At 40.2% G+C, this 576,716-nt stretch overlaps 2 protein-coding genes, 2 long non-coding RNA genes and 1 pseudogene across 9 annotated transcripts; 2 read left to right on the top strand and 3 right to left on the bottom strand.

The window, feature by feature from the left end:
* Positions 1 to 123,074: 123,074 nt before the first annotated feature.
* On the bottom strand, positions 123,075 to 125,979 carry LOC110284949 (uncharacterized). The gene is made up of 2 exons (XR_002376995.3): positions 125,520 to 125,979; positions 123,075 to 123,259 (listed from the first exon to the last, which is right to left on the bottom strand). It is a non-coding gene; the product is annotated as an uncharacterized LOC110284949 (long non-coding RNA).
* A 119-nt stretch (positions 125,980 to 126,098) lies between these two features.
* Positions 126,099 to 422,767, top strand: Chst9 (carbohydrate sulfotransferase 9). 2 transcript variants are annotated; one of them, XM_085833405.1, is made up of 5 exons: positions 126,099 to 126,265; positions 166,422 to 166,638; positions 267,691 to 267,729; positions 380,569 to 380,606; positions 420,449 to 422,767. In XM_085833405.1, the coding sequence occupies exons 2-5, from the start codon at positions 166,539 to 166,541 to the stop codon at positions 421,511 to 421,513; spliced, it is 1,242 nt and encodes a 413-aa protein (XP_085689531.1). In that variant the 5' UTR covers positions 126,099 to 126,265; positions 166,422 to 166,538; the 3' UTR covers positions 421,514 to 422,767. The 2 variants fall into 2 exon arrangements, with proteins under 2 accessions (XP_085689531.1, XP_085689532.1); XM_085833406.1 differs by lacking the exon at positions 267,691 to 267,729.
* Positions 422,768 to 442,353: 19,586 nt separating this feature from the next.
* On the bottom strand, positions 442,354 to 472,503 carry LOC110284665 (uncharacterized). Of its 4 annotated transcripts, none has more exons than XR_015046100.1 (5): positions 471,857 to 472,072; positions 469,536 to 469,651; positions 466,442 to 466,672; positions 452,233 to 452,394; positions 442,354 to 444,373 (listed from the first exon to the last, which is right to left on the bottom strand). It is a non-coding gene; the product is annotated as an uncharacterized LOC110284665 (long non-coding RNA). The 4 variants fall into 4 exon arrangements; XR_015046102.1 differs by lacking the exon at positions 442,354 to 444,373 and adding an exon at positions 448,165 to 448,354; XR_015046101.1 differs by lacking the exons at positions 442,354 to 444,373; positions 452,233 to 452,394 and adding exons at positions 465,473 to 465,767; positions 472,100 to 472,503 and having other exon boundaries at positions 471,857 to 471,963.
* Positions 458,355 to 459,268, bottom strand: LOC110284664 (rRNA 2'-O-methyltransferase fibrillarin pseudogene; annotated as a pseudogene).
* On the top strand, positions 471,358 to 485,771 carry Aqp4 (aquaporin 4). Of its 2 annotated transcripts, none has more exons than XM_021150485.2 (5): positions 471,358 to 471,611; positions 475,232 to 475,646; positions 477,006 to 477,170; positions 477,600 to 477,680; positions 481,432 to 485,771. In XM_021150485.2, the coding sequence occupies exons 1-5, from the start codon at positions 471,580 to 471,582 to the stop codon at positions 481,708 to 481,710; spliced, it is 972 nt and encodes a 323-aa protein (XP_021006144.1). In that variant the 5' UTR covers positions 471,358 to 471,579; the 3' UTR covers positions 481,711 to 485,771. The 2 variants fall into 2 exon arrangements, with proteins under 2 accessions (XP_021006144.1, XP_085689804.1); XM_085833678.1 differs by lacking the exon at positions 471,358 to 471,611 and having other exon boundaries at positions 475,236 to 475,646; positions 481,432 to 481,697; positions 484,683 to 485,771.
* Positions 485,772 to 576,716: the final 90,945 nt, after the last annotated feature.

The raw sequence follows: 576,716 nt of genomic DNA, 5'->3' as shown, positions 1-576,716 counted from the left end.
AGCCATTCTGACTGGTGTGAGGTGGAATCTCAGGGTTGTTTTGATTTGCATTTCCCTGATGATTAAGGATGTTGAACATTTTTTCAGGTGCTTCTCTGCCATTCGGTATTCCTCAGGTGAGAATTCTTTGTTCAGTTCTGAGCCCCATTTTTTAATGGGGTTATTTGACTTTCTGGAGTCCACCTTCTTGAGTTCTTTATATATATTGGATATTAGTCCCTTATCTGATTTAGGATAGGTGAAGATCCTTTCCCAATCTGTTGGTGGTTTTTTTTTTTTTTTTTGTCTTATTGATGGTGTCTTTAGACTTGCAGAAGCTTTGCAGTTTCATGAGGTCCCACTTGTCAATTCTCGATCTTACAGCACAAGCCATTACTGATCTATTCAAGAATTTTTCCCCTGTGCCCATATCTTCAAGGCTTTTCCCCACTTTCTCCTCTATAAGTTTCAGTGTCTCTGGTTTTATGTGAAGTTCCTTGATCCACTTAGACTTGACCTTAGTACAAGGAGATAGGAATGGATCGATTCGCATTCTTCTACATGTTAACAACCAGTTGTGCCAGCACCATTTGTTGAAAATGCTGTCTTTCTTCCACTGGATGTTTTTAGCTCCCTTGTCGAAGATCAAGTGACCATAGGTGTGTGGGTTCATATCTGGGTCTTCAATTCTATTCCATTGGTCTATTTGTCTGTCACTATACCAGTACCACGCCGTTTTTATCACAATTGCTCTGTAGTAAAGCTTTAGGTCCGGCATGGTGATTACACCAGAGGTTCTTTTATCCTTGAGAAGAGTTTTTGCTATCCTAGGTTTTTTGTTATTCCAGATGAATTTGCAGATTGCACTTTCTAATTCGTTGAAGAATTGAATTGGAATTTTGATGGGGATTGCATTGAATCTGTAGATTGCTTCTGCCAATCCATGAGCATGGGAGATCTTTCCATCTTCTGAGATCTTCTATAATTTCTTTCTTCAGAGACTTGAAGTTTTTATTATACAGATCTTTCACTTCCTTAGTTAGAGTCACGCCAAGATATTTTATATTATTTGTGACTATTGAGAAGGGTGTTGTTTCCCTAATTTCTTTCTCAGCCTGTTTATTCTTTGTGTAGAGAGAGGCCATTGATTTGTTTGAGTTAATTTTATATCCAGCTACTTCACCGAAGCTGTTTATCAGGCTTAAGAGTTCTCTGGTGGAATTTTTAGGGTCACTTATATATACTATCATATCATCTGCAAAAAGTGATATTTTGACTTCATCTTTTACAATTTGTATCCCTTTGATCTCCTTTTGTTGTCGAATTGCTCTGGCTAGGACTTCAAGTACAATGTTGAATAGGTATGGAGAAAGTGGACAGCCTTGTCTTGTCCCTGATTTTAGAGGGATTGCTTCAAGCTTCTCACCATTTACTTTGATGTTGGCTACTGGTTTGCTGTAGATTGCTTTTATCATGTTTAGGTATGGGCCTTGAATTCCTGATCTTTCCAAGACTTTTATCATGAATGGGTGTTGGATCTTGTCAAATGCTTTTTCCGCATCTAACGAGATGACCATGTGGTTTTTGTCTTTGAGTTTGTTTATATACTGGATTACGTTGATGGATTTCCGTATATTGAACCATCCCTGCATCCCTGGGATGAAACCTACTTGGTCAGGATGGATGATTGTTTTGATGTGTTCTTGGATTCGGTTAGCAAGAACTTTATTGAGGATTTTTGCATCAATATTCATAAGGGATATTGGTCTGAAGTTTTCTATCTTTGTTGGGTCTTTTTGTGGTTTAGGTATCAGAGTAATTGTGGCTTCATAGAATGAGTTGGGTAGAGTATCTTCTGTTTCTATTTTGTGGAATAGTTTGTGAAGAACTGGGATTAGATCTTCTTTGAAGGTCTGATAGAACTCTGCACTAAACCCATCTGGTCCTGGGCTTTTTTTAGTTGGGAGACTATTAATGACTGCTTCTATTTCTTTGGGGGATATAGGGCTGTTTAGATCATTAACCTGATCTTGATTCAACTTTGGTACCTGGTATCTGTCTAGGAACTTCTCCATTTCATCCAGGTTCTCCAGTTTTGTTGAGTATAGCCTTTGGTAGAAGGATCTGATGGTGTTTTGGATGTCTTCAGGATCTGTTGTTATGTCTCCTTTTTCATTTCTGATTTTGTTAATTAGGATGCTTTCCCTGTGCCCTCTAGTGAGTCTGGCTAAGGGTTTATCTATCTTGTTGATTTTCTAAAAGAACCAGTTCCTTGATTGGTTGATTCTTTGAATAGTTCTTCTTGTTTCCACTTGGTTGATTTCGCCCCTAAGTTTGATTATTTCCTGCCATCTACTCCTCTTGGGTGAATTTGCTTCCTTTTGTTCTAGTGCTTTTAGGTATGTTGTCAAGCTGCTAATGTGTGCTCTCTCTAGTTTCCTTTTGGAGGCACTCAGAGCTATGAGTTTTCCTCTTAGAAATGCTTTCATTGTGTCCCATAAGTTTGGGTATGTTGTGGCTTCATTTTCATTGAACTCTAAAAAGTCCTTAATTTCTTTCTTTATTCCTTTCTTGACCAAGGTATCATTGAGAAGAGTGTTGTTCAGTTTCCACGTGAAGGTTGGCTTTCTATTATTTATTTTGTTATTGAAGATCAGCCTTAATTCATGGTGATCTGATAGGATGCATGGGACAATTTCAATATTTTTGTATCTGTTGAGGCCTGTTTTGTGACCAATTATGTGGTCAATTTTGGAGAAGGTACCATGAGGTGCTGAGAAGAAGGTATATCCTTTTGTTTTAGGATAGAATGTTCTGTAGATATCTGCCAGATCCATTTCATTCATAATTTCTGTTAGTTTCACTGTGTCCCTGTTTAGTTTCTGTTTCCATGATTTGTCCATTGGTGAAAGTGGTGTGTTGAAGTCTCCCACTATTATTGTATGAGGTGCAATGTGTGCTTTGAGATTTACTAAAGTTTCTTTAATGAATGTGGCTGCCTTTGTATTTGGAACATAGATATTCAGGATTGATAGTTCCTCTTGGAGGATTTTACCGTTGATGAGTATGAAGTGTCCCTCCCTGTCTTTTTTAATGACTTTGGGTTGGAAGTCAATCTTATCAGATATTAGAATGGCTACTCCAGCTTGTTTCTTCATACCATTTGCTTGGAAAATTGTTTTCCAGCCTTTCATTCTGAGGTAGTGTCTATCTTTTTCTCTGAGATGAGTTTCCTGTAAGCAGCAAAATGTTGGGTCTTGTTTGTGTAGCCAGTTTGTTAGTCTATGTCTTTTTATCGGGGAGTTGAGTCCATTGATATTAAGAGATATTAAGGAAAAGTAATTGTTGTTTCCTGTTATTTTTGTTGTTAAAGTTGGCATTCTGTTCTTGTGGCTGTCTTCTTTTAGGTTTGTTGAGGGATTACCTTCTTGTTGTTTCTAGGGCGTGGTTCCTGTCCTTGTATTGGTTTCTTTCCGTTATTATCCTTTGAAGGGCTGGATTCGTGGAGAGATAATGTGTGAATTTGGTTTTGTCGTGGAATACTTTGGTTTCTCCATCTATGTTGATTGAGAGTTTGGCTGGGTATAGTAGCCTGGGCTGGAGTTTGTGTTCTTTTAGTGTCTGTATAACATCTGTCCAGGATCTTCTGGCTTTCATAGTCTCTGGTGAGAAATCTGGTGTAATTCTGATAGGCTTGCCTTTATATGTTACTTGGCCTTTTTCTCTTACTGCTTTTAGTATTCTGTCTTTATTTAGAGCATTTGTTGTTCTGATTATTATGTGTCGGGAGGTATTTCTTTTCTGGTCCAGTCTATTTGGAGTTCTGTAGGCTTCTTGTATGTTCATGGGCATCTCTTTCTTTAGATTTGGGAAGTTTTCTTCTATAATTTTGTTGAAGATGTTTGCTGGTCCTTTGAGTTGAAAATCTTCATTCTCATCCACTCCTATTATCCGTAGGTTTGGTCTTCTCATTGTGTCCTGCATTTCTTGGATGTTTTGAGTTAGGATCTTTTTGCATTTTACATTTTCCTTGATCGTTGTGCTGATGTTCTCTATGGAATCTTCTGCACCTGAGATTCTCTCTTCCATATCTTGTATTCTGTTGCTGATGCTCGTATCTATGGTTCCAGATTTCTTTCCTAGTGTTTCTATCTCCAGTGTTGCCTCAATTTGGGTTTTCTTCATTGTTTCTACTTCCCTTTTTAGGTCTTGGATGGTTTTATTCAATTCCATCACCTGTTTGGTCTGGTTTTCCTGCAATTCTTTAATGGATTTTTGTGCTTCCTCTTTAATGTCTTCTACGTGTTTAGCAGTGTTCTCCTGCAATTCTTTAAGGGATTTTTGTGCTTCCTCTTTACTGTCTTCTACCTGTTTACCAGTATTCCTTTGTATTTCTTTAAGTGTGTTATTAAAGTCCTTCTTGAAGTCCTCTACCATCATCATGAGATATGCTTTTAGATCCGTGTCTAGCTTTTCCGGTGTGTTGGGGTGCCCTGGACTGGGCGAAGTGGGAGTGCTGGGTTCTGATGATGGTGAGTGGTCTTGGTTTCTGTTAGTAAAATTATTATATTTACCTTTCGCCATCTGGTAATCTCTGGGGTTAGTTGTTGTTGTCACTGTTTAAAGATTGGAGCAGAAGCTGTGTTCCACTCACCAACAGTCTCAAAATCCTGTGGCGGGGGTCCTGGGTAGCTGGCGGGTGTCAGCTGACCCTGCGCTCTAGCTACCCTGGTGCTGGTCCAGCCGGAAGAGGCCTGTGGTCCTACTCAGGCCGGTTTTCTGCTTCCCTAACTAATGCAGTCTCAGGTCCCGCGCGCAATTAGATTGGAGCAGAATCTGTGTTCCACTCACCAGAAGTCTTAAGATCCTGTGGCGGGTGTTGTGGGTAGCTGGCGAGTGTCAGCCGACCCTGCGGCCTAGCTACCCCGGTGCTTTTCTGACTGGAGAGGCTTGTGGCCCTACTGAGGCCGGATTTCTGCCTCCCCAACCAAAGCAGTCTCAGGTCCCGCATGATTGGACTGGAGCAGAAGCTGTGTTCCACTCACCAGCAGTCTCAAAATCCTGTGGTGGGGGTCCTGGGTAGCTGGCGGGTGTCAGCCGACCCTGTGCTCTAGCTACCCCGGTGCTGGTCTGGCCGGAAGAGCGCATACATTTTTCAAATGCCTTCCCATTATTATTTTTTCTTTGATCTAATGAATGTCATGAAATTGATTCAGTAAACTACCAACTTCAATTTCATTAAATTAAATTTTGACTCAGAGGTTGTTACTCTATTTTCAGATATGTTCTTACTAAATGTTTTTTCCCTCTTTAACAGTAGCAAAACTCTCTGTGGAAGCACATACCAAACTATTTCCAACTACACTACATAAGCAGTGCAGAAGACTTAGAAAGCACAAAATTAAAAGGAGGACAGCTCGGCAATAAAGAGAGTGTTAGCAGAAAAGGAGGACAACTCAGTGATAAAGAGTGTGCTATTACCATCTGCATAGAATCAAGAGCATAGAAGGGCAGAGGAGGAAAGAGGAGAGAAGAGAAAGAGAAATGGAAAGGAGAGAGAGGGAGAAAGGGAGGGAGAGAACAATAGAGGGAGGGAAGGATGGAGGGAGGTCATAGCTATAACTTTTATGCAAACAAACGGAGGCAAATGAGGATTTAGCTCACATTGTTCTGAACCAAGTCATCAGCAGCAAAACATAAGCATGGACATTTAAAATCCAGACATACAATTCATCAAAGTTCTAAGTTGAGAACTCCTTAAAAATGTGAAGGATAAAGAGAAGGGAACCACCTCACTGTAGCATAAGAATTTGAAGTGGAATTGTTGGAAGTGGTTTCTTCTGCATCTGATCTGAAATTTAGAAAGGTTATTATCAAAGAGACTAATTCAATCTGGTATATACTGCTTCAAAAATGATTATTAAAAATAAAGTGGAACACCCTTTTGGGGCCGCAGACTTCCAGCACCCTCCCAGCCGGAGGACAGAGACCTGCCCTGCAGAGAGTGCCATCTTGGCTCCGGGACTCCGCCGAACTTAGTCTACAGGTTAGAGTGAGGACCACAGAGGCAGACAGCTTCTGGGACAGGCGGGAGCCACAGAGCCGCTGAGGCAGCACCCTTTTGGGGCCGCAGACATCTGGCACCCTCCCAGTCGGAGGACAGTGACCTGCCCTGCAGGGAGCGCCATCTTGGCTCCGGGACTCCGCCGAGCTTAGTCTCTACAGGTCAGAGTGGGGACCAAGGGGGCAGACGGCTTCTGGGACAGGCAGGAGCCACAGAGCCGCTGAGGCAGCACCCTTTTGGGGCCGCAGACTTCCGGCACCCTCCCAGCCGGAGGACAGAGACCTGCCCTGCAGAGAGCGCCATCTTGGCTCCGGGACTCCGCCGAACTTAGTCTACAGGTTAGAGTGAGGACCACAGAGGCAGACAGCTTCTGGGACAGGCGGGAGCCACAGAGCCGCTGAGGCAGCACCCTTTTGGGGCCGCAGACATCCGGCACCCTCCCTGTCGGAGGACAGTGACCTGCCCTGCAGGGAGCGCCATCTTGGCTCCGGGACTCCGCCAAGCTTAGTCTCTACAGGTCAGAGTGGGGACCACGGGGGCAGACGGCTTCTGGGACAGGCAGGAGCCACAGAGCCGCTGAGGCAGCACCCTTTTGGGGCCGCAGACTTCCGGCACCCTCCCAGCCGGAGGACAGAGACCTGCCCTGCAGAGAGTGCCATCTTGGTTCCGGGACTCCGCCGAACTTAGTCTACAGGTTAGAGTGAGGACCACAGAGGCAGACAGCTTCTGGGACAGGCGGGAGCCACAGAGCCGCTGAGGCAGCACCCTTTTGGGGCCGCAGACATCCGGCACCCTCCCAGTCGGAGGACGGTGACCTGCCCTGCAGGGAACGCCATCTTGACTCCGGGACTCCGCCGAGCTTAGTCTCTACAGGTCAGAGTGGGGACCACGGGGGCAGACGGCTTCTGGGACAGGCGGGAGCCACAGAGCTGCTGAGGCAGCACCCTTTAAGGGCCGCAGACATCCGGCACCATCCCAGTCGGAGGACAGTGACCTGCCCTGCAGGGAGCGCCATCTTGGCTCCGGGACTCCGCCGAACTTAGTCTGTACAGGTCAGAGTGAGGACCACAGAGGCAGACAGCTTCTGGGACAGGCGGGAGCCACAGAACCGCTGAGGCAGCACCCTTTTGGGGCCGCAGACATCCGACACCCTCCCAGCCGGAGAACAGTGACCTGCCCTGCAGGGAGCGCCATCTTGGCTCCGGGACTCCGCCAAACTTAGTCTGTACAGGTCTGCTGACAGAGGATACTCAGAATCCCCAGAAGAACAACCTCTGAACAGAGACAACTATAACAACTACAGAGATTACCAGATGGCGAGAGGTAAAGGTAAGAATCTTACTAACAGAAACCAAGACCACTCACCATCATCAGGACCCAGCACTCCCACTTCGCCCAGTCCAGGGCACCCCAACACACCTGAAAAACTAGACCTGGATTTAAAAGCATATCTCATGATGATGGTAGAGGACATCAAGAAGGACTTTAAAGAACTACAGGAGAACATGGCTAAAGAGTTACAAGTCCTTAAAGAAAAACAGGAAAACACAACCAAACTGGTAGAAGTCCTTAAAGAGAAACAGGAAAACACATCCAATCAGATGATGGAAATGAACAAAACCATACTAGACCTAAAAAGGGAAGTAGACACAATAAAGAAAACCCAAAATGAGGCAACACTGGAGATAGAAACCCTAGGAAAGAAATCTGGAACCATAGATGCAAGCATCAGGAACAGAATACAAGAGATGGAAGAGAGAATCTCAGGTGCAGAAGATTCCATAGAGAACATGGGCACAACAATCAAGGAAAATGGAAAATGCAAAAAGATCCTAACTCAAAACATCCAGGAAATACAGGACACAATGAGAAGACCAAACCTACGGATAATAGGAGTGGATGAGAATGAAGATTTTCAACTCAAAGGACCAGCAAACATCTTCAACAAAATTATAGAAGAAAACTTCCCAAATCTAAAGAAAGAGATGCCCATGAACATACAAGAAGCCTACAGAACTCCAAATAGGCTGGACCAGAAAAGAAATACCTCCCGACACATAATAATCAGAACAACAAATGCACTAAATAAAGATAGAATACTAAAAGCAGTAAGAGAAAAAGGCCAAGTAACATATAAAGGCAAGCCTATCAGAATTACACCAGATTTTTCACCAGAGACTATGAAAGCTAGAAGATCCTGGACAGATGTTATACAGACACTAAAAGAACACAAATTCCAGCCCAAGCTACTATACCCAGCCAAACTCTCAATTAACATAGATGGAGAAACCAAAGTATTCCACGACAAAGCCAAATTCACACATTATCTCTCCACGAATCCAGCCCTTCAAAGGATAATAACAGAAAAAAACCAATACAAGGACAGGAACCACGCCCTAGAAACAACAAGAAGGTAATCCCTCAACAAACCTAAAAGAAGACAGCCACAAGAACAGAATGCCAACTTTAACAACAAAAATAGCAGGAAACAACAATTACTTTTCCTTAATATCTCTTAATATCAATGGACTCAACTCCCCGATAAAAAGACATAGACTAACAAACTGGCTACACAAACAAGACCCAACATTTTGCTGCTTACAAGAAACTCATCTCAGAGAAAAAGATAGACACTACCTCAGAATGAAAGGCTGGAAAACAATTTTCCAAGCAAATGGTCTGAAGAAACAAGCTGGAGTAGCCATTCTAATATCAGATAAGATTGACTTCCAACCCAAAGTCATCAAAAAAGACAGGGAGGGGCACTTCATACTCATCAAAGGTAAAATCCTCCAAGAGGAACTATCAATCCTGAATATCTATGCTCCAAATACAAAGGCAGCCTCATTCATCAAAGAAACTTTAGTAAATATCAAAGCACACATTGCACCTCATACAATAATAGTGGGAGACTTCAACACACCACTTTCACCAATGGACAGATCATGGAAACAGAAACTAAACAGGGACACAGTGAAACTAACAGAAGTTATGGATCAAATGGATCTGGCAGATATCTACAGAACATTTTACCCTAAAACAAAAGGATACACCTTCTTCTCAGCACCTCATGGTACCTTCTCCAAAATTGACCACGTAATTGGGCACAAAACAGGACTCAACAGATACAAAAACATTGAAATTGTCCCATGCATCCTATCAGATCACCATGGACTAAGGCTGATCTTCAATAACAAAATAAATAATAGAAAGCCAACCTTCACGTGGAAACTGAACAACACTCTTCTCAATGATACCTTGGTCAAGGAAGGAATAAAGAAAGAAATTAAGGACTTTTTAGAGTTCAATGAAAATGAAGCCACAACATACCCAAACTTATGGGACGCAATGAAAGCATTTCTAAGAGGAAAACTCATAGCTCTGAGTGCCTCCAAAAGGAAACTAGAAAGAGCACACATTAGCAGCTTGACAACACACCTAAAAGCACTAGAACAAAAGGAAGCAAATTCACCCAAGAGGAGTAGACGGCAGGAAATAATCAAACTCAGGGGTGAAATCAACCAAGTGGAAACAAGAAAAACTATTCAAAGAATCAACCAATCAAGGAGCTGGTTCTTTGAGAAAATCAACAAGATAGATAAACCCTTAGCCAGACTCACTAGAGGGCACAGGGAAAGCATCCTAATTAACAAAATCAGAAATGAAAAAGGAGACATAACAACAGATCCTGAAGACATCCAAAACACCATCAGATCCTTCTACCAAAGGCTATACTCAACAAAACTGGAGAACCTGGATGAAATGGAGAAGTTCCTAGACAGATACCAGGTACCAAAGTTGAATCAAGATCAGGTTAATGATCTAAACAGCCCTATATCCCCCAAAGAAATAGAAGCAGTCATTAATAGTCTCCCAACTAAAAAAAGCCCAGGACCAGATGGGTTTAGTGCAGAGTTCTATCAGACCTTCAAAGAAGATCTAATCCCAGTTCTTCACAAACTATTCCACAAAATAGAAACAGAAGATACTCTACCCAACTCATTCTATGAAGCCACAATTACTCTGATACCTAAACCACAAAAAGACCCAACAAAGATAGAAAACTTCAGACCAATATCCCTTATGAATATTGATGCAAAAATCCTCAATAAAGTTCTTGCTAACCGAATTCAAGAACACATCAAAACAATCATCCATCCTGACCAAGTAGGTTTCATCCCAGGGATGCAGGGATGGTTCAATATACGGAAATCCATCAACGTAATCCAGTATATAAACAAACTCAAAGACAAAAACCACATGGTCATCTCGTTAGATGCGGAAAAAGCATTTGACAAGATCCAACACCCATTCATGATAAAAGTCTTGGAAAGATCAGGAATTCAAGGCCCATACCTAAACATGATAAAAGCAATCTACAGCAAACCAGTAGCCAACATCAAAGTAAATGGTGAGAAGCTTGAAGCAATCCCTCTAAAATCAGGGACTAGACAAGGCTGTCCACTTTCTCCATACCTATTCAACATTGTACTTGAAGTCCTAGCCAGAGCAATTCGACAACAAAAGGAGATCAAAGGGATACAAATTGGAAAAGATGAAGTCAAAATATCACTTTTTGCAGATGATATGATAGTATATATAAGTGACCCTAAAAATTCCACCAGAGAACTCCTAAGCCTGATAAACAGCTTCGGTGAAGTAGCTGGATATAAAATTAACTCAAACAAATCAATGGCCTTTCTCTACACAAAGAATAAACAGGCTGAGAAAGAAATTAGGGAAACAACACCCTTCTCAATAGTCACAAATAATATAAAATATCTTGGCGTGACTCTAACTAAGGAAGTGAAAGATCTGTATAATAAAAACTTCAAGTCTCTGAAGAAAGAAATTATAGAAGATCTCAGAAGATGGAAAGATCTCCCATGCTCATGGATTGGCAGGATCAACATTGTAAAAATGGCTATCTTGCCAAAAGCAATCTACAGATTCAATGCAATCCCCATCAAAATTCCAAATGAATTCTTCAACGAATTAGAAAGTGCAATCTGCAAATTCATCTGGAATAACAAAAAACCTAGGATAGCAAAAACTCTTCTCAAGGATAAAAGAACCTCTGGTGGAATCACCATGCCGGACCTAAAGCTCTACTACAGAGCAATTGTGATAAAAACTGCATGGTACTGGTATAGTGACAGACAAATAGACCAATGGAATAGAATTGAAGACCCAGAAATGAACCCACACACCTATGGTCACTTGATCTTCGACAAGGGAGCTAAAAACATCCAGTGGAAGAAAGACAGCATTTTCAACAAATGGTGCTGGCACAACTGGTTGTTAACATGTAGAAGAATGCGAATCGATCCATTCCTATCTCCTTGTACTAAGGTCAAGTCTAAGTGGATCAAGGAACTTCACATAAAACCAGAGACACTGAAACTTATAGAGGAGAAAGTGGGGAAAAGCCTTGAAGATATGGGCACAGGGGAAAAATTCCTGAATAGAACAGTAATGGCTTGTGCTGTAAGATCGAGAATTGACAAGTGGGACCTCATGAAACTACAAAGCTTCTGCAAGGCTAAAGACACCATCAATAAGACAAAAAAAACACCAACAGATTGGGAAAGGATCTTCACCTATCCTAAATCAGATAAGGGACTAATATCCAATATATATAAAGAACTCAAGAAGGTGGACTCCAGAAAGTCAAATAACCCCATTAAAAAATGGGGCTCAGAACTGAACAAAGAATTCTCGCCTGAGGAATACCGAATGGCAGAGAAACACCTGAAAAAATGTTCAACATCCTTAATCATCAGGGAAATGCAAATCAAAACAACCCTGAGATTCCACCTCACACCAGTCAGAATGGCTAAGATCAAAAATTGAGGTGACAGCAGTTGCTGGCGAGGATGTGGAGAAAGAGGAACACTCCTCCATTGTTGGTGGGATTGCAAGCTTGTACAACCACTCTGGAAATCAGTCTGGCGGTTCCTCAGAAAATTGGACATAGTACTACCGGAGGATCCAGCAATACCTCTCCTGGGCATATATCCAGAAGATGTCCCAACCGGTAAAAAGGACACATGTTCCACTATGTTCATAGCAGCCCTATTTATAATAGCCAGAAGCTGGAAAGAACCCAGATGTCCCTCAACAGAGGAATGGATACAGAAATTATGGTACATTTACACAATGGAGTACTACTCAGCTATTAAAAAGAATGAATTTATGAAATTCCTAGCCAAATGGATGGACCTGGAGGGCATCATCTTGAGTGAAGTAACACAATCACAAAAGAACTCACACAATATGTATTCACTGATAAGTGGATATTAGCCCAAAACTTAGGATACCCAAGATTTAAGATACAATTTGCTAAACGCATGAAACTCAAGAAGAATGAAGACCAAAGTGTGGACACTGTGCACCTTCTCAGAATTGGGAACAAAACACCCAGGGAAGGAGTTACAGAGGCAAAGTTTGTAGCGGTGATGAAAGGATGGACCATTTAGAGACTGCCGTATCCAGGGATCCTTCCCATAAGCAGCTTCTAAACGCTGACACAATTGCATACACTAGCAAGATTTTGCTGAAAGGACCCAAATATAGCTGTCTCTTGTGAGACGATGCTGGGGCCTAGCAAACACAGGAGTGGATGTTCACAGTCAGCTATTGGATGTATCACAGGGCTCCCAATGGAGAAGCTAGAGTAAGTACCCAAGGAGCTAAAGGAATCTGCAACCCTATTGTTGGAACAACATGATGTACTAACTAGAACCCCGGAGCTCTTGTCTCTAGCTGCATATGTATCGAAAGATGGCCTAGTCAGCCATCAATGGAAAGAGAGGCCCATTGGACTTGCAAACTTTATATGCCCCAATATAGGGGAATGCCAGGGCCAAAAGAATGGGAATGGGTGGATAGGGAAGTGGGGGGGCGCTATGGGGGACTTTTGGGATAGCATTGGAAACGTAATTGAGGAAAATATGTAATAAAAATATTAAAAAAAAAATAAAGTGGAGCAGGGTTGAAAGAAAACCTTGGGGACAGTCATTTCAAAATGTTATCTTCTCTGTTGAGACTCAATGGTCATATTTTATAGGGTCTCTAAGTCAGCCACATAGAATGAATCTTCCTGGTTAATCAGCCATCTGATTGCTTGATTGTTTTATTGTTTCTGTTTTAGTCTTTCACTCCAATGAATAAGACACCATTCCCCATCTCTCTGGACACTGGTATAGCCCTTCTGTATGTAGGAGACTTCTGTCCCAGCAGTCAGTGCTGACCATCACTGTGATATTTGTAAGGGAACTCTCAACGCAGGGCAGCACTTCCAAATTGCACACCATCTGGGTGGAACATGAACAAAACTGCAATAAATCACTCATCACATTGTGAAATTTTATGGAAATTCATATAATTTTAAAAAATGTATCACATGGTTATTCCCCAATAGATTTATAGCAAGCAGGTTTATTTGCTAATAATCTCATGATTGTAGCTTTGTTTGTTAGTTGCTTTATGCCTTGTATAAAAATGTCATCTTTTTATCACTAGCAAGGGAGCTTTGATTCAAAACCTTTTAATACATTGCCTTTTGTGCAGATGGGTTTTGGCTACTCACTGTGCTTCATCAAGACTGAGTCTATGTTAATTGTAAGACCATTTCTATGATAAAGAAAAATCTTTAGGATTATATTTTTATTGAGTTTTACTTTTATAGAACTGTAACATATACATTTACATACAATAAAACTGCATTTTGTAGTAAAAGATAAAACACATTTGACTAAAAAGAATCTAGTGTAATTTTCCCAGTACTTTCCAAGGCAAACACAGCATTTTGACATGAACAGAACTAGTGAGCAAGCTCATGCAGATGAAAGGATTGATGGGGTGGCAGCAAAGTCTCTTCCAACTTAGTTGAACTGGAAGAGATTGGAGCAGGTTTTCCTGCAGTGGGAGAGATTGCTCAGTGGTTATAAGCACTTTCTGCTCTTCTAGAGGACCCTGGCTCAGTTTTCACCACTTACATGATGGCCTAGGACTGCTTGTAGTTCTTTCTGCCTCTGGAGGTACCAGGCACATATACAGTGCATGTGCATAAAACTCTCATGTACATACAATACAAGAAAATAAATCTTTGACATTGGCTTTCATATTTCCTTCACTTCTCTGGTAATCTTACCTTCACAGAAAGCAGTACACACTGCAGGATCCTTGTAGAATTCAAATTAGAATGGATTGAAAAGTAGATTGTGCAATCCCAGTGCTGGAGACAGGAGGAGCCTTGATGTACTGGCTGGGACCATCAAGCCAATAGAAGACCTCCTGTTTCAGTGAAGAGACCTTGTCTCAAAAACTAAAATGAAAATCATTGAGAAATATACCAACATCAACTTCTGGTCTCTACACATGTTTCAGAGGAGACATGAAGCCCTTCTTCACATAGGATCAACCTATGTCATACTCCTGTGCAAACCTCATTCTCTCAGTAAAATTATGAAATTATAAAGAAAATGAACTTTGATTTAACATATAAAATATTTTAGAATTTTATACTTACATGTGTATAAAGTATTATCTACATTCTTTCCACAGAAGCTGACTTTATGAGAGGGTTGGTCCTCGAGTGCCTTTTCCACTGCAGTCTCTGAGACTTCTAGAATGCCTTGGACCTTTTTTTCATCTACTTAGTTTCATCTACTTCCTGTTTCAAATTTGGATAAAGAAAAAGATGTCTGTAACTCCAGTTCCAGAGGCTGCAACACCCATACACAGATATACCAAGGCAGTTGAAATTTAAAGAAAGGAAGAAAGAAAGAGAGAGAGAAAGAGAGAGGGGGGGAAGGAGGGAAGGAGGGAAGGAGGGAAGGAGGGAAGGAGGGAAGGAGGGAAGGAGGGAAGGAGGGAAGGAGGGAAGGAGGGAAGGAGGGAAGGAGGGAAGGAGGGAAGGAGGGAGGAGGAAGGGAGGAAGGAAGGAAGGAAGGAAGGAAGGAAAGAAGGAAGGAAAGAAGGAAGGAAGGAAGGAAAAATCTCACATATAATGTCTATACAACATAATGCTGTTAGTCAACTGTGGTCTTTCATCTTAATAGTCTTAATGTTTAATCTTAATAAAACAGGCAATAAATAGGCTGGGGGACATGGCTTGAATAGTAAGAACAGTTGCTGTGTAAATATGAGTACCTGAGTTGGAAGTCCCTGAAAAGAGAGATACAGTAAAATACCTAGTATCCTCCTCTGGTCCACATATGGACAAACAATATACACAGATACACACACACACACACAGAGAGAGAGAGAGAGAGAGAGAGAGAGAGAGAGAGAGAGAGAGAGAGAGAGAGAGAGAGAGAAAGAAAGAAAGAAATACAAAGAGAGAAACAGTAAGTGTCAGGGAGGGAGAATAGCTGATAAGAGATGGCAGGTGTCCCACTGAATTCTGTCCCACACCAATATAGAAGTTACAGAAAATATAACTTCTGTTTTAACAGGTCTGTAGCCTTTGTCACGAGTTGCAGAATTATAGAGATTCAGACCTTTGAGGCCAGCAGATGTAAAAATAATGGCTTGCTGATTACTAGCAGAATTTCAAAACACCTAACTAAAACCACACATGCACATGTGAAGAAACATGAGCTGGGTATGGTTGTTGAATATGCATGGTCCATTGGAAATGGCATCATTAGGAGGTGTGGACTTATTGGAATAGGTGTGGCCTTGTGGGAGGAAGTGCATTACTTTGTAAGTGGGATTGACTTAGTCTCCTAGTCCTCAAGTTCTGCCCAGTGCAGAAAAGTCTCCTTCTGACTGCCTTCAGATCAAGGAGTTGAACTCTCAGATATTCTAGCACCATGCCTGCCTGAACGCTGCCATGTTTCCCACCATCATGATCATGGACTTATGAAACTTTAAACCAGCCCCAGTTAAATGCTTTCCTTTAGAAATGTTACCTTGCTCATGGTGTCTCTTTACAGCAATGAAACCCTAACTAACATACTAACTAAGTAGGGTATCTGCTTTCCCTGTTTGTAAGAATTTGTATGGAAAGGCATTTAATTGCCTGCACAACTTAACTAGTACTTATCAGCTATGATCTATTTAATACTCACTTTTGAAAAATATGAGACAGGTGAGGGAAAGAAAACCAATGTATCTCAGTTCATTAAGGAGAGAAAACTTCTGGTGGGAACTATGTCACTGCAGAACTTTACACTGAGGCAAATGTAGATTGAAGCCTTAACCACAGTGTGATTTGTTAGTAAATGTCTATTGCATTGTTGAAGTAATGGGAATATGAATGTGAATTCACTCTATAAGAAAATAGTCTATGCCCTGTTTGAGCAAACACACACACAGACACACACACACAGACACACACACACACCACCACCACTACCACCACTAACACCACTACCACCACTACCACCACATAAATCCATGTCTACTCAGTGCTCTGGATTCTAGAACTAGTGTCTTTGTTATAACCAGGTCATCAGGTTGTAGTGGAATAGATTGAGCCTTCTATCTAGTGACCATAAGAGGCTGATATGGGAAGATGCAGAGGATGCCTCGTGAAAACACAGGAAAGCAACCAGATGACAATGGAGATAGAGAACAGAGTGATGCACTGACAAACTACTGCCTGACAACAGTAGTTAGCAGCCACTAAGGGTTAAGAGAAGACCATATAGTGTCCTCCACAGGGTGAGCAGAGTGCAGGTCTCTGATGGTATTTGATTTTATATATTCATGGCCTCTAGAACTCTAAAAGGAGAAATTGCTGTAGTGTCTAATTACACTGTTTGTGCCCTTCACTAGATAATCCCAAGAAATAAAATTGAGGATTGGAAGATTTTTTTAAATTTCTGTGCATATATATGTGCTTATGTGGATATGTGTATGTGTGCATGAGAACAGGTGCCAACAAAGGGCATCATATCTCAGGGAGCTGGAGTTACGGGCATTGAGAGGAAACTGAATTCCTGTTCTGAGAAAGAACAGCACACACTATTTACTCCTGAGCCATATCTCCAGCTCCAAGACATGAAAAGCAATACTATTTAAGATATAATACACCGTATCTCCTTCACATAGGCTAGTAGCTCTCATCCTTCGTAATGCTATGACCCTTTAGTTCAGTTCCTCATGTTATGGTGATTCCCCAACCATAAAATTATTTCATTACTACTTCATAACTTTAATTTTGCTACAGTTTATGAATTGTTATGTAAATATCTGATGTGCAGGACATCTGATATATAACCTCCAAAGAGATTACAAACCACAAGTTGAAAACACCTGACTTAGACTCATAGGGGCTATCTCATGGGGTAAGTATCTACCCTTGAATTTTTAATTTTTTTTTCCTGATACACTTTCCCAGTCAAGCCATAAACTTCTAATTTAACACATAAATTGAATTTACTAACCCAAACATGGTATTGCCATTTTCCAAGTATTTAATTTTCTTAGCTCCTTGATTTGTTTCCACTGAGAGGGTCTGAGTCACTTACTTGTGTAAGTGAAGTGATATATTTACATAAAACTTCTTATGCATTTGCATATATTAGGGAATATTTTACACAGCAACATGATTTACATGTTTCCAGATTCAACAATATTCTACTGCATTAGAGTGTCCAATAAGACAGGAACCATCAGTTATACAAGCCATTAAGTGGAGAAGGATTACGTTAAGCTAAAATTTACTGGTATATGGAGCACTGAAGGACATTATCTGTTGCATAAATGCCATAATATAATTCATGACTTCTACACTGGACAAAAACAAAGTAAGTTCATGCTAGGAATCTTGTTTAAAAGGGTGAAAATATTCTGTTGCAAAGGCATTAGATAATTTTCCATTGTTGGTACAGGATTTTATTACAATATGTCTTAATTTTCTATAATACTCTCTCAGAAGTCCTCTCCACGTTTGTAAGATAAAGACATATCTCTTTGTATAACTATGGATTTTGTGTTGGTTTCACTAGAGAATCCATTTATTTCTGATGAGATTGGTGATTCATTCAATTTATTTGGATTGATTCCCATTGAAAATATAGGACTTCACGGAGAAATGTGACACAGGAGGAAACTAAATATTGAACATGTAGACTTTCTGGTGTTTCCAGCACACAATTTCTCAACATCAGAACCTTTGACCTGTTTGGACCAAGTTACTTATAGGAACTGTTCTCTATATTATGGAATGTTTAGCAGCATCTTTGGTTTTCCCCAGAAGATGCCAATAGCAGTGTCCTAGATGCAAAAATGAAAATATTTCCCTCATAAGTTATTAGACACCAAGCTGCTAAATGCCAACACCAAGAATGTCCTTAAGCTCATTCCTTTCTCTTCTTTTCCTGGAAACTTAAATTGAACAGATGTTGTGTAAAGCTTCCTGAGTAAGGACATCGTAGAATGTGGTGAGAGAATTGTAGTTTCTAAAGCAAGAGATGTAAGAATGGGAACTTAAAAATGGCCTGGGCTATCCCTATTGACGTCTGGTAAGTCTTTGGCATAGAACAGTGGGCTGCACAGGATTTTAGCACACGGTGGGAGGGATTGGTCAAATGTTTGGGTAATCTGAGCATCAGAACAAATAATAATAGTAAATAATATAATCCATTGATAAAGATAAGAATATATGTGTCAATACTAATAAAACACATAGATGGTATATACATGAATATTTTCTTAATTTAAAGTCAGCCTGCACAAAATATTTTTAGTTATTAAGAAAAAAACCCAGTAACTCCATAGAAAAAATCCTGGTAGACATGACAGTAACAAACTCATAAAACTTGATGTTACCAAAAATAAGCCACATAAAAGTCATCCTCCAGAGAATAAAGTGGAATATGAAGAGCACTGCATCACTGCGAGATACCCTGTTTTAAACATGCAAAAGATGGAATCTGTGGAGTAAAAAACAAAGAAACCTAAAATGCTGAGACCTATAGTTACTTCAAAAAGTTAAGGAGCAAACTTCAGGAAAAGATGGAAGAGCTCATCTTCATATATGTGTTATGCTGTAACTTTCATTGTGGGTAGAATATCACATCTCATCAAGGATTATAAACTCTGATATGATAACATTGATGTATAGGAATGAAAAGTTAATGGGGATTGAGACACAGTTTCCCAGCTAAAGGGCTCACAGCTTCTGCAGAGGGCTAAAGTTCAGCTCCCAGCCCCTATGGCAGGTAGCTCCCAACCTTCTGTAACTCCAGCTCCAGGTAAAATCTAATGCTTCGATACTGCAAGAACGTACACACAAGAGCATGTGCTCACATACTGAACACACACACAGAGACACAGTTAGAAACAGAAAGGATCTTTCAAAGAAAATGAAAATTGAAGAAACATTACTAGAATAATGCATTTGAAATGTTACTCATTTATACATGTCTGGTATTTCAAAAGATTTGAATGATTCCACTTTTAAATGTTTTAAAGTATAATGGACACCTGTAGCCAATACGTTTTAAACTACAGTACTTTTTATTCCTATTAAAAATATCTCCATTTTTGCCTTTTGAATAGTTGGTGTTAGATCCTCTGTGCTCCTTCTGTGCATGAATTCTATTCTACTTACCAAGCTAAATGAAAGGAGGGGAGGAAAGGTAATGTCAGAGAGCTGAAAGATGAGGACAAGCCTCCTCCTGATTGGACACAGCTCATTTGTACAGCATTGTTCTTGGGCCACACACAGAACAATGCAGGCTCTATCAGGCTTGCCAGGAGATCACCTCTCAACAAAATGAGCAATTTAACTAGCACTCAAATTCAGTACCTGGTGGATTTGGTTCAATCACTTTCATTTCATTCAAAATACTAATGAGGCTCCAGGTCCTGAGAGCACTCTGCCCTTTGCTTTCTGCAGGGCCACAGGTTCCAGGGTCTCCTATCAAATGGGTTTTAAGGGAAAAGGGACCTCTCCCTCCTTTCCCATCATACAAATAAGAGCATCTGGGAAAAGCAGCTGAGACTCTGACAAGAGAAACGATATTGCAGGAGTATTATTCTCCCAACCAAACTTCACCTTCTTTGTATCTGGCAAATAGTAGTTGTTAATCACATCATTGACACTCATAGCATTAACTAATATCACCTCAGACCAGCTCCAAGCTTGGTGCCTTGCAATTGGTATTGGCTGGGGGCAGAAAGCAACATCTGCCAAGAAATATTTATTTATTCACTAGACTTTCTAGAACCTATCACCATAATCCTTACCCTCAAAAGGAGAAACCCTGCAATAACACAAATCATTGGCAGGATGTGACACTTTGTGAGTGATTGCTTCTGCTTCAGAAATGCGAACTACCTGATTACTGGGACAGGCTTCAAGTAAAAAACAAATCAGAAACCCCTTTCCTTGGCCCTGATACCCACCTTCTGCAAGGATGCACACATATCACAGAACCCCTTTAGAGGTTTAAAGCACACACCAAAGGTGGTCCTTCCAATTGTGCTACCTGCCAGCATAGCTCTGGTTTGTCATTGTCCCCAAAGGAAAAGATGTTCTCTAAATGAATTATATAAATAAATGGAATGCTGTAAGCAGAACATCAGCCAGGTGATTCATTTTTCTTCAGCTTTTAGGTATTTTCTCCCCATTACAATCTATAATAATTTTCCACTATGAATATTGCATCGCCTGCCATTAATTATGTATGCCAATGAAACATGGCACTCAGTCTGCCCTTCCCATATTCCAAGCTGAACAGCCTTCTCTGCTTTTGTACAGAGACCAGTGAGAGATCACATGGGGTGTTAATGATGGAGAATATTCTAGAATCTCTTTTAACAAAATATTTCCATATCCACTTTTTTCTACAAAGTAATTCAGAATGGAAGTTGGACTCCTTTTTGTCTGGCTGATATTTCGTGTATTTAAAAATTTCTTCCCTCACCTTTTGCAAAAGAGATTGACATTCAAATTTTTTTTTTCGTTTTTTTTCGAGACAGTGTTTCTCTGTATAGCCCTGGCAGTCCTGGAACTCACTTTGACCAGGCTGGCCTCGAACTCAGAAATCCACCTGCCTCTGCCTCCCAAGTGCTGGGATTAAAGACGTGCGCCACCACTGCCAGTTTAAACAAGATATATTATACTCACATTTTAAACGATAAAACCATCTAAACAGTATCTATGTACAAACTCATAAGGAAGAACCTAAGAACATGAACTATGAAGTTTAATAGCTGTTTTTTTTTTGGGGGGGGGTGTATTATGCATAGAGAAGCAAAGCTGTCATATTTACATTGGTATTTTGTGTATTTTTTTTTTTTGAGCCAGGGTCTCTCTATGTAGGTCTCTGCTGTCCTGAAACTCACCGTGTAGCCCAGGCTAGCCTCAAACTCAGAGATCCTCCTTCCTTTACCTCCCAAGTGTCAGGATTAAAGACATGTGCCACCACTGCCTGACTGACCTTAGTTTTGTGTGTGTGTGTGTGTGTATAAAATTAAATATGGGGAGAAATTAGAAGAGACCCATGAGATTGGAGAAAAGGAGGCTTTAAGAGGAAAAGGGTGTGAAGTGTAATAGAACACCTGATATGAATACAAGAGAGGATATCAAGGCTGGGAGGATATAGCAGGTGATGGGAGGAAGGAGAGTGGAATGTAGGGCGGGGTCAAAGCAGCAGAAATTCAGAATGAAAACACCAGTTGGAAATATGTTACTTTGTAAACTACCTTAACAGTAATACATAAATAAACCATTTGAAGGCTTAGTACTGAGAAGCAGCCTCCCCTAATCTCTGAACAAGCTTTTAGAAGACCAACACAGAGCCTTCTTCCTGGCTGGAGGAAATCTGAGGTGGATGCATTCCGAAAACTGTTGCTTTTGTGAGTTATTTATTTATCTTTTTAGTATCAAATTTATTAGCAAATAGCTTTGTTTTTGGTGAATTTGCATTCTGTTTTTCTGATAGAATACAGTAGAGAGGTGACTAAAGTGAGTTCTATTAAAAAATGAAAAGATGAGAATGTTAAGAAAACCACAGACGTAGCGTCCTTTTAGCCGGGCGTGGTGGCGCACGCCTTTAATCCCAGCACTCGGGAGGCAGAGGCAGGCGGATTTCTGAGTTCCAGGCCAGCCTGGTCTACAAAGTGAGTTCCAGGACAGCCAAGGCTACACAGAGAAACCCTGTCTCGAAAAACCAAAAAAAAAAAAAAAAAAAGAAAAAGAAAACCACAGATGCTGCCATGATGTCATCCACTATAAACCAAATTCCTAGAATCTCTAAAAATTATCGACAGGGACAGGGAGTGAAAGTGACCACCTCAAGACAAGATATAATTAGATTCAACATTAATTTAAAAAAAAAAGAATGATGAAAATATTTTTAAAAGCCAACAAGCACTACAAGAAGGCACATATTTATTAATTAATATCCTGATAAACCTCTGTATTCCTAATTTTAGTTATTCTGTGACCAAGCGTTCTGTATACGCTTGGTTTTAATGGATTAATTTGGGTTTTCCTCTAACATAAGTCAAGAGCACGTTTTCATTATAGATAATCCAGAAATGTTTTAGCTGCATATTTTGTCTTTCATATTTCCAATGTATTTTTACGATCATTCTCGAATTTGTTAAAACTAATAAATGTCACATATGGACATACACGTGCACACACATACACATGCACAGCCACAGGCACATGGGCATAAAATATACAAAAGATTAGTTAGAATTTGCCCAAATTTCTGCTCTTGTTCATGATACACCTTGCTTTTCTGTTATCCTGAATTCTGCTGTGTAGACAGCAGAGCTGCAGCTACAGCTACTGATTAGATCTCCAGGAGCCCAGTTAGTATTGACTTCATTAAGAACGAAGACCATCATGGGCTGCCAAGTCACAGCCCACAAAAGGCTTCAAATTACCACTTGAACTCCTGCACTTCTTCAATTTTGCTTTTCTTTTTTTTCCTCTCTCTTTTTTAAATTTCTGGGGACAGAACCAGGCCTTCTGCATGCCAACCGTGCACTTTTGGGAGGGAAGGTGGCCTATTTTGTGCTAAGCATTGTGTCTATGGATCGGGAAGCTACTTCTTAGTCACCAATGGCACTTGCATTTCATGAGACTCCAGTTTCTGCCGGTACTGAAACTCCATGTGGCTGAAAGGCCACAAATCTCTGCACTTTATTGCCTCTGTTGTAAACAATTCCTACCTGGGAAAGAAAAATAACACAATTCTAATTAACACCAACAACATGTGAATACTATAAATTTGGCTGTCTGTAGGTCTGGTTTGAGGGATGCTACTCTATACAGCATTTGGAACTTAACCAATGCTGTGTGAATAACAAATAATGAAGACTATTTTAGATGTATTTCATTAAGCCATAACTAAGAAGCATGGCACATTCACCATTTCTGAATTTTCCGGTGAGTATGTGAATCATTTCCTCTACTCAGAAGACTGGCTGAGTAATTTCAGTGCTGAGATGAGGTTGGCAGATATAAAACATCTGAGCTTCTTGTGAAGCTGCCTTGGTTCCCCATCGGTGGAAAGGCTGTGGTCTTACACAGGCCCTGCTTGAAATCAGAATATGGATAGAGCCTTTGCCTAAGAGAATCTGCACAGATTCTTTCAACATGATTCCTTTGTAGTGTGGACAGACTGCTGTACCTTTTGCATCAGCTTTTTCTTTTATCAAGATGGAAGGTACTCCTGGAAGACTTCAGGGTGGTGGTGTTCTTTTAAAGACTTTAAAGATGGACTTCAAGCATAATTAGCAATTTTCAATGCTTGTGAACAAAACAGCTTGCCACATTTATCTGTTCAGTGTTTATTGCAAAATGCTTTGGGCTTTGTGGTTTCACAGTGCATGGATAAGTTGTTTAGATCTTCTTTTAAAAAGGGTCCAAGAACATTTCTCAGGCTTAAAGAAAATATACCCGATAAAATGGATTGTCTTTGGCAAGGCAGGTCATCATTGCCCCACAACGTGGGTGAATGGTTTTTGTTCTGTTCTTGGGGTTTGTGTGTGTGTGTGTGTGTGTGTGTGTGTGTGCCTCAGGGAATGTCCACATCAGTAGTAAATTTAAGGGCAAAGTTGAATAATCTGGAAGAATTTATTTTCAACATGTACAAGGTGATTTTGTTTATTTCCTATTTAAATTGGATTTAAATATCCAATAAATTCTCAGTGGTGAGATAAGTTGACTTCTTGTTTCTAAGGACATTAAACAAAGGAAAAAAATCAGTTCAGGTTCCTGAACATTTACATTTGCAAGCAAATTAACATTATAAACCACACAGCTTTTTACATTCAGAACTATAAAGACTCTATATAATTAATGAGCCATTTTATAAGACAAAAATAAAAGATTTTTTTTTAAAAAGTAAATTATATGGCCATAGTCTGAAATCACGTGGAATTTATAAGATTTTAAAATAAGTGTTACTACTTGGGCTACATTTTACAGCTTTTCATGCTTTAGCTGAGAAAATGATTTATTTCTTAAATCCAGAAATGAGATGGGGACCTTCCAGGGCGCGCTTCCTTGTGTTCCCGGGGACCGGCGGCCAGCATCACATGCAGTAAATTATGGTGGTAACTAGAGGGATGCATACAACCCAGCTGCATAATATATGCAAACGCTGTTTCTCAACAAGGCAGGGGTGTGCAAAATAGCAGCAATCAGTGCTTTCCTCCCTAAAGTCAGACAAGCCAGGAAATTGAAGGGAGGGGGGTGTTCTTCCTAGCTTTGAAAACAGTTAGGTTCGCCCTGATTAGATTAGGAGAAGCTATGAATCTATCAGTTTCATCTAAAGTAATATTTTGATAGATGATGAAAGAACAACACTTTTAAGATAAATTGTTCAATACTCGGAAACTTCAATGCTCTTCTTGTCCCATAAGGCCTGAAAATTCCTCCTCCAGCTCCTCCTCCTCCTCCTTCCCCTCCTCCTCCTCCTCTTCCTCTTTCTCTTTCTCTCCCTGCCCCCTCTCTCTGTTTTTCTGTCTCTCTGTCTTGCCCTGTGTTTCTGTGTCTCTCTGTCTCAGCCTCTGTCTTTTATCTTTGTCACTCACTGTCTCTTTGACGCTGTCTCTGTCTTTCCCTTTTTTGCCTCTCCCTCTCTGCCTCTCTCCCTCTCTTCATGCTTCTTCCCAGAATCCCAAGCATAGTTCCCTCACTGTTAACTGTGGCCCTTCGTTCTGCTTCAGCGCTGGGGTGTGGAAATGCTGCTCAGCAGGTGAAATCGGAGACACTAGACTGTATTTACCCCCATGTCACCTTTGGGTGCTGGGAAGTGCCAATGCACTGCTCAGGGGGTGGGAGAATGGAGTACAGGCTTGGAGCCTCAGTCTGAGTGAGAAATGAATATAGGCTGAGCTGAAGCTGGGCTTCCCTGACTCCCAGGTGTCCAGTCCGTGCAGCATTCAGTCAGAAAGGAGGGGTTCCAAGGGCCTGCAAGGAGGAAACTGGGACCAGGGCTTCCCAAGCTCATGGACATCCAAACGCTGTTGGAAGTCACAGGGAGTTAGGAATGGAGAGGGCCCATGGGCTGAGGATGAGCCTGGCCCCAAGGGAGGGGAACTCTGGCTTAGCTTATAGGTGATTGTCCTTAGCTTAGCAGTGATTGTCTGGGAGCACAGAGACCTAAGTGAAGGCTCTGCAGATGAAAGCTTTTTCCATGTTCCCTATGGAGGTTCTTGATTTGTGAGACAGTCCTTGGTTCTAAACTGTTTGTTGATTATTCATCATAGACAATGTGTGCATACCCCCTCCTCATGTTGAACCAGATATTAAATACCTTTTGCAGGAAGGAATGAACAAAAGGGGAGCTTATTGGCTAAACCCTCAGGGCCTCTATATACCTCATTAACATGGAGACCCCTTCTGGGCTGTGTGACCCTTGGTTGCATCCCTATGTGGGGAATCTGGTCACATGTTCTAGCTCACAAATCTTGAAGAGAGCTAGGAGATGTCTACCATCCTCAGATGGTTGTATGGGTGCTGAGGTCTCTGAATCCACTCAGCCTTACCAAGTTTCCTGGCATGGCCCACTGCCCCTCAGTTACCAATGCTCAGCATCACAGCTGCCTACTTCTCAGTGGGAATCTATATAGTCCTGCCAAAGAGTAGAAGAGACAATCTGCCTTGTTTGTATTTATTTCACCAGCACCTTGCTACAGAGATCACTTATTCACTATTTACTAGAAGACTGCATGGATAAAGACACATGGAAAGGTAAAAGTAAAATCATCCAGAGAGTGAAACCGAAAACTTTCCACAGCAGGTATTTTTCATCTTTTTATAGATGCATTTGAACATATAAAGTGGTAAACAACCTCACAAGTTCTTTTTAAAACTGCTTGAAACAACCAAGGCATTTGGGAAGTGCCTACTGTCTACAAAGTTTACTTTGAGGAAAGACAACAGGAGCAGTAGCTCTAAATTCTATTACAAACAATGAGGGTGACTGAGTGTACCCACCCCAGGCCAGGACTGAGTCTCCTTGATTATTACTCACAGCTCTAGACAATTTATCAATGGAGAGACCAAACAAAAAGAAAGGAATTGAACCTTGTTATTGCCACATAATTTCTTAGTCCATCCCTGGTACTTTAACAGAATACTTAAAAGTGAATATTTTAAAAAGAGGACCAAATCATTTATTATGGAAGCATGGAAGTCAAGGTCAAGAGGCTCACTTGCTGAGGGAATTCATACAAACTCCGACGTCCTGTGGCAGAAGGCAGAGGGGCAAGAAGACATCTCAGCACAAACCAGGAGAGTGAAGCACATTCTTTAATCACTAACTTATGCCTGTGATAAGGTCATTAATTCATCCCTAAGGTCTCTGGCCCGTGGACTAATCATCTCTTCAAGGTGCTACTTCTTATTGCTTTGTTGGGGATTATGCTTCCAACACAGGAAGTTTGAATGACATGTACAAAGCACTGACAGCAGTAAGTGTAAGAGCTCATGGCTAGGCTCAATCTCTCTCTCTCTTTCTCTCTCTTTCTCTGTGTGTGTGTGTGTGTGTCTGTCTGTCTGTCTGTGTCTGTCTGTCTGTCTGTCTGTGTGTGTGCACACATGCATGTGTGAGCAGGTAAGCAGGCCTTACGGCACACAGCTACCAGAGGAAGATGTCAGGCATCCTGCTATCCTCAGCAGCCATGTTGGGCTTGAGACTATCTAAACACACTGTAGGTTTAATGGATTGGTTATATTCCACTCTATCAAAGGTAGCATTAGCATTTGGCTCACAGAGTATTTTCTGAGTTTAAGCCTAAATTACTGACAATGAAACAGTATTTGGGGGAAGAGAAACAGTATCCATTTTACTCATTTCCATACGTTGACAAGTGATGTTACTGAAATAGCAGGTATCACTTGATATTGCTTTAAAGCAATACAAATGATAGGTTTGTCCAACAGAACATATAAATTGTAAACATTGTGCGAAGATGGAGGGTGTCTTTTGCCAAAGATGACAAACAGATTTCAACTCTGTGTGAGGGTAGTAATTCCAGGAGACGGATGTTAAAGGCAAACCTAGAGAAGGGCCTCTTCTCAGTTATTATGAGAACTCCCTTACACAAGTCCACAGAAACATGGTCACTGAGCACAAATTACACAATCACCACACAGCAACAGCAACGCAATATATTCTAGTATCTTGGTTATTTTTAAAGCTTTTACTTTATTTCTAGCTATGTGTATATGTAATGGGAGGTAGGTTGATGTTCACATTATGAGTGCAGATGCCCAAAGGCTACAGAAGAGGCCAGAAGATCCCCAGTGACAGCCATAATACTGGAACTGGGAACTGAACTCAGATATTCTGCAAGAACAGCAATCACTCTTCACCTCTGAGCTACGACCTTTCTTGCTTTCTAGTATAGTTGTCCTTAAGTCAGGTTATGTATTAGATGAATATACATACATACATATATATATATATATATAGACATACATATATATTACAGTGAACTGCATGTGTGGAAATGAGAGGACAACTATGTAACTACAGTGCCCTTTTTCATCTTCTTTATTTGGGTTCTGAAGTCAAATTCAAATTACTCAGCTTGCATGGCAAACAACTTTATGTACACTCTCAGCCATGTTTTTGACTCCCTGTAAAGTACTCGTAAAATATGTAACAGGAAAAAAATCCTTGACTTCTACAAGCTTCTATTATTAAGAAAAAATATTGTGACAAGCACCGGGGTATCTAGGGCGCAGGGTCGGCTGACACTCGCCAGCTACCCACGACACACACCACAGGATCTTGAGACTTCTGGTGAGTGGAACACAGCTTCTGCTCCAGTCCAATCACGTGGGACCTGAGACTGCTTTGGTTGGGGAGGCAGAAAACCGGCCTGAGTAGGGCCACAAGCCTCTTCTGGTCTGACCAGCACTGGGGTAGCTAGGGCGCAGGGTCAGCTGACACCCGCCAGCTACCCACAACACCCGCCACAGGATCTTAAGACTTCTGGTGAGTGGAACACAGCATCTGCTCCAAACTTTAAACAGTGACAACAATAACAACTAACCCCAGAGATTACCAGATGGCGAAAGGTAAACGTCATAATCTTACTAACAGAAACCAAGACCACTCACCATCATCAGAACCCAGCACTCCCACTTCGCCCAGTCCAGGGCACCCCAACACACTGGAGAAGCTAGACCCGGATCTAAAAGCATATCTCATGATGATGGTAGAGGACATCAAGAAGGACTTTAATAACACACTTAACGAAATACAGGAGAACACTGCTAAACAGGTAGCAGACATTAAAGAGGAAGCACAAAAATCCCTTAAAGAATTGCAGGAAAACCAGACGAAACAGGTGATGGAATTGAATAAAACCATCCAAGACCTAAAAAGGGAAGTAGAGACAATGAAGAAAACCCAAATTGAGGCAACTCTGGAGATAGAAACCCTAGGAAAGAAATCTGGAACCATAGATGCGAGCATCAGCAACAGAATACAAGAGATGGAAGAGAGGATCTCAGGTGCAGAAGACTCCATAGAGAACATCGGCATGACAATCAAAGAAAATACAAAATGCAAAAATATCCTAACTCAAAACATCCAGGAAATCCAGGACACAATGAGAAGACCAAACCTACAGATAATAGGAGTAGATGAGAATGAAGATTTTCAACTCAAAGGACCAGCAAATATCTTCAACAAAATTATAGAAGAAAACTTCCTAAACCTAAAGAAAGAGATGCCCATGAACATACAAGAAGCTTACAGAACTCCAAATAGACTGGACCAGAAAAGAAATTCCTTCCGACACATAATAATCAGAACAACAAATGCACTAAATAAAGATAGAATACTAAAAGCAGTAAGGGAAAAGGTCAAGTAACATATAAAGGCAAGCCTATCAGAATTACACCGGATTTTTCACCAGAGACTATGAAAGCCAGAAGGGCCTGGACAGATGTTATACAGAAACTAAGAGAACACAATTTCCAGCCCAGGCTACTATACCCAGCCAAACTCTCAATTACCATAGATGGAGAAACCAAAGTATTCCACGACAAAACCAAATTCACACATTATCTTTCCATGAATCCAGACCTTCAAAGGATAATAACAGAAAAAAAACAATACAAGGACGGAAACCACGTCCTAGAAAAAGCAAGAAGGTAATCCCTCAACAAACCTAAAAAAAGACAGCCACAAGAACAGAACACCAACTCTAACAACAAAAATAAAAGGAAGCAACAATTACTTCTCCCTAATATCTCTTAATATCAATGGACTCAACTCCCCAATAAAAAGACATAGACTAACAGACTGGCTACAGAAACAGGACCCAACATTTTGCTGCTTACAGGAAACTCATCTCAGAGAAAAAGATAGACACTACCTCAGAATGAAAGGCTGGAAAACAATTTTCCAAGCAAATGGTAGGAAGACACAAGCTGGAGTAGCCATTCTAATATCTGATAAGATTGACTTCCAACCCAAAGTCATCAAAAAAGACAAGGAAGGGCACTTCATTCTCATCAAAGGTAAAATCCTCCAAGAGGAACTATCAATCCTGAATATCTATGCTCCAAATACAAGGGCAGCCACATTCATTAAAGATACTTTAGAAAAGCTCAAAGCACACATTGCACCTCACACAATAATAGTGGGAGACTTCAACACACCACTTTCACCAATGGACAGATCATGGAAGCAGAAATTAAACAGGGACACAGTGAAACTAAAAGAGGTTATGAAACAAATGGATCTGACAGATATCTACAGATCATTTTATCCTAAAACAAAAGGATATACCTTCATCTCAGCACCTCACGGTACTTTCTCCAAAATTGACCACATAATTGGTCAAAAAACAAGCCTCAACATATACAAAAATATTGAAATTGTCCCATGCATCCTATCAGATCACCATGGACTAAGACTGATCTTCAATAACAAAATAAATAATAGAAAGCCAACACACATGTGGAAACTAAACAACACACTTCTCAATGATACCTTGGTCATGGAAGGAACAAAGAAAGAAATTAAAGACTTTCTGGAGTTTAATGAAAATGAAGCCACAACATACTCAATCTTATGGGACACATTGAAAGCATTTCTAAGAGGAAAATTCATAGCTCTGAGTGCCTCCAAACAGAAACTAGAGAGAGCACACATTAGCAGCTTGACAACACACCTAAAAGCTCTAGAACGAAAGGAAGCAAATTCACCCAAGAGGAGTAGATGGCAAGAAATAATCAAACTCAGGGGTGAAATCAACCAAGTGGAAACAAGAAGAACAATTCAAAGAATCGACCAATCGAGGAGCTGGTTCTTTGAGAAAATCAACAAGATAGACAAACCCTTAGCCAGACTCACTAGAGGGCATAGGGAAAGTATTCTAATTAACAAAATCAGAAATGAAAAGGGAGACATAACAACAGACCCTGAAGAAATCCAAAACACCATCAGATCCTTCTACAAAAGGCTATGCTCAAAAAAACTGGAGAACCTGGATGAAATGGACAAGTTTCTAGACAGATACCAGGTACCAAAGTTAAATCAAGATCAGGTTAATGATCTAAACCGTCACATATCCCCTAAAGAAATGGAAGCAGTCAAAAATAGTCTCCCAACCAAAAAAAGCCCAGGACCAGATGGGTTTAGTGCAGAGTTCGATCAAACCTTCAAAGAAGATCTAATCCCAGTTCTTCACAAACTATTCCACAAAATAGAAACAGAAGGTACTCTACCCAACTCATTCTATGAAGCCACAATTACTCTGATACCTAAACCACATAAAGACCCAACAAAGATAGAGAACTTCAGACCAATTTCCCTTATGAATATTGATGCAAAAATCCTCAATAAAGTTCTCGCTAACCGAATCCAAGAACACATCAAAACAATCATCCATCCTGACCAAGTAGGTTTCATCCCAGGGATGCAAGGATGGTTCAATATATGAAAATCCATCAATGTAATCCATTATATAAACAAACTCAAAGACAAAAACCACATGGTCATCTCGTTAGATGCTGAAAAAGCATTTGACAAAATCCAACACCCATTCATGATAAAAGTCTTGGAAAGATCAGGAATTCAAGGCCCATACCTAACCATGATAAAAGCAATATACAGCAAACCAGTAGCCAACATCAAAGTAAATGGTGAGAAGCTGGAAGAAATCCCACTAAAATCAGGGACTAGACAAGGCTGCCCACTCTCTCCCTACCTATTCAACATTGTACTTGAAGTCCTAGCCAGAGCAATTAGACAACAAAAGGAGATCAAGGGGATATAAATTGGAAAAGATGAAGTCAAAATATCACTTTTTGCAGATGATATGATAGTATACATAAGTGACCCTAAAAATTCCACCAGAGAACTCCTAAGCCTGATAAATAGCTTCGGTGAAGTAGCTGGATATAAAATTAACTCAAGCAAGTCAATGGCCTTTCTCTACACAAAGAATAAACAGGCAGAGAAGGAATTTAGGGAAACAACACCCTTCTCAATAGTCACAAACAATATAAAATACCTTGGCGTGACTCTAACTACGGAAGTGAAAGATCTGTATGACAAGAACTTCAAGTCCCTGAAGAAAGAAATTAAAGAAGATCTCAGAAGATGGAAAGACCTCCCATGCTCATGGATTGGCAGGATCAACATTGTAAAAATGGCTATCTTGCCAAAAGCAATCTACAGATTGAATGCAATCCCCGTCAAAATTCCAACTCAATTCTTTAACGAATTAGAAAGGGCAATCTGCAAATTCATCTGGAACAACAAAAAACCTAGGATAGCAAAAACTCTTCTCAAGGATAAAAGAACCTCTGGTGGAATCACCATGCCTGACCTAAAGCTGTACTACAGAGCAATTGTGATAAAAACTGCATGGTACTGGTATAACGACAGACAAGTAGACCAATGGAACAGAATTGAAGACCCTGAGATGAACCCAAACACCTATGGTCACTTGATCTTTGACAAGGGAGCAAAAACCATCCAGTGGAAAAAAGACAGCATTTTCAACAAATGGTGCTGGCACAACTGGAGGTTTTCATGTAGAAGAAAGCGAATTGATCCATTCCTATCTCCTTGAACTAAGGTCAAATCTAAGTGGATTAAGGAACTCCACATAAAACCAGAGACACTGAAACTTATAGAGGAGAAAGTAGGGAAAAGCCTCGAAGATATGGGTACAGGGGAAAAATTCCTGAATAGAACAGCAAAGGCTTGTGCTGTAAGATCGAGAATCGATAAATGGGACCTCATAAAGTTGCAAAGCTTCTGCAAGGCAAAAGACAAGGTCAATAAGACAAAAAGACCACCAACAGATTGGGAAAGGATCTTTACCTATCCTAAATCAGATAGGGGACTAATATACAATATATAACGAACTCAAGAATGTGGACTCCAGAAAATCAAATAACCCCGTTAAAAAATGAGGCTCAGAACTGAACAAAGAATTCTCACCTGAGGAATACCGAATGGCAGAGAAGCACCTGAAAAAATGTTCAACATCCTTAATCATCAGGGAAATGCAACTCAAAACGACCCTGAGATTCCACCTCACACCAGTCAGAATGGCTAAGATCAAAAATTCAGGTGACAGCAGATGCTGGCGAGGCTGTGGAGAAAGAGGAACACTCCTCCATTGTTGGTGGGATTGCAAACTGGTACAACCACTCTGGAAATCAGTTTGGCGGTTCCTCAGAAAATTGGACATAATACTACCAGAGGATCCAGCAATACCTCTCCTGGGCATATGTCCAGAAGATGTTCCAACCGGTAAGAAGGACACATGCTCCACTATGTTCATAGCAGCCTTATTTATAATAGCCAGAAGCTGGAAAGAACCCAGATGCCCCTCAACAGAGGAATGGATACAGAAAATGTGGTATATTTACACATGGAATACTACTCAGCTATTAAAAGGAATGAATTTATGAAATTCTTAGGCAAATGGGTGGATCTGGAGGGCATCATCCTGAGTGAGGTAACATATTCACAAAGGAACTCACACAATATGTACTCACTGATAAGTGGATATTAGCCCAAAAACTTAGAATACCCAAGATATAAGATACAATTTGTTAAACGCATGAAACTCAAGAAGAACGAAGACCAAAGTGTGGACACTGTGCCCCTTCTTGGAATTGGGAACAAAACACCCATGGGAAGAGTTACAGAGATAAAGTTTGGAGCTGTGAAGAAAGGATGGACCATCTAAAGACTGCCATATCCAGGGATCCATCCCATAATCAGCTTCCAAACGCTGACACCATTGCATACACTAGCAAGATTTTGCTGAAAGGACCCCGATATAGCTGTCTCTTGTGAGACAATGCTGGGGCCTAGCAAACACAGAAGTGGATGCTCACAGTCACCTATTGGATGGATCACAGGGCCCCCAATGGAGGAGCTAGAGAAAATACTCAAGGAGCTAAAGGGAACTGTAACCCCATAGGTGGAACATTATTATGAACTAACCAGTACCCCAGAGCTCTTGACTCTAGCTGCATTTGTATCAAAAGATGGCCTAGTCGGCCATCAGTGGAAAGAGAGGCCCATTGGACTTGCCAACTTTATATGCCCTAGTACAGGGGAATGTCAGGGCCAAGGGGTGGGGGTGGGTGGGGGACTGGGGGGGAGTGTATTGGGGACTTTTTGGATAGCATTGGAAATGTAATTGAGGAACATACCTAATTAAAAAAAAAAGAAAAAAGAAAAAATATTTTGTATTCCCATGTCTTCATGAATTGAGTAGTCACCTCATCCTAGGCTGTTTGTATAATCCAAGGCATTAACTCATAAAGATGTTACCTCATAAAGGTTTGTCGGATGATGGCCTCTTTGCTGAATAATTCTTTCTCACGATGGTCCCACACATGGAGGAAGTAGAGAAGTGAATGTGGATCTCTCTCGTATGGTACTAATTGTGTAGCAGGAAAATACTCATAAGTCAATTCTTTCCTGAAGGACTCAGTATTGCCCACTACCATTTCATCAATGAAGCTTCAGTATGGTTTTTTTTTTCTTGTAAACAGTGACTATTTAATAATTTAAATGTTAACATTTCTAACAAAATAAATGCATTACTATTCTGATAATAGAATCCAATGATTTCAGAAACCCCTCTGTGTCCATTCTTTTTTTTTTAATTTTTAATATTTTTATTACATATTTTTCTCAATTACATTTCCAATGCTATCCCAAAAGTCCCCCATAGCGCCCCCCACTTCCCTACCCACCCATTCCCATTCTTTTGGCCCTGGCATTCCCCTATATTGGGGCATATAAAGTTTGCAAGTCCAATGGGCCTCTCTTTCCATTGATGGCCGACTAGGTCATCTTTCGATACATATGCAGCTAGAGACAAGAGCTCCGGGGTTCTGGTTAGTACATCATGTTGTTCCAACAATAGGGTTGCAGATCCCTTTAGCTCCTTGGGTACTTTCTCTAGCTTCTCCATTGGTAGCCCTGTGATACATCCAATAGCTGACTGTGAACATCCACTCCTGTGTTTGCCAGGCCCCGGCATCGTCTCACAAGAGACAGCTATATTTGGGTCCTTTCAGCAAAATCTTGCTCGAGTATGCAATGGTGTCAGCGTTTAGAAGCTGATTATGGGATGGATCCCTGGATACGGCAGTCTCTAAATGGTCCATCCTTTCATCACAGCTACGAACTTTGTCTCTGTAACTCCTTCCCTGGGTGTTTTGTTCCCAATTCTAAGAAGGTGCACAGTGTCCACACTTTGGTCTTCATTCTTCTTGAGTTTCATGCGTTTAGCAAATTGTATCTTATATCTTGGGTATCCTAAGTTTTGGGCTAATATCCACTTATCAGTGAATACATACTGTGTGAGTTCTTTTGTGATTGTGTTACTTCACTCAAGATGATGCCCTCCAGGTCCATCCATTTGGCTAGGAATTTCATAAATTCATTCTTTTTAATAGCTGAGTAGTACTCCATTGTGTAAATGTACCATAATTTCTGTATCCATTCCTCTGTTGAGGGAAGTATGGGTCTTTTAGAGCATGCATTCAGAGCATCTCACACGTCAGCTAAAAGTCTTAAAATATCTCTACTTGACATCATACTTGAAAGTGTGATTTCCTATTCCATGTTGCAATGTAGCATGTTGCATTGAAACTTTGATAGTTGGGACTAGAGTATTATCTTGCACATAAGTATGTAATTATTAATACAACAATCTTTATTTTATAAACTGTTAAGAAACAAAATAAAAACAACATAAAAAAGAGACTATGGCTCTGTGTGGCTTTCAGAACACCCAGTGTTGTTATCAGTCTTCTATAGTCCAATTTGTTAGCTTCAATTAAAGGGATTAAACAAAGCATCCATTTACATTGCAAAGTCTCTCATTGTGTTACATTTCCAAATGACAAAAGTTCAGTATTTCCTCCAGTGAAGCCCTGCCAGTGAAGGTGTTCTCCATAACTACAGAGGCACTGAAAGAGGTGTAGTTATGACAGTGACGCTTTTGAGAAAAAGAGAAAAATCCTGAAGAAATTTGAATGTTCTTTTTCCTTTTTACCACTGCACCAGAATAATAGACCTGTGAAATATTAGCATTTGAAGGGCAATTTCTGAGACCTTTGCTCTCCCTACAATGAAGAAAGGTTGCACACATTTCTTCTTGCTGCTATGAATAATAAAAAGCCAGGGGATTCCTTGTAGCAGTCCTGGAATAATTATGAAATAGCTGATTAAGTTCAAAGTTAGTATGGAAATCTCTTCCTTTAAAAGTCTTTCATAATCTATCTCTGGAGGGAGATAATTCTATCAAATTTGAATTAATCCACAGATAATGGCAATCCTATCACACACCATTATGTATCTCTATATAGAAAATTAATAATTCATACATTCTCAGATTTCACATAAAAATAACTCAGGGCCAGATTACAGAAGGGATTAATTGTAAACACTATGAGTTATGACAGACACCCTAAGAAAAGGATTAATCAACTTCAAACACATAACTTGACCTAACAATAATAGCCCAACCACAGATAATTCTTTGGAGAATGGGGGGGGGGGGCTGAGTGCTAGTCATACAATGATCCCTTCATAGATATAATAATACATTTTTAAAAATTGCACTACTGCTATCATTATAAAGTATAATCAGGTTCCCATATTACCATTATTACCAAAGCCTATAGTAGAATTAATTGTTCTACATTTTAAGTCAAAAATAGGCCCTTTATCAGAAAGCCCAAATTAAAGCATTCCAAAGAGTTTGAAATTTGAATATTTAAGCTCATGATTAGCAGCTGGAATGTAAGAGTATATCAATTTTATCTTTGATGGTGTCCTGTGACTTTCTGCATCCTGGGACACTGTACATCACTTAGGAAGGGCATGGAAAGCGATAATATATATGCTTTGGACTTGAGGGATGACCAAATTAAGAGGATCCCACCACATTCTTTAAAAAATGTGTGCTAAAGTGGACAAAATAAAATTCACCAATTGGACATAGTACTACCTAAGGACCCAGCAATACCACTCCTGGGCATATACCCAGAAGATACTCCAACATGTAATAAGGACACATGTGCCACTATGTTCGTAGCAGTCTTATTTATAATAGCCAGAAGCTGGAAAGAACCCAGATGTCCCTCAACAGAGGAATGGATATAGAAAAATGTGGCACATTTACACAATGGAGTACTACTCAGCTATTAAAAACAATGAATTTATGAAATTTTTAGGCAAATGGATGGATCTGGAGGATATCATCCTGAGTGAGGTAACCCAGTCACAAAAGAACACACATGATATGCACTCACTGATAAATGGATATTAGCCCAGAAGTCCAGAAGCTCGGAATACCAAAGATACAATTCACAAACCACATGAAGCTCAAGAAGAAGGAAGACCAAAGTGTGGATACTTTTATCCATATTAGAAGGTGGAACAAAACACCATGGAAGGAGTTACAGAGACAAAGAGTGGAGTAGCGACTGAAGAAATGACCATCTAGAGACTGACTCACCTGGGGATCCATCCCATTTACAATCACCAAACCCAGACACTGTTGTGGATGCCAACAAGTGATTGCTGACAGGGCCTGATATAGCTGTCTCCTGACAGGATCTTCCAGTACCTCACAAATACAAAGATGGATGATCACAGCCATCCATTGGACTGAGCATAGTATCCCCAATGAAGGAGCTAGCGAAAGGACCCAAGAAGCTGAAGGGGTTTTCAGCAACATAGGAGGAACAACAATATGAACTAGCCAGTATCCCCAGAGCACCCAGGGACTAAACCACCAACCAAAGAGCACACATAGTGGGACTCCTGGCTCCAGCTGCATATGTAGCAGAGGATGACTTGGTTGGTCATCAATGGGAGGAGAGGCCCTTTGTCCTATGAAGACTCTATGACCCAGTGTGTGGCAATACCAGGGCCAGGAAGCAGGAGTGGGTGGATAGGTTGGTTAGCAGGGGGAGAGGGGAGGAGGGTGTATTTTGGAGGGGAAACCAGGAAAGGGGATAACATTTAGAATGTAAATAAAGAAAATATCCAATGAAAAGGGGGGATTCACCAGGGTAACCATTCTTTTCTTTTCTTTTCTTTTCTTTTCTTTTCTTTTCTTTTCTTTTTTTTATTAGATATTTTCTTCATTTACATTTCAAATGCTATCCTGAAAGTTCCCTATACCCTCTCCCCTCCCTCCTCCCCTACCCACCCACTCCCACTTCTTGGCCCAGGAGTTCCCCTGTACTGGGTCATATAAAGTTTGCAATACCAAGGGGCCTCTCTTCCCAGTGATGGCCGACTAGGCCATCTTCTGCTACATGTGCAACTAGAAACACAAGCTCTGGGGGTACTGGTTAGTTCATATTGTTGTTCCACCTATAGGGTTGCAAACCCCTTCAGCTCCTTGGGTGCTTTCTCTAGCTTCTCCATTGGGGGACCTGTGTTCCATATTATAGATAACTATGAGCATCCACTTCTGTATTTTCCAGGCACTGGCATAGCCTCATATGAGACTGCTATACCAGTCTCAGCAAAATCTTGCTGGCATATGCAATAGTGTCTGGGTTTGGTGGCTGATTATGGGATGGATCCCCGGGTGGGGTAGTCTCTGGATAGTCCATCCTTTCATTTTAGCTCCAAACTTTGTCTCCATTTTTAAATTAATGTCAAGTAACAGCCAGCTCTTTTCTCTGCACAGCTCATGCACAGCTCTCACCACAGCCTTACCATTTTCCATGGCAGTAGCTATGATGCTGCCTCTGTAAATTTGATTAGCCGTTACCTCGCTTATTCCTTAACCTTAGTGGTCTCCAGCCCCCCCCCTTCCACCCCAATTTATACCATGTGTTAGAAGCTCTGTTTCTTTTAAAGCTGAATAATATAATTGTGTGTTAGTCTGCATTTTGCTTATTCATCCCGGGGGATCATGTGGGTTGTCTCCTCCCCTTGGAAATACTATAATGGATAAGGTAACTATAAGCATTAAAGGGAGACATTTCTTCTGCCAGTCTGCTTTCATTGCATTTCTGTCTATGTCCCAAGAGGTGGGGTTCCTAGTTCATAAAATAATTCCACTGTGATCAATGAAGGAATCCCCACACTGTTTTGCACAGTGCCTGCAATATTTCACATTTGATACCAAGCAAAAATGTGCAAGTCTCTAATTTCTCTGCATCCTCACGAACATAGGTTATATAATGTTGCTTATAAGAATTAAGATTTTAACTAATAATCTTTGTCCAACTATGGCTTCTCAAATGTTCTTTCCAGTATGTATTTTGGGGTTTATTCTGAACTTTTTGCTTTCCAGAGAAGAAAAATGTTAAAGTTGAGGATGTAGAAAATAATATTTTCTGAGAACCTGTGTACCAGCTGGCATCTCTGAATGTTTTCTCCCACACACCTGATGTGAGTCTTTTCACAAAGTTAGACTTCTGGATCCAGTTAACAATGAGGAGAAGCTAACACATGATTATAAATTTACATCAATCTGCACCATAGGGAGAGACACTGCCCTTGTCCCCAAAACTACCAGAAGTCAGCCTTGAAATTATACATACAAGAAACATTATATAAACTGAACATATATATATATATATATATATATATGTATACACACACATATATATACTATAAGGTTATTATATATACATTTATATATATTATATTTTATATATTATATATAAATATATATATATATATATATATATATATATATATATATATAAATTTTTCTTTTAAAGCTAAATAATGCCATTGTATGTTTAGGCTGAATCCTGTTTATTCACCCATGGGGGAACATGTGATTTATCTCCCCCTCTTGAAAATACTATGATGAATAAGCTGATCATAAGCATGATATGTATACATATATGTATATGTATATATATTCCTAAATAACTGTTATTTCATGCATATATGTATCTGTATATACATATGCATATAAATATACATATATGCATGAAATAAAAATTAGTGAAAAAAAGAGGCTATGAATCTGAAGAAGATCGGGGTTTAGAGGAAGAAGAAGTGAAGGGAGATTTGTAATTATATTCAAATCTCAAAAAGTGCAAGTAAATGCTGATACAGGAAAAGTATATTCTTTACTTTTTTACTAGATATTTTCTTCATTTACATTTCAAATGCTATCTGGAAAGTCCACTATACCCTCCCCCCACCCCCTGCTCCCCAACCCACCCACTCCCACTTCCTAGCCCTGGCATTCCCCTATACTGGGGCATATAATCTTCGAAAGACCAAGGGCCTCTCCTCCCATTGATGGTCAACTAGGCCAACCTCTGCTACATATGTAAGTAGAGACACAGGCTCTGGGGGGTACTGGTTAGTTCATATTGTTGTTCCTCCTATAGGGTTGCAGACCCTTTTAGCTCCTTGGGTACTTTCTCTAGCTCCTCCATTGGGGGCCCTGTGTTCCATCCAATAGATGACTGAGAGCATCCACTTCTGTATTTGCCAGGCACTGGCATAGCCTCACAAGAGACAGCTATATCAGGGTACTGTCAGCAAAATCTTGCTGGCACATGAAATAGTGTCTAGGTTTGGTGGCTGATGGGATGGATCCCCGGGTGGGGCAGTCTCTGGATGGTCCATCCGTCTTTCTCAGTGAAAATGTATATTCTTAATTGTTTTAAATAAAACAATAAAATAAAACCTTCATAGAGGTTTAAGCTATATGTGAATCACACACTTCCTCAGGATCTTGGACAGAAATTGCTCAGAGCACTCCTCTACTCATATCTGGGTGATGTAGATTGAATCACCGGGTTGCTGGGTGATTCCATGCAAACTACACAAAGAACTGTCCACTGTAGATGTCTCATATTGGCTAGCTGGTTTTTAATCATGATTTCAACATTGCAAAAGGCAAGCCATAAGCAGGAATTATTAAATGCATGTCAGCAATATTGCTACAGTATCAAGTGTTGTCAAAGTAAAAGTGATGACCTCCCCACCCCACGACATTGGAAGGAGAGCTCAATTCCAACAGCAGATTGCTAAAGGAGATAGAGGGCTGGGACAAAACCCTCTGTCAAGAATGCCCTTCTCTTTGCTTCTGTAGGATTCATGCTCATCTGGTCTCATGTTTCAAATGGCTTTGTTAGCTCTCAAGGCACACTTGGCCCTCTATCTTCTAACAATCTATTTGCACTGATTCTATCCCTTGCTGACATTACCAGCTCTTGTCACATCATCAGAGGCATGATCACACTGGAATGGCTGTCTTTCAATGTTGCTGACTCAGCTGTCTGAGGCACAATAAGCTAGTGTGCTGTTGGAAGGAGAATCTAAGTCTATATAGTACCTATTTAGTAGTTGGTGGTGGTGGTGCTATGCAATGGAACATGGAGATGCTTTCAGTAGAACTAATAATCTAAATATAGTGGAAAACATTCACAGTGTGACTTTAATTATTTTTAACTTAATTTTTATAATGTGTGTGTGTGTGTGTGTTGGTGTGTGTTGGTGTGTGTGTGGGGGTGCACACATATACCTATCAAGATGCAAATTTGGAGATGAAAGGAAACCTTGCAAGAGTCAGTTCTTTCCTTCTGCAATGTAGGTCTTGAAGATCAAACTCTAGTCATTAGATTGACAAACAAGTGCCTTTACCTACTGAGCAATGTAGCCAGCGCCTAACTTTAAATTTTTAGGGATTTGCAAACTTCTAAAGTTTACATTTTTTTTTGCATTATTCAGCTTGAACTTCCCTAGTTACATTACAACTAACAAAATCCAGAAATATATGCAGTCATGTTTAAAGGACATACAGTTCTTTCCTGCATGCCTTGAATTTGGTTACTCTCTAAATTGACTATTTCTTCATTTCTATGTTCTTCATGGAGTTCTCATACACTAAAATCGGATTCAAACCCAGAGAATTCCATGCCATGAGAGAGAATGGCCCTCATGCTGGCCAGGGCTCCCACCTTTCTCAGTAGACACCGTCATTTTCTTTGGTTCTCAAGGCATCTGTTCTTGCTGCCGCTTACCTAGACATGGTCCTTATTACAGCTATGCTTCTTGGCTCAGCATTGTATCATGTGAGAATAGAGGTGCTAGCTGTTTCCCCATGCTACTATACACATAAAATAAGACCATGCTCATATGATAGCTTAAAATGGGCTTTATCTACATGCAACTCGAGTCCTCTGTGGTTACTCCCAATCCTGCATTACACTGTAGCCCCTTGTATGTGATAAGCACTGCCCACAGTCTTACCTGTCTCAGCCCAGTTAGAACTGTTAGATCCTTAACCACAGTGCCTCTGAAAGCTAAGCCCTCTAGGAATCTCTTAAACAAACAAAAACACTGGGGCTGGATTCTTTAACTTACTCAATCTTTTGAAAACACCAAAGTTACATTTAAAGCTAATATAAAAACATAAAAGATATCAAGGCATTTAATGAAGCCAGCAAAATGAGAGAGTGAAAGCTAACCAAGACTTCCAAAGTGAAAACAAACAAAACTTTAAAATTAGATCTACTCATTTGTTTGCTATGACAAAAATACTAATCAGTATGAAGTGGCTCATTTGAACCGTGTTTCTCAAAGTCTGACGTGCACCAGATGTGAGGGATTTGTCTAAAAGTTCGGATCTCACCCACTCCCAGACCTAGGGAGTCACAACCTGTTGTCCTATAGTATCTGTATTTTAGGATCTGAAATAACTTTTATATGGACAAAGTGAAAACTGCTATACTCACACTGTATGTCAAAGACATAGTGCTTTTAGCAAGCCAAATACACAGTTTCTATTAAGACTGTTATATAATAATTTATATCAAGACAGATCCTGGTGCAAATTTTTACTTCAGTAAACCCTCTAAAAATCTCCAAAGAATACATGATAAAAATACAACCAGAATGTTAGATGTACTTTTAATTTTTTAAGGATGATAAAAGCACATCTAAAAGGATGCACATCAAAAGTAATAGAGAATAAGTAGTGTCTTAGTTAAGATTTTACTGCTGTGAGCAGACACCATGACTAAGGCAACTCTTAAAAGGACAACATTTAATTGGGGCTGGCTTACAGGTTCAGAGGTTCACTTGATAATCATCAAGGCAGAAACATGGCAGCATCCAGGCAGGCATGTTTCAGGAGGAGTTGAGAGTTCTACATCTTCATCTGGAGACCTCTAGCAGAATACCAACTTCCAGGCAGCTAGGATGAGAGTCTTAAAGCCCACACACATGGTGATACACCTACTCCAACATGACCACACCTTCTAATAGTGCCACTCCCTGGGACGAGCATATATTAAACCATAACATTCCACTCCTTGGCCCCCATAGGCTTGTCCAAACATATGAGTCTGTGGGGACCATATCTAAACATAGCATAATTCAAAATACACTTAGTCAAACTTCAAAAGTCCCCATAGTTTAGAGCAGTCTCAACAATGTTAAAAGTCCAAAGTTCAAGCTTCTTCTGAGATTTATCCAATCACTTAACTGTAATACCCAAAGCAAGATAGGAAACCTGATGGGCAAACCCTGAACTCTGCATCTCCATGTCTGATGTCATAGCAATCTTCAGATCCCTAGCTCCTCTTTCGTCTTTGTTGACTGCAGCAGATTTCTTTCTCCTGGGCTGGTTCCATTCCCTGTAAGCAGCTTTCATCAGTAGATAGCCCATGGCTCTGTCATCTTGAACATGTTGGGGTCTCCAAGGCAACTTCAATATTACAGTTTCCCGTATCAATGTCTGAGATCCATACATGATCTTCTGGGCTCCTCCAAAGGGCTGCTGTCACTTCTTTAGCTCTGCCCTCTGAAGCACTCTAAACTCAGGTTGATCCACTCCACTGCTGCTACTGTTCTTGGTGACTAACACATAGTGCTAGCATCTCCAATGTGCTGGGGTCTTCTGCTGCAATTAGGCTTCACCTCTCATAGACTCTCTTCATTATGCCAAGCCTCAACTCCTTTGCATGACCCTGGGCCATAAGTTCTGGGCCATCAACTGCAACTAAGGCTAAAACTTCACCATCGGTCTTCCATGGCCTGTCACAGTGCCAAGACTCAGCTGTTTTTCATGACTCCTTCATGTCTTCAAAACCAGTACCACCTGGATGACTCTTACAGGTTACCAAGTCCAGCTGCAGCACAAGGTACAATCATGGCTGTCTCTGGAACACAGCTTCTTTGTGCTCTCAGAAAACACTTCCCAGAAGATTTCACCTCAGTGATGCTGGTCTTTTCTTAATCACCTAATTTCTTAGCTCCAGCATCAATTGTCCCAGTAGTCTCCTTATCCCATTGACTACAAAGATAGAGCAACATGGTCAAAGCTGCTGAGTTCTGCTGCTTGCAGGAGCTGGAACATGGCACCCTTGTTCTACAACATTGTTACAGTATAACTAGGTTCCTCCTTTCCAATTCGTTCACTGTCTAAGGTTGTCTGTCCTGGATCTTGCTCTGTAGATTGACCTTGAAATCAGAGATCTACATGCCTGTCTCCTGGGATTAAAGGTGTATACCACTATGCCTGGATTTAAACTTTTCTTCACCTATAACTTGCTTTCTCAGGCTGGCCTCAAACTCAGAAATCTGCTTGGCTTTATCCCCTGGGATTAAAGGTATGTCCCACCATGCCTGGATCTAAATTTAGCCAGGTAAGCTCTTGCCCCAAATTCCCACTGCCTTTATTTGTTTTCTTCTTGAGCAGAGGATTCAGCTCCATTTTGCTTCCTGGAACCCCTTTAATACTTGAACCATATATTTTATATTTTTCCTTTCCCAGCTTTCTATGCTTGTTTAAAATGCTCTTCATGAGACTCAACTAGGGAACAAAGTCTATGATGGGTGTTTCTGAAACTTTTTTTGTCAATGCAATGAATCTGAGTCTTTTCACCTGAGCCTCAGGATGACTCTTCAGATAAGGGCATAAAGGAGACACATTCTTCACAGAAATATTGCAAAAACAGTGTTTATGCCAAATACTGAAATTCTTCTCTGAGACCGATTGGGCCAGGTTTGCACAATTTAAACATCTCTCAGCAAGAAAGTCTTCCATATTCCTACTAGGGTGGCCCATTAAGCCCTATTTAAAGTATTCCACTGCTTCCCACATACAAAGTCTCAAAATCCTCATTCTTCCCAACAAAAGCATGGTCAGCAATATAAAAACAAAACAAAATGATAAAAAGGAAACCTAGGGCTGGAGAAATGGCTCAACAGATGAGTTTTTACTGTATACTCATAAGTACATAATGTCAAACCCAGAACCCACAACAAAACTGGCATGGTTGTGCCTACCTAGTCCTTGGATAGGGGCCAAGCAGAGGTGGATTCCTGGTGTTTGATGACTGCCAGTCTGCCTCTTGATTCAGTAAAAGACCAAGTCTTAAGGAGTAACATGAAGAGTGATAAAGTAGGATACCTGAGATCTCTTTCTCATCTCTGAACCTCCATAATGTCACATGCACCTACAACCATGTGATGATCCACTGTAAACAGATCACACACACACACACACACATACACACACACAGTAGTTTTAAACTTTCCATGAAACACATAAATATAAGATAAAAATTTAAAGTAACAGTGTTTCCTCTCTGAAAAACTAGGAAAGGAGATAGCATTTGAAATGCAAATGAAGAAAACATCTATAATGAAAAAAAATAAAGTAACAGTGTGTATATGGAGCTTCCCCAATGGCTATTCTAGTTATAGATGGATGACCTTGGAGTGATCTTGAAGTGATGGATGAATGACCTTGAACTAATCTTGTCTCCTCCTGCCAAAGATCAACATGGCTCAACAATTTTCCACCTACACAGCAAATGCAGCTAGACTACTCCAACCTGTCCTTTGTCTTAAAATATTTGCATTGGTTGTTTATGATGCTTTTGACAAAGAAAGCTTTTAAATTTTTAATTAGTTATATCTCTAAATCTTTTTAATGTGTTTGCCCCCTGGCACGAATCTCCATCTCTCCTTGGAACCTTCAATTTCTGGCTCTAATCCTGGAATATTTTTCCCTTGCTAGGGATCAGAAATCTTTATTTGTCCATTCATTCTTCTCAGCAGAAGATTTCAACACTTATTCCACTAACAGAGATATAAATTTGTATTGTGATTCCCTACTGAGAAAAGATTGAAGTTGAATGAAACACTGAAGCAACTATCTCCTGTTGAACACCCTACTTCTCTCTCTCCCTCCCCCCCCCCACACCTCTGCACAGAGGCATACACTGTCATGAGCTTATCTTCCACATTTGTTTCTATCATATTAATATAAACTACAAATCTTAAAGCTGTAATTGTCTTTGAAAGAAGACAAAATAAAAATCAATAATTACATCAAAATATTCTGTCTAGAAAAAAGGAGTATTCTCAACTATTATCTAATAAATAAAAATTCTTACTTCCAAGTCCTGGTTTACCAAGAAATACAGATGGCTATATCATGAGCCTACCGTGTTGTCTATACTGGTGTTGTAGCTGTCTCTACTAGTGCTGTGCACCACCTCCTGCTGTCAACTTTAAATCTTCCAAACTTTGGGAAAGATTAACATTGATACTTGGGTCCCAGTCCTTCATGGTACTTTTGCAACGTTTCCTGTATATTCACACTCTTGAAATTTTTTTTCTAAAAATTTGTATTCATGGTTTTCTAATTCTGCTTCCTTATGTTTGGCTTCTCAGTAGAAGAACAGTAAATGTCTGAGTTTGAGTGCTATGACTTTGGGACCTTGAAACAGGAGTGGAAAGATTTATGGAGTAGAAAGTCTGAGAACACTGTAGAGCCCATTAGGGCAATAGTCCTGAGTGGTGAGAAAAAGAAATTTAACCTGGAGATGTATAGAATAACTATGTATTCTGTTTTCAAAGAAGTTTGAATCCCAGGGAGGCATATGGGACAGAGTTTGACAGTGGAGATGGTTAAAAGCTGTTTTTCTGTCTGCATATCTTATGATTTTGAGACCTACTGTGACAATCAATGTGTCCGCTTGACAACAGGGGCACAGAGAGTTCAACCAGAAAAATCTGTCTCCTCTGGGTAACTTTATACATTGAAGCCAGGAACCCTGAACCAGTGCTGGTGTTTGGCACTTGAGTATGTGTGTGCAGCCCAGTGGGCTGATGGGCATGCTCTGTGGCATTGGCCAATGACATCCATCCTTGCAGCACAGGATGCCTTCCCCCTTCCATGATGTGCTGCTTCTCTGAAGCATATCTGATAACTTCTAGACCGCTGTGGTTTTCAATACTCACTTGGAGAAAGGGTTGCAGATCAATAAGATCAAAAACATTTCCATCCAACAGCTTTGTTATTCATTTTCTAAGGATGAGGCCTCATGCAAGCTTCCCTCAAACTGGTGTGTCTGTCTTTTCACTCAGAGCAACAATACAGTGACAAAGCTCTGTGCAGCATCTAGAACATGAACATGTAATGTCTATTGAGTACCATGTTCACTGCCATCACCTGCCCTATGGTGATCTCATCCCATTTGATGATATCGTTATCTGAGGATCAGGATATATCCTGGTACATATCAGCCCTTCCTGTGTGCTGAAGAACATCTTCCCATCTCTTCTTAGTCAGAACATTGATCCTATGGTTATGTCTTTTCAGTTTTTCTTTCCCAGCACTCCCTTCCTTTCAAACATGCATACTTGTCATGTGCTCTTTGTTAGAGAACAATTACATAAAACACATAGAGAAACCAACTTGATTCATTCTGTAGCCATGCCCAACTCTCATCTGCCTGGTACTTTCAGACTACTCAGACAGATGAACAAGTCAGCTTTCTTTTTTATTTTTTTATTAGATGTTTTCTTTATTTACATTTCAAATGTTATCCCCTTTCCTAGTTTCCTCTTTGAAAATCCCCTATACCCTCCCCCCACACCCTGCTCCCCAACCCATCCACTCCTACTTCCTGGCCCTGGAATTCCCCTATACTGGAACATAGAATCCTCCCAAGACTAAGGGCCTTTCCTCTCACTGATGGCTGACTAGGCCATCCTCTGCTACATATGCAGCTAGAGACATGAGCTCTGGGGGTACTGGTTAGTTCATATTGACGCACTTAGACTTCAGCTTTGCATAAGGATCAATTCTCATTCTTCTACATGATAACCACCAATTGAGTCAGAACCATTTGTTGAAAATGCTGTCTTTTTTCCACTGGATGGTTTTAGCTCCTTTGTCAAAGATCCAGTGACCATAGGTGTGTGGGTTCATTTCTGGGTCTTCAATTCTATTCCATTGATCTACCTGTCTGTCTCGCTGTACCAGTACCATGCAGTTTTTATTACAATTGCTCTGTAGTACAGTTTGAGGTCAGGTATGGTGATTCCACCATAGGTTCTTTTATTTTTGAAAATAGCTTTTGATATCCTAGGTTTTTTGTTATTCCAGATGAATTTGCAAATTGCCCTTTCTAATTCAGTGAAGAATTGAGTTGGAATTTTGATGGAGATTGCATTGAATCTGTAGATTGCTTTTGGCAAGATAGCCATTTTTACTATATTAATTCTGCCAATCCATGAGCATTGGAGATCTTTCCATCTTCTGAGATCTTTGATTTTCTTTCTTCAGAGACTTGAAGTTCTTATCACACAGATCTTTCACGTGCTTAGTTAGAGCCACACCAAGGTATTTTATATTATTTGTGACTATTGTGAAGGGTGTTGTTTCCCTAATTTCTTTCTCAGCCTGTTTATCCTTTGTGTAGAGAAAGGCCACTGATTTGCTTGAGTTAATTTTATATCCAGCTACTTCACTGAAGCTGTTTATCAGGTTTAGGAGTTCTCTGGTGGAATTTTTAGGGTCACTTATATATACTATCATATCATCTGCAATAGTGATATTTTGACTTCTTCCTTTCCAATTTGTATCCCCATGATCTCCTTTTGTTGTTTATTTGCTCTGGCTAAGACTTCAAGTACTATATTGAATAGGTAGGGAGAAAGTGGGCAGGCAAGGCAGCTTCCTAGTTTTAGCTTTTGCTACCCTTCATTTTATTGCATCACTACAGTACTGTAATTTCCATCAGCAATATCATTGTTAACTACCTAGATAGAGCAGCATGTAATTCAGTCCTTACTTGACCTGTCTTTTCAGGTTGGTTGTCCTCCTTTCTCACACATCCTATTATGTTAGTTGTTGTTTGGCAAGTCATTTTTCACACAGACTTTACATATCATGCCTTTGAACATCATGCTGGTCCAGCCCTTTGTGTACAAATCTCTCATTTTGTACACAATGCCTGGAAGCCCCACTTACACATAGACCATAAATGGTCTACACTATGTGAAAAATGTGTTCAAGTTGCATCATGTTATTGTTACTGAGGAAGAAGTGATGCCCGTCTCCACGCAATGCACATCTGCACACAGATGTCTATGAAGCTTCAACAGCTGCTGGTCATCTCTCTTAAATTTGCTTGCTCCTTTTCAGTCAGGTTCAGAGCATAGTATACAGTAACTTGTCAGGCATTCTACTCTTCTTAACACAGACTCAACCATCTCTCAGCTCTTTGTTCCAATATCCCTTCCCTCACGCAGCCTTTCCAACTATATGCACAAGTGCGATTCCATAAACATTTACTAAAATATAAACAAATTAAACATGCCCATTTTCTTCTATGGAAAGTAATCTGAAATAGAATAATGTAATTGTAGTCTAAATTCTTATCCCATTATCTGTATATGGCAGCTGTTTATTATATAATGAATAAACATTTCATCTAAAAATCCAACAGGCAGCCTATACTTGTGTTTCACACTCTCAATATGCTATTAGCTACCAACCCCCTCCTAATATCATTACCAATCTATTACCCAAATTCTCCCATCTCTTTCATATGCCCTTTACAAACATTTTTACTTAATGTCCAAGTTGCTTTTCATCAGTTTGGCAACAGCCTCTTCATAATATAATAGTGTTCTGTTTAATTACAAGATTGCATTCAGCGTGTCTTTATATCCTGGCTCTGTATCATGATCTGACCTTGAAAAGGACTCCCTACTTCTCAGAGCCTCCATTCATGAAATAGACTAAATAATAAACATTACCTGGCATAGTGACTGTGAAGATTAAAGAAGGCCTGGTATGGAGAGTATTCCAAACACTGTTTTGCCTAGTAGTCAATGAATGAAAGCAGTAATTGTTATTCCCAGATCTCCTCCTGTTATTACCATCACATATACATACACATGCATACACACTCACACACACACATACACACACACATCCACAAATGTATACACACACACACATGCGTGTACACACACACACACACACAACTCTGAAATGTACATTCCACCAGGTGCCAATTTCTGTCATCATTTCAGGGCTCCTGGTTGCCTGAGTTCTACTGAGATTCCTGCACAGCTTGACCTCTGCCCACTTTTCTAGATGTCCTTGATCCAGTCTTCTATGTCAAGAACCTGTTGTTAATCGTTAGTCCACACAGTGGCACCAAATACTGAAACCTCAGCAACACAGAACTAACCATAAAAATCTCATGTTGGTAGTACCTAAATCTTCTTGAATGTTTAAAACATTTAGCAGCTATTGTTCTAATTATTATTTATATTTTGGAATATTTTATCATTCTCATACATCCAATAATGAGCTACTTAGGCTTTAGCATGATCGCAGGCCTGTCTGTCTTCCTAGTAAAGTGTGTATATTTCTTCTGCATCCCTATAGTGCCATGGTCTTCTGCACTCCTGCAGTGCCATGGTCCTTTCTTTAGACTGACCTTTCCTTTAATTCTGTCTGCTCAGTTGACATTTTATGGCCTGCAACTGTCTTCTGATCAAAACATATCTAATTATTGGAATTCTCAATATGCCTGTTGCAGAGTGTGATGGCTTGTATATGTTCTTCCCTGGGAGTGGCACTATTAGAAGGTGTGGTTTTGTTGGAGGTGGTATGTCACTGTGAGTATAGGCTTTTAGACCTTCATCCTAGCTGCGTGGAAGCCAGTATTCTGCTAGCTGCCTTCAGATGAAGATGTAGAATTCTCAGCTTCTCCTGTACCATGTCTGTCTGGATGCTGCCATGTTCTTGTGTTAACGATAATGGACTGAACCTCTGAACTTGTAAGCCAGCCCCAATTAAACGTTGTTCTTTTAAGAGTTGCCTTGGTCATGGTGTCTGTTCACAGAGCAGTAAAACTCTAAGACAATGTTATAAAAAAGAAAATGTCTATGTGAATAGCTATTTCCTGCTATACAAAGGAAATCACCTCCATTGTATATGAACCATGTATGCATTTGTCACATAACTAGGAGTGTGCACTCTGGGACCATGAACAGAACAGACTCCTGAAAAGAAAAGGACCCGATCAAATAAGGACATGACTAAATGGTATGAAATTCATAACCTTGGATAGCATTTTTCCTTCTCTTTGCATTCTCTTGTTTTATTTATTAAGAATATTTATCTCACACAATAGATACCTCTATCTTAAATATCCATGCCCATGTTACCCCATCCTAGATTGAAACAGCTCCTCATCCTGTGAGAAGAGCAATCCAGCCTCTGAGTTCCTTTCTTCCACTTGGCCCCTCCCATGGAAACAGCTGCCATGCGCATGCAGACAGCAGATGTGAGTGACAAGGATTCTCTTGAGATTATGACCAAGTTAGCGCTTAAGATGGAGACAGAGGAGGAGTAACAAGCTCACAGGAAAAAAAAAATGCATGTGTCTCTTGTGACACAGCCCATGAAAATCTGTCCCACTCCACAAATACACATTTCTGTCTCATGTCAAATTTAAGTCTCAAAAAGTTTCCATCAATTAAATCCACTTGGTATGGGGTGGTAGTCTATAAACACTCTGGGTAGTAGCAGCTTTCTTAATGATCTTTATAATATTTTATAACATGTCAGTTATCTCAACTCTTTCCACATTCTCTCTGTAGGATCATCAGTAAATGATTCAAAAGCCAGGTTGAATTAACTTTAATTCTGCTCCAAAAATTTGTTAGAGTCTCCATAAGAATGTTTAAAGGTGAAGCTGCACTGACAGATATAGCAAATAACTATGGGACAGCAATGTTTATAAAAAAATAACTAATTTTAAAAAAACACTATTTTATAGCAACATTAATATTTATTTCCTTAGTTGAGAAAACATTAGATGTATCAATAAATAATAAATGTGTGTGTGTGTGTGAGATATAGCTCAGTGGTTGCATGTTTGAATAACATACAAAAAACATTGGGTTTGATCCCCAGCATAGCAAATAGAGTTAATAATGATAATAATAATAAAATCATTGCTCCTGTTGAGTCTTTATTATGATTCAATAGTGTGTCATGAATCATCTCTTTAGAAATGATTTTTCTACTCTTTTTCAATGGGGATGCCACATGCAAAACATTAGAATTCAGAGTTACTAATTATCTTTTATATATTTTAATTTCAAATTTATTTCCTAGATACTTAAATAGAAGTATTCCTTTAAAACTTATTTGACTGGAAGAGGTAATACACAGCTGTAAGCACAGCACTCAGGATTCAGAGGAAGGTAGCACTCTGTGAGTTCAAGGCCAGCTTGGTCTACATTACTAGTGCCACGCAAGTAATAGTAAGACACCATCTCAAAGCAAATCACTGGCCAGAAGTCAGTCTTCTAATTTTGCCAGTGTGTTAAGTGTTGACCTTTTGTTTAGTCATATTGACCAAAGCTGATATAACAAAAACTTGAAGCATTCTTCCTCTGGGGGAGAGCTTGTCTGTGTGGAGAGAAAGTAATAACAAGGAAATACATTCCTTGCGTGTGAGTCAAACCTGTGAAATAAAAATACTCAGAATTATTTATAATCATTACAGTCCTCAGTTCTCCCTTCATTATCTTTCCCACAATGCCTTCAAATTGCAGTGGGACTTTAATGGTGCCATTTGTGCCCTCCATTACTAGCCCTTGAAATTTATTTTCTTTTTTTTCTGGGTTCTCATGTATTAATCTCCTCTCTTTTTAATTTATCTACTATTGATGTACACTTTCAAAGTTCCCCCAATTGTTACATTCTTTTTTATTCAGCTGATTGGGTTTTTATAATTAGAGCATCTATGTAACATTTTATGGAGTTTCCAGTTGCAGACAGCACCCCAACAGGTGCACTACAAGAAAACACAATGAACTCATAAATACCAGATATTTGAAGCCACATCTTCCTTTCATTCCTTTCAGCAGGAGGGCAGCAGATTCTGAACCACTCTGAGATTCAATTTCCTTGTCTTTAAAATATAGATATAACACCTATTTTCTGGTGTTATTTGGAAGAATAAAATTCTAGAATATAAATTACCCATCTCACAACTGAGGGCTCTTGCTATTGTTATGATTATATCTGCTATTTTACTGTGGTTGTGGCAAAAGCTTCCATATAGGTCTTCATGCTAAAGGTTAAGTCTTAAAACTTCTACAGAAAAACAGGCAGAATATTTCATAAAGTAAGGTGGTAACACACACACATACAGTGGAGGCACTAACTTAAAGGATAAGTCTGTTACATTAGAATTTACTGAGATTTAAACCTTTTCTATTTATAAAAATTAAGATAAAATAATACATGTGAAAACTTCAACACTGTTAAAGAAAAGACATCTAAATTAAAAGATAATTTTGATGAATACTTCAACAAGAAAGTAGCCACTGAACAAAGTCACATGGCTAACTGGCAACTCACTGTGTATCAGGGATCTTTGCCTTCAAGACACAACAAGATCCCCTTACTAATGAGCTAGAATGGCTCAAAATGTCACAAAAAGAAGTGTGGAATACCTTGAACTAGCACTCTCACAGTGCTGACAGTCTCTCAGCTCTCCACTATGTCTGTACTAACAGCTTGGTACAGTGTTTTTTAGTGAGGTGGTTAAAATAAGATATGTCCATCATAGGCTCATGTATTCTGTCACTTGGTCATCAGTTGTTGGCATTCTATTGATTATAGAACATTTAGGACATGGGTTATTAGACAAGATGAATTGGTGGGGTGGACTTTGAGAGTTTATGGCCTCACCCCACTTCCTGGTTGCTCTCTCAGCTTTCTGCACACGTGGTTGAAGATGTCATCTCTCAGCTTTCTGCTCTAGCCTTCAGCTGCCATGGCTCCTCACCTCTGTGGACTATTTACTTCTAGAATTTTAAGCCACAATAAACCCTAACTTCTATAAGTCACTTTGGGTCATGATATTATGACACCGCAACAGAGAAATAACTAACATAATTTCTAAAACCCACATGTTTAGCTGTAACTCAGTTGCAGAAATGTTATTCAGAAATGAAAATGAGTGGATTCTGGTAATATATTACAATATGAACTTAAATATAAGAATCATAAATACAGCAATAAAGAGTCTAATTCCAACAAATACAAATAATTATGTTCCTTTGACTAAAAGCTTAAAAATGAGCAAAATAAATATCACCCTTGATGTTATAATGGTGGTTATCCTTAGGCAGGGAGGGACTGTGACTTGGGAAGGCATAGGACATATTGATTAGAATATCTTCTTCTTGGGTAATCAGCAATGCCAGGAAATTTCCCTTTGCGATAGATGTTATAAACACTCATGGTACCTACACCTTTCTCTATTTTTCTATTACACGTGTGTGTGTGTGTGTGTGTGTGTGTGTGTGTGTGTGTGTGTGAACAAGCTCACTACAAAAATTTACTCCTCATGAGGAAAATCTGTACATTTTTATTTTACAATGGGAGCTTTCCTTACCACATCTTCCCGTCTCCCCCAGATAAGCTGTGTGCTTGGAGAGACAGGTAGACAAATGCAAATTTGGAATTGAAAATAGAAATGTACTTCATTACTTTTCTTTTCTAATAAATATTTCATTTGTTGTTTTTCCAAGTCCCCCAAGTCTCCAAAGAGAAAACAGACACCTGGTGACAACGCGCCAGCCTGAATGAGACAAGAATTTTTATCACTAATCACCTTGTGAGCACTTTATAAGCAGCATCAGATCTCTCTGTGGGTTTTTTTTTTCTGTCTGAAGTCCATTTTATTTATTTATTTAGTTAGTTAGTTAGCTAGTTAGTTAGTTAGTTAGTTTTATTGGAAATAGATTTTTCTCTTATACATCTTTACCACAGTCTCTCCTCCCCCACCTCTTCCCCCAGATCCACTCCCACTCTATTTCCCTCCAGAAAAGAGTGGGCCTCTAAGAGACAACAACCAAACAAAATAAGATGCAGTAAGACAAGCCAAAAGCCCCAGAGACATCAGAACAGGCTGATGTATTCTGCACAGAATCAGTGTTAGTGGATTGTTGGTTGATATTGGAATATATTTAACATTGTTCCTTTGGATAAGCTATATCCTTTTGAATACGGTTCACTTGCTGGAATTCTTTTCTGGTGCACTGTGTGAAGTTTGAGTTTGTATTATTTCAAATGTTGATTTCTGTACCAGCAGAGTGTTGAGCACTGTCTGGACTTTGGTATTGTTATTTTTATGAAGCATCACCAATCTCCGTGTTTTGTAAACATTCTTCGCCATTACCTTCTGATTGGTTTAATAAAGATCTAATGGTCTATAGCAGGGCAGGGGAGGAAAAGCAGAACTTCTGGGCAGAGAGAAGAACTCTGGGAAAGAATAAGGCATGGGAGATTTGCCAGCCAGACATAGATAATAGGACAAACAGGTACCATTGCTGGAAGAGAGGTAATGAGCCACGTGGCAGAAAAATAGATAAGAATAAATGGGATAATTAAGCTATTTGAGTTAGTTGGGAATGAGCCTAAGCTTAATAAATAATAATAAGTCTCTGTGTCATTATTGGAAACTGCCATGTTGAGACAGTCTGATCGTATTCACTAACTTGTGCTCCAGTGTTGTAATTAAAAGGGGAATAAAGACATATCAGAAAAGTGACTGATAAGCCTCTCCTAGAAAGTTTTGTCACCTGTCTTTGGGGACAATGTTGATGAGTCAAGGTTCTCATAAAATTTCTCTGCAGCAGAATGTTAAAGATTTGTACATAGAAATTATTTGATCACGTCTTAGTTGTGGTGTATCCCCAAAGGATCACATATGTCCTTGGTCCCAGTACAATGTTATTGAAGAGTGATAGAACTTTTAGGATGTGGAGCCTGATGGACAGTTTTCAGAAGGAGTTGATGGGAACAAGCACAACTGGGCAAGGTTTTATACTATGAAAATACCCTCAGCCTTTCATTATTACTCTGTGGTCTTGTCCACACCCACTACTCTTGGAAATAATTTATGGATGCCATTCATCATCAAGGGATATATCATTCTATATCATGAGATGTAGACAGAAGCATATAATCAAAAGCCAAGCTCAGTGTTATGCTTTCAGACTTCCAGAGGTGTAGACTAAAGAAGTCTCTTTTATTTGCAATGCATCCAAATTCAGGTATAACTTTACTGCAGTGCCTGATGACTAAGAAAGTCACTTTGGCAGCATCTTTAATTTAAACCAGGAAAATTCCTAATTATACCATTCCTTGTGCCATAGGGATAAATAGAGCTAAAGAAACTCTACATACTCTACAGTTTACAATTTTCTACCTGATTTTTATATTTCCAAAATTTTATTGTTATTATGCTGTTTATGGTGTTGCTTATATAAGTGTTGTTTATATAAGTTGCTTCTTTTTATTGATTATTTGGGAATCTCACATCATGCACCCCTATCCTGCTCACCTCCCAGTGTTACTATGCCCACCCTCTCCTCATACCCTGTTCCAAATAAAACAAGTCCATTTTGTGCTGTCCATATTCTCAGTAGAGCATGATCAAATTCCCAATGGCCACCCCATCCAAGGTAGAATGAGTCTTTCTGCACTGACATCCATGCAGAAGCGATTAACTAAGGAGAGGCACCTGATGGCCAGAGAAGGGCAGGACCAGTTCTACTGTGAGGAGTGGTGGTAATTTGCTTCTTAGGTGAACAATTATAAAATTTCCTTTTCATTTTTAATTTTTATGACCCATTTTATGTCATGAACTTTTTTATTGAATACATCATCTTTCCTCCAATACACCCTGACCACAGTTTCTCTTCCCTCCACTTCTTATAGCTCCCCTCAACCAAAATGTAAATGTTTCTATTATTCATATGGTTCAGAAGATACAAAAATGTTTTGACTTTTATAGAAATTTTAGTGTATTGAATACATGCACATAATAGTAGGCAATAAATATTAAACTAATGTAACAGACCATAAAAACTTTCAGCTTAGGAAACAAAGATCTCACATGTACACAGAGGTCAATGAAGAAATTTGATCGGGGACTTCAAGCATTTCTATGTAGCAAAAAACCAAAGATTTACCATACTACTGACCTGGCTTATTGCCTTTGAAAGAAACACACATTACATTTTATCTTTAGTTGTTGAAGGAACTACAGTCACAGAGTTCTTTATGATGAAGATATATCTTAAGAAATGTCAGTTGGCAATTTTATCATTGAATAAATGTCATAGAAAGTACTTAAATATAAGACAGCTATGACATCATATGACTGCAAGCAATGGTTCCCATGGAATCACTATGTTATACATGGCATGCTGTTGACCAAAGGTTATATGGGGTGTTTAGGGGCACAAGAAATATTTAATTCATGTTAACAACATGATAATCTGAAAAATAAAGTTAGGAGATAAATTATTCTACAGTAAACTACTTTGTCCTTGTTGCTACTAATTGTGGTTTTAGTGATTCAGGGAACTTGCTTTTGATTTTGTTCCTGTTGCGCCCATGTTCCCATCCAGGGCTTTCACAGAGGTATGACATTCAGCTTAGCAATAAAATCTAAAGAAAATATCTGGACTACTATGCTTATAAAAATTACAATCATTATTATAATATTAATGCAAAAGTATCTTTAGTCAAGACAACCTTTTGAATAGGATTAAAAATCCCTCATCAGGGACAGCTGCCTTTTCCATTAATGAGTGGAAGTTGACTGCACATGAATTGATCTTGTCTCTTCACATTTGTTTTAGTTCTGAATGTTAGGTCTGAGTAGATAACTGGGATGTTGGAGATGATCAGGGAACCAAAAGGGGTTGGGGGATGAAGAGTAATGAAGTAAAGGGGTGCCACTTAAAGTTCAGTGCCCTTGAACAAGGAAATCAAATGAAACACAAACATGAATGTCTCTCTGTTTATGCTATATATGATTTTATACTTGAGATTTTGTTATATATTGAAGTACCTGTGAAAAAATGAGAATTTCATTGGTTTGTTATATGCAGTTAGAGCCCAAACAATGTGTTATAGATGTCAAGATTGGGGAGATAAAAGCACTGCACAGAGAAGGCTCATAAAACAGTCCCAGAGAAGGTGGAAAGGGCCTTTACTGCTCAACTTAATGATCCAAAACTTAGTGGCAACCACATTCGATTTGAACTCTGATAATTTCTTACCGGACTCTTACAGTGTCTTTGTTGAACTATCTTACACATTCCAGTCTTGCCTCTGCAACAATGAGATTTATCTATTTGCTACTTGTAGAAATCATGTAAAACTGTATACAAACTGCCTTTTGTCAAGATTTTTATTGAAAACATGGTGTGCTTCAGCATTGTTCTAGGCTTTGCCTATGTGCCAAAGATCAAAATAAAGAAAAGATATATATCCTAAAGGATGAGACTAAACTAACAAGGTATACTACCCTGTGACACCAAAGGCTGAATTCAATATAATCCATTTAAAATATTTGAATAAATAGTACAGTGATAACTGAATATGATTACATTTGAAGTCACTTAGTCACTACAGTTAGGTACAAAGCAGGCATTGGGAGCTATTTCAATAGATGTGAAGAACCAAATACTCTCATAATAAATAAGGCAGAATGTATATTTATTTATTCTATTTAATTTTATTTTTTCTTACTTATTCACTTTACATCCTCCTCAATGCCCCCTCCTGGTCATCTCTTCCCACAATCCTTCCCCTCTCCTTCTCCTCTGAGCAGATGGGGGGGTCCCCTGGGTATCCCCCCACACTGGCACTTCAAATCTCTTCAATGCTAGGCACTTCCTCTCCCACTGAGACCAGACAAGACAGCCCTGCTAGTATAACATACCCCACATACAGGCAACAGCTTTTGTGATATCCCCCAATCATTTGTTCAAAACCCACCCACAAAACTTTCAACCCAAAATTTATCCTGTCTACAAGTAATGAAGGCACATGGGAGGGAGAAGAGTCTGAGGGAATGGTCAACCAATAACTGGCCCAACTTGAGATCCACCCCATGGACAAGCACTGATCCTTAACACTATTAATGATTCTCTTAATATTTGTATAAGTAGTACAGTGATAACTGAATATGATTACATTTGAAGTCACTGTGTCACTATAGTTAGGTACAAAACAGGCATTGGGAGCTATTTCAATAGATGTAAAGAATCAAATACTGTCATAATAAATAAGGCAGAATATATATTTATTTATTCTATTTAATTTTATGGGCATGTTATGCTTGCAGACAGGATGCATATAGTCCTCTGAGAGTGTGGAGCAATGGACCATGGGGAAGCCTGGTAAGGTCAAGCCAAAGGCTTGAAGCCCTGGACACTCTAAAGGTATAGTAGGTGCCTGCTCCCAGCACCAAGCCTCTGTCATATAGTCATAATGCCCACCCCACCCTCCAATCACCATCCAAAGATTTGTGGACATCAATCACGTAAGGGCAGTGCTCTAAGTCCTTTCACATGTAGATGAGGTATCCCTAAAATCTCAGACCAAGACAACAAGAAAAGAGATGTGACCACAGTCAAGTAGGCTTCAAACAGAGTTATTGATGCTAATGAGGTATTTGGAGGTCTGGAGGACATTGCCAATAAGCTTCCCTTCCCAGATATTCCTCCCAGAAAAAAGTATTTAATCTCAGGTCTACCCTGAGAAGTAGAGTATTGTTTTGCACATCCACTTTCCATTATGACAGTAAACTGTTTAGAACCATGGATTATCTCTTTTCATCGAGATCTGCCATGGGGAGCCAGGGAGAAGGCCTTTGCCTACAGAGCCACAGCCTAATCTCTCACAGAAGGTGACTCTACCCTCCCAGCCACAACCACCACCAAACCTTCAAGCTGGGACCAGCTGGAGCTCCCCTTTCCCACAAACCTGGGACCCCAACTCTGTTCTCTGCTCTTCTGTGACTCCCAGTGCCTGGATGTCCAAGAGGCTGAGAACTCCATAGCCACAACCTTGTCACAGGCCTGGGGACGCCCCCACCCCCCCCCAAAGTCAGCTCATTCTTTCCCACATCTCAGACTGCACTTTTCCACCACCAGAAGAGCACCTCACTGCTTCCCAACGGCTGTGTGGGATAAGCATAGTCAAACTCCCCTCATCCAGCCACTGTGCTCTGTGAAGGATCTGATGAGGGACTACAACCCTGCATGAGAGGCTCCACCCAGCAGCTCTCTCAGGCAGATGCAGATACCCATAGCCAAACATTGGATGGAGCTTGGGAACTCTTACAGAAGAACAGAATGTATATTTCAAAGATGGCTGCCTCCACAACTGTTTTGTTCCTCACCCACTCTTCACTGACATCAATCCTCAAATCTGGATGGGCATACATAGGCTAAATAGAACATCTGGTGGAAAAGATGCTGAGTGTTTCAGTAATGGCAAGGGGCAAATGATGGACCAAAACCTCAATGTTCATCTCCAGAGAACCACTGAATGGCCCATTCTCCCAATGTACAAGCATGTAGATTTAAGAGCCATTACTTAGTTATTCCAGGCTAGGACTTGCTAAAGGTGATCAAATAACAAGTGTGCTGCTTTGAGTTTGACTGCATGAGGAAGCCCATTGCAGTCTTGGAAGTTACATCTTACATGGCACAAGAGGAATCAGACCTGATGGGGTAATGATGAGTTAGACTGAAATTAAAAATCTTTTTTAAAATACACTTTTGAGATTATAATTCCATGATTCCCACTTCTGTTTTCTCCTTTTGACCCCTTAAACATACATTACCTTATTTGTTTTCAAATTCATATGTACTTTTTCTTTGTATGTTTGTTCATATATATGTTTTATCCATATAATTAAACTTTTTTTTAAGCTTAACAGTGGTCTTCCATTGATGTGCTCTTCCATAGGTAGAGCATATCTCCCTCTCCTGGCATTCCTTAGTTGGCTAGAGTTCTTGTAAGATCTTGTGAGTTTTCTCCCATCCATATTAACGCGTCTATTGGTGTTATGCTTGGTCAGGTCATACTAGAAAAGTGCAGTTCTCATCCCTCATCAAGAAAATGTTGCAACAGATAGAAACTCTTAGGCCGACCACAACTGATCAGAATGATGTGGAATCCAGTTCTAATCCATATATCTATAAAACAACACCCTCACCTAAGGTTTAGGGAACACTGTGGAAGTAGGGTCAGAAAAATAATAAAAGCCAGAGGAAAAGGCAAGTTGCATGTCCCCTAGAAATGTCAGACAAGCTATACTCATAAAGTCTATGACTACAAATCCCTAAAGCTGTGTTGTTATTTATCTGTAGTTAGAAGCTGCCACTGATGTCACTGGGGACAGCAGCGGAGGGTGGGGCCTGGCGTGTTCATCTGAATTTGTTTAGTTGGTACTTACAAAAGCTAAACAGAGATGAGAAACTCAACCTTGGGTTAGATTGTCCCATAGCTGCCTTCTGGCCCAAACAAGTTTGCTGGATCTGAAAGAAAAAGATGTCTCACATGGCCCTTCCCTAGCCTTAAACAGGCTGAACAGACCTTGAGTGCTTGCCACTGTGGGCTTAACGACCTAGGTGAAGTCTTCTGCCTTGCTGTACCTGTAATTTCCTTCAAGAATTTAGAAGAATAGACGGCCTAGTGATCTTGCTTTGCAACATAATCCAGCTGAAACTAAGGATGGGGTTTTGTGGTCTTCCCTTCATAAGCTGGAGCTGCAAAATTAAACTTGGAGCCTTGATCAGAATCTTGTCTTGGCTTCATCTTTCTCTGCCCCCATCCCCTATCCTTTTCCTTTCCAGCCTCCCTTTCAGGTAAACCTAGTTATTCCATGGCTGCTGGATGGCTACACTCGCACCCCTACTTCGCCATATACTTTGTAAAGACTTAAGTTGTTTCTCTCTGGGTGCCAGACCTTTTCTTTCTTCCTGGACATTTTGTATTTACAACTCATTGACTATTGCAATCAAATCAGTGTAAGACAGTCATCAAGAACAGTGGAACAAGCTGGCTGTTCAGAAACTATCATGTTTATGATTCAGTGATTTTGAAAAAAAACTTTAAGAAAAATTAGTGAGGAAAAGAAAAATTTAAAATATCTTTAAGTCAAGACAATCTGTTTAAATGATGGACAATAAACAGGTAATTTCTCCAAATACAAGGAACAAGTGATCAATAAGCATATAAAAAGGGCATTCAACACCAGCAGTCATTAAGGAAGACAAAGGAAATCCACAACAAAAGTAAATGAGACAATATCCGCTGGTATGGTTAAAGTCCATAAGACAGAACGAAGGTGATTGTGATATAGAGCAATGGGATCCCTATTAGTCATGGTAGAGACTTAAATGGTGTTGGCATACTGAACTCCATCTTAGAATTTCCTTAAAATGTTAGTCAGAGATGTAACCATGATTTTATCTGTAACCTGTGATTTTTTTACCCTTCTGTCTTGAAGACAAATTTTTGATACAAAGTCAAAACAATGTTATTCATAACAGTAAGAAAACTAGGATCAGTCTTCCTCGTGAGCTCTATATTATGCAATGAGATATTTTTAAAATAAAAAGCACATACCAAGGAATCTTAATTATGGTATAATATATAATATGAGTCATATCTATCATTATAAAAACAAATCTGCTGTTGCTCAGTTTCATTTTAGGAGGTGTTTGTGGTTTTTGTTGTGGTCTCAAGAGACCACTTTTACTAGCAGATGTACAATCACACTCTTACTGCAATAGGACATAACAATATTCAATAAACACAATATGAAGCTGTGTCATTCTCTGGCCTACTGATATATACGAGTTTCCTATGGTGGAACGTGAGCATGCATGCGTGCGCACACACACACACACACGTACATACACACACACACACACACACACACACACACACACACACTTCACTAAGTGGGACTGACCTGGCTGTTACAGTTTGACCCAGAGAGCTTCTGGTGGAAGTCCCAGCATTTGCACTCTGTTCCTCCAGCCTCCCTCATTATTCTGAGAGATCATCCAATTATCCTTCTGATCTAGCATCCTAACTCAGATTTCTCTTTTTGGAACAAAGCATTTATTTATCATTCCCACTATTCTATGTACACATTTAATATTTGGTTTTATTCATTCCTCCTCGGGGGAAGAACTAGGTTTTATCAATCCTGTTTTATGAATGAGTTAAGAGTCTCCAAATGGAGAATGTGTCCAAAGTTAAACCTTACCATGGCTGAGTCACTATTTGAATGCACTTGTGACTTTGCCAATTGTGATCTTAACCAATACACAGATTTCTCCCTTACGTTCAAAGGCCTGGATGTTACAGCCCTCTTTGAGGGAATGCTCCTCTTTCTGCTAGAGTCATATTGAGGTATGTAAAAGACCCTCATTTCCATTTTATCAATTGGCTCACACAAGATTTGTGCTTCTGTTACTCATTAAATAGGAAAAGTCCCCATTCTTTAGTTTTGGGTAGTGTTTTCTGCAGAAGGGTGTGTTAGGACACAGGTGGACAAGCCCACGTAGCTCTGATTCTCACAGGAGGCAGGAAAGAATTGTACTCAGGATCATCTGCTCCTTTAAAGAACACTGGGAGAAGAATGCAGGAAATAATTTCAACCACCTCTTATAGTGGAAAATAAAGCTAAGCATGCGAAGTAAATTGTGTCAGAATCTGACATTGCAATCTCTATTCTTTAATTACTTTAATAAGAACTTGAAAATATATGTCTTGTGCATAAATCTATTAAAGTGAAAAATAAACTCTTAAAAACTAAGTTCTATGGGAATTATCTGTTGGCTATATACGAGTTTGGGGGCTGATGAATCCTTTCACTTTATCTCAAGAGCATTGGAATATAGTTGGGTGTGCTTTGTGCCATTAAAACAAGGGCTACTGAGGATTCGCCTGTCTTTGGTAGCTCTTGTTTTCATTGAAATGCCACTAAGAGATAAAACTTCTTTGTATGGAAGCTGGTCTTCTTTTTATATACTTTTAACTTGGCTGAAAATTCGCCATTTACATGCAGTTTGTGGCTTCTAGGATTGTGTTCTTAACACAATCCATATTTTTACATTATATAATAGAATTGGTGAGTTATATAAATCACCATGTTAGAACAAAGCCAAGCATAAATGTTCATCAATTCCATGGCCATTTTATTTTGTGGAACAGATCTTTTCATGGCAGCATTTTTAGGGTGTTTTTTTTTTCCTACAAGACTTCATGTTAGACAATGAATAGTTTTTTCTATATACTACAGCATGGACCTGTGAGACTGAACCTTGATATCTTTTCATAGTGGTAGAGGGTAAAGTTTGATTTTAGGAGGAAACCAATTTTGAATCAGCCAACTTAAGCCTGCCTGTAGCTTTTCCAATTTTCTTTCTCATTCTCCTTCCTTCTGCCCCCAATCCTACTACACAATCTGCTCCTAGATATCACAGCTTTCACTACTCTTGTCTTCTTTACCCCACAGGCTACAAGACTTTCTCAAGCTCCAATAATGAGAAATGAAAGTCTCAGCAAGAGATAATGAGACTAGAAAATATTAAGGGCACACCTGTTCTCCATTCAGAATTCCCGAGGCTTCCCACGTAAAGGAAAGATTATGTTAGAACGGTAAACAATTTTGAGCTGTTGGAATAATGTATTTTGAAGTGTGGGTCTGTGCAGAAAATGAGAAAACAAGAAAGGATAGAGAGAAAAGACACAAAGGGAAGTCAACTTGCAGAAATTGCTCAGGCAGAAGAGAAGCCTAATTAGACGCACCCACCATGACTTACTTTCCTAGCAGATCTCCACAGATTAAGTAGCACCACCCCTTTCCAGAGACGGGAAAGGAATTATTATAGTAATTTGACACCAACAAATACCTCCAAAATACTAAGTCAATCTTGGTATCTTAATTTTTGATTAGGCACTTAGAGCAAGTTTTAAAAAATGATTTGCGCTTCTTCATCTTTCCCAATAAAATGCACTTTCATAGAAATGGGGGAAGGAAAGAGCTTTCAGTTCCAAAAGAATGCTCATTTCCAGCGGGGGGTCCTGGCCTGCAGGTGTATTATGTTCAGACAGTTGTGCCATGTCGTGACTTAGCGTAATCTAGACATTTTTCTTCAGCTACCTACCTCATGGAACAATTTTGGTGTGGGCTCTTGAAGGGAGGAAATTTACTATAACTCAAAGAAACAAGAATATATTGAATTCTAACCACCCTTCATGTCCATTAACAGAACTAATGATGAAGGTGTGGCATATATACACAATGGACTTGGAACTTCGTTGCAAAAAAAAAAAAAAAAGTTAAAAATCTGAAAGTCAAGTGACCAGGCTCAGAGAGCCAAAAATCACACATATTCTATCTCATGTACAGAACTTAACTTTTGATGTTTGTGTGCATGTAAACAAGAATTTGTATATAAACTGTGAGACTACATAAGAGATTACAGTAATGAAGAGAGATAAAGGTCACATGTGACAGGAAATGGTAAGGTGAGGTCAGCTACTGGAGGTGAGGTCACAAAGGAAGGAGGAAGTGAAAAGAGACAAGAAGAGAACCAGTTTTTGTTTTGGAGGGAAAAAAAAGCTATGACAAAATCTCATTATTTGTAAGCTAATAAATATAAATAAGTAAATAGAATTGTGCTGGAGAAAGACAGAAGGAGCATATTGAAAACTTGGAAATAGAGGAAAGATATCCTCAGATGTAGGAGAAATGAGTATATGGTGTTCATGAGAAATTTCAATTTTAGTAATGTTTGTATTTATTACACAACATAATCTGTTTCATTACAGCATTTTTATAATCTATGCCTGCCTTTGCTCCCTGTCACTTATTTTATCCCCTTTGCTTTCCTCACCGGCTGTTCCCCACCATGCTGCCTGGCTTGCTTTCCCTCCCGGACTCCTGCCCAGAAGTGAATATTCAGACACTTTATTATTATTTACTTCTCGGTTGTATTATGGCTTATACAAAATTTCTAGTAAATTTAGTAAGGATTTATTTGAAATGTCGGTGAAATAAAAAATTCCTTATAAATATTTATAAATATCTATTTCACTAACAAATTTTCTTTTTTATTAATATTTTTATTACATATTTTTCTCAATTACAAATTTTCTTTTAAGTCATTCTCTCTCTCTCTCTCTCTCTCTCTGTCTGTCTGTCTCTCTCTCTCTCCCACACCCCCATCCCTCCCAAAGTAAAGGGACTTACAAGAACAACAACAACAAAAGCACCAGTCCCTAACACTACTAGTGATACTCTGTTAGGCTTGTAGACAGGAGCAAGCTGTCTTCTGAGAGGCTCCACCAGCAGCTGACTCAGACAGATACAGACACCCGCAAACACCACAGTGGGTAGAACTAGGGGACTCTATGGACATTCTCTAAAGACAGTTTAAAGGGTGCACTGTTCAGCAAATCATATTGTGCCTAGTTGCTGATGCAGTATTTCACCCCTGGAAACCATATAAAAACTCCTCAAATGGGCTGCCTGGGGCCTGGGGCTGCTGCTTCTCTTTCAGGTCTAGGATGACCCCAGTACATTGGAACAATAAATTCCTTTTGCTTTTTTGCATTGATTCGAGGCTCTGTGTGGCTCACTCAGGAGGGCCCCGGTAAACTAAGGCTCTCCAGCGTCTTACAAGGCCAGCAGCCAGATCATGTGGAGAGATAGGGGGAGGGGAGAAGGGGAGAAAAGGGTTAGGAAAAGAAGTGGCAGTGAGTAAGAGAGTAAGAGAACGAGGAGGGGGCAGACAGCCCCTTTTATAGTACACCAGGCATACCTGGCTATTGCCAGGAAACTGCAGGCCAGAACCTAGAAGGAATGCTAACAGAGGGGGGCTGCTTACTGCCTTAGTCCTCAAGTCTTGCTCAGCTTGCTTTCTAATAGAACACAGGATCACCAGCCCAGGGACAGGCCTCCTTCTTCAATAACTTATTAAGAAAATGTCTCACAAGCAAGCCTACAGCACAGGCTTATTGTTGCATTTGTATTTTCTTTCTTCTTTTAAATTTACTTTTTATTGATTCTTTGTGACTTCTGTATCATGCACCTCAATCGCACTCATCTCCCTGCCCCTTTGTATCTGCCCTGTGCCCTGTAGAGTGAACTGGGATACCATTTTGGCTCCCGGCCAGTGCATGCACCTACCAGCACAAGAGCTATCTGGATTTATGAATGGAACACACACACACACCAGGTAATTTTAAAATGCCTAAGTTAGCTCAAAGTCTGGGCACTCCTAAACCTTCCCCTGCTACCCCAGGAACATTCAGAGAAGTACCCAGGGGCCAACCACCCAAACTCTCACATCGCTGGGTTAATTTCTCTCCTGAAGCTCCCAAGTCCCATCTTTCTTGCCCGAATCATGGCTATTTTGTTTCCTTTTCCCAGTTCCTAGATGGCAAAATTTAAAGGTCCCGCATCCCTCTCTCTTTAGCCAACCATTAGGTGCTGGCATCCTTGTTGACCAATTAAAAAAAAAAAAAAAACAGTTGGAAACAAGGACCTTCAGTGTTTGTACGCACATATTCCAGATTAAATCAAAGCATTGGAACCAATACCCAGAATGTGTGTTTAAAACATCCTGAATAGAAAATAAAAACATAACCAACAAGCAAAATAAAAATCATTTTCTTAGTTGAGATGTCCTCCACTTGTGTTAAGTTGACATAAAACCAGCTAGCATACCTTTGAAATCAGTTTGGTTTATAGTCTTCAGAACACATTTCTGAACCACAGATATATATTTATTTAGAACAAATAGATTTTGTACTGGTTACCTTTCTGTTGCTATTATAAGACAGCATGACTCAAAGCGACTTAAGGAAAAAGAGTATATTTTGGCTTACAGTTCTGGGCTGGTGGGAAGGGAGAGCAGAGCAACAGCAGCAGAAAGCTGACCCACCACTTCATTCAATGCATAGAGAAAGAAAGAAGCAACTAGAAATTGGCTGAGACAATAACTTACCAAGGCCTTCCCCCAGCAAGGCTCCACTCCTTAGGGTTTCCAAGTCTTCCCAACAGCACCAAAGCCTGGGGCCCATGAGGTCCACAGCATTCTCCTAGGGGACATTTCTTATGCAAATGACCCCAGGTTTCATTTGTCAATGAGATTATAAATTCTTTCTTCAGGTTCTGAGTGAGTCGAAAGTAAAAGCATCACTCATTATTTACCAAATGCTGATACAACTATGGCATCAAGGGAATTAGCAAAATTACAAGTATTTCAGCACCTCTTCTCTCAAGCCCAGTTCCTTCTAACCACTACAATTCTGAGAACAGCATTTCTTCCTTACCCTACACCTGGCATGCTGAGAATCAGTGGTCAGTACAGCTGCCTCCCTGCCCATCTGTTCCATCATGATCCCACAAGCCGCAGGCAAAGTTTCATGGAATACAGTCCTATGGGAAATATTGGGTTTTTGGGTTTTTTGGGTTTTTTTTTTTTTTTTTTTTTTACAACTCATTCCAAGTCAGAGATGCCTTCTTCAAAATTTTTGCCCTTACATGATTTTCATTTTAGTCCCTCTATGTTGCTGTGGAGAATCCAATTTTATGAAAAACCTCTAACAATACTCACATAACATAAATTCATTAAGTAATTTTACACATTTTCTAGAAGGCATGGCAGCAAACTAAGCAAAGTGTCACCATTTAGAATCATTGCTGCTACAGCATCCATGAAGTGTAATTATTACACCAAGTTCAAAACATGAAACACTTAGCTAACTGCAAGGGCAACCATGGGTTACAGCTGCAGACAACAGAAGCACTCTCTTCTCTTGGGAACAACTGCACAGTACATAAATTGAACATTTTACACTTTTCAGCTACCAATTCCTTAAGACTAAGTGCTACTGAAAATAATAACATCTGAACACATTGTAACAGTTTTATTTTTAAAGTTACCCTGTGGATTATACAGATAATCATCTCCATGGTGTATATTTATTTCTTTGTTGTCAAGAACATATTTCAAAGTATTGTGGCTTGGCATACTGCCAATGATTGACAAAGCAGCTAACCAAAAGCTAATAATATGTGGAAACTTCACGAATGTCACACTGGGAAAAAACACTTTGAAGAAGAATGAAAGAAAAAAGAAAGGATGAAAAGAAGAACTGCCCTATGCTGTGAGTACAACAGGTAACACAATCAGAAAACTAAGAGACCTTCAGTGAAAATATTTACTGAAAAACCTCTAAATGCAGTCAAGTCCAAGGAAAACAGATCAAAAGAAAGTCTGTGCAAACACTCAGAGCATTATCAGCAAAGTCCCATGTGGAAGCAGATGACAGGTACTCCAATTCCATCCTGGGCTTCTTAGTTCTTTTTTTTTTTTTTCAACAATACAGCTCTGCTCATTTCATCTCCATAGATTCTTGTGTGAGGCATCAGGCTAGGTACCAAACATGAGGTTGTTAATGTAAAACAAAAACATAACTTTCAAAGAGACAAAGGAATAGGAAGATGCAAGTCTGGCTGAGAATGGCATGTTACAGATAGACAGGGGCTGCTATGATCAGTAGAAGGAATGAAATACATGAGTTTAGATTGTCAGCCCAGGGAAGAGTAGCCCAGGAATGTATGTGAAGGTGTGTGTGTGTGTGTGTGTGTGTGTGTGTGTGAGAGAGAGAGAGAGAGAGACAGAGACAGAGACAGATACAGAGAGACAGAGAGACAGAGAGACAGAGAGACAGAGAGACAGAGACAGACAGAGACAGGGAAACACAGAGAGAGTTTCTAAAGCATTTTAAATATGAGAGGGAAAGGGGGAATTTATTAGAATGTCACTGGGGTCTCTCAGGAACAACAACAACAAAACCATCTTAAGAGAAGAAAGGAAGACGTGCATCTGAAATTCAAACAATGGGCATCCGTTCTGGGCTCTGCTTATGCTACCTCTTGACTTCATTATACTAGTAATGTTGACTCAGGAACAGAAAGTTTGGACATGAAGTTTTTGAATATTATGTCTAGGTTCAGCTTCTGGAAACTGGAGCTCATCCCCCACCCAGACTTTCTGATTCAAAAATGTGACTAAGGTAAGTGAATTCAGCCCCTGTTCCTGTGGTCCAGCACTGATGTGCCCGCTGTGTGTGATTAAAACAGGTCTCATGCTTGCCTGGAAGCATTGTTCTAGTGAAGAAAAGAGGCAGTAACAAGAAAGTCAGTGCAGAAGGAAAACATTTGACTAGTTCTGTGTCAGAAAGAAACAAATCAGGGCAATGAGTAAATGTGTGACTGAAGAGGGAAGGGCTGTGGGAATCTGTGGGAAGACAGAGTTTGAGACAAGCTGAGGTGGACAACAGTCAGTTCTTAACAGTGACAACAGGCTGAAAGTGAAAACAAAGGCAAAAGAACACAAAAAGAACTAATAGAGAAGTAGTTGACATATTAGAGGAACTTAGTATAGAGAATGAAGACACTGATAAAGTCTGTGGCCAATTTGGGAACCAGACTGTACACAAACTTAAGAGGCACAGTAAATGGCAGCAGCAGCAGCAAAACAATAATATGTTCCAGTAGTTCTAAATGAACTAGAAGACCATTTAGGGTGGCAGGGTAGGAGAAAAGAAGAAAATGAGGGATATAGAGCACAGGGTCTTGTAATAATTTAAATGAAATATATTGGTGAACTTGGGCTATTAGTAATAGCCACTGAAGTATATTTAGAAAATATTGCAGAATGAGGGCCACAGGGGCTTTTGGATAACATAGATGTAAGAAAGCAGGGGAGACCAAATATCCTTAGTTTTGGCTGACTTCCTGCAATAGAATATTCCAGACAATAAGCAGGCAGCATTTAAGAGCTGGGCTGTAGAGGCTGAGGTGCAGAAGCTAGAGCTGCATTTTAGCTGTGTAGGTTAGACTATGACATTACTATGCACTCATGAACGTTATTAATATTTAGTTGTCCCTATCTCTTACTTAATCTAAGGATTCACATTTTTCTATTTCAGTAAATCAATAGTAACTTTTTCAGTTGGGTGTAAGGAAGGACAATAGTTTCTGGAAAAATAGAGGAAGCAGATAAGCTATTGGCAGTATTTCGACATGCATGGTAAATATAATTGTGCTTATATACACATAGGCATGCATATATATACATATATATACACATATATATACATATATATACACATATATATACATATATATACATATATAAGTATGTTGTACACACTCTAATATATAGAGTTACACATGTCTATGTATGTTACCATACATATAATATTACTTGTATTGATGTAAATTCATGTTGAGAATGGATCATGTTCAAAGCAAAAACCAAGAGGAATAAACAAGATGCTCTATGATTGGCTACCCTAACATGCCCAAGATGAAAGCCATTAGCATCAGTCTTTTGCTTTTAACTCAGAAGTTGCCTACCATTATGTACTGGGTTACAAAAAACCAAAAATGTACTAAGCACCTAACATGCATTTGTTTACATTCCACCTAACTGGAAAGAAAGATCCCTGACATAGATAGAGAGGGTTGCTATTTCTAATCCTGAGGATGTGTCAGGAATGTCCATCACATCCTTTCTGCCTCACTCACCAAGGACATTTGTAATCTGACAAGGTGTCTCTGTCTTTCAGAAATATCCTTGCTGGTTGCCAACTTAAACAAATAAACAAACAAACCACATCTAAAGAGAGGAAGAGAAAGGAACTTGTTTACATGGACCAAAGTTCAAAGAGCCCTTCTGAGTTCCTCCCCAGACAATTTTGTCAACTGATGTGATATGGGATTCTTGCTGCTTCCTTTCTCATGGGAAACAGCTCTCTTCCTTCAGAATGGTTTTAATGCATTAGTATCCTGTCCCCTGGAAGCCCATTATCCATTTGTATAATTGATTAAATGGCAAATGTTAGGTATCTATATACATACTTAATGCATAATGGATGCCGTCAATGGTGACAGTAAGTTGGGACCATGCTGTCAGGGTCACTCTCTCAAAAGAAGAGGGGATTCTGTAAAAGCAGCTTCTTCACCTGTGTATTTTATGCTTTTTGTTATAAATGTTGTAAATTTATGGTTTTTCTGTTTTGAGCTCATGGGTGTTCATCACCTGACTCTTTCTGAGTACATCCTGAAACAGCCTGCGGTGATGACCTACATACTTCCGTTTGTCAGGCGTTGGTCTCACTTTCTAGCTCAATGCCATATCAGTGTCAGTGTAGAAATTATGTTTTTAACTGGAAGAAGCAAGGAAAAGATGAGTTCTTTTCCTTACAAATAGCCTAAACATGTCTTTGTGTCTTCCTGAGAAAGGAACGACTCAGTGAGAGTTTAGAATTTTGTATTTGTCATTTACAGAGTTACTGTCAATGTGATAACACTAGGTCACCAAGATAGGCAGCATGGTAAACACAAAACCTTAAAATCTACAAGTACTGTTTGGACCAACTCTACTTTGTGTAACTTAGACAAATTCTTCTGGCTCCCCTACCTATAAGTAAACAAGCATACTGAAGGATTATACACTTCATGTGTGTGTGTGTCCAAGAGGATGATGAGTTCATGTAAATTTATGAGTGTATATGTGTGTCTGTTCATGTGTACCTCAGAGGTTCATATGTGCACGTAAATGTATGGGAGGTGGCATGCAGGAGTCAAGAGGTTGATGTATATATATATATATATATATATATATATATATATATATATAATATATAATTAATATATATAATGCACATTCATATATATATATGAATATGCATTATGTGTATACATGTGAAAGCAAAAAGTTGACATATATGTGCTTGTTTGTGTGTTTGTGCCTGTATCCATGTGTAGGTCAGAGGATCATATATACATGTAAGTGTATGGCGTGGGGAGGAACATGTGGATGACAGAGGCCAATGTGCACCTGTGTGTGCCATGTGTTTATGCATATGGAAATAAGCTGATGATGGGGCATGTTCTCAGTTACTCTCAATCTTAGTTTTTGATAAAGGGTCTTCCACTGAATTTGAAGCTTGAAAAACTGGGCTAGGCTGGGTGGGATCTGAACTCAGGTCCTCATGTTAGGATAAGAGCACTTTACAGATGAGAACATTTTCCCAGATGGCACTCTGGACAAAGAAGTACCTGAGAAATGTGTACTTCTAAGCTGTGCACGCATTACAAAGCAAGAACTGTTTGACCATGAGGTCTGAAAAACTCACATCACAGGAATGATTCATTTTGATCTGATAGTCTGTATCAATACTTAGTCTTGCCAATTTTGACTGGACAAAGTGGAAACTACAGCAAAATTTCATTAACATAAGTGACTGCCATTAAATAGCCTTAAAGTAATTCCAATTTGTAACAAATTCTGCTTTTTTAAAATGTTAAAAGTAAACAATCTTTGAGAGATATTAAAGAGAGATGACTATTTGTTCCTGATATGGTTTTGTAGGTGGCTTTATATGCTTGTTGCTCTCTGCTTTTGACTTTGTTGTGAGATGCTTAGTATCTGGTCCTTTCTTTGGTGCAGGTATCTTCCTTGTGTTGGAGTTTTCCTTCCAGGATCCTCTGTAGGGCTAGGTTGGTAGATAGATACTGTTTAAATTTGGTTTTGTCCTGGAATATTTTTGTTTCTCCATCTATGTTGATTGAGAGTTTCGTTGGGTATAGTAGCCTGAGCTGGCATTTGTGTTCTCTTAGAGTCTGCATGACCTCTGACCCGGCTCTTCTGGATTTCATAGTCTCTGTTGAGAAGTCTAACGTAATCCTGATAGGTCTACCTTTGTATGTTACTTGGCCCCTTTCCCTTGCAGCTTTTATTATCTTTCTTTGTTCCATGCACTTAGTGTTTTGATAATGATGTGACGAGAGGATTTTCTTTTCTGGTCCCATGTATTTGCTGTTCTATAGGCTTCTTGTACCTTTATGGCCATCTTTTTCTTTAAGTTGGGGAAGTTTTATTCTATGATTTTGTTGAAGACATTTTTCAAGTCCTTTGAGCTGGAAATCTTCATTTTCCTCTACTCTGATTATTCTTAGAGCTGGTCTTCTCATTGTGTTTTGAATTTCTTGAATGCTTTGGGTTAGGAGGGTTTTATGTTTTGAATTTTTGTTGACAGTTGTGTCAATCTCTTCTACCATATATTCTACACCTGACATTCTCTCTTCTATCTCTTCTATTCTGTTGGTGATACTTACATCTGTAATTCCTGACCTCTTTCCTAGGTTTTCCATTTTGAGATTTAGCTCCATTTGTGTTTTCTTTATTGTTTCTACTTCCACTTTTAGGTCTTGGATTGCTTTATTCAATTTCTTCATCTGTTTACCTGTATTTTCCAGTATTTCTTTCAGTGAGTTATTGATATCCTCCTTAAAGGACTCTATTATCTTCATGAGATAGGATTTTAGGTCAGCTTCCTGATTTTCTTGGTGTTGTATTCAGGGCATGCTGTGGTGGAAGAACTGGGTTCTGATGATGCCCAAGTATCTTGGCTTCTGTTACTTATGGTTTTGTGCTTGCCTTTTGCCATCTGGATATCCCTAGTGTTTGTTGCTCTGAGTGACTGTCTGGAGTCTTCCTCCTTTGTTCCTGGGTTGCTTCAGGCCTCCTGGGAGGCCTGCAGCCTAAAATTAGCATCACACATACACACATACATAAAACATATACATGATTTTTAAAACATAGCTCTTGGATGAAATTAAATGGATAGCATGCAGAAGTATACTTACACCAAATTTCACTGCTTGGATTTGAACATGTGTAAAATAAATACATGTAGTTTGTATAAATTGCATCTCTGTAGACTTCTGCCACTTCTGCACCAAAACTTTTATTCTAACTGCTTAAAAATGAACAACTCACTGAAGGCTGAACTACCATAGTCCTTGCATTGTTTCAAGAAGTAGTATGTTTAACAATTCACTTTACTTTGTAAAATGTATTATGTAGCTACTCTCCATCAGTTTCCCATCCTGAAAGCTCCCAGAAAAAGTTTCCTTCCAGCATTTGGATTTGTTGCTAATGCTGAGTATGGGTGTTCTTAGACTGAATGGAAGTAAAATACAGGCTGGCGCCATTACTTCATGCCTCATGGAAGACAGTGACATTCCCATGATACCTCATGTTAGATAGTGACATTCCCACAATGCCTCATGGAAGACAGTGAAATCTATGAAAGCCTGCCTGTGACTAAGTGTGAGGGTCAAAGGTATGTGTAAACAAAGCACAGAAGGTCACTGGAAACAGGTCAGGCTTCCTTCCCAACTAAGTATTCAAATGAATACTTAAATCTTTTATTACATTTATTTTCTGTGCATGTGTCTATATACACATGTGCCATGATGCACTGTGGAGGTCAAAGGTCACCTTTCAGTATTTCTCCTTGCTACTATATAGATCCTAGGAATGGACTCAGGTAGTGTGATGGTTTGTATATCCTTGGACCAGGGAGTGGCACCATCTGAAGGTGTGGCCTTGTTGGAATAGGTGTGACCTGGTTGGAATGGGTGTGTCACTGTGGGTGTGGGTATAAGATCCTCACCCTAGTTGCCTGGAAGTCAGTCTTCCACTAGCAGCCTTTGGATGAAGACATAGAACTCTCAGCTCTACCTGCCTGGATTCTGCCATGCTCCCACCTTGATGATAATGGACTGAACCTCTGAATCTGTAAGCCAGCCCCAATTAAATGTTGTTTTATTAAGACTTGCCTTGGTCATGGTGTCTGTTCACAGCAGTAAAACCCTAACTAAGACAGGTAGTAAGGGTTGGTAGCAGGTGTCTGTCAGTGGAGCTGTCTCACCTGCCCTTGAATTATTATTTAAGTCTTTGGAGCAGATGCTATGCTTAAACTGGCTGCCTATGTTTGTTTCCTAAGTAGCAGTCTCTTTAGTAGGAACATGAAAAATAATAGCCCTAATTTTGTTTTCCCAATCTTTGCTGAACTACACCAGGCACCAAAAGTAGAATAACAACTTAGAATATTCATTAAATTAGGTCATTCAAATTTTATTCATTAAAAATGGGTTACCTACAGACCCAAAATTAGGCACAGAATCACAAATATGAGGGAGAAACTACTTAAAACATATATAACTGAAGATAAAATAACTACACACAGAAAGCAGCTAATCCAAACACTGCAAACTGGGCTTTTCCTATAGTTTATAAGCTGACAGACTGATGCTCTGAGTCACTTGTAAGTCACAAATTTATTTAAGAGCTGGAGATGGGGCTGAGAGCTGGCTTTGCAGACAGGATGACTTCCTGCTTTTCCACAGCACTAGATTTCATCCCCAGTTCCACACTGGGCAACTAACAGTTCTCTGGAACTCCAGGGCAAAGAGTTCTAATGTGTCTGTTCTTGCTGACACCTGCACTCATGTGCACAGAAGCACAGGTACACTGAATTAAAAAATAACGATCAATAACAAAGCTCTTTAAACAACAATGCTCTAACTGTGGTTGTGAAGGTATACAGGTTGAATGTAAAGAAGGAAAGGCATTTCGTGTGTTTCAGAATGCAAGGCAATAAAATAATTAAAATAATTTTAAAAGATGAGGAATTGCCTAGAACTAGTTTTGTTGTAGAATTAACTAGCATTGCATTCTATTTTATAGAATATATGTACTTTATTATCCAATGGTTTTTATCACAGGGCTTCTAAATGTACTGAAGACCTGCCCCCACCTGGACCAGAATGTACATTCTCCCAACACTCATGGATGTTGTCTAATAAGATGCAATTCCTGGTGTACTAGCCAGTTTGAGGCCAAACCTTCATATGACACTAATTCTGTATGGGCAACTTTCTAAGAACTATATTTGTTTTTCTCTATCTGTAAAATAAGAATAAGAATGAGTAATTGTTGCTCATGTTGGTGCTGTGATTCTGTTTCTGTTTTGGGGGATTCATCAGGTTTCTATCACTATGATGCTATGCTTTATAAGACAATCAACTTATAAAGGGGAAAGGGTTCTGTGAGCTTACTGTTTCCATAGGTGATTGGGTGGTTTCATTGTTTGAGGGCCTGAGGTGAGGCAGCATACCATGACCAGGATCCCACAGTGGAGCAAATTTCTCAGCTCTGGAGAGCATTAAGCACAGGAAGACATAGAAAGTCCAGTCCCAATTTTTACTCAGATACATGTAACCTATGACCCAGCTCTCTCCCACTAGGCCACATTTTTGTGGTATTTTCCCCCTTAATAGATAGCTACTTTGGCAAGTTTTTAAACATTTTCTTTCTTTTTCATTATTTATTTATTTATAAGATTAGAATATACTTAAAACATTTTCTTCCTTTTTGTGCCTTCAAATCCTCCCATATACCCCTCCACACTCTCCTTCAAATTCATGACCTATTTTTCACTAATTGTTATTGCATGAATATGTATATATACACATATAACCTAAATATAACCATATAATGGTAATTGCATGTATATTTTCAGGGCTGACCATTTGCTATTAGACTATCAATTGATGTTTTCTTCTCTGGGGAGGAACATCTCTTTTACTCTCAGCTTTCCACACTTCCCTCCAGCTCTTTGTATATGGCTGAGGCTTCATGGCCTTTTCCCCATCCACTTTATAAGCCTCAGTTCTTAAATATTGCTCCAGCATGCCATAGTACTACAAGAGAGCAAGCAAACTCTGACTTACTAGGCTTTAGGATACAGTTGGTGAAACCTGAGGAATGTGGAATTTAGAAGACATCAAATGATAAACATATTAAGGAGTCAATAACCAGTCACACATACAATCAAGCACCCAGCGACTATCATTATCCTACAGAAATAATTGCTACTATTTTCATAAAATCAAGGAATGGCTATGAATTGTGACTTATATATAATGCCTAGGAACACAATTTATGCTAGAATACTTTTGGCAATATTTGTTCAGTATTTTATGACATCTTTGTACATATTATTTAATGATTTGACATGGAAAAATGGAAGATGTGATTGGTTATTTCTGTCTGTGGTTTTGAAGAATAAAAGAGCCCTACAGAATCTATCCTTTACTTAAGAGAAAGGGAAAAGTTTCTCTGTCATAACAGAATTAATAACGCCTTAAGGAGTGCAGCACTCATACTGGCCATGAAATACTTTTTCAATGTCAGTTTCAAAAAGTATATCAAACCCCTTGATTTTATAAATGAGGAAACAGAATCAGAGAGATTAAATCACCTGCCCAGAGCTGCCCAGCTGGTTTGTAAGAGGCAGTGTGTCATTATTTATTAGGAACATTTTATCACTACCTGAGTGACCTCCAATCAATGTGTCACCCTTTGAGTGCCACTGTCCTCATTGGTATAATGAGTACAATCTACCAATATGACTATCAGAAAGATTAATAATCTAATGCATGTGTAACATCTCAGCAGCTTTAATCCAGACTCCCGTTCTCTTGAGAACCAGGACAAGAAGAATGAGCTTTGGCAGATAGGGAAATGGCTGAGGGCACAAGGGACCCTGAGAGCTGTCAGCAGAAGATAAGGGTGGATGGAGTTGCTCTTGCGGCTTCAGAATCTTGGATCCCCTCAGAAATTAAGCCATTTCAAATCTAATGGATATTTATTGAGCACTTAGAATCAGGTACCAGGAACTATATTAAGTGTGGGCCTCATCAGAATGAAGAGATAAAGCTCTATGGAGCTTGGTTCCTAGTAGGGAAGAGCTGGATGATATGCAAATTGATAAAACATTAGATGGCATGCTAAATTTTGATTAGTGTTACTGGTTGCAAAAGCAGTACAAGATGGCAAGGAATCCCTAGTGTGTGGAAGTGGTGTGATGAAGGTTAAATAGGATGGTCTACAAACAGAACCACTTTTGAAGCATTTGACAGTGCAGGGGAAATTCCCCACTCAGAATACAATAGTCCCCATTTAGGTATAGCTGGAGATTTACCTCCCAAGGCACTATAATATCAAGCCCCAATTGAAAATTTTATCAAATCTATACATAAAAAATACATGAACTTTTAATAACATGATCTGGGAGGATATTCAATGGCAGGGTGGCCATATTTCACTAGTGATATCCAAAATATATAATCCTATTTTCTTAAGCACATTGCAATGCTATATCTCATAACTTGTTGTGGCATTTATCTTATTGAGAAATAGCAGAGAATTTTAATTTAAAAAGATTCTTTCTTGTCTTCTCATATCTTTTTTATCAGAAACAAGTCTTTCAACAACAGATGGACCTATTCCAGAAGGAATATTTATAAAGGATCTAAATTAGAAACTTTTCTGACAGGCCAGCACAAAGGCCAAAGTTGTCAAGGTAAATGTCATTCAAAAATAAATTTGAATTCTCCCTTTGGTGTGTTTTATAAATAGAGGAAAGACTTACACAGAGGTGATCTCTCATGCAAAGGGCCTATGAGGTTTAATAACCAACAGCTCCATATGAGCTAAGAGTATGATGTTCTTTCTCAGGAGCTAGTGGTCATTTAAGTTCATTAATATGTTGTGGTGCTAATGAACATAAGTCCCATGGCAATCTACATTGGGTGAATAAAATATGGCACCCAAATGAGTTGAAACTCACAGACTGGCTCTTGCATTTCTCTGCCACAATGCTAGACATGCCTTCTTTTCTTAAGGCTGTGCATTGGACTTGCTCAACTCCTGCTAGTTCTATTGTCCTGCATATGCCTTGAGATAAGAGACTGTAGCTTTATTATTTAATAATTTCTCTTCAGGGTCTAGATCTTGTAAAAATAATGTAGTTTATTATTCAACATGTTAGCAACCTTACTTGGTTCTTCTGTTTATTGATAATTATAATGTTTATATACACTAGATATAAAGTCCACGTCTTTAGAGGCAGAACTATATTTATTCACCATCACTAGAACCTTGTGAGTGAGACAGATGAGAGAACTGATGTTCAGGGAAATTCAAAAGGTTATCAGAGTTGGGATGTCACAGGAGCAAAAACTCTTGAGTCAGGAATTTCACTGAGATGCCTGTAAATGGCTTGGAAGAAAATTACACATGAAATGTTTGAAAGAAATGAGTTCGTTACACTAAAAGCATGTAAGCAATTTTCAACAGAGATAACACGATAATTTGCATTAAGGTTTAGAGTAGTTTCTGTGTACAATCAGAAGTATCAAATTTAATTACTATTTTTCAGGGAGTTTCATCTGCATGGTAGGAGCCTACACCCTGATTGCCTGGTGCTGAGCAGTTTCTACCCTGTGCAGGACTTCACTTGTGCTATCCTCTTCAACTAACAAAAGTGTTTCAGTTTGCCCACCAACCAAAGTGTATACATGGCATACATGGGCCAGTCAATGGCTCCCACTACACACACACACACACACACACACACACACACACACATCAGAGGACTGCCTTAACTGCATGAGAAGGAGGGGAGGCACTTGGTCCTATGGAAGCTTGATGCCTCAGAGAAGTGGGAGGCTAGAGGGATGAAGCAGTACTGGGTGTGTGGGTGGGTAGGTGGGTGAGTATCCTCATATAAGCAAAGGGGATAGGAGATGAGGTAGGAGGTTCGTGGAGGGGAGACAAGGAAGGGGGACATTTGAAATGTAAATAAAATAGTTAATAAAAAGTTTTAGTTTGCAAGATGAGTTATATTGTCTTTAAGTGAATCAAAAGATCTTAAATCATTATACTGGATCTTTGCAATTGTCTCCTGCAATTATAAATAATGTTATTCTCCCAGTTTCCTCTCTAGTTGCCAAGATTAAATGTCCTTAAAGAAATATTAAGCAACAGTTTACTGAGCTTCCAGTTTGCGGTTACAGGTTACAGTCCATCAAGTCAAAGCCTAAGGCCAGAACTTGAATCATCTAGTCACATCACACCCTCAGCCAAGAGCATGCATACTTTCTAGGGCTTAGTCTCCTCTCTACATTTATATAGTTAAGGACCCAAACCCAGGGAATGAAGCTGCCCTCAATAGTTGGGTCTTCCCACCTCAATTGTCAAAATCAAGACAATCCTCCACAGATATGTCCATGGGCCAACCTTATAGAGACAATATCTTATGAAAACTCGTTTTCCAGGTGATTCTATTTTGTGTCAGGTTTACAACTAGGAGTAGCAATCGCAGTTCTTTCACCATTACCCACTCTGATGGGAATGGATGTATATTGGCTCCTGAAGACTCTGACCATTAGTGTCACAGCTACAACTTGTCCCCAATAGCCTAGTTCAAACTCTGACCTTCTTAGTATACTCTAGTAGGTCATTTCATTTCCTCAGGTTTGCTACAGAGTTCAGAGTGTAGAAACTAAGGATTCTACCATAAATACCTTACATCATTCACCTTTATATGCAAACTGACTAAATCAATGAGTACTGTGGTTACTCAGATATCTCCTGACCACTAGAAATTACCCAGTCATAGAACTAAACTGACATTTTGTTTTATTTGGGAATGCCAAATTGCATCACATGGCACCTTAATAGCATATACCTTTCTGAACTGTAGTCAGAAATAAAATTGAGGATAGAGGGCAAAGGCATACATTGGATTAGGTAGTGGAAGGAGGCCAGTTTTAGCTATAAAAAAAGAAAGTCACTGGCCTGCCTGATAAAGATTTTAGGTTTTTTTCAATTATAGTTTCAGTCCTTCCACTTCTACATAAATTAATCCTCTCATATGTTAACCTGCTCTTCAATCCAATAAGCAGTTTTAGCCTCCAGATAGCAAAGAGTTCTAATTAATTAGATTTGATATTATTCTTCTTTCATTTAATTTATGCCAATTTGCACTTAACACTTATATTTGTGATTTAGTAATTCTTTAAAAATATACATGAGATATTTAAATATTGGAAGTTGGATTATGAATTACATTAGGCAGAAAAATGTCTCCTACCCCAACCCTCCGCCCCCTCAAATGATATCCGGAGCTCAATCTCTAGAACCTGAGAACGCTGGGTCAGGGAACTTTTGTTTTGTTTATCTAAGTAGGTGCTGTCTAACTACTTGTTTCCTTAAAGGCATAAAGTTTTCTCAACTGGGATCAGAAGAAAACAGGACAGAAGGTAAATGACTCTCAGTGTTTCTGGATATGAGAAGAACTCAAGGGAAGCCACAGTTGTGGTAGCCTTGAGAAGATAAGCAAGGCTCACAGGCATTCCTCTGGAGCCTAAGGGAGGAACCTTGATTTTAGCCTATGAATTATTTTTCATTTATCATCCAAATTTTGAGCCATAGAATTATAAAGTGATAGATATGTACTGATTCTGCGATCCAGTTTATGGCAATGTTTTATTAAAAAAAAAGAAAACTAATAAAATAGAATATGGGGATAGGTTGCTCTTATGTTCCAGTATTTAACTGATTAACCTTATAATGCATTAATTCCAGATAGCCCACAATGCCCCATATAATTCTGAGATTCCCTACTAACGTTTGTCACTAACCAGTATTCTCTTAGAAGTGAACTTAGAGTCCTCCAGGTTGTTGCTGATTAAGAAACCATCACTGGAAAGAGAGGCCCATTGGACTTGCAAACTTTATATGCCCCAATACAGGGGAATGCCAGGGCCAAAAGAATGGGAATGGGTGGGTAGGGAAGTGGGGGGGGGTATGGGGGACTTTTGGGATAGCATTGGAAATGTAACTGAGGAAAATACATAATAAAAAAATATTAAAAATTAAAAAAAAAAAGAAACTTATTTGGCCGGGCGTGGTGGCGCATGCCTTTAATCCCAGCACTCGGGAGGCAGAGGCAGGTGGATTTCTGAGTTCGAGGCCAGCCTGGTCTACAAAGTGAGTTCCAGGACGGCTATCAGAGAAACCCTGTCTCAAAAAACCAAAAAAAAAAAAAAAAAAAAAAAAAAAAGAAGCTTATTTGACACCTTTGAGAGCCCAGCCTCCCAGCATGTTGTAGTATCCTAGGATGTAGGACAATGACTCTAGTTCCAGGAGAGGCTGAAGTACAGTAAGATCTTGTCAAATGTGGAATAGTGAGACTTCACACATGGGGAATTTGATCTTCTTTTCAGAGTTGACTATATTCCATGGATATGTGGAAGTATGCATGTGTCAATTTCATTTATTAATGACATCATTTTATGTAGATTTCAAGATGGGAAAGTGCCCTGAGCTATGAGTTTTATTGCCAACATATTATAATTTCAACTACACAAATCAAATACACTCCTATGTGCTAGAAATCCTCAGTGCCAGAGATTAAGCATCATTTTTGTGCCTCTTGGTATGAAAAAGCAACCAGAGCATGCCAAGAAAGTAGAAGCTGGATTTGGTGGTATATGTACGTAGTCAGTTTTAAAGTATAATAGAAGAACAATTGGATTTACTGAGACCTGTTACATGCTTTTTTATTTCCTATATTAGAGAGGCATATCCTATAATAATCTCCAGTTTGATTGTACGAAGACCTGACATGTTGGTTTCCATAACCATTAAATACCTTTTGTTTTTTTTTAGTTTTTTTGTTTTTTTTTTTATTACGTATTTTCCTCAATTACATTTCCAATGCTATCCCAAAAGTCCCCCATACCCCCTCCCCCACTTCCCTACCCACCCATTCCCATTCTTTTGGCCCTGGCATTCCCCTGTATTGGGGCATATAAAGTTTGCAAGTCCAATGGGCCTCTCTTTCCAGTGATGGCCGACTAGGCCATCTTTCGATACATATGCAGCTAGAGACAAGAGCTCCGGGATACTGGTTAGTTCATCATGTTGTTCCAACTATAGGGTTGCAGATCCCTTTAGCTCCTTGGGTACTTTCTCTAGCTTCTCCATTGGGAGCCCTGTGATACATCCAATAGCTGACTGTGAGCTATTGTGCTGTGACTTCTGTGTTTGCTAGGCCCCGGCATCGTCTCACAAGAGACAGCTATATCTGGGTCCTTTCAGCAAAATCTTGCTAGTGTATGCAATGGTGTCAGCGTTTGGAAGCTGATTATGGGATGGATCCCTGGATATGGCAGTCTCTAGATGGTCCATCCTTTCATCACAGCTCCAAACTTTGTCTCTGTAACTCCTTCCATGGGTGTTTTGTTCCCAATTCTAAGAAGGCACAGTGTCCACACTTTGGTCTTCATTCTTCTTGAGTTTCATGCGTTTAGCAAATTGTATCTTATATCTTGGGTATCCTAAGTTTTGGGCTAATATCCACTTATCAGTGAATACATATTGTGTGAGTTCCTTTGTGATTGTGTTACCTCATTCAAGATGATGCCCTCCAGGTCCATCCATTTGGCTAGGAATTTCATAAATTCATTCTTTTTAATAGCTGAGTAGTACTCCATTGTGTAAATGTACCATATTTTCTGTATCCAATCCTCTGTTGAGGGGCATCTGGGTTCTTTCCAGCTTCTGGCTATTATAAATAAGGCTGCTATGAACATAGTGGAGCATGTGTCCTTCTTACCGGTTGGGACATCTTCTGGATATATGCCCAGGAGAGGTATTGCTGGATCCTCCGGTAGTACTATTTCCTTTTGTTTATCTCTTTCACCTTTGACTTGACTACACTCTTGGGGGTACATGAAAGTCTCTTCTAAAAAGAAACGAAGGTTAATCGATGTCAAAAATGTGTTCATTCCACGTTATGGGATGGCACCTTAATCTGCAGACCAATAATGAGAGATATGAATATTGACAACAAATGCATATCAGATTTACTAAGTGAGATTTGTTATCACATAACATAAATATTAGTCTTTCAATTTTACTCAAGAAACTAATTTAACTAATGAGGCAAGTAAAGTGTCACCTGAGCTTAAATTGAAATAGGGCAGGGGGAGGCAATCCTAGAAATAAACTTTCTTTTTCTACTTTTTAACTTTTTCAACTTTCTAAGGTGGAATTCATTCATCTTGATCATACGTATTTTACTGCTAATGCCACTGGAATAACACCTGAAGGCAGATGGGAAAATGGCAGGCTGTGACTTATAGTTGTTTTGGGGAAGAGAAATAGCCAAGTGTCAATGAGATCTGCCACCAAACACACAGAGAAAGGTCATGAGGATACACCTCTGTCTCACTGGCCTGAAGTGCCAGGTTTTACTCTCAAGCTACAGGGTGTGGGAAGAAAAAAAATCTTTTTTATCAAGAAAAAGACAGCTCATTCATACCCCATTTGAAAAACCAATGTAATCCACTTCCCCACAGCTACATGACAATGAATTAGACCTGATGTGTATTGTTAGGAAAGCTGCCTTTGTGCTGAGTACTGAACTCCTCATGTGAATCAGAGTCCTAGAAAATGCACTGTTACTACAAAGGAGAGTAAGACATTCTGACCCTTCCTTTCCAGTGTGTATTATTGCTTTCCACATAAGAATTTTTGGGAGCTATTTGGTATATTGTCTTACAGATTTTGACAAATTAGTTGGTAGTATGGACTCATGAAATTATTAAAGACAAGATACTTCTGTAATTTTTTTGCAGTCACTGTAACTTTGTAGAATATGTTTTCTTATTCCTTTCTGCTTCTACAAAGCCTCCAGTGTTGAGAGAGACCTGAGAAAGTCACATGCACACGTGTGTATGCCCACATGCACACGCACAATGTGCATGTGCTCTAAAAGTATCACACATAGTGTTCTCTATGCATTCTTTAATAACATGAATATTGTCTCTATTATATCTTTAAAGAAAGCAATTTTCTTTGATTCAACTGTAAACAGTTCTTCTCAAGACCTTTAATAACCAAGTCTCATATCTTCCCTTCCCTTCCCTCCCCTCCCCTCCCCTCCCCTCCCCTCCCCTCCCCTCCCCTCCCCTCCCCTCCCCTCCCCTTCCCTCCCCTCCCCTCCCCTCCCCTCCCCTCCCCTCCCCTCCCCTCCCCTCCCCTTCTCCTCTCCTTCGCCCCACCTTTGCCTCGCCCTGCCTCCTGCCTTTGCCCCGGCCTCTCTAACTTATCCACAGCTTCAGAAGCCATGCTCTTTTTCTTGACCTGGAAGAAGTCTGATCCTGTTACATTTTTCTCTTTAAACCAGAAGTTGGGGAACACAGCTGTGAAAGCTACAGTTCGTGTTCCTGACCTCTCTATGCTAACTCTAATTGCCATATGACTTCTAAACTTGGGCCTGGAGAGATGGTTCGGTGACTAAGAGCATGCATTACTCCTGCAGAAGGCCTGGGTTATTACCAGCATCTACCAGGCAGCTCACAGCTGCTTATAACTCCAGGTCCAGGGAAGATGACATGCTTCTGACCTCATCAGGCATATGAATACACGCATGCACACACATGTACATAAAATGGATAATAATACAAAGTTTTAAAAACAATTTTTTCTAAATAGCAAAGTTTATTTTCTTAAGAAAACAAACATTCATATCTACATTTATAGTCTTTGATTGTTCTGTTTATTCCATTTTGAAGTATTAAAAACCTTATGAACAAAAATAAAAACTTCAAAGATGGTTCTTAGAAAGGCATTTTTATATAAACACTATATAACTCCAATAAACCTTATGTCCTTATTCTTGCTAACTTTAGTATAAATCAATAACACTGATTTTAATGGAAATAAAATAATAGATAAATGCTACCTTTATGAACTATTAGCACTGTCATAAAAGGAAATAAATTCACAGCTATTGCTAAGCCGTTCTGTTATTAGATCTTTACTTAACTTTGTTGGCTCATCAAAATTGATTTGCTGTTGAGATATTATGATGTTCCCAAGTTGTCATTTGCTTTTTTAAAAATACACAGTTAAATTGGTTCTCTATTTCAATTATATTGGTCAGTTTTATTTGTCATTTTGAAATGTCCTAGAGGGAATAATTTTATTTGAACCTTGAGAACAATAGCCATGTTTCTCCTTGTCATAAATATAATTTCTTAAAATCTCAGTCAAGACAGAATCAACCTGGACTGGGGAGATTGCTGTTGGAAAAGTGTACCAGGACCTGAGCTTGACACCCCAAGCCCATGTAAAAATAGCCAAGCACCCTGGTGCTTGGAAGATAGAGTCAGGGGGATCCCAAAGGTACACTGGCCGCACAGCCTAATATACTTTGTGAGCCTCAGTGAGTGAGAGTCCCTATTTAAACAAAAGGAAGGTCGGAGGAATGACACCCAGGTTTAGCCTCTGGCTTCTACATGGATATGCTGGCATGCAACCAAATATGCACACACACCACACACACACACACACACACACACACACACACACAAACCTCTTCTCAGGACTGATGTCTGGTGACATACAGTCATGCTGAAGCCTAACAGTATTTGCATTAGAACAGTTCAATTCTTACATTTCACATTATGTCCTCCCAGTATGACACAGTTTATGCTGGACATATCACCCTGGGAACCAAAGCCGACAACCTTCCACACTAGAGTGCTGTCGCTCCTTTCATACCTATTACAACCAATCTCTACTCAGATGCCAGATGAACACTCCCTCCAGCATTATTTCCTTGCATGTTTCAGATTGTTAAGGCTCCCACCTTAATACCTTACACTGGATAATTTTCAGCCCCAAGTTTCTTGTTCAAGTCAGATAATGTGGGACCCCATTATTGAGTTACCTACAGATCTACGCTCTGCTCCAGTGAGTGTCCTTTTATGGGACATCCAAATATTTTTGAGCAAGACAAGAAACATCACTACAGTAGAACTGACATTTCAGGGGCTATGAGACTGGATGTGCTGCTGTTGCTTACATTTCTTGCATTATTATTATTATTATTATTATTATTATTATTATTATTATTAGCTTCATTTATTGCTTTTATATTCATTCCAAATGCCATCACTAGCAGGCTGTCCTGATTCAGAGACTCCAAAGGTGACACCCAAAGATGTATAATTCCAAGGATCACAAGATGCCCACCTTCCCAGTGTTCCTCTTGGAACCTCAGTCTCTAACTCTGTAGCCTGGAACCTCTTGGAACCTTGAGATCCTCTTGGACCTCAGTCTCTAACTCTGTAGCCTGGAACATATATTCTTTTCAGTATGTCAAAAATCACTGAGTTGGAAATTTACAATTTTTTGCAAAGAATTTTAAGCACCATAAAAACAGACTTCTTGGGTGTAGGGATCTAAATAGGAGCAAGCACACAGGCCAAGCAGGTTTTCCAATGAAACCCCATTTGATCATAACAAAAGCAGAATAAGGGTGGCACTTTATAGTTACTTCTCTATTGTCAATCTTATTTAGTTTTTGAGAAGTTTTCCATACTAAAAGGGACAATATGTGCCATATAACTGTCAATGCTTACTCTCCACAGCCATCTACTCCTCTGATAGTTAAGTTCTAACAGTGTGTAGAAATGATGCAGCAAGCAATGTCTGTGCTCTAATTATGACCCTTCCTGATTTGGGGTTCATGCCACTGTTTGTGCAATATCTAATAGTGGGCTAGGCTCCCATAAGCAATTTTATATAAAAAGTTAAAGATTATTCCGTGTTAACTTCAGTGCAAGTACACTTGAAAGAACTGTAATTTGAAATCTTAATATATCAATTAATATCACATTTGGTAATGAGTTTTCTAATTAACATTATTGAATCTCTGCCTTGTATAACTATGTACTATAACTATGTGCGCGCACGCACACACACACACACACACACACAAATAACAATCTAATTTTCTGAGTATGGACTTTATTCATTTGAGTCTACAGTCACAGAACATATTAACTTGTTAACCAATTTTAATCAAAATTTAATATTTACTTTTCTATTTTTCAAATCAATCTTGAAAACTAATTGCATCTATTTGCAGTCATAATTTAGCTTTTACTTTTCTGCTGTTCCTAATCAGTTATGACAATCAGATGTTGTTAATTTTCAATATGGCTTATAGACCAAATCCAGCTGCTACCAGTTTTTTGAATAAAACATTGAAATACAGAGCCATACCCACTCATTTAAATATTGCTTTAGTCTTTGCTACTCTACATGGGAAAGAAACTGACAAAGGACATATAGCTGATAAAGCCAAAATAATATAATGGCTTTTTAAAATACAAAGGTGTGGTACCCATTGCTGAATATGACCAAAACATAAACAATTTGGATGTTATTTAGTCACTACAAATTATTCTCTTAAGATCTAATGTAAAAACAATATAACTCAAAGGCAAATGCTTTCCTGATCCAACATCTTAGAAAATAGCAGAGCCCACAGTGATCCTCCGGATACGGTCACAATTACTGGAGTTTTCTAAGCCACTTTTAATATCATAGAGAGATATTTGATGACTATTAATTAATTATTTACTCTTTTGAAATGTTACGGTGATACTAAGGGATAAAATGAAAGAGTAATTTCATATTTATAGAGTTCTGCCTGTGCCAAACATATAGCAACAATAAACAAGCTACACAGACAAAGCCAAATGTATCTAGTTGTGCAAAAACAAGTTGAATATTGTTAAAGACTAGAAATGAAACAAATCAAGTGCAAGACTCATTCACTGCAAAAGTGATCAGTAAAGTAATGCAGAGGAAAGTTATACAGTACAGTCATCATCTGTCTGTCACAAATATGCCACTTAATGCTACAATTTTCAGAGCAGCTTAGGTCAAAAGACAACATAATGGAATTTTGCTGGGTATGATAGTCTGGCCTGGCATCTATGATCTCTTAGAGTCTGTAAGACATCTGCCCAGGCGCTTCTTGCTTTTAAAGTCTCTGTTGACAGGTCTGCTGTAATTCCGTTAAGTCTACCTTTATATGTTACTTGGTCTTTATCCTTTGCAGCTTTTAATAATTTTTCTTTGTTTTGTACATTTAATGTTTGATTATTATGTGGCAGGAGGATTTTCTTTTTGGTCCACTCTATTTGGTGTTCTGTAAGCCTCTTGTATGTTTATAGTCATCTCTTTCATTAGGTTTGGTAAATTTCTTTCTATAATCTTGTTGAAGACATTTTCTGGGCCTTTGTGTTTGGAGGCTTCTCCGACTATTCCTATTATTCTTGGGTTTGGTCTCTCTATAGTGTCCCAAATTTCCTGAATGTTTTGTTAGAAACTATTTTAGCTTTAGTATTTTCCTAGACTGAGTTTCTTCAATGATATCTTCTATGCCTGAGATTTTCTCTTCCACCTCTTGTATTCTGTTGGTGACACTTGTGTCTATAGTTATTGTTCTCTTTCCTAGGTTTTCAATCTCCAGGAATCCCTCAGTTTGTATTTTTTATCACTTCTATATTTTCACATATTGAATAGTTTTATTCATTTCTTTCACCTGTTTGATTGTATTTTCCTGTATTTCTTTAAGAAATCTATTCATTTCCTCTTTAAACGCCTCTATCATATTCATAAGACGAGCTTTAAAGTCTTCATCTTATTCTTCATGTGTGTTAGAATATCCAGGGCTACCTGAAGTAGAATAGCTGGGTTCAGGTGATGTCATATTGATCTAGCTTTTGTTGGTTATGTTATACTGGTCTTTTGCCATCTGGTTGTCTCTAGTGTGGGAAGGCCTGGTAGTCCCTGATGGGTTCTAGGCTTGCAGGTAGAGCTGGTTGACCCTGGCCGCAACAAGCTTCCAGAGATGCAAGTAGAGCTGGTAGTCCCTGATGGTTGTAGGCCTCTGTTTATCCTGGGTAGCAAGCAGCAGGCCTCCAGAGATGTAGCCCTGATGGTTGTAGGCCTCTGTTTGTCCTGGGTAGCAAGCAGCAGGCCTCCAGAGATGCAGGCAGAGCTGAGGCTTGGGAAATGGAGTACAGAGGGGGCAGGGCAGAAATTGTCCCTGGTGGCTTTGCCAAGAACTGGCAGCAGGCAGGGAATTGGGTTAGGGGGTCTCACCTGGTGGTCACTAATGGCTGCAGGCATCAGGAATTTTGGTTAGAGGTATGGACTAGAAAATGCAGCATAAAGAGGACAGACCAAACATCAAGGCTTCTGAGATTGACGGGTACCCAGCAGGCAGAGTTTTGGGGCTTGAGGAACTAACATGGTTGTCCCTGGTAGCAACAGACCTCTATGGATTCAGGAAGAGGCATGGCCTGGGAACTGGAGTGCCAAAACAATGGGATTTTATTTAGATATGAAACAAAAGTAAAATCATGACAGTTACAGGAAAGTGGATGAAATTGGAAATTATTATGGTAAGCAAAGTAAGGAGGGGGCTCAAAAAAGACAAATCTACAGTTAAAAGTGTGTGTGTGTGTGTGTGTGTGTGTGTGTGTGTGTGTGTGTGCATGCATGTGATGGAACTAGAAAGGGGATCATGAGAAAGAGAGGGTAACGATGAATAAAAGAAAAGGTGACTGACTATGTGGGAGGAATATAACAAGCCAGAGGTGAATCAAAAGCCATCTATGAGGACAGTAGGAGAAGGAGACAAATTAGAACAAAAATTGATGACTCATGTGTATGAAAATACCATATGAAGCCCATTGCTTTATATGCTAACATAAAAATTAATTAAAAGGAAATGATATCTCATTTGTTTCCATTAAATATTGTAACTTGTTGAAGATAATGAAAGGCAATCTATAAATACTAGAAAGGAAAAAACACCATTTGCTTCACATAAAACATACAGTTGCTCACAGAGAAAAGTCTATGGGGATAAAGAAAAATAAACTAATAATTTTTTAAAAAATGATGTAGATTGTAAGAAATAAGATTAATATAGATATTAGAAACACACCTATATTTATGCAAATATTAGGCTATGCGATGGGTTTCAGTCATAACTGTAACAAGAATCACAGACTATAATAATAACTTTTGTATTCCTGGGTCCAAAATGCCTTATTAACAAAAATATTCCATAGAAATAGTAAAAGACAAGCAATCTACTACAAAATGATAAATACATTAAAATGGGAAATTCATTGAAGTAGATAGGAAAGCCTGTGGGAAAACATTAGCTTCATTAAAAACTAGAAATAAATGAATAAAATCAAAGGGTTATGACATGACAATCCAACTAGAAGTCACTTTCAAATCTGACAAGGTCAGGTCCATCAGATGTAAAACAATGGTTGCTCACACCAGGCAACAGTACAAACATGTTAGAGTAGTGTTTTGAAGAGCAAGCTCAGCAAAATCTAATAGCAAGAAGAACATTCCTCTGATGCAACTATTCAACTTTTAAATATACAGTCCAGAAGTCGATGTAAGTATACAAGGATATTCTGCAATAATGATCACAAATCACTACTTATAATGGAAGAATTGAAAATGATTTATTTTTATTAGATATTTTCTTCATTTACATTTTTAGGTATTTTCTTCATTTACATTTCTAATGCTATCCCAAAAGTCCCCCATACCCCTCCCCCACTCCCCTACCCACCCACTCCCACTTCTTGGCCCTGGCGTTCCCCTGTACTGAGGCATATAAAGTTTCAAATGCTATCTCCTTTCCTAGTTTCCTCTCCTAAAGTCCCCTATACCCTCCATCCGCCCTGCTCCCAACCTACCCACTCCAGCTTCTTGACCCTAGCATTCCTCTGTACTGGGGCATATAATCTTCACAAGACCAAGGGCCTCTTCTCCCATTGATGGCCTACTAGGCCATCCTCTGCTACATGTGCAACTAGAGACACAAGCTCTGGGGGGCTACAGGTTAGTTCATATTGTTGTTCCTCCTATAGGGTTACAGACACTTTAGCTCCTTGGGTACTTTCTCTTGCTCCTTCATTGAGGACCCTGTGTTCCATCCAATAGATGACTGTGAGCATCCACTTCTGTATTTGCCAGGCACTGGCATAGCCTCACAAAATGAAGTAAATAACCACCAAGAGCTTAAACGGTGGTCTACTTATGACTAGTTATCAAATTATCAAAAGCATATTTAAAGGCTGATAATGACAGTAAAAGAAGGTACCTAAAAATGTTTACACTCTATTAGAGGTAGTAGCTGGAGTGAGTTAGTGCAATTTAAGTAAAATAACTGTTAAAACATACTTAATAATGAAGAGGTGAAGCCAGGCATGGTGGCACACGCCTTTAATCCCAGTACTCTGGAGGCAGAGGCAGGCGGATTTTTGAGTTCGAGGCCAGCCTGGTCTACAAAGTGAGTTCCAGGACAGCCATGGCTATACAGAGAAACCCTGTCTCAAAAAACCAAAAAATAAAAAATAAAATAAAATAAAATAAAATAAAATAAAATAAAAATAATAAAGAGATGAATGGGGAAGGGCAGGTATCTGGGGACATGTGGACTGAAGCAAACGGAGATCAATTCAGTATAATCTCAAACGTTCATCATTGTTAGTCCTAAAGAAGTTATGAACTCTAGCATTTAGGCTTTATTGAATACCATGCACTTCCTATACTCTCTTCACAACTTAATGCATTTAAAACTCATAAGCTCTATCATCTTCATGACTGAATCACAGCTAAAGCACAGAGAACTGAAAGAGCATCCCTATGTCAGATGGTGGCTACTAAGCTACTTGGGCCTAGATGATATCACACTGGGATCTGAGATTGGAATTACCATAATATCCAGCCCCACTAGTCTGTGATCATAGGGACAATGCTAATAATTTATAGAATTGGGACTTAAGTATTTTTAAATCCTATTATCAACAATATTATTCATAATCTTTAAAAATGTCCGTTATTTTATGAACAATATTTTAGTCCTTGTCATTCCTAAGCAGAATTTATTAAAAACAGGACTTACTACTACTATGATGTGAAAACCTAGTCTGGTTGTTTAACCAGGAATTGAAGCAAGCCATTATGGCTATTTATGAATTTGCAGTATCTTAATCACTATCACAGCCTGTGAAACTTCTCTACAGGAATGTTCAAGAGTGACTTTGAGAGAATTTTGGACTTAGTGAGTTTTAATATATTTAATAATGGAGAAAGAAAAGGAAGAAATTCCTCCAAACCTGTGCCAACATTTACTCTCCCCATTGTGTTCAAAGCTATTTCATGGTCACATGGTTTTTCTAAAACATCTTCTAAGATGTAATTACTGTGCCATCTACCTGAGTGAGATCTTTGCAGAGATGAACAATATGAGGCAACACAATTTCATTCCAAGAAGTCTGCGTCTGTCTTTTCCATTTTGATCCACATGTAATAGCTGCATATATATAGGGAGTACAGTGTGATGCTTTGAATTTGTATGCATTGTGTAATGATCAAATTAGGCAACTGGCACACCTATCTAGCATCTGAAACTTGTGTTCTGTTTTGAAAACAAGACATTCAAAATCTTTTCTTCCAGTTATTTTCAAGTAGACAGCAGTAATTTGGAGGATAATTGCATTTAGAGAAGATAACCAAAAAGAAAGAAAAGAAAAGAAAAGAAAAGAAAAGAAAAGAGAAAAGAAAAGAAGAAAAGAGAAAAGAAAAGGAAAGAAAAGAAAGGAAAAGAAAAGAGCAGGTCCCTGATGTAGAGAAGAAAAAGGCCAACAATTTCTGGAACTGCCCCCAACAGTTCTGCAAAATAGGTAGGTTTGTTTCTCTGTCTTCCCATTATGCTTTACCCAGAAATAAGGTAGGTTTCTCATAAGGACTCTACTGTAGTTTTTAGGTTAGTTATCCATAGACCCATATTTAAGGAATATCGTTGCATTTTACATCTAAAATTTTAATGCCATACCACTATTCTAAATTCTAACACCACCATCCAACTAGTGAAGCACAGAGAGCTGTAAGAGACTTGATAAGGCTGTAGTGGGGATAAAGGAAGTGTGATGCCAGGAGAATCCACCTTAGAGGTGTGGTCTCTGATTACTGTGGTAGGCAGTAGTTTAATATGATAAGAAGGTGAAAAATACTTAGTAGAAACCATACCTTGACTTCTCCTTTTTAAAATAAGACTCTGCTGTGTTTCAGCCTGTTCTCAAACTCACTCTATAGTAGAGAATGACTGAATTTTTGATTCTTCTGCTTTTACCTCTGAAGTACTTGAGTTTCAGGTGGGAATTATGAGAACTAGTTTATACAGTGCTGAGACTGAATGCAGGGGTTTGTGGATGCTAAGCTAGTACTCTACCAACTGAATCTCAACCCATACTTCAACTTTTGAGTGTAGCATAGCCACATGTGGTAGGATCATCGGTTGAGATACTGGGAAGCCGAAGCAAGTCCGAGAACCTTATTAACCCAATCAACAGGAAGGGAAACTGCTGAGACCCTCCCCAGTGTACCATGTGACTAAGCTGTGATGCTCAGTGTAGACTCTGATCAATGCCATGATAGTGTTTAAATTTTCACAGACCTTTGACCTCGTTGTTCCCAGCAGGTAGGCAAGCTACACCAACTAACCCTAGACCTGCTAAGACCTAACCTATATTATATAAGAATTCTGGAACCAAAGCCATTGTTTAGGAGGACTAAGCTCTAGAGAGCAGACTCTGGGAGGAAAAGTATCCGGAGAGCTAAGTCTGTGTCCTCCTTTCCACACCACCCTTCTTTTACTTCCATTTGGACAACTGGAATTGCATGAAAATGAGACTGCCTGCTGGTTGGTGAGTAGCTTACCCACACACCTTCTTGGGTGAACAAATCAAAACTGTCTACCATGCACCAAATCAGGTAAAAAGAGGAAGCCATTATGAGGTTTGAGGATGGCATGTGAGAAACACTACTCCAGAAACTGAGGACTGGAAGAGCAGCCTGTTTAAGGCATGGGTCTTTCTTCCTCCTAGAGTTCTTTGAGGAAAGCTGATAACTTAAGGAGATTGAAATAGCAGCTCATAAAATGAGGTGAACACTCAGCCTCCTCCCTTCCTGTGGATAAAGACACACCACTTACTTTATTTATTCAATCTTCATCAATGTTACTTCCATCCTATGCTACCAATGCTTTGAAAATAAGAACAGGGCATTTACTGATAGAGCTAGAGTGGACAGTGAGAAGGAAATAAGGGTTTATTAGAATGCAGTAACTGCAAGTCGGGGAGTATCTGCTTTAAATAATTTCCCCAAAGCCCCACAAAATACTGATTAAATTGTCAGAGTAGAGAAAATAACACTTGGTTCACAATTTTTGCTTGTAAAGTTAGTAAGATGCAAATCCAATATTATCTGTATTCATAATAAAACCCACCTAACATGCTATATGTATTCCTTTTTCCCATTAGTTAATTCATTTATGTACTTTACATCTTGATCACAGCTCCTCCTTCCTCTCCTCCCAGTCTCTCTTTCTCACCTGCACCTCAAATCTATTCTCCCTTTCTTCTCAGAAAAATGCAGGCCTCCTGTGGATATCAACCTACTTTGCCATGTCAAGTTGCAGTAGAACTAGGGCATCTTCTACTAAGGCTAGATAAGGTAGCACAGTTAGGAGAAAGGGAACGGAAGACAGACAACAGAGTCAGAGATAGCCTCCTCTCTACTGATAGGGGTCCTACATGAAGACCACATGTGCACCTGTGTTCCATATGTGTAAAAGGCTTAAGACCATCCTATGCACACTTTCTGGTTAGTGGTTCAGTCTATGTGGGCCTCTATTGGCTCAGGTTACATTCTGTAGGTTTTCTTGTATCCTTGACCTCTCTGGCTCCTTCAGTCCTTTCCCCTCTTCCACAGGATTCCTTGAGGTCTGCCTAATGTTTAGCTTTGGATCCCTGCATTTGTTTTCATCAGCTGCTGGGTGAAGCCTCTCAGATGACAGATATGCTAGACACCTCTCTGCAAGTATAACAGAATACCATTAGTAGTAACAGAGGTTGGCTCTCTAAGTTGAGTCAATCATTAGTTGGCCATTCCCTCAATTTCTCTTCCAATGTTATTCCTGCACATCTTCTAGGCAGAACAAATTGTGAGTCTAAGGTTTTGTGACTAAGTTTGTATTCCCATCTCTCCATTGGAAGTCTTGCCTGGTTAAAAGAGGTGACCTGATCAGGTTCCATATCCTCCACTGCTAGGAGTTTTAGCTGCGGTCACCCTTCTAATGTGTTCTTTAAAAAGTAAGCAAGAGCTCAAGGCATTAAGAATTAACCAAGCTACACTCAAAGAAATTGAGGCATAAAGTCCAAGCTTTATTGAGCAAGTGCTGTCTCTTCCTATGAGAACTGCTATCTAAGAAATGTTGCTGCATTCTAACTAAAAACAAATGTGTCTGCTCTCCCAGACCTGCTGGAGATGGAGAGAAGCAAGGCAGGCATTATCAGAAGAGAAGGTATCGATGTTAAGAAACCAACAAGCACCCATGCATACAGTTACTGCACATATGGCTTAATTTGGTGTCCCCAGAAGCAAGGGGGGAGTGCAGAAGTAGTGTGTATGATACATTAGAGATGTGCTCCAGGAGTAACTGAGGAGGAGAAAGGGAAGCAGCCCCTTGGGGGTCCAATTTGTATTTTCTTTCTGCCTTACTCTTGGTGGTTGGAAGAAAGAAGGATGGATGAGCCTTATAGTTGCAATGAAAATTTCAGCAGCTCATACCTCAAGGTCCTACTCCTTTCTTATCAGAGTTCCCTATTTAGTGCTGAATACTGGGGAATGAGTCTTATGTGAAAGACACTACTCAACACCAGATTGATGATTAACTGATTGGTCAATTGATTGATTTTCCATATTTTCAATCATAGTAGAATCGTCAATATAATGCCACAAAGATTTTCCAAACTTGACTTTGCCTTGAGATACTAGATGATAACCTGGATGGCATTCCTTTAGTATGGCATCCATACTTGGGAAACTGCCAACAAATGCTGAAATGTACTTCTCCAGTATTGTTCATGTCCAAAAGAACATGTCCAAGAAGAACCATCTCAGAAGTTTGGGTTCTTTCTTGAACTTCTGTCCCATTCCATAGTGACTTCTATGCAATAATGAGGCTGTCACCTCAGTACCCAACTTGCAGAAGATTCTAGGTTTCGTTCTTTTTTCCCCCCCAGAAGGAAGCTTTGTGATGAGGATGAAAGCAGTCATTTGTTTTGGAGGTGACCACAGGAAATACTTGTAAATGTGTGGACATGTGGGAGAAGAAATGGAAGGCAGAAGATTAAGGACCATTCTCAAAGCAGTTAGCCTCTTGAGCAGTATAAATTGGTTTCATCTTTCCACAATAGAAAGAACTGATGTGAGGATTCACTACTGCCCCAGAAACTAATGGTGGCTGCCCCTGAATCCAGAAAGCATTAAGGCACCATCACTTTAGGCTGCCCCATGATGAAGACAGAGCAGCCAGCTCTGTGTCCAATAAGGTTAGAGGGAATTGGAGCAGACAACAGCAGTGTCTTCTGCAAGTGTATTGAAAATGTCAAGGTCCTGACTTATCAACACATATATTTGTCAATATAATACTTATCTATTACATGTGATACATATTTTTACCTTTTTGTTTTATATAATAGCAGAAGTTTGAATATCAGTGTGTTCACAAAACATAAGCATGAAAATACTAGGTGGGGTCAGAGAAATGTGTCTTCCTATTTTTCATTTCAAATAATTATTTTCTACTTTAACCCCCATAGCCAATATATTAGTTTGATTATTTCAACTAGATTCTTGCATGGATTATATTAAACAGAAATTTTTTCTCTTCCACTACTCTTTTTTGAGAGAGATAGAGCCTTATGTTTATATATTGATGAGACATATATTTCTATGTGCATGTGTGCCTATCAGTGTGCATGTGCACTTCCGTGTAACTGTGGAAAGCAGAGGTCAACCCCAGGTGTTGTACCTTAGTAACTATTTGAGTTGTTTTGTGAGAAAGAATCTCTCACTGAAACCTGCAGTTTGCCAATTCAGCTAGGCTGATTCTCCAATGAGTCCCCTGAGGACAGGAGTTCAGCACTGCACTTAGATGTCATTACACTAGTGCTAGGGATTGAACGTGAGTCCTAATGTTACATAGCAGGCACTTTTTCAATTGATCTATTTCCTTATCATGTCTTCCTCTCTTCTTTATATACATATGGAAACAAGAAAGACACATTATTCTCTATCATGTTTCTTCAACTCAATGATATTTTGATTACCATTCTATATTAGAATATTGGTGTATCAACCAACTGATAACTCAAAGTATGTGGAAAGTAATGTCTTTAAGGAACTTATTAAGAATGGTAACTTTAAACACTCACCATAATTTATTATTATGAAGAATTTGGGATATGGATCACTTAGAAACCTGATGTCTATCTAGTATACCTTTAAAATAAATTATAAAATGTTGAATTTTTGTACCAAAAGCTGTATGCATTTTAATTTTAATAGGCATGGGCATGTGCTTTAACATGTCTTCAGAAATTAAAACTACTTAAATATTTAAATAAATATTCCATTTTCTTTCCCCTTTCCAAGTAAGTCTTAACTTATTTAAGTTGATAGAACACACGAGTCACACTCTGGAAAATGTCATCAGTATGTAAAACACTCAATGGCACTATGCAATTGTCACTGGTGGTTTTTTTTTTTTTTTTTTTTTTTTTGTGATAAAGAACTGTCCAAAGCAACAATTAAAGCAGTTTAATTGCTACTGTGCATAAATATTTGATTAGGTTGTTGGGTGAACATGAATATATTTTAAGTGGATTGATATAGGAAATTTCAGCAGTGTTTCTTTAAAAGCAATGGTAGCCCATGTGGAAATCCAACAACAGTTTTATGAGATAAAATTATTTCTGTGACAGTAAAGAAACATTCCTTCTTGTATGTTTGAATACTTGTTAGTATATATGGAAGTGCTGATCCATGTGCAGGTGTCCATGATGTGTATGCTTGTGCAGTCAGGGGTCAGAGGTCACCCCCATGGCTTCTTCAGTTACTTGCTGTTTAGAAACAGAATCTTTGTGTTGAACCTAGAGCATATGGATTTAGCCAGGCTGGCTCTCCCATCAGCCCACAGAGGCTACACAGTCAGTGTTTGCTAGCATAGGGGTTACAAACCTGAGCATCCATGCTGTTGGTTTTCTGTTTGTTTGCTTTGCATGGATTCTGAACTCAGTCCTCACACATGCACAGCAAGTCTTATATTGATGGAGCCACCTTTCTGAGTGTTTTTTTTTAATTAATCAGCACATTGAGCTCAAATGTAAAAACAGCAACAAAAACATCACCAGTTACTTGGCATATGTCAAAATTCTCTTCCACACATTCAGAGATTTTTCTTTATGATGCTATTGACTCCATTGTTGGAGTCTATCAAAAAGCCTGTGACACAGAAGAAACTTTAATGGCATCTTCTTTGATTTAGGCAAGCTGTCTTTGCTATCATTTTCTGTTGGAAAGGGGAAATTAATTTCTTACACTTTCCTCGGGCTGAAAAGATAGTCTATAACACATGCACCAAATTTTCTCTTTCTACCTGAGAGATTGATTAATCTATAGCATAAAAATGTAAATCTTCAGGAATCTTGTCATTTTTATGGTCTGAAGAAGATGAATTCAAGCAGGATTTCAATATTGCTTGGGCCTCTGGCCTCAAAATAATATAGCCATGTCACTGGAGGAAAGTCTTCGGGAACATGCTGTGCTGTAATAGTTTACAGATTCATAAAAACTATTGATCAAGCTTCGTCTCCTGTAGTTCTAAATAGAGTATTAAAGGATTTTATCTTGGCTACAGCAGCCTGATAGTGCTAAGCATGGCAATGAACAAAGCTTGAAAATCAAATACAACTAACAAACACCAGGCATCTGGCCTTGTGTTTAACTCAATAACCATCAAGTTAACAGTACAGTCACGGAAAGCTGCCCCCTTTGATGCAATAATTAACTATTTTCTGGTGGACAGATTTATGCTTGGCTAATTGGTATTTTTAGAAACCATGATATCAGGTATATCACAGCAAAATAGTTTATGTAACTTCAATATAAATCCAAAACAACCACCCACTCCCTTTCTATTTTTATGTCCTTGGTGGTATATTAGGTTACAAAAATATTAATAATATTATCATGACAATTGTCATGAAAATGCAACCTGCTTATGGTGCCCATGTTCAAAGTTTATTTTCTGAAGCAGAGCTTTTAAAAAGTTATATTGATTTTTTTCTGTAATTCTAAATATTATTTTTCCCTATAAGTAATTTAATGCAGTTTTACCATTGACTCTAAGTTCATGTATGAGTAAGATTTTTTTTCTTTTTTTGTAAATTTCCCTTTTGGTTTTGATGTTCACATAGTTTTGTTCTTCCAGTAAGGAAAGAACTGTAGCAGAATGCTAAAACTCTTAATCACACTGTGATAATAAAACTTCAGTTACGTTGGGTTCATTTAAATCAGCTAAAGTTTATACTGCTGTCAAAGGACACAAATTATGCAAATAAGTCTTATAATATTTGCTACTGTTAAAGTCTCTAAGTCCCTGGTCTGTCAGTGTAGAAGAAAATTAGGAGATATGTCTATATGCACATACAATCTCTGTTATAGTTTGGGTCTAGGATAATGTTGAAGAGCCTGTGTGTTAGTGCAATCAGGAGGTAAGAGAATTGTCAAGGATATCTATAGATTACTGGAGGTGTCCTGGAAGGAAACACTGGGACTACTAACTCCTCTCTTTTCCTATTTTTTAATCTCCCTACTATTGACTGAGCAGTTTTTACTTGGTCCTTACTCTCACCTGGTACATATCAGTGGCCCAAAGTAGTAAGGAACTGTGGACTGGCGCCTCCATGTCTACAGCTCCAGACACGCCTTTCCACTCTCTAAGTTCCCTCAATCGTATACTGCAGTGACAGAAAACTAAGAGTACATGTAGTCTCCATTATGAGAACATGTTTGCTAACATGAGAAATATCTCAAGAAAAGAAACACATATTTCTTCTTTAAATAAATGACTGATTGGAGGAGGGCTGACTTTCTGGAAATTCTCTAGAACAGATATATCCTCTTCACTGTTTTGTGAAAGATCTAAAACCAAATTTTGGGGGGGAAATGCCATTTGCCATTTTTCTGTATTAAGTGTTCAGTAGTGGTTAATGGCTATTTCAATGTTTCTCTAATTAATTGGGGAACAACTAATCTATCTCCTTTATCAGGGAATTACCAAAGAGGCTCTCTGCAGAGCACTGGGGCCCTCGATGTCAGTGTGCTTACACCCACAGGTAAGAAGTCCTTATTTCATAATAATTGTTTTATAGGCAACTCAAGCCTACAATTTTCATTCTATTGTAGACTAAACTAGAACTCTCCCTGGATACACAAGAGACAGTTATATCCAACTATACTGACATAGAGGTTTTTGTTTTTTTTTAATTCTGAAGAAGTATTTTTTTCAGCTAATAATACAGGTGTTTCAATAGAAAATAAATATCATTACAAGAATGAATTTTTCTTACTCAAAGATACACTGAATTTCACATGATCAAGGAACTGAAGCATGTTCAATATAACTGATATAAGAAAAAGTCCCATGAGAGATGTTTGAGTGGGCCAGTGCTCTGCTCTACACTTTCTCTAATCTAATGGAAGAGTACAGCTGTTTTCAGGAATGTTACAAATAATTTCTGAGACATTTGTCACACTAATGAATATTCATTATACATTTTAAATTACATTACATATTATACATGTATGTAGTGAGGAAGAAGGGGACTTATCCTACACTACATATGTAGAAATCAAAGACTTTAATTAGTTGGGTCTTTCTTTCCCCAAAGTAGATCCCAAAGATCAAATTCAGGTTACCCACCTTAACAGCAAGAGCTTTTGCACCATCTCATGAGCCCCAGGAAAGAATGTTTATTTTTCTGTTGTTGGGTTTTAGTGAAAGGCAGAAAGAAAAAGAAGAGATTTCTTCAATGTGGTTGAGAGGAAGGAACAATAAGAAATTTATTGACTCAAGTCTATCTTCTTGGTTCTAAAGTAAGATCAAAGAATGGTTCATTAGAGAATGGAGCATTATGCATATCTAAACTGTGCCTGTCAGGGTTGGGTCCTGTCCACCCTTGACTGAACTTCAGTGTGTTCCTATCAGGTAGTCTGACAAGTTGATAAAATAGTTTAAAACTCCATCTGGGAAACAAACTCTCTTCTGGTGAGTGTCCATCTTTTCCTTCTCCCAGGAGATTTCTGGAGAAATTCCCATTAATTTAGGAGCCGTTGTTTTAATAGCCTGACAGATTAAGAGACACAAGTGTCTCTAGAATACTTTTATTTCTGTTAGGCTGGTCATGAATTCAAGGCAGGAACATGCAGTAGTCAAATGTATGATGGTCCTTTGAGAAAGAGGTCTTAGCTTTCTTTCTGTGCACAGAGAATGTATTGTCCCTTAGACAGCAGTGAGCCATTCTGCCAGAATCCTGCAAACCAGACTAGCAGTTCCTTAGTGACCATAGGTAGGTGTTTGGCTTCTTTTAATATGTAATCACTGTGTTAGAAATAAGACAATAACAGATTTTGGAGACCAGTGAAAACAAAGAAATTTTTAATATATAATTCTGCAACCAGCACAGACAAAAGACAAAAGGAGGTACCACACCAATTTAGCCTAAAATAATGAGTTTTAAAGCTCTCTCTTGCTGTATCTCAAAAGCAAGTGCTGGCCTCCTCCCCAGATTCTCTACCTATTGCCTTAAGATGCAAAGCTATGTCTAGTGCATAATTTGGTGGTTTTCTATCATGAGTTCACTCAACAAGTGAGATACCGGTATCTTTCCAACTCTTACGAGTTCTGAGATAAGCCAGCAATAGCAATGACTCCAGCTAGAAGAAAGGGAGGAGTCTAGTGCCTCTGCTTGTTTGTACCTCTGACAAAAGTAAAAGTACACTTCACACTGAAAAATGCACTGTAAGAAGTTATTTATGTACAGAGTAAACTGCTCATTCAGACAATTCCGGGATTCCTCAAATGGGTCATATGTAAAATAAAAGAGATGAGTTGACTGTCTCCAGGATGTAGAGTGAGAGGATGGCAGAAACTACATAGAAGTATTATAGAATTCATAAACTCTTTTAATCTGATTCTCATTTTAAATTTGAATGTATGCAACCATCTTGAATTAAATTCCTCTGGCTTGAGAATTAGGCAACTCCATCTTTAGTTACTGTGACAATTTGAACTATGGTGTCCATGTCAAGATTTGCATTGAAATTAGACCTTCTCTGCAACTGGGTTAGGATGTAAGGCTTTCAGAAGTAGTAACATCACGAGCAGTCTACCCTGATGAATAGGATTAGCTCCATATAAAAGGACTTGTGGTTAAAAGAACAATTTGTCTATCCTGCTCCATGTGGTCACACAGAAATAAGATCCCATCTTGGATAAGAGAACAGCCCTGCAATACAAGACACTGGTACTCTTTCTTGAATTTGCCAACATTCAGATACACAAGCAACGAAATTATATCCTTTTAAGTTGCACAGTCTAAGGCATTTTGTTATAACAGGACAACTAGGCTAAGATAGTTAGCAGTATGACTCAAGTTAATGAAGAGCAGAGACACATTAGCCTGGGTCAGAAATCATAACTTTTTAAGCATCTGTATGTTCTCTAGAACTTACAAAAGGACAGATAGTTCTGTTTTATCCATCTCCTAAGCTCTGGACCATAATGTGCTGAGCCACTCCTGGGAAATATATGTCTTTGTCATCACGCTCCATATAAACATGAGGTAGAAGGAAGGGATGTTGTGTGATATTCATGGCTCTTTTGGGTGCTTGCCATGATTTAGCAGCCAAGGAATACAATGGATAAGTACTCTGCTTTCTAGTGCATCTTCTTTGCTTGGAAAGACTCAGTCTTCCACACAGATGACCTCCCCCTGACCCATGGCTCCTGATCAACTCACTTTTATTGTTTAGATTGAAAATACAGAAAGCACTCAGTTTTTTCCATTACTTTTTTTTTTGAATCATAAAACCAGTACGTGATGGATCCAGAAAAAAGTTAAAATAAAATAAATAGTCATAAGAAAAAAGCTTTACATTACTTTGAATTATTTTGAAGTAAATATAATTGCAAAAGTCAGAATATAAAACACAAAGGCATGTTTAGGCAGAATTTTCTTTAGATAATAAGATAAATCATTTTATTTAGAATGTAGAATTTAGTATGGTGAGACTATTTGGGAACTAACTACATGTAAAACATCATTTCTAAAGGTGGGGGAATATTCTAATTAAGAAACATTGACTTAAGTGGACAGGAACATACACAGTTAAAAATTATAATTCAGTTTGCTTATTCAAATAATAAAGCCCCACAAAAGGCTGAAGGGTGATCAATACTATTCAATGGATTATCAAAACCCAGAGGCATTCATTCTGACAGTTTATATACATGCCAGGCTTTGTCTGTCACAGACTGAGATCAATAAATTGACCACAATAACAAAGGCAACAAGAATAAAAACCTGGTTGTTCTTTGTTTCAGTTTCTTTCTATTCTCACATTGTGCTTTTATTGCTTTATAAGCGAGTCCTCATCTTTACCACTCCTGTCCCAGCTTTATATGCGTAAGACACTTTAATGGCCCATCTTCATATTCTGTGGCCCTGCCTTAAAGTTGAACACACACATGTATGCACACACACACATGTATGCACACAAACATTTCCATGATTGTGAGTGTTGAAGAAAGAAGGTAGCTCTAACTGTTTCATATAGAGTTTTATCACTTGAATATATCCATCAGGTATGGGCTGGGAGACAGATCGGTCCATAAAGTGCTTGTCATACAAGCATGAGGACCGGTGTGCTCACCCTAATACTCAAGTAAAAAGCCAGTCAAAGTGGAAACATGTGCCTGTAACTCTGACCCTGAGTAAGTGAAGACAGGTAGGTCCCTAAGGCAGTGAGTGAGGCAGCCAGTCTAGGTGAAGCACCAAGTTCTAGGTCAATGAGAGACCTTACAGCAAAACACAAGATGGACAGCATCCTAGGAAATGGTACTTGATGTTGAGCTCTGGTTGCCATGTACATATACATACATACATACAATTAAAAATATATAATATTAAGCTTTCTAACTTGATTTGAAATTACTTGATATATATCAAATATGTACACATCAAATATATGTATATATACATATAAATGTATATGTATACATGTATATATGTATATATATATATATTCACCTTTAAATGTTCTAATTTTTCACTCTGTAAAACAAAAAACAATATGTTTCAACTGCTGTCTTAGTTTGGGCTTTTATTGCTACAATGTAACACCAGGAACAAAAAGCAAGTTGTAGTGGTGAGTTTGGGCTACACTGCTTGACACTCCAGGCAGGTCATATGCAGGCACCTACCCAGGAGCTATCGAATGGAACACACACACACACACACACACACACACACACACACACACATACACACACCAGTTAATTTCAAAATGCCTTGGATAACACAATGGCTAGGCACTCCTAAACCTTCTACTACCCCAGGCCCAGTAGGGAAAGTGGCTAGTGGCCATTTACCTGAATTCTCATATGTCTCATTGGCTTTGTCTTCTGCAGCTCCATGTCCCATCCGTCTGCCCAGAATCATAGCAATTCTCTTTCCTTTTTTCTAGTTCCTAGCCCATGCAAATCTAAAGGTCCTGCCCCATTTCTCTTTGCACAGTCATTGGCCACTGGCATCTTTATTGATTGATCAAAAAACCAATTGAGGATAAGAACCTTCAGCATTTGATTATGCAGATTCCTGATTAAAACAAAGCATTAGAACCAATCTCCAACAACTCTCTCCTTCAATGACATCTGTATCAGCTTACTGTTTTTGATGGTTTCCTTTCCTTCTTATGTCTAGATGTCCTGGAACTTACTCTGTAGAACAAGCTGAACTCAGAAATCCTAATGTCTCTGCCTCCCTAGAGCTGGGATTAAAGGTGTGAGCTGACATGCCTGGCTATTAGCTTTCCTTTAATTCATTTTCACACAATGAAAGCTTTGCTCAGTGAGGTCTCACCCTGAGAGCACCAGGTCCTTTGCTCTTGCTTCTCCTTTCTCCTCAAACTGTACATTTTTTACAGTTACAGAAGCAAATTTCTTCTTTGCTTGGCTTGCTCTTTTTCATTGTAGATCTTCAAAAATGTGGCTACTAATTACCAAGAACCAGAGTCAATCCTAGGCTATATAGACATCTCCTCTTTCAAAGCTCCAAAACCTCAATTTAGCCTCAGGCAGATTTTTTTTTGGACAAGGGAAGAAAGCAGCCAAATTCTTTGCCAAAATATCACAAGAACTTTCTCTGGGCTACATTCTGACACCTCTCGAGCCAGGCCATCACTGTTCAAATGAGCCTCACCACCACTATCCATGTTCCTACTGGTATTGCCCATTAATCCCCACTTAAAAAGTCCAACGGATTTTCTGGTCTAAAGTCCCAAAGTGATTCCTATTCCTCTAAAGAAAAACATAGTCAGGAATACTCCAGTCCCTGGTACCAACTTGTCTTAGCTAGGGTTTCCATTGCTGCAATGACACACTATGACCAAAAAGCAACTTGTAGAGGAAAGGGTTTATTTGCCATGCTCTACCATAGCACTGTTTACCACCACAGGAAGTTGGTACAGGAACTCAAACAAGGCAGAATCCTGGAGGCAGGAACTGATGCAGAGCCTATGGAGGGATGCTACTTACTGTCTTGCTTCCCATGGTTTGCTTGCCTTGCTTTCTTATAGAACCCAGGATTACCAAGCTAGTGATGGCACCAACCATGATGGGCTGAGAGCTGTAATATCAATCAGTACTTAAGAAAATGCCTTATTCTTGGGTCTTACGAAGAAATTTTCTAAGTTGTGTTTCTCTCCTTTCAAGCAACTCTAGCTTGTGTCAAGTTGATATAAGACTAGCCTGCAAAACTGCATTGGAGAGCAACAAGAGAGCCGGGCTTTCCCTGGATGTGACCAAATGATTCACATTCAACATTCACAGCACGAGAAAACTTAACTTCCTAAAAGGACAAAGCAAAGGCTGATGGGGACAAGTGCAGAGTTTCCTGTTCCCCCCTCAGAGAGACATATCTCACTAGGAGAATGTTTTAATAAGTATCTGGTTTCTAATAATATCTGAAGAATTAAACAAAAGGTAGACCTGGAAACAAGCAGAGGCACTCCTCAGGACAGCTCGTAAATACCTACCCCATGGTATATTCAATTCTGCAACAAATCAGTCTCACAGAGTCAGTGAGGCTACAGTTCCAAGGATTCAGAGGTGAAGATGATCCTGATGTTATCCTTTCTACCACTCTGTTTTGTTTTCCCTAAATGAAGAAAATATCAGCATAGACAGAAGGGTGCTCTAAAATCCATCTTGAGGTGGATTCAAGTAGTAAATACAGATTCACTTGATGTCATTAGAACTGTCCTCTCTTATCTTGTCTCTGAGATAAGTAATGTCATGGCTTTCTGAAGAAATAGAACATTTATCTTGTAAGCAATTCTTGTTTTTATGTCATGAATATATTAAAAGAAACAGTTGTTAGAAATTCATTCTGTACCATGGATCACAGCATTCGAACATAGTACCAGAATTAGAATGTGAGTGGCAATGGGAAGCAAAACACAGAATATGCTGTACTTTGCAGTGAGGAAATGCAATGAGCAGCTTAGTTAGCTTCTAAGAGCATGTCTGTCAGACATGGTTAGAAGCAATGTGTAGAAGAAGTCAGAGTTTAATCAATGATACTGATCTATGAAGCAGAGGGGGTGAATCAGTAAACAACAGCAGTAACCTACAATTCATGAGTAAAAACAAAGTAGCAATAGATGAGGAGAAAGGATGAGAGAGAAGATGAACATTCAGGCATGAAATAATGGCCTAGCAAGGGCAACAACATGATAAACTCAATTCAGAGGTTCAGTTACTTATGAGAATGATACCTGTGTGTTATAGATGAATGCACTGACCATCTAAGCATGAATCTCACTGGCCATGGAAAGAATTGGTGTGGAAATCTGTCCCTCCTATTCCTTCCACTGTTGCTGATCAATCCTCTGGAAGTAATACAGAGCTCCTTATTGCTTTCTGCCCTTCCTCCCTGACTGTGCTGGAGTAGCTATATTTCTTCTTGAAATAACTGCAGGAACATTCTGGTTTTTACAAGTGGACTCTCTAACCAACTCTAGATGCTCTGAAGTAAATATAATTTCGGTGAAAACTCAGGAAGAGACCAACAACTGTAATGGCCATTTCAAGTATGCTATGATAAGAGGTACTGTCTGGTTTTACATTTGGTCTATAAAATATGTATGTGTCATTTTTCAGAGCACATTTGCTCTTTCCCACAATTGTCCTTTTGAAACTCAAGCCTGAGTCTATACTCTCCTCCCTTCATGTTCTCAGCCATGTCTCCTCCTGATCATTTAGACCATCGTGTTTGGCTCATAGTGTTTCCTTGGACCTGTGTTCTGACACAGTTCTTCCAGAGTGCCTTTTGGATAAAGGAAAGGAAAAGCTGATGATTCAGGTTTAAAGATTCAAATGAAGATGGATAAATAAGTAAACCAAAGCCAGGTGTGCCTGTAAACCCAACAATTCTAAGGCAGAAGCAAGAGATATGTCATGGGTTTGAGACTTTCTATGACTACATAGTAGGTTTGAGGCTAGCTTGGGCTACACAGTGGAACGTTGTCTGAGAGAGAGGGGTGGGGGAAGGCCGAATCAAGTAATATAAAAATTAGATTTCAAAGATATAGCTAAAATCACCAGGATACCTTTTGACAATTGCTTTCTCAGAGATCTGACAACCTTGAGATTGCTGGATTTTAGGCTGCTTGGCTAAAAGAAAGAGTAGGTCAATATCCACTCTGTCCCAGGGAAAGATGTATGTGTACTGAGGTGTCATGGCGAGCCAAATGGCCCACAGCATCTTCAGCCTGCCATCTTGTCTCATCCACGAAATTATGCAAAATCAACTAAGAGGTATTTGTCTGAGCAAATTTTCTGAGTGTTTTTCCAACAGGAATTACCTGGGGAGTAATCCCCACGAGTGGGAAGATGATTCCAAATGGTACTCTAGATATGGAAAGGCCTGTGCTGATAGCAGAGCTGCCTGTTTCAACTTGAAGTTGCTAAGCACGTCTGTCCTTGCTGCTGCCACTCTCTGCTTCCATGGATGTTAGCTTCCCTGCCTTCCAATGCAGATGGGAGACCAGCACTCTGTGGAAGCTTGAGGCCTCAGCACCAGATGATGACTGATATGGTCAAGATGGAATTCTCATCCTATCGGCAGGCAAATGACTGCTGTTGGGGTACTCAGTCTCTATCATGTAGGCTAAACAGGTGAATCCCAATTCATAGTATGTACATTTATGGATACATATGTATATGCATACATACATACATACATACATACCTTTGCCTAATGCATGATATGATGACTGCTTACTTTTTTGTTGTTGTTTTGTTTGTTTGTTTGTTTTCGAGACAGGGTTTCTCTGTATAGCCCTGGTTGTCCTGGAACTCACTTTGTAGACCAGGCTGGCCTTGAACTCAGAAATCCGCCTGGCTCTGCCTCCCAAGTGCTGGGATTAAAGGCATGTGCCACCACCACCCGTCGGCTGCTTACTTTTAAATTGAACAAAACCCAAAAACCGGCAGTCTGAGAATCTCCCTTGCTATGTTTCATACAGTCCTGTCTTTGTCGGAGATCTTCTGTGGCATAACAGAATGAAGGCTGGAGTTTATCACAGTTCCAGCCGCAATTCCAGTGACTATGTTCAGATAACACTAGGATCTGTTGAGCCAAAGTTCATATTTTTCAAAAAGTAATAAATTCCACAATGTTCATTGCATTCCAACAAAAGCCCCTAAATAAAGCAAACTAAATGCATTGCTACTTATCCAAAGCTGGTATACCTCATATTATCAGTTCAGATTCGCATGGCAAATGTCATTCATGCATACCAACAATGAAGTTATATAAATAGTTTTTATTTTTTGTGTTTAATATACTTTGTTAAAATATTACTCAGTCTATGCCATGTATCCAAAAATCTTAATCTTTGGGATTCTCCACTGTAAGACGATTGACCTTTCCATTGACATTATCTTCATTTACTTAAGAGGAGTTTGCTCACATTAGGTCATTACTACAACTCCCTGAAGATCTGTACTGGGCAAGACTGGGTTTGATTTTAAGACTTATCATCTAATCGACAAAGTTATCATTCATATTCTAAACATCCAATGTGTCCCTAAGTCAGATTGTTAGGTTCTGTGTCTTAGTCATTCATATGACACCAAGCTTTTATTTATTATTATTATTATTATTATTATCATTATTATTATTATTAGTTTATTTTTGTTGGGTTCTTTCTTTTCTTTCTTTCTTTCTTTCTTTCTTTCTTTCTTTCTTTCTTTCTTTCTTTCTTTCTTTCTTTCTTTTTTTTTTGCTACTTCAGAGTCTGAAACTTCAGCCAAGCATCATTTATTTTCAAAACCAGGTCTAAAACTCCACTTAGCATTTATACAGCCTGCCTGAGCCACTGCAGGGTTTTACAGAGCATCCCGTGCTCCTTGCAGTGGGCAGAGAAAACATCCTCAGATTTTGCGTTCTCGTTCCCACCTTGCTTTATTGCCTTAAAGCTCTGTATTCACAGCTGCTATTTTGATCATGCAACTCTTCTCAAAAATATGAGTACTTTTGTGGAATAAATAATCAATCAATAAAAAGACAATCAATTACCTTTATCACTAAAATATTCATTTGGACATATTTAATTCCGTTTTCCCAGACATTTGTGTTTGTTTCTAGGGGAAGACTCCTGAGTGAGCTCACAGACCTGTCAACCCCCGTGTGCCTGGCTTATCTGCTTCCAGGTTATTGAGTAGAGCACTAAGGCCCAGGTACTGTGGAAGGGAATTTACAAATATAATAAGCTCCAAATCCCACTGACCTGCTGATAGGGAACTGCCTGCTCAGGCCTGGGCTAATCATTTATCTGAGCTCTTTAAACATAGCCAGAAGTCAGTGGGGTGGGGAGGGGTTCGTGAGGAGGTCAGATGGTTATGAAGTGTGGGAAGGAGTCGAGAGGAGGGGATCTTGGGTTCTGTTTATAGAGATGGAAAGAAACCAGGGCAGGATTGTATTTGGTCTTTAGGAACTGAGTATCTCCCAACTGAGAGTCAAAAAGGTAGTATGGGTCTCAGCCTCACAAGTACAGGAAGTTGACTTCTGCATCTGGAAATAAATTGTGAGATTCAGATGGAGAAAAAGTCCAATTATCACCTTGATTTTAGCTGTTAGATTCTCTGGGTACAGAACCAACTTTGCCATGCTTGGGCTTTGACCCAACAAAACTTGTCATTAATTAAGCAGGTGTTACACTGAGGGAGCTACTGAGTTTATGGTTGTGGAGCACCTAAACAACTTTTGAGTAGTTTTTGCTTACTCATTCATCATGCACATACTATAGAGCTTGTTTATACTTAATTTAAAAACAAATTGCCCAGCATTTGAACCAGAATCGAATTCCATATGCATTGGAAAGTATTTTGATAAAACTCTCCACAGCAAATTTGATTTCACAGTGTTTACACGTAAGGCCTTATAGCCTTTACAATGATACCCAAAGACATCTCTTTTATTTCTTTTTGCATTCTCATATGTGTACATGCATGCCTGCATGAGTAGAGGCACGTGTGTATGTGTGTGGCAGTGTGTGTATGTGTGTGGCAGTGTGTGTATGTGTGTAGCAGTAAGTGTGTGTATAGTCCCAAGGCTAAGGTCAGAAATCATAGTGCATCAATTTGCCACCTCATCTAATGAGGCAGGATAGGCTAATTAACCCCCAGTTCTCTGACAGATAGGGCTAATCTGGCTCACCAGATTGCTGCAGGAACCCCTGCCTCTACTCTGCAGCTGAGATCATAGAAAGCCCCTACGTTCACCCAATATGTAAATGGACTCTGAGTATCTAAACATAAATCTCCACTCTTCCAGGGCCAATGATTTGACCACTCAGCCTCACCAAAATCTAAGACTTTATTTTTACAGGAAGCAAAATCATGTGTTTAATACGAAAACATAAACTATCAGCCAATTTCCCTAATTCAATGTATAAAAACTTTTTCCTGGAAAGGCAATTCTCAAACTATTATTTTACCATCGTCATATGCATGTGTATAGAAAATATCTGATAATTTTAAGCAACTTATTTTCATTGCTAAAATATATCAAATATTGATTATAGCTTTATTATTTGTTCATCTTAGTATAATCATAAAAGAAAGATGGTAGACAATAATTTAATTCAAAGCGTGATACCACGTATCATTGACTGTATTAAACTGTAAAAACATTTTAGATGTTAGCAGAGATGAGAGAATATGAAAGGGAAAACCATTACTGAAATTTAAGACAATAAAGAGTTAACACTACTAAAATGTATAAGATAGTATACAATTGAAAGTATAAGAATAATGCAAAATATAATAGTGAGAATCAAGAAAAACACAATTTCTTTTGCTAGGACATGGAGAAAATTTCTCATGCCAGTGTCTCATTGGTGCCTTTCACAATAAAAATGTAAGAAGAAAAATGTCACAGAAAACAGAGTGTTATTTTCTGATTAAATATTTTCTCTTAGGAGCATATGAGTACAAGTAGACACTTAGGACTAGCTTTGGAGAGAAAATACAGTACAGAGTAATGTGTGATAACCACTCAAAATGCTGCAAGACCAAATCCAAATGAAGCCATATATCACTGCATATAAGCTACACATAAGTGATAGCGAACATTTACAAACCAGTTCCATCTAATCCATTTGTTGTCCTTAGAAGAACTCTATTCCCTTGAAGTTTGTGGAAGATTAATAACTTAATGATGTAGATTTATTCAATCAAAATAAATTCATGACCCCAATTACATTTAATACTTGTGGATTTTTTTTTTTTTTTTTTTTTTTTTTTTTTTTTTTTTGTATTTCAAGACAGGGTTTCTCTGTGTAGCCCTGGCTGTCCTGGAACTCACTTTGTAGACCAGGCTGTCCTCGAACTCAGAAATCCGCCTGCCTCTGCCTCCCGAGTGCTGGGATTAAAGGCGTGCGCCACCACGCCCGGCTTACTTGTGGATTTTTAAAGAACTTGTTGCTGCCAAAGCTCAAATACCTTTACATTTTCAATTCCTTCATTACAGTTTTATTTATTTTGTGTGTGCCCGAGTGTACGCATGTGTGCAGTACCACAGCATGCCTGTGGCTACTGGGGAAAACCCTGCAGCAGTCAGTTCTGCCCTTTATCTGAGTGGGTCCTGGGAGTGAACTCATCTCCTTAGGTTTGTTATCAGATCCCTTGCTAAGAGATCCTCATCACTTACTGGCCCACAGTTTTTGTGTTTGTTTGTTTCCCTAAACGCCTGCTTTCTATTTAAAAATTTCTGATGACCATCTGTTTATAGTGACTCTGCTTTGAATATATCTGGAAAGCTAGAGTAATTTATTTCAAGTGAAAATATGATAATGACTGCAAAAACTTAATAAATTAGCAAGTGGTATTCATTTTTTTTCTAAAAATGGCAATCTATTTCTTTGTGCTGAGGACAGCATTACACAGAATAGAGAAAACATAATATCTTACCACTAATACATAGCATGCTGGACTGCCTAAAAAAATACATAAAGGAAGATATATCTTTGTGCTTGGGATCATAAAAACAGTATTTGCAATAGTTTTTAATTTTTTAAGAAGAGAAGTTCTGTAGAGGCTTTTGAAATTTATTACTGGAATATCCTTCTCAACCCAAGAGAGTAAATAGTTTTAGTTTTATTTTCTAAGCATTAAGTTACTTGATTTTATTCTTGCTCAAGGCCATTCTTTGCCCAGGAAGATAAAGTGAAAATTTTATAATAGAAATTTATTATTATTATTATTATTAAGGCTATATTATAAACAGTTTTTTAAAGATGGCTGATTAATTCATTCACTTAGCAAATATTTATTCTCAGCATACCCTTCTGATGGACCCAGTTCTAATTACTGTAAGAACAGAAAGGCTAGTCTTCCATGAAAGCTCAGAATGATGGCTGTTTCTGTAGTGGAAATGCCTGGCTGAATATGTTTAAAGACTCTGAGGTTGAGGTTCACCTTCATGTTGCTAAGCAGATCTCCATGTATTCAAGGAACCTCTTCTGCCATCAGCTAGTTATCTTACATTCCACTTCTCCCCCTCTCCATGTTTCCCACTCCTACAGCTCAGACATTAGCTCATGTCAGTATCATTCCTTGCCTAGATGAGTGTAAAGGTTCCCTCATACATTTCCCTGTCTCCAGCCTTGGGTACAGCATGAATTTCCTGGAAGTGCAATTCCATGGTCTACTTCCTGATCCTCCCCCATTGCTTTTGAAATGAAGTTTACATCCTTAACACAGCACAAAAATCTCCTGCTAGCATTTGCAACCTCCTACTTTAGCCATGCTGAGATGTTTTCTTTCTCCAAATACTCCACATCCTTTCTCACCACAGGACCTGAGTAGAATTTCCACCTCCTGCCTCACTTCCCACCACTTCTACCTGACTCTTCAAGTCTAGAGTTAATTTTCATTTTATTTTTCCATTGACTGAACTGCTACTCCAAAGTTAAGTAGCCTTCCTATCTCTTGAGACATTTCTTCAAAGAACATGACTGACTGCCTAACTTTACCCCTGTCTAACAGATCTGGCAAGCCACTGCAGCACCATACGTGATTCCTAGAGAAAGATACATCCTGAAGAGGGACATTTAACAAGGCATGGAAGGAATGACTCAATGAATGCATGCCATGCCTTTACCACACTGAAATGTCAGGTATCTGTATGCCTTCTTCCGGAAAGTTTGTCTTTATGATTTCTTTCTACCAGATAGAGAGTTGTTGAAGTTTTGTCTTTTATTGTTAATTGTAATGGTAAGTGTAATCCTGATTGGTGAAAGATGTAAATAAAGAGATCAATAGCCAATAATAGCTGGGCAGAAGAGAGATATGTGGGTGAGGTTGAGGTTTCTGGGGCTTGGGACCATGAGGAAGAAGAAGGAAGAGAAGCAAAAAGAAGTTTCCATGGGAGAGAGAACTTGCAGGAGAGGAGAAAGGAGAGCTGCCATGGGCCAGAGGCCAAGAGAACATGGCCCAGAGGGCTGACTAGCTGGAATGAAGAGCAGCCCAGATTAAACAAAGTAAGGAATAACTTGGGTTATGGATAGCAGGTAGATTCTAACAGCAAGGAGAGTCGGCAATTGTCCAGCTATTGTGTTGCTTAAGGCACATTACAATATAAAGGCTGTGTGTGTGTCTCATGTGGGAATGGTCTAAGGCAGGAAGAAACCCCATGCCTGGATTTATTTAAATACTTTTACTACAGAAGGCACCGTACCAGATGACGAAATAAGACTGAGGACACTGAAGAAAGCACAGTAGGCATATTGTTCTACAGAGACAAAGTGGGCTTTGAGTAAATCATTCAGAGATAGTGTAGATAACCAGAGTAAAGGGTGGAGTTGGTACCACTGGACCAGGGAAGGAAGAAAGTAATCCTGGGTCCCTGAGCTATGAGCAGGTGCTGACATGAACTTTTGAAGCATACCTCATGCCCACTAAACAACTCTGAAAGGCAGAAATGAAAAAAAGATAAAGATTTTCTCTCTTCCCTCACTCTCTAACCTCTGCTCCAAGGTCTCATTAGGAAGCCAACCAGAGGCCAGAAAGCCATGGCATTTGTGACAGCAGCCACAATAGGTCTGTTTCACTATGGCTGCCTAGGAGAATGACACTTGGACAGGGAGGGGCAGAAAAGTCTGCCCTGTGACAGCAGACTCCGAAAATGAGAGGGAGATCACAGCTTTCTCCAACATTGGAGACGAGCACAGGGCCTCTGTCTGTCACGCAGGCATGATTCACCTCTGCAAAGAGTGAATACATTTTGAGTGAAACTCCAAGTAAGTGGGGACAAGACTTGCTCCAGCAACAGTGGCAGACACTGGCTCACAGGAGTAAGGGTCAGAGTGACAGAGCAGGCACCTGGCATCCTCCTATGTGCTCTCCATATGGTGCAGGAGACTGCATGCTACTGTATACACACGAGAGACACCACACCACACACACACGCCAATCATGCACATATCTGAAAAGAAAAAAAAAGCCACACTAGTCTGACTCACATAAGCCCTTCTGAAGACCCAATAAGTGTGACAGTCTCAGGGTGCTCCCCAGCTCCCCAACCTTTAACCCTGCTTGATCTCTCATAGCCATATGACTTCAATCTTTCTCAAGCTTCCTTTCCACACAATGTATTAAAATCAAGGCCTGCAATAAGTTGATTGTGCTGTATAAAACTGATACCCGAGGCTTCTGACTCAGTTCTTTTCATCCTGGACGTCTGAGCAACCTTCCCTCTTAAACAAGTGTCAGGTCCCATGTTCCTGCAATGATTATAGTCCCATCCTGTTCACTTACTTCATAGGAAATTTTAGTCTCTGGTTATGCTGACTAGTAATTCCCTTGTTTAATATTCTTGTACAATTTTTAAAAAGGATTTATTTATTATTATATGTAAGTACACGGTAGCTGTCTTCAGACATACCAGAAGAGGGTATCAGATCTCATTACAGATGATTGTGAGCCACATGTGGTTGCTGGGATTTGAACTCAGGACCTTCGGAAGAGCAGTCAGTGCTCTTAACTGCTGAAGCATCTCTCCAGCCCTCTTGTACAAATTTAATGACCTTCTTTAAAGATTTATTTTATTATTTTATTTTTGCAAGTGGTTATGTATCTATATGTAAGTTCACATGAGCACAGGGCCAGCAAGGACTACAGGCTCCAAATCCCCTGGAGTTAGATTTATAGGTGATTGTGAGATGCTTAATATGGGTGTTGGTAACTGAACCCAAGTCTTTCAGAAAAGCAGTAAGTGCTCTTATCCACTGATGCATCCCTTTAACATCCTTCATGAGCACAGGCAGGACCTTGTTTTTCTTGTCTCTATAGTAGCTCTCAAAGGCCACCACAAATTTGCAAGCTATTGATACACATCTCTTAAACAAGCAAATAGAAGCTGCCACATCTGCAGGGGATGGGCACATGCACATACATGTATGTATGTGTTAGTTGGTGCTTGCTGCTTCCCTCTTATAGTACCCAAATTTCTCTTAATTTTTTTCTCACATTTTCCATCTTGAAGACAATGAAAACAATGTGAGACTACTTGTTTTTTTCTTGTGTATCTTACATTAAATTCAGTACTGTTGGTAAATCAACTGCTGTTTACCTACAGTATCCCAGGCACTGTTTGGTGTTGGATGTAAATTCAGGGCTTTGCTATTTCCATGTCTGTAGTTCTCTGAGACTATGGAAGTCAGGACAAGGAAGAACACATGGTAAGAATTTCTTTAGAATTTTTGTACTTTATAATTTAATCTGTGAATTACTATGGTAATAACAAGCCAACATGCTCCTAACTTGGCTGGCATAGGCCTATTCACGCTGATGAGCATTACTGCTTTACATTTCAATAGTTGACACAAGTCTCCTTTAGTTTTCTATTTTACTTTCCTACAGACAAGAAATATATGCAAGATAATTGTTTTAGGGAAAATAACTTTGTTCATGCACGTACAATTTAACTGAAGAACAATGTTTAGGAGGGTTTATTCCGCCAAGATGAGCGACTACCCGCAGTAGGCAATGCGAACTGTAGACATTACTCTTTCTCATCCATAGACATGCTGTGGAAATACTTAAGAGAAGTGGGAATAAGACACTCTGTGCCTTTTCTCTGCCTCCCTAACTTGAACCTTTTTCATTTCTGGTGAGACCTTGCAGAATTTTGCATTATTCTATGAGAGTCAATGATGCAATATATCCATGGTAATTTTTATGGTAAAAATAATATCATTTTATCACTTTTAATGAGTTACTTAAAATTTGTACATGTGGCTATAGAAGAGCTCTTGGCATTTTGCATTTTCCCATTTTAATTTCTAATATTCACCCTACAGACATAGAATTAGAAATGGGTACATTGTACTTTGGGGGGAGTTTTATGTCTTTCTAGAAACTTTCTCTTCTATGAAGCCTTCAATCAGCTTGCAACAGTCTCAGATTAACCCCTAGACTTGAGATGATATTTGTACCTTCAAACTAGAGCTACCAGCAGTGTGCAAACTGTAACATGTGTCATTTGGGTATTTTATTAGCAGTGGCTATAAAAATGTTCACAGAGTAGCTCTGTAGTTTGTGGACATTGGTAGGACAGAAATGACCTGTCACTGGTCAGGTGAGTCTGGAAACAGAGATGCCCAGGCTTCTTATACTGTCTCTCTGATCAAAATGAGAAAGAAACCCTAGAAGGTCTATCAGCTGTGTCACTGGGAAGGTTTATGAAATGTGTGACTACCCACAGCAAAACACCCACTGTATCAATGTGTCACTGTGATTCCAGAATGCCTTTACCTGAGAACTTTTACAGAATAAGATTGGAATCATATATCAGATATTACAGTTAGCATAACTGTGGGTGGTCTGTAAAGTGGAAGGGCATGGGAAAGGAGGAGAAGGTAGGCAACATTGGTATCCTACCACCCACCATTATGTCACATAAAAATCTACTTAGCTATCACTTCTGTGATGGTTGCCCCAAGAGAGTTTCCAACTTGAACCGTCTTTACTAGCATGTGTCATAAGACATAGCTGAGAGAGAGAGAGAGAGAGAGAGAGAGAGAAAGAGAGAGAGAGAGAGAGAGAGAGAGAGAGAGAGAGAGAGAGAGAGAGAGAGAGAGAGGTGACAAAGTTACTCAGGAATGTGAGGCCAGCAAGACTCTTAAGGGATCAATACAAGGAGAATGAAAGATGAGGGGGAAGTGAGGCCTGGGGAGTGAGAAGAGAAGAGAAGGAAGAAGGGAGGGGGAGGGAGAAAGAGGAGGTGGAGAAAGGAGAATGGGAAGGAAGGAAGGGGACTGAAGGAAACAGGAAATGATGGGAAAATGAAGGTGGGAGAGACTTGTATAAGTAAGTATCAAGTTCATTTACTTTACCTTAGTATTTAAAGTGTAAATCGATTTTACAACTATAAGCCAAGAATAACATCATTTCTGTTCTGTGAAATGAGGCAGTCTCCCAGTATAAAGTCTGTCACTATTTCTCACAAATACAAAGCAGGAAGGTAAATACCTAAGGATTATTAACTTTCTTTTCTCTTTTTTAAGTATTAGGAGAGAATTTCTTTAAAATATCCTTTTTATTATAATAGAAAGAGAAATGCACCAATATAAAGACATCAGGAAGAATAGCAATATGTTGACATAAATTGGGATATAAAGTAAGCTTATGCTTAATTAATAATGCTAAACTAACCCGCTCCTTTTCTCCACTCACTTTAAGGACAAATGCTAGAATTAATGCCTGCTATACATTCCAGACTTCATATGCTAATTGTGTGATCCTCCCAAGTGTGAGGTTATGGGACTTCTATTTTGATTTTTATTTATACATTAGTTTTCAAAACTCCTTGTTCTTCATCATTTGATAAAGCTCATCTTTCCATTAAAGATAACACATATCGAATGAGCAGTCAACAGAATCACTTCCTCAAAAAGGTTAGGACGGTCACCATGGTCTGTGTCCCTATCGGCTGAAATGATATTAGATTTGGTGAGGTGAGCCATATATCACAGGCACTCCCCACGCTGGCCAAGGGGATATTTCACTGCATGGGAGGGGAGGACATAGCATTGCTCTGCGTTCTTTACTGCAGCATTTTATCTTAGGACACACCATTGACAGCCTCTCTCATTTTCATCATTTGGGGCAGGGGGGCTGGGTTGCTCTCCCTTTAGAAAGCATGCACACACACTCACATATGCACAAGTACTTACACACACATACACAAGCCACAACTGCAGCCCTGAAAAAGATTACAAAGCTCTTTTAGTCTGTTTCTTTTACTTACTCTCAGGATTTATATATACCACTCTATCTTTGTCTCTGTCTGTCTGTCTGTCTGTCTGTCTGTCTGTCTGTCTGTCTCTGTGTGGTGTGTCTGTCTGTCTGTCTCTCTGTTTGCCACTTTCTCTGTGTGTTTTCTCCTGAAACCTTAACATTCCAAATTTATTGATACATGATTTAATCAGTTTATCATCATTTAAAAGCAATGATGGTTTATTAATTTTTATAACCAAGGCACCAACACACAATACTGACTCTAACTAGATGGGTCAGGCTTGATGAATTAATTGATAAAATTTGTGGCAAAAAATGGTCTGTCATTAATTCTCCCTTGACTTGACAGTATATAAACTTACAGTATTGAAGACTCATCAATGTAGACTATTTCAAATCAATTTTATTTTGACTTAAATTCTTGAAGTCACTTATCAATTTATTTGATTCTATATAAAAACTCAAAATTCAACATACCGTGGAAAGCAAAGTTTTACATCCACTATTACTTTATCTTAGTTGCTTTTGTGTAAAGTGTTCACATGGAAGTTTTCCTTTTTCAGACCATTGAAAACATAATGAAATGATTCAACTTTAATATATTTAAATCAACTAACATTTAAAATAAACTTTCCTTATACAGTAGTATAGCTACAGTCAAGATTTTCTAACTGAAGTTTTGTTACATGACAACACTACCTTTTCTACAATTCTTATTCTTAAGAGGAAGTTAAAATGTGTTTAGAAATTAGGCATATAACTTTCCAAATGGCTTTGATTTTCCTAAAATAACTGCAAGCAGTTTTTATTCAATCAACCAATCAATACATTCTTATTGAGCTGTTCTATTTACTGAGACTGTTGGGTACTGACTATTCTAACTTGCTGTGAGTGACTCCCTCATTTAGGAAGCACATACAGACAAGCAAGGGCAATATGTCTTGTCTCATTGTCGTTTTCTATTAATTATCTTACAGTTTTCTGTTTGACCAATGTTAGTTTTCATGATTTAAAGTGTTAAGTTGTTTAAAGATGATGGTTCTTCCTCAAATGTTATGAATCCTCTTTCTTTGCATAGTTGACTTTCCTCATGTTCTGTCCCCTTTCTTCAATACTCTTCTGATGCTTAATTCATGCTTTAGTATATATATATATATATATATATATATATATATATATATATATACATACATATATATATTATGTAACTTAATCTTTAAGAGATAAGTATGATTCTAAAACAAGTAACATCAGACATTTTCTTTATTTCTATAGCACATAATTTCTCTATTCTAAAAATTATAAAATTATTATGTTAAGTTTGTTATGGTAGGTATGAATCAGTGTTTCTAAATTACTCTTTTACTGAAAATGTGCAATGTCTTGCCTTCTGTCTATTTTATTTTTGAGATTAAAAATGCATTCTTAAGTTGCAGAGAGCATGTTTGTATGGCATTTTGTATGATACCCCACTATGCATACCATAGATAACTTTAGATCACTCAGCCCCTGTTCCTCAGCAGTAGGCAGAATTCTATTTGAATTTATTCTACTGAAGAAAAGTCCACACCAAAATTTTACTTTCTTACTAGAATTCACTAGAAGTCACTGTGAATAGATATGTCATTGAAGGAGATAATGGCCCAAGGACCTTTGCCAAGGTAAGTGACCTTGAGAAGAAGTTCCAAAGGTGAAAGGTCACTTTATGCCATGAAGTTCACTGATTCGTACCTGTAAATGCAGTGCAGAACTACATGGCAGATTTGACAAGTTTCATGTGGAAAGATATAGTTCTTCAGATTACAGAGATGGCTCTGGGTGAGACTGATGCCTGCACAAGCATTCAAACCTGAGTCCAATTTCCCAGCACCTGTGTAAATAGCTGGGCATGAACCACTTGCCTGTGGCCCCAGTATTTTGGACAAACAAAAACAAGATCACTGAAGCCTGTTGGCCACCGACCTGGCTCTATACTCCGTGAGAGACCCTGCTTCAAAAGGACAAGATGGAGAAAGACAGAGGAAGATGCCCAGTCTCTCTCTGACTTCTGCAAGTGTGAGCCCAGTCACAAGCATCCACATGTACATGTGTATACGTCACATAGTACTAACATGCATACATCCCCACATGCTTTAAAAAAAGAATAAATAAACAAATGCCCAGGTCTCAAAGAGTATCTTCATTTCATATTATCAAGGAAAATATTCCCAAGAACCATTTTTAAATATCTTTATTTCAAGTTGTGTATCTTTCCTTTTCTCTAGAAACATCTATAAAAGACTGTGCCCTTTGTTGCAAGACTCCGGATACACTTTTCTTCTGCCTCAGTAGAGTAGTTATGTCCTCTTGATGGTGAATGAGCAGAAAGCCCTTTATCATCTTTTGTCTTGTTTTTCTGCCCTGAAGAAAAGAAGCAAGATAAGATAAAGGAAGTGGCTGTGGCTCCCAGACTATGCTTTGATGACTCCTGTAAAAATAACTGTTTCCAGGTCAATACATCTTTACTTTCCCTCAATAAAAGAGTAGAAGCTGTAAATAACACGGTGTGGGGATACATGTGGTACCCACATGACCCAGCATTGTGTTCAAAATGCATTCTGCTGAGTTCTAACTTTGGCTTCTCATGAAGCCAAGTCATCGTTAATACCTACATGGTCTGAAAACACAAACCAGAAGAAATAAGAGCTATTCCACAATGGTACTATACTCATACCTAAAGTGTGTGTGTGTGTGTGTGTGTGTGTGTGTGTGTGTGTGTGTGTGTGTGTGCGCGCGCGCGCATGTGTGGGATGGGGAGGAGGTGTGCTTGTGTGTTATAAGTAAGCCTTCATATGGGTTTGTGCATCTGTGCCTTCGGTAACTAGGCATCACATTAGGATAGGATCTCTTCTTAAGTTGCTTTCCCCCTCATTCTTCAAGGAAACAGGCACACAATAGCCCAGTGAACTTCAGAGGTGTGTGTGTCACCACTTCCTGCTACTAATGTTCACAGTGCTACCAGGACTGGGATTATGCCGAGATTCTAAGTGCATACAGCCACACTTATGCTTAACCGAATCTTCACTTTAGGTGTGTCTGAATTTCTTAATTATCTTCATTACCACATACCTACCTGGTTGCAGTTCTACAGAAGTGTTCCTACCCTAGAGTTGTGGTGGAGAAACATCTCTTAGGATCACAGTTGTGACCTGCACATCAAAGGAGGATGGATGATGCATATGCTCCAAGTTTGCCTAAAAGCAGTCAACAGTCAAACATGTAACATGAGAAGAAATATAAGTATGTAACTGCAAAATGAACAGCCTGGAAAGCTGAGAGATGTGCTGTGGAATCACGTTTTAGAAATAATTCCTGATGTAAAAAATAAATTAGTTTAGCTGTAAAGTTAAACCGTGGTCTTTTCACTTCTCAGTAATCATAATTAAATGGAGAGGATGAAGCATTGGACACTGATGTTGGAGTTTGCTTCAGATAACCTAGGATATTAACAAAAGTCAACTTTCAACCCAATTTAGCCATTCAAGACATTTTTCAGAATTGTGGACACAGTTCTATGAATGAGAGTTCATAGTTTCTCTAAGTGTTTAGCATCTTGCATGGCAGGTGAATGGATGAATAAATTAAATAGATTATGAATGCTAGAAACTGTCACAATGAGCTCAAATGCTCAGTCTACTGACAGCAAGTATAATCAGAAGCTGATCCCTGGATGGTGACAACACCAAAGGTCCATGGAACACTGGGAGACACACGGGGGCCACTCAATTCATTGAAGAACAGTTACTGCTTGCCTAGGAGTTGTGCCAGTGAAGTACAACTCAGTGATCACTGACTGTGTCCTGAAATCACTCAGCTGGGGAAGGGCTTCCCTGTAAGATAAGAGAAGAGGAACACAGATGCTGGCAAGAAGCCAGGGCACAAAGACAGCTCTGAGGTTTGTCCACTTTGTCATCAGATTATTTGTCTTTTATTGTTAACAAGTGCTCTTTATATATTATGGATACTAATCCTATCAGAAGTCTAAACAGCCAAATTTGCCAGAGCAGAAAGTACAAGGTACCTAATAAGGGCTGTAGGGAGTGAAAAAGGGGGTAACTGCCTGATGGTTGATGAGTTTTTGTTTCATAACATGAAAAAGCTCTAGACACCTATTTTACAGTGTAAATATATGTAACAACATCGAGTGGGACACTGAAATCATGTAAAATGTCAAATTTCATGGTATGTGTTTTGCTGTAATTTTTAAAATGAAGTGGAATCCTTGCGAGAGAGGATAAACTAGGTTTTGTTTTCAAGGAACAGGAGTCAGAAGGCCAGTGCTGTAACAGTGTTTCTTCTGTGTACCTAAATTCACCCCGATTAGCAACAATCTCCAAACTCGGCAGAGGCAGTCAGTGTGAACACAGTTCTAATGCCCATTCAGGACAGTTTCACTCTTTAATGCTTTAAAAAAAAGTTTGCTGGGTTTTTTTTTTTTTGATTGTTTGTTTTGTTTTTGTTGTTGTTGTTGATTTATAGAAGCTGTTTGTCTGCAAACTAAGCAAGGGTTCACTTGATTTTATTTTGCCCGAGTTTGGTCAAGATAATTGCTACCATAATATTTGGAGCTAATTTTTAAACCTCAATATGCTTTAATCTTACTGATTTGTTTTTAAATTACCTTAGTCTTGTTCCTCCAAAATTCATTCACAAGCTGCTAGCTCCAGCTTGTCCGAATTTGACAGGCATGGCCGGAGAACTACTGGGTCTCAGTTATTCCCAGTGACAACTTCATACAAACTCCCTGCTGTAGTCCTTCAAAGCTCACCCGGTACTTAGAAGCTCTTGGCCACACGGCTCATCAACCATGAACGGAGGAAAAGGAGCAAGCAAACATAACCTCTGCTCAAGCCAGAGGATTTCTGAAGTCTTTGCAGTCCAAGGTTTGAGATAACCTACTGCCTTGTCCTTAAGGACTGATTGTGGGTCAGTCCTAGGGAAAAGAGCAAAGGTGAATTCTCAAAGGACAAGCGAGTCAAGGGCTTCTGTCGTTGGTGAGGCTGTAGTCACTTAAGCCACGGGACATACCTGGGGATCCAGACTCAGAATCGGGGGACTCTGAGCAGGAGCTGGCCTGGCTAGAAGAGAGGGAGATTAAAGGCAGGGGGCGGAGCTGCGGGGCGGCGAGGGCGCGGTTGGCGGCGGCGGGAGCAGGCGGGCTCATAGGCGGCGCCGCAGCCCTAGCCGGTCCGGCTCAGCGGTCTGCGGGACCCGCGCTGCTCAGCTCCCATAGTGCTCCGTTCCCGCACCGAGCGGCCAGTCGCGCGGACTCGTTCCGGAGAGTTTGCCCTAGAGCGCGGGCAAGTTTCTTCCCCAACCCGCTCTGCTAGAGTGGTACCTGCAACAGCTCCAGGGACGGATGCCGAGGTAACTGCACTGGGGCTAGGGGGATGCGCGGTACTCCCAGTCCGGGCGCCTCTGATCACCGCGGTGGACGCGGCTCTGGACGGGGTACGTGCAAGGTACTATTGTGGCTTCATTACCCTTGGGGTTGAGAATGACATCTTTTGACTCCGGTAATCCCCTCTTGGGGCATTGCAGCCCACTTTATTCCACTTTGTTAGATGTCCAAGGAGCGGAGAGTGGGAGAGGGTATGAAGACTTAGAGACCAGTGCAGGCACTCAGGGGTAACTTAGCAGCTACCTGAACTGAACTCCTGCCGCCCTACCCCCACCTCCTATCCCCAAGGTGCACCTTGAACTCCAGTATTCTGGCGACACACCCGCGTGCGGACAGGTAGAGCTTGGAAACAGGACACCGGAGGGAAGAGTGTTGAGTTTCCCAGTGCCGGTCTGTCCAGTCCTCTGGCTTGTTTGGTAGAAAGATGATTGTCCCTACCCCGGTGCCTCCTTTGCACTGGTCCCAAACTCCGTGCTACGTTGCGGAGACTGCGGGCAAGGTGGGCGGGAAGATTCCAAGCAGGGGCTGAATGGTGGCTAAGCAGAGGGCTTGAGAGGGGCAAAGTGAGTCTCAGGTGTGAAGCAGGTGAGGGAGGAAGGATGCAGGGTTTATATCACCTCTACGGGTTCCTTTAGTGCCATTCCCAGTCCCTCTTCTGCCTGATGTGAACATCCTGCCTGCCAGCATGTTTCTATAGAAAGGCTAAAAGGTAGTTACGGTTTGATGCCTGTCAGGAGTTATTTCCAACTAAGTTCCCACGTGTGAAGTCTACAGCTGTGGTCCCTCTCCCTCAGATCCCAGGCCAACTTCAGTCCTCCCACAGGCAAATTGTGCCTGAATCAGCCCCAGGATTTTGAAAGGAATGGACAGACTATAAAACAGTATGTTTCTGTGAGCACCAACCACTCTCTCGCCCCCGCGTTCTACCAAGGGGCCCAAACCAAAACACGGTGGATGTTTAATAGAAAATTCCTCTCTTCAAGGTCCCCCCTTCTGGTAATTAGGATAATGATTAACCAATAGCTATTTCTCCATATTATTCTAGCTCTATGCAATTTTATTTTTATTATTCCTGCTCCTGCTGGCTTAAATAACACGGACTTACTGTAGACTCACACAAAACACAGTGTGACCATATTTAATATTTATCTGTCTCCCTGATTCAATGGCCCTGCCACCTGCCACTTCCCCAGCGTAATCATAACACCATATGCCTGTCTACCAAACTGAGGATAGGAAGAATATCATTGTTTTCCATGGGCAAAAGTTCCCAGCTACCACATTTTGTTATTGCTATTTAGATGAAGAGCTTCAGTCAAAATGAATCTGTTTCAGACAGGACAAATTTATACTTCTACCCAAAGCTTTCAAACAAAATACCTGAACACTCACAGTTGATTAGGAAATGAGGGAAAATTAAACTATCATCAAATGAGAAACATTTTGATTGAATACAGTCAATAGAAACAACACTTATCAAACACCTAAGGAAAAATGAGAAGAACTTTTTAATTTATTTGCTTTTAAACATTTCCACTGGGATAGTACCTTCCTTCAGAAAATGAGTACCTTGAATATAGAATTGGTCTTTACTAACTGAACATCATAGTGTGTGATATAGGAGCTTGGTGACAATCCAAAAACAAGTGTTTTAAATCATCCACAACCATCTGTTCTCTTCCACTTGCTTACAGTGCAGTGTTTTATTCTCACAGGTATCTGAGCATGCTAACTCATTTCACACCTCTGCATGAGCATCCCCAAAGCTGACACTGGTGTCAAATGGACCCACCTTTCACAACTGTTATCAGACTGCTAACTTTCTCCAGTAAGCCTTTGGTTCCAACCAAAGAAGAATTCAAAAGTCGTGAGGCATTTGACCAAGGCTAGCATATATTCCAGGAGGGGCTAACTGTTTGTACTTCCGTCTTTTGCCTCTACAGAGAACCTGCACATTAATTCAGCGAGAGGATCTCTCAGTGATATTATTTCCTTCATGGTGAAAATGGGCATCATTTGATGCTCTAATGACATGGGTGAAACATGCCTTGATCTCTAAACGTGAATATGGCTATACCAACTTCCTGGGGGAAAATTACAAATTAAAAATAATCAGTATTCCAGATATTGAACTAAATAGACATAGTGAAAGAGAGATGGCTCATTGGAATAAAGAGCTTGCTGTTGGGCTTGATGGCCTGAGGTCAATTCTCAGGACTTACATGGTTGAAGGTGAGGGCAGACTCTATCAAGCTCTCCTCCCATATGCCCCTTATGTACACACAGCATGCACACATACCCACTGCTTCACTTACTTCTCTGTTGCTGTGATAAAGTGCCATGGTCAAGGCAACTAATAAAAGAAAGTGTTTAAGTGAGCTTATGCCTTCAGAGGGTTAGAGCCCTTGATGGCGGAGCAAAGGGTTGGCATTGGAAAAAGCTGAGTGCTCACATCTTGATCCAGAAGCAAAAAGTAGAGAGCATACTGGGAATGACAACTAGTCTTTGGAAACCTCAAAGACATGCTGAGTAACACACCTTCTCTAACAAGTTCACCCTGCCTCAGATAGACCCGAGCTCATGTTGCTAGCTGCATATGTAGCAGAGGATGGCCTAGTTGGTCACCAATGAGTGGAGAGGCCCTTGGTCTTGTGAAGATTCTATGCCCCAGTATAGGGGAATGCTGGGGCCAGGAAGCAGGAGTGGGTAGATTGGGGAACAGGGGGAGGGGAGAGTATAAGGGATTTTCGAGAGGAAACTAGGAAAGGGGATAGCATTTGAAATGTGTATGAAGAAAATATCTAATAAAATAAAAGTTAAACAAAAGTTCACCCATTCTAATCCTTCCCAAAGAGTTTCACTAACTGGGGACCAACATTTTAAACATACAATCTTATAGGTCAATTCTTATTCAAATGACTACAACCCTAACACACACACACACACACACACACACACACACCATGGATACACCCAAATAATGCACAACACTTCTCTAACAACTATTCCCATGTAAGAATAACATAGGACAGAAAATGATGAATGGCTTGTGGATATAGTAGTTTACATGTATGTCTTAGATTTGAATGAATCAGCATGCATGCAATTGAAAAATGGACCAACATCCTCTGTTTTGTAACTGTTATTATACGACGTAGATTGGAGGTTTTGAAATCATCCCCATCCAATTCACTATTTTTCTATAACTCAAACATTAGAAAGGTTTTGTGTGTGTGTGTGTGTGTGTGTGTGTGTGTGTGTGTGTGTGTGTACTCAAGTGTGTACAAGTGCACCTTTTTTTGTAAGAGTGTGTGCCCATGTATGCACATACATGTAGAAGCCAGAGAACAATCTTGGAGGTTGCTTTTCCTGAGGTTTCAACCACTGAGTTTTTTGAGAGAAGGTCTCTCATTGACTTGTAGCTTACTGTTAGGCTTGGGTGACCTACCAGTGAGCCTCATATCTGTTTTTCTCCACTTTTTCACAGAATCAAATTTCATTGTAAGTCATTTCTCTAGCTTCATGTTTATTTACAAGTCATAAAAATTGTTAATTTAAAGCCATATGATGTGTAGGTGTGTGTGTGTTCGAATGCTCATACAGTGCAGTAGTTTCCCTGTCCCCCCAACATTTGGGGTTATTCATCACTCAAACTTAAGTCTTTCAGGATAGACAGAACCTTAGAGCTATTGCTTTAACTCAGATCTGAGTGTAGCACCCCAATTTACTTTACTGATTTTAGGGGAAAGGTGGTGGTGATTTTTGCCCAGATTGCAAATATTTGATACCTAAAGAGTAATGAAAACCCAGTTTAGACTTCTCATTGTCCATAGAATCATTTATTTCGAAAATCTTAAGGTTTTTAACTTAGAAGCAGCAGAGAACCGAACAGGGTAAACCCAAACTATAGATAATTCTGAATGTAAAGTCGCCCTTAAAATATAGTCTAATTTAAATCTTTATTTCTTACATAAGAATGTGTTACCTCTTATTTTTTGGTGTACTAAAAATGAATTATTGAGGGGAAGCTGTTTTACCATGTATAGTAGGCACTCTGAATTATTCATTTTAATGAGAGGAATAGAAGCAAAGATAATCTAAAATCATGGTTATTTAAAAAGTCATTTCTGTTTGTCTTTAGAATAAGGTATGTGTTTGGTTTGAAAAAGATTTTCATTGTTATTGTGGGCAAGTTGCCTTTCTAATTTTGTTTTTGTTTAGGTTAATTTTTAAATGAGCTTACATGCCTCAAATATCAAAACCAGTTTCTAAAGAGGTGGGGCAGGTGGGCATCTTGCCCAGAAACAAGCTGGGTGACAGAAATAAGCAAATCTGGAACAAAAACTTCCCAGTGAATTATGTATAATTCACAGCAAGATAATCAAGACTGTATTGTATGCCATTTAATGGACATGTCAAGCATTGGATAGATTCCTGGGGAAAACAAGGTTTGTTTGTTCTCTCTCTCTCTCTCTCTCTCTCTCTCTCTCTCTCTCTCTCTCTCTCTCTCATATTTGCATATGTATGTGTGTATAAGCATGGAGGCCAAAGGTAACTCATTTCTTCCTTTATTGTGTTCTACATTATTTTCTAATTTTCTTAGATAATTGTTGAACCTGAAGTTCACTGATTAGATCTGTTATCTGGTCAGTGAGCTCCAGGGATCTGCTGGTCTTCCCTTCCCAGTGCTGGGGTCGCAGGCAGGAACTTCCATTCCTTGAGTGCTGGGGATTAGAACTTTGGTACTCAATGCTTAGTGAGCACTTTAACTACTGAGTCATCTCCTTGGCTTCCAGTAAGAGTGGTTTAGCCCAAATTTGGGAACTTTAGTCTTACTTCATATCTATCAGAGGCTAGTAATACGTTTTAAAATATCATAATGAGTATTTGTGAGACCTAAATAGAAATATATTAGTTTACAAGTCTCATAAAGTTGAATTTTCAAGTGTTTTTCTAACGCCGATACCTGTGTATGGTGTTGAGTGACATTCCCAAGCCTAGTGGAGGAATTTGCAAAAGCAGTAGCAGCAAGAAGCCATCTGAATAAGGGACTTGGACCATTTGATCTCTGTAGCAAATCAAAACCACATTTCTCCAATGGGTCCCTTTCAAGTACCCACTGTTACCATGGACCCAGTTAGATAAAATAGTTGAGGTTCAGCAAGACTGCCAATTTAACAGATTTCTATTGTGTTTTTCAAAAGCTCTGGGGCAAAATTGCTTGTGGATGAAATAGTTGCTTGAACAGGAAGCTGAATCAAACACAACACTTGCAGTTAAACGCTTTGTTTATAGTCAGTGTTTAGTTGCATATAGACTTGTGGAGTTGCTGACCCTGTGGACTCAAAAGAATCGGAAAACTGCTGTGTCAAAGGTTAGAAATACCAAAAATATACAATTGGAAAAGCAGATAAGATCATTTTTATTGCAAAAATTCACAGCCAAATTGTAGTTGTTATAGACGTGGAGAGAATAGCAATAGAAAGGAGATGTACCCTTCAGAACCAAGGCTATATCCTCAGAATAAATGTACTTACTGCTAAACATGGAGGGGTACATTTTGGCTTTTATACGGCATGACATCTTTTTAGAGGCTAGACTAGGATGGATTTTTTAGAGGCAATCTTGTGGTTGGAAACATAAAAATTGAGACCTACAGGATCTATTTTATAATAAATTTATTATGGGAATCAATTTCTATTGGTCAGTGCTGAAGTATTCAAATAAAAATTATACATTTTTTTGCAGAGATAAAAATATGTTAAAAATAATTTATTACAGTTTAATGGCTAAGGAGTTGATGGTGGCCCACAGGGATCACAGTGAGTTAAGGAAAGCCACACTGGTAGTGAGCGGCAGAAACCAGACACCTGCTCTGACTCACTCCAACCCAGCCACAGTCCAGCAAATTACAAAGTTAGAGGTTGGTGTTGACCCTCCTGGCTGTGACAGCATCATTGGTCTGTGGTAGTTATCAGTGAAGTGATACAGAGATGTTGACAAATGCAGAAGTCTGATTGGCTGTCTTCTGTCAAACACTGAGCAGCCACTACATATCAGTCTCTTGTCCTTAGTCTCTACCTTCTTACTAAAAACAATTGCTTTGTGTTACTGTATTCATGTTCTCAAATGTCATTTGCCCTAATGTAGTTAGGGAAAGTATCGGTAAAGGAAGGAAACCCCTCCCACACCCAGATCCACAGTGATTTGTAACCATGTGTCTCTCTGTGCTGTTTAGAGATAACTTCACTATTGCACAGAAGGGAGTCAGAGCTGGAGCACATGCCTGTGCACAGTAAGATATACACACAAAATAGGTTTGAATTTAACACAAATAAAGGTATTAGAGGAAATGGAGTATGAGAAGTCCGGGAATATGAGACAGTGAGGGTGGACCGAGGGTAGACTAATCACAAAATACAGAGAGGGTGGACCGAGGGTAGACTAATCACAAAATACGGAGAAGGAAGAAGGAAGCACTTGTTACTGTCAAATGGGGAAGAGGTAATAACTGCCAAGGCAAATACAGACAGTTGGCACAGAAGAAGTATGGAACCGTGCTTTGCAATACAAGAATGAGCACCCTTGACCGTGCCTCCAAGCTTCTGACAGCTCCACAGGGCACGATCCCTTTGTTCCTTAGTGATATAAACTCCGCTTCAGTGACCTCTGCCATTTACCTCCATGGTGTTGGTAACACCATGTTCAAGTGATTTAGTGCTGTTATTTCTATTATTGTTATACAGTTTTTACTCCAAAACCAGGAGGCAGAGTACACAAAGTGACTACATCCCCTAGCAACATTCCTGTAAATTTCTAGGCTTTGGTTGAAATTCTTAATTATGACTGGCACCATTCTTGCTTTGATATTCAAAAGTTTAGTTCAGAGACAAGTGAACTATTATATGATGGAACGTTTGGGAGATTTTACTATGTGGGCCCCCTGAATTTACTGAAAGGCAGCAGCCACTGTCCCTGACTAAAACTGTGGCTACTCTGAGGTACACACCCCTTCCTAAGATATTTCCAAGGGGTGACACTGGCCTTAATCAGAGCCGTATAGTTGTGGAAACATGATCTCTGTGTAGGCTGAGATTATGTCCCATGCTACTATTGTCTCTTCAAAAATCTTTTCAGTGGAATTAACTCACTTGCCCACTGGTGTCCTGTCCTTCTTATATCGAAACCATGCACTTCATTGCCCTCTAACAGGGGAGTGTCTCTGCCTTTGCTTCTGATACCGCATTCGTAAAATTTCTCTGGTACTTGTTTCACATAGGAAACTGTTTACTTGTAGATAACTTTGAGTGGTGAATGCTAGTGTATAAAGGGACTAATATCTTCATTCTCTTAACCCATATATCTGGCTAAATGCATATCTGATGGCTTTCATATGTATATGTATCTACATATGTATACATATATTTGAATTTAATTATGTAAATTTACACATGTATTTTGTGTATGTGTGTTTATATCATATTTGTACTTATGTGTATGTAACTTTAGACAGTAGAAACAGAAGGTGAAATTTTACTAAAGTTGCACTTTTAATGTTCTTGAAATATGCTTATGCAAACAAGAAATTGCACTAGTCCAATATTAGAAGTCACACATAATAATATATCATGTTTCAAAGCATGCTTGTAGCAGAGGCCAAAATCTATTGCCAACCAAAATAAATTATTGAATTAGAATTTTGTTATACTGTTTTAAGTAAATGTGCCCATGCTAGAATGTAGGAGTCGGGAGATTATAGAGTTTCAATGTCTGCCTTAGAGATATTTAATTCTTGCAATGTTTAAACTGAAAAAAACATACCAATTTATCCTTTCTTCACAAAATATACTATTTACAAAGAGGTGAGAATTTTGAAGAATGTGTGTGTGTGTGTGTGTAGACATACATGTGCTATAAAGTATGTACATTTCAAGAAAAGAATAAAATTCAAATGTTCTTACTTGAAATATTCCTTCTCTATGGCCATATATGAATCTTATACTTATGAGAATGAAGAGTTAATATAAACTGTCATTTCAGTATTGGAGATAAGCAAGCAACTTTGACTAAATGACTGCATTGCAAGACATTTTGTTCCCATAGATACTTCCCACTTTGATGTGTCTTTCAGAACATCATATATCTTACTGCCTTTAAAAGAGACACACTTGATGGAAGGCGTGGTGTGTCTGGGTGGATGTGAGTATCCAATTGCTCTTACTGAGCCCTGAACTCTACTCTGGAGACTATAGGTCACCCATCCCGTGAAGATCTGTAGAGGCAGTGAAATTTTATTGGGATATCTGCTGTTTCTTGTTCTGTTTTTTATTTGTGGGGGGAATAAAGGCAAATATTATAAATGTAAGCCATCCTTCCTCTCCTCTCCTCTTAGCTTTGAGATTTGAGAAAGAAAAACCCTTGTGAAAATGAACAGACGCAAGACATCCCATCTGTACACCCACATAACTCCCTTTATTATAGCAGTGAGGTGTTACTCTTAGTTGAACTCTACAGAACATGATTGGGTCGAGGAACACACCTGTCCTGTGTGGTGAGGATATTTCAGAATCTCCTACTGTTGTTAGTGAAAACAGGCAAACACACAAGAGAGACGGCACTGTTCATCCAGGAGTATGGTGTTTACTTTTTCCACAGTTTCACAACCAGGAAGCTCCTAATTCGACTGAGTTCAGCAGTCATTTCTGTCACTTTTTCTTTCTTCATTTTTACCCAGAAGGAATTAAAGCCATATAAGCTAGTTTTAAGTAAACATCATCTGTGAAGTCCTAGCGAGAATGATCTTATCTCTGTATCATAAAAGTTAAGTTCAAAACAAAATAAAGTTAATGAGTTTAGAAACATGTTTCTAAATAAAGTTGAGTTTTCCCACAGGATTCTATGAATGGATACTCAAAACATAAGCAATTTCTTTCTTTCTCAAAGATCAATTTCTCAAACATTAAAAATAAAACTTAGGATCTGGAGAGATGCCTCAGAAACTAAAATCATGTGGTACTCTTTCAAAGGATCTGGGTTCAATTTCCAGCACCCATGTGGCAGCAGACACACAGCTGGTGCAAAGACTTACATGTGGGCGAAACACTCAAAATACAATTTAAAAACAATAAAGCTTACTTACTAACAATGCTGTTGGACATGCACTGCTTCTATCCTATGCACTGTACCCTGTGCCCTTTACACTTTATTTTCACCTAGGGCCTGCTGTCATCAGAGAGAACTGGTCCATGACTCCTGTAAGGCTGGTGTCAGTGGAATGAACTGCTGTAGTTTCTCCAGCTCTTTGTATCTGGGTCCCAAGATGTACAGCTATTAAATAGTTAAGGAGCTACCAGAATTACACAACACTTTATAGCTTGAGCCTACATATACATCACTAGATGAAAAGTGTGGCAGAGTTGTTTTCTTTTTGAAATATTGATGATTTGATAATTATAGCAGCATCCAGAGAATGCTCTTGACCATCACTTAGCTCCCAAATACAAAGATCATCCATTACAATCTCAGAACTTTGACTCTTTTGAGGTTTTCCCCACATACAGATATCGAGTACTGTTCAATAAGTATTTTATGAATTACCGGTCTACATTTAATATAGAATGCTTTGAGACCCATAAACATAGCTCAGAAAGCCTCAATAAGTTTCACAAATCATGCTTGGTATATCTTCTCTTCTGCTCTTCACACAAACCTCCAATATCCCCTAACCAAATCTGGGTGCTGTCTTCAACAGTCTCCCTCCATCAGCCACCATCAAACCTTTCATCATGTCTTTACTCTTGCTCCCACAGTACATTACTAACATGCCTCTGTCACCACTGGAGTCTAAGCTGTCACTCTTCTCATAGATCATAGCATATGTGTCACCACCTCCAATACAGGAACAGACACGCCTCTCCCCAATGCAAAGATAGTTATCACTCCTCTTATTGCATGCATCACTTACATAGATTGCCAGTACTTTGTTCAAGGCAAAGACCAAGACTACATAATCTGATTCCTTGAAGCACAGAGAAGTTAGACTCCTGCAGTATCACCTCTTCACGGTTCACCCACTTTCCTCTTTCCCAGCTGTCTGGATGGCTTCCACTTGTTCCAACTTACCATCCTCTCGTCACCACACAACCTGAATACCATGCACAGATAGAGCCTGATTAACTCTTTGTTAATGTCATCAATATAGCAACTTACATTGCAGCTCCTCAAGTGATCCAAATCCCTTCTCATACACATTTACACACAAATACATATATCTGCTGCATAACTATTCAATAGTTATGTATCTACATTCTCCAGTGTCCCCTTCACTAGTGTAGCATATTATCCACTAAAGTAAGGGCTCATCTAGTTTGATGATTGTTGCTTTCCAAGAAAAGCGATATGCTAAAGTGCTGACTTACATGAGGATTGGATTATGTAAATATTTGCTGAATGAATGCTGACTGAGCCTTTATTTATTTATCCCTATAAGTGGCCATTCTTGTGTATAAACTACATGTCTTCACCATCCAGTGTTTTACTGTTGTGAAGAGACACCATGACCATGTAATTGGGGATTACTTTCAGTTTCAGAGGTTTAATCCATAATATTCATGATCAGGAGTATAGTGTACACAGGCAGATGTTCTAGCTGATACTTCTGCATCCAGATCTGAAGGCAGTAGGAAGGCAGGAGGGACTAATTTGGTCTTTAGAAACCCAAAAAACCCACCCCCAGGGACACAGTTCCTTCAACAAGGCCACACCTACTCCCACTAGGCCACTCTTCTAGTCACTCAAGTAGTGCCACTCGCTGATTCACATATATGAACCTATGGGGCCATTCTTAGTTAAAGCACCACACTACACATCAAAGCACACTTATATCACCTTCATCATCTAGTAAAAATAAATAGACATATGCTTGTGAACTAATTGGCCTCACTCATTTCCTTTATAACCCCCTCCCCCGCCCTCCAAGTGGCATACTCTTTTCTTCTATCTCTTCACTTTCCGTGTTTTAGAAGTCACTTGAGGAAGAAATTGCTCAAAACTGATGAGAGCACATCAAAGGCACATAAAAACCAGCATAATGGGCTCTCCCTGGATAAATCTGGGATCTTCAGAGCATGAAAAACAATAATGCATCTAAAGAATTTGAGTATATTACATAAGGAAGAAAATCTTCTCTGACCTCATAGTGTAGATGGAGAATGGTAGATGGGACAGTCACCACTTCAGTGAGTCACACAACAGATCATTTAACGATACAAGCAACCTTTTTAACCACTATTATAACAATATTAACCAATGTTCCACTGCTCAGTAAGTGGTTCCCAGGGACAGAATATTCCCATTATCTTAGATGGCACCACAGTCTGCCTATTATTTACAAAGGAGAAAGAACCTTCACACCTGTATCACCTTAACACATATGATCAGACTTAGTATTCCCAGTGGCAGAATAGACTCGCTTCTTCAAAGTCCCATCAAAACAAACATTACAAAACAAAACAAGCAAGCAAAACAAGAAGATAGTACAGGATTAGAGGAGACCTGCTGGATAACTATGGGCCGTCCTTCTTGATTAGACTTTGGAATTAGAGCAAAGTCTTAATGGAAAATATCAGAACATTTGAGGGGTGTGACTTCAACAGTATTGCATCTATGTTAGATTTGTTGAATGACAGCCCTAGGGTGATTTATGGGAGGCTACATTCTTTGGGGCATTCCAAATACTTGGGGCTCAGTCACTGAGTCTTTTCTATTTCCTTTAAAGTAACAAGAAATTTTCCTGAGAAAACATGGGGGGAAATTTGAATATGGAAAAATAATAGCTATCACTGAATGCTGTAGCAAGTCTTTGGCTACTTTGTTTTTTTTTTTTTTTTTTCTTTCTTCCACCCTTCTCCACCCTTTCAACCCTGTAACACTAGACAGAGAGAAAAAAACAACAGAGGGGAGAGAAGAAAGAGATCCCTGAATAAAGTCAGAGTTGGATAGGGGCTGCCATTATCATTCCATTACTTACTGCTGAGGAGGGGTGTCGAATTCCTAGGGGAAAGTTTGATTTTAGACATCAAGATATTTAATTTCTTCTTGCTTTTGATTCTTGGCGCATAATTACATAACAAACTAGTACCAACCAACAACCTTCTTGAGTGGTCAACCACCACTGATCTTACCTGTTGGGTTCTAACATTTATAAACCCTCTGAGAAGTCCCCAGAATTCCAAACATTACACAAGTGCAACTATCTGCAGCTGGCAAAACTATGCCTCTGCTAGAGCATGAGCCAAATCATAGTCAGCTTCTGCGAAACAGCTGTGATTCCTGCACCTAGGATTAAAGCCAAATCCTGTTCTTATACGACTTCTGCGTTAGTAAAGAAACCAATATTCCGAAATTGTCACTAGAGAATGTAAGTAAAAATTGCTCTATATTCATCATATTATGGGTAAATTTATGCTTTAGATATATGTCATAATAAAAACTAGAATACTCTATCATTCTCAGCCAACTATGTAAGTAATATTATTTTTACATACAGTGAGCTATTGTGAACAAAAGTAGTTTATCCACTTAGCAACATTTCTGAATATGTCTTCTATCTATATTCAACATCTCATAATAATTTCATTACTGATAACATATATTGCAAAACTTCTCCTATTTGAAAGCCAATGAGGCAGTATCACTAAAAGAAAAATTTTAAAGAGTAACAAGAAAAAAGGGTCCCCCAAAAGAATACATTTTAAGCAATGTGTTAGTCAATTTAGGAGATGACACATGGTGACAATATAAAAAATTATATAAATTGATATTCTCCAATATTCTAGTTATAATTGGGAATATTTTAGCATAGGAAATACTGAACAGAAATGTGGCTTCCCTAGGAATATGTTTTTGTTTTGTTTTCATATCTTTGCAGAACATGAGTGCTTATCTGTATAACAATGTATTGCATCCATGATAACCATTAGTAAAGTGTCTGCAAATGAGTAAAATGCTTGTGAAGACCGTTAAAATTTGGCCAGTACTCAATGCGGTTAAAGACCCAGTGCGATTCTCTTCACACATTGTTAAAAGAGCTAGCAAGGATGTTAGTGTTAGGTATCAGGGACAGATACTTAAGCCTAAAACATCAATTTATCAAAGCACTCCAAAACCAGAGAGATGGGTCAATGGGGAAAGATGCATACTGCTCAGCTAGATGGCCTGAGTTCAGTCCCCAAGTCCCATAAATTGGAAAAGGCAAACTGATTCTCAAAGGGTGTCCTCTGACTTGAATGCATTATTGTGGCACATGCTCCCTTACACATGAAATAAATATAAATGTAATAATTATTTAAAATTTTCCATTTATTCAACAAAAACTAATTGAGAACCAATTTAACACCAAATCAGTAAAAAAAATAAATAAATAAAATTTGAAATGAATTTACTTTTACTTGAATTAAAAATGTTAATTTTAAAATAGCTATGGAAACATTTTCTCTTATTGTTATTAAAATTTATAATATAGTCCTATTCTGGACTCTCTATGACTACTACTTGATGTTAATGTAACATTTAGGACTCCTTCAGACAGGATCTTCATGTAACCAAAACAAATGAAGTAATCCTTTATAAATGAGAACATTCATTATCCAACATATGTCATAGAACACAACTTACATTTTAGTATGCAATATAATAAACCAATGATAAGAATAAAATAGAAATTTTGTATAATATATCATAGCACAGTTCATAAATTATTATAGTACTGGCAAAGAGAAAGAGTTTCTGAAAGGCATGTGAGAATTGGTCCTTTGTTTTAAAACCTACATTGGTTTATGTTTCACTTTGGTAAGATTTCATACTAAAAAGTTAAGGCAGATTTTCAGACCATATGAATATCAGTGATCACTCTAAAGTTGATATTGTTCTCATAAGGGAGAAAGAGCAAGAGCAACATGTTGTTATAAGGTCCTGGTCTGTCTTCATGGAGTCTTGATCTTCCAACAAAGGTAATGTAGCTTTCTTCTCATGCTCCCAACCCCATCCCTTCACTCATATTTATAACTGTAGTAAATTAAATGATACCATATGCTACTGAGAGAATTCTAAGACTTAAGAGAACTGGGTGAAATTGAATTTAGTGGTTTTATTAAACTGTTAATATTTTATTTCATTTTTTTCTGAAGTTTCAAGACCATGAATAAGTTAAAAGTTGTTTGAATTTATAGCTATAGAAAGGTGGACTTTCATATAGAATTTGCTATTAAAAGAAAACAGCTCTGCAAACAATTTGTGTAGGTAATTATTAGCTAGAAGCTATTTGTACTCTAAGTTATTGCATATACACATATGATAATAAGACTTTGCACAAATGGAAATGTTTGATAATAAATCCATGTAAATGATCGTGCCTGGGGAAATAATTCTAGATGTTATAAGTGTATTTGAATTGCCTGCAACCAGAATGCAGACTTCTAGAGCAAGTATGTGACTATTTTTCATACATGATATTTAATAGGTCATTGTACCTAAAGTCTCAGAAAGGAAGAATAAAACAAGCAGTGGAAACTGTACTTCTGTTGTTTGTGCACATATTAACATGTTGCAGCAACGGGAGAATTGGCAAAGTAGCACTGTGAATCTCTCACCAAGAGTATGCTGAGCCACACTCAACATCACAGTTATCACAGTAAATGTAAATGCCTGATCCTGACCTTGGCACTACTCTCATCATTGCATGTGGAAATTACTGAATAATTGGATTTTATCTTTGTGATATCTGTAGCCCACTTAGAAAAATCATGCACAGAAAGATGAAACCCTGTACACCCTCTTTATGAGCCACAAACCCTTGTGGCATTTCATGGGACTGTGCACTATCTCCATGTCAGGCCAGCTGCATTATATACTACACATGAAAATAAGATGGAGGGCTGCCCCCCTCCTCAATTTTAGATTTTGGTTCTATTTGTGTTATTATGGCAATATTGTATTTTTCATTTACATAAAACCGGTGCTCATGTGTGAGTTTTTCACTACCGTTTTCCATGCTGAATAATTTTGGGTGGTGCTGTGATTAGCTAGATTCCACAGTCAGTGGGATCTTTTCTAAGCAACACACCACACATTCTACTTTCTCAGTGTTTTTTGCTTTACTCTTTTTTTCTTCTATCCCTGCCCCTGACCCACATTGCTTGGCCCCTCTGTCTAGCCTGCATGCCATTGTCTAGTTACCTTCCACTCTTAAACCAGTCACAGAGTGTTCATCGTGCCCTGCCCGCAGCTCCAGTGTAGGTCTTGTTTAGAGCACTCTCATCAAGCTTATGCCAGTTGCTCCTGAGTTAGGACATTCAGAAACCTGTAACTGTGTTGTGATATAGAGGTCCATTCTTTTACTTACTTCCCCCTAGAGCACCCTCACCAGGAAGACTGTTGTAATATCTGATAAAAATGGTTGGCATGGTTATTTTCCTCAATCACACAGCCCCAGTTATACTGTGTTTCAACAGGAAAACATATACTTTCTTACAGCCTACTTATGTCTAAGCTCTCATTGATCTGATCTCAGTGGAGAGATCTGCAGGTCTACAGTATGAATTTTACAACTTCATGTTCCAATGCAGATGTTTGTCTTGTAGCTACCCCAACCCCATCCCTGGCCCTTCCACTGTATTAATAAACCTTTGTCTTTGTTACATAGTGCAAAGGTGAATTCCTTCATTGCCCACCAGTCCCCTACCCTATCACATTCACAGTCTCCAGATATCTCAATTTTCCTGTATTGCTTCTGTTAAAAATAATTCATGTTTAACTCAAGGCTCAATAATGCTTTTCTTAATTATTATCCTTACCTAGTTATATCTAGATTTTAGAGAACTTGGCAGGCATGTTTAAAGGTCAGTGGTTTATGTAGTGACACTTTTCTAACTTAATTGAAAATCTAGTTCTCTTCTCACTCATGTCCCACAGTTCTAACATGTGCCACAGAGGAATATGAAATCTTTGCTTCAACATCAAGTCATGTCTCAGATGTCTAGTCGCTATTTTTGGCATCAAATATTTTATTTAATGCACAAATAAAATGATATATAGGCAATTAAAAGAATAATAACAAGAAATGAATACATATGTATGCATTGTCAAACTAGTATACTGGTTTTGTCAAGGGACAAAACCTGTTAGCAACTTGGTATCTTGTGTGATTAATATAAATACAATAAAGGTTCATTCACACACTACTCACTGATAATTAGTGGAGAACTTCTGCTTCATAAAGTACCTCAGGGTTCCAGCTTGGCCCAGTTTCTCAGGGCTGTGTTTCTTTTTGTGTCTCTACTGTTTCCTCTTCAGGTAACAGAGACTATAGATAATATGTAGAATGTTTTAGGTATCAGATTTGTTTATATTCCACCTTACTGTAATGGGAACCAACAAAAACATCCTGGCAATGAGTTCAGGAATCAGAGCAAAGAGAAGCCAGAGAACACAGGGTGTGGTTCCTTTGCACCTTCTGTGTGCTCCTCTCATTTGCTCATTCAAAGTACTGGCCAACTTTAAGAATTGCATCTTAATGGTCTCCTTCTTTCCCATGTCTATGTACCTCAAGTGAAATCCTTCAGTACTATCCTGACTTTGGTCTTTATACAAATAGAAATATATTGTACAAAAATGGAACTTAATTATGTCATTTGAAAAGAATACAAGTTTATACATGTATGAAAGAATACACTATTTGTTTTCATTGCATAAACTCTTTGACACTACTACTCATTATTATATGCTGTTAATAATTGTGACTGGATATTCTCTGGGCCATTAAAAGAAATTAATTCAACATCATGCCAATTCATTGACAGATTCATCCATATTTTCTTGTAACACACACTTACTTTATATTTGTAAAACTATGGTATAGTTTCTAACATATGTAAGAACATAATATTTCTCTAGTGAATTTTACTTTTCTGTAAAGAATACACTTTATCTTAAGTTGCATTTAGTATTAAGACTTATTTTTTCTGATTTTTGATAGTTACTACAGTTTTCAATTGATTTATATTTGCATAGTTAATCTTGGCATACTCTCTAGTTGCTTACTGGCAATTCTCTCTTCATGTTCTAAACCTTAAAAGAAAATTTTGAGAGCTTTAAAAATCTAAAGGAATAGTTGTTATATTTTAATGTCTTGTAGCTCCATTGAATCTAAGGTTTACTCTCTCATTCTTGTGTATGTATACAGTTGAGCATGCATGTTCAGATTGTGCATGCTCCTATGTGTGCAGGTATGGGTGCAAGCTTGTGTACATGTGTGTAAAGGTCAGCGTTCAGTTTGGATGCCACTCCTCACATGCTATCCACCTTGTTTTCTGAGACAACATCTCTTGCTGGTTTAGAATTTCCCAAATACGCTAAGCCTTCTGGCTAGTGAACTCCTGAAATCCCTCTCTCAAGACCTTCCCTGATTTGGGATTACAAGGGCACACCATTATCAGGCATGGTGGCTTACACCTTTAACCCCAGCACTTGGGAGGTAAGCAAATGACTGTGGGTTCAAAGACAGGTTAAGCTACATAGTGAGTTCCAGCACAACCATGGTTATGTAGAGACACTGTCTCAACAAAACAAAGCAATGGTGGACTCCAGGCTGATATATATGTACATACATACATACATACATACATACATACAGTTATATACCATGTGGTATGTGTGTGTCTGTCTCTGTGTGTATATGTGCATGTGTATGTTCCCAAAGACTGAACTCAGGTCATTATGCTTGATGTCAAACACTTTATCAGCTGAGCTGGAGCTCCAGCCCCTAGACCTTGTCTTTGTTCCCACCAATCAGACAGTTTTTATTTTAATCAGTAAGCAATATTAATTTATCCATGTACTTACCATATTCTTTGCTTAGCATTATTTCTTTATTCAACTTTTTTATTCTAAATCCTAAAAGACAGATCTTCTGGGCTTAGGATATGAAGAACAGTTATTATGTTTTTGTATTTTGCAGCTACGATTAGTATAATTTTTAAACTTTTCTTTTTTCCCCTGAAGTTAGAAATGTCTTGTTTTGACACTTTCTTAAGATCCCAAGTTTTTATCGTTGATTCAAGACCGCTCTTTATCATTGGCTAAATATTCTACCTAGGTATTCAGAAAAAATAGCACAAGGCCAGTTTTATTCTAAGCAGCCTCTTTTAGGATTTTTTTCCAGTTTGAAAGGCATATCGTTTTGCCTGATAATAGCAGTCACCCTTTCATTACAGATCGCCCTAGTTTCATTTTCTTGCTGTGATAAAACATCCTGAACAAAGCAACTTAGAGGAGAAAGAGTTTATTTTAGTTAACAATTCCAGGTTACAGTCGATCATGTGAGAGAAGTCAAGGCAGGAACTTAAAACAGCCGTTCATATCACATCCATAGTCAAGAGCAGAGCAAAGTGAATGTGCGCATGCTTACTGCTCAGATTACCTGAAACTGGTACAGTCTAGGACCCAGAGAGCAGGCGAGGTCTTCTGGCCTCAATTCAACTACAGAAAAAATAAATAAATAAACACCTCATAGGCAGGCTCACAGGCTAATTTAATCTAGACGATCCCTCTCTAAGACTGCCTTGGCTGTAAATTTTAAGATTGATCAAGTTGACAATTAAGCTAACCATCATCCTCTCCACACCTCCATCTGATCTCTACCCCTGCCCACCTCCAGATCGATTCTTTGCGGTATCCTACCTTTGCTGCCCCTTTAAATTATGAGGCCCTACTGTAGATTATAGGAAAGTCAAATGTTTTGAAACCTTGTCCGAAAATAATTATTTCATATATACTCTTTTTTTTAATCTTTTTTCCCTTTTTTTAAATTAGGTATTTTCCTCATTTATATTTCCAATGCTATCCCAAAAGTCCCCCATACCCTCCCCCCCCCCCAACTCCCCTCATATATACTCTTGATTGAGAGAGTTTGGTAAAATGTGCGAGCACTTACCATACCTTGATGTACATTTGTCCTCGAGAATTCTGAATGCATTTCCACTTCACTGCCTTTGCCTAGAAACCAGTACTGCAGCTAACAAATCTCACTGCTGCCATTATGATCATCCTCGTTCCCAGAGTGACATCTCCTCAGCTCCAGTGTTCCAGATTAGCAAAGTAATGCTGGCCTGATAGCCTCATCGCCATCAGCTGTGTTAAGACTGAAAGTGACCTCTGCAAATCATGCAGCTTATGAGCATCCCTTCTCTGCAGTTTCATGGCATGATGTAACTAATTTCTCCTTCTCACCTCTCAGCCCCCTCACTGGACTTCCTAGTACTCAGATGTTGACTCTGGTAGAGGCATTTTCTTGGTCTCCTTTCACTTAATATTTACATCTGTTTGCTCCTTTGCTCTATTTGCTGAGCAATCCTTTATCTCCTAACCTTTCTGATGACTTTTCTTTGTCACATGATTTCATTTTCATTTATAAGAGCTTTTTATGTCCTTTCTGTTAATTATAGGGTACCAAGAAGCCAGGTGCACAGTTTCTTGGTGTTGTAGCAGACAGCATCTAGCATCTTCTCATTATGTCTGGAAGCACATAGGCTTACCCTTTACAGCCTTTTAAGTTACATATCACTCCTTTCCCAGCAATCCACATTCTAAAATATGGATTCTCTCATAAGTCTCTCCTCCTCCTCCCTTATTTATATCTCTGTAACTCCTTTTAGTTTCTCCTAATTATTTTGGAGACATTTGAAGAGGGAGTGGAAACAAAAGCAAGAGTTTGGTATGTCTTTATTTAACCACAGCTTCTCTCCATTGGCTTCTTAACTACATTATCTTAAATAATATACTTAAGATAATATTGAAATGTTCATTTATGAACCTTATATCATTCTTGGTGTTTCTCAGCACTCTCCTCCTTTTAAGTAAGAATTTTGATTAAATCCTTTTACTTGCATTTGTTTATATCATTAAAAGCCTCTGTGAATATATTTCAGTACTACCTTAGGGCATGTCTTTGGAAGTTTTACCATTATCACTATTTTGTGGTGTCCTATTACAATATCACAACTTTTAATGTATGGTTTTTGCCAGTGTGTAAGGTTTTTTATTTATTATTATCTTTTTAAAGTCAAGATTACTTGAGTCTGATCTTTGCTGATGTACTTGTATTGCTTCTGTGTGACATGGATGAAGATAACCATAAGTGGCTTAGCATACAAAGCAAGAGGAAAAACAATGGGTGTAGAGCAGAACATATTAAATATCTGTGTGAAATTGTTATAGTATTAAGAGATTGGCTCACACATTTTACCATATGGAAGAAAGGAAACACATTAGTGTTACAGTACAAACACTCTTGAACTGTTCTTAGTGTTTTAAGCTAGCCAAAGAATTTTACTATTGTATATAGGTCAGTATTATTATTTTTATAAGCAACATTATATAATAAAAGCCAATGTAATGTTGAGGTAATATAAAAGAAGAATGAAAGAATGTTGCAAATAGATATTGTATTGCTAAACATTAATAGAATTAAGTACCTACCATATATGTTATAAATAAACCAGATTATCACCCGGCAGTTGTTGTGCATGCCTTTAATCCCAGCACTAGGGAGGCAGAAGCAGGTGGATTTCTGAGTTCAAAGCCAACCTGGTCTACAAAGTGAGTTCCAGGACTGCCAGGGCTATACATAGAAACCCTGTCTCGAAAAACAAAACAAAACAAAAAACAAAAACAAAAACAGATTATCTATAAATATAATGCCTCTTCAGGAATTTTGTTGTTTCTGAAATCAGCAGATAAGTAAATTTAAGGATAATGTTATGCTCTTCCAGTCAGAAAAGCACCGGGGCAGCTGGGGCGCAGGGTCGGCTGACACTCGCCAGCTACCCACAACACCCGCCACAGGATCTTAAGACTTCTGGAGAGTGGAACACAGCTTCTGCTCCAATCCAATTGTGCGCAGGACCTGAGACTGCATTAGTTAGGGAAGCAGAAACCAGCCTGAGTAGGGCCACAGGCCTCATCCGGCCGGATCAGCTCTGGGGTAGCTGGAGCGCAGGGTTGCCTGACACCCACCAGCTACCCACGACCCCCGCCTCAGGATTTTGGGAATGCTGGTGAGTGGAACACAGCTTCTGCTCCAGTCCAATCACGCGGGACCTGAGACTGCTCTGGTTGGGGAGAGAGAAATCCGGCCTACATAGGGCCACAAGCCTCTTCCGGTCAGAAAAGCACCAGGGCAGCTGGGGCGCAGGGTCGGCTGACACTCGCCAGCTACCCACAACACCCGCCACAGGATCTTAAGACTTCTGGTGAGTGGAGCACAGCTTCTGCTCCAATCCAATTGCGTGCGGGACCTGAGACTGCATTAGTTAGGGAAGCAGAAACCGGCCTGAGTAGGGCCACAGGCCTCATCCGGCAGGATCAGCGCTGGGGTAGCTGGAGCGCAGGGTTGCCTGACACCCGCCAGCTACCCACGACCCCCGCCGCAGGATTTAGAGACTGCTGGTGAGTGGAACACAGCTTCTGCTCCAATCTTTAAACAGTGACAACGATAACAACTAACCCCAGAGATTACCAGATGGCGAAAGGTAAACGTAATAATCTTACTAACAGAAACCAAGACCACTCACCATCATCAGAACCCAGCACCCCCACTTCGCCCAGTCCAAGGCACTCCAACACACCGGAAAAGCTAGACACGGATCTAAAAGCATATCTCCTGATGATGGTAGAGGACTTCAAGAAGGACTTTAATAACACACTTAAAGAAATACAGGAGAACACTGCTAAACAGGCAGAAGACACTAAAGAGGAAGCACAAAAATCCCTTAAAGAATTGCAGGAGAACACTGCTAAAGAGTTACAAATCCTTAAAGAAAAACAGGATAACATAATCAAAGAGGTAGAAGTCCTTACAGAAAAACAGGAAAACACATCCAAACAGATGATGGAAATGAACAAAACAATACTAGACCTAAAAAGGGAAGTAGACACAATAAAGAAAACCCAAAATGAGGCAACACTGGAGATAGAAACCCTAGGAAAGAAATCTGGAACCATAGATACGAGCATCAGCAACAGAATACAAGAGATGGAAGAGAGAATCTCAGGTGCAGAAGATTCCATAGAGAACATCGGCAAAACAATCAAGGAAAATGTAAAATGCAAAAAGATCCTAACTCAAAACATCCAAGAAATACAGGACACAATGAGAAGACCAAACCTACGGATAATAGGAGTGGATGAGAATGAAGATTTTCAACTCAAAGGACCAGCAAACATCTTCAACAAAATTATAGAAGAAAAATTCCCAAATCTAAAGAAAGAGATGCCCATGAACATACAAGAAGCCTAGAGAACTCCAAATAGACTGGACCAGAAAAGAAATACCTCCCGACACATAATAATCAGAACAACAAATGCTCTAAATAAAGATAGAATACTAAAAGCAGTAAGAGGAAAAGGCCAAGTAACATATAAAGGCAAGCCTATCAGAATTACACCAGATTTTTCACCAGAGACTATGAAAGCCAGAAGATCCTGGACGGATGTTATACAGACACTAAAAGAACACAAATTCCAGCCCAGGCTACTATACCCAGCCAAACTCTCAATTAACATAGATGGAGAAACCAAAGTATTCCACAACAAAACCAAATTCACACATTATCTCTCCATGAATCCAGCCCTTCAAAGGATAATAACAGAAAAAAAACAATACAAGGACAGGAACCACGCCCTAGAAACAACAAGAAGGTAATCCCTCAACAAACCTAAAAGAAGACAGCCACAAGAACAGAATGCCAACTTTAACAACAAAAATAACAGGAAACAATAATTACTTTTCCTTAATATCTCTTAATATCAATGGACTCAACTCCCCGATAAAAAGACATAGACTAAATAACTGGCTACACAAACAAGACCCAACATTTTGCTGCTTACAGGAAACTCATCTCAGAGCAAAGGATAGACACTACCTCAGAATGAAAGGTTGGAAAACAATTTTCCAAGCAAATGGCATGAAGAAACAAGCTGGAGTAGCCATTCTAATATCTGATAAGATTGACTTCCAACCCAAAGTCATTAAAAAAGACAGGGAGGGACACTTCATACTCATCAAAGGTAAAATCCTCCAAGAGGAACTATCAATCCTGAATATCTATGCTCCAAATACAAAGGCAGCCACATTCATTAAAGAAACTTTAGTAAATCTCAAAGCACACATTGCACCTCATACAATAATAGTGGGAGACTTCAACACACCACTTTCACCAATGGACAGATCATGGAAACAGAAACTAAACAGGGACACAGAGAAACTAAGAGAAATTATGAATCAAATGGATCTGGCAGATATCTACAGAACATTCTATCCTAAAACAAAAGGATATACCTTCTTCTCAGCACCTCATGGTACCTCCTCCAAAATTGACCACATAATTGGTCACAAAACAGGCCTCAACAGATACAAAAATATTGAAATTGTCCCATGCATCCTATCAGATCACCATGGACTAAGGCTGATCTTCAATAACAAAATAAATAATAGAAAGCCAACCTTCACGTGGAAACTGAACAACACTCTTCTCAATGATACCTTGGTCAAGGAAGGAATAAAGAAAGAAATTAAGGACTTTTTAGAGTTCAATGAAAATGAAGCCACAACATACCCAAACTTATGGGACGCAATGAAAGCATTTCTAAGAGGAAAACTCATAGCTCTGAGTGCCTCCATACCTATTCAACATTGTACTTGAAGTCCTAGCCAGAGCAATTCGACAACAAAAGGAGATCAAAGGGATACAAATTGGAAAAGATGAAGTCAAAATATCACTTTTTGCAGATGATATGATAGTATATATAAGTGACCCTAAAAATTCCAACAGAGAACTCAAAAGCCTAATAAACAGCTTCAGTGAAGTAGCTGGATATAAAATTAACTCAAACAAATCAATGGCCTTTTTCTACACAAAGAATAAACAGGCTGAGAAAGAAATTAGGGAAACAACACCCTTCTCAATAGTCACAAATAATATAAAATATCTTGGCGTGACTCTAACTAAGGAAGTGAAAGATCTGTATAATAAAAACTTCAAGTCTCTGAAGAAAGAAATTATAGAAGATCTCAGAAGATGGAAAGATCTCCCATGCTCATGGATTGGCAGGATCAACATTGTAAAAATGGCTATCTTGCCAAAAGCAATCTACAGATTCAATGCAATCCCCATCAAAATTCCAAATCAATTCTTCAACGAATTAGAAAGTGCAATCTGCAAATTCATCTGGAATAACAAAAAACCTAGGATAGCAAAAACTCTTCTCAAGGATAAAAGAACCTCTGGTGGAATCACCATGCCGGACCTAAAGCTATACTACAGAGCAATTGTGATAAAAAACTGCATGGTACTGGTATAGTGACAGACAAATAGACCAATGGAATAGAATTGAAGACCCAGAAATGAACCCACACACCTATGGTCACTTGATCTTCGACAAGGGAGCTAAAAACATCCAGTGGAAGAAAGACAGCATTTTCAACAAATGGTGCTGGCACAACTGGTTGTTAACATGTAGAAGAATGCGAATCGATCCATTCCTATCTCCTTGTACTAAGGTCAAGTCTAAGTGGATCAAGGAACTTCACATAAAACCAGAGACACTGAAACTTATAGAGGAGAAAGTGGGGAAAAGCCTTGATGATATGGGCACAGGGGAAAAATTCCTGAATAGAACAGTAATGGCTTGTGCTGTAAGATCGAGAATTGACAAGTGGGACCTCATGAAACTACAAAGCTTCTGCAAGGCTAAAGACACCATCAATAAGACAAAAAAACCACCAACAGATTGGGAAAGGATCTTCACCTATCCTAAATCAGATAAGGGACTAATATCCAATATATATAAAGAACTCAAGAAGGTGGACTCCAGAAAGTCAAATAACCCCATTAAAAAATGGGGCTCAGAACTGAACAAAGAATTCTCACCTGAGGAATACCGAATGGCAGAGAAACACCTGAAAAAATGTTCAACATCCTTAATCATCAGGGAAATGCAAATCAAAACAACCCTGAGATTCCACCTCACACCAGTCAGAATGGCTAAGATCAAAAATTCAGGTGACAGCAGATGCTGGCGAGGATGTGGAGAAAGAGGAACACTCCTCCATTGTTGGTGGGATTGCAAGCTTGTACAACCACTCTGGAAATCAGTCTGGCGGTTCCTCAGAAAATTGGACATAGTACTACCGGAGGATCCAGCAATACCTCTTCTGGGCATATATCCAGAAGATGTCCCAACCGGTAAAAAGGACACATGCTCCACGATGTTCATAGCAGCCCTATTTATAATAGCCAGAAGCTGGAAAGAACCCAGATGTCCCTCAACAGAGGAATGGATACAGAAATTATGGTACATTTACACAATGGAGTACTACTCAGCTATTAAAAAGAATGAATTTATGAAATTCCTAGCCAAATGGATGGACCTGGAGGGCATCATCTTGAGTGAAGTAACACAATCACAAAAGAACTCACACAATATGTATTCATTGATAAGTGGATATTAGCCCAAAACTTAGGATACCCAAGATATAAGATACAATTTGCTAAACGCATGAAACTCAAGAAGAATGAAGACCAAAGTGTGGACACTGTGCACCTTCTTAGAATTGGGAACAAAACACCCATGGAAGGAGTTACAGAGACAAAGTTCGTAGCTGTGATGAAAGGATGGACCATTTAGAGACTGCTGTATCCAGGGATCCGTCCCATAATCAGCTTCTAAACGCTGACACCATTGCATACACTAGCAAGATTTTGCTGAAAGGACCCAAATATAGCTGTCTCTTGTGAGAAGATGCCGGGGCCTAGCAAACACAGGAGTGGATGTTCACAGTCAGCTATTGGATGTATCACAGGGCTCCCAATGGAGAAGCTAGAGAAAGTACCCAAGGAGCTAAAGGGATCTGCAACCCTATTGTTGGAACAACATGATGTACTAACCAGAACCCAGGTGCTCTTGTCTCTAGCTGCATATGTATCGAAAGATGGCCTAGTTGGCCATCAATGGAAAGAAAGGCCCATTGGACTTGCAAACTTTATATGCCCCAATATAGGGGAATGCCAGGGCCAAAAGAATGGGAATGGGTGGGTAGGGAAGTGGGGGCTCTATGGGGGACTTTTGGGATAGCATTGGAAATGTAATTGAGGAAAATATGTAATAAAAATATTAAAAATCAAAAAAAGGATAATGTTATATACAGATAAGTATACATAAGGCATATTTTGTCTAGTTGACAACCAATAACAATTGTATTTATGTTTGATTGAGTCACTGTTGAAAATTTATTTGAAAATGTAGGCAGAGAACTTTTAAAATCTTGAGAAACATGACACCTTTAGTCTCAAATATTTATTTCAAGAGTTTGTCTCATTGCAATCGTATTAAATATTTGACATTTAGTAAGTGTAGGTGTTGCTATATTACTTTAAAAATTGAAATTCTACACCAGCTTGCCCCATTCTGTCTCAGGCTAAACCCATGCTCTTAGCTGAATGAGTGTTTATACAGAAGCCAGCAGCCAGGCAGGAATGGCTTCCTAACAGCCCTTGCTTTACTGTCGGAATAGTACTCAGTTTGCTTTCATTTTCGAAAAATTAATCTTATGCTCTTGAAAACAGTTCCTTTGGGGCTGGAGAGCTGGCTCAGAATTTAAGAAGACGTGCTGGTCTTCCAGAGGCCCCAAGTTCAGTTCCCATACTATCATAGTTTTCTAACAAACCAAGTCAGATTTTCTGATCTTACATCTTTGGTGTAGATTTTTCTTCTTGATGTAATCCATAGTTAATCATCATTTCTGATCTTATTTAACCCACCGTCACATTTTCAGGTTATATTAAATGTTTATTTATTTAATAAATACCATATGATAATGATAATGTCTTAGTTTCATAATCACAGTTCCTTATAATTGCTCCATCCCTCACAGTTTTTCAGGATCACCTTTAGGCTTTGTATTTCTCTGGTATTTTAGATGAGGAAAACACTCAGGCTCTAACCTGTAACCTGCTTTATTCTCCCACTTCCTCTGTGGATGCACAGAAGTTCAGCCATCATTTTTCATAGCACTGATTCTTACGGCACTGTTTGTCCATTCAATCATGCTTGCATTATTGTATCTAATTCTGAGCCCTGCATTTAAAGGAAGGCATTAGCAAACTCCAATGTGTCTGGCTGGATGATTAAATTGATTGAAGTCTTCTAAACCATGTCCCATAAGGAATGGCTGAAGGAATTGTGTATATTTATTGTTTATCCTGGAGTAAAAAAGATTGAGGGCAGGCAGGATAATTGTTTTCAGTAATTGGAAAGTCTGTCATGTAAAGGAGGGAACAGATTTGTTATGAGTTGTTCTAGAAAGCTCTACTAGAATCAACTGGGACAAAATATAAGCAGGCATATTAAAATATTCTCTCATAATGATCAAGATCAAACGTCAATCTTTTTAGTTTTCCCTATCACAGAGTTTTATTTATTGGGGGGGGGGGTGTTAATGGATATTTATTGACTGAATTGAATCAATATGATTGAAAGAACAAACTTCTCAATAAAACCATACTGCCTTTTAAAGTAAAACTATCCAATCTCTCAGCAAATCTTTGTCAACTGTCTATGAAACAGCTGCTTCTGTGTTTAGCTAGTAAAATATAAAGCTACCAACATCATAGTATTTAGAGGGGTTCTGTAGGCAAGAATGCTACGTATTTTCTTGACTTACATTGTTTCATATCAGACTCATGTCATTGGTAATTTCATTGCTTACAGTGTAGATGTGAAGAGCTCAGGGCACATGGAAGTTTTATAATGGCCTTTGCCGAAAAGCTGCTTGGTGTTCAGGTTAGGATTTAAGCTCAGGTGGTCACACTGCGGGCTTTGTCTCAATAACTGCCATGATATGTTGTAGAAAATATTTATTCTCAATCGGGAGGTTTTTGTCCAGACTTTTCATCCAGTTTCCATGTGAAAGGAAACTTAATAATAATAACAATTATACTGATAGTTAAAAGTATTATTTCATTAAATATATTTATTTAATTTAATAAATATGTTAAGTAAATGAATATATTAAATTAAATATTATTACTAAATTAAATATATAGTAAATGTATGATTAGATTTATTATTATTATAAGCCTTAGTCAGCACTAGAGCTGCACAGATATCCACTCTCTATGCTATTAGAATCTATTTCCTATCAATAACTCCAAGTCATAATTTTTCATGTTCCATCTGGTTGGCTTTTAACGCCAATTGGCCAGCCTTTATGGCTATAAGTTCATGATGCATCTACCCCATGATGGCTTCCTCCTCTCTCCACCTTCTCCTCCTCATAATCCTTGTCAATGTCTCTTCTGCCCTGCTATATAGACTGTTGGCATTTTTATTTAACCAGTAGTTTTAAATTAAGGAGCAAGATCATATTGTGTCTGTGATTCTCTTGTCCCTGTGGGCAACCAGGCCTTGGGAGCCAGTATTTAGCATTATAATACATAGCAACAGACCAAAATCTCAACAATGATAACCACTGACAATAGTGAAGGACAAAGGCACACATCACCCAAAGTACAAGAGGACATGAAGGTTGGACTGTAATTTAGTCAGGTCTTATTTCTTGGATTCTATCTCATGTCTGTTCAAATGTCTGTGTCCTTCTCTCCTCCTCCGTCTATTTTTACATTGTCTCAGAATGATCACCTCAAACGCAAACCTGATTGGTCTATATCCTTCAAAACCTTCATTAATTCATCATGCTGCAGGATAAAGCTACCCCTACCATTAGGGCAACAGGGCCTTCTGGGATTTGTCTCTGCCTGCCACCTTACCTCATTTCTTTGGGAACACTGTATAAACCATGAAGTTAAGTGACTCTGTCATTAACTTTTCTGGCAAAGAAACAGGGCCATCACGAGAAGAAAGCTGTCAATATAAAATGTTCAGAACAGTATCTTGAATGCAATAACTGCTCAAGAAATGTTTGCATATTTATTTCCGTCCCCTTGTGATTATCTTGCCAAAACTGCTGTATGCTATGTGTAATTTATCCCCAAGTTTCCTCACTGCACTGGCAATTGCTTTGTAATAGATGGAGAAATAAAGGGAATGTATTGGCTCTCCTAATTAACAATCTCAGAGGCTGAGCAAGCTCAGGCAGGGTCCAGCCAAAGCTATTCCTATGCTCTTCTGCAGGCTTCTCAGCCTGCCCTTCTACTGTACTGGCTTCTGTTGAGCTTAGCCTTCAGCAGGGCAGCGAGAGGACTTTCAGCATAGCAAGAACTACATACAGCCTGTTTATTCATACTCAGAAAGACAGAAAATACCATTTGCCATCACCATACAACCCAAGCTCTTCTCTTTGAGTAGATCCTATGTAATGAGATTGTTATTGGGGAAACCAAGTATAAGTGTAAAGTGTAAAGGTGGTGACTGATGGTCCTCAAAGTTATATCCAGATGATAACACCCAGAACCTGTGTTATCTGGAGAAAGGGTCTCTGTTGTAATTAACTTAAACATCTCTAGATGAGATTATACTGCACACTCTCTGGGTGGGCTTCACACCCAATGGTATGTATATTCCTACATTGCTAACAGAGAAAAGAAGCACAGAGAGAGAAGGACATGTGAAGTCACAGCAGACACTGGAGCTAAGAATCCATATAATGTCTGGAGTTACTGGAAGTCTGTGAGGCAGTGAACTGTGAGATGAAGCCTGGTAAGGTGGAGCTGGGTTGGAAACCCTGGGGACCCAAAGGAACAGTAGGAGCTTCACCTGCTCCTGACACCAGGACCCTGTATGTAGTCACAGCCCCCCCGTAGAAATAGTTGTGATTATCAGTCATGTAGGGACAGTATCCCCAAGCCCCTCCACATGTAGATGAGGCATGTCTAATATCTCAGATCAAGCCAATAAAAAGGAAGCCCCTGCTGTAAGACCACAACCTACCCCAAATCTGTATATATGATTCTATCCAAAAGGAATAAAGGTGTGTGAGAATTACTCTGTCACCTGAGAGCATGGTAAACTTTGTAAGTTCTACACAGTGGAGTGGCACAGGAGTCACTTTCATATTCTTCCATACCACTATCTACTTATAACTTGTTTCTTTTCAGTTAGGCCACTTTGGATACCAAGCTTTCAAAACAAGCCATGTTTTATTCATCGTTTCTGAGGTTACTATACTAATTTCAACAGCAAAATAACATCATTTCATTAGACTTTCTAACTCTGCTAACAATTGATAGTTTTCTGTTAGCTGTTTTGACATATCCCCTGTTGATAATCCCATCAGGCTATTGACTGATGGCCACCCAAATTGCCATTTCATGTTCTCCTGTGGAAAAAATCTGGAACTCCAAGAACCTATATCTTAATAAACTAAAATGGATTCTCTATTTGCCTAGCATGTCAGTTGGTATGCCCTTGGTAATTATTCACAATAAGGGTAGTGGTGTTCTTGAGGAGTCTCGTCTGACATTTGAATATATATATTATACAGTCTTACGGTTCCATATAAAGAAATGTAAAACCCCACAGTGTTTTTACTTCCTGCATGTTTAATGTTTTAAAATATTGGAAGCTCTAAAAGCTTTATACCAAGTGGGTGATGCCAAGTTAAACTGAAGTACAGAATGAATGGTTCATTTAGCAATAATCCCTTTAGGGTTTGGCCTCATCTAATACAAACAAAGGTTTGTGAGGGCAATAGCATTTAGCCTTACACAGTCTTTAAAGAAAGGTTATATTGCATACAAAGTAAAACTTCCATATTAGATAACAGAATTTAAGAGTTCAAAACTTTTTCCTCTAAAACAAAGGACATAAAGGCAAAGCCTTGTCCCCTTAAAGACTTTAATTATAATTAAATCTTAACTACAGCAGCTAAAAGTAGAAGGTACCTGTTAAATAAATTATATGAGAAATCACAGGAACAATATGAATACAGAAACACCTACAAATTACTGTCGAGTAAAGCAATGGGTGACAGAACACCCCAAATGGGTGAGCAAGCACAGAGTAAGCCAGAAGACATGAATCAGCTCACCAAGAAGAAACCGTTCTATTTAAGGTTAGCTGACTGGTGACCTTCATTCATTTTGTGATCAGAATTCTTTATTATCATGGAGATAGCGTGTTCACCAGCCTCTGTGAATACGGCATGGACTTCTTTGGGTAATATTTGCAGCCTTCCAAAAGCAACGCTCTTAACTTTCCTATGTTGGTAATGATGTGCATACGTAAGATGTTATCATTGCAGGAAATGGGAAACAGGACACATATGATTCTACTATTTTTATAACTTCTAATTATTTTAAAATAACATTTGTGAAGGGAGTAAGCATTTGGTGAAAATGTAGAAATGCTTACAGAATTTGAGTTAAGAAAATGGGCTGAAATGGTATTATTCAGCCTGTAAGATTGTTAATAACGTAATAAATAATAAGTCAGTAAATGGGATAGAGTATCGCTAAGTGGCACACATGATTAGCACGCAGAAAAGAGTATGTGGATTCAAACCCGAGCATACACACAAAAGGTTGCTTTTAAATAGTAAATTAAGCCTACTGTGTTATCACACAAACTACAGCCAGTCTCATCTGAAATGTGCATTAAAATCTCGTTCTCACTTAATTAAAACCTACTCATTCAAGATTTACTGGCTTTGGTGGTTAACACACTCTACAAGGTTCTAAATTCAATGAACAGGATTTTAATTTCCATCCCTTTAATTATAACCCTGTCCACAATGTACCAGATATTATTAGAAACATACCACAGCTTACCCTCAATATGGCTAAAAGGAGGAATAGACTTCCACAGTGTTTGCTTGTGTTTTTTTAGCACACTTACTGTGCTTACCAAATGAAAAAACCTTAAGCCAGATTACTAAAATGTTTTAGAGTAAGCCTCACGATGGTTGTATACTTTTCAGAAACACCATCCATTCTATATGACTTAGTATTTCCTAATGCTTTGTGATACATAGCATAAATGCTGTTGTCCTGATTTTATTAGAGAGAGTAAAGCTGAACAATGACATGGGTGTTTGTGATGAAGAGAGGGATGTGTGCTTATACTTACTCTCCTTGTCTAGTCCCCAAACTCAACATTGATAAGTGGAATTTTCACGGGAAAGAGCATGAGAGTATAACCAGACTCAAAGCCGGGAACAGAAGGAAGCAAACAGCTGTGAATCGGACAGAAATTGTGGGCCTGTTAAGGCTGTAAATGTGGAAGGTACTGGCAGAGCTGGGACTTCACTGCCAGTGAGAGCTAGAGATAATAAGGAGGGAAGTACCCTGCTTCCTCAAAATGAAGATAAAGAAGACAAAAACTAAGCAGGTTCAGTTTCCCCTGGAGCTGCGGGGTTCCCAATGTGCAAGGAAAGGACCAGCAGCAGACTGGGCGCAGGAACGCAGCTGTCTATAGCCTAGCTCTGTTCTGCATGAAGCCAGTATCATCTAGGTCAAGAATACAAAGCTAAAAATAGTTAAACTTAGCTCCATATTTGAGGCAGAAAAAGTTATAGACAGGAAGGTCTTTATTATGCCAGTATAAACAGGTAAAAACAAACTAAATAAGAAAAACAGGGGAGAGATATGACAACAAATTAAGTGGCAGGTAGAATGGGGGGATTTAAACAGTAGCAATAACAACAAAGCAGAAAACTGAAAAAAAAAAAGTCAAACCTTTCAAAGTTCTGGCTGCATAACACCATCTCAATCTTCAGGGATTCTGGGTTTGAGCTAGAAACCTGAGGTGTCTAACTGGAAGCCTGTCCAGGGATGACAAGCGATTCTGGAGGGGTTGAGAGGAAGGAGTTTCTGAGGGTCATCCAACATTCAGAGTAGGTTAATGGAGTCACCCATCACAAGAACCTGGAGAGGAGGGAGGGAGAGTGGGTATACTGGTTTTGCAGAGAGAGAACCAAGATGCGTGAGTAGGTACAGACGATGTGGAAACATGGGTAGTTAATGGTGTGGGTCATCATTGAAGGTGTCTGCTTACTCAGGTGATAGGAACAAGGAATGATCCAGCCACCAAGGCTTCTGTTAGACGACATGGCTGCTGAGTTCCAACTTAAGATCAGGAGACAAACACTCATCTTCTGGCTTCCTTCTGTACTAAACTGTAGATATAATTTAGTCCTAAAACTAACTTTGCTACAAATCCCAGTGCTTTCTTGCTAAAATCATCAACTCCTATTGAGCTCAGCAACTTGGGATTTCCTTATATATTTAATTGCCTCTAATTAATATTCTTTTACTATTCTTAAGTTGCAAAATACTTTTGTTGATGGCCTTCATGGACACTTTGCCCCTTCTTAGAATTGGGAACAAAACACCCATGGAAGGAGTTACAGAGACAAAGTTTGGAGCTGTGACAAAAGCATGGACCATCTAGAGACTGCCATATCCGGGGATCCATCCCATAATCAGCTTCCAAACACTGACACCATTGCATACACTAGTAAGATTTTGCTGAAAGGACCCAGATATAGCTGTCTCTTGTGAGACTATGCCGGGGCCTAGCAAACACAGGAGTGGATGCTCACAGTCAGCTATTGGATGGATCACAGGGCCCCCAATGGAGGAGCTAGAAAAAGTACCCAAGGAGCTAAAGGGATCTGCAACCCTATAGGTGGAACAACATTATGAACTAACCAGTACCCCGGAGCTCTTGACTCTAGCTGCATATGTATCAAAAGATTGCCTAGTCGGCCATCACTGGAAAGAAAGGCCCATTGGACTTGCAAACTTTATATGCCCCAGTACAGGGGAATGCCAGGGCCAAAAAGTGGGAGTGGGTGGGTAGGGGAGTGGGGGTGGTATGGGGGACTTTTGTGATAGCATTGGAAATGTAAATGAGGAAAAAATACCTAATAAAAAATATTTTAAAAAAGAAAAGAAACAGTTTCAAGCTCTGAGAATCATGTTAGGACTGTGTTTGTAAATCTTTTCCTAATTGTGGAAGCACATCAACATCTCACCCCTCACAAGGCAGAACTATGGATTGACAAATGGTAAAATATAGCCATTGCTCTTTTTCTGTTCTCTCTCCTCCAACTTGAGTTGAAAGCTACAAGTTGTTAGCTGTCACCAAATTGATGGCATTGTATCCATTACTGGGACAAGAAGAGGCTATGTGAAGCTCAGAAAACCTTTACCTGTAGAAATGTCGCTTTATGCTTGTATGTAAACCAGTATTATTCTAAGTCATTTCAGCCCCCAGCAGTTACATTTCCTCCGGGATGCTTGCAGGTGTTCTCACTAGGTGCATGTTCCCATCATGGTTGACTTTCAGGTTTGCTTACAGCACAAATGGTTGCACATATCACCTCACCTGTGTTTAATGAGAGCTGCTTCTTCATGCCAACATTGGGTTAATGCACTGAGGTGGAAGAAAAACAAAAGGGTCTCTCTGCTTTACACCAGATTGCCTTCATGCCTTGTGGCTTTAACCACTCTATCCTCCCCACATCTGCCATAACAATTATGGCTCTTAGGCTGCTTCCTCACCCAGGAGGATTGCAAGAGGGTAGCAACACCTCCAGGAAAAAAAAAATCAGGGCAAATGCTTAATCTATTTCCAGCATAGTGGGTAATAATTTTCCTTTGTAAACCCCCAAGGGGTGCTTCTGTGGGCTCGCACACCCACCATCCTGCAGGTTTGTGGCACCACTGTGATTTGTAAGTTTTCTTTTACCTTTTCTCTTCTGAGATAACTTTTAATTATGGAGACAGATTGTAAAAGTCTATTTCTTCTTGTAAACAACTATTTCTTTCTTAGTACTAGATTTTGTTTAACTGTTTTCCTCCTATCCAAATCATCTAAGATACCAGGAAATATGTCAGTTTATTGTTTAACTGCAGTTATCAAAGCAAAAATCTGCCTTATTTTCATAGTTTCTTTTGGGAGTTTTTCTTTGCTGCACGTAGTTGGAACACACACACACATACACACACACACATACACACACACATACACACACACACACACATTTTCATTCAATATAGGTGTGAACTATCAACCATCAAAAGAGCAGATTTTCAACATCTTTAAAACTTGCTTTCTTGCCATAATCAAAAAGATTTGAGATCCCCAAAGCATAGGTAAAATGACTAAAAGTTGCTACTTCCTTAGGGAACTGAGAAAATCAGGCTTGAAGTGACCCGAGATGTTGATGCTTAGGGTGGTTTTATTTACTCTGGTCCTTTCCACAGTACAATTAAAAAAATAAAGAAATGAGAGCTGGTAATGGGATTTTATCTTGTGATTAAATGCTTTGGAGTTGTAATTTTTCTTAAACAAATGTTGATTCTAGCTATACATCACACACACACACACATACTTTTACACACACACACACACACACCCATACACACACAAAATCAGACCTCTTATACTTCCTTTAAAACCAAGTTCTATGCAAAAACTGGTTTCATAGCAATGGCTAAATATGCTGCATAGGTGGTACACAACTCTGATCTTGGAACTTAGAATGCAGGAGAACACAGAATTGGGGCTAGCCTGGATTATATAATGAAATACTATTAGAAGGAAAGGAAGAGAGAAAGAACATAAAAAGAATTCCTAAATACTACTATTTAGCTGGCAATGCAATTACTCATAGCAATTTTTAGCTTTTAACTTGACATACGGGAGAGTCACTTGAAAAGAAGGAACCTCAGTTGAGGACTTGCCGCCATCAGACTGGCCTGTGGGTGTGTCTACGAGGCATTATTTTGCTTAATGATTGATATGAGAGAACCCAGACTGACCATTGTTGGTGGGTCCAACTCAGGACAAGTATACTGGGAAGTGTCAGAATGAAGAGATTGATGACAAGGAAGAATAATTGAAACAAAAAAGATAAAAAGGGCAAAAAAAAATTTAATGGGCATACAAACATTAAAGAAGCACATTAAAATGCTTAAAATCACTACTCATTAAGAAAATTAAAAATAAATGCACGCTATCCTACATTCCTCACTTTGACAATTACTAAAAATGAGTAAAAACTTAAGACTAATTTACAAGAATGTAAAGAATATAACGAGGACATGGTTGCACATGAGGCAGGAATGTTGTGGACTTAAAACCAGCCTGGCTTACACAGTGAGACACTAACTGAAACCAAATCAAAACCAACCAAACAAAGCAAACCAAAACAAAAGGCCAAATAAAACAAAAACAAGAAGCAAACCTTGGCACACTGCTACTGGGAACAGAATGTGGAACAACTACTGTGGCTTACTCAAGAACTTGGAAACAGAATTACTACAATTACCACGTGACCCAGCGATGGAATATTTGGCGATAAGCAAGAAGTAGTGCTGGAAAAGGCTCTTAGTGGGTTCCAAGGACATCGTCTTCTCAGCAGAACTAGTCACAATAGCCATACAGAGGACACCACCCAAGTGTCCATGGACACATGACTGGGAAAACAAGTTGTGATAACACAAATTATAAATGTTTGTTGTCTTTAAACTAAAAGGAAACTTTGGCCCAAGCTACAGTCTCAATGAATCATGTGCTATAAGACACAGGCAAGTCACAAAAGGGTCAATATTGAGGCTGCAGAAATGCTTCAGTGGTTAGCAGCATTTGCTAGTCTCGCTGAGGACATGGGTTTGGGTCTCAGTACTGATGTGGAGGCTAATTGTCTTTAATGCTAATTCCAGATGGTCTAAGGCCCTCTTCTGGCCTCTGTACATTAGATATGCACACGATAAACATTCAGACAAACACTTGTACTCACAAAATAAAAATAAATCTTTAACAACAAAATACTGGTGATTCCATTTAGCTGAGGTACTAAAAAATAGAAAGTAGAAAGTTCCGGGGCTGATAACACAGTACTGGGACAGTGCCAGTCAGTGAAAACTGTCCCATTATTGCCGGGGAATGTGACTGTAGTGAGATTAAAAGGCGCACTTCCAAATAATTCAAAGGATAAATGGCCTCAGAAGGCTTAGTTTATGCACATAAATATATAATAATAACAAAGAAGAAGAAGCCAGGAATTTGGGAGGGACTTGGGGTTGGGCATGGGAAGAGTTGGAGTAAGGAAGGGGAATGGAGAAATGAAGGCATGATACTTTTCCTTCAAAATGAAAAAGGGTGGGGATAAGAATGAAAGATGAACGAGCCACCAAGGACAGCAAGGCAGTACACAGTGCTCTTCAGCAGTGTCTCCTCAGCCCCTGCCTCCAGACTCCTGCCTGAGCTTTTTACTGGAATGTTTTATCACAGAAAAAAACAAACAAACAAAAAAACAAAAAAAAAACTAATACAGTCTTTTTTATTCAACTTTATTGGATATTTTCTTTATTTATATTTCAAATGTTAACCCCTTTCCTGGTTTCCCATCTGAAACTTTCCTCGTAGTCCCCCTGCTCACCAATCCACCCACTCCCACTTCCTGGCCATGGCATTCTCCTATACTGGGGCATAGAGCAGTCATAGGACCAAGGGCCTCTTTCCCCACTGTTGTCTAACTAGGCCATCCTCTGCTGCATGTGCAGCTGGAGCCATGAGTCCCACCATGTGTGCTCTTTGGTTGGTGGTTTACTACTTCTGTATTTGTCAGGTACTGGTAGAGCCTCTCAGGAGACAGCTATATCAGGCACTTGTTAGTATCCACAATAGTGTTTAGGTTTGGTTATTATATATGGAATGAATCCCCAGGTGGGGCAATCACTGGATGGTCATTCCTTCAGTCTCTGCTCTATACTTTGTCTCTGTAGAGTTCATGGGTGTTTTGTTCCTCCTTCTAAGAAGGGTTGAAGTATATACACTTTGGTCTTCCTTCTTCTTGAGTTTCATGTGATTTTTGAATTGTATCTTGAGTATTCCAAGCTTGTGTTCTAATATCCACTTATCAGTGAATGCATATCATAAAATTACAAAGCTTCTGTAAGGCAAAAGACACTGTCAATAAGACAAAAAAAGCAACCAACAGATTGGGAAAAGATCTTTACCAATCCTACATCTGATAGAGGGCTAATATCCAATATATACAAAGAACTCAAGAAGTTAGACCTTAGAGAACAAAAATTGGGTATCCCGATGAAAATGGGGTACCCCTATTAAAATGGGGCACCCCTATTAAAATGGGGCACCTCTATTACAAATGAGGTACAGAGCTAAACAAAGAATTCTCAACTGAGGAATACCAAATGGCTGAGAAGCACCTAAAAATATATTCAACATCCTTAGTCATCAGGGAAATGCAAATCAAAACAACCATGAGATTCCTCCTCACACCAGTCAGAATGGCTAAGATAAAAATCTCAGGTAACAGCAGATGCTGGCTAGGATGTGGAGAAAGAGGAACACTCCTCCATTGCTGGTGGAACTGCAAGCTGGTACAACCACTCTGGAAATCAGAAAATTGGGCATCATACTACCTGAGGACACAGCAATACCACTCCTGGGCATATATCCAGAAGATGCTCCAACATGTAAGAAGGACACATGCTTCACTATGTTCAAAGCAGCCTTATTTATAATAGCCAGAGGCTGGAAAGAACCCAGATGTCCTTCAACAGAGGAATGGATACAGAAAATGTGGTACATTTACACAATGGAGTACTACGCAGCTATTGAAAACAATGAATTTATGAAATTCTTATACAAATGTATGGATCTGGAGGATATCATCCTGAATGAGGTAACCTAATACAGTCTTTAACTAAGATGTACAGTATTCTCCATCAAAGAGTTCTCTCAAAGATTTTGATTTTGAGATAAAGATCAGATATAGACATAGCAGTGTGTACAGTGTCTTCATACTGAAGAAAAATTTATGCAAGTCTTCCAGAGAGGAAATGTGTGTGGCCAAGGCTGGCTAATGTCTTAGATACCATCTTGACAGTAATCCCATTGGCTAGGCTGTTAACCAAATAAAGCCTCAGGCTGCTTAGTACGGTCCAGTGGACACCATTATCCTCTCTTGAGTTTTAAGGAAGAGTCATACAGATACCAGCATTTGATGCCTTTGGTTTTATATTGTTTAAGGAGAATGTTCACATTTCTACTGCATTCTCAGAATCACTTCTAGCATTACATAGAATAAAATTAAGATATTAATTAGTTTGTTCAAAGAAAAAGCTGATTTCAATAGGTTTTTCTTTCGGTTTATAATTTAAGTAATCTTTCATTGCTGAGGTGGATTTTTATGAGTTCTAATAGATTTCATTAATTATGTTCTTGTGGGGAAATTTTTAGACCCAGGCCCTTTGCTGTTCATTCCCTATGCCCACAATGATTGTAAATCCACCATTTAAATCGAATAAATCTGTTATTTTACCTAAATAAGAAATGCTAGCTTAAGCATTCCAGGTTTGAATTTTATATACAGTCACTCCTCTTTATCTTTGGGTTCATCAAATATAGGATTAAAAATATTTGGCAAAAACAAGTGTCTGTACTGAACATTTACAGACTTCATCCACAGAGCCATCCAACCACACATCAAAATATTCAAAAACAAGGGACTACATCAGAACTGAACCTGAGGTCCTTCCCTGGAGAGCAGAGTGTCACAGTCCTTACTAGAACATTTACACTCTACATTTACACCATATGTATATGTGTATGTGCATGTAGACCAGAGTTGAAACACGGTTCCATGGAGTTATTGGGTCCTTTTTTCCTAAGAAGTTTGAGCATCCTCCTGCCATTGGATTCTAAAGGTTTCCCCTGATTCTTCAAGCATGTCTAACCCTCCTTCCTCCTTCTTTGTCAATTCATTCTATTTCTTTTATTCTCCCTCTCATCATGATGATATAACTCACATCTTCACTCTGACTGTTTAAAACTTGAAATAGCTTAAATTCAGCCCAACTTTTCACCTGATTAAATGCTACCCTGTGCTTTATTATGGGCAAGATAAGAATGTCAAGTGTTCCACAGATAAGACACCCAGTTCCTTTCTGAAAGGATTTACTATACTTCCATACTTTACCATGTACTTGAGATTTCAGTGTTGTTGATATGCATTTTTCCATATTTGAACATGAACCCCATTAGCCATTACAATGTGAAATTTTTAAATTCTAGGTTACTCTGTGGAATGACCTCCAAGAGATTAAGAAAACATTAAAACTCCATGGAGGAATAGAGCTTTGCAGTCTTTGGATTCAGACATGAAGAGAGACACAGTGGTCTGAAGTGGTCATGAAAGCCAAACAAGTCTTCTTTTCTGTCCTGCTGTTTGGGACAGCAGGGCTTCTGCTCTTCATGTACTTGCAAGCATGGATTGAAGAACATCATACAGGTAACATGTGGATTCTATGTTCTCCCTGTATTAACCACAATTGCTCCTTGGTATTAAATATGCTGCTGTGATGTTGATAGGCATTTGGTAAGCCTCACAGTTTCCAACATCCATAACTCAAATGCCCAGATGTTAAAGAGTGACTATTTTTCAAACAAGTGGCCCTTTGCTCGTTGCTTACACTGCAGTGTCTGTCCTATCAAAACAGAGCATGCTGGTCCCATTAGCACACTACTGTTTCTCCTGCAAACTGCCTATAGGAGTAGAGCATTTATTCCCTCTCTGGTCTGCCCATCAATGTGCACCAAGACAAAAGATGAGCAAAATGTGTGGAAATCATTTTTAATACTAATATTTATGTTGAAACTCGACATCAACATGATAATTCTTGAAACAGTTGCTGTTAAACAGAGATTGAAACAACTTCTTATGAAGTTCTAATGTCAAGAATTTTTGACTTGGTAAGCCATAATATTTCCATCATACTGTCTATTAAGTAATGATGACATCTGACAAAAATGACCATTAATACTAAGTGATTAAATGATGAGCCTGTGTTTCAATAAAATTTCATTTGCAAGAGATGATAGGCCAAATTTCATCATTCAGTTTAAATTGGCTGTGCATAGGAGGCATCCAGTGACTGTTAAAATGGGTTATATTTATAATTAAAATGATGTTATTAAAGGAAAATTGTCAGAAAACATTATATATATATGGCTATTAATGAAATCTACCTTTGGGGGAGACATGGACTTTGATTTATAACTATTAAGAAAAATAAATTAGAAGCAGAGTGGCTTCTTTTTTATTATCTATCTACCCATCTATTTATTTATTTATTTATTTATTTGCTAACTTACTTATTTACTTTACACCCCTATTGCCCTGTATCCCTGTCCTCTCAGTCTTACCTTACAAATTCATACCCATTTTACCCCGTCTCCTTTTCCTCAGAGAAAGAGAAGCCCCCCTTGGACATCACCTACTCTGAGACATCCAGTCACAGTAGGCCAAAGTATATCCTCTCCCTCTGAGGCCCAATTAGGCTATCCTGTTAGGAGAGGGGACCCAACTGCAGGCAACTGAGTCAGAGAGAGCCTCTGTTCCAATTGTTAGGGGACCCACATGAAGAGCAGGATGCAGCTCTGCTATAAATGTGTAGGGGACCTAGGTCCAATCCCTGCATGGTCTTTTGTGTTTCAGCCTCTGTGAGGCCCCGTAGGCCCAGGTTAGTTGATTCTGTGGGTGTTTTTGTGGTGGCCTTGACCCCACTGGCTTGCTCAATTCTCAACCCTACTTTTCCACAAGACTCCGTGAACACTATCTGATGTTTGGCAGTGGATCTCTGCATCTATTTCCATCTGCTGCTGGATGAAGTCTCTTATGAGACAGTTATGCTAGGTTCCTGACTGTAAGCATAGCAGAGTATCATTAACAGTGTCAGGAATTGGCTATCTTATATAGAATGTGTTCCGAATTGAGCTGGTCATTTGGATGGCCCTCAGGTCTCTGCTAGATATTTATCTCTGTGCATCTTGTAGACAGGAGAAATTTTAGGCTGAAGGTTTTTGGGTGGGTTGATGTCCCCCTCCCTGCACTATGGAGGTATGTTCTCTTTGTACTACTACAGGTGTGTCCCATCTGGCTACAGGAGGTGACCGCTTCGGTCTTTTTTTTTTTTAATTAGGTATTTTCCTCATTTACATTTCCAATGCTATCCCAAAAGTCCCCCATACCCAACCCCCCACTCTCCTACCCACCCACTCCCCCTTTTTGGCCCTGGTGTTCCCCCACTTCGGTCTTTATATACTCAGCTGGTAGGAGTCTCAGCTAAGGTTACCCCCACAGACACCCCAGAGCCTCTCCTGTCCCAGATCTCCAGTTATTTCCAGAGATGTCCCACATTCATTGCCATTCTCTCTCCTGGAATTGCTTTAAGTTTCTCTCTGTTTACTTTCATGTTGCCTATTGGATTGCTCTATGTTAATGTTGTTATGTTTAGGTATGGGCCTTATATCCCTGATCTCTCCATGACTTTTAACATGAAAAGGTGGTGGATTTTTGTCCAAAGTTTTTTAGCATAGAATGAGATGACCATGTGGATTTTTTTTAATTTTCAGTTTTTTTTTTTATTATATCGAGGTATTTTCATATATTAAACCATTGCTGCATAACTGGGATGAAGCCTATTTGATTGTGATGGGTGATGTTTCTGATGTGTCCTGGATTTGGTTTGCTAGTATTTTATTGAGTAATTTTGCATCAATTGTTATAAGAGGAATTGATCTAAAAATCTTTTTTTCTTTGTGTGGTTTAGGTATCAGGTGACTGTGGCCTCATAGAATGAGTTTGGCAATGTTCCTTCTGTTTCTATTTAGTGGAATAGTTTGAGAAGTATTGGTATTAACTCCTCTTTGAAAGTCTGGTAAAATTCTGAAACCATCTAAACCTGGGATTTTGTTGTTGTTTGTTGTTGCTGTTGTTATTGTTATCGTTGAGAGACTTTAAATGACTGCTTCTATTTCCTTAGGGGTTATAGAACTATTCAAATTGTTTACCTGATCGTGATTTAACTTTCATTTAGATTTTTTAATTTTGTGGAGTACAGATTTCTGAAGAAGACTTAATGAATCTGTGAATTTCTTCAGTGTCTGTAGTTGTCCCCCTTTTCGTTTCTGATTCTGTCTATTTCGATACTGTATCTTGTCTTTTAATTAGACTGACTAGAGGTTTTTCTATCTTGTTGATTTTCTCAAAGAACCAGCTCTTGTTGTTTTTTTTTTAATTTATTCTTTGTATTATTCTCTTTGTTTACTGATTTCAACCCTGAGTTTATTTCCTGCTCTCTATGCCTCTGGGGTATGTTTGCTTCTCTTTTAATCTAGAGCTTTCAGGTGTCCTCTTAAATTGCTAGTATGAGAATACTGTACTTTCTTTGTGAAGACACTTAGTGCTCTGAACTTTTGTTGTGTCCCATAAATTTGGGTATGGTGTGCCTTCATTTTTATTGAATTCCAGAAAGTCTTTATTTTCTTATTTCTTCCCTGACCTAGTCATCATTGAGTAGAATGTTGTTCTGTTTCCATGAAGTATGTAGGTATTCTGTTGTTTCTCTTGTTGTTGAAGTCTAGCTTTAATCCATAGTGGTCTGAGAGGATACAAGGAGATTTCTCAATTTTTCTTATTTGTTGAGGCTTACTTTTGACTAAATAGATGGTCAATTTTTGAGAAGATTCTGTGAGGTGCTGCTGAGAAGAAGGTATATTATTTTGTGTGAACAGTTCTGTAGATAGATGTTAGGTCCATTTGATCCATAACCTCTGTTAGTTTCATTATTTCTGTTTAGTTTCTGTCTTGATGACCTATCCATTGGTAAGAGTGTGGTACTGACATCTCCCACAATTAGGTTATGGGATTCAATGTACAATTTAATCTTTATTAAATTTTTTATCAATGTGGGTGCCTTTGCATTTGGGGCATATATGTTCAGAATTGACATGTCATCTTTGTGAATTTTTCCTTTGACGAGTATAAAGTATCCTAGGGAATCTCTTTTGATTACTTTTTGTTGAAGTCAATTTTATTAGATTATTAGAATGGCTATTCCAGCTTGTTCCTCTGGTCTGTTTGCTTGGAAAATCTTATTCCAGCCCTTTACTCTGAGGTAATATCTATCTCTGTTGATGAAGTATGTTTCTTGTACATGGTAGAATAGTGGATACTGTTTTCACATCTATTCAGTTAGCCTGTGTCTTTTTATTAGGGAATTGAGTCCAATGATGTTAAGAGATATTAATGACCAATGATTGTTAATTCCTGTTATTTTGATGTTGGTGGTATTTGTATGTGGTGTGTTTCCTTATTTTGTTTTTGCTGGTGTAGAATTATTTTCTATGATTTCTTGTGTGTGATTAACCTCCTTGTATTGGAGTATTCCTTCTAGTATCTTCTTTAGGGTTGGATTTGTGGATAAATATTGTTTAAATTTGGTTTTGTCTTAGAAAATCTTGTTTTCTCTCTCTATGGTGATTGAAATTTTTGCTAGGTATAAAAATATCAGTTGGCATCTACAGTTTCTTAGAAGCTGTAAGACATCTTTCTAGACTCTTCTAGCTTATAGAGTCTCTGTTGAGAAGTCAGGTGTAATTCTAGTAAGTCTGTTTTTGTTTGTTATGTGGCCTTTTATCCTTGAGCTTTTTATATTCGTTCTTTGATCTGCACATTAAGTGTTTTGATTATTCTATGGTGGGAGGATTTTCTTTTCTGATCCAATCTAATTCATGTTCTGTAAGCTTCTTGTATGTTTATAGGTATCTCTTTCTTTAGGTTGGGGGAATTTTCTTCTATGATTTTGCTGAAAATATATATATATATTTTTTTTTTTGGTCCTCAGAGCTTGGATTCTCACTTTCTGTTCCTATTATTTTTATGTTAGGTCATTTCATAGTATCCTAGATTTCCTGGAAGTTTCAGGAATTTCTAAGATTTAACATTTTAAAAAAATAAAATAATGTAAAACATTTTCTTCTATCATGTTCTCCATACCTAAGATTCTCTCTTCCATCTCTTGTATTCTGTTGGTGATGGCTGCCTATGATGTTTCTGTTCTTTTTCCTATGTTTTCTATCTCCAGGATAACCTCAGATTGTGTTGTCTTTATTGCTTCTATTTTCATTTTCAGGTGTTCAACAGTTTTATTCATTTCCTTAACCTGTTTAATTGTATTTTTCTGTATTTCTTTGAGGGATTTATCAATTTCCTCTTTAAGTCTATACCTGTATAATTGTATTTTCCGCATTTATTGAGGGATTTATTTATTTCTTCTTTAAAGGCATTTATATCTTTATAAGGTTGGATTTAAGCTCATTTTTTGTGTTTCATTTGTGTTAAGATATACAGGGCTTGCTGTAGTGGTATAGCTTTGTTCTGAAGGTCCAATGTTGCCCTGGGTCTTCTCTGTGTTCTTAATCCAGCTTTTGTCCATCTGGTTGTCCCCTGATGTTTCCAGTGTAACAGGTATCCGGAAGGAGTTCTGACCCAGGTGTTCCCCATGAAGCAGTACTCCTGTGGGCAGTCTTGGTCTGGATGTTCTTGGTGTAGCAGGCCTGGATGTTTCTTGTATGGGGGCCTATTGGAGGCTGTAGGAGTGGTAGCTAGACAATGGAGCTTGGGGAACAGCATGCAGCTAGCTCAGAGCAGCTGTGTGTGCTCCCAGAGACAGGCAAAGCAATAGGAAGGGATTTAACTTGATTGCTACTTGTTAAGTAGGTCTGTTGGAGGTCACTGGTAGCCTTACAATGGAGCCAGAAGAAGGAAGGAGGTGGGTGTGGAGACAGCACATGCAGAGTGATTTCTTAATTGTTTCCAATTGTGACCTACTTTAAGTATGTTCTCTATAAAAAGTCCTTAAAATATCTGGTAAACAACAGTGTGGAGCCTCCAGTATAACAAAGTATAGCAGTCATTTTCATTTTTAAATATCTTCATTGGTTTATCTTTGAAGATAGTTTGGATTTGTTTAATTGACGCAGTGGCCTTTGTTGAAAGAGGTTGTTTATATTTTTTTTCTAGAGCCTGTGATGTATTCCCAACATGTATTCTTCATTCCCTTTAATTTATACAAACTATGACTTAGAGACACTACATTATTGAGTTTTGCATAAATTTTTGTAATATTTAATGAAGTCACATGCAATAAAATATGTAGGACAATCTCCCTGAAAATGAACTCCTAATGTTGGTTTTCTTTCATGGAGAGATACCATCTAGAAATAGAGATTAGATGAAAGAATAGATAAAACTCTGTAGCCTGGAATACAGTAGAGGAGGGACTGAAAACAATCTTTTTCTTAGTTATTTGTAAACATTGGAATTTTCTACAATTTTAGAGCATTTTACCAGTCTCCAGTACATAAAGAAGAATATATTTATATGATTCTAACATCCACATACATACTGTGGCACATGTGTCTTCTTACATATACACATACACACACAATTATTTTTAAAAATAAAAATAAATAAAATGTATTTCTATGGTCATTACTTAGTTGAAAGCTTGATAAGCATCATATGTTAATAGAAACTTTTTCCTATCCTTGTAATACCTAAGTAGATGGATGATTTATAGCCAAAATTAACTGACACCCTAAAGGATGAACAATTTATCCAATGGCTCCATGTCAAACATTTGTACAGAGTGTAGTTCCAGACTTAAACTGAGGTTGTACCACTATGAGAACCACACCTGTTTATTTTTGTGTCCAGCAGAGGCAAAGATAGTTCCTATTACTTATGAGACCCAACAAAGTGAGAGCAAGTTGCCTATCATGATGAAGTAATGGGCTGCCAAATTGTGAGCCATACACAGACTTCTTATCTCTTAGGAGTCCTAAAAGATTAAATGGGTGTGCAACAAATACAAGAGCATCAATAAAACCTGTGATAGGGACGTAGGTGTTTAGTATCCATTTGTAATAACATTGGGGATGTTAGGTGTTTTTAAATGCAATGCTTTTTAAACTAAAAGGTCTAAATATGTGCTTGAATGGTAAGACAAACTTGGAAACAGCCCGTCTTTTGGACATTTTACACACACACACACACACACACACACACACACACACACACACAGCACTTATAAGAGGAGCTGGCTTCAGTTCCCGTAGCTCCCCACAGCTGAAGCAGACACTTAGAACTGCAGTGGTTTGGATCTCCTGTACTCTTCAATTGTTTCAGAAACTCCTAGCTTCTCATCACAATCTCTCTTGAGGGCTGTGAAATAGAGGCTGCAGACTGACTTCTACTCTACCTTCATTTTACTGGGATTTTTTTTTAAATAACACACTTTAAAATCTCAAAGTAAATCTTTTTTAAATGTCCAGACAGACTGGTAGAAGATGATGAAGACACAGTCCTTTTGAAACAAGAGGGAAATTAGATGATGGAGAAATGAAAACTTGTTCAGCCATCATATAATAGACAGTTGCTTTATAATGCCCTTGTTTTCCTTTCTTTAAACATTTATCTAATTTCATGTGTGTATGTGATGTGCCTGTGTGTATATATGCATGTTCACGAGGGAGTGTGAGGGTTCATGTGTACAGTGTGTGCATGCATGTGAGGGTCAGAGATTGAGCTCAAATATCTTCCTCTAGTACTAGCAAGGTTCTTACTGAGCTTAGAGTTCCTGATTTGTCTAGTTAGTTAGCTGGCGTGCCTGAACCATCCCTGGCTCCATCTCCTAAATGATAGGATCACAATTCAGCCACCATTCTATTTGGCTTCTTGTGTGGGTTCTGGGGATCTCAGCTCTAGTCTTCATGCTTATGTACCATGTACTTTGGTGACTCAGCTATTCCTTGACACCTAATTAAAATTATTCATTTGTGTGTTTTGTGGCTGTGACTAGAATTTGAAAAAAAACATTTTGCAGTTAAAAGCACAAGTTTTCAGAAAGGTCTTGAGGAGTCCAGCTGTCCAGCTAGTGCCCTCCTCTATACCTCTGTTCCCCTGAGCATATTCCTTAGCCTTTCTGGGACTCAGTTTTATTATCTATAAAATAGGGATAACATTCCCATGTAGTTAGGGATGAAGTGGGTAAAACTGTAATCTATGCTGTTCAGAACAAGATCCTTTGAAGGAGTTACTTAAAGACAAATGTGGTCAACAGAAAAAAATTCCAATCCAATGAGACCCTGAATATGAGAGACCTGAACTTCCGTGAAACTTAAAGAAAGCTGTGTTTGCAAGGCATTCATCATAGTGCCTGGCAAGTAGACATTCATGGCTGCAGCCTGTTCTTCTTAGCAGAAAATGAGTCTGGGCATCCATAAAGGTGCCTGCTCTGAGCTGTATAATTAAGACTCCATTACAGCTCTCAGGGACTGGATGCTGCCCAATCTTGTACCTTAACAGATTACAAAACAAAAGTAAAAAGTAAATTCTCAGTCCTAGCTCTAGAATGAATGGTTGGGAGAATGTATTTAATGTCAGGCAAGTCTGGATGCCCATGTGGAAGTTGGAAGGACAGTGACAGGGCTGGGTGCTGGGAGGACCACTGCCTGGTTGTTGCTCCTGCCTCCTTAAGCCACCACAATGCTTTGCAATGCCAAGGTGAGACATTCACTCTGAAGTATGTCCTAAGACCTCCACAGCTGAAGGTACCAAACAATGTAGTGAATGCAAGAGTATTATGGTGACTCAGAAAACAAAACAACAACAACAAAAAACCCAAAACAAAACAAACAAACAAACAAAAAATCTTTTCCCTGAAGATTCTAGCCCCATAGATAGTAGAGGACAAAAATGGTCCTGTGCCCAGTCAATTCATTGGTAGGCAAGGACATTCTATTGTGACAATAAAACAAAAGTTCTCTCCATTATGGGACAGAATAATAAGTTACAGCAAAGACAAAAGGCCCGGTCGGCTGTCAGGCCTGGTCGGCTGTCAGTGATGAAACTGTAAACCAGATGGAAGCTCTAGAAGGGCTACTCCTAGAAAGAAGGTGCACCAGAAAAGCATAGCAGTGGGAATCCTCATGAGGGACAGAGCCCAGGCCAGTAGAGCCCATTCAGTATCCATCAATTCTCCCTCTTCATTCCAAAAAAGCAATAACAGTGCATGGTATGGGGCTGCTTTGTATTGCCGTAGGAGACAAGAGACAGAATCTCAGATTTACGTAGACCAACTCTCAAGGTTCCCTTGCTGTGGTTTCCATGTCTTCACCAAAAGTATTGTCCAAATATAATTCGCACTCTGTGGAGATAAAGAGGGTGATTCTGAATTTAATGGTACCTGGAGGTTGGCCTTTTAGGGAGAATTAATTAGAGATAAATGAGGAATAAGAGTGGGTCTCTAATCCAACAGTACTGTGCCTCTATGAGAGGAGGGAGCCTGCTTGACTGCACAGTCTTTCTTATTATGTGATTCACTGCTCCATCCTAGAGCTCTAAAGATTCTCCACTAGGAAAAGAAATTTCTTACTAGCTCAAGCTGCCTCAACTTGAACATCCTACTCAGTGGAATCCATGAGCTGGGTAAACATTTTAACCCATCATCCCATTTGTCATATCTAGCTATGAGCGCAGTCATTTCTTTTATTTTTGAAAAATATAAATTAATTTTATCACTCCATTTAGAACATTCATGATTTGCTATTGTCCTTTACAGAACCTGACCCTAAAGCCCACAGACAAGACTAGCCTATACCTCCATTTCCACATCTCTCTTTCTACCAGACCAATCCCCTTACTGACTCCATGCTCACAGTTCCCGAACCCTAGATATATGCCTCACCATTAGAATGAATGTAGCTCTAATTTCAATCTCTTTGATCATTCTGCAGATGAATCACTCTGACTAATATATCTCAGCTCACCCTTCCAATAGCATAGCATCCAATGTGTGGCAGATGCTCCATAGCCTTGCCTTGTAGGAGAATACATAATATTTATGTGGATTTTCAATATCCTGAACAAATGTTCCCATAGACTTGTTTCAGCATTTCTAAGGACCAGGTTTCATATTCCTGAGGCATCCACTGCCTTACGACAGCATCCTTTGAGAATTCCCTGTGTTACTTAGTAGACCTTGCATTCTGACCTCTGCAGCCACACTCTTACTGCATCTTTGAACCTTCCATCACACAGACTGGTATGTTTCATAAAGAATGAAGTCTCTGATTTTTAAACCATTTCAAGAAAGAGATAACCAAGGTCACTCTCATAATATTTTTCTGTGTTCCTTTTACTGTGCAGGTACGTGACTTGCCTGAGATACACATGTTTAAGATTCACTATGACACAGTGAAGAGGTAACACATATATTTTAAATTCAAAGCAGGGGAACCTCAAGTTGAATCTTATCTGATAGATTTCATTTTTCTGAAATATTTCCCTATGAAGTTTAGTCTCAACCTTTCAAAATCAAGAAATTTCCTGAGGTGTCAATTATGCAAACCTCGATAAACAACCTCTAAGCATTTTTACTCAAGACGAAGCATTTTAGCTACTTACTGATGATTTTTTTTTATATTTCTAACATGCACATGCCAACTCTGACTTTTCTATCTTTAAATACTCACATTTTCTCAGACCTTTACCAATTTTTTCTGACTTGCACCAGTTAAGTATTGATATCTGTACTTACTTCACAAGTTAGCATCATTAGAACTCCAAATCAATTGTTTTGCTCTACAGCATCATTAATATATATGAAAAGTTATATAACTAAATTCTTACCTGGGCTATATTGAAGGTGACTGATGACGACGTATGTAAAACATTTGTGAGGACACCAGTCCCAGAACCATTACATAAATAAGTAAGTTAACTATCAAACTGTTTTAGCTTGTTTTCTGTTGTGACAAATCATTGACCACTTACTGGGTACAGTCCACTGTGAAGAGTTCTCTCCTCAATTAGCATTTAGCAAAATGTTCCACAGACCTACCTGGCAGAGGCCATTCTTCAGATAAAATTCCATCTCCCCGAGTGTGCCTAGCTTTGTTTCAGGTTGACAAAAGCTATGACACTAACCTGGGGCTAAATAGTTATAGTTCCATCTTATCAATACTTAATGTCACATTCAGAACTGATGGTACAGTACTACTAACCCCAGCACCCCAGAGGTTCAGGCAGAAGGCTCATAAGTTTGAGATTGGCCTTGCTTACATGATGAGTTCAAGACTAGTCTGAACTATTAAGTAAAAGCCTATTTCAAAAGAAAACCATGTTCACTTCTGGTTCTGTAGAACTTTAGTCACAAATACATGATGGTCATGTTCTTTATGAACAATGGTGTGGTTTTCTGTATGTAAGGTCCAGTTCAAGTGCTGCATCCAACATCAAGATAACCAAAAAAAGATAGCAACATTTTCTTTTCCAGGGCTCAACAGACATCAGTTTCATATTAATTCTCCTGTTTTTCTAAGTATGGAAATAAAAGGTAAGGACCAGATAGATGTGTGAGGCAGAAGTTCATCACCCTCCAGCTTTCTCTGAGAGCTGATTCAGGTTTCCAGTCTCTGTGCCTCTTGTAAAGTCTGAAGAGACTCAACTTTACTTTCTCTTTCAAACTCTTTCTAATTGTTTTAACATCTAAAGCTTTGCTTCTAGATTTGCTTCATAGAATTCTTTTCTCCCGAGACTCTCTGGTGAGAGGATATATTCTTTGCCTCCAAAATCAGGCTGCTTATCCTGGTTGATTGTAATACTGTGAAATTGTGCATCCTTCTCTATGTGTACCTGACCAATAGCAGAGGCACTGTGAGCATGGAAGGGCACTGGGCTTATTGTCCATCATTGTTTCAGGGCACAAAAACTTCTTTTTGTTAAATTTGAATTGCTTCCTCTGATTTTGCTCACAGTGGCTTACTTCGTAAAATAAAATAAGTGCGTATTCCTTCCCCCTGAACACTGCCATGCTTGCCCATGTGAGGACCTTCCTGTCAGCTGCTTTTTTTTTTCTGAAGCATATTTCCTCCCTCAGCTGTTTGCATGACTTAGTTTTCTCTTATCCTGTAGAACAGAGCTGGAATGTTCCTACACATCCTCAAGTAAGTGTCTCTGACCTTTCATCTCCTATAGTTTTGTTTGTAATTTGGTTTATGATAATTATCAATCTCTTGTCTTATGTATGATCTTGTTCTCATGATAATTATACAGGCTTCCAAAAGGAGGTGGCCTTGTACTTGGTGACCAATGCATCTCTTGCCTCCCCTTGCTCCAGATGTAAATGTGGTCAGCCCTTACTTTGCTATGTATCCATTTCATCCTTTAAATTCAATATTAATTCGCAATCATCAAGCCCCATGAAATTTAATGGACTTATGCGCTGTATCCTACCTCTTTGCCCCAAGTGCCTGAGTCTCCTCTATGACTTTGGATATTCCCCACTTTGCTTCATTTTCCAGAAGTGAAAGAGTGGTTGCTTTCAAGTCATTTCAAGTCTTTTGAAACTGACTAATGTTCAACAGCCATACTTCATAACAAAGGGAAGCCCTAGATTAAACCAAATACATAGAGGATTTGCAACAAGTAATGACCCATTTCCAGACACAAGACATAACTGCAAGATTCCGAGTGTGATACCATGGTGACGTGTGCATATTGAAGGAAGTAGAGAAAAGTGAAGCTTTTACTAGGGAAAGGGGAAAATGCGTGTAAGCTGGGTAGATACAAAGTCTATTAGTCTTATAAATCTGAGGCACAGTTAGCTCATTGATGGAGCTGCTGTTGCTGGACAAATGTTTCATGCAGAGTGCCCTATTGGAATAACACAGTCTTTCAAATAATTAGAGATAAACTTCATTACAGAAATATGCCTGCTTTCAGACTTCAGAAGGCTTGGAGTGAATGTAGATGATGAGAGCATTTCTTAGGGGACACTTGGACTTGGCATGTCACTCAGACAGTACTTTTTTGAGACAGGTAGTATGTGCCCTGCTCCTTAATTACTTTCTCTTTCGAATTTTGTTCGAATCTGAAAAGAAAGCAATTATTTTACCTTGGTATTAGCACTGTTCATACCCTTTAAAAGGCTCGTAAGAATTAGTGATATGATGTGTTCCTTTGTTGCTCCAGTGTGGACCAAGCATTCAACGATAGCTTGCTTCAGCTCAGCATTCACCTTTCTACGGCAGCCTGAGCCTGTAGCTCCACTGCTTCTTCAGGCTTCCCCTCCTCTCTCATAATACTTGCTCAGATGTACTAGGACCTACCATGAAAGTAACTTATAAACTCATCATGAGGTCCTCTGCCAGGCATCTACCATTGTTCCCAATGGACCATGAACCACTGGATGGACACAGTACAGAAAATAGGATGGCTCAAGCATGGCCAATGAATGACTTTCTTTTGGGGAAATTTCGATTTTAATAAATAAATTTTGGGTCTGGTGTATGGACTATATGATGCAAAATTCAAATTTTGTGTGGCTATTTACCATCATAGACACCAGAACAGCTGAAGGCACTGGGCTTGGGGCAAGGGTGGACGGTAAAAGAAGAGCAGTTAAAGAAAAGCCCCCCAGAAAATGTTTCTGATTTGGATTCATGTCTTCCAAGGCCTTAAAGTGTCCCTGTTCTGTTAGAACACATTTCTCATGCTCAATAAACAGCTGTAACTCATAGAGAGGAGCCATTATTTTCAAAATGTCCCCATCATAGATGTGAATAACTATTTTTCCTATATGATAGAGTACAGCAGGAAATAATATGAAAGAGTCTCCCGTCAGTGCTCTGAATTTTCTTTATACGACTGGTTTCAAGGGGCTGCCTGTTCAACACAATACAGATGTTTCTAGATTGGTGCCTGGCACCTATCTAGGAACATGGGAAATGTTGCCTGGATGAGTGAATTCATGCTCAACAAAATCTCTACCAGTTAACAGGGAAAGTAAGGCTGGTTCTCGTTCTGCATTTTTTCAGAAATGAAAGTGCTTCATGTGTGGTGGACCATCTAATTTTTCCAGGAGTACCCTGAAAAGTTTCCACTGATATCAGCAATGTGTCATCTGAGAGAAAGTGTAGAATATATGCATAAGGAATATTTCTCTACCATAAAAAAGAAAAAAATGTCATTTGTGGCAAAATGAGTGGAACATAAAGTTTAAAAGTGATCTAGAAGAGAAAAGTTTAAAGGACATGAATGTAAAGATACTGATTATGTCAATTCAATATATATATATATATATATACATATATATATATGTATATATATATATACCATGTGCGTGTGCACACTTCACTATATCACATAAACATACATGTTTATTATATTTTAGTTAAGAAGAAAAAGAATAATTACAAAATCAAAAAGCAAAATAATCTTTTTTTTTTAAAGATTTATTTATTTATTATATGTAAGTACACTGTAGCTGTCTTCAGACACTCCAGAAGAGGGCGCCAGGTCTCGTTACAGATGGTTGTGAGCCACCATGTGGTTGCTGGGATTTGAACTCTGGACCTTCGGAAGAGCAGTCGGGTACTCTTACCCACTGAGCCATCCTCACCAGCCCGCAAAATAATCTTAAGACTTTGAGATAAATGAAAAATAGGAATTTTTAAAATATATAACCTAGAAAGGTTCATCCTTTCCTTTTTAAAATTTTGTTTTTGATGGGTTTTTGAGATTCTCTCCACAAACCACATGAACGTTGATCTCAGTCAGACAGAGAGATCTTATTGAATACACACATAATACTGATGAGATGAGCTACCACAACAAACATATTTTTGTCAGCTTATAAAGGAAACACAAACCACAATGATTGGCTCTGATTCCAGCCATATTTTTTTTTTAAGAAAACAGAGTTTATTTTATCTGACAGTTGCAGAAGGTAAGAGTCCATCATGGTGAGGCAAAGGCACAAGAGCAAGTTACAACATGCTGGGAGGGACAGGACACAGAGAGCTCATAATGTATTATTATTATTTATTTTATTATATATTTTCTTCATTTACATTTCAAATGTTGTCCCCTTTCCTAGTTTCCTATCCTAAAGTCCCCTATACCCTTCTTGTGCCCTGCTCCCCAACCCACCCACTCCCACTTCCTGGTCCAGGCATTCCCCTGTACTGGGGTATATAATCTTCAAAAGACCAAAGATGTCTCCTCCCATTGATGTCAGACTAAGCCATCCTCTGCTACATAAGCAGCTAGAGACACGAGCTATGGGGATACTGGTTAGTTCAGATTGTTGTTCCTCCTATAGGGTTGTAGACTCCTTCAGCTCCTTGGGTACGTTCTCTAGCTCCGTCATTGGAGGTCCTACATTCTATCCAATGGATGACTGCGAGCATCCACTTTTGTATTTTCCAGGCACTGGCACAGCCTCACAAGAGACAGCTATATCAAGGTCCTGTCAGCAAAATCTTGTTGACATATGCAAGTGTCTGGGTTTGGTGGTTGTTTATGGGATGGATTCCCGGGTGGAACAGTCACTGGATGGTCCTTCCTTCTGTCTCAGCTCCAAAATTTATCTTTGTAACTCCTTCCATGAGTATTTTGTTCCCCATTCTAAGAACAAAGGAAGTATCCATACTTTGATCTTTCTTCTTCTTGAGTTTCATGTGTTTTGCAAATTGCATCTTGAGTGTTCTGAGTTTCTGGGCTAAAATCCACTTATCAGTGAGGGCATACTATGTGTGTTCTTTTGTGATTGGGTTGCCTCACTCAGGATGATATCCTCCAAATCCATCCATTTGCCTAACAATTTCATAAATTCATTGTTTTTAATAGCTGAGTAGTACTCCATTGTGTAAATGCCCCACATTGTTTGTATCCATTCCTCTGTTGAGGGACATCTGGGTTCCTTCTAGCTTCTGACTATTATAAATAAGGCTGCTATGATCATAGTGGAGCATGTGTCCTTATTACAAGTTGGAACATCTTATGGGTATATTGCTGGATCTTCCAGTAGTACTATCTCCAATTTTCTGAGGAACCACCTGACTGATTTTCAAAGTGGTTATACCAGCTTGCAATCCCACCAACAATGGAGGAGTGTTTCTCTCTCTCCACATCTTTGCCAGCATCTGCTGTCACCTGAGTTTTTTTATCTTAGCCATTCTCAGTGGTATGAGGTAGAATCTCAGGGTTGTTTTGATTTGCATTTCCCTGATGATTAAGGATGTTGAACATTTTTTCAGGTGCTTCTCAGCCATTCGGTATTCCTCAGTTGAGAAATCTTTGTTGAGTTCTATACCCCATTTTGGATAGGGTTATTTGGTTTTCTGGAGACCAGCTTCTTGAGTTTTTGTATATATTGGATATTAGTCCCCTATAGGATTTAGGATTGGTAAAGATCCTTTCCCAATATGTTGGTGGCCTTTTTGTCTTTGCAGTGTCTTTTGCCTTACAAAAGCTTTGCAATTTGATGAGGTCCCATTTATTGATTCTTGACCTTACTGCACAAGCCATTGCTGTTATGTTCAGGAATTTTTCCCCTGTGCCCATATCTTCAAGGCTTTTCCCCACTTTCTCATCTATAAGTTTCAGTGTTCCTGGATTTAGGTGTAGTTCCATGATCCACTTAGACTTGAGCTTTGTACAAGGATCTAAGAATGGAGCAATTCACATTCTTCTACATAATAACTACCAGTTGAGCTAGCACCATTTGTTGAAAATGCTGTCTTTTTTCAACTGGATGAGTTTATCTCCTTTGTCAAAGATCAAGTGACCAAAGGTCTGTTGGTTCATTTCTGGGTCTTCAATTTTGTTCCATTGTTCTACCTGTCTGTCACTGTATCTCTACCATTCAAGGTTTTTTTGTTTTGTTTTTGTTTTTGTTTTTTTCACAATTGCTCTGTAGTACAGCTTGTTCTTTTATTATTGAGAATAGTTTTTGCTATCCAAGGTTTTTTGTTATTGCAGATGAATTTGCAAATTGTCCTTTCTAACTCAGTGAAGAATTGAGTTGGAATTTTGATGGGGATTGCATTGAATCTGTAGATTGCTTTTGGCACAATAGACATTTTTACTATATTAATCCTGCCAATCCATGAGCATGGAATTCTGTCTTCTAAGATCTTCTTCACTTTCTTTCTTCAGAGACTTGAAGTTCTTATCATACAGATCTTTCACTTCCATAGTTAGTGTCACACCAAGGTATTTTATATTATTTGTGAACTATTGTGAAGGGTGTTGTTTCCCTAATTTCTTTTTCAGCCTGTTTATCCATTGTGTAGAGAAAGGCCACTAATTTGTTTAAGTTAATTTTATATTGAGCTACTGCACTGAAGTTGTTTATCAGGTTTAGGAGTTCTCTGGTGGAATTTTTAGGGTCACTTATATATACTATCATATCATCTGCAAATAGTGATTTTTTACTTCTTTCTTTCCAATTTGTATCCCCCTTGATCTCCTTTTGTTTTCAAATTGCTCTGCCTAGGACTTCAATTACTATATTGAATAGGTAGGGAGAAAGTGAACAGGTGTGTCTAGTCCCTGATTTTAGTGGGATTGCTTCAAGTTTCTCACCATTTATTTTAATGTTGGCTACTGGTTTGCTGTAGATTGCATTTATTATGTTTAGGTATGGGCCTCGAATTCCTGATCTTTCCAAGACTTTTATCATGAATGGGTGTTGGATTTTGTTGAGTGCTTTCTCAGCATCTAAGGAGATGATCATGTAGTTTTTGTCCTTGAGGTTTTTTATATAGCAGATTACGTGGATTATGTTGATGGATTTTCTTATATTAAAGCATCGCTGCATCCCTGTGAGGAAGCCTACTTGATCATGATGGGTGATCATTTTGATGTGTTCTTGGATTCGGTTTGTGAGGATTTTATTGATTACTTCTGCATCAATATTCAAAAGGGAAACTGGTCTGAAGTTTTCTTTCTTTCTTGGGTCTTTGTGTGGTTTAGGTATCAGAGTAATTGTGGCTTCATAGAATGAATTTAGTAGAGTACCTTCTGTTTCTATTTTGTGGAATAGTTTGAGAAGAATTTGAATTAGGTCATTTTTGAAGGTCTGATAAAACTCTGCACTAAACCCATCTGGTACTGGGCATTTTTTGGTTGGGAGATTATTAATTGCTGCTTCTATTTCTTTAAGGGGTATGGGACTATTTAGATCATTAATCTGATCCTGATTTAACTTTAGTACCTGGTATCTGTCTAGAAAATTGAACATTTCATCCAGGTTTTCTAGTTCTGTTGAGTATAGGCTTTTGTAGTAGGATCTGATGATGTTTTGAATTTCCTCAGGATCTGTTGTTATGTCTCCCTTTTCATTTCTGATTTTATTAATTTAGGATACTGTCCCTGTTCCCTCACTTAAGTCTGGTTAAGGATTTATCTATCTTGTTGATTTTGTTAATAAACAAGCTCCTGGTTTGGTTGATTCTTTTTACAAATCTTTTTGTTTCCCCTTGGTTGATCTCAGCCCTGAGTTTGATTAGTTCCTTCTGTCTACTCCTCTTGGGTGAATTTTCTTCCTTTTGTTCGAAAGCTTTTAGGTGTGCTGTCAAGCTGCTAGTGTAATCTCTCTCTAGTTTCTTTTTTGTGACACTCAGAGGTATGAGATTTCCTCTTAGGACTGCTTTCATTGTGTCCCATAAGTTTGGGTATGTTCTGTCTTCATTTTCATTAAACTCTAAAAGTATTTAATTTTGTTCTTTATTTCTTCCTTGAACAAGTTATCATTGAGTAGAGTGTTGTTCCGCTCCCATGTAAATGTTGGCTTTCTATTATTTATGTTGTTATTGAAGATCAGCCTTAGTCCATGGTGATCTGATAGGATGCATGGAATAATTTCAGTATTTTTGTATCTGTAAAGGGCTGTTTTGTGACCAATTATATGGTCAGTTTTGGAGAAGGTACCTTGAGGAAATGAAAAGAAGGTATATCCTTTTGTTTTAGGATAAAATGTTCTGTAGATATCAATTAAATCCATTTGTTTCATAACTTCTGTTAGTCTCAATGTGTCTCTGTTTAGTTTCTGTTTCCAGGATCTGTCCATTGGTGAGAGTGGGGTTTTGAAGTATCCCACTATTATTATGTGAGGTGCAATGTGTGCTTTGAGCTTTACTATAGTTTCTTTAATGAATGTGGATGCCCTTGCATTTGTAGTATGAATAGATACTTTGGTTTCTCCATCTATGGCAATTGAGACTTTTGCTGGGTATAATAGCTTGGGCTACTTATATGTCCATGGACATCTCTTTCTTTAGGTTAGGGAAGTTTTCTTCTATAATTTTGTTGAAGATATTTACTGGCCCTTTAAATTGAAAATCTTCATTCTCATCTGTACCTATTATCCTTAGGTTTGGTCTTCTCATTGTGTCATGGATTTCTTGGATGTTTTGAGATTGGATCTTTTTGCATTTTGCATTCTCTTTGATTGTTGTGTCCATGTTTTCTATGGAATCTTCTGCACCTGAGATTCTCTCTTCCTTCTCTTGTATTCTGTTGCTGATGCTTGCATCTATGGTTCTTGATTTCTTTTCTAGGATTTCTATCTCCAGGGTTGTCTCCCTTTGTTTTTTCTTTATTGTTTCTACTTCCATTTTTAGATCTTGGATGGTTTTGTTCGATGTTTTTCACCTGTTTAGCAGTGTTTTCCTGTAATTCTTTAAAGAATTTTTGTGTTTCCTCTTTAAGGATTTCTAACTGTTTAGCAGTGTTTATTGTATTTGTTTAAGTGAGTTAATAATGCCCTTCTTAAAACCCTCTACCAATATCATGAGATATTATTTTAAATCCAAATCTTACTTTTCGGGTATATTGGGGTATCCAGGACTCACTGTGGTAGGAGTACTGGGTTCTGATAGTGCTGAGTGGTCTTGGTTTCTGTTAGTAAGTTTCTAACATTTTCCTTTTACCATCTGGTAATCTCTTATGTTAGATGTCCTAGCTGTCTCTGTCTGGAGCTTATTCCCCCTGTGATTCTGTTAGCCTCTGTCAGCAATCCTGGGAGCCCAACTCTCTCCTGAGTCCCAGGGTTCAGAGCACTTGCTGCAGGCAAGCACTCCTCTGGTAGGGAAGGTACACAGATGTCTGAGAATCAGTTCCATGTTCAGGCTGAAGATGAAGATCTGAAGGGACCCTGTCCAAGAAGCTCTGTTGCTTCTGTGGCCCACAAGCTGTCCTGCATGGACTGGTCTCTGATAGACCTGGGATACAAGATGGTGATCTCACCTGAGTCCCAGGCTCAGAGCCCTCTCTGGAGGCCAACTCTCCTTTTGCAGGGAAGGTATACAGCGGTTTAAGGATCAGCTCTGCCTCCTGGCTGAGGATGAAGACCCAAAGTGACCCTGATTAGGAAGCTCTGTTGCTTCTGTGGCCCATCTGCTCTCCGGCTCTGACTGGTCTCTGAGAGACCAGGGAGAGAAGATAGTGATCTCACCTGAGTCCCAGGGTCAAAGCCCTCCCTGGAGGCCAACTCTCTTCTGGTGGAGAAGGTGCACCGACTCAAGCCATTTTATACATAGAAGTTCATATTGACTTTTAACTTGATTTAAAGCTTTGTGAAATTCCTTAAGATTAACAAACCTCAGAACATAGAAGGGAATGTGATCAGCATGACCCTACTCTGTGTCAAGTTACTTTTCAGTAACAATGACTGGCAGGCACACTACAGCAAGATTATGAAATAGCTGGCAGGCATGGAACAAAATGGCTACAGTTATGTTGCAGGGGCCAGGGGGAAGTAGGGAGTGTCAGACTACAACATATTTTAACAAAAGCTGAGTTATTGATATTGAAAAGAAAAGAGAAAACCCAGATGGGTCATGGGTGGCCAGCACAGGTTATCCAAGCATTTGGAAAGGGTAAAGGCAGGAGGATTGCCTTGAGCTCAAAGCCAGCCTGGTTACATCATGAGTTCCAGGATATCCTGGGCTACATAGTGAGACTCTAACTGAAACAAAACCACTTCACAACTTAAATGTGTCACCCAGTTGGTCTTTTAGAGTCTTCTATGCTGGTGAACTTCAGAAAATTTCATTGTATACTTGTAGAGACTTCAACAAATAAAGTTTCAGAACTTTGAACCCATCACTTCTAATCTGTTGTAACCTGTTTTATTACCTCGATTCGTTAATCCCTCTACATTCCATTTGCTCTTATTTCCAACCTTTACACCTTCTCTTTGACATTCTTGAGATGACAGTATACTAAATTGTATACCTATCCCTATATGTTTAGGTATGTCTCTGTAGTTGTTAACTCAAGCATGTATCATTTTTCACATCTGTAACCTCATATGGAAGGTATATGTCTACATAAACACTTTTAAAACTTGTTTTATTTTCCATTTAATAGTAGGTCTGGGGTATTTTTCTTATATTTATATAAAATTCCAGTTTTATTCATGTAACTGCTATTATTTGCTCACAAATCTGAGAGTTTCTATACATGAACAAGTTACATATTCCCTAAAATTCTATCAACTTCACAATTCCTTATGTCACATAATTATATTTCCTTATGTTCAATGCAGTCCAAATTAGGATTCTGTAAGACACTACATATGTTCTGCGGTAATTCTAGTAAAACATACACAGAAATGTTTATTTCAATGTGTTTGTTTCCTTTTCAAAACACAGTGGTAAGATGTAAGCATGAGACACAGAGATTGCACAGTCTGTCTTTGTTTATTGGTATGCCAACAAAGTAGTCAACAGTTCATGGAAAATCAATTGGAATAATTACTAAGTCATTAGTGTTGACTTTGAGTGTGAGTGTAGCGAACTCACTCACTAAATTATTCACAGAAATGGACAAGTTAAGTTCTGCTTAGTGAATATTGATCCAGTCTATAATACCACCTTGTCCAAACTCTAATTTTCCTAATAAAAATTAAATCCTCTCTTTCAAATACCATATCTTCTGGTTCCAGAAGCTTCCTTTTATAGAGAAGCAACTGAAGGCTTAAATTTGCGGAGCCAGGGAGTAATATAGCTGCAGCAAAACATAATCACTCCTTCCTCCTCCCTTCTCCTTCCCTGCTTCCCTCATCTCTCCTCCTTCCCTCCCTCCTCAATGACCCACCCATCTCCCTCTCCCTCTCTCTTTCCTCTTGCTCTTCTGCCTTTCTGCTTCCCCTCCCTCTCCCTTTCCCTCTCTACTTTTATGTCTTTCTCCCTCCCTCCCTCCCTCCCTCCCTCCCTCCCTCCCTCCCTCCCTCCCTCCCTCCCCCCTGCCTCCCTCCCTCCCTCCCCCCTCCCTTCCTCCCCCCTCCCCCCTTCTTTCCTTTTCTCCTGGCTCTTTTTCTGTTTGATTTCCCTTTAATTTCCAAGAGTACTCCAAACAATTATTTGTTTATTTCCCATAGTGTCTGGAATGTATTCAGTTACAAACCTGAGTAGGAAAATTACCAGTTTCCACTCTCTGTTTGACAATGTATCTACAAAGAGGAAGCAGTCACTGTTGCACCAGTCTAAAAGAAAATTCAAGTACATGTAACCTGATCGTAGTACTGGAAGCTTCATTTTGGGACAATAGAGCAGACCATTGGGACTCTGTCCCACTGTGTGTTGATTTCACTTAGATTACTCTTATATAAGTATATGCTTTAGGAAGCTTCTAATTTTATTAGGTTTTTATACTATCCACCAAAGGGTCCTTATTTTTCTTGTCTTTCCCTGTATTCACATCCTCCAGCACTCACTTGTCCAATTACACTCTCATCCATCCATAATTATCTATTCTATTTCCCTTTTCTAATAAGATTCGTCTGTTCCTGCTTATCCCTTCCTGTATACCTATCTTCTGAGGTTCAATGAACTGTAACTTGGTTATCATTTACTTAACAGCTAATATCTACACACAATCAAATACTTAACATATTTGTGTTTCTGAGCCTCAGATATCTTATTCAGGAGGAAATTTTCTATTTCCACTTGTTTTTATGCATATATTTTCATGTCATTTTTTAATGGCTGAATTATATTCCATTGTGCAAATGTACCACACATTCTTTATCCATTCTTCCCTTGAGGTACATTGTGCTAGTTAATCTTGTGTTAACTTGACACACAAACTAGAGTTATCTGAACAAAAAGAGCCTCAATTGAGATGATGCCTCCATAACATCTAGTTGTAAGTTTTTTTTAATGATTTTTGGGGTTAGAAGGCAGCTCATTGCAGTTTGTTCCATCCATAGGCTAGTAGTCCTGGATTCTAGAGAAGACCTGGTGAGCAAACCAGGAAGAACAAGCCATTAAGTGTCAGTACTCCTCTGTAGCCTCTGCAGCAGCTTCTGCCTCCAGATTTCTCCTCTATTTGAGTTCCTTTCCTGACTTCCTTTAATAATAAACAGCAATATGGAAGTGTAAGGCAAATAAACAGTCCCTTATCAGCTTGATTTTTGGTCATGGTATTTTGTTGCAGAAATAGAAACATGTATATATACATACAGACATGTAGGTTGTTTTCAATTTCTCGCTATTATGAATACAGGAGCAATGAATGTGATCGAGCAAGTCTTTTGTGGTACAATGTGCCATCCTTTGGGTAGATGCCCAAGTGTGGTATGGCTGGATCTTGAGGTAGATTTATCCCTATCTTTCTGAGGACCTGCCACACAGATTTACATTATGGCTTTATGAGTTTTCAGTCTCACCAACAAACGATGAGTGTTCCTCTTTTTTTTTAATTTTTAATATTTTTTATTACATATTTACCTCAATTACATTAACAATGCTATCCCAAAAGTCCCCCATAGCGCCCCCCACTTCCCTACCCACCCATTCCCATTCTTTTGGCCCTGGCATTCCCCTATATTGGGGCATATAAAGTTTGCAAGTCCAATGGGCCTCTCTTTCCAGTGATGGCCGACTAGGCCATCTTTCTATACATATGCAGCTAGAGACAAGAGCTCCGGGGTACTGGTTAGTTCATCATGTTGTTCCAACTATAGGGTTGCAGATCCCTTTAGCTCCTTGGGTACTTTCTCTAGCTTCTCCATTGGGAGCCCTGTGATACATCCAATAGCTGACTGTGAGCATCCACTCTGTGTTTGCTAGGCCCCGGCATAGTCTCACAAGAGACAGCTATATTTCGGTCCTTTCAGCAAAATCTTGCTAGTGTATGCAATGGTGTCCGCGTTTAGAAGCTGATTATGGGATGGATCCCTGGATAGGGCAGTCTCTAGATGGTCCATCCGTTCATCACAGCTCCAAACTTTGTCTCTGTAACTCCTTCCATGGGTATTTTGTTCCCAATTCTAAGAAGGGGCACAGTGTCCACATTTTGATCTTCATTCTTCTTGAGTTTCATGCGTTTAGCAAATTGTATCTTATATCTTGGGTATCCTTAGTTTTGGGCTAATATCCACTTATCAGTGAATACATATTGTGTGAGTTCCTTTGTGATTGTGTTACCTCACTCAAGATGATGCACTCCAGGTCCATCCATTTGGCTAGGAATTTCATAAATTCATTCTTTTTAATAGCTGAGTAGTACTCCATTGTGTAAATGTACCATAATTTCTGTATCCATTCCTCTGTTGAGGGACATCTGGGTTCTTTCCAGCTTCTGGCTATTATAAATAGGGCTGCTATGAACATAGTGTAGCATGTGTCCTTCTTACCGGTTGGGACATCTTCTGGATATATGCCCAGGAGATGTATTGCTGGATCCTCCGGTAGTACTATGTCCAATTTTCTGAGGAACCGCCAGACTGATTTCCAGAGTGGTTGTACAAGCTTGCAATCCCACCAACAATGGAGGAGTGTTCCTCTTTCTCCACATCCTCGCCAGCATCTGCTGTCACCTGAATTTTTGATCTTAGCCATTCTGACTGGTGTGAGGTGGAATCTCAGGGTTGTTTTGATTTGCATTTCCCTGATGATTAAGGATGTTGAACATTTTTTCAGGTGCTTCTCTGCCATTCGGTATTCTTCAGGTGAGAATTCTTTGTTCAGTTCTGAGCCCCATTTTTTAATGGGGTTATTTGACTTTCTGGAGTCCACCTTCTTGAGTTCTTTATATATATTGGATATTAGTCCCTTATCTGATTTAGGATAGGTAAAGATCCTTTGCCAATCTGTTGGTGTTTTTTTTTTTGTCTTATTGATGGTGTCTTTTGCCTTGCAGAAGCTTTGCAGTTTCATGAGGTCCCACTTGTCAATTCTCGAACTTACAGCACAAGCCATTGCTGTTCTATTCAGGAATTTTTCCCCTGTGCCCATATCTTCAAGGCTTTTCCCCACTTTCTCCTCTATAAGTTTCAGTGTCTCTGGTTTTATGTGAAGTTCCTTGATCCACTTAGACTTGACCTTAGTACAAGGAGATAGGAATGGATCGATTCGCATTCTTCTACATGTTAACAACCAGTTGTGCCAGCACCATTTGTTGAAAATGCTGTCTTTCTTCCACTGGATGTTTTTAGCTCCCTTGTCGAAGATCAAGTGACCATAGGTGTGTGGGTTCATTTCTGGGTCTTCAATTCTATTCCATTGGTCTATTTGTCTGTCACTATACCAGTACCACGCAGTTTTTATCACAATTGCTCTGTAGTAGAGCTTTAGGTCCGGCATGGTGATTCCACCAGAGGTTCTTTTATCCTTGAGAAGAGTTTTTGCTATGCTAGGTTTTTTGTTGTTCCAGATGAATTTGCAGATTGCACTTTCTAATTCGTTGAAGAATTGAGTTGGAATTTTGATGGGGATTGCATTGAATCTGTAGCTTGCTTTTGGCAAGATAGCCATTTTTACAATGTTGATCCTGCCAGTCCATGAGCATGGGAGATCTTTCCATCTTCTGAGATCTTCTATAATTTCTTTCTTCAGAGACTTGAAGTTTTTATTATACAGATCTTTCACTTCCTTAGTTAGAGTCACACCAAGATATTTTATATTATTTGTGACTATTGAGAAGGGTGTTGTTTCCCTAATTTTTTTCTCAGCCTGTTTATTCTTTGTGTAGAGAAAGGCCATTGATTTGTTTGAGTTAATTTTATATCCAGCTACTTCACCGAAGCTGTTTATCAGGTTTAGGAGTTCTCTGGTGGGATTTTTAGGGTCACTTATATATACTATCATATCATCTGCAAAAAGTGATATTTTGACTTCATCTTTTCCAATTTGTATCCCTTTGATCTCCTTTTGTTGTCGAATTGCTCTGGCTAGGACTTCAAGTACAATGTTGAATAGGTATGGAGAAAGTGGACAGCCTTGTCTAGTCCCTGATTTTAGAGGGATTGCTTCAAGCTTCTCACCATTTACTTTGATGTTGGCTACTGGTTTGCTGTAGATTGCTTTTATCAATGTTTAGGTATGGGCCTTGAATTCCTTATCTTTCCAAGACTTTTATCATGAATGGGTGTTGGATATTGTCAAATGCTTTTTCCGCATCTAACAAGATGACCATGTGGTTTTTGACTTTGAGTTTGTTTATATACTGGATTACGTTGATGGATTTCCGTATATTGAACCATCCCTGCATCCCTGGGATGAAACCTACTTGGTCAGGATGGATGATTGTTTTGATGTGTTCTTGGATTCGGTTAGCAAGAACTTTATTGAGGATTTTTGCATCAATATTCATAAGGGATATTGGTCTGAAGTTTTCTATCTTTGTTGGGTCTTTTTGTGGTTTAGGTATCAGAGTAATTGTGGCTTCATAGAATGAGTTGGGTAGAGTATCTTCGGTTTCTATTTTGTGGAATAGTTTGTGAAGAACTGGGATTAGATCTTCTTTGAAGGTCTGATAGAACTCTGCACTAAACCCATCTGGTCCTGGGCTTTTTTTGGTTGGGAGACTATTAATGACTGCTTCTATTTCTTTGGGGGGATTTAGGGCTGTTTAGATCATTAACCTGATCCTGATTCAACTTTGGTACCTGGTATCTGTCTAGGAACTTCTCCATTTCATCCAGGTTCTCCAGTTTTGTTGAGTATAGCCTTTGGTAGAAGGATCTGATGGTGTTTTGGATGTCTTCAGGATCTGTTGTTATGTCTCCTTTTTCATTTCTGATTTTGTTAATTAGGATGCTTTCCCTGTGCCCTCTAGTGAGTCTGGCTAAGGGTTTATCTATCTTGTTGATTTTCTCAAAGAACCAGCTCCTTGATTGGTTGATTCTTTGAATAGTTTTTCTTGTTTCCACTTGGTTGATTTCGCCCCTGAGTTTGATTATTTCCTGCTGTCTACTCCTCTTTGGTGAGTTTGCTTCCTTTTGTTCTAGTGCTTTTAGGTGTGTTGTCAAGTTGCTAATGTGTGCTCTCTCTAGTTTCTTTTTGGAGGCACTCAGAGCTATGAGTTTTTCTCTTAGAAATGCTTTCATTGCGTCCCATAAGTTTGGGTATGTTGTGGCTTCATTTTCATTGAACTCAAAAAAGTCCTTAATTTCTTTCTTTATTCCTTCCTTGACCAAGGTATCATTGAGAAGAGTGTTGTTCAGTTTCCATGTGAATGTTGGCTTTCTATTATTTATTTTGTTATTGAAGATCAGCCTTAGTCCATGGTGATCTGATAGGATGCATGGGACAATTTCAATATTATTGTATCTGTTGAGGCCTGTTTTGTGACCAATTATGTGGTCAATTTTGGAGAAGGTACCATGAGGTGCTGAGAAGAAGGTATATCCTTTTGTTTTAGGATAGAATGTTCTGTAGATATCTGCCAGATCCTTTTGATTCATAACTTCTGTTAGTTTCACTGTGTCCCTGTTTAGTTTCTGTTTCCATGATCTGTCCATTGGTGAAAGTGGTGTGTTGAAGTCTCCCACTATTATTGTATGAGGTGCAATGTGTGCTTTGAGATTTACTAAAGTTTCTTTAATGAATGTGGCTGCCTTTGTATTTGGAGCATAGATATTCAGGATTGATAGTTCCTCTTGGAGGATTTTACTTTTGATGAGTATGAAGTGCCTCTCCCTGTCTTTTTTGATGACTTTGGGTTGGAAGTCAATCTTATCTGATATTAGAATGGCTACTCCAGCTTGTTTCTTCAGACCATTTGCTTGGAAAATTGTTTTCCAGCCTTTCATTCTGAGGTAGTGTCTATCTTTTTCTCTGAGATGAGTTTCCTGTAAGCAGCAAAATGTTGGGTCTTGTTTGTGTAGCCAGTTTGTTTGTCTATGTCTTTTTATCGGGGAGTTGAGTCCATTGATATTAAGAGATATTAAGGAAAAGTAATTGTTGTTTCCTGTTATTTTTGTTGTTAAAGTTGGCATTTTGTTCTTGTGGCTGTCTTCTTTTAGGTTTGTTGAGGGATTACCTTCTTGTTGTTTCTAGGGCGTGGTTCCTGTCCTTGTATTGGTTTTTCCTGTTATTATCCTTTGAAGGGCTGGATTCGTGGAGAGATAATGTGTGAATTTGGTTTTGTCGTGGAATACTTTGGTTTCTCCATCTATGTTAATTGAGAGTTTGGCTGGGTATAGTAGCCTGGGCTGGAATTTGTGTTCTTTTAGTGTCTGTATAACATCTGTCCAGAACCTTCTGGCTTTCATAGTCTCTGGTGAAAAATCTGGTGTAATTCTGATAGGCTTGCCTTTATATGTTACTTGGCCTTTTTCTCTTACTGCTTTTAGTATTCTATCTTTATTTAGTGCATTTGTTGTTCTGATTATTATGTGTCGGGAGGTATTTCTTTTCTGGTCCAGTCTATTTGGAGTTCTGTAGGCTTCTTGTATGTTCATGGGCATCTCTTTCTTTAGATTTGGGAAGTTTTCTTCTATAATTTTGTTGAAGATGTTTGCTGGTCCTTTGAGTTGAAAATCTTCATTCTCATCCACTCCTATTATCCGTAGGTTTGGTCTTCTCATTGTGTCCTGTATTTCTTGGATGTTTTGAGTTAGGATCTTTTTGCATTTTACATTTTCCTTGATTGTTGTGCCGATGTTCTCTATGGAATCTTCTGCACCTGAGATTCTCTCTTCCATCTCTTGTATTCTGTTGCTGATGCTCGTATCTATGGTTCCAGATTTCTTTCCTAGGGTTTCTATCTCCAGTGTTGCCTCATTTTGGGTTTTCTTTATTGTGTCTACTTCCCTTTTTAGGTCTAGTATGGTTTTGTTCATTTCCATCATCTGTTTGGATGTGTTTTCCTGTTTTTCTGTAAGGAATTCTACCTGTTTGATTGTGTTATCCTGTTTTTCTTTAAGGACTTCTACCTGTTTGATTGTGTTATCCTGTTTTTCTTTAAGGACTTCTACCTGTTTGATTGTGTTATCCTGTTTTTCTTTAACGACTTGTAACTCTTTAGCCATGTTCTCCTGTAATTCTTTAAGTGAGTTATTAAAGTACTTCTTGATGTCCTCTACCATCATCATGAGATATGCTTTTAGATCCGTGTCTAGCTTTTCCGGTGTGTTGGGATGCCCTGGACTTGGCGAAGTGGGAGTGCTGGGTCTGATGATGGTGAGTGGTCTTGGTTTCTGTTAGTAAGATTATTATGTTTACCTTTCGCCATCTGGTAATCTCTGGGGTTAGTTGTTATAGTGTCACTGTTTAAAGATTGGAGCAGACTCTGTGTTCCACTCACCAGAAGTCTTAAGATCCTGTGGCGGGTGTTGTGGGTTGCTGGCGAGTGTCAGCCAACCCTGCACCCTAGCTACCCCGGTGCTTTTCTGTCCGGAAGAGGCTTGTGGCCCTACTCAGGCCGGATTTCTGCCTCCCCAACCAAAGCAGTTTCAGGTCCCGCGTGATTGGACTGGAGCAGAAGCTGTGTTCCACTCACCAGCAGTCTCAAAATCCTGTGGTGGGGGTCGTGGGTAGCTGGCGGGTGTCAAGTGTTCCTCTTATTACACATTCTTGCCTGTCTGATTTGTCACTTGTATTATTGACATTAGCCATTGTAACGGGTGTGAGACAGAATCTCAACGAAATTTTGATTTGTATTTTCTTGATGGCTGAGGATTTTGAGCAAAACTTTTCAGTCATTTGAGAATTCTCTGTTTAGATATATACCCCATTTTAATTGAGTTATTATTTGTATATATCTGATTTCTTGAATTCTTTATATGTTTTGGATACTGGCACTCTATTCGATACGTAGTTGGTAAAAATCTTTTCCCATTCTGTAAGCTATCACAGTGTGTGTGACAGTGGCCTTTGCCTTATAGAAACTTTTTAGTTTCATGAAGTCTCATTTATTAATTGTTGATATTAGTGCCTGTGATAGTGGTATTCTATTCAGAAAGCCATTTTCTGTGTCAATGAGTTCAAGGCTATTCTGTTGCCAAGACTATAGGTTGCTCTCCAGAAAAATGACAGAAAGGTCCCATTCCAAAGACAAAAATCACACAACTCAATGAACATGGAAAAGACAATCTGGTGCCAACATAGAGTCTTTACTCCTATGTTTCAGTGTCTTTGGTAAAGGAAGATACTTATTATGCTTCCCAAATAGCACACACTAAACCCCAAATCAGCTTGTGATCTACACAGGTGTACTGCCTGCAAGATACACTAATACTGGCACAGAGGTTGTAAGAGTGAGAGACCATTATATAGCCATTAAATCCCTCTCCTTGGAGCTCAGGGAACCCTGTGGAAGAGAAGGAGGGATGAACTAGAGGGAATGGAGGCCTCCAAGAAAACAAGGTCCTCTAAACCAACATGAGCAAAGCTATTATAAACTCACAGAGACTGAGGCCATATCCATGGGGATTACATGGGTCAGCAACAAGTCCTCTGAACATATAAACATCCAGTTTATAGTTTTTATGGGATTCCTGAGTGTGAGAACGAGTGGGTCTCTGATTCTTATGCCTTCTCTTGGACTCTTCCTTCCAGTGATTGTCTTGTTCAGCTTTGATGTGATAGTTTTCATTGTATCTTTATCATATTTTATTTTAAAAAATGAATGACTGAATGAGTGAAAATATAACCACTATGGTAGAGGTTAACACCTGAACTGCTATTTATACCTGCTAGGAGAGGGGGAAAAATCAATTTTCTCCAATAGAATGACACTAAGTATCTCAACCACTTCAGGACAGGCCATCTGTTCAGGAGATGTTAACCAAAATACGATTGGCTCCACAGAGCATGTGTGTGTTTGTGTTTGTGTGTTTGTGTGTGTGTGTGTGTGTGTGTGTGTGTGTGTGTGTACTTTTGCTTGGTTTCAGTTTTTCTTTTTTGGTTTTTTTTTTGTTTGTTTTCTTGGGTTTTGAGGGGCAGTAATCTTGTTATATTAGGTTTTTGTTGTTTTGTTTAATTATTTTATTTATTTACATTCCAGCTGTTGACCTCACCCCCAAGTCCCCCCCTCCTACAGTTCCTCATCCCATTTCTCCTCCCCTTGCCTCTGAAAGGCTGCTCCTCCCACCAGGCATCCCCCTTCCCTGGGGCCTCAAGTCTCTTAAGGGTTAAGAGCATCTTCTGCCTCTGGGGCCAGAGCAGGCAGTCCTAAAGAACCTAAAGTTGCTTACGTAGGGAGGGGTAGAAGAGCTGGAAGATCTTGAGGAAAGGGAAGAATATGATTCTAATATTTAATTTAAAATTTGTTTTAAATAATACAAATATACTAATGAAGAAAAAAGCAGGTTCACTGCTGTGCAGCAAAAGTCGTGGGAAACAGCTCCAGACATAGCTTTCAGTTACTGAGACATTCGGCAGGAAACTGCATGGCATCCAGTGTATCATAGATTAAAGAATAATAAAACTTGGAAAGAACACATGAATCATGTTTAGATAAAAGAAGTATCTTAGTTTTCATTATGTTTCCTGTCTGTTATTTTTCCCCAGTCACAGAGCACTGAAAATTCTTATTACACTTTATATAGAGAAATAAATTTTCTTTGCTAACCAAATGGATCATTGGTCTCCTGTCCAGTATTTTTTAACCTTTTAGCTACATGTCTTATTGGGCAAGCCAGGCTGAATTGTAAACATTTGCCTTACTACATGCCTACACCCCTACAACAGCCCCAAAAGGGAACACAGGCAGTGTTATTTTAAAATATCAATTCAATATTCGGGAAGATGGCTCAGTGGATAAAGCACTTTCCATGAAAGCATTGTTTCTGGAAATCTGGGTTGCACATCTTAGAAGGTAAATTGTAGTCTTGCACAAAGTTATTGTTCTCATCAATAATATAATTTCAGAATGAAATCAAAAGGAAGTTGAAGAATTTTAATTAGTGTTCAGAAAAAAAACTGAAGAACAGACAAGCTGTAAATCTAGGTAGCTGCCTGGAGGAGGAAAAGAAGGAGGAGAAAGAGGAGGAGAAGGAGGAGGAAAAGAAGAAGGAGGAAGAGAAGGAGAAAACCATGCCAATTATACACACTTACAGAGCTTCAGAGAAAATGAATGAGAAAATCTGACTGTCTGGGAAAACAGAGGCTCTTGTTAATGATGGAGAGAAATAAAAAAAGAGCTTTCTTCAGAATGAGGAAATGGGAGGCTATGCTTTTCTGAGTCATTGTAGGAAGGCTCAGCCACATGGCAAGGACTTTGCAAGTGACTACACCAGGGGTAGGGAGGATCAATGGGAAGGAAAACTACATTACTTTTTAAAGGATAAATTGATCTTCTCATCTCTTTGACATGGCTTAAATTGAAGGAGACTTCCAGAGGTGTGGTCTTTGGACCAGATGATTGACAGGCCAGGATGGACTAACTTTTAAGAAAAGAAGCCATGGCCGGGCGTGGTGGCGCACGCCTTTAATCCCAGCACTCCGGAGGCAGAGGCAGGCGGATTTCTGAGTTTGAGGCCAGCCTGGGCTACAGAGTGAGTTCCAGGACAGCCACGACTACACAGAGAAACCCTGTCTCAAAAAACCAAAAAAAAAAAAAAAAAAAAAAGAAAAGAAAAGAAGCCATGGAATGGCATATTTACACATAGGGCAGAGTCCATTCTTTGGACAGAGGGAAATAGCTTTTCCTTAGTGGGCCTTGACAGAACCCCAATATCCTCTAAAACTGCTGTAAAAGGCTGAGCTCAGGTTGGAGCCCATAAATCACTTAAAAATCAGGATGGCTTAGCATCCCCCATAATACCAGCATGTTTTAGCAAGCCTGCCCCTACCTTATAATCCCAGCATAAAGAAGGTAGAGAGAGGGATCCCATGGCAGGTTAGCTGTATGCCTAGACTAACCAAAAACCAAATCAGCCTGCTCCAGGTGCAGCAGAAGAGCTTGACTCAGAAGAAAGGGAAAGGAGATCAAGGACGTCATCCCTTATCAACTTCTGGCCTGTACGTACACACACACACACACAGAGAGAGAGAGAGAGAGAGAGAGAGAGAGAGAGAGAGAGAGAGAGAGAGGGAGGGAGGGAGGGAGGGAGGGAGGGAGGGAGGGAGGGAGGGAGGGAGAGAGAGGGGAAGCAGGTTGGAGAGGGAGAGAAGAGGAACTGAAAGAGGGAGGGAAGAAGGGTCAAGACAAGCAGAGTCAGACAGTCATGCACATACTCACGCACATACAGATAGAGACATACACACATGCATACACACACACACGCACACGCACACACACACACCATGAGGAAAGAATATTAAGTTCAATAAAGGAAAAAAAATGAGGACAAGTTCCAGAAGAAGCAGTCAATGGATTACTCAAAACTTACAGTCTATCTGGTATTTGTGGTATAGATGTATGCTGTCTGGCCCCCAAGATCAAATGTTTGAATACTTGGTCCCCAGATGATAGTTCTGTTAAGAAGGATATACAGTCTTTAGGCAGTTTAATATCACTGGTGGAACTGGGTCTCTGGGAGTGGGCTTTGTGGGTTACATCCCTGCTCTGGTTCTCTGGAATCCTGCTGCTTCACACCATGATGGGCTTATCCTTCCAAAACCTTGAGCTCAAACCAGTCTGCCCCCTTAAGTTGCTTGTGTCAGCAGTGACTGGAAAAGAAACTCATATATATATTGTGAGCTTTACAATATCTGATATTTCAGCTTTCCTACTCCTAAAAATTAACCAAATGTTGAATATTAATCATGCTAAACATTCATATAGCCTTAACTCATAAACCAGAAGTTATTTAATTAATGATTATTATTATCATGATACTGACACTGTCTTTATAGTTAAAATACTTGTTGGTCCTGTCTTATCTCTCACCACTTACCTAGGATATTGAAGAAATTTTATTTTTGAGTCATTGAATGTGAAATACAGGTCATGAAAAAGCCAATACATGAGCTACCACTTCGTAAAATATTATAATTTGTGGTATCATTATCCAAGCTCAATTAGGCTATGCCTTCTATACTTGGTGACTATAGACTGTGGTGGACTATGACAGATTAGTGTCACGATGAACCAATGGTGCAGTTTTCTATTGGATGTTTGTCTCCTCTTTCCTAGAGAGACTTCTGTTTTCATTTCCCGTTAGTACTACAAACACATCTCTCCTTGGATCTCTGTAAAGGTAGATTTTTCTTCCTGCTCTATAAAAAAGAGATGACCCTCATCAAAGGGAATCCCCAAAGCTTCCTGAAACTGAGTTAGACACCTTAGCTACAGAGATATTATATTGCTACAAGTACCCCATACTCTTCTCTTGTCCATTTTTTTGCTACTCCTCCTTCTGTTTCTCTTCCTCCTCTTTCTTTCTACCACCTTTTTCTTCTTCCTCCTCTTCCTTCTGTCTGGCTCTTAAGGGCTTGTGTCTCTCCAGAGATCTTGCCTATCCTCTGTTCATTCCTTTCTCCTGGATTTCCACATCCACTTCTATGCTGCTTCTTTGACCCAAGTTTATGCAGAATTCAGTATCTCCTGTCTAAAAACCACAACGCAGTTCAAACACACAAATCTTTCTACCAAGTTTTTCCTTTTGCCCAAATATCTTTATTAACTTTTTAAAAATTGTCAAGTTATAATCCCTAGCTTACTATTATTCACCAGCCAAGCCCCACCAAACCTTGGTTCTGTTCTTGTGAGTAATCTTTCCTTCACTGAGTCCCATGGGTCTTCCCATCCAACCTACTGAAACCTCTGCAGGATTAGGTAATGGTGAGCTCACAGACAGCACTTGCCTCTGTCATCCATGCAAACAGACCTTTCTTGCTTCCAACTCCTCTCCACAGAAGCATTCTGTGTCCTCCTCATGCTGTTTTCTGTCCTTTCTTCACCTTGCATATTATTTGCCCCGAGAGTTCTACACTGAGCATTTTTTTCACCTGACCTTAAGTGAATGTTCCATGTGATCCCGTCCTTAGGAACCCTTCTGCAGTCAATTGCTTTCTAAGCATCTGCTATTGACTGGCAGATTAGTCCTGCTCAGAAAGAAATAAGCTAACTAAGTCTTTCCTCTCTACAGTCTGCTCTTCTTCACTCAATTTTACAGCTGACCCAGTTGCAACCAAGAACATCTTTGCTATTATGTTCTCTCCATTTTCCTCTTCCCTTTTATCTACCACACTGTAATGATATCTACTCTCAAATAGGCCTGCTCCTCTCATCTCTTCATTACTCCCTTGGCCTGTAGCCCCTAAAGTAGCCTTGTCATGGTGACCTCACCCTATCCCTATCCCATTGTCCTCACTGAACCCCAATAAGCTTTGAGCACAGAAATCTAATTCTGTTTGAAGCAATATCTAGATCTTCTGGAACTGAGACTCCATAACTTGGCTGTCAATGTGTTCACAATATAGATTATAGCCAACTCTTCAGGTTCATTTCTGTGCATGTTGGTTCCTTTATATGAAAGACCCAGCTGTGGTATCTTCTCATTTTCTTGGAGTAACATCAGATCTCATGGTTTCATTTCTTAAATGTCTGAATTGCTTTTTTTTGTGTGTATCCTATATTTCCCTATGCTGATGGGTTTAGAATGTTTCTTAACATCGTACCCATGATTGTCAACCAAATAGAACACCATCTGCAATCAAAGACACTAGGAGTATTTGTTGTCATCATGTCTCCTGAGACTGTGTGTACTTTACCTAGAAAAAATAATTAGGATTTTGTTAACTAACTTAAAAGACACAAAATTTGGAATGCAGATGTGGGCTGAGGAGAAGGCTCAGCACATAAAGGTACTTGCTTCTCAGGCTGACAACTTTTGACTGATCACTGGTATCCACACAGTTAATGTACATGCACTAACACATGCACACATACATGCACATTTGCACACACACACACACACACACACACACACACACACACACACATACAGAGAGAGGGGGGGGGGGAGAGGAAAATAAATTAAAAAAAAAGAATTGCTAAGCCTCATCTTCTCATTTAGATGTCAGCCAGCCAACTTCCATAACCCTGTAAGGGATGTCTTGTATCACAATGTCTATGGTAATCCACCATCTCAGCGTCTGAAGAGTTGGTGTTGAGGTTGTGTGTTTGTGGGTGTGCATGTGCATGTGTGTGTGAGTACACATCTCTTCAAGTGCACATGCTGTAGTCAAGCTGTAGTCCAATTTATCAGGCAGGAACCACAATGCTTTTAAATTCTTACTGTCTTGGGCCTTGCCAATTAGGCTAGACTGGTTGGCCAGTGAGTCCCGGTGTTCCACCTGTGTCCACTTCTGAGATTTCAACATCCTGGGGACCCATTCTCATTGCCCCCTTGTCCAGCTCCTTCTGAGTGCTGAGGATAAAACTCATGTCCCCATACTTGCAAGGTAAGCACTTACTAATGAGTCATCTGCCTAGCCTTCTACCGTTGCATTTCATGGAAAGGAACATGTATAACTGACCTCTATCAGCACAGTATAATTTATACAATATCTGTTTCTTGTAGTATGTTAATAATAATGTAGTTCAATTGTTTGTTGTGTGATGTAATAATCTGGAATTCTTGTAGTTAATTTGTTTTTACTTTATTTCTTAGGTATTTAATATACATTTTAGAACTTAGAGCCCTCACCTCTCTTACTTTCTCATTGTTACTCCTCATAAGAATATTTGTTTTCCAGAATATTTAACATACTTGGATAGCCCTTCTACATGGCATACAGTACAAAATTACATTGTTGCTTGCCCTGTTTGTTTCTTTTAAAAGCTGGTGTAGGAAAATGTACATGTTGCATTGACATTGAAGACGTTGCCAGCTGTGTTCTTGGGAAGCTCCCATTTGTTTGGCCCCATCTCAAGAAAATAACAAAATATATTCTGTGCAAATGCCAGCATTTTTTCTGTTCAGATGGCATTTAATTGTTATGTGGGTGGCTCCTGGCTACATATTTGGCAAAGAACCTTGAAGCAGGGAGAATTTTTCTCATTAATTTTTCAAAAAGTTAAGAAGACCAGAAATTGACATAAAATGTTTCCAGTTTATTCAGAGAGGTGACAGTACAGAGAAAACCTTTCCAGTGTTTGATGCTGTGAGTCTAGGACTTGTGGGAAAACTATCAATGTTCCCCTACTAAACACATTGCACTAAGCCATTAGTGCAGCACACTGAAATGCTCATCAAGTACTTACTAGCAAAACTGCAGCAAATAAAAGTGCCTGTGAAGGAAGAACAACAGACATAAATACTTCACATAGGTCATGGTCCACTGCGCAGCTTTCAAGTTAGATCTACAACCCACTTATGAATTTTTAACTAGTATTAATCATATTCCCACAATTTTACATTTCTTACAATAAGAAATATAATTTTTAAAAGGAATGAATCTTTTAGAATAAAGTAATCCCATAAGTTTCTGTATGACTTACTGCATGTTAGGCAAGAAAGACACCCTCAATATCACAAATAAAAACTCCTAATTTTAAAACACTGTTCAAATATATAAACCTAAAGGATACCTAGTAGGAAAATAAACAAGAGTAGAAGCCCACTTTTACACTCTCCTTAAACGAGTGTAGGCTCCTCTAAGCCTTTCTTTAAGTCTGCTCAGGAGAGAGGCAAATCCATACAATAGCCAGACTGCTTATTATCACACTGCCAGAAATACACTGTGAACAATGAAAGTGCCTCCAAATCTTGGACTCAGACTTTATGATTGACATTAAGGGTAAGTTGCTTACATTACGATCTATCCTGGGAGCAACTTAATAATCAATGGAATTCAGAAAGTCTATTATTCTGGGAACCATTAGGCAGAAAATTAGGCAGGAATTCCTGGTTTACTCTGAACATAATATGGTATGTCTAATAAGTTTGTAAAAGCTAAGAGAAAAGATAAAATTATAATCTGGAATACTATAAACTAAAGCAAGGGCCTATGCTCTAGGAAGAACTATGAGAAGTTATAGACACTCTAAAATGATGGGGAATCGTGCAGTATCTAACTCTATAGCAGATCACAGTGGGAGATGGTTTTTATTAGGTGTTAATTCCATTCTCTTGAAGTGTTTTTCACTAGCTAAACTGGACATGTAATGTTGAGTATGCATTTGGGAAAATGTAGAAAAACTCTAACTCTACAATGGCACTCCCCATAGAGAATTTAAGTAGCATACTACTTTACTAATTCATGACAACAGGTAGGCAGCTTTCCCCCTGTTTCATGTACATTCATATTTTACTTTCTTTGTTTACAATTGCCAGGAGTCAGTATAGTATTGATTACTGCCAAGATATCAGGTCTACTTGACTGATCTTGGATTCCAGAAGGGAAAATGTCTTCTTCCCTGGAGCTATCTCTGATTAAAAGGAGAAAGCCTTGGGTGTATTTTCAGCATCTTAAATTCTTATTCATTTGTTTGGTTTTGACTTTAGAGACCTTTGCAGGGTTGCATTTCTTGGGTGCAGAGTAGAGAGAATTACTGGTGAATCATTCTATTAACTTCAGACAGTTGTGGTTCCGTTCCCCTGTCAGCTCCCTTATAAAGCACCTCTACCAGTGGTCATCAACGTTCCTGATGCTGTGACCCTTTAATACAGCTCCTTGTGTTGTAACCCCCAACCATAAAATTATTTCATTGCTACTACATAATTAATTTTGCTATTGTTATGAATTGTAATGTAGATACCTGATGTGCAGGGTATGTGACAGAAAGGGTTGAGACCCACAGGTTGGAAACAACTGGCCTATACCTTTATAAGGGCTTACATTTATCTACATTGATATTCTCTAAATACACATGAGAATCACTAATGGCCAAGGACTACAAAGGGGAAAAAGAATTCCTGAAGGGAAAGGAGACCAGGTGAAAATGTGGCAAGACAGTTTCTCCTCTGCCTGGCTCTGAGAAATATCCAGAAAGTTTACAGAGATGACTGTTCCCGGCAACATTCAATCTTGTCATCAAGTTCTGTTTTCTCAGATCCTTTCAAAACTCCATGCCCAGGTGTAGGGAATTGCCAGGGTGGAGAGGCAAGAGTGGTTGGGGGTGGGGGAGCACCATTATAGAAGCAGGAGGAAGGGTGGAATGGGGGTTTGTGGAGGGGAAACTAGGAAAAGGAATAACATTTGAAATGTAAATTAAAATTATCCAACAGAAGGAAAAAAGAAAGGATTGGTTACCAGCAGCTCTGAGATTGAATGATATATTCTATCAAAATTGGCAAACCTTCTGCTGTTTCTGACATCTCTCCATCCTGCAGCCTGTTAGTTCTCCCCGGATTTCTCACCTCCTTTTGCCCAGGTTCTGGAGAATTTCAAACCCATGGCATGGAAGGCTACCTTTGTGATATGAAGGACTTTGCTCTTCTACAAATACAAATTTTCAGTTCTAAAAAAAATCTATGCAATTCAAGACAGACATTGTGATATAACTACATACCATAACCTTTTTTCAAAGTTGATGTGCATTAAGGAGAAAGAAACAATCATATTTTGGCATATTACTGAGCATTCAGCCTGAACAGACAAAAATTTTAGGACACACTAAAAGTGGTGGCTCCTTTCCTGGTATCATATAAAACTGCACTATTCTCCCCTATAGGACAGACAGATTAGCAAGAGAACAATCTAACATATTTGCTCATGTGCCTATGGATTTTAAACTTAAAGTAGTCACACAACTGAGTCCTAATTAACCTTCTTCTCTAGGCAGAGGGGAAAGGAGGAGGCAGAGGAGGAAGAGATGCTCCTCACTTTGATCAAAGAGTCTGATGAGAATAAACCCTTCTAGTTCACCTTTTAGTTGCCCCAGACTAACAGCTGAAGATTCTATCTGGGCATGGTAAAGATTAAATCTTCTCTATTCTATCCTTTGATGGGTGCTCTTTCCTGGTTATCTGGTGAGCAGTGTTAAGTAAAGGGTTTAAGACAATTGTATTTCTTTGGGAAGAAGTCTCAGTCAAATAGCAGAAGGTCTGAGACAGGGTCCTTCCTTGTTCATGAGGGAAAACCAAGGGAAGACTGAGGTAACTTGATTCTAACTTATATTTTAACCACCACGTAGAGGAATATTGTCTGCTGTATGCCAACAGGGTTTATGGATCAGATGACCAATGAGGCTTTATCACAGGTTCATAAAAAAAAAAAGAGTCCAGTGGTCCTCATGATCATCCGGTGATGTTTTCTCCAGAATATATAATTGGATCTCAGTATAGAAAGAATCCCTAGATTGGAATTCTGAGGACTGAGAGACAGACTGATGGACTGACTAATATGGTAGATAGATAAATAGAATTTTGGGCAACTTTTTTTTTATTCCTTATAGATTAAAATTACCACCAAATGAGCTACCTCTTGGCAACTATAGCTTGGGCCAGTCTTGCCTCCATCCACCTAGATGTTCCCTGACCGAAATCATAAGGAAGTTATGTCAAGTTTCCCTCAGCTCAAACACTCCCAGCAATTTTTTCTTTGAGTGGTCACAGTAAAGATATATTGGGTTCATAACCATTTCTTTGTACCATGACTAAGTACAGACAGCCGTGGCATGCTGACACATCCTTAGTTATGGATTGCACAATAAACACTGGCATCTCCCAGATGCTGCTTTCTCCCCTTCACTCTTCTCCAACTCCAATTCTCCATTATAGGCTTCTTGCTACTGCCACATAAATGTTCATTAGTAAGTCTGCTTCATAATAACAGGGGGACAATCCAAAGATCAAATACAGAATAATAGCCAAAGTCGTAAACCTTTACTGTAAGACAAAGGCTGTTGCTAGAGTTGTAGGAACAACAGTGGTAGTACCGCTTTTCATTTAATAGGAGGGACAAGACCCCACAGGATCATATTCGGATAGCAATAAAGTTGCTGACAGTTCAGGTAAAAGAAGAGTTTAAACTTTTCTTGGATTCATTAATTTTTTAAATGTTGGTTTATTTGTTCTTTTTAATCCTGAAAGCTGGTACAATACAGATCATGCTGCCTCCATCTCTCATCTCCACTATGATCCTATTTCTTTAGGATGGTGGAAACTGCTTTGGGCTTCAAACACAGTTTCACATTGCCCTGTCTATACTGATCAATAACCAATAGTTTGTAATAAAGGAATCTGAGAACACTTTACAGAGTATGTATTTTAAATGAAAGAAGTCAATGTAAATTATAGGTGATAGAAATACAGACAGACAGATAGATCATAGATCATATACATACATACATACATACATACATACATACATACATACATCTGATACATGATGCTCTCTTAGGATAATCTACTTGAGTATTCATTTCAGGAATATGTAGATCTGAAGTTGACATAATATCACATGACAGAGCTCTCTCTGGCCCCTTCTCCAGGCATTGCTTTCTTCTGCATACTGTCATGCTGTGCTGGCATTTGACACAGAAGCTATCTATGGAGAATTTTGAGGTTTTTTTCATCTTTATTGGCATTACCCTCTTGCACATGTGCAAATACCTACATCAACATGCATGTACTACAGAGAGAAAGAGAGAGAGAGAGAGAGAGAGAGAGAGAGAGAGAGAGAGAGAGAGAGAGAGAGAGAGAGAGAGAGATGATTGAGCAACATATAAAGAGATAATCTAGATAATCTATGAAACTAAAACATGAAAATTACTGCACATCAACTAAAGGTTTACAAAGATGGTAGTTAAGCAGATACACCAATCTTAAATAGAAATAGTTAACAGTTCCATTACACTGAAGTGATATAACTATTCAGCCAGGAGATTTGGGTTTCACTAGGGTAGGTAGTGGTAGAAAGAACAGGTCAAGAAAAAGAGTGGCTGTTCCAATAAGACTGTGGGAAACTCAGGAAAAGTGCTGGCCTTACAGCCAAAGGGGGAATGGCAGCACACACTGAAGTAATCAGTGCTGAGCAGAGATGGATGGATTTATGAGACTTTATAGCCAGACACCTTTACCTACTTCTGTGACCATAAAAACAAGGTAAATAGGTAAATAGCACTTATAGAATAGCAGTCAAAGTCATTCTCTGACTTCCTTGTGGAGGGGGGGTAGAGGGAGAGGAAGAGGAAGAAGAGGAGGGGGAAGGGAGGGGAGGAGAAAGAGGAGAGGAGGGGAGGGGAGGGGAGGGGAGGGGAGGGAGAGGGAGAGGGAGAGGGAGAGGGAGAGGGAGAGGGAGAGGGAGAGGGAGAGGGAGAGGGAGAGGGAGAGGGAGAGGGAGAGGGAGAGGGAGAGGGAGAGGGAGAGGGAGAGGGAGAGGGAGAGGGAGAGGGAGAGGGAGAGGGAGAGGGAGAGGGAGAGGGAGAGGGAGAGGGAGAGGGAGAGGGAGAGGGAGAGGGAGAGGGAGAGGGAGAGGGAGAGGGAGAGGGAGAGGGAGAGGGAGAGGGAGAGGGAGAGGGAGAGGGAGAGGGAGAGGGAGAGGGAGAGGGAGAGGGAGAGGGAGAGGGAGAGGGAGAGGGAGAGGGAGAGGGAGAGGAGAGGAGAGGAGAGGAGAGGGAGGCCAGAAGCTAGAGGCCAGAGAGACAGCTCATCAGTTAAGTAGCACAATTATGAAGAAACAGCATTCAAATCCTAGTACCCATACTTGGTGGTTCTCAACTGCATGTAATTCCAATTCCATGGGACCCAGTGCCTACTTTTGTAAGTCCCTACACACAGATGACATGCATATATAAACTAAGTTATGCACACACATAAAATATATATATATATATATATATATTTATACATGCAAACTCAAGAATATGAAGTATTTTTCATATCGTGCTATCAAATAATTCTAAATTAAAATGAAAAAGCATTATATACTTCACAATAGGCAAACTCCAAGCACTATCAAAATAGAAGGTTTTCCTGATGATGAAGATAACTGATAGGAATCCAAAATGACGTAGCCACTTGAGAAGACAATTTGGCAGCTTCATACTAATCAAAAACAACCTTTCACCTTTGAGATCAGAATTGAAACCACAACTACAAAATACATACATTTAGGAGTTAAGCATTTTATTCATAGTGTCCCAAATTTAGACAGAGCTAAGATGGGCTTGATTATGTAGATAGTTATTTGCATGCTAATATATCAATGAAATAGTATTTGGCACTGTAAATAAAGATCAAACATGGGAAGAAATGAAGAAAATATACATCCATAGTACTAAAGGAAAGAGTCCAACCTGAAAGAGATGAAAGGTCTGATTCTGGAGAAGTCAAAGCCACAGAGGATAGGAGCTGTCCACTAACTAAACAGAGGGTACAGAGGGCTCCTTCTAGGACAGTGAGACTTCTGCACTGTACTGCAATGGCAAGTACAACTGATTGCACACTTGTCCAAACCCACAGACTCACAGATCATGAGTTCACAGTCTAAGTGATAATCTTCCTATATAAGATTATCGTTGCAGTCAACATGCTCCTGTAAAGGACAGTGTAGATACTGGAATTTCTAGCAGTGTGGTGACAGCAAGTACACGGGATCTTTCTGCTTTCTAAGCTGTTTGTTATGACTGAAAACTACTCTTCAATATTAAGTGAAGTAATTAACATCAATATAGTAAGGACGTATTCTGTGATGTGATACAGAATGGATCAGAATGGATGTGTGTGTGTGTGTGTGTTTATGAACTAATGTGGAGGCCACGAGTTAGCTTCAGGCATTGCTTTTCAAAAATCAACAAATTGTTTTCTTGAAACAGTGTTTATCACCGACATGGAATTTGATTTTGCCAACTATGCTAGGCTGTCTGTCCATCTAGCCTCTGAGATCCTCCAGCCTCTGCTGCTGCTGGGATTGTATGTCTGCATCTCTATCACTATGCTTGACTTTTTATGTGGATACTGGGGATCAAATGTACATCTTCACATTTTCTCTGTAAGCGCATTACACACTTAACCATTACTCAGCCTCTGATATCCAGATATCCTAGGGAGTGATAAAAAAAAAAGAAATACTAAACAATTGGCCAAAAAATTATCATCAGAACTCATGAGTGACTTTAACAAGGTGTCAGTATACAATTATCTGTATAAAATTATAAAAATTATCTGTATTTCTATAAACAGTCAGTATGAAATTAGAAGATTTAAGAAAATAATCTTATTTGCAATGGAATTTTAAAAATTAAAATACATAGCACAAATATATTAAACAAAAATGCAAGCTTACACTTTAAAACTAAGAATGACCATTAAAACAAATTTTTAAAAAAACCTAAGTAAATAGAAAAGTATCTAGTGTTCACATCTTGGAAGAATAAATATTGTTTAATGGTGATAATTCTCTACATTAAACTGAAATTCAATACAATCTATATTATAAATAGGGATCACTTATTTTTAAAAATATTTCTCTGTTGTCAATCTTGCCATGAGAATGCAAGAGATTCAAAATTGTTAAAACAATATTGAAAATATAAATAAATTTGTAGAAATTACAATAACTCAGTCATAAAATTTGGCAAAAATACAATCATTGAGGCATTGGCAATGAGTATCAGATGTGCGCCTATGTTTCAACTTTAAAAGGTTAATTGTATCTGGAAACATCACGTCCTTGATATTAGCCATCACCTCTGTCTCTGAGAGTTTCTCTTCTTCACGAAACTCTGATCCGGGAGAGTAAAGGTCTGTTTAAAGATATCCCACTTAAAGCTGTGTGCTCTAAACTCTCACATTCTTTGTACAATTTCCAGTTTGTAGGTCTCTGTGTTAATTCCCATCTAGGGTAAGAAGCCTCTCTGATGTGGGTTGAGTGAGGCACTGATCTATGTGTACGTCCTCAGGATGCATTTTATTGCTATGTTAATTTAGAAGATTAATAGGCTGTTTTTGCCTTGGGGCTCAGCAACTTTTTTGTCCTTGTGCGGTTGGTTTCTCCCATGACAATTATGCCATTATTGCACTAGTATAGCTTTCAGAAAGGTCACTATTGTAACTCACAGAGTTTGTAGATGGGTAAACTTGATCATTACCTTTTTACTCTAGTAGTACCTAGAACAGGTTGCAACACTATGACCACTAGTCAGTACAGGTGAAGGTTCAAGTTGGTTATGCGATTGAGTTCCCCACATTCTATAGCGAAAGTATGTGATGGCTTCAGCATTAGGGTCTTAGCATCAGCTTATCGAGGGCAGCTAGTAGCATAGCAAAATAACCTAGATGCAATCACTTGATAAATGAGAAATGAAAAATACAATTGTACAATAGGATGTTATTCAGCTGTTAAAACGTACATTGTCCATTTTTAGCCTAATCACCTCTCAAAGACTCACATTCCCATACCATAATGTAAGGGTTAGGGTGTTTACAAATGACTTCTGGGAAGACACAAACATTCAGACCAAAGTCGGTTGTCAGAAAGGTTTCCATAATTATCAGATGAGTTGTGTTGTTTTGATTCCATTCTTTAAAGTAGAAAACTAAAGTGAAAAATAAAAGTACATAAATCAAGTGTAGCATTGACTAAGTGCAGGGCATGACTAGCTCTCTGATGCAAATCCATTATTGAAACACATTGGTTACTGAGAACATTACAGCTTAAGTGGTAGCCCAGAAGGGTTATCAATGGGGCTTCACAAAGCAGTCCCTACCTGCACTGCTTCCTTTTCCCCTCAGTATGATAAAATACCCAGAGGTAGTCACTTAAGACAGGAGGTATTTATTTGTCTCACAGTCTGAGAGAGCACTGTTCCCCAGGGTTGGGAAGACATGGTGACAGGTGCAGCTCATAGCTGAAGCTGCAGGAGTAACACTTATCTAGTTATCAGCTCCCTGTACTCCTTCAGGGAGAAAGCAGATGGTCAACGTGGGGGTCTGAAGGAAAATGGTCCTCATAGGCCCACAAGAAGTGACACTATTTGACTTGGCCTTGTAGTAGGTGTGGCCTTGCTCAAGGAATTGTGTCAATAGGGGTTGGCTTTGAGGTTTCAGATGCTCAAGCCAAGTCCAGAGTCTCGCTTCTGTCTTCCTTCTGCCTGCTGATTCAGATATAGAATTCTTGGCTTATTCTATGGAATCAAACTTGCATGTCACCAAACTTCCCATCTTGCTGGTCATGGACTAAGTTTCTGAACTGTAAGAAAGGCTCGACTAAGTGTTTTTTCTTAAGAATTTCTGTGGCCATGCTGTCACTAAAGCAATAGACATCCTAAGACCATCAGCCAGAAAACTTGAGTCTACCTTCAAATCATAAAGCTTATTCCCACTGTGAGCTTGCGTCCTCCAGCTTGGCACCATCTTTCAAAGATTCTATAATTTCCCACAATATTACCAAACACAAACAGTTTGGAAGGACTTTTCACATGCAAATGATAAATGACACCTACAACTTGCGAAGAAGGGGATAGAAGAAAGGACATGATCACAGTTATACAAGGGCAGAGAAGAATATGTGATCACTAATAAATCAGTCATCCTCATCTATGCTTCATTTAATATTTAATTTATTGATAAAATGCCTCACAAAATATAAGTAGTTTCATTTCAAGACTGAGTTGGGCATTCATGTCAGCAAGTTCCTTGTGGTTTTCTAGTGAAAAGAAACCAATGTAAGGTATAAAAAGATAAGTATCCACACAAATATTTGTGTGTACCCATCTGTACACACATCCATGTATACAGAAAATGATTATGGATACTTAAAATGTTATGACCTGTCATCTGATCAAGATCAGGGACACCCAGAGATGTTTTATATAAAAATCGGAAATTCAAAGAACTGAATTTGTATAGTGATTCCATTGTAAAACTAAAGACACAGAGCCAGGATGGAAGCCCATGGAGCAGTGGTGCCTAGAGCAGGGTCTACTCAGAACCTCAGTGGTTTGCTTACTTACACTGGTGAGAACTATATGCCTTGCTACGTCCACCATCCCGCCTTCTCCTTCTTCCAGTAAGAATCATAATTAACCAGCTAGACCATGCCATATCTTACTTGAAAATGTCCAGTCTACTTCTGCCTACTCTCTTCCCATGGGACATTCTGATTCCAGATGTGTGGTCCAGAAAGAACTATGGTCCTCTCATAAGAGCCCTGTGACCACCAGTGAACAACCTGACCATGACACTGAAACAGCAAGAAGCTGCAAAAAGCAAGGATCCATAATGATGAGTGGCCCAGAAGCAACGAGCCTGAGGCATCTGCGTTCAGTTACATGATCAATAAAAACAAAAAACAAACAAAGATAGAAAAAAACACAACAAAGAACAAAAACTTTATTGCCCCATCCATTTGAGCTGGAAATTTACTGTTTCTCATAGTCATGATAACTATCTGGATGCTTTGAAAGCAATGAAAGCAATAGAAAAGTATAAATGGAAAAAACTCAGTCCTTGCAACCGAGAGGAAATGTGCAACACATGCTTCTGACAGTGGAGACGGTAAAGCATGGACGGAAGCCGTGAGAACATACTGAGGTGATGGGCAGAGGCAACTTGGCAGAGCAGAACCCTTCGCTAACGGCAACAATCCCTACAAACGCTAGGTTGAAAATGCAAGCAAGGAACGCCACACAGAACAATTACAGTTTTGCACTTGGATTTATTTTAATGCGCCTCAACCCTGAGGCTCTTTCTGCATCTGCGTTTTCCAGACCACCCCGGCTAATGAATGACTCCACTCTCTTTATGCCTACCTAAATAAAGAAAACTGGACTTCCCCCTTTCTCATCTCAGCTGGGAGCTTCCTTCCTGCCCCCTCTAATGACAAGACGTGGAGATCTAACTCCTCTCCAAGGGGCAATGGCTCGGAGGCCAACTGTCCTAACCTATCCCTGATTATGAAAAGAAATATCAAATTGTCAAACTCACCTAGGTAACTGGGATATAGCCTTGAGGTTAAAAAACAAATTGTCAGAACCAATTTTAAAATTCTCCAGGAGCTGCTGTCAGACAAATGAGCAGGCTGTGATGAACTGGCTCACATACAGTGTGATGGGAGTCGAGCAGCTGGCATCAGCCCCAATTAGATCTGGCACTGGAAGAACCAGTATGCACATTGGTCGTGTGCTCCCTTGCAATAAGCAAGCTGTCCTGACTATCCTTGATCTACACAGTTGTATAAAACGCAAATAAGTCAGAGGCTCTTCACAGCCCTCTACAGTGATCTTATACCTGCTTTTGTCTTGATTCAAGACACCTGTACTGCTCAGTATTTTACACCCCAAATCAAGGCAGCACTGAACAGCAATAATGTAAGCTTAAGATGGATTAGGAAAATGCCACTTCCTGTGGACAAGCAGGAGGAGTGAACCCTATGAACCAACATGCTGTGGCTCATGTTTTTGCAGGAAGAAACATGCAGTGGTAGCTTGGTTAAGAATCTGGTTAAATGAGCCCTCTTCCTGGCAGCTGGAGTCTACCTGGGCATGAGTACAAATTCTTGATATTTCAGTTTTGTTTGCTTTCACATGCTTCAGTTACATGAGCTGTGCTGTGTAGCGAAACTTTCTAGAAACACTACCAGTATCTAATCATAGATACAACTAAAGGCCTCTATGTGGCCTCTGCTATGCACAGTTATCATGACCACCAAGAAAATGTGGTATCTGAGTAAATTCATAAGCGAATGCTACCATAGTCCTGTGCAGTAAGGAGTATGCATAAGAAAGGAGAATAAGCCCAGTGTGGTGGTGCACGTCTTTAATCCCAGCACTCAGGAGGCAGAGGCAGGCAGACTTCTGAGTTCAAGGCCAACCTGGTTTACAAAGTGAGTTCCAGGAAAGTCAGGGCTATACAGAGAAACCCTGTCCCGAAAAACCCCCCAAAAAAAGAAAAGAAAAGAAAAGAAAAGAAAAGAAAAGAAAAGAAAAGAAAAGAAAGAAGGAAGGAAGGAAGGAAGGAAGAAAGAAAGAAAGAAAGAAAGAAAGAAAGAAAGAAAGAAAGAAAGAAAGAAAGAAAGAAAGAAGAAAAAAAAAGAAAGAAGGATATTTATAAGAACGCCAATTCTGTATGATCTTTTTTCTTAGATTTTAGTTAAAAATAAAACATTTGTATACCTTTTCACTATTTAAATTAATACTAAAATTTAAAATAAATAGTAAATTAATATCCCAATATGACATTGATAGGTATATATTCAGAAATGAAATCAATTTATCCAAGATATATCTGCACTAGCATGTTCATTGAAATGCTATCCACAACATGCATGAAATGGAAAAAAAAAACCCTAAATGCCCAACAGCTGTTAGTTGCATAAGGATTGGGTGGTATATGTGCAAAATGGAATACTATTCAGCAATGAAAAAGAATAAAAGCTGGACATTTGCAGCAACGTGGATGGAATAAATTCATTGTGTAAAACTAAATTAGCCTCGTACAGAATGGCAAACACCTAGTAATCTCATATGTGGAATTTAAGAAGATAATTTCTGGACGTGGAGAGACAGCTCAGCAGTTAAAAGCACTGGCTACTCTTCCAGAGAACCCAGATTCTATTATCAGCACCCAGGACCATCGCTATCTCCACTCCCAATGGAACTGATGCTCTCTTCTGGGTTCCAGGCACTGCACACACAGTACACATGCATCTAAACACTCAAAAGCATAAAATAAAAATCTCACAACAAAACATTAGCAAGATATAAAACATTGCATGGAAAGTAAGAGTAAAATGGTAGTTATGGAAATCACGAGGAGCAGGAGGAAGGAGAGAACTGGAAAAGGTGGTCACTGTATGCTTCATTATAGTTGGATAGGAGGAAGATCTGGGTGTGACTTGGGGAAGTAGGGCAACTAACTGACAATAGTGATTAATAAGCTATGAATGTGGATTTGAAGAACTCTCCTGCATAGGCTCAGATGGCTGGGCACTTGGCTCCTGACTGGTGGCGTTGTTTGGGAGAGATATTGAAGCTCTTTGGGGAAGAGGGGGTCTTGCTAGAGGAAGTATGAGATTGGGAATAACTCTGGGAGTTTATAGCCTGATCCTGCTTCCTGCTCTGGGGATAGCTTTGGGAGTTTGTAGCCTGATACTGGTTTCTGCTATGATTCTCTCTGCTTGCTGTGGATTGAGAATGTAATAAGCCATTTTATATCTCCTGACATCATGCTTTTCTGTGCTGAGGCCACACTTTCTTGCTGTGATGGACTTTATTCCTCAGCACCCAGAATAAATCCTTTATTCCCTCAGTTGCTCAGCCACAGCAACAGAAAAGAAAGTGATAGTTTTTCAAACAAAGGAAGAAAGTTTTGATTTTTCTGTAAAGAATTAAGTGCAGTAAAAGACACGTTTCAGTTTATTTATCACCGTAAAATGTAGACCTGTGAACATCCACTTATGTGTTTGCTAGGCCCCGGCATAGTCTCACAAGAGACAGCTATATCTGGGTCCTTTCAGCAGATCTTGCTAGTGTATGCAATGGTGTCAGTGTTTGGAAGCTGATCATGGGATGGATCTCTGGATATGGCAATCACTAGATGGTCCATCCTTTCATCACAGCTCCAAATTTTATCTCTGTAACTCCTTCCATGGGTGTTTTGTTCCCAATTCTAAGAAGGGGCAAACACTTAAAAGAGAGGCCCATTGGACTTGCAAACTTTATATGCCCCAGTACAGGGGAACGCCAGGGCCAAAAAGGGGGAGTGGGTGGGAAAGGAAGTAGGGGGGTGGATATGGGGGACTTGTGGTATAGCATTGGAAATGTAAATGAGCTAAATACCTAATAAAAAAATGGAAAAAAATGTAGACCTGTGTGGAAACATCACCTGTCATCCTGTTAGAGTGTCCAGCTTGTTATTAAGTACCAGTTAAAAACAAATTCAATTAATAAAGAGTAAAGACAAAGAGTACACATTAAATTATGTTTGTAAATAACAATTTTTGTTTTGGGTGGGTAAGTAAAATACTGACAATTCTTTTCCTTCCCTATAACTATAAGACTTCACCAACTATGCAAATGTTTTCAGTTAAAAAGTAAACTTAAATTATCTTGAAAAAGAAAAGTATGATTTAGAACAAAAAATTAACATTTATATTTAGATACATTTTTCTTTTCATTCTTCCTTTCCTTAATTTCGCTTCCAGTATTTATAAATGTGTAATGTAAACTGTATGTCTCTAAAATGACTATTTTTAAAAGATTTTATTTATCATGTAAAATACTGTCAGTACTTATCACATAAACCTTCATTAATGTGAAATATTTAATAAATATTCACACATAATTTAAATACTTATTCTTACTAGACAAAACTAATTTGTTTATTTCTATGAAGTAATACACCTGTCAGGATCATTTTATATTCAATAGTCTTAAACAACTTTGACTTAACTGATGATTTTAATAAAGCAAAAAATTCAGAGACTGTGCTCAGTAAAACACCTAAAAGAGAGATCTATGGGTTTATTAAGCAAAATCTTGCATGCACCACCAAGCACTCCACTACTGTTCTACACCCCAGCTGGGATTCTTGTTTAGAAAGAAGTAGGTCCAGGGAAACCTGAACGGGCAGATGTGTATAACCACTACCAAAGCCCTCAAGTCTAGTAAGAAGGATTCAGTAGATTCATTTAGTAGACCAACTAGGGATCTGGGAGCAACCAATTTCTGGGTATCTGAGTGCATAAATGATTAGCAGATCATTAATAAAAGAGAAGGGAAACTTATGGCTCTTAAAAGCTAGAAAACTTGCAGAATCCATAGGAATGAATTCTGACTCATAATATAGAAAATGGTCCAGTACTGCTCGAGGAATGAAGGAAATTACAGACAGTTGAAATTGGTTAATGTCTCCCTCCTAGTTTCAGGGTATTACCTACACTGGAGTATGCCAGCCAAACTCTTCAATTATCTGAGCAATTCTATTTAACTTACAGTTAATCAATTGGCTCATAAACAAGGGGGCATTAGAAAATTCTCAATGTGCACCTTCTGATCTGAGGTACTAGTGAAAAAGAGCACCATGACCTTGACCTGATGCCAGTGACAGGGAAACCCTTACCTGGCCTATTGTCTCCTGCTCAGCCTTGGAACCACTAAGATTCTCTTTGTGGTTTGAATGAGAAACAGGCTCACATGTTTGAACCTGCTCTTAGGGGAGGCTATGGAGCCTTTAGGAGCTGGAGCCTTAGGAGAGGAAAATCCCACTGGTAGTGGCTGCCAATGGTTCAATGCCAATGGCTGCCACTGGTTAGTCTTGCTGCTGTTCCTGCTTACTATCTCTCTGGTTCCCACGTGTGGGAGGGGTCCAGTTTCTCAGCTTCCTTCTGTCGTGCCTGATCTCCCTGGTGCATTTTTATTCCACTTGAGCTGAAAGCCAAAATAAACTTTCTTCTAAAAGTTCTTCTCATCATGTCATTTTTACACAGCAATGGAAAGGTAACTAAACTAGAAGACTTCTAGAGATAAGACCTTATCATACCATGACTAAAACTCCATAGCATTCTATTGGCTGTAGAACAGAACCCTGTGATTACGTATGTGATGTCATCCTAGTAAATATATCATCAACATTCTATTACCACGCCAGTAGTCTACATGGCCAACTGCCTGTCTGCAACACCTCACCTCAGCCTTCTGTATGCAACCAGGCCTCTCTGCCTTCCCACTTACTCAGGTTTTAATGCTTGCTCTAAGCTATACTGAGGAATATTCAGGTAAGTAAAAATGTTATTATTGTGGAACTAGGCAAACTAATTTGTCAATTGTTATGTATAGTTGGTAATTATCGACCATGGAATTTATCAAAATTAAAACTGTCATATTATATACTTTCAGGTTTTGACATAAGCTTTGCACATAAAAAAGTTATATGAATGTGCGGTGCTTTAATTTATGACTTATCCTTACTTTTTTGCCATTAGTCAAAAAGCAAACTATAAATATTAAACAAATATTAAACAGAGCTGTTGAGAATACAGGACCACAGGAACAAAGTCTAGCTGAGGAAGAGCTTTAGTAAGTAAGTGTAAGCATGTTTTGGTTGAGCCACAAGTGAGTTGAAACCAAACTGGATCAGGCAGTGACTGGTATATCTAAGTCCAATAAAGCTGTAAAAAGAATTAGAGGACTAGTTACAAATGTAGGTAACCATTGAGACAGGAAGAGGAGAACAGACCTTAGCCATCGATTGTGTGAGCTTTGGGCACAGCTAACTGCATTGACATGGAACTTCTTTTTCTCAGGAGAAAAGAGAAACAAAACAAAACAAGTACACAGTTCAATCTTCATTGTTCTGCATGAAGATTCTAGCTAGTTATAAAGAATAACAACTCCCTGTACTTCCTACTTGTACAGTGATGAATATTTAAAGAATCCATTTGGCTCTCTAGCTAGAGAAATTAAACATGTATTTATTTACATTTGTTTCATGAGTAAAAGACTCTACTTCTCCAGTAAAGGACAGAAAAGTTCCCAGAGTCAATTATGACATTGAAATGAGATGTCTGTCCTTCCTTCTTCCCTCCCTCCCTCCCTCCCTCCCTCCCTCCCTCCCTCCCTCCCTCCCTCCCTCTTCCACCTCATATATATATATATGACAGAGAGAGAGAGAGAGAGGGAGAGAGAGAGAGAGAGAGAGAGAGAGAGAGAGAGAGAGAGAGAGAGAGAGAGAGACCAGTCTATCTCCCTTTCAGTTTCTGCCCCCCCATACCTTTGATTGTTTGATTCTCATATTGCCCAGGCTGGTCTCAAACTATCTGTGCATTCCAGGTCTTCCTGCCTCCATCTTCAGTGCTGAAATGCATTTATGTGCTTCCATACCCTCTTTATAGGATACTAAGACTTGAACCTCTGGACCTTTTGTATGCTAGGCAAGCACATTACAAATTGAGCTACATTCCTACAATAATGGGGATACATTTTTGATAACTCAAATCCATTTATGTATCACAAAATTGTTATATTTACAAAATATTTACAGCTATTGACAGGAGACTTTATCAAAGTCAAAACAAAAAAGAAAAATGTTACATAATTTCTGGTTTTTTTAAAGTAAGTTTTGAATATCATGTATCCTAGTACCTTGCTGTCTCATTCTAAGTTGTTCATCCCTTTGATGAGCACTCTCAGTTTATATAAACAGGTGTGCTGAAGTAATGAGACAAGTTAAAAGTATCAGTGTAGACCTGTACATTTTACAGAGCATTGTATTGCAAGGATTGGTGGCAAGAAACAGAACACATGTCAGTACTGAATTGGATCTCCTAAAGAAAAGGAAGAGGTGTGACTCATTGTGGTCCCAAGACTTCTCAATATTGTCCCCCTGCTCCTTCTTTTCTCCTGTTCTTGTGCATGGTGAGAGCTTCTCAGAACACAAACCTTCAGCATGTCCTGGCATGCAGTGTACTCCCAGTCTGCAGTGCACTCCCAGCATGCAGTGCACTCCCAGTCTGCAGTGCACTCCCAGTCTGCAGTGCACTCCCAGCATGCAGTGCACTCCCAGTATGCAGTGTACTCCCAGTGTGCAGTGCACTCCCAGTTTTCAGTGCACTCCCAGTGTGCAGTACACTCCCAGCCTGCAGTGCACTCCCAGTGTGCAGTGCACTCCCAGCCTGCAGTGCACTCCCAGTCTGCAGTGCACTCCCAGCCTACAGTGCACTCCCAGCCTGCAGTGCACTCTCAGACTGCAGTGCGCTCCCAGTGTGCAGTACACTCCCAGTCTGCAGTGCACTCCCAGCCTGCAGTGCACTCCCAGCCTGCAGTGCACTCCCAGTGTGCAGTGCACTCCCAGCCTGCAGTGCACTCCCAGCCTGCAGTGCACTCCCAGCATGCAGTGCACTCCCAGCATGCAGCCTGCATTGATTTCTTCCTGTCAGTTTGCTTTCTTCTAGTACATTAGGAGGAGATATCCTACCAGCTCACTGATCTGTAGAAGACAGTTCTCTTCCTGCTGAAAAGCCACGGCATAGGAACTGAATAAGGAAAATAAGGTCCCTATCCTTACAAAAAAATTCAATGGTTTCAGAGGAGGGAGAGGCAACTGACATTCCTAGAGTGTTGTTTTGTCTGTCATACAGACTTGGGGAAGCTGAGGAGCAGCAGCCATTTTATTTTCCCTGGAAGCATTTATTTTATTAAGGTCTCAAGTAGCATCACCTTTTCACATGTTATAAACAAACAAACAAGAAAACCAAAGAAAGTGGGAAGAAGAGAGGACAAAAAGAATCCTGAAAAGAATCTGCTAAGCCCCATTCTCAGGAACCACAGACAGAAGGGCCCTCCCCCACCCCACCCCACCCCACCCCACCCCAGCAAAGAACCATGACCTTTTTCTTTCTCATACTCATTTCGCAAATACTGTTCTAACACATGTGACGGGTCAGAAAGTGGGCAGACTACCTCCTCCACAAGACACAAATATGGAATAAATTTCATTTACTTTGTATAAAGAAAAGAAACACATAGCAAAGAAGCCTCCCAGGGCTGAGGGTGTATGCCAGCTGCCTGCCAGGGTGTTCCTTTAGGATTTACAAGGCTCTCCCACCACAGGATGACTTTGAGCTTCTGATCCTCCTGCCTCTGTCTTTCAAATGCTGAAACAGATCTGTCACTAACCTTCCCTAGAGAAGAACCAGCCATAGTCGGGCAACCACATCTTTGACCAGCGTCAGTCAAGACACCCAGAACAATGTGCTGAGTTCCAAGAGAAGGAGACCATTCTCTTCAGGTCTTCTTGTTAGAAGGTCTGATCTGCACGTATCTCAGCTACATGCAGGTCCACCCACCAAACTAGAACTACTGATCCACCCAGGAGGTAGAGGTGGGTGGGGGTGGGGGTCAGAAATTCAAGGTCATTCTGTGCTCCATATCAAGTTTGAAGCCTGCCTGTCTAAATATCCTGCCTTAAAAAAAGAAAAATGAAGGATGCCATGCATGTTTCCAATTATTCATGAAATGTAACTTTGTGTCCTAGTTAGGTTACTTGGCACCTTGTCTTCACTTCAACTTAAAAGAGTTGATTTGAAAGTTGATGGAAAATCCATGTCTCTATAGTACCATCAATCATACTTTTTCAAAACAAATAAACAATAAAATCCTGTAGCTTAGCCAAAGATGCTGCCTAAAGTATAGAGGTGTGCCCTGAGTCAGTAATCATCGTAGTATGGGGATTACCTTAATGACATGTTCCAAGAAGCATCCCTTATACACCGAGTTAATGTTTCCCAGTAGCTTCTCTTGCCTGAACAAAATTTAATTTTTCTAGTACTCTAAGGCACCAGTCTTCATTAAACCTGATTTATTTCTCACCCAGAAAACAAAAGCAACAACCTCAGATATCATTGTCTATCTATGAAAACCAGGTAAGGATCTTTTACCAATGAGTTCAATGAACAAAGGAGATATTGCCCACAAATCAATTACACTGCAGTGCTGTGACAGGCTGTGACAAATCATGGCAGTTCTTAGACGGCACACTTAAAGTTGTTCACCTAAGTTTCCACCGTTTAAAGGACACATGGAAGGATGTGGAATGCCCCTTCTAAGTAATGATGCACTTTGTTGAATACCAGAGCCTAGTTTCTAGTGCATTGGTTTTAGTGGTGAGTGTATAAATGAGATAGCAATTATGGCTTTTGAATATAATAACAGTGGCTGAGCCTGGTGCTACATACCTGTAATCTCATGTACTCTGGAGGTGGACAAGGAGGGTTATAAATATATCAGCTGTCTGAGCAACTTAGTGAGACTATATCACAAAATAAAATGTGAAAAGATGGTGGTGCTTACCTCATAGAGAAAGCTTCTAAATTCCATCCCTAGAACCACAAAAACAGATAAATAATAAAAGCATGGAAATGTGTGTGCAGTACTCCCAGTGTGCAGTGCACTCACAGTCTGCAGTGCATTCCCAGTGTGCAGTACACTCCCAGCCTGCAGTGCACTCCCAGTCTGCAGTGCACTCCCAGTGTGCAGTGCACTCCCAGCCTACAGTGCACTCCCAGTGTGCAGTGCACTCCCAGCCTACAGTGCACTCCCAGTGTGCAGTGCACTCCCAGCCTGCAGCGCACTCCCAGTCTGCAGTACACTCCCAGTCTGCAGTGCACTCCCAGCCTACAGTGCACTCCCAGCCTACAGTGCACTCCCAGCCTACAGTGCACTCCCAGTGTGCAGTGCACTCCCAGTCTGCAGTGCACTCCCAGTCTGCAGTGCACTCCCAGCCTACAGTGCACTCCCAGTGTGCAGTGCACTCCCAGTCTGCAGTGCAATCCCAGTCTGCAGTGCACTCCCAGCCTACAGTGCACTCCCAGTGTGCAGTACACTCCCAGCCTGCAGTGCACTCCCAGTCTGCAGTGCACTCCCAGTCTGCAGTGCACTCCCAGCCTACAGTGCACTCCCAGTCTGCAGTGCACTCCCAGCCTACAGTGCACTCCCAGTGTGCAGTGCACTCCCAGCTCCTGTCTTCATGTTATGCTCATAACAGCTCTGTGAGATCAAAGAACCATGCATTCCCATGGTCTGGCCCGTGTTCACAGAAAACTAATAATAGCCTTGAAGTCTGTTAATGAGCAACAGTTGATAATTTAAGGAAATCCATGACAGAAAAGGCCACCTGGATTAACTCACCAAAAGGATCTATACATTCATAAGAAGCCCAGAGTGAATCATCAATGTGTATTGATTGTAAAAGATCATATCTGGGATGAATTTGATTCTGGTAAACACCCCTCAAAGGATCCATTCTTTGATCTTGCATCTTTGTAGTCAGTGATCTCAGCTAACTATTTGCAGATTCTCATCCTCACTCGTCTCCTTTGGGCTTTAGAAGTTTCTGGAGAGGGGGTACAACTTGTCCTTGAACTTACATATCAACCTTGAAGGGATAGTGGCCCAGCTTTTCAGGCATAGATTTCAGCAAAGAAACACAGGACAATGTGTAAGGGGAAACAGAGCAGAGAGACCCAGAACACTGCATGGACCAAGCGTGGACCACTGAGAGTACAGTGTAGGCACTGGAGCTGTTTCTACCACCCTATTGCAGCAACACAGAGAAACCATTTATCCTTTCTATGCTTCAATTTTCTCATGTATGTGATAGAGTAGAAAAGGTGCACTTAAGATCCAACTGTGCAGGCATTCTCAGATGTCACAGGCTATCCATGTTTTTCCCCCAATAGACACACACACATATATATATATATATATATATATATATATATATATATATATATACATACATATACATACATACATACAAACATACATACATATGTTCAGTTGAGGACAAACACATCCAATCACTACATTAGCATAGCTAGGATTCTTCTTACAAAAACAAGTTACTGTACTATACTACATGGTGTTCCAGATACGCACCAAATACTTTAGAATCCAGTGCCAAGGTGCTGAAGAGATAGCATAGCAGTAAAGAATGCTTGCTGCTCTTGTAGAGGACCCAAGTACCCATGACAAGTAGGGGATAACACAGCCTATTCTGGCTTCTACATACATACATACATATAGACACATGTGCATATGAAGAAACTAAATATTTAAAAAGTTCCAGTTTGTATGTATATACCATTATTATGCCATATTATGTATTCTCAAACACTGTTTTGAAGTAAAAATCCTAGCTATTTGTTGTGCACTGTTAGTCCAGAGGGATTTACTCAATACATCTTTGAATGTTATGCATAGAATCAGATTATTGTATAAATAGTGCAGTTGCTGCAGCTTCTATCAAGCAAAAGTTCAGAGTCCCATCTGAGTGTGTCTTATCCTTGTACAAAGGAACACCAATAGTTTTGCATGAATAAAAGTACCCACATATCTCTATCAAATGTTGAGGTAATGGTAAGTTGCCCAAGAACCTGTTAAATATTACAACTGGGACAACATTATATTTTATAAGCAGAAACACAAATGATCAGTTGCAAATGGGATTATCTACCATCCACATTAACTTACTTTTCTACTGAAAACTCACTGTCTAGCAGGGAGCAGAAATGAAAATATAATCTGATGCACAGTCTCATCATTAAGGCTGCTCCATTTCCAATAATTTGTGCTACTGAGCCAGAGCACACTGAATTATCAAACGGGGAAAAATCACAGCCATTGTTTTAGTTTCAGTCTTGAAACTAACCTCATAAAATTTCCAGAGTCTTTGTACAATCTGCTCTATAATGTACTATATTCTCCTTCAATTGATTTAAAAACTCATTTAGTATTCAGGATCCTTCTTGGACCACACAGAGGCTACTCTCATCCATAAACAGAGAAAAACTTCTTGCAGAAAATGAAGATAGAATAATGTAAAGAAACATGGCTGCACATGATGTTAGGAAAAAAGGACAGATGAGGGAATGGCTCAAGACAAAACATTGTATTCTCCCTTAAGGCTCAGGGAATATTGGGGAAGAGAAAATGAAAAAAAATATGAGACGCGGAGAATGAGGAGAGAGTCACAGGATGAAATGTTCTAAGCAGGAAAAGGTATAGCAACCATAAATTCACAGCCACTGGGCACAGAAATCACATCTTCCTAATGGTTAAACTTTTTTTGCTCTAGTTTTCATTTATTTATTTATTTTAATTGGGTATTTTCTTCATTTACATTTCCAATGCTATCCCAAAAGTCCCCCATACCCCCCCCCACCCACTCCCATTTCTTGGCCCTTTACTGAGGCATATAAAGTTTGCAAGACCAATGGGCCTCTCTTTCCACTGATGGCCGAGTAGGCCATCTTCTGATGGGACAGACTCACAGGGCTCCACCACAGCATTGCTGATCTTCTGTAGAGGCTGCAACATGATCTACCAATTGGAGGGGTCCACAAGACTCTGATGCTTAATTCCAAACTCAGGATCATAAACTCTTGAAATTCTAAATAAGACCAAAGTTATAAATAAAGGATAAATCAAGGAAAGAGATTTAGGAAGAAGTGGAGGGTCAGCTAGAGTCAGGAAGGAAATGATAAAATGTAGGAGGGACAGGGACCAAAATACACAGTGTACATGAAAGAACAAATTTAATAATAAAAACAACCCTTAGCAAAATTAAAGATATAAGAGCTTCTCATTTAAATTACCCCTAAACATAGTGTCTGTGAATCAATACAAGTTTTCACATGCTAATCACATTATTTGGTTAACTTTCAGAATGTACATGTTCTACTTCAGTAAAATATAGCAATATGTATACACAGCATCATCATGGGCACTGACTTAGAAGAAAACGGGTCCTAGCTCTATGGCCACACACACATACACACTCACAGAGAGAGAGAGAGAGAGAGAGAGAGAGAGAGAGAGAGAGAGAGAGAGAGAGAGAGAGAGAGAGAGAGAGAATGAGAATATAATGGTGAATAAATGCATCGATTAATTCGGCAGATATGTAAGCTCACCACAACTTCCTGTGTCCCCTGAGGTGATCCCCATGGAGCCACCTGTGGTTTCTTACTTAAGCATTAAATGATTATAAAGGAACAACTGTGCAGTTTGATTTTTAAATACAATATGTATTCACAAAAGATCTGGGAATTTGAACCCACTGTGACTTGACATAATGACCAAGAGCATTTTGTTACTCATTAAAAACTATTCATACTTAATGTCAGTTTGCATCAGACCACACAGGCTCTCAGAAAGTTAAAGTCTTTTTGCTGGTAGTGAGAGCCCTTAGTAGCTCTTACAGTAGTGATGTCATTGGTCGCAAATGTCTCCCATGTGTAGGAAGCATTAGTATTTAAAGCCATAGGCACATCTTCTTCCTTGCCTCTGTATAAATGTTAGGTTCACTCTATGGTACCCAAAAATAATTATACTTTTTAATTATGATCATTTCTATACTTTTCTATATAGATTCCTCTCTATTCTTAACATCTTAATTATGCATCTACACTCCCCCTAATTCTGTTTTTTAGTACAAGCTTAGGGGGTGGCTTATATCTTACATTATGATGTACTTGGGATTTAATAATAATTTGGAGTTTACTATTTTCTAATTACTTGGGAGCAAAGAAAATCAATTATTTGTTGGCTTTTCAGGGATTTGGGTTTCTGCTTTAATAAATCAATGAGATTAGAGCTTATGAAATGAGTTTATCTGTGGCTGGGGGCTCAAGTTTTTCTGACAAGTCTGCAAACTCCCTATTCTTAAAAGAGAAGTAAAAAGCACAGTGTAGTCCCCACACAGGAAGCCACAACAGACTTGGCTGGTGGTGGTTGTCTATAACAGTGTCCTCTGAACCAACCAAGGGAAGATGCTAAGCTCTATTAGTATGAACAACTGGGACACAGTGAGGGATAATGGATATTGGTTTTTGCTAATGCCCCAGGACTTGGTCTTGAATCGAATGCTATGGTTTTTCCTGCTCTTTTTTACCTAAAATTATTTAATATATGTAATTGGGGTAAAGGTATTTGAGGCTATTGTATTGATTTCATTATCATGTTATGATTTTGCATTTACTGCCTAAAGGAGAGGCATACTAAGAATTTCACTATGACTGAACTCTGGTCATATTAACTTATTGACTTCATTATTGATCAGCCTGGGTGCTAGGCTTAAGAATGATAATATTCACAGCAGTCATTGTTTTTCCTTCATAGTAGCTCTTTACTAACTGCAAATATGTAATACACAGTTTATATGCACCCATCTTACTAATTAGCCAAGGTTGACCCATCACTGAAAATATAATCTGTTCAGGAAAATCAGAAGATCTCTCTCTCTCTCTCTTTCTCTTTTTCTCCCTCTCCCTCTCTCCCTCTCTCCCTCTCTTCCTCTCCCTCTCTCTCTCCCTCTCTTCCCCCCGCCCAGGATCTACAGCTTGAATATTCACCCACTCAGCTACATCCCATGCCGTTGCTTATACTTCCAGTTTTGAGACAGTGTCTCATTAAATGATCCAGTCTAGACCTGAACTTATCCTTTAGCTGAAACTGGTCATGAACTTAAGATTCCATTGCCTTAGCCACTGGAGTAACTGGGATTTCAGACATGCACTACCTTGTACTTCTTAGTGTGTGAGTTGAGGTGCATTTTTTAAAATTCTTTTTAAGTAGAGTTCTCATGAAAGGAATATTTTATAAAGTGAATGAACCCCTTTTGGTTAAGATAATGGAGAGCCTGCAGATCCTAGAAAAAAAAAATATATATATATATATATGAGTTTTGGAGTTTTGGTGTAAAAATTGTATACTGGCTTTACTAAAGGACAACTTTGCCATTTGTAGAAAGAGAGCAGCATTGTGTAGACAGAGTCACAAGTTTGGAATTGCAAGGACAGAAATATAGTCCCTTAGGAAATTTAGACTTCTTAGAATAGCACCATGGAAATGTCTGTGGCTGAATTCTCAGTTTAAGTTATAAAATGGTTAAGTGAGCTGAACAATCTCTTCTTTCTTGTAACTATTTTATGCTCCTATTGATTTGCATTTACATAGATTAGCAGTAGGTTGAATAGGCATTGTTTCCCTTACCATATGTCATATAGAGGCTTCAGAAATGTAGACAGTCATGTGTAAACATGGATTAGTCACTTAATCTTTCTGAGTTTTGGTTTCCTCATCCCCACATTTCTACCAATAATTCACAGTCCATTAAGCTAGCACGAAGGCCAAGTGGAAAACAACTCCAAGCTTTGTCTATGGCCCATGGCTTGAACATAGGACTTGAGGAATTCCTTATGTCCACACCTTTGCCTAAAAGTTTCTGAAGTCCGTATATAACATATGGTAAGAGAAACAGTGTGAATGCATATCAAGAGGAACATAAAAGCTACAAAGAAGAGATTGCTAATCTCATTTAACCATTTTATAAGTGAAGCTGAGAAATCAGCTATAGACATTTCCATAGCACAATTCTAAGACATCTAAAATTTCTAATGCTAATATGTATTTGAACCTTGAAATCAAAGAGCTTTGGGGTTGAAATATACTTGACATCAATCAAAACTAAATGAGAGTAAGTTTTGTTATTTGTTTTGTTTTATTTGATTTGTTTTGTTTTTTTCAAGATAAGGTTTCCTTGTATTGCCTTGGCTGTCCTGGAAAAAGTTCTGTAGACCAGGCTGCCCTTGACCTCATAGAGATCTACCTACTTCTGCCTCCCAATTACTGGGATTAAAGGTGTCTACTACCACTGTCTGGCTGAATAAAGTGGGTTTTCAAAATAAATTTTCTGTTTTCTTTATCAGGTATCAATTAATTTTATCCCTTTATCCATATTCCACAGGAGTGTGGCCATTATTACTTATCTTTTAAGATGAGGGCTCTCTTAGAGACTTGATGTGCCAGGATGAGGAAATAGGGGTGGGGCACCTGCTCAGAGGAGAAGGAAGGGGATATAGTGGAAGAATTGTGGGAAGGGTAACAAGGAGGGGGGGCAGTGAGTGGATGAAAAGTGAATGAATGAATAAATAAATAAATAAATAAATAAATTTTTTTAAAGAAACAAAGAAAAAAAGGAGGGGCTCAGTTTTTAGCATAAAGGGCATTTCAAGTTCATCTACTCTTCTATAGGAAATGAGTTTCCATGGTCTAGTTTTCTTTCTATTGCTGTAATCCAACATTCTGACAATAAATAACTTGAATAGGGAAATGACTTATGTAACTTTCAGTTCACTTCATTTACGGAGGTCAGAGAGGAACTCAAGAAGTAATTTGAATCAGAAGGCACGGAGGAACACTGTATTGGCTCACTGGTAGATCCGTGCTTCACTAGTTTTCTTACGTAGCCTAGGACCACATGCCTAGGGAATTGTACCATCCGTCGTGGTCTGGCCTCCCCTGTACTAATTAACAATCAAGACAGTTACCCACAGACACACTCATTTGGGCAATCTCTCAATTAAGACTCCCTTCTCACATAACTACAAGCTGTGCCAAGTTGACAGATAAAACTAGCTTACTATGACATTCCTACAAAGTATTTATAAGTGCTTCCATTGACAAGCATCAAATAAAAGAGAGAAAATTAGCTACATAAGATGCTATAATGTCACAATGTATAAACCACCCATTTAAGTTCATTTTAATCCTAAAATGTATATTCCCCTATGTGTGCGTCTTTATATTATTTCTGACTTAACATAAAAATGTAGCTTCAGAGCAAGTGAAACGTATCACCTTTCAATCATTTTAATCAAAACAAAAATTAGAAAAAGACAGAACAGGGATTACATAAGCTACTTATATGCGCTACAAATAGTGAGAATAGGTATTATAAAAATTAATCAGACTGATAATTCATACTTTTTCAACTCAAATAACATAATTACATTTTACTGCAAACAGTGAGCAGAGCAGTTGTGCTCTACACAAATACAAAATGTTCCTTCAGGAAAGCCTGTCATAGCTGGCAAATCATATATATCCCAAGCATTTTATAGATGGACTCCACCAGGTATTGGGTAGGAAGCTCTGCCTTGCAGCTCCTCTCTGTAGAATGCTCCCAAAACCGTCACATCTCAAAGATCATATCAAGGTTTTTAACAGCTCGAATAGGTAGCCTCTGCCCATTCATAAGGGAAGTGCTCTAGCATCTAGGTATTTTAAGATAATTATAGCTAAAAGGAAAGAGAAAGCAGGTGCTTGTTACTCCATTTATTAGCGAAATAGAAAACTGAGGTTGTGAATAAAAACAGAATAAATCTAGAAAAATGTAAAATAAATAGAGAAAAGAATTTCCTGGTCTTTCCTGATAGAACTCCATTTCCAACTTGAAATGGTGAACACCACTCTTCTAAACAGCCTGTAAATTCTGCATGTTCCCATACTGTGGAGATCAAAACTGTATTCACAATATTCTGCTAAGGTCCTTTTGGTGCCTATGTTGAAATATGGAGACTTGTCACTATTGAAAAGTCATCATTCGCATTTTAACATTACAATTAAACAACATAAGGAAGTCTTTAAAAGCTTCCAAGTTTCTGAAAATGATCATTTGTCCTTTAAAGAATGACCAAGTGTGGGGAATTGACAAGATGAAGAGTCTGTGACATGCTGTCTTGCCATGCCTGGAGGGGTCATTAGCTTGTTCAAAGCAGGAATTGAGGCTAGGGCCGGGGCCAACAGGAGGTAATAGGCTGTTATTTCCTCTACAGATCACCAGCTATTCTCTGAGGATTAGTGCGTGAAAAGCTTCCTTGTGAAAACTGACTGCTAGGAGATCTGATTGTTTAGTGAGATAGACTGGCATCTAGCTATCCTCTGCTAGATAATGAGCTCACACATAATCATACATTAATCCTGTAAGACCACATGGGCGAGACCTGGTGACTGTAAGACCACATGGGCGAGACCTGGTGACTGTAAGACCACATGGGCGAGACCTGGTGATTTAGTCAGGTCTTGAGTTTGGTTATATGAGAAGATAAGTCTTTGCATTATAGTTCTGCACCCAGAATTATAGTGTTTGTCATTTTGTAAAGTAGAACCTCTGAGTACTGAAGGGAAATATGCCTGGTACACTTCCCTGATGAGGAGGAAGAACTCTGTAACTATTAGAAGAAAAATAAATGACGGAATGACTTGCCCCATCTGCCTCTGGAGACCAACCAAAGAGGCTGAAACGCAGCAAAAGGGCAAAGGAACTCAATTAGGAAGGTGACTTTGCCAGTGTTTCTGCACATGCTGGGTCCAGATGAGTGCTGACAGTGACAGCTAATGTCACTGAGGGTGACAAGACAGAACAGGCTTCCTCATAGCTTTTCAAGTACTTTCTCTTTTTTTTCTATAGTCACACTGTGACACATCTTGTGTCAATAAAGATAAATCTTTAGAACAGGCTCTGGGGAACAGAAGAGAGGCCACTCTGAGAAAGCTACTGTGTGATTATAGAGACACAGTAAAAGGCACAGAGGCTTCAACCCTTTTTATATATTGGTCTCCCCAAGACGGTGCAAAACACACTTTGATTCCTACTTCATATATTTATTGATAAAGTCATTCTGATAAACATGATTCATGTTTTATGAGACTCCTTGTCTCTATTTAAAATTCCTTACGATATTGACACAATTAGGTCCTTTAAGATACCTTATGTTCTTAAAAGCAAAATAACCCAGGCTCAGATGTGGACCCCTTTCCCGACTTTATAGATGCCCTTGTAGGCTAGTTACCTGAATATTTACCGAGGCCTCAAGAATCTGTAATTTTGGAAAATATACATCCTCTATCCCAATGATAAACTTTTTTAAAAATTACTATCAGTAAATTAGCTAGAAAATGCTATCTCTTTTGCTTTTGCGACTGTTGATTTTAGTAAAACATTGACAGTGGGTTGCTGCTTAGTTTTCTGTTAGATACAGCATCTCTGAGTCTACTCCCTGGGGTCGGATCTTGTTTTCTGCCACTTATTAACCACAAGACTGGGTAGATTGTTTACTCATTTGAACCCTTAGATTCATTACTACCTAGAAAACGCTCTATTACTTCTAAACTTCAATCAGTCACAACACAGTAACAGAAATAGAAGAATCATTCAGTGAACAGCTGTTAATATTTTTAGATTTTTCCCTAAACTGCCTAATTTTAGGAAATGCCAGAACAATTTGGTGGAAATTATTTCTAAATAAATTTATGAGGGATTCCCCACCAAAGTTTCAATCCCTTGAAATAACACTAAAAATAAATAAATAAACTAAAATAAGAACAAGTGAACAAACAAAAGTTCCTCCCCATGCTATACCTGTCCTTTAAGGCTATGACAGTTTGTTATTTGTAGCACAGGGACTGTGACATAGGCCAGGGAAGATAAGGATGATAGAAAGGAAAGGGCAGAGAGAGATGACCTAGATGACCCAGCAGCCGTGCAATGTGAAGACTCACATGAGAAAGAAAAGAGATACACAAACTGAGGCTGAGGCCACCCTTCTGTAATGAGACCCATGCATCACAGGCACATTGATGTTTGGTGAATTTGCTTCACATAAGTTAGTCACTTGGAAATTTAACCTATTTCTTGGAATTTTGCCTGTTTCCCTCTGAGGCCCATTTCAATGACATATAGAGAACTAATACTTAGTTTATCTTATAAAATGCTCGCCCAGAGGCAATCAAATCCTGCATTAATGGGTGTCACTCTGATAATGCAAAAGTAAAATTTTCACCTCATCTCTAAAGGAATGAACTTTGAGCAATTCATGGAAAAATAATCATGCTTGATAATAAACTCTGATAGCGCATAACAGGCTCTTTATTATTATTGTCAATATGAGATTACATGGTAAATAAGAAGTACACTCTGTTCATTGGGAGTGACTACAGAAGAAAATTAAATGACTGCGCAGAGAAGACCTCGAGTTGGTACAACTATTTCAGGCCAATCTCATTAGGTCTTCTTGTAGCTCTGTCTTCATGATAGGTTTACAATGCTCTGTGGGTCCAGGCTCTTCCTCTTTGGGGTTGAAGTGACTGGTAATTTATGACTTAAAATGGCTTATTAGAAGGTCCAGCATACCTATCAAAGAGATGTTATACGTAACACTCTGGACAAAAAAAAAAAAAAAAGAAAACAAAACATTGAACTTAAAAGACGTGCAAAAAAACCACTTGATTCCTCCAAGGACTCAGACCTAACAAATGGCACATGGTACGTCAAGTAAGCAATTAGACAAAGTTTTCTAGCATTCAAATAGCTTTTGAACTTGACCCATCCAAGTCTAAGTGTGCTCTTACACTCCCATGTCAGTCCTTCTGGTTGAATTATGACTGAGATTGTCTTTGCTCTGCACATTGATGAAACCTACAGTGAAATGGCACTGGGGTCGAGCTGTGAAAAACCTTTGAAATTCTTGCCCAGAAGTTTTGCTTAGACATTCACTTGCTTCTAGAGAGTCTGTTTCTGACCCATGTGATTCATCTATTAACCGGTATTTTTTCAGTTTTATTTTCATCCCCAGTGTTGTGACAGGGTAAATGACATATTCCGAGTGATCAAAGTTAATGGCTTCTTGGACAGTCATTGCCACAGGACTTGGAAAGATGGGTGCATGACAGAGAAGCAGTATGATGTTATCAGAGTGTAATAGGAAAAGTCTGTGAATTCTGCATTTCTGCACTCAGTTGTTGTTCCTTCTGCAAGCCAATGCAAAATCTTCTGAGAATTGTCTAATAATAGGAAGATCCATGGATGTTAAAATTCATCCCTTTCATGTTTAAATATAACATACACATTTAAATATTTCTCAACTTGCTATTAATTTTGATATGCTAAAAGTTAATGTTACTTAACTAAGTAACAGTATATGTAAATGTCTATTTTTTTTAAAGTATGAGAAACACTCTTTCTTACTACATGATTGTCATGGTCATAACATTAAGTCTCACATTTCTGGGTACACTCAGGAAGAACATTTGGCCAGACAAACTGACAAGCATTCTTTTGAGTCACCTTAGGATTAAATCTCAACTTGGGGACAATAAGCTCTTATTGATGTTTTTAAGGAAGTGTACACTCTGTCCTTTATGTGACCCTCAAAGGTATCATGTAGCAGGAGGTTTCAGTTGAACTGCACATCAGTTATTTTCGAATACTTCTGTTTTACAAAGGAGAATTTACACAAGGCACACTCTTCACTCTGCCCTGCACCGATTTTCCAGCTCCTTTAACCCTTCACTACAGAATCTTAAAAAAATTTTTGAGAGAAACTGGAGATAGCATCACGTGAAAAGAAACACCACAACACCTGAATTTCATTAATGGTGCAATCTGCCAATTGATCTATTTAGTGTGAAGAGTTCTATACCCAGAAGACATAAGCATTCAAAGATAAAGGCTCTGCCCTTAGGAAGGACATTCTTTTAGTGCAAAAGCAAGATGGCCAAGTAGGTGCACAGCTTTGTGCCACCCAGACTGTGAGCTGAGAGTGATTCTCTGCTCTTCTGAGATCAGTCAGCTGAGGAGAGCTGCTGTGCCCTTCATCTAATGTTCCTCTGAATTTTCTTTTGCAGAGTTTCAGACTATTCATTTCAGAACTTCCTCACCTCCTCGCTTAGGTTGATCCCCGGGTATTTGGTGGTTTTGTGGATTTTGGAGCATGTAATGTGATCATCTTCTTCCCTGTTCCTATTTTGTTTATCATGAAGATATTCTGAATAGGATTTTTTTCTCAAAAATTCTTTCTTAGGAAGTGAATTATTAATATATAGGAAAGCTATCAAGTTCCTTATCTTTTTCTTTATTTCTTTTTATGTTTTCTTCTTGTCTCATTGCTATAGATGAGCTTTCATGCATTGTACTAGAATAAGAGTGGACATCCTTGTCCTCTTCTTGTCCTAGAGGCTGTGCTATCAGTTTTTTTCTATTTGCTATAGTTTTGGCTGCAAGTTTGTTACAGATTTGTATATATGTATATATGTATGTATACACACACACACACACACACAAATGCATTTGTCAAAACAACTTTGTCTCTCTGGGATGAAGTCAGTGTGACTATGATGTACGACCTTGTCATGAATTTGGTAGGATTCTTCACCTTTCTATTTTGTGAAACATTTTGAGAAGCAGGATTATTAGATTTCCCTTTAAAATTTTGTAGAATTCAGGGACATCATCAGGTCCTGGACATTCCTTTGTGTGGACTTACTTACTGTTTCTATCATGCTATTGTTTTTGGACATGTTTACGTTGGCTATAGAATCTTGATTAAATTCAGTAGATTAGAAGTTACTTGTTTCATGTTAAGCTTTCCACATTTTTGGAATATAAATATTTTTAATAATCTGGCTTCCATTGGAATCTCTTAAAACAAGTTTCCTTTTTCTGTCTAATTTTTTTAGCTTTCCTCTTCTCTCTTTAAGTTGCCGAAGTTAGTATTCATTCATTCATTCAATGTATATAAAGATTTTATGGAACAAAAATACTATGAAAACAGAATCAACTGTCTGCCTGTGTAACATATTTCATAGCATTACTAAGCATGGTGATGATGACACCTAGGGAATACACAAAATGAACACCAGGTGAGAAGAAGTGAACTGAAATCCTGTGGTAGCAACACTCTGTGGTGGGCTGTCACATTCTGTGCATCGATCCTCTTGAATAGTATAATGAATTCCTTGGACCATTTTACACATTTTCTGTCTGTATATACAAGATGTACTACCTGCATATTAATGTGAGCAAGTTACAAATTTCCTCACAGTGTTAAATTTCAGATATATATATTAAAAATCCAGAAAATTTGAAAAATTTATCATGTACTTATTTAATCCAAAGAAGTCTATCTCTTACTTTTAGAAAAACAAAAAGCCATGCTAAAACCCTCTATCTCCAAAACCTTTACTTATTGTATAGAAGAATTATTTTTCAATACTCATCTAATCACCAAGATTTTATTAAGCATTGCACGGGATATGGGTGTATATCCATGTATGAGTATACAACTATATATTCCAATATATCTAAGAACATTCACTTGTTCACATCAAGCACTCTGAGAGGATTGAAGAACTGTTTAAATCATAATTTTATCCCCTTTAGGTTTTCTCTGATTTTCATTCACATCCCAATTAAAATTATAATTACTTCTATATTATATGAATGACTGTAAATATTGAAAATTGAAAAAAAAATATGACCAGCGTGCCAATGACTATAACAAAAATTGCTTCAAACTTTCTACACAGAGTCAATAAACTAGCTGGGTGGGTTAAATGAGCCATACAAAGCTATAAATTCAGAGTTTTATGCACCTTATAAGAACATGCTATAAAACATAGACAGGCTTCCTGTTCTGGCAGAGTGAAACTCCCTAATCAATTTTTGCAGTTATGTTGAGTATTAAAGCCACTCAAGTCCATTTGACAGGTCACCTCTCTGAGGAGTAAGTGTGTGGTTAAATGATTGGTCATCCTTCCATTCAGCCTCTTCCCCTTCACTGACCATGCAGCCTCCATATCCTTGCCCCATTATGCAGAACAAATATGGAACTGTTTTCTGAGAAACACTTTGTTGCCCATATATAAAGATGCATAGGATTAAATAATTTTTACAAAGGATTTGTGCCCTGGATAGAATTAAATTTGTAAGACTTCAAGTAATGCAAAGAGAAGCAAGGAATCCCTTGGGTTGACTGAGGACAGGGTGCCTGTTCTGAACTTGTGTTATACACACACACACACACACACACACACACACACACACCAGACTGCTACATGAGCAGGAACTAGGGGGCTGTGGCTGCTCACTTTCAACCCCTTGGTGTTTGGATTTTGGGCGCCATGGGATCTCACATCTACCTAGGGTCCATTCACTATCATCCACCAAAGTGTTCTAAGCTTCCTTCAGAGGTCCCCTTGAAGAATGACTTCTTAAGATTGCATGTGAGGGCATCAGTTCCCCTGTAAACTGGCATTACAGGTGGTTGTTACCTTCTGAACATGGGTGTTGACAACAGAACTCAGGTCTTTTGGAAGACAAGCAAGTACTCTTGATTACTGTCCCATCTCTCCAGTCCTAGTAAACAATTTTTAAATAGAAACTTTAGAATGTTAAAATCAGTTGTTGTCCTCACACAATGCACTGAAGAAGTGTTTTACCTGTTTACTGAAGGAGCTTGTGACGGTCACTTTTCTGTTACAATATGATACCATAACTAAGGCAACATAGAAAAGACAGAGGTTATTTATAGCTTATAATTTCAGGGAATTCACTACCTTCATAGTGGGGAGCATGGCAGTGAGGAGCCAGGCATGACATGGGAGTGTCAGCTGAGAGCTCACATGTTGATACACAGCCACAAGGCAGAAAAAGAGAGAGGGAAGAAGGAGGGAAGAAAGAGGGGAAGAGAAGAAGAGAGAGACGGACAGGGCAGAGGGGAAGAGGGAAGGAGAGAGGGAGAGAGAGGGAGAGGGTGAAGGGAAATAAAAAGAGAGAAGGTAGAGGGAAAAGAGAGGAATAGAGAGGGAGAGAGGTGAGAGAGAAGAGGGGGGAGAGGGGAAGAGGAAGAAAGAGAGATTGATGTAGAGGGAGGAAGGGGTAGAGGGAGACCAGAGTAAGGAAGATGGAGACAGGGAGATGGAGAGACTGGGAATGGCAAGTTTTTGAAAGCTCAGTGATCACCCCAAGGGACACACCTTCTCCATCAAGGCCATAGCTGCTAAACTTCCCCCAAACAGTTCTACGAAGTGAAGACCAAGTATTCAAGCATGTGGGCCTATGGGAGCCATTCTCATAAATACCACCACAGAATGAAAGTAGCTTTGTTCATGTCTGCATGCATGTGTAGAGGATCCTTCATGATGGAGAACTTACAGCTAGAACAGGAGGTTTAAAGCTTTGTAATAAATGTAAAAAGCATCTCTGCTATAACCTAATTTAACTCAACATGTCATCATGATGCACTGAAATGTCCATGTGTATCTTACTTACGGCTGGATAAGTGATCACATTAGACTCTGGAATCAGAATGTACTCTTCCAATATTGTGCCAACCCTGAGTAGGAATGAATATTCTTAGATAAGGGCCAGCTGGCAACCAGGTTATTTTGTTCTTCCTCCTGTGGTACAATACTACAAATAAGGCTTCCTTAGCAGCATGCCAGTAGAGATTGTTGCAACTAATAAAACATATCAGAAAAATATTCCTCTCCAGAGAGTCACAATATATGCCAACTAAAGAGGCTGCTGTTGTACATCAACTTAGAAACACTTCATTTTTGTTACCTGCAATCTGCTGTCTGTGTTTCCTAGAGCTTATAACAAAAGAATAAAATACTGGGAAAACAGTTTCTGCAACGCATTATTTTTACTGCTGATTTTATAGATGTTAAATCCTATAGATTGTGCTTCTCTCAATAGATAACTATATGATATATAGTATATAATATATATAATGGGTAAGATAAAAATCAATATAATTATATCGTTATATGTTATGTGTTTATTTATAGCACATATAATTTGGCTGTTGTTTATACATGTTTGCAAACCTGCCTGTTCAAATGATAAGGCCATATAACAATGTGCAGATGCCACAGGGGGACAATGGGTGTCATTCTTTTCCTCACCTTACTTCCTTGAGGCAGGGTTTCTCACTGAACCATGGGAGCAGCAGTGGTGATGGAAAACATCAGTTGCATAGGATAGTTGCCTTGCCTCTCTTTCCTACCACAGCCTTGCATCCTCAGCCCAAGTCCCCAGCACCCCCAGGCACTGTGGGAGTGTCCTGTCCCTGCTTCTGTTTCCTGACTCCCTGTCTCTTGCATGGCCTCTATGTACTCACTGCTTTGATGGAGTCCTCAGTATTTTTGATGGAGTCCTCACTGCATGATGGAGTCCTCAGTATTAGGGTTAGGCGTGAACATGTTGACCTGGGCTACCCTTGCTTCTCACCTGGAGATTATCCATATACTAGCCTGAATTGTCATTCTGGTGCTAATATCACCCTTATGCTCTACTACTCTCTACTCTCTCTACTACTCTGTCTCTCAAGTGGTTGTAAAATCTGGTTGAAAACTCATGCCCAGTGAGGCAGATATAGCAAGCCCTTTAAGCACCATACTATGGCCTCACAATTCCACTTCCTTATTGAAGTCCTCACATTGTGAAAAATCCACAAGATTTTGATCATCTTCATCCTGATAATATTCATTTATTCTCTTTGGCAATTAGAGAAAGTGCAGGTATATACCAGAGGCAGCCATCTGGTTACTCAGGCCAATGCTTCTCAGGCTTCAGTAGGCAAGCATAGTAGCTAAATGTTAGTGAAAGATTCTCTTTCTCTCCATCCTGGAGTATGGCCTGGAGTTCACATCCACCTGGTTCCAGGGTGGAGAGGCTGCTGCTCTATATTGTGAGTTGCAAACATGTATTAAGAATGCTCCTGCCAGATCTATTAAGTGGACCCCTATAGAAAGTGTCTAACTATTAATTCTCCATGCTAATATCTCACTTTAAAGCCTTCTCCCAAGGCTTGAGTCACATAATGAAGCTTTTGTTTTCTTTAGGAAGGAGACCAAGACCATATCTTCTGCTAAGGTGGACTGAACCAACTTCCCGGACCTCACTATTTTTTGTTTGGTCCAACTGAGGCTGAACTTTTGGGGGTTTTGTTTGTTTGTTTGTTATACAAGGCCCTACAAGGCAGGAGTGGTCAGTTAGTCAATCTGTTTGTGTGTGTGTGTGTGTGTGTGTGTGTGTGTGTGTGTGTGTGTGTGTGTGTGTGTGAGAGAGAGAGAGAGAGAGAGAGAGAGAGAGATTGGTTGATAGATTTCTCCAGGTCACACACATGGATCCTTGCTGGTTCAGCTGCTGGCACACTTTATATCCACTTGCTAACTTTAGCCATCTTATCAATACTATGAATATTGCAAAGATGTTTTTTAAGTGTGTGCTTTCTCATCTGGGTATAACAAAAGATATCATGTATTGAATGGATAGATCAGGAACTTGTTGGCAACTGTGGCTGTCCAGCATCCTAAAGCAAGGGACTCACAAGGGTGGCAAAGGGAAGGCTTTGTATAGCATCTTACCAGAGCCTGATGGGAAGGGGCAGTCACAGGGAGAGAAGCTTGACACATAGAAATTCACAATGGAAAGGTTTTTTTTTCCTTTTCCTGAACAAAATCTTCACAGACTTGCTATTAGTTCAAGAGCTATAGTTACAAACAATCAACATCTCTCCAAAGCCCAGTTGTAGGTCAATCAAAGAACAATCTTTGTATAGAAATGGCTATTGAGTCTGCCTTCATCCTGCAACCACACGTGTACACAATACTAAGCAGGAACAGGGTAATTGTACAAGGAGAACCAGCAATAAAATATATCATGTATTGATGTATATATATTGTAGCAAGGACAGATAGAGACTATACTAATCAATTGTAAAAATATCTACAACTAGTAAAATTTTAGAGTTATGAAAATATAAACCTCCAGGGCTTTAGTTGTGTTAGTGTTTGCTCATTATTCAGATCTCTTCTGACAATACACACACACACACACACACACACACACACACACACACACACACTGCAGTCCATTTGTCTTGGAAGCTCATCTTTTACTGTTTTGCTTATACAAATAATGCAAATTGAATGAGAAAGGAGCACTCTAGCACCCACCTTTAGTTGAAGAGTTATCAACTGCTGGCCAGCAGAAAAGAGACAGTTTTCTTTATGGGTAAGGTTCCTGGCTTGTTGACCATGTTTCAGTGGATGCCCCACACCTATGTGTATATTGCCAGCACTAATTGAACTTCTTTGGATTCTTTTTAAAGGACATGAAGTTCAGAGGATACAGGGTACAAGGGTATCAGATGTGGAAAGAGTTGGATGAGGAGAGGGTGAATCTTCTCTCTCTCTCTCTCTCTCTCTCTCTCTCTCTCTCTCTCTCTCTCTCTGTGTGTGTGTGTGTGTGTGTGTGTGTGTGTACTTCTCAGAGACTAAATAAAATATCATACTTAGAAAGAATAATTAATATATTTTAATAGTTTCTCCAAAAGCAATAGTGGATTAAGAATTAGGATCATAATGGTATCTACTGTCTGGCTCTATATTTTATGCAATGCAAGAATATATTGAGTATGGCTTCTGCATGACGCATTTTCCAGGGGTAAATTTCACATTGCAAATATCATAACTCACTCTACTGTATGTTGCTATGCTCAAAGGTGTGAGAGACATTAAGTATTTGCCAAGTGAGTCAAAATGTTTCAAGTGTCACAGGAGAATTATAAACAAAACATCAGGGAATTTCAAAGGTTAAATCAAAAACATTTCAGTTTTACAGTTCAGGGTGGGAAGTTAGAGTTAGGAAAGAAGCCTGGAAAATAATTTATGAGTTGAACTGGACATTACCCTGAAAGGAGCATGAAATACTGATATAGTTCAGTGATGGAAGACTAGAAGGAGAAAAGACATATTTCAGAACAGGACCCAGTCTTAAAAGAGCTGCTCTCAGTTGCATTTGTCCTGAGTCCTGAGGAGTCTAACAGTGCAAAAGCATTCACAAGAATAGAGAGAACAAAGGCCTGGCCACAACCAGAGTGACCAGAACAAGGAAAAGATATAGTTAATGCATCCCAGAAGCCATGCCAATCACCAGAAACTAGACAGCAGAAAGTGGTGCCACTCAAGAAGGAGCTGACTACTGCTACATGGCATTCCCACCCGGGTGGACAGTTCTCAGAAGTATACACATCTTCTTTTGTCTTCCAAGCTTTCATTGCTAACATTAGTCAAGTTTATCAAGTAGCAAGAGCAATCCTTGGAATTCTGAAAGGTGTGTTGAAAGGCAGGAGTATCTTTTTGATCAGGACACTAATGTGATTCAGCCAAGCAGGCATAGCAGAATGCTTAGGAATCAACAAATGCCTCAGTTCACCTTTCACACAGGGTGAGCTAGCTAAGCCCATGCCTTTTCTCCAAGACAGTAACTGGCACATTGTGAATCTCACTCAGAATCCAAAACAAAATGAAAATCTCATTAAGTAAGTGCTTGACTGAATGAATGAAGTCATGTGAATTCTAGAATCACAGACTGGAGCTTTGCATGGTCACAGGACTTGGAATGCAGGTTCTTTAGAGTCTAACATTGATATACGAGGTGATGGAAAGATGTTTGCCGATTGTTGCCTTGAATATGGGGTCAGTATTTGTTTCATATCCAACAGATATACCTAGAAGGGGAAAGAGGGTCTCCCCACTACGCAGCAAGAGAGGAGCATCAGGTGCAGAGCCTCCAGACCTGACCTGAGCCTGGCACATTTGGCATGGGGGAACTGATAAAAAATGAATTTACTTAGATGACAATTAATTGTCAGACTTATAAAATACCATAACTATCAGAAGGTTTTAAATAAAATTTAAGATACCTGTCATCATTTGATTTATTCTTAAATGGACACTATCTTGATTTCTTCTGAAATTAATTAAATGCCCAACATAGAATGAGAGAGATGCTTCAAATATATGATGCCTATGAAATTGTATTAAATTACTATTTAGAAAGTCCTTGAACAACATGTCCAAGGTTCTGTTCCAACCTCTGTTGTCATTCCAAAATTCAATTCGTTGTTTCTACAACTCTTTATTTTGAGTCTATTTCTAGGCTCACATGGGAATTGGGGACTGCTGTTTGGTTTACTAACATTGAAATTAGAAAAAAAAAACATTCAGTTGTGATTGGCAACCAGCAGTACTCACTTCCACTTAGAAGACTTGGTTTTCAACATCTATTTCATCTTCATTTTTAGCAATATAAAACGTAGTTATTCAAAAATATCACATGAATTAATATAGTAGGAACTTGGAAATGTGAATCAGGTGGCACATAACTCCTGTAATTTCTCCACATATCCCTGTGTATATGAGTAGCTTGGAGAGGACTTATTGTGCTGTCTGGACAGTGTTTGATATGTACAATCTATCAGGCATCCATGCTTGTAAAGAAAGAGTATTGATTTTGCATTTAATAGCAATGTATGAAGAATATTGGCTTTTGGATCTTTTTCCTATTATACTGATTTTAATAAAGTCATGTATTTTCTCATTTTTTCACACTGAGAATTTACAAAAAAAAAATCCTTAGAAAAGCTTATCATCCTGTCACAGACAGATTCCACCAGAGAAAGAGAGGAAAGGGACTGTACCACATGACATCACAGCAGCATCATACATCCTAGGACAGCAACAGTCTCTTGTACAGAATGACACCAGGAAGCACTGGGAATCTGGGAAGTGGTGGCGCAAGCCTTTAACCCCAGCACTCGGGAGGCAGAGGTAAGCAGGTTTCTGAGTTCAAGACCAGCCTGATTTACAGATATAGAGTGAGTTCCAGGACAGCCAGGGCTACACAGAGAAACCCTGTCTCAAAAAACAAAACAAAACAAAATAACAAAAAACAAACATAAAAAGCACTGGTGAGAGGATGAACTCCACAGGTGGTCAGCCCTTCACCCCCTCACTCACTCATTCACTCACTCTCACACACTCACTCACACATTTGCTCACTCACTCATACTCACTCATTCACTTAGACACTCATTCACACACTCATTCACTCACACACTCACTCACTCACATGCTCACTCATTCACACACTCATTCACTCACTTACACACTCCCTCACTCACTCACACTCACTCACACACTCACTCACATGCACTCACTCACACATTCACTCACTGTGCCTCTATATCACACATTTGTATTGTGTACCTCAAATCAAGAACTTAGATTCTAGGAGAGCAGAAATATAAAGCAAGAAGGAATTTCTAATCTCATGGAGAAATAGCTTCAACTCACCCCTAACCAGCAACAGGAAACCTCTATGTGCCCCAAAGCACATACATTTAAAGCAAAAACGTGCTGGGGATCGAGCTCAGTGAGTGCTCTTGAGAAGACCTGGTTCTGTTCCCATAACCAACCATCTGTAGCTTCAGTACTGGACTCCCCATGCCCTCTTCTGGCCTCCACACGCTCCTCTACACACCCAGTGCATGGAACAATCACACAAGCACTCACACTTAAATATATAAATAATTTTTCAGAAAGGAAATCTGAAACTGATAACCTTCTGATATTGTATATGAAGAAATCTTGGGCCACAGACCCCTTCAATGCAGCAGTAAGAAATTAGAAACAAATAGTAAAAGAGCATGGAAAAATCTTGCTACCCCCAACCCCAGAGAGGCAGTCACAGAGCATGAGCTAGAAAACCTCAGGTCACCAGGGGAAAAAAAGTCACCTAAAAGAAACTTCAATCTTGGTCTGGGCCAAGTTGGTAAAGTGTTTACTGTGAAATATAAGAACCAAGTTCAGATCCCCAATAACTGCCATGTAAAATGATCTACATCTGCGATACCAGAGATGGGGAGAAAGAGGCAGGAAGATCCTTCAGGTTTTCTAACCCATCAGTCTAACCTGATGAGCTTCAGGTTCAGTGAGACACCATGTGACGAAAAGAGATGGCACAGATTGAGGAAGACACAGGATTGACTTCTAGCCTGCAAACACTTACCCATGCCTCTGCAGTATATACTCAGGTACACATACACACATGCACACATGCAAACATATTCACACATACACACTGCACAGACATGCATACATGGAGAAACTTCATGAAAGCAGAGCTCCATTCAGTTTGGTATTTGCACTTGGTACCTGGTCCAAAGTGATGGAAGACCTATGTAACAGGCAGCCTCCAGCCCAGCCTGCAGTGAGGCTGACAGAGGTCTACAGAGAGCCCTCCAATGAAGGTGAGTTATGTCCAGTGATTTGAAATCACATGTGAATTGCCAGAGTAAAAAAAAAAAATCACAACAGACTGAGGGTGGGATTTCCCAGACCTGGACATAGTAATGAACCTGAACATGAAGAGACCTCATGTATGTCTAAAGTGTTCAGAGAAATTAACCAAGAGTTAAAAGTTATAAGAAAAGTATGGGGCTGGGGAGATGGCTCAGCACTGACCGCTCTTCTAGAGGTCCTGAGTTCAATTTCCAGCGACCATGGTGGCTCACAACCATCTGTAATGGGACCCAATGCACTCTTCTAGTATGTGTCTGAAGATAGACAGTTGAAGTGTACTCATAAATAAATAAATAAATAAATAAATAAATCTTTAAAAAATAAAAGTATGAGAAAATAGCATGACTTTTTTAGTAAAAGTCAAATGACACTATTTAAAGAATTATTATAGTTTAATAAATGAACTGAACAAAAAACTAGTTACTGGCTCTTGGTTATTGGCTTAGAAAGCATATTTCAGCAAAACACAGTCCAGAGTTAATAATTCTAAGAGAATAACTCATAAAATCCCAAACAGGAGTGGAATGGCTTCACTCTAAGAAAGAGTACAATAGTATCAAAGAATGCCATGAACGGAGATATAAACACTTCCAGAGGTAAAGGGACATATTTAAATAGACAGCATATGTCTTCAGCTGTGGTAGATGTGTTAAGACGACGAATGAAACTCTTCAAACTATTTGGGGAAAATAGCTATAACTGACTAAAATATTATCTTAGAGGTAAGGAAAATAAAACTTTTTCAGGCATGTAAACCAAGATTTCTCCCCCAAAAGCACCTCGATGGGGCAATCTCAACTGTGGCCAATCACAACTCACAGGAAACTTTGTCATTATTGTTATTTATTAAGAGAGGGGATACTGAAGGAGTGCACTGAATTTTAGATGTTTCAGTGGGTAAAAGGAGTATGCAATAGAAAACAGAAACTAATTGTGTTTATGGCAATTTTAAAAGTCAATGATATTTAAAGATAGAAGAATGTATGGGCCTTGTTCAACAGGAAATTTAAAGTTAAAATTTAGGAGACCTTGGATTAACAAAACTTCAGGAGACCTGACATTTAAAGCATGAGCAAAGTAAGCTGGGAAGATGGCTCAGTCACGAAGGTGCTTGTCATGAAAACAGGGGGACCTGAGTTCAGATTCCCATCACTTAGGTTAAATTGTTTTGTTTTTGGTTTTGGTTTTTTTTTGCTGCTGTGGTGTGTGTGTGTGTGTGTGTGTGTGTGTGTGTGTGTATACAGAGAGATACAGAGAGAGAGAGAGAGAGAGAGATCACAAAAATGGGTGGATGGAGAGGATCTGGGAGGGGTTGGGAGAGAGGAAAGACTATATGCAGAATATATTGCATAAAAGCAAATTTAGTTTTAAAAAAGCTTTATAGATGAAAAAAGACAAATCCAAAAGGGACACATCTGTGACCCCTACTTTGGGAGGATAGAGACAGTTGCATTATCAGCTTTTGGCTGACGTAATCAGTGAGTTCAGCTTCACTCAGAGTTTTTGTGAGGGAAGAGAGGAGAGGAAGGAAGGAAGGAAACCAATAGAGTGAAATCTCTTTACACATATGCTATGCACACACAAGAATACGTATTTATATGCATAAATGCACACACAAGCATACACTATTCATAGGATGATAAAGATAATGTAAGGGAAGTTTGAGAAGAATTTATTGAAAGCGAAAAGCCCAAGTAAGACGTGATATCCTGAACAAAAGTGATCAGTGTGTCTAGGTGAAGATCGAGAAAAAACACATCTTATGAGGGTCATACAATAAATTATATGTATGACCAGGGAAGAATATCATTGGAAGCCATTCCTTTAGATTTATCCAAACAGATATCATGGGTGATCTAGAAAAGCAGAGAGTCCTTGGGAATACAGTGAATTGAAGACTAAGCCTAATATGTAAGCAAGAAGAGATTCGGAGCCTGGGAGGAGTTTCTCCCAAAACATGGTTATGAATGAAACAAAGGAGGAGCGCAGCTGCCATGAAGAAGTGTAAAGGGAAGGTTTGCTTTGATTTGCTATTAAACATGTAATAGAAAGATCCAGTATGAAATAGGAAATGAATATAGGAAATATTTGAGGGAGCAGTGTACAGGATATATGATCCAGAACAGCCTCAAAGTTAGAAGCAATCTGTGGTCCACTGTGACAGAGTACAGGGTAAGTATCAGGTGCCTATAGATACATTGGCAGGACTTTGAATGGAAAACCAATGAACCATTGTCTCTTTTCAATGTGAAGTAAGAGGCAGGGAAACAGGAAGACCTGAGGGAGATCAGGAGTTGTGAAACATGAAGGAGGGGGAAGAATGAGAGCTAACATTTAAGGTTGGAAGAAATAGGAGCCAGCAGTGAAGCTAGGAGAGTCTCATCTGTGAGTTTTCTTTGCATGGAGAAGAGAATGAACTATTGAAAAAATGGTCCTCAAAGTGATAGAATATGCAGTAGAAGACTTCTTGTTTTCTCTGTTAGGAAAGACATCTGTGTTGAGTTTTAGTTCCCTTTACCTAGACTGTATTCAATGAAATGACTACCTTAGGTTTGACATTTTCAAACTCTCCTATCTGATTCCTCCTTTACAAAAGGGTCATATGACCTCTGGGACCATGAAGATGTGCAGCACACCTGGCAGTGCTCAGAACAGCACCCTTCTTCACAGTAACACATGAAAAGAGAACACGCCACTGCTCGCCCTCTGTAGAGACTCACAGATGTGAATGCATGAATCTCTCAACTCTTCTAAAAGAATACCATTTGTTTTCTTTTACTTCTCTTTCCTTCATTCTTTCCATTTTTTTTAAGAGAAGGAAATCAGAGAGTGCCATGTTGTTTCTGCCACAAAATATTAGTAAGGCCTAACCACAAAGCCAGAAAGCACTGTCTGAATGTTTAATGCACTGTCAGTTTTGATCTAGGTGTTGTGCTCTAAGAAATGTCTAATCTTCTAAACAAAATTGAATTGAATGGATTTCAAAATTGTCTGTGGTGGTACAGTGTCAGTCCACTTTACCATGAAAATAGCCAATAGACATCCATGAAAGTTTGTAGAACACATGTAGTCCCAAGATTCAGAAGGCTGAAAAAGGAGAGTCTTAAGTTCCAGGTTAGCCAGAGCTATATAACATGACCTTATCTCACAAAGCAAAAACCTAAGGTTGTAGATCAGTGGCAAAGAATTTGCCAAGCACGTGGTGTGCAGGGTGCTAGGTTCAACTCCAAGCACAGGATGAATAGATAGATAAGAGATAGATGATAGATAGGTAGATAGATAGAAAAATAGATAGATAGATGATTGATAATAGAAATAGAGAGGTAGCAAATGTTCATTCACATGCAGAAGCTCACTGAAGGCATTATTAAAAATAATTATTAGTGATACTTGAAGATATGTAATGAAGATGGTAATTTCTTGAAAGTCATGATATTTACAAAAGTTTAATGAGATCTACTTAATCTTTTTGAAAGTAACTTCAATTACATTTCAAATATTGGAATGAATATATGAAAGAAATTAAAATAATTTGGGAAATAGTGAAGTATAATTGATATAAAAAGATGTAAATAGTAATTTAAGCATGATAGCCTTATCTGTTCCTGTTCTAGCTCCCAAATAATTGACACAAAGCCATATTAAGTTTATAAACTAGATATAAGCACTATGACTGGGCAGTTAACCATCTATTCTCACCCTCTAGGTTATTTACTTTCCAGCCACAGGTCCCATGTTACTTGCAGTCTGAGTCTCACCATGACTTGCTCTGTTTTCTGTGTGTCCTCATGGGGAATCCCTTGGTGACTTGTTCATTATGACTCCTCCCAGACACTCTCCACATGGTTTCTCTCTACTTTTCATTCCCCTCCCACTTTGAGACCCTCTCTGTGGGATCAGAAGTCCTACCTTCTCTGCCCAGCCATAGGCATATAAGCTCTTTATTAATAAATCAGAGATAATTAGAAAGCCCTCTTTACACAACATTGTCATAGGAGATGGCCCAGTAAAGGGGTCTCTGGGCACAGAAATCAGGATCCTAAAATCAGGTGCACAAGACCAACCCCCAACAAAAAGACAAATAGATTTACACACAATTGAAAGTAATAACATAAGTAATTAGTGAAAGCATTCCTTTTAATGAAGAATGTAGGAGATACACAACTGATTGATGTAGGCATTCAGGAATTTTGTCCTCCCTAAAGGAATAAAAACATTCTGTGGGTGCGGAAAGATTGTTGAAATGATACAGTGTTTGCTGAACAGTGATAAGAACCTGAGTTCAGAAGCCAAACATCTAAGAGCCAGCCATTTGTGTGTTTGTACTTATAGAACTAGAGAAGCAGAGACAGAGAAGTCAGGGGTGTGGCTTGCTAGACAACCCATTAGTACATTTGGCAAGCTCCTGGTTCAGTGACTGCTTTGCTTCAAACAATAAGGTAGAGAGCAATTGAGGAAGACATCAACCTCCAAAAATGCACACATGCACACAAACACACATGAACATAAAGTTAGTTTGTAGAAGGAAGCACATATATTTGAAAGTGATGTCTAACTGAAAGGAAGTCAAAGTGACAAATTAAAGAAAGATTTGACAGAATAACGTATGCCCAATTCTCATGGGAAGAGAGTGGAAAGGAGAGCTACTTGAGGGAACAGTGCACAGAGAGAATAAAAGAAAAAGGCAATAGTACAGGGAGAATTTTACAGAGATAGTTTGAATAGAGAGCAAGCTAGACATAGGTGAAGACAGAATAAGCCAGAGAATGAGAAGATAGAAGATTGGAACAGATTGCTAGAGTTAGTTTGAGACCAAGCAGGGCAATTCAGGAGAGGCAGAGGGAGAGGAGTCAAATCAACTCACCTTGAAGAGGAGTGTAAGCCAGAACAGCAGAATGACCAGAGCCAGTCAGTGCTCAGAAACAACAAGAAAGAGTGGGCTGATTCATCAGTAAGTCTCAGAGGCTGAAAACATCCTAGGCCTAGATTAGATTGTATGGAGCCTAAAAGTTTCCAAGTCTAGACCTAGGTTAGCAGACTGAGGCAGTAAAATTCCGAGATGACAATTACTTCAGATAAATATAATTTTACACATGTACATGAAGATACACACCAAAAACCATATGATTTATATGCATCTGTGTTTTGAAAGTCACAAAGTCCCTCACTTTTTTTTCAGGTGTGTTGGACTTTGTGACTAGTGGGGGGCGCTATGGGGGACTTTTGGGATAGCATTGGAAACGTAATTGAGGAAAATATGTAATAAAAATATTAAAAAAATAAATAAATAAAAAAAGTTTAAAAAAAAAAAAAAAGAGAGAGAGAAACAAACGTGCCCCATGCAGAAGATCTGCAGGCTTCAGTGAATCCAAACGTCCAAGGGTGAGCCCAGCGGACTGCAAGCTCGGCTTGCAGATTCTAATGTGGTGAGTGAGAAACTCTGATTTCTGATTCTAAGGTGCAACTAGCCCATAAGAAATTATCTTTTGTCCAGCTGCAGAATAGTTTCACAGAAGAAGGCCCACAATTATCAGAAAAGGCTACAAAAGCAACTCTGTCTTCTGTGTCTAACCACAGCAACCTATCACAGTGGGCTGAACACAGAAGCCGACCTGAGGCTGCCTTGGAACACACTAAAGCCACACCTTAAACATATTCGCAAAACTATACCTTTTGTACTGTGTGCACCAATCTTTTTTGTTAGAAAATGTGACTGCTTTTTATTTAAAAAATACATCATTTATGTTAATATGTGATAGGTTCCCTATTGCTGTTTTTGAGTGGATCGATATCATGGGAAATTTCTGGTTCTTATTTCTAATAAAGTACACTTTGACAGAAAAAAAAAAAAAAAAGAAAGTCACAAAGTCAGTATTTCTTTCACTGTTCACACTGGTCCCAAGAGCCTGATGCAGTTGCTTCTATTGTGAGCACACACAGGTTCAAGAGGAACTAGTCCAGGTCACAGAGTCTGAGGAGGAAGGAGCTTCCATGGCAGACCTCATCTCATCTCTCTTGCTGGGTCCACAATGATACTCGAGATTGGCAAGGGGACCACATCTGAGTGGCAGCCTCTCCCTGTCTGCCTGATTCGCTTGCCCAGGCTCAGTAGTTTTCCCCTCTTCTTGAGTCAAGCATTATATTTGTAAGATACCAATAAACTATGAAGTTCGATGTTGTGTACGTGCACCCAGCGGACTTGAAATTTATTCCAGACAAGTATTTTACAATATGCTTAGGTCAAATTCACTTTTGTTTTGGTTTTGAGATCGAATCTTGATATTTAGCCTAGGCTGTTTAGAAATTACTGTGTAGTCCAGCCTAGCCTTGAACTTGCAATGGTCCTGTCTCGTCCTCTTAAGTGCTAGAGTTACAGATGTGTACCATCATACTGGATCATTTATGCTCCATTGCTGAATCCCTCTCATCCTTTCCCTTATATAATGAAACACACAAAGACACTTCATATAGTCTTTTGCCACCAGCACATGACATTAATGATAGTAGTTATAGTACTTAATGTTTCATGTCAATTTCCTGACTAGGGAGTTTCTAATTGGCTGAATCCCTCCTAAGGTTTGTTATGCTCACTATATGTATATTTTCCCAGTCCCTCCCTTTCCAGAGTATTTGTGAACTGCCATTTTCAGAATCACTAACTAAACCGTATCTCTCAAATATAAGGTCAATGAGCAAACTAAAGATGACCTCGTTATACATAAAATCTACCTTTCCTTTATTCCCACCCATTCCCAACTACACTATCCTAGGACTCTTACACCGGTAGCCAAGATGATTTTTAGGCATCAAAAAATAATGAGACATTTTCCATAAAGACATCATTTTGCAGCAGATAGAGGCAGCAGATATTCACAGGATGTTTTTATTTTGGTTTAAAACTTGTCTTTTCCTAACATTGATGTTTTTAATATGTATTTTTCCACCAGGGGTCATAAAAGATTTCCAAATTGGAGGTGAGGGATCTGAAAAGTCTTGGTTTTTTTTTAGAATCAGAGAAAAAAAAAAGCCAGTGCCACTGCATTCCTCTGCCAATATATGGAAATAAGACTAACAGAAAACTACCTTATACCCAACAAACACCTCCACTATACATGCATTTTAACTCCATTATACAATATTATTCAGACTTAAGGAGGAAATATTAAGATATTTATGGGAGAATTTCCTGCCATTTATTCGTAGAAAGAAAAGCTCCGGGCAGCTAATGTTCTTTCTGTCCCTTCAAGTTTACACATCAGAGCCCTTATTAGTATGCACCCAAACTAAGCATTTTGCCAGGGGATATATATCCCTGTGTATCCTGCTAAAGAGGTGACATGTGAATTCCTGAAATGCTTGAGATGACAAATAGCCCAGCAGGTCTAGACTCTTCCCATTCTGCCCTGAGCTGCTGGCAATCTATTTCAAATTTTGTGTGCATCGCAGGGTGAAGCAGGCATCATGGACTGCCAGCCTCACCCCCCGGCAGTGGAGTTAGGTTCAAGTCTCTGAAGACAAGCCAGAGAGAGAAGGTGTAGCACATCTCTGGGGGGTTGAATAGCCAAACCGCTGCCCTATGAACTTCTTTTGAAGGTGCTATGATGTCATGTGCAATTCTGTAAAATAATTACCAAGAGAGAAGGCAAAGTGAAAAGGAGAGGAGAGAGGGGAAAAGGGAAGGGAAAGGAGAGGGTAGAGAGAAAGATAGAGAGGGAGAGAGCAATTTTCTTTAGGTGAGCCTTTCACTCATCTATGGATATCTCATGTAGATTTATAAATTTATTCTTAATTACTTGCTTAGGGACTTTCTGAAGTTGAAGCTAGCCATAATGGTTTTGTTGAAAACAAGAATAGTATTTTCAGCATACACACATAAAATAAGGTTGCTTCTTCAAATCACATGAACAGAGAACCAACGTAAATCCACAAGATTTACGAAAATGTCCACATCGGGACAGAGATTTTGTCAGAAGCCACACATAGCAACATGAGTCTTATCATACTAACTCCGTGAAAACGCTTCCTGAACTCACCACCTCCCTCATCTCTTTCTCCAGCGTGCTCTACAAAGGTTTGTAAATCTGTAATGGGAATTTTATAACACCGCCTCAGCCTGTGAAACAGCAGTCTTCCCTACCTATGTACTCCTTGCCTAACTTCTTCCAGCATGTCAAGCAAGCAGGGCAATGAGCCTGCCTGTTAATATTCCCTCCTGATTTTCTTTACAGAGATTTAACCATGTCACAGTGCAATTCAGAACAGTGGCCCAAGTATGTCTCACATACCCACTATGCTCCCAGAGAGATGTCTTAGGCAGACTTGGCAGTGCCCTTGGATTGCAAATGTTTCAGATTGGCCTCTCCTCTCTCCACTGCCATTGAATCAAAGACAGACAGCAGCAGGAGCATGGTCTCCAGCCTTCTTACCACCCTCCCCACCACTCCAACTAAGAAATGTTGTTGATTCAACAAGATGATGAAAATCTCAATTATAGAAAGAAATAGCAAACATGAATGTAAATAGCCTTTTTCAAAAATATCTATAACAAATAGTGAATTGGAAGGTTTAAAATCAAACTGGCAGATTGAGGCTAAGTATGTGGCCAATTCAGATAATTCTTTGGGAAATAAACATATATTTTGCACAACAAAAGAAAAAGAATAGAATTGACCCATTTCCATAAAACTTCAGAGAATATTTTATTCAAACAACTTACAGGATTGTGTATATCCTATAATATCTAACTCAGAGAAGAAATGCCTTGCTTACCCTAGTAGAGAATTATAAAATAACGTTTCCAAATTAAAAATGTACTAATGGCTAATTTATTTACATCTCGTTATAATTAATTTTTAAATTTTTAACATCATAAATATTCCTTAGTGTCTCCCTCCTCCTGGCTGTTTTGTTTGTTTGTTTGTTTGTTTGTTTGTTTGTTTGTTTGTTTTGACTTTTGAAATAAGGTTTCACAGTATGGCTCAAGCTGGATTCAAACTTGGAATGGATCCTCCTGTCTCTGCTTCGTCGGTTCTGAGATTCCAGTTATTGGTACATGGGCTATGTATCCAAATTTGAGGAATAGAAAGAACATTTACTACCCGCAGCTTCCCATCCTAATTTTATGTAGCAGCCAATTAAGCCAACTTTGTGCAGAAATTAAGCCAATGTCACAAAAATGTCACAAACAGGAAGAATTCATTGATCTTTTATGAATATCCCGGTCCTTTCTGAGCATTTTTCCAGAGACTGCCTGACCAAGGGGGTGTATTGCAATACACAGGTCTTGACAGTTTTGGTGGCAAATGAAACAGTATAGCCTTCTCTTGGGATGTCCATCACCACCCACCCAGCATTGTAAAGGACTGCTCGGGGATGTTTGTAAACTGGATCTATACACATGCTTGGTCACAGGCATCTATGAACACCCTTTAGAACACCAGTGGGAAAGTCTGACTCTGTCATCAGAAAAGCTGATTCAGACAGAGTTTGGCTAAAGGATTTTATCATGTTGGTTTCACAGTCTAAGATGTAGGTGAGGTAGGATGTATCTAGAAGGGAGCAGTAGATCCCTCGGACCGAAACACCTAGTTCCAGAGTTAACTCACCTCCATAATTCCTTAAAGGTAACACACTTTCCAGGAGAACTTAGTCTTCATTTCTTTGGCACAGAAAAATACTACCTTGAAGTTGGCCTTTGGCTGATGCTATCAGCAATGAGAAACTGAAAGCTTTAACTTAAAAGAAATGATGAGGTGAACCTTGGAAAGAAATGTGAAGAGAAACTAGATGCACAGTTGGCCTCTTGAACGGAGGATGGCAATGCCACCATCCAATTTAGTCAGTATGGAAAGAAGCTGGCTTTTGTTTGATGTACCAGACAACATACTCAAATGCCAGAAGTTTTGGCAACAGATAAGGGCCATACTTGCTCCCACCTGTATCATTTTCTTGGCAAGGACCATCTGTGAGTAAAGTTCTTCAGAAATTTTCACGTATCATGAAACCAGAAATATCAAATGCCACCTACATCAAGGAGACGCAACCCAGACGAACAGTTTCTATGTGTTGTGTTTATTTGCAAGAAGCACATTGGGGACTAGCACAAAAACGGATGAAGTGGTTGTGTAAGCACCCAGTTATGTCTATCAAAGCAGGTGAAACTAGAAAGTCAATGTCCTTCTCAAGTCCCACTCATCTTCCAATGTCAAGCTGTACCCACCTGCTGTGTTCACAGTACCTACTGCATTTGCAGTGTGCTGAGTCCTTGCAAAACCAAACCCCTGTACTAAATACCAGAGAAAGAACTTCATGAGGATGTAGAGCCTATTGTCTTGAGCATTCCAATCAGATGGTTTCTCTCTGGCTCTCTTTTCTTAGAGAATGCCTTATATCATCTATGTTGGGAGTGCACATCAGTCCAGAGAGACCTGAGCTTTTTCTGCAGCCTTCCTATCCCCTGACTGTGGGTTCCTAGTTGACACCTCACTACTGCATTGCAGATGCAAAATTCAGCTGCCTTCCATGCAGTTGGCATTTCGTTTTCTGCTCTTTTCCATGTGTCAAAGTGTTGTCAGGCCCATCTCTACATCAAATGTGCTAAACAATCAACAGTTTTCCTAGCAAACTCCAGGAGTTGCCTTGGTTTGTCCAAGAGAGGTTTTTTTTAAATAAAATTACAAAGTGAACAACAGTTCCTGAAAGAGATAACTCAATACCACCCTTCTAATCTCTTTTTCCTTGTTTTCTTTGTTCAGTCTATGAAACACGAGCTTACTTGCAAGGCTGAGGCCCAAACCTTTGACGTGGTTTAATGTGGAAGAAAAAAAATAAGTGCAATGAAGATTATTTTAAGACAAAATGACAAAATTCCACAGCTGATGGGCATAAAAACTGTGTTGACATCTCAAAGAGTAAACAAAAGGTCACTCTGTCTTCTACCAGGTTTGTCCACAAGCTAAGAAAATGACAATTATGGGGAAGGGAGGAAAAGCAACCAAATTTCCTTGTTCCCCACAAATGAAAAACTGGGTAGGATTGTGTATCTGTTAGGCAGACAAATGACTACACTGAATGAGAACCACATACATGAAGCTTAGCTTCTTTTTTTTTTTAATATTTTTTTATTACGTATTTTCCTCAATTACATTTCCAATACTATCCCAAAAGTCCCCCATACCTCCACCCACTTCCCTACCCACCCATTCCTATTCGTTTGGCCCTGGCATTCCCCTATATTGGGGCATATAAAGTTTGCAAGTCCAATGGGCCTCTCTTTCCAGTGATGGCCGACTAGGCCATCTTTCGATACATATGCAGCTAGAGACAAGAGCTCCGGGGTACTGGTTAGTTCATCATGTTGTTCCCCCTATAGGGTTGCAGATCCCTTTAACTCCTTGGGTACTTTCTCTAGCTTCTCCATTGGGAGCCCTGTGATCCATCCAATAGCTGACTGTGAGCATCCACTTCTGTGTTTGCTAGGCCCCGGCATAGTCTCACAAGAGACCGCTATATCTGGGTCTTTTCAGCAAAATCTTGCTAGTGTATGCAATGGTGTCAGCGTTTGGAAGCTGATTATGGGATGGATCCCTGGATATGGCAGTCTCTAGATGGTCCATCCTTTCATCACAGCTCCAAACTTTGTCTCTGTAACTCCTTCCATGGGCGTTTTGTTCCCAATTCTAAGAAGGGGCACAGTGTCCACACTTTGGTCTTCATTCTTCTTGAGTTTCATGCGTTTAGTAAATTGTATCTTATATCTTGGGTATCCTAAGTTTTGGGCTAATATCCACTTATCAGTGAATACATATTGTGTGAGTTCCTTTGTGATTGTGTTACCTCACTCAAGATGATGCCCTCCAGGTCCATCCATTTGGCTAGGAATTTCATAAATTCATTCTTTTTAATAGCTGAGTAGTACTCCATTGTGTAAATGTACCATAATTTCTGTATCCATTCCTCTGATGAGGGGCATCTGGGTTCTTTCCAGCTTCTGGCTATTATAAATAAGGCTGCCATGAACATAGGAAGCTTAGCTTCTGACGCTGCATCATTACCTCAAATGATGACATGATCCATTTTGTTGTCTCATACATAAAATTAGCACTAACTAATAGCAAAACTTAATTTAATATAGATTCCAATAATTCATCTCTTAATAGTAAGTCAACCCAGGGAAACTGAATTTAATTTTAATTAGTTGCTAATATTTGCTATTAGGTCTTTGCAATACAGTTAACACTGTCAGTGGTGCTGCTTTTGATGCCTAGATGAGTGCGTGAATTCTCTTGTCTCAGATGTAGATCTCAGCCCGTGGTTATAAGTTCTAAAGGACTGAAGAAGCCCTTTTGCAACTCTAGTTCTGCCTGTCAACTTAGACATAGGTACTATTATGATGCTGTTGTGTACGTGTGTACACGTAGAACAGAGGTGGATATTAGGTGTCTTATTAACTGACCTCTCATCTCAGGTTTTTAGACAATGTCTCTCACTGAACCAGGAACTTCATTCATTTAACTAGATTGGCTAGCCAGCAAACCCCAGTGAGCTTCCTGTCGGTTTTTCCAACTCTGGCATAACAGAGGTGAGCCATTGGATGGGGATTTTTATGTGGGTACTGGTGACCCAAACTCAGGTTCTTATGCTCATGGACTGAGAACTTTACTATCTGCCCATACCATTTAACACTTTACAAACTGAAAATATGTTAACCTATGTAGACAGCCTTTTCATTTCATTCCTCATATTAAGATTTATTCCTTGATGGGCAGTGGTGGTGCATGCCTTTATCAAGTACTTGGGAGGTAGAGGCAGGTGGATTTCTGAGTTAGAGGTCAGCCAGGTCTACAGAGTTCCAGGACAGCCAGCACTATACAGTGAAACCCTGTCTCAAAAAAACAGAAAAAAAAAAGATTTATTCCTTTATGATCAAAAGACATGTGTAGATGCTAAAACTCTGGGCATATTTAGCAAACTACTTTAGAAGGGATAAGGATCTAAGTGCACTATCTTTTGATAATTCAATACCACACTGTTTCCTTCAAAGGTATATTTGCAATGGCCTAAATCCTCCCAGTAGGCTTCCCTTTTAAATGCTTCTACATCCTTGCAATAGTGCCCAGATACAGCAAGCTTTTCATACATTTGAACAACACATCAAAAACAGCAAATCCTTTCTTGATTTGTGCATTTTGGACCTGCCTTAAATGGCTGGAACATTGCGTCGTTAGTCAACGTACAGTGTAGGAGCTCCCCAGCATGGAAGTCATGAATATCTAACTTGAGTCCTCTCATAGTACAGTGGTCCCCAAACAGCCCAATTCTCTGTACAGCCCTGGTTATCCTGGAACTCATTCTTTAGACCAGGCTAGCCTTGAACTCAGAAATGCACCTGCCTCTGCCTCCCAAGTGCTGGGATTAAAAGTATGAGCCACCAGGGAAAAGGCTACCTAATCCTTAAGGTCTCAGCCCATAAGGACTAAGATATCAACCAAGAGTAATTTCTGCCAAAGTCTACTATTTAACATGGTACTGGATAAAGGGATAGACTAGAAAGAAAGATAATTCAACTCCTGCCTTTTGTGTATAACCTTTTTTATTGTAGCTAAAGAAAGAATAAATGTATTGGTATAAACTATCTTTATTTTATAAAACAATTCACTCTTGTGCCTTTTATATAGTGAATTCGCCAAAAACACTTATACTACCCTGTTCTATAAAATGGATTATTCATGAGTCATTTAGTCAAACATGTTTATTGCAGAGAAGAAGGTACACATGCCATCTCTGCTTTTGTCAGAGGCTGGAGCTTGTGCTATTAGAACCCGTGTTCCCATTTTGCAGTGTTATTTAAGACCTGGCAGTTGCTGGCTGTTTGCTTTTGCCAATCTGACTTCAACATCTAAAGGTCTTCCAAAAGTCTTCTCTGCCAAGAAATGACTAGCTCAGAATGAGATTCTGAATAGCAAAGGCATTAGTCGAGGATTTACCTTACCCAGGCCAGTGCTAGGGAATCTGAAAGGGACAGTAGCTTGTCACATTAATTATGTGCTTGTCAGATGGATCTAAGTGGGAAGAAATTCTACACTTGAGGATCTCCAAGACAACCTGAAACAAATGTTCCTCATACAGAATTTTGCCATTTCCTGGCAGAGGAGTCAGCCTAGGAAAAATCTTCATGTATTTCACATTATGATTTTTTCTCCACACTATGACGGATGGCAGACCCTAGGGCTGGGGAGTACAGATGGAGCATCTCTTCTGCCAAGGCAGATGGTCAGCCTCAGAGGCCCAGATCTATCTGTATCGATATGTTTCTGAAGAGCCAGTTTTTGTATCTCAGTATACACTGTCTGGAACTCTCAGCATTCACTGTGCTCATAAAGTCTCTCTTTGCCGATGCATCCTAGCAACGTATCAACTAACCAAATAAGCAGACAGTAGAACAAGTGGCATTTATCCAAAGCTGCAGGAGGGCAGTGAGGATCTGCCACCATCCAGAGACTCAGGATTGGTGGGTGCTGAAGCCAGAGCCACTGCAACAGCAACATGTATCCAACCATAAATACTGAAACAAAGCCTGTGGCCTTTTGGTGCTATTCACCAAACAGAAGCTATGCAATTGCTAAAATTCCCAAATAATTTTGGACCAACTGTATTTAAATTGGCCCAGTTAAGCCGCTCTGTTCCCACCCTTGCAATATATTACTTAACAGACTTTCATATCCATGTGAGAAAAATTTCTTTTGAGATTATTAACTATTCGAATGAAGAGACCGTAGAATCCTAAGAAAGTCTACTGTAGGTTCAAGTTCCAACCATTCGCTTAAACATAGTATGAGGATCGAGTTCCTGGGAGAAGATCTCTCTTCACTTCTGCACCATGAGCTACTGTACCGGCAGTTCACTCTAAATGAGACTTACTGTGGTGACTTGAATGGTGACCATATTTATCTGGAGTACCTACTTATATCACAACGTCAGGCTACCTGAGAGGCTCGAGTGAGAATGCTCAGTTTGAAGCCAGCCTAGCCTATACTGTGATTTCCAAGCTATCTTGAGCTACAGAGTGAGACCCTGTCTACAAAGTAAAGACCAAACTTCATACTATTTAAGATAGATGCAGCCATTGGCTTTGATTGTGTTGAGAATCATCTGTTACTAGACAGCAGCTGCCATGGAATGCCTATATAGAGGAACTTCTACAGATACACTGTTCTCTGGGTATGGAGGTAAGAATGTCATAAACTTTGCTATATGATACACTTAGGACTTAACCCTTATAATGATTCAGTGAAGGAGGATCACATTACCCCTATTTCTAGAGGGACATATTCTAGCCTAGAGTAATTAAGTGATGTACCCAATGCCTAATGATGAGTAGGTGCTAGAGCTATAGGTTCAAGCTCTTCACTGCTCTAAAAGATTTTCTAATTACCTCAAGCAAGGGAGAAAAATCACTGGGCCCGTATTTCAACACCACCATCCACTAACTTGAACACACTACATGTTACAAAAAGATTCGGAACCCAAATTCAACACTGGAAAAAGATAACAATTTACCCAAGAGGTTATTGGGATGATTTCATTAAATATATTTCAATGTCCATAAAACACTAGGTATTCAGTAGACACTACATAACCCCAGAATCTAAAGGTCTTTTATGAAATTGTACTCCTAAAGCATTATGCTTAGCTCTGGGACAAATAATTAGCAGTTATTCATCCAAAGAACAGCAAGTTGCTAAAAAATTTGCAGAGATTTAAAACGAAAAGGAAAAGGGATTCATGTAGCCAACTCTCAAAACTGGCTTTCTGTGGCTTGAGAATATGTCAGCCCTTGCTTCCTCCAGGGTTTTCACCTCATCCATACTTTGTACCCCACTTATTCATGTGTGATTTTAGTAGTATGGTGCCTTGGTGAAGTTAAAACTCTTCAAGACTCAGGTTGGCTTTTATACTGAAAATAGTTACAGTACCTGAAAGCCCTGTGATGCAGTGAGGATAAAGCGAGAGAATCCATATAACACACTGACAGCGAGAATAGGCACACTGTCGCTGGCTCAGAACATTAACTGCTATTCTTAACATGACTGTAATAAAAGCCCTTTCCTGAGATCACTGAGAAACGGAACTGAAGCAAAGTTCAATTGCTTTGTGGATATTGTGGTTTTGTTTTACTGTTTTTGAGACAGGGTCTCATATATTCCAGGCTGTTCTTTCAAACTTTTTATATAGCCAAGATGGACTTGAACTTATCATTTCTCTGCCATAGTCCCCAAGTTCTGGGATTGCAGATGTGCCACACTGCCCAGTTTGTGCATTGTTGAGGATGAACCCCACCCAGAGCGTTTCGTGCTTGCTAGACAAGACTCTTACCCCTGGTGATCTCTCTCTCTCTCTCTCTCTCTCTCTCTCTCTCTCTCTCTCTCTCTCTCTCTCTCTCTCTCTCTCTCTCTTGAAAAATCAGAGTAAGAAAAGTTAGTGATAATTAGATAGTAAATAAATGTCTTCCAAATACACACACTCATGTATATGTATAGGTATCTCTCACCGTCATGAGAGCATGAAAAGAGATGTGTAAGAAGACACTGCATTTTTCCCCAGGACTGCAGCTAAGAGGCAAGTCAGTCACATAACTTCAGAGTCCACATTCCTTCTGCTAATCTGTGCTGTTCCTGTGGAGAGAGACAAGATGTTGAGCTGAGCAAATCTTCATACACTGACACTCAACCCCTCAAAAAAGTTGAAATTACTTTAAAATAATGATGGAAATGCTTTTAACTCTGATGACCCAAATACATATTCTTTCTTGTAGATAAAGCAGGACAATTGTTACGACAATAGTGGTGACTGGGGTTTTACAGTTAGTTCTTATAAATCACCTAGCACTTTAACCTAGGCATGTTGACCATGAGTGAAAGCATTTGAAATAAGTAAATCTCAGACCCTCTCCCCTCCCCAAATTTCTGTCAGATAAATGGGATTAAAACCCCACTTCCTTTGACTTTGTCTAAGCTCAGAAGTACATATGGACAACAGATTCTACAAAAATATTGCCAGTTTCCCATTATAGTGTGTGAAACATAATTGCCATTCTAAGGCCAAAATAATTAGCATTTTGTCATCTGGAGGTTATTACCCCCTAAAACATGCAAATGCACACACAAACACACACACATACATTCACACACACACAAACACACACACACACACACACACATTCACACACACACACATTCACACACACACACACAAACACACACACACACACCCTTCCTTAAAACAAGTAGCATATACACAGTAGTTTTCCTTGTTGTGAGTCTATGCCTTCTTCATAGTGCATTTTGCCAGAGAAACATTGGACATAAATGAACACTCTCAGGTATCCTAGCAACAGGATGTGATTAATAATGCCCCTCAGAGCAGGGAAGATAAAATGGCTTAGAGTGAATGCAAACTCAGAACTGACTCCTGAGAAATTGGTAGTGCAGTGAGGGAAGGCTGATCAGATTCCACGACAGACTTTATAGTACACAGATGGAAGCAGGAAGGATAGGAGAGAGAACACACTTTGGATGGAGAGTGCATTTGAGCAGGAAATTATTGCATACATGGGCACATTCTCCCCTGTATGCACACATATGTGTGACTATATGTATGCTTGTGTGTGCATATGTGTCATCTGCAAATGCCATCAAATAACTCTTTTCCTTAAGAGTGATGACAGTCACTGAGGTCCCCCCTGTTCATTATTGGTGACACACTCTATGTGGCAGTATTTGCCTGTGGCTCTAGCATATCACAAATAGTCAACTGTGATTAAGAGACTTCTATACAAAAGCCCTGGTAAATTGATATGTATTTGATGTTTCTCTGTGTAACAAGACAAATGCAAAGGCTTTGAATGGCATCAAAGATCGGTATACATAAGTAGTCATAAAATTTGAAATTTTAATGTTCAATTAAGTACATTTTCTCATATAAGAGAAATGTTTTACCCAGCAAATTCAATTTTTATGAGCTGATGATCCATTTTTATTCCTCACAGGTGGAAAACTGCATCTAGGTTTACACAGAAATAAGATGCAAAGCATAGTTTGCTGCTTTTAAACTAGAATGTTATAAAATAAAGCGTAAGTAGGACAGAATGCCTGCTCATTATTCTGAAAGCCTCTCTGTTACTTTATCACCCACTTTTCTAATATAATAGTTTTCTAGGTTGTCAGTTGTAATATAAATACCCTCTAAGAGCTATATTCTGATTGTGTGTTTGCTAAATCTGAGCAGTACTAAAATCAGCTTCATGTTCTCTAGTGTTTCGGTGGGGGTGGGGGTCTTACGGGGCTCCCTGGATACCAGTGTCTTCCCAGGCAGTGGTCTTCAAGGCATAGTAGGAGGCATCAGGGGGGCAAAATATGTCTCATTACATCTAAGCATCAGCCAGGCACTGGACTTAGAGCTTGTGATATAAGCAAACAGCTAGGGGAGCCTCAAGAGGAAGGGGCTTCATAGAACTATTACATGCACTGTGCTCTAAGGGGTCAATGAGAATTCACCCCTTAGAATTTGAAAGGCAGGAATTATAAGGCAGATCATTCCAGGAAGCGCTTGTGGGAGGGGTAACATCTTACAAATGAGTCCTATGAATGGTACTTAATGGAGGGAGGGAGGAAGCAAGTGGTGGCAAAATCATCCAGTCACAAATGTCTTTCTAAGGGACATGGACTTTAATCCTCAGCAGAGAGGAACAAGAACAGAGCAGACAGTAAAATCAGTTAAGGATTTCTTCATGTAGATCAGGTGATCTCAGGAAAGTAGATCAAGTTCATGACTGCAGTGATAGCAGTGAGAGAGGAGGATAGTGGAAGGCTTTAAAGAGAAAGAGTGTGGTGGCTGAGGAAAGGGAGCAACTGGAGAGGCTGAGGTTTGTGTTCAGACATCTGAGTAGGAGGCGCCAGGACGAAATGGCTTTGGAGAATAGGATAATCACCCATGATGGATGGAAAATACGCTGCAACTGAAGCCACAGCCTGGGATTTCCGCTAGGCTTGAAACCTAGGTACAATTTGGATCATAAGATATAGGTTGTAGACTAATTTCTTGCTCTGGAAACCAGAGTTGAGAGAGCCCAAGATTACATCATCCACACAGAGCAAGATAAAGAGACTGAAAAGACAGCATGTCGTCTCTGTACAAGCACATAGGCTAGCGTGCCTTGGCCAATATAATTTGTCTTAGGTACTTTATCTTTGTAATTTAAAGTTTAGTGTGTATACAACTAAAAGTACAAATCTAACTGCTGTCCCCTGTGATAGACCTGCTAGCAGGAGAGAATCATTAAGTAACATTTATATGGGTATCTCCACTTACAAAGCTCTTTTGTATAACCCAGGAGCAAAAATTGTTTAACGTCTCAGTAAAACCTTCAAATGTGTTTTTTAACTCCTTTCTGAAACACTGGATCACAATATCTCACAAGAATTTTGTCCACTTACAAGGCTCATTTCACTTCCATAGCATTGAAAAGATGCAGCTTCTGGTCCCTCACTTTAAAGAAGAGAACTGCCCAGATCTAGCATCACTTTGGTTATATTAACTCACATGGCAAACTGACACCAGCTTTGAGCATATTCATAACAACTTTCCGGGTCAAAACAATGATAAACTTTTACTATTTTACAAGTATCTGTGGGTATCTTGTGAACAGCTGACTTTGTCTATGAACTCATTTCTTTTGCTAGGATAAAATACCCTGACATGGAGCAGTTTGAGTGAGAAAATGTTTATTTTAGTTGACTGTTGCAGAGAAGCCATGGTCTGTCATGGTAGAGAAGGTATGGCAGAATGAGCATGAGCCTGGCCCATTTCAGAGGAGGAGAAGAGGAAGAGGGGCCAGACAATAAAGATTTAACCCCCTCTCCACCCCCATGCCTTCCACTGACAATGATTCTAAGAACAAAGCTCCGTTCCCTAAAGGTTCAATAACCTTCACAGACAGCACCATCCACTGGGGAACTGTTCAAATATAGAAACTCATAAGAGACATTATTCATTCAGAATCTAACACCATGGGCCCATGAACTTACATGAACCAGAGTCATCTAAGTTCCTGACTATGGCTAATGACTATATTGTTTGTGCCTCTGGGATTCTGATGGTTGCTGATGTGAGTTCATTGGATATTAACAGAAGACCTTAGTTTGATGCCATGTGGATCTTTCCATGGACTGTGTAGTTATCCTTACATACATTATCTGGCTTTCCCAAGAGGAAGAGTTTCAAGAGATAGAAAGATGGCAATTGAGTGTTTTATAACCAATCTTGAAGATCACCCTCCCACCATTTCCACAAAACCTTGTTTACAAGTCTGTCTAATTCAGTGGTGACAGAGATTTAAAGGGAATGGGGTGTCAAAAGGATGGAAGATATGGGCCACTGAGGATGCCATGACGGCTTAAACACATTCACCTTCAACTTGAGACTCATAAAACGTCATTCTAATAGAAGTTAAAGATGCCCCAGAGCCGTGCATTCTACAGACACTTTGCTAAGTCAGGGTTTGCATAAAATATTTTAAAGTTCATGAAAACATCTGAGGCACCTAGCAATCCTAAGTGTTTAACAAAGTAGTGTGAGGTGACTGTAGAAAACTTGCAAAAGGAAACATATGCCTCGCTTGGTAATAAATGAGGCCTTTAAATGGACTGTTCATGCTATTTATCTGTTTGAATCATTGAAATAAATTGAGACCTGAAAATAGCCCAAATGAAAATGATTAATCAGGGTGCCAATTAAAGCAATTCTCCAATGCATGCTTATGGAGGAGGGGAGACTTGTATTTTAGCATTTTTAAAGACATTTAGGGCTTGAAGAATCCGTTGGATAAACTTTACATATAGCTTTGATGTGTTACATAACTCCTTGATAACGTTCCAGCCATAAAATGTTGCTAGGTGACAAGAAAGTGAATGTGGGAGGGGATGGCTCTCATTTACCCAGGCTAAGGCAGTGCTTTCGCCTCCACTTTGGTGTCCTTTCACACCATTAGGCTGGGGTACAGCTCCTTACCTGAGCCTTGAAGCCTGGAGAAGTGTTCCATACATTAGCATTAACACTGGCTTGTGTCAGTTAGAGCTCTTGCTCCATCAGACCACTTATAAGCTGCAGAGCTCCGTGAGTGAGAAATGGCATCCTCACCCTCGGCTTCCTCATTGCTCCCTTACTTTCTAGCTCCTCCCACAAAGACACCATGTAAATGTGAGTGAGCTGTATCATCTGCCTTTACATTCGGTTTAATTCTTCACTTCAACCATCTGCAGAACATCACCATATCCTCCATCTACAATCTCAATTTTTATCTTTGCTAAGCCTCCTATTTCCATAACACTTTAAAATCAGTAAATTCACCTAAAATCCCTCATTTCTTTACCCTATAACTTTCCCAAGAGCATCACCACATGCCTCAAGTTATCTGAGTAAACTTGATCTTGCTACATCCCTTTCACCTCACCTTTTGTAAACCTCAGGCCTCTGTTTTGACTCTCATCACCTCTGCCAGCCACTACTTTTCATTCTCACTAACCATAATCCAGTTCACTCATTACCTACTAGATAAATTCTATATACTAATATTGGAGGTTATATCCCTAAAGCAAGCTGTAAACATTCCTCTGGATGAACTGTGTGGTATACTTAGACTACTCTATTCCTAGTTGGTCAATCCTTGTTTCAGCTGTCCTGATCTTTGTTGGTCTTACTTTATTTAGCTTTCCTCCCTAATGCTTTAAATAGGAATTATTACCATTTAGGCTTATTGTTAGGAAACGATCTTTTATCAATAACCTTACTCAGTGCTAGACCCTACGTGCTACACTATATAGCTACCAGTGGCATAGTGCAATAGTGGCAGGGCTATTAGCGAGCAGCCACCCATTTTTAAATGAGATTTCAGGCCTGCTATTCAGGAGGGAATTTATACGGAACTGTAAACCTGATAATCTAAATTCCCTGGTTCCCCAGTTGGAACCAACCATTGTTGTTTCTGAATGGTCCTGCTATCAAAATGGCCTTCTTGATAACAGATTGTTAAAACCCCACAGAATAGTTCTTACATGCTTATAATTTTATTTTTTAAAGGTGGCTTGAAAGCATTTTTTCTCCTTGTCAATTATGAGCACTCATTATTAAAACACTCAGGGCATGGCTGAGAGAGAGTGGCTCTGCTCTGACATTATCATACACTGACTTTTCATCTTCATTATAGTATCATATCCTCACGACCCTAGTCGGTAACTTCTCTTCTCATTTCAGGGAAAATAGAGAAGAAAAGAGAACAGAAAGGAGTATCGGGTAAGATTTCACTTAATTAGCTTCAGCTCCATTTTTTGCTTTTATTTCCAACTTCTAAAATGTGGCTGTAACTTCACAGTCAAGTTTTCACATAAAAATTTATCATTTGTGATCCTTGACTTGATCAATATTAAATTAATTTAAAATAAGTTAATAAGTTAATAGACTTAGATTTTATTTTAGCTTTCACATCAATCAATTATATCCCTGTCATTATGTCTTTCCATTCAAAAGAAAATGAGATGGAATGTTAATTTTTCATTACATAACAAAGAGAAAGTCTTACAATCAGCTACTTAAAAATAAGGATATTGTCATGATTGTTAACCAGCTTATTTTCTCAGACATGAATCTCAGTTGTTTTTTCTGAAAACCATTTGTGTGAGAGATGTTTTTTCAAAATTATATTAGCTATTTAACTTAGAAAATCTTTGTATCTGGGAGAAATTGTTAATGTGTTATCAATGATTATAGAATATAAACTCCTCATATTTCTAGAGGTAGATGTTACTTGGGTCAATGCATTTGCATACATTATGGAGTCAATATTTGCTAACTAATACAAAATAAGCTTTTATATTTCCATATTTTCCATATTTGTCTTTTCATTTGTCTTTTCATGTAAAATCTTGGGGGAAGATAAATTTCATTCACTGAGCAAGCATTCCTGTTAGACATTGGAGCCCACTAGGTACGGATCTGAGAACAATCCTGGAGCATGTCAATTTCACTTACATACCTGTCTCCACCCCTCCACAAATTTCAACAGCTGTCTTTCTTATCCCTGTAGTAGTTGAGAGCTGCCAATGTAAAGATAAGTTATTTCTAATACTCTTCTTCCTACTGTGTGTCTGTGAGGGGGGGGGTGTTCTCAGGTGTGAAATATACATATTTCAATAATCTACTCTGGTTATAGAAGACAAAGTCTGCACTCTCATCTGAAAGCAAATAGAGTTCCGGGATTCCTTGTCACCTCTACCTAAATGTAGCATCCATTAGGAAATTTTGGCAACAGAATTTCTCTTTTAGCATCCCTTTTAAAACTTATTCACATTGTCTTCTTTCTGCCTCTTGAAGCCCAATAATGCATACAAAGTATATAAAAATAAATATACATACATACATATGTGTACACACATACATGTATATATACACACATACATACATAAACACACATGCATACACATAAACACACACACACATACATGTATGTATGTATGAATTCAAGGATGTGCCTGGACTTTCAGAGCTGTAATCTCCTTTGTTCTTGCCCTTGAGGGAAGGCTGTGTGTACCTTTTTCTAACATTACATGGAAGCTGTCCTACTTGCTTCTTCATGAAAGAAACTACAGAAAGGAAGAACGTTAATTAGCCAAAGCATTGTTCCAGATGCCTCATTAAGTTCCTTCTGTAATCACGGATTTAAAAGTTCCCTGTGATCAAGGTGATACACTAACTTAAAGACGGGCTCAAGAGAGCTCAGACTTCAATCTTGACTTTTGTGGCAACACCATCCTAACCATTCCTCACAAAGTATTTAACTTCTTTCTTAATTAGTTAATTAGCTTGTTTACTTTATGTTTTTATCACAGTTTCCCCTCCCTGTTCTCCACCCAGTCCCCTGCCCCATCCACTCCTCCTCTCTTTCTCTTTAGAAAATGGGAGGCCTCCCATGGATATCAACCAGCCTTGGCATAGCAAGTTGCAGTAAAACTGGATGCATTGAATCCTATTGAGACTAGAAGAGGCAGCCCAGTACTAGCAAAAAGTCTCAAAGGAAATCAATAGAGTCACAAAGAGCCCCTGCTCTCACTGTTATGAGTCTCACATAAAGACCAAGCTGCACAACTGTTACATATGTGCTTAGGTCAGTCTTATGTAGGAGCCCTAGTGGCTGGCTCAAATTCTGAGGGACCGGTATGGGCCAGGTTAGTTGGTTCTGTAGCTTTTCTTGTGGTGTCCTTGACCCCTCTGGCTCCTTCAGTCTGTCATCCCTCCTCTTCAGAAGAATTCCCCAAGCTCTGCCTAACACCAATTGCTGGTTGAAGACTATCTAATGACAGTTATGTTCCTCTTTGTAAGTATAGCAGAATATCATTCACCGTGTCAGGGGTGGACTCCTTCTTCACAAATTTTCTCCAGAAGTAGAAGTCATTTTTAAGACGAACACATCTTTGTTGGGAGACAGGAATCAGTAGGGCACTGAGAAAACTCCTCTTACTAATGGAGGTAACTAGCCCCATGTGATTATAGTATGCCAACCTGCCTGGTGTCCAGGATGAAATGAAATCAAGAATAACTAAGGAACAGAGCCAAGCTTGCCAGTGGGAAAATTGAAAATATCTTGTCATTTAAACATAACTCATGCTCCTTGAAAACGGTCTATTTTAGCGTGAATTTCCAGTTTGAGGACAGTTTTGACATAGACCTTAAGCACAAAGTTTGGTTCAAAGAGAGATGTACAGGACACGCCCAAGTATGGGCACTGACTTCTCAAGGGCGTGTTCCAGGGAATCTGTCCTGGTAAAGATGGCACAGCTTTCCAAGAGCGACACAGTCATCTTGTCAGTTTTACCATGAGTATCTGCACAGTAAGTGTGTGACAGTGGTGTGATGGACGTACCTCTAGATTCTGAAGTGCCCTGATTGTCAGTGACCTTCCTCTTTCTGACCGTCGCAGAGGCCATGTTCCACCCGTTCTCCTCAGAATCTGCATTCTGCTTTGCAGATGAGGCTGTGCCCTCTGTATGTACTGCTGGATCTGTCTCTCCACTGAGGAAGAGAAGAATTTGGCCCTAATCATGTTCAACATACCCCTACCTTATTTCACTAATAAGAAGGGAAACCAAAATATACAGGAAAAAAAAACTATAGGAAAAAAAAAAACCACCTGTGGTTTTGCAAAACTAGCACCTATTAGAGAGGAATACACACACACACAAAAAAAAATACCTCATTTTTGCTTTGCTGTTTAGATCATTGTTTAAAGAATTTGGGGCTGGGTAAATGGTTCAGTGGTGAAGAAAAAATTGCTCTTGAGAAAAATAGTGATTAGTTCCCAGCATCCTCAGGAAACAAAGCATCCTCCTATGACTCCCACCACCACCCACCTGTGCCCTCATGTGTATGCTACAAACCTACACACCTATACACATAGAGACAGACAGACAGACAGACAGACACAGAGAGACAGAGACAGAAAGAGAGAAGATATCCATATAACTAAAAAGAGAATAAATTTACTTTTTATATTAGATTTAAATTTTCACAGAACAAAGTGTTTGACCAGCATTAGGAAGTTACTCCTCATAGGGAGTTATTTTCTAGGACCAGAGATGATGACTTTTTCATGCTTATGAAGCTGTATATCCAGGTCAAGCTTATAGGAGAGTAATCCAAGCAGCTGGCTAGCTCATTCCGAAGGTAGTTTCCATTTTTGGCTATTGTTTGCATCATTGCTTAATTCAAATGACCTGCTTTGTCGATGTGGTCAACACACAGCAACCCTTACATGGTTCAAATTTCATTATTTAACAGACTGAATTATGTTCCAAAGCTTTTGGTTAATGGTGCCTAAACTAAGTTTATCATAACCCATGTCGCTAAGGCTGTGGGATAAAAGTTCAATTTTATGTGCTGGGGGACATGGCTCAGTGGGTAAGAGTGTTTGCTCTGCAAGCATGAGGACCTGAGATAGAGTCCCCACACCAGTCATGGCCACATGTGCCTATGACACCAGCAAGGCAGCGAGTGGCAGATGAGCAGGTAGATCCCTGGAGCTTGCTGGCCAGGAGTCCTAGATAAAATACACAGCTAACAGTTCGGTGAAAGATGTTGTCTCAAGAAAAGATGGAGAATGACTGAGGAAGATACCTGATAGCCTTCTCTGGCCTCATCATGCCTATACACAGGTGTAAGAACCCATAAACTCACATCCGTGCACTATGAATACATGCACACATGCATGTACACACGCACACACATGTAACACACACACATGCACACACATACAGACATCAGCTGTAAGGTCTGATAGATCAGGGTTAAAGGCATTTGTCACTAGGTCCAATAGTCTGAGTTCAATCCCTAAGAACCAAAGATAGAAAGAGAGTCTTGACTTTTGAAAATCATCTGTTGATCTCCACTCATACACCGTAGCATGAGTGCCTACATGTACATAAACAAATAAACAAGTGTAATTTAAAATTTAGCTGTGAGATATTCTCAGAGCTTGTCTGCATTCTGATTGCAAACCGGGCAGTGCTTTCATTTGAGATACTATTTTGCCTAAGCCAGAAATAAATTTTACAAGAATAATATAAATTGGTATTATTCGCTGCAGTTTTCGAAAAGCAACTCAAAGCATGTGCATGTCCCTTGACACCAGCTTTGAAATCACAAAACCTATTCTTACAACATAGACACAAAAGCCAAAGCTAAATTTGGATATGTGGTATTGTAAGAATACATGGACAAAATAAAAGAGTCAAGTACTTTATGCGATTATTCATCTAGTTGCCCCAACTTTTTCACTAATCCAGCTCTTTCATCAGGAATAGAGGAAAAACATCATGTTTATTTTACATAAAAAATCTACTGAGTAAGTAATAGTTCTGTCAAAAATATCTGCTTGTTTCAGTGTTGTGGTGTTCTTGATATTAAAGGACAACATGGCATAAAATACTAAGAGGAATTTAGGTGTGCAAAGCTTCTCAGGAATTATAGTTTGGACAAAGCAATGCCACAGGTTTGCTAAGATGCAGGGATGACATCTGCTTACCTTTCAAATCCAGTTTACTATTAAGTAAAGAGCAGTACTGGAGGCCCAGAGAATGGAGCCACAGCTGAGATGAAACTGCAGGCTCTTCACTGATAGCATTAGACCATCAATGTAGTTAGACATGGTTTATTCATTCACATAATTTCTTAAAGTATAATGAAGTGTTGTATTTTTGTCTATCCAAAAGGCGACACTTATGTACTGTGACATAGCTAGCACATTCTGGAACATGTGCTTTGCGAGCTCAGCTCCTCGTTGCTGACTTTAGACTTGGCTTTTGTGCTCCTTGGGAAGGTTCCAATATGACAATAATCATTCCAATTTGAAACACTGGCACACACTGAATACATAGACATTCTGGATTTGAAAATTAAGTAGAGGGAGCAGAAGAGACAGCAGCTGGGCAACCCAGGAAGAGCAGTGACTACCCTGCCCCACCCAGCCAAGCCCTGCTGGGAGACCAGATGTTGTCTATGGCTCATGTTTCCACCAAGGATTCTGAAGATGCCTGTGGTCTGTGCTGCAGCCTGAAGCCATGAGATGTTCAGAATCTATGCTGCCACCAAGGTCCATATTGATGCAGATGGCCTGTTCTGCCACTCGAGGCCATGTGGAGGCCATGTGGAGGCCATGATCTGGCCAATCTCTGAAGGCCTTGTCTGGGTCCTCAGACCCTACTACAGCAGGGGACTGTGATCATGGTGTGTGAAGGCCCATAATCTGCATACCTGTTGACTGTAAAGAGCAAGAAGGTTAATTTTGCTGTGATATCAATGACTGCAGAAGCACAGTTGAGTTGGAAGGCTTTTGTGATGATCCCTACCCCCATCCCACCACATCCCCATGAGTAACAACCTAAACAAGAAACCACTAAAGAGAACTCTTAAAAAGTGTAACAGGGATGCTGAAGTTAGCTCTCCACAATAGATGGGTTTTGGCAAAAGTGTGGGAGCTCTATCTAAGGGGCAGGGCACTGACAATTTGACCATACTCCAGTGAATATATACAACACAAAGCAGACTTGGTTTTTCTTCTTATTTTTACTTTTTACTTTTTTTGGAGGAGGGGAGGTCACAACAGGGTGGCAGACATGGAAGGACTGGGAAGAGATTGTGATGGTATGCAAGACCTGAAACTCCCAAAGAATCGATAAAAAAAATGTTACAAGGAGAAAAATAATACTAAAAATAACAACAAAAATAAGTAGACAAATAGTGCATAAAATCTGTCACTGACATGTGAAAGCATGTTTTGTTTCTTATACATTATTTGAAGAATGCAAATTTTCAAACACCTTCACCTTTGATGTGATCTTCCTATATGCTATCCTTGGTTTATAGTGATTTCTAGGATTCCTACAGAATATCAAAAGTTAAGCCCTTAGGAACAAACACAAAGAATAACTAGCTAGGCCTAGGTTGACTGACATGAGCCCTCGGAGCTAGCCATACACAGACTTCTGAGTAAACTATAATTTTTTTAAAGCCCACTTTTATGTTTGACTTTCAGTGTTTTGGAATCCTTTTTGTGTTTCATTCTCTCTTTTAAAACCATTATGTTAATAAGATTCCTTAGCATCAAATTTGAAAATACTTATTACCCTAACATACATGCTATTGCTTATTTCTCTGTAATCTTGAGAATGTCACACATATGAAACCTGATCATACCCATCTCTCTTTAACTCCCTCAAGTTTGCCTCAACAGAGCCCCTTCCCAACTGCATGACCTCTTGTTTTCTAATAGCTCACTCGTACCCATGTGTGCATGGGAGTGAGGCCATCCCCTGTTGCATGAAAAATCTACCAGTGGCCACATAATCAAAAAAGTGTGATTCTCCCTTCCCTGGCAGCTATCAATGACCAATGGTTGCTCAGTAAGGGTGTGGCTTGGATTCCTTGATACATCATCTGAAGAGAACCGATTATGATCCTCCCTCTGACCCTTCACACACCAAGGTAATTAAGGTAGCATTGTTAGCCTTCATGGAAATATTTATGCCAGGAAAGTTGACTGTTGTGCTCGTGGCTCTAAAGTAATATTTATCAAAGCATAGGTACCCTCAGCACTTAGCAAATCTGGGTAAGTCAAGGTCACTAAGTTAGAACTTAAAGCCAGACTATGAACCACAGCTAACCTAACTCAAGCTCTCAGCTCTGATGAAATACATAAGTGGATTGGTTTTTACTTATATCCAACCCAAGTAGCCAAGAATGATGTAAACACACTCTCCGGTTTAGTCACCTTCTAGCACTAAGACACCAGTTTTCTGCTTTAGTAACTCATGGCAATCCATTGCCAAAGACTTGCTTTGTTCAAGCTGCTTTCTTCATGAACCATTTTTCTGAACTGCTATAACATATCTCATTTTTTTTAAAAAAAAATGCCAGCTATCTGTGGGTTTTATAGCTTGAGGACAGTATTTATTGTTGATTAAAGTAGAGCCTCTTAGATACATATTCCTACCCTCAAGATAGAAGACTTATACTTGAAATGTTTGTTCAAAAAGTCATGGAGAATCTAAATTTTAAACAAACTTCCTTTTCCAGCCAGTCTAATTTATGGTAGAGACTGGATAATGGCACAGCTGTTCAGAGAATTTTTTGTAAATACATTAAATTTTACTACACAGCAATGGATTTAAAGAATGTGTTTATTCAAATTGAACAAATATGAAATGATAAGTAATTAATGTGGGAGGAATTGCCGTGTGCTGCCACACAGTTGACTATAAAAGCATCTTTGTGAAGACCACCCCCAAAACACACAAACATACACACAAGCCTGGCATCTGACTTGGATTGCTACTGTGGTGTGCAGAGCAGAACGGATTTGCAATCCCTTGAGATTTGCACCATGATTTGTTTAGGTGGCAGCAGAAAAATGTCTTCAGCTACAGCAGGAGAGATTTCACCATGGCGTCATGTGCTTCATTACCTAACGAAGACAGTGTTGCCTGTGTGGACACTTGAGTATCATGTATCCAGTCCTTGTCCTCAGAAAATGAAATGAAGTTTCTTAATTTATACTAACCAAAATTACTTGGAGCTTTAATTTTAAATTAAGTAGTCTGTTAAAAGAAATAAAAAAATAAGTAAAACCTCCAAGGAATTTCCAATTAAAGTGAGATGTAACTCAAACAAAAATAAAGTTTCTAGCCGGGCGTGGTGGCGCACGCCTTTAATCCCAGCACTCGGGAGGCAGAGGCAGGCGGATTTCTGAGTTCGAGGCCAGCCTGGTCTACAAAGTGAGTGCCAGGACAGCCAGGGCTACACAGAGAAACCCTGTCTCGAAAAACCAAAAAAAAAAAAAAATAAATAAAGTTTCTTACCAGACCTGGATCGCAGCAGTCATTCTAGCACTTGAGAAACTGACAAAGAGAAAATGCAAGTAAGAGGCAAACCTGGGCTACATAGCAAGACCTTGTCTAAAATTATAACTAAGAAATAAAAATAAAGCAATAAAAATAAAGCATATAAATTCAAAAATGTACTTTATCAGGCTAAACAATCCTTTCAAGACAGCAGGGAACCAAATAGTTCTGAAGAAAACTGTGCTGGACTTGTTGACGTTAATAAGGAAAATGAATCAAAGTACATCTTGTATGTATTTGCATCTCACTCCATATTATAATGTATTTAAAACAATATAATGATGTCTTGGGGTACCTAATACACTTTCTTCTGACAGAACCTGGGCATGGAGCATTCAAGGTAAAGATGCATTCTGGATTAATTAAAAGCGTGATGTACACAAACAAAGGCTGAAAAGTGCCCACAGAAATAGAATACCCATGATCCTTTGGTTTCCTCTACAGAAGTCTTAAGTTATAACTGATTCTCCCACAGCGATAAAAGTGAGGTTGTGTTTCTAACCAAGAAACAGATGCCTAACTTTAAAAAAAAATACACATGACCACAAACATTTTAATCAACAGTAAATGATATATTTGTATAATGCATAACTTAAAACCTTTTAAAGTGAATGTCTGTCATTGGAGCTGAGTGATACAGAAATCAATCACGTAAATTGTCCTGTTATTTTACGGGGAGTACCCACAGATAAGAGGATTTCAGGGCAGCAGAGAACCCATGAGACTCTCTGGAGACATAAAGCACTTGAAGCCTGCTCACCCCTGAAGTGAGGTTATAATGTCAGTGGCAGCTGGGAAAATGCTAAAGAGGCTTAGCCTTTCTGAGAGAGAAATGAGAGACTCTAAAGTGGAGGAGGTGCACATTGTGGAGACAGATCCACATTACAAAGCCCTTATAAAACTCTAGCGGGGTGGTGCCCATCATGGGGACAGATCCATGTCCACAGAGTCCTTGGGAGACCCTAGAGATATTCAGTGTATATTCTCTAAAAATATATACCTTTCTGTACCACTGATAAACAAAAAATACATCATATTCAACTTTGACCTCATATAATGCAATGTTTCTTGTTTTTATTGGTTATTTTCTCACCTAATGTCCTAGCCATTCTATAGTGACTAGCCAGGAAGGGCAGATAAGCAAATACTAATTACATTAACTCTAATATGCTTCAGTGGCTCTCGTGGTACTAAATCTTACTGCAATGATATAGATATGTTGTCTGTAAGAATTTTAGTCTATATTTATATTTAAATGTATCATAAAGTACACAGACTTATTGTTGAAACTGTAACATTTAGATAGGTGAGCTCATTAAATACATCTAAATTGCACTATCATCACTGCCATCTCTCTATAGGACTGCCCAGATCTGAACTTTACCTATAATCTGTAATTCCTCAATACCCCCTCCCTGTGCTCCAACAAAACACAATTCTTGTGTGTGTGTATGTGTGTGTGTGTGTGTATAAGTTAATTGTATGTGAGTTTTCAGGTGTAGGTTCTTATAAATATGCATGCAGCAGAGAAAGACCTCAGGTGTCTATCAACCTCCACTGTGCTCTTCAGAGAGGGGTTCTCCTAAATGAACTTGAAGCTTGCTGAGCCAGCTAGGCTGGCTGGCCAATGAGCTCATGGGATAGATCCATCTCTCATTGCCCTTAATGCTGGGTTATAGGCACTCTCAACCTTGTGTGAAGGGTGGATTAATATTCATGTCCTCTTTCTTCACAACAAGTGCTTTCATGCACTAACCATCTCCTTGTTCTTTTTTTCTTTTTCTGTAATTTGACAACATTGAGTCTTCATATCTGTTGAGTCAAACAATAATTGATGGAGGAATACACATTTGTTTTCCTCTGTCAAATAAAAAAATATATTAGTAGAGATGGAGAGATGTTCTCCCAGACAAGGTCCTGAGTTCTTTCCCAGCATCTAGATGGTGGCTCAGAACCATGAAACACCCTCTTCTGGTGTGCAAACAGATAACATACATGTAGATACATACATACAAACAGATAACCAATATAGATAAAAATACATAAATAAACCTTTAAAAATAAAATCCAGAAAAAATATAAGGTGTTTATGTGTACAAGATGAGCTAATTCATTATGAAATTTTTGTGCATGCATGAAATGCTTTATTTATGTATTTGTGATTAGCTTATTTCCTAGTGCCTCTAAGTTTTATCCATGTTATACACTAGACTTTCTTTCCTTCTGAAGGTTGAATACTGTTTACTGTACCTACGTACTGCATGTTATTTACCCACTTTTCTCACGTGGAACATTTGAGCTTTTGGTTACAGTAAATAAACTGCTGTGAACATGGATGCACAAATGTTTCTCCATGATCGTGCATTCGGTGTTTAGCATGTACTCTAAGCTGATTCTCTAGGTTTTATCACATTGTACAAGATTCTAGCTTGAGATATCACACATGATGGTTAGTCTTCATTGCCAACTTAATTGCCTTAGGACTCACCTAAGGTGCATACTGGTGGCTTGGCCTTGAGGGAAGGTCTTATGAAGTTCATGAGGAGGGAAGACCTACAATGAATCCGAGTGCCCACCTCTTATGGATATGTACTTAATAAGGACTGAGAAAGGAAGAAGTCAGTTGATGATCAAAGCCCTTACTAACTATGAATGCAATGTTATCAGCTACCCCACACTTCCACCAGCATCCCTTCTTTGAAACTAAGGAGCCAAAATAAACTATTACTTCTTTAGATTGCCCTTTTCGGGCATTTTGTCACAGTAACTAACACAGAAAGTTGGTACCAGGAGTGGGGCTGTTGATTTTTTTTTTGATAAATCTGGCCATGTAATTCATAGGGCTTAAGATCTGGTTTGGAGGAGATATGTAAAAAAGTTTGAAACTATGAGATGAAAAAAAAAATCTAAGAATTTTATAAACAAAGCTTAGTGAATCCTCCTTGTGGGACCAGAATTACAAGAAAATGTAAACAACTGAGACTAGGGCTCATGAGATCTCAGGGAATAAATAAAAATAGACTTTACTGGGAATGTAGGTGGGTTTCCAGTTAAGTTAGAACCCACTTGTGTTATATACATGCAAAGAATTCGTCTACATTCTACCTATCTCCTAAAAATGCTAATGAAGATAAATTCAAAAGCAATAGACTACATCACTTGGCAGAAGAAATTTCAAAGAGAAGCACACAGTCTATGGGATAGTTACTGCTCATTACTCTTATCCAGGCCTACAGTAAAAGAATAGAAAATAGAACAGAAAAACATGAAGATATACATTTATATGTGAAAGGGGTATGGGAAAGTTTGAAGATGCAGAGAAGGTGTGTTTGGAAAGACAGGTGTAATTATTAAAGTTATTGTGTGTTGATAAAATCTAACCCTCTGACGGCTCCAATTTGTAAAAATGCAAATTGACTTGAAATGATAAGAAGGACATCAAAGTGTTCTCAGATGGAGAAAACCTCCTTGGAAATGATTTATCAAGTTCAGACACCAGACACACAGAAGCCACTAAAGCTCTAGTAGAAATAAAACAGACTTCATATTGAACGGGTAACAGAAAGTGTCAACATAGCCCATGTGAGCCTTGTTTTATAACAATGCAAAATACAAGAATGAGAGGTCCTGGAGACTTGCACCACTGCCAAGTGATGTGTGATAAGGGTTGACTCCCTGAAAGCAGGCTCTGAAATTTCATTGTGTGGAGTGGTGATGATGGGGTATAAGATACAGTAGGAACCTAAACATCCAGGAGAGGCTAAGATTATGGTACAGCTGAAGAAATCCACATCTGAGCAATAGAAGAACATAAGACAGAGGCTGTGTGAGAGAGAGTCAGAAGACCTGGAGAGCTGGGAATACTCAAGGCTGTTGGATCCCAGATGATGGCATCAGAAGCTACAGACACTGGACATGGAGCTTCAGGATTTGGTGTTTGCCCTGTTCAGTTTCAGTTTTGCTTTGGCTTAATCTTTTCTTCCTATTCTACATTCTTATCTTTTAGAATGAAAATATTTGTTCTGCGCCAGTATAGATCAGAAGTGTGCAGCATACGTTTTTACTTTTTGTTATTGGAGCTCACATAACTAAGAAGTTTGTTTTTATCCTCAGGTGAGATGTTATACATTGGCCTTCTAAATAGTTATGGAAACTGTTTAAAAAGGAAACAGAGGTTTTTGAAACTAAAATGGAAGCATTTTATATTATGAGATGACCATAAGTTCATGAGGCACAGAGAAGAATATTATAAATTAAAGTGGTGTGTTGGGGTATCAAGTTAACAGGTGGTAGACTTGTGGTGATAATCATTTTTGTCAACTTGATTGGATTCAAAACTATCTAGGAGGCAAAGCTTTGTCTATGCTTTTGAGAGAATTTCCTGAAAGTTTCATTGAGCAGAGAAGATCTACCTTAAAAATGAATAGTACAATTCAATAGGCTGAAGGTCTAGAATGAATGAGAAAGGAAAAAGAAGAAGCCAGATGAACCAGCATTTATATGTCCCTGCTTCCTGACTATGAATGCAATGTGACCATTGCCTCACATCCCTTCCCCATACCTCTCCTACCATGATGGAATGTATTCCCCCAAAACCATATGCTAAAATAAACCCCTCCTTCATCTGCTTGACTTAAGAGGTAATTCATCACAATTATAGAAAACCTATGTGTAACCCTAAATTTTCCAGAGTTCTCACATTTTACCATTACCCGCTGGTTTATTGTTTCAATTGCTGCTGCTATTGTTTTTCACCTACTCTCACTTTCTTCTAGAGAGAAATATTCACCAGAAATATCATAGACACCACTCAGATATACTTAAATGACTGGGTAGCTCCATTCCAAAAGGTTTTCAAAGGCTTAAATAATTTAATAACATGATATCTGAATCTGGATATTATTATATTCCCATTATCGCTTCTAATAAAAATAGATATCACACATGTAGAATTAAATAATTTGATGAATCCCAGTGGCAGGTTCCTGCTACCCACCTCAATGCTTAGTGTTCCCAAACGAAAGACACACACAGTCTTTATATTTTGATATGCCCTAATCAGCTCAATACTGGACAACTTCCTAGCACTCACCTAGATAATCTACCTCCTCCAATATCCCCAAGTTATTACTTACTAAAATCTATATTCCATTTTTGTTGCCTTAGACTCAGTCACGGGTCCATCCTGGTGTCATTCTTCCCAGGCTGTTATATGGTGGCAATGTTCTCTGTCCCACACCTTCTGGAGCATGGTATCTTTCTTCTCCTTCTCCCTTCATGGCATATCTCCCTCTTCCTTCTCTTATCTGTCCCTAGCCCTGGACTCTTAAAAGTCCTACCTCTGTCTTCCCTGGCCTGCCATTGGCTGTCAGCATCTTTATTTACCAATCAGAACCAACTGGGGCAGCATCCCTCAGTGTTGTACATGCATACACTCATGTGAGCAGTTTGGGGGAACATAATTAGCATTTATAATACAAGCAGCTACACACACATACACACACATATTACAATAGTAAATAACAGTAATATAATTATATTTTTTCAGTTTTTCATTGAAATTAAAATTAATATAAACTTTGTTTCTAAGCTCCACTAGTCTTGTGTCAGATGCTCAGCTGTGCCATGCAAGTAGTCATTTACATGAGCTTCAAAGGTTTTCTGGGAGAATGGTGCAAGTGTGTAGAACTCCGTATTTACATTTTCATGGTTTCTACACAAATACCTTGTGGATGACATTGACAATTTCTGTTGCCAGCACAAGACATAGTCTGTTTCTCTATAGTATAGTGGCTTCTGTGTGTACTAATGTGTGAATGTGGTTAAAAAATTCCCTTAGAAATTTGTTTCTCAGTTGAGAAACCTTTCAGAACCTTTACAAAACAAATAACATTGCTGGAATTTCTTCTGAACAGTGCTGCTCTAGGTTGCCATCTCTATGGAGACTGAGACCATGATCTTGGTCACCATCATGGCCTCTTTACTTAGAACATAGGAAATGTTGGAAATTTACTTAGGAAGTATCTTCTAAAAGCTCACCGTTTGCCTTGCTAAGTGACCCAATAAATTAGTTTCCTTTGTATAAGATGATTTTTTAGAGAATGGATTCTTACAGAGTCTATTTGTTTAGTTTCCAAGTACCTTCAGGAACTACTGGTTCATCAAGGGAAGAAGCAAGTAGCTGTGCCAGTCACAATGCTCATAAACTGATCCTGTGAGTTTCCTAAGGAAAGACATTCCTAAGAAAGCTAGGATGAGAGTAAAGGCAGGTCAAGTAATAGCCAGAGAAAGAGCAGCATACATGAGGAGAAAGCAATACCTTACCAGAAGCGATTGAAAAGGCTTCAGAGATTTTTCTATATCCTACTCCAGGGCTATAAGTCCATAAGTTACAATGAAAGCTGTATTTATTTAAATGAAGACATCCAAAGTCGTGTTGGAAAAGTTTTTCATTTACTTACTGGAGTCACCAATAGAATATTTATTATTTACAAATACAAATCAAGGGCAAATACCAAGGTTACATATAGTATGAAAAAGAATTTTTGAAATAAAATATGATTTGATTTGATTGTTTAGAGGAAATGAAGGGCAAAATGTTACTTTCTTAACTTTACCTTCATACCCATATTTGATCCATATTGTTTGCCTGTGGATGAGTCTGCTTGCTCAAGGAGATGCTGAATATCATCTTTTCAGCATGATAATAAAAACATCTGCACTTCATAGATAATTCTGTCTCTATGGCACTTGTTGACTTGCAGTACCCTCCTATTGTTAAGGTTAGGAATGTTGGGATTGCAGAGCTACTCAGTGCTTAAAGAAAAGCGTGTTCTCCTCTTGCACAGGAGATGAGTTCAGTTCCCAGTACTGTGTGTAATTCCAAGAACACCTAGAGCCTCTGATTCCCCAGGTGCCTAGACTCACAGGCATGTACCCATATGCACACACACAAATGCAAACACACAAACATGTACATACACACAAATGGAGACACACACAAATGTGCAAACTAACATGTAATTGAAATATAATAAAAATGGGACAGGAGAGCCAGCTTGGCAACTAGAGCACTTGCTTCTGTTATGGAAAACTAGGGTTCCCTGCCCAACACCCAGATGAAGTCTCACAATAATTTATAACCAGTTCAGGGAATTTGGCATCAATTTCTGCCCTCTCTGGGTACTACATGAATGTAGTACACAGATATACATGTAGGCAAAACACTTATACACATAAAATGAAAGAAAGAAAACTTAAATAATGAAAATAATCATTTTTAATTTTTAAGTAATATGCACATAAATCCAAGTAAAAAGTGTTATTCACACAAAGACATTCTCTGGAACGAGCATCCATGCTACTGAAAATAGGAGAACAGAGTCAGAAGTGATTTGGGCATGGTGATCTGGGGTGGAAAGAGATGGAAACATACCACTTGTATGTTGTCACCTGTCTCAGAATACTATACTACAATGCTGGGAGCTGCAGTCAGGAAGCTCATTTGCCACTGATGTCAAAGCCTCCACATTTGAAGAAACAGTAGGTTCTCTTTGCAAAGGAATGTTCAGATCTCATATTCATTGCAAAGTGACCTTATTAAGAGTTTGTATGCCACTTCCAGTGTCACAGTCAGCCAGGCCTGTTCCAGAGCAGAACAGTGGAAGCTATTGTGCTCAAGAGAAACAGCTGTGCACTGACTTTCCAGAAATTGTACAGGAATTTGTAAACTATCAAGGGATAGCAATGTGTCCTTAATCGACATGTTTGCATACTCTCTGATGTACAATTTTAAACATGTTTCACATTAAAAACTACATAACTCATCTTGAATCCAAGTGCAACTGTGTTTGTTGTTTTGTAAAATACTAATTAGATGACATCATTAAAAGTCACTATAACAATTAAATAAAATAATTGTGATATTTAACATACTTAGAGAATAAAAGGATATTAATATAAAATTAATAAAAATATTTTTAGCTATTAAACATATTAGGAAACCATTATCTTCTTCGTTGAACTCAATGAAAAGGCACAGAATATTTTTAAGGGAAATTATAAACTCATTCCTATAGTTCACTTTATTTTTCCAATGTTTATCTAAAAAACAAACAAAAATAATTTCTTCCTCTGTATGAGGAGACAATTCAAAGGAGAGCAAATTAATTAATTAATTTTTCAAGTTTTAGCAAAAATCTAAAAGAATACCCTCAGCCAGGCGTGGTGGCGCACACCTTTCATCCCAGCACTCGGGAGGCAGAAGCAGGTGGATTTCTGAGTTCGAGGCCAGCCTGCTCTACAAAGTGAGTTCCAGGACAGCCAGGGCTGTACAGAGAAACCTTGTCTCAAAAAACAAACAACAACAACAACAACAAAGAATATCCTCCTAAGCTATGTGAACAAGTTTTTAGTTCCATGGCATAATACACATAATAATAATAATAATAATAATACCTTCTCTTGGTTTTTAAATTATGGTTGCAGTATTTGAATTCCACTAAATATCTCAGGAGGCACTGCACATTCTTGCCTTGCTTGTAATAGTTTTATTGGTAGAAAACAAAGTCTTTGAATGATTACAAAAATTAAACAAAAGCTAAATGACCCCAAAACAGACTTTATTATCCTCTATTTTAAAGTAATGTATAAGATTTGGTTGCAGAAATATATGCAGGAAAGAGATACCTCAGCTAGCTTTCAAGTTGTTTTAAATCATTTTTCTCTGAAAGCTCTGTGCTGTGTTAGTTTAAACACTGGAAGATCTGGTACAGGATAAGTCAGAAATCAAATAAAATTTAACATTGTCACTCCTGAGAGAATGTCAAAGGAAGAGCTTTGTCCTGGCTGTAAAGATTTGCATAAAAGTTGACAGACAGGAGGAAACATGGCTTGTATTTACTGATGGAAATGGAAATGCCAAGGTCAATATGTGACTCACGTAGAATTTTAAAATCTGTTTAACTTCAGAGTCTAGATAATAACAGTATAATGCCTTAAGTGACACTGCACCAGTCTTCCTGGATGATGAGTTTATGTAGACAACAAAGAACAAATGTGCCCTAAACTCTCAACTGGTCTTATGCAGACTGACAGAGGGACCCAAAACTAATATTCAGCTCAGATCTTTCAAACAAGTAAAAACACAGCAACTAATGAAGAACTCACTTCTCTTCCAGCATCAGACAGCCTGGACCTCTGCCGTGTACAGCATCATTCATCCAGTTAAAAACTGTACAGTGAAGTCTTATTTCAGGGTAGATTCCCCATTCTGTGTTCTTACCACAATAAAAGTGTAACAAAAACTGAATGTCCAAGTTTTATCTGGCATGTCAACTGCTTTCAGGTATATTCTGGAGAACTTAATAGACTGTCAAACCAGTCCTTGGAGGATATTAGAGATTCAGGACATGCTGGGCCTATGCAAGTGGGGTGTGTTGTCACCATTTGCTCTGTACAAAGTGGGCAGAGGGGTGATGACATCAAGAGATAAGGCTTTCTGTTTTGCTCTTGTTTCACATATTTGAAAATATCCTTAATGAAATATTAGAAATGTTAAAGTAAGGCAAGGTAGCCATGCTTCTGTGCCCTCTCCTGTGACAATAATGTGCTGTTGTACTATATTTCCTTTTATTGGGCTGGGCAAGCAGATTGCTCCCAGACCTGTCAGACAGAGAGGCAAGCAGGATTTCTTTTTATGTTCCATCTTTCTTTTCTCTTTATAATTGGAGACAAGGGAGAGATTAAAATCTACTCATTCTCAGCTTGGTTCACAGGTACAGGTAGAAGAACCAGCGCTCAGTATCACCATTATCAGAAAAGTTAAACTCAAACCATAGTGAGAGTCCATCCCTCTGAGTCCTATTAGAAAATATATTATTAAAAACACAGGTCATGCCAAGCTATAGGGATGCACAGTGAGGGAACACATGCTCTGTATTTCTGGGTGTCCAGAATGGTACAGCACCATGGAAACCAGAAGAACCACTGCATGTTCCAACATCCCATGACTGATGCATATGTGCAACAGTACATGGTTAATGTTATTCAGGTCCATCCAGGTGGCAGGGCAGCAGTGGTGGCGCATTCCTCGCTACCCACTCCAATGTTCTGGGTTCCTGAGTGAAAGATACATACATACACAAAGCATTTATATTTTGATATGCCTTAAACAGCTCAATGGCTGGCCCACTTCTTAGCCTCCACGTGGCTAATCAACCTCCTTCCAATATTCCCGTTATTACTTACTAAAATCTATATTCTATTTTGTTTCCCTAGAACCAGTCGAACTTGGGGCTGCCCGTCTCTGGCTCCTACATATCAGTTATGCTTTCTGTCCCTCACCTTCTCAGACATGTTGTCTTTCTTCTCCTTCTCCCATCATGGCGGATCTGCCTCTTCCTACTCTTGTTTGTCCCTACCCTGAGAATCTTAAAAAGTCCTACCTCCGTCTGCCCTGCCAAGCCATTGCCAGCATCTTTATTTACAAATTAGAACCAACTGGAGGCAGGGTCCCTCAGTGTCTTACATGTAGGACCCTTCAATCAGGTTTGGTGGGAACATAATTATCATGAATATGCAAACAGCTACAGATATGCAAGAAGCGCAAACCAGTATTCTCAGACATACCCAAATTGTGTAAGCTTTGTCTAATTGGAAACAACTTTCTACAGTAGGCTCCTGTTTTTCATTTGTCATTATCTAGTCAGTGGTCAGACAGAGGGTATCATGTTAGATAGGCCACTGTGACAAGGTGGCATCTGAGAGGATGCCTGGCAGGTTTGAAGAAGCTAACCATGAGCATTTTTGAAAGAAGAGGAAACATCACGTGCAAAGGCTTCAGGCAGGACAGACTTGGTTGACCAAATTAAAGTGTGGTAAGAGTATGGTGAACAGGGTAAACTCATGGGGGCACCCAGCTTAGGTAACTGTATATGGAGTTATGTTGTCTGTAACAGCAAATCACTGGAGAATTCTAAACAGAGGAATGGGATGGTTTTTCTTAAAACTCTCAGACTTGGAAGAGACTTTTCAAAAAGAAGTAGGGAAGAAGATACCATTTAGAAAGCTGTTAAAGTAAACCATTAGAAAATGAAATGGTCTTGACCCAAGGGAGTTCAGCAGAAATAGTGAGATGCTACCAAAGTTAGAATAGATTTTTGGGGGCTGGTGAGATGGCTCAGTGGGTAAGAGCACCCGACTGCTCTTCCGGAGGTCCAGAGTTCAAATCCCAGCCAACCACATGGTGGCTCACAACCATCTGACTCCCTCTTCTGGTGTATCTGAAGACAGCTACAGTGTACTTACATATAATAAGTAAATAAAAATTAAAAAAAAAAGAATAGATTTTTGGAGTAGCAATGGTTCAGACCAGGGAGAGTTTAGGGAAGCATGGCAAAGGCTTGGACAAGTCAGGCAGTGTTGCTATCAGCTCAGGTGAACTTGGACATAAGAGGACCAACATGACTGAGGAGGGCTGTGACTGGGGCTAGATGGAACTTTCTGTTTGTACATTTAAAATTGGAAATGTCTATTACCTAGTCAGCAAATAAGAATTTTTCAGTATTACTGAAATCATCAAACTTCGTAATGCTGGGACCCTTTGAAACCATTCCCCATGAGGTGGTAACCTCTCCACATCAAATTATCTTCATTGCTATTTGTAATTGTAATTTTGCTACTTTTATGAACCATATTGTAAATGTCTGGTATGCATCACAGGTTGAGAGCCACTGAACTAGGCAAAGACTAACGGTGATAAGAACCAAAGTAGGATTCATAGGAATGGAAGAAGTAGATGAATTAGAAAACTCTTTAAAGAATAATAACCAGATATTTGTCACATGAGGGAAGGCAAGAACAATTTATGGTGTCAGACTGAGTGACTGATGCACTCAGATGTGTGCAGATTTGGAAGGGACAAGAGGGACTTCGCACTTCAGACATTTAGGGGAGTTGGAAGCCACCAATATTAGCTTCATCCTCATTAATGCCTACAAAATGCATGATTGCCCTGAACAGTGTAATGCATAGATCAGGTGATTTCAGATCAAAGGAAAAAGCCTGGCATGGGTTATGTTGTTTTCAAATGGTGAAAATGAAATACAAAAATAAATAAGAAAGAAGGAAAGAAAGAAAGAAAGAAAGAAAGAAAGAAAGAAAGAAAGAAAGAAAGAAAGAAAGGGAGAGGGAGAAAGGAAGAAAGAGAAAGAAAGAGAGAAAGAAAGAAAGAAAGAAAGAAAGAAAGAAAGAAAGAAAGAAAGAAAGAAAGGGAGAAAGAGAGAGAGAAAGAAAGAAAGGAAGGGAAAGGGGGAAGGGGGAGAAAGAGAGAAAGAGAGAAAGAAAGGAAGGAAGGGAGAAAGAAAGAAAGAAAGAACGAAAGAAAGAAAGAAAGAAAGAAAGAAAGGGAGAGGGAGAAAGGAAGAAGGAGAGAAAGAAAGAGAGAGAGAGAAAGAAAGGGAGAAAGAGAGAAAGAGAGAGAAAGAAAGAAAGGAAGGGAGAAAGGGAAAAGGGAGAAAGAGAGAAAGAAAGAAAGAAAGAAAGAAAGAAAGAGAGAAAGAAAGAAAGAGAGAGAGAGAAAGAAAGAAAGAGAGAGAGAAAAAGAAAGAGAAAGAGAGAGGAAGAAAGAAGAAAGAAAGAAAGAAAGAAAGAAAGAAAGAAAGAAAGAAAGAAAGAAAGAAAGAAAGAAAGAAAGAAAGAAAGACAAAAACCGCAAAGCTCAAACACTGTCCTGAATCAAATACATTTTTAATCAGGTACAGTACCTTCCCAGTCAGAGTGTACACAGAGGTAGCATTAGATGTGAGTGCAAGTTTCACAGGCAACTCAAAGCTGCCCACAGGAGGATAAAGGATTCAGAATTGAGACTTTGCTCTGGGAGCATCCTGTGCACAGATTGGCACAAGGTCAGAACCCTATACTCCCCATTACAATTTGGACTGAATTATTAGACAGTCATCAGCAATAAAGGACAGGATGGCAAGCCAGAGCTTTAGAAGCAAGCCACTGTGGTGCACTGACAGCTGTGTGCTGGGCTAGTTTGAGAAACCTAGTGCTTCCAATGCTGCAGCTCCTGCCATGCAGCTGCCTTGAAACTATAGAAGCTCCCGTGTCTACAAAGAATTCCCGTGATTATTTGGTGCTAATTTTTCATTTAACAAATGAACTAGATACAACCCTGAGAGTTTCACTTCTTAAAGGTCAAATAACTGCTTTCAGGCAAAGTCTGTGATAATATCGAAGCACTCCTGCTGCCCCTGTTACTATGTACTGAGCCCTTTTCAAAAGAAACGAAGCCAATTTCACATCTGCCCTTTGGGTGTCATGAAATTCTGTCTATTCCTGGAGGGAGTCGAGAGGGAAAGGTTAGAAGAGCAGGCTGTACTCTCAAACTATCAGGACAGAATCCTTGTTCAGCTCCTTAAGGTCATATGACCTTAGCCCCACTCAGCTTGTTCACCTTAAATGTGATATAAAAACCATAATAGTTTTATATGGAGTTGTTATAAAGAAAAAATGGTCTGACACTGACCAAGAGAAGCTAATTTCTAGGTCATCATAATGTCACAATAAAGTTTATCAATAGGTAGTTATTTTTATATAATCTATATTTTAATATTTAGCATGGAAACTTTAATAACAAACCCAGATGTGCATTATTCATGAGCACAGAACAAGGTTGGCTTTGTGAGTGACAGAAGAAAGAAATGAAGGGAGGAAGGGAAAGAATAAGGAAGGAGGAAGTGGGGGAGAGAGGGAGACAGGGAGGGAGAGAGGGAGGAGGGATGGGGAGGGGGAGGAGGGAGGGGGAGGGAGGGAGGAAGGGAGGTACAGTCTGATGCTGAAAGCTCACTTATCATCTGCTTCATATTTCAAGTGTGAAAATTAAGCATGAGTTATTAAGGTTACCCCTTTTGTGGTTTATGAATTACACAGTGTGTACTTGCATCAGAATATGGAGAAGGTGATATATCAATGTGCATTAAGCAGGCCAGTCCCTATCAGGGTTTCCTGTGATTTCTGTGGCTCAACTGTTCCCACTGTTCTGTATGTCCTTATGAAGGTGTCACTGGCTGACACACACACATACACACACACACACACACAGAGAGAGAGAGAGAGAGAGAGAGAGAGAGAGAGAGAGAGAGAGAGAGAGAGAGAGAGAGAGAGCTTTCCTCCATGAGCCTGTAGGTGGCAGAGACAATTGACACATGATGCAGCCAATGCTGCAATAAGCCAGGTCATGCCAGGATTAACAGCCAGGCATGCATGGGCTCCTTTGTGACCTAAACACGTGGCATCTCTGAGCCACCATAAGAACAGAGCTAATATTTACTTGGCAAAATTAAGGCATAAATGAATTGATAAAGCTAAAGGTCTTGTCTACCCCATGCAGCTCACCTCTAAGCTGTCACCTGCCTTCCCCATATGCAGCTCACCTCTAAGCTGTCACCTGCCTTCCCCACATGCAGCTCACCTCTAAGCTGTCACCCACCATCCTCACATGCAACAACCCATGTTGTTTAGAGGACCACCACTGTACACACAGAGATAAAATCATCAAGCATGCCTGTTAAAGAGAGACTAGAACTTCGCATGCCAAAGGAAGAGATCCAGGGATTTCAGGCTTGACATAGAGGTAACTGTAGCCTGGGGAATTCTAGACTTGCTGTGGCAGAGACCTGAACCGAATGAGTGAGCAGAGAGTCAATTTTAGCTGAGGGTAGAGTTGAACTGACTCCTATCACTGAGGAAATTACATCAGGATGATTTTCAAAAGGAGATTAAATCCAGTAAAACAAATTTTAAACAGTTAACTAAATTGATAAATCAAGGTGAAACTGTACCAGTGATGGGTGTTTAGAGGAGGATGTGACAGGCGTGGCTTTGATAGCCTTAAAGGTCTTGACTGGAAGGCTGGCAGTAAGAGTGATGTTTTAAAAGAAAGAAACAGTAAGTATGGGGTACAGAGAGAAAGGATCGAAGAGGAGAGGCTAGAAGTAAGTGCAATAAAGAGGTGCAGGAGTATGCCAGAGTTTCACACATCATGAGCGGCAGGAAGAGATAACTGAATAGTCAGATACGCATGTGCAAGCTCAGAAGGAACCACTGAGGAAAGGATTACAAATTTCATTAAAGTTTTAGCTGCATTGATCCACCAGTAAGCCACCCTCATAGAAGCTAGAATTTTGAGAAATGAGCTTAAAGATTTTTAAGAGAGTTTAAAGTTAGCAACACACACACACACTCACTCACACTCTAGTACATACTCTCACATACACATGTGCACACTCACACACAGTCACACACTGACATACGTGCATTCACATACATATGTACACTCATGCACACACACACACATACACAAGCACACACACATATATATTTAGAACAGGATCAAACATAGATAAAAGTGAAAGAAATGAGAAAGAGACGTTTTCACTCTGCGTGGTGGAGGTGGCATGAGAGAGTGTGTTGGGGGTCAGAGGACAATTTTTCATCAGTTCTCCGCTTCCATGTGGGTACTGAGAGTCACATTCAATTCCATGTGGTAATGAGGATCACACTCAAGTCTTCTGGCTTGGTGGCAAGCCCTTCTATCCACTAAGTGGCCTGGCAGAACCAACAGTGAGATTTTTATCTGATTGCATGTCAAGACTAAGGCTAGCTAACACACCAGCCTGTAAGTCTATTGTACCTAATGGATCATATGAGGCCAGGCTTAGGGAAGCACTATTAAAAACAGTGTTAAATAATATGGCATTCTGTGGACAATAGTGAATGACTCTTAAGAACTCTTTAACTTTTATCTGGTCTCCTTGAATTACAAATCAAAGATATACATGAAGACATTTTGTAGATGAAGGAATTGGGGGACCTGTGGGGCAGCTGACAGTCAGGCCAAGTCAAGGAGAGTCTCAGGTGTCCTGGCTGTCATGGTGCTTTGCTTGTCAAGGCTACCTCTTGGGCTTGCCCCATCCACAGTCTCCATGACAGCACTCTCCTCCCATGGAGTCTGTCATGACCACTCCCTGTGCTGGCAGAGGGACAGACAAGAGTACTGCCTCTTTTACAGCAAAGCATGGCTTTATTAAGGATGCTCTAAAAGCATGCTCCTCACATGCATGACTTCTGAGTCTCACCCTGCTTTATTCTTTTGAATATATACTTCCTTTTAACTGATTAACTAATTCTAAAATATTCACAAAATAGACTGGGCCACTTGCCCATGTGACCTTGGCATTTTCATTCCTGTGATGCAATCAATCCTTTTATAATCACCTAAAAACTATTGAAGCAAGATGCCATTTTCTGTAAATTTCACTCACCTTTGCAGCCACACAACTGCATAGTTATGTCTGAAGCCAATGTAAACCTAAACAGCAGACATCGAAAGTGTAGGAATGTGATGGTCCAGGATATAATTTTTTTGGACAAGAGAACATAAATACCTAAAAGGAACAGTCATTTGAGATTTTAAACTTTTCACAAAATCCTTACCAAGTCAGAGAAGTCTCAGTATGGCTCTAGGTTTCTTCTGATAAGAAAAACCTTGGGAAAGGCCGAGGAAAGAAATAGAGGAAGAATTCAACTCAAACTAAAATCACTGCAGCTTAAAAGGAAAAAGAAGTCTCTTCTTTAATATTTCAAAACTGCTGCTGTAAAACTCTCCTTTCAGGAGGCTAGAAAGTTCCTCAGAACTAGGGCATAAACAGACTTAGCCAGAGAAGGGCTGGAGAGACATAGAAGCTGTGGGGTCCAGAGGAAAAGAAGGAAGGGGGCAGTGGGCTCCACATTATTTTACTGGCTTTCCTGTTTGCCCTTATCAGTCTTTAAGCCCATCCCTTCTTGATTCCCCCATGGGACCATCAGGCCAGCAGGCTCTTCTGCATTGTTTATTGTTGCCTAGGAAGGGTGCATGCCCTTTCTGGGTTTCTCAGTTTCAGAACTACAAAAATCAGTTCTTTGTGTGGTATCAGCAAGCAAAATGTGTTTGCTGAAACCCCCTCTGTATTGAATCAGTGAAATGTGAAGTCCAGAAATATCTGGGTTAACTCAAAGAAACCACAGGTTCTTTTGAATTTTCTGAAGACAATTTGGGCCTTTTGTATCTCCCTTGCACTTTCCCTTGCTCTCTGCTGCCCTGGCCTCCTGCAGACCACTCCTCTACATTTGCCTGTCTCCTCTCTGAGCTGTGTATTCATCCCAGGCAGTCACCTCCATCCAGAGGAGCAATGGGAGAGAGGGACAGAGCATTACACTACATCAAAGTCTAAATTCACCCTAGTTTAGCAAGACAAACTGGACTCAATGTCTTCCCTCATCTCCTCCTTATGGTTTAATTTTTAACTTTAACTTTAATGTTGTTAAAATACATACATACATACATACATGCATGCATGCATGCATACATACATACATACATACATACATACATACATACATACATACATACATACATTGACTACCTTTTCAGTGGCGTATCCGATTAAACCTCTGGTTACCTTGCACAAGACTGGGCCTATCAACAGCCAACAGTGGAGCACTAAATGCCCCCGATAAACTGTTGGCAACTTGATAGTCTTGATTATCACCTTCAAATAGTGAGCCCACCTGGCTTCTCCAGGTGGCTCTAGAGCTGTGACTACACAGCTTGCAGTCCTGTTTAAAATAAGTGGATCACAAAACAAAAAGGCATGAAGAAAGGACAACCTGTAGAGAGAAGGGGCTACAGACCAGAGTGGGTGAGAGGCAGACAATTTGGGATGGCAGGGAAAGTAAAGTAATATATTATCTTCTTGTAAGGAATTGTCAGAGAAGTAATCTAATAAATTAAAAGCAAGCGAAGAACCAAACCAGCTGACTCTCTTTCTCCACATGCATACAGGACGGCGCTCTTGGTCAGCTCAACATCAGGAGCTGTCCAGGCCATCTCTAAGTGTGGCCCTTGCTAAGACTCAGTTAAGTTTGTTCCACACCTTCTGTGTTTATTGTCTTTGCCTGTCTAATAATGTGATTACAAATTATGTAAAATCAATGACCTGCTGACATACAAGTGTGGAAAAGATGGATGCTGCTTTTATGAATATGTTTGAAAAGATTTATGAAGTTGGACTACCAAAAGCTATAGGATTACATGACAAGAAGAGGATGGTAAATGATTAGGGGAAAACAAGGTAAATCTAAAACAATTCTGCTTTGTGCTTTTGAGTCCTTGGCTCGCTTCAGAGGGACACTGCGGGAATGACCTCAAGTTTGGGCTGTTTAAGAAAGTTCAGGTCTGGAAACACATGGCTTTACTCCCTGCAGTATTCTCCTGTAATTTCTCTGATGTGAAGGGTGGATCCAGAGAAAGCATTGAGCAGCATGCCTCCTATTTAATAACAGCCAGTCCCTGTTAGCTATTAACCTGGCTATTATTGATCTAATAATTGTATATTCAGCAATTTAAAAGAAAGGGGGAGAAACTACATCAAGATCATATAAATATGTCAGCAAGCATCAGTACACACTTTTAAATCTTTCATTAAACACTGGACATCAAAGGACCTACACATTGCTATTATGACCCTTTTATTTGTTTTGCATCAAATAAACATTTTCACAATTTAAAGAATGTTAATACATTTCTGAGTAACTTAGCTGAAAAAGCAAAACCTGGCTCATTATTGAGACCAAGTTTGGGGAGTGGCAACTTGCTCAGCTCAAAGCAATGTGGCAGAGGCTCTGCATTTAGTTCCCAGCACCATGGCTAGTGGTACACAACTATCTTTGACTCTAGCTCCAGAAGTTCTGAGATGTCTGGCCTCCATGACTGCTGGCTCATGTACACATATAACATGTACTTACAACACACATGAAAAGGTTTTAATGGAATCTTAAGGAGAAGGCTTTGGAAATCCACAAGGAATCTGCTTCTGTTGTGACAAAATAGCTGCATGGCCTTTGGAAGCTGTCGAACCTTTTCCTGTCTTTGTCTCTTTTATTGGATGTGGTAGCTAATAACTTCATTAATATGTCATGTGGCTAAGAGAGTACTTGGAGTTCTTCCAAGAGAAAAAGCATGCAGCTGTATGTGCTTCTCTTACCTGAGTAGGGGCTTTCCGTGGCTCCTCACAATACTCAAGTTTCATTAAGCTCTCTAGTCCTCCAGATAGACTGGTAAAGTGCTGATTATTTTAAGTGATTTTCCATCATAACAATGAAAATATTCACTTACTGTGTCCTTAACATCACGTTTCAACAGGTTCAGCTTCCTGTACACAAATGAGTCATATTAAAGGGTGGTGACAACAAAGAAAAATCCTGTTTTGATCCATTGTGTACGTCACCAACTAAGTCTTAATACCGTATTCACTTATAAACACAATATAAAACATGCATTCTCCAAGCCTTGGTGGCACGCACCTTTGCACTCAGGAAGCAGATACACTTTGAAGCCAGCATAATCTACAAAGTGAGTTCCAGGGAAGCCAGGGCTACACAGAGAAACTCTGCAAAAACAAAGGCAACAAAAATACGCATTCAACAGGAGAGTGAATGGAATGATACTCATAATATTTAATAAATGTTCAATTAGCTAGTAAGTCAGTGTAGACTGAGCGCAACACCCTAGACCCTTAATACAGGAATACACAAGTAAAGTCATCACCCACATGGGGGGGAGAGGTGGTCAAAAACATCTGTGACTCCAGCTACAAGAAATATCATGACTCCTTGTGGTCTCCATGGGTACCTGCACACACACACACACACACACACACACACACGCACACGCACACATAAAGGGAATAATAAAGAGAAGTAATAATGATTTAGAAGTTAGATGTGAACTTTGAAGAGCCCTACACTCAACTCTTGTTATTAGGGTATGAGAGCAAACATTTTTCCCTTAAAGACAGTTTGTAAAATGTTTTATCAGATCTTTGATAATACAAAGCTCTCAAAATTTCAATTTAATTCCACATACAAATGCTTGCACTAAATTAGATTGGGAACACTTATAAGTAGGAGTAAAACTGGATTATCCCAACATTCAGCAACTTTACAATGTAGGATATAAACATATATGAACTATATCTAATTAATATAGTTCCATCTAGGATATGTGTGGAAACAAAGTAGGCTGGAGAAGAGAATAGAGGCCTAGGGTGAATTCCTTATATCCTAAGGTCAAGTTCCTTTCTTTCTTTCTTTCTTTCTTTCTTTCTTTCTTTCTTTCTTTCTTCCTTCCTTCCTTCCTTCCTTCCTTCCTTCCTTCCTTCCTTCCTCCCTCCCTCCCTCTCTCTCTCTCTGCCTCTCTTTCTCTTTTTTCTTTCTTTCTCTCTCTTTTTCTCTTTCTTTCTGTCTTTTTTTTTAAATATATTTTCTTTATTTACATTTCAGATATTATCCCCTTTCCTAGTTTCTCCTTCCATGGGTATTTTGTTTCCTCTTCTAAGAAAGATTGAAGTATCTGCACTTTTGTCTTCCTTCTTTAGTTTCATGTGTTTTGCAAATCTGATAGAGGGCTAATATTCAATAAATACAAAGAACTCAAGAAGTCAGACTCCAGAAAACCAAATAACCCTATTAAAAATGGGGTACAGAGCTAAACAAAGAATTCTCAACTGAAGAATACAGAATGGCTGATAAGCACCTAGAAAAATGTTCAATATCCTTAGTCATCAAGGAAATGAAAATCAAAACAACCCTGAGATTCCACCTCACACCAGTCAGAATAGCTAAGATCAAAAATTCAGGTGACAGCAGCTGCTGGCAATGATGTGGAGGAAGAGGAACACTCCTCCATTGCTAGTGGGATTGCTGCAAGCTGGTTCAACCACTTTGGAAATCAGTTTGGTGGCTCCTCAGAAAATTGGACATAGTAGTACCTGAGGATTCAACAATATCACTCCTGAGCATATACACAATGGAGTACTACTCAGCAATTAAAAACAATGAATTTATGAAAGTCTTAGACAAATGGATGGCTCTGGAGTGATGTAACCCAATCATAAAAGAACAAACATGATATGCACTCGCTGATAAGTGGGTATTAGCCCAGAAGCTTGGAATACCCAAGATACAATAAGGTCATGTTTCTAGATTCACTTAAAAAACAAACAGTTGGCCTTGTACTGCATTTCTATTCCAGCTATTGATAAAATGGAAAGAAGCACATGCCATCTCCACATCCTTATGAAAATGGCATTTTCATATAAGCCAGATAGCTTGAGAACAACGCTTATTGAGAACAATCAATCATGTAATCAGTATGCAAATTAGGAGAGCGTCATCAGCAATACAGGAGTAGATGCCCTTGACACTTGAGTATCTCCTTTTCTGTAATCCTTTAATTTGTTCAATCATCGAGAGGCGGTGCACATTACTGATGATAGTATGCTGGGGGATATACAGGGTAGACATGGTGTTGAGCTCTCAATAGATTCTCATGACCAAATGAAGAAACCTTGACCTCTGTCATGCTGCTGTTACACAGATGAGCAGGTAAAGTCAAGTTACAATTACAGTAAAGTAGGTTGGAGCAGTGGTTGACATATCAGGTTCCAACTGTGAGGATCAGCTGTACTGAAGGACTATAACTTATTGATGAGATGTATAAATGACTTATAAATGCCTTCATCCAAAATGCAAAAATTGCTAAATCAGTGGAACTGCTGATACCTTATACCAGGAAAGCTCAAAACAGTGAAATGCAGAACGGCTCCTAAAGCCAGAAATTCTCCTCACTGACGCAAGTATAGCCTGGGATATTTTTAAACAAATGAAATTTGGTGAAAGACTGATTAAAAAGATAAGAGCAATGAGGATATGTGGTCTCAATTAGGACAAGGAAAAGCAATATTATAAATGAATCATATTGGCAGCAGGTTATTTAAATGGAACAGGACTTAATATCCCTAGCATGCTTTAAGTCACAGCATTCAAGTACATGTTCACGTTTCAACCAATGAATTTTGAAAGAATTTTTTTAGGCATTCAAAGGGAAAAAACTTTTTATATTTGTATGTCAAATATATAGTGCATAGACAGTATAGCATATATTTAAAATATAGTTAATACTATGCAAAATACATGGTATAGTATAGATTATATTATAATAAATTATGTGCAATGTACTCATGATGTATTAAGGAGGAATTGTAGGAAAATAAGAAAGCTGATGGTCCCTATATTTGCTGGCTGTATGGGCCAAGGTTCTTCTCTCCCATACATTAGTGAATGCATAGCTATGCTACATTTAAGCAACTCCATCTGGCAGAAGAGGCACTTCTTGCTCATTCGGATGAAAAGGCCTTTCTTGAAACTCTTCTCTGCAGAACATGCTCCCACTGGATCTGTATGATGTAAATGGCCAGGGGTTGCTTCCTCTGAAATCCATAGCCCCTAGGATATCAGTTCATTTTCTCCTCCTAGTCTTGAAAACAAAAGTGTCCAATATGGACCACAGACTGAAAGTACTAGCAGATGAATCTGACATGCTTACCTGTAGATCCCTGTTCCTTGCCGGTACTTATCCTAAATTAATCAATTTTCTACTACTCTTTTTATATGAAAATTTATTAATTAAAATTTTTCACACAATATATTTTGATCATATTCTTTCCCTCTTCCAAACTCTTCCTTGATCCTCCCTACCTCCCAACCCACCTACTTTCTCTCTCTTCCTCCATCCCTTCCCTCCCCTCAAAAGGAAATCAAACATCCAAAAAAAAAAATTCTTCAAGGCAAAACAAACCTCTGTGTGTAGCAAAGCTGAAAGTAATGCCATATTTCCTAAGAAACCCCTAACATCACCAGAAACACATGGGGTGACATGCTTTGTTTTATGACTCCCTTCCCAGTACTAATGTTGTTACACGTCAACTATCAGAGACTTGGTATCATCTTCATGGGAAAGTTATGTAAATGTCTTTGGCTGTGGTGCTGATATTGAAATGTCCTTTCTGTTGTTTGGCATAATTGTGGATGGTATATTCCTTGCAGCATGATAGGTGAGTAGGCCTCCTCCAGTCTCCACTCCATAGCCTAGCTGAGCACACAGCACATCTGAAATCCTCATTGTTGCTTCTATGTACTTGTCCCTGGGATAGTGAGCATCAGAAACCACAGACTGGGTACCATGGTTAGAGTAAATAAAGCGTCAGAGGGTGGAAAGAGAAGCCAGCAGACCAAGACCCAAATCCAAAGGAGTTTACCAAGGAAACCAGAGTTTTTTGCATATGTTTTTCCAACCCATAGAATAAGTAATATTTGCCCTATATTGAAAAAATACTATTTTCTATTTTTATTTTAAACTATATACTACTTCTTTGAGGCATGGAACTATAATTTTTAAATTTTCAAAATGCCTGCTTCTGTGAAACCAGTAAAACCTTATCAAATCAGATACTGCTACTACACATCATTTGTTCTAGAAAAGAATGAAATTTTATTTGGATGGTCTGAGAGGAATGAATTGGCTGAGTGCAGAAGAAGAGATCATGCAACCTATGTGAACATCCTTTCATGGCTCAGACATAGCATGGTCTTTAGGCAAAAGATCCAGCTAGGAAGTAAGGATACATGTCATTAAGTAAATGTGTCCTTAGATTTTATTGGCCGATCATAGCACTGAAAGTAATGAAGTTGCATTGCATTCAATAAATTCTGACTCACATTATTCACACTTACCTTACCCTAGCTTCAAGCCTATTATTTCAGTCTACTGAAATTTACTAATGTAGAATATGTGAGCATACCTTCTCTTTCTTTTATGGTAGACTCTGGATAGGTATTCTAGGTAGGCTCAGTTCCCAATATAGAGCTGCAAAACATCTCAAATGCACAGAACTATTCCTGCCCAAGCCTCTCCATGCTGAGATTTCGGGCATTAGCCGCCATGCCTCAAAGGCAATTTTTATAGAAAAGAATCAACTCCTAATTTCTTTAAACTAACAAGTATAAATTTTATTTTTTATGGTTTTCCATAACGTTGGTTTCCTGGGTAAGATGCTATCTTTACTTGTATAAGAAAAATAATATACTCTTACTATTTCAGTGATACCATAGAGCAAGCAATTTTCAAATCTGAAGCTCAATATTTTCACAAGACAAGCAAAAGAAATCCCCAAGATAATAATAAAGATTAAGAAATCAGATCATTTATTCCTTGAGGTTTGTTGAAAATCAGAGTAGGAACTCTATTACCACTTATTCTTTTGTTCATTCAATAGAAAAATAAGCCAAGGACCATACTTACTGCATAAGGGGTTTGGAGATAAGAAAAACCCTGTTGTTTTCATTGTGTGGGCAGATGGTAAGCTGAGACAGAGACTGGGGAAACTTTCTCTTATGATGAGTGATGTTTTATCCAACATACAAAATACTGAGCAGCACAACAATACCAACTTGACGTGACTAGAAGAGGGAGGAAATATCCATATCTGTGTGACATTTGAGCTGAAGGGTTAGAATTGGAGGATGACTAGATTTCTAAAGTGATGAAAAATATGGGAGCCCTCCCTAGGAGTACAAGCAGGGCATTGAGATAAAGAACTACATGGATAATTCCAGAAATAGGTCTCACTGTGAAGGAGCTGTGGCTTGCAAGGGTGTGTGGACAGGGATGATATACATACAAAGAGATGAGATAAAGCAGAAATGCTCATCAAGTATTCAAAACACCTGGAATACAGAGCAAAAGAGGACTGACTGCTTCCTGAGTATTACCAGATGTAAAACATAAGAATTAATAATATCACCTAGAGATAAAGGTGAAAAAGCTCCAGGACTCATAATTATAGCAGCTTTTGCCACAGACAGGAGGAAAGGAAGAATTAGAAGAAGATATGTTTGGTGGTGGATATAAAGAAATCCAATATGTCCAGTAATTTGTGTCTGAAAGAACAAGTTTTCTTTCTATGATCTCATGGAAGCAAGCACAGGACAGAGAGTAGAAGGACAAATTTATGAAAAATCATTCAACTACTTGTGCACCATGTACCATGGGAAGGTGGGTCACCATGTATAGAATGGAGACAAAGAGAACAGCATACTCATTGGAAGAATTTGTAATTGTGTGAAACTTTCATCAACTACAATGTTACACCAAGAAGCAGCTGAACATGGACCACAGAGGGCTGCTGCATGGCCTCACTAAGCCTGTTTGATAAAGCAAGGAAAAGAACGTGTTCCTGAGGTCATGAAAGATGACCTGTGTACCAGCCACACAGAGAAGAAAATGCCTTAGAAGTGGGCACTGTCCCATTATTACTCTGCAAATATGAGCTGGTTTCTGGGGTGGGAGGAGTCACAATGGAGAACAAAAGCAAGAGAGTATGCATAGTAGTCCATAGGCAGCCCAGATAGCTGGTGCTGAAAAGATGATTTTGCAAGTACAACCAACACCCCTGTGCCCTGCAGCAACTAACATCCAAGATTTCATCATCTAGACTTCATGGACTGAGTGGCCAATCCCTAGAGCTACTTTGCCAACACTGAGAGAAGCTGGTCAGTGCAGGACCCAGTGATATGACAGCTGTACACTCGACTTTAAACTTCATCCTCATCCCTGACCCAAATATAAAGGACAATGTGATTTCCCCCTTGTATTCTTTTAATATAGTTTGGTATAATTAAAAAATATTCAACATGCAAAATAAATAAATAAATAAATAAATAAATAAATAAATAAATAAATGCCCTTTTCTGTTCAGAGTCAGCAGCCTGGGACCCAAAGAGTCATGTCATTAATACATAAATGTGTGGGTTAGCTAAATGTCATTGCCAGCTCTCCTCAGGATATATCCTCACCCATCAGCTCAACTCTAGCAGGCTGGTGTTCATAGTAGGACAGTGGCCTACAGCAACCCTCCTGACTCCTAAGTTCCTTGACCTGAAGCCCCCACCTCAGCTTCACCTTCCACTTAATGTTCAGTTCTTCCCTGACAGAAGAGTCGGCAAAGCCATTTTGCAAGAGCACCCACTCTTGGAAGACAAATGTAGAACTAGAGACAAGTGGAAAGCAGTCAGACTGCCTGCTACCCCTACCTCTCTGAGTGCCATTTTTAAATTTCAATACAGAATTTCCTGGTTGTAATAGACAGGACAGATTTCTTCTCATGTGTGGTCACAGGTTATTTCACTAGCCAGTAGGAGGAAAGCCTATGTTCTCTTCAAATGCTTAGTGAGCCTTGGGGACCCAAGAGAGAGCTGCCAAGATCTATCTTGATAGTTGCTAAGCTTTCCTCCGAGGGAGATTTGAATTGCAAGAGCTCTCACTCTCAATTTGCCAAATGGCAGTAATAAAGAAAATATAGGCTAAATTCTGCACATTATTGACTCCCATCTTAATTAAGGTAAGCCATATCCCTCATGTGGGAGCATAGTTGACTCACTCAGCCAGTGATTATTCATTACTGATGACTGCAAGGTGCTAGTGTCTACTCAAGTTCTTTGAGGATAATGAATCCAGGGGTCTCCCACGAACAATATTTGAAAAATTTGGAAAGCTTGTTCGTTTTGAACAAAACTCAAGGTTTCTGTGAGAAGACAACTCCAGAGACTAATTAAAAGTCTGGAAAACCAACAGTTTCCTCTGCTTTCTGCATAGACCTAAAGTAATTCCTCTCCTCTGTCCTAACATGAATCCCAGACTACTCACCTCCAAGCCCCTTGCATCCTGTATATTCCTTCCTGTCAGTTGTGCTGACCTTCCAGCCCCTGCCTTGTCTTAGGACACCTGAACATTCTCTCCTGCACACATGAGACTCTCCCTACAATGTGAGGGAGCCCTGCGAAAGTGCAAATACACAGTGTTCCCCACATAGATAGGATCCCGGGTGCTTCTAACACGGGATATAAAAAATACTTCTCTATCCTTCTTCTGCATACTTTACACACCTGGCACTTGACACCAGTGTCATTCTTGTCTGGCTTGTCACCTCTTCATTCTGCATCTTTTGAAGACAGTAATCACTTTTCCCCAAAATCAACACTTCTGTATTCTTGGTCTATTGGCCCTAGCAACACTGCCTTCTGTTTCTGACTTGATTTGAGGTTTAATTTCAGGGTTTTTTTTTTTGTATATTTTTTTCTATTCTCTTATTCCTACATTTATATATCTTGCAGATTCTGCTAAATGTCTTAGTCAGGGTTTCTATTCCTGCACAAACATCGTGACCAAGAAACAAGTTGGAGAGGAAAGGGTTTATTCAGCTTACACTTCTGTACTGCTGTTCATCACCAAGGAAGTCAGGACTGGAACTCAAGCAGGTCAGAAAGCAGGAGCTGATGCAGAGGCCATGGAGGGATGTTCCTTACTGGCTTGCTTCCCCTGGCTTGCTCAGCCTGCTCTCTTATAGAACCCAAGACTACCAGCCCAGAGATGGTCTCACCCACAAGGGGCCTTTCCCCCTTGATCACTAATTGAGAAAATGCCTTACAGTTGGATCTCATGGAGGCATTTCCTTAACTGAAGCTCCTTTTTCTGTGATAACTCCAGCTGTGTCAAGTTGACACAAAACTAGCCAGTACACTAAATATTGGGATATTAATTATTTATTGATTTCTCACATGGTTCAAAATAAGCTCCGTGAGAGGTAAACTGGAAACAAAGACTGAGCAGCACTCATTCACATATGCAGTTTTCTTATTGCTCTAGGATCATTCTCTGCTCAGTGGCCAAACCATGGCTAGGTGAGGCTAAACTTGATTTTTCTTTTTGTTTATGACACAGAGACTCTGTTCCAGGATAACCGTGGACTCAATGTGTAGCTGAGGATGACCTTTGACTTCTGATTCACCCTCTCCCACCACTGAGGTGCTGGAAGTACCCGTGCACACCATTATACCCATTGCTGGAGATTTAGCCTAGGGCCTTTTGCATGCTGGGCAAGCATGCTATCAACTGAACTACATCCACAGTCTTATATTCCATAAATTCTCAATAGCAAGAATATAGTCTGGACTATAGCATCTCAGATTGAGTTCTTGATAAAATGTGCAAGATGGAATCTAAAGCTTGGATTTTCTGATCCTATACTTGCAAGGGCGATAAGAAGGCATACTTCTAATGCACTCTCATGTTTTAGTTGTTGAACTGAGAAATGTTCCTTGGTACTTCATGAAGAAAAACTTCCAGCTAGTCAAAGGATCCCTATATATAAGCTGAACACCTTTTTACATCTTAACAGCAGATTCCACTCTTGAAGTGGAAGGCTGCTTTGAATGAAAGTTGCTGGGGTGTGTGTGATTTTAAAGGTAGATTTGCTACCCACCACCTTCTGTGGGTATGTTCCCAGAGTCTACCATCTTGGATTTGCATCCATAGCTGTACAGCCATTAGGTGTTTTCTTGCTCCTTCCTGTGCAGAGTTCCACTTGTTTTCTGAATGCAGTGCCTTAAGGTTATTTATTGTGTTCATGGAGAGTGAAGCCCATCTTGCAGTAGCAAACACTGTAGGTTGCAGAATAGGGGCTCCAGCCCTGGGCAAATAGCACTCAGGTTGAGGTTAAGGTCAGGCTATAGAGGGCAATCCATCATCATTCAAGCACTGGTGGCACACTACTTTTCCTTCCCCATACTGTAGGGCATGCTTCCTGTTGTCAGCCAGAGCAGTCTTCTCTGTAAATCCAGGATTACCAGAACCTCTCAGGGTGGCTACATAGACAGTTTTCAATAGGCTTCCTGAGTTTCTTTAAAAATTAAGCCTTATAGATCTTATAAGAACTGATGAAAATGATAATTTCATTTTAAGATGTGCAGCATAAACCTTAAGAGTCACAGCCTATTGGTCTCAAAGGAGACCTGATTCTGTCTGCTGCAAGAATACAAACACTTTCCTACTGTCATGCCACAGTGGGAATCTCAAAAGCTTCTGCATTCCCATCAATGGATGCAGCCATTACCACGCCCACAGAAAACTCTGCAGTCTCAAGGTTCAGCTAGGAGTGGGGATTGTAAGGTGTTATTCCTGTGTGGAAGTAATTTAAAAAGAAAAGAGTGGCACCCAGCAGTTAATTTGGCTGTTCTCTTAAATACTTTCTCTATGCTTGAATTACGTGAACGTATTATTTCAATGAGCTAATCTGCAAGTGTTTTTCTCCTCCTTGGTGTTAGAAGGAACCTTAAGGGTCAAGGTTCCCTGTATTTATCTCTTACATTCAAATGATCTGTCATTTCCATTGCACTGACACCCAAAAGTCCATTCTCCCTCTATCATTAAAGTGCCCTAGAAGAGAAATTCCATGGCAGCGATAGAAATCTTCTCAAAGTGTACGTGCTCCCCTTGCTGGTCTGAAGTGGCAATGACATTCATCTCTAGAAACTGAGTCTTTATTCTGGTCAAGGTAATAGTACTTAGTGTATTTGTGGGTTTGTTTGTTTTCTGTTTTTTTTTTTTTCATATATTTGAAGTTCATAATCAAGTGTGTCTTGTTCTAACAAAAATAATACAGTAATTTTTGTCAACATTCTTCAAAAACCAGGAAGGCAAAATCTTATGAAATATTATTAGTGAATTTACAATATAATATTTTCATACTTAGAAAATAGGAAAACATTCTAAATAGTGTTTACTGATAACATCTTATCACGCCAGCATATCTTAATTTATACACAACAAAATGTTCAAATATCTATCTGGTGATTATTCTAATGCATTTTTAATTTTTCAAAGACCTATGTCATTGCCAGCAGAAGAAAGGTGTAAATCTTATATTCTGAATAGTCCTCTTATTGCCCCATGGAATTAACCCCAGCCCCTGCTCCCATCCCATATCTCTGAACCTCCTTTCTCACCTACATGTTTTAAACAGTTTTACTATGTTGTCTAGGCTGCCCTTGAACTCCCAATCCTCCCACTTCAGCTAGTCAATGCTGAGATTACAGACATGAAGCACCATATCTTGCCATCTGTTCTCTTATTTCTATGATCCTAGCTTACCTTAGCATCGTTTTCAATTTATTGTAAATGAAACCATGCATATCCTTAGGGCATTTTTTCACATACCATATAATATACAAATTTACATATTAAAATAAAAATTAATAGTTTGTTTCTCTTCAACCATATTATTGTCTCTACTCTGTATAGTATTCCATTGTTTGATTACAAACTATCAATTGTTTTGTTTTTGTCATTTGAGCTGTTTGTGGCATGGAATCGTGTCAATATTCCTGAGGAAGTCTCTTTGCAGTCATGTTCCCTCACTCTTGTTGGATAAACAAGGTATGGGACAGCTAGAGAAGGTTAGTGGTCAGCTGTATACTAGACTACCTGAGAAACTCCCAAGAAATGCTGAAGCTCCAGGCATCCTAGTTCACAGCATGTGTGGATAGTGCTGCTTGTTACACCTTTCCATTTGTATGTATTTCTTTTTTGTTATTATTATTATAATTAGATGCTTTCTTTATTTACATTTCAAATGTTATCCCCTTTCCTAGTTTCCCCTCCAAAAATCCCTTATCCTCTCCCCTCTCCCCCTGCTCCCCAACCCACCCACTCCAGCTTCCTGGCCCTGGCAGTCTCCTATACTGGGACATCAAGCCTTCAAAATAGTTACAAATAATATAAAATACCTTGGTGTGACTCTATCTAAGGAAGTGAAAGATCTGTATGATAAGAACTTCAAGTGTCTGAAGAAAGAAATCGAAGAAGATCTCAGAAGATGAAAAGATCTCCCATGCTCATGGATTGGCAAGATTATTATAGTAAAAATGGCTATCTTGCCAAAAGCAATCTACAGATTCAATGCAATCCTCATTAAAATTCCAACTCAATTCTTCACAGAGTTAGAAAGGACAATCTGCAAATTCATCTGGAATAACAAAAAACCTAGGATAGTAAAAGCTAATCTCAACAATAAAAGAACCTCTGTCCCAGAATAGGGGAATGCCAGGGCCAGGAAGCAGGAGTGGGTGGGTTGGGGAGCAGGGGGAGGGGGAGGGGATAGGGGGTTTTCAGAGAGGAAACTAGGAAGGGGATAGCATTTGAAATACAAATGAAGAAAATATCTAATAATAATAAATAAATGAATAAAAGTAAAACACATCTGCATCATACAAGGAATCAAAGAAAAGGAAAAGAAGAGAAGAGAAGAGAAGGGAAGGGAAGGGAAGGGAAGGGAAGGGAAGGGAAGGGAAGGGAAGGGAAGGGAAGGGAAGGGAAGGGAAGGGAAGGGAAGGGAAGGGAAGGGAAGGGAAGGGAAGGGAAGGAAGGGAAGGGAAGGGAAGGGAAGGGAAGGGAAAAGGGAAAAGGGAAAAGGGAAAAGGGAAAAGGGAAAAGGGAAAAGGGAAAAAAAGGGAAAAGGGAAAAAAAGGGAAAAGGGAAAAAAAGGGAAAAGGGAAAAGGGAAAAGGGAAAAAAAGGGAAAAGGGAAAAGGGAAAGGGGAAAAGGGAAGGAAGGGGGAAGGGGGAAGGGGGAAGGGGGAAGGGGGAAGGGGGAAGGGGGGAAGGGGGAAGGGGGAAGGGGGAAGGGGGAAGGGGGAAGGAAGGGGGAAGGGGGAAGGGGGAAGGGGGAAGGGGGAAGGGGGAAGGGGGAAGGGGGAAGGGGGAAGGGGGAAGGAAGGGGGAAGGGGGAAGGGGGAAGGGGGAAGGGGGAAGGGGGAAGGGGGAAGGGGGAAGGGGGAAGGGGGAAGGGGGAAGGGGGAAGGGAAGGGGGAAGGGGGAAGGGAAGGGGGAAGGGGGAAGGGAAGGGGGAAGGGGGAAGGGAAGGGGGAAGGGGGAAGGGAAGGGAAAAGGGAAGGGAAGGGAAAAGGGAAGGGAAGGGAAAAGGGAAGGGAAGGGAAAAGGGAAGGGAAGGGAAAAGGGAAGGGAAGGGAAGGGAAGAGAAGAGAAGAGAAGAGAAGAGAAGAGAAGAGAAGAGAAGAGAAGAGAAGAGAAGAGAAGAGAAGAGAAGAGAAGAGAAGAGAAGAGAAGAGAAGAGAAGAGAAGAGAAGAGAAGAGAAGAGAAGGGAAGAGAAGAGAAGGGAAGAGAAGGGAAGAGAAGGGAAGAGAAGGGAAGAGAAGGGAAGGGAAGAGAAGAGAAGGGAAGAGAAGGGAAGGGAAGAGAAGGGAAAGGAAGAGAAGAGAAGAGAAGAGAAGAGAAGAGAAGAGAAGAGAAGAGAAGAGAAGAGAAGAGAAGAGAAGAGAAGAGAAGAGAAGAAGAGAAGAGAAGAGAAAGAACCTTTTGGTGAAATCACTATACCTGACCTCAAGCTGCACTACAGAGTAATTGTGATAAAAAATAAAAAATAAAAATAAAAAACTGCATGGTACTGGTACAGTGACAGACAGGTAGATCGATGGAGTAGAATTGAAGACCCAGAAATGAACCCACATACCTATGGTCACTTGATCTTTGACAAAGGAGCTAAAACCATTCAGTGGAAAGAAGACAGCATTTTCAACAAATCATGCTGGCTCAACTGATGGTTAACATGTAAAAGAATGTGAATTGATCCATTCTTATCTCCTTGTATTTTCTAGTATAACAACTGTTCTTGTGATTTGTCTCACATTTCTTGAAAATAAAAAGCTTTGGGGCTGGGGAGATGGCCCAGCAGTTAAAAGTGTTACCTTCTCCTCCAGAGGATCTGAGTTCGGTTCCCAGCACTAACAGGAGGCAGCTCATACCCACCTGTAATTCCATCTCTGGGGCATCAACTGTTCTCTTCTCATTTCCACAGGCACCCACAGTTATGTATACAAATACACAAAGATAGACATAAATAAAAAGCAAAATACATTTTTCAGAGAAAAGAAAAGAAAATAAATGACTCATCTACTATTAATTAGAGAGTTCTTATATTCTTGCTGTAAGTCCATGGTCAGATACATGTATTTTTGCATGTTTTTAGTTTGCAGCATATTAAAATGTTCTTTGGTGACCAGAAATCTAAGACTTCATAATAACAACAAATTTTCCTTTTTATGATTAATGTGTTTTAATGTCCAAATACATGTTAGAGCTGCACATTAATCAGAGTGTAGAGCACTTGCCTAGCATGCTGGAGGTCCCAGGCACAGTATTTGGACCCAGGCACAGCAAAAAGAAAATTGACTGACCAAAATTTCATCATCAGGGCTTGAGTGGTATCTCGGCAGCCGTGAGGACCTGTGTCCCACACTCACATAGAAAGTGGGGTGTAGTGATGAGGGTCTGTAAAGCAAGTGCTGACAAAGTCAGACACAGCTGGATCCCTGGGACTCATTGGACAGTCAGCGTGGCTTAATCTATGAGCTGCAGGTTTCAGGGCGAGACCCTGTCTTAACAAGCAAGGTGGATGACTCCTGGGGAAGAATAGCACCTGGAGTTGACCTCTGGACTCCACATACACACGATAGGCATGTACTCTCACACATAGACATAAATAACAGAAGTAAATAAATACATAAATAAATAAATTAAATAAAGTTTAATTTCTTTCCACCCAAGGTTATGAAGTTACTCTCTTACTTAAGGAATAATGACCATTTTAAATCAGGGATAAATTATGACCATTTTCAAGCAGGTGAGAGGCATGCTGCTGACTGTACATACTTCCAGAAACTGGTCATTATTCTTAATTTACAAATTATTTCTTAGCCTGTAATCCCTCTTATAAGAAGTAAATGGAAGTCATAGAAACTCAGATGTCTTAAGAAGTATTAGGCTTAATGCACTTGGAAAGGTCTGTGTAAGGTTGGAATGTCCTAAATAGGATAATGATGTTAGATAATGATCAGGAGCAATTTTATAGCATTGTACCCTGTCCTTGAGCAGCACCTGCAGTTCCAGGGACATACATCATTCGGTTTATTCTTTATCCCCTGCTTCTGCAGCAAGAGAACAGCAGCGAAGCATCACTATCCTAACACTATCATTTATTGCATAGGTTGACTTAAATGTGAGAAAGTGTTACTATGTTTATATAAACTATCGAATACATAAATATACACATCCATCTCCCTGTACATGTTTCGAGATAGGTAAAGACCTTTGTCAGCTTTATGAAGATGAAACTCTCACATCACTAGAGCATACAAAAACTCTAATACTATTTATTATGGTGATTAATGCTGATGCATACTCCGGGCTAAAGACAGCACACAGTGATGAGCAAATGAACAGATAGCCTTGAAGGGCTTATCATCTAACTGGGAAGAAAGATGGTCAAGTGGCAGAGAGACTATCCCTGGTTTTGCTTGATGTTCTGCAGGGATATTCAAGGGTATTTGAGGGATGGATGGCAGTGAGCACAGGTTTGGGGGCATCTTCCTAAGCACGTGATAGATAGGCACAGGTTTAGACTAAGAGGGACCCAGCTATGTATTAGATGAACAAAGTATACAAGAGCAGCAATATAACAGAACCCTAGGTAATTAAGCATTGGCAGCTTTGGGACTAAAGGAAAGTCTACATTCCTTACCAAAGAGGCATGGGGTGTTTATCTAAGGGGTGTTTATCTGCACTGCACAGAGTCCCCAAAGGGAAGTATATATTTCGAGTGGTGATTGATGATATATGACCTAAGATTGTCATGGTCAACTGTTAGTTTATGTTAAGAGGGATCTCCAGGATAAAATGTGCATAGAAGTGTTAGCTGGAGAGGAGGGTGCTGAACAAAAGCTTCAGTAACGTGGTGGAGAAGAAAGCAAAGTTCTCCACAAGGGTCTAAGAGGCTGTAGGGCGTATGGCATGGTGGTGGGAAGAAAGGCATGGCCAGGACCACAGTGGAGACCTGTGCTATTTGGTCAGATTTGATGACACATTTTCAAAACTGTCTTTTCTATTCAAACACAAATTTTCACTCATCATCCTCTCTGTGACTTGAATTCTTCAAGTCATTTGTACTTCCCTCCATAGCAAAGGGGATTCAAAGCCTACTAGCCTGACTCTTTCCCTAAAGTCCTCAAGTGAGAGCAACGTGCCTGTGTTAAATGTCTTGTTCAAAGGTGGTGTTTCCTCATGATTCCCTGAATTAGACTAACCAGAAAGGACCCAGTTTCCCTACTGTAGCATAAAGGCCTTCTTTGAATGGTTTCTAGGAAGTGCATAGTCTACTGAGCAGTATCTCTAGCAGTCAGTCAGACCTGGAATGTAAATGATGCAATTACTTTATATTGAGAAGGCTGGGGTCCACAGAAATACAGGTGCCAGGACAGTCAGTATGGAGAGCAAAGTTCTAGTACAGACAACTAGCTGCGAAGCGCCATAGCTACAAGCAGGACTTAGCAGGGCTGGGGCGCAGGCTCAGTTTGTAAAGGGCTTGGCATCGTGCAAACACAACTTTGCTCCACCAGATCCCTGCTTGTTTGTTTATTTGTTTGTTTGCTTCTTTGAAACCTAGAATTGTGGACTGGACTTGCAATCCCAGGGCTACGGAAACATAGATAGGGAGATCCATAGGACTCAACTAATCAACCAGTCTGCTTTGAAAACTCCAGCCCACTGAGTTTTCAAAGCATGAGAGACCCTATTTCTAGAAAACAAGGCAGAGAGTAGCTCAGGAAAGTGCCAGTGTTCTTTTCTGTCCTATACACAAACATTCACATGCACACACACAAACACACACACTCACACACCACATAGATAAAACACACACTACAGAGAAAGATTGGCCACACATACCACACACACATACATACTCACACACACTACAGAAAAAGAGAGAGCACACACACTCTCTTTCTCACACAAACACACCATACACTAACATGAACTCATACGCAATCACACATACACACTCACACATACATACACACACACACACACATAAACCACATACTCACACATGTACATACACAAACACTCACACACACACACACACACACACACACACACACACACACACACACACCACACATGTGCCTTATCAAAAAATACAAGGAATCTTAGTAACTTTTCTCCCTTTTTAAGTCTGTACAAATAACAATAAAGAAATCCTAGTTTTAGAAAGAGGCTTAAATAGAAATGAATATTCAGGCTTACTCGATTTTATAGGAGCAAGTTTGAAAACTAGATGTTAGAATGAATAAGTTAGAGAGAGAATCCTTGGTGACCCCACAGTAGAGACTGATAAACAAATGTTTAAAAGGAAGTAATGAAAAATAAGAAGAAGCTGCAAGTGTGGCAAAAACAAGAAAGAAAAATAACACAAAGAAAAGAGAATGACTAGAGTCTTGGTGCTGATGCAACTACAAGAAAAACTACAAGAGGTATGAACAAGGGGATGTTTTCACTGGTGTTTGTAACATACATGTGAAAATGATTTTCATTCAATTTTTGTGTGTTTGGAAAGATTCTCTCTCTCTCTCTCTCTCTCTCTCTCTCTCTCTCTCTCTCTCTCTCTCTCTTTCTCTCTCTCTCTAAAACACACACACACACTCCCATGCACATTTGCATGTGTGCACTAAAAATTTGTAGATCAGGCCTGTATTTTGTGATAGAGTAATTTGAGGGACTCTTTTACAACAGTAAATAAATTTCTGTTGAGATGGTTGTGGGGAAAGGGTTACTCTAAATGGATTTGTGTTTCTTTACAAGGTTGCCACTCATGTATTGATATGTTCTCCTACCCCCTGAGGCTAAACCTGATGACTTGATATCTCCATGGAATTGTAACATGGAATAGAACTAATTTCCTCATTTGACTTTTAAATTAGTTTTGTGTGTGTTAACTAAAATTGAAACGTTTGGATGATGGATATGCAACGATGAAGTGGTACACTCCATTGACTTTAATGAAGCACACATGTTCTTGCTGGTTTGTGAATGATGCCTGACTGTAGAACTCTAGGATCTGGGTATTTAATATTCTCTGCACTCACATATTTTATTCATGATAATACCACAATCATAGTTCTTGAGATTCACCCTTATAATGTCATTCTTTTGGAAAAGTTGATGAAAACAACTATTTTTACAGAAAACAAAAAGTTGACAACTGAGTTAATAAACTCAAGTTAGCTAAGACTTTCTCCATGGTTTTTGTGAAACGCACTTTTCCCAACACAAGGAATAAACAGAAACTCACTTAAAATTATCTAGATTTAAAGTCCCAAATCTAGATGGTTGAAAATTCAAAATGAATCTAATAAAACATACATATATCACATGTTAAGCAACTAGGAAAACTTGAATATGAATAGTAATTGCACAAAACTTTGAAGGAAGATTTTTACTAATCATCTAAAATCTCAGGCCCTTAAGTCAAGTCTGTTATGGTTGTTTGAATAGTAAATGTGCTCAGGTGCAAGTATAGTTAAATGCCCTGTCATAGGCCAGGGACTGGGATTCCCATCATGATATTCTTATTTTTTTGACTGCTTTTGTTAGTTTATTCCATGCGAAACAAGTAAACAAATTATCAAAGAATATACAAATTAATTCACATTATTCAATAAGAGGAAGGCAAATAACTTAATTCATGAATGTACCAATGTGTGGTGAACACACACACATATATATATGTGTGTGTGTGTGTGTGTGTGTGTGTGTCCATTTGTATGTCTACATGTGTGGAGGCACGCATGTGCGTACAGATATATGTCTACATTGCTGTGTGCTTGCATCAAGTGTCTTCCTTGATGGCTGTCATTGCAGTTACTGAAATATGGTCTCTCACTTTATTCCACAGCTCATCAGCTAGTCTAGTTAGTGATTTTGCCTCATGACTTTTTGTCTCTGCTTCCAGAATCCTAGGATTACAGGGATCGCCATGCCTGCACAGCATTTACCATATCATTGTAATACAACAGAGACCTCATTACAACATTTACACTACTCTTCCAATCTCCTCAGGACTGGAAATTTGGGACTTTTTCAGTAAGAAAAATAAGTTCCATATGTAATTCAGCAGTTTGAGTTAAGAGGCAAATTAAGTGTGTACCTACCGTCTCCCTTTTGATTTCCACTCCTACTCTGTGCTCCATCCTCCCCTTCCACTCGCAGTAGGCTTCTTGTATATAGCCCTACACTCCCATCATGAACTGGCTGACTCTGGATTCTTTGAAGCTTATCCTGGCTATGCATGGTGAATTCACTCTGACGAGTTGCATTCATTCTGTATTCTCCAAGATGAGGCGCAAGCTTGAGCATTTGAGCGTAGGTATTCACAAGTTTTCCTAATTTCTGTAATTCATGGCCAGCTCCCAGTGATCTGTGATCTTGCTACATTATTTATTAAAAGCAAATTTGTTGGGAATTTAATTATTCCATGACCCTTCAACTGTCCCAGATGGTAATGGTGGGGAAAGATGGGTGCAGATTCCTTTTGTGATATTCCTTGCCCTCCCTACACCCATTCCTTTTGTGATATTCCTTGCCCTCCCTACACCCATACTTAACAGCCAACTCTGGATTCATTGTTTCTATAAGCATAAACACATGAAGAGGAAATATGGGCAGTACTTACACCTGAGTCCTTCCCTGTCCCAAACAACCCTCATCTTATACCATGGAACTTGAACCCGGATATCTTTCATATGCTAGATATCGCAGCCCTGGATTTTGGAGTTGTATCAGGCTGAGTGCATGTGATGGGTAAATGTCTGAGCAAACTTTTTCATCCCTAAATCTTATATTACTTATTAAATGCTTGTATATTAAAAGCTGCCTCACTGTAAGTAGTTAATATGTGTGCAGTGTTAAAATTGAATGTGGACTGTGATTATGAGTATTTTTTCATTATCTTATTTCCTGTGTTACTATATTTTTCAGCCAAGATCTTTATACTACTAACTACTCAAAAGACCTAGAAACAGATATCTCTGTCTCTGAGCTCTTCTCCTTGTCTAGCTTCCTTAGTCCAAGAGAGCTTCGCCTTGGCTGTATGTTTAAAAATCTTCCTGAGCACCTTACAACATATATGCTCCTGGGACTAACCTTGAAAGCCCTGATGCTCAGCAGACCCGTCACTCCCAGCCACCGCCTGCCTGCTACTGAGTTACACAATATATTCTGTGCTGACCCTCTTCTCTCACACAATCTGTCTGATCACAGATTCTTCAGTTTGCATTGTAAGACACTAGTGATCAGTGTCCCTATCAGGACAGCCAAAATCATATACTCTGCTGTGGATTGCCTTGGATAGTATTACTAACATCAAAATGGTGGCTGATCGATGCAGATTTATAAGAACCTATGTGAGTTAGGGACTCTTCATCATGGCATCCTCAATCAACTCCTCGTAACAAATATGTTTATCTTTGGGTTGCATATAAGGCATTCTCACAAGTATACTTGTGAACTTCAGATGTAACTGGAGTTTGGACTGCTTAAAACCATAGATTTCTCCCATCATCTTTGCCTCATTCCTATCCCAGTGATTTATCAGGTAACAGGGTACCATGTATTTCTTGGTTATGAAAACAATTACTTCAAGTCATGTAGCCTTTGAGCATAATTAATACCTGTCCTATAGCACAGCATAGGAAGAGGTGGACTTGTTTCTCCACACATCACCAAATAGTCTGCAAGATGCAGCTGAGATAGGAAAACAAGTTATAGACAAAAGATGGGCCTGGAACTGAGAGCAATTCACACTAGATCCAGGTTTTGTTTGCCAAGTGTCTTTGTGTCTTTTCAAAAAATTCTCATTGAAGTTTTCTTCATATAAAAGGAAGAAAAGGAAAGGAGAGGAGAGGGGAGGGAAAGAGGGGAGGGGAGGAGAGGGGAGAGGGAGAGGAGGATAAAGCCAGCTATGGTGGTACATACCTATAATCTAAGCAGCTGAAAAGCAGAAACAGGAGAATCAAGAATTCAAGGTTAGCAGCAGCAACTCACCAGGAGCATATGAAATTCTGATGAAGAAAGTGAAAGAAAGAACAAAATCAAAGAAGGAAGATTGGCAGGGAGGAAGAAGGGAGGAAGAGAGGAAGGGAGGGAAGGAGGAAGAGTGGGAGGTAGGGAAGAAGATTAATCCATAATGTTATAAATGAAAACAATCACTGGATAAGATAGAATTATCTTAATAAAGAACCTAAGATCCTTAAATGATGGTAGTATATAAGATATAGAAGCCTTCATAGGAAACTAAGATAAAGGGGCAAAGTAACTAAAGCCATTGGAAGCTTTATCTTGTTTCTTCAACAGGTTTAATTTTGAAACTATGTTTTTAGGTCTCACCTCCAAGGCTTATGGTCTGTGTGCTTCTGAGCCAGCCCAAAGTACGCCATCATGGATTTGCTGCTAACCAAGACAAAAGAAAAACAGGCTGAATGAGAACAGGGCTTTTCCACAATTCAACAATGTACCAGAACTTTCTAGAAGTTTTCTTTCAGGTGATAGGTTTCTTAAAGAATTTCACAGTATGTTTTTAACAGTGCCACAGAATGATAAAAGCTTATTTGATTCAATTTTCACTCCATTATTCTCCAAAGTTTAGGATCAAGTAAAGAGATGTGCTCACAGAATACATGCCACACGGCAGAAGTTTATCAGGATTTCTGGCGATATTATACCAATCTTTCTAGAATATTCTAGTTATAAACTGAAAAGAAGGAAATTCACTAAACTTTAAACCTCAAGCAGATGACAACTTGGAAAGCTCCGTTTCAGAGGTCTGTGTTCTTTCCTTAGGTCAGTGTTGTGTTCAGAGGACACTGTAGCTTGTTGGTCCAAGCTGAAATCCAGGACTGTGGGAACTGAAATGGTCTCTCAGTTTCTTTTCCTTTTCAACATTAAAATCATGAAATACCTGACTGGGGTTTCTTTTTTTTTTTTTTAAATTTCGTGAAGTTATTGTTTTTTATTGAATATTTAATGAATTTATATTTCAAATGCTATCCCCATTCCTGGTTTCCCCTGGAGAACCACCCACTCCCATCCCCTCTCCCTGTTTCTATAAGGATGCTCTCCCTCCACATAGCCACTCCCACCTCACCTCCCTAGGATTCCTCTACACTGGGGCATCGAGCTTTCATAGGACCACTCCTCCCACTGATGTCCAACAAGGTCATCCTCTGCTACATATGTGTCTGGAGCCATGAGTCACTCCATGTGTACTCTTTGGTTTGTGCTTTAGTCCCTGGGAGTCCGACGGTCTGGTTGGTTAACATTGTTGTTCTTCCTATGGGGTTGCAAATCCATTCATCTCTTTCAGTCCTTTCTCTAACTCCTCCATAGGGGACAGCTTGCTTAGTCCAATGGTTGGCTGAGAGCATCCACCTCTATATTTGTCAGGCACTGGCAGAGCCTCTCAGGAGACAGCTATAATAGGATCCTGTCAGCAAGCACTTCTTGGCATCCACAATAGTGTCTGGGTTTAGGTGTCTGTATATGGGATGGATCTCCAAGTAGGGCAGTTCCTGGATGACCTTTCCTTCAGTCTTTACTCCATACTTTGTCTCCATATTTCCTCCCAAGAGTATTTTGTTCCCCCTACTAAGAAGGGCTGAAGCATTCACATTTTTTGACTTCTTTATTCTTGAGCCTAACATGGTTTGGGAATTCTATCTTGGGTATTCTGAGCTTTTGGGCTAACAACCACTTATTAGTAAGTGTGTTCTTTTGTGACTGGATTACCTCACTCAGGATGATATTTTCTAATTCTAGCCATTTGACTAAGAATTTCATGAATTCATTGTTTTTAATAGCTGAATAGTACTCCATTGTGTAAATGTACCACATTTTCTGTATCCACTCTTCTGTTGAAGGACATCTGGGTTCTTTCCACCTTCTGGTTATTATAAATAAGTCTGCTATGAACATAGTGGAGCATGTGTACTTGTTATATGTTGGAGCATCTTTTGGGTATATGCCCAGGAGAGGTATAGCTGGGTCCTCAGGTAATAATATGTGTAATTTTCTGAGGAACCACCAGACAGATTTCCAGAGTAGTTGTACCAGTTTGCAGTCCTACAAGCAATGAAGGAGTGTTTCTCTTTCTCCACATCCTCACCAGCATCTACTGTCACCTGAGTTTTTTATCTTAGTCATTCTGACTGGTGTTAGGTGGAATCTCAGGGTTGTTTTGATTTGCATTTTCCTGATGACTAAGGATGTTGAACATTTCTTTAGGTGCTTCTCAGTCATTCGACATTGAGAATTCTTTGCTTATCTCTGTACCCCATTTTCAATAGGGTTATTTGGTTCTCTGGAGCTTACCTTCTTGAGTCCTTTGTATATATTGAATATTAGCCATCTATCAGTTTTAGGATTGGTAAAGATCTCTTCCCAATCTGTTGGTTGCCGTTTTGTCCTATTGTCAGTGTATTTTGCCTTATAGAAGCTTTGTAATTTTACGAGGTTCCATTTGTCGATTATTGATCTTAGAGCATAAAATACTCAATAAAAATCTCGCAAACCAAATTCAAGAACATTTCAAAACAATCATTCACCAAGAACAAGTAGGTTTCATCTCAGAGATGCAGGGACAATTCAATAAATGGAAATCCATCAACATATGTAAACATCAACTATATAAACAAAATAAAAAAAACCTACATGATCATCTCATTAAATTTGGCATTTGACAAAATTCAACACCCCTTCATGATAAAAAGTCTTGAAAAGATCAGGAATTCAAGGCCCATACCTAAACATAATAAAAGCAAACCACTAGCCAACATCAAACTAAATGGAGAGAAATTTGAAGCAGTCCCATTAAAATCAGGGACTAGACAAGACTGCCCACTCTCTCCCTACCTATTCAATATAGCACTCAAAATTCTTGCCAGAGCAATTAGAGGTCAAAGGGATACAAATGGGAAACGAAGAAGTCAAAATATCACTATTTGAAGATGATATGTTAATATACTTAAGTGATCCCAAAAATTCCACTAGAGAACTCCTAAACCTGATAAACAACTTCAGTAAAGTGGCTGAATATAAAATTCACTCCAACAAATCAGTAGCCTTCCTATACTAAGAGGACAAACAGGCTGAGAAAGAAATTAGGGAAATGACAACCTTCACAATAGTCACACATAATATAAAATACCTTGGTGTGACCCTAACTAAGCAAGTGAAAGATCTGTATGACAAGAACCTCAAGTCCCTGAAGAAAGAAATCAAAGATCTCAGAAGATGGAAAAATCTCCCATGCTCATGGACCAAGAGCAAAATGGCTATCTTGCTGAAAGCAATCTACAAATTCAATGGAATCCCCATCAAAATTCCAATTCAATTTTTCGTACAGTTAGAGCAATTTGTAAATTCATTTGGAATAACAAAAAACCCAGAATAGCGAAAACTGTTCTCAACAATAAAAGAATATCTGGGGGAGAGCCTGGCGTGGTAGCACACGCCTTTAATCCCAGCACTCAGGAGGCAGAGGCAGGCAGATTTCTGAGTTTGAAGCCAGCCTGGTCTACAAAGTGAGTTCCAGGACAGTCAGGGCTATACAGAGAAACCCAATCTCGAAAAAGACAAAAAATAAAATAAAATAAAATAAAAAGAAGAAGAATATCTGGGGGAATCACCATTCCTGACCTCAAGCTGTATTACAGAGCAATAGTGATAAAAATGCATGATATTGGTACAGAGACAGGCAGGTAGATCAATGGAATAGAATTGAAGATCCAGAAATGAACCCATACAACTATGATCACTTGATCTTTGACAAAGGAGCTAAAACCATCCAGTGGAAAAAAGACAACATTTTTTCTAACAAATGGTGCTGGTTCAACTAGAGGTCAGCATGTAGAAGAATGCACATAGATCCATTCTTGTACAAAGATCAAGTCCAAGTAGATCAAGGACCTTCATTTAAAATCAGATACACTTCAACTAAGATAAGAGAAAGTAGGGAAGAGCCTCGAACACATGGGCACAAGGGAAATTTTTCTGAACAGAGCACAAATGTTTTATGTTGCTTTTTTTACGTACGCTCTTCTGGGAGATACCATCCACTCCTGTAGACTGTCTTCTGAAGCTCATATTATCAACTCCCTATTGATATTAGGCTATTATAGTCATTAACCAGAAGCCTGCCCCTCCTCCATCTCTAGGCTCCATTCCAGTCATCTAGTTGCCCTGCTGTGAACACTGAATTTGTCTTCTCTAGTTCACATATTCAGTTATCAAGTCCTAAACCCATATTGCCACCAAATGCCTGTTTCTTTCTGTCCTCTTCCCACCATGACCTCTCCCTATCCTTACTCTTTCTATTCTATTCTCACTCTTTCCTAAACCTCCACTCTACCCCACCCCAAATCTCGTTATTCATACTCTATCCAGTATGAATGTCACCATCAAAGATCTGAGTGCAGTGCTCCATAGCATAAACAGTTCAAAGGCTTCCCATAGGCTTTTGAAGACAATACAATTTCTTGTGATCACTGATGACCCATCTCCCTACTCATCAGTCTTACCCTACAGCCTGTGCCTCCCAAGACATCCAACAGAAAGCTGTTTCTGTTGCACTAGACTCCTAGCAGCAGCTTGAGATTGAGGGGCTCCCTGGCCACATTGGATTTTATTCTTGAACTCCTCTCCCATCCTCAGCTCTTCCTCCCTACATCCGGACTTTGCAGCAGAGTTAAGATTACAGATCACCTCCTCAGAGAACTCAGTAAGCTCCCCATCCACTCTAGCTTAGAGCTGAGCATTCCGCTCGGGGTTGTCCGACTGTGCCTGCACTCTTAGATCCGAGGTCATAAGCATATTATATTCACTTCCTAAGCATATTATATTCACCCCTGACTCACCACCAACTTGTGCATTTCCTTATTCATAGTAAGTCAAAAACAAAAGTTGTTAATTGATCTTCTAGCTGCTTCTTTGTAGCTGCCCTAGACACAACTTACATAGGTTTCCCATCTTGTCTAGAAAAAAACTCTGCCTCAAAAGTGGAAAGAGCTTTGGTTCTGTGTGGTCCCTAGTCATAGCTCTTGGTCTTTCTTGATTTTTACATTCTGCTTTTAAAAACTAAAACAGGGTCCAAGGGATTTATAAAACAAGTAATATGTCCTATATTCATCCTATAGCTTCTATACGGATGTAGCAGGTCTCCCAAGCCACACTTCCTCAGGCTGACTCCCTATGGTGTGCACTGTCATGTTCTATTGGTCCATATTTATCCTTCGTTTTGACAGATATGAAGAGCAGGAATGTGGCAGTCAATGCTGTTGCTGCAAACTTTGATCTCACTCATCCAACTTTATTCAATTCTACTCCAAACATATTTTGATTCAAGTAAAAAGTCAATTAAAACACAGAGTCCAAGACCCAAATTTAAAATGTTTCATCAGCAAAATGCAAAAATTAACACTGCTTTCTGGGACATACACACCAGTCAAGAAAGTTTTGGTCTGTTCAAAGAACAAAGATGAGTTCGAGGTTTTATTAACAAAGAGAGACATTATGGGGGTCATTTTCAGTGGCAACTGATTGGTACTCTTTTCTCCAGAGTTCAATGTTTATAATCATTCTTGAAAATAAGTAGATGTATAGATTCATTTTGATTTAGATTTTACAATCATAAAGACAGACTTCCTGCTGTGTCCAGACCCTTCTGCATAACCTGCTGTTTGGGGGACAGTGTGCACCTACCAGAGAAAGGAAGCAGAGTTAGAAAACTGGCAGTCTGCACAGAGGAGTGCAAAGGCAGCAGGCCTGGCATAGACACAACACAAACCATTGCTTCTGGGGCACTGCACTTTGCAACTTTGCTGCCCTGCTCAAATTGGGCTAAACACAGAACAGCAGACATGTAGCCATGACACACAGCCAAAGAGTCATTCACCCATTTAGTCACTAAGACATTTTTATGAAATGTCAACTTCATGATAGGTGTTATCTATTTAATAGAAGATATCCATAAGTAACTATCTTTTGTTCAATTCATACCATCCTTTGAGTGAATCCGTGTGTACTGTAGGTGTTTGTAGCTATACACTGGGGACTGGAATATTAAAGCACTCGGTACCCTCTGTCCCACTTCTGGGCCATGTTGATATTGTCATAACAAGCTTGCCAACTCTGCCCAATCACCTGCTCCCTGTTCATCAGTAGCAAAGCTGCCTAAGTAACTTGATTCTGTTGGCTCTGAATTGAACATACCATGGGATTGCACAGTTCTCTGTGCTCTGGGTGTGTGTGTGTGTGTGTGTGTGTGTGTGTGTACGTACTTACACCCCTCACATGGCATGCATGTGGAAGACAGAAGACAACCTCAAGTGTCACTTCTCAGGTTCCATTCATATCACTTTGAGACAGGGCTCCTCACTTGGCTGGAATTCACAAAATCAGCTAGGCTAAGTGATCACCAAGCCCTAGGAACACACCTGTCTCCCCCTGCTCAGTACCGGGATTATAAGTGCTTGCCATTGGATCCACCATTTGTACATGAGTTCATCTCCTCCTGTATGTAAGACAAACTCTTTACCAAATGGCTCATCTCCTTACCCCTTTCTGCAGTTAACGTGACTGATTAAACAGAAACTTCTAATAATTACAGTGATCTCAGGAAGACTGATATGCAACTACATGAGCTGTTTGAACCCAAAGTGGTGTAGAAGGACAGAGGAAACTGAAGACATGTAGATGAAAGAACAAATCTGTAAAGGGAGATGAAAAAGGTTTTTCAAAATAAGCATTAGGTCTGTAGGTGTGACAAACAAAGATGTCACAAAGATATAGAATTAACAGGCTCTGTATACTTTGACTGCAAATGAAATTGAATGAATGAAAAGGAAATGACTAAACAGGACAAAACTGCAATAAAGAGTTGTATGTCCAGGAAAACTAACCTGAGCTCTAGTCAAGACCCACTGGCAGACTTTGCCTGGAGAGTGAAGGAAGTTAGTTGCCTCAAGATCATTGGACTGAATGGCTTCCTGTGATTATGACATACTGTCCCCAACCTCAGTCACAAATTTTCGATTCATCTGTGAGCATTATCAACTGAGCAAATGGAAAAGGAGACTTAATAAAGCCTGCACAGCCCTGCTCTTCCTCTCCAAAGCACTGGCTAAGTTCTATTGTTCTGCATAAGTTCTAATTTAAGTTCTAATTGGGAGCCACTCCCTTTAACCTTAAGCTAATCAGGGCTCACTTTTGATGAGGTATGTAAACAAGAGAGAGGAGCAGGATGAAGAGTGGATGACCAGTGGAAGTGGGGAATATCATAAATGAAAAAAAAAAATAGAGGCAGTTACATAAAATGTAGTGGGCATCTCAATTAACGTGTGCTGCTAACTTCGTGGTCACTGACCTGCTTTGCCCCAGATGCCATCAAGGAAAGTATGCCATCAGCATACTTTTGTGTGTATCAGCAGCTCCAGAACAGACATTTCCCAGCACCGAGGCAGACTGATGAAAGCCACCTGCCCTAGTTTCCTCATTGGTGAAAACAAGAAAGTGTTGATGCTGTACAAGACAGCACAGCAGTTGAGGGTGCATAATGTTCTTCCAGCAAACCCGAGTTTGAGTCCCAGCACCCATATCAAGTATCTCATGACCATCTGTAACTCCAGCTCCAGGGGATCTAATGCCCCAAAATTTATGTTTCCCATTTTCCTTTCCTTCACAGAAAACTGGCCAAACATGCTACTGTAAAATGCATTGAATGTTCAAATTAAGCTCTTGGAAATTTTGGTTCTAACCTGAATCTGAAAGTAGCATCAATTAGAAATAGACATAGTCCATGGGATCCACAGTCCACTTAAGGTTCATCATCAAGGCTGTGCCTCAAATGAGAGATTACTTCCACCAAATAGATCTATTTCTTTTGGACCCTTGAGACAGTGTCATGTCATGCAGCCCAGGCCAAACTTGTGATCACACTGTCTCAGTTTCCCAAGTGTTTGGATCACAGATATTCACCGCCACCCCAGCCTTATATGAAATAATTTTAAATATAGAAGAAACAACATAAAGTTGACATATACAACTTACTGGATTATGCATATTATGCATTATAATAATTACTATTATTTCTTAAGTCCTACCCATACATTAACAAATTACTAAGAGCTTTGCTTTTAATATCTCACTTTGTCACAACACAAATTTTTTATTATTATTACTATTTCTGTTATATATCATTTCTTCTTGCACATAAAGAGCTGAGGTTTAAAGGCCTTATTTAATGTTGTCCATGCCACACATTGCTAAACCAGTAATGAAGCCGAAATATTTACCGTTCTAGTGACTTCTTTCTTAGCTAGGAATGAGACTTAGGGAAGTGATCAGAGGGTTCATAGAAACGGTAACTGGAAAAGATTACTGAATACCATTCTTCATATCTGTTTATTCTTTTAAAAGCCAAATTTTAAAAATGTCAGAAATCTACTTCTTAATACAGCCTTGCATCAGAATCAGGAAATTCTGGTTAATTGCATTCCCAAATTGTTTATTGTGTAATATTGTCAGTGGGGAACCCTAGTCTTATAATAAGGGACTAAAGATTTTTCCTATTACAATTGAATTTCTGAAGAAAAACATTAATTTGTTGTTAAGATGCCCTACATCCACTGCAGAAGCTCTCTTGTCTGCCTAATTGAAATAAATTGATTATAAATTTGATTCTTTGTCCCTGGGATAGTCACATCTACACTAGGAAGAGGAATGGTAAATAGAACAAGTCACTGGAAAAGAAATTTTGAAATTGGACCTTGTCACTAGGGGGCACTTAGAGACGTAAAATCAGCACTGCCAGGAAAAAAGAAAAAGAAAAAGAAAACCCCACTTTGTGAAAGAAACCCTTGGTGGCATAAGTATCTGCAGGGGAGGGAAATGCAGGGCACCTTCACCACTATTTTTAGGTGCAAATGCTTTAGAGAAAAGACTAAGTAAAGTCACCATAGGGTGGAGACCGGAAATTCTGTCTTCCCTACTCCTCCCCACGGAAAACAATGTTAGCCAGCCTGTGTGCCTTTGTTTCTCTGCTTTCATTTTTTTGTGGGGTTGTCATGTGGGCTTTTATTCCAGTTTTTGAGTTTTATTGAGGGGAGGATATTTGTTGGTGAGTAAAGTGGTTCTTTTGTTTCTCTTTTAGACACTCATATCCCAGTTTCTGTAAGAAATCAATAAAACGTGTTTGTAGGATCTGTTTCTCTAAGTGTGGTGGCAACAGACAGATGTGTAACCTGAGGCAAGAGGAGATAAGGTTTTACCCCACCGAGTAAATGGGAAGAAACGGAGCAACCTAGACAGCATCTAAAAGGAGACAGGAAGTGGAAAAACAGTCCCCTGCTGTGTATCAAAAGCTGAAATGCTCACAATGCAGGAATAAAGGCATAGCAGGCACACTGAAAGGGAAAAGGTTTGCAAAACAGGCTTGTTTTGGTCCATGAGCAGCCTGCTTGATGTCTTTTGTAAGCCCACCATTTTTTGTCATATGAAGAAGTTGTGCTATATTTGCAGGTTCTGGGACAGCAGAAATGCCTCCTAGCAAAGATGGGAGACCTTCAGTTGCCCTGTTCCTTAACATGAGGGGATCTTCCTGCATGACGTACCCTATCTGCAGAAATTACCCTGCAGTTATAATTAAGAAAATAATTGCAAGTACAATTTACCAGGTCCATGCCCATCATCTCATCCTGTAAATTGAAACAGAGAAAGCTTCGCTGCACCTCACCCAGCGACCTAGTTAGGAGCTCTGGGCAAACCTCCCAGGAGCGCGGATCTTGGGCCTCCGGAATAATGAAATGATGGTCGGGGACTGGGAATCATGAATTGGATTCCTTGTTCCTCTGACTCACCATGTGGTCATGGGGAGGTCTACACATCATCAGTTATTCTGGTAGGAAAATGATTAGGATAATTACCATGCCCATTACTCTAGAGCTTGGGTTTCAATAAGCCACTTGTCGGCTCTGCCCCCAGCCTTTCAGGAAAATGTGTTGCTCACATAAGCAACAAATCTTATTTTAAATGCCAATTCCTACAAAATGATTATCCCATTATTCTTTCTAAAAGAATTTAAATTTGTTATTCCTTACTTAAAGGTACATTAAACCATAACAAGTAAGCCCGTGTGGCTGTAGCCTAATAAAGAGGTCAATCATTTTCATCTCAGTGTCTTGACTTTATAAATGATTTTCATCTTTCTGTAGTTTTACCACTGACTTCTCCCACTTGAAAGACCAATCTTACCTCCCAACTTCTATAGGAGCACACAGAGCTGCTGCTCCAGCAATGCACCATTTCCTAATATCTCTGTGGTCAGAACAGACTTTTACGTTTCTCATTAGCTAATACATACAAATTATCTCCAAGTTATGATGGGGTAAAAGCAATACTCTCACATCAGAAAACATTCGTCGCTGAAATGTGATCCTCCTCAAATCTGCAACATGCTCTGTGGTACTCTCTCATGATGAAGTCCAGCATCTGCAAGCTCTGACAGTTAACAAACTCATAAGAGTAAATAACTCTAACTCTACAGTGTGCCATGATTCTAAGCTGTACCAGTCAGCTCTCAGGTACTCTAAGTGTATTTTCTTTTTTTTTTTTTTTTTTTTTTTTTTTTTTGGTTTTTTGGAGACAGGGTTTCTCTGTATAGCCCTGGCTGTCCTGGCACTCACTTTGTAGACCAGGCTGGCCTCGAACTCAGAAATCCGCCTGCCTCTGCCTCCCGAGTGCTGGGACTAAAGGCGCGCGCCACCACGCCCGGCCTAAGTGTATTTTCAATGATGATGTTTTCAGTCTACCTAGTAAGCTGAAGGGTAATTCTATGGTGTTTCTAGATCACATTCATTTTCAAACCCTTGGCAATACCCAAGTGTTCCATAATTTCAAAGAGCTCAGTTTGTGGCCAGAACCTATACATAGACTGGCCAAATGATAACTATGAGGTCAGTTATGACTTGGAAAGTTATATATAAAACTAATTTGCTCAAGACACACTACACACTATAACATATTAAAACCCTGTTACTCTAACTCCCAATGTTATTTTTAAACAAACCTCTGAAATTTTCTCTTTATTCTACTTAAATTTAAAATTAAATGTTGAGTTTGATCTCGTGGAACATTTAATTGCCTTTGGAAATAGATTTCGTCAGACCCAGCGAAAGGACTGAAAATCTAATATTTTACTTGCAGCTCAAATTATCAGAACACACTGGACCAGTGGTGGGGTTTGCTTTAGAAAATAAATTATTGTGTCATTGACTAAATCCTGCCAGAATTGATTTTGGAAACCCAAGGTTGAATATTTTGGATACTATAGTTTACTATTTTACTGAACAGGCAAATAGTATTTTTATTAAAATAAAATGTAATAAAAATGGTTTCAATCAATTGTTCTACTGGTACTTATTACCTGTTCTGTGGCTCAGAGCCATAAATCGATGCTGTATCCGGTGTAAACCAGCAGCATTCTGTATCGATGTGGTAGGAGCACTTTCAAAGCTTGTCGCACACTCGCATTATTGTGATCAGTTATTACTTCTCTTCTCAAGAGAAACATTGTCCATCTTAATTAAGTGTTCAGAAGCTGATCTTTATTATCTAACCCTCTTTCAAAAGTTGCTCTGAGTTTTTTCAAATGCAGCGGTAGCCAGAATTACTTACTGGTGACAAAAGCTAAAAAAAAAAATTGGCTAGGAACTTCAAACCTGCCCAGAAAGCCCACCCACAAACCTGATTGGTGAGTAGAATTCCTCTCTGAGCCAATGGGTAAGGAGTGTTCCCACATACTCGTCAGGGGGTTCCAGCCTTTGATAGAGAAGTGCTTTTCATTTGTTATAAAAGAAAAAGAACTATATTGAAAAACATAATTATACTGAGATATAATAGTCTCTCAGGGGGTATCAGCTACTTTTCTCATTGCTGTAGCAAAACATGACAGAAAACTACTTAAGAATGGATTTATTCTGGCCCATAGATTCTGCTGCCTTTCTCCAATAAATAACACACAGTGAAATTAATAAAAATTAGGTACCCAAAGCTAAAATATCTGTCCTCTGCTTATACACATGTATAGATACAGGTGCACATTCATACACTTCAAATATCCACACAGTGGAAAAGGACAAGAGAATGTCAGACAGAAACTCAAAGCAGTATTTAATTTGACTACATTGCACCTAGCCTGTCTTAGACATTATGGCAATGCCAAGCATCTTACAAGTTTGGAGCAGCAATCCTTCTTCCAGCCTGGAGGCCTGTCTTTTTTTCTTTTTTCTTTTTATGAAGTAAATATTTAATTGAGGTTGGCTTACAGTTCAGGGGTTTAGTCCATTATTGTTTTGTTTTGTTTTTTAATTACAAAATAGGCCTCAACAGATATAAAAACATTGAAATTATCCCATGCATCCTATCAGATCACCATGGACTAAGGCTGATCTTCAATGACAACATAAATAATAGAAAGCCAACATTCATGTGGAAACTGAACAACACTCTACTCAATGATAACTTGGTCAAGGAAGAAATAAAGAAAGAGATTAAAGACTTTTTAGTTTAATGAAAATGAAGCCACAACATACCCAAACTTATGGGACACAATGAAAGCATTCCTAAGAGGGAAACCCATAGCCCGGAGTGCAGCCTGTCTTACTTACAGAGTCTAGTATGTCATTTGTAGAATTATTGCTATCCTTCCTGTTAAGCAGTGGTTATAAAAGCATTGGCATAGAGCTGACCTTTTTCCATATTTCACTATCGGGGCCTAAAATCCTCCATAAAAAGGAGTCATATTCATAGAGTACAAGTTCCAGAAGCCTTAGCATAGTGAAGAGAGCTTTCTCAGATTATCTCCAAGGCTGGCCTTGTGGAGTGGACAGAATGCGTTGCTGCATACTAGAGGATGCACTGCCGAGCAAAGCATGATGGGACTCAGACTGGATCAGACTCAGTCCTGACATATAAGACGCATGAACAAAGACAGATTCCAGTTTTATCTCCAAAAGGACTTTTCATAGAAAGTTCTTATTACTAACACTATTAAATACCTGACCTTGTGCTGGAGAGGTAGCTCAGTGATTAAGAGCTATTGCTGCTTTTCCCAGCACCCACATCAACTGGATCACAGCTGTCCTTAACTAAAGTTCCAAGGAATCCAATGCCCAATGCCCTCTTCTGGCTTCCTTGGTCATCTGCATGCATGTGGTAGGTATACACACACACACACACACACACACACACTAAAAACAATCTAAAAATAAAACAGTTCTTTAATAATTCTTGGATTTCCTGTTCCTCCTTAAAAAGAAACTCAAAATCCTGATGGAAATAAAGAAAAATACTTCTAAATTCAATACTGGCCAAACAAAAATAAAAGACTGCACTAATACATATCATAAGCCATTTTATGAAACTACAGTGTGAAGCAACCTTTGTCTTCAGATTCCTGGTATTAAATCCTGTTGAATGAATTTATTTTAGAGACTTAAGTTCAATTTAAGGTTATTAAATCTTTTTTCTAAAATTGATTTTTAAGACATTTGCTTATATTTTCATGTCTCGATATGCATGTGAGAGGGGAACTTAAATCTGAAATGTGGAGCTTAGACTAGTATCAGTTGTAGCAAATGACTCCAGACTTAGCAACTGAAAACAGATAGATTACATCCTAGTTGTAGAATTCAGAACCTGGAGCTACAGATTGTAAGGAAATGAAAATTGATCTAAATAAAAGTTCTCCAAAATTAATACTACCTAAAAGTATTAGGTGGATTTACAGGTGAATCCGTGGGAAGACCTTTAGATCTGAGCATTCATTTCTCCCTGAGCTCCTTACACTTGTCGCTTCCTGCCACTGATGATCATTCATATACTCCTGGGCCTTTTCTCTTCATTTTCCTGGACCAAGTCAACCTGTAATATACCAAATACTACCTAGTTCCTAATACCCCAATACAAGATCTGACAGCAAGCTACAAACATTCTCTACAACAATTTCAAAATAATTTTCCCATCAGTCTGGTCCTCTGAAGGCTAAACAAGGAACTGTGACTGATGTAGACCCTTGAAACGAAACCACAGGCAGGAGTGCACCTGCCTGTTAACTGGGAAAGCAAGTAAACTAGTTGCTGTAGTCTGGACCTTGAAGATAATGGTACCTCATTTTAAGCTCTCCTTCTTCCCGCTCTGTGCCTCCTGGCTATCACACAGAAGCAGAGCCCTTCTGCAATGTCATGGGATTCCAACAAGCCCCAAAGCCGAGGCATAAGCCACCTATGGAATCTCTGGAACCTTAAGCCAAAAATGCCTTCCTCGGTTTAGTTGTTTACTTTAACTATGCTGGGCTCAGAAATAACAATAATGAAAAAGAAATCAGAAGTAGCAACAGTGAATAAGAAACATACAGTTCAGTTGGACCTTCAATGGTTACATGGGTGTGTTGGGGAGCAAGGTGGGGGGAGGGTATAGAGGGCTTTGAGGAAAGCATTTGAAATGTAAATGAAGAAAATATCTAATTAATAATAATAATAATAAACTAATAATAATTTCTTCCTTCTCAAACCCACTGTGTTCCGGCTCCTGCTATCAGTTTCCCAAACTAGACTCCACAGGGGTTCATGTCTCTAACTCCTAGTTCTGAGTTCCTGAGCCTATCTGACCATCATGGATTCTGGGAAAGCAAGAGCCCTAGAGATGAACTCTGCTTCAGCAACTGTGAGCCTTCCAAACAGGAGAAATGGATGGGACACAAGTGTGAAAACATGAGCCTTGCTATTCACTTCTTACTGGACTCTTCTGCCATCCCTAATCCCACTTTCCCTCCCAACTGCTACCCCTGCTTGGCCTGTGATGTACTACAGTGGGAAAAATCCTACATTTCTTGTACATTCTTTCTGAAAACCCTTCTGCATGAGCCAGGGCTCTCCTCAGAACCAGAGCCATAAGGACATAAATACATGTATGCAGGAAATACATGTACAGACATTTGTGTATATAGGAAGAGTGTATAAGATGAATTAGCTCACACAATCACAGAGCCTGAAAAGGAAGATCATTAGCCATCAACAAGATGGAGCCAGATAAGTAGCTCAAGAAGCTAGAAGCCCCAAGAGCAAGAGCACTAATGAAGTAGCCTGCGGTTTGAGGCCAAAGACCAGAGAGTCCCCAGAGGGGTACTAGTACCAGTGCCAGCACAAGTGAAGCTGGAATCTGACATCCAAAGGCACCAGATGGAGACACGCCCCACAATGAAAAGAACATTACAGTAGATCTTCCCCCCTCTGCCCATTGACCCGTATGTCTGCTGTCTCTAGAAACTCCCATGCAGACACCCAAAACAAAACACAGGGGGTGTCACCAAAGAAACTCTTAATCCAAACTTCACCATCCCCCGCTTCCAAGATTTTAACTTCCATTATTTCAAAGGCTGATCCCTGTGCCAGTGTTACAGTACTTCAAGTTGCTCTCAGTTTTCATCATGACCACCAGAAACATTTCATACAATTGATCACACTCGATACAATCGATCCCTGTCCCACAGAAATCTTCATGTGATATCCAAGAAACTACACCTCAGCGCTCACTGGCAGAAGCCTATTGGAGTTCTTGCTTCTTCCTTCTGTCTGTCTAGTTTGCTAGTGGTGAGATAGATCAGTGTTTTATCTGTTCTTCACCTCGTGTCATGATAACCACACTGACTTCATAAGAACTTCTCTAGATCTGAAGTCTGTAGATCCAACTGTTTAGTTGACCTTGTCGTGAATATACCAAACAGTGAACCATGTCTAAGCTAGGCTTTTCCAATTTTTCCTTCAGTGGCCCCATGTCCTGTCTGCTGGCACACTATGGACAGTTCTTAGCATCAATGTTTAATGACCAAGTGTGTGTGTGTGTGAAGATGCAGTAGGAGTTGCTGGTGTGTAGGCTAAGCTTTGATCAGCTTTGATCCTGACTAGTTGTTGAAGGGTTTCCCAATGTGTTTACACCATGGCCTCTTTCCACTAGTCTGTGAAAGTTCCTCTAGTTTGATGTCCTGGTCAACTGACATGCTGTACTCTGGAATTTTCTGCTCATCTGTCACTGCTGCTCATCCATAAAGATTCGAGAGCCCCATGAGTTCCCAGGGTGAAGACACAGTAGATGTTCAATCCAATTTTTGAATGAGTTACTTTGATTCGGTTTTCTCCTTGAATAGCTGCCATAGTATGGGGTGGGAGCTGCATAGCTTTTTAAAAAGCAAACAGACACATGTAGGATTCCCAGCTAGGAAAACATTCACAGAGCAAAATAAAGACACTATATGACCTTAAGACATGTCACAAAAAGTGTTCACCAAAACACTAGCAAATGTTGCAAGACTCTGGAACCTCTTTCCAAATGTTCCATCCACACCACAAAGCTGCAGAAGCCTGTGTGTGTGTGTGTGTGTGTGTGTGTGTGTGAGTTATCTGCAGCATATGTGAGTTTTAATGGTTGTTCTAACTCTGTATGCATGATTCAGGGGGACTACAACTGTAGATCACACAGTTAGCAGCGTGGATAATAGAAAACAATAAGGGTACAGGCTGAGAGGACCCTAAAAGCATAGGTGTTAAGAACAATGACATTAAAAACAATTAACATTAAAGCATTATGACAATGACATTAAAAACAATGGCAAAGGTGAGTTTCCATAAATTCACACATAATTGTGCATTAAGAGACATTTTTTAAAGTATGCTAATTGCATCTGTACATATTTATGGTTTATGCTTTTTTCTATTTTTAAAATTATGTATCTGTGAAGGAACTAGAAAGTAGGACATCACAACCTTTCACAGTTCTTTAGGGACTTAGCTCTTCCTGAGCAGAGGTCAGGCCACGTCTGAAGAGCCTTGTGGGTCTTGTTTTATCTGTGTGGGAGGTTGTACTTAATCTTAAAGGCAGTTGCAAGTCACTGGATGATGTAAAGCAGGAAACAAAGCATAGTAGATTTGCTTTCTAAAGGTCATTCTACTTGTGGTGTGAAGGACTGGGTGGCGAGCAGGAAGAGGAGGGTACACAGTCAGCCTAGGAAAGACATGTAGGAACTAATCAAAAGGAGAGCTGAGAGGCTAGAAAGATTACTCTATGGTTAAGAGTGCTTGCTGCTCTTCCACAGGACCAGGGTTCCATTCCCATCACTCACCAAATGACATCTCACAGTGATCTATAGCTCCAATTGAAAACTGTTCTGGCCTCCTCAGGTAACTGTATGTAAGTGTACACGCACACACACACACACACACAGAGAGAGAGAGAGAGAGAGAGAGAAAGAGAGAGAGAGAGAGAAGCATAGGGAAAGAAACAAACACAGAGAGAAGTAAAAGTAAAATCAATCTTCAGAAAGAGAGAGAGATGGCAAGAGCTTGACTGAACTCAGCCTACAACAGCACGGAGGATGAGATTCTGAAGATATTTAGTAAGATGACTCAACCCGCTGAATTTGCTGACAAAGATAGGGAACTTGTCAGAAGTGATTAGAGCGAGCTTTCGCTATAATAGTAATAATTAAACTGTCAAGCCCCAGCTTCCACGGCTCTCAAAGGTTATGTAATGGAAGTCTTTGTTAACTACAAAGCCCCGTGCACACACAAAGCAGATAATTATCCACAGAAATCATACCTCCAACGCCTGCATGCCAGAGGCAAGTCCTGAGAGTTTGAAAATGAGTTCTCGTTTATTGTGATCAACAGCAGGATAGCACATGTACTCCTGGACAATGAGCTTACTGTTGGTGCTCAAGTGCTCATTACAATGGAAATTAGTAACACTTGAATGATTGATGCTGCTCTCTTCTAAACACGCCACGTAGCAGACACTTGCTGCGGCTAAGTAAGTCTGGAATTCACACACTGATTGATGCCAGACATGACTGGCTACTTTTTGTGAATGGCATGAGGATGGATATATTACCATGAAGAGTAAACATCATGTTTGTGTAGGTCATGAGTAAGATATTTTTGTAACTTAGTCTTTCCATGTGAAAAATATTACCTGCTCTGTGTATTTATGTTTTCAACCCTATTTTAAAAAAACTGCATAACTGCTTACTAGCATTTTATGGAGTCTTTTAGACAAAGGCATATCTAATTCAATCTGTAAACACTTCTAATTCCCCAGTCCATGCCTCAATTTGGGAAACCAGAAGAAATGTAATATTTCAACTCTGGTATAACAGTGAAAAATGAGAAGTCAGGAGCTTTCTGTGGCCTCATTGCTTTTCCCTCCGTATCAGAGACTCTTCTCAGACAGCTGAAGACTGTTCTTTATAGATGACTATTGATCGACATTGTGAGGAAAGACTACACCTCTGTTCTTAAATATCATTTAATTTTCATGTATCCTCCCTGCACTGGGACTTCAGACATACATATTGAGTTGGTTCAGGCCAATGGGCTGCTGTGAAATAACCCACAACCTCTTTCATACCACTTTGCTCATTTTCTGCCCTTGGTAAAAATCGTCATTATTAACTGCTATAAATTATAAAATCCTTTTTACCCGAGAAAAATGTGGATTTTTTTTAACAGATTTAGCACTGATACGCCTGTTTGCCTTAGGCAGCACGACTAGTAATTGAATCTGCATGCAGAAGAGGTAAACCAGAGGAATTTGAGAGAAGGAAGCCTAGTGTGCAAAATGGAGTGAAGGCAGTTAACAAAGAAGGGAGAACTCAGTGCTGTGGAGCATCAGTGTGTGAGCCCTTACATGCTGGCTACTTTGGCACATATTGAACATTAAAATCTGGAAGTCTGTGAAATTGATGAAACCTGTAAAGAGTCCAAGGATAAAGTGGTCAACTAATTCTGTAGTCTGTTGGTCTGTCCTCCAACCTATACTTGGGACATAACCTTATCAGTTTGATCATTATTATTTTATTAAGCACAATTTTTATTTTTAGAGATATGTGTGTGAACCTGTGTGTGTCTGAATGTATCAATATGTCTATTCATTCTGGTGTGTGCATCTGTCGTATGCACAGAGGCCCCAAAATGACATTAGGTGTTCTAATCTGTTTACTCATTTTTAGGCAGGGTTTTACCTAAAATGGGAGGCTTACTAGGCCTTAAGTAAAAGAATCTCTGCCGCCCTACCACAGAATTTGTTCCAGGCATGCATAAGACACCAAGCTTGTCATGTGAGCACTGAAACCTGAACTTGGGCACTCAAGCCTACTCAGCATGTGCTCTAACCACTGAGCAATTTCTCTAGGCCTCATTGTTGAACTCACCGACTTCTCTGAGGAATGAAAATAAATACAGAACTTTGGTGAATAAATATACAAACGGTAGGCCACTGTAAGTCTATAGTAGAGACCGTAGTGAGTAAGAACCTGAAGACCTAAGCTCAAATTCTGAGGACTCACATAAAAAGCCAAGCATAGTCATGCGTGCCTGTAATCCCGTGCTATGGGCAAAGGAAGTTCACCAGGGCTTGCTGGCTGCTAGCCTAACTCCAGGTTCTGTAAGAGATACTGTCTCAATAGAGTAAGGCAAAGAGTATATATACTCTATATATAACATTATAGAGTATAATGTTCACTCGGTGTTCTCCTCTGGTCCCACAGGTGCATATGTGCATGCATGCACACACCCATGCATGTGTACACACACATACACAATATGCAGATACCACACGGTTAGACACACAAATTTTTATTTCAATAATAATTGCATAATTGCTTGTGGAAACAATATGGAACCAACAATAGAACAATTTTCAGAGCAGTTAGGGCAGCTTCAATTTATTTACTCAAAGGAGTTTAGAGAAGATGATATATGATTGTTTTAGGAACATTTATTAAACAATGGATTCCAAAGCCAATGTAGGCTCTGTGTACACAGAATCAAATAAACATGACTTCTACTATAAGGAATCCAAAGTAAAATGGAGAACGGAAAATTCAAACTAACTTATACAAGAAGAGAGTACTGCAGGGCTGTCAGAGATGTGTCATTGGGCTTAAATCACATTAGTGGACCAGGTGGTGCTGCCCAAATGGGATGGTGAAGGACTTGAGCTTTAACTGTGAGAGAACAAAGAAAATGGAAACAAAACAGTTTTCATTTTATAAAGGCACAAAAAATCAGACCATCATACAGGATATATACTTTAGCCAGAACTATATAAAAACCAAACAAAAGGATAAGATCAGGAAAGAGTGGAAGGACTACACAGTTAGTGATTGTCACGTGACTAATATCTTTTTCATTTCTCACAATTGACCTTTACCAAATACTCTATTATGGACCCATAGTGCTTATATAATGAAAGGAAGATACAAGGGTTGTCAGAATTTTTGTATTTTAGGGGCTCATAGTTCAGTCACACTCTCAGAAAAACAAAAACAAACAAACAAAAATCAAGGTCACACATTTTAAGAAGCATGACCACAGAGTGACATTCCAAAGAACAAGCCCCAACATAGATTGTCCAAGCCCTAGAAAGAGCAACAAATCCCACAAGTGACTTAGGTGGCCTGGCAAGTGCTGCTGTATTTATAATATGGTGGTCTCTTGCCTCTCCCCACACCCTCTGTGCAGCTCTGCTCAGCCCAGAGCCCAGTGCAGGCTCTGTTCACTCAGAGCATTAGCAACTTGATTTGCATAATGCTTTGGAATTTATGAGGCATTTTCCTAAAGTTTTTACTTTTATTTTATTTTCTCAGCATCCCTGTGAGGTAGGTAGGGCCGATATTATTTTTCTCATTTTACAGTTGAGAAACCTAAGACTTAGATGAAGTTTCTTGCCTCTGGTTATGAGGTTGCTAAGTCTTAGAAGTGATTCTGGAACCCAGCCGTCTTTCCCACATAGAGTTTGCTCTGCTGTGGAGCAAATATCAAGCGATAGTCGCCTCTCTCTTGCAGACAAAACCAGGCCAGCATCTGTGGGAGCAGAGGAGTTGTCTTATTTTTAATGTGTGATTTAATCAAGTACTAGGAAAGTTCTAGCCCATACACAACAGATGCTCAAATATTGTTAGCTGGACCAGTGCATGAAAAGAATATTAATGATATGACTTATTTTTAATAAATATATGGTTCTTCAATAAATTGTAACAAAGCTTCCAAATAAATACTGTCCTTAAAAAATCTGCTCTGTAGACAAAATAATATTATATTAGTACCAAAAATAAAACTTAGGAAAAGGAGAAAGTTAGGAAGAAGTTTTTAAAGTCTGTTTAACAGAGATTGCTGCCGAGCGTGGTGGCACACGCCTTTAATCCCAGCACTCGGGAGGCAGAGGCAGGCAGATTTCTGAGTTCGAGGCCAGCCTGGTCTACAAAGTGAGTGCCAGGACAGCCAGGGCTACACAGAGAAACCCTGTCTCGGAAAACCAAAGGGAAAAAAAAAAAACAAATTGCTATGTATTACAATAATTTAAATTGTACTGTGCACTAGTTATTTTTATAATGCTTTGACAAAATGGTATGACCAAAGGTAATCTAAGGAAGAAAGAGTTTATTTTAGCTCATGGTTCCAACAGATAGTTCACCATAGCGGTGGAGACGTGGGAGCAGGAAACAGCAGACAAGGTGAGAAAAAGCAGGCATGGCAGGAAGCAGCAAACCGAGAGATCACATCTTGAAGAGCAAGCAGGAAGTAGAAGGAGCGTACTGGGAAGGGATAGGTTCTCAAGACCTGGTCCTAGTGACGCACTTCCCCCAGCAAGGCTGCACCTTCTAAACCCGCAAACAGCATCACATTTTACCCAAACCACCAGCCTAGAAAGTGTCATGCTAAGCAAACTAAACAAGACTCAGAAAGGAGAAAAGCTGCACATTTTTGTTATATTCAGATCATACACATATGTATATTCACATATATATGTAATTCAGAGCAAAGAGCAATCATGACATGTACATATCAAAGAAACCCATTCTATTGTAAGCTAACTTAAATCATAAATAAAATAAGCAAACGCCAATTTTATCATTAATTTGTTTTATTCCAAAACAATTTTCTACATTAAGCATGTTTATACACTAGTCGGGGGTCGGGGGAGTCTTTGAGACACATCAAGTATGAGCACTTTTTGGGCCTGCTTCCCTGCCTGCTTCTGAAAATGAGGCTCATTTTGAACTCTCTAAGGAGTGCAAGAATGCTCTTGCTCTCCTGATGAGAGCAACTTGGGAGGTGAAGTCTCTTTTTAACTTATTAAGGTAACCTGCAACCCTGCTCTAGTGACTTCAGCTACATATGCCCTTTGAAAATTCTCTAACGATGTTCTGGATACCCTGCACATGGATGCCCTCAGTTGAAATGGGAGCCAGACTTCTGCTCATGGGAATGTTTACAGCTTGGCGTCAGTGTAACATTACCCACAAGCTAAATAAAAGAAAATGCCTCTTGTTAAATGTAATTTTGCAGATTTCTTTACTGCTGTGTACACGGTGTTGGTATATGGCTTGGCAGTATAAAGAGGAATCACTCTTCTAATGGATGAGGAAGGAACTTTTTATGTCTGTGTGTACTAAACAAACAGTTCTTAAACCTCAGTGGACAATGACACCATCACTACCCTCGTTACTTTTGACTAACTTCTACGTTTTGGAGGTATCTTTAAATCCATAGTACATTTTTTTCTTTCCAAATGACCTTTGAAAATGATTTCCAATAACTTCAGCCAACTTTAAGCTCAAGGCTTGGTAGAGAAAGGTCACTCTGCATTTAGACAAAGCACAGATGAATTTGTGTTCCCCACAGCAAGCCCTGGCTTGAGGAATCACTTCTGTATCTGACTCAGTCTTCTTCCCAACCCGGACATTTAGAAAGCTTCCATCTGGGCTTTGTTAAAACTTCTTGTGTACTCATCATGGGTTTATGTGTTAGTAAATAATTTCTTCTTGCACTACAGATGCAAATTGTCCTTAATGGTATAAGACAAGAGGCAGAATAGGCATTAAACTTCATATAAGGCTTAGCCTGGGGATGTAGAAAGTCCACCTTACAAGCTGTATGAATTTGGATAGTAGAAACCCCTTACTGCATTCTCATTACTTTCTCCAAATTCCTTACTATGGGGTAAGAGAAAAGAAAGCCACAGCTGATGCCTCTGTGTAAACACATTTGCTGTAGCTGCACCAAGCAACAGATAGAGGTTGCTTTTGTTTTGTTTCCCCAAAGAACCATCAGTCAGGTGACTGGTGCTGTTGTGAGCAATGCCATTTCCTTGCCACTTAGTCTCCTGCCCTCGAAGCTTCCCACCCCACACAGCCATTACAGATGAGCCACAGTGGGGCTCTATGTCCTTCGACAATCCATCTATGTCAGAGAAAGACTTCAAACCTACTCCACAGACTCACTTTTCAGGTCTGAATGGGCTTTTTTTAATTTCATTTTTTATTAGGTATTTTTTCATTTACATTTCCAATGCTATCCCAAAAGTCCCCCTACTCCCCTACCCACCCACTCCCACTTCTTGGCCCTGGTGTTCCCCTGGTACTGAGGGATATAAAGTTTGTAAGACCAATGGGCCTCTCTTTCCAATGATGTCTGACTAGGCCATCTTCTGATACGTATGCAGCTAGAATGGGCTTTAAGACCACTATCAGAATCAAGGATGGAGGACTCTCTCTCCTTCCTGACTCCAGTCTCCAAGTTGCCCAGATGAACGTAGGCTTCCATTCTACTGCTTGGCATGCTATGACCGGGGAGGGAGGTTGAGCTGACCACCAAAAGACCTTTTTTGTATTTTACAAGTTTGAGAGCTTGAAACTAACTGACTTATCTCGCAAATTTGATCTTTATGTGAAAGGAATAAATTAGTAGAATTGATTTTGTAAATTCAGTAAGATGGAGCACAGCCTGAAACAGGAGTCCTTTCTGAATAACTAACTGGTTTCTGGACCCGATTCCTCAGGGAGTCAGATGACCACAGCTCTCTCTGATACTCATCCCAAATATGGTGTTTGACTGATCCCCATCTGACCCAAAAATGTGCCAGAGGGAAATAATTTCTTGTATTCAGTGTAGCAGCTTAAAACTTATGAAGAGATTTCTCTTATTACACAAATGATACCTGTTTTACTCCTACTAACTACCATAGGTTTGAGGTAAGGATTAGAGCCACTCCCCTATATGTTGCAGCTAACTGAGATCCCTCCCACCATAGAGAAGGTTGCTCCAGATCACTGAATCATCCCTGCTAGGGAAAAGTGGCATTTGCCAGGAAATGATGGTAGCATGTGGGAATGTACAAGGCCAGCTCTTCCACTGCCAAGTGAATTTACTTTGAATGTAACTGATGCCCTGTAGAAATCGGACTAAGCCTGCAATCTTTACTTCCCAACTTGCCTGCTGGGTTCACCCTTGACTGGCTTCCCCTGAAAACAGTTCTTTACATTCCTGTCTGAAAAAAGCATCATTGAATGAAATCATGAGGGATCAACCATGAAGAGAGGTTGATAGGCCTCAGTAATTATGCTATGAAAAAACTCATGTTTGCAGCCTTTCTCTTTAGCTCTCAGCAAGGTTGTCCTGTAGGGCAGAGCTTCACCCCCTTGTCTCTAAGATAAGAATGATCATGCTACTCTTCCTCCCGTGTGGTTGTTGCCGGGGATGGATGGACTCAGATGAGATCACACAAATGGTGAGATTGTTTAGGATGAGTACAAATATAAAGAAACTGATTTTTATGCTAAAACATTTATTTTTATTTTATGTCTATGAATGTTTTTCCTGCATGTTTGTCTGTGTACCCCATGCATTCCTGGTGCCTGAAGAGACCAGAAGAGGGCATTGGATCCCCTGAAACTGGAGTTACATATGGTTGTGCGCTATCATGAATGTGCTAGAAATTAAACTTAGGTCCTTTGCTAGAGCAGTTATACTCTTAACCATTGAGTCATCTCTCTAGCTCCACCTCAAATTTTATTCTGGACTTCAGATAACTAATGGCTTTTCAGAGCAAACCAACAATAGCATTAAAAGATTGCAAAGCATCTGTTACTCTTTGCTTTCTGCCCATCACTGCCTGCCTTCCTCCCAGTCTTCCAGCGTCTCCCTCCTGAGAGATGGACACTTTTTCCAACAGTCCACACGGGCACAGGAGAGTAGTTAGAAAGTGCTTCTCTTGCTTTGTTCATTTCGGTCCCTTAGTCTCCTGCCCCAATGAAGAATCCCCCAGGCTGACTATCACCCTCTAGTGCCTACCACCTAATTCCTGAATAATGACTTTTTAATTCTATTAATTTCTTATTCTTTCAAGTCAAGCCATCTTGGGTCTTAAAACTGAGGAAGAGAGGCAGGCATATCTGGAGCTGTCATCTCTCAGAGCTCTAGCCTCGTGCTTCAAGTGCTGTGTGCCCTCAATTCATGAACTGATGGCACATGGCAGATGTAATCGGAGATATGAGCCAGATGGCAGCTTGATTAAAAACATCTCAATATGTCCAAAAGATCATGGCATGCATGCAAGGATTTTCTTTTCCTTGAAGCCTTTATAGAATTCATGATAAGACTCTGCATTTAGTAAGGGTCTCATTAGAAAGCTCAGCATGAGAACTTTAAAACATGGGGTCAGGACAATTTGGTACAATATGTGTTTGTCAAATAGGCACAAGAGATAAAAGGAGGAATGGCACATCATCCCTAGTGGAGGAAGCAGACATAAGCACTGTGCATTAGAATTTGTAATACCCAGCATGCTAACGGCCACCCTATGCTGTCTGGGATTCATAAAAATATTTTCCCTTCCAACATGTCACTTTGAATTTCCTTTAACTTCCCTACAGCATCTTATCCTGACTTTTAGTATCCTGGATTCAGAACAATGGTCCCCTTTATCTAAGACTCCCTCCAAGAAGATGCATGGAACTTAGGATAGTACTGAAGCCTATTAACAGGTGGGGAGCACAGACAGAATGAATGCACCAGGCACAGACCTGAGCACTTCCAGGTAAATGGAATGTTACTTAGAACGTCATGCAATTTTAAAACATATGAACCACTCGTTCCCAGAGTTTTCTACTTGATATTTTCAGACAATGGCTGTTCACGGGTAACTGAAACAATGGGAAAATAAAGCATGATGGGAGGGAGAAGGCTACTGTGATCCATCCATGCACTGTTCCTAATTCTCTCAGACACTGTTCTCCATACTGAGAAGTGGACAGAGCCAATCCCTACTGCTTAGGAAGCTTGCATTCTAATGGGACAAAAAGAAGTCCTTATTCTGGGAGTTGGTATCTCCTGGAGGGACAGACTCAGTGATGTGGTCTTGTAGGAGTCTAAAGTTGCACTGTGTGGCACACACTAGTGAACATATAGGCAGAACCAACTGGACCTAGTGGGTTGTCAAGAAAGCAAAAATCCTATGAAGTTGAAGCTGAAGTTGGGAGAGTGACATGTTGAAGAGATGCAGGCAAAGCTGGGTGGCCGAGCTGAGGTGGATATGATCATATTTCATTCCATTCATGTATGAATGTTTCAAGAAATAAACTAAAAGACAAATGACCACTGGAGCTGGGAAGGTAGCTCCATCAAAAGAGTTTTTGCGGGCTGGTAAGATGGCTCAGTGGGTAAGAGCATCTGACTGCTCTTCTAGACTGCTCCTCTGAAGGTCCAGAGTTCAAATCCCAGCAACCACATGGTGGCTCACAACCATCCGTAATGAGATCTGACACCCTCTTCTGGAGTGTCTGAAGACAGCTACAGTGTACTTACATATAAATAAATAAATCTTTAAAAAAAGAGAGAGTTTTTGCTTTGCACTGACTAAGCTCAGATTTCTCAGAATGTAAATTCCTCCCATGTAAAAAGGCAGACATATTGCCATCTACTTGGAATCCCTGTGGAGGGAAGAGACAGAAATAAGTGGATGTTTGGGACTTGCTGGTCAGTTAGTATAACCTTTTGAGAGCGTTCTAGATAGTGCCTGGGAAACAACATTTGGTCTACACACACACACAAACATATGCAGACATACACACACACGTACATGCATATACATACACACATGTGCATACACCAAGCACAGATGCACACTTATACATACATACTCACAAACACACACTCTCACACATACACAAACACACAAACACAATTTCTTACATACATGCACACATACACACACATACATGCACACAAACACATCACTATCAAGAAATTATGAAGCAGGACTATAGACTGTAATAACCACCATTGAGGAAATACAGAATGATGAATCATGAATAAGCAGGAGAGACCTTCTTAAGCTACCATGGGGGAAGACCAATCCAGTAAGAGACACTGAGGCTGAGATGCGTAGAAGGAAGGGCTGTGTCCCTGGGAAGAATCAATGTAACCAAATGCCCACAAGCAACCCAGTGTAGCCCAAGCTAGTGACCAAAGTGCATGACATCAAAGGTGAAACTGGAGGAAGGCAAAAGATCGTGGGAAGAATCACAATTTCATTGCAGAATCTTGCTGTGTTTGAAACTAAAACCACATTGTGAAATTCGCACAGCAAAAAAAGAACTTGGAATCAGATTCCGAGGCAAGATGTCCAGCCGTCACCTAGGGTGAGCTGCCCCCCAGGTCTCATTGAACAATGGAGTCTCTCTCCTGAACCTAACCCTGCCTCCATCTTTGCCTTCCATGAGTCTGCTCTCAATACAGATACTTGTAACAGTAATGTGAAAGCATGCTGGGTCTGCCACAGGGGGGAAAAAATCAGAACCTTGATAGGGCCTGCAAAGTCCCATGTAGTCTAGCCCTGGCAGACTTATCTCCATCTACCAGTGCCATGCTAACTTCCTGGCCTCCTTGCTGCTCTCAAACACACACACATGCTCCCACTTTAGGACTTTGCACACTTGCTCTTCTGGCACAACCCCTTTCTCAGGAAACCCCATGGCAGCTTCCTTTGCTCCTTCATGGGCCTATTTGGTAGCAGAACTTTAGTGAACACCCAATTTTCTCTATATTGCCACTAATGTCGCTGCTGCCTCATTTTTCAATAACACATACTATCTCCTAACATTCTATAAATAACACAATTGCCACTTCTGTCACATGTTTTCTATGTCCCCTTTATGGTCTAGAATTGGCTACAGGAGGTAGAGATCTTTGTCTACTGGGGAGTCATGATAATCATTCACTAACAGCTCTATTTATTTATTTATTTATTTATTTATTTATTTATTTATTTATTTATTTATTTATTTTGGCTGGACTACCTAACTTTAGGTGAGATATAGTTGCTTTGGCCAATAGGAATGAATGCCACATTGACAGGGATGTTCACAACCAGCCCATACCCCATCACCTTCTCCCCTTCTTTTGACATATCACCCCCCACCTGTCAAAGGAGTGGTTGCTTCATGGGCTCAGTTACTGCATAATTAACTTGGCCATATTCCCCTGGCTACCATCAAAGGCTATCCCATATCACCTTGAAAAAGATTTTCATTTGAATTCGCTGGGAGGTGGTGACTATTTGTTGTTGCTATATAACCTGGACTATTCAGTTTTATTTGACTCTTTAGGGCTCTTACAACAGAGTTATGTAGTGGGGCATGTTTAGCTACACAGCTTTGTGCTCCTGGATGGTCATGTACTTCCAGCCACCCATCCAGGAACTCTTTGGATTCTCTAATGGAACACACACACAGACACACACACAGAGATACACAAACACTCTTTCACACCAGTTAATTTTAAAATGCCTTGACTGGGCACTCCTAAACCTTCCCCTGCTAATTGAGATCCAATTAGGGAAGTGGCCACTTATTTGAATTTTTACATGGCTCATTTTCCACAGTATCCTGGAAATCCTGTCTCCTCCCACCTGCGTCTTAGCATATGCAACCCTAAGAGTCCCACCCCATCTCCATTTGCCCAGCCATTGGCCACTGGCATCTTTATTGATCCATCCAAAACCAACTGGGGATAAAGACCTTTAGGGTTTGGACGCGTAGATTCCCAATTGAATCAAAGCATTAGAGCCAATTTTCAACAGAGCCGTTTATTTAGCATATGCTTAGTAAGTGCTTGTCAGGTGAATCTCTCTGTCTTTATTTTTAATTTTTATTTGGCAAGCTTAAACTTAAAATATATTACAGTCATTGCCAGCATCTAAATGCAGGCTTTATTCCACTGAGTCTCTTAGGGTGCACTTTGCCATCAACAGTAAATATTTTTCATGGGAACTAAATCTTTCCTAGTTTTCAGGGGAAGTTGCTGCATATACTTTAAAGTACTTTGCAGTCAACTTTCAGAAGTGAGGCAGAGAAGAACTCCCATGAGCCACTGTGTGGGGTAGGTGAGTCTTCCTGAAGCTGCTCTAGCAGTCTGAAGGTGAGGACTGCTGCTGGCAAGGCTAGTCTCAGAAGGGGGCAGGAGGCTGGACGAGCTGAGCTTTGGCCATACGCATGCAGATAGAGATAGGGACAGAGGTCCCAACAGCACTCAACCAAACTAGTGGGGACGGAGTCTGACACATTACAAAGTAAGACACGTGGCTGTGGATTACAGCCAAGCTCTAGATCTCCCTCACTTGAAGACTGGGCTATGTACATTTTGCTGCCTCTGCTACCTTAGACAGCATCTGCATTCCTCTGTTTCCTCGTTTGTAAAGCAGCAGTTTCAAAGTGTTATTGTGAAGACTGTATCTTTAGCTCTGGGGTTCATAGCAGAGCCTGACAAATAGCAACTCTTCCTTTGGAAAAGAGCTGGAGAACTGAAGCTAGCCCAGAGCTCTGAGATTTTGATTCTCAGATGGCGCTGCTTATAGATCCATAGTATAAGCAAAATTATTTCTCACTAGCAGCTAAAGGCTTTTGATTATAAAATCAATGTTGGGTTACAACATTGAAAAGAGAAGCTACGGATAAATTGTGGAGATTTTTTGTTGTTGCTCAATCAGTAAAGTACTTGTGGTCCAGATCATGAAGGCCTGTATTTGAGCCCAACACGTGTATAAAAGGGCAGGTGTGGAGATGCACGCATGTATCTCAGCATGGGAAAAGTGGAGACAGGGGGATCCCCAGGCTTGTTGTCCATCCAAGCTCCAGGTCCCAGTGAGAAGCCCTCTCTCTAAACACAAGAAGAATGATTCCTGAAGAGCAGCCACCTGAGGTTGACCTCTGGCCTCTACGTGCACCTGCACACACAGGAACATGTGCACACATGAGTATATACACAATAATTGTAAGAGATTTCAACCACACAGCATGGAGCCATGTTACAGCACTTCAAAGAACCTACCCGGAGGGAAAGAAAGGCTGGAAGCAAACTGTTTCCCATGAAGCAACTGAAAGGCAAGATAGCAAGGCCAGGACAATGAGAGACCAGGGGGAACAGAGGTTAATGGAAAGATGGCAAATTCTATTTCAGACACTGAGCTACTTAAGGTCAAGCTATTTAGAAGGAAAATGCCGATGATAAGCTGGGGCCTAACGAATTTAAGGCTGAGCTGAGAGTCTTTCCCAAACAGCTTAGAGCTTATCTATACTCACACCCCACCCCCACCACTCTGCAGCTCTGACTCATAATTGATTTTGTTAACTACACTTATAGAACACTATTATATTACCTATTTATTAGCTAATGCCCCTTCCTTCTCACCTCACATAGCACTACAGGAATTGGGATCTTCTATTTTAGTCATTGTTGAATGCCCAGACCTCAGGAAAAGGCTCACCTTGCATGCTTTTGAGAAAACTATTTTGTGGCTGATTTTTTTTAATTGGGGGGAGCATATTTACAACCTAAAGTCACTTCAGACAATCAAAGTGTATTAATGGTGTGGGGAAATATCACAATGGAACAGATTATTTTGTACAATTGATTTTCACTGGTAGTATTTTTTTAAAAAAATATATAAAGCTGTGTGAACTCCAATAAAGAGAAATGGTCCATGGAGCAGAGTTGAGTGGAAACTTGAACAAATGTGGAAACTGTGTGTACATGAAGAAGGCAAGGGGCAGGGGAAATGATCCTAGATTAATACCAGAGGCAAACCTAACAAGGGTACAAATGTACCTCAGCATCACACAAGGAATGGCCAGACTCAGTTCTAGAGCATTAGGTAAAGAGCTGGACCAAGTGATAGATCACCAGGTCTGAAGAAATGACCCCATAGGTGAGAAGGCTGGCTGAGCAAGCAAGAGGACCTGAGTTTCCAAAGTAAGACTCCATGTAAAAATATAAATAAATAAATTCAGGATATGGGCATGCACTTGCCTCCAACACTGTGGAGACAGACACAGGACTGGTGGAGCTAGCTAGCCAGCAGGCTAACTGCAGGTTCCATGAAAAAGGAGAGACTGAGAAGGTAGGATGCTGTATCAGAAAGTGGTTGTCCTCTGAGCATGGGTGGACACATATGCACACATGTGTGAATCAGACACACAGATATGAGAGAGAGAGAGAGAGAGAGAGAGAGAGAGAGAGAGAGAGAGAGAGAGAGAAGAGATTGAAGGTCATTTTTGGCTACTTTCTTTGATGTCAGGTTAAGCTAGAGGGATCCTATCTCAAAAAAATTAAAAATCATAAAATACTAGAAGATAATAGTTCATTTTACAGCTAATGGAATTAAAACTATTGTAATCAGATATACAAATATCTATCTTCACCATATGCAATAAAACCAATATAAATAAAAAAGGAGACATGTGGAAGGTGGACAGTTTACAGAAAGGAAATACAAGTGATTAGTAATCACAAATGAATATGCTTGAATAATAATTTTCAAAGCCAATAAACATTATAACAGTGGCCAGAATTTCAATGTGTGATAGTACTGAAGGCCAGAGGATGTGGCTAGAACAACAAACACTCATGTGTTTTTGGTGGAAGTGTCACCTTTTTATGTGGTCATTTTGTAATAACAATTAAAATTTAAATACGCATACCATTTGGCCAAATAATCAAAATCTGAGAATTTAGTCTACAAAGAGTACTGTGAGAACCAATAATACAAAGGCATGTACATTGACAATTTCTTACAATAAAAATTTGCTAAGCACATACAATTGCATTCCTTAAAACACTGTGTAATTTGAACTGAACTGAATAGAACACAGTAGACAACAAAAAGGCCACTCTCAACCAGTATGAACAGAGATGATTAACCATTTACTGCCCAATGAAAGAGTTGCTTAACACCACACACAGGTCCAAAGATAAATGAAGAAATCTTTGCACTGCACGGTGTGTGAACAATAAGTGGTCAGGGTGCTATATGGGGCTGTTCACTGTGGCTTGTCCTGAGGAGTTCAGTCTTAAGGAAAGCCTTTCGTGTTCACTTTATACTTCCTCACTGCTGGAATAGCTCTTTCACATTGAGTCTGAGGATTTAAAGAATTTTATGAAGAAGGGAAATGAAGTATTTAATATTTCATGTCCACTGCTCTGATGACCCATCTCCCACAAAGTACATCTGCTGTGTTTGCTCAATCATTCCTAAAACTGAAAAGAGATGTCCTCAGGCTCACCCAAGACATCCACCATTAGAACACTAAGGAGCTATGTCTGTTTCCAGAATTCCTTCAGCCTCTGCAGATACCGCTTTGACGCCTATTAGAGAGGAATAATGAATGTCCTGTTTTCATATAGCCAACGAACATCAAAGATCAACACAAGAACAACCTGAAATGCCAAAATGATTTGTGTGCCTCTAGATAGCCAACTTTTCTTCATGAGTTGAGTTCATAGCAACTTGGGACCCTTTCCAACCTCACTAAGGCAACTGGGAAACTGACAAGACAGCTGAACTCATTATGCCAGGACAGGTGGATATGTGGTTAATTTGTAAGAAGGCAAATTACATGGCCAGTGCACATACATGTGCACACAATGTGAAGTGCCAAAAGACAGATTGGAAGCCAGTACCAGGATTTCATAGAAGACGCTGTTGAATTGAGAGGTGCTAAATGCATTATTAACATCCCTACTTGTTCTAAAAGAATTTAAGGCAAAGGGGATGAAAACTTAGAGATCTCCAAATAGTTAGATTTCTGCTTTTGCTACTATGATTGCCTATTTCTGCTTTGGAGTTTTAAATAACAACATCATGTTTGTAAAGGCCTATGCTCACCTGTGCTGTATCTCATCTTGTACAAGAATTCAACACACATATTTTAGGAAGATGAAAGATCAACTACAGGAATTTCCTAGATTTTTCTTATAATAGCTGCCACAAAATTTGCACTTCTCCTTGAAAAGATGTTCCACCTTTTGAACTTACTCTCCCAAATTAATAAAAATTATAAGCAAACTTTCCTAACTAAACCTTTTCACCCTCAGTGATCAACGGGGTCTGTCAGTTGGTACCTGAGAGCTTGGAGCATATGTAACTCAGTTGGTAGAGAGCTTACTCTGCATGCACAAGGCCTTGGGTTTAATCTCCAGCAATACATAAACTGGGTATACTGGTTTATGCTGGTTTATTCTGGTTTATAATCCCAACAGTTTGGAGATGGGGCAGAAGGATCAATTCAATGTCACCTTGGAATACAAGAAGAGTTTAAGGCTAACCTTGTCAGAAAAGAAGAGAAGAAGAAGGAAGGGGAAAGGGTGAAGAATGGAGAAAGGGGGAAGGGAGGGAAGAAATAAGATGTCTGAGACTTTAAAAAGTAAACACAAGCAGCTGTGAATATTAAAACAACATTATGTACATTATTTTCACCAACCCGTACAGTGTTAGAAATTCTCACTAAGGTACATCCTATGGGTACCCATTCTGTCCAAATTTCAAGTCTCCTCTCATTTTTGTCATTATTCTAGGGATCTTTATCCCTTCAATCTTTGTCTCTCATCCTACTGTGGAAATCCTACTGTGTTTCCTTCCAAATTCCTTACTAGGCCTAACAATTGCTCATAAGACTCAAATGTTTATGATTTATTCAGAATTTGAGAGTTTGTATATATGTGTATAAATGTTGATATACATGTGTATATGTATGTATTGTATGTGTGTGTATATATATGTATATATACATATATATATATACATATATATATATGTATACATACCTGTATAGTCTTAAATATGATCTTTTTACTGTTGAATCTACAGTGTTTTTTGTTGTTGCAGGAATACGAAGGACAATACATTTGTAGTAAGCTTTCCTTGTTAATTACTGATTAGCCCTCCACAGCAATAGCATGAAATAGCCTATATTATTATCTACATATCTGTTATTTGCAATCTGTGGCATAAGGATGATAAATATCTTCCTCATATTTGCACAGCTAATGAGTGACAGACCTAGCCCTTGAACTCAGGTGATGCCAAAGTTCATGCTCTAGGCCAGGGTCAGAGTAATGCTGAACTTAGCCACATGGCCTGCTGCCCAGGAGTGCTGCTCTATAAAAAGCACAGACCATGACCCAAGTAAATCAATAGCGTGCAATCGTCTCACTTGGGTTTCCACACACAAATTTTCACGTAGTTATAAAATGATAGCACTGGTTAGACAACTCTTGCAAGTAGAAACCACAACCTCAAGGGAGTATTTCTCAGAAGGACACTATGAGCTGGGCAAGACATGAGGTCATGACCCTCAACTGGCTGGTACTCAGTTGAGACTTGCAATCTAGTTACAGTCAGCTAAAATTATTTAAACACAGCTAATATATATTATTTAAACACAGCTAATATCGGTCCAGGGCTGCTCACTGAGAATGAGTGGTTTCTCCTATTAAGTTAGAAACTAATATGTTCCCTAAAAGATGTTTACTTTGGACAGCTTCATGTAATGAAAAAAAATAAGATTCCGATTTAAACATTAGCAAGGAGTGAAGTCTCTTATGGTCTCATCCAAAGCTCTTGACTGCCTAACCTAGCTTTTCTTGGGGCCATTAAGCAGAGTCCTGGCTCCCTCCACTCTGTTTATTTGTCTTATCCCATCTTCCTCTCCTCTTTCACTCTGGAACACAGCAAGCTCTCTACCCACTTCCATTGCATAGCTCTGAAAAGTCACAACTCAATACTTCTTCTTCCAAAACACAGAGTTCTCATCCTTCTTCACAGCACTGCACACAAGGAACATGGAGGTATTTGTTTGATACAAACAGTAAACAGACAAGGCCATTGGAAACTGAGCTTAGTTCTCCCCAGCCCACACTGGCAGACCCAGGGGCTCTGGGTTAGGACCTTGCTGTTTGCTAGCCAGTCTCCCACACAGCAAAGTCTACCATGAGAGCATGAATTACCATAACTGACATCTGGGTGCAGATTTGATTTCTCTCATTTAGTGCAAATGGACCAAGGAAAATAAAACACAACCAAGTGATGTCCACTGAATGGAAAACATAAATGTGAAGTACGAAGTGATATCATTTGCTTCTGAAGGTGGGAAAATATATCCTCTGTGCTGTTTTTTAACCTTCCATGGAATCCCTGATTTTCTTTTACCAAGTACCCATCTCAACTCTCTTATGCCCTTGCCTGGATCAACTATAAATATACTGAAGCAGAGGTGGCTTGACTTCATGTGGGTCTCCAGTATCCAATGAGTAGGTCCCCCAGCATCCAATGGGTGGGTGCCCCTGTATCCAATGGGTGGTACACATGAATGTACATCCAGCACCCAATGGGTGGTAAAACAGGAATGTGCATGCTTTGTAACCATTACTTCTTAAGGCCATTTACCAAATCTCACAAGAAAAGAAGTACCTCTGAATACATCTGTAAATTACTTCATTGAATTTTTGACCAAGTTAAAAGTAAGGACACATGTTCCACTATGTTCATAGCAACCTTATTTATAATAGCCAGGAGCTGGAAAGAACCCAGATATCCCTCAACAGAGGAATGGATACAGAAAATGTGGTACATTTATACAATGGAGTACTTCTCAGCTATAAAAAATAATGAAGTTATAAAATTGATAGGCAAATAGATAGAAGTAGAAAATATCATCCTGAGTGAGGTGACCCAATCACAAAAGAACACACATGGTCTGCACTCACTGATAAGTGGATATTTGCCCAAAAGCTCCAAATAACCAGGATACAATTCACAGATCACATGAAGCTCAATAAGAAGGAAGACCAAAATGTGGGTGCTTTGGTCCTTCTTAGAAGGAGAACAAACTATTCACAGGAATGAATATGGAAATAAAGTGTTGATCAGAGACTGAAGGAAAGACCACCCAGAGACTGTTCTGCCTGGGGATTCTTCCCAGTTACCAAACCCAGACACTATTGTGAATGCCAAGAATTACATGCTGAAAGGAAACTGATATGGCTATGTCCTGAGGTTCCCTGCCAGAGCCTTACAAATACAGATGTGGATGTTCACAGCCAACCATTGGACTGAGTACAGAGTTTCCAATAAAGGAGTTAGAGAATGGACTGAAGGAGTTGAAAGGGTTTCCCATTGGAAGAATAACACTATCAACCAACCAGTCCCCCAAGAATGCCCAGGGACTAAGCCATCAACAAAGGAGTACACATGGCTCCATCTGCATATGTAGCAGAGGATGGCCTTTTCACGCATCAATGGGAGGAGAGGTCCTTGGTCCTATGAAGGCTCGATAGATGCTCCACTGTAGGGGAATAGAAGGTGGGGAGGTGGAAGTAGGTAGGTGGGTGGAGAAGCACCGTCATAGAAGGGGGAGGGAGGATGTGATAGGGTGTTTCTGGGAGGGAAGGAAGCTGGGAAAGGGTACATTTGAAATGTAAGTAAAGAAAATATCCAATAAAAATGAATAATGACATCACATAGAAAAAAGTAAGCAGTGGAATAAAATAAATAATGCAGATTCAAATTTAGTCTCTAGTCTTGACAGAGGTTCATCACTTTAGGAAATGTGAAGCTTGTATTGATTCCACCATGGTCTCAGTTCTGATTCCATTTTCTTAAGCTTAATGAACTTATGGTTTCTAAGTTTGTAAAATGCACTCTTCTTTCCAAACTAGAAGTCTGTTGGTCCTGCTACAGGTCTTTAGGCTGCACGGCCCCGACCCTTTCCCTTTGGAGGGGCATGGTTAATGAGAGAGGCACTGACTAGGATGGCTTCTCCATTTGCTTACAACATGCCCGGGGGCTGTGCCAAGTACAGAGCATGAGAGCAATGGGTAAGAGGTGTTCCATTCATCCCCACTGTAGAAGAAGAAATCAAGGAACACATAGCTACATAAGGTCTCTGAAGCTACACATCCAAGTGTGCACTTTGCCCTTTTGGAGGGTGCGTGTGCAGGTGTGTGGAAGCCATGCACACCCAGGCATGAGAGACCAGGTGACAAATTCAGTATCATTTCCCTAGGAGCTGTCCATTTTGTTTTCTAAGACAAGATGCCTCCCTCAGATCAAGCCTGACCAATTTGGCTAGCCAGCTTGCCAGTGAGCCCAAGGATCTGCCAGTCTCCACTTCCCCAGTGCTGGAATTACAAGCAGGTATCACCAAGCTTGGATTTTTATGTGAATTTTGGGTCCTGAGCTTGGTATACACCTATCAACTGAACCGTCCATTAACCCCTCATATCAGTATGCATAGCCACAATTTTCTATCACTCCAGAACAAATAGGCTTTAAAGTGAGATAGATGCTTTTGTTTGGAAAATCACATTAAAACGTTCTTTATTTAATGTCCTTTTAAAACACAAACTTGAACTAAGCTGTCCAGAATCCATGAGTTCTGTGAAGTTTTTCCATTTGAACAGATGGGGGAGCTTGTAGGCAGCTGATATCTTGTCTCTTATTTTTAAAAGTAGGCTTGACATTCAGTGACAAACATTAGCATTGGTTTTATGTATAAAAATTCCAGCATGCTTCACTAAGAGCATGCATCCAGATGGAAAGATGACTGAACAGCCCAGGAACTGTGCATTCCAGGACGCAGTAGCTCACTCAGTCTTTCAGGCAGTGCTTTGGCTAAATGAGATTTTTGTCTAATCATCAAGCATCCTGAGGCTGTGGAGAGACCACTGTACTTAGGGTCAGGCTGGCTTGAGTTCGAATGTAGTACTACAAGAGATAGTGTTTCCTTGCCTTTCTTCCCTCTCTGTACCCAAGACAATGTCTGGAACATTACATACCTTCAACATTTCCTGAATGAATAACTGAATAAGTGAACAAATCAATAACTTATTGAAAACTCGACTTTCTCATCTAAGGAGTAGGTGTCAGGAAACATCCATTCTGGAAGTTCAAATATTCTTATGACTATATAACCAATCTGCCTCTCCAGCTCTAGTCCATACCATTAAGGACTGCTGGAAGTCTAATAAAGATGGAACTACCTAACACCTGCCACCTCCTGCCAGAATACTGTATGGATATTCCCCAACAGTGATTTTACCTCCCAGTCCCCAAGGGAAACACCACACACACACACACACACACACACACACACACACACACACACACATAGCAGTGTTCTCTGAGTTCTGTCACTGCCAGGCTGGGCTTCAGCTGCCCATGTCAGTTGGTATCTACCCATAGATGAGGAAACAGTGGTCATGTGCTAGTGAAATGGATGGTTATTTACAAAATGCTGTTTCCAAAATGTTGAGAAGGACTGGAGGAAGCTGATCAGGAAGACTATACAGCACTCTCAGCTAAGTAAGAAGAAAGTAGTTGTCAGTCCAAGCTGTATAGGGACCAGAGAGCAAGCACTCTGTAAGCATCTATCTGCCTTGAGATGTTACAGCCTTTGAGACATTTCTCCCCACACCCACAGTGATGCTGGCCCTCTTTCTCTGTAGTCCCTGGTATCTTGCCATATTGATAACACAACCATCATTCTAGAGTTGTCTGTTTCTCTGACATGAGGCAGGATTGCTTTGTTTTATTTTGTTTTGTTTTTGTTTTGTTTTGTTTTCCTGGTACTCAACTAAGGACCAACACAAAGCAGACTTTAGACAGCCTACCTTTAAAGTTTGAATGGGTGGATGGATACATGGGTGGATGGATGGATGAAATGACTTATCCTTAAATGCAAAAAAAGAAATGACATATCCAATGCCATTACTATGACTTAATACCCAGCAGAAATATAATTTCTGCAAATAAATATTGTACATCGATTTACTGGGGAAAAAACATGTTTTACTTTTCAAGGCAGATATACGTAAATTAAATGTTACTATCACTTCCCTCTCAGTAAGTGTTAAAATGTGCCCCATCTGAATTATTCATATTTAATTATGTGATTATATGTGCTTCTTAAAACATGCTGTTAGAATGCAAGGCTGATACTGTTCTATAGTGTTACATATACATTCAACCCTGTTGTCTGTAAAAGTCGCCAACGTTGTAGCTGTGAAGGAAGGCAGAGTGATGTGATACAGGCTCAGAAGTGGGGAAGTTGGCATCACCATTGCCCAACCATGCAATTGGCTGCACATCCTCTTCTGTGAGCCTCAGCTTTTGTCACCTGCAGTCACCTTTTGTCACTCAGTGTGGAAGGAATGGATAACAGATGCATGGATGGCCTAGCATGATATAGGTATTCTGTCATTGCTCACTGAACATCAGCTACAGCTCCTATTATTTTGCCATTTAGTTACTGTCTTAGTTAGGGTTTTCTTAAAGGACAACATATGTATGGGACTGGCTTACAGGTTCAGAGGTTCAGTCCATCATCAATAAGGCAGGAGCATGGCAACGTCCAGGCAGGCATGGTGCAGGAGGACCTGAGAGCTCTACATCTTGATCTGAAGGCTGCTAGTACAATACTGACTCCCAGGCAGCTAGGAGGAGGGTCTTAAAGCCCATGCCCACAGTGACACATTTCCTACAAGGCCACACCTACTCCAACAAGGTCACACCTCCAAATAGTGACACTCCCTGGGACAAGCATATTCAAACTACCACAGTTACCAAAACATAAACAAGGTGAAAGACACATTAGGGAAACTGCATGGTGGGCAGCAGGGAAGAGCACACAGAGATTCCCTTAGCTAAGCAAACCAGCAGAATGAGCAGAATGCATCCAAGCACCATAAGAATATTCACATACTCCGTTTTCTAATAAAAACTGAAGTCCCAACACTTGAATCATATAAATGGTGATTTATATGATTTTTAAAATGGCACTTTTTAAACATGGAGTTGATATAAAGGGTGGGAAAAAATATCATTCTTGGTGTTTTAGTGTCACTGAGTCACACTCTCTAATTCATCAATTTCACTTCCAAGAGTCTGTGCTAAGAAGGATAGTGAGAGTTCTCAAAGGCCCTGCATGTGAACATCACTCTCCTCAAACTAAATGATATAAATGTGTCTAAAATAAGATTTATTTTTATGTTTTGATATATTAAAAAAGATGACACTGTATACCTGTGAAAATGATGTAGAGCCAGGATTGGTGGCTCATAGCTCTAACTGTAATAATCTGGAGGTTAAATTAAGGGACTTGCCTTAGAGTCTCAGGCCATCCTGGGATACATATTAAATTAAGACTAGCCTTCTTTGCAAATGAGACTGTCTCAAAAATACAATAAGGCAAAATATAAAACAATATAAAGCAAGAATATTTAATGACATGCAATGATTTTTAAAGTGGATAGAAACATTTGCAGACAACATATATTAATAGGAAACCATTTTTACCAGTCATAGTGGTGCATGCCTTTAATCCCAGCACTCGGCAGAGGCAGAGGCAGAGGCAGAGGCAGAGGCAGAGGCAGAGGCAGAGGCAGAGGCAGAGGAGGCAGAGGAGGCAGAGGAGGCAGAGGAGGCAGAGGCAGAGGCAGAGGCAGAGGCAGAGGCAGAGGCGCAGAGAGGCAGAGAGGCAGAGAGGCAGAGAGGCAGAGAGGCAGAGAGGCAGAGAGGCAGAGAGGCAGAGAGGCAGAGAGGCAGAGAGGCAGAGAGGCAGAGAGGCAGAGAGGCAGAGAGGCAGAGAGGCAGAGAGGCAGAGAGAGAGACAGAGAGAGAGAGGCAGAGAGAGGAGAGGCAGAGAGAGGCAGAGAGAGGCAGAGAGAGGCAGAGAGAGGCAGAGAGAGGCAGAGAGAGGCAGAGAGAGGCAGAGAGAGGCAGAGAGAGGCAGAGAGAGGCAGAGAGAGGCAGAGAGAGGCAGAGAGAGGCAGAGAGAGGCAGAGAGAGGCAGAGAGAGGCAGAGAGAGGCAGAGAGGCAGAGAGGCAGAGAGGCAGAGAGAGAGGCAGAGAGAGAGGCAGAGAGAGAGGCAGAGAGGCAGAGAGGCAGAGAGGCAGAGAGGCAGAGAGGCAGAGAGAGAGGCAGAGAGAGAGGCAGAGAGGCAGAGAGGCAGAGAGGCAGAGAGGCAGAGAGGCAGAGAGGCAGAGAGGCAGAGGCAGAGGCAGAGGCGAGGCAGAGGCAGAGGCAGAGGCAGGCAGATTTCTGTGAGTTTGAGGCCAGCCTGGTCTACAAAGCAAGGTCCAAGACAGGCAAAGTAGTTATACAGAAAAACCCTGTCTCCAAAAACAAAACAAAACAAAACAAAACAAAACAAAACAAAACAAAACAAAACAAAACAAAACAAAACAGTCATTTTTTGTAAAGTAAAATTAAATGTATGGAAGAATCTCCCTCAAATGTCACCCATTTGTCTTCATACAACCTGCATTGATATCCCATAATAAATGAGGCTGGTTGCTTTATAAAAGCATTTGTTTGGCTCATAATTTTGATGGCTAACATGTCCAAAGAACATGATACTAACACCCTCACATCAAGGTAGAATAAAAGAAAGCAGAGAAATTCTGTGTAGACTCTAATCACAGGCAGTGACTGTCTTCATTAAAAAACACTCTATTCAGAACTAACTGCTGCACAAGACCAGGGAGATTCTCTTCAAAGGCCCCTGCAACCATTGGCTGGTTTAATTTACAGTAGGCCCTACTTTTAGTGGTCCCTCAAGCACCCAGCATTGCCTTACTATAAGCCAACCTTCTAATACAGGAACCTGTTGGGGATTCACTGCTACTATACCCTAACCATTGCACATGCCTTCCTGGGATGCACTTCAGTATGACAAATAGGTGTTAACTACTTCTGTCATCTGCATTTTCTAAACCTTTCACAATAAATAAATTGACTTAATAACAGTAAATAAAATAAGGGGGTAGCACAGCTATGCTAAAAGAATGTTTATGTAGATTCAATTTTTCTATTTATTTAAAATACAATCATTTTTATTATATATGTAACAAAACTCATTATAGGAAATTAGAATGTGGAAAGAAACAAAAAGAAAAGCAATTACCCTGAATTCATTGCCCATTCACATAAATGTAAGGATTTCTGTGAAAATATATACATCTTAATTTGTGTCCTTGTGACCATTTTTGACTGGTCCCAGGAGAAGCATACTGGACAGCTTTGCTATGACCTCTCCAGCCAGCCCTCCACTGACAGCCTCATCCTGGGTCACTCTCAGGTCTATGTTCTCTCACCTGGGAAGACATATACAAACCTGTCATCTCAGGGAAACCTGAGATTCTTCTAGAATAAATTCTGGGAGCAATTTCATGTTTTGCTTTTGACCTTTCTAAGAACTCTGAGTTAGATAAAAAGAAGAAAAGCATGAAGACTGGCAATCACAATTTGAGTAAGGTGATTACCAATGACAGGAAAGCAAAGTCAGACCCCCTTGGAGAAAACTCTATGTCTGCATGACTGAAGATCTGCATTCCTGGGACAACTCACTGCGACCATGACCTCTCCACTCCACGTCAGTCCACTACAACATGATCCCCACATGGAATTGTTTCCTGTTTAGCAAGTCTAAAATTTAGGAATTCTAGCCTCTGACCTCATGTTGTTCCTGCTTTCAGACTACTGTTCACCCACAGCAAAGTTCTTCAATTTTGTAGGCCATTTCATACTTGTCCATCCTCCCCATCTTACTTTTAAATCTAGTTTGGACTGTTAGCACCCATGATCAAATTCCCTGTTCTTCTCAAGCACTTATCCCCTGGCACCTTGCTCAGAAACATGGGGAAACTTCTTCACCATGCTCATGGATGCCACTTTGAAATTCAACATGAGCTTGGCTTTACACATCCACTCAAAGTTCCTGTCCCTGTTAACAGGCATTTCAGCCATCAGTGTGCTCTCAAAAGCCTCATATACACTTTCAGTAGGCTGCTTCTTTCAGCATCAGGTCTATTTTCTCAGGTTATCCCACATCTTCTGATCTTTCATTACCAGGGGATGCTACATCCTTATACTACTCAAATGTGCACCTGTGCCATAGCTACATTGCACATTTAATTGTAACCTTTGTAACATCACTGTTACAATTCTTTTTTTGTGGGGGTGGTTCCAGACAAGGTTTCTCTGTATAGCCCTGGCTGTCCTGGAACTCACTTTGTAGACCAGGCTGGCCTCGAGCTCAGAAATCCGCCTGCCTCTGCCTCCCAAGTGCTGGGATTAAAGGCATGCACCAACACAGTCTATTTCTATCCACTCCAGAGATGGCAAAAACAGATCATTGTGTAGATGGGTCACATTTTCTGTATCCATTCATCTATTGAGGGACCTCTGGGTTGTTTCCAGGTGGTTTTGGCTATCACAGATAAGGCAGCTATGAACATAGTGGAGCACATGGTCCTATGGCATGTTGGGGCATCTTTTGGGTCTATGCCCAGGAGTGGTATAGCTGGATTCTCAGGTTGAACTATTTCCAATTTTCTGAGAAATCACCAGACTTATTTCCAAAGTGGTTGTACCAGCTTTCAAACCCACCAGTAAAGGAGGAGTGTTCATCTTTTTCTTGTACTTATTTATTTGTAGGAGTGTGTATGTGTATGTCTGCACACACCATGGAATGCATGTAGAAGCCAGAGATAAATGGTGGAAGTTGGCTTATTTCATACCAGAGATGAAACTGAGGTTGTCAGGCTTGGTAGTAAACACTTGTATCTGCATAGCAATCTTGCCAGCCTTATCTTTTAATAAATAGTCCTCCAATGAGTACCTATGTTTGAGTTCTTTATACTTTCAATGATGTTATGCAATCATGCATATATTTTTAAATATTATGGAAGTGTATCTTTGGGATTCACTAGGATTCAAAGTTTTGAGCCAAGGAACAAATTCATAAGTAGTTGTATTAAATACTCAAATATTTCTTCCCAGCCATGGGAGAATGGCTCCTTCCCACTTTCTGATTTCCTTCTCCTGAAAACACCATGCCCTTATTTATTTCATCCTACTTTTCTGACCATACTTGCTCTTGCCTTTCTGCATTCCTCTTCCTCTGGTCACAGCCCTACTCTCTTACTCCTTAACTTTTCCATTCTTGCTAAAGACTATTCTTCATGCTTGATCTCAGTGAACCCCAGTGCTATCATAACATCTCCACCCACATTTAAATCCAGACAGCTCCCTGGAGAATCAGATTCATATATCCATCTGTCTACCCAGTATCTCTGTCCTTAGAGGCCATGCAGATACTGGAGCCAGGCTTAAAGTAGAATGAATTACATTGCACTCAGCTTCTCAAATGACACGTTGGTTACACAAACACTTGGTACATTTCCCAACCTTCTAGTTGCTCTTATTTCTCCTGTTCACTTTTCCACTAAGCCAGTTTCACCTCCTGCATATTTCTGAAATGGAGATTCACCCTCTCTCTCTCTCTCTCTCTCTCTCTCACACACACACACACACACACACACACACACACACACACACACACACACACCTTAATGTCATTCCTCTTCTTTAATATCCTCAAGGATGTTTCAATGGTCTTCAAACTGCTTCCTTCTCAGTTTTGAAATCCTCTCACCACAGCTCTTTCAGTGAGACTTTTAAAGATGTATAAAGATTATTAAAAATACTACACTGCTTACAATCACTGCTGACTATCTAAAAACTGGTCTAGATTTCATAGTGTCTAGTGAGTGTGAAAGAAGTTTAAGTAGTAATTTAATATAAAAAGTGATATTCACTATTTCTGAAGCAAGCCTTCCCTAGGGTTGGTATTGTTACAGAGATGGCAACCATATCTGTTTATTTGAACCAAAAAACAGCATTAGGCTAGCCTGAATAGCTTTTTGTATAGCAAATATTTCCCGTCAGCAAAAAAAAAAAAAAAAAAAAGGAAAAGTTGGTGTAAATAGTGAGTTTAATCAAATCAAAGGAGAAAGACTTTCTAGCTGTGTGAGATTGAGATTGGTGGTTCAAACAACCAAAACATTATTGGCCCAAACTTGGTTAAGAGAGGAAGAGGGATTACAGCCAGACAATGAGAGAAGATAAATTACCACCTCGTCTCCAACTCTGCGTTTAGATGTAGAATTACAATGATTTACACCCTAGTGCTCTAGAGAATTAGTATATTTTTACCTAAACCATAAAACAGGCTTATATTCATGTAAATGGGAAAAAAGAATAGAAGATTTTAGAATGGAAAAGCATGTAACAAATTATTTGTAAATTGTTGAGAACAGTTGAGGATGTAGCTTAGTTGGCACTTGCCTGGCATGCATGTACCCGAAGTTTAATCCCAATGCTGCATAAACTGGACAATTTATTATCACCTGTACTCTCTGAGCTCAAGGTAGAAGAAGCAGAGTCAGGAATGTAAGATCATTCTCTGCTTTCCCAGGGACTTTGAAACCAAGCTTAATTTCTTTTTTGCTTTTTTTTTTTTTGTTGTTTGTTTGTTTTTAAAATTTTTAATATTTTTATTACATATTTTCCTCAATTACATTTCCAATGCTATCCCAAATGTCCCCCATAGGCCCCCCAATTCCCTACCCACCCATTCCCATTCTTTTGGCCCTGGCATTCCCCTATATTGGGGCATATAAAGTTTGCAAGTCCAATGGGCATCTCTTTCCAGTGATGGCCGACTATGCCATCTTTCGATACATATGCAGCTAGAGATAAGAGCTCCGGGGTACTGGTTAGTTCATCAGGTTGTTCCAACTATAGGGTTGCAGATCCCTTTAGCTCCTTGGGTACTTTCTCTAGCTTCTCCATTGGGAGCCCTGTGATACATCCAATAGCTGACTGTGAGCATCCACTTCTGCTTTTGCTAGGCCCCGGCATAGTCTCACAAGAGACATCTATATTTGGGTCCTTTCAGCAAAATCTTGCTAGTGTATGCAATGGTGTCAGCGTTTGGAAGCTGATTATGGGATGGATCCCTGGATATGGCAGTCTCTAGATGGTCCATCCTTTCATCACAGCTCCAAACTTTGTCTCTGTAACTCCTTCCATGGGTGTTTTGTTCCCAATTCCAAGAAGGGGCACAGTGTCCACACTTTGGTCTTCATTCTTCTTGAGTTTAATGCGTTTAGCAAATTGTACCTTATATCTTGGGTATCCTAAGTTTTGGGCTAATATCCACTTATCAGTGAATACATATTGTGTGAGTTCCTTTGTGATTGTGTTACCTCACTCAAGATGATGCCCTCCAGGTCCATCCATTTGGCTAGGAATTTCATAATTTCATTCTTTTTAATAGCTGAGTAGTACTCCATTGTGTAAATGTACCATAATTTCTGTATCCATCCTCTGTTGAGGGGCATCTGGGTTCTTTCCAGCTTCTGGCTATTATAAATAGGGCTGCTATGAACATAGTGGAGCATGTGTCCTTCTTACCGGTTGGGACATCTTCTGGATATATGCCCAGGAGAGGTATTGCTGGATCCTCTGGTAGTACTATGTCCAATTTTCTGAGGAACCGCCAGACTGATTTCCAGAGTGGTTGTACAAGCTTGCAATCCCACCAACAATGGAGGAGTGTTCCTCTTTCTCCACATCCTCGCCAGCATCTGCTGTCATCTGAATTTTTGATCTTAGCCATTCTGACTGGTGTGAGGTAGAATCTCAGGGTTGTTTTGATTTGCATTTCCCTGATGATTAAGGATGTTGAACATTTTTTCAGGTGCTTCTCTGTCATTCGGTATTCCTCAGGTGAGAATGCTTTGTTCAGTTCTGAGCCCCATTTTTTAATGGGGTTATTTGATTTTCTGGAGTCCACCTTCTTGATTTCTTTATATATATTGGATATTAGTCCCTTATCTGATTTAGGATAGGTAAAGATCCTTTCCCAATCTGTTGGTGGTTTTTTTGTCTTATTGATGGTGTCTTTTGCCTTGCAGAAGCTTTGCAGTTTCATGAGGTCCCACTTGTCAATTCTCAATCTTACAGCACAAGCCATTGCTGTTCTATTCAAGAATTTTTCCCCTGTGCCCATATCTTCAAGGCTTTTCCCCACTTTCTCCTCTATAAATTTCAGTGTCTCTGGTTTTATGTGAAGTTCCTTGATCCACTTAGACTTGACCTTAGTACAAGGAGATAGGAATGGATCGATTCGCATTCTTCTACATGTTAACAACCAGTTGTGCCAGCACCATTTGTTGAAAATGCTGTCTTTCTTCCACTGGATGGTTTTAGCTCCCTTGTCGAAGATCAAGTGACTGTAGGTGTGTGGGTTCATTTCTGGGTCTTCAATTCTATTCCATTGGTCTACTTGTAAGTCACTATACCAGTACCACGCAGTTTTTATCACAATTGCTCTGTAGAAAAGCTTTAGGTCCGGCATGGTGATTCCACCAGAGGTTCTTTTATCCTTGAGAAGAGTTTTTGCTATCCTAGGTTTTTTGTTATTCCAGATGAATTTGCAGATTGCACTTTCTAATTCGTTGAAGAATTGAGTTGGAATTTTGATGGGGATTGCATTGAATCTGTAGATTGCTTTTGGCAAGATAGCCATTTTTACAATGTTGATCCTGCCAATCCATGAGCATGGGAGATCTTTCCATCTTCTGAGATCTTCTATAATTTCTTTCTTCAGAGACTTGAAGTTTTTATTATACAGATCTTTCACTTCCTTAGTTAGAGTCACGCCAAGATATTTTATATTATTTGTGACTATTGAGAAGGGTGTTGATTCCCTAATTTCTTTCTCAGCCTGTTTGTTCTTTGTGTAGAGAAAGGCCATTGATTTGTTTGAGTTAATTTTATATCCAGCTACTTCACCGAAGCTGTTTATCAGGTTTAGGAGTTCTCTGGTGGAATTTTTAGGGTCACTTACATATACTATCATATCTGCAAAAAGTGATATTTTGACTTCATCTTTTCCAATTTGTATCCCTTTGATCTTTTGTTGTCGAATTGCTCTGGCTAGGACTTCAAGTACAATGTTGAATAGGTATGGAGAAAGTGGACAGCCTTTTCTAGTCCCTGATTTTAGAGGGATTGCTTCAAGCTTCTCACCATTTACTTTGATGTTGGCTACTAGTTTGCTGTAGATTGTTTTTATCATGTTTAGTTATGGGCCTTGAATTCCTGATCTTTCCAAGACTTTTATCATGAATGGGTGTTGGATCTTGTCAAATGCTTTTTCTGCATCTAACGAGATGATCATGCGGTTTTTGTCTTTGAGTTTGTTTATATACTGGATTATGTTGATGGATTTCCGTATATTGAACCATCCCTGCATCCCTGGGATGAAACCTACTTGGTCAGGATGGATGATTGTTTTGATGTGTTCTTGGATTCGGTTAGCAAGAACTTTATTGAGGATTTTTGCATCAATATTCATAAGGGATATTGGTCTGAAGTTTTCTATCTTTGTTGGGTCTTTTTGTGGTTTAGGTATCAGAGTAATTGTGGCTTCATAGAATGAGTTGGGTAGAGTACCTTCTGTTTCTCTTTTGTGGAATAGTTTGTGAAGAACTGGGATTAGATCTTCTTTGAACTAAACCCATCTGGTCCTGGGCTTTTTTTGGTTGGGAAACTATTAATGAGTGCTTCTATTTCTTTGGGGGATATAGGGCTGTTTAGATCATTAACCTGATCTTGATTCAACTTTGGTACCTGGTATCTGTCTAGGAACTTCTCCATTTCATCCAGGTTCTCCAGTTTTGTTGAGTATTGCCTTTTGTAGAAGGATCTAATGGTGTTTTGGATGTCTTCAGGATCTGTTGTTATGTCTCCTTTTTCATTTCTGATTTTGTTAATTAGAATGCTTTCCCTGTCCCCTCTAGTGAGTCTGGCTAAGGGTTTATCTATCTTGTTGATTTTCTCAAAGAATCAGCTCCTTGATTGGTTGATTCTTTGAATAGTTCTTCTTGTTTCCACTTGGTTGGTTTCGCCCCTGAGTTTGATTATTTCCTGCCGTCTACTCCTCTTGGGTGAATTTGCTTCCTTTTGTTCTAGTGCTTTTAGGTATGTTGTCAAGCTGCTAATGTGTGCTCTCTCTAGTTTCCTTTTGGAGGCACTCAGAGCTATGAGTTTTTCTCTTAGAAATGCTTTCATTGCGTCCCATAAGTTTGGGTATGTTGTGGCTTCATTTTCATTGAACTCTAAAAAGTCCTTAATTTCTTTCTTTATTCCTTCCTTGACCAAGGTATCATTGAGAAGAGTGTTGTTCAGTTTCCACGTGAAGGTTGGCTTTCTATTATTTATTTTGTTATTGAAGATCAGCCTTAGTCCATGGTGATCTGATAGGATGCATGGGACAATTTCAATATTTTTGTATCTGTTGAGGCTTGTTTTGTGACCAATTATGTGGTCAATTTTGGAGAAGCTACCATGAGGTGCTGAGAAGAAGGTATATCCTTTTGTTTTAGGATAGAATGCTCTGTAGATATATGCCAGATCCATTTGATTCATAACTTCTGTTAGTTTCTCTGTGTCCCTGTTTAGTTTCTGTTTCCATGATCTGTCCATTGGTGAAAGTGGTGTGTTGAAGTCTCCCACTATTATTGTACGAGGTGCAATGTGTGCTTTGAGATTTACTAAAGTTTCTTTAATGAATGTGGTTGCCTTTATATTTGGAGCATAGATATTCAGAATTGATAGTTCCTCTTGGAGGATTTTACCTTTGATGAGTATGAAGTGCCCCTCCCTGTCTTTTTTGATGACTTTGGGTTGGAATTCAATCTTATCAGATATTATTATGGCTACTCCAGCTTGTTTCTTCATACCATTTGCTTGGAAAATTGTTTTCCAGCCTTTCATTCTGAAGTAGTATCTATCTTTTTCTATGAGATGAGTTTCCTGTAAGCAGCAAAATGTTGGGTCTTGTTTGTGTAGCCAGTTTGTTAGTCTATGTCTTTTTATTGGGGAGTTAAGTCCATTGATATTAAGAGATATTAAGGAAAAGTAATTGTTGCTTCCTGTTATTTTTGTTGTTAAAGTTGGCATTTTGTTCTTGTGGCTGTCTTCTTTTAGGTTTGTTGAGGGATTACCTTCTTGTTTTTTCTAGGGCTTGGTTCCCATCCTTGTATTGGTTTTTTGCTGTTATTATCCTTTGAAGGGCTGGATTTGTGGAGAGATAATGTGTGAATTTGGTTTTGTCGTGGAATACTTTGGTTTCTCCATCTATGTTAATTGAGAGTTTGGCTGGGTATAGTAGCCTGGGCTGGAATTTGTGTTCTTTTAGTGTCTGTATAACATCTGTCCAGGATCTTCTGGCTTTCATAGTCTCTGGTGAAAAATCTGGTGTAATTCTGATAGGCTTGCCTTTATATGTTACTTGGCCTTTTTCTCTTACTGCTTTTAGTATTCTATCTTTATTTAGTGCATTTGTTGTTCTGATTATTATGTGTCGGGAGGTATTTCTTTTCTGGTCCAGTCTATTTGGAGTTCTGTAGGCTTCTTGTATGTTCATGGGCATCTCTTTCTTTAGATTTGGGAAGTTTTCTTCTATAATTTTGTTGAAGATGTTTGCTGGTCCTTTGAGTTGAAAATCTTCATTCTCATCCACTCCTATTATCCGTAGGTTTGGTCTTCTCATTGTGTCCTGGATTTCCTGGATGTTTTGAGTTAGGATCTTTTTGCATTTTCCATTTTCCTTGATTGTTGTGCCGATGTTCTCTATGGAATCTTCTGCACCTGAGATTCTCTCTTCCATCTTTTGTATTCTGTTGCTGATGCTTGCATCTATGTTTCCAGATTTCTTTCCTAGGGTTTCTATCTCCAGTGTTGCCTCATTTTGGGTTTTCTTTATTGTGTCTTCTTCCCTTTTTAGGTCTAGTATGGTTTTGTTCATTTCCATCATCTGTTTGGATGTATTTTCCTGTTTTTCTTTAAGGACTTCTACCTGTTTGATTGTGTTATCCTGTTTTTCTTTAAGGACTTGTAACTCTTTAGCAATGTTCTCCTGTAATTCTTTAAGTGAGTTATTAAATCCTTCTTGATGTCCTTTACCATCATCATGAGATATGCCTTTAAACACAGGTCTAGCTTTTCAGGTGTGTTGGGGTGCCCTGGACTGGGCGAAGTGGGAATGCTGGGTTCTGATGATGGTGAGTGGTCTTGGTTTCTGTTAGTAAGATTCTTATGTTTACCTTTCGCCATCTGGTAATCTCTGGAGTTGTTATAGTTGTCTCTGTTTAGAGATTGTTCTTCTGGTGATTCTGATTACTGTCTATCAGCAGACCTGGGAGACAGGCTCTCTCCTCTGAGTTTCAGTGGTTAGAGCACTCTCTGCTGACAAGTTCTCCTCTTACAGGGAAGGTGCACAGATATCTGGTGTTTGAACCTCCTCCTGGCCGAAGAAGAAGGCCCAAAACAGGACCTTTCCCAGATGCTGTGTTGCTTTGGCAGGTCACAGAAGCTGTCAGGTTCTGTGGTGCACACTCTCACCTGTGCAGACTAAGTTCCTAAGTTCGGTGGAGTCCAGGAACCAAGATGGCGCTCCCTTCTCCTGAGGCAGAGGGCTCCCGTGCAGGGCGGACCACTGTCCTCTGGCTGGGAGGGTGCCGGATGTCTGTGGCCCCAAAAGGGTGCTGCCTCAGCGGCTCTGTGGCTCCCGCCTGTCCCAGAAGCTGTCTGCCTCTGTGGTGCACACTCTCACCTGTGCAGACTAAGTTCCTAAGTTCTGCGGAGTCCCGGAACCAAGATGGCGCTCCAAGCTTAATTTCTGTAGGCCTAGTCCACCTACAGAAATAGGACTCAGGCCTTTTTTTTATTCATTACCAAAGGTAGAATTTCAAATACTTTGTTTCATATTTGGCAAGCTAAATTTCTGAACTATTTGTAAACTATTTAAATTTGAGTAATTTCTCCCCACTTCAAAATAAAGGTAAATATTAGTTTAATTTTTTCCATACCCCCTGTAAATCCAGAACAGCATTCATTGGTGTCTTCTAACTTACTGCCATACTTTTCATCCAAACTTGAATAACAGCTTGTGTGATACATCTATGCAGTCTGCCTATTAGCCTTTGCTTGCACAATCTGCATTCTGAGGGAAGAAGATCTAGGCTGACTCACTGTATGCCAGGCCCTGAGTTAAGTTCTCTACTTTTGTGAGCTTGCTGACTCAATGAAAACAATTCTACAGCTATGTGTACCAGCCTTAGTTCAGAGACAAGAGAGCTCAGAGTAGTTGTGTCCTGCCTGGTGGTCCCCAGTACTGGATCATTACTGAAATCCTTGTTCTGCAGTCAGTTCCTCTCAGAGCAAGGCTTGCATCCTTAAATGTATATAAAGCTTTAATTGGCATTTTTTCTATGAAAACCTAGGGTTGTTTTTTGAACTGAGATTGTGTTGGGTTTGGGATATTTGGGGGTTCTTGTTGGTGTCACAGGGTCTTGTCCTGGCTTCACTCTAACTCTTTATGTAGCCAAGGATAACTTTGAACTTCTCATCCCCCTGATTCTATCTGGGTGCTAGGATTATTACAAATATGAACCTATATACTCAGTTTATATGGTGCTTGTGTTAGAAGTCAGGGTCTCGTGTAAGCTAGGCAAGCGTTCTTTTAAGAAAGGAGTGGCTGTATAATTTCAATTTAATGTTCTAAAGAGTCATCAAAATTATTAAGAAAATGTAACTGTTCTCCAGTGTTTTGTTTAAGTATCCGTGTCCCTCTTCATATTTCAAATCAAGAGCCTCCCATCCTACAGCCCCTCCTGTCTTTAGGAGGGATTGCCTGACATTCTAAGCTCGACTCCAAGCTTTGCCCCTCTCTCCTCCAATATCTTGGTATCATTTTAAATTTAGCAAATACAGACCCATGTTCTCAACTCCTCTGGCACTCCTCTTTCAAATGTACCCAGTTTCCTGTTTCCAGCTTTGCATGAACATATCTTCTCACAGGTAACTGAGTTTCCAGTGCCTTCAGTTTCTGTATTTCCCAGTCCTCCATCCCTCATTATGAACTGTAAAGTCAGTTACAGTTCAAACTGAACACTCATCCAGGCTCTGCCCCACCACCTGCAGAATTGGTATCCCCCAGTCATGTCACTGTTGGGGTGATCTTCCCAAAACATCATCTTAATCAATCCCTAACTCAAAAGTGTTCTAGGATACCCTTCACTGAATTCAAGGCAATCATGATCCCTTATGTTAAAATGTGTTTGCACGTGGGGCCATATGCTCCTGTTCAGGGTGCACTTCTCACTTTGTGTTTAAATCTTCCCTAGTACACAACAGCCCTCTGACCAAGCAGAACCCTCCTTGGCTATTCCACACTCGGTTAATGGCTTGCAGTGGGGGAGCACATGTTTTTGGTTTGTGTGTGTGTGTGTGTGTGTGTGTGTGTGTGTGTGTGTGTGTGTGGTGTGTATATACATGTGGAGGCCAGAGGTTGACTTTGGTGTCATTCCTCATTTGCTCTCCACCATTATATGTTGATTCAGCCAGGACAGCTAGCCAATGAACTTCACAGATCCACCTTTCCAGCCCTCCTGATCCCCAACACGAGAGTTACAGATGCACTGCCTTATCCAGCTGCTTATGGGGGCTCTGAAGATCCAAATTCAGGTCCTCATGCTTGCCTCATCCAGGCAGTGTCTTTCCAGACTGAGACATTCCCCCAGCCCCTGGCATGTGATTCTGTGCTTGCTTTTCCTACTGAGTTTGGCTTTGTTCTCATCAGCAATGTTCTCATTGTTCACCCCATTCCCAGTTCAAACATAGAGTCCTCCATAAAACATCTCCCAGTTTCCCATCCTGTCATATTTGTGCCAACCATATAGACATTTTCACAGTCTTTCTTAGAATCAAAGACTTTAAGCAGTGAAGACTACATGCAGTGATTAAAACACTTGCTATGTTCAAAGACAACGAAAGCATCCAGGAAGGTGGGAAAACCTGCCGCATAGCACACAGACTGAAAGTGGCAGTGGGAAGCAGAGGCGTCAGAAAGTGACCCATCACCGGAGCGGCAACATCAGGACTTAGGTGTATTTTGCCTCTGACTAAATAAGCAATTTACTATAAATATCTGACAGCTCTGTGATTTGGTGTTGTTTGTGTGTGAGAAAGTTCATTGTTCCCTCTACTTTATTTCTGCACCCCCTAAGCAGCTAACAAGCTAACTTGTCTAGAGTAGACAGCTTTTAAAATATTATTACAGGAGCAAATAAATGAGTTTTAATAAAGACAAAAGATCTCTATTTGGGGAGAAATGTGCAGTGTTTGGCTTGAAAACTAAGGCAAGTGATAGTTTCTCTAGACTTCTCACTGTGTAAGCAATATTGTTCATAAGAATTTAAAGATTGAATTGAGTGTCTCAAAGAGGTTGATGGACAAGGGGATGAAAGCAGCCGGGATATGTGCATATCTTCTTCATCTGCGTGCTTTTTTTCCTGAGGCTTTAGACTCACACTGTAATTGTTTTTACTGTTACTGAGCCATCCCCCAAGCCATCTCACAAGACTTTTTTTTTGGTCAGAATAAGTAATAAATAATTAACAACTTAATTTTTCACCTTATGACTATCAAATGTACCCAGATGTTTTTCTGCCTTTGTTTCCACAGGTGTGTGCATACACACACCTGTGTATACCCACAATCACAACCCACATATCTGACTTGCACCACGGCTCTCTTCTGAAAAGCAGATAAACTGTAGCTCCAGAGAGAAGTTCCATGATCTTGGGGAGAATGACGGTTTATTGCTATGACAATGATACTTGGTATTGCTCTCATCCTGCTTTTTAAGACTCATATCTTGCACCTAGCTTTTGTTTCAGTAGAATAAGAGATCAAGCTACTAGCTTTAAATGGTGCCTAAAAGTCTCTGCTTCTAGATAGTTCCCAGTGGTGGGGGCTATTCAAAACAATTGATATCTCTCTTGGGGATAAAAGCAGCAAGATAAACATGTCTGTGCTATATGTATTAGTACAAGGTCTTCTCTGCCATTTGTCTCAGAAATAGACTGACTTCAAACAACAGTTTACATCAAATTCAGTTTCTAGACAAAGAAACTGAGGCTTGACAGAGAGTAAGGTATCTTCTTGGCGAGGCACCGTCCCGAGCACCCGTAATTCACTTAGCCCCTGGGCTCCTGAAGCCCTCATCCATTTCCACTCTGTGTTTCAGGGCAGTGTTGCTTCAGTTTGCACAGACTTGGTTGGAGGTAGGCACCATAGGTTTGATTGATACAGCAATTTGCATCTCAAGGCTGCACTCGATAAATACAGTGCCATGAAAGGCTACTCTCTCACCAGCCAATCTCCCCCTCTGGGCTGACTTTAGAAGCTCATTGATGTCACTTCCTTCCTCAGTCAGCAAGTGAATTTTCTTTAATTCTCAAGACCAGCTGTCCATGCTGTCAACAGAAAGTTATTAAAATTCCTTTAAAGTGAATAAAAATAGCCTAAAAGCAAATGTACTTGGAAACAGGAAAGAATCAGTATGCAAAGTCCACAAACCTCTGAGCAAAATAACGTTGATCTAACCAGAGATTTCAAGCACTGTGTATTCAAGATGCTAGAAAAAATAATTAAAGGATGCTGAACCACCCACTCCTTAATCTTTTATTAGTGAAGGTCTATACAGTTATAATTTATCCCCTTAAATTCCATTTCTCCTTTTCAAATATGATTTGAATAATTTGGGAGATGATTTAGCTTCCCTTTAAGTGGGATCTCCTTCCTGTGTTATTCCATGGGTCAAAGAACATTTAAAAGTCCACCAGACTGAGAAGATCTAGAGGAGGAGACAATATTATCACCAGCAGCCATCCGAACCACTGGAGCCTCAACATAATAACGCAATTATGCTTTTGACTTTGTAGGATTTCAACAGCTCAAAGAGAGAGATTGTTTATTTCTTATACAAAGAACCACAATAACTGGGCTGGAGAGGTGGTTCAGTTGAGAAAATGAACTTGAGTTCAATCCCCCAGAACCCATGTGAAGTCACAGCATGGTGGCATGCACTTACTATCCAAGCACTGAGAGATGGAGACCAACAAATCCCAGGCTCATTGACAACCAACTAGGCTAAATTAGAGAGGTCCATGAAAAGTGAGAGATCTTGTCTCAAACAAACAAGTAGGGAGTATCTGAAGTACACACCCAATGCAGAACATTGGCCTCTACAAGAACATATACAAACACATACACATACAGAGAGAGAGAGAGAGAGAGAGAGAGAGAGAGAGAGAGAGAGAGAGAGAGAGAGAGAGAGAGAGAGAGAGTTAATTTACTTTAATAGCTATAACACTCAGGAATGAGCTACCTGGCTGCTGAGTACCCTCAGCTTTGGTTGTCACTGTCCTGTTATTTCCCCTTCCCAATAGCTCTTAGCCTCCATCTCTCAGCAAGTGGACTCCAACCTTGTTGCCTGATTGGTGCATTACTAAGTAGCCAAGAACCTTCCAAGCATAGGTATGTTTCCAGCCGTGCACATGTCCACTGTCACCCACCTCTTTCTTGTTTGGACAGATTCCCAGAATACTGGGCTCACTCAGATTTTTTGTCTCAGAAACTTATACAGAGTATTGGCACCAGCTCAGGCTTGTGTTTTAGGTTCCTGCCATCACGTATTTTACAGGTTCCATCCATGACCAGCCAAGGCTTTCTAACTACACAAACCACATATCCTATAGAGTGCATATGTGTCCTTTCACTATGAAATCTTAATAACTTGCAGCATAGTCCTGGAAAATGATAAAAATTTGGCTAAATTCAAGCATGTGTGTGTGTGTGTGTGTGTGTGTGTGTGTGTATCTTTAGGGAAAATAAAAACATATCCTAATTCATTTAGAATTCGCTCTCTATCTTTGCTTTCAGTTGCCAGAACTTGGAGTGTGTAATACAGAACTGTCATGCAAAAGATGCTAGATAAAATAAGGCTGTTAACAGGAACTTCTGCTTTGGATTGGTTTTCTAAGACAGTTTCCACTGTCTTATCCAAGGTTTATGTACCCCAAGTTGACTTCGTTTCCAACCTCTGAAGTTCCAGGATCAAAGTTTGTGTCATCATGCCCAGCTTACAAAATAATGATGATGATGATGATGGTGGTGGTGGTGGTGGTGATGGTTATCCTTGTCAACTGAATGTTTAAAAGCTCATGGACACTGTGACAAACTACCTGACAGAGACAACACAAGAAAAAAAAAACAGTTAATATGACTCACAGTTTGAGGAGACACAGTCTACCATGGTGGGGAAGACTTACCGAGAAGAGAGAGAGACAGCGTGGTCACATGGAGCTAATAGTTAAGAAACAGATAAATACCAGTGTTCAGTATTCTTTCTCTGTGTTTGTCTCTCTGTCTTTGTCTCTGTCTCTGTGTGTGTCTGTCTGTCTGTCTGTCTGTCTGTCTCTCTCTCTCTCTCTTTCTCTCTCACACACACACACACACACACACATTTTATCTGAGATACTAGCACATAGATAATTGCTACCCACGTTCAGAGCAAGTCTTCACTTCTCAATTAAATCTTTCTGGAAAAATTCTCCCAGACACATCCAGAGTTATGAATCCTAGGTGACTCTAAATCAATTAACCATGAACCTTATACATGACAACATACCTGTGATTATCCTGCTACTCAAAGAAATTATAACCTTTCTCTGCTGCCTTAGTAATACGCTCATGACCGTCATTTGCAAAATCTGCTCAGTCTACCTTCAAAAGCCCCCATATTAATAGTTTCAACAAAGTCCAAAGTCCAAAGTCTTTTTTCTGAGGCTTAAGCTGATCTGTTAGGTCCTCCTTCTTCTTGAGCTTCATGTGATCTGTGAATTGTATCTTGGGTATTCTGAGCTTTTGGGCTCACTTATCAATTAATTCATACTAGCTGTGTTCTTTTGGGATTGGGTTACCTAATTCAGGATGATATTTTCTAGTTCCATCCATTTGCCCAAGAATTTCATGCATTCATTGTTTTTAATAGTACATTGTATAAATGTACCACATTTTCTGTATCCATTCTTCTGTTGAGGGGCATCTGGGTTCTTTCAAGCTTCTGACTATTATAAATAATGCTGCTATAAACATAGTGGAGCGTGTGTCCTTATTACATGTTGGAGCATCTGGGTCTTCAGGTAGTTCTTAGAAGGGGCAACAAAATACCCATGGGAGAAGATACAGAGGCAAAGTGTGGAACAGAGACTGAAGGAAAGGCCATCCAGAGACTGCCCCACCTGGGGATCCATCCCATATACATTCACCAAACCCAGACACTATTGTGGATACGAACAAGTGCTTGCTGACAGGAACCTGATATAGCTGTCTCCTGAGAGGCTCTGCCAGTGCCTGACAAATACATAGGTGGATGCTCTTAGCCTACCACTGGACTGAGCACAGGGTCCCCAATGGAGGAGCTAGAGAAAGGACCCAAGGAGCTGAAGGGGTTTGCAGCCCCATAGGAAGATAAAAATATGAGACAACCACAACCCCCAGAGCTTACAGGGACTAAACCACCAACTACAGGGTGCACATGGAGGAACCCATTTCTCCTGCCACATATTTAGCAGAAGATGGCCTTGTCAGTCATCAATGGGAGGAGAGGCCCTGGGTCCTGTGAAGGCTCAATGCCCCAGTGTAAGGTAATACCAGGACAGGGAAGTGGGAGTGGGTGAATTGGTGAGCAGGGGGAGGGGAGATGGGATAGGGGATTCAGAGATGAAATGAGGAAAGGGGATAACATTTGAAAAGTAAATAAAGAAAATATCTAATAAAAATATTCTTTAAAAATCTTATAAAGTTTCAACATCCAATGGCCATAATAAACATTCCTTTTCCAAAAGGGAAGAAGGAGACATCACAAAAATGGGACAGGCTAAAACAAGACGAAAGCACAGCAGAGGAAACATCGACTCTTGCAGCCTCTTGCTGGGCATCTAGGCTTTCAGAAGCATCATTTGTGCATTGGTCAGTGTTTCTCAGCATGGTATTTTCCATTTGTCTTGTCATGTTCTCAAAATGCTTCAGATTGCAGAGCTTTTCAGATCAGGGAACTTCAACTTGTATCTGCAATACCATGACCTCTAGCCCTAAGTATTTCAGCAAAGAAGCACAGACCCTATCCCTACAGTCAGGGACTCTGTGCTTCCCTCTGCCCCATACTATCACCGGCTCCCTTTTGCTGTTTCCTTGCTTCTGTGTCTTTTCCTCAGTGATGAATGCATCTTGGGGTTCTTTTTCAGGGTAGGCAGGGCACTCACTGAATCAAATGCACCACCATAATGATCCTGTTTCTCAAATTCTGGAATCATCAGGGGGTTGATCATGTGATACCCAATATCATCACCTAGATGCTACCAATTTTCTCTGTACATGCAGATTAATAATTGCATATTTGTACACCAGGAAAGAAGAGTTGATTTATTGCCTTGCTGTTTCCAACCCCACCCCACCTCAAGAAAGTGTTTACATGAAACACTTTCAAGGCAATTCATTTCTCCAGCAAGGATTATGTTAAACGTAGATTACAGTATACATGTAGATGTATGCCCAGATGAGAAAGAGATGAAGCCAAGTTCTTTGGAAGCAGGAAACAAGATGTTTAGCAGCTACTATCTTGTTCACAGTTGACTCCTCAGAGCTCAGTCCTCATATGTGACTTGAGGAAGCTGATCCAATGGTATCCATTGAATAAGTGAATAAGTTACACCAGATAGGATCCTTTCTGGTCTTAATTTCCTGTAGCCATGTGTTACCAATTAGCCTCAACTTCTTCCACATGCTTCAATTGACTTTCCTTTTTATCTTCTTCCCTAGGCTAAGCCTCGAAAGCTATCTCCTAGTGTTTGCACTCCTACAAAATCCGCAAACCATGTTCCAGCTTCTCTCCATACTCTGTCCAATTTATTTACCATTCCACTCTTCCTTCAAATAGCCTCTCTTCTGAAGAGCCCATAACAGCTTCCAAGTTTTCAGATGCCTAAAACATGAGACAACTGACTGGGCTTCCGGTCACCCAAAACTCCATGGGTAAGAAAACTTCCATCTCATCACTTTCATCTACCCACTTTCAAAATACTCTCTCACATTCTGCCTTCTCATGACTATAGTTCCTGTAGTCAAAGTCAGGTCGTATCTCTGAACTTGGATTTATTGTCTTGTATTTACAGTGTTACCAAGCTTTTGCTCAATGATACCTATTGTATTAGTTATTTTCATGTTTCCATAATAAAATATCATGACCAACATAACTTAGAGAAGAAAGATTTTATTTGGGCTCATGAATTCAGAGAGCAAGTCCATAATGGCAGGGAGGCATGTGAGCAGGTGACTGGAACAGAAAGCTGAGGTAGCACATCCTCAACCTTGAGCATGAAGCAGAGAAAGGACCTAAAAGTAGAGTGAGTCTATGAAGCCTTCCTCTCGAAGCTCACCTTCAGGAGTGAACTTCCTCAAGCAAAGCTAAGCCACCCTGTAACCCCAAAGCAGTGCCATCAACTGGGGACCATGTGTTCAAATACATAAGCCTACAGCAGGCATCTCTTATTCAAAATGCCATACCTATCCAAAAGATAAGGCTGTAAAAATCCTGTTCAATGAAAAGTTGATCATAATGCCACTAATATTGTGGTCCTGAATTGTTGGTGACACATTTCTGAATATGTTATAAAAGGATATAGTGTTTAGTGGCAAAATAGCCATGGGAAACCTAGATGTTCTTCAAGGCTTGCAATATTTCTTGGTTCTTCTCTGTGTTTGCTGATCAGGTCAGTCATAACTCAATTGATTAAAAGCATTTCTCCATGGTTCATCTCTATTATCTCAGCACCAGGATAGCCAAGGCAGGAGGATCATAATTTTCACATCAGCATGAGATAAACAATGAGTTCTATGCCATCCTGAGCTACACACAAGATCCTGTCACCACTATCACCACTACCACCATCATCACAGTCTCCTCCTCCTCCTCCTCCTTCTTCTTCTTCTTCTTCTTCATCAAATTATTACCATTTTACAGTTTACAGTTTGTCTTGCTTTCTCTTCCTTACTTCTTCTAGACCATGACCTTGTTGATATTCTGCTGTATTTATCTTTGAATAAACAGAATTTAGGAGGTGTCTGGCATACTTAACTTAGAATAATTTTTAAATTAACATACTGTACTCCGCAATCTATGACAAATGCTTCCAGTTCATTCAATTACTGAAAACAGTTAACAGGTGATGAATCTGAAGTTTTCAGGGGCTGGACGTTGTTAAAAGAGCTAGAATCTGGAAAGTTATTTCACATGTTGTGAACTACCATACAAAACAAACTTAAAAACTGCAAATTCTTGCAGATCTGTGCCTGGATGCTAAAGGTCTAGAAGCCTTTTGCTGCTGCATTATGTCAGCATTTTTCAGAGGAGCAGATTCATAGCTGCTCTTAGATCCTCAAAGGGGCCTGTTATCTTAAACAGGTTGTAAATCACTGGTTTAAATTGTCTAGGCAGCAAAAGAATATCCCTTGAAGTTGTTTTGTCAGTTTGAAGTAATTAATCAACTAATGTACAGTAGAAGGAGAGATGAATGGTTATCCATTAACTTGTAAGAATGGAATATAGTTACTCAAGAATACTAAATTAGAGAAAAGTTAGTTCCCTAAAATGTTGCTGGCGATGGGTTGGAAATGTTGCTCCAGCTTCCATTCCTGAAGTTCACGAATGGACCATGGATCTCTAGAACCTGTTCAACTTTGGATGAGCAGTGTGTTCACAACCTCCTTCCGTAGCTCATTCAGCTGCATTCGTTAAAGACACCATGCAATCAAACATAATTTCCTGCATTTTATCAGCTTTCCATTCCAGAAACCTTTTGAAGGGTTCTTATTCCCTGCCTTGTGGTCCGTTTCAACAAAGCCACATTAAACAAGGAGCAACCACAAAGCAGGCAAGCCATCCCATCCAACCCACGGTGCCGACTGCTGAGTAAAAATTATTAAGCCAAACAATGGTTTTTAACAATAAACAATGTCAATTTGAACACGATGAACAAACCATTCTAACTCTAGTCTTCTACCCAAAACAAACAAACAAGCTAACAAAAATGATGTCTACTTATTGCAGGTGTTCCCAGGAAATAATGTATGGGAAGAGAATCTACCACCCAGGAGTAGCCCCAGAGTTGAGCTCTGAGAAGTAGCTACCTACTTCTCTCCATGGCCCTAAATGCATGTCAGATTAGAATAAGAGAATTTCTTGGAGCTTATTTACTATTTCTCCTGTAACGAGCCGCAGCAATCACTCTATCATCATCAATACTAATAGAAGATGAAGAGGAGCCTCCATGGGAATGAGCACTTCTGCTCTTCCAGAGGACCTAAGTTCTGATCCCAGCATTCACAGCATGCAGTCAGCTGTCGCTCCAGCTTCCTCCACTCTAGCTGCCCCTTCTGTCCTCTAAAGACTAATACATGCACACATGTCTCTCTCTCTCTCTCTCTCTCTCTCTCTCTCTCTCTCTCTCTCTCTCTCACACACACACACACACACACACACACACATGCACACGCATGATCACATACCTTTAAAAATAATTACAATAATAATAAAAACATTTTCAGAATGTATTGGACTCTCTCTCTCTCTCTCTCTCTCTCTCTCTCTCTCTCTCTCTCTCTCTCTTTCTCTCTCACTCACTTTGACCCGTGACTTGGGAGAATTTTTCTCAGGACATCCAAAGTCTAAAGGTACTCATATTCCCTGCATAAAATGCAGTATTTGTGAAAGGCATCATACTTCTTCCCACACACATTAACCATGTCTAGCTCATATTCTGTGCCCAGTACTGCAAATGGGTCCTCTGTGAATCATCCCAGGATCAGTAATAAAAACAATCTGTGGATTAGAAGTCCAGATAAAGAGGCTGACAATACTATAATGTTGGTGGCTTTAAACAACAGCACAAATTTGTCAGCCCCGTGAGGTCAGAAGTTCAGAGACAACTCAGCCAACTAACAGCAAAGTATTGACCAGCTGCACTTGTGGGAGGCCCTAAGGGAGGAGCCATTTCCTTCCATCCTCCAGGTCCTAAAAGCCAATGCTGAGGCTTTCCCTCAAAACATGTTGTCTCTTTGATAAAGCTACCTGTTAAATCTCAGCACTGAAACATATATGACTGTCCAATGGAGATCTTAAAAATAAAGAAAATCTTTTTTTTATTATCTAGCACCTCCAAGCTTGGCCCTGGCATTTCTTGGCAACAGCTTAATCAAATATCATCTATCTGTTTACCATTCTATTTTCTATGTTCCTTATATCTCTACTGTGCCCTAAATGATGCCTTGCCTGGTACTCAATTGTTCAAAGTAGACTTATAGGTGAATGATAAAATGACTAGAGAGTTTCGCTTATATGTCTTTTTAAGAAACAGACTGCCAGATTCTTTTTAATTACAACAACAGTAACAATAATGTACAAAGGATGGGAGTCATTTCTATCCTTCTCGCATATAGGAACAGGGAAACAAATTCAGGTCACCAGGCTTGGTGACAGACACTTTCACCCAGTAAATTGTTGGGACAGATGGCCCATAGATTGGCACCTTCCTAAAAGAGTGAATGTGCAACTCACATTTACATCCTGGGGTATTTGTCCCACAAAAATCCTGCAACATCCAAACCCCATATATTATATTCACGGCAGCTTTACTCTGTGCAGCCAAACCCAGTAACCACATAATTAATAGGGTACATCCATAGTGTGGAATAGTACTCAGTAAGCAAAATGAAGCAACTGCTGATTCACACAGCCATGAACATCCAATGCAGAGTTACACTTGTTGATAGAACATCAGTCCCCAGGGGTTATAGAGCCATATGATTCAAATTCTATAACAGTCTTCATTTAGATGTTCTCACTGAGGCAATCTGGAGAAAGAGTACAAGGAATTTCTCTGTGGGTTTTTTGTTTGTTTTCTTTTGTTTTTGTTTGAATTGGGTTGGTTTTGGTTTTGGTTTGGTTTCGAGACAGAATTTCACTCTGTAGTCTAACCTGACCTCAAGTCAGTAATGCTCCTGTCTCATCCTCCCAAATCCTGGGATTACAATCATAGTGGCATACAATATTGTTTTACCTCTGTATTATCAGGCTCTGAGATTACTTCAGTTAAGGTTTATTTGTTAAAGGCATGCTTAATAAAGTTTTCAGCATAAAACTATTTGCAAACCATAATTTTGGTAAACTTTCTTCTTTCTTTTCCTTCCTGGAAATTAATTTGGTTGTTGATTCATTTTGCTGAAGATTTTTAACTCCCGTGTGAGATACACATGACCCTAGCCATGCTGGGGCGTCCTCACAACTTTGCAGATTGCTGTTCTTGGATTCTTATTTTTCATGTTGATCTGCTGCCTTCTGTCCATTACTCTAAACTTTTCCTATCCTGACCAGGGTATTGTCTGAGATATTGGCTTGTATTTCAGTCTACAGCAACACTGTAACAATGAAAAGGGTCTTGGTCATTTTCCAGACAAAGAGATGTTTTGGAAATAGTGACTCACAGCTCATGCCTGTAACCTCCACAGTGGGGAGGCTAAGGTAGGAGGACCCTGAGTTCTAGACCAGCTCGAGCCTCCTGAGCTCAGGGCTTGGCTTCCCAGGGGCTGTCTTGGTCTGGAACCATTGACAGGCTCCAGCCTTTCTCCTCTTCTGTGCTGCTCTGACAGTTGAGTACAACTGACTATCCATCATCCTTAGCAAATGTCCACTGCACTTCAGTCATCCTTGCCTAGCATGCTTTTCAGGCTCTGACATTATGCTCTCCTTCTTGCTGCACCTGTACCTGACCCTATGGTGATTCAGAGCCTTGTCCACAGAGCCCATGGCAGCTTGAGGTGATTTGGTTGAGGACCAAACAGGATCACAAGTCCTATACTTTGTCTTGATGAGTGTGACTTCATATAAAATTTCTTTCTGCTTTCTTTTTCAGTGACTACAGGAAAAATCCAGAAACAGATCACGAATCAGGTACTTCCTTGCCTTCTCATAAACTGTAATTCAGATTCATTTTAAATGCAAATACTTAAGTATTAGTAAATGTTTCAAAAAGGCTTTGCTCATCATTAGCTATGAGCAATAGATACAATCTTGGTTCTGAGAACCAATACCTCACTCGTCTGTGAATGGCTGTGTGCTTTCTCATCTGTCTCAACCTCATCCTTCCCTCTACCTCATCCTACCAAAAATGAAAGATACACTCTGCCACTCCAAACCCGGAAGTGTTCCCATGACTATATTGTGCTCTCGGGAACAAATACTCGCACAACTCAGGTAGCTCTCCTCTGTCCTCTCAAGTGTTAATTCAAACAGCTCAACTGAAGAGCTACCTGGGTGCACTAGGGTGGAAAGGCACCTGAGGGTCATCTGCCTTTCTTAACTTGGCTGATGCCTTCCTATCTGTTTCACACTCTCCATGACCAGTCTGTGACATGTAACCACTCATGGGATAAAGCAGGAGAGGCCATCACCAAGAGCTGTCCTGCCCAGTCCACTGACCCTTTCTACAGGCCAATTGGACTGCAGGGCCTCCACATGCTACTCACTTAAGAGACTCTGAAAAAACTGACATTGGCCTGTGGCAAAACACTGCTCAGATCTCACTCACAGATACAAATCTCTGTGGCTTTTTTCTTTCTTTTTCCCTGGTATAAATTATAACTCACAGTTGCCAAGGAGAAAGGTGGTAAGTCTGTATTTATACTGGGCAAGGCATATTTTTCTTTTTCTGTTGTTCTGCTTTTTTATTTTTAATGTTTCTGTTTATTGTCTTTTTAGTTAGCATGCAAATAATGGGTTTCAGGAGACTTTGGATGTAGCTCTGTTCGTAGAGTGCTTGTCAAATGAGCATGATGCCCTGCATTCTCTCTCCATCAGCACATAAATTGGTTGTGGTAGGATGTGCCTGTGCTAGAGCTCTTAGAGATGGAGACTTGTGAATGAGACTCAAAGCTCAGGCTACCCTTGGGTACTGATGTAGTTGGAGGCCAACCAGGGACACTGGGGTCACTGTAGCCTCCTCATGCATGTGTATTATACTTTGTCTTTACCCCTCCCATTACATTACCCTAGCTTCTCTCCCATCCTTCTCCTATGGTCTCCCAAATAGTTTTCTCTCTGCTTTCATACAGGGTCTGCATTTGGCTAGAACATTCCCAGAAAAATAATCAAGGAAATCGAAGTCACTTTTCATAAAAGTGCCTACATGTCTATATTTCTGTGACAATATTCTCCTATATCTAAGTCACTAACGACTTCAAGAATCAATTCCAACTTTAGTTCCTGTTGTTAATTCACTCAAATATAAAGACATGGCTTTTGCCTAGTCCGTGCCAGATACCCCTTAGTTTATTAAACATAGAGAACCTGAGTTCAATAGGCAGAAGCAAGCATCTATCAGGAATATTTTTTTTGCTTTTCTTTACATGTTAGCTGGCCAGTCCCCAAGGCTGGATGCTTTGAGTTCCAATCTGGTGCTAACAGCCTGGAGCATTCCTGGAGAGCCACTTATCTTCAGCCCACATTGCCAGGCCAAAGAAACTGAGTCCCTGTGTCAAAAAAAAAATGTCAGCAGAAGCAGCCATGGGCTGGATGAACTTACCAGAAAGGTCCTTCTGTCTGAGCTGCTGCAGCTGGGAGGGGCCACCAGACCTCAGAGGAGATCTTCCTGCTTCAGTTAGTGTAACTGAAAACATACTTCTTGTGTGACCAGGGATACCTCTAATCTAGATGATCCCTCACTAGTATGAGCAGAAGTTGGCCTGGCGAGTGGTTCTAGATTTTTACATCAAATATAATAGTTATGGCTCTAGCAATGCCAACCTTAAAATAGGGAAAGCACAGTTGGCGAGGATTCTTTCTCTCTCTCTCTCTCTCTCTCTCTCTCTCTCTGTCTCTCTCTGTCTCTCTCTGTCTCTCTCTGTCTCTCTGTCTCTCTCTGTCTGTGTGTGTGTGTGTGTGTATGTATGTGTGTGTACTAAAATTTGTAAAAGAAAGAGGGAAGGAAGGAGGGAGGTAGAGAAAGGGAGGGAGAGAAGGAGAGACAGAGAGAGAGAGAGAGAGAGAGAGAGAGAGAGAGAGAGAGAGAGAGAGATTACATCTGGGGACAGGGATCTCAAGAGATCAAGGGCATGAATGTAATTTCCCTTTTTGTGCATTATGGCCAAAAGGTTTCCCATTCTCTTCCCTCACCCACCCCCTTTTGAACACACAAGTAAAGGTTGTGTTACCGGAGAAGAGCAGCATGCTCTGTATTTGAGAATATAATTGTTGTGTAACAATGGAGTCAGCTGGCCTCTGGCAGGGTTCATTTACCTCTCAGATCTGTCTCTTTACATTCTTTTGACATACTTGAGTGGTTTTATAAAGCAGAGACATAGTCAAGACCTGCAAATTTTATTGTTATTATGTTTCTGCATGAGAATGCTTTTCTCATGAAGAGGCCTGCTTTCCTCATTGATATAAGGAATAAAAATAGTTAAAAAAAAAAAGTCTAGTGAATTGGGTTCTTTTTGTTGTGAAGCCTCTGCCAGTCGCATGTATTTTGCTGCCTTTTGAAACTACTCCTCATTTTCTCTTTCCTTCTCCCTCCCATCTGTATTTGTCTTCCTAGTATATATCTGCTTTCGTGTGTGTGTGTGTGTGTGTGTGTGTGTGTAGATAAAATCTAGGAACCACAAGTAAAAAGAAAGCATGGTATTATTGCCTTTCGACAATGGCCTTAATTTGTTTAATATGCTTATCTCCAGCTGCATTGAGGCAGGTCCTTACAGGAGAATTTTTGTTTCCTCTATGTTATTCCTTTGTTCACTTGGCTAAACTAATAGAATGTGTGGACACCCAAACAGAATGCCAAATATTTACTCATGATCTTAAACATGGATCTGATGCCAGTCTCAATAAGCAACTGAATGCCTTTGAACTTTCACATAAGAGAGTAATGCTTTAATGTGTTTCTTACACGGTCCTTCTCAGAACAGTGAATCACATTGTGCAACCTTTGTCCAACAACTTACATTTCTAATCCCCCAGTGGAATTTCTATTCATCATTGTTCCAATAAGGGGCATGATTCCCATCCCCAAAACCACAATTCAAAGCGTCATCTGACAACTTTAATTTAACCAATTTCTGAAAGGAAAGCTAAGACACCCCCTTTGGGTTTTTTTGTTTTATAGTTATTGTTTTTTTCTCTTTTACTCTGCTTTGTTTCATTTTTCTGAAATAAAATCTTACTGTACAATCCAAACTGGCCTGGAACTCCCTAATGTGGCCCAGGATGCCTTCAAATTCATGATAATCCTCTGTCTCCCTCTTTGTGAAACCACTGTGCTATCAAAGGAATTTGGCACTTGGGAAGCATCTGTTTTCATTGGTTGGGAGGGATGTATCTCTGGTGTGTTGTCAGGAGCCTGTGAGAGGCAGCTCTCTCCTACAGTGTGCATTCCAGGGATCCAAGTGAGGTAGCAAGCTTGGTAGCAAGCACCATTCCACAAGCCCCAAAAGAATCAGTTTTGAAAACTCACTTTGGATAGTCAAACAGAATTCTTTATCAGACAGCAATGCAAAATGGAAAACACTTGAGCACTAATCTTGCCCCTAAATCCTTCCTGCTGGACACTATAAATTGCATAATTAAACTGCAATTGAAAACCAAGCCTTTACTCTTGTCCCTTCTTTTCCCTACAGTGGGTAGACAGAGTTGTGAACCAACCCGAGAAATCAAGGCTGGAGGAGGAGCGGTGCTCAGGCCCCACTGGCCAGAATCCAGTGTGTGTTTTTCGCCTCCAGCTCCTTTAGCACATCTGAACTCTGAGGACAAACAATCATTTGAGTCCTCTGGAGGGAACCCAGAATTCTTTCCCATGAAACTCACTGGGGAAATCAGGTGCTTTTGAAAAGTAACTCGTTAATGTAGCTTGTTTACAGAAAAGGACAAAAGTGAACAGCAAAGGACTTGGCAGCTCCTCTCCCAAAATGTCATGAATGCATGACCCATTTTTTCAGCTGTGTCTTTGGCAACTCACTGCCAGAGTAATCGCCTATCTGGAAAATGTTACGCGTTCAGATGAAGCTTCCTATGGGTCTACTGAATAATTTTCATCATGGTAGATTAAAGCAAATACCTTAAAATAGTTTCAAAAATATTTTCAAAACCAAATAATTGTCATCATGAGGAGAGAGAGGGGAAAAACAGAACCCAAAAGCCTTTTCCCTTTGCTGCTGGAAACAGCCTTGTTATAGAGTCAACAAATCCAACCTCAGGTAAATGAACACCGGCTGTTTAAGTTCTTTATAATGCAGGTCATCAAAGCCCTTTAGTACATTAGGACCTCAGGGCTTTGCAGTGAGGTGGGAGGGAAGGGGACTGCATGTGGGAATCCATGCTTTATGAAGAGGTATTTCTGTTGTGGAAAACAGCCCTGATTCAGGAGCTAGCATCAAGACAGGTTTGCCCTCACTGATAACCCAGGCTATTCATGAGTCTTCTAGCATTGCCATAACATATTAGTGCGAATGGAGGCTTTAAAACAAGATAAAGTTATAGCCTTCCAGGTCTGAATGCTATACATTCAAAATCAGTTCAAAATCAAGTGTCACCAAGGGTACCTTTCTTCTAAAACCCATGGACAGGGTTCTTCCCTATACATGTACCAGCCACCCTGGACAATCCCTGGCTCATTGCAACACCACTTCAATTCTTTCCTGTTTTTCTCCTCCTGACTCCACCTCCCTCCTATTGTAAGGATGCCAGCTATACTGACTTAACTGATATTGCTGAACTCACCTTGATTACATTTGTAAATAGTCCGAATCTAAATAGGAACATATTGACAGGGACTAGACATTGGAACTTCAATGTATCTGTCCAGAAGACACAAGTCAACCCATAGTAAACTGAAAATATTGGTTATCTCAGCCTACTTCTCCCTACCCACACCACTGCTGTTGGGAGTGATTATTGACTCTGCTCGTGTATCAGATTCATCCTGGATATTGTTCACAGAAATCTAGAAACCACACTACCATCAAACTCTGGACCAGTGATTCTAGTGTTGAACACAGATTAGAGGACAAACTTAGGACAGCCATTTGCTTCACTAGGCTTCACCATGTGTTTGACAATGCTCTAAGCATCACAAGTCACAAGTGTGCTCTCTTACTCCTTTGGAAAAGACAAGCCAAACCTTCCTAGGTCATTTCTACCCCATCTCTTTTTCCAGTGTCGTCACCGTCTTCTCTCTACCTCTCTTTCCTTCTGTATGTCCTCTTCCTCCACTTCTTACTTCCCCTTCTCCTCCTCATCTACCCACCTTCTTTCCTCATGTCTGCTTTAAAGTTTGAAAACTGTGAGGAGTCTGTGGCAGGCGGATCACCATGACTTCAAGGGTGACCTGGGCTACAAAGTCAGACCTTATTTCAGTTCCACCAAATAAAACAAGTTTGATAATAAAACAAGAACATCCACTGCATGAGCAAAATACAGACACTAAATTGAGCCTCTAGTCAGCTGATGACAGGCCAGACAAGAGAACAGGAGTCACAGCTTGTGCCCCAGAGAACCAGAGAAAGCGGAATGTTTTAGCTTCTCCATACCTGGTCCATGTCCTCCAAGTACGAAGGCATAGGGGCACATTTAACTCCTCAGTGCTTTCCTAGTGAGTAGGGTAAAGTGGTGAATCCCATTTGAAGTGGTACTTAGAACTTTCTGGAAATATGGAGTCAGGAAAGGTCTGAGGGAAAACCTACCCTCCAGATACCCTGAAGGCCTTCTCAGGGACATTTCCCATCCTTGACTGGGACAAGTATAGTGACCATTTAGGCCTCTTCAGTCAGCAGTCAGCTTCTGCTCTACCTTCACCCTAAAAGTCCATGTCACCATGTGGACGTCCAGTGGCCAAGAAGTCTTCAAGGATAGAGGAGCCCTGAGTCTTCCAGTTCCAGATTGTGTCTTGTAAGTATTCAGAAAAACAATGTGTGTAGCTCATTCACACCCTTGCTATAGATATCATAAAGGTTAGAGAAACTCTATTAAGACGACTGCAAGCAGTTCGTGTGATTGTGCTACAAAGTAAAGACTGAAAGTTCTTCCCTCTCTAGTCTACAAAATTAGATCCTAGCTTGGAATATAAACTCCAAACCCAAATTCTCTTGTCCTCCTTTTGAAAAGATACTCCCACACCCTAGATGAATTTTCTATTCTACTTCTGTATGTACTAATTAGTGACACTTGTAAAAACCATTCCATCACTACCTTAACCCTTACCTCTTTGTGTATAAATGACTAAACTGACTTTAAGCTCCAACTAATTTCTTCTTTTCTGTAATCCCATTTGTCAGCTCCTTTGTTGCAGATCTTTTTCACTCTGTACCTTGATGATTTCCATCCCAGTATGATCTTTGTGATTGAATAGTATCTCTCCTAAAGGAAGAACTCAGGCCTAGATCATTTATGTCCATTCTCAGACCTTGCTCCTCTTAAGAACCAAGTCAATTGCTAATTCTTCCACTGACTGAACTATAGCAGCCACTGTGGCTGTTGCCTTTAGAGTTTTCTTCCTGCACTAGGCTATGTTCACACCTGTGGGTCTTGTGAGGGAGAAACCAGGTGTTGTCCTGAGCCCTTCCCAGGTGACAAATCTAAACCAGAAAACAGAGGGACAGGCCAATGCTGCACATGCTCTTTCTAAATAGTGATCTCATAGGTAGGGGTGGACACCAAAGGCTAGAAGGACCCATGATTTTTATTTCGCTTGTACTTCTATATTCCATGTAGCCTGCAGGATGTTCAAAAGTAAGCTTGCTTGGGTTGGAAACTTCCTGATTTCTTTCTTGTTCTTTTTTTCTTTTTTTCTTTCTTTCTTTTTTAAGAACTTTTCATTATTTACACTTCAAATGTAAATACACTTTAAACCCTTTCCTGGTTTCCCCTCTGAAAACCCCCTATCTCCTCTCCCCTCCTCCCTCCCCCTTCCCCCTCCCCTGCCCCCTTCCGCCTTTCTCTGCTCACCAACTCACCCACTCCTACTTCTGGATTTCTTGCCTTAACCTGAGCATGCCCATACGGGTGGGGTGGTGTTTACTCCTGCCTTTTCTGCCTTTTCAGGGCTGCATGAACTTTAGAGCTTGCAAGTTTAAAGTGGGTTCACTAACTTACAACATCCTTACCGAAATGGCCATGCACTTAAAGAGATTGTTTGGACTTAAAAATATTGTCTTTGTCTTAATGAAACTGGCAGGGAGGTCATCTTAAGCTCTTTTTTTAAGATTACAAATCTGTGAAAACAAGACTGAATTGGATCAAAAGATGGTGGCACTTGCTGTGGTTGAAAAGAGGGATTAAGAAATGACAGTCTTTATTAAAGGTCAGCCAAGCTACAGAGCTAGAACATGCTTAAGTATAAATATCAAGGCTGCTTTCTGAAGTAGAGCCAAGAAAGTTAAATTATTATGTAAGGACTTCTGGAAATAATGTGGAGACAAGAAAGGTAGATGAGAAAATGGCTCTGATGTGTTGTTTTTAATTAAAGGTTTATTTTTATTGGTGTGTACATATTTGTATGTGTGTGTACCCATGACACAAGTATGGGCACATACCCTGGAGCTGCAGTTATTGGTGACTCTAAGCTATCCAACTTGTATGCTGGGAACTAAACTCACATCTCGAAGAGCACCAAATATTTAAAATAACTAAGCCATTTCTCTAGCTGTCTGTGGTGTTTGAAAAGATACTAAGAGCAAAATATATGTTTGGAATAAACATGAAGGAAGTCATTAGCAATCAAATGTCCAGGTAAGCAGGCAGTGCCTATGAATACCCACAACCTGAGATTATGGCAGTCACTGGAGCTCAGGCTTGCATTCATCTGTCAGAGCAATCCTATGACGATCAGTATGCTAAGACTCATACAGACAGAAACTTAGGCCTGAAATCAGGCTTAAGTGACAGGCATGTCCAACATTTTGATGGACATGACATTGTCCAGAACATAACATTGTCATCTACAAAGTTCACATTCCATAACTACCCAGCCAAGTAAGTAAAAAATAAAACAAAAATCTCATAATGTTTTAAGTAAGTGTGTGACTTTGTGCTGCGCTGTACTCATAACTATCCCGGATTGTATGTGACATACGGCCATAGAGTGGACATGCTTGGTCTCAATTGTCATAATTGTCATAATTGGTCTTGTCATAATTAGCATTAAATAAACAATAAGAAAGATAGGTAGCATTATTATTGTTTATGAACATGTGGAGATGCAATGCTAGGTTTTATGCGGAATTACCTCATTTAAACTTTGTAGCAATAAAACAGTGAGATAAGGGTTCAAAGTTAATGCGATGAAGTAGTCTGACCAAGATCTCAGGCATGGTAAGTAGCAACACGAGACAGTGTCATGGCATTGAACTCTATATGTCAAGTCCTAGCTTGTTCTCTGTGGCTCTCCTCACTTTATCAGAAGAGAATAAACCAGAGTGACCCAGCTAATGCTCAATCCAGGTGTGTTCTATTCTGGAACAGTCTCTTCTCCTTTACTCTACCTTGGTTTCTGTGGTTGTCTCTCTAGGTCAGTTTCAACACTCAGGACCACACACACTAGCACCCCAATTTTAGCCCTAAGACTGAATCAGAACTTGATACCAATTTGGACCACAGAGTTCATGATGCTTTTTTTTGAAGAAGATCATATGCTTAATCCAGTAGTCCCTGTTGTGCATTAAATTACTTTTAAAATTAAGTTTTTTTAAATCATATGAATCTGTTCAAAAAATATTTGTTACCTAAAAAGAAATTAAAACTAGAAAGAAAGAAAAGAGGTAGGTGTTGGGATAATCTGTTGCCCGTGAGCAATTTTTCTCCACAGAGCTCACAAAGAGATACTGTGAATGTAGTCAAAACCAAAATACCCACGGAAAGAGTTACAGAGACAAAGTGTGGAGCAGAGACTGAAGGAAAGGCCATCCAGAGACTGCCCCACCTGGGGATCCATCCCATATACAGTTACCAAACTCAGACACTATTGTGGATGTCAACAAGTGCTTGCTGACAGAAGCCTGTTATAGCTGTCTCTTGAGAGCCTCTACCAGTGCCTGACAAATAGAGGTGGATGCTCTCAGCCAACCATTGGACTGAGCACAGGGTCCCCAATGGAGGAGCTAGAGTAAGGACGAAAGGAGCTGAAGGGCTTTGCAGCCCCATAAGAGGAACAATAATATGAACCAACCAGTACCCCCAAAGTTCCCAGGCACTAAAACACCAACCAAACAGTACGCATGGTTGGACCCACGTCTCCAGCTGCATCTATAGCAGAGGATGGCCTTGTCAAGGTCATCAATGGGAGGAGAGGCCCCTGGCCCTGTAAATTCTCTATAACCCAGTGTAGATGAATGCCAAGGTCAGGAAGTGGGAGTGGGTGGGTTGGTGAGCAAGGATAATGGGAAGGGGATAGGGGGCTTTCAGAGTGGAAACCAAGAAAGGGAATAACATTTGAAGTGTAAATAAAGAAATTATCTAATTAAAATTAAAATAAAAAAAAAGAAGCAGAAAACTTTCACTCACACCCAACACAACACAGGGTCTTGTGCTTTTCAGTTTTCAGAAAAGCATCTGACTTTTTAAAGACCTCTCACTTTTTTCCTGCCTCTCACTTTTTGACTTTTTTATAATTATGTACCTCTCTGTTTTCTACCATTTGTTCCTAAAGACATGAAGGGAAACGGAAATGTTGTCTCTTGTTAAATTTTACTAACAAAATGATCAGCAGTAACCTTGGAATGTCTGTATCAGTACATGTCAGCAAACCTCAGCACCTAAGGTTCACTCCCTCATGTCACCAAGGGAACTGAGGTGCCCCTCTTTGAATTCTTAGTCTTATTTATAAAAAGAAATTAAGAGCCAACTCAAAAGGAGACTTGAAGACAACTGCATTCAATTTTAAGAAAAACAATGAGGCAGGCAAGGTGGGATTACCTGGAGCTGTCAGGTGGGGGGTCGGGGGGGGAATGCAGAAGAGAATGAGAGGAAGCCATAAGCTTTGATATAGTCAGGGAGGTCAGCAAGCTGTGTGGTGAGGATGGGGAAATAAGAAGAAGGACAAGGAAAAGCCATGCTTTTCTAAGTTATTCAGAGAAGCAGACAGGCTCAGCTGAGCAGAAAGGACAGCAGCTCTGCAGATGACAAACTGGTGGCAAGTAGGTGGGAAACTTAGGTGTATAGTTCCATCAAGAGGATAATTATCCCTCCTGTCTCACATTGGTCTCCTAGCCAGGGGATTGACAAGCCCATCTGAAAAATCCCTTAAGAGAGGTGACAAATGCCCTGGAGAGTTAGAGAACTCTCCTTTCACTGGGGAGAGAAAGTGACCACAGTTGTCATTATATTATACACAAAGGAAAACAAATTTCCTTTGAGTTTTTGTTTGCAAAGTAGCACTTATTAAAAAACAAATGTCTGAAGAATTCAGAAAATATATACAAATAGTGAAAATTCAGAGTGCCAGGAAGTAGCCAATGAAAGCGATCCTGTCTTTATTAGCCTTAATGTGGAAAAAAAGTTACTAACCAGAGAGGTGTAATGTTATATTCTGCGGTCAATCATCAAACAAAACTGGGGAAAACAAGACACTCTAGTATGTCATCACTGCTCTGCCTGGCTCAGAGTCTATTAAAAGAGAATATTTTCATCTTAGAATTACTGGATAATTCAATTAGGCCAATGTTCTGTGGATGTAGAATAATGCAATTTACTATGTTGAATGATTAGCCAATCAGATTTCTCCCATTTTCCAAAGCAATGGATTAACCAAAATGTGACCATAAACAAAATAGATTTTATTAGGCATAATCTACTTTGTAAACAAATGAAATTAATTATTTGCCTGACCTAGAGCTTTGAAAATGAAAGACCAAAATTGAACACATGCTTCCAATTTTGATTCTGTTACTAAGATGACATTTAATGTAAAAGTTACAATTTAACTTCCCCTCAAGTATTCCATACTTGAGACTAAATGACTCCTCCAAATATGTTCATCAGCAGATGGGAGCCACTTATGGCCTCATAAACTTCCAAAGCAAGTGAAATTATCCAGCAAAATAGAAAGAGATTACAATAAAGCCTCATCTGGTTATCTCAGAGATGATTAATGCCTTCTGTGTTGCTTTAATGATGCAATGAATATTGACAGATAATCACCGTTCTCCACACCAGGAAAACACTGGAGACAAATATCAGCAATATATGCTTTCCATCAATCAATAAGCAATTTCTGCACACACCCTGTGTTTAGAGTTGTGTTATGAAAGATGTGAGAGGAAGTGCCAACACCGGGTCTGTTCCAAGGAGCTAAAAATGTGACAAGTGCCACAGAATAACACAGCTCATGTCTTATTGTGTAAGCAGTAGAGATAATGTAGGAGTTTAGGAAAATCAAAAATGGATGAAGTGGTCAGCAGTTAGCAGTCAGTGGTCAGTGGTCAATTGTCAAAAAAGAATCATGGTTGTAGGAAGCAAGGTGCCTTAAACACCAAGATTATCCAGCTCTGAGGGTGACTTATGTTACACCTCTGTCATTAAACACACCATCCTGGTCTGGAGAGATGCTGAGTGTGAGGAATGGAATTCAAATCCCCAGATCCTATGTGAGCCAGGAGGTACGGTAACCACCAGGAGTCCCAGCACTAGGTAGACTTTGACAAGGGATGATGCAGGGCTAGCTAGGGTAGCCAAGCCACAAGCTCTGAATTCAGTTGAGTAACTCTAAGTCACTAACTAAAGTGAAGAATAATGGAGGATGAAGATTGATACCCGAGGCTTCCAAATGTACATGTGCACACATATGTGCCCCAAACATGTGAACACACATATATGTGCAGCATATGCACACACACACATGAAAAGTCCACAGTCTTTGCCACAGTCTGGTATTCCAGCAGTGTGGTCTTGCCCTCCTCTTTCATTTTGCTGTTTTAGTGGACTATCTCTGCCTTAAGCACGCAGGCCTGCTCATGCCCTCCCCCATCTCCACACTCACTCAATACAAGGCCAGCAGCACATCTACTGCCTCCCATACCTGAAATGTCATGCTCACTTATCTCAGGTTTCTTTTAAGCTTAACTGGATCCGAAAATAGCTTCTCCCTGGGCATCTATTCAGCGCAGACTCACCTCTCTTCCTTTGATGCACTTAAATACATCACTCTGATTTAGTCCCTGCATCCACTTAGCAGCACAGAAAGGTTCTTATTCATTTACTCTCTAACGTGCCTTTCCTATCTTCACCTACATAAACACCCGTGCCACAGAGAATAGGGGTCTTGTCAGACTTTTCACCCCTCTAGTCTCATACCATGAAACAGTGCACACCTCAGGTGGTCAGTGAATACTTCTTGAATGAATGTACTAATTAATTAGTTCTGTCAGTTGTGACAATGGTCTAGATCGAGAAAGAGAAGTTGGCTAAGTGAAATATTGATAGTGGGATGTGGAGTTTGTGGAAAAGTGGATAGAGAATGGATTCTGAACACAGGCAAGAGTTAGTGGAGTGTGATATGAACCAGCTTCAAGATTGCTATGGAGAATGACTATTATTATTTTTTGTTAAATATTTTCTTCATCTATATTTAAAATGTTATCTTGAAAGTGCCCTATATCCTCCCCACCCCCCCCAGCCCTGCTCCCCAACCTACCCACTCCCACTTTCTGCCCCTGTCATTCCCCTGTACTGGTACATATAATCTTTGAAAGACCAAGGGCCTCTCCTACCATTGATGGCCTACTAGGCCATCCTCTGCTACATATGCAACTAGAGACACAGCTCGGGGGGTGGAGGGAGGGTGTTACTGGTTAGTTCATATTGTTGTTCCTCCTATAGGATTGCAGACTCCTTTAGCTCCTTGGGTACATTCTCTAGCTCCTTCATTGGGGGCCAAGTTTTCCATTCAATAAATGACTGTGAGCATCCACTTCTGTATTTCCCAAACACTGGCATCGCCTCACACAAGACAGCTATATCAGGGTCCTGTCAGCAAAATCTTGCTGGAATTATTTATGGGATGGATGCCCAGGTGGGGCAGTCTCTGGATGGTCCTTCCTTCCATCTCTGCTCCAAAATTTGTCTCTATAATTCCTTCCATGGGTATTTTGTTCCCATTCTAAGAAGGATCGAAGTATTCCCACTTCGATCTTCCTTCTTCAATTTCCATGTGTTTTGCCAATTTTATCCTGGGTATTCTAAGTTACTGGGCTAATATCCACTTATCAGTGAGTGCATATCATGTGTGTTCTTTTGTGATTGGGTTACCTCACAAAAGATCCTCCAGATACATCCATTTGCCTAAGAATTTCATAAATTCATTGTTTTTAATAACTGACTAGTACTCCATTGTGTAAATGTACCACATTTTCTGTATCCATTCTTCTGTTGAGGGACCTCTGGATTCTTTCCAGCTTCTGGCTACTATAAATAAGGCTGCTATGAACATAGTGGAGCATGTGTCCTTATTACAAACTGGAGCATCTTCTGGGTATATGCCTAGGAGAGGTATTCCTGGATATTCCTGTAGTACTGTGTGCAATTTTCTGAGGAACCACCCAACTGATTTCCAGAGTGGTTGTATCAGCTTGCAATCCCACCAGCAATGGAAGAGTGTTCCTCTTTCTCCACATGCTCTCCAGCATCTGCTGTCACCTGAATTTTTTGATCTTATCCATTCTGACTGGTGTGAGGTGGAATCTCAGGGTTGTTTTGATTTGCATTTCCCCAATGATTAAGGATGTTGAATATTTTTTCAGGTGCTTCTGAGCTATTCAGTATTCCTCAGTTGAGAATTCTTTGTTTAGCTCTGTACCCCATTTTTAATAGGGCTATTTGATATTCTGAAGTCCAACATCTTGAGTTCTTTATATATATTAAATATTAGTCCCCTATCTGATTTAGGATTGGTAAAGATCCTTTCCCAATCAGTTGGTGCCTGTTTGTCTTACTGACAGTGTCTTTTGCCTTACAGAAGCTTTGCAATTTTATGAAGTCCCACTTGTCTGTTGTGTCCAGCCATTAGACCACATGTTTGGATTTTAGTCTGGAAAGGCATCTTAGAAACCTTGACGAGGAGAAAAGCACCAGGGTAGCTAGGGCGCAGGGTCGGCTGACACTCGCCAGCTACCCACAACACCCTCCACAGGATCTTAAGACTTCTGGTGAGTGGAACACAGCTTCTGCTCCAATCCAATTACGCACGGGACCTGAGACTGCATTAGTTAGGGAAGCAGAAACCGGCCTGAGTAGGGCCACAGGCCTCATCCGGCCGGATCAGCACAGGGGTAGCTAGACCGCAGGGTCGGCTGACACCCGCCAGCTACCCACGACCCCAGCCACAGGATTTTGAGACTGCTGGTGAGTGGAACACAGCTTCTGCTCCAGTCCAATCACGCGGGACCTGAGACTGCTTTGGTTGGGGAGGGAGAAATCCGGCCTACATAGGGCCACAAGCCTCTTCCGGTCAGAAAAGCACCGGGGTAGCTAGGGCACAGGGTCGGCTAACCACTCACCAGCTACCTACAACACCCGCCACAGGATGTTAAGACTTCTGGAGAGTGGAACACAGCTTCTGCTCCAATCCAATTGCGCGCGGGACCTGAGACTGCATTAGTTAGAGAAGCAGAAAACCGGCCTGAGTAGGACCACAGGCCTCTTCCGGCTGGACCAGCACCGGGGTACTGCCAGCTACCCACGACCCCCGCAACAGAATTTTGAGACTGCTGGTGAGTGGAACACAGCTTCTGCTCCAATCTTTAAACAGTGACAACGACAACAACTAACCCCAGAGATTACCAGATGGTGAAAGGTAAACGTAATAATCTTACTAACAGAAACCAAGACCACTCACCATCATCAGAACCCAGCACTCCCACTTCGACCAGTCCAGGGCACCCCAACACACTGGAAAAGCTAGACACGGATCTAAAAGCATATCTCCTGATGATGGTAGAGGACTTCAAGAAGGACTTTAATAACACACTTAAAGAAATACAAAGGAACACTGGTAAACAGGTAGAAGACAATAAAGAGGAAGCACAAAAATCACTTAAAGAATTGCAGGAGAACACTGCTAAAGAGTTACAAATCCTTAAAGAAAAACAGGATAACCTAATCAAACAGGTAGAAGTCCTTAATGAAAAACAGGAAAACACATCCAAACAGATGATGGAAATGAACAAAACCATACTAGACCTAAAAAGGGAAGTAGACACAATAAAGAAAACCCAAAATGAGGCAACACTGGATATAGAAACCCTAGGAAAGAAATCTGGAACCATAGATACCAGCATCAGCAACAGAATACAAGAGATGGAAGAGAGAATCTCAGGTGCAGAAGATTCCATAGAGAACATCGGCACAACAATCAAGGAAAATGTAAAATGCAAAAAGATCCTAACTCAAAACATCCAAGAAATACAGGACACAATGAGAAGACCAAACCTACGGATAATAGGAGTGGATGAGAATGAAGATTTTCAACTCAAAGCACCAGCAAACATCTTCAACAAAATTATAGAAGAAAACTTCCCAAATCTAAAGAAAGAGATGCCCATGAACATACAAGAAGCCTACAGAACTCCAAATAGACTGGACCAGAAAAGAAATACCTCCCGACACATAATAATCAGAACAACAAATGCTCTAAATAAAGATAGAATACTAAAAGCAGTAAGAGAAAAAGGCCAAGTAACATATAAAGGCAAGCCTATCAGAATTACACCAGATTTTTCACCAGAGACTATGAAAGACAGAAGATCCTGGACAGATGTTATACAGACACTAAAGGAACACAAATTCCAGCCCAGGCTACTATACCCAGCCAAACTCTCAATTAACATAGATGGAGAAACCAAAGTATTCCACGACAAAACCAAATTCACACATTATCTCTCCATGAATCCAGCCCTTCAAAGGATAATAACAGAAAAAAACCAATACAAGGACAGGAACCACGCCCTAGAAACAACAAGAAGGTAATCCCTCAACAAACCTAAAAGAAGACAGCCACAAGAACAGAATGCCAACTTTAACAAAAAAATAACAGGAAACAACAATTACTTTTCGTTAATATCTCTTAATATCAATGGACTCAACTCCCCGATAAAAAGACATAGACTAACAAACTGGCTACACAAACAAGACCCAACATTTTGCTGCTTACAGGAAACTCATCTCAGAGAAAAAGATAGACACTACCTCAGAATGAAAGGCTGGAAAACAATTTTCCAAGCAAATGGTATGAAGAAACAAGCTAGAGTAGCCATTCTAATATCTGATAAGATTGACTTCCAACCCAAAGTCATTAAAAAAGACAGGGAGGGACACTTCATACTCATCAAAGGTAAAATCCTCCAAGAGGAACTATCAATCCTGAATATCTATGCTCCAAATACAAAGACAGCCAGATTCATTAAAGAAACTTTAGTAAATCTCAAAGCACACATTGCACCTCATACAATAATAGTGGGAGACTTCAGCACACCACTTTCACCAATGGACAGATCATGGAAACAGAAACTAAACAGGGACACAGAGAAACTAAGAGAAATTATGAATCAAATGGATCTGGCAGATATCTACAGAACATTCTATCCTAAAACAAAAGGATATACCTTCTTCTCAGCACCTCATGGTACCTTCTCCAAAATTGCCCACATAATTGGTCACAAAACAGGCCTCAACAGATACAAAAATATTGAAATTGTCCCGTGCATCCTATCAGATCACCATGGACTAAGGCTGATCTTCAATAACAAAATAAATAATAGAAAGCCAACATTCACGTGGAAACTAAACAACACTCTTCTCAATGATACCTTGGTCAAGGAAGGAATAAAGAAAGAAATTAAGGACTTTTTAGAGTTCAATGAAAATGAAGCCACAACATACCCAAACTTATGGGACACAATGAAAGCATTTCTAAGAGGAAAACTCATAGCTCTGAGTGCCTCCAAAAAGAAACTAGAGAGAGCACACATTAGCAGCTTGACAACACACCTAAAAGCACTAGAACAAAAGGAAGCAAATTCACCCAAGAGGAGTAGACGGCAGGAAATAATCAAACTCAGGGGCGAAATCAACCAAGTGGAAACAAGAAGAACTATTCCAAGAATCAACCAATCAAGGAGCTGGTTCTTTGAGAAAATCAACAAGATAGATAAACCCTTAGCCAGACTCACTAGAGGGCACAGGGAAAGCATCCTAGTTAACAAAATCAGAAATGAAAAAGGAGACATAACAACAGATCCTGAAGACATCCAAAACACCATCAGATCCTTCTACCAAAGGCTGTACTCAACAAAACTGGGGAACCTGGATGAAATGGAGAAGTTCCTAGACAGATACCAGGTACCAAAGTTGAATCAAGATCAGGTTAATGATCTAAACAGCCCTATATCCCCCAAAGAAATAGAAGCACTCATTAATAGTCTCCCAACTAAAAAAAGCCCAGGACCAGATGGGTTTAATGCAGAGTTCTATCAGACCTTCAAAGAAGATCTAATCCCAGTTCTTCACAAACTATTCCACAAAATAGAAACAGAAGGTACTCTACCCAACTCATTCTATGAAGCCACAATTACTCTGATACCTAAACCACAAAAAGACCCAACAAAGATAGAAAACTTCAGACCAATATCCCTTATGAATATTGATGCAAAAATCCTCAATAAAGTTCTTGCTAACCGAATCCAAGAACACATCAAAACAATCATCCATCCTGACCAAGTAGGTTTCATCCCAGGGATGCAGGGATGGTTCAATATATGGAAATCCATCAACGTAATCCAGTATATAAACAAACTCAAAGACAAAAACCACATGGTCATCTCCTTAGATGCGGAAAAAGCATTTGACAAGATCCAACACCCATTCATGATAAAAGTCTTGGAAAGATCAGGAATTCAAGGCCCATACCTAAACATGATAAAAGCAATCTACAGCAAACCAGTAGCCAACATCAAAGTAAATGGTGAGAAGCTTGAAGCAATCCCTCTAAAATCAGGGACTAGACAAGGCTGTCCACTTTCTCCATACCTATTCAACATTGTACTTGAAGTCCTAGCCAGAGCAATTCGACAACAAAAGGAGATCAAAGGGATACAAATTGGAAAAGATGAAGTCAAAATATCACTCTTTGCAGATGATATGATAGTATATATAAGTGACCCTAAAAATTCCACCAGAGAACTCCTAAGCCTGATTAACAGCTTCGGTGAAGTAGCTGGATATAAAATTAACTCAAACAAATCAATGGCCTTTCTCTACACAAAGAATAAACAGGTTGAGAAAGAAATTAGGGAAACAACACCCTTCTCAATAGTCACAAATAATATTAAATATCTTGGCGTGACTCTAACTAAGGAAGTGAAAGATCTGTATAATAAAAACTTCAAGTCTCTGAAGAAAGAAATTATAGAAGATCTCAGAAGATGGAAAGATCTCCCATACTCATGGATTGGCAGGATCAACATTGTAAAAATGGCTATCTTGCCAAAAGCAATCTACAGATTCAATGCAATCCCCATCAAAATTCCAACTCAATTCTTCAACGAATTAGAAAGTGCAATCTGCAAATTCATCTGGAATAACAAAAAACCTAGGATAGCAAAAACTCTTCTCAAGGATAAAAGAACCTCTGGTGGAATCACCATGCCGGACCTAAAGCTTTACTACAGAGCAATTGTGATAAAAACTGCGTGGTACTGGTATAGTGACAGACAAATAGACCAATGGAATAGAATTGAAGACCCAGAAATGAACCCACACGCCTATGGTCACTTGATCTTCGACAAGGGAGCTAAAAACATCCAGTGGAAGATAGACAGCATTTTCAAAATTGGTGCTGGCACAACTGGTTGTTAACATGTAGAAGAATGCGAATCGATCCATTCCTATCTCCTTGTACTAAGGTCAAGTCTAAGTGGATCAAGGAACTTCACATAAAACCAGAGACACTGAAACTTATAGAGGAGAAAGTGGAGAAAAGCCTTGAAGATATGGGCACAGGGGAAAAATTCCTGAATAGAACAGTAATGGCTTGTGCTGTAAGATCGAGAATTGACAAGTGGGACCTCATGAAACTACAAAGCTTCTGCAAGGCTAAAGACACCATCAATAAGACAAAAAAAACCACCAACAGATTGGGAAAGGATCTTCACCTATCCTAAATCAGATAAGGGACTAATATCCAATATATATAAAGAACTCAAGAAGGTGGACTCCAGAAAGTCAAATAACCCCATTAAAAAATGGGGCTCAGAACTGAACAAAGAATTCTCACCTGAAGAATACCGAATGGCAGAGAAGCACCTGAAAAAATGTTCAACATCCTTAATCATCAGGGAAATGCAAATCAAAACAACCCTGAGATTCCACCTCACACCAGTCAGAATGGCTAAGATCAAAAATTCAGGTGACAGCAGATGCTGGCGAGGATGTGTAGAAAGAGGAACACTCCTCCATTGTTGGTGGGATTGCAAGCTTGTACAACCACTCTGGAAATCAGTCTGGCGGTTCCTCAGAAAATTGGACATAGTACTACCGGAGGATCCAGCAATACCTCTCCTGGGCATATATCCAGAAGATGTCCCAACCGGTATAAAGGACACATGCTCCACTATGTTCATAGCAGCCCTATTTATAATAGCCAGAAGCTGGAAAGAACCCAGATGTCCCTCAATAGAGGAATGGATACAGAAATTATGGTACATTTACACAATGGAGTACTACTCAGCTATTAAAAAGAATGAATTTATGAAATTCCTAGCCAAATGGATGGACCTGGAGGGCATCATCTTGAGTGAAGTAACACAATCACAAAAGAACTCACACAATATGTATTCACTGATAAGTGGATATTAGCCCAAAACTTAGGATACCCAAAATATAAGATACAATTTGCTAAACGCATGAAACTCAAGAAGAATGAAGACCAAAGTGTGGACACTGTGCACCTTCTTACAATTGGGAACAAAACACCCAGGGAAGGAGTTACAGAGACAAAGTTCGTCGCTGTGATGGAAGGATGGACCATTTAGAGACTGCCGTATCCAGGGATCCATCCCATAATCAGCTTCTAAACGCTGACACCATTGCATACACTAGCAAGATTTTGCTGAAAGGACCCAAATATAGCTGTCTCTTGTGAGACTATGCCGGGGCCTAGCAAACACAGGAGTGGATGTTCACAGTCAGCTATTGGATGTATCACAGGGCTCCCAATGGAGAAGCTAGAGAAAGTACCCAAGGAGCTAAAGGGATCTGCAACCCTATTGTTGGAACAACATGATGTACTAACCAGAACCCCGGAGCTCTTGTCTCTAGCTGCATATGTATCGAAAGATGACCTAGTCGGCCATCACTGGAAAGAGAGGCCCATTGGACTTGCAAACTTTATATGCCCCAATATAGGGGAATGCCAGGGCCAAAAGAATGGGAATGGGTGGGTAGGGAAGTGGGGGGCGCTATGGGGGACTTTTGGGATAGCATTGGAAATGTAATTGAGGAAAATATGTAATAAAAATATTAAAAATTTAAAAAAAAAAAGAAACCTTGACGAGAAGAAGGGCTAGGCGGCACGAGATAAAGATGTAGCTAAGACAGTCATTCTGACCAAAGCTCAATTTTACTATTCCACACCCAATTATGAAGGAGGGGAATGGGGCCCGATTCCTGCCAAATAATCCTGGGGTCCAGTAGCAAGGTGACCACGTGTATGGCTCCAGAACAGCAAAGCTGCAGGTTCAAGCTGTAGGCATGGCAGAACAATTGAGTGGCAAACTCCACCCCTGAGCAAGCAGGTTTCAGGCTGAGGGAGGTTACACTTGTCAATTCTCGATCTTACAGCACAAGCCACTGCTGTTATGTTCAGGAATTTTTCCCCTGTGCCCATATTTTCGAAGCTTTTCCTGACTTTCTCCTCTATAAGTTTCAGTGTCTCTGGTCTTATGTGGAGTTCCTTGAACCACTTAGACTTGAGCTTTTGTACGAGGAGATAAGAATGGATCAATTCACATTCTTCTACATGATGACTGAAAATTGTGCCAGCACCATTTGTTGAAAATGCTGTCTTTTTTCCACTGGACGGTTTTAGCTCCTTTGTAAAAGATCAAGTGAACATAGGTGTGTGGGTCCATTTCTGGGTCTACAATTCTATTCCATTGATCTACCTGTCTGTCGCTGTACCAGTACCATGCAGTTTTTAATCACAATTGCACTGTAGTACAGCTTGAGGTCAAGCATGGTGATTCCACCAGAGGTTCTTTTATTTTTTAAAATAGCTTTGCTATCCTACGATTTTTGTTATTTCAGTTGAATTTGCAAATTGCCCTTTCTAACTAGGTGAAGAGTTGAGATGGAATTTTGATGAGGATTGCACTGAATCTGTAGATTGCTTTTGGTAAGATAGCAACTTCAACTATATTAATCCTGCCAATCCATGAGCATGGGAGATCTTTCCATCTTCTGAGATATTCTTCAATTTCTTTCATCAGACACTTGGAGGTCTTATCATACAGATCTTTCACTTCTTTAGTTAGTGTCACACCAAGGTATTTTATATTATTTGTGACTATTGTGAAGGATGTTGTTTTCCTACTTTCTTTCTCGGCCTATTTATCCTTTGTGTACAAAAAGGCCACTAACTTGTCTGAGTTAATTTTATATCCAGTTACTGGGTTGTAGCTGTTTATCAGGTTTAGGGGTTCTCTAGTGAAATTTTTAGGGTGACTTATATATACTATCATATCATCTGCAAATAGTGATATTTTGACTTCTTCCTTTCCAATTTGTACCACCTTTATCTCCTTTTGTTGTCTAATTGCTCTGGCTAGGACTTCTCTACCTATATTAAGTAGATAGAGAGAAAGTGGGCAGTCTTGTTTAGTCCCTGATTTTAGTGAGATTGCTTCAAGTTTCTCTCCATTTAGTTTGATGTTGGCTACTTGTTTTCTGTAGATTGCTTTTATTATATTTAGCTATGGGCCTTGAATTCCTGATCTTTCCAAGACTTTTATCATGAATTAGTGTTGGGTTTTTGTCAAATGCTTTCTCAGCATCTAACGAGATGATCATGAGATTTTTGTCTTTGAGTTTGTTTATATAGTGAATTACATTGATGGATTTCCGTATATTAAGCCATCCCTGCATCCCTGGGATGAAGCCTATTTGATCATGATGGATGATCTTTTTGTTGGATTCGGTTTCCAAGAATTTTATTAAGTATTTTTGCATTGATAGTCATAAGGTAAATTGGTCTGAAGTTCTCTTTTTTTTTGCTGGGTCTTCATGTGTTTTAGGTATCAGAGTAATTGTGGCTTCATAGAATGAATTGGGAAGAGTACCTTCTGTTTATATTCTGTGAAATATTTTGAGGAGAATTGGAATTAGGTCTTCTTTGAAGTTCTGATAGAACTCTGCACTAAACCCATCTGGTCCTGGGCTTTTTTTGGTTGGGAGACTATAAATAACTGGTTCTATTTCTTTAGTGTATGTGGGCCTGTTTAGATCATTAATCTGATCCTGATTTAACTTTGGTACCTGGTATCTGTCTAGAAAATTGTCCATTTCATCAAGGGTTTCCAGTTTTGTTGAGTATAACCTTTTGTAGTAGGATCTGATGATGCTTTGGATTTCCTCAGGTTCTGTTGTTATGTCTCCCTTTTTATTTCTGATTTTGTTAATTAGGATACTGTTCCTGTGCCGTCTAGTTAGTCTGGCTAAGAATTTTTATCTATCTTATTGATTTTCTCAAAAGACCAGCTCCTGTTTTGTTTGATTCTTTTTGTTTCTACTTCGTTGATTTCAGCCCTGAGTTTGATTAATTCCTGCTGTCTACTACTCTTGGGGGAATTTGCTTCCTTTTGTTCTAGAGCGTTTAGGTGTGCTGTCAAGCTGCTAGTGTGTGCTCTCTCTAGTTTCTTTTTGGCAGCACTCAGCTATGAGTTTTCCTCTTAGGACTACTTTTATTGTGTCCCATAAGTTTGGGTATGTTGTGGCTTCATTTTCATTAAACTCTAAAATGTCTTTCATTTCTTTATTTCTTTATTGATCAAGTTATCATTGAGTAAAGTGTTGCTCATCTTCCACGTCAACGTTGGCTTTCTATTATTTATGTTGTTACTGAAGAACAACAGCCTTAGCCCATGGTGATCTGATAGGATGCGTGGGATAATTTCAATAGTTTTGTATCTATTCAGGCCTGTTTTGTGACCTATTATATGGTCAATTTTGAAGAAGGTGCCATGAGGTGCTGAGAAGAAGGTATATCCTTTTGTTTTAGGATAAAATGTTCTGTAGATATCTGTTAAATCCATTTATTTCATAACTTCTGTTAGTTTCTCTGTGTTTCTGCTTAGTTTCTGTTTCTAGGATCTGTACATTGATGAGAGTGAGGTATTAAAGTCTCCTTCCATTATTGTGTGAGGTGCAATGTGTGCTATGAGCTTTACTAAATAATAATAAATTTCATTATTTCATTTAGCTTTATTAAATAATTTAATAAATGTGGCTGCTCTTGCATTTAGAGTATTGATATTCAGAATTGAGAGTTCATCTTGGAAGATTTTATCTTTGATTAGTATGAAGTGCCCCCCTTGTCTTTTTTGATAACTGGGTTGGAAGTCGATTTTATTCGATATTAGAATGGCTATTCCAGCATGTTTCTTCAGACTGTTTGCTGGGAAAATTGTTTTCCAGCCTTTTACTCTTAGGTAGTGTCTGTCTTTGTCCCTGAGGTGGGTTTCCTGTAAGCAGCAAAATGTTGGGTCCTGTTTATGTAGCCAGTCTGTTAGTCTGTCTTTTTATTGGGGAATTGAGTCCATTGATGTTAAGAGATATTAAGGAAAAGTAATTGTTGCTTCCTGTTATTTTTGTTGTTAGAGTTGGGACTCTCTTCTTGCTGCTGTCTTCTTTTAGGTTTGTTAAAGGATTACTTTCTTACTTTTTCTAGGGCATAATTTCCATTCCTGTGTTGGTATTTTTCCTTTATTATCCTTTGAAGGGCTGGATTCATGGAAAGATATTGTGTGAATTTGGTTTTGTCATGGAATACTTTGGTTTCTCCATCTATCGTAATTGAGAGTTTTGCTGGGTATAGTAGCCTGGGCTGGCATTTGTGTTCTCTTCGGGTCTGCATAACATCTGTCCAGGATTCTGGCTTTCATAGTCTTTGGTGAGAAGTCTGGTATAATTTTAATAGGTCTGCCTTTATATGTTACGTGACCTTTTTCCCTTACTGCTTTTAATATTCTATCTTTAATGCATTTGTTGTTCTGATTATTATGTGTTGGGAGGAATTTCTTTTCTGGCCCAGTCTATTTGGAGTTCTGTAGGCTTCTTGTATGTTCATGGGCATCTCTCTCTTTAGGTTAGGGAAGTTTCCTTCTATAATTTTGTTGAAGATATTTACTGGCCCTTTAAGTTGAAAGTCTTCATTCTCTTCTATACCTATTATCCTTAGGTTTGATCTTCTCATTTTGTCATGGATTTTCTGGATATTTTGAGTTAGGATCTTTTTGCATTTTGTATTTTCTTTGATTATTGTGTCCATGTTTTCTATGGAATCTTCTGCACCTGAGATTCTCTCTTCCACCTCTTGTATTCTGTTGCTGATGCTTGCATCTATGACTCTTGATCTCTCTTCTAGGTTTTCTATCTCAAGAGTTGTCTCCCTTTGTGATTTCTTTATTGTTTCTACTTCCACGTTTAGGTCCTGGATGGTTTTGTTCAATTCTTTCACCTGTTTGATAGTGTTTTCCTGTAACTCTTTAAGGGATTTTTGTGTTTCCTCTTTAAGGGCTTCAAGCTGTTTACCTGTTTTCTCCTGTATTTCTTTAAGAAAGTTATTTATTTCCTTCTTATAGCCCTCCATCATCATCATGAGAAGTGACTTTAGATCCATATCTTGCTCTTCTGGTGTTATGGTGTATCCAGGACTTGCTATGATGGGAGAGTTTGGTTCTGATGATGCCAAGTAACCTTGGTTTCTGTTGTTTCTGTTCTTATATCTACCTCCTGCCATCTGATTATCTCAAATGCTTGCTGCCCTCAGTATATCTGATTGGAGCCTGTCCTTCCTATAATCCTTGTTGATTCAGGTCTCCTCAGAGTCCAGCTTTCTCTGGGATCCTGTGATTCTGGGATCCTGTGAACCTGAGATTCTGGGTGTGTCAGAGTTCTTGGCAGGCAAGCTTCCTCTGAGACCCTTAGATCCTGGTGTGACCAAGCTCCTGGGATTCTGAAATCCTAAGATCCTGGGCATGTTACAGTGCCTGGAATTGTTGTCTCCTCAGGGGACTGTGGGGCTCTCTGGTTTGTTCGAAACCAGCACCGAACAGAAGGAACCTGAGCTGCTGGTCAGTCAGGGCTCCTGTGCCTAAGATCCTGGGCGTGCTAGGGTGCCTGCAGCGTGGAGAGTCCGCTGGGGACCTTGGGACTGTCTGCTGAGTTCGTGCCCAAAGTGGCCCAGAGCTGGTGCAGACCGGAAGGGACCTGCCTCCCTGGTCAGGTGGGTTTCCTGCATCCCTGCTGCTTGACTATTATTATTTTATTTTTTAACAAAATCTCAAACATTCAGTTTTACCAATGAACACTTGAGAGCCAGATGCTGGGATAGAAACCTGCTAGCTCAGAGAGGCACAAAAAGCACTCAGCTTCCTTCTCAGCAACCATTCAAAAGGAAGCTCTCTTTCTCTGCGTTGTCTCAAACATCCTCAAATGGAATGCCCCTCCCTTATGCTTCATGTTTGTCTGTCTTCCTGACTTCCTCTTACTTTCTCAGTTTTTTTTTCTCAATGTTTGTTTCCTGTCAATTGGTTGTATGCTTTGACTCTTGGCCTATGGTTGACTTTATTTAACTGTTTACAATAAACAGAAAACTCTTAGATTAAAGGTGTGTGCTACAGCTGAGCCCCATTACAACTATAAGCAGGTTTTTTTCAGTAAATAACACAATCTCGGGTTTCACAGTATGATCAAATATCCTGCAACACATTATCTTGACAAAATATATACAGTTTGTGGCTAAAACAACTTCAGCAAGTATAAACCACATAGCAAGCATTTATTATACTTGTTCCAATTTTTTTAAACACCCGATGAGGGAAACATCACTTCCACATTTTAAAATGAAATGTTGCTTTAACCAGTCTAAATTAATCATCAGGACTCTAGTGAGATGGTGTGGAGGAGAGTGCTGAGTCAGAGTCAGTGTCCTATGCCAGTGAAGCAGGGATGGAGGTAAAGCTCTTCATCAGATCTTCAGCACACTCTACCTTACATCGCACCAGCTGAAGATGCTGTGAATGTAGGTCTCCTAACCAGCCTTGGCTCACACTGTGTTTTTGCTAATTAGCCTATGCACCTGTACATTCCCCAAAGTTGATCTCCTCCACCTGAGGTAAGGCAGATCTGATGTCTAGAAGCGAAGAAGATGCTAGAGAGAAAGCTGTTTGGATAAAGTGGGTAAGAGAATGAAACCAGAGACCGTGAAGGCAGACACCTGTGGAGTGAGGGAGCCGAACCAAGCACTGAAGATAAGTAAGAGGTGAATCCTAGGGTAAGGGAGTAAAGTGGACATGGAGCTGGAAAATTTGTAAGAGCCAGAAATGGTGAAAAGACAGGTACTGCATTGTAAACGTGAACTCACAGCATTCATGGATGCCTGTGCTAGGTGGGAAAAAGAAAGAACTCATCAAAGTTAGGTACAGACGGAGGAGGAGTACAGGGGGACCAACTCCTCTCTGGTGAACTATTTCCAACTGACACATTCAGGGAGAACAGAAATCATTGTCTTCAGTTGTGTACCCTCCAAAATCAACCTGGCCTCAATGGACGCTTCCAGTCCAGTGGTTACACAGATAGCCCTGGTTAAACTAAATGGGTAACAGAAATTATGAAAAGTCATGAACCTGAGAAAAAACTAATTGGCAGGACTAGGATGGGGTTTCTAAGATGAGTGGGAGATAACAGAAGAATAATCAAATATGTGAGTGTCTGAAATCATCTAACAACAAAATTAACCAGTTGGAATTAAAATTAAAGCAATAGATTCTCAGAAAAATAAACCAAAACACAGCATATTAAGAAAAAGTGTCTCCTACCTCTCTGGTCATTCACAAAGATAAAAAGAAGACTTGATTAAAAGTGGGTCTCATTCTTGGCATCTGAGAAGACAGTCTTGGTGATAAGATTATTCACCTAGACATCAGGTGGCCCCCTACTCTTGCAGAAGATGGAAGTTTTTCTTAATATGCAAATTGTCATGGAAATGGCATCATAAAGCTAGTGTTTCTGTGACTACAAAGTCATGTTTACAGGTTCTGTAGTCCCCAGAGTTTATCAGTTCCTTTTTCCATGTGCAGTTCAGCTGCACAGCCACCAACCATCAACACCGTCCCCTCCTAGATTTGTAGCTGTCATGTTACAAACTGCATGTTCTTTAGAAAGTCCACCCATGAATGGAGTGAAGACCTCCTCATCCTATAAACACCTTAAATGGATGTTTCTACAGTAACATAGAAGCAGAAGTGGAGCTAAAGATGCATGAAGTCAGAGGCTTTGATATGAGGCTAGAGAAAAGCCAAGCAGCCGATCAGAACTTCAGCAATCACTAGGACCAAAAGCCTCACACCTTGCCATGCCAAAACATTTGAGATTATTACAGTATTTATTTCTTGTTGGTACCCAACAATTGTCTCACTTTTCTGGGAAGATACACAAAAATACCTGTTCACCCCAGATATAGAAAACAATGAAAAGACAAAGCCTTGCTTCCAAACCCAGCTTGGTGAACCATGAGTTTATGGGGGTTACAGAAAGGATGTGAGTGAATCAGGCATCTGCATCACCAAAAAGCCCAGTCCAACAAAAGGCTGAAGTTTTCTGTGCAGTTGATAGGCAGCTGCTGCAAAGAATCTTCTATCCCATAACAATCATTTACTGCATCTGTGATCAGATTGTGGGGGAAACTTATGAGTCCAGCGAGTTTTATGAGTCTCCTAAGCCTCTCTTGTCTCCTGGAGGGAACATGATAATTTAGTGCAAACTGCTATGGGGCATCAATACAAGTAATTGTAGGAGAGAGATAGCCAAAAGCTGGTTGGTGTGAGAAACTTCTACATATTAATTGAAACTTGACTTGGAAACATTTGACTACCCCAAGGTAGCTCAGCAAGTAGTAAGGAAGATGTAGGGGTCACTAAGGGGGGATGTCTTTGCTACATAGTAAGAAAATCGTTGTTAGGAGCCAGACAAGGCTGTATTTCAACCCCAGCTCTCATAGTCACCACTGATCAAGTTCAGTGAAGATAGGACCCTAAATGTCATCCAGAGCTAATATATAGAGTAAACACTATGGTTAGTGCAGTCCTGTGCACATCATATCTTCACCCAAGATCTGTCAATGACCAGGCTAAACATACTCTGGCTCACATCCTCTTCTGATAGCCATCACTGAGGAACATTGCTTTAAATGAAACAAGGGTTCCGAGAAGGGAGAGGGGCATCAAAAACTATAGACTAGCACTGGGCGTGTTCAGGAGCAAGCATAGACTGGACCCTAGAATTTATATATATATGGGTTTTCCCCTTGCCATGGCCAGCTGATCCAACAGTGGAAAATTTGGGGTTTGCCCATGGAGGGTGCTCAGACCCATGCACTTCCATCCCAATACAGTACTGGCTACAGAACAGTTAGGTGTCAATGCCCTATCATCCTGGCATTTCTCAGAAAACTCCTGAATAGAACCTGAGACCTCCTTCCCCCTGCCATGAACAATTTGTTTTCCTTATGAAGGGAGTAAGTGGATATGGTGTGATATTCCTTCTGAGATGGGCTGCTAAGATGTATTTGCTCCTAGCAACTGGTGCAACTATAGAAAGGAGGCCTGGTGAAGAAACAATGTCTGCAGGAACTTTCAAGAATTATGTCTCTTGCTTTATGATAAATGTGTCTCTAGCATTGACTTAGAATCTTTATTGTCAGTGTCTTGATATGAGGGATGATTGTGATCAATGTCAGCAGCAGCCCCTGCTGGTGGCCAGCTGCCTTGACAGCTGTCAGAGCTATTGGCCATGGGCATTTAGCATTGCTCAAGTAGATTTGGAGCAAGTTGGGGGTGGGGATGGGGACTGGAGTGAAGCTGTAATTCAGAGTCTTGAACTAAAGCCTAAAGGGGGGAAGGCAGGAAAGGTTAGCAAGAAAGCTCAAGGCTTCCTCCCTCTCTGCCAATTGCACTCTAATTAGCAGAAGGCACATACTCCCTGGCCTGGAGAGAGTCATCTTATACCAGCTCTGGGGAATAAAAGTGAGGACTCATGCCTTGAGGCCAAAATCCTAGGATTGGTTTTGCAGAGAAAGCAGGCACAAAAAGAGAGACGATGACTATGGCCATAGCTGCTTTTAATAGCCATTCCATATACACTTTGAATCAAGTGCAATTGTCTCCAAAACCCCTTGGAAGTCTTAAAACATATAATTAATTAAATAATCAACCAAAATAAAATCAATAAAGCATATCTGAATGCAGGAATGTGTGTGTGTGTGTGTGTGTGTGCATCTGTGTAGATGGGGGAAGGGTGCTTGCAAGTGCCCATTTGATCACCGCTCTTTCAAGTTCAATGGCTTCTGAACCCTTCATATGACACCTTCTACTACTCCTTTCTTGCCCCTCTATCCTGCTTTGCCACTTGATTTTTTTCTAAAATTTGCCCTTGCAGGATTCTCAGTCTGAAATCCTGAAAAGAAATCCTCACAGCATAGCGTCAGGATCCCAGTAGCAGCTTCTAGTGCCAGAGGCAGCCTTTTTCCTGGCTCAGTGTCCAGGCAGCCCATCGTAACACAGCACGGTGTGTACTGCCTGCTCTCAGCTGTGGGCTGGGGAGGCTGCCTTGAGTAAAGCTGAGCTGTCACATATGCAGGGATGACACCAGCCAGAGGGACATGTGTGTCATTCATAGGTGCTGACATAGGAGAATCTGATCCGGGGCTAGTAGAGACTTAACCAAATAAGACCAATGGAATGTGTTCTTTCAGTGGCCTGCCGGTCTCATACTTGGCCTTGCCTCCCCACAGCTGAAGTGACTCTAGATGTGAGGACCACAGCGTGTGCTGGGCCCCCTCTATTACCTTAATTCCCCTTTCTCTATCTCTCCCTCTCCCACTCGCCCTCCTCCTCCCCCTCCCTCTCTCTCTTTCTCTCCTCACTGCCTCATTCCCCAAACTGGCCATGCCTACTCTTATTTTCTAGGCTCTAGCCCACAGGAAAGATGTACTAATTAATCTAGTTACTTAGGAACTCCCGCCCTCTGGGCAGTGTCTTCCCCTGAGCCCCCTGACTGGTTCCCAGTGATCTATGGATAACTTTTCCCTGTTAAGTGCTCACTCCTAATTAAATTTCAACCACCTCAGAAGCTGAATTTGTGTAGAGGGACTATTGCCAGAGCCATGTTGCTCCAAAGCTGAGACAGCAGCATGATGGATGGGAGGGAACCAGAGAAGAAAACATGGACACAGGACACATTGACAGTTTGGAGAACTTTATGTGTCACACATTCTGCTCTTTAATTTCTGACTGAAATTATCTAATATTAAGATTAATATTTTAGCATAGCCTATGGCCATGTAGCCCAGGAGGCTTCTTGCTCAAAGTTGGTGTCTTTGAAAAAGTCCAAACTTGCTTATATGGGGAAGGCATTTTTACATACATATCTTGTAGATCAGCATAATATGACTATAGTCTATGTGCTGTAAGGTGTTGTTGGTTTTTTTCTTCAGCTGTGTCTCATATATATATATGTATATATATATATATACATATATATATATGTGTGTGTGTGTGTATATATATATATACATATACACATACACAAACATATACACACGACAAGCACTTCCAATGGGAGCATAGTACAGTGCCTCAGAACTGGAATTCTTTACTTATCGTAACACAGAGTCTCTGGGATCCTGGGCTTCTGTCAATGTTATCACCTAGATCCCATCACATCCAGGCATAGTCACTTGGTTCCATCCACCTTTAAAATCTAGAAATCACTGTGTCAGAATATTTGCTGAGTTAACTGTGCTGACCCTGTCTTCCAGGGTTCTTTACTGTCTTAGTGCCTCCTTGCACTCTGGCCAGCTGCCGGCTAGGGCTCACACTTGTATCTCTGTCTAGTGCATCTGCTTTGAGTTGCTGGCAAGCAGCTCATGTGGCCAGATCTCTGCTCCAGGAACCCTTCATGTGTCATGACTGGGTTTACTGGAGTGAATTTGGGACACATATCGTGTCCTTGCTCCCACTCAGCTAACTCACCTGATGACTCATCCTGTATTCTCTGCCTGCCCTTCCTTATTTTATATGCGCACACTTCCAAGAGGCTTTGGAATCTTCTCTAAATTAACCTCTTACCCACAACTCTTGACGCATGTTTTGCTTTAGGGGAAACAGAAGTGAAAACTGTTTTCAGACCTTCCAGCTACCAGGTGGATGACTTGGTAGGCAGATGGTCTTCAAACCTGGCTGATCAACTCAGCCATAATACTCCCAACCCTACAATAGCTTTCTTCTCTTGTGCATCTTTAGGCTTCAACCTATAGGAATCCCCCCCAGCTCCCTCCTAGGGAACTGGTCCTTGCTTTATTCCTCTTTATTTCTCTGGCATATCCCAGTCAGCCACCAGTAACCTTATTATCTCATGGACGAGCCTGCCTGGCCTGTGATAATCTTTTTACATTTCTTTCTTTCTTTTGATTTATATGTGTATATATGTGTATGATGTGTATGGTACTGCAGGTCTATGTGCACCTTTGTGCCCATATGTAGGTCAAAGGACAACTTTCTGTAGTCAATCCTTTGTTTCCACTATAGATAACCATCATGTCTGAGCCATCTTACCAGCCCAGGATAATTTTTAATTATAAATTAACCCCTATACTCTCATATACATACATACACCCACCACCACCACCACCACCACCACCACCACCAGCAGCACCACACCACACAGAGGGGGGTGGGAAGAGAGTCTCACCCCACACACATACAAAAATAGAACTTTCCATTTAGGCATCAGGCATCAGAACTCAGGGCATTGGACTCATTGCTCCATACCAGCATCCTGAAAATAAGGACAAGAATTATGCCTTGAAGGCACACTCTTTAGAACAAGACTCTAGAGCTAAGCTGCCATTCCTCTATCTCCTGTCTCTTGGATCTGTTCATTATTGCTGACAGTCATTTGTCATGCTAGGAAAGAAGACACTGTGTACTTAGTGCCGATTTTTTAAAACCAATCACTATAAGAGCATTTTGCAAGTGCATTAGATATTGAAAATATCAATAAAATGTTAGAATACTAATGATCAAGCATGTACTTACTCTGCAGCTATCAAGCCAAACACAGACTAAGTTTACAGTCCCCAACTGTATAGAAAATAACTGTACATACTGAATATGTGGACTATCCTTTATTTTATCAAGTTGATTTTTTTCTCTGCTATAGTCTCTCCTTCCTTCTCTCTCTCTCTCTCTCTCTCTCTCTCTCTCTCTCTCTCTCTCTCTCTCTCTCTCCCCGTGTGTGTGTGTGTGTACATGTGTGTGTGTGTGTGTGTGTGTGTGTGTGTGTGTGTGTGTGTGTGTGTGATAGAAGGAGAGAGTGCAACTGTCTGCATTCTTACTGCCTGTACTAGAGCAAGTTTGGATGCATGATTGCACAAGTGTATCCTGATAATCTGTAAACTTAAAACCTTCTCTCCTGTGAAATGTGTCACTTTTCCTACAATAGTTAAAAGAACAATATAATGAAGACTGCTTAAGCTTGTTGGAGAAACGTATCTGCTTGCATAGGCTAAGGTCATTCTTCAGTATTTTACATTCATGGAGTCTGGCTAAACCAAAGAGCAGTCCTCTTTCCAGTATAGACTAACTGGTCGTGTTCACACTATGTTATAGATCTGCTACTCATATTTTAATCTCACTATGCTTCAAGAGACAGAGGTGGGTTGAGAGTATTGAATCTCAAATAGATAATACTAGCAAATGACATTCTAATTTCCACCCTTGCTTCTAGACATCTTTATACACCAGTTTGTTGGGTCAACTTGGATATCTTTCCTAGGGACACAACAGTGTTGTTTCCGGTTTAACCCACTTAAATTTTTGAAGCTTGGAGAGGGCTGAAGTTCACTAGTGTCTTATTTTCCCTCCAGCAACTGTTTATGATTCTTCCCCATGACACATCCCAGTGCTTCTTCTTCTTTCTTCCCACACTTGTCTTCAATTATTTCTACCCTTCTCTTTTCTTTTCTTCCTCTCTTCACTGATATATATGATTATGTAACTATGTGTGTGCGCGCACACACACACACATTGCAATGCAGTTCTCACCTGAAGGAAAAGGAAAAGGAAGGAGAGAAAATAGCAGAAAAAAAATATTTACATTGAAAATGCTTGTCACCTTGAAGTTGCTCAACAAGTAAATATTCATTGACTAAGTCAATAATAGTATGCAATATTTACAGAGAACAGAATTTATGTTAAGCAATCTCGGCCTTCGTTTCCTGTAATCCAACTACTCGGCCAGCTAGATGCCAGTCAGGTACACACAAGGAAACTGAGGTTTAAAAACAAAATAGGTTAACCGTGGTTACCCACCTAGAAACAACACAACACACAACACTTCTGCCTGACTCTAAGATCTTCATTCCTGATGTTTCTAACTCTTTTAACAGCATTTTGTCTGGTGCTTTCCATACACGAGTTTATTTCATGAATATTAAACAAAGGAGAGATTACTCTATTTGTGGTAAGCTGAAAACAAGCCACACACAGGGAAATCCAAAATCTGGTTATGCAACAGCTCCAACAGTCACCGTGTTCATTCAAACAAGTTAGTTAAATTCTCTGTATCAGGTCCTACATCTACCAGGAGGGTAAATACCTGGGTTTCCTCTTCAGATTGACACCATGATTAAATCATCTAGCTCCTGTGTCAGGGTACAAACTAGATAAGCAAAATAGCACTTGAGAGAGAAATAAAGCCGATGACAGGAAACAGAAGTGATTTTGTATGACACATGAATTCTTCTATATGCCCTAACTTGCCTCCAAACTAAAATTAATTTCCTCATGTTTTATAATTTTTACATGTTATTTCTTTGGTTATATGTACACATGGATATATACACATGGTAAAGGTCAGAGGACAACTTGCAAGAGTTCTTTTTCTCCTTCCAGAGTCCCAGGGATCACACTCGGGTTATCAGGCTTTGCAGCAAATGCCCTTACCCACTGAACTCTCTGTCCCACTCAGCTGCTCCTCTTTTCTGACTTTCTAGCATTGTGTTCTTCCTCTGTCACAATATAGGCTGCCGTGCCTCTAGTAATTTTTGGTTTTCTTTTCTATCTCTTCCTCCCCTCTTCTGGACCAAGGCTGCTCATGAACCAAGTCTGTTTTAGTAGATGTGCAGCCAACATAGTGTCATCACCTGGTTCCTGCTTACTCAGGAAAGTTTTGCCCAATGGATGGCTTAGGGTAAGATGGAAAAATAACTGAACTATGAGGACTCTCTAGTCACATGCTTCTGAATTGCCCTTATCCTCTGCTAGAAATTAGTGGACATTTCTATTCTTGTTTAATCATATAGTCAACTTCTGAAGCCTTGAAATCAAAGTGTAAGAAAGAGGAGAAGCTGTGGTATAAAGAGGTGAGTCTCTGGTTTGTATCCCTCTAAGGAGCTGGCTCCCTTACATCCCACCCAGTCCTATCAGTTTCCTTATTACCAACTTTAGACATTTAAGTCTTCATGTTGGTATGAAGAAATGTGACCACACCCAGGTCTACAATCAAGATAAGTCACAAAATAAACCATTGAATTAAATGACTTAAAAGCTAACTGATATAAAAGGGAGGAGATGGCCATCTGGTTATGAATTGGTATTCTCAACACCATATTTATTCATTGACCATCAAGCCTTTCTCTTGAACATAACTGTTGCACAGTATCTAAGACACTCTCAAAGTGGTGGCATAAGCACAGGTTTGTATTGAGCTGAAAGACATATATTTACCACAAGTGCTAAATGACAGTTGTATAAGAACCAAATAAGAACCAGAGACAGAAATGGTTCAATGGATAAAAACAGCTACTGCAGAATCATGGGGATCTGAGCTCAAACCTCAAGAATGCACATTGAAAACTGGGCATGTCCACTCACTTTGTAAGCCCACAATTCACAGGGCAGAGACAGGTGGGTTATTAGAGCTTGCTGGACACCAGCCACATACTATATTCAGTGAGACCTGTCTCAGAGGGAAAGGAGGAGAGCAGTGGAGCAAAATATCCAACAGTCTCCTCTAACCTCTGCAAGCATTTGGGTGCACACCAGTACACTCATACATGTGTGCATACATCTCTCTCTCTCTCTCTCTCTCTCTCTCTCTCTCTCTCTCTTTCTCACACACACAGACACACAGACACACACACACTCAGACATTAAAATAAACAAAAAAGCTAGCATTTCTAAGAAAATGAAACAAATGAACCATCCCAAAGTTAGTAATAGCCTTGTCACTTACTACATGCTAGGCACTTTTTTACAAGTAGTCTGTCTATGTTAACACAGTTAATATTCTCTACCTGGGGTAGAGTTATCACTGTTATTTCCATTCTTTAGACAGGAATGTCCCAGGAAAGAGAAGAAGCCTAACCATGGTCCCAGGCATGGTGCTGTGCTCTGTCTTCTGTAGAACACCTACCTGTCTTTATGCAGAGATGTCAGAAATTCTAATGTGTCCTTACGGCTTAACAGTTGGGCCAAGCCATATAGATGCCCATGGACTGCATTTGTGATGTTACATCTCAGCCTTGAGAGTGTGATAGGAGATAACACCACAAATGCTTCTAATTCCATCTCTGATATAAACTTGAACCATGATGCTATCTGACACATTTAGTACAATACGAGAGTCTTGAGTCTTTTGAAGAAATTAAGCAAGAAAAGATAATATTTGCCTACTAACCCACTTATTTGCAGTTCAGCACAGACACTCTTACCCACTGACTCTTTTCCAGATGGAGTTCTCTTGCAGTGACTGTTCTAGGTCCTCCCCATCTGTATTTACAATAGGAACAGGAAGTCTCTATGCCAGAGGAAAAAATGAGTTTGTGAATTGTCTATTCTACTAAGCTATGTGTTATGTAAAGTATCTATTTTTGAAATTCTACTCTTTATTTCCTTAAATACATCTGTTTATCTCTTTAAAAGTCTACTTATTTTTATTTTGTGTATGTGTTTGAGTACTGCCATGTATGCCTGTGCACCCTATGAGTGTCTGGTACCTACAGAGAGCACAAAAAGATATTTGACCTTAAGAAAATGTGTTATAATTGCCACAGTGAAAGGATTTATCAGACATTTGATTAGCAGTGAAAAGAGTGTTTAATGTATCTGAAGAAAATGCAGGGGGAGGGGTGAGTGGCGGGGAGCAAACTTTGCAAATAACACAATCTAGATTTGCAGACGGTTGTGAGCTGTCATGTAGATGCTGGGGACTAAACCTGGATTCTCTGCAAGAACAAGTACTGCTAACCACTGAGGCATCTTTGCAGCCCCAAGATGCTATTTTTTTCACTTGCAAAATTAATATGAAAAATTATGCATGGTACAATGCATTGGGGGTATAGCCCACAGAGGAAACTTAGACACTGTTGTGTTCCTATCACTACTTCAATGCCCGCAAACTCAGCTAGCATGTCCCTCATCCAGCAGCTCACAGATATATAGCCAAGATTCCTCCAGCTCCCTCAGAGGCACCTCAAACTCAAGAGATCTGAATTGGAGGTAATGAGAACTCACACTTGTAGCTTTACATAATAGATATATATCAATTTCTCTTCAGAGAAGTGGCGATCATTTTTACTTCTTTTAGCCTGGCTCCCAGGTTTGCCCAAATAAGTCCATTTTTTGATTCCTAACTCACTGACTGATCTTACTAGACTGCATCCCTTGAATCTTAGGGCTAGAGAGATGGGTCAGTGGTTAACTGCACATGATGCTCTTGCATAAGACCCAGGTTCAGTTCCCAGTATAAGAAGGTTGTTGTACCAGCAGCCACCTGCAATCCTAAAGATGGCAAGATGGGAGACCAAGACAGGTGGACTCCTGTATGTTCCTGGGCCAGGTAGCTTGGTCTACTGAAAGACTGTTTCAAAGAAAAATGGAATGTTCTTGAGGACCAACACCCAAGGATTTCTCCCGAACTCCACATGAGTATCATGCAAATATGCACTCACAGGTATAAATGCATATACACAGGGAAATTAAAAAGAAAATTCCCACTATGTAAACTGTAAAATGAATGCAGTCCGTTTGCTAGGCTCAAGCTGTTCCCCAGCCATTTACATGAACTCAAGCCTTCTCAGGCCAGTTCTATTAGTTCAAGACCTGCCTGCTAGACCCTCTCACCTGAATGTAGGCCTCCAGTGGACTCTAGGTTTCAGCATTCACATTCCTCCACACCCTGACTCTTCATCTGTTTGCTTTCCAGTCTTCATCTCTCATCAGAGCTACTGATTGTGTTATTTGCAAAGTTTACTCCCCGCCCCTCCCCCCCCACCCCCGCAGTCTCTTCAGATACAATAAACACTCTTTTTACTGCTAATCAAATCTCTGATCAATCCTTTCATTGTGGCAATTATAGCACATTTTCTTAAACCATTCATTTTCAACCTAATTAAACTTTGGCTTCCTCAAGTGGCCACAGATTTTTATCCATTTCATGGTTGGCATTTAGCATGCACCTGATGTTTGCAAAGCTTCCAATGACTCTGATGGGAGGAGAGAAGCACAGTCCTCAGAGGAGAGAGGTCCTTCATTTACTGACCTTGGGAAAAATAAGGATGAAATTTTCAAATTCACTGTGAAGTTAATTAACCTTCCAGGATTTTTACTAATTTGCTTATTTGAATGCTTGTTATTATATGTAGTAACATATCTTTTATTTAAGTTTGCAATGTCAGTTCATTGAAGATATTTATGATGAAATATAGCCACTGTTTACAGCTAATCTGTGGTTGAAAGAACATCTCCAATTTTGACAAGTCAAATAGTACAGACGGATTACTAATAGCATTTTTGAAGACAGTGGAGCCCTTGCTAGAGGTTAGAGTGGTTTTTACGAAGAAGCTAAGGTTGTTGTATTACTCTAGAAGAGCTTGGATGTCCCAGAAAGAGGGGTATGATGGAGCAGGAAGGGGAATTTGGTGACTACAGAGAAGGTCTAGGGGGCACAGCAGACACTGATTTGGAGGGGTTTGGGGTGGGTATTTATGAGACAAAATTGTAACTGATTGGGTTGCATACAGAGGCACACAAATCTCAGCATAGATAGTGATGAACAACTGGGGGAACTTGAAATTCATTTTACCATGGAGATAAAACAATGTTACTTCTTTTTCTGAAGTAACAATAGTTATAACTTTAATTATAGATAATAATAATTTGCTTATAGTGATAGTAGAGGTATTAGTAATCATGGCAGCTTGTTATGGTTCTATGTGAAGTATTTCTCATGCATATCTGCCAATAACTCTGTGATCTTTCAAACCTACAGAAAACTCATATATATTTGATGACAACTTTATGGACCATAAATCATTGATCAGAACAAAGAAGGATTTGGGGCTTTGAAGAATCCTAGCAGTCTCTGGATAAGATAGCAGATAAATAGCTTTAGAGTTGAGAACTCAACTAGATAGCTTAACAATTCAGATAATATGAGGCAATTCTTTTATGAGGCTACACAAGCTGGTTTATGGTGATTGGAAATTATTCACAAACTCCTCTTGGCTGTCTTATATTTAGGTTAGTGAAGGCCCACTATACCTATCTTTTCAAAGTCTAAGTGAGTCAAGCCAGCTCTCTTTTCAGCGCCCGCCAATAGCTTCTTAGCTTTCTCAGAGTAAAAGTCAATGTCCTTAGGAGTTTTGTTGTTATTAGAGATAGCAGATATAAATCCCAGCGTCTATGGCTTCTCTTTCCCAGCCAAGTCAAGAGTTGTAGGAAGGAAATAATAAAGTGATTACCTCCTGGAAAGTGGGCTAGTGAAGCAAGAGGAAAACAACCTCATCTTCTTTTGATACAATATTACACAATGAGAATATCAAAGATATTCTGGATTCTTAACTCTTTCTTCAAGTAGGGAAGATGGACAAGACTATACATGAAGGAAATTATATGATATTGTGACTATAATTCTCACATTATCATGATAAATAAATTGAAAATAAAATATTTTTCAAGTGAACAAATATATCACTCTTGGTAAATTCTGATGAAATGCTAAAGATTTTTAGGCTTTGATAATTAGTCTTGTTAAAATTTTCAATTACAAATTATGAATTTTAACTATTCTGCTGTCTAAATATAGCTCTGGATTGCATGTCCATTCAGTACTACTACTTGGAAATAACAGACTCATTGATGCCTCAGGAATTACTAAGACATGAAATGGTTAAAGTCTGTTTCTTTGTATTACTGACAAAATCAAGGCAGAACCTTCTAATCTCTATCTTATAGATATTATATTTTTGTTTTCTATCATTAGTTTTTCTGTGAAAAATCTTACTACAAAATGTATATTCAGCATGCCTCACGGAATTGTCTCTGCTAGCTTGTACTCAGCGTGCTCTCCTCTGTAATATGTAAAAACAGAGATGCTTATCCATACACTTGTGAATGTGCATCCAACATGTCTTCTTCCTATTTTAACAGAACTCTGAGGTTCACATGCCTGAAGATCTGAAGAAGAGAGGGGGAGATCTGTTCAACCTAGAGAGTCCAACAAGGGTTTTAAGGAAGAACAGCCATTCACAAAGGGAGAACAGAGTTTACAGATCAACTGAAACACATCGAGGAGCTAAAATTGAAGTTTTTCAGAAACCCATCCAGATGGACTGGCCACTGGTCACTCAGCCCTTAAACAAAAGTTTGGTCCAAGGCAACAAATGGAAGAAAGCAGATGCAACCCAAGAGAAGCGTCGGTCATTCCTTCATGAGTTTTGCAAGAAATATGGTAGAGTAAATGATCCCAAGTCCAACCTTTTTCATATAGTATCTAGGATATATGTAGAAGACAAACACAAAATCCTGTACTGTGAAGTACCAAAAGCTGGCTGCTCTAATTGGAAAAGAATTCTGATGGTCCTAAATGGATTGGCTTCCTCTGCATACAATATCTCCCATGATACTGTGCACTATGGGAAGCATCTGAAAACACTGGATAGTTTTGACTTAAAAGGAGTACACATGCGTTTGAATACCTATACCAAAGCTGTGTTTGTTAGAGATCCCATGGAAAGATTAGTCTCCGCATTTAGGGATAAATTTGAGCATCCCAATAGTTACTACCATCCAGTGTTTGGAAAGGCAATTATCAAGAAATATCGACCAAATGCCTCTGCAGAAGCATTAAATAATGGCTCTGGAGTCAAATTCAAAGAATTCGCCTACTATTTGCTGGATGCTCACCGTCCAGTAGGAATGGATATTCACTGGGAAAGAGTCAGCAAACTGTGTTATCCGTGTTTGATCAACTATGACTTTGTAGGGAAGTTTGAGACATTAGGAGAAGATGCGAATTACTTTCTACAGTTGATTGGTGCTCCAAAAGAGTTGACATTTCCAAACTTTAAGGATAGACACTCCTCTGATGAAAGAACCAATGCCCACGTGGTAAGGCAGTATTTAAAGGACCTGAGCACAGCCGAAAGACAGCTCATCTACGACTTTTATCACTTGGACTATTTGATGTTTAATTACACAACTCCACATTTGTAATTTGCATTCATTTTCTAAAGCCCTACATAGATTTAATGATGATGGCCTCAAATCAGCTACTGTAATTGTCCTACAATTCTCTGTATAGAGGAAATTTAGCTAAGTGAAGTTGTCTTGATTGAATGAAGACTTTTTTTTTTAACCAAAGTGTATGACAGCAATTGGCACAAAGTTATTGAAAAATCATCTCAAGGAGACATGTAAACAACTTGATGTGCTTTTAAATGTTGGAAAAGAGCTGTTTTGGCATTGTAGCTTATACTGTGGAAGCAATAACCTAGCCAGATGTTACATTAAACAAGAAAGCCTCTTGCATGTAAAATAAAAGGTCAAAATAGTGAGAATTGTGCATTCAAATCCTGGCAACAATCATCTGACATGCATGAAGCCATGCTTAGCAGTTTGTGTCATTTGCAGCAAATGATTGGATGGTTTTCTTATACCCGGAATCTTCCTATCCTCTGATGATAAATCCATTTTAAACATTTGGGTATAGGCATTTTACTATTGATCTGGAGACATTCTGTGATTTACAATATGAGAACAGAGCAGACAAACAGATGAATCTGTGGCTTTTTAAAATTTTAACAGCCAGTAAAAAATGTACAACATACTAAGATCAAAACAACAAAATCCACCTTTCTCTTCCAGAAAAAACTTCAGGGGGATTGATTTTTCTTGGTTTTGAGCCCTCCGTGAAGAGACAAAATGAGCCCAACCAAGCAAGTCCTCGTTTCTAAACATCATCAGATAGAAATGTGCTCTTAATTCTGCTTTAATTGGGAAAGGGGCAATTGTTTCAGGATGGAATAATCATCAAAACCAAAAGTTGCCGTTCTGAATATAGACCTCTAGCAATAACAAAGTTTTATAAGAATATTATTTGAATCAAAGCACCATGTGTGTAGCCTTCTATGTGGAATACACTCTAAGAATAGCTTTTGTTTGCAGTCTAATTATTCAGCTTGGGAATGACTTTTTAAGAACTAATATACCACTTCAAAGACAGGTTATGTTCTAGAGAATCAACATAACAAGAGCCCCTAGAAATGTTTTTAATAGGCTTATGAATAAGCAAATTAAGGTATTTTCTTCTTAAGTTTAAATACTCTATACTAACAAAGTCAAATACCATTGCATTCAAATATTAAATCAAAGTCTTTGGAAAATAGGACCATGTGTCACCCTTATGAAAAGTTGTAATGTATTTTGGAAAATTTTTCCAAGGGATCTTAAATTTAAAGACACATTCAGATGAGAAGTGCCTTTTAATTAGTTAACTATTGCCCTTACTTAAGCAAACCACATGTCAATCAAATCTTTTTGAAATGCCTGTCTCAAATATGTTTCTCTTCCTAAGCTATCGTATTTGATCAGTAAATATTCAGCTCTGTCTTGCAAAGAAAGCCATGTCGTAATATTTGAATATTAATAGACCAAGGTTCTTATAGTCATACGTGTCTCCTTTTGATTTTCCATTTCATGGCTGAGTATTCAGGAACGGCTTCACTCTGTGCACACACCCGCCTTATCTCGTAGCTCACAGGAGCGGGTAAACTGCAGTGAGCCAAGTCAGCAAAGTATTAAACTTTCCACCCCACCCTTTGACTACTTTTCCGTCCCATTTCCTTGTGCCTCTAGACCATACTTGCAAGTTGAGTAGTCTAAATTATATAAATTATTATAAAATAAAATGTTGCTGTACTGGAGAGAGTGGATTTCTCATAACTTTGAGACCTTGAAATTATCTTTTTCTGTAGAGAGAAAAGATAAACATTACAGAGACCTGAAAGTTTATTCTTGTGCCACACAGAGCTCATTTTATTCAGAACCTACTACAAAGGCTGTTTCTCAAAGGCATTTCTAAATGGAAATAAGAGACAGTCGTTAACAGCAAAATATATATTTTTAAAAGCACCTCACTTTCACAGCTCTGGAAAAGATGAAAATATTTTGCCTCTTGTATTACCATTTCTCATACCCTGGGGGAAGAGACATTTATGTACCCTATTTTAATAGGCACAAATCTTAGGCAGAGGAGAGTGAGAGAGAGGGGCAAAGCACAATATTCACTCCAGCAGTCATCTGGGAACTTTGCTGTGAGATGACCTCGCCTTACCTGTGGCTTTAGCTTTTGCAGTTCTAGCTACCTAGTTCTAGCTTGGTCCGCAGAAAATATTAAGTGGAAACTTTCAGAAATACACAACTCACAAGTTTTAAATTGTGCAGCATCCTAAGGTGAAATTCCTTGCTTCCTTCTAGTTCACCTGAATGAGAATCAGCCCTGTAACTGATGCATTCGTGTGGTTGATGTGACCTGCCTGGTGGGAGCCATTGCCGTTCTCAAACTGACTTTCACAGGATCACAGAGTTTGTGCTTAAGTGCCTTTGTGTAATAAATAGTCTAAGGCTACATCACAGTGCCTGTGTCATTGACCTCATGTCGTCCCATCAGGCAAGCATTTCATCACTTTATGTTAGTATAGGAAAGGTGAGAGCATGCAAACAGGAAGATTAAAGAAACACAGAGTGATAAAACATTGCCATACATATTATAATATATTATCATAAGTCTCTCTTTTATTAGTTGTTATTAATCTCTTACTGCACATAATTTATAAATTAAACTTTTTCATGGGTATTTATGTATAAGTAGGAAAACAGAAAGCTCTGTGGGTTCAGGTGTTCCCTGTGCTTGAGGCATCTACTGGGGAACATGGAGAACACCTGCCATGGATAACAGGGACCAGCTCCACTCATTCCTCTCCTGACTACCCCTACCTATATAGCTACAGAACAGTCTTCATTCCTTTCTCAGATGCACTCTATGCCTGACACCCTGCACAGTTGTGCATTCAACAGAACAGGTTTGCTGTTTTCTCACTGAATAAAAACCTGCTGTATAACCTCTCCTCTATATGATTTTATGTCAGAGCCAAAGAAACTATTTACCATCCTAGATCTATTGTTATATTAAAGTATATAATTATTATCATAATATAATAATTCATCCTCATATAATCATGTATATTCACATATATACATACACATATATACATATACAATATAATAATTCATTCATTTGTCCTGAGCTGTCCTCATTTGTGGACCAGCTCAAGTTCACATTCATTGTATCTGCTTGTGTACACAAATCCATGTGGCTGCAACACTGGGAAAACATAATTTCATGAATGGATGGGCAAGGGGACTAGTCCAGACTCACTTTGCATATGTCCAACCTTCCTAATTTAATGTCAGTGTGCATGAGGTATGATGACACATCCTCTCATGAATCCTTCAATGCCTATTTGCTCTAATACTGGGCAGTAGCTTGGTCTGCAGACTCTTTGTTCTGCTATTCCTGTCTGGAATTCCTATTAAAATATCAAGTTGACAATGAATCTTAAACCACAGATATTGAACCTGGAAGTCACCAATACATAAGCATAATTGATGTGATTGTGTCCGTACAAAACAACCAATTTTCTGATTACTGCATATGTGTTTGGAAACACCCATTAAGTCGATGGAAATGTGAAGCCATGTGCTATCATGTCTATTTCACAAAGTATAAAATATTCCCCAACAATTCAAGGACTATTTGGCTGCCCTTCATAATTAGAAGGAGGATGAAAATCTTGCATTTTGTGAGAACTTATTCTTCAAAAAGTTCTATCTTTTAAAATACATAGTATTTAGCAAAGAGCCATATATAAGCAGATACACAGAATTTTAAATGTCAGAGTAGCCTTGATGCATTTCTGGAGGAGTTAATGGAATTGGGAACAGAAAGGCTGGGTCATGATAATCCTCTCCCTGCTGTGGCCTCTCGTTTGGTGACTTGGGAGCATCTTCAGTCCTGGGCATCCCTAGCATGTGGAGAAGCAGAAGCCTTGCCTACAGCAAACATCCATAGTGTTTTCTACTATTTCTCAGTAGACTTTACCCACTAGAGACTTTAGCCCAAACTCAAATCAGTATAATCCTACTTTTAGAGCAATTCTTCTTCAATTATAATTATTAACAATATCATTATCATACAAATCACTTTTCCTTATTTACTGTGCATCAGGCACTCTTTTAAAACTTCCCATACATTCATCTATTTACTCCCTCCAGACAATCTAGCTTCAATTGCTAGTATAAGCAGCTCCCTTTCTTCCATATATAATAAAAGAAATTGAAGCACAGTATGTTTCATATGTACAAACACACATATACATACACATATCTTCATATACATATGTACATATATAATATAATAATTCATGCATCTGCCCTGAACTGTCCACTTTGAGGGCCAGCTCAAGTTCACATTCATTGTATCTACTTGTGTACACAAATCCATGTGGCTGCACCACTAGGCAAACATAATTTCATGACTGGAATGGCAAGGGGACTAGTGACCTGCCAGAAGAGACACAGGCAATAACTGGGTAGGGAGCCAGAAAGCCCACTAACAAACTTAGTTTTAGACAGAAATGTTCACTTTTTCTTTCCTTGATATGCAGAATAGCTAAAAGTGAAAAAAATACTGTATAATCTTAAAGATGTTTTTGAGACAGGATTTCACTATGTAAAGATGTCCATCCTGACTCAATATGTAAATCAAACTGGCCTCAAACTTACAGAGATGTATCTGCCTCTGTCCACCAAGTGCTGGGAATAAAGGTTTACATAGCCACACCCAGAAGAGAATATTTTGTATATATATGTAAACAGCTGTGTCTTTAGCTAGCTAGTTAATGCATTTCAGGGTATATATACATAACCACACCCAGCAGAGAATATTTTGGATATTTATGTAAACAGCTGTGTCTTTAGCTAGCTAGTTAAAGCATTTCAGGTCAGTTCATCCCTTTACTACTGCTGAGTTAAACTGACAGGTTCCATGATTTAGGAAGAAAGGAGTCTTTAGCATCTGCTGCATTTTTAAAGCTACACTTGCTCAGAAAAGTCATACTCTTGGGTGGGTAGGTGGGTGGGTGGGTGGGTGGGTGGGAGGTAGGGTGGTTGGAGGAACACCTTCGTAGAAGCAGGAGGTAGGAGGTGGGATAGGGGGTTTCCAGGAAGGTGGGAAACCAAGTAAGGGGCTAGCACTTGAAATGTAAATAAATGTAAATAAATGAAAGATAGATAGATAGATAGATAGATAGATAGATAGATAGGAAAAAAGAAAAAGTAAAAGAGTCCATGGAACAAGTTTAGCCTAATAAAAACACTTTTTTATGAGAAATTCTAAATAAGCACTCTCAAGGTCAAAGAGGACATAGAGTAATGAACAGAAAGCTCAGAGCAACTTTCCCCATATGGTAGACAACTAATTGTCCTGTGTAATGGCAAGAATAATCTACAGTAGACGTGGTTTTAGTGTTTCTGAAGTAAGTTTATTAAGTAAACTGCAGAGAGGTGAGTAAAAGAGAGAGGAGAGAGGGAGATACAACAAACATTGCATTGGGGGCTCAAAGCATCCAGAAGAAACCAACTGAGAAGCCCCTTTAAGGCAGCCAACTGGAGTTCCAGACCAAGAGAGTCCTGGTCAGAGCAGATGTCCTGACAGGTGAATGACAAAACAAATATAAAAATATAGTATCATCAAACTGGGTGACCCTGAGTGAAGAGTGAGTCAGTTGGTTGGAGTTCCCGGTTGACCTTTCTCTCCATGACTGAGCTTCCCATGACTCCTTGGGCATTTTTGTATCATGCGTGGATAAGTAATAATAACAACTACCAGAATGGCAAACCTTCTGCCCTCTTCTCAAAGACATGGTGTTTTCTTTAGGACTGTTTGCTACTCTCTTCCTTGCCTGGCATAGATAAAAGTGGGCAAGGGACATCCTATCCCTAGACAAGGGACTTTGGGGCGACACTATGAGCCAAACTCCCTTAGGTCTGAAACTAAGGACAACCCCACTTCCAGAGCCAGCTTCTCAGTGAACCCAAACAGCACATGAACACTTACAATATAATATATGTAATAATACTGAAGATGGTTCTGGCTCAGAGTGAATCACAGTGAAACCTCAGACTCCTGTCAGAAAAGAGGCAATGATTCTTTGACCTTAGTTATCCCCAGAACCATGTTTTGCATCAGATAATCCTAGACTCGGGAAGACTGTATAAAAGAATGGCGTTTGTGGAAAGTTAGTGTAAGTAAGCACTGAGCTAGAGCTGGGGGGCTTCCCCGTGGAAACACTCTGCCTGGAGAAAGTGGAAGCAGGTTCACCAGAATTCACCTGCCATCTGTCAGAACTGCTGCTGCCTCAGTATCCCCCAACATCCTGTCCTTACATGGCAACCTATTCAAATCCATGTAATCCATCCTCCCTTTCCACCTCTAACTCTTAGTTCACATCACAGGTACCCACAATGCTCTCCTCTCTATGTAGCTGTAGGTACGACAGCTATATGCTACTATCACCATAACTCCACAAGGAATCTCTTTAGATCATTTTAAAATCCCATCTCTTTGTAGACAACCAAATCTGTGGGAAACAGCAAAATTATTCTTGCTTCAAGTGACATTCATTAGATTTTTTTTAATCTATGCAAACATTTTCTTCTTCTTTTTCTTCATTATCTGCTTGCTTGTCATTTGGACTATCTCCTATGGATATTGAACTTCTGCTGTGAGGACTGGCAACATGGCTCAGCAGCTAAGAGTTCTTGCTGCTCTTGCAGAGGACCTGGGTTTGATGCCAGCACACCATGATAACTCACAACTATAACCACAATTCCAGAAGAACCAGTGCCCATCTGTATCCCCTTTATAAACTCCATGCATATAGTACATGTCCATGTAGCCCCAAAAATAAACAAATATATTTAAATTTTTTTAGAATTTCTGTTGTCATTGGAATGTATCTTGGCTTTTCCAAAATCTACAGAATGTGTCCTTCCCAAGTAGGAAAGATGTATGTATGCATATTTGACTCATTTTGCACTTTGTGTAGGCCAGCCTCTATAAAATTAGATCTAAAGTTAAGGGGGTTTCTCTTAAGATACATATATATATATATATATATATATATATATATATATATATATATAATTACAGGCTCTTAAAGACCAGTTGGTCTAGAGAAAAGAATTAAATCAGAGTAACTAAAGAGAGGCATTTTGTTTTCTTGGCCCTTTAAGTTTGTTACATGAATGACTTACATTAGCCCAACTTAAAAGTGGACCTCACTGGTTAGATTATACAAGCATTAAGGTTTTAACACTTGTGACAAGGCCCAGAAGGGAAATTCTGCTCATTGCAAATAATTCTCACTTAACCTTCAGAAAACCTCAAGTACTGAAAACCCTCAAACTGGATCCAGAGAGATGGCACAGTATATGAAGTACTTGCCAAAGGTTAGAACCACACTACAGGTCCTCAGCACCTGTGTAAAAGCCAGCAGGCTTGGTGGCCATTCTGTAATCTCATCACTCAGCAGGTGGAGACAGGAGAGTCCCAGGACAAGCAGACTAGCTAGACTAGCTCTGCTCAACAAAAGACTCTCAGTAAATAGAAAATATGAGAGAGATTTAAAAAAAAAAAAAACACTCTCAACCTCACACATGAGGCTGTACATGCAGCACACACACTCACACACACTTTTTCAAGGGAAGTACTTTCTGTTGGTTATCCATAGCCACGCTGGACACTATGGGAGCTGGTCATTTCCCTATTGAACTCTTCTATGAGTAAATCCTCAGTACTTGAGAAAGTGGGCCACGTTTACTTGCATCAGCAATGAAGATAGAAAGAGTGGAGACTGAGTGGCTGAAATGCCATATGAGTGAGTCCTTTTCCTTGGTGAAGATGGCCTGAGGGAGTGGAGAGGGATGAAGATGCCCCGGGGAAAGTCAGAACAACCATAGAAAATATCTCCAAGAGGTAAGCTACTTGTTAGCTGTGCTAGATGTGTGCTCTTAATTCTAAAATCAAACCAATGGCTCATCTGTAAATGTCTATGCATTTCCTTTGTCTCCCTCTGCCCCATAATACCCAAAGCTGGAAAGAGCAGACCAACAGACTCTGTCCCTCCAGACATGTCAATGCAGGTATTGTGGCTTCTGTGCTACAGCCACCATGGCAAGAAGTGAACACTTTCATCAATGATTCCCTAAGCAAAGGCTACTCTTCTGCCATCTCAAGCACTCCTTCGCCCTTCTGTAAGTCATCCACCTAAAAGAAACACATAGATTTCATGATCTTCTATTCAAATGGATTTCTAATAAAGTGGTGCATTCATTACTCTTGGAAGAAAATACAAACAAATAAACAGTACAAACCAACAAATTTTGATCTGTAGAACAATTCACTGGGTTCTTCTAAGTAGTAGTCACTAGGAAAATATCAGTGACATGAACAGCATACCTAATTCCTTATAAAAATGGGATTTTAGTCTATTCTACCCACCATAATAAATGAGGGACCTGAGTGTCAGGTTACTAACCAGTCCAAAGCCAGAGCTGAACAAAAGTCTCTGATTCCAAAGACCACACACAGTAGTCCACAGGCCAAATTTAGAAACAAAGGTATTTGGCTTAGCCTTCAATACATTTGACTTAATATTTGTTACTTGCCAACATTTTAACACTGGAAGTTTTACATCAACAGTAACAATTTTGTTACCCCAAATCCATTTGAAAATAACTAAGACAGACTGGCTAGCTGGAGTTCCCACCCTCTCTACTCAGCCTTTCACCACACCTGCCTGCCTCATCTGACTCACTTTCCACCACTTGCTCTTTCTTCACTCACCAAGCTTGCAGAGAAGTGGCTACTGCACCGCTCTTTATAGAGGCATTTATATTGTGCAGTGATGCTGTCTGGCTCTGGGTATCTGCATCCTCCTTGGGATGCTACTCATTTTTTGGTGCCATATCGAGTAGGTTTCCCATATAGACTCAACTTTTGTAGGGGTCTGTTTGGACCATACCAGAGACATTGAGAGAAGTCCAGTATGTTTTTCTGGCATCTTTTCATCTTAGCTGCTGGGTGCCCCCAATGACAGCACTCCTTGCAGTTCAAGGAGTGAACTCTTTCACTCAGCAGAAACAAGGCATTGTCTGATACCCTTGGGACCTTGAATCCTAGCGACAGGCACTCTGTTCTGCTGCTCAATCCAGATTGCTTTTCTGCTTTGTCATTTGAGTTTGTGTGTGTTTGTGTGTGTGTGTTAATACATGCACTTGTATGTAATTCCATACAGAGGTCAGAAGAGAACCTCTGATCTCCTGAGGATGAAGTTTTAGGTGGATGAAGCCGTTCACAATGAATGCTAGCAACCGAACTTCGACCTTCTGCAAAAACTGTATGTGTGCATCATCTCAAGCCATCTCCCCAGCACCTCAGCCTGCTTTCGTCAGTTGTCATTCACAGCCTTTATTCTTTACTCTGAAAAATGACTAATTTCCTATAACTCTGAAAACTCTAAGTGTGTGAACTCCCTGTCCCCAGAGATCTGTTGTTATTCTGTTGACCTCAGAATTCCCAGTGACATCCACTATGTTCCTTTGCTGCCAGCTACACCTCTTAGAGATCTGGTGATGTGGCTCCACACATCTCCATGCCATTGCAGACTACATATTACCTTTTCATTCACTCATTTACACAAAATATTTCCCAAGTTTAGAAATACATTCAGAAATGTATGTGGAAATGCACTCAAATGCTGGAATGCTTATCAACTTAAATTGACAATAAAAAAATCTAAAAACCTATCTAAGATTCCCTGAATCAAGACCATTATGGCACCCAGTTGGAAATTGATTAACTGCTTCCTGGACTGATTATTACAAGTATTGAATTCTGAAAGTCAGTGTGTGTGTGTGTGTGTGTGTGTGTGTGTGTGTGTGTGTGTGATTATTTTTTAGGTCCTAGTCAAAAATGAGTGATAATAAAGCCTAGTCTTTGCACTTTGTCACTTGCTTAAAAAGTTAAAAATCCCCAGGCTCAGAGACAGGTCAGTAAGCCTTGGGACCAAAGTCCTCTAGGATACTGAGCTCTCAGAATGTGGAATGCTGGCGCCTGAAGTCTGCCAAGTACAGGAACTGGAGCTGAAATGATGAAGTGAGTTATGGGGACAGCGAGGGGCACTGCCCAAACTTTCTGAAAGCTTTCAGAAAGAAATGGGGAAATGGAAAGTTTCCCCTGTTTGAAACACAAAAGACAAATGGGCCTTTAAGGGGTTTTGGCAAGTCAACTGCACACTGAGCACAGTGAAGACAAGCTGAGTTTCTCCAATAAAAAATAGAATGCTGTTTTCAAATTGACCTAAGATGATGGAAAATGGAAAATATTTGCTATTTGGGTTATTAGTTTGAGAGTGAGTGCCCCAGGAAATATTTTGCAATTTAACTTAAATGACAAAAAAAACCATACTTTTTCTTGGGTTTCATTAAAGGTTTGTCTCCCCGCACCTTTTGATTGAACCATACGACCTAAGCCACACTGGACCAGGTCTGACTGACACATATATACACCCTTTTCATGTGGTTCCAATTAAAGTTCCATAACATGAACTATCACCTGAACTATGGGAAAGGGAGCCTCAGAAAGTAAATCTGATTTTCTTTTCTCTTCTTCCTTTGTCATGGTATGAGTGTATATACTGTGTGTGTGTCCTTTGTCAAGGTATGGGTATATATACATGTGTGTGTGTGTGTGTATGTCCACATATATGTACATGTGCATGTATACATGTGGAAGCCAGAGCTCAACCTTGGTTGTCATGTCTCAGAACACTGCCCACCTTGTGTTGTCGTGTTCTGTACTGTTTGCTAAGACTTAGCCTCTCATTGGCTGGAGCTCGCCAGGTATCCTAGGCTCCATAGGCAGAGAAGCTATCATTCGCCTGCATCTATCACCCCAGTCTGGGATTAGAAGTGTGGACCATAGTGGGCTCCTCGCCAGTCCCTAATGTGGATTTAGAGAACCAATTTCAGGTCTTTCTTCTTGCATGACAAGTGCTTCACCTATTTAGTTACCTCTCCAAACCCAGCCTTAAACTTTTTGTTTTTAATTTATTTTATATTTAATTATGTAAATACTCTCAGTATAGTAAAGAAAGTATTTTTTTTAATCCTGTATGTGGTTCCTTGCCTCCTTAATGGCTTTTTGTTTCCAGATGAAACACACACCCTACCTTTCTATTGTAATATGCCTTAAGCAGCACAATGGCTGGGAAACTGCCTACCATCCATGCTGCTAGAATCTACCTCCTGTCCATAACCTGAGTTAGTACTTACTGTGTTTCCTCTGGGCTGCTCTTAACTCCACTTAGGCAACCCTCTGGGCCATGTTCTCTTAGTCCCTAGCCCATGGTGGCTTTCTTTTCTCCTCTCCTGCACCTCTTGTCTATACCATCTCAATGTCTTTTCCCCTTCTCTTCATGGTCTCAAGTCCAGGAAACCTAAACCCGGCTTGTGTTTCTTCTCCACAGCTATTGGCTGCTGGCTTCTTTATTTACCAGTCAGAATTAACTAGGAGCAGGGACACTCAGCAGACTCTCTCATCTTTGGGGATTAGCATTAGAATACAAGCAGCAGTAGGCCAACTCACTACACCACTGAGCATCTCCAGAGCCCATACCACATCAGCTTTGAGCTTACAGTTCAGTGGCATTAAATACATCCCAGTTGTACAACCATCTCATTCTCCATGGGTGTATTTCAGCTTCTCAGTACTGTACCAAACAGCTGAGGTAGCCAACACACAAAAAGGAGATTATTTTGGCACTGAGGTTTGGATGTTTCCATGTGTGACTTGTGTACTTGTAATGTTTGAGGGCCTATTACCAGGCAACCCACCAAGGTGGAGGTTCACATATAGCCAAGATACAATAGAAAGATGAAGAGGAACAGCCTGGGATCCTGTATTCCCTCTATTGACAAGGCTTTCCAATTAAGTCTCAACCTCTTAAGTTTCTATTCTATCCTAATAGCACTGAGCTAGAGACTAAATCCCAAACATTAGGCCTTTGGGGGACTTTAAGATCCAACCTGCAGTACCACTGTGGTTTGAGCATAAAGTGTCCCTCACAAGCTCCCACATTGGAGTACTGGTGGTGTCTCTGGGAAGGTTGCTTAACCTTTAGGAAGGCACCACTCCCTGTCATCATGTTCCTGATAGAGATACATGGTTAGCAGCCTCATGCTCCTCCCTCTATGCCTTCCCCACCATAAAGAACTAGATAGCTCATCCTAAACTATCAGTGAAAATAAACTCCTGCTCCTTAAGTCATTTCTTATGGGGATTTGGTCACAGCGATGAGAAAGTAACTACTACAAAAGCCATTGACAGAAAGCATTCATCTTCAAAAATGTACACATTAAACAACTCTACTTACCCCCTCCTCATGACCTTGGCAGTCATCATTCTTCCCTCTACGCCTAGGAATGTATCTACTTTAAGTAGATTCTCATGTAAGAAGAGTGATATAGCATTTGTTCTTCTCTCTGGCCTGTTTCACTTAGTTTAATGTCCACAAGGTTTATCTCTGTACCGTGAGTCAGCATGCCCTTCTTTCTAGGCTGAGTAGTATTCCATTGCATGCCTAATTCTCTTCTCTAATCTACTCTACACATGCGGGAAAGACAGTGTACAGCATCAGTAAGCCCCTACCACAAGCATCTTACTAAGCTCCTTATTGCCTGGCCTCGGGACTCACAAAACTGCAATCTCTGGCCAGCTCAGTCAACTGCATCGCCTCCACCACTGTCCATCCACACTGAACCAGAACACTTCCTGAACACACCACTCACTGGCTCTCCTATTTTCTTATGCTATTTTCATACTGCCGTTTTCTCTCCTCTAAGGACTTCCTCATGACTCCCAAAATATGATACTAGCCAGTGACTTCTGTCACTTCTTTTCTTCCACTCTGCCTGGGGAATCTCTGCCATTCTTGCTTCAACACCATCCTTAGGCTGATTTCAAATCACTCTTTGCAGCCTGAGTGTAACTTGACAGTGGTTGTATGTGTGTACATGTGTGTGACTGGGTGCATGTACTTATACATGTGGTAGAGTCCCAAAGATAATGACATTGGGTCCCCTGATCCATTATTTATTATCACTTTATTTGCTTAAGAGAGGGCCTCTCTGTGAACCCAAAAGCCAGACGGCCACAGCAATCATCCTGTCTCTACCCTTCCCCCACTCTAATTTGCTGTGCTTATAGGCATTGCAATGCTAGAATTTTTATGTGGGTGATAAGAAATTGCGCTGAGGTCATCATATTTGTGCAGCAAGCGCTTGTACTCACTGAGCCATCTCCTCAGATTCATCTGTTGAGGATTCTGACTGTGGTTTCCAATTTGTTGCTTCAGTGAGGATCCCACTGGCTCTTTGTATGGTTCCGATGTGAAATAGGCTCCACAGCAGTGGTGTTTGGGAAATTCAGGAGCTCTGGGGAGATGGGGCCTTGCTGGAGAATGTAATGTCTTCTATGAAGCTGTCTTCTCTAGGTATAGCCACTCTCTCCTGTTTCTCAGCTTACTTTCAGTTACCCAAACTGGTCATCATAACCCAACATTGTTTGGGTGCCCGTCTCCCAGGTTACTCATGCTATTCCTCTACAAAAGCACCAAAAGCACTCCCCACGCCTGCCTTCCTAGATCGCCCCTCCCTGCACACAGCGGAGCAAGGTGTTGCTCCTCACCTTTGCCTTGGCTTGAATTCACTGCCATGTTCTGGGCATCCTTGTGTTATGAGGAAGCAGTATACTATACTATGGCCACCGTTGAGAACCTGCTACGTGACATCAGTGAGAGCTGAACTACACCTTCAACTTTCAAATCCTGTAATTGATTTTACATCTCTGAGTGCTAGTTTTTTTCTATCTCAGAAATGAAGCTAGCAACACTTACTGCATTGTCTAGGAATAAGGAAAGACAAGTGAGTGATCCATAAGTTTTTTATACATATTTTATTGTTGAGAAGAGTTTTTGCTGTCCTGGGTTTTTTGTCATTCCAGATGGATTTGGAAATTGTTCTTTCTAAATCTATAAAGAATTGAGTTGGAATTTTAATGGGGATTGCATTGAATCTGAAGATTTCTTTCAGCAAGATAGCCATTTTTACTATATTCATCCTGCCAATCCATGAGCATGGGAGATCTTTCTATTTTCTGAGATATTCTTCAAATTCTTTCTTCAGAGACTTGAAGTTCTTGTACAGATCTTTCACTTCCTTAGTTGGAGTCACACCAAGGTATTTTATATTATTTGGGACTATGATGAAGGGTGTTGTTTCCATAATTTCTTTCTCATCCTGTTTATCCTTTGTGTAGAGAAAGGCCTCTGGTTTGTTTTAGTTAATTCTATACCCAGCTATTGCACTGAAGCTGTTTATCAGGTTTAGGAGTTCTCTGGTGGAACTTTTGGGGTCACTTTGACTTCTTCTTTTACAATTTGTATCCCTTTGACCTAAAGGGGGGGGGGCTTGAAGACATGGCACAGAGAAAAAATTCCTGAACAGAACAGCAATGGCTTATGCGCTAAGATCAAGAATCAACAAGTGGGACCTCATAAAATTGCAACGCTTCTGTAAGCAGAAGTGTACTGTCAATAGGACAAAACAGCAACCAACAGATTTTGAAAAGATTTTTACCAATCCTAAATCTGATAGAGGGCTAATAACTAATATATACAAAGAACTCAATAAGTTAGACTCCAGAGAAACAAATAACCCTATTAAAATTGGGTTACAGAGATAAACAAAGGATTCTCAGCTGAGGAACACCAAACAGCTGAGAAGCACCTAAAGAAATGTTCAGCATTCTTAGTCATAAGGGAAATGCAAATCAAAACAACCCTGAGATTCCACCTCCCACCAGTCAGAATGGATAAGATCAAAATCTCAGGTGACAGCAGATATGGGCAAGGATGTGAAGAAAGAGGAACACTCCTCCATTGCTGGTGGGATTGCAAGCTGAAACAACCACTCTGGAAATCAGTTGGGTGGTTCCTCAGAAAATTGGACATAGTACTACCTGAGGACCCAGCAATACCACTCCTGGGCATATACCCAGAAGATACTCCAACATGTGATTAGGACACATGCTCCACTATGTTCATAGCAGCCTTATTTATAATAGCCAGAAGCTGGAAAGAACCCAGATGTTCCTCAACAGAGAAATGGATACAGAAAATGTGGTACATTTACACAATGGAGTACTACACAGCTATTAAAAACAATGTATTTATAAAATTCTTAGGTAAATAGATGGATCTAGAGGCTATCATCCTGAGTAAGGTAACAAAAGAACATACATGATATGCACTCACTAATACCTGGATATTATCCCAGAAGCTCGGAATACCCAAGATACAATTCACAAACCACAGGAAACTCAAGAAGAAGGAAAACCAAACTGTGTATACTTCTTAGAACAGGGAACAAAATACCCATGGAAGGAGTTACAGAGACAAAGTGTGGAGTAGAGATTGAGGAAATGACCATCCAGAGACTGACTCACCTGTGGATCCATCCCATTTACAATCACCAAACTCAGACACTGTTGTGGATGCCAGCAAGTGCTTGCTGACAAGAGCCTGATATAGCTCTCTCCTAAGAGGCTCTGCCAGTGCCTGACAAATACAGAAGTGGATGATCACAGCCATCCATCAGACTGAGCATAGGGTCCCCAATGAAGGAGCTAGAGAAAGTACCCAAGGAGCTGAAGGGGTTTTCAGCCCCATAGGAGGAGCAACAATATGAACTAACCAGTACCCCCAGAGCTCTCTGGGACTAAACCACCAACCAAAGAGTACACATGGTGAGGCCCATGGCTCCAGCTCCATATGTAGCAGAGGATGGCCTAGTCGGTCATCAGTGGGAGGAGAGGCCCTTGGTCCTGTGAAGGTTATATGCCCCAGTGTTGGGGAATGCCAGTGCCAGGAAGTGGGAGTGATTAGGTTGGTGAGCAGGCAGAGGGAGGAAGGGATATGAGGAGAGTGGTTTTTTGGAGGGGAAACCATGAATGGTGATAACATTTGAAATATAAATAAAGAAAATATCCAATAAAAAGGTATTCTATATGTTACTGCATTCCTGACATCTCATTACAACCTCTGCATGGTTCTATCTCTGTCATTCTACCATTCTCATTGTTTCAATGCCCCTTGCTCCTTCAAGAGGTTTCACTCCTTCAAGCCAAAGCATGGGACTTGTTCCTCTTTGTAACCCCTAAACAGACCTTGTTAATATTTTTGGAAGAAATTATGCAAGGACAAATATTTGTGATTTGTGCCACAGGATCTTTCCTAAGAATGACTACGCTATATTATCACAATAGGAAAATGTTTCAGATCTTTTGAGTAGATTCCAAGTTATTGTTGAGCAGCAAATCTTAGTAAACATCTATCTAGCTGAATATAATGCTTTCAGGTGTTGACTCCTTTTAATAAGGTAGTATTTAAGGTAGCATAATCAAACACAGAAGTAAGCTAATAAGACAAAACCCCACTAGCACATTAACTGCAGTTCCTTTCTTTCTATTATTTCTATGTCTAGACCCAACTGAGTTTATATTCCCTCACATAAGCCATGCCATTCCCTGCCTTGGAGTTTTGTGTTAAGCATGAGACACTGTTAGTCAACCTTAATGTTCCATTGTTGTTTGGAAGAAACGTCCACAGCCCCAAAATTGGGCTGAGTCGTTCAAAATTACTTTTCCAAAGCTACTCCATGGTCCCGCTTGAGAATGAAGGAGTTCCTGGTTTCGGGGAGTCACATTTTTTTACTCCTTCAGCCCTGAGCATATAGCCCACATGTAGTAGATTATGTCAACTGATAAATAAACAGAGCTCTAGATCTATTCTGCTTCGTGAAGACACTAGCACATACTGAACTGAAAGATTACAAGAAGGTATCTACTCAAAGCATAAGAGTAAATCTTTTACAATTACTTTATGGATGGTAGCTATAGATTCATTCGATAGCAGGAAAGACTGGAAAGAATTAAAAAGTGTATTCTATGTTAACCAAAAACACTAACAGGCATCATTTAACTTGGGATGTAATTGAAAGAGGCCCAAGAATAATGTTCTCAGCCACCCTGCCAGTCAGTGTCTCCTCTAGTCCAACAGCCCCATCTACTGAATTCCTGTTAAGCAATGTTCATTTCTAGAATATTCCTAGAACAGGTATTAGTCACGCTTTCTGTAGACATCTAAATATTTACTGTCTAGTGACCTTGCCATGTTTCTTTGCCTATATGATCTGACAAACTTCATTGCTCACCCCCCAAAAAACCTTTAATGACTAGTAATTTGTAATTGCAACAATAGACATTTTCAATAACCCTCTACTAACAAAAGTGATTCGATAAAACTTATAAAATATTTTCCAATTTCTACTTCCCATCCACCTAACATAGATGTGTGTGTGTGTGTGTGTATGTGTGTACTCTGTGTACTCATGTGTGCCATCTTCCCCTTCCATTTGGTTTCATTAATAGGTCTTCCCTAACTATTTCCCTAACTATTTAATTAGTAGGTCTTCCCTAACTATTTCCCACAGCAGCTTTCGCAGAAGAGGTTGGATGCTGGGCTAAATTCCCCCTTAGTCATCAAAAACTGTCCACCACTCTGTGGTGGACACCTCTGTGCAGTGAACCCCATGGACAGAGCCAGCACCAGGAGGCTGACCTGGCAGCAACTGAGCCACATTCCCAGAAGCCACTGCCGTACTTTCCCAGTCCCTCCAGGCCTGCTGGCTGGCTGGCTGGCTGGCCCTCAAATTCATTTCTTACCCTCCCTTGCTCTCCTTCAAAGGACACTTGTAGGCTACATTTCCCTGGCTAGTGCAGCCCACTCTGATGCATGGTACACTGTTAAAGTCAGAGAGCTTTTGACAGTTTTAAAGTAACTCTTAACTCCTGAAGTGACAGAAAAGACTGCTGGAAAATCAGGGTCATAGTCAAACTAATCATGACAGAGCCAAAAGCACAGCATAGCTCTGTGACATCAAGGTCAAAACCAAGGTCAAAACCCAAAAACCTAAACTGTGTCTCCCTTATCTCAAAAAATCTGTGAATCTTAAATATCAACCTTAGCAAAAGAAGCTATTCCCCCCATGGAAACCACCCCCAAATAGGACGAGGTGATTTTTTTTTTTTTTTTTTTTTTTTTTGGTTTTTTGAGACAGGGTTTCTCAGTATAGCCCTGGCTGTCCTGGAACTCACTTTGTAGACCAGGCTGGCCTCGAACTCAGAAATCCACCTGCCTCTGCCTCCCGAGTGCTGGGATTAAAGGCGTGCGCCACCACGCCCGGCTGAGGTGATTTATATGATGTGTATTTTCCTTGAGAATCTCTAGTTTGGACTGGAGATGTGGCTCATTAGATAAAAGCACTTGCCATCCAAGTATAAAGATCTGAGTTCACATCCTGAGAGCCCATATAAAGATCAGAAGTATAGCATATGTAATCTGGCACTCCTACTGCATGGGAAACAGCGACAATATAATCTTTGGAAGCTTGTGAGCCAGCTACTCTGGCAAGCACAGAGGGAAAAAAACTAAAACAGCTATCTCAAGAAAGCTGAAGAAAAAGAGTAATAGTCAAGGTTGCCCTCAGAACTATAGACACTCTAGCTTTGTTAGTATGTATCAGCAAGAATCAAATGAGCATATATGAAAAGAAATTTCAAAGGAGTTAGACAAAATGAAAAAAACTGTAAAGTGCAGAATACTAGAGCACACAATTCATTGCCATGATGTGACCTATGCATACTCAAGAATTAAATTTCAGCAAGGATCACTGAAGCTAGTTCTCATGGCTGATATTTTCTCTTAAAACTTGCATATGATGGTGACCTACAGAAGGCCTCCAAATACAAAGACATTAATAGACTTAGAATGCAAAATCCAAGAACCTGCCCCCATGCTATGGTTCCCAGGACAAGCCAAGAACACTGCTTTCTCAGAGCCTTTGTGTTCATAGAACTACTTCCAGAATAATAGAAACCAGGTGTGTACTTGGCTTTCTATAGCTGGAGGAACATGATTACCCAACGTTATATAGCAACAGCTAAGAAATCATTTGTACCTAGGAGTGAGATAACTAATAGCTGACCACAGGATTGTTCAATTTGTGTGTTTCAAAACCTTGAGAGAGAGAAAGCAGATAGTGACCTCATCTGCTGAGATAGGAGAGTAACAGCTGTCCATGCAACAATGTCCCTGACTGATGTTGGTTTATATACAAAGCCTTTCCTTGAGAGAATGTCATATATTCTTGAACAAGACCTTCGCTACTAATATTAATAATATAATAAGTACCATGTATTTCACCCAATCTCTCAAAAAGAAGTTTACCACCATAATTAGTGAGGCCACACAATGTGAAGATATACAGATTTTTTGGTAAGGTAGAATCTGTGAACTGACATTAATACACCCATTGTGCCATCAGGATCCTACTGATGATATTTTGATATATTAGTTGGGGCTCATATGATATGTGAAATCCCATGCCTATATCTGTTTCTCGGTGAGTTCAAAGAGTTTTTAGACCCTCTCTTATCTCCTCTATATTTGAGTTTATTGTGGGGCAATGGGCTGCACACAGACAGCCTGGTCTCCAATCGAGCTTAGGTCTTGAACCCGGAGGGACCCAGTGGGTGGTAATTTCCACCTACATGGGACGGAAGGCGTTCGATCATGTCTCCTGGACCCCTGGCTCCTGTCAAAGTTACTGCCTCCATATCCCCCACAGGAGAGGTCTGTGACTATCAGTCACACAGACAATGTCCCAAGCTTCTGGCATTCTGGCTAGACTCCACCCCCACAGTTACCTAGCAACAGCAAGATAGCCCAGCCCACTATAAAAGGGGCTGCTTGGCCCCTCCTCACTCTCTTTAAGCTTTTTTACTCTCTAGCCCTCCTTTTCTCTCCCCCCACTCCACATGGCCATGGCCGGCCTCTCCCCCTCTCTCTTTCTACCTTCTCTCTTTCCCCCTGCTTTCTACAATAAAGCTCTAAAATCATAGGCTGTCTCTGCTCATCAAGGCCCACTGTGCTTGAACAAGGGGATAGGCTTTCCCCTAATGAGTCCCGGCTAATCTCCCACTGAAGGTCTTCCTGTGCTCCAGCCCCAGACAGGACCAAGGACTCTTTTTTGTTGTTGTTTTTGTTTTGTTTTTTTTATTGGGTATCTATTTCATTTACATTTCCAATGCTATCCCAAAAGTCCCCCACACGCTCCCCCACCCACCCACCCACTCCCACTTCTTGGCCCTGTTGTTCCCCTGTACTGAGGCATATAAAGTGGAAAGAGAGGCCCATTAGGACCAAGGACTCTTGCCTGCATGAGAACCATCCAGTGCCCGCCCCCTGCCCTTTCCTCTCTAGGGCCCCGGAGCTGACCGAGCCTCCCCCAGGGCCTACATTCTGTTCTTAGCTCTTCTACAGTGTCCAGCGAGAGATGCCCAAGACTGAGAACCTGATACCTAAGATTGCCCCTTGTCCACCACCTGCCAAGCTGGGGTCCATGGCTTCACACAGCCAGACACCCACCCAGGGCCACATGGAAATCGTGCAGCAGTCCTTCCACGTCCACCTGCCCAGAACACCAGAACTCTGGCGGGGCGTGGGTTTTCTCCCAATCCCTCTTTATTCCCCCAGCACCCACTGCTCTGGAGTTTATAACTAAGATAAATAAACCTAGGAAAGGCCAGGGCTTTATTTTGGTCTCGTTAGATGTGACATCAGGGCATTAAAGCACATATGGCCTTGAATGCCTTGGAACTTATTGTAATCTTGTCCCAGATGCTAAGTCATAAACAATGCCATGTGCAGCCATTTTAGGTTTCTCCTAAAAGGCCTCATTTGATTCCAGGGTTGTGTTCCCCATTGCACCTTAGTCAATGGTTACTGTGAGATCTGCCAAATATCATCTGCTCAGACAAGGTGACCTTGCACAATTCCATGCAGTCTTTGACATCTGGCTTATAAGGATTTCTCCTTCTATAGGAAGGATCATACCCAAATCGCTTTTTCTTCTATAGATACAAAATTTTGTATGAAAATATGTGTGATTAAATAAAACAAAGGACAGAATATTCACTCTCTTGCTCTGTTCAGTGTAAACTCTGTTGCCTTTTGTTGTGAACAGGGAAGAATAGCTAGAATTGATTGCATAGCCATAATCTCATTTGGTAGAAATCTCTTTAATTGTTTCTAAGGTGAAGTCATAATTTCTTAATTGGTACATAATTTATTTTGATGCAAAATCAAGGGTTTCATTGGTATAAATTTCTTCTATAGATACAAAATTTTGTAAATACAGGATTAGATCCAGTCCTTCTATAACTGTTATTTTAATCTGATCTGAGATGTTTAAGCCTGTGAGTCTAGGGCCAAATAGCAAATTCATGGCTCTGAGTTTTGTTAGGGTATTTTCAGATATTTTAATCCAAAATAGCTGAGAGTAGTTAATGGACAACTGTCCAGATTACTTTACATAGAGAGTTGGTTTTCAAAAATGTCAAAAATCCACAGAATGTGACATTTAATGTTATTTATTCACTTGTTGTTGAGACTAGTCTGCTCCTGACAGCTTTCCCTGTCTTGGATTCAAAGAAGAAATTGAGCATCTATGAGTTACTCCAGTTGTAGAAAGACAGCCATTAGGCAAGAACAGACTCATGGTTCATCTACAGACATAATACTGCCCAAAGAGAGAACACAATTATAGGTGAGGACAGTTTGGTCCTGCCAAGACAAAATAGGCTAGTCCTTAAAATCCTGTTTCTCTAAGGTCTATTACATGGCTCTGGACCAGAGGCTGAAGACCAATGCTTCAACATTCTGAAGTAAGGGACTGTCCAGGTGATCAGCGGTCTCTATAAATTGGCTAAGTTTTGGAAGCTGTGTTAGGCTTCCTATATATTTTCAGTTAACATCAGTCATTCTTGGATTTCTAATGGGGTTGAAGACTTACAGTCTCATAAGCCAAACCAGGCTATTTACTTTGAGAGAGTAGATTTGAGAGGATGGTTTTCAGATGGCATTCTATCTGAAGCTGGGACACAGCCAGGTACAGAATTTTAAAGTTAGGATAGAGGTCAGTGTTCAATTTTATTGGCAAAAATATTAGACTGGGTATTAGGTCTATCTTATACCATATAAATTACAAAATGATAATAGCTGTGCTCAAATTTTATTTTGAAAGAAAGGGGTTTTTTTTGTTTAATTAAACAGAAGGGGTGATATGTTGCAGGATTTTCCTTGTCCAATTACATTAGTCCAGAGGAGGCCTGTGATTGAACAGGCAAAAGGGAGGCAGAGCTAAGTGTTGCAGAGACAGAGTGTCTCAGGGGAGAGAGGAAGAGGAAAGGAGAAGGAAGATGGCTGCAGACATGAACCCAAGTGGCATTTACCAACCACAAGTAGTCATGGTATTGGAAGGTTAGATTAATTGGGATAAAGCTTTTGTCATTGTCAATTGACTCTGAAGTTGTTGTGTTGGCATCTTATAAATTATGATATTGTTGATACATAAATCTGATTAGTTAATTAAGCTTTAAGAGTCCTGATTTTACCAGGTTAGTGGGTATTGTGTTATCCAACCTTGAGGTTGGTGGTTCTATTTAGTTACGCTGAGGAAGAACTAGTGACTCCTGGGACAAGTGAGCCAGATGCTGCAGGGGCTAGATGGAGAGAGTTGATGGCAGCCGCAGGAGTGCAGGAGAGTGGTCTGGCCCCATGGAGAACTGGTGGGTTCATTTTTTAATATTTCCCGCAACAATGGTCCATAGGAATCTTGATTTTCTTGATGTTAAGACGGTCATCACATTGGCTGACTATGTTGATCACACTTAATTTGCTTTGTGACACAGGAAATGCCAAGTTCGCCAGATGTCTGGGGAAGATAATGAGAGATTAATGATATGGACATTTACTAGTTGCCTCATCAAGGAAAGTTTTTGGGCATACACATAACATAGGAAGCCTAAAGCATTCTTTCTTAGTAAATGATAAGAGGTTCTTGGGCCTCTTGTCTCTGCCAAAAAAGAAAGGAGTGCAAATCTTGGAGAGCCTTTCTAGATTTTTTTAGGGAGCAAATATGGTTTAATTCACGTTAACTCACAAGACTCTTTGTTGACTCCAAGCTACCAAGTAAGCTTGGACTTAGAGCTTATTAGTCAGCTTTCTATCACACTAGGACAGTCCCTAAGATAATCAACTTGACAAAGGAATGGTTTGCTTGATTCATGATTTTGAGAAATACCACCTATGGTCTGTTGATTATTTCCCTTTGCATCTGTGCCAAAGCAGTAAGAAATGAAGACACCTGGTAGGATGAACTTCCCTCCTCATGACTGCTGGGAAACAAAAGAGGGGCGGGCCTAGAAGATCACAGTATCCCCTCTAATATCACAATACTAAACTTCCAATGAGGTAACTTCTTCACACTAAGCTCCACCTCCTAAACGGTTTTGCCATCTGCCTATGCACATTCTGGCTGGTGAAAAAGCCTTGAGAATACTGGCCTTTGGATGAGCACTGACCCAAACTTGAACACTCGACTTGTGTAATGAGCTATATGCCTGCCCTGGGATTTCCGGAAAGTGCCAGTAAGAGAACTGAAGTATATACCTCTCAAATTAGAAAATAGAGGCTTGTCTTCAGCAGTACAAGACCTCTCTCAATTTTAAAAAACGAAGTTTTTAGTATCTTCAGTGGTTACAACTGATTGTCAAATTGACAGGATCTACAATCACCTAGGAGACAACCCTCTGGGTATCTCTGTGACAGTTTCGAGACTGGATCAAATTTGTAAGGCCCTCCCTAATGTGACTGGCACCATTTCAAAAGCTCGAATCCTGAACTAAATAAGAAGGTGAAAGCAAGCTGAGCATGAGCAGTCCTCCCAGCCTTCTTTCTACCTTCAAATGCACTGTGACCAACTGCTTCACAACCCTGCAGCCATGACTCCCCTACTGTGGTGAACTATACCCTCAAAGTATGAGCCAAAATAAACGCTCCTATCTTCAAGTTGCTTTTATTAGGTATATTGTGTCAGAACAAAGAGAAAAGTAATAAATATAATAGCTTTGAAAATGCACCCAATCATGGGATATAAAGTACCTCTCTCATCAGAGCTTCCTATGGAGAAGGAAGTGGTATCACACAATCAAAGGGTCAGTGTGCACACGCAAAACAAGAATATCATGTTTATAATCAGATCGAGATGTCCCAGGGATTTTATATCACATAAATAGGTGACTGATAAGTGACCCGTATTCCCATATCACCTGCCGCTATTGCATGAATGCCTCACCATCAACTTGAACATCTGGTTTGAAGGGTGTTTCCCTGTGAACAATCAAGGAAGTAGAAAATTACCTAGGCTTAGTTCACAGTTGAGTTAACGTGATATGTGGGCATACACCACCTCTAGCCTTACAGGAACAGTTCAAAAGAAAAGTGGCATAAGAACTTTATAGCAGACACCAAAGAAGGCAGAACATATACCCGACCATCTACTGCATAGAGGGAAAGGGGGTCTGGGAGATGCATATGTGAAAGTCCCAGATAACAACCAATGGTCTGGTCTTAAAAAAAAAAAAAGAAAGAAAGCATTTAATACTGAGCATGGACAATGAATGTAAAGAAAACACGTGGGAGGAGGTCTATATATGAACTTATGACAATGGGCTCACATTGTACATCTTTTTATTTCTTAAGAGCATCTACTACCTAAGACTCTCTCAACAACCAGATGGGCAGAGTAGCCACTCAGCTATGCCTCAGCAATGCTATGGCAATAAACCTATTAAGTTAGTAGGGGTGGAACAAGCTACGTTTTTCTTACTAGAACAGATTGTCATAGGTGTACAAAAGTGCCCTAAAGGTCTGTGTTAAAGATTGTTTCTCCAGGATGGCACTAATGGGATAGGGAAGAGGGGTTTGGTGGAAGACTCTTAGATTACTGGAAGTTTACTTGTCAGGGTGGTTGTGGGACCCCAGCTTCTCGGTCACCCTTATTTGCTCAGCCTATGGAGTCACCACTTTTCCTGTCATGATACACCCCACATACCAGAGACCCAAATAAATGGGATTTTTGATCTTAGACTGGACCCTCCAAGACCATGACCAACATGAACTTTTGTTCTTAGTGAGTTCATTGCTATGGGTATTTTGTTTCAGTGAAAGAATGCTGACTACCACACAGATCTAGCTATGCCTACTACTGAATGCCCTGCTTGCTTTCAACAAGGACCAGACATCTATTTAATATCATTTGATTACACTTGACTTCAGCCTAGATGGATCATCAGTTGGCCCTATTAGAAATTTGTATCTACTTCACATATAGTTTCCCTTTATCCAATCTTCTTTGCCAACGCCCTTTCATATACAAAGCTTGATTTACCAACATGCCTCATATCCAACACTGCCTCCACAAAAGGCCTAGTTGTATGATAAAATTTTTCAGAATGTTGTAGAACTATGATGTCCAAAACCACTGAAGGAACCAGGCATTGCTCAAATTAAAAGCAGCTAACAAATGATATAACAGTATGGTCAAGACTCTGGTACTATCCTAGTCCAAGTTACAGGTTGGAGCATTGTCCTTCAAGGTGAAGTAACACACTGAATGACAGTGTTATGTCTGTAATAGCTGCAATACAAGGCTCCAGGCTTCCTCTTTCCATTACTTACAGTGTGCAAGTAACAAAGTATATGTTTACTCTGCCTGGAGACTTGGGATTTATTGGGTTGGATCTCATGGTTTTTCCAGGAGAAATGTTTACCTAGGAGACACTCAAAAGCCTCAGCAAGTCACTATATGCTTTGAACAAATACCAGTGAGAGGACCTTTAAAGGAATTTGATTTTATACAATTGGGTGGGTCTTTTAAAAAGATTGTGAACAGTTGTGCTCAGATGTCTGCTGCTGGATGAGACAGGCAGCTGAAAAGGAAAACTACATGCAGAATTCCAAGAATAAGGATAAGTCATAATCTCGTAAAGTGAATATGACCCCAGGAGAGACTGATACCTGTGTTGTTCTCCTTTTAGCCTTGAGATTCTGTAACATAGATTTGTGAAAGTCAGAGACCAGAGACCACAGAAAGTGAGGGAACATATTTTGAAGACTGGAGCTGCTAGTCTGGCTGGCCCCCTAGTGAACTTATAAACACTGTGGCTAAAGTAGCAGACATGAAGGTTACACACAGGGATTATATATGGTGGTTATATATGGGGGTTATACACAAGGGTTATACATAGAGGTTATACATGGGGTTATACAAAGAGGTTATACATGGGGTTATACATGGAGGTTATACATGGGATTACAGATGGGATTATACATGGGGTTATCTGGAACTTGATCTACTCACCAAGGCAGATCCGGTTAAACCTCTGCTGCATGAAAATGTGCCGAGAGGAGAAAGCACAACCTATTCCTCTCCTACTCTGACCCTTGCTACAACAGACAACATTCTTTTTACCCCAGCACCATGGGGATGGCCACCTGATAGCACACTGTCCAATGGGAGTCACTCCAGTATTAAAGGTAGTGACATTTCCACTGGAGCTCCACTACTGAGTCTTTTCAGTACAATCAAACTTTATGGTACTGCTGTGGTCTGGACTCTTGTTAAATTCTAGTTATTATTGTTGAGTGTATTTACATGTTATGTGGGTGTGTAGCACCATTCACATGCAGAAGTCAGAGGACAGCGCTGTACAGTTGTTCTCTTCTCTCCACCTTCCTGTGGGTTTCTGGGACTGGTTTCAGACTGTCAGGCTTGAGCAGCAAGCACAGTTACCCAATGAGCTATCTCACCAGCACTGATCTCACAGTCTTGGATCCATTCTCAGTAACAGTCCTACATATGTAGAAATAAATGGAAAACAAACTGCTCACATGGGTTGAAGGGGCTGCATTTACTAGTAGGGTCTCAGCACAATGCAGGGTATCACAGATAAGATCCTCAGCTTCATGCTAATATGCCCGTATTTCTCCACCACGACTTCTGCATGCCTCTAGTTCTCATTGAAGATAAGTTATGCATTGTGTAACTTACTCATAGAATTAGGCTTTGGTTATAGTTTCCTGAAATCTTAGCCCTGTGACTAAACTCTGTGAAAGACTTGTCACCTGCTTTGTCTGTTTGGTTTGGTTACTTTGGTCTGGTCTGGTCTGGTCTGGTCTGGTCTGGTCTGGTCTGGTCTGGTCTGGTCTGGTCTAGTTTGGTTTGTAATGGAGAACTAGCACTTCTGGTAGTGTAGAGTCCTGGTTCCCTTTGGTTCTTAAGCTGGGAATCCAGAGCATTGAATCCATCACTCTCACCGGGTTTTCCTGCATACTCTATCATAAGCTGTTTTCTTCCAAGTGGAGGCAAAGGCTTAGCCACATAAAACTCTGTGTTCTCTAGACGCTTGGTTATAGAGGAAAACACGTTCTCCATGGACTGTGATGAGCTATCAGAGTAGCTCCCTTGTTGTGGTAATGGTTACTAATGGTTTAAAGTCAAATCAGGTTAAGAAAACAGGCTCAGAGAGCCCAGCCTTAGGGTTCTCCAGTAGCAAATGCAGCCTCACTCAGGATCTGACTTAGGAGTAGCCTATCAAGGCTGGTGTCTACACTAAGGATGCCGCCTAAGCTGCCTGTGCACAGCAACAGCTTTTGTGTATGAAGTGACCCTGGGATCGTCAAGGGTTTGCAGTTGAAGGAAAAGACAAGTACTTCAGTTGTCATCTTAAACATTCCCTCATAGGTTCATCTTGTGGCTTGGTCCCAGCCTGGAGATACTAGGTGAGGATGGAGCCTGTAAGGGACTGGACCCAGTTGGAGAGACATGCCTTTGAAGAAGGAGGTACTGGGCTAGCACTCTCTCCCCATCTTCCTGTCAAAGTGAGCAGGTGTGTTCTGTCACAGTCTCCTAGCCACAGGGGACTGCCTTGGCACAGGCACAAAAGATAGGCAAAGTGAGCATGAGCTAGAATTTCTAAAGCTGTTACCTAAAGTAAACCTTCTCTCCTTACACATTCATTTCTTCAGGTACTTTGTCACAACAATGAAAAATGGAGTTACATTACAGACATGTAGTAAAGAAGACATCAACAGCACATTAGAACTTGCACCTGTCTCTCACTGTCATGAGCTGCTGAGATGTAACCCTCCTTCTGGAGATACACATATACCTAGCCCATGACACAGGGAGACTTGACAGAGAACATACAAGAAAACCATCCTGTCAAACTACATTAAAATCATCCTAAAACTGTTAACCCTGTTTTTCATCTTTCATATGAATATTTTAAAACCTAATATCACCTAAAATTATAAACTAACATTGATTTTATCACGATCTTTCCAAAAGTGAATAATATATTTCCACAGAGAAAATAGACACTTATACTCTACCTAGCATAATATATATATTTTTTTTACATTTTCTAGTATATTTAATTTCAAAAAGATAATTTAGTACATTCTTTTATACACAGACCATACAGGTGATGGGCATATAAAAATATCCTCTACTGAAGATGTACAATGTGGAAAGAAGACTACAAATTCCAAATGCTCCAGCTATGATAGATGTCATACAATAGCATGAAAGAAAGTTTTAAATTAATTTTAAATCAATTTAAAGGACCAAGGACGGCACCCATGCATGGAGAAATTTAAGGGTAATATGCTAAGGAAATGTCATTCAAGATGCATTTTGAAGCCTGAATTGAGTTCCTACTAAAGACTAGGAAAAGATCCTTAAAAGCAAGAGAGAGCAATGCAATATAGGAAAATGGCATATTTCAGAGGAAGCATAGAACGGCTGCTTCAGGAGCAGCTAACTATTGCATATTGGCAGGAATGTGGGTGGATTTAGGAGAGTAGAACAGCTGATTAAAGGGATTGGTTGGGGAACTTACACTGGCTTAGGAGTGGTGGTGTTTTCAGTGGTCCATAGAGGTGTGCTCACTGCTTTTCCTTTTTTTAAGAAGTATTTTGTTTCATCTTACGTGTGTGAGTGTTTTGCCTACATATATGTTTGTGTATGCCCAATATATGTGCTTGGTGCCCTGGGAAACCAGAAGAGGACATCATAGCTCCTCTACAAAACTGTTACAGATGGTTGTGAACCACGCCATAAGAAGGCTGGGAAACAAACCCAGATCATCTGCAAGAGCAAGCACTTCTAACCACTGAGCCACTGCTCCACCCATACTGGGAGATTTTGAGTAAAAAAATGACATGGGCAAAGCAGTGTCCACAGACAGTTTCTTTTTCAGGTTCTACAGAAAGAATTGTGAGGGGGAAACTGAACAGGTTTTGGTAACTCAGGGAAAGCTCTAGACTGCAAGGTGGGAAACCCAGTCTGGGCTAACCTACATCTATTTATAGGTGAGTCATTTCTCCTACCAGATTCTTTCTGTTTTTTCCTAAGAAAATATCATGGTGAAGGGATTGTCTCTCAGGTCTCTCTCAGGCCTAGGCAAGCCTCTGTGGTGGGGATGGTGATGTGGGCACTGACTTGAACAACTCAGGAAGGAAATGGAGATATTCAGACTTCTGTGTAAAATGGGTGTGTCAGCTCTGATGTGTAATTTAGGGATCAATCCATTTAAAGAACAAATGGACATCCTATAATGTAGAAGTTATTTCTAAACTTCAGTGCTCCCCAAATCAGACCTAAAATTTAAGGTTTAATGGACCAAATAATTTGTCTACTAATTCGAAATATTTTCAAATTTTGACTCTTAACTATACATCTACCTAAAATATTTCCAAGCCTTAACGAGAAATAGCATTAAACGTGGTTCTCCAAGATGATTTTTCCAAGCCTGGTGTCCTCCATGCAATGGAATTCACAGAATATTTATATTTGTAGCATACGAAAAGATTAAATGATGTAATAGGGTGTTTCTGGGAGAGAGGGAAACCAGGAAAGGGTTACATTTGAAATGTAAATATAGAAAATATCCCGAGAGAGAGAGAGAGAGAGAGAGAGAGAGAGAGAGAGAGAGAGAGAGAGAGGGAGAGGGAGAGGGAGAGGGAGAGGGAGAGGGAGAGGGAGAGGGAGAGGGAGAGGGAGAGGGAGAGGGAGAGGGAGGAGAGGGAGAGGGAGAGGGAGAGGGAGAGGGAGAGGGAGAGGGAGAGGGAGAGGGAGAGGGAGAGGGAGAGGGAGAGGGAGAGGGAGAGGGAGAGGGAGAGGGAGAGGGAGAGGGAGAGGGAGAGGGAGAGGGAGAGGGAGAGGGAGAGGGAGAGGGAGAGGGAGAGGGAGAGGGAGGAGAGGGAGAGGGAGAGGGAGAGGGAGAGGGAGAGGGAGAGGGAGAGGGAGGAAGGAAGGAAGGAAGGAAGGAAGGAAGGAAGGAAGGAAGGAAGGAAGGAAGGAAGGAAGGAAGGAGAAAAGATTCTATGGGTTGGGAAATCATTGTTCTATTGCAGCATTGCAACTATATTTTTTTAAACCTAGAAAGCTCCATCTTCTTTCAAAACAGGCAAATGCAAGGTGGTTGACACCATTGGCTGCTTTTGTTGTAAAGCTAACAGGGCTTTGCTTTCTACTCACTGTCATGGCCTGATCCCCTTCGTCTTGTCTCTGTAGCCAAGGATTAAACAATTAAAATGTCCCAGAGGTCCCTTTTCTTGGCTTTTCATGAAGCTACTCCAAGGGTGCTGTCTCTTCTTCATGGCAGCGGGTCTCGCCTTCCAGCGAGAAAGCAAAGCTGAGAACTTTCCAGGCCTTTCAGAACTTACCCATTGAAATGCAAACAGTCCTTTGGCGCCTCTGAAAATTCTGAGAAATTTTTGGGTCTGGGTAATGTTTCCAGGAAACCTGGCACTCTGATCCTGTTGGTGGCTGGTTTGAGTTCTTCCTTTTCCAATGACATTGAAGTCCAGTCAGCCCATGACTGTCTCCTGCAGGGAAAAATCCCAACTTGAACACTGAACAAAAGAGTAACGTTTTTCTTTCCAAATTTGGAATGCTGACCAGGAAACCTCAAAATCCTCCCTTTGTTACATCCTGTCTCCAAATGTGATTTAGCTTCATGGTGCGCTCTTCTTCTTAGCCCTGTGGATGGACTGGCACAGGCTTGAGGGTAGCCTGCAGTGACCAGGTTCAAGCCCTGCAGGATAGCTACTTGGATGTAGTGAGGATCATGTGTATATTGCCCTAGCATCTCCAATTTGGCCATCCTGGCCTCTCCTCCCTGAATGTTTACCAACTGTTGCTTTTGTTCCATAGAATATATATATATATATATATATATATATATATATATATATATATATATAAAATGCTCTATTCATGTAAAACGAAGACACCTTCTTTTCTGTCTTTCCCAATAGGATAAGTGAGAAAGTAGCTGCCAAAGGCTTCGATTACTACAGCACTAAATTCCAACCTTAGCTAAAATCAACTCCTATATTTTCCTTATATATTGTTTTTAATGGGCTGTTTTCTTCCATGATGTCATCACAGAGTAATGAGAGAAAAGACAGCATCTCCTTCATTGTCTTACATACACTTATCTCCAGGAATAGATAGTCATGGCTGGCTATTTTCCCACAGATAAAGCTCAGTGAACATTTGTGTAACAATGGTAGCTTAAAGAAAAGCTTGTCTCATGACTAACTGCATAGCAAGTTGAAGGAACAACAGGGCAAATTCATGCCACAGCAGTAGATAAGAAATTCCAGAAGTAAGGCTGAAAGTACCTGAAGTATGCGGAAGAGCGAGTGAAAACTAAGAAGGCATGAGCTGTTCTTTGCCAAATGCTCCACAGTGTTTTTATGCAGGAAACTGTACCATGTACAACCCCCAAATCACAAAACAGGATAGACTTAAGTCCTATAATGAACTTAAGTTAGAGGAACAATCCTATATTTAACAATAAACGTCCATGTGTGTGTACTTTATTTGTGTGTATACAGGTAACTGTAAAAGCCAGGGGTTACACAGTGCATCTTCTTTCATGCTTCACTCTTTTGAAAAGGGCTCTTTGACTGAACCTGGTGATTGCTGATTCAGCTAGAGTGACTTTCCAGCAAGTCCCAAGGATTCTCCGTATCAGCCATTCAATGACCCCAGTTTCTGGGTTATGGGACATCACACTGAGTTTTTTACCTAGGTGCTGGGTATTTAACCTCAGGTCCCCAGCTTTTGTGACAAGCACTGTACTGACAGAGTCATCTCCCCAATCTTCTGTGATGCCATTTCATCTGAAGTAAGGAAAAGGACCAGTGATGCTCAGATCTTATCAACTCTACAACTCTACATCATAGCTATGCAGTCTCGTGGCTCTGGGAGCCTGTGACTCTAGCTACTTAGCTATACAGGTCATAACAGTTTTCTTTAAACATTATTTTAAATGTAAACTAAAACACAGATAAAAATATGAAACAGCTGCTAGCCATTGGCTGATACCTACATTTTATACCTAGGTACTCTGAGGACTCAGGCACAATGCTGGCCACAGAGTTTAAGCCTGAAACAAACTTCCTGCATGACTGTGCAAATGCCCTACAATATCACTGAGAGCCAGGTCACCCACTCTGGGAGCTGCTTGTCTGCCAGCATGCCTTCTGGCCTTCACAGGAACAGGGAGGGAGACCTATACCAGCCGTGCTGAACTCACTCTTAGGGCCAGGGAAAGCCTCCCAAAGACAGGCTCCCTAGAGCCATCCATATCCAACAATTCTCCATTCTCCTCTATGACTAGACAGAAAGCATACTTCTTAGCATCTGCCATATATTTTCATCTGTCTGTCTGTCTGGCAGTGGCTGGAAATTGATCTAGAGTGCTACATATACAGTTTTCCATTGAGCCATGGCCCTTGCCATGTTACATGGTTTTTGAGGTTCCAGGAAATAGATTTGTTTTGCTATCAATGTGAGACTAAAGTTAAAGATTACTAAATACAGATGTTTAAATGGTAAAAATGTATAAATTTTAAAACTTACAGAATTGTCATATTTTGTAATTTTTGTTGGGAAACTAACTATAGAGCAAAATAGATCTCCCTTGCATTACAGGTACACACACACACCTCACAGTGAGTTGATAATTACAAGCATAAGGGCTTTTTTTCTGACAAATTAAGAGAATTTAGTGTTTATCACTAGAAGAAAAGACTCCTTTTTCTTACAGATGAGAGATTATAGGAGGAGTATCCTTAATTTACAATTTAAATTGGGAAATAAGACTTTAAGTAACTAACCTATATACATAAATAAATAAATAAATAAATAAATACTCTTTCAAAGCAATGTGCCAAGTTCTCTGAAGCTTCCAATCAAACAGACTGACAAAGTCATTAGTATAACCAGTTCAAGGTGATCACTGGAGGAGTAGGGGAGGAGTGTCTCCCAGTTAAAGGATGCGACTGAGCTTCATGATAGAGTGGTGGTCTGGCATTCACAAAGCCCTGGGTTTGATCTCCTCCTCTGCCAAAGGGGGGAGGGGAGAGAATGAATGAATGAATGAATGAATGTAGCCTTGTACCTGTGATTCTAGAACTCAGGAGTCTGAGATAGGAGGATTGCTGTCAGTTTAACTAGCCTGGACTATATAATAAGTTCTAGCTTGCATGAGCTAAGAATGAAATTCTGTCAAAAAATTAAATACTAACAATTATTGCTATTATATTCCATTATTTTCACTCTGTCACACACTTCATACTCAGGGAATAATTTGGGGGTTCTCACGGAGGGCCTCAGAGCATGCAAAGGGTCACAGAATCCACCTTAAAAGAGTCAGGGGTTGAGAGGGAAGAAAAGGCACCCTTGGTAACACACTATAAAAGCAGCTTTTCCATCAGACAGTAAACAGTGATCTGTCAGTTTGCAAAGAAATCAAATGAAAAATTGCTTTCAAAGGCTTCAGAATGGTCTCTGCTTTGAGGCATTGGGAAAATTTTGATTTCAGTAATTGAAAGAGAGTTTCACAGTGCATGAACAATCAGCTCCACAGGGGACCCCGCCTGCATGGGAACCAACTTCAGGGAATTCACAATGAGGAACTACCCCCTGCACAATCAAGCCAGGTGGGCTAAGACCCCAGTCTTAGGTGCTTTAAACTTGTGGTCTCATTATCATATCCTAACCAAATCAGAGCTTATCTCATTCCTGGACTGAGTCACCCCATGTTCCTCCTCCTCTTCCTCCTCACCCTCCCTCGGCTTCTTCTTGCTTCTCCTGTTTGTTCTTTTTCCCCTTCTACTTCTTCTTCACTCATTTGAATATGATTAGCCCATGGGAAGTAACACTATTAGAAGGTGTAGCCATACTGGAGAAAATGCAACACTGTGGGGATGGTTTTGAGGTCCTGTGCTCAAGCTCTGCCAAGTGCAGAAGAGACCCTCTTCCTGGCTGCCTGTGGAAGACAGTCTACCCCAGTTGCCCTCAGATTGAGATGTAGAACTCTCATTTCCTCCAGCACCATACCTGCCTGTACACTGTCATGCTTCCCATGATAATGGACTGAATCTCTGAAACTGTAAACCAGCCCCAATTAACTATTTTTCTTTATAAGAGGTGTGTTAGTTGTGGTGTGTCTTCATAGCAATGAAACCCTAACTAAGATATATGCCTTCTGCTGATAGTGAAAACAACCTCGCAGGCATCTATAGCTGTCAACCACAAAACAACTAGACAAATTCTTCTTGCTCAAAAAATCTATTTTTCAAATTTAAATAAGAGGACCAGAACTAACTCCTCTCCACAGATAGATAGATAGATAGATAGATAGATAGATAGATAGATAGATAGATAGATAGATAGATAGAATCTCTGATATATATTATAATATATAGTATCTCTATATCTCTCTTCTAACATTACTATATTCAGTAGGCAGCATAACTAAAACAAAAGGGGCTAAATGTTAAATGTTATCTCAGATCCTTAAGGATAGAAAAGATATATGCACTATTTTATTATAACCTTACTTCCAACCAAGGTTACCTGCAAAATATTTTAAACTAATTAAAAGAATGCCCTAATGATCTCGAGAAAACATCCTCATACAGTCATTTTCAGGCAGTTGCTGTCACTGTGGTGGTAGAAATAGATATCCAATCACAGAGAAGAATGGTTTCTCAAGGCTTACAGTCTTGAAGGTTTCAATAAATGTACTATTTATATGAAAAGCACGACCTAGATGCAAAACTGCTGGTGCAGATGGCATAGAGATAGGAGATATTTTTTTTTAATGGGAAATCTATACTTTCTTGTCCCAAGACTTCTACTTCTGGATTACACAAACCTGAACCCTATAAAATCAATTTCCATCAAATGAAGAAATACAGGAGAAGGCTAGAATGTGGTTCTCTCAGATACTGACCTGCCTTCTCTAATTCCAGCCACTTGTGATCCAGATTCCAAAGGTCTTAGCCTCATTCACTGTCTCTGGTTCACTCAGTTGCTCTCTCTTAGCTAGATTCTGGGATCCTGGAAGCGAACTATCTGTTTTATCTTGAGTCATCTTAGGCTACCATCACAACGTAGCGGACTAGATAGCTCATGTGGCAGACATTTGCTGCTCATGACACAGGATGACAAAAGGACAAGATCAAGGTCTAGCACAGCTGGTGTCCAGGGAAGCCCCTCTCCTCAGGATGCAGTAGACAGACACTTTCTCATGGTTCTCACATGGACTTTGCTCTACACTAGTGCCAAAGGAGAAAGGTGGACAGGTCATCTCTGGTGTCTCCCTTTTCTTATTAAAACTCTAGCTCTTGAACATTAAACCTCCTTTCTTTACAGTGCCATTTAGTTTTATTTCCAAAGTCACATTTAGGATTGTGGCCTTGACATATTAGTTTGGGAGGCATATAAAAAAGTTTAAACACTTACTTTATCTTCTTCATGGCTGCACCAGAAAAAATAATAAAATGATGGGTATACACTGAAGAGTTTTGTCTGAAGATTTAACCATCCATAAAGCTTTAAATAATTGCAGAATCCCAGACCCTCTGGAACCAGGAGCTTTGGAGAAGGTTTCCAGAAAGCCCTGGTTGTCACCAGTGTCTAGAGGTATCTCATGTGTACAGATCACTGAGAGCCTCTGAACTCCATAATCTATGTCTCTCCTCAGCCTCACCCCCCCCACCCTCCTGTGCCTCACTTTCTGACGATCTTCATTCCTATTCAGCTGCAGCAGGTTTTTCAAATATCACTGAACGACTTCACGATTGCAAGTCTGCAGAACATTTCTTCATGCTTTAGGCTCTCTAGTGTATCTACACCACCTGTAACCTAGGAATCTAAAAGCTCTCTTTGTTCACACACACATACATGCACATACACGCATACACACAAGCATACACACACATATACATACACATACATGGACATACACACACATAATACATACATATACATACATGCACACATATACACACATACCTAAGTACACACAGAGAGACACACAGACACATATACACACAAATCTACACAAACATGCACACACATATACATACACACATATGAATGTACATACATACACACAGACACACATCTATACACACACATACACAGGCACATAAACACACACATATGCACACATACACACAGATACATACACACAGATCCACACATACATACATACACATAGACACACATGTTCAAATACACACACACACACACAATAATCTTTCACTGATATGTTTGAGTGTTCCTCACTGGCTCTTGTTCCCCATTCTCTAAGGTATTGTTCTAGTGTGTCCTATTCTTCTTTGCCCAGAATATCTAACTCAGTCCAATAATTTTAATCATTATTCCTTTTCTTTTTTTTTTGACAGATGAGTCTTTTAATAGGAAAAAATACATGCAACAGTAGCAACACACGTTTCTTCAATCCAGACAACTCTAAGTTTCAGTCGTTTGCCTTGAGAGGTGGCCTGTATATACACCTACAACCACAGCGTATTTTCATTCATAGGGCTCTAGCATTAACTGCTCCTGGGGCTTCATGTTCTCCTGATGCATCCTCTTCACTTCAGATGCAAGCACAGCTTCTGCCGAGGCTGTGGAGTCAATACAGTTGGCCTTAATGGAAATCACAAAGTATCCTCCATTCTGCAGGAAGATGTGGGCATTCAGGGCCACTATCCCAGTTTGATCAGGTTGGGCCAAGATCACATTCACCATTGCAATATGCATGCGGTAGTAGTGTGGGTGCCAAGCATCTTCAATCACAAAAACAATGTTGATCCTCTTCTTGGCCATGCTGATAAGATCACTGCCAGAGCAGTGGGAGAACTCAACAACATAGACCAGATCATCTGGGCGGAGGAAAACGGAGACATGGGAGAGAGTGTACCAGATGTGAATCTGGTCTATGCCACCCAGGATTGCTGCTGTCGGCTTGGACCAGAGGAGGTTCCAGGCTCGGTACTCAATATTGTCACTCACTCTGAAATAGAGACTCTCTTCTCTCCACATACAGATTCTCCAGGCACCAGATTCTTTGTGACAAAAGCATCTTCCTTGCCTCGACAGATAAAGACACCTTCATGCCTATGTGGCTCCACCATCACATTCTTCTCTGACTGTTTCCTTTTTTGTCTCTCCGGCCACCACCTCGACCTGGTTGCCACCAGACTGGAAGCCTCCACTTCAGCGTCTTCCTTTTCCACCTCCTCGGCCCCTGAAGCCACCATTTCCGCCTCACCCTTGACCTCCACCAAAGCCTGCTCCATCTCCTCTCTTTCCTCCTCTACTGCCTCTGTCACCAAATCCTCCTCAGCTACCCAAGCCACCCCCACAGGGCCTGAAACCTGGCTTCATCACTGCACAATCGTCACGCAGCTCCAGCCACCCAAGGTGTCCCCAACTCCACCTCCAATCGTTATTTCTATGAAAATAATCCTAAAATCTTTAGAATACCTAAGTATACTACTTATCTGTCTCCTCAAGACACATTTCTCAGGAATGACCAACTCACTTGTAAATTCACCATATTTGTTTATTCATCAATATTAAATAATAAAAATGTGCCAGGCACCAGGCCCTATACTAGATTTTCAGGGTGTACAGCAAAAATAGCATTGTCGCACCTTTTCAGCATGCATAGTTTAACTAAGAAATGTAAGCAGGCAATTACAGTGCATGATTTTAAAATTCTGAGAATTTAGGTGGTAGTTCTGACTACCCCTTAAGGAAGTCAGAAGATACAATTCCTGAACTCAGTACCAAAATACAAATAAGAGTCAGTCGGGGGAAAGGAGAGACTAAATGGAAGTGGCCACTTATTAATCCCTTTCTGTCATCGTCCCCGTCTGCCTTTATAGGGGGCCCTTAGATACAAGCTTTAGGGCATTTTTCAGAAGCCAAAAGGTACAAATCTCTCATTCTCCAACAATGCAAATCTGAGGTGTGGGAAGACACATGCCTTGGGCATGGCCAGCTAAATGATCTTAAACACTCAAAAGTTTTGAGTTATGAAACATCCCTTTTTAACTTGCTCAGATTTAGAAAATATTTTATGTGCATGAATGTTTTACCTGCAGATTTTTATGGTCACCACATGTGTGCCTGGTACTTGCAGAAAACTGGATTCCCCCAAATGGCTGATGGATGGTTGTGAGCCACCATATGCCTACTAGGAAGCATCCTGGGTCTTCTACAGCAACAAATGCTCTTAACAGCGATCTATCTCACTGGTCACTGAATAAATAGTGTTTTAATAGGACCAAAGAAGACTAAGAAGAAGCAGCCAAATAAGCAGAGACTAAACATGGAGAGTAAAGGTAAAAGGAAGGAAAACAAGGGATTTCTAGAGGGCATAGTATTATGGGTCAGATCAGTAAGGAGGCAGATTTAAGACTCTCTACTTCAATTTGAGAGATGCATTATGTAGGCAGCTTTCCTGGTTTCCAGAATAAGGAATTAGAATAACACTGCATTGCCCGGAATTCAATGAGCTGTCCTGTGGAGGGCATTCAGCAGAGCAGTGCCCAGCACTGATCATGATGGACCAAGTGCTCACTCTAGTCAGGAGATGGAGAAGGGTCAAAGAAAATCATAATGGAGCTTGTCACCTGGAGTCACAAAGACAGACATTTCTGCAACCTGAAGAGAGTAATTCACAGGAAGAGAAAGGGGATAGAAACTATATTGCAATGGGCTGCAAAGGCTAGTGCACGTGTGTGTGTGCATGTATGTGTACACAAGAGGATTATCCGAGGACAGTTGGTTCTAACAGGGAAGTAAAGTCAATGATCTCTAGTAGGTTACATGGTGTTAGACATAAAATTATACTTTCTTCCAAGATGAATAGTATTTGAAAATGCTTTAGAGGTAGCAGCAGGCATTGGGTATGAAATTATTAACCTGGTTAACTGATTAGATCAGCAATTTTCATGGTATAGCCTGCACACTACTCTGGGTCCTTGAGTCATCTTCTGTGAAATCCCAGAAGACAAAAACTCTTTCACAACCATAGTAACATGTAAGTTCCTGTCCACCTGTTCTACCTGTACTAAAACAATGTTGGGGGTGGGCTGGAGAGATGGCTCAGTGGTTAACAGCACTGACTGTTTGTTCTTCCAGAGGGCCTGAGTTTAATTCCCAGCCACCACATGGTGGCTCACAACCATCTGCAATGGGATCCCATGCTTTCTTCTGGGGTGTCTGAAGACTGCTACAGTATACTCATACACATGAAATAAATAAATGAATATTTTGAGAAAAAAATGTTGGCCAAACTGCTGGCACCTTAGTGTACATTAAAATAAAGACATCAAGTCATCTCCTTCATCACCACACACCATAAGGCCAATGCCAGCCCTGCGTTTCTAAGAAGGGACAAGAGTGTTCATTTTATTAATTCTTAACCTACAAAGCCACAATCATTTTACTATCCCATGTGGCAAAACAGGCAGTGTCCAAGTAGCGCTTGTACTTTAGATCCAGTCAGTTGATTTGCTTCAAGCCACATGGGAGCCAAATCCCTGTCTCTAAGAATACTATATTGACGTTAATGAACAGTTGGCAGACCAAGATTATTCAAATTCGGTGTTTGAAAAAAAATTCTCGGAAATAAACAAAATGAGTCTTTCATTCCAAGAAAACCTGACAATGTTTTTCTATTAATAATATTTGAGCTTTCTAGCAAAAAAAATATGTCATAAAATTACAATTTCTGTCTGCCCCCTGTGAGTTTGTCAGTATTCTCAATATTAAATACCCTCTTGATGTGATTAGTGCCCATGATTAATGACTGTTGTGTTCTAAGTGTTTGCAATGAATACTCTAAAAAAAAAAAGTCCCAGTGCTTAGGAGAGTTCTAACACTCAGTAAACCACACTTTCCAGACTGCAGAGCATGCAAGTAAAAGCTGTGCCTTCATCGCACTGTTCAAACTGGAAAAGATGAATGACTTTAAGGGCCAGAGGCTCATCCATAGATCGTGCATTTGAGCTAAAGTTTAAGAAACTATTGTGGAGTTTGGGTCATAGGGCAGCACTGATGATTATCTGTGCAGATACTGAAACTCCCTTCCAAGTAGAAGCCCAATATGAAGCATAATTTCTTACCATACTTCCCCAAATGGCCATGTCAAACAGATGACAGAAGTGGTGAAAAAGAAAAAACAACAACAACTTTTCTTGGCTCTGTAAAGCCAGGTATGAAGAGACTTGTATAAAAGTAAACCAGTAGTTGTCTCTTCACTAGTTGGTCTCATCTGGAAGATATATTTTAATTCAAAAATTCAATCTTTGCTGGGCATGGTGGTTAAGACCTAAATCCCACTACTACAGAGACAGAAGCAAGAGAAACTGCTGCAGTTTGGAAATCAGCCTAGTTAGTCTACACAGCCAGTTTCAGGCCAGACAGGGCTATGTAACAAGACTTTGTCTCAGAAAACGTTTTTAAAGTTAAAAATTTAATGTAACTACTATATACTGCATTATTCTTATCATTAATGTTAGTAAAACTTTGAAATCATGTTTCAGTTCCTAATATGGTATCCACACATACAATTTGCATAAAAGCTCATTGCAATATTGACTAATGTTTCACTGCAAAGAGCTTTTGATGAATGAATGGATGAATGAATGAATGAGAGTGTGGCTTCTTAATCGGTGGGGTTGCAGACCCAACTGAGGAGGGGAGAGGTCATGAAAAACATTGGCAGTAGTAATTGTTTTCTGAATGTTTAGTGACCAGAACAAAAGACATTCAAAATTCGACAGGTGATGAGTCTGAGGTATTTTCTATGCTAGCCAGAGTTGCATTGTGCAAAGTCTCTGTGACCCTTGTCCTGGAGACTCAGCAGGAGACCTTTGCTCTGTGCATCCTGTCACAACACACAACATCAGCACACACTGCCCAACGTTAGCTCACATGGAGGATTATACTGTGTCGTGAGTCTCAGTGTTCTTACTGCATATATAAAGTTTTCTGCTCTTGTGGAAACTGAAGACCTTAATTATAGAGAAAAAAACACTATCAATATTTTTCTCAACATATAAATATCAAAATAATTTGTCATTGGGTTGTATTGTGTTAAAATGTTTAATTTTGAAAGCTGTTATTTGAATTATTGACAAGTTTCATTTTAAAAAATCATTAACTGAATTTTGATTTTGGTTTAGGACAGAATTTCCAACACCTTCTGAAATGGCCGATGACATACTTCTGTCATCCTGTAGTACTTATTCGTGAGCACTACACTCTCAGCATCGATGATTATAAAACGAAAGTATCGACCAGTCGGAAAAATGTTAAAGATGCGCTGTACTCTGAGATGTCATCGATGAGCCGGGGTGGACTTCTTTATATAAAAGTGAGCATCTCATCTCTGTGCAAATTTGCTTCTGGTTCTAATAAGTTATATATGGTATTAGTTTTGATATGCAGTATCACTAAATATTTGCGTATATGTCAAAATTATTTTAAAACTTGGGACTTGTAAGCAGCAACTGTTCGATTTGTGTGTTTTATATAAATATTTCTCATGTGAAAAGGAGATATAGGAAAATCTATAGAGGGTTTGGATTAAAGATTGGTGTTACCTCATTTGGTTATCTAATATCAAGTGGTCAGCCCTAGAAAGATATGTACAGGTCACATTATACAGACTGAACAGTTTGTAGGTAGGAATGTGTGTGTGTGTGTGTCTGTGTGTCTGTGTGTATCTGTGTGTCTGTGTGTATCTGTGTGTCTGTGTGTGTATGTATGTGTTAAATGAATGTAAGGAGAGGCTGAGAAGGAATGGGAAATGATATTAAGTATAGTGTAATCTCAAAACATAAAAGAAGTCTAACAAAAGGAGAAGAAGCATGCTAAAGATGCTGCAGGAGACAGGAAAGGGTGGGACGGAGGACAGCATTAAAGCCAGGGGTGGTGGTGTACACCATTGATCCCAGCACTCAGGAGGCAGAGTCAGCTGAATTTCTGTAAGCATGAGGCCAACCTGACCTACAGAGTAAGTTCTAGCCAGCTAGGGTACATAGTGAGCCCTGACAAAGACTGAGAGAAAAAAAAGATGCAAAAGAAAGAAAAGAAGAAAATAAGGAAGGAAGAAAAAGGGGGAGGGAAAGGTTCATATATGAGCTGAGGTGAATGACAGAACCCTTGTGATGTAACCATTATGCTACTATGACCCAATGACAATATACTACGAGATGCTTTGGCTTCGCATAAGAGCCTACTCCGAAGTGATTTCAGCCTCCCACTCAAGCATAATTTAACCGTGAGTTATCCCTGGGATTTCCCATTTCACACTTGGTGATGGTTGACCTTCAGTAACTGAGACTGAGGAAAGCAAACGAAGCCACTGAGAGGAGGGCCTCTGTGTTTCTGAACCAAGGATGTGGGAAGCCACATGTGCCGTTGCAGGGTGGCGTTGGCTTCCGCTGGCCACCACGCATACATAGGCAGTAAAGTTTTTTTTTTGCCAAGATAAGGTTTTGAGAATTACCCAAAATTAACCAATCAGATGAGAGACAAGTTAACCAATCAGATGTAGACATGCAAATGAGGTGGTAAGCATAACCCAAGCACAACCAATCCGGGTGTGAGACACGCCTCTCCTAGGCCTATATAAGCAGCACCAGTTCTGGGCTTGGGGTCTCTTCACCTCTGCAATCAAGCTCTCCCAATAAACGTGTGCAGAAGGATCCTGTTGTAGCATCACTCTTGCTGGTGAGCCAGGGTACACACAAGACAAGGATATCTATCCCTGTGATTCTCAGCTGCCGAAGGAGCTCAACAGCAATAATACTGAGCATGTCCACCAGCTGGCTTCTTCGCTCACACTTGCACCATTCAGAAATAGGCTGCTATCTCAAACTCCTTTTTGCCTGTTTCCAACATATTAACAAGGGAACACAAACTAAAAGTTTAAACTAATTTATATCTTAATACTGTGAAATATTTTTAATCACTTGATGAATTGCTTAGCCCAGAAGTTGTTTTTGTTTCTGTGTGCTTGTTCTTATAAATAAACGATTTTGAGTCCATCTTCTACAGTTGACCTTGAATCTAACTTTGATAAGACTTGAATCTTATCAAGCTTTCCATATCATACTAGCTGCATGGATCAGACAATTTCCCACAGAAAATGGTTGAATAGGGTTGTGTTTGTTCTCTATTTTAAAAAGTTGACTATGGCCTGCTGAGCCACAGAATTAAATAGTGAATAAATCTTAACACAATGAAAAAATTCCTGTTTAGCTCCCTTAAATAAAGTGAATAAATTCAGTGGTGATGACTACGTGCTCAAAACTCAAACTCTAGGGTTGGCTCTTGTCCTCTACCATGTAATTTTGACAAATGACTAACCATTAGATCATTAATCCTGCCAACTCTGAAATAACCAGAATAAAAGCTTTTTATTCACACAATATCTGCACAATATTTTGAAACATGAGTTGTGTTCTTATGCTGGTCTGTGGTTGAGCTAGATGCTCTCAGCTGTGGCAAGGTGCTGAACCAGCCATGAACGCAGACACCAAACATCTTGTTTTGCTTTCCCAACACGCAGACACCAAACATCTTGTTTTGCTTTCCCAACATCTGATGAGTCATGAGATACCTGGGACAGCGCTTTATTCAACTCTCAGAGCTCTCAGAGCTAGAACACTACTGAGCTCTTTCATCCTTTCTATAGAGTAAGTTCTCCTTGAAACAACAGCACTGGAGGCTGGTAGTGGAGCACATGCTGAGCAGGCATGAGGTAGGGTTCAATCCCCAGCACCATGTAAATAAGAAAAATAAAAAATGTCGTATGACCGCTACTGCATTTCTCTGAGAGTTTATAAAATCAGTATCCCATGCCCTGTGGAGGAATGTAGTAAACATTTCAACAAAAAATACAATGATGGTACTGAAGTCATTAGTAAACCCTTAAGGTTTTGTTAAAATATTTAGCTGTCCAAACTACTCTTTTTTTTTTTAATATTTTTTATTACTTATTTTCCTCAATTACATTTCCAATGCTATCCCAAAAGTCCCCCATACCCCCCCCCCACTTCCCTACCCACCCATTCCCATTTTTTGGCCCTGGCGTTCCCCTGTACTGGGGCATATAAAGTTTGCATGTCCAATGGGCCTCTCTTTCCAGTGATGGCCAACTAGGCCATCTTTTGATACATATGCAGCTAGAGTCAAGAGCTCCGGGCCTGATCAGGGTCATGGGTCCCTTCCGGTCCACATCAAACTACTCTTAGATTGCAGCATGAATCATAGTTCATTGTATCAACCACCACTGGGTCACTCACCTGTTTTTGAATAAATCTCTTCCTTCAAACTAAAATTTTTACTTACAAAGGCAACTAAATCCTGTTTGTTGAAAGACTAATAAGTTATACCAAAATCGGTCCATTCTAGACACCTACTGGGAACTCTACAGACAACTAACACAAGCATTCCCTTTGTGTGGCACTCAGATACCTGGAATAACACCAATAAAGGTGCATTTTTTTCCTCTAGTGCAAGAATTAGTGTGCTTACCAGAGCAGCCATGTCTGTATCACAAACAGAATATGTACCAGTAGAATTGTGTCAAGAGTAAAGTCAGATTCTGTAGGCTCGGAGGTAAGATTTGATGCTGTCTTAGTTCCTTTTCAGTTCCTGTGATTAAACACAAGGATCAAGGCAACTCTAGAAGAAGCAGGTTGAGTTTTCAGTTCCAGAGGAATATGTCCATTGCGGCAGGAAAACACGGCAGTGAACAGCAGGTACCTAGGGCAGGAAACTGAGAGCTCACATCCCAACTACCAGTACAAAAGACTGAGAACTAGAAGTGGGGCCCGCACACAGCACCACGAACTGGGGAGCAATTCACACTTACAACCACCCCAGATAGGGTGAATCAAGGAAGAGGTGACTTCCCAGGGGTGTTTAAAAACAAATCAGAGAATCATATGACAGAGAGTGACAGAGAAAGGAGCCACTTTTAAGACCACCAGGCGGCTGGAAAGCTGTGGCAGGATGGGATCTCCACAGGCCAGTGTATGACAAAATATACACACGTGTGCAAAGAAGAAACCGCCGGTAAGAAGACTGAACACTTCTGGGGCCTGGTGAGGGCCTTCAAATGTGGCCCTCTAACTAGAGGCACGTGGAAGGAGGGATGTGCAGAGCGAAAAGGCAGGAAGGTCTGACCCGAGGACCTCAAGCTGCTCCAGGCTCATGTCTCATCCCTTGGCTGTTACAGATCTGTTACATTGAGGGAGTCGTAGATTAGCTTCTCGTGCAATGGAACACAGCCTGATTCTAGCATAGTTTTTGAAGAAAAACCAGATTTTTTTTCCTGCTCAGCCTGTCATCTCATGGTATGCATAGAATTTTAAGTGTCTGATCTGTTCTTGTAAAAGGGCCGGGGTGGCAGGGGCAGGGGCAGGGGGTGGGAGGGGCATGTGGTATGTGTGTGTGTGTGTGTGTGTGTGTGTGTGTGTGTGTGTGTGTGTGTGCATTTAGTGGCCAGAGGCCAACATTAGGCAGCTCCCTCAGTAGTTCTGCACCTTGTTTTCTTTTGAAATAAGGTCTCTCACTGAAGCTGCAGTTCACTAATAGGCTGAGCTGACAGTGAACACACCCCTGGGATCCTCCTGGCCCTGCTAATCAGCATGGTGATTATAGGTGCACTTCCATGCCCAGTTGTTACGTGAGTGTTGGGGATTCGACTTCAGGCATACCATTGCTTTGGGGACTGAGCTCCCTCCTTCGCCTGTGTTCTATTCTTGAAACTAAAACTATATTTGTCAGTCTGTAAATCCATAAGGATGTAACAGGTGACAGTGACCACCCAAGTGACACTGTAGGTCTAATACAGACGAATTAACTCAAAGTTGGAACAATCTCTACTCCACGCTGCATTTTAGATGATTAGTTAATGTATTAAACCTCGTCCAGTTCAGTAGCTCGCAGAGTTCTTGGCTTCCCAGTAAATCAATGTTCCCCTGCCATGTCTAAGTTGCATGTAAAGCACTAGCCACACTCTGAACTGTCATATTAGCTGGGCAGGAGATAAGGGGCAAGAAAAACATCCAGTCACCCAGCCACATTTCTGCTTTTTGTACAAGCTGCAGATGAAACAGAGTCACTCAATAAAGTCCTTCTGTTTCTCTCCCTCCCTCCTGTTCTCTCTCCCTGTTTGCCTGGGCAGGGGAACTCTAGACCTTTTGGAGGTCTGCCAGCCACACCAAAAGAATCTCTTGACCATTTTCCCAGGGAATTCCTGCCTTAAATGTCAGCAGAGCACAGCTCCGGAGGCAAAGGTGGCTTGTGGGGCTGAATCAAGGCAAATGCATTTGTTCTATCAACTGGGAAACCCCAGTCCATCCTGAGGAGTGGGGAATGGGAAGGTTAATTTTTAAAGCTTGTACATTCACTGGGAAGCAGCTTTGCTCCCCTACACTTCAGCAAGCTGAGCTGAACAATCAAACCCTTGCTGTTGTTTAATCAGCTTTTATCTGGCTCTGTGAGGGGGGAGGAGCCGGAAATTATCCTGAATTATGACCATAAAGCAACACCTCTGATGGGAGCTCAAAGCTTCACTAACCCCTTTGCCGTGGTTGTTTTAATGGCTGTAAAAGCTGTTGTTGTTGATTTGTTTATAGGTTTGTTTCTAATAAGTATACTGATATATAAAGACCTCTGGGGACCTTTGACACCAAGACTTGTAAAAAGGAAAACAAGATTCATTAGATGAGACTGAGTCTTCTCTAGCAAGCTGGACACTTGTGTGTTTCTAAATTTTCCTTGTGTGTTATTAATCTAATATCACAAGGCTCATTAACTAAAATTGCAGGAGGTGGTCTAGCATAGAAGACTAATTTTAACATTTTGTGCCATGTAGATATACATTTAGTATTTTTTCATGTGTTTAGAGATTAAAGACCAAGACAAAAACACACACATACACACACACACACATACACACACACACATACACACACATACACACACACTGTCCCCCAAAGAGATCATAACCTGTATAGAACAAATGTTAAGATTTCATTACTAAGTTGTTACTTCACTCTATGTGTGTCTCTCTGTGTTTATGTGTATATGTTTGTGTCTGTGTGCAAGTATATGTGTCTGTGTATGTTTGTGTATGTGTGTATGTCTGTGTGTATGTGTGTCTGTGTATGTCTGTGTCTGTGTGTATGTATCTATGTGTGTGCATGCATGCACACACGCACAAATGCTTGTCTGTTGAAGACAGATGTTAACATCAGTTGTCTTCATGTTGCTCTTCATCTTATTTTTGAGTCAGGTCTCCCAATGAAGCTCGAGTGCACAGGTATACTGGCTGGCCAGAAAGCTCCATAGCTTCTTCTGCCTCTGCCTTCCCAGGCCTTGGACTGTAAGCACAAGAGTGGCTTAGATGTGAGCAGTGAGTATCAAGCTCCGTTCCTCATATTTATATGGATTATTCACGTTATCGACTAAGCTAAACCCTGTAATCCCAACCTTTAAAAGATTTAGGCTCGTAATACTCAATGTGAAAAAATAAATTAGTTCCAACTGTCCTTACGTCTAAATCCAGCTTCACACAGCTGAGCTTAGAAGCTGTTGTTTCCTACCTATACAGCCTTACCACCATTACTTGGAGCTTTCTTTCCTCAATTTTCTGCATCCATGTCCACAGGCACGCCCACAGGAAATGTCTGTCTATATCCAGGCAAGAACCTTGCTCGTTGGACCAACCTGAAACTGTTCAGGGAAGATCAGGGAAATCAACTCAGTTACAAATGGGATAATCATGCCCAGTAAAAACTACCTCTGGTGGATAAAGAGTTAACCCCTGTTCCATCTTAGGTCACTATGCAGAGTACCAATGAGTACAAGAGATGGTGCCAAAGAGGGTGGCCCCTCCCTAGATGGGAACAGTCAACCCTTAGGAACTGGACTGTCAACACATCAGCCAGCCAGAGACAAGGGAAACCGTGGCAACCAAGTGTTGCTGGCACATTGTGAGGTGGTGATGGGAACTGCAGAGGCCCTGCACAGCATGCTAATGAGCCCAGGCAAACATGTCCTCCCAGCACCCAACAGCCTACAGCCCCAGGAAGCATCTGGCTCTGCAGAGACCTTGACCTCAGTGCAGGGTGTGTTCTTAAGGCAGAGATCCCACCCGGACTCCTGAGTTCCTATACCTCATAAAGGCCCTGGCCCCATTTTTTCACCGTCAAGGTGGTTACATTTAGTGTGTCTGCTGAAAGGGCCAAGGCTTGTAATCGGAGGAAAATACACACCTTAAAAAGAAAACTCTAAACAGTAAACTTCAAGAGTCAATATGAAATGCTTCGAATGTTCCTTGTGGGTTTTTCAAACCCTCCCTCCCCTCTCAGTCAGAATGCTCTCTGACTTGAGGAAGCCTGTTTTTAAAGGTTTCACAATGATCACTGAGCAACAGGACGCTGGAGGAAGTCCATGCAAGTGTTGTTACCTGAGGGTTACTGAGGAAAAGCCCTGAACTATGCTTCGGAATGCCTTCTCCTAATGAGAACTGGGAGCTTTGAACATGTTGCCTTGTCTCAAGCATACAAGTCAGACAAATGAAAAAATGTAAGTCTGCGTGTGTGCGTGCGTGAGTGCGTGAGTCCGTGCCTGTGTGCCTGTGTGCCTGCGTGTGTGTGTGTGTGTGTGTGTGTGTGTGTGTGTGTGTGTGTGTTCCATCTGAAATGAAGAAAGAGTTAAGAGCCAGAGAACCTATGAATAAAAGTATATCACAGTTTTAGTTGCTGAGTTGAGCAGTGAATTCCTGATACTCATTATATTGATTAGAATTCATTGATTAATTATTAAGACACAATCATAAACCAGGGGCTAAGATTACTCCTTTGCTATGTACCTACGTTCTCTCTAAGGGAAAAAAATCATATTGATCTGGTGGGACTTGCAACTATTTCCGACTTCCTTGCAGCTCCCTGGATGGGGACAATTTCCTGGGCATGGAGTCGTGCATTTGGAGGAGTCCTACACTCTGCTCAACTCCCTGTGGTGACAATCTTACAGTCCTGAGTAACTTATGAGGACTGTCCTACACTCATTCTTAACAGAGAACAGCAAAGTATATATACAGTCCTGGCCCCAGCTTTCCAAACAGTACATTTTTCCTGTCTCTGTCTAACCTTTGTGTTTTTAAAAATTGCTGCTTCATAGTAAAAAATTATAGTCATCATCGTCATTACTATTGTTGAACTCAAAGAGTAGATAATGTAAGTGGAGTTACAGCTCTATATTATAATTAATTTCTAAGCTCACATATTTCAAATATTGAAAGTCAACCATTTTCTAATGGTTGGTCAGTTTCAATAAGGAGCCAATGAGGCAATTTCTCCTCAATACTTGGTGATTGGAATAATCAAAATAAACACTTAGGGAAGTCTTCCCTTGCAAAGATGAGCAGCTAAAGAAATACATTCTCAAGTGCTTTGCATTTCTGAAATGCCCTGTGTCTGTCATGATCAGGTACAGGGACAATTTCTAGTTCAAATATAACTTACTGATTGCCACATGATGCAGAATCTTTCCACCCCTACTCTCCAAAAACCCAATCAGACAAGTGCCCGTAATCTGACTCCCAGTGTACTGGAGCCCGGGGGCAGGCACTGAGCTGCACTCCGGCCAGGGAAGGCATGAGTGACAGAGCTGCGGCAAGGCGGTGGGGGTAAGTCCTTCTTTGCCTTCAGGAAACAATGTTCAGCACTTTCAAAAGATGAAAAACTCTTTCACTGCGGATATCCGCGTTTTTGCAGGCAGAATCTAGAAGGTAGCAACAGCGCAGGTGCCGGCTTCTTTTAAGCCTGGAGACTAAGCTTATGCAGAGGAGAAGCAGAGGAAGGGACAAGAGAGGGGATGCTTTATAGCATGGGAAATTACTCTGTAATATTTTTCATTAGAAAAATTGCTCACCCGGTCACTTATCTGTCCAGGAGTGGAGGGAGCAGTGCATTCACTGGGAAGCAATGTGCCCAGATTACTGGAGCCCGGTCGGTCAGGTCAGCAAATCCTGCTTTGTTCTAGGGGAGAAAAACAGCAAAACAAAGTGTGTCCGTATATTTCCTATGAATGTGAACACATCAGGGCACATTGATGGTGATCATGGGGCTTGGAGAAATGCCAGGGAGACCGTCACAGAGGCAGCGAGGAACATACGTGCTAGAAGTTTTGGGGGATCCACGGCTAGCTGAGGCTGCTTGGGAGATCTGATTTTTGTGGCTTTTTTTTTTAAGAAAAGCTGGGGAGCTAAAGTCATTTTAAAGTTTCTATTTATGGTTCACAGGTTTGGATACTTTGTTTTTTTCTTTTTAATTTCTCTGATGAAAAAAATGAGGTCCAAAGAGCAACTGAGTTTCCTGATTAGGTCTCTGGAGAGGGGGACAGGTGTGTGAATGAGCAGGTGACAAAGGGTGCTGGAGGGAGGCTGGCCTTTTCCAGGACCGCCTCCCCTGGGTGCATTGCTACTGAGCAGGGACTATTTCCTACCCACCCTGCTCCCTGCACTTCCTGCTTGGTCCCCTTCTCTTTCCTCTCTATGGGCCTCAGAAGGCAGCACCTGTAATAGCACTTTGCCCCTCTGCCACCTGGCTACAACCCTGGACTGCTGGTGAGTTCCCAAGTGACTCTTCTCCGTCCTTTTTCAATGTTCTCAGAGTCCCTCTCAGAGACTTTTCTAACTCCTCCCCAGAGTGCCCTCTGTGTCCCATTCCAACTGCTGTTTGGTTTTTGTTGTTGTTGTTGTTTTTTTTATTATGGTTATTCGTTGTTTTTTTGGGGGGGGTGATTTGTTTTGTTTTTTTAAATGTATATTATGTTCTTCTAAGGAATACATCAACACTGTCCCAGCTGAGGTCTCTCATAATTAAGTGATTAGCGCAGAGAACCTCTCAGGCAGGGCATATTTTGTGTATAGGTGGCGGCCCCTTGGGTGGGTGAGTATGCATACAGAGTAACTTCCCTTTTCAAGTCAGAAGGAAAGCCCCTTCGTCAAACTAACAGCAAAGCAGAATTCTTTTTTTTTTTTTTTTTTTTTTTTTTTTTTTTGGATTTTTAAAACAGGGTTTCTCTGTGTAGCCCTGGCTGTCCTGGAACTCACTCTGTAGACCAACCTGGCCTCAAATTCAGAAATCTGCCTGCCTCCGCCTCCCAAGTCCTGGGATTAAAGGTGTGTGCCACCACTCCAGGCCAGAATTCTTAAAGGTGAAGAAAACCTTCCCCAGCCCAGTCATACAGGATTTCCTCGCTGCCCACACTGAAGCTGGGCTCCCTAGACCAGTGATTGATGTTCAAAAGATAAGAACCTCACAGTATATTGGGGAGGTTACCCTCCTTGAGCCTCTGGTTTTCTAGGCCAGCCCCTACATAGTCTTCTATGCTTAATGCTGCCTTTCTGTCTCCTTACAAAACTAATGTCTTAGGTAAGGGGATAAGTGGGGATCACTGCCCTTCTATAGGGGAATTTAACAATTTCTGGTCTGCGTAAGCAATTGCATTAGTGTCTTCAAATCTTACCCTCTTCTGCTCCAAAGATCTTAAATACAGTAAGAAGGAAGATCCCAACAGCAAAGTGACTTCCTTCGCAAAAGCTGCCTTGGAATCCCTTATTTCCTGACCACATTCCAAGTCTCTCCTTCTTCCCCTGCTCCCTTCCCCACTTCCACAGCTCCTCAAAAGGGGGCGCACAGTGCTCCAGGGCCAAGCCCATGGGAGAGCAGTCCCCCCATGAGAAACTCTAAACTCATCCCCACAGAGTCTCCGCAGTGGTTCCTGCCACACCCCCTCTTTCTCTTAATCTTCCTAGCTCTGTACCCTGAGATAGGAAGACTGCTTGCAGCTGGTTTACACACTCCAGACTCCAGGATTTGGGAGGGGATGTGGAGATTAATCCCGTTACTGCTTGAGGGACAATGGGGCCTGTGGAGGCGTTATCCTGACTCCCAAACACTTTGAAAAGCAACTCTCACCCTAGTCTCTTCTCTCTGGTGCCTACCCCTTCTGACACCTACTTCTCCGTGATTACCTGGCCACTGCCTGAAAGCCTGGCACCAGCGTGGAGTGCCCGCGGCCCCGCCCTTCCAGAGCCTCTCAGGATCCCCCCTGGGGATTGAGATTGTCACGTCCCAGTGCTACAAGCCCAGATCTGCCCAGAGGCTGGGCACAGATTTCCCTCTGGCTTCCAAGCTACTCCTGCTTGCAGCTTGCCTCTGCTAGAGCAACAGTGGAAGTGTCCCTGTCCCAGCTGAGTCCCTGCCTGGCCCTAAGGTCCACACCAAGAAGAGGCAATTCTACCCTCCACCAATTTACCTTCCCAAAAGACAGTTCCACCGTCCCAGCTTCCTAACAAATCTCCAAATCCATATGTCCTTGCTATGTAGAATGGGTACAGGCTTCTACAGAGCCTTTTTCAAAATGCCATTTTGAAGCTACAAAATACAAAACTAAAAATGATCTGCCTTCTTAAGATATGTTTTTCTTTATTCTTTGGAAATTAATATATGTGTGTGCTTACATAATGAAATACGATCATATCCACTGGAATTGTCCCCCTGTCCAACTCTCTCCATATCTCCCCACCCCAATCCCTGGGCTACCTGCAACCTCCGTCAGAGAAGTTTCTTCCTGCAGTGGGGAGCAGACAGTGCAGAAATGTATAACAGGTGCTGGAATCAGTCAGACACTTTTTAAATTGACCTATTTTATCTTACTTTATGAGCATGATGAGAGTTTGCCAGCATGTGCGGCTGTATGCCTGGGCACAGTACCCATAGATGGCAGAAAAGAGCTTTGGATCCTCTGGACCCAGAGACACGGCGGGTAGACAAGCACCATGTATGTGCTGGGAACCAAACTCAGATCCTCTGGAAGAACAGCCACTACAGTTAACCGCTGAGCCACCCCTTCAGCACTCCTTCCCCTTAAACTGGTTTCTGTCCAAAACTACACATGAAAAGTGAACATTTTAAAGCTTGCCCAAGGGAACTAACCCCCAGCTAAATACATATTAGTCTTAATCTCTTAAGGAACTTAGCCTAGACAGTTTCCTTTCTAGGGATGGTTTGGATTGCCTGTCCAGTGAATAAGAAATCACAGGCAATTGGAATAACAACCTCTCGTCTACTAATTAAGGAGACTTTAGAAGCAGTCTTTCTTGGATTGCAAAGAGTGTTCAGCAAACCATTGCCAGACTGCAAGACTGCAGGCCTGACCCCCTCCCCCAAACTTCAATGTGCCTTCCAGCTAGAAAGCTAGGTTGGTGACTTCTGATCTTCACTATGTTCTTCTTTCCAGTAAGTGTGGGCATTCCTGCAGTAGAGAGAGCATCATGGTGGCTTTCAAAGGAGTCTGGACTCAGGCTTTCTGGAAGGCAGTCACAGCAGAATTTCTGGCCATGCTTATCTTTGTTTTGCTCGGTGTGGGATCCACCATAAACTGGGGTGGCTCAGAAAACCCCTTACCTGTGGACATGGTCCTCATCTCCCTTTGCTTTGGACTCAGCATTGCTACCATGGTGCAGTGCTTTGGCCATATCAGTGGTGGCCACATCAATCCTGCTGTGACAGTGGCCATGGTGTGCACACGAAAGATCAGCATCGCTAAGTCCGTCTTCTACATCATTGCACAGTGCCTGGGGGCCATCATTGGAGCCGGCATCCTCTACCTGGTCACACCTCCCAGCGTGGTTGGAGGATTGGGAGTCACCACGGTGAGAACTTTTCATTTCTTATTTCTGTCCTAGAACTTCATGTGCTTGCAAACTCTGCTGAAAGGTGGACGATGGCCTGAGAGGCATTCATAATACAGCTAGATTATGGAGCTAGTGATATAGATCAGTTGGTAGACATGCATGGGGTCCTGGGTTATATTCCCACCACTACATATATGAAGTCTAGTGGCACATATTTATACTACCTGAACTTGAGAAGTGAAGGCCGGAGAACCGGAGGTTCAAGGTCATCCTTGAATATATATCGAGTTCAAAACCTGTCTGTACTACACAGTAACTCATCTTCACATAAGAGCCAGGCATGAGGACTGCCTATAATCCCAGCACTTGAGAAGTTTAGGCAGGAGAATCAGGAGTCAAGGCCAGCCAGGAGTACAGAGTGAAACCCTGTCTAGATAGCGAAAATGTATCAAGAGAACATTCTCTTTGTGAAGAGAACATTATGATGTACTCTTGAGTAACTTGAATCTGATCAAAACTGCTCAAAATGATCTGTTTTGCTTTACTTTCTCTCCCACCTCAGTAACTTGACTTAAACAACATTAAGTTTGTTTTTTTTTTTTTTTTTGAGACAGGATCTCACACTCATTATCTAGCTCACGGTAGCCTTGAACTGGTAGCAATCCTCCTGTCTCGGCCTCCTATGTACTGGGATTACAGGTATAAATCAGCATGGCTGTATTTTTATCTTAAGGCCTTACAATTACATGTTTAATAGCAGGGGCAAGGATTTGTTGCTCTTCATCTGTAGGGGATTTTAAATGATCTCCATAAAGGGTCATGCCTTAATCCTAGCACCCAGGAAACAGAAGCAGTTTGAAGTCACCCTGCTCTTCAAGTTCCAGGACAGCCAGGGTTACACAGAAACACCAACAAAAAAGTAAATCCATATTCATTTGCTCTTCACTCCTTGTCAATTGGCAGTATTACTCCTTAGCTCAACACCGGGGCTGGCTTTAAGCACTTGGCTGATGTTTTAGTTGAGATACCTATGAATTAACCTAAACCTAATTGATGGGTCTAATAATTACCTTGAAACATCTTTTACAAGTTAAGTGCCACACTAACACATTTTGCTTGTGTTGCTAAAAACAACATTCGTTGAAAACTCAGTCACTGTAAAAGTAATTATCTGTAATGGCCCAAAATTAGTGTAAATTGATTCCTTCATTTTAGGAGGTAGAAAGTATGGAAATCTCAATGTGAGGTTGGTAGAAGACTCAAGCTAACCATGGCTTTTTCTGCAGGTAAAATACACCCTTTATACTGATGCATTTCTATAGCCCTAGACTCCTGCTTCAATTCTGATGGGGTATCTTTCTTTCTCTCTCTCTGTAGGTTCATGGAAACCTCACCGCTGGCCATGGGCTCCTGGTGGAGTTAATAATCACTTTCCAGTTGGTGTTCACTATTTTTGCCAGCTGTGATTCCAAACGAACTGATGTTACTGGTTCAATAGCTTTAGCAATTGGATTTTCCGTTGCAATTGGACATTTGTTTGCAGTAAGTTTTAAGTCTACTTCAATAATTGATTGATCTCATTATCCTCACCCTGAAGCTGGTCTGAAGATGCTGGTTTACAGCTCGCACTTTCTTTGGTTCCAGTAGCCTGGCCAGTGCCAACTACTACATTTGGATTATTTCAGGACTGTTGTTTACTTTAGTGTTAACTTTTTGACAAGTAGATACATGCTGAAAAATAGTCTCCCAAGTATCTGGATATAGCCATGTATCCATGCAGGTTTTGCCATAAAACACACAGCTTACTCAGATCTAGCCATAGCTGTTGACACTGAGTTATCACTTTGCCAACTACAAAGTGGTTCAATCTCAATGTTCCTCTGAGGAGACTACAGCAAGCTACATCAAATGATACCTGCTAAGAGCCCTGTTACCAAAATGTCTGAGGTTTTGTTCTTTTTCCAATTGTAGATCAATTATACTGGAGCCAGCATGAATCCAGCTCGATCTTTTGGACCCGCAGTTATCATGGGAAACTGGGAAAATCACTGGGTAACTACTAAGTTGATATGCCCCGCCTTTCTGAGGTTGGGAACAATTACCCAAATGCCTCTTTTTATTAGCATAATTTAGCTCACTAGTTTCTGTTGTTTTTCCCTCAAATCTAACTCTCAACTTGTAACTGCATCTGTCACAGGGAGTAGAGGAAGTCCAGCAGAGGCCTGCTGCAAAAGCTCTCACAGTGTTCTGTTCTAGGTCTTCACTAACAGCTGAGCTTTCAAAACATCAGACCTATGTCCGACAGAGAATAGCAGAATTCTTATGGGTTTCCAATGTAGAATAAAGTTAAATCATAAATGTATGCTTAGCATTACTGTTTAAATCATTGAAAGAAAGCCTTCTTAGCAACAATAGAAAATAAAGTTATTCTTAAAAGGAGAAAAGAAATGGGTAAAAGCGTCACCTATAAAAGGGGTATTTACCATCTTAGTTTACATAAGCAAAATGCAATTATTACTACAGTTACTACTGAACCGGCAAGCATGTGAACTATGGATGGTACCAAAAAATGCTGTCAGTGTTTAATGCCATTGTCACCGCAGCTGTAGCTAGAAAAATAAACAACTCCTCAGAAAGGGCACTCTCTAATCTCAGGACTAACCTTCTTGTTAATCTGGGCTCAGAGTAGTGAGAGACAAGTGATTCTGTTTCAATTGCTTCTGTCAGCAAAAGAATTCCTATCCTTTGAATCACAGGCAATTATGGAAGTCAGCATACATTAACTTAAATAACCTACAAAATACAAGAAAAAATATGCATGGCAGATTGCAAATAGAGCTAACTTTAATTGTCAATCAGATACTGCATATGTGATTTGACTTTTTTTTAAAGTTATGAACGTACTAATCTGTCCTTTGTGCTTTGGTCGTATGCATGTGGCTGCAATGGATCCAGCCACAACTACTCAAGGATGCTGTGACCTAGGAAAGAAGGAAAATATTACACTGTGACTGCATGAATTCCCTTACATAAAAAGTGAACTGATTTGCTAAGATAGAATTTGGACACAGACATACAAAGTCTTAATTCCCAATGTCATTCATTGGACTGGTCATTTTGGCAGTGATATTTCTGAAAAGACTTACTACATTAACAAAATGGAATTTACTTTCCTTGTAGGGTGTGTGTGTGTGTGTGTGTGTGTGTGTGTACATGAGGAGGTCGGAGGACCACCTTGGGTAACCTGGGGAAAGTTCTCACTTTCCACCTTGTTTGCAGCAGGGTGTCTTGTTTGCTGATCACCACGTCTGCTGGCCCATGAGCCCCTGGAGATTTCCCTTTCTCTGTCTGCTATTTTCCATCCTCCTATAGGAAGCACAGGAATTGCACACATGCATTATGGTGTCTGACTTTTGTGTTCGTTTCAGGGACTCAAATTTAGATCCTCACCCTTGCATGGAGACACTTTACACATGGAACCATTTCTCCAGCCACCAAATGGAAAAGTGTAACGAGAACTTTATAGATCTTACAATAAATGGGCAGGTTTAAGTTAGGCAGTGTAAGATTTAAGAAGTTTTATTTCTTAAGCACTTTTTGGGAGTGTATGTATTTTTCTATTTTCAGCAATAAAATTCCTTATAAAAATGTAAAGATACTTTAAAGTTCACAGAACTCAGTTTGGGAATAGCAATTTGGCATCAAGACTCATTTTTGAGACCATGGAGCTGCCGTCTCCTCCAGAGTGTTGTGGAAAGGGTGGGGATAACACAATGGCTGTTCTCCCTCATGGGACTTGAAGCTCGTGAAGTAACAGCAATCTAATGAGATCTGACCAAGAGAACAAAGAGCAAAGGCATTTAGAGGAGGGCTCTCATTTCTCCTTCGAAAGGGCACAGAGAAGATAAAGTCTCCTTTGGGTTCTTTCATGTTTAAGATAAGGAGGTTGGTAGGACCAGCAGGTCTCCTGGGTGTTCTCTCTGCTGAGCGTATGTGCTCAGCTTCAGCAGGACACTCTGCTTTCCTTCAGGTTTACAGTGAAGATGCTAAGGGCAGGTAATCCCCAGATGGGGTTTTAAGGAAGACACAGACAGTTTTTGTTTTTTGTTTGGGTGTTTTGTTTTGTTTTTTTCAAATGAGAAAGCAAGCAGTACTTTACTAAAAGGAAGCAAAGCTGAAATTTCAGCTCAATCACTCACCGAGAATGCTACCTAAAGTAGCTTGGAACCTCTCAAAGTGTCAACTGTCCAAGGCATACAAATGTATATTTAATAATATCTACATCAATATTATTACTTCGTTCTGAGTGCGTCCCCGATGAGGTGGAATCATATCATTTACTGAAGCCCTGAAGAATCAGTCACTAATCCTTATCCATCCCTAAAGTCAGTCCAAGTTCTCACTAAAGCAGTATATAGAGGGAGAGAGAAGAGAGAGAGAAATAACACATAGCATTTCCCATGCAACGACATCACCACATTTTAAAGAGGAAAAGCACATGATATAAGGGAACTAACAGCCAAGTTAGTCACATACAGCTTTAAATTATCCAGGATACATGAACTGGTCTGGTTTCCAGGAGCCACAAACCACCAAGTCCTTCAAGGTGCTATTTCATTTAGTCTTCACAGCCTGTGAGATATACTATAGCTTCTAATTTTCAGATAAAGAAGGTAGAGCATAGAAGTTATGTATGATCACAGTAGTATAATTTAGTTGGTAAAGTACTTGCCTGGCATGCCAGAAGCCCTGAGTTCTCTCTGTAACACCAGGCACTCTGGGCATGGTAGCACATATCTGCAATCCCAGCACTGTGCAGGAAGGGACTGGGGGACAAGCATCTCAGGGCTATCAGCTACAAGGTGAGTTCAAAGCAACCTGGGATACAGGTTGTCCCTTCCTATAGTAGAATCATTTTCATATCTAATTCCAACTTGGTGTTTATTTGAAATAGATACAAACATCCATGTGATACAGGGAGTGGTCAGAAAAAACAGGCAGAAAAAATGGGGATTAAGATTGGCTCTCTCGCTGGGCATGGTGGCACACGCCTTTAATCCCAGCACTCAGGAGGCAGAGGCAGGCAGATTTCTGAGTTCGAGGCCAACCTGGTCTACAAAGTGATTTCCGGGACAGCCAGGGCTACACAGAGAAACCCTGTCTCGGAAAAAAAAAAATTCCTAGTGTCTATTTAACTTATGGAACCACCAGAGAATAGCTATTTTACACTGACTTACCATAAAATTAATAAGTCAGATGTGACAGTACCTACTAATATCAACTTACAATTCTGAGTGGGAAAAATATGAGTTGAAGACTAGTCTAGGCTATGTAATGGGTGGGTAGCTAGACCCTTTCTCAAATTTCTTTTTTAATTATAACTTTTTTTTTTCGAGACAGGGTTTCTCTGTGTAGCCCTGGCTGTCCTGGAAATCACTTTGTAGACCAGGTTGGCCTCGAACTCAGAAATCCGCCTGCCTCTGCCTCCTGAGTGCTGGGATTAAATTAGAACATTAAAAAATATAATAATAAAAGAAAAATAAAGGAATTTTATTCTTTCTTATTTTATGGCCAAATGTTCTTTAATGTGTGAATCTTTGGTGAATCTTGGCATATTTTCTCATTTACTTCAAAATCCAAGTGTGTGTGTGTGTGTGTGTGTGTGTGTGTGTGTGAGAGAGAGAGAGAGAGAGAGAGAGAGAGACAGTTGCTGCTTTAATTTAACTGAGTTAATTCTATATGCATAGGTTGTCCACTGAGACGACTTTTCTCTTTTATCTCCTCTCCTCATTCATCTTCTCAGATATATTGGGTTGGACCAATCATGGGCGCTGTGCTGGCAGGTGCCCTGTATGAGTATGTCTTCTGTCCTGATGTGGAGCTCAAACGTCGCCTTAAGGAAGCCTTCAGCAAAGCCGCTCAGCAGACAAAAGGGAGCTACATGGAGGTGGAGGACAACCGGAGCCAAGTGGAGACGGAAGACTTGATCCTGAAGCCCGGGGTGGTGCATGTGATTGACATTGACCGTGGAGAAGAGAAGAAGGGGAAAGATTCTTCTGGAGAGGTATTGTCTTCCGTATGACTAGAGGACAGCACTGAAGGCAGAAGAGACTCCCTAGACCTGGCCTCAGATTTCCTGCCACCCATTAAGGAAACAGATTTGTTATAAATTAGACACTTGCGGGTTTCTTGTTTCACATCTTGTTACACAGTTTAAATAACACGTATTTTACTATTATCAATGGGGGGGAGAAAAAAAGTCTACAATGGATATAAAATTTTAAAACAGAAATCTTTTAATGTATCCCCAAAACAACTATGCAGCTAGTGTATTGGTTTCCCTTTCATTAATAATAACTGAAATGATGAACCAAGATCTGGTCAAGTTTTGCCGCGCAGAGCATATGGACACCTCTGTGAGGAAGCTGGCATTGTCCATTGTCTTCACGATTGACTTCATTGGATTGATTTAAAAATGACAAGATGCAGTAAGTCACAGAATCATGTGCATTCAGGAGAAGACATGCCGTAACTTCTTCCACGAGCTATTCCTTATTTATAAACTACCTCGGAGGGGAAAAATTAGCAAGGGCCATTGCTAATACATCATTTGTATTTATATGTCTGACTGTCAGACCCTAACTCTAATTCACTATAATCCTCTCCCCCTCAGAATCCAAGAACCCATAGGGCTAAAAGTCAAAAAATGGGAAAAATAGTAATTTCTGTCCATGTGTTAGTTTCATCAAATGAAACCTATCCATGGGACACCCACTGAGGTTCAGGACAGCCAGACTTGGGAGTCTGGTGGGAGGTGGAGCAAGGTCTGCTACTGCCTTGCATCCATCACACGGAGAGAGAAACCTCTGTTATCAAATGATTGGTCTGTTTTCAGTGCACACTCTTAAATGTACCACAAACCATTAACCACCTAAGCTTTTAACTATTTCACTGACTTTTTAAAGCTTATTTGCAAAACTGGGGAATTTGTTTGCCATTTTGATCCCTAAATACTAGCTGAGACATTTTAGAGCACAACTTGACTAGTCGAGTCCTGACTTTTAGTTGGTGTCTACATCCTGCTTACTCTACGTGGTATAAACCAGTCCTGCCCCATCTTAGCTGCTGATGCTGTCTTGATTCCCACGACATGCATCGAGAAACGGCATTGTGAGTGTAATAATACACATTTGTGTGAATTAAAATATATGCAGACAAGGTGCAACATGGTTGCCGAATAAAGGGGTGAGCACACAGCCTCTGTGCAAAGCTCCTAGTTACCCCATCTGCACATAGCTTACCATCATGCTTTTAAGGTATTTACCTCCTGCTTGGTTTATTTGTTAAAACCATTTATTTCTCCCATACTGCTTTGCCTTCCGCCCATCGAATGCTCTATGGAAACCCCAGTTTCTATGATCATAACAGTCTAGCCTAGCATTTATCTTAGACAATGTGCTGCAAATGTCAATTTCAGTAAACAAAAGTTAGTAGTGGAAGAGAGAAGAGCCTTTTCTTCAAGGACTAGCTTGTAAATAGCTGGTAATCGAGGGCTTTCTTCTCCCAAGCACAATTCCAACTGTGTGTGACTTCTTATTGTTAATGGCAGTTTTGTGTCTGTGGCAGCGAGATAATGGACCACTATTAACCTGATTCTCTTCGGTGCTAGGAAACTGATGTGTGAGTTCCCAGACAGGCACGAGGGCAGCATATGCCTCTCGGTGCCATGGTCGTGTTCTGAGGCAGATGCTGGGAGCATGGGCCACATTTCAGGGCTTTGAATATACTACACCAGAGACATAAGCTTCCTCTCTGAGCAGATCACGCAGAACCAGGGCGTAGACCTCCCAGGGGTGGTTTCTGCCAATTCATTCAAATGTTTTCACAATATACCACACAGACTTAAGATCAGAGCATTTCAGTTCAGAAGGTGATATCAAGCATCAACAAATATGTCAGGTCAAAAATAAATTTACTTAACAAGGAATAGTTAAGCACATTTCTGATTACTCTTTCAAAACCCTGGCCTATGATTATTTTTATTATACCAGACAGCTTGCTTCGTGTGTGCTCACTTTAACAGGCATTTCCAGTGACAGCATTCAGTATGGTACAAACTGAAAACCAGGGATTCATAGCTTAGTGATTTGTTTGCTAGCAGATGGCAGAGTGCCAGGCACACAGTAGGTAATCAAAACAAGCATGTTGTTTGAATATATATACATATACATATATATGTGTATATATATATATATATATATATATATATATATATATATATATATGACTCTCATTTGGGATGTAAAAATACCAATAATCTCTCCTAATTTTTTATTTTGCCCAATATTTAGTGAAAACATAATTTTTAGTGTCATCAAAGGAAAGCAATATGGACTTGGAAACAAAGAGCATATTTTTACATTCTACTGTTTGAAGGCAGAGAGTGACTACTTCACACTCTTCGTCTTTGCAATATGTCTTGCATTTCACTCACGGCTCTGCCAGTAAAAAAAGTAATGAAATTGTCCCTTTCTAATGACATCGATGCAGCAGGGGTCTATTGCCTTGTGGATGACACCAAATTATACAATGTATTAGTAGATCAGGGATTTTCCCTTTAATCCCTTCTTATTAATGAAGTGCATAGTGCCGTTCCCAAGAGACAGCTACTGACAGATACACCGCACAGAGATCAGAGAGGAAAAATCAGGAAGACATAAAAGATTTATATGAGCCATGAAACAACGCCAACTGTCTGTTCCCTCAGGAGGAGAACACAGACACACCACACATTTCAAGGTGGTCCATACACTGGAAATGTACATCGTCTGTCAAAAGAGAACAGAAGGGAATCTTGTTTTGTTTTGTTTTGTTTTGTTTTAATTTTGAGCATTTTGAGACTCTGACTTTTAAATGTGTGTTTCCATTTTCTTCCAAATGTTCTACCCTTTTATACTACAAGAAATTGTTTCCTGTAGCCTAAGTCACTGGTAATTTTACAACTTGTTTCTGTGATTTGACACTATCATGAGTCCTCTCCCGTTCAATCTTCAGAGGGGTGTCCCACCACAGCTCAGACACTGCTGGCCAGAGCTGCTCCCTGCTGAAGATTTCATAAGGAGTTAGTAATCTCTGGGAAATGGGCATGATAGAAATGAGCTCATATATTAGAGGTCAATTTCAAAATCTACAACATTTCTCCTAGGAGAATCCAGGCAATGCTCTAACCCCACTGAGAACCTTGAAATCTCAAAATGGAGGGACTAATTAAAATGGTGGCATTGGTCCTTGCCTGATCTTTGTTTATGTGATGTTGACACCTTCCTCATAGATCAGAAATCTGACAGAGACACTGCCTCTGTGACAATTGAAGCCAGAGAGCCAAACAATCTTACAAAAGCCATGAGACGCTCTAATCACTAAACTACAGGATATGTGAATTTGGAACTATGCAAGCATGGCTTCTACTTGAAAGTGGACTATAACAAAACAAACTTTATTTACCTCAACTTTTCTGAGTTCATGTCCAGGTGTCAATGCTTTTCAGCACACCTTAACTAACACAAATATTTGAAATCCAAAATTCTCAGAGAGAAATGTTAGACACTTAACTTCAAAAATCAAAAACTGCGGATACTCACTTTTGGCACATAACTTCCCTGAAAACACACACCAAACAAATATTAAACAACACATATAGTGAACACTACATTTAAGAGCAGTTATATTGTTACTGTTTTAAGTCAAAATTCAAGAGCTTAAAAAATGCCCAACATATATATTCCATTGCAATGTATTCTTAGATTGTTTTCAGGCTTGATCAAATAAACACGGAATTTGTGGAAATATATAAAAAAAACTATTTATCATTTTATCTCCCAAATCACAATTAACTTGCAACTTATGAGGAACTAAAAAAATAAAATGAATGCCTGGTTATATTCACATTTATTAACTTAATATTATTCCAACTTTAGAGTTAATGTTAAATGGATTTGAACTGTAATGGCTAATATTTGGAAAAATCTATTAAAAGTATTAGCAGTGTGGCTGGGTTCTGTTTCTTGTGTTATATATCATACTATTAGTATCATACAATTAAGTCTTCAAATGTTTTTAAAATAAACCATATATTTGATGGTGTTTAAGAATTCAGCTGTAGTTTTTGCACTTCCATTAGAATGAATGGGAGGTTTTGCTATTTGAGTACAATCTACACCAAATGGTGGTGGATCCCATAAAGTCATCCATACCTTTTGAAGGCCTACAGAGTCTATACTGGGGTAGAGCCTGAAACAGACAGTGGAAACTAGGTTTGCACACATGTCACACATGATGTCCACATCTACAAAGTAGACTATAGGATATCAGCTACCATCCCAGTGAGACTAAATTCAAGGACTCCAACAACTGACTGGCAGTGCTAAGTAAATGGTCTACCCTCAGAGTGTTCAGCAAATCCTGTCCACCCAGTTGGATGGGTGCTGAGTACTTAGCTCATTGAGCACTTATTTGCACCCCCTGGGTTCTTGGTTTAAAGCTCTCCTCAAGTTGCAGTGGCTATAGCCTATATATATATATATATATATATATATATATATATATATATATCTCACAGGACTTGTCATATTAAGGTGAAACATGGTGCCTGACACCCCCTCTCAGCTCCTTAGTGGCTGTGAATATGTTTTCTTTATCCTGTGCACTTCTCTTTCCCAGTGATCTCACCAATGTGCTCTAAGAGGCTTGACACTACACTGTGTAACTATGCATTACAAGGACAAAGAGTATCTTAGACTCATGAGGAAATGCTATAAAGCCCTATTCTTCAACCTGACTGCTTTGTGCTGCTGAGATATATGTGCTAAATACTTGAATTCTTATAATTCCTGGTAGGAGCTCAAAATTAATTGAAACAGAAAAGAGAAAGAAAAGTGCACACAAAGAATGTAACACTAATTGGATTTCTAAAATTTATACACAATGTGGCGGCAACAAGACATGTTTTCATTGATGAGTTTATACAATGGCCAGATGTTAGATGGAATTTTGTTCAGTTGAATACTTCAGCAAGCAAAATATTTTAACAAGCATAGAAAGCTTGCAGTAGAAATGTCAACTTATTTTTTTGTTGTTGTTGATTATTCAATCTGGGCAATGTCCAAGGCAATATCACCTGAACTAATTCTTACCATTTCTTGGGTTTCCCACTGATTTCTTGTCTGGGTTTTAAGTAGACACTGAAAACTTAAAATGATGAATTGGGTTCTTCTACCTCCACGAGTTCTGAAATCTCTGAGAAACCATGGCATTCACCCTAATATTTTAATGTATCATGGAGACAACAAATGCCCAGTGTCCACGAACAATGAAAAGAGTGCATGAGTAGACATATATGTGCATGGGTGCAGGTGTGGATGAATCCATGAAACAATCCAATACATAGGCGAGTGAGTGAAGAAATTGACAAGGCAGCCTGCTTTCCTTCTTCCTTTTCGAAGGATCATTCGTCATAGAAGAGGACAACGTCTTGAAAGTATTACCTAGGAAGGGGTATGGAGATAGGGGATTTTCAGAGAGGAGACTAGGAAAGGGGATAAAATTTGAAATGTAAATAAAGAAAATATCTAATAAAAAAGAAAGAAAGAAAGAAAGAAAGAAAGAAAGAAAGAAAGAAAGAAAGAAAGAAAGAGAGAGAGAGAGAAAGAGAGAAAGAGAGAAAGAGAGAAAGAGAGAAAGAAAGAAGAAAGAGAAAAAGAAAGAAGAAAGAGAAAAAGAAAGAAAGAAAGAAAGAGAGAGAGAGAGAGGGAGGGAGGGAGAGAGAGAGAGAGAGAGAGAGAGAGAGAGAGAGAGAAAGAAAGAAAGAAAGAAAGAAAGAAAGAAAGAAAGAAAGAAGAAAGAGAAAAAGAAAGAAAGAAAGAAAGAAAGAAAGAAAGAAAGAAAGAAAGAAAGAAAGAAAGAGAGAGAGAGAGAGAGATAAAGAAAGAAAGAATTACCCAAAGGTAAAAAGGAAAGATAAAAATGAATTAGAATAACTAGCAACTGTAAAAACATATATGAATGGCTATAGAATTTATATATTATTTTCAATCATTTTACCTCAAGGACCATTACAAGGTGAGCATCACTATTATTTTCATCTCCAAAAATGAAGAAAACAAGTATTTAGCAAATGACCTCACATAATACTTAGTAGAAAAGCAAAATCTGGAACCAGTTTATCAATTCCAGCCATCTGTATGGCTCTCCTGTGTCTAATGCAGATCTCTCACAGCCCTACCCACCCAATTTTTCAGCAGTTATATTTGTCTTTAATGACATACATGCTCAAGTGCATGCACATGCACACACATACATATATACATGTATGCATACATGTAGTATGTATGTATGTATGTATGTATGTATATGTGCATGTAGAGGGATGCATGTATTATGCATTCAAGGAGAATTTATTTTGCCATACCACCATGAAGCAATAAATTAAATACTGAGAACCAGGAAAATTATAGACCTTAGAAAATATTTTACAAAAGGTAATAAGGTGAACAGCTACAGAGAACTTACTTATACTTTTGATAATTTAGGAAACTGCGGGGGGGGGGGGGTTTCCTTGAGAAAGTATTACCAGTATCACTACTTAAAATACAGCTTTGTTAGTATTGAAAAGGCTACAGGTGAAGATTAACAGCAGCTACTGCTAAAGGCTTAAATAGTTCAATAATAAAGACAATTGAACACTCACAGTGCAATTAGTATATGGTTTCTCATCTCTTATGGATACCTTACACGGTAGCTTTTTCCATTATGCAGATAGAAAAGGGAACCTACCTGAGTGTTCAGTCATAGGACTAGTAGGGGGCAGAAGTGAGATTTTAACCCTGGCAGTTGTCCTCACCTCTCTGCTACCAGACCCACCCCTCTGGGGACTCTGAGCTAAGGCACTTTCAGGTTCCACTAGCTCCAACTATCACTATCTCTCTTTGCAAGCCTTTGATTTTTCATATCAACTGAGATTACAGTATACGGGACATTTTAGTTGCTCCTGACCTAATCTCTCATTATCACTTCAATGTCCACTGCTAGAAGATTAAAGCCTCAAGTGCAAATTCCACAAAGATAAACTACCTAAGCTTACAAAGTGTTTTGAAAGGGGATTCTGAGTAGCCAGAGTAACTTTCTAAAAACTAATTACATCATGCATCATCTACATTTTTGCTCAAAATTAGCAGCTCTTTGTGCAGAGACCTATAGAAAAATTTGGTGAATTTATTTATTAAATACCTACACATAAAATATTAAGCAAGGTATTTGTTTTCTGATTGTTTTTTTTTCCTTGTTCTTTAATTTTTTTATTGGATATTTTATTTATTTACATTTCAAATGTTATCCCCTTTCCTGGTTTCCAAACCAGAAACCCCCTATCCCAACCTCCCTCCCCCTACTTCTATGAGGGTGTTCATCCACACACACCCACTTCCACCTCCCTGCCCTGGCATTCCCCTACACTAGGGAATCGAGCCTTCATAGAACCAAGGGCCTCTCCTCCCACTGATGTCCAACAAGGCCATCATCTCCTATATATGCGCCTGGAACCATGAGTCCCTCCATGTGCACTCTTTGGTTGATGATTTAGTCCCTGAGAGCTCTGGTTGGTTGATATTGTTGTTCATTCTATGGGGTTGCAACCCCTTTCAGCTCCTTCAGTCCTCTCTCCTACTCCTCTATTGGGAACCCTGTGCTCAGCTGTGAGCATCCACCTCTAATTCTCAGGCTCTGGCAGAGCCTCTTAGGGGACAGCTATATCAGGCTCCTGTCAGCAAGCATTTCTTGGAATCTGCAATAGTATCTGGGTTTGCTGTCTGTATATTGTGATGAATCCCCAGGTGGGAAATTCTCTGAATGGCATTTCCTTCAATCTCTGCTCCACATTTTGTCCCCGTATTTCTTTCCATGAGTATTTTGCTCCCCCTTCTAAGAAGACACTTTGGTCTTCTTTCTGTTGAGCTTCATGTGGTCTGTGAATTGTATCTTGGGAAGTCCCAGCTATTGAACTAATATCCACTTATCAGGGAGTGCATAGCATGTGTGTTGTTTTGTAACTGGGTTACTTCACTCAGGATGATATTTTCTAGTTTCATCCATTTGACTAAGACTTTCATTAATTCATTGTTTTTAATAGCTGAGTGGTACTCCACTGTGAAAATGTACCACATTTTCTGTATGCATTCCTCTGTTAAAGGACATCTGGGTACTATCCACCTTCTGGCAATTATAAATAAGACTGGTATGAATATAGTAGAACATGTGTCTTTATTACATGTTGGAGCATCTTTTGGGCATATGCCCAGGACTGATATACCTGGGTCCTCCGGTATTACTATGTCCAATTTTCTGAGGAATGGCCAAACTGATTTCCAGAGTGGTGTACCAGCTTACAATCCCACCAGCAATGGAGGAGTGTTCCTCTTCCTCCACATCCTGGCCAGTATCTACTGTCATCTGAGCTTTTGATCTTAACCATCCTGACTGGTGTGAGGTGGAATCTCAGGGTTGTTTTGGTTTGCATTTCCCTGATGACTAAGGATGGTGAACATTTCTTTAGTTGCTTCTCAACCATTTGAGTTTCCTCCGTTGAGAATTCTTTCTTTAGCTCTGTACCACATTTTTAGTGGGGTTATTTGGTTCTATGGAGTCTGACTTCTGGAATTCTTAGTATTTAGTAAATATTAGCCCTCTATCAGATGTATAGTTGGTAAAGATATTTTCCAAATCTGTTGGTTGCTGTATTGTCCTATTGACAGTATTTTATGAGGTCCCATTTGTCGATTCTTGATCTTAGAGCATAAGCCATTCATGTTCTGCTCAGGAAATTGTCCCCTGTGTCCATGTGTTCAAGGCACTTCCACACTTTCTCTGATATTATTTTCAGTGTATCTGGTTTTATATGGAGGTCTGTGATAAACTTGGACTTGAGCTTTGTACAAGGAGATAAGAATGGATCAATTTGTATTCTTCTACATGCTGACCTCAAGTTGAACCAGCACCATTGAAAATATTGTCTTTTCTCCACTGGATGGTTTTAGCTCCTTTGTCAAAGATGAAGTGACCATAGAGATCTTTCCATCTTCTGGGATCTTCAATTTCTTTCTTCAGAGACTTGAAGTTCTTATCATATTATAGATCTTTCACTTGTTGGGTTAGAGTCACACCAAGATACTTCATATTGTTTGTGACTATTGTGAAGGGTGTCATTTTCCTAATTTCTTTCTCAGCCTGTTTATCCTTTGAGTAAAGGAAGGCTACTGATTTGTTTGAGTTAATTTTATATCCAGCCACATTGCTAAAGATGTTTATCAACTGTACGAGTTCTCTTGTGGAATTTTGGGGTCACGAAAGTATACTATCATATCATCTGCAAATAGCGATATTTTGACTTCTTCCTTTCCAATTTGTATCCCTTTGACCTCCTTTTGATGTCTAATTGCTTTGGCTAGGACTTCAAGTGCTATATTGAATAAGTAGTGGGGGAGTAGACAGCTTTGTCTAGTCCCTGATTTTAGTGGGATTTAGTTCTCTCCATTTAGTTTGATGTTGGCTACTCGTTTTCTGTATATTACTTTTATTATGTTTAGGTATGGGCTTTGAATTCCTGATCTTTCCAAGACTTTTATCATGAAGGGGTGTTGGATTTTGTCAAATGCTTTCTCAGCATCTAATAAGATGATCATATGGTTTTTGGCTTTGAGTTTGTTTATATAGTGGAGTACATTGATGGATTTCTGTATATTGAACCCTCCCTGCATCCCTGGGATGAAGCCTACTTGATCATGATGGATAATCATTTTGATGTATTCTTGAATTCAGTTTGCAAGAATTTTATTGAGTGTTTTTGCATCAATATTCATAACAGAAATTGGTCTAAAGTTGTCTTTCTTTGTTGGGTCTTTGTGCAGTTTAATATGAGCAGAACTGTGGCTGCATAGAACAAATTGGGTAGTGTTTCTATTTTGTGGAATAGTTTGAAGAGTATTGGTTTTAGGTCGTCTTTGAAGGTCTGATAGAATTCTGCACTAAACCCATCTGGTGCTGGGGTTTTTTTGTTGGCAAACTTATAATGACTTCTTCTATCTCTTTAGGGGTTAGGTGACTGTTTACATGGTTTATCTAATCCAAATTTAACTTTGGTCCCTGGTATCTGTCTAGAAAATTGTTTATTTCTTCCATATTTTCCAGGTTTTTATTGAGTATAGGTTTTGTAGCAGGATTTGATGATGTTTTTTGGATTTCCTCTGTTTCTATTGCTATGTCTCCCTTTTCATTTCTTATTCTGTTAATCTGGATACTGTCTCTGTGCCCTCTAATTATTCTGACTAAAGGTTTATCTATCTTTTTGGATTTCCTCAAAGAACTAGATCCTGGTTGTATTAATTCTTTGTATAGTTCTTTTTGTTTCTATGTGGTTGATTTCAGCCCTGAGTTGATTATTTCCTGCCATGTACTCCTCTTGGGTGTATTTGTTTCTTTTTATTCTAGAGCTTTCAGATGTGCTCCAAGCTGCTAGTGTATGCTCTCTCTAGTCTCTTTTTGGAGGCACTCAGAGCTGTGAGTTTTCCTCTTAGCACTGCTTTCATTGTGTTCCATAAGTTCAGGTGTATTATGGCTTCATTTTCATGGAATTCTAAAATGTCTTTAATTTCTTTCTTTATTTCTTCCTTGACCAAGTTATATTTGAGTAGAGTGCTGTTCAGCATCTATGTATATGTGGGCTTTCTGTTGTTTTTGTTGTTATTGAAGACCATTCTTAGTACATGATGCACTGATAGGATGCATGGGATTATTTCTCTCTTCTGGTATCTGTTGAGGCCTGTTTTGTGACTGATTTTATGGTCAATTTTGGAGAAGGTACCATGAGTTGCTGAGAAGAAGGTATATATTCTTTTGCTTTAGGATGAAATGTTCTATAGGTATCTGTTAAACCCATTTGGTTCATAACTTCTATTAGATTCACTGTGTCTCTGTTTAGTTTCTGCTTCCATGATCTGTCCATTGATGAGAGTGGGGTGTTGAAGTCTCCCACTATTATTGTGTGAAGTGCAATCTGTCCTTTGGACTTTAGTAAAGTTTTTTATTTTTATTTTTTTATGAACATGGGTACCCTTGCATTTGGAGCATAGATGTTCAGAATTGAGAGTTCATCTTGGTAGATTTTTTTTCCTTTGATGAGTATAAAGTATCCTTCCTTAACTTTTTTTGATAACTTTTAGTTGAAAGTCAATTTTATTTGATATTAGAATGGCTACTTCAGCTTGTTTCTTGGGACCATTTACTTGGAAAATTGTTTTCTAGCCTTCTATTCTGAGGTAGTGTTTGTCTTTGTCACTGAGGTGTGTTTCCTGTATGTAGTAAAATGCTGGGTCCTTATTTACCTATCCAGTCTATGTCTTATTATTAGGGAATTGATTCCACTGATGTTAAGAGTTATTAAAGAAAAGTGAGTGTTACTTCCTGTCATTTTTGTTGTTAGTGATGGAATTATGTTTGTGTGGCTATCTTCTTTTGGGTTTTGTTGAAAGAAGATTACTTTCTTGCTTTATCTAGGGTGTAGTTTCCCTCCTTTGGTTGGCATTTTCCATCTATTATCCTTTGTAGGGGTGGATTTGTGGAAAGATATTGTGTAAATTTGGTCTTGTCAAGGAATATATTAGTTTCTCCATTTTTGGTAATTCAAAGTTTTGCTGGGTATAATAGCCTAGACTGGCATTTTTGTTCTCTTGGAGTCTGTATGACATCTGCCCAGGATATTCTGGCTTTTATAGTCTCTGGTGAGACGTCTGGTGTAATTCTGATAGGTCTGCCTTTATGCTTGTTTTTGACATTTTTCCCTTACTGCTTTTAATATTCTTTTTTTGTTTAGTACATTTGGTGTTTTGATTATTATGTGTCAGGAGGAATTTCTTTTCTGGTCCAGTCTATTTGGAGTTCTGTAGGCTTCTTGTATGTTCATGGGCATCTCTCTCTTTAGGTTAGGGAGTTTTCTTCTATAATTTGGTTGAAGATATTTACTGGCCCTTTACATTGGGAATCTTCACTCTCTTCTGTACTTATGATCCTTAGGTTTGGTCTTCTCATTGTGTCCTGGATTTTCTGAGTATTTTGGTTTCAGAGCTTTTTGCATTTTTTAGTTTCTTTTACTGGTGTGTTAGTGTTTTCTATGGTATCTTCTGCCCCTGAGATACTCTTTTCTATGGCTTATATTCTGTTGGTGATACTTGCATCTATAACTCTTGATCTCTTTCCTAGGGTTTCTATCTCCAGAGTTGTCTCTCTTTGTGATTTCTTTATTGTTTCTACTTCCATTTTTAGATCCTGGATGATTTTTTCAATTCCTTCGCCTATTTGTTTGCATTTTCCTGTAATTCTTTAAGTGATTTTTGTGTTTCCTCTTTAAGGGTTTCTACTGTTTACTTGTGTTCTACAGTATTTCTTTAAAGGGGTTATTTATGTCCTTCTTAAAATCCTCTATCAGCATCATGAGATGTGATTTTAAATCCAACTCTTGTTTTTTCGGTGTGTTGGGGATCCAGGACTTGCTGGTGGAAGAACTGGGTTCTGATGATTCCAAGTAGCCTTAGTTTCTGTTGCTTATTTTCTTGCACTTGCCTCTCACCATCTGGTTACCTCTGGTATTAGTTGTTCTGTTTCTGACTGGAGCTTGTCCCTCCAAGGGCCTGTGAGCCTTTGTTCTTAGGTGGGGAGACCAGCTCTCTCCTGCGCAGGATTTGGGTACAGAGGGCTATGGGACATCCTTAGCTCTAGGGCATAGATGGAGACCTGAATGATCCTGCACCCAGCTGTTCTGCTATTCCTGTGTCCTGGGCACTCCTAGCAGGTCCTTCTTTGGACAATTATTAGAGCAAAAGTGGTGGTCTCATCTGTAGACTTATGAGTGAGAGCACTCTTGGGAGACCAGCTCTCTCCAGACAGAATTTGGGTATGGAGGGTTGTGGGACAGCCTTAGCTCTGTGGTGAAGATGGAGACTGGAAGGATCCTAAGAAAGGTGTTTGGAAATAAGCAACATTCTGGAAAATGTTAGCATCTTAGTCAGGGTTTTATTGCTGTGAAGAGACATCATGACAATGGCAACTCTTATAAGGTACAACATTTAATTGAGGCTACCTTAAACTTTCACAGGTTAAGTCCATTATCATCATGGCAGGAAGAATGGTAGCATACAGGCAGACATGGTGCTGGAAATGGAGCTAAGAGTTCGGCAAGAAAAGACTATGTATCACACTGGGCAGAACTTGAGCATAGGAGAGCTCAAAGCCCAACCCCACATAGACACACCTACTCCAACAAGGCCACCTCTCCATGGGACTAGTATTCAAACATTAGTTTATGGCAACTATACCTATTCAAACCACCACAGTTAGTGATGATTTTGAATAAGTCAAATTGTATCACTGCCACAGTGGCAATTCCAGACCACTGAAAGATCCTGTCAAACCAAATTAGAAGATGCCTGAGGAGTGGCCTCAAGATTATCCTTTGAACAATGCATACATACACAGAGACAACACACACACACCCTGCCCTTTCAAAATGTTCCCCTACTGAGTCAATATCATAAGTTTTGATGTCTGTGTTTCAATTAATGCCTCAGAGAGAACTGGCCTGTGTAACATCTGAGGCAGACTGGAGACCTAACTTTAATTGTCAAAACCTCATGTTAAAAGAAAAGAGCTTCCGAAGGACAAAAAAGGATCTTCCTTCTACATCCTGATGCTCAACAAGGAATGTTGGGTAAAAGCAAGACCTGCTCATTTCTCTGAGGAAATTCTAAAAATTATATATGTATGCATATATATACATATATAATTTTTAGAAATTTTATCTAAAATTCATAAAATAAATATATATAAAGGGAGGGGAAGATGATTCTGTGTTTAGGAGCACTAATATTTTACAGAACACCAGAGTTCAGTTCCCAGCATCATTGTGCCTCATAGCCATCTGTAACCCTAGCTCCAGGGAATTTGATGCTCTCTTCTGGCCTCAGAGAGCCTGCACTCATGCATAATCCCACACAGACAAACATATACTGACATCATTAAAAATAAAATAAAATATTTGTCAACAGTAATGAAACTAGAGCAGGAGTGTAAATATCAGCCTATGCTTCTTGAAAGCTACTCCAGAATTTCAATGTCACACCTTATCTTGGAGGACTTGATCTATAGTCAGATGTTCCCAGAGAGCTGGTAACATGGAAAGAGTCAAAGTGGGGAGGGGGAGGACTGAGATTTCCCCAGTTCTCTCTGAGGTCTGCAACAAGAAAGAGTTGAGAAATACTGATGGAGATTATTCAGCCCTGTGGTGTTGGTGCATTGTGGTTAAACCATTCATATTCTTTGAACTCTAATAAATCCTCATCAAACAATGATGACATTTTCATCTCATCAAAGTTTAATCACAAGAGTATTGTAATTCTGATTTTCTTCACCTCAGTTCAAAATGAAAGTAATTGTGAGACGTTATTTTAATGCCCACCATTGCACTCATTCTTACATCTCTCCTTGTGTTTTTATTATGGCCCATTTCATTGTCTTGGAGGCATGTCATATTTTCTATTATTCAAGCAATCTTAGAACTTTGTCCAGTACTTACCAATAGTGCATATAAAGCTCGTTTTAAAATGTATTTCAGATACATTAACATGAACAAATTGCTTTTCTTAAAACACAGAGAAGCATGAAAGTTTAGTTCATTACTATATTGCATTATTTTACATGGAAGACTTTCTAATTGCTTGAACTCTTGATTGCTTCAAAGAAAATATAACCAGCCTCAGAATGATGATCTTACCACTTACAAAAGCAGAAAGGGAAAGAAATATACCTCTTTCCTTCATTGCATTGAAACTTGGAAAATAGTTTCTCCTAAGGAACAGGGGTGGGGTTTACCCCAGTGAGCTATCCTTTCTTGATTATGAGTGCATCCGTGAATGTGTGCATGAGTGTGTCAGTGCATCTGTAGGTCTATGCACAGTGTGTCCGTGTGTGTCTGTGATTCTGTTTGTGTCTGTATACAGGCCAGAAGTAAAACTCAATTATTGTTCTGCAGGCATTGCCCATGTTGGTTTTTGAAACAATTTTTCACTGGCCTAAAACTTGCTCATTCATGTACAGTGGCTGGTCAGTGAGCCCAGGGTTCCGTTGCCTCATCTTCCCCTGTGCTGGCATCACGAGTACATGCCACCATTCAGAATGTTTTTTACCTGGGTTCTGAGCATCGAACTTAGGTCCCCACACTTGCATGGTAAGTATCTTACCAATTGAGTTATTGCCCTAGCCCCTGCATAAGTGAGTCCTAATCACAGCATCCAAAGATATACAGAAAACTAACAACAAAATCCAAGAAAAGTATAGGATTTGAGATAATCTAATACAATTTGAGTGTTTATGTTTTCTGTTTCTTTCCATGAGTGATAGGGGAAAGATGATCAATTTAAAGAAATCTAAGAGGTATTAGTTATATGTTTTTACTGGAGAGGGGCATAGGGAATATTATGGGCAGAAGGTGCAACCAAAGCAAAGGCCTCAGGCTTCACAGAGAATTAACATGAGACATCAAGAAGGCAATGGGGGGTTGGGGCCACACTGAACAACCTCATTTCTGCAGATCTATGCTACCTGAGTACTTAGATACAAAATCTCAGATTTTTCAGACAAACGATGTTGTATGTAAAGTCTCCAACTCTTACCTGTTCAATAATCTGCCAAATGAAAGGTCTCTTAAATCCCTATTGCTTCCACTCGTGCTTTCTCTGCTTGGCTCAAGCCAACAAATAGAGAATTTTACACACACACACACAGAGAGAGAGAGAGAGAGAGAGAGAGAGAGAGAGAGAGAGAGAGAGAGAGAGAGAGAAAGAGTGACGAGACAAGAGTGACTTTGCCTTTGCCTTCACCTTTGCCTTCCAGAAAATAACTAGCAATCTTTTGAGGTTATCACAACCAGGAATGAGATCCTTGAATCTAGTGTGGGTAGATGTCATGGATGCTTCTAAACATCCTACAATGAATGGGACACTGTTCCACTGCTCACCAATAATGATTTGTCTCAGGATGTCATTAGTGCTGAGGTCAAGGGCCCATACAACTGGTTGACCCCCATCAGTTTTTGTTTCCCTCCAATCCTTCTCCACACTGCAGCCAGACTCTTCTAAAAGTATGAATACAGTCCAGATGCAATAGCTCACATCTGTAACACAGTACCCAGGAGGTTGGAGCAGGAAGATGATCAGCCTGAATACAGTAATCAAGACTGTATTAAAGCAACCAGAGTAGAAATAGATATATATTTTTCAGTAAAGTCTATGGGATGTGGCTTATTTTTCTATCCAACTTCTATATGCATGCCTCTTTGCAAACCAAACAACTTTGGTTTGGAATGGACAGGCCAGCCTTCTATGCCAAGGAGCCAGCCTTCATTAAGCTTATCCAGTCAGATTCCTTCCGATTCCCTTTGGGTGGTTTCAGAACTTTTGGGTCCTGAAGCTGAGGATGGATATCTATGTCTCCTACATCAAGCAACATGGTATTTGCAAGTGACATATATGAATTCCTCCACCTACTCTAAATTATCTCTATATTTACTATGTGGCCTCATACAATGAAATGTTCTTTTAGTATCTCTTACTCAATTTAAGGGCAGAGAGAGTCTTTGTATATTCAATATAGAGATAGTTTTTAAAATGTGTTTAATCTAGGCTTTTTTGAGTCCATAGATACAAAATTATGGTTTCAACAGAAACTCCAATGACCTCCTCAATGGTTGGTTTAGAAAAGGATGTGTTAAGTATTTGTTAACTATTATTTGAGAAAATATTTCATTTAGAAAGGGGGATTCTGATAGGTTTATTACAAAATGGCCATAATAATTTTTAATACTCCTGTTTGCAAGTTCATTTAAAACATTACTTAGCTGTTTTTCTCATTAGATGGTGGTGTCCATCCCTATGTCCTCAATTTTGAAGCTGCCCTGACTTGTTTCTAATGATCTGCTGGAGCCATGTAGCTACTGTGGGGCAAGATGCTAGACCTCATAATATCTTTCAGCTGCAGCTATAACCACCGTGGAAAACAACCATAAAATTGCCATTAAAAAAATGCACATCTTGTCAGTCTGGAATGAGGTCATGTGATCATAGCTGCCAGTGACCTAGCCATCCAACACCACTGCTAGAGGAAGGTCTTGTGTTCTGTTTATTCAGATGCTGATCTCTGTGCCCTAAGATCTAGTTACAGAGCAGACACAGGCATCATCCTAAATATTGAAGAATCTCCTGTATCAATGTGGTATAAAGAATGTTCCCCAATTATCTCTGATTGGCTAATAAAGGCTCAACAACCAATGACTGGTCAGAGGAAATAGAAAGGCTGGACTTCTAATCCCAGTGAAGGGTCCAAAGAAGAGCCAGGAGAAAATGTTCACCACAAGGCAGGTGAGGGTCCAGGAGAAGGACCACAAAAAATGGTAGAATTGAGGTGGCCATGAAGCAGAAGGTCCAAGAGTAGTCATGAGGCACAGGTCATCCACAGGTTCACTGTAAGAACACACATGGAGCAGAGTAAGCCAGGGCAAGACAACTACAACTAAATTGGGGCCTGGCTGGGAGGTAAACATCTTAGAGTGCTAGAACAGCTCAGAATCTACTCAGCTCAGGCTTACAGCTAGTTATTAAAGCCTTTTAGACTTTAGGTCTCTGTGTCTATTATTGAGGAGCTAGAATGAGCTAAAGAGGGCATAGAAACACCTTCAGATATTTGAGAGCAAAGTGGGCATAGCAAACGCCCCCAAAATTCTACTACACCCCACAAGAGAGTTCACTTGACTGACTGATTATGAGTGAGTGAGTCCACTGTAAAGCAGCAACAGCAGTGTCCAATGGAGCCAAAGCCCAAAATCTGACCTAGGGGGTCATGAGCAAGTCAGATAGCAGTCTTTCCTTTGGGTGAGTAATATCTGCGGGTATAGTAACACATAACCGATGAAGAGAGGTCTACCCTGTTAGTGCTGTTGCTGCATGAGGAGGGACTATCTGGCTTTGCCTCTGTTCAGATTTACCCCTGGCATCCTAGACAACCAGAGCAGAAAGACAAACTGACCTGTTCTCCCATGCTGACTGTGCACATAACCCCCCCCCCCCAACACACACACACACACACACAGTCTCATTATGTGACAAGACATGGTAAAATCCCCTATGGTTTTAACTGCTCTTAAGTTTAGTTTTACTTGAAGGTCAAAGTGTCCTGTGTTGGCTTTCCATTCATCTTATGAAGAAATTAGAGCTTATTCATGATCTAGTTGGTACTGGTTCACCATCAGCCTTCATATCCCAAAGCTGTTCCCTACACAACACACTGTTTTGTTTGTTTTAATTTTGTTTATTTGAATTTATTATCTGTGGTGAACCTTCTTGCTCGAATGTACACTGCATGCATTCATGGTCTGTGGAAGCCACACAAGGGCTCAGATCCCCTGATATCAGAATTCCTAATGATTGTGAACTGCCAGACAAGAGTGCTGGGAAGTGGATCCGGGTCTTCTGTGAGAATAGGAAGGGGTCTTAAAGGTTGTATCATCTCTCCAGCATCTGCACTCACTTTGAACTTGGTGTTTTCTCTGTGTTTCTTCTCTCTTCTTTACCAAGCCCTTATCTTTACATGCCCTAATTTCTTCTGTCTGAAGTTCTCTGTTAGAGCAATTTCCATAGGTTGGACTCAACTACTGCCTTTCAAAACCATGCGTGTTTCACCTCGAGGTCCACCATCATTCTTAGTACATGCTTATCTTAAAGAGGGCATTGATTTGATCCTCAACCACAGGGGGAAATGTATTAAACAACAAGCTTATTTTAATAGTTCTATTAACTTTGTGCTACCAAAGATCATAAGCTAAATCTCCATCCATTTCCCCTCTTCCTTGAAAACCAACCAGTCCCACCTATTCTAATAAATATTTTAGAAATTTCACATGTCTGGAAAACAGATTTGTGCTGCCATTGCTGATTTTGCCAGTGCTTAGGTTTAGATATGTACCTAGTGACCTGATGCTACTAAGAAAACCTATTGTCTTTTCTTGCATCCTCACCTGTATTTAACTTTGATGCCTTTGGTTCCCTTACATGCGGTTTTGTTCTCTCATAAGTTAGACAATCTTGGTTAGTTCAACCTTCAGCTTCTGCAACAAGTCCCTCAGTTTCTTCCTGATGTGCTCAGACATGGAGTGCTCAGACATGGGATGTGCTCAGACATGGAGTACTTTCAATTTCTTACATCTAAAGAAGCCACTCAGTGAGTCTCCCTGCTCCAATATGAGTAGGGAGATGCTTGTACCTTGTACTTTATACCTTCCTGGTTCTGACCTTCAAACAGACCTTCTCCATCACCTTGGGACTTCTGCCCTTTATCCCTCCCTCCCTCTCCACTTCTTAGTTCTTGTTTATACTGACAGTCCTACTTTTGCTGATTATGAAAAAAATTTAAAGATGTCTGGTTTGTAGCTAACAAATCCCCTGCAGCTTGTCTTCCTGCCCCACTCCACCCTGCCCTGTAGGTCCTTCCAGTTCTTCCTCTCTAGTGCATTCAAGTTGCGTGATAATATGTCTTATTCCTTTTTCACTTATTCAGTCTTACTGGACACACAATGAGTACCTTCATTTAAAGCTTTATCCTTCACATGTAAAATAGCCAAGTACCAATTGCAGGTACAAGTTTAAATGGAAAGAGCAAAAATACAAACAGAAACAAATTATGACTGACGCAAAAAACTCTTCCAAAAATTTCGATATGAGATCCACAGCCTTCTGTTTGAAATAGTTTCTTTTATTATCCTAGATAATAATAATATCCTAGATATCCTAGATATCCTAGATATCCTAGATATGAATCAAATAAAACATCCAAATGAGGGGGAATATCTGAACCTCATAAACTCTGTAAAGACACAGACCCTCTCTCTCCTTTCTAAAGAAAAATTGAAACTAGACTAATATGAAATTAAGCTGGTTAGATCTCTTTTTATTGTTCAAGCCAAACACAACTTAAAAGTAAGTCATACCTCATTCTAAAATATATGATGTAAATGATATGAAATAGTTTAGATTTCTCAGATACTTCCTGCAATAATTTTGCAATTTCCAGTTGTATTTACAATAAACAATATTGAAATCTCTCTGCTGAGCCACTCCTACAATAATACTGATTTCAGTCAGTCAAACAGCTATGATGCTATTCATGAAAGGTTATAAAAGATGATTACAGATAAAATAAAATTTGTCTGAAGTAAATATCACTTGCTGTATGTTTTCTTCTTCCTAACCTATTGTTATGGAGTTCAGGAATTTACCATATTGAGCCTCACCTGTCTCCCAGAAGGATTTGAGATGGATTTGAATGTTTGAAAAGGTACCAGATTCATACAACAAAGGTAAAAAATAATAAATTATAGAATGGTGGTTACCGGTGTTCATTCAGAGATGAGATATTTGCTACACTTAAAACTAACATTTCTGGTTTTTCGAGACAGGGTTTCTCTGTGTAGCCCTGGCTGTCCTGGCACTCACTGTAGACCAGGCTGGCCTCGAACTCAGAAATCCGCCTGCCTCTGCCTCCCAAGTGCTGGGATTAAAGGCGTGCGCCACAAAAAAAAAAAAAACTAACATTTCTGATATCAAGTTATAATGCTTGTATTTAATCTCCTTTGATGGTAAAGAATATATTCTACTCATAGATTGGTGCTGCTCCCAATGCCTGCCAGAGAAGCCGCTCTCCAAAGTGGTGAGCAGCTGATTCATACTCCCAACCTGTGAAGATGCTGACAATAAATGGCTGTTGGGTGCTAAGCCCTGAGTGTAACAACTTTTGAAACATTATTATTTTAATTTTATACTAAACTCCAGAAATAAATTAGCCTATGGATCTTTATGAAGAGATAGCTACTATCTATTGAATGCTTATTATCCATTAGGAACTCTGTTTCATATGTATGGGTAATTTCTCATAACACTGTAGCAAGGTGGACTGTTCCTCTGCTTTACAGGCTAAATAAAGGCACAGAAACATTGCCCATGATCCTATCCAAGAAGCAGTAGGTAACACCTAACACAGGTAGCCTACTTACACAGTCCACCTTCAGACTTCCACACTGCATTAGAAAAATCTTCACTAATGGTCATGGATGACCAGGGTCAACATTCCATCAAAGCCAGGAATGATGCTTGCTTTTGGTTTACCCACAAGCCATGATGTCCTTGAATGAGAACCACTGAACTAAACCATCCTCAGACTGTAGCTTTAATTTTTTCCAAGCCTACTTATATGACGGTTCTTAAACAGTTTAACCTCCCTTCTAGCCTACCACCTACCAGAGGTAGTGTGGAAAAGAAAGGATGTGGGGCAGGGGCCAGTGAACCTGTTTAGAAATTGTTCTTTCTAGTAAATCCCATCTGTGGTGTCAGGAAATTAGCAGGCCAGTTCACATATCAAGAGAGGCAGCTTGATCCACTCCAAGTACTTCAAAGACACGCCAGCAGTCCAGTTCAGTAGTGTCAGGATAGCAGCAGTGGTGGCACAACCTAGCAGGAACAGTCAGGCTTCACCAGCAAGGACACCAGAAGTTCTCTGCCATGCCTTTCTTAACAAAGTGAAGATCAGCAAAGACACGACACTAAGAAGCATTTAGTTACGCAAGCAAACCAAGCCCTTTCATAGTCTGTTGGGTCCTCTTTATACCCTCTAAACATCACGTGTCTTCCATGGGTTTTGCCTCAGGAAGTGAGTCGTTCTTAGCTGAGATCACTCTGTCAATCAGCCTGGAGTTCAAGGAAGCAGCAAGAAGTCACCAGAAGTCTTGGGGGCATTTCTCTCTATGGACTCCTGACAAAAGGAGCTCAACTACATAATGTCAGGTGGGCCAGTACATTGTGTTGTTAGGGAAGAATCCTCAGGTGTGAGTCCTTTCGTGTGTCTGATTTAGCAAAACATCCTTTCATTTATGGCCACTTCGGGAAAACTCTCCTTCACATGTTTGCTTCAGCAAAACACCAACCAACACAGCTGACTTTTCGAAAAACTCTTGAGTTTCCACTTCATCCATGACCTCCTGAATCTTCTCCAAGTATAGAGACCCATCCATCTGGCTCTCAGTAGAGACAGCATCACAGAGAGGAGGGAAGAGGTTATGAACAGTACAAAAACTATCCTGCCCAGTATCCAGAACACAGAGACTACCAAGGCTGCCAACAGCGTGCCTCTCTACAGAGTATGCTAATCAATAAAATATAATCCTGTAAAGTTTATCACTTAAAAATCCATTGCATTAAACCCCTGGCAGTGAGCAAAGAGACACCTTGTTGGTAGTGGTATTCTTATATCAGGGAGGGGCAGGGCAGTGGGCGGTCCTTCATTCTAGTTCAATGCCTGGCTTGGTGACTAAAGCTGTTTTATGCCTAGGACTCAAAAAACCAAACCAATCAAATCAAATCCAGGCAGCACAGTGAGGGAGGAGGAAGACAGACAGAGACCTGCAGACTGCCATGCTACCTACACACCTACCCACTAGCACACAGCACACAGGGGTCATAGACACTTGAAACCACACCCTGCAGTGCAGATGGAGCTGCCTGTCAGCTGTGTGTCTAACCTGCAGTGGGAGACACCACATTGTGCACTGAGTATGTACGTGGTAGGCCAATGAAATAGAAAGAGAAGTGGAGCAGCTTGAGCATTACCAAGAGAGATGGAACTGGAAACTTGAGAGTAGAGAGGAGTAGCCTGTTGTGAGTGGCAAGCCCTACCACCTGAGGCCATGATGGGTCCCAGCCAAAGCTTCAGCTGAGGGCCATGACTGAGTCCATGGCTATGCAGCAATAGGGGTTGGTGAATAACCAAGGCTTCTATTACACTAAAGAACATGGGGATATCCCTGGTTGGGGCAGCCACAGAGTCCAGGGGCTGTGCCTAGCTAGCCCTGGTGGCAGGGATGCAGGTGAGCTGGTCATGGGCAAGAGTGTAGGAGAGCTGACCCTGCCCACTCATCTGCCATGGGGAGGCATAGGTTATGTCCTCACCCAGTCTCTCACCACCTCCAGCAACTGGGAAAGCTTTCCACAGGATCATTAGCTCTGGAGAGCTATCCCTGCACCTCACCTGAGCAGAAGCACAGTAGAGCTGGCCCTGGTGGAAGGGGTGCAAGGATGCTGCGGCAGGTTGAGAGCACCAGTGCTGTCTTCTCCATTCCACTCCAGTGAGGTGGCATGGGTGCCTTCCGTACACCCTCCACCTTGCCTCTCACCACCTGAGGTAGTCAGAAGAACTGGCCCTGGAAGGGGGAGATGAGGGTGAGAGGGTGAGCTGGCATCAAGGCTGTGAGTGAGGAAACGCTGATCCTGACATTCTGATATGTTTTGTAAAGCAGTGGCAGGAGTGCCTTAGTGGTCCCATGCTGAGGCATCTCCCCCCATAAAATGAAGTTTATTTCAGACATGGGAAGGGGTTATGGGGATAGGAGTAGAGGCAGAGAAAGAAAGGAGACAGAGAATGAGAGAAAGAGAAAAGAGAAAGAAAGGGAAGAGGCTGGCCAGGAACACGTGAGGAGAGAGAGAAAGGGAGGGAGGGAGGGAGGGAGGGAGGAAGAGAGAGAGAGAGAGAGAGAGAGAGAGAGAGAGAGAGAGAGAGAGAGAGAGAGCCAAACAGTCCTTTTATAGCAAACCAGGTTGGTACCTGGGTTGTTGCTAGCGCTGACTCTGGGGTCATGAGAGCAGGTGAGTGGGACCCTAAATCGTGTGTGGGAAGTACAATAGAGCTGAACCTTGTGGCAGAAGTGCCTATGAGCCAGCCCAGAGAGTGTGAGAGCAAGAGAGATGGCCCAGCTCTTCACAAGCTGCAGTACTTGGGAGAGTGTGTCCTGTGCCTTGACTGGGCAGCACAGAGGAGCAGGCTCTGGAGATGGAGACATGGGTGAAGGTGAACTAGTCCCCAGAGCAGCAGAGCTGACCCTGCCTCCTGCGTAAGGGACAGCAGGCAGGCTGACCTGCTCAGCTACAGCCCAGACCCAAACAAATCTAACTAAGGCTCTGAATTAGCACAACCCCAAAATCTGTATCATCTGTGAATGGCTGGGACATGCAAACAGCCAGTCCTGCTGGATCTGCATGACACAGGGCACCAACAGGATAACCAGAAGGAGTACAGATGAGAATTCAGTATTGATGGAATCACAAAAGCCGGAGATCTCAAACTAGACCAATCACTCATTGCAAGGAACATTTGGAAGTGAAAATGTATGGACAGCGGGATACACTGGGGAGCACACTGTGACACACTACCACTTACACTACGAGATGGTTTCCATGCTTTGTTTTGTTGCTGTTGTTGTTGTTTGTGTTTTTTATTTGAGGGAGGGTTGCAAGGACAAAGGGTGGATATAAGGAGATGGGGAGATTAGCAGGACAGGGGTGCATGATGTAAAACTCACAAAGAATCAATGAAAAGTTTTTAAAAATAATTGCTTTAATATTTCAGTTCTCTGAGTATATAAAATTGGAAAATGAGGCCTTACTAAACTTGCATTGTAACAGCAGCCATGATCTGGTGAAAGAATAGTCCAAACAGATGCTGTGGGGAGCCCGTTCCCTATCATGAAACCCTCCATGGGTCCCACCGAATCCTCACAGCACCAAAAAGCATAGCTGAAAGAACCTGTGGAGACTAAGCTGAGGTTTCTGGGTTCAGGTAAGCAGAGAGCTAGTTGTGAGTAAATCTAAAAACAGGGAATTCTGGGTGCCCAGCTCCCATGTAATCCCAAGAGAGACCTCTCAGCCACAAGGAGGCTTAGAAGTTTGGCAGCAGGTATAATGAAGGCTGTTAGATACAGTATTCTACTGAACTCAATCCTAAACAACTAGAGAACTTTTCCTTAATGATATTAGGAAACGTTAACTTGGTAATTCCCCTTTGCCCTGCCATGATAGAAAGGGAGGGGATGCTCCATTAAAAAAAAAAAGTAGCAGAAACAACAGTGGATACCTTAGAATCACACAAACTTATTCTGGAAGGACTACAACGATTTGGTGAAAACAAATTTTAAAGGGAAAAAATGAACCTGATGTAGAGCAATAACTGATAATCTGTTGGTAATTATGCTCTTTTTTATCTTTCTTTCTTTTTGCTCTTCAATCATTTTGAAAAGACATTCCCTAAAGGCCAAATGTTCTAGATCAAGATGTGACTGACAGTCAAAATGATGTTGATAACAACAAGCGACAATAGTAACCAGAAGAAATGACCTCCATGATAGTAACAGTATCAGTACCGGTGGAGGCATCAGAGCCAACATTGCTATGGAAACTGCGTGGAGGGCGGCGGACTAAAGGCATCGATGGAGTGTGGTGTTCCTAGAGAGCATGAGCACCTTGTATTGCATCCTGAATATGATTCAGATAAGTAGCAATCTTTTGTGATATGCACAGCAGAGGGAGGACAAATGGCTTCCAGGCTGAAAGGCAGTGCAGGGGTGAGGAGCTGGGGACTTGCCTCTAGGTTGTGTCTCTGACAAACAGCACCCAACATCCTTTCAGGAAGGAATCTGAGGAGCTTCTTTGTACCAAATAAATATAGCAAAATAAGAATTTCCTGGACATGGTCACTCTTTTTCATCTTTGCTGCTGCCATGCAGAGCAGCTCAAATTTAATGGTGGCACACGCCCTTCTTTAAGACGTAACATAGCAACGTTCTGAACCCCTTGTTTGAAATGTGAAGGCTGATGAAAAAACCTCTCTGGTGATTTTTCCAAGAAGGAAAGGCAAGGCTTGTATATAAAGAAGCCAGATACCCCATCTGGATGGCTTTTAAGCTCTGCAATGCTATCTGTGGGATAAGCTTTTTGTTTAAAAGCATTCAACACAGTGTTATGCACTGGCATGTGTACTTATTCCTTGTTCATACATCAACAGATACTTGCCAAAGAAATTACTCTTATTGCATGGTCCACCTGCTGAAAGAGGTATGAGGAACTATGTCACAAAGCTTGCATCTAAGAGGTGGCCAACATCTGCTAGACAGGATGTCCACCTCAAGGTCAGCAGAAAATGATCTAACCAAACGGTGGCAGCTTTACCACAATAACTTGACACAGGATCCAGAGTTTGACACCTGCAGTGACAAGAGTCAACCCAACGGTGGCTGTCTGAACTCAGTCTATGAGGCTGGGGGTCCTCAGCCATCCCAAAATAATTCTTAGAAAATCCATGGCCTTCAGACCATGTCAGGTGACTGAAGAGACTGAGTTCTGATGGCGTAAAAGCATGGTGCCAACTACAAGCAGGAAATACACAATCAACAAAGGCAAGCAGCATGAAAACTGCCTTTAGCCCTTTATATCTGGGCTCTTCTCCCTTCAAGTAATCCTTCCTGGAATGGCTTACAGTCCCAAAGGTGTCTCTTGGTTGATTCCAAACCCAATCAAAATGGCAGTGAGAGAGATGTTCCCATCTGCTTTCCCCACTGCTTCCTGAGTTGCCTGATGAGGAGGAGTGACCATGGTTTCTATACAGAAGCCTTCTTAGATCACAGACCTGGCTGCAATCTACTTCTAATGCTTCCCTAACTGTTCATCTTCACTGAACACCTTCCTGCTGCTCATTTAGAATTCTGCAAACAGTCTAGAACAAAGAACACTGGCCACTTCATCTCTAAAGATTCACTTCTCCTAACACCACTGATTGCAAGAAGAATTCATTTAGCAAAGTCTTAGGTCCTACAGTCCTCTTTGATTTCACTAAAAGCAATCACTCAAAGGGCATGGTATTCCAAACAAACAAACTAGTGTGAGGCTGGAGCTAGTGATTTGAATTCTAAGAGGTTTTCCCTTTAAAAAAGCTTTGCAGTGATGTTGTGATCCCCAGAAAAGAGGAAAGAAGAGCAGAGCTGCCGAGACAGCTCAGAATAACTTGAAAATCAAATGTCATCCCCACATTTTAGGAGGGAGATGAGCACACTATGAAATCTCAGCTGGCATCAAACAATGGGCAAGCTCAGAGTGTACACCCTGCACTCCCCCACCCTGTCCCCACCCTGCCCCCAGCCTGTCCCTCGAAGATTCAGAGGGCTTCTGGTCAAGGTTGGCCCTATCATTAGTCAGAACAAGCAGTAGCCCTGAGCTGCAAAATATTAGAAACAATGAAAACAGAGTGACGGCAGGTCCTGTGACTGACTGCAGGCTGACAGGTGGCGCCAACACTTGCCAGTCCACCTGAAGCAATGAGAGGCTTCAGTTCCACCTTCCTAGTCTGTCAGAGACATAGCAGTATTGATTTCCAACATTAAATTACAAAGAGAGTTCTTTGACTATTGTGGCTGCATGTCAATATTTCTGGTTGATACATACATATATGCATATATATACATATACATACATACATACATATGAAAACAAAAAGGGAAAAATTTGAAGGTGTTAGACAATTTGATATACTGTACATTCAAACCTTTTTTAAGATGCAAAATTGCATTGATTTATATACAACCTTTACTACCTGAGTCCCTAGGATAAGATGAAATTTTAAAGAACTTTAAACTGAATTTGTTTAAATACAAGATGGACTGTAAAATGCTGTCTTTCTGTGTGATGACTTCAAACTCCCACTGACAGAAAGCCACCTATTAACACTCACATCTAGCAGTAGTCTCTGCACCATGTGCTTAGCAATAGGCGGGACAAACCTGTTTCTAAACCCAGTGACTCCACATGCACTCCTATTATGTAACATAATTAAACACTATTTTAAAACAATTTATATCAAAGCTAGAGAAACAGCTCAGAGATTAGGAGAACTCCCTGCTCTTTCAGAAGACGTGAATTCAGCCCTCATACCTACATCTGATGGCTCCCAACAACCTGTAACTCCAGCTCCAGGGGGTGGGAGGAGGAGGAGGAGGGGGAGGGGGGAGGAGGGGGAGGAGAAAGGAGAAGGAGAAGGAGAAGGAGAAGGAGAAGGAGAAGGAGAAGGAGAAGGAGAAGGAGAAGGAGAAGGAGAAGGAGAAGGAGAAGGAGAAGGAGAAGGAGAAGGAGAAGAAGAAGAAGAAGAAGAAGAAGAAGAAGAAGAAGAAGAAGAAGAAGAAGAAGAAGAAGAAGAAGAAGAAGAAAGAAAGAAGAAGAAGGAGGAGGAGGGGAGGGGGAGAGGAGGGGGGAGGAGGAGGAAGTCATAGACATATAGAGAGTAGACTATGCAGCATTTGTAAAAACCATTTCAGAAAGAAGCTGTGCAGACAAGTCACCTAAAACCTCCAACCAAGCCAAGGAGCAAGCAGAGGACTGAGTGATCAATAACCAGGAAAAGCAGAGCAGCAATCCAACACTGCTCTGTGAGCCCCTTACATCCCCTTCCACTTCAGACACTGAAGCTGGATACCATCATGGATGTGGCATGGATAACACAAGTGAGAGGAGCCAGTGACAAACACTAATCACAGTAAACACTAAACACAGGGTCACACTCAGCAGTGAGGTCAACTGACCAAGAGATCAAGGCCAAGAAACTAGAATGTAGCTGTGGGTTTTAAGTTTAAATGAAATATGTAAGAGCCATGTAAAGTGTTTATTGTGATTCCTATTTTAACATCTTTCCCCTTTGGAAAGGGGGCTAAAAAGTCAGGGGAAAGCAAATTACAACTGCTAGTCATACTAGTCAGAAAGAAGACTCCATCATCCAGAAAACAAGTGGCAGCAGATGCTAGCCAAGACAGAGCAAGATGAAGAGCCTCCATACACCGCTAGAAGGAATGCAAAAGGTATAGCCATTATGGAAACCAGTACAGAGGTTCCTCAAAAAAGCTAAAACAGAAAACCATCATATGGCCCAACTCTCCACTCTTGGGTATGTACCTAAGGGATTCAAGACAGCATATCAGAGAGACATGGTGACATTTGTTACTTACTGCGGCACTTTCTACAAGAGCCAAGTTATAGAACTCACTTGGATGTCTGTCAATTGATGGTTGGGTTTTAAAATATGGGTTACATAGAACCCTTCCATGGAAACATGAGTTGAACTGGAGATCATTATGTTATATAAAATAACCCAGAAGGATAGGCATTGCATGTTTTCTATCCAATGTAAAGTCCATATTTGTATGTGTGCATGTGGGAGTGTGCACATATATGTAAAGAGAAGGTGATGGAACATATGTGTCATGAAAGCAGGCAGGTTCCTATTGGGGAGAAAAAGATCAATGGGAGGAAGGGTAGAAAGGAGGGTAATGGGAAGAGGGATGACCAATGTCAGGAATATAATGTCATACATTATGAAATTGTCACAATGAAGCACATAGCTTTATGTACCAACTTAATGATTAATTTAAAGTAAAATAAACATGTAAGTACACTTGCTCTCTATATTAAAAAAGGAAAGGCGGGGAAATAGTATGAAGACTTATTTGTCACACAAGTATGAGAGACCTGAGTTCAGACCCCAGAGCCCACATAAAGCCAGGCATGGCAGCACACATCTTTGCTCTCGGTGCCCCTTCTGTGAGATGGGAGGCAGACAGGAGGATCCCTGGGACAACTAGCCTGGAATACACAGTAGTTACTGTCTCAAACAAAGAAGGCCAAGACCAGCACCTAAAGTTGTCCACCTTTACACGTGTGCTGTCACACAGTTACCCCTGCGCTTGGCACATGAATGCAGGTACACACAAACACACATTTACATTTTTAACTACTTTTTTTTAAAAAGCATATGTTCTTGGGGCTGGAGAGTTAGTGTCTCAGGCAGTAAGAGTGCCTGCTGTGCAAGAAGACCTGCGTTCCAATCTACAGCACCCAGGTTAAAAGGCTGGGCATGATCACATGTAACCCCAGCACTTTGAGCTGCGATAGGAGGGCCACTGAGGATTATCTCCAGGTTCTGAGGAAATAAAGCAGAGAGTGCTAGAATGGAACACTCAGTGTCCTCCTATGACTTCCACCAATAAACATATACACATGTGTAACAGACCCACATATGTAATAGACCCACAAAGAATATGATCTCACTTAAAATGATGCTCTTTAATTTTTCTGCAAGCAAGGCAATTTCTAAACTGTCCTGTTGTAGAATGCATGTAAGCAGAGTAATAGAATACAATCAGTAGCCTTGTAGGCTGTCTCACAGAGAACTTCTGTCATAAACCCTGATGCAATTTCTACATTCCCAAACATCACGATAGAATAAGCTGATTCTATCTACATGCAGTATGTCATTTATTCAATCAAAAAAAAAAATGGGGCTTACCTACTATATCCCAGAAACTCTGACCTGTGAGAATTCTTTGTAAAGTAGAAGGTGCCGTCCAAGTATCAGTGGCTGCTTTAGCAGTTCCCAGACAGTGGCTTTCCTTTGGCAGGTCTTGGCTGCTCTTAAGAAAGAAAGGAGACTTGATAAGTTTCACAGACGTAAGAATTCTCAACCACTGCCACCTTTTGTACAGGAATCGGAGGATGTTCTCATGTAACCCACACTAAAGGCAGGCGGCAGAATGCAGCTAGGTGGCCTCACAGAGGACAGAACGTTGGGTAGGCAGCACCACCTAATGGCTACTGGACAGCCTGTGCCACCACCTTGAGAATATGGGCTGCTCCCTTTTCAGACAGATGTGTTTGAGTTTTAGGCAGAACAGGCATCTGTGCTGTTATTTTTAAATCAACGCCCAGCAAGGCATATTGCCTGGACCACCTCCTCAGGTGCTGGTGGGAATAGAACTGGACAATGTGAAGATTCTTCGAGCTAATAGCAACCACTTGGTGTTTGCTGATGGACTCAAAGCCCCACCACAGATAAGAATCTACCACGTGTTCTGCTCAAATCACCTTTTATAATTTATGCTGTAGGTGAAGAAAACAGAAATAAATGCCTTAGAATAGAGGCTGCTGAGAGCACCTGTCCAAACCTCAAGGCGGGGTCTACACTAGATTCTTTTTCCTAAAGGTAACTTCAAAGATGAAGAAGACAAGAGTGCGGTTTCCTCCTTCTCATTGCTAACCATGGACCTGAGGAAATTCTTAGCTTTTTCCAGTCTCACTGTGAATTGACATAACCTGAAATAATCCAGACCCTTGTGTGTACCCACAGGAGCAAAGCATGTTATTTTATTGGGCTAATCCATTTAAACATTCAATTCCATTATTGGAAAGCACATAAATTTTCTGAAAAGAAGAACCTTTCCTCCTCCACCACCATGACCATCACCCTCTCCTACTGCTGTTGAATCTGGTTCTTGGCTTTGGGGTTCAGCTCTTTGATTTTTCCCCTAACTGAGTCTCTACTTGCTTACCGTGCTCTCATCAGCATCCTGGTGTTCTGGGTTCATGCATCCACCTCTATGCCCTCCCTTCTAATGTTCAATCTTAGATTATTCCAGCCAGGCATCTTGGGTTGTATTTGCTTTGTAACTTCACAGACAGAGTCTCAGTATGTAGCCTAGGCTGATGGCATATGTTTTATCCTCTTGCCAAAGTCTCCTTTAATGCTGGGGCTGCAGGCGTGTGACACAACATCTGGATGCCATTCTGGTTTTGATCCATGTTGTGAACAGTGAGCACTGCTGGGGAACAAAGCCATATACCTTTAGATCTGTCTATACATAGCTATAGCATGTCTTGCCCATTTAAGCCCATCTCACCTGGGTCCACTGAAAAATCCTATTCATTTTCTCGACTGACTTCTGGTAAGTTTCCATTTTTAGTTCTCCCATCTCTTCCCTGCCCTTCTCAAGCCCTAAGCAAAGGACAGCCAGAGCATAATGGGACTGACTTCGCTGATTTCATAGATGACCTCTGTTTCAACTCCCTTGGTTGTCCATTTTTAAAAGGCAAGCTTCACTTCTTCCTATTGCTCCTGCCTTTCTCTGGCATTTGGCTAGAAATTTCTTTCTCCTCTTCTTGCCCCAGATGTTTAACACATAGATCCTGCTTCTTTGGTCAAACCCCAACTCTTAGCCTGGGCACAGCAGCATGGTCCAAGCACTTTGGAGGCTAAGACAGCAAGATACCAGTTTCAAAGTGAGCATGATAAACATAGCAAGGCTCAAAATAATAATAACAACAGCAACAGAACCTCTTGTCAACACAGCAAAGTTTCATCCAGCTCTTCCCTCTGCTGAACTTCTAGAGCTAGCAGTTTTAAATTTGACACAAAGCCTTTCCACCTTTTTAATTCTCTAATTACTACCAGATTTTCTGTTGCCATCAATGGCCTTGTGACACTTAAAACCCTAGTATGCTAACTACCCAATCCAAAGACCTGTTCTTGGACTTCCTCTTTGCCATCTCTCCACAGTACCAACCTCTCACTGCCAGACTCCTCTTTGCCATCTCTCCACGGTACCAACCTCACTGCCAGTACTATGAAATGTCTTCTTTCTCTGACTCCCAAGGTCTACTTTAGCCTTAGCTCCAGCCATTCCTTCTTCTCGCCCTATTTCCTTTGACTTGGCAAAGCCTCTATCCTAGCCACATCCCCAATGCATGGGATACATAAAAGAATGACTTGTATAGCTCTGACTGTCAACTTGATGCATCCCAGCGTAACCTGAGGAGAAAGTCATATCTGGGAGATTACTGGGATCACATTGGCCTGTAGTCAAGCCAGAAGAGGATTACATTGATTGTTAGTTGATATAGGATGGCCCAGCCATTCCCTGGGCTGTATATAAAAGCTAGCCTTTGAGCCAACAGGGAACACACCTCCATGGTTTCTGCTTCAAACTCTTGTGTGAGTTCCTACCCTGACTTCCTTCAGTGATGGTTATGACCTAGAAGTGTAAGTCAGATAAGTTCTTTCCTCCCTGAAGTTACTTTTAGCCAAAGTGTTTGATCATGGCCATAAGAAAAAGCAGAGAAAAGACAACGAGGCAAGTCGAGGCATTGTTTCTATGAAGCTAACATTCCACAGGGAGATGGAAAGTAACAAATCATTTAGTATGTGAAAGTGAAGCAAATGTGTCTATTGACTATTCCACACATGAGATGGTAGAGGCCTAAGGAGTAAAGACGTCCCACAAGTACTTTTAATCTACATTGGAATTCTTGCAACCCAGAGTCCTGATGAAACCCACTCTTACCCACTGTGCTACACACAACATCATCAACATCCGAGCAAATTCCTTTTGAAAATCAATTCTCAGGTGAATAAAGTTCTTTCCAGCTTACTTTGCTTTTCCTTAAGTTTTACTTCCCTTTGTGCCCACTCTGTTGTTAGGCCCCTGCCCACAGTGATTAGCCTGCAACAGGTCCCTCCCCATACACAATCCCAGGCACAGAGAGAAAACGAACCACAGAAGCTGTCTTCGCTTTCTTTCGATCACCTAACACAGGGAGACAGATGATGTGGAATTTTGAAGAATGTCAACATCTGCTGTGATTTGAAGAGGAAATGCTCTAAGATGAAATGCTCTCCATAGGTTCATCTCTTTGAACATTTTTGTCACTAGGTGATGCCACTGCTTGGGGAGTTCATAGAACCTTTAGCAGCCTTGCTGGAAGAAGTACATCATGGGTCAGGATTGGGGGATGCGGGGGTACGGGGGGACAGCTTTGATGTTTTGTAGCCTAGGCCTACTTACTGTTCTCTGTCTCTCTCTGTCGCTGTCTCTGTCTCTGTCTCTGTCTCTCTGTGTGTGTGTGTGTGTGTGTGTGTGTGTGTGTGTGTGTATGAGTGTCTCTGTCTCTCTGTCTATCTGTCTCTGTCTATCTGTCTCTTTCTTCCTCCTTTGTGTGGATGAAGTGTGATCTCTGTGATCCCTCTGCTCTCTGACTGCTAGGCTGGCCTCAGGTTTCTGCTGCCATGCCTTCCCACCATTGTGGAGAGTATACCCCTCTGGAACCTTAGCCAAAGAAAACCCTTCTTGTCAGAGCACTTTCTCATAGCAAAAGTAACTAATCAAACACCCAAGAAAACTTTTAAGAATGAAATATACAAAAATGAAAAACAAGTATCAAAAAATTTTAAGAAACACAGGTTTAAGTCTTAGGCATAAATATGTAGTGATTTAGATGAAAATGGCCCTATAGGCTCATATACTTGAATACTTTGTCTCCAGTGGATGGAAATTTGGAGGAAGGATTAGGAGGTGTGGCCTTGTTGAAGGAGGTATATTATTGGGAAGTGCTTGTGATTTCAAAAGCCTGGAGCTATTCTATTCCTAGTGATCACTCTGTCTGCCTCCTACTTGTGGATAAAGATGCAAGCTCTCACTTGTTTCCATGGCAATGCCCTTTCTCCACCATCATGGATTCTAAGTCTCTGAAAATACAAGCCCAAATTAAACTTGTTTTTATATGTTGCCTTGATCATGGTATATATTACAGCAATAGAAAAGTAACTAAGACAAAATATATGTGACAAACCCAACTCATCTATTCCATCTCTCCCCAGCTTCTGGAAAACGTCTATAAATAAGAGCCTCTAGATGAAAGGATCCAGCAGAAGGCCGGGTGAATGTCCATTTACCCCCATGGCTCACTGTGGCAAATGGAGATTATCTGCTTTTCTCTTTGTCTTATGGTTGCACCCCTTCAACCTATCTCCACTAAACTGACGGTCATACAAAAGTCAATTAGGTGTTCTCAAAATCAGAATCCATATAAATTAATTTACTTTATATTAAAAAAAAAGGCAATGACTTCTGAGCTCCTACTTTATGCTAAGCCCTGCATCTGGTATAAAGTGAAGGATTAATCAATATTGGTTGGATGTTTGCTGAGCAAAGATGCTAGCCAAATCTAAGTTTAATTCCAGGATCCCACAAGGTGGCAGGAGAGAACAGACTCCTGAGAGCCCATCCCGCTGACCCCTACATGTGTGCAGATGGACCCATATGCCCATATTCACATACAAATATCTATACATGTGCACATGCACAAACACATGTACACACAGTAAATGAAACAATGAATTCAGAAATATTAGTTGAGCAAATAAACAAATAGCTAAATCTGTGTTTTGCCACTTGCTAAAGGTGCATGGAAAACTAAGGCACATCCCAGCCTTCAAGGACCATGTTTAGCTTGGATGCTGAGCATATGGATATTTAAATTTAGCATATTTTAAATTTAGAAGGCAACCTTGTTCTCCTTTTCCTCCTTCGCATTCCTAATCTCATTTAACACCAGAGTCGCTGTATCTTCCTATGAACTTCCTGTCTGAGTCCATGACTCAGGTCCCTCCCCACTACCAATGTGCACAGCCACGGTTTTATCGGCTCTCTCGGAAATGGCTGCAACAGCTGAGGAACTAGCTCCAGCCTGCCCTGGCCCCATCTGTTGGATGCTTGGATGAGGTCTGTCACTGTGAGAGAATATCTAAAAGAGAAACTTAAGAGAGGAAGGATCCAATCAAGTCGCTCCGTCCTGCACATGTGTGGTGGTGAAAACAGCACGGTCTTCCTCTCATTTCATGGTCACCAAAGAGCAGAGAGACAGAGACAGACAGAAACAGAGACAGAGGAGACAGAGAGGAAGAGTCAGGGAGAGAGAAAGGAAGAGACAGAGAGACAGATAGATAGAGAGAGAGAGAGAGAGAGAGAGAGAGAGAGAGAGAGAGAGAGAGAGAATGATTGTACATGCATGCTTTCTCCTTTGCACTTTCCTATTCCATCTCAGCATGTGGGATGGTGTTGCCATCATTCACCCCGTCACAGACATACTCAGAAGAATGCTAAACTAATCTTCTAGGCACTTCTCAATCAAATCAGCCTAACTTTATGGATGTTTTTCCTTCCTGGGTCCAGAATATCTTCTGTATTTCTTAGACTAGCATAGCACCAACTCCCATTTTCAGAACCCTGCTTGGTTTCCCACTTCTTCTACTCGGCCAATCGTAGTCATTCACAATGAGGCCCTAATCTCCAGATACACTCTTTCCTAAGACATACCTCTCCCTCTTACCAGCCCTCTATGGTCCCTCAATTCAGCCTTTCGGGGTGGAGAGTTTCCTAAAGCTGCACTCTCCAACCTCAGCTCTCTCTTCCTAAAACACTCATGGTCTCCACTCCCCGCAGGGTCTGACTCAAGTCCCTTCTATTGAAGCAGTCAGCTCAGCTGCTAGAAAATTCCACCCGACCACCCCCTCCTGGAAGACACAGGTCAGAGAGCATGTAGAGGCTGAGTAAGTCCCTACTATCTCATTCTCTAAAGACCAATCAGTTTAAAGGGCGCACTGTTCCGCCAATCATATTATGCCTAGTTGTTGATGATCTACTCTGCCCCTAAAACCATATAAAAACTTGCCAAATGGGCAACCAGGGGTCACCACCTCTCTTTCTGTCTGGGATGACTCCAGCACACTGGAACAACAAATTTCTCTTGCTTTTTGCATCGATTCCAGCTCTGCTTGGTTCACTCACTTGGTGCATTGGCCAGGAATCCAATTCCTTGTGGGAACACACTGGTGAGTCAGAGGTCTCAAGCCTTTACTGTGGTTCCTGTTTGTCTTGCTGTTCATCAAAGTCTGACTCTGTAAGTCTGAACTTTTGCTTCAAAGTGTTGGGAGGCTCAGAGAGCTTTCAGCGTCTGGTGCAATGCGGAGGGCAGACATGCCTAAACATCACAATCTTGGCAGGAGGTGGGGGATTGGGGTGTCGGGGAATGAAGGACTCTTCAGGCCCCTGGAAGAGCCACAAAGGCTCTGCTCCTTCTGGAAAAGGCAAGACAATAGCGACCATAGCGGAGTCTTGCTATACCCTGGTTTATCTGGCTCCTGCCATATGGGCAGGAGCAACTGGTTTGTTTTGGTGTGGCTGGTGCAGCCGAGCAACTCTGTTATCTGGCTCCTGTGTTATGGACAGGAGCACCCAGTGTCTGTAACTAGGCCCATGGAAGGGGCAAACTGTATGTTGATTATCTTTCTCTATGTTCTTGGACCTGGATGCCCGCCCGTGGTAGGGTCGAGCTGTCAGTGTGGTGATTGTTTTTCTCTGTGTTTGTTGCTATCTCATTCTATGTTCTTGGACATAGACTAACTATGTTTTTTGGACATTGGACAGACTGAAAAACAAGTTAGTTATTCTTTTCCAACACCCACCAAACAGGTTCTGGACATCAGGAAGATGGAAGCATGGGAAGAGGGATCCGGACCTGAGAAACTTTAGCTTCTCCAAGACCCTTCAACAGCAGAATTGTTACTCCACGACCCTCCTCCTCCAAATCTCCCTACTCTTGCCCCCATGGCCCCGCCAAGCACCAGTTCCGGGATACTCAACCCATAAGAGGCCAGAGCCATTGCACTCCCCTTTACTGGAGGGAGGAGTGGAAGAGACCTGAGAGCCACCTCCCCTGATACCATGGTAGCTCTCCCACTAAGAGCACATGGGCCTCTGGAAAGGGGCAATCAGGCCATACAATATTGGCCCTTCTTTTTTGGCCAACTTGTACAACTGGAAGACCCAACTGCCAACCCCCTTTTTTCCAAAAGGCTAGTTAATCTCTTTGAGACTGTTTTATTTGTAATGCAGGAAGCCAGAAGCCAGAAAGAAGATCCCCTCAGACATAGGGGCACAATGGCCAGGCTGTCATGAACAGTGGGCTTTCCCTGACTAGACCTGACTAGGACTTTAATATGGCAAAAGGTAAGAGGCACCTAAAAGTCCACCACTAGACTCCACTGGCAGGTCTAAGGGGGGCTGCATGATGACCCACAAATTTGACCAAGGTATATGACATTAAGCAGAGACCCAATGAGTCACCCACAGCCTTTCTAGAGCAGCTCATGGAGGCATTTCACCAATATACACCCTATGACTCCTGCAGCAAAGAGCATAAAGCTACTGTGAAGATGGCTTTTACAGACCAGGCTAGTAGAGATATCAGGGAAAGTATTCAGAGGCTAGAAAAACAGGATAAGCCATTGAGAGATTTAGTGCAGGTTGCTGAGGAAGTCTACCATTACAGGGAGACAGAGAAAGAGAAGGAGCAGAGAAAGAGAAGAAAAGTGACAGGGAAGGAATCTACAGAGAGTCCAGGCTACAGGAGTTAGAGAAAGCAGAGAAGAGAGACTCCAACCAAAGAAAGACAGAAAACCCCTTGTAAAGGACCAGTGCACATACTGCAAGAGAGAGACCACTGGGCCTGGGAGTGTGCTAACAAACAGAAGTCAGGAGCAGGAAGTCCCATACCTTGAGAAAAGTGTCCCCAAAAGGCAAAGGTCTTAGCCCTGGGCGAAGACAGTGATTAGGGGAGACAGGATTTGGACCCTCTCCCCGAGCCCAGGATAACTCTGAGAGTGGAGGGGAAACCCACTCAATTCTTGGTGAACACAGAGGCTCAACACTTGGCCCTCCAAGCCGATGACCCTGTTTCCAAGAAGAGATCTTGGGTCCAAAAAGCCACTGGCACCAAAATGTATTCATGGACTACCCAAAGAACAGTGGACCTTGGGATGGGCCAGGTGTTCCATTCTTTTACGGTCACCCCAGACTGTCTCTACACTCTGTTGGGGTGAAACTTACTCTCCAAGATGGGGGCCCAGATATACTTCCTGCCAGCCCAAAAGGAGAGACCTCTCAGACTAACCCATGCCGAAAGCCAAGGCTACCTGGTTTACATACGGGAGCAGTTTTCTCCATGAAGGTCACAGACAAGCGGGTGCTGCTGTGATGAATGGCACAAATGTTATCTGGGCAGAACCTCTACCCCCTGGCCTGTCAGTCAAGAACATGGAGCTAATTGCCCTCACCAAGGCCTTGTAACATATAGCCAGCAATAAAATCAACATCCACGATGATAGCAGGTATGCCTTGGCCACAGCCCATGTCCACAGGATTATATGCCAAGAGAGAGGACTGCTTACATCATAGGAAATACACAGGAAATCTTGGATCTCTTGGATGCACCAATGAAGCTGGCAACTGTGAGTATTATTCACTGCCCAGGACATCAGAAGAGAAGAGACTCAGTGACCCAGGACAATAACTAACTGGCTCTGCAGGAGCCTATGCCAGTTGTGGGCCTGCAAGAAACACCTGCCAGGAAATAGGACTGGACTAAGGGATGACTCTGCTTAAAATACATAGAAGAAGAAAGGATTCAGACTGGTAGCCACCCTACCAACTCTTACAAAGAGAAGGTAGGACAATAGCGCACACAAGAAGGGAGAACTATACTGCCAAGAGAGCAAGCAAAAGACTTACTAGGCCAAATGCACAGATGGACTCATTTAGGGGATAAAACACTTGTCCAAGCAGTTAAGAGACCTAAAGTATATATAATAGACCTCAGGTTCTGGGACAGAAAGTAAAACAGTGTAAGGAATGCCAGCAAGTAAATGCTTATGCAGCCAAGAATAAACAGGGCAAAAGACCTAGGGGAGAACAGCCTGGGGTTTATTGGTAAGTTGATTTTACAGAAGTTAAGCAGGAAAATATGGTCACAAATACCTTCTAGTGTCTGTAGATGTTTTCCCTGGATGGACTGAGACATTCCCCACCAAGCAGGAAACAGCTACCTTGGTAGCTAAGAAGATATTAGAAGAAAAATTTCCAGAGGTTAGGAGTGCCCAAGGTAATTGGATTGGATAATGGTCCTGCTTTTGTCTCTCTCTCTCTCTCTTTTTTAATTAGGTATTTTCTTCATTTACATTTCCAATGCTATCCCCAAAATCCCCCATACCCTCCCCCCAACTCCCCTCCTCCCACACACACACATTTCTACTTCTTGGCCCTGGCGTTCCCCTGTACTGGGGCAGATAAAGTTTGCAAGACCAATGGGCCTCTCTTTCCACTGATGGCCAACTAGGCCATCTTCTGATACATATGCAGCTAGAGACACGAGATGCTTGGGGGTACTGGTTAGTTCATATTGTTGTTCCACCTATAGGGTTGCAGACCCCTTTAGCTCCTTGGGTACTTTCTCTAGCTTCTCCATTGGGGGCCCTGTGATCCATCCAATAGCTGACTGTGAGCATCCACTTCTGTGTTTGCTAGACCCCGGCATAGTCTCACAAGAGACAGCTATATCTGTGTCTTTTCAGCAAAATCTTGCCAGTGTATGCAATGATGTCAGCGTTTGGAGGCTGATTATGGGATGGATCCCCGGGTATGGCAGTCTCTAGATGGTCCATCCTTTCGTCTCAGCTCCAAACTTTGTCTCTGTAACTCCTCCCATGGGTTTTTTGTTCCCAATTCTAAGAAGGGGCAAAGTGTCAACACTTTGGTCTTCGTTCTTCTTGAGTTTTTGTGTTTTGCAAATTGTATCTTGTATCTTGGGTATTCTAAGTTTCTGGGCTAATATTCACTTATCAGTGAGTACGTATCATGTGAGTTCTTTTGTGATTGGGTTACCTCACTCAGGATGCTGCCCTCCAGGTCCATCTATTTGCCTAGGAATTTCATAAATTCATTCTTTTTAATAGCTGAGCAGTACTCCATTGTGTAAATGTACCACATTTTCTGTATCCATTCCACTGTTGAGGGACATCTGGGTTCTTTCCAGCTTCTGGCTGCTTTTGTCTCTTAAGGTAAGTCAGGGATTGGCAGAGATATTGGTGACTAATTGGAAGCTACATTGTGTGTACTGTCCCCAGAGCTGAGGGCAAGTAGAGAAAATGAACAGAACTCCTATAAGAGATCTTGACTAAATTGACCTTGAACACTGGCTTAGACTAGTTGGTGCCCCTCCCCTTGGCCCTCCACACCCCCTACCATTTTAACCTGACCCCTTTTGAGATCCTAAATGGGACACTCACTCCCTTGACCCTGGCTTTTGATCCCCACAGTGTGACTTTCCAGGATGACAAGGATCTTATGGCTCGATTAAAAGCTTTCCAGATCAGCCACCAGGAATTGTGGTCTGAACTTAGTGCCCTGTATAACGCAGGTACCCCAGAGGTTCCACACAAGTACTAAGTGGAGCTTGGGTATATGTCAAGAGACATTGTGCTGAACACTTGGAAGCAACGTGGAGAGGGCTGTTCCTGGTGTTGCTGACCACCCCGACCTCCATTAAAGTGGATGGAGTAGCTACCTGAGTTCACATGAGATCAGCACCTGCACCTGATGCCAACTAGATGGCAGCCAGACACCCAAGCAATCCCCCTTCTGCAAGGTCAGAGAAACCACGAGGCAGCCATGGTGTATCTTCTGGCACGGAGCCTCTGCAGCCCCACAACCGTACCAGGGTGATTTGGCAAGTGCTTTCAACCACTGGGCATGTGGCTTGGCCCACTACCCGCATTGTATCTGGTGACAGGGCCCTGTCTTTGATCTCTGTGATTTAGCGGTGAGCCTTGACTTCTGGGGTGTCACTGCCCTGTGGACATGAGGGGAGGGATTGCCTGAATGTGGGGGACAAGGAACTTGTAAATCTAAACTGTGTCCCAGAAGTGGTCTTGGAGGGTGGGGCTTAGGGTGCAGACACCCAAAGTTGAAAAGTGTCCTGCAAGAAACATATACATGTGCCCCCGAGATGAGAAACCAGCAGCAGGCCCATCAGTGTTAGAGGGCCAACTATTTCTTCTATGCTACCTGAGGATGTGAAACATCAGGAAGAACATACTGGAAACCATTTGGGGGAGGCAGGTAGTTAAAGATTCAATGGCTAAGGTGAGAGAAGGGTTAGCCAAGTGGAAGGGAGAGAGAGAACAATATCAGGGCTGGTTCAAGACTTGGTTTAACTCCTCCCCTTGGTTAACCACCCTCATATCCACCTTGTTAGGACCCCTAATTGATATCTGCTTTTGTTGACTTTTGGCCCCTACATTTTGAACTGTTTGGTTGCTTTTGTTAAGGAGCACATAGGTACAGTACAGCTAATGATCTTAAAGCAGAGATACAAAGAACTAGATACAGAAGACCAGGAGTATGAGCTATCAGAATACCAGCAATAGCTTCAGGATTGAAGCTTGCACAAAGAAAGTGGGGAAATGAAGAGGTCAGCTCAGCTGTTAGGAAATTCCATTGGACCCCCTCCCCATCCTGGAAGAGACAGGTCAGAGAGCACATAGGCCAGAAAGGAGAGGCTGAGTAAGACCCTACTACCTTATTCCCTAAAGACCTATCAGTTTAAAGGGTGCACTGTTCCACTAATCATATTGTGCCTAGTTGGTGATACTCTATTCCACCCCTGGAAACCATATAAAAATTCGGCAAGCCGGGCATAGTGGCGCACGCCTTTAATCCCAGCAGAGGCAGGTGGATTTCTGAGTTCTAGGCCAGCCTGGTCTACAGAGTGAGTTCCAGGACAGCCAGGGCTATACAGAGAAACCCTGTCTTGAAAAAACAAAACAAAACAAAAAAACCTCAGCAAATGGGCCGCTGGGTCACCACCTGTCCTTCGGGTCTGGGACAACCCCAGTGGTGCACTGGAACAATAAATTTTAGCACTGAGTGGTTCACTAAGGGGGTTCCCAGTAAGCTAAGGCTCTCCAGAGTCTTACACTATCTGTCAGAAGTTATTAGGGTCAGACTGTTGTGTTTCCCGGAGTCTTGCTTCCCAGTGAAGTAGGGGCGGCCAGGTGCCATCTGTTACTAAGCCTGACAAACTAACTTTGACCTCAGGACCCACTTGGTGGAAGGAGAGAATCAACTTCTTCAAGCTCTCCTCTGACCTCTACGCATATGCCATGGCACAAATGTGCACACACACACACAAGTAACACACTTATTAATTAATTAATTTTTAGAAGAACAGAAATAAAGATTCACAGAGATTACATAACAGCAAGGAAACTTTAGTCCAGAGCAATGTGACAGTACAGATCAGAAACAATAACCTTGTCCAGATGGATATTTGGCCACATGAATGAGAACTCAAGAAACCTATAGCAATCACTGAGGGTTTACATTTTTGGGATTCACAAGAGGGAGTATGACTAGTGAGTGTACAGTTCAGGTGGTTCTTTATTCTGATTGACAGATTAAATTACATAACCTCCTCTCTGCTATGCATCTGAATTTAATTATATGCAATATATATATATATGTGTGTGTGTGTGTGTGTGTGTGTGTGTGTGTGCATATGCATAAGACAGTAGAGATTTTCCCTGAAACTTCTCTTTAAGGAAAGTTATTGCACATATTCAAAACTAGTTTAATCCAGACTGGACTTCCTGCTCTCATACCCTATCCAGTCATAAAGAGGGTGTGGGTTGAACAGAATCTAAGTTTAATGGTTGTTGAGGAAAGGGGAATGCATTCCATTGTTCAGAGACAGATATGTGTGCAGCTTGATGCAGAGGGGTACAAAACTGTTTATAGTGTTAAGTAATGTAAAAGTGAGGCATGTGTAAAAGGTACAAACCCATAAGGTTCTCACGCTGCCAGGGGCAGAGTTAGAAGAGGAGATACACATGCATAGCCCAACTGAAGTCAAGTTCCAGGTTACTAAACCAGCCCCCATGCCTTCCTGGCTCTTATAGTCTAGGCATCGTCCTTTTTGGGGAAATCTTTTCCCTTTCCTGACTCTCTAGTGATATCACCCACACTTTCACTAAGGAACTTTTCCTGTCCTCACATTTGGGTCATCCCTGTCTTCCTCCCTGCAGAGCTCTAAACCCTGAGAAACTTCTTCAAAGTCAACTATAACACACTCAGCCCCGTTATCGCTGAATCGGCTTGGCAATTTGATCTCTTACTAAAATGAACATAAAATGGTACCAACTCTGAGTAACTGGAGTTTAAAGATGATTTTTTTTTTTAAAGAAGGAAAGAGTTTGCTTTTCAATTCTAAGTGCAGACTAATAACAGTTTTCATCAGTCCTTCAGTAAGAACACTGTCTTCCAAAACACCCCATGATTTTTTTCCCACAAATGCAAAGCCACACTCACAGGGGAGACTTGTGAGAGCTTTACTAACTCAAGCTTAATTCATCATCACTACAATAAATACAGCTCAAAGTACATGCCCTGCAGACATTAGGTCAATAACATCATCGCTCCCATGAAGGATGGCCTTGGCAGAGGGCAAGCTAAGCAGGGGAAATACACATACTCGTGCATGAATGCGTGCACACACAGAGAGAGAGACAGAGACAGAGACAGAGGCAGAGACAGAGAGAGAAAGAGAGAGAGAGAGAGAGAGAGAGAGAGAGAGAGAGAGAGGTTGTTTTCCAATGCTAGTATACAAACCACCCCAGAAGAGGTCCTCTTAACGACTAAAATGCACCAGGAGAATGGATAGGAAGGGGGTTGCAAGCTCAAGAGTCTTATCCATCAAGTGATTCCTAGCCAGTGAATTCCATCCTCTGCAACCTGATATGTGTTTGCCTCCTAGACACTAATGAGATGGCGTCATGTGCTCCCAGCATGACTAGCAATGCCCTCTCTCATACTTGGCCACACACTAACATGCTTTCCATTTATTGTATTACTCTGTGAGGTGTGATATCCCACACTGATCCTTGACTTTGACTATTAATCATATCTCTGACCAGCTTAGAGGAATGTGGGTCTCTCTTCACCAAATGCCTCAGTCTCCCACAGCATATTAGAATACTGGTAAAATGGTGAACTTTTTCATCTGTAAAACGATAGTGACTTGGATGATATGCATGTGCCTGCTGTGCCCCTTCTGCCTCACCCTCTTCCTAGCACAGCAAGGGTTAACCATAGCTGATGCCCATTGGCACCTACCTTGTTCCTTGAATGTCAGTCTCTCTCTGGCTTATACAAACAGATGTGTCATCTACAATGAAGGTCCTAATGTCAGTGCCAGGTCCCTTTCTCCCAGTTTTGCTCCATACAATAGTCTGAATGTTTGTGTCTTCCCAAAATTCATACAAAAATTCAATTCCCTTTACAGTGGTATCAAGAGGTAAGGTCATGTTTTGGTTACTTTAGCATAGCTGTAGCCAAATACCTGACTGAAACAGCTTAAGGCAAGAGTGGTTTATTTTGGCTCTGCATTTCAGAGTTGCAAACCCCATCATGGAAGAAAAGGCATGTCAGGTAGGAGGATTCTATCCATAAAAGCCGAAATCCAAAGCTGCTGTTTCTCACACCATGGCTGATCAGGAAGCCAAAAGTAAAGATTGGAAACAGAGGAAGGGATTGTAACCATCAAGACCTGACCTCAGAGACTTGCCTTCACCAATCAGCCCATTGTCCCAAATGGTCTACAGCCTCCCAAAGCAACTTCAGATAAGTGCTCAAACCCATGGGTCTGTAGAAGTCACTGAACAATCAAGCAAGACGAGGTGAGTTGGTCCTAAGAGTGAAACCCTTGTGAATGACACTGGCATCCTTATAAATAAGATTCGTGGGAACCTGGGTGTTCCTCCAACCATGTTTAGATAATCTTTTTTTTTTTTTTTTTTTTTTTTTTTTGGTTTTTCGAGACAGGGTTTCTCTGTGTAGTCCTGGCTGATCCTGGAACTCACTCTGTAGACCAGGCTGGCCTCGAACTCAGAAATCCACCTGCCTCTGCCTCCCGAGTGCTGGGATTAAAGGCGTGCGCCACCACACCCGGCTCTAGATAATCATTTTTGATGCATTATAAGCCCTCACTATGCACTAAGCTTGCTAGTGCATTGGCCATGGCCACAGAATTATAAGAAACAGTCTGTTGCTGTTTAAAATTATCTAGATTGTGTGGTGAGATGACCCAGCAGGTAAAGGCACTTGTCATAAACCTAATCACCTGAACTTGATTCCTGGAACCCACCTGGTAAAAAGAAAGAACTGACTTCAGCAAGCTATCCTCTGACTTCCACATGCCTGCCATGGCGTGAGTATGCCCACATCCGCACATACCCATGTCAACACAGACACACACAAATATTTTAAATAATTACCCAGTTTAAGATAAGTTTATCAAAACAGCTAAAATGGTTGAAAACTTCTCATCTTAACTATTTTCCTGTACAATTATTAATGTCAATTTTTAAATGATTTATTTTGTTAATAGCAAAACTCTTTAACCAAAATCTGGCTGATCAAAAATTTGATTAATGTTTTGCATAAAAATCAATTAAGAAAAACTCAGAAGATAATGAAAACTAAAAGGTATTAAAGATTTCAGAAAATAAATTCCTAGATGTCCCACCATCAATTTCCTACAATTCTTCCATGTAAAATATTGTACAATAAGAATTTAGAGTCAAACTGTAACCCTCAGGCCCTTTAAAATTCTTAATAATCAAAAATGCAATTATGCTCACTATACTGTAATTACTAAAGAGAGTGCACTCAGACATTTTACAACCATTTTCTAAAGAGAGATGATGTTGGTGGGGGTGGAATTCCTAATTAACTTTCAATTAATCAAAAATTCATGTTTAACCAAGAAAGTCCACTTCTGAAACATGGTAGGTGCCACACCCTGGATTCCTAGTACTTTGGTGAACTATAAGCAAGCTTGTTTCCTGAGGGAAGGGACCCTTTCTGGAAACTAGTTTAACAAATGACTCCACCCTCCATTTGCATATCAAAGGAGGTCATAGGGATATCAGGCTTTGGAAGGCTTAGATATTTCAGACATGCAACTCCAAATGAGAAATACTAGTTTTTTAATTGTGTCATACAAAACCAGGAATGTTCCTTCCTGACACAGGAATCTGTTCTAGCTATAACCAAAGGCCGCAATGGGGACCTTTTATGGTACACATGACAAGAAGAAACCACTGAGACAGATTAAATGAAGGGTACTTATTAGTTGTGGCTGCAAGCCTGAAGGAGGTTTCAGGGAAGTTTGATTCCGCAGTTGGAAAGACAGTATCAGAGGGAGAGTGCTGTTTCTCTCTGGTGCTAAATTCTATCTAAAGTTGGAACATTCTGAAAAAAACATCCTCAAGCTACCTCCTCCAGAAGGATGAGAAGGCTCATCCAATAGCATTGTGGGAAAGTAATCTAGTCACTTTCCAGAAACCCCAGCACAGTTGGCATTAAGTTTTGTTGATCCTAATAGGTTTAAACATCCACCACTGAACTAATCACAGAGCCAGGAGAGTTGGATAGTTCTATAAAAGAGGGCAACCAGTGGTCATCTTGAAACCAACAGCAGGTTTATCCCATCGCACATAGCAGAGAATAAGAGAAAGTGGTCTCCCTAGTGGAAACTTATGTGTAACAAGAAGAGGAGACTGAAGTTAAAGCATCAGCAAGAACATGAACAGCTAACTAGATCGGTTAAGCAAAAGCAGATTCTGAGACCAGGTTCTTATTGTTAGCTGAGTCATATATTTAAAAGAACTCTGTGTATGCTGTATATGTTTATACATGTGTTCCTGAACATGCGTGTAGAGGCCAGAGGTTGGGACTGAGTATCTTCCTCAATTACTCTCTACCTTACTTTGGGAGAAAAAGCTCTAATTGAATGAGAAGCCTAGTTATTGAGGCTAGAGTGGCCAGCAAACCCCAAGAGCTGATTCCATCCCATATCCTCCATCCTGGCTGATTCCATCCCATATCCTCCATTCTGGCTGATTCCATCCCATATCCTCCATCCCAACTGATTCCATCCCATATCCTCTGTACTGGCTAGTTTTGTGTCAACTTGACACAGCTGGAGTTATCACAGAGAAAGGAGCTTCAGTTGAGGAAATGCCTCCATGAGATCCAACTGTAAGGCATTTTCTCAATAAGTGATCAAGGGGGAAAGGCCCCTTGAGGGTGGGACCATCTCTGGGCTGGTAGTCTTGGGTTCTATAAGAGAGCAGGCTGAGCAAGCCAGGGGAGGCAAGTCAATAAAGAACATCCCCCGTGGCCTCTGCATCAGCTCCTGCTTTCTGACCTGCTTGAGTTCCAGTCCTGATTCTTTGGTGATGAACAGCAGTATGGAAGTGTAAGCCAAATAAACCCTTTCCTCCCCATCTTGCTTCTTAGTCATGATGTTTGTGCAGGAATAGAAACCCTAAGACATCCTCCATCCCGGCTTTGGAATTGCAAGCATGTGTCACAGTGCTTGACATTGTACAGGAGGTCTGGAAACTGTTGGTTGAGGAAGTAGCTGATGTGGTCTAGAAACTGCTGCTGACCAATTGTCCTTGCTTCAGGCAAGGTGTGGAGGCAGCTTCTGAGGCCTGGGTTGCCTAGATTTGCCCAGTTCTTTTTTTTTTTTTTTTTTTTTTTTTTTTTGAGGGGGGGGGTTGGGGTTTTTTTGAGACAGGGTTTCTCTGTATAGCCCTTGCTGTCCTGGAACTCACTTTGTAGACCAGGCTGGCCTTGAACTCAGACATCCGCCTGTCTCTGCCTCCCAAGTGCTGGGATTAAAGGCGTGCCCGGCAATTTGCCCAGTTCTTGAAAACAGAGATTTAGGCCTAGTCTCCTTAACTGTCAATTTGAAGCCTGTTAATGGAATCAGGCTGGCCTTCTCACTACGAGTACCATTATGACCCTGTATTGCTATGAGAAAACACAGAAAGGTTAACAAACTTACCAAGGGTCACACTGCTGATAGAGTGAAGAAACCCCAATATCTGAAGTTCATGTACCTCGAGGAAGAATAGGTCAAGAGTCTGGGACTTTTGTTTGTGTTAAGTTCCAAATCTGGGGGAAACCGGCTAAGGTATCTATTCACCATGTTAAAGTGGACCTGGCCACCAGGTTCGCCCAGCATCCCTCAATTCTTACTTGTTACAGGATATGGATGGCCTACCCCACCCTCTGCCCAGAATTCTCCAGCCCAGGGGCTCTGCTGCCTTTCCCCCAGAGGGCCTTCCCTAGGTAACACAGACATTGTGTACCTTTGGCCTCCTGCACGCTGCTCTAAGCATCCCTCTCTCCTCTCCCCAGTCTCTTTACAGGGCTCAGGGTCATGGCCACTTTGGCCTGTCCCAGATGTCTCTGCCTCTGCAGTCCCTTTTATCTGCAATAAATGTTCTCCTCCACCAGGCCTAGGAGCACTTGTGTCCTTTCCTTTTTATTTCTTCTTTTCAGTCTGCAATCAAGTTTACCTGATGGTGACAAAAGACATCTTTGTCACCCTTTGCTCCCCTTTAAACCTCCTCTAATTTGGCTTCCAGGGAGTGTATTCCAGCATCTTAAGATGAAAAAACTGTGTGTGTTTTTTTGGCAATGTCTAGTGGGATGTTAAAAACCTAGATAATAGGTGAGAAAGTTTGGAGACTATTCCTGTTTCAGACTACTGTGCATCTCTGACTGGAAGGGACAAAGGAGAAAATACAAATGCCTCTTTGAGAAATACATAAAAGGTACCAGGTAAAAAGAAGAATCCTGGCTGCCTTCACCAGCCAACAGGAGCTGAAAACTATTGAGACCTGCACCCTTAAATTCTTCCAGCAGAGAACTTAGGGCCAGAGACCATTTTGTCATCCTTATCATTGTTAACTGTGTTTTGCAATTTGTCCCTCTAGCCAATGTGACCTGCAAAAGTCAAGGTTACACATTATGGGACATGATTAAAGGGAGAGTATTACATTGGCGATAGGGAAAATCCGATAATTACCATGATTTCATCTTTTAACTAATCTCCTTTGCATTTTTGCCCAAACATTGGAAGACAGCAATAGAAAAATATTTGTTACAAAAGCCATCAACCCATTAGACACGTTCTCTCATCTTACTGAAAATGTACTCATACAGAAAAATAGAGACTTCCGCCCAGATTCAGTGCAGGGTAGATCAGCACATCAGAGCCCAGAGGGAGGAGGTTGAGGGCTGGAGGCAGCCAGCTCAGAAACCCCTGGAGGGACAACGGAATTTGGATGAGCAGTCTTTGTAGCTGAAGAGGGAGTACTAAGACAATGAGCAACGGGGTACATAAACAGGCCTCCTGCTGGCTCCTTGCCCAGGGACAGTTGCAATCTTAACTACTGGAAGGAGAGGTCAAGAATTTCTCTTTGCATTGCTTCTATTCAGTCTACAGATAACCACTGGCTCAGGGCATGGTTGAAAGGCTAGTAGCACTTTTTCAAGAATCCGACTTTCCCTCACTATAAATGAAAAGATAAAGACTACAAATTGTTTTGTTAGCAGCTCTCCACAGTAGCCTTGCCTGAATTATTTTCATGGCTAATATGAAGATCTTGAGTAGGCTTTAAATATTAAATTTTAGATTAATCATACACTAGAAGTAATGACAGCTTAAAAACAAAACAAGAAAAAAAAACATGTGTGCCATGAGACTTAATGAATGTAAAATCTGAGAACACTTCAACCAGATTTACAGCATTTCTTTAAATCGAAGAATTTCAGGCTGTTTCCTTAAACCTTTCCTTACCTATCAGTTCTGGGTTTTTAAATTAAACGGTTGCCCAGCATAGCATTTTAAAACCTAATCTGTTAAAGCTAACAGTCCTTTTCCTAAGACACACATCATCTGCACCACCAGTTCCTCTGGACATTCATTTCTGCGTTCGTTTTATGCCCAGGATTTCATGGAGGGCTAGGGCACCTACACCTCCTTCACTCTGCTCTGGCTACATAGGCTGAATGGACACCACACTCAAAGCCAAGATCAAACCACCCACAGGAAGCAGGGCACTGAGCACCCAATACAAAGGAAACTTCATACACAGGAAGGCTGCCTAAGCCTCCCACTGGTGCTCTCCTGATTCCTCAGAAGAAACAGTAGCTCCACCCCTTGACTGGTACTGAAGTCTGAAGTGTCTGCCTTTGTTTATTCCTTTGTCTTATTTTATCTTATTTTCTCTTGCTTTTCTTTTCCTGTTTCTTGGTGAAGGATACTGAACAGAGGACCTCACACAAGCCTATCATGCACTCTACTATTAAGAAGACACCCAAGTGTTGCTGATTTGTGCATGAGTGACCTTCATGTTCAATTTTAAGTAAGGTATGTGAGTGTGTGAATGTTCACGTGCCCGAGTTAACATCTGGTGTATATGGTCACTTGCTTGACCGTAGTGAGTATGATTATACCAAAACATTATGTCTTGTGCCTTAATTACATATAATAAAAATCACACAGAAGTTTTGGAAAAATTAACTTTGGAGAATATGAGAGTACTAGGGGTGAATCCCAGCAAGAGATCATTGCTGGAAAACTCTGATCTGTTTTTTTCTTTACCTTTTCATTATACAACGTCTTTAGCAACAACTGTAACAGCAGTACATACGATACCTCATAGCGGTAAGTTGGTGAGCTTAAACTACAGTGTGTGTTCACGTGTGTGTATGTGTATACAATTAGTCAGTGCTGGCTCTTTGCTTCCACCATGTGGATCCTGAGAATCAAATTCGTCACCAGGCATTGTGGCAAGCAGTACCTGCTAGCCCATCTCAAAACGGTGAGCCTAAAGGGCAGAAATGTCCATCAATATATGGATATGTTTGGTTTTTATCCTTGTCCTATCTGTTCTCTCTTACCACATTGGTAAAGGTTAAATGCCCAGTCACAGCCGATCAGTTTTTTGGTTCCGAACTGCTCTCATGCACATTCTTTAGGCAATATCCTTAGAAACAGAAAAAAAAAAAAAGCATTTGAGAAAATATGCCTTTGTTGAAGATAATAATTGGTGTTGCCAATAACAAAGTCAAGTGGCAGTTGTGGGAAGGTATTGCACGATGCTTTCTGTACACAACTGTGAGCTAGGGCATGCCAAGTTGTTATTGGATTTCCAGAAAGTGTTGAGCTGTCAGTACTGCAGTGAATTGAGGGGACTGCACAAGAACCTGCTGAGAACAGCCAGCACCCTACAGTTGTGTGTTTCTCTAAACAAGAAGCTATCTTCCTGATCCAGAGGCTAAGGTGAACCTTCCATCTCATCTGTGGCTCTGGGCTTTGGGGTTGTCAACTACTTCAAAGATCACTCTGCAACTTGGCTCGGGATTCTTTCATTCAACATAGTTGTTTTTTAAGTTAAATATCAAAACATTTGTGTCTTTGGCAGGCTCATTATTCTAATTTAGTCTGTAGAAGAGTTTCATAATGAAGAATAGTCAAAGGCAATTCCAAGGCAATGTCTAGTGGGATATTGAAAACCCAGGTAATAGGTGAGAAAGTTTCCGACTACTGTGCATCTCTGTCTGGAAGGCCAAAACTTTCCTAGTCATGTAAAAGATGCCAGGCTTATTCCCAGCCAAGACATTCTAATGCTGGTTGTAAACAGGACCAGACATCAGTATTTTTTAAGTCACTCCAGACATGCATAACAGGCAGCCAGTACTGAAGCAGTTCCTTTTAAATGACTGGACCTGATTACACATCCACTTAACACCTTTTAAGCCTATTGTGGATTCTCCATAAGGTGTTACCAGTGGTGGGCTCCCTCAAGCCACCTCCATGTGGTCTGTATCTCCCAGGTTACAGGAGGCTGGCAGAAAAGAATTGATGTTCTTGAAGCATCAGAAGCCTAGAGGCACAGACCTGCCTCCTCCCTAGTTCTGTGAGATTTGCTCTATTTTTCTAATTAAGACAGATCATTAGGAGGATATTTTTGTTATTGTCCAGACTATATGCTGCATCCCCATTCCTCTTACTCATCTCTGAAGCAAGGGGAAGAAGGCTATTCAGCATCCCAGTCCTTCCCCAGAGGCCTTTAGGATGAAAGCAATGGCTCCTACTGACACAATAAAAAAAATCATCCTGTGTTAAAAATGATGATAATAATAAGTTAAGTTCCATGACTGTCCTAATAATAACAGAGAATTAGCCACATTCCTCACAAGATCAGCCTTTCATGCTACTAACCTTCCATGAAGGAATAATTGGAGAGAGGAGCCATTACAAGAGAGTCTTAGGGTGTTTGTATCTTCAGCTAACAGGCCAGCAGTACTTGGAGCAATCCTGAGACTTGACTCAGTTTCACAAACTCCATTTTCTTTGCTACTTCCATCAGTCAGCCCCACTGAACTTGTAGCTCTTGTGTGGAACATGCTGGTCGGGTGGTTGTAAGGTGTCATCATATCTGATGCCCTCTAGAGATGAAAGGCTTTAAGCTGGACAATAAGAAACAATAATGGCACTAGCAAATGACAGTGATAGTAGAGGCTCTGATAGCTTTCTGCGACCGTGTCAAACTTCCTGAGACAGTCACCTTAATGAGAAAAGCTTATTTGGGGCCATAGTTTCAAGATTCCAGTGTACAGTAACTTGGCGCCATTGTTTTTTGGGCTAGTGATGGCATGGGACATCATGGCAGAGCATGGGGACAGGAGAATCCTTTCGTCTCATAGGAGATAGGAATTAGAGAGGAGAAGAGGTCAGAGTCCCTGGATCCCAATCCAGACCACACCCTGAAAGACCTCAGTTGGTCTTGTATTTTAAGTAGCTACACCACACTGGTGACCACATGTTTTTGAGAGGCACAGCAGTTGTAAACTCCAGAGAAGGCTGAGTAAGGAACCATCATCCCTGCCCCCTTCACAAAGGTTTTAAACTGTTATGAATCCACCCCTTAAAATCATCTCTGAGCCTGTATCGTATTAAACTGTGGGTCGCTGCCCCATATGAAGCCATGTTACTGATGTGGAGGTCATGAGACATCTGGAAGAGCATTTCTGAATGTTTAATCATCAAAGATGAATTTAAATCAAATGTGTAGTGATCCTGAGGCATTCCTGGCAAGCCTCGCCTGTGGTGCATTATGGGACTACATTACAGCTTCGGCTCTGAACACACAACACTCTCACTTCACACGGTGCGTGCCAGCACACAATGTCAATGAGTGCTGCCTGGAACACTGGCTCAGATTCAAGACATACGAAGTGTGTGTCTCTCGTTAAAACATAGTGATTGTATAGATGAAGTCTGTGGCTCTCATGAAAGCATAATATTCTAATTATGGTATACAAAGATTTTCAATACTTTCCTAGCACCTTTCTTCAGCATACGAGTATCAAGTTAGACTATCTTTGAATTATGTTATTAGGATGTTTGATTTTTAGACATTCATGTTTTAGTGGCTGACTTTAATTTTATCAAAAATCCTAAAGTGTACTTTGGTTTGCGATTAAGACATAATTTTCAGGTTTCTGCCCTGACCCTAAACATGTTTTTGCTACTTTCTACTATGTATTTAAATAAATCATGAATGACCAGAAAACCAAATTATCAAATATCAATTAGCCTGAAAACTAATGAAGATGCCCTTTCTCTGACAGTATCATATTCAGCTAAGCTTCATTTTCTTGAAATGTAATGCAAAATAAACAAACTATGCAAAAATAAACAAGCACCAACTTGCAACAATCTTTATTAAGAGTTAAAATTACATACATGCTAAAAATTGTTTTAATTTGAGATTTTTTTATAATTTGTTCTTAGCAAATGTTATATTTAATTTATATATTATGTATCATATACCATATATTATATATCACATTATATATCATTATATATATTATATATCACAATATATATATTATATATATATATTATATATCACATATCATTAATGTTATATATCATATATCATATATGTTATACTTTATATTATATATTACACATATATCATATATTATATTATGTACTATATATTATATTTTATGTACTTAGATAGATGGAGTCAAACAACAATGTCTGGGCAAAAGGGGTCAGTTAGGAAGCTCTGTCAGTAGTATATGTGCTGAAGCTAAGTTTATTCCACATACTCAGATTAAAGCTTAGTGAATCATCTAGATAATTCTTTTTAGAAAATAAATGAATATATAGAAGGAAAGAGTAGAATGGTGGTTTCCATGGCAAGGAAGAGCAGGGATAGGTGAGGTCTGGGAGTGGGAAGATGGAAGTCAAATGGGACAAAGATGTAACTGTTTAAGATGAAGAAATCTAGAGAGCCCATGTACAGCACAACTACCACGGGCAGTAATATTGTGTTGTGAACTTGACAGCTATCAAGAGTTCGGATTTTACATGCTCTTACCAGAAAAGGGAAAACACCCTTCAGGAATGATTTCATATGCTAATTTTCTGAAGTATAGTTAATCACATTAATAAGTACATATAGATTAAACTCTCCTGCCAAGCAAGGTGGCACATTCCTGTAATCTCAGCAATTGGAAGGCAGAGTGAGGAAGATTGCTGTGGTTTGTAGACAGCCCAGGCTAGGCAGAAAGTTCCAAGACAGCCTGGGCAAAAAGTAAAAGTGATTCCAGAAAACCAAGTAAATCCGTTATCAGTTTATGCTCATCAAAGGGTCACATCCTGTAATCTCAAAACTGTCCAGTGTGAAGTCAAGTCTACCCCAGGAGATAGTTTCTTAAAAAAAAAAAAAAGGAAATAAGTACTTGTCTTGGAAATAATACAGAACAATTATTTATAAGAACATTATAATGACATTCAAAAATGTGCAAAGATATTTATACCTTATCAATTAAGCCCTTATATGACTAGTGGTCGATTATTAAATCATATAATAATCATATCAATGATAGAAATAATGCCTTGAAGTATAGGGAAATGCCTATAAGATAATGGATAAAAGGTCACCATACTAAGTGAAACAAATACACAAAAGTGTCAGTTTTGTTTGCAAGCCTGTGATTGAACTCCAGATGTTCCTAGAGTGTGGTTAGCTCTATGTAAACCCACCACAAATTGGAATTTCGGAAGGAGAAACCACATTTGATACATCAAGTTTTGCAAATACCAGCCATTAGCAACACAGTTCACTACACAGTGTAGGCTGCTTCCCCTTCATGATTCCGGATCTGGTGAGGACCTATTGACGCTGCACAGCCTCATAAGAAAGGCTCTAAGCACATGGCCAGAGCCTGAGAAAAGAACAAAATTCAAACAGCACAACTTAGTTTCTACTGAATGCTTTCCACACTGTAACATACTAGAGCAGGAAGAAATGTTACACTGAATCATTGTTAAGTCAGGGACCCTGTGTGTTTGTACAAAAAAAAAAAAAAAAAAAAATATATATATATATATATATATATATATATCTTTAATTGTTTCACTCTGGGTGGATTATTTTTAATTCCTTCTCAGACTTTCCGAATTTTCCAATTTTTCTACGCTAGGCATGTATCTCTAGCATAATCCCCAAATAAACAATGCCATTTTCCTAAAATACAAAGCATAGTGCTGAACAGCTCATGAGTTGCTGTGATTATCAGCCGTATGGTGAAGTTGCACTAACACTCTGGTTTGGCATTTCCCATGCTATACTGTTTCTAAGTGGCATTCACTTAGAAAATCCTGTGTGCTTAAATCACATGTTTGTAAAATTAGCCATTTCTTTATATGCTTAAAGCTCTTAGAATCAACTACATTCTAAGTTGAAGGTCTTCTGGTTGCTATGACAATTGACTTCATATCTCTGCTACCCCCTGATCCCATCACTTGGGCATTTGACAGCATCTTATTTGAGCTGTTTGTGTAATGATGCAGAGAATCTTTGAACACTCTTGCCTTTATGTAATATTCTCTACTAAAGAACTAGTTCTTTCACAATGTACCATTTGAAGAAGTTCAGAGGAGGGATGATAAATAATTAATAAGAAATAACAAGAGGATCATCGAGCCCAAGTAGTTCTGAGTACAGACTTACAGGCAAAAGCTAGGTTGAAAATAGAATTTGAGTAGCAGAGTCAAGGTATATGTTGGCTGGGCAGCACCCCTACGTTTATCTTTTAAATACATACAAAATGATACTACTATCCTGCTGTTCATAGTCTGATCTATCTACTGAACAACTAGAGCACTCACATTCTGCATGAACCCTACCCCACAGGATGGGTGATACAGAGAAGAACACAATAGTCGCAACCCCGACCCCCAGAATACATTAACTCTGGGTACAGGATAGGAATGGTTAAGTGTTGTTGGAGAATATACATTTTCAGGCACCCTTTTAATCTCGAGGTAGTTGCATGTCACTTATAAATGCAGTGAGGGTGGAATGTGATGTAAGGTTTTCACAGATGTGGTTTGGAGAAGAGGGTGCGCCTTCAAACTCTCATGGTCCATCTGCTAGAGGCTGAGGAACTTAGACCCAAAGAGAAGCCAAAGCAATCCACAGTGTCGGAGCCATGGATGGCCCTGTCCTGTGGACCTTTGATCTCTTTAACATGGACTTCGATCCTTCGCTTGGGAAGTTATTGATATTCTCACTTTAGAAGGTGGAGCTTAATGCTCACCTTTTTGCATGTAAGCTGGACTCAGTGAGTGGTTTCTGATACACAGGATTCAGAAATGATAACACATGACCCTCCCCGCCCCCAGGGGCAGTTCATGCCAGACAGGTCCACCTGCTGCTTCTCGGGCCTTTCTTCTCTGAAAAGAAGTCAGCTGCTGTCTCTTGAGAAAATGTGGTTTTGTCTAGAGGGTCAGTCTGCTGAACCAGCCAAGCCTTCACATGACCCATCCTCATGAGCACCTTTGACAACAACCTATAGGAAACAGAGCCACACAGCTAACCTATTCTTCAATCCGTCCCCTATGGAAATAGCAATTATTTGTGTAAGCCAGGAAGTTTAGATGTTAATGCAGCAATAGATAAGTATTTGATAAAATAATTAGAAAGAGACTGAAAGAGATAGATAAAACAAATGAAGTTTTTGGATTAACATCTGGAGAAGAGCCTCTGGCTACTGAGCTCCACCAAATTGGATTTCTATGTGAAATCACTGAAGGTTGGGGATTTGTCAGATATGCTAGCATAACCTTATAGAGTTCCAGGAGGTAATATACATTCATATCCAACCTCTTATGGACCATGTGTTTAGCACATTTAGGTACTCAAGAAGCACGTGCTGCAGGAATAAATGACTATGATTATATGAGAATGGCCCCCACAGGCCCCATAGAGGCAAAACCAAAGAAGAGTCATGAACCCATAAGAGTGGTTCAGCCATTCACAGTACACATAGACAACAGTGGTCACTTGAGCTAGTAAAAGGCCTGGATTATGGTGACCATGTAATTGTACCCTTGTAGAGTGTGCTATCACTGGGATTCTTACTACTTCAGTGGATACCTAAGATAACACCTGGCTCACCTATTGGAAGGTTTCCATACAGGACTTTGCCTCTTCAGCTTGGGGGTCTATAGGAAACACCATGCTAGAGAAAACAAGGGGAGCACTCATGGCCACCGCACAAAAGGGAGGAATAAGCTAGATACCCACAGTCTCCTTGAATAACATTCTCCCAGTAGCCTGTAGACCTTCCAGAAGGGCCTATCTCCGTAAGTTTTATCTATCATCTCCCACTAGTGCCACAGGCTGAGGAGCATGAATATGGAAGAACACTCTAGATCCTTTTTAGCCCACTATCCCGTGCATTTGTAGTGATGCTGATGCAGTCAGCCACACGTCACTGCCAACTGTACAAAGTACAGCACAGCAAGGACATGCAGTAAACAGTACTTGATAACAAGAATAACCAGCTATGCTGCATTAACTGCAATCTCTCTGCAACAGAAACATGCCCAGCATGCTGGCCACCTGAGTGGATTGTGCAATGTTTTATCCAGTGATGGTCTCACCTAAAGACGGCACTCAGCGCACACAGTCCATTTTTATCAGGGAGAACAGAACTTTTCTTCGTGTAACTAATGACGTCGTAATCATGCCACGGCAGTGAGGACTCTGAAAGGCAGAATTAAGAGGGCTCCGGGAAGAAGTCACATCAGAAAACAAGACATTGGGGGAAGAAAAGATGTTAAAGTTCGGAGCTAAGGTAACTTGACTGCAGCAGTGACATGGAGGATGAAGGAGTTCGTGTTGAAAGCAAAACCAAAGATCAGGTGTAGGAGAATTTAAATAGGAAGGAAGTGAGTTTTAGTTTTCATCCATTAATGAAACTGCCATGCACAGAGCTACACCAGACCTTCCCATGTAACTGTATTAGCGTGGAAAGTACTAAAAGCCTTGCAATGTAAGATCTGAGAGGTCACAGTCTCTCTCCTCCCAGAACAGGAAGAAAGCAAGTACAGGAGACAGGAATATCTTGGGCCCTGGGATATTTAGGATCCCAGAGACACTGGTGGTTTCATGTTAGGCAGCCCATGCTAGTCCACTTCCTGAGTAGTGTTTGTGAGCAAAGCAGGAGGTTTTTTCTCTGTGTATAGTAACAATTCTGGAATTTTGGTTTCTTTAAAACACACACACACAGAGAAATATTATAAGACTCTGTTGTGGTTTTGCCAGCTGTAGACAGTTTCTAGGAGTGTGTTACTGTGGAATTCTGAGAAATTCTCAGAGGGTATACAAACGCTAGAACTTCAATAGGTGGGGTTGGTAGTTGGTGGTGGGTTGGTAGTTGGTGGTTGGTTGTGGTTTGTTAGTAGTGGTCCTTAAAAAAGAAACAAGAAGTAGGAATTAGATTCACAGATCTCTTTTTCTACCATCCTTCTTTCTCTCCTATCTTGCAATAGGGGATAAAACTGGGGAGATAAAGGGTGAAAAAAGAAGGACAACACCCCACAACACAGCTAAATCCAACTACACCTCTACTAGTTAAACGGGGAGACACAGGAAACTTTGCAGTGTGTTCTAACTGAGCTAACAAGTCTTCCTGAAAAACCACACCTGTGCCTTGCCCAAGTCTAAAGAAAACAAGTCAGAATCACCGCCCACTTTTGCTCAGTGTTCAGCCCCACAGCACGAATTGTTCCTTTGAAGCAGAGCATTGGACGCAGGGGGTGGAAACTGGGGAGGTGGAATATCTCATGTTGTTCCTAAAACCCTCATCCAGCATTTGGTCCGTGCAGAAATGGTCAGTTCCCCTCAAAAGCATTAATTCTCACAGGAAAATGAGACGCCAACAGGTGGCGTGGAGAAAACCAATCCAGAGTTCAAAGGAATCCTCACATCTCTTCAAATACCTGTCCTTACCCAGTTTATCTCCCTCTGTCTTTTTCTCCAGAGCCTTCTCTCACCTGTGGGACATCCTACCTAGTCTCACACTGACATCTCAGGCTGAAACTCTCCCAAAGCCTCATCCTTGCGGTAAGATGGACACATTCCAGCCAATGATGCAGCCTTCCTACCCGGTTTCTGTTAGAAATAACTCCCGCTTCTGCCCCTTTCATCTCTTTTTGGGGGCAGGAGCCACACCACTCCACACTCACAGATCATCTGCGACACTCAGAAGATGAGAAACTCGCTGCTATATTTCAGCTTGCTTCATTAAAAACAACTCTAGGCACTACAAAGTGTGTGTTATTAATATGCATATGTGGTATCTCAGAGGCAGCACTGCCTTTAAGGTGTCTTTTCAGCAGGACAACATTTTCCCATGTGAGTCGAGGAACAGTGAATCATATGTGTGGGAGGGAAAAGCCCGTGGGCTATGTACAGTACTCATTCCCTTTGTGCCTCACTTCCCTCTCCCCTTCGCCCCCTCCCACCCACTTTATTAATGGTTTCTGCAATTACTGGTAACAGTGCCTTGCCAGCAAAGAAAAATCAGTGACTGTCTGACAGATTGTCAGAAGGAGGGGCAAGAAAGGTTGTCTGTGAAGAGAGATGAGGGAATTGGTGGTACGAAATGAAGTTTCTGAAGGCAGTGGACCCTAGGATTTGTGGAGGTCAGAAATCAGATTGGATAGCTTCTCTATGCTCTGGCATCTGACGTTTTATAAATAAAAAGGAGGTTCTCAATGAGGAAAGGTCACCCTAGAGCATACCCCACATTAACTAATGATGTTTCTCAGGAGAGGTGGAGCAGGAGTACCCAGCAAACTAGGTAGAGTGTATCCAGTAGAGGATAAAAGAGACACATGTTTTATGGTTCAGACACCGATGAATACATCTGTCCTCCTTCTTTTGAGTTGTTGCTTAGTACATAAGGGAAAGAACTCATATTAAGGCCAGACTAGGCAGTGGATCTTTGAAAGAAGCATCATATCAAATAGCTAAATAATAATTTCTTGGAAGAATATGGAGAAATGCCTTTAACATTTTAGTTTGGGCCATTAGATTTGACAGTGGACAGTTCGGTCTGATTAAAGACATTTACTTTCCTACTACTGTGGCAGAACAGAGTTCTGAAATTGTCCACAGCTTAGATCAGACTAAAATTATTTTGCCTGTCAGAATAATCAAACTGCTCTTAAAACCAGAATATTAAGAGTCTTTCTAAGAAGGTTTCTATTTATTAGTCTTCTGCAAACTTGCAGATTTTATGTGTGCAGTAGATATTATGGTGTGATGTATTTGAAATGACTCAATAGAGACAGTTGGGTAAAAATAGAAATTACTATTCTTGCAATGGAAAATCTCCATCATCATCAGTATGGATGGTATTTATGGCGTATCTTACTATATTTAAATAAAATACATGATAAAATAGTCACAACATCAATAGTTTTTCAAACTACTGTTGTTAAAGATTTTAGGATATATGTAAATATACATACTAAAATTGTATGAACTCAATTTGCTGTTATTTCAGAGTTGTGTGAAATTAAAGAAAGCATGACTACGTTTCCAGTAGGATTTGAATGGCTGCTCAGCCCCTACATTTTATTTCTTGATGAACCTACACATACAGCTCATGTACTAGTTGCTTTTCTGGTTGCTCTGTCCAAATGCCTGACAAGCAAGCCCTGAAGAAAGGAAGATATAACCTGCCTCACAGTTTGAAGCTACAGCCCACCATGGCAGGGAGGGAACAAGAGGAGCATGAGGCGGATAGTCACATCCTGTCAACAGCCAGGAAGCAGAGAAGAAAATGCTGTCCTTGGCTGGGTGTGGTGGCACATGCCTTTAATCCCAGAAGCAGAGGCAGGTGGATTTCTGAGTTCGAGGCCAGCCTGGTCTACAGAGTGAGTTCCAGGACAGCCAGGGCTACACAGAGAAACCCTGTCTCAAAAAACAAAAACAAAAACAAAGAAAGAAAAGAAAAAAAAGAAAAGAAAATGCTGTCCTTTTTGCTTTCTTTCCTTCTGCTTTTTTTCTTTCTTTTCAGACTGGGCATGGGCCCATGAGGTGGGACCACTCACATTCAGCATGAGTCTTCCTTCTTTAGTTGAGCCTTTCTGGAAAAATTCTCACAGATGTGTGCATCAGCCACATCAGCAATCATTAACTATCTCAAGTGATGATGATATAGGGACTCTTCTTCCTCTTCGGTTCTGTACAAACCTGTGATTAGTGATTTCTCAAGTTCTAAAAACTTCTCATACTTATTCGCCATTCACAGATCTCTCTCTCTCTCTCTCTCTCTCTCTCTCTCTCTCTCTCTCTCTCTCTCTCACACACACACACACACACACACACACACAGACACACACAGACACACACACCTCATAATGTATCACCACATACATAGTCCCTTTATCAGAGACTTTCCATGGCGGGGCGGGGGGGGGGGGACTACATAGCTCTTATAGATTCCTCCTTTCTCATACAGAGGACTGGGTTAATATCTTCATGGCAAATGTTCTCCATAAGACAAAATTACACACACACACGTACATATACTATGCAATTATACTACATTATATAGACCATAAACAGATACAGTATGGCATATATACTGTACAATATATTTATTATTATAAACCTATAAATGACCACACGTACACACATACACACACACACACACACACACACACACACGTGTGTGAATGTGTCTGTTCACACATATGTGAATCAGAGACACATACAGAAACCCACAGGGAGATTAGGATTACTCACAAGCCTCTATGCTACTCTCTGGACTTCTCAGACCTATCTGTTAAGACTCTCAATCTGAGAGTCTGTTGAGTCAAGTTCCTCAAGTATATGATAAAATTGGATCATCAAGTATTCTTTCCACATCAGGTGTTGAGTTGAGCCCAGGAGTCAATGAGATAAAGTCTGTTTCTCTGTTGAACACAGATGAATGTAATTGAGAAGAATTGGCATTCCAGAGGAAAGAGACAGAATATTATCTGCTAACTCCAGGGAACTTTACCCACAGAAAGTGCTGGTCCTAGGCCTTAAAACACAAGATACAACTCAAACTCTGACCTCTGTTTCTGATCAATAGAGAAGTCCTTGCCCTGCAGTCTCTGCCTTTGGTATTTGGAGCCTAAATGTTTCTAATGGCCCCACAGAATCCTTCTTCCTCAGTACCTGTCTCTGTTCACAAACACTAAGGACACTGTGAAGATTCCTCCTTTCACAATGACTTAGAAAAGGTACACAGCTGTGTCCTCCCTGAAGAGAACATCCCTCTGTCACACACAGGGCCATCTGCTTCCTCAGGGTTGTGTCTGTAGCAGGTCTGCTCTTGAGGATGCAAGCAAGACCAGTAGCTTTCAAAGCATCCCTTTCCCCTCTCTGGACCACTCAGATGCTAGTCAGTGTACCTAGACTCAAGCTTCTGGAAGTGCCCATGGCATTCATCAATGGCAGTCAAAGGTGACTCCCCTCTGACCCTCGTCCTCTGGGAGTATGCCACTCAGAAGATGATAGGAATATTTGCAAGGAACAACATCCAAGGAAACACTAAGTGTTCTTCGGGAACCCAAAGACAGAGAGTGTCCACCTTTGAAGAAAAGGCTTTGTAGAAAAAATTAGTTCTGGAAATAACTTTTGTAAAAGGTATTTAACTACTAAGCCAGTTTCAATCTACAAGTAAAAATTCTACATGTCTTACCCCAAAGGCTATGAGTGGCCACCACAAAGTCAAGGACAGGAAGGTCAATAGAGAGATAGAAGGAGAGAGACTGAGTTTTCCTACTATTTCCCAAAATCTAAGCTCTTTGCTTTTCAAACTCACCGACCTTTCCTCCTGTTCCTGCTTTCTCATTCCACATACCTTCTGTTAACAACGGCCCTTCCTTCACTCTCACCCTTCCCAATATCCAAGCATCCGGATACCTGTCACCACTGAGCTATCTTTTCATTAAAATGGTATAAAGGGTTCTACTTCAACAAAAGGGCAGGACATGGGGCATTTTGTATTGTCTTTGCTTTCAGGAACTGGTCTAAATTACCGAAGAAACACTACCAGGTCGACTCAGTGTCAGTGCAGCACCTGAGAAATATGTCAAGAATCATTTATACATAAAACTTCTACCATCAATGGACATAAATGTACTACTGAGAGAGCCAAGAGGAACAACCATTAACTAGACTGACAGAGAAGCTGAATGAGATGAAAAAGAATTAGTTACAAACAGACCTGGTACCCAGGACCCAAGTGCAACCCATGGCATCAACAGCAGCCAAGTGATACTCACTGAACTAACTGCCTGTCAGAATGGAACTAGAGTTGTTAAGATGCAGAGAAGGATATCTCCATTTTGATCTTACTTCATTTCAAGTCACACTATCTTCAGACTTACCAAAGAGGACTTAAGAAATAATATCCAGAAAAACTCTGTGGGGGGAATAAAATATCCAAAGTGTCTCATTTGCATATTTTAGTCCTTATGGACAAAAATAACAATATTAATTCCCTGAGGGACAATAGTGACAACTGAAATCAGGAAGCCAGATGTTACCCGGACTTTAAAGAATCCAGAAATTAAAAGCTAAGCACAAAATGCTGAGTTTAAGAACTGCTGCTGTCCCCTAAAAGTCGGCAGTGGATCCTGCTCCAACTTGTCTGCTGTTCACTCTATTTTCTTCCTTTTTTGTATTATCAGTTCCCAAAAGAGGTATTTCAAATACTGTGTAGACTTGAATTAACCTATTCTTGCAAATATGTGCTGAAGAATTCAAACTCACCTCTCAGAAGTAGAAATTATTAAAAGATGTTTGGGCTTGGGAGGTGACTCAGGAGGTATCTTGTTTTATTTTCCTGTTATCATGATTTAAAATAGAAATTGACGGAAGCAAGGAAGAAAAGGTTTGCCCTGGCTCATGGGTCAAGAACCTAGCTCATTGTGTTAGGGGAGTCAGGGTAACAAAAGACTAGAGTAGCTGGTCACATAACACCCACAATCAGCATGGAGATCTAGGAAGGCCAGCGTTACTTAGGGCCTTTTCTCTACTTACATAGCCAGGGAAGGGTGCCACCCACAGGGAGCCAGACTTCCCATCTCAGTTAATGCAATCAATTTCCATAGCATGTTCGGAGGCCCACTTCCCAGGAGGCTCTACATTCTGTCCAGTTGACAATTAACACTATCATGGTTTCCTCACACATGAACACATGTATACACTCACACTCAAACACACACACACACACATACACACACACACACATATGTATACTTATATATAGTTAAATATATACACACATACATATGTATCACAGAAATATAAAATGAAACAAAGTGAAGATGGTCTTATTTCATGGGAAAGAACTGTACTTGTCAGGAAAAGAAGTTCATGGAGAAACATACTAGAGGAAAAGTCCGTTCAAATGGACTCACTTGCAGTTGTCACAGGGTTCTGCAACATTGGAAACATGCAGGCTAGACACTTCTTGACATGGTTTAAAATACAGGCTCTGAGCCTTGGACACAAAGAAATCTCTGGGAGTGACAGACATCTGATTTCCCAATGGTGTAGATAGATGTCCCTCAATTCGTCATTGAAAGTTTCATGAGGGTTTCACATGCACAATCTAGACCAACCCCTCTCAGGAAGAAAGTTCCCTGAGCAGAAGGGCAATGGCATGTACTAGACCACTTAAATCATGGCGTACACTAAGAAACAGTCAAGACTTGTGTTAGAACTAATGAGAAAAATGAGGGAAGTCATGCTGTGGCTTCAGAGATTTCTTTAAAATAGACGGGCATCCTCCGCTTGAACCTAGATATTGTCTATCACACAACAGAAGAAACTATTTGTTTTCTTTTTTATACCCACCAATGAACATGAAGACTTCAGTGATAGAACATTAATTTAATAGTGGGCAGAGATGGAGTTTGAAGAGAATAGTAGAGTAGAGGGGGGAAGATCTAGGCCTAGGCACAAGGTTAATGTTATAGAAAGAATTCAACACAGGGGGTACTTCCTGAAGGCTCTAAGGACTCAGTGTGCTACCTTATTTGGTGAGTGAGAGAAGTAACCCTCTCTCAGGTAGGAACTGCTCATCCCTGAAGCTGTGGCAGCATTTCTGTGCTGGATGGAGGTGGTCCAGAAGATGTGGGAGAGCCATTCTATTCTCTACTGTAGCCATCAGAAACATACATACACATGTCTGGATCAGCAGGGCTATGTGAAGAATGGGAACATGTCAAGCCATTTTTCCAGAAAGAATGCTAACATACACTCTGGAGATTAGTGAATAATAAATAAACCACTTCTTTTCTGTTGGTAGAATCTGTTCCTGTTTGTTGACTCTCTATTTCTGGATAACTAGGGATATCCCGGGGGGCATGATGCTACTGGGTATTGCCACTGAGGAGGAGAGCTACTGAGCAGCTTGAAGCCTTCTGTCTGCCATCCCTAAGGGGATCTCAGTTCTTTTCCTTTTTCCATCTGCCTATCTCCTTCACTCTCAATCTCCTGATCTGTACAACAGATGTGATCCACACAATGTATGTGATACATATACAACAACACTCAGCACATTGGTGTTCACTTACAAATGACTTAAACGGGAACAAAATGAATTGTGTATTTATTTATTCATTCATTTATTCATTTGTTAATTTGTTTTTAGGTTTTTGAGACAGGGTTTCTCTTTGTGGAGCCTTGGTGTCCTAGAACTAAGTTTGTAGACCAAGCTGGCCTGGAATTCACAGAGATCTGCCTGGCATGCCTCTCAAGGCACTCAAAGACACTGCTGAACTGTGTCTTTGTTTGGGGAATATTTATTTTATATTTTCATGGTCATGTTATGGAATGTCATTTGTCCCCATGGGCTTTGCTTGAATACTGTTTATCAAAAGCTCACTTGACCCATCTCCAGGAACAAAAGTCTTTTTTTTTTCTTTTTCACTACATCTATTTTGTGCTTCAATCATGAAGTATGACTGAGTACCAGAACTAGAGATCCATCTGACTCAGAAAAAGAGTTCAACGCTACTTCCTTCACAGTCTTTCATTCTTGACACAAGGCCTGCCTGCCACCACCCACACAACAGTCTTCAGTGACCATCCCATCTTGCAGACAAGTCGCACTGCCAAGGACCCCTACTTCACTCTTATTTGGCAGCCCACTGACAGTCTTGTGATGGTGACATCTTCTCCACAAAGTCTTTCTAGGCCTCAGAATGAGTAGATCCTTTTAGTCCTTAAGGCTCATCTTGCCTCTTCTGTTGGCTTCAGATTCTCTCTTCTAGACAGGACTTTCTCCTGATCTCTCTGTATTCTTTCTCAACCTTGGTCTTTTAAAAAGAGATTTTATTTTATTTTTAAAATGCTTTAATATGTATGGATTATGAGTGTTTGTATGTATGTAGACATACCATGTGCATGTCTGGTGCCTGTGGAGGTCAGAAGAAGAAGCCAGGTCCCCTGGAAATGGAGTTACAGATGATTGTGAGCCACCATGTGGGTGCTAGGAACCAAACTTGGGTTCTCAGTAAGAGTAATAAATGCTCATAGCCACTGAACCATCTCTCTAGCCCCTAACCTTAAATCTTAATGCTTGATTGAAATTATTTGCTTTAGGACTAGGCATGGCATCACACGCCTTTAATCCCAACACTCAGGAGGCAGAGGCAGGCAGATTTCCAAGTTCAAGGCAGCTTGGTCTACAGTTCCAGGACAGCCAGAGCTACGTAGAGAAATTCTGTCTTTGGGGGATCTCTGTCCTGGGATCACGGTTTTTGGTAGCTGCTGTATGTTCCCACCTGGACATCATTCTGATCTTGGAATAATAGTAGCCCATTTGCTCATCTTGCTCTGTCTCAGGTCAGTTCCCTCTATGATTTCCTCAACTAGAAACAAAGTTTAATCAAATTAAATAACCAAGTATTTCCTGACTTGTCAAACATTAAATTCATCCCCTTCTCTCACGAATAAGCTTGGGGTGGGGTTGATTGGGTATGTACTCAGTAAAAAAAAAAAAAAAAAAAAAAAAAAAAATGCATAAAACCCTGGGTTGGTTCACAGCACTGAATAAACTGAGTGCAGTAGCTAGCACCGGCCTGTCAATGCTATCTCTTGGAAGGTAGACACACTGGGATCAGGTGTTCAGAGCTCCACAAGTTTGAGCCCAGCCTTAACTACTGCATACAACCCTGTCTCCAAAAGGAAGGGGTTGTTTTTTGTTTTGTTTTGTTTTTTTCTTAACTTCTCTGCTTGATTTCTCATCACAACTTGGGAATCTCAATTACAGTTAAAACACGGAAGAGCCTAACAGGGTCAAAACTCCACCTCCAGCTCAGGGTCTCCGTTTCATGCCAGTCCATGCTGGCATCGACACGCTCCATGCTCAGGTTTCCGCCCCCTTCGAGTTCCCAGCTCTGCACCTTATCTCACTCAGGCACTCCTCCATCACTTGCCTTTATTCACACCCCACCGAAGCTTGGCACCTCACAGTCTCCCAGACCTTTCCTAAATACGCTCTGACAATACACCTCTCTAAACCCCGCCAACCTCAGCCTCTTGGATGTTCTTAGAGGTTCTTTGCCATATTCTTAACCTTGGCGGCACTTTGAGTCACCGGAAAGCTTTTCTAAAGCCCTCAATGCCTGGTCTTTATCCCAGACCAATTAAATCAGAACCCCCGGGGAGAAGCCCCAGTGCTGGCGTTTTTCATAGCTCTCCAGGTGATTCCAATCTTCAGTCAAGGTCGATAACCGCTGCCTGCCGCCATTTATCACTTTCTCCCTTTTGGTTGTAATTACACTGTATTTGTCTTATTCCCAGGACTAAATTCGAAACTCCTTGAGGGCAAAGACCATCTACCACATCTGCTTATCCCCTGCAGTTCTCAGGGGATAAGAGTTGCAATAAATATTGTTAAATTTAATTTGAAATTTGAAATTAACCATAAGCTTCAATTTTAGATCTTGCATATAATTTTATAAAAAGAATCAAATTAGTAGAGGACTAATCTGAGGATTTTTTTAAAAGTAAGATTCTATATTCCGTTACCAAAAATATTCTAATATACCTTCGAAGTCAGATGAGCTCTGGTTAAAAACCCTGTGTATGTGTAGCTGATGCTGCCCTTGGCTTTTATACCCTCTGTTTTGAACTCTGCACAAACACAATAAATATTCTATTTCATTGGAGAACCCATTGCAAAATGTGGCTGGGCGTGTACTCATTTCTAACTGAAATAAACAAAGGCAGCCCGGGTATGCAGTGGTCTGCCTTTCCCGGTGCCGAAGCAGAGGGTACCTCAAGCAAAACCACAGTGTGAACTTAGCGCAGAGCACCTGACCTCTTTTCTCGAGCTGGGGGGGAAAAAAGAAAAGAATCGAAAAAGAAATGAAAAATGAGCCGAGGAAGATTCGCCAGCCCTTTGTGCGGCTACAGTTGCTAAGGAAACTGCTTCCTTAGCCTCAACCTGTCCTCGCAGCCCGTTTCAGGCATTCTCCTGGTCTTTTTGAAAATAAAGATATCAAAGAGAGGAGAGATGATAGAGAATAAAAGTCAAGGTTGCAGCGGTGCAAACGGAGCCTGGTGCTCTTTCTCCCTTCTATGCCGCTGCTCTCTGAGTCACCTAGAAGATTTGCCACCTGGCAAAACCCTCCTGGAACTAAAATCTTAGAATTAGCCAATAGGGTAAACAAAACAATAGGAAGCCCTATTTGACATGCAGCAGTAGCTAAAAAACTGCTTTCTCGCCCCAACCTGCTCTTTTCTTTCCTGCTGGGGAAGGGGGAGGCAACTCTTAACCCAGCAGGGGAGGTGCCTCCGCCCTCTCTTCGCCCCACATCTCAGGAGAAAGTGCTCCAAGTTTCTCAGCACAGTGGATGCAACCTGGGGCTCCTGAAGATCTGGTGAACCCGAACAGTGCAGTGTTCAAGGTGGAAGGGGGCAGGCAGAGAATGCCAGGCTCTGAGGCAAGTGAGGGGCTGGGCACAGCAAACAGGGATGCCAAAGCTCAGGGGTCTCAGCTCAACCTCATTCCAGGGCTTCACTGAAGGTATGTAAGAGAGATGTTGCCCCAGCAACAGCCCAGTAAGCATAGAGAATCCACCATCATCCATTGAGGAAGCAATCTGCTGGCCCGTGGTTGACATTGCATCGATTTGACCATAAGTATTACTACAATTCTCATTGGAAGAGAAATCATTTTTTTCTTTCTTTCTCTCTTTCTTTCTTTCTTTTTTTTTTTTTTGTTTGTTTGTTTGTTTGGTTTTGTTTTTGGTTTTTGTTTTTTTGGTTTTTTGGGTTTTTTCGAGACAGGGTTTCTCTGTATAGTCCTGGCTGTCCTGGAACTCACGTTGTAGACCAGGCTGGCCTCGAACTCAAAAATACGCCTGCCTCTTCTCTAGTCTTCCTTCATTTCTCATTTCTTTTTTTTTTTTTCATCTTTTTTTAAAATTAGGTATTTATTTCATTTACATTTCCAATGCTAACCCAAAAGTCCCCCACACGCTCCCCCACCCACTCCCCCACCCACCCACTCCCACTTCTTGGACCTGGCGTTCCCCTGTACTGAGGCAGATAAAGTTTTCACGACCAAGGGGGCTCTCTTTCCATTGATGGCCAATTAGGCCATCTTCTGATACATATGCAGCTAGAGACATGAGCTCTGGGGGGTACTGAGTAGTTCATATTGTTGTTCCACCTATAGGGTTGCAGACCCCTTTAGCTCCTTGGTTACTTTCTCTAGCTCCTCCATTGGGGGCCCTGTGATCCATCCAATAGCTGGCTGTGAGCATCCACTCCTGGGTTTGCTAGGCCCCGGCATAGTCTCACAAGAGACAGCTATATCTGGGTCCTTTCAGCAAGATCTTGCTAGTGTATACAATGGTGTCAGCGTTTGGAGGCTGATTATGGGATGGACCCCCGGATATTGCAGTCTCTAGATGGTCCATCCTTTCATCTCAGCTCCAAACTGTGTGTCTGTAACTCCTTCCATGGGTGTTTTGTTCCCAATTCTAAGAAGGGGCAAAGTGTCCACACTTTGATCTTTGTTTTTCTTGAGTTTCATGTGTTTATCAAATTGTATCTTATATCTTGGGTATTCTAAGTTTCTGGGCTAATATCCACTTATCAGTGAGTACATATTGTGTGAGTTCTTTTGTGATTGGGTTACCTCACTCAGGATGATGATATCCAATATATATAAAGAACTCAAGAAGGTGGACTCCAGAAAATCAAATAACCCCATTAAAAAATGGTGCTCAGAGCTAAACAAAGAATTCTCACCTGAGGAATACCGAATGGCTGAGAAGCACCTGAAAAAATGTTCAACATCCTTAATCATCAGGAAAATGCAAATCAACAACCTTGAGATTCCACCTCACACCAGTCAGAATGGCTAAGATCAAATTTTCAGGTGACAGCAGATGCTGGCGAGGATATGGAGAAAGGGGAACACTCCTCCATTGTTGGTGGTATTGCAACCACTCTAGAAATCAGTCTGGAGGTTCCTCAGAAAACTGGACATAGTACTACCGGAGGATCCCGCAATACCTCTCCTGGGCATATATCCAGAAGATATTCCAACCGGTAAAAAGGACACATGCTCATAGCAGCCTTATTTATAATAGCCAGAAGCTGGAAAGAACCCAGATGCCCCTCGACAGAGGAATGGATACAGAAAATGTGGTACATTCACACAATGGAGTACTACTCAGCTATTAAAAAGAAGGAATTTATGAAATTCCTAGGCAAATGGATGGACCTGGAGGGCATCCTCCTGAGTGAGGTAACCCAATCACAAAAGAACTCGTTTCTCATTTCTTATTCGTTGTCTTCAGTGAAAAACAGACTACTTCCTTCACCAATTCAGATGATGTGTATTGACGTAACACAGAAACATTCTGTATCCAAGAAATATACAAATCTATGTGGCACCCCACATGGATTGGGGTGGGGTAAGTTAAGGTCCCTGGAAATCAGGAAGAAAATCCCACTCTCGGCAGTCGGCCATGCTGGCCGGTGCACTACAACTCTACTGCCAGCTATGGGCATTATTGAAGTGGAAATTACATAAATGCTACTGTCCTAATTGATGTGTGTCTGTTATTTTTGGATATCTGAAGGAAAATACATATTGGCTGATTTTTGTCAGAATTATATAGAATCTATAAGACATAAAATATAAGTTATCTACTTAAAAATCCTATGAAGGCAACTATAAACATTTTATTATATTATACATCATATATATCTTTAAATTGGGATGTGTGTTTATGTGTGTGTATGGTGTATGCATGTGTTCTGTTCATGTGTTTGTGCAGGTGCAGCTATGCAGGCATGTGTGGAAAACAAAGATTTCACATTACAATATTTTCTTCAATCACTTCCTCACCTTACTTTTTATAAGATTTAGTTTATTTTTAATTGTATGTAAGGGATTATGGACATATGAGTTTAGGTTTCCCCTAAGGTCAGAGACAGATCCCCTGGAGCTGGAGTCACATGTAGTTGTAAGCTGCTGGGTGTGGGTGCTGAGCACCAAACTCAGGTCCTTTCATACTAATGACCACTGAGCCATCTCCCCAGCCTTCCAACCTTTATGAGCCAGGCTCTCTCACTGATTCTGGAATTTGCTCACCAACTGAGTAGACTCCCTAGCCCGTGGGTCCCAGGGATCCCATGCTCACTCCTCCAGGTTCAGAGCTGCAGGCACACATCACACACTCAGCTTGTTATACAGGAGCAGGTGACAGACACTTGGGTCCCTTATGCCTTGCACCACACATTTTCCACTGAGCCACTGCCAGCCACGCATACCCTTCTGGGTTTGTGTTCTTTCCTTCCTTTTCTTCTTTCTCTCTGTGTTAAGAATTGAATCCAGAGCCTTGGACACACTAGGCAAGCTTCCAAGCACTGGGCTGCACTGCCAGCACCTCACATGCACTGTGGCTTTTAAATGATGTTTTGTTCGTTTTGTTAGGTCTCCCCGTGTTGGCTCTTCTGGTCTTGGTCCCCTGCCTACACCTCCTCTGTGCAAATTGCTCTAGGTGTATGCCACTATTTCTACCTACATACCGTTTTAAAACATAGACTACTGCTTTGTTCTGCAACGGGCTTATTATTCAGATGTCCAAAATATTACAAATGAGTCAAATAATAATGCTTAAAGCATTTAGATCTAAGAATGGTTTTTGGGTTTTTTGTTTTGTTTTGTTTTGTTTTGTTTTTTTGTCCTTAAGTCAAAAAGCATTTTTTTCTTGTGGTTCAACAGACAGCCCATTAGGTAGACAATTTCTGTGTTTAGAAACTAAGAACTAACAATCCTAACTAGGTGATTCTGGTCAAGCTACCCAAATTATTCCACTTGGACAAAGCAGAAAGCACAGCATAATTACAGTAATGCAGAAAAACTAATTAATGACCAGTGGGATTTTCTCAGAGATTGCATGAAACCCATCCAAACAGTGATTAAGGTTTTTCTCTCCCCTTAATTTTACAGGTGGATGAAAATATGCCCGTGCGTTCTCTCAGATGGATGTCTCCTGACAGGGGAGTTTCCTGTGGAGGTCACAGCCAGAGGCTAGTCTATTCTGCTAAGCTGCAAGATTACCAAGCCAGGACTGTGAGAGCGCCTCACCACTTCTGGAAACACACTCTGTGAAATCAATAGAAATAAGAAGCGGAGCCTGTATCTAAAAAGTATGACAGTAAAGAACTTGAGAAATGACTCAAAATACAGCGTGGAGGCAGTGATCTCCTTTACATCCAAGTCTCTCTGCTCAGTCTTGGGGTCACCCCACAAGGCAGTGGGGGTGCTACATAAAACAGGTGCAAAAAACGGGGGACAGTTCTTTCCTCACAGGAGACAGGGACCTCAGTCCTGGATGCCCACCATGTGAGAAGCAAGTAGAATATATTCAAGCCCAGAATTTTCAAAAGCAACTGAGTCAAAAATCTCTATGTATGGGACCCTGGTGCTTCCCAAGCTAAGAATCACTAATTGTTTATACAAAGAGTAATTTCAAATTATCATTAGTCAAAGGGAAAGTGATTTCCTAATGCAAGAGGCATTGTAAAAGGATATTAAGACATTCATTATTGGGCTATAGTCTGGGATAAAATGATGGTGTGTGTGTGTGTTTTAAATATAAGCACATTTGTATGTATGTGCACGGAAGTGCACTTGTAGGAGGGAAATATATACATACACATGTGTACACGTATGTAGAGACCAGAAATCAGCCCCAATTGTCATTCCTCAGATACCATCCATCCTGATTTTTGAGACGTCTCTCACAGGTCTGGAACTCACTCAAATAGGCTAGTGAGTCGCCAAGATTTTACCTTCCCTGACTTTCCAGAGTTGGGATCATAATCCCACCACCAAATTGGGCTTTTTTGTTCTGAGTTCTGGGAAGCTCTGCAAGTCCACATTCTAGTGTGATTAAAGAAACCCAGCCATCACCGCAGCTCTGGAGGGCGCAATGACTTCAGGCAGGACACAAACAGCCTGAGAGCTTAGCATCTTTGAGTCTGAGGAAAAGAAGGTGGGAGAACTGAGGAATGTCTCCATTTCCTTCGCTGTAGTTAAGCTCTGCTGTAGCTTGGGCACTGTCAGCTCCAGGCAGACTCCCATCTCTGATGTGAGGCCAGGCTGCTTTGATTTCGCTTCGTTTGGGATCTAGCTCAACCTCGTTATATGCCAAATGCCCTCCAGGGTGTCCTACTTCTTTGGATCTTCTCCTGTGTCAGGGCTCCTGAAACTATCTTTCTGTCCTTTAGAAGAGCCTCACTTCCCCACCCCCACTCTTCCCTAAGAGAGCTCCAAGACCCTTTGGCTTACAGTTTTAAAATACTATGCAGAAAAGTATTTTGTGATCTTGAGCAAACATCATTAAAATGTGAATCACTACGAGAGAAGTTATGGCAGCCAGGTTCGAAAATAAATGGGGCATGCTCTGAATTTGACTGAAAGAAAAAAAAGAATTTCACATCATCTGAAAATTAGGCTAGGGAATAAATTCTCCTTTCTCCCCTGCCCAGGTTTCTTAGTTCTTTACTTGTTTCCTACCCAACCCTAAGTTAATTCCATTCTAAAGATTTCTCAAGTCTAAAACTCTGCTACAAATGGACATTGATTGGTTTTGAGGAAACAAGAGTGTTTCAAATAAATTAGGCTCCCAGTAAGACTTGCATCCTAGGATCCCATAGACTCTGAAGTAACTGGGACTTGGGTTAAGCTCTTCATCTAACAAGACAAACAAATGCTCTAAACAATCCTCTTAATCCATGTGAGCCTTGATTTTTCTCATTAAAACATGGAAAAGTGTGAGAATATTAAATGAAATAATGACTTATTGGTGTTCACTAAATATCATCTTTAGAAAATACAAGTTGGAGGAGCTGAAGGCTGGCAAGCTCATAAGCACCACACAAAGAAAGTATAGATAGATAGATAGATAGATAGATAGATAGATAGATAGATACATACATACATACATACATACATACATACATACATACATGCATATATAGATAGATCGAAAGATAGATAGATAGATAGATAGATAGATGATAGATAGATAGAAAGAAAGATAGATAGATACATAGATAGAAAGAAAGATAGATAGATAGATAGATAGATAGATAGATAGATAGATGGAACGCCAATTGATGAAGAATAAAATCTTTAGGCAGGCTTCATCTATGGTTGTACAGCCTTGGAAAAATGACTTAACCTCTCCCCTCTACTCTCACTCCCTCACTCCTCCATCCCACCCCCCTCTTCGGCCTTTTCAAATACTAAGTAGGAATTAAAGCTTTAGTTCACAATATGATACATTTTAACTGTTTAGAATGTCAGAATCCTTCCAAAATGTTCTTTAAACTAATCCCAGACTATCTCTCATAGGTCTGTCTCAAACACATGCTTTACTGAGTAGCATGTTTATGTCCCCACATATTACATGTGCATGCTTAGTTATACTGTTGCTTACTCTATGCACTGCTTGTTTGGGGCATAAGAAAAAAATATAATTTTGTAGTGGTCAAAAATCATGGCCTCCAAAACCATGTCTGCCCCAAGGTATAACAGCATCGAGTTGTTGCTAATCAGCTGCTTCACTGTGGACTAAGAACTGAGTGAGGATCTTAAGAGCTAAAACCTAACAAGGACCATTACAGTCAGTTGCCAGCCCAAAGAGAGCTCTAAGACCCAGGCTGTCCCTAGTGGATCAAATAAAGACGAAGCATGATCCAGCCCTGCCTATCCATCAGACATTTCCAGTCCAAGGAGCCATGTGCTCCAGCTGTGAGAGAACTCCATCCTGGGGACAGAGCTGGGACTGGGAACCTCTGGTAGCAGTTACTACTTCTGTTTATTCATCCAGTGTTAAGATTGCTGTTTGATGGGCACACATGGATGGATGGAATTGTGACATTATATATCTGAGTGCAAGGATGAATTCCATGGGACTTTAAAGAAGCTTTGGATTCTGCAGAGTAGAAATTTCTATGCTACTGTTTTCATGAATGGAGTGGCAACTGAAGCGTGGGGGCTGTTCCAAACTCATGACTGACCAGCATGTTCCCTTGGCTACCCACGGAACGCATGCACATATAAACCCCCCTGGACTGCATGCACACATACATACACATGCAGAAATGCATGCACACATACCCACCCCAGAATGCAGTACCCCTCAAGTCCCATCAGCTCGGCAACCACCAGATTGGCCTTTTTTGACAATTTGGCCTTTTTTGGCCTTTTTTCTCCTAACCCATGAGAAACAGTGGTAGCCTCCAGGCTCTGTGATATATATATATATATTAAAGTGGGAACCTAAAATAAACACATAAATAAGTAAGAGTTTGCCACCCAGCCTGACCACCTAAGCTCAACCCCAGAATCAATATGGTAAAAGAAGAGAATTTATTCCTGCAAGTTGTCCTCTTACCTACACACACACACACACACACACACACACACACACACACACACAAAACAGTAAAAGATACAAATTTTCAAATTAATAAAGTAGGATCTATCATTCCCTTATGCACATTCCCAGGGATCTCAGGTATTTGTGAATGCAAGGGAGAGAAACAAAGACAGGCTTTTTGCAGTTTAGTTATCACTAACATGCCCCAACTTTCCTCATTATCTTGTTTCTTTTCTTCTTGTTAGCTCTAAATCCAAGATCTCAGGGAGGAAAGATTGATTTCAAAAATTAAGAACTGAAAATACTTTACTGCTCAAAAAAGGTTTATAGGTATAACAGAAGATGTCATGCTATACGTATGCAGACGAACCATAAATGTCAAAAGTGTTCAAATTCTACCATGAAGAAGTGGTCATATAAATATAATACATCTAAACAGTAGAAAATGGCTACAAGAGAGATGACTCCGCAGTTAAGAGCTTCTACTGTTCCTGCATAGAACCTGACTTCAATTCCCAGAACCCACATCTCACACTGGGTAGCTCAAAACCACATGTAACTGTAACCTCAAATCCAACCTCTTCCAGACTCCAAAGGAACCTGCACTACTCATGCATACACACACACACACACACACACACACACACACACACACACACAAATACAAAGTTATCAACAAGAACACTACAAGTGGCTTGTATGTAATCCTTACACCTTTATGTATCTTCCCCAAACTCATGCAGAATTTGCTTACATTGACTTTATTGCCAAGTGCAGTCATTTTGAGAACACAAAAGCCACATGCACACTAACTAGGGAGAAATGACATGGGGACAATGCTGCTTCATGCAAGTTTAGGTCCCCAAACTGAGATGGTTTCAGCCAGGTGTCAGGGAGTGAGGAAGGCTGTTTCAGTGATTGCCTCCCACAGGAAGAGTCCTAGAGCTCCCTTTGTTCTGTTGCTCTTCGCTCTCCTGAAATACCAAAGCAAATGTTGCTGTGTACTTATTTGTTTATGTGTGAGGTTGGGCCAACACTGACCACACACCGCCTGGAAGTCATAAGTAGCAACCTCACTGGTTTGGAACCTCAGGAAGATGCATCTCTGTGTGTAGCATGATAACATCTGCTTCTAATTGAAATGATTTATCAAAGTGCCCACCAGCGGGAACGGGTCAGCAACTGCGCAAAGCTAGCACAGACACTTTTAGCTCAGAGCCTGGAAACAGTCTGGTCTTGTGTCTGAATTAGGCACTGAAGATCCCCCAATCACCACTAACTCAGTCTCCCCATGTAGAGTGAAATGGACAGGAGTTGCTGATGGACAATGAATCGTTCTGATTACAGGGACATTTCTCCATCACTCATGTGTCCTTCTAGTCCTCACATCCTCCAGTTACACTGGACCCAGTGCTATCCTTTGTTATCAGTGACAGGCTGTGGGAAGATGGCTGCAACTCCCACGATCCTTCATAAGGGTGCCTGAGGGTCCACTGCCTCTCTCATACGGTGCTGCTATAATTTGCTTTCGTACTAGCTCCCCAAAGCCCACATGTAAAGGTTTATCATTGCTCAGCATTCTCTAGATGTACGAGAACCTTTGAGAGGTGAGGTCTAATGGGAAGAAGTTACTAGAGGTGTGATCCTAAAAGGGTTGCTGGGACCTCTTTGTGAGCCTTGCTCTTTCTGGTTTCTCACCAAGATGTGAGAGGATTACACCTCCCTCTCCCCCCCCCCATGCACCCACCCATCCCCACACTGACCCAAAAGTCATAGACAAAAGCCAACTGGGACCACTGACCAGGTGGTGAACTCTCTGCCAAAACAGACCTGTCCTTTAGAGCTTATCATCTGTGTACTTTTATCACAAGACAGAAAGCAAACCAGCAGCTACCAAAGTGAAAATGGGACATGGGGGGGGGGGAGGGTGCATCAGAGCTCATGCCCTCACTAACATGTTACACACTGCAGGTGATGGCGCAGCTTACGTAGCATGCAGGCAGATCTCAAATAAAATTCACCTAACAAGCTGAGCTCCCCAGGATCCTGCAGGGTGGATGGGTGAGCAGGTGAATGTACCTGGGAATGACTAACAATTTTCCTTTGTCTCTTATTCTGTGTCACCCCTACCCCACTTCATGTTGCCACTAAGATTCTGAAAGCCAAAGCAAATTCAGCTCAGACAAAGCAAAGAGAAAGAAACGCTGCCTTTGCTTCATCTCTGCAGTGTCTCAAACAGTCCTCTGGTGTCCTCAGCAAGAGGAGAGAGGCTCGCTGAGAATCCTGGGCTTCAGGTTAGCGGAAAAAAAAAAAAGAACAGAAATCAATTCCAGAATCTTTATCATAGCACTGGGCTGCCAAATGCACTGGGACTACACACAGTAGGAAGTTGATAACCATTCGGTGGTCCGCCCTGCACAGAGTAGAGGAAGCTAGCTGCATTTCCAGGGTGCGTATGTGTCAAGCAGACATGTGCCTTGTGTAAAGCTTGTCTCATCTTTCACCTTTTCCTTTTCTGAGCAAATCTAACCCAGGCAGGGAATTCCCAGGATCTTTAAAAAAAAAATCTTGAAGGGGCTCTTCTCAACTATTTCCCCAAATGAAAGGGACTGGAACTGAAAGGAACCTACAACACTGTCATGTGTCACATGTCATGAACTCGAGGTCCCCCAAAACAGGTAAGAACTCATAGTGATGTATGCAAAAGAGCAGGAAGCACTCATGTCCTGCAACAAATTGTGGTAGACCTGATCCCTACATGAAGGATATAAACCTGACAACCACAAGAGCTGCAATAACGATAGTCTACGGTATTATTTAAAATACTTCTGTATGTTAGCTGGACTTGACTGCGCAAAGATTCCTGAGCACACTAGAAATAGAAGCAGTCATCTGAGTTCCTGATTCCAGAGGTTTCAGTGCACGGAGGTAGGAAGGATGTGTCTGAGTGAAGCAAGTAGAAGGGAATACCCGAGCTACTTGGCTTTCTTCTCTCCTCCTCATACTTCTTCTGCCTCACTAACATGTGCTTACTAGTCTCCAGTCAAGTTCGCCATCAAGATTAACAATGAAAATTATCTCTTATCAGGGGAAATTTTCAGGGTGCCCTCCAGGTGAAGGACTATAAGCAACTACTGACTCCTGGGAGAAAGGATTTGGTTCTCTTGGGTATGAGCTTCCTTATTGGTTATCCAATACAGGGTTGAAACCATGTACACACACAGAAAACAATAAAAGCAGACTCAAGGCTTTATATATATGCAAACATGCATATATATGTATGTAACAAATAGAATCAAAGGAAAAGAGACTATCTTTGAGCGTGGGAGTAGGAGAGGAGATTAAGGGAGGCTAATTGGAAGGGGCTAAGACGTACCCCTTACCAAAAGACAGCCAAACATCGCCTTAAACTTTAGCATGTCCTGTGTTACCTTAAGCATTTAATGTGCTCAGTCTGTCTCTAAGGCAGTCTTAACAGTTTCAGTGTTGTTTGAAAAATCAAAGTTCAAAATCTCTGCTGAGACTCGGGACTGACTTATGTGCAATCCTTTGTAAAACAAAGAAAATTGCATATAATCTTCCAAGATACAATGATACAGACCACAAATTCCCATTACTAAAGGGAGAAAGGGGCTGGTCGAAAAGAGGGATGGATGCAGAGTAGGGCAAACACTAACGTCTCGAGCAGCGGTTGCCAACCTTCCTCGCTGCGACCCTTTAATACAGTTCCTCATATTGTGGTGACCTCCAGCCATAAAATTATTTTTGTTGCTATTTCATTACTGTAAATTTGCCACTGTTATGAATCATAATATAAATATCTATGTTTTCTGATGCTCTGAAGTGGCCCCTCCAAAAAGGTTGTTCATTCCAGTAAGGATCATGACCCATACAAAGGTGGAGAACCACTGCTCTCTGGCCATGATCTGTATCTGGAATATATAGTATATTAGTTCAAACCAACATAAGGCAAGTTCCTAATGGCAGCGGTGGCCCACGTTGCCTCTCTGTATGTTGGTTCTTCTCACTTCACATATATTCCTTGGGAGAAGGATCATATCCCTGGCAGCTCTCACTTCATAATTTATGTGCTGTGATGGTTAATATTGTCAGTTTGACTGGATCTAGGATTATCTAGGAGACAACCCTCCAGTCACACCTGTGAGGAATCATCCAATTGAGTTGAATGAGGTAGGAAGATTCATCCTGACAGTGGGCAGCACCATCTCATAGGCTGGGCTGGACCTTAGATGAATAAAAAGGAGAAAGTGAGAACCAGCATCCATCTCTCTGCTTCCTGACTGTAGCTGCAATGACCAGCTACCCCAAACTGCTGCCACCATGCCTTCCCTGCCAGAGAGGACTGTACCCTGGAACTGTGAGATATAATACATCCTTTCCTGACACTGGTTTTTCCCCTCCAGGGTATTTCATCTTATCAATGAGACAAGTAACTAATAAACATATGTGTTGCCTGATTCTTACCAAAATTAAAAGAAATAGTATTCATGGGATTTTTTTTTAAAGCTCCAAGTTAGAGTCATGATCTGTGATGGCTTATAAGTTAGAATAACAATGGCTTCTGACTTCGTACATACCACCCTAGTGACAATGCCTGTCCTTCATCCATCTACTCACTGCAAGATTACCATTTGGCTGTCCAATATGAAGTATGAAATTTTCTACATTTTGAAAATGTGTTCTTTTCTTCTAAAGACTTACACATGTGAATACAAGATATTGTTTACCACTGTCTTTTACCACACACTAGTGTTTGGTTTGTTAATCATTATTAGCAAGTAGCATTGTCATTGAGTGACCATAGTACACAAAAGAGCAGGCAATTCACAGTGCAAATGACATGGATATATGAAACACAGCCTCTACCTTCAAACACACAACAAAGGACATGTAACCACTGGACACATGGTAAATGATTAATACCATGAGAGACAGTGTTTTCTGAGTATTAAGTGAACTCAGCAAGCCTACCAACAGAACATATAAGTGTGCATAAATATTGGAGGGAGAACCTGAATAACATCTTATGCTTACATTCATGATAAGTAGTATTCATTGAATCCCTCCTGTGCAGGGAACTGTCACAAGCCTTTCATATAAACCATCTCCTAAATCGTGTATAAGAACCTTGTAAAGCGATTGTCATTATTCCAGCATTACAGAAAAGGAAATGGGCTTTTTGACAAGATGAGACAAGACACTCTGTCACATCTGTGCCTGGAGCTGATCCTCTGCCACAGGGCTCCATACCCAGGTGGCACCATGAGACAGCTACTCTCCCAGGAGTGCAGACAGGTCTGTGAGTGCAGGTAGAACCACCACTGCTGCTCAGAGGAACCCACTTGGAACCCTCAGGACACAGGAATCAGGGGCTGCCTGGGAGGGGAGCCTTCTAGTTTCTGTCTGCGCCTGGAGCTGATCCTATACCACAGAGCAACATACTTAAATAATGCCAGTAGAGAGCTGGATTCCCAAGAGTGTATACACACCTGCAAACATAGGTAAGACCACCACAGGTAAGACCAAGACTTCTCATCCAAGTCTGGCCCAAGAGGGACCCTCAAAGAGCCATCCGGACACAGGAACCAAGAATCAGCTGGGGGCAGGATCCTTCTGGTTTCTGTCTGCACCCCAGATCTGACCCTGTACCACATCTCTCCATACCTAAATTCCTCTCAGAGAGAACTGGTCTCCAAGGAGTACTGACACATATGCTTGCAGGACGGACAAGACACAGTCAAAGACAGCAAAACAAACTAACAACAGAGATAACCAGTTGGCAAAAGGCAAGCACAAGAACATAAGCAACAGAAACCAAGGCTACTTGGCACCAGTAGAACCCAGTTCTCCCACCACAGCAAGACCTGATTACCCCAAAACACTAGAAAAGCAATACTTGGATTTAAAATCACATCTCATGATGATGATAGAAGAATTTAAGAAGGACATTAATAACTCCCTTCAAGAAATACAAGAGAACACAGGTAAACAGGTAGATGCCCTTAAAGAGGAAACACAAAAAAAAAAAAATCCCTTAAAAAATTATAGGAAAACACAACCAAACAGGTAAAGGAACTGAACAAAATCATCCACGATCTAAAAATGGAAATAAAAACAATAAAGAAATCACAAAGGGAGACAATGTTGGAAATAGAAAACTTAGGAAAGAAATTAGGAGTCATAGACACAAGCATCACTGACAGAATACAGAGATAAAAGAGAGAATCTCAGTTGAAGAAGATACTACAGAAAACATTGACACAACAGTGAAAGAAAATGAGAAATGAAAAAAGCTCCTAACCCAAAACCTCCAGGAAATCTGGGACACAATGAGAAGACCAACCCTAAGGACAATAGGTATAGAAGAGAGTGAACATTCCCAACTTAAAGGGCTAGTAAATATCTTCAACAAAATTGTAGAAGAAAACTTCCCTACCCTAAAAAAAGAGATGCTCATGAACATACAAGAAGCCTACAGAATTCGAAATAGATTGGACCAGAAAAGAAATTCCTCCCTTCGCATAATAATCAAAATACCAAATGAATTAAATAAAAAAAAAATTAAAAGCAGTAAGGAAAAAATGTCAAGTAACATAAAAAGGCAGACTTATGAAAATTACACCAGACTTCTCACCAGAGACTAAGAAAGCAAGAAGATCCTGGGCAGATCTTATATGGACCATAAGAAAACACAAATGCCAGTCCAGATTACTATACCCAGCAAAACTCTCAATTACCATAGATGGAGAAACCAAGATATTCCATGACAAAAACAAATTTGTACAATATTTTTCCACAAATCCAGCTCCACAAAGGATGATATATAGAAAACTCCAGCACAAGGAGGGAAACTACACCCTAGAAAAAGCAAGAAAGTAATCTTCTTTCAACAAACCCAAAAGAAGATAATCACACAAACATAAAATAACATCAAAAATAACAGGAAGCAACACTGACTATTCTTTAATATCTCTTAAGATCAATGGACTCAATTCCCCAATAAAAAGACAGACTAACAGACTGGAAACATAAAAAAGACCCAGCATTGCTGCATATAGGAAATGTACCTCAGTGTCAAAAACAAACACTACCTCAGAGTAAAGGGCTGGAAAACAATTTTCTAAGCAAATGGTCCCAAGAAACAAGCTGCAGTAGCCATTCTAGTACCAGATAAAATTGACTTTCAACCAAAAGTCATAGAAACGATAAGATACAGATATTCGGAATATCTGTGCTCCAAATGCAAGGGCACCCACATTCAAAAAAGAAACTTTACTGGAGCTAAAAGCACACATTGAACCTCACACAATAATTATGGGGGACTTCAATACCACACTCTCATCAATGTACAGATCAGGGAAACACAAACTAAACAGAAACACAGTGAAACTAAAAGAAGTTATGGACCAAATGGATTTAACAGATATCTATAGAACATTTCATCCAAAATCAAAAGAATATACCTTCGTCTCAGCACCTCATGGTACCTTCTCCAAAACAGGCAATATAATCAGTCACAAAACAAACCTCAACAGATATAAGAAGATTGAAATAATCCCATGCCTCCTATCAGATCACTACAGATTAAGACACAACAACAAGAACAAAAGAAAGCCCACATACACATGGTAGTTGAACAACACTCTACTCAATGATGACTTGATCAAAGAAGAAAAAAAAGTAAATTAAAAACTTTTTTGAATTTAATGATCATCTGCTTAGATGCTGAGAAAGCATTTGACAAAATCCAACACCCATTCATGATAAAAGTCTTGGAAAGATCAAGAAATCAAGGCTCATACCTAAACATAATAAAAGCAATATACAGCAAACCAGTAGCCAACATAAAACTAAATTTAGAGAAACTTGAACCAATACCACTAAAATCTGGGATTAGACAAGGATGCCCACTTCCTCCCTACCTATTCAATATAGTTCTTGAAGTCCTAGCCAGTGCAATTAGAAAACAAAAGGAGATCAAGTGGATACAAATTGAAAAGGAAGGAGTCAAAATATCACTATTTGCAGATGATATGATAATATATATATAATTGACCCTAAAAGTTCTACCAGAGAACTCCTAAACCTGATAAACAGCTTCAGTGCAGAAGCTGGATATAAAATCAACTCAAACAAGTCAATGGCCTTTCTCTACACAAAGGATAAACAGGCTGAGAAAGAAATTAGGGAAGCAACACCCTTCACAATAGTCACAAATAATATAAAATACCTTGGTGTGACTCTAAGGAAGTAAAAAAATCTGTATGATAAGAACTTCATGTCTCTGAAGAAAGAAATCGAAGAAGATCTTAGAAGATGGAAAGATCTCTCATGCTCATGGATTGGCAGGATTAATATAATAAAAAGGCCATCATCTTGCCAGTCTACAGATTCTATCTAATCCTCATCAAAATTCCAACTCAATTCTTCATAGAGTTAGAAAGAACAATTCTCAAATTCATCTGGCACGACAAAAAACCCAGGATACTGAAAACTATTCTCAACATTAGAAGAATTTCTGGGGGAATCAGCAAAGAACTTCTGGGGGAATCAACACCCTGGACCTCAAGCTGTACTACAGAGCAATAGTGATAAAAAAAAAAAAAAAAAAAAAAGCGCATGGTATTGGTACAGTGACAGGCAGGTAGATCAATGGAATAAAATTGAGGACACTTACATTCATTTGATCTTTGACAAAGGAGCTAAAACCATCCAGTTAAAAAAAGACAGCATTTTCAGCAAAATGGTGCAGGTTCAACTGGTGGTTAGCCTGTAGAAGAATGCAAATTGATTCATTCTTATCTCTTTGTACAAAGCTCAAGTTCAAGTGGTTCAAAGACCTCAAAATAAAACCAGATACACTAAAACCAATAGAAAATGAAGTGGGAAAGAGCCTTGAGCACATAAGCACAGGAGAAATTTTCCTGAACTGAACACAAATAGATTATGCTCTGAGATAAAAAATTGACAAATGGGACCTCATAAAATTACAAAGCGTCTGTAAGGCAAAGGACACTGTCAATAGGACAAAATGGCAACCAACAAATTGGAAAAGATCTTTACCAATCCTATATCCAATAGAGTACTAATATCTAATATATACAAAGAACTTAAGAAGTGAGACTTCAGAGAAACAAATAACCCTATTTTTAAAATGGGGTACAGAGTAAACAAAGAGTTCTCAACTGAGGAAAACCAAATGGCTGAGAAGTGCCTAAAGAAATGTTCAACATCCTTAGTCATCAGGGAAATGTAAATCAAAACAACCGAGATTCCACCTCACACCAGTCAGAATGATTAAGATTACAAACTCAGGTGACAGCAGGTGCTGGTGAGAATATGGAGAAAGAGGAACACTCCTCCACTGCTGGTGGGATTGAAGCAACCACTCTGGAAATCAGTCTGGAGGTTCCTCAGAAAACTGGACATAGTACTACAGGAAGATCGGCAATATCTCTCCTGGGCATATACCCAGAAGATGTTCCAATTTGTAATTAGGACACATACGCACTATGTTCCTAGCAGCCTTATTTATTATAGCCAGAAGCTGGAAAGAACCCAGATGTCCCTCAACAGAGGAATGGATACAGAAAATGTGATACATTTACACATGGAGTACTACTCAGCTATTAAAAACAATGACTTCATGAAATTCACAGGCAAATGGATGGAACTAGAAAATATCATCCTGAGTGAAGTAACCCAGTCCTAAAAGAACATACACGACGGATACACCCACTGATAAGTGGATATTAGCCCAGAACCTCGGAATACCCAAGATACAATTCACAGACCAAATCAAGCTCATTAAGAAGGAAGACCAAAGTATGGATGCTTTGGTCCGTCTTAGAACAGGGAACAAAATACCCATGGAAAGAGTACAGAAACAAAGTGTGGAGCAGAGACTGAAGAAAAGACCATCCAGAGACTGCACCACATGGGGATCCATTCCACATACAGTCACCAAACCCAGACGCTATTGTAGATGTCAACAAGTGCTTGCTGGCAGGAGACTGATATAGCTGTCTCCTGAGGGGCTCTGCCAGTGCCTCACAATTACAGAGGTGGATGCCCTCATCTAACCATGGAACTGAGCACAATGTCCCCAATGGAGGAGCTAGAAAGACTGAAGAAGCAAAAGGAGCTTGCAGCCCTATAGGAGGAACAATGTGAGCCAACCAGTACCCCCTCCCCCGCCAGAGCTCCCAGGGGCTAAACCACCAACCAAAGTGTACACATGGAGGGACCCATGTCTTCAGCTGCATATATAGCAGAGGATGGCCTTGTTGGACATCAATGGAAGGAGAAGGCCTGATGCCCCAGTGTAGGGGAATGCCAGGACAGGGAAGTGGGAGTGGGTGGGTTGGTGTGCAGGAAGAGGGAGGATGGGATAGGAGATATTTGGAGGGGAAACCAGGATTGCAAATAACATTTGAAATGTGAATAAAGAAAATATCTAATAAAAAATGAAAAGAAAACAATACCATAAAAAAGAAAATATAATAATAATAATAATAAACATACTCTGTCACTAAGTAAGAAACTGAGGTCTCACTGATATCAGTCCAATTCCATGGTCTATGCGCTTAAATCTCATTCTCTATTCACCATACAGTACCCTGGTATATATTCAGTTTCTTTATTACACCCTTACAGGGTGACTTTGCATTGCCATTTAGCAATACCAAAATCTAAACTCTTTGGCAAGACTGATTTCTGGGCATGTGAAGCAAACAACGTTTAGTTCTGGAAACTCAGGCACATATGGGCAAAAGATAGACAAGACAAATCCCAGGTTATGGTTTTGTAGCGCAGAATGACAATTAGCATTCTGAGAACTACCCGTGCACTAATTAATCATGGATGGCACTGATCGCTGTAGGACACACGGGTAAGAAACTGCTTTTAATATCCAGTTTCATATTAGGGAGAGTCCTTTTCAGGATCCTAGTGGGGAAGATGGGCGTTAGAAGATCTTCACAATGGTATCAATTAATAATCTCACACGGCGCAGTCTTAGACTTGAAATTCTGAATGCTGCCCAGAAACTGGTCACTCCGTTTTGTGAGATTTTTGGGGGAGGGGGTTATGCCCACATTAGGATTCTCTGACAACAGGTAACTTCTCAACTGACACCATCAGGGAGGACCTCGACAGTCTAACATTCTGGATGTATTTTAAGAACGAGCCTGAGCTTGTTCGAGCATGCGCGTGTGCAGACTCATCCACAGACTTGCCAGCCAGATGCCCCACTGGCAAAGCCCGGGAGCCTTCCCTTCATTAGTTCTCTGCTTCAGCCATCTGAGGTAATTCCTCTCCTCTCTCCTGATCGGCCAGCTGCAAATAAGAATCTATTCAAGAAATAAACAAGCTTTCCAGAATGTATCCGCGAGGTTGCTCAGAACACACAGAAGGTTCTGCACGGTTTAGCTTCAATATGGGAGGTAGGGTGCCTTTTCTTAGGCAGGCTAAGGGCAAGATATGAAGGTCGAGAGCACACAGGGAAGGAAGAAAATAAGGCGACCCTAGCTGCTGTGAAGCAACCATCTATATCTGTCTCAAATCTTCCTTCTGTTCTCATTTGTTTCAGCACTGTGTTCCAATTAGCTTCCATTGCAGCAGAATTCAGAAATCAGTTCTTAGGCAGCTAGCCCACTGTCTCCCTGCTTAAGCAAGCAGAGAAATGATGCAATAAGCATTTTTGAGGGAATTGTGCAGGATTGTTTTAAATCAAGAGTATCATGTTTTAACTTTTCCCAGAATCTTCAAAATCAGTTAATGTTTGGGGAGAAAAACTCAGCAAAAATTACCTCCTGCTTGGTGAGGACAGAGGGCTTTCTGGGTCTCTTATCAGATAGAAGAGGCTCTGTGCCCCAAAAGTGCAAGGACAGGCAGGAGCGGGTATAGCCTGTGAGCTGGGTCAACAGGCCATTTGTGTTTTATAGCAGAAGCAGAAATGTGTGCAGACTGTGAACCAGTTCTACATCACCATGGTCACCATGGTTCTGCATCTGTGACATGGTGGGACATGCTCACTAAGCTGTGTCCTATGCAGGGTAAATACGCTCTTTTACTTCAGTTACCACCACTGACAAATGACCCCATGGATGAAGACAGTACAGGGCTTGAACCTTGCATGTATCATTTCATCTTCTCTGTGCTTCATGTTCAAGGTCTGTGCGTCACTATTCTTTCTAATCTATTTAAGGTGATTTTTGTGCATTTCAGATGGAATAAAAGAGCTTTATAAGCTTTTCCTACTGGGAAGTACAATTGATTTCTTATTAACATCATTCTCTAAAAATAGATAAGTTGTTTTTAATTTTCTATAAAGATTCATTTATGCTTGCATGTATGTCTGCATGACAGAAGAAAGCATCAGGCAGAAGAGGGAATCAGATCCCATTACAGATGATTATGAGCCACCATGTGGTTGCTGGGAATTGAACTAGGGACCTCTGAATGAGCAGCCAGTGCTCCCAACTACAGAGCCATCTCCAGCCCTGGTATTTTTAATTTTTAATTAAGTGTATTTGTGTGTGGGTGTGCACATGGCACTGTGTGCATGTGGGGTCAGAGACAAATCACTGAAGTTGCTTCTCTCCTTCCACCATGCGGACTGAATCCAGATGGCCAGGTTTGGAAGCAAGTGTTTTATACTCAATGAACTATCGCATTGGCCCAAAATGAATTACTAATATTTGTAACACACTTAGAACAATACTTAACACATAGTGACTGCTATGTATGTCCCTACTGGCTAGTCATATATTGGAAGATGCTGTACATGAGAGCAGGAAAGAAAAGAAGTCATCAGTCTTCCCAATCTGCAGAGCTACCATTAATGACCAGCCTGGCAATAGTAGAGCTACCATTAATGACCAACCTGGAAATAGTAGAGCTACCATTAATGAATGACCATTCTGGCAATATTTACCTACTGGTGCAACAGTAGCAAAAGTATCTTGGTAGTGACCAACGACTTTGTGATTGGATTTAAAGCACAACCCACAAGTTAAAACCCATTCTTGCTACAGTTATGAGGGCCAAAACTATGGCTAGGGACTTCATGGACCCAAGAGGAGAGCCTATTATTATTTCTCTGTTAAATCGGCAGAATAGTAAATCAACTCTTAGTGACTTGCGATTATACAGATCTCGATGCATCTCTCAATCATCACCAGAGAAACCTCATTTTGCTGTAGGTGGTAATTAGCATACAGACACACAACTGGCTTTGGTGCAGAGAATAAGAAACTGCAGAGGGCTCTGCCCTAAAAGGGACAACTATATCACACTCCCTTGGGGGCATCACTGCAGAAGAGGGGGGCAGAAAGCTGGAAGAGCCAGAGACAGTGGATGATACAGGCACAGTAGGATGGCCTCACGTGTGAACTAGCAGCAGTGGTGTGAGTGTGTTCAAGGCCTGCACAAGATCAAGCCAGACAAAATCCCATCATGGAGAGAGCAGACAGGCACAAAAATCCCACACTAGCTCAGGAACCACTGATATCTGATAGCTGCTGGAAGGGAGAAAATCAGGTGTTTTAAGGGTGTAGTCCCTTCCCAATACATTGACTACATTCCAGCTGTAGGCCACACATCTAGTAGTATATGACCATACAGATTGGGCAGGTTGTATTTGTATTTAATAAATACAAATGTGTGCATGTCTTCAGAACATATATGCCTATATTATTATATATGTTATATATAATATATATTAACAATTAAAGAAAAAGAGACCATGTAAGGGGTGTGAGACCTGGAACAGGTTAGGGGAAGGAAAAGCAGTGGAATATAATGTAATTATATTATTATTATATTATATATTTAATAATGTGATTATATAATTATACTATTATGCAACATATAAACAATTAAAGAAAAAGAGATCATGTAAGGGGTGTGAGACATGGAAAGGGTTGAGGGGAGAAAAGGAAGTAGGAGATAGTGTAATTATGTTATTGTTTTAAAAATAAAATGTTATACATTAAAGTAGTATATTTAATTTTTATGTGGTGGGGGAAGAAGGAGGGGTTCTGTGAGGGGACCAGGGTGAGAGAAATATGATTAAAATGCATTGTATAAAATTCTCAAAGAACTAATAAAAATGAGAAAAATCAAAATCAAAATAAAATAAAATAACCAGGACTAGGTTGCACACCCTTAGCCTTGCAAGCCCACTTGTCTTCCATGGGCTCGCCTCTCCACACCCCTCTCTGCTTTCCAGACTCTCTATTGTCCTGGCTGTGCCCACCGTGGGCATTTGTATTACGTGTTCCTTCCTCTCCAGCTTCACCATCACAGATCTTCTTTACTTCCCTTTTGTTATCCTTCAGCGCTCATCTCTTGAGAGAAGGTTTTTTCTGGTCCATTTAGGTAAGTAAATTATCTGCACTTCCCCCTACCACTAAGTTGCTCTCTTGCATGCCACCCCACTTCATTGCCCACCTATAAAACTTATTTGTACACAGGAATATTGCCTTTGTGTGCCTCCATATAACTTTCTACCTCTCTCCCCAGAACATAAGCTTACAAGGAACAGGACTTCAATATTCATTGCCCACCTATAAAACTTATTTGTACACAGGAATATTGCCTTTGTGTGCCTCCATATAACTTTCTACCTCTCTCCCCAGAACATAAGCTTACAAGGAACAGGACTTCAATATCCCATTTGTGGCTAGTTCTCCCAAAGTCCAGGGATGTATCTGGCATCTTGCAGGTGTTCAGTAACTATCTGATAAATGAAGAATGGGGTCTCTCTTCAGGATGCCTTCAGTATGCCAAGAATTATAACTTATGGTTCCCAGCCCTGCATGCACTCAAGAGCAAGACTCATTGAAAATATGGTTGACACCTGTCATTTCAGCCTGAAACCAAAGGGCTAACATCATTCTCATAGCGACTCACTTCAATTGAAATGCCTGAGCACCCTCTTCCACAAGCTCCTCCCAGACAGAGCTCCCTTTCTGTATTTATGACTGTGAACATTAGGCAGAGGGCCTTAGTTTCCTCCTAACCTATGCCTACTGCCATTGCAACAGAAAATAAAAACAGTGCAGCCACCAAGCACAGAAGGTTCCTAAGGCTCTGCCTCCTTTGTCCTCTCCAAGACCTCCCTGTCCATTGGTCCTCATCTGCTGGCTTTAAAGCCTTTAGTTAGCTCTTCCACTCTCCAAATGGGACTCTGTAAAATGGCCTACCCTGTTTGGAGGGTCAACACCTTTGCTAAACAGTATCTTCATGCCCTGTGTGTTCCCTGAACCATTCCCAAATGTGACGAGGCTCAAAACTCCACCTCCCCAACCCCCACAACTGTATTATCTGCTTTTTCCACCACTATAATCAAACAAGTGGCAAAGAACTACAAAGGAGAATGCGCCAGTTGCTTTTCTGTTGCTGTGATAAAACGCCATGACCAAGAGAAGGTTGTAAAAGAAAAAGTCTGCTTAGGCTTATGCTCCAGAAGAAGCAATCAAATGGTGGAAAAGACATGAGAACACAGGACAGAGCAAGAAGCTGAGAGGTCGGTCACACCTACAACAGCGAATAATGGCAGAAAGAATGGACTGGCAGTCGGGTGAGGCTATGAACTCTCAACACCCACCCCCAGTGATGTACCTTCTCTAGCAAGGTCATACCTCCCCAAACAGTACCAAAAACTGGGACCAAGTGTTCAAGTGCATGAAGGGCGTTTCTCATTCAAATCCCTACAGGGAAGAGGAACTCATTTTGGTTCACAGTTGGAGGGAATATGGCCTTTTGTCACAGAAAAGGCAGGAGAATTGTCTGGTCCAAACACATCCACAGGTCAGGAAGCACAGGGGTGGGGGTGTAAATGGTGCTGCTCAAGTTCTCTTTCTTATTCAGTCAAGGACCCCAGCCTACAGGATGGTAGAGGCTACTTTTAGAAAGTTTTCCTTATGTAAACTAGGAATTCTTTCAGGGACACACCAAGAGGGTTGTTTGCATGGTGATTCTGAATTCCACTAATCATCATACCTATTGTCTAGGTATCAAAAAAAAAAATAACCCAAACAAATAGGAGAGAGAGACAGACAGAGATGTGTTGCTATCAAAGGCCATGTGGGTGTCTGCTCTGTGCTGCCACCTGAACTTAAGCTGATGTCCATGGCTTCTGCTGATGCTGAAGGCCATTATGATGTCCATGGGCTGTGCTGCAAAAGAGGGCTGTGTTGATGTCTTTGATTTGTACTGCCCCCAAAACCATGCTGAGGTCTGTAGCACAGGCTGACACTGGAGGACATATGGATGTTCATGCTCCATGCTGTCACCAGAAACCACATAGAAGTCCATGATCCATGCTCCCACTGACTGTTAAGGGGAAGGAAGCTACTCGTGCAGTGATATTAATAACTGCAGACATGCAGATGAGAAAGAGGGGTGTGGAAGGCTTCTGTGATCACCCTTACCCCCACCCTATTCCACTCTCCAAAAAAGTAACAGCCTAGATGGAAAGCCGTCAAAGAGAAATCTTAAAAATTGTGATAAGGATGCTAAAGTGTAGCTCTTCACAATCAATGGTTTGTGGCAGGCAGTGAGGTTGGGGAGGGACCCAGTTTCTTTAAGGGTATGGGCACTGGGAATGTGACCATGCTCCAGTGACTATAAGGGCAACACAAATTGAACTTGTGGGGTATCTTCTTCTTCTTCTTCTTCTTCTTCTTCTTCTTCTTCTTCTTCTTCTTCTTCTTCTTCTTCTTCTTCTTCTTCTCCTCCTTTCTCCTCCTCCTCCTCCTTCTTCTCCTTTCTCCTCCTCCTCCTTCTTCTCCTTTCTCCTCCTCCTCCTTCTTCTCCTTTCTCCTCCTCCTCCTCCTCCTTCTTCTTCTTCTTCTTCTTCTTCTTTTTCTTCTTCTTCTTCTTCTTCTTCTTCTTCTTCTTCTTCTTATTCTTCTTCTTCTTCTTCTTCTTCTTCTTTTTCTTCTTCTTCTTCTTCTCCTCCTCTTCTTCCTCCTCCTCTTTTCCTCTTCTTCCTCCTCCTCTTCCTCACCCTCCTCCTCCTCCTTCCTTTCTGGGGGAGGGAGCTGTCCCAAGGGTGTGGAGGAATGAACCTGGGAGGACTAGGAAGTGAGTGTAATCAGTGTGGAATATGTGAAATCCCAAAATATCAATAAAAACATTGTATTGGGGAAAAGGAGATAAATGCTTTCTTCTTACATCGTTCCCTCTGGTAGGTATTTCGTCACAGCTACAAGAAAAATAACTAAAGTGTTACTCAAACTCAGCAGGATCAAAAGTCCCACATATCAGAAGGCATGAATCTGAGTCACTTTTTAAAAATATAGAGCAAAATAACTTTTTATTCATGCATTCATCCAACATTTATTTAGTAGACATTTATTTTATGCACTGAATACTTTGAAGGAGATGCCAAGGTACATAAAAAATATATATCTCCTATAGAAAGAATGTGATAATCCTATTAAGAAAAACTCAAACATTTACAACAATGAAGCCATTGTATATGACCACAAAATGATATCAAATTGGCAATTATGTTAATTATCCTCTTCTGCCTTACAAATAACTGCAGAATTAGTTGCCTAAGGCAACACACTTTTTTATTATTGTTGTTTTGAAGTTTCCATCGGTCATGAATCTAAACACAATTTATCCAGGCTTTCTGTCTTACCTTCCCAAGCCACAGTCAAGGACTCAGCTATCCGTCGTCTCATCTGAAAGCTCAACTTGAAGATCTGCTTTTTAGGCTCACTTGCTATAATTGCTGGCAGAACTTCCTTCAATAGAACAATCAAAATCCATTTCCAGTCAGAAATTAGCTAAAAATTTTGCATGGGTTTTGCAGCATGGGCTTCACAAACTGCAACTTGGTTCATCAAGCTATTGGAAAGCATCTTCCAGTAAGACAGGTGTCATGATCTCTTGTAGTATAATGGAAATGCAAGCTGTGTAGCCCAGGAGCACCTGAACTCCAGTTCTGAAGGATGTTGAGACAGAAGGCTGCTGGAGCAAGCTATCTTCTAGTTCAGCTACCTAAGAAACTGCAAATCCCAGGTTCAGGGAGAGAATCTGCCTCAAAGACATAAATGGAAAGTGGTAGGAAGTGACACCAGTTGCCCTCTTCTGCCTTCTGCATGCACACACAGGTGCACAAGCACATACATACACTCACACAGACAGATAAACACAAAATAAATGTGTGAGTGGACAAATAAAATTGGAGATTGACTAAGGCAAGTCACTCAAAATGTACCTCTGGGCTCCACATGCATGTGGAGCAGCAGCCCTCAGAACTGGGGTTCAGGTGCTCCTGGGCTACTCATGAGTGCTGGGATCAGAATTT

The sequence above is a fragment of the Mus caroli genome, unplaced genomic scaffold, assembly GCF_978045245.1.
Source record: "Mus caroli unplaced genomic scaffold, Mus_caroli_1 scaffold_19, whole genome shotgun sequence".
NCBI classification, from domain to species: Eukaryota; Metazoa; Chordata; class Mammalia; order Rodentia; family Muridae; genus Mus; species Mus caroli.
Note: the sequence above shows the minus strand (reverse complement) of the source record. Positions and strands in the feature narration are given on the sequence as shown.

What these genes read in the sequence shown, in the direction of transcription:
- Aqp4 (XM_021150485.2), top strand. Translation starts at nt 471,580, where the DNA reads ATGAGTGACAGAGCTGCGGCAAGGCGGTGGGG. An exon ending in CAATTGGACATTTGTTTGCA is followed by an intron (nt 477,171 to 477,599) that starts GTAAGTTTTAAG and finishes TTCCAATTGTAG; the next exon opens with ATCAATTATACTGGAGCCAG. An exon ending in GAAACTGGGAAAATCACTGG is followed by an intron (nt 477,681 to 481,431) that starts GTAACTACTAAG and finishes TCATCTTCTCAG; the next exon opens with ATATATTGGGTTGGACCAAT.
- Chst9 (XM_085833405.1), top strand. Translation starts at nt 166,539, where the DNA reads ATGAAAGCCAAACAAGTCTTCTTTTCTGTCCTGCTGTTTGGGACAGCA. An exon ending in AGAACAGAAAGGAGTATCGG is followed by an intron (nt 267,730 to 380,568) that starts GTAAGATTTCAC and finishes TTTCTTTTTCAG; the next exon opens with TGACTACAGGAAAAATCCAG. An exon ending in AGAAACAGATCACGAATCAG is followed by an intron (nt 380,607 to 420,448) that starts GTACTTCCTTGC and finishes CTATTTTAACAG; the next exon opens with AACTCTGAGGTTCACATGCC.